The sequence below is a fragment of the Pelecanus crispus genome, chromosome 7, assembly GCF_030463565.1.
Source record: "Pelecanus crispus isolate bPelCri1 chromosome 7, bPelCri1.pri, whole genome shotgun sequence".
NCBI lineage: Eukaryota > Metazoa > Chordata > Aves > Pelecaniformes > Pelecanidae > Pelecanus > Pelecanus crispus.
Genome location: NC_134649.1, coordinates 41416308 through 41993023, shown reverse-complemented (window position 1 = coordinate 41993023; position 576716 = coordinate 41416308). Strand labels below are relative to the sequence as shown.

Genomic DNA, 576716 nt, shown 5'->3' with positions numbered 1-576716 from the left:
GTGTGTGTGAGGCTAATTGTACTGTAGTTTGTGTTTAATACTTTGTGGCATACTGTTTGTGCCTGAGGTCAGTTTGTATAATTCAAAGGCTTAAACACCTGGTTTGATGCTCATTAGTGTTGCTTCATATTCAGTTCTTCTGTCAGCTAATAGAGACATTCTTTGCTTTATCTTAGTCTGTGTTTATTCTAAATATTACTATGTACAAACAGTAAACTGACTTTATTTCTGAATGTAAAATTTTTCTACCATAGGAAAGTATTTTATGGAATTATTTTTTTTTTTTAAAAAAAAGTACCTTGTAAGTGCCAGTGTGCCGTGGAGAGGGCTATACGCTTGCACAGTGCTTACATGCATCTATTCTTTGAAACTTGCATTGGTGTGTGGTTCTTGTTTTGTTTTGGTTTGGTTGGTTTGTTTGTTTTGGTTTTTAAATGGTCCCGTCCCCCCGCCCCCCCTTCCCCTATGCATTCTTAGCTAGTCTTTAAGAAATAATGGAATTTCTCCAGTGATGACTCAGGTATACTTTGAATTTTGTCGGTGTTTCCTGTATTTCATGCTTAATCTTTTCAAATGCTATTATCCATATGATGTATTATAAGCTTCCGGGGAGAACAGAACATTATAGTTTCTACATGAATAACTTGTAAGAAAATGACGAAGTGGACTTGTTTATAGACCTAAAGCATTGGGTTTCAACTCTAAAAAGTGTATAAGAACAATGGATCCTGGTTAACATTCTGTGAAAGTCAGCAGCTTTGATGTATGTATTTGCAGATGTCTGCAGAACACAGATAATCAGTATTTGGAAGGGGTGTGCAAATTAAAGATCTACTTGACCAGTCAAAATTACAGCATTGTAAGGACGGAGTGGCACTGCAGAAGTAATAAAATGGCCTTTAATCTCTTGCACTGTCAGTTGTAATCTGCTTGTGGTTAAGAGAAAATATTTTGGTGGCTTTAGTATACCATTCATGTGACTGCTGTTTTCTTGTAGAGTTTACTGAGCTAATGAGTGTGTATTGCTTAAGAATTTCTTCAAAGAGGAAAAGCAGCTAAAAGTGTGCCTTATTTCTTGGTTAAAAGTTCATCTGTCACTGGGGTTTGGCTGTTACTCTGACTTCCTTTCTTTGGTATTGAAAGGCAGTGGGGTTTTACGCTTTTTATTTTATGATGTTTTAGCTGCCTGCCTTTTATTGAGATACTTCAATGTCTCATTTAGCATTTTAAAAATGAACATGCCTTTCTTTTGGTTTAGAGAAAGTATCTCCGTTTGGTTGTTGTGCCAGTTTTACCCAATTATTGTTCTTCAGGGTTTATAGGAGCAGTAACTTTACTGTTCTTTGTAACACTGCATTTTTTTCCTTTTTAATTTTTATACACTTCGCCCTCCTCCCCCCCCCCCCCCCCCCCCCCCCAATTTTGATTACTTACACTGAATGGAAATACCAGTGTTTCTAGTGCTCAAGCTCTTTATTATATCAACAGAAAGCATAAAATGTCAGATTAAATCTTCAGAAATAAGAAAATCAGACTGAAATGTTCTAGAAGGGAAAATAACGACCTTACAGAATTGGACAAAACCATGCACTACACCTTCAGACCTATGGGTAAACTTTAAGTTGTTTCACCTTCCATTACAGAATGAAAGTGTTGGTGTTCAGAAACACTGTGTAAATTTTGCAGCCCTTTACAAAGGAATACCAAAAGGTAACATTAAGCAACAACTTGTAAATTTTTCTCTGTATAAGAAAAGCAACTCCAGTATACCTTCAGGTATAATAAAACAGGTACTCGACATGCTGTATGAACTATGTAGTGCAATCAGAGATGATTTTCTTACACCAGAGGATTAAATTTACATGTTACTGCTAAATAGTGCTTCTCTGTGCTTTTTGTTTCCTAAGGAAAAGCAAAATTTATAAGTTGCTGCTTAATACCACCTAAAATTCCAGTTTCTTCATAGTGAATTGTGAAATTTGCAAGTGGCTGTTTAACGATGGCCATGGCACTGTTCTTTCCTTAAGGGCTAGTAAAGCAGGTACGGTGAGGAAAAGGCTTTTATTGCAAGTACAGTCCAACTGCTGACAGGGATGTGGAGAACGTATTACGAATGTACCCTGTGGGAAAAGTCATGCAGAAGCTGTGGAAATGGGTGGCATTGCTGGGGTTTATTCACAGGGATAGGTACTCTGACTGTTGATGCATGTACAGAAATGTTATGCTGAGGAGGCTGCAGATTCCACTTCTTGTACCAGTTGTTTCTCATGCTTGGAGCTGACATCTAGACTTGTGAGACTGTTCTCAGGCCCTCTGGACTATGTCTGTAATTCAGTAGTGCGAGCCATAATTTCCACTAAAGTGAGTACAAGTAAAGCTAAGTGGAAAAGAAACAACTTTGGTCCAGAAGGCTGCAAGAGTTAATTGCACATCACTGTTACTAACACAATTCAGTATTTTTAGTCTGCGGGGTATTCTGTTTACTATTACTGTTTTCTCTCTGATGATGAGAATAGATAATTCCTATGCCTACTGTTCTGTAAACACTTTAACAGTAATTTTGTCTTGAATGATATTTTCAGCAGCTACATGCTTTTATAACAATTTTGGTAATATAGATTGCACTGTAACATACTAAAGGAACTTCAGTATTTATGAAGATGATAAGTGCTTGAGGTCTTAATAGCTGCTATTTAATTGTGGTGATAGTAAATGGGGAATATTCTGAAAAGAATTTTGAATTAGAAACTTGGCAAGATTGGGAATCGCTGGTGGGTTTTTCCTTCTCTCACATAAAGAATGACTTTGCTTTTCCATTTAGTTTGCTTTGTTTCTACATAGGCCAAATACACTGAAAATTGGGATATGGTGGGTAGAGTCTTGTTTTTAGGTTTGCAGTTCAGGCCATCAGTTAAATATAAGCAGTCTTTAAAACCTCATTTAGTTTTAGTAGCTTTCACAGTAGTGTTAACAGAAGTGTCGTCAGCACCTTTGCTGTGTTATTTAAAGTGCTGACACAAAGGAAGCCTGAGCTAGATCAAATCTAGATTATTTTTTTTCTTTTCAAAACTGCCATTCTCTTGTTTCTGTCATACTTTGATCATTACAGTCAAAAGTTTCAAGCATATTCTTTTCATTGCCTGACATTATTATTTCAGATACAGTTAGTTCAGATGCAGCAGTGCTATTCAGGAAAAGATGGACTGATAGTAGCTCTTCTGTGTCTCTCTTGTGACCATGCCAAAGCACCTAAGACTTTCCTAATCTTGCACTGTATGATAAAAGCTTTAACCTCCTTTGCTGTGATGCCAGTGCAGCTACCTCACCCACTGTTTTCATTATATTGTTACTCTTTGTTCCTTTGCTGATTTTCCTTTTCTCCTTGTGTCAAACTCAAACTTTTTGATTCTTCATAGTAATTTCCAGTTTGCTGTATTTACGGCTCTGTTAGTTCTTACTCTTCTGCATCCTACACATTTTGGGCTTTCTGCTGTTGCTCAAGTCTTCCCCTTCCATTTTTGAATGATTCTCTCTCTAGATAGTCCTTTCTAATGAGATTTTTTTAATGTTACTGCTTCCCTTTTGTCACAGTTTTATTTGCTATCCAGATTTCTTTGTCTGTTGAATTCTTACTACAGCAACCATTTTAGTCTAATTATGACTGCCATAGTTATGATACAGTGGCTTTCCAGAGCCTGCGGTTGTCAAGCAGAACCTGCTGTTATTTTGTGGAATCATAGGATAGTGGAAGTCTCTAGACCAACTGCCTGCTCAAAGCTAAAACTAAAGCAGGTTGCTCTGCACCTTTTCCAGTTTAACTCTGAAAATCTCTAAGGATGGGCAATTTTACAGTCCCTCTGGGCTACCTGTTGCAGTACTTAATTGTTCTCTTTGTGAAGAAGTTTTCCTTGCATGATCGGAATTTTTCATGCTACAGCTTGTGCTTATGGCCTTTTGTCCTTGCTTCTTCAGATGGAATTTGGAGAGTTGCTTATTGTCAATACCATAACTACATAAAGGAATGTGTAACAAAGGATACCTGTTAATTTGCACAGATAAATCTGTTTCCATAAGTTTCACAGTCTGAGACAAACAGCAGCAAAGTGATTGAGTGCAACTTGGTTTGCTAATTGAATTATTAATTTTGCCTACTTTCACTGAAATAAGAATATTAGCAGATCTAATACTAATAGGTTGCAGATACTATAGGTTGCAGGGAGTTTTTGTATGGCATTTGCGGAGTTGGCTGACAACCAGACAAACAAAAAAGAACTTGCAAAACCAGAAACCATTGCTATGAATTAATTCTCATTTCATTGGCTAACTTGAAAAATCTGCTAAAATTAATTTCCAGTGCTGTCTAGCAGGAGAGGTAGCACTGTTGCACAGCAGGTGCTTGCAAATAATTTAAAACAAATACACGTCTGATTTCTTTTCTACTAAAGTACACATGTACCGGCTATAAACAGCTCAGAGGTGCAGCACATACCTGCCCAATGTTGTCAGAAGCAGCTTACCCTTTGTTGTTCCTAACTGAACTTCATGGTCTGTTCCCATTCAGTATCCATTCAGTATCAAATACACTGTGATAAAGAACTTATAAAGAACTTACCTTTTTTTTTTTTCTGTTTTAAGAAAACAAAACCCAACACTTTGTTCCCTACAAGTAGCAGTATCATTAAATGTGCCAGCAATGTGATACAATGAAAATTACTTCCAATTAAAACCCCTGTCTTAACTTTCTGTTCTTCAGCTTCTTACCTCAACTAGAAATTTCATCTCTATATTACCTGTTGATCGAGCAACTGAAAAACTTGGCAGAGCTTTTTGCTTGAAAAAGATTGGAGAAAAAAAGACCATTCAGAAAAACATGCCAAATGCTGTATGTTGGCCTCAAATACAGAATGTAAACTATCTCTGTGGTGTTCAGAAAGAATGTGGTAGGCTTCAGGGGATGGGAGAAAGAGAGATCTTCAAGTTGCTTAACTGGAAAGAGGATGTCTTACGTTGCTGCAGTGGTTTGCACTGAAAAGTTACGGGAAAGTTTAGATGCTTTGGGCTGTGAACTGATGACCTTTTCTAGAGCTGTCTGTACTGGTGGGAGAGGCTGCTTACCTCTGCTGCTGCTGGTGATTGCCATGTTTTCAGACCTGCTCGTTAGGCTTGCTTGTCTGAGCGCTTGGAATGACCGCTGTGGTCAACGTGCTGTTTTGGTAAGCTTTTTAACTTAGCTTGGCTCAGAAAAAAGTACAAGGCATGCTCATGTTCTCATTTCTTCTTAAACTTGTAGTTGTACCTGAAATGATACCATTTAACTTCCGAGGAATTTCTCAATATCTGACACAGCCATTCAGGCTAGGTTTGTCGTTCCGTTGATTTCAGTGGGCTGTTACACAAACCACTGTTGGTGTGAACTTTTGCTGTGGTTGTACCTGTTCCCGCATTCTTTGGTATATATCCTCATGAGTATATTTGTTGTTTGTGCTGCTTCCCCCCCCGCCCTTTTCTGCTGTGATATTAAGTTCAGTTTGGAATATTTTGAGTGGCCTGTTGTCTAAATCATAAGCAGTCACGATTTACTGTAAGAGTGTGATTTCTGTGATTCTTAGTATCTTTCTTGACTGAAGTGAGTACCTGAAGAGTCTGGTAGCAGTTAAAATGGAATAGATGTTTTTAATTGGTGATAAGGGTTTATTAGCCTCTAAGTAAAAGTGTACAATATGTGGACAGGTAGGTTCTGCCAATTAATCCTAACCAACGTACATGCTCCGTCTGACAGCCTGGATACATTTTTTTTGTTGTTGTTGTATGCTAGTTCTCCGTACATTGAAGCCTGTTGACACTCTGCCTTGCTGGAAGGCGTCACTCTAGCAGGAAAGCATGATGGAAAACAAAAACGGCAAAGAAAATGCAGGTTTCCCTTAGGGCAATAACTTTTGCTTTTATGTAGCAGCCATTTTCTGACAGGACACAGAATACCTTACTAAGCTTTCAAGTTCCTTGTATTTTTTCTTCATGTGACTTCCCACATTCCATGCAATGCATCCAGAGATGTTTATGCCTTTTTCTACTTCATTAAAGCACTTCCTTGGAGGAATAGTTCCTTTTCTCTTGTGACTCTTTCTACTTGGCTTGTTTTGTGTAGAATTACAAAGATGGGGGGGGAAGGGGAGGTTAATACTACTACTTTTTTTCAATGGGAACAAAAAATACATGTTTTTTTAAGACTCCTGTACTTTAGCAGGCTTGAAGGCAGGATCAGAGAATGGAAGTAGATACAGCTCTTACAGGTATCTGGTTTATAAACAGTAAGTATTTATCAAGCAAGACAAAAATCTTGACAAACTTTAATATATAAATATAAATAATCTCCTGAAATCTGATCACTCATAAATGTGTACTGATCCAAAACATTCTTCAAAACTGTAGAAACAACTTATTCTTGACTTTTGTAGTGCCTCCTTAGAACACCTTCATCAGAATCTCTCTGAAAGAGGTTCTCTTCACTTTGACATAACATTAACATGGGAAACAGGAATGTCACTGGCAGGAGTGATAGACCTTCAGTGTTTTGAAGATAAACAAGAAGGCAGTGTTACTTAGACTAGTTTTATTTATATTATTTAAAGATTGACTTCCATATATATTTATTTAAAAAATAGGGTCCCCTCAAGAGGCCATCAGTAAGGATTTGATTAATTTTATCATTTGGGGGGTGGGGGAGTAGGAAAAAAGAATGGTGAAGTGGTGCTTCCATAGAACTGAAGACATTAAAAATATTAATAATAAACTTAACATTTTATACTAACAAACCATTCTAGCATGGTTCTGCTCAGGCTTTTGTGAGACAGGTAACTTTTGAATAGTATTTAGAAATATGTTAGTCTAAACAACACTGTGCTGTTTTGTGTTGTTCTACAATAGAATGAGCAGAAGCTAATAGAAGATTTTTTTTTTTTTAAGATGGTCTCCTTGTCTTCCTAAAGGAAGATGGAAAATGCTTTTTTAGGTTAATGTTTCTGTGAAACCCTAATTTTTGGTGTTTCAAATGGTAAAGATGTCATTCCTGTGTATGATGGATGGATCTAGGCCGCTGCTGCTTTTCCTTGCAAAGCAAGATTCCCCTAGATTGAAGAAGAAACATGAGGCGCTGGTGTGATGGTTTCAGAACTGGTTTTCAATTCTAAATTTGCAGCATCAGCTTCAACAAGGTCACCATAAGGATTTGAAGAGCAGACCAATATTTAAGAAATTTAGACTGTTTCCGCTGTCTGAAACAATGTGAAATGCGTGCAGGAGAAAAGCTATTCGAAGCTCAGAGATCAGCGGTATTCTAAAGGCCTAAGAGAGATGCACCTTTGAATTTTAATGCAGTGGTTTTATGTATCACATAAGATTGCTGGCTTGGAGGTTTGTTTTTTTATAATGGATGGAAATAACTTCTAGACTCTGCCTATGGCTGCAGATATATTAAAATCCTATTTGGTAAATCGATTTCAGTGCTTTGGGTGAAGGTGTGTAAGTGATTCCAGGTTAAGAGTTTTTGGCTGATGTCCATTGCCAGGCCATGGGCTAAAGAACTTTTATCATCCTTTAAAATAAACAAACAAACCTATGAGTCCTTTTCCAAAGAAACTAAATAGTAAGTCCACTGTAGTCATAATTTGTTTTGCAAATAATTTATTTATCCTTGAATAAGAGAAATTCTAATTGTTGGTGAAAAGGCTGCCTAGGTGAGGTGGCAACTTACGGGATTCTTTTTTTTTTTTTTTGTGAATTTAAATACTCATCACTGTTAGAAAAATATAAAAAGTGGCAAGTATACCAGGGAAATAACAAAATGTAGACACAGTGACATGTGTAATGAAAATTTACTGAACAGTAAAATAGATATTGACAACACAGATTTCTTTCAGAAAGGCAAATGACACATGATATAATGGAAACACGAAGTGGTAGTGTTTTGTGTTAGAAATAAACAACTCCCTTGAGAAGCTTGAAGCATCTTGTTAAATGGGGGCATTACTTTTGCTGTATTGAAAGGCACTTTTTTACTACTTTTATTCTGCTTTTCTTGTGACAGCATATTTATTTTAGGAAAATGCTTTCTTTGATTCTTCTGAATGCAGCTACACCACTGAAAGTTCTCACGTTGATATAATTATTCTTCCTTAGGAATTACTATCCTGTAACAGTGATTTATATCAGTAAAAAGTATCTATCTATTACATGGCTTTTATTGATAGGATCAAGTTAATACTCCATCACTAGTTAACATATTTCAATTTAAAAAACTCTTAAATTGTTTGCCATTCTGTTGGTGGGTCTGGATACGGGAAAGTTTGCTGTAGTAGCATCCTTAGGATGAATGCAATGAAGAACTGTACTGTTGCTGCTACAGTTTATTCTATCCATTACCTGTAGAGTGTGCTGTTTGTGAAAAGACAATTTTCCTTGTAAAAATTGTCTGTGCGCTCCGAAGTCTGATCAGTGGTTGCATCTTATTTCTCACATGACTGATGTAGTTGGGCCAGTGCAGACACTGTCTTATGTATGTACAGATTATATGACTTGTCTGAACATTAACTTCGAATTCTGGCTGAAACTGAGGTTTAAATCAATTATCTGTGTTCTTTCTTAAGCTAGACTTCTCAGCCTAGTAATGCTTGTATCACAGCTTTAACAAATAAAGAAAACTATTTAATAAAAGAGGGTAGCTGAGAGACCTTTGAGACTTTGGCTATAAAGGTTAATAAATATTTAGAAATACTCAGCATTGGTCTGACTTGATTAATTTTGAGAAGGTATCTAAAAGCTTTCTCCTTCCATATACAGTGGTTTCTGAAAAGGTGGAAAAAGATTTTTGGGAGGACTTTTGAAATTATTCTAGCTTGTGTGAAATACCTGCTATTTCATTCTTACTCAGGTTGGGTCTGCCAAGCCTGTATATCTTATTCCTATAATAATACATTTATGCCTAACGTAGAATCATAGAATCATAGAATGCTTCGGGTTGGAAGGGAACTTTAGAGATCATCTAGCCCAACCCCCCCTGCAGTGAGCAGGGACAGCTTTAACCAGATCAGGGTGCTCAGAGCCCCATCCAGCCTGACCTTGAACATTTCTAGGGATGGGGCCTCCAATACCTCTCCGGGCAACCCGTTCCAGTGCTTCACCACCCTCGCTGTAAAAAATTTCTTCCTTATATCCAGTCTAAATCCATCCTCCTTCAGTTTAAAACCATTACTCCTTGTCCTGTCATAACAGGCCTTGCTAAAAAGGTTGTCCCCATCCTTCCTATAGGCCCCCTTTAAGTACTGAAAGGCTGAAATAAGGTCTCCCCGCAGCCTTCTCTTCTCCAGGCTGAACAACCCCAACTCCCTCAGCCTGTCCTCATAGCAGAGGTACTCCAGCCCTTGGATCGTTTTTGTGGCCCTCCTCTGGACCTGCTCCAACAGGTCCATGTCCTTCTTGTGCTGAGGCCTCTAGAGCTGGATGCAGTGCTCCAGGTGAGGTCTCACCAGAGTGGAGTAGAGGGGCAGAATCACCTCCTTTGACCTGCTGGCAACGCTGCTTTTGATGCAGCTCAGGATATGGTTGGCTTTCTGGGCTGCAAGCGCACAGTGTTGGCTCATGTCCAGCTTTTCATCTACTGGTACTCCCAAGTCCTTCTCCGCAGGGCTGCTCTCAATCCCTTCATCCCCCAGCCTGTATTGATATTGGGGGTTGCCCCAACCCGTTTGCAGGACCTTGCACTTGGCCTTGTTGAACCTCATGAGGTTCACACAGGCCCACCTCTCCAGCTTGTCCAGGTGCCTTTGGATGACGTCTCGTCCTTCTGGCATGTCAACCACACCACTCAGCTTGGTGTCGTCTGCAAACTTGCTGAGGGTGCACGTGATGCCACTGTCTGTGTCATTGATGAAGATGTTAAATAGCACCGGTCCCAGTACGGACCCCTGAGGGACTCCACTTGTCACCGGTCTCCATGTGGGCATTGAGCTGTTGACCACAACCCTCTGGATGCAACCGTCCAGCCAATTCCTTATCCACTGAACAGTCCACCCATCAAATCCGTATCTCCCCAATTTAGAGAAGGATGTTGTGGGGGACTGTGTCAAAGGCTTTACAGAAGTCCAAATAGATGACATCCGTTGCTTTTCCCTTGTCTGCTGATGCAGTCACTCCTTCACAGAAAGCCACTAGGTTAGGCAGGCAGGACTTGCCCTTGGTGAATCCGTGCTGGCTGTCTCAAATCACCTTCCTGTCCTCCATGTGGTTGAGCATAGCTTCTAGGAGGATCTGCTCCATGATCTTCCCAGGCACAGAGGTGAGGCTGACAGGTTGGTAGTTGCCAGGGTCCTCCTTTCTTCCCTTTTTAAAAATGGGCACAATGTTTCCCTTCTTCCAGTCAGCAGGGACTTCACCTGACTGCCATGACTTTTCAAATATCATGGAGAGTGGCTTGGCAACTACATCAGCCAATTCCCTCAGGACTCTGGGATGCATCTCATCAGGTCCCATAGACTTGTGTACATTCAGGTTCCTCAGGTGATCTTGAACGTGATCTTCCCTTACAGTGGGAGGGGCCTTACCCCTCTGGTCCCCATCTTGTGGTCCATCAACTTGGGAGGGGCGAGGTGAGAGGTTGCTGGTGAAGACTGAGGCAAAGAAGTTGTTGAGTACCTCTGCTTTCTCCTTGTCTGTTGATACTAGGTCACCATTCTTGTTCATTGGGGGGGGTACGCTTTCTTTAACCTTCCTTTTCTGGTTGACATGCCTGTAGAAGCCCTTCTTGTTATTCTTTACATCCCTTGCCAAATTCAGCTCCAGCTGCGCTTTGGCCTTCCTGACTCCTTCCCTACACAACTGGGCAGCTTCCCTGTACTCTTCCCAGGACACCTGTCCCTGCTTCTACTGCCTGTGCAGTTCCCTCTTACTCTTTAGTTTGACCAGCAGGTCTTGACTCAGCCATGCTGGTCTCTTCCCTTCCTTGCCTGATTTCTTACACTTTGGGACTGAGAGCTCTTGCGCTCTATGGAAGGTGTCCTTAAAGATCTGCCAGCTCTGTTCCGTTCCCCTGTCCCTGAGGACAGTTTCCCAGGGGGTCCTTCTGACTAACGCCTTGAAGAGCTGGAAGTTTGCTTTTCTAAAATTTAGGGTCCTGACTAATACTCCTCGCTTTTCCCATGTCCCTCAGGAGCGTGAACTCCACCAGTGCATGATCACTGCAGCCCAGGCTGCCTCCAGTCTTGACATCACCGATGATCTCACTTGCACTGGTGACCATCAGGTCCAGTATTGCATCCCCTTGGGTAGGGGTGTCTGTTACCTGGTTTAGGAAGTTATCCTCAATGCATTACAGCAATCTCCTGGATTAGATTGTGGATTATGTGAAAGGTTACTGGAATTTATGGGAAGTTATGAAAATATCTTAGGATAATTTGGCATTTGCTCCAAGGTTCTGGAGGTCAAGATCCTGTCTTCGACAGGATCTTCAAGAGCTAGAGGACTACTAAGACCATCTGCTGTTATGTTCCAAGAAAAAGGGAGAGCAACTATGTAATGTCCAAGGACACTTCAGCTGTGACTATCAGGCTGGCTTAAGCATACCAGCCATAGACCAGTAAAATTATTTGTGCAAATCCTACTTGTATAGGTGCTTATATATCTGCTTGAAAACCATGATGTAACAATTATCTTTGAAACATTTGGACTGAGAGAGATGCTAGTAAAAGCAGGGAAACAGAAGAAGGCGGCTGCAGTGCTGGCCTTACGTTACCTGGCCATACTGCAGAACAAGATGTTACGTGCTGTTCAGATAAGCTTTCAGTACAATAGCAGAACTGCCAGAAGAGGTAATGAGGTTTGCTGAAGATCTTGACGGGAGACTACAGTAAATGGCATAGATGGTGTAACGTTTCACTGAACATCTGTCAGTGTTTTAAGGGAGTGGATACTTCTATGCCAAATGGATAAAACCTTTTTGTCTCTTCTTAATTAATAATAGCATGTTTCCTTCTTACCAACTTGAATGAGAAATTTTGAAAGCTGGCTTTCCTTTATTGAAGGTTTAAGGTTTTGTGCTTGTTTTAGGAAGCAAATGGGTTACCTTTAGAGAATTATCAGGCATATACTTTTTTCAAGTGATTTGAGCACACTGCTCTTTAGAGTGTAGAAATTCAGATATACAGCTTAGACATTTGTGTATTTAATGATGTTGTATACCATCTAATGTTCTAGGTGTTACAGTGATCTAGGGGAACTGGCACATACAAGCTTCCAAAGTTCTTGGTATGAATTCATGCATGAAATATTCTAAGATTCAGGTAAGATTCATCTCACCTAAAGATGTCGTGTATTGTTTCTTTTTAGTGTCCGATCCTTACTGTTGCAGATTTTGGTGCAAAATGCCAATTACTTAGTAGAGGTCAACAAAATAACTAAGACAAAATCAATGTTCTTCTTTCCAACTACACCACTGTAAGTCTTGCACAGGTTCACAGATTATTTTTCCTTCTCAGAAAAGCTAATTAGACATTGGTTTAAGCTTGCATGACATGAAAACATTTCAAAGATGTGAGTATCAGATTTCTGGGAAATCTCAATTTGTTTACAGTTGCTGATGCATAGGATATAGGTGAAGATTAATGGAGAACCAGACTGGCAAGAATTAGAAGTGTCTAGCACTATGTTACAAGCACTTTTACCTGCTGTGTTATTCCCACAGAAGATACAGTAGGCATGTTGAACAAGCAGAACAGTCGAAAAATACATAAACATGTAGAAAAATTAAATTACTGTGTGATTTTTACAGAAAGCAAAATCATGAGGTTCCAGTTTTGGACTTTCTACTTCTGCACGTGTGTCTGAAGAGCTCTAGCTGTTCTGAGAGTGGTTCTGGTTCCTTCAGTTTTGGGATGGACTGGAGCTCCTCCCTAAGGAAGGCCCTTCAGAGCTCCTTCAGGAGAGATTCTGAGTTGATTTCCTGACCTCCTGTTGGCTTCAGAGAGCCAGTTCAGGTAGAAGACTTAAAATAGCTACCACTTCTCACCTACCTGTTCCGTGAATTAACTAGGGTTCATTAGTGTGCTTACATGAACTGTAGGATCCACATTTTCCCTTTGTTCAGTGCAAAGTATCTTTAGCCTAAGAGAGTAAGGCAGTGCTTTAGCAGTGTTGCTGTTATTTATGATAATGGTAAAGCTATATTAAAAAAAAAAAAAATCAAAGAATTTGAACTGTTTGCAGTATCTTTTGTAGAATCCAGTTGCTAAAGAACAGCTGTTACTTTAACCTATAGCACTTAGCAATTTCTATGAAAAAAATGAACTAGTTTAATCCAGTTCCCCTTGTGTCCTCTCCCTCTCCCCCAGGATGGGCATCTTCTCCCATCTCATCATTGCTTATCATATGATCTCTGCTTTTACTCATTGGGATGACAGATGTGGCAGATGTGCAAGGAGTTCAGAGTTATTGCCAGGCTTTAAGCTTTTTTTGGCTAAATATCATGCTTTCAAACACTTTTTTCTTTGTAAATTATTTTTCAAACTACAAATAACAGCAATAAAAAGGTTCATTAAGTAGTTTGAAAATGCGTAATACCAGATCATGCTGACTTGCTACCCACAGGATGTCATTTTCATCTGAAACTGGCTAGGAGTCTTGAGTAAATTACAAATTTTTCTTCTGTGTTTTAATTAATATGAGCCATTTTTAATGTGTCTCACCATGGCTTTGCCAGCAACCTGATTTCTTTTTGTTTTTAAATGACCCTTTTTATACGCTGTGCTATTGGTGAAGGAGCTCAGTCCTTTACAGGGTATGTCTGCCTTAGTGTCCTGGTTTCGGCTGGGATAGAGTTAATTTTCTTCCTAGTAGCAGGCATAGTGCTGTGTTTTGGATTTAGTAGGAGAAGAATGTTGGTAACACAGTGATGTTTGACTTGTTGCTGAGTACTGCTTATGCTAGTCAAGGACTTTTCAGCTTCCCATGCTCTGCCAGGTGCACAAGAAACTGGGAGGGAGCACAGCCAGAATAGTTGACCCCAACTGGCCAAAGGGCTATTCCATACCATATGGCATCATGCTCAGTATAGAAACTGGGGGGGGGGGGGTTGGCCGGGGGGCAGCGATCGCTGCTTGGGAGCTGTCTGGGTATCGGTTAGTGGGTGGTGAGCAATCGCATTGTGCATCACTTGCTTTGTATATTATTATTACTATTATTATTATATTGTCATTATTATCATTACTATTTTGCTTTATTTCAATTATTAAACTGTTCTTATCTCAGCCCAGGAGTGTTTCTCACTCTTACTCCTCCAATTCTCTCCCCCATCCCAGCAGGGCAGGGGGAATGAGCGAGCGGCTGCGTGGTGCTTAGTTGCTGGCTGGGGCTAAACCACGACACTTAGGAACAAGCTTTCAGTGTTCCTGTTTTCATTCTCTTGCTCACAGGCAACATAGACTTCTGAAATATTTTGGTAGTTTGTTGTGTGTTGATCTTTGGTTTGTAACGTAGGAAACTTCCAGTTTCTCTGCTGGGGAGATAGACCACACTACAAAGGAACAAGTTTGTTACAAGTGAGACCCAGAGTAAGGACCTAATGAATAAGCGTGGCCAGTTCTGTGCTGCCTGTGTGCAGAGCTTGTGAGATGTATCCGCTCACTGCTACTTGGAGTGGGCTTGCTGGGGCGATACGTGATGCAGAAATAACCCGATGAAGATAGTGTAGCTTGGAAGGGTGACTGCACTGCTGCAGGCTGTTGTGTGGAAGAGTGGTGGCTTTAGCTGATGTGGAGGGAAAGGGTGGGAGGAGTTACAACCCCTTCCATGCATTGAGAAACGAGCCAGGAACCTCTGGTCTATGCAGAGGATGGATGTGGTAACCAGTGGGAAACTATGGTACTTCTGGGTTGAGGGGGGATAATATATTTGTGAAGGATCCAGAAAACTAAATCGTGTTTTCAGTGGCTGTCCATGTACATCGTTTATTTCTATAAAGACTGTCAAGAGCAGACCCATTGCCTTGACCCTTAAGATATATCTGGAAAATCTCCTCTTTTTTAGTGTTGGTTTTGTTTTCTGCGTTTGTCTTTTTTTTTTTTTTTTTTTTTTTTCCTGGTTTGGTGTGGCAAATTTGTGTCTGTGTGAGATACTGGAAGGAAAATTGGTTCTCAAGCTTATCTTGTACAGTGAGGTAAATGGACCTGCTCTTCCCTTTGACTACATGTTTTCATATGGCAAAAATACAAGTAGGTATTAACTTCTGCTCCAGATGCTCAAAGTGGCAATTCGACGGTGTCTTACCACGGGACATTTCTGAATCTGTTTCCAAAATAAGTGGTGCAAATAGGTGGTGCTAATGTAGTTCAAGAAGTAGCTGAGTAGAATGCCTTTTCTGTGTGCAAATGTTGTCTTGCTCAGTAGGTGATAATACTGCTTTTTCCTCACTGGTCCTTTTTGCTACATGTAAACTCCAACTATTGTTGCTATAATGATTAAAAAAATATATAGAGGCCTTCATGTAAGTTCTTAACATCTTGTACTTGCAATGGATATTCTTTTTTTTAAAAAAATGCATGTTCTAATGTCCATAACATGAGATTATTTTTCAGTTTTATTACTTGTTCATTTAATGTACTTTTACAAATACAAGAAGCTTACAATTACACGACATCGATTCTCAGCTTAAATATGCATGCAGAAGTTGGGTTCAGTTTAAATTTGTGCTTCTGTTTTGTCCATGACCTACGCAGCAAACACCAGCAAATCTTTTTTGGATAATCTACGTAACTGAGGGATTACTTTCCTTTTCTTCTATAAAACTTATTTTAGATTACTGTAGTGAAATATTGAAATTCAGCTTTTGATGCATTGGAATAAAACTATTGCCACTTCAGTAGCTGAAAAATTATTTGAATGTTTGTGTGGGTTTTTGCTTGTCTTTGATATTACAAATAATAATACAGATACATACTTCTTAGATTGTTTATTTTTACATTGGTCTTTGTGGAGGGGGGAGGTTATTTTAGGCTTTTTCCTGTCCAAAGTCCTGTAAGTTCTCAAGTGTGCATTCAAGCCTTATTTTTAAAAACCTCTAGGGTTTCAGGCATCAATGTAAATTTGTATTTTGTATGTTACAGAGTTTTGAAAAATGGCGATTGCTTATTTGGACTGCAGTAATCTGAGTTTGCAAGCTGCTGGAATGTCCCCAGGTACTAGTGAACTGGGGACATCCCTGGGTTTACCTTTTCTTCTTTCTTTCTTACTATTGACATCTGAATGCTCCACAGACATCAGTGAACTGGCCCTCGTTAGAGCCACAGAAAGATCAAGTGATGTGTGAAAAACTAGTCTTGAAGTCTGTGACTGAGCAAAGTACTGAACTCGGGTAACACAAATCTCAGTCTAGTCGACTAGATGATAAAATTATGTTTGCTGAATAAGGTCTGGAAAGGAATTTTATGTGGAGTGTAAACGAAACAAAATAAAGTTTTTAACTTTTTTTTTTTAAACAATTTATGTCTAAGCAATTTCAAACCTCACAGTTATCTGTAGTATAATTTGAACTACTTCTGTGAAAGGGGCAGTTCAGGAAGCAAAACTATTTTTGGTGGGGGGGGTGTGTGTGTGTGTAATTGTCCCTTGTGTGTGTCTGTTCCCCTCCCTTCCCCCCCTGAAAAACTGTTATCTTTTTTGACATTAAATAAAGGAATTAAAAGCGGGGGCGGGGGGAAGAAAAAAGGAAAAGAAAAAAAGACAAAAGCACACCTTGGAGCAGTCACTGGGGAGACACCCCCCCCAGTTTCTATACTGAGCATGATGCCATATGGTATGGAATAGCCCTTTGGGCAGTTGGGGTCAACTATTCTGGCTGTGCCCCTTCCCGGTTTCTTGTGCACCTGGCAGAGCACGGGAAGCTGAAAAGTCCTTGACTAGTGTCAGCAGTACTTAGCAACAAGTCAAACATCAGCGTGTTACCAACATTATTCTCATTCTAAATCCAAAACACAGCACTATGCCTGCTACTAGGAAGAAAATTAACTCTATCCCAGCTGAAACCAGGACACTGGTATAAGACTTAGATCTTTCCTACAATTGAGCGAACCATTGTAAATCCTTTTTTGCAGATGTAAATTCCTGGGTGTAACAATGTTTGCTTCAGTTACAAATCCATTGGATTAATAAAACGTGAACTCTTCATCAGCAGTTAACCATGTTGGCTCACTTTGGGGTGCCTTCGTGTTAGTAGGCTGGGAGGAGTCTATTAGGATTAGATTTAGGTCTGTTTTCTAAATGGTAAGTAACTTTTTGCAGCTTATTTATATCTTTATTTCCATGTCTCTGTTAAATGTTTAGGATGCAATCAGCTGTCTCTTTTTTTTCTTTTTTCTCATTCTGAAAGGCATACAACTCCCTTTGTCCTTTCCAGCCCTGTCCTGCTAGCCCCCTCAAAAAACATAAAAACACCCCAAACAAACTCTAAACTCCCAAGAAGATAAAAGGGCTTTAGTCTTGGGACAAATCTTAGAAAAACTTATTCTCAGTATCTTCTTTACTGAAGATATGTGCAATCACCTGTACTGTATCATCTCCTGTTTGCCTACTGCTGCACAGTTTCACTGATGTGGAAATGTCTGATGGAAAAGAAATTCAAGATTGTTCTCTTTTTACTGCATTGAAAAATTCCTAGACTTTTACAAAGCTTTCAGAAAATTATTTGCAGTCCATTTAGGGAAGCTGGCTGAGCTATCAATAGATAAGTCAGGTCTTTGCTTGTCTGAGGTATCCTTGAAAGTAAAGAATGTGAAAGGCTGACTTTTCTACTTGAATTTAAAAGCTGCAGTTGTTCCAGAGTGAGCACTGAAAAAACTACTGCATATTTTTCTGCAGATCTTCTTTGCTGAAATGATAATGAGGGCTGCTGAGGGCATTTATTTTTGATAATAGAAAACAATAATTTTACTTTCAAGGTAACACACTGTTTTGGGGACCACTTTCTGATCTGAGCTTTCCTTAGTTAGTCTGCCACAAAAATAACAATATTTTCAGCTTTTGAGACTTAAGAATAGATCAGATCTTGCCTTTCTACTTTTCTGGTTAGTAATCAGGTCCTATAGTCCCTGTGGCCCTGGGGGGAAGGGAGCATCTTAAACTCTGGGCCTACAAGTGGTGCAGATCCAGTGGTTAACCCCACAGTGGGGAAGGAAATGGGTGTATAAGCATGGGTTTGTGTAGGCCTGTATCTTACATGTTGTGCTTCCCTCCCACTAGAAGGTCCACTATCCAAATTTGAGAGCCTTATGTTGCGAGAGAGGGAAGTTTGACGGTTTTGTGCTGCATTTATTACTTGCATACGTTATTTCTCATTTCTAAGTATGAAAGGCATAAATGAACAGCTGAGTGCCGGGTGAAGCTTTCAAATGGGTTCAGACTTACCCCAGATAGATTTTATGTCCATCCTTTCAGCTCAATGGATTAAGCCTTGTGCTCTTTTGGGAAACCATAGAAGATTAAAGCTTTGGCCCAGACTTCAGTTTTAGCAGGGCATGATGAAGGCTGTTTCATCTGGGTGCTGTTTTCTTATTTCAAGCAGTTTTCCAGATACTTTTCTGGGTAAAAGATGAGTGTGATTTGTGTAGAGGCTGTGGTATGGAAATTATTTGGTTTTGAAATTTCTGGGTTTATCTGAATAAAAATTCTATTTGAGTTTAGCTTGAGATATGATCTCTCCAAAAGGAGGGCCAAGCAGAGAGTATATGGTATGAATTATGTATTTCCATAAAGTTTTTGTCTTAGGTTAGACAAGGGCTAAATATGCTCTATCTAGATATTGTCAATCAGTGTAGATTTAATTTCCATTAATCAAGGTACAAAACACTGCTTAAAGGAAATAAACTGAAGTCTTTGATCTTCTGGAAAAAAGCTCTGCCTAAAATGGATAATTTAAAAAAAACCTAACAAAATACTGTCTAGTGTTCAAATAGTCTACGGGCTTTATCTTCAGTTTAGATGAAGTAGAAGTTTCAAGAGGGGTTGCAGAACTTCCTGTTGTATCGTGCTATCCACTACCATAAATTCTAGAATCCTATACAGAGGTGTAATGAAATCAACCCTGTTTGAAGTTCACTAAAATGCTTAGTAATTATTTTCATCTGTTCACTTCTTTCTCTAGTCTCTTCCTTAGCTTTATTTTTAAACTTATGTGACTTACTGAAGTTCAGTAAGCTTTTTCCTCCTCTTCTAAATTCCACTTTTAATTCTGGTATTCCTCTAGTTTGCTTCATTAGGTTTTTGGATGCTAGTTTGCTTTTCCCTGGTCCAGTGTTATTTCCCATTCCTTATTTTACATGGATTTTATTAGAAGATTACTGTGCCCTCATTAGACCCTAGGTTCTTCTCATGAGTGATTTCTCATTGGCTGTTACGGTGTTTACTGGGCTGATGGCTTTTTACAGGCTCTAGATTTCAGTAATGTCCAGAGACTTCGTTAAGGTAGAGGTGCTACAAACTATTTTGCCTTTCCCTTCCTCTCACCCAAAGCTAATAGTGAAGTGGGTGAAATGTGAAAGCAGGACTGTAAGCAACAAAAACCTCCCCAAGGATTTTGCAGAATTCCAGAAAAAAGTAGGATCTTCATAGTAGAAAACTATTACAGATTTGGAGCATTCCCCCAATCTGAATCTCTTGGAGCAAATGGGATGGCTTGAAGGATGGAATGTAGCAAATGTAATATTTCATGTGTCACCTGTTTCTCAAGTACAGTCCTGACAACTGTGTTTAACCTGCTTTGCAGTTTGCAATGTTAAATTAACCAACGAACACTGACATTACAATTTGCATACATGTTTCATGTTGGTAGTAAAAGGAAGGACCAGAGGTATAATAAAAGTTGACACTACTCTATGAGATGTCCTTCAACGGTAGGGTTACTTCCATTAATGTGGAGAAATCTGATGGTATCTTTTTGTGCTCTGTTTTTGGATCTCCTAGTCATGTTTGTTCTCGTATTTTTGCTGATTTTCATTCTTTGTTTTTGCATCCTCCCCCACTTTCCTTCCTGCTGGTTTTTTCCTAGCTGTAAAATACTTAATGATTCTTAAAGATCAGGGCAACTTCGATTGACATAGTTAATGCAGACTGCTAACAAAGTTCAGAGGAGTTGGGAATGGTAAAGAAAAGACTGTGTGGGTGAAGAGTTTTCTGTTACAGTTGATGGCATTCCCACTGAGAAAATAATTTAAAAGATATGCTATTAACTCTTTTTAGATATTAGAAGTAATCAGGTGTTTTGGAACATCTCTGGTGTTGGAAGTGTGGGGGATGAGGGGTGTTCTGCACCAGTTTCTTCCTCCCTTTGTCTCTATAAAGATAACATAATGACACCTCTCACTTCTGGGTTTGTAGTCAGTGGGAGAAGATGGTAATGTGCCCTTCACCTGGAAGCCCTCAAAGTACAGTTATCATTCAGTGTTTCTGATGATTATTTCAGTGTCTTTTTCCTTGTGTTTGTGCTTTTTAAAGTATGAGAGAGTAACATGGACTTTGAGAAATAACGCTGATTATTTAAAGAATCACTCATGATAAAATATCTCTTTCTGGGAATTTGTGTTCCAGTAGATTAGCATTATTGATCATTCTCTCCTCACGTACTCTACAGATGATTTTAGAAATCTGAAGCTATTATTTTCTTGTCTGATGTAATTACCAGTACAAGGAATAATCTAATTAGAAGACAACAAGGATGCATTCTAATTGTTCTAATAAATTATGTTAATGCTTTATGCTTGCAGTCAGGTTTAGTAAGAAATCATTTGACAAAGTGACAGCTTGTCTTCTAATGCTAGCAAATATAACTTCAGTTTTCTCTGACTGAAGCTTACTGGTAACAGACTTGAAACCCTGTATTAGAGGGTTTGGGCTCTTCAGGTCCATTGCAGATTCTTAAAAATTTTTTCCCATCTAGTACTGGTAGTGCCAGTAAACTGCTTTGTGTTTAGTTGTCGGGGATATCGGGCGACTTGCTAACTTACCCTATGCAGTTCTCAAATAGTGCTGTAGTTCAAGAAACAGTCATTCGGACATCAGACCACTTCTAAAAGATTTAGTACTAAAATATTTAATGCTAGCCTAGCCTATCCACTGAGTCTTTTCCAAGATATGTAACCGTACCTGGGACAAAGTGCACTTGGATAGTGTGCAGATGTTTAATCTCTGTTTAGCTGTTCCTCATCCTTTTCATGGTTTAGAGCCATTCTGGTCTGCTCTGCAGGACTGTAGAGTTGAATCTCTGTAATAACCACATGCGTGCTTCTGATGCCTATGGAAAACTGTCGGTGGCTCCTCACCTGCCTAATGATTGGGATGGCATTACTGAACACATGAGTGTACATTACCATGTGAGGATCACAAAGTGCCTACAGACCTGCCAGGCTGTAGATAATTAACGCAGGACTGAGTTCTTTGCTTAAAATTAATAAGATCCTGCTTACGGCAACATAAGAATGACCAATATACATTAAAACCACATGAAACAGAACAATTGATAGTGGGAGTGGGGTTGGGGAAAGATGATGTCAAATGGATTTTAAACACATTCTACTCAACTCCTCATATTACAAATTTCTCTCCCCTGCATACCACCCTTTCATCTATCTGACAATGTTTTCAATTTATTTCCTTTTGCTGACAAAATATTTCTGACCACTTAAATCTAATAGGTGATCTCTCTTTCTCCAGAAGGAGATGGAGTACTCAGTTCTCACTAAACTGATCTCTGCATTCACTCTTAATTAGATAAAGTAGTGAAGGTGGCACTACTTTTTTGTAGTATTATTATGTCTCCAGGTCAGCAATGAGTGCCTGCATGATCTATGATTAGTAGCGTTAATGGGCTATTTTACTTTTTATTGTTGGCAGCAAAGGGTAACAAGAATTCAGACTATTAATAAAGTACTTTATGATACAATTTAGAAACCTTTTCCCTAGACTTTACTTCTTTTTTTTTTTTTTTTTTTTTTTTTTTAAATGGAACACAAGGTACAGGTAGAATTATTTCAGCCATGCCTGAGCTGTTTATGCTTACTAAATATACAATAAATAGTTTAGAGTTAGGTGCTGCCAACCTGAGAAGGTCTGGATTGCCTTTACTGGGTTTGTGTGAAATTGAGGGAGGCAGAGAAGGGATTGGTAAAACATAATACAAGGAGACTTTAAGAGTGCTTAACTTCTCCCTAAACACTCTGTGTTTGAACTTTAGACTTTACAGTTGGAAGGCCTGCCCTGACTAATCAACAAAACAAATTTATTTAAACAAACTCTTAGAAGATAAGGTGGTGAAGTTTAAATAGCAGGGAGTCAAGGTAGAAATTACAGTTATCCTACACTGGGTTAGTTCCACACATCAGCTATGAGACACTGTTACGTATAGGAGAGATGTAAAAGGAATGCACTTTGAATATTTAAGTAAAAACAATATTAGTAAAAGATACATCCATCCTTCTGACGGCTAGATGAAATTGCACTGGGTTACTCTCTGTGTCTGTAAGCTGTGCGGCATCCTGCTATTAAGTAGTCTTTCTAGCTGTGTGTATGAAGAAATACCTTGCCCTTCATTTGCTTAATCTAAAATTCAAATGCTCCTTGCAGTGTGCAACTGCATTAGAAGTACTTAGACAAATTAAATGATTCAGTGTGGTAGCTTTGAAGAATCCAGTTTCCATGTGGGGAATCATTTTTATCATCTGGCAAAAAGACAAAATGTGACTTTTACATTGGCTGCTTTTCTGGTAACATTTATGTTGCATGGGGTTTGCTTTATTGTTAATCCAAATTCAAAGCATGGACCTGTTATTTAGCTCATAAATGCTTAACTAATGTTACAGATTTTTAATGCACATACTGATATTAATGTCTACTCTGTTCTGAACTTCTCCTTTGCGTACAGGTTACCGTGAGCTCTGCTAGAGCAATTCTTGTATTGATGCAGTTTTGAACCGTGATTTTATTTGTGATTTGTACCTAACTATGTAGTGCCATTATGGTTTGTAACATAAATATGCATGTATGGCATTTAACAATATATACGTGGTGGATATGGTACCTGCAAGATACATGTGGTGTATTCAGTTTGTCAGTAACACTTTTGTTGTTGTCTTCTGTTGTGGTGAATATTTATAAAAAAGAATAATTTATCCCTTGAAAAGTTTTAGTCTATTTCCAGTAGTGAAGCAGGCCTTCGATAACCTTCACTAATATTTGTTCTGAAATACTGAAAATTCACAAACTTAAGAAGAAAATGGTATCTAGGCTGCATATTCACCTATCAATAACTGGTATTGACTGGTCGAGTTGGGTGAAATTGCTTCTAGGATTGAAGCGAATTCTGTGTATGGCTGCCAGCAGGTCACTGCCTCGCGCTCTTGGGTGGATGAACATAGGTTGTAACAACGGTTCTGAAGGAAAGCTGCAGAGAGCTGCTGGTAAAAGAACTTTCCCCTTTGTTCATATTTTCTGCCTAACCTTGAGAACCTCAGATGTCATACTTTCATTGCATTCCTTTTGGACAAATACGGGCTCTTTGAAGTTAACAGAAGCTTTGCCACTGATTCTAGGAGATCTGCAATTCATTGCTATGTATGGTTTAGTTCACGAATGTAGATTGCAGAACACTAGGTTTTTTGCTTTTATTTTTGTGGGGGCTTTTTTTTTTTCCAATTATAAGGGGAACAAGGAAAAACAGTTAAACTAACTCTGCACAAGGCAGCTATCAATCTGAAGTTTTTTGCAGGCATGCAGGGAGGTGATCAGTGCTACCACATGCTGCCAACAACCTGTTGTAAATCCTTTATAGTCTCTTAGAAAGCTAGTGCATAATTAACCTTTGCTTGAAATTATTCTCTTAACCAGAGAAGAAATCTCCCCAGATATGCATGAAAAATGTAATGGACGTTTCTAGATGCTTCTTTCCTGAACATTTTTATGGCTTATTCCCAAGTGAAATTGAAAACCGTCAGGGCAGCAGCAGCCTGCTCTGGGAGGGAACTGGCTGATCAGTTATTTGAGACCTTGGGGTTTCTGTACAGCCTTAAATTTTACATACAGGCCAAAAGTGTGTTTGCTACTTTATAGTGTGTAGCAAAATACAGCCTGAAATCTCTGGTGTAGCCAAGACGTGCTCTTAGCTAAAGATGGGTTTATTCAGAAAAAGAAAAAAAAAAAAAAGCATGAAAGTCAAAATCCATTAGGTAGTTCCAGGAACGGGCTTAGACCAGTGGATGTGGGACCACATGCTGACATAAGCTATATGTCTGAGATTATCAACTCAAGTTATTAACTGGATGCTTCAGTTGTAGCGTTTGGGCAAATGTCTGTTGAAACATAAAGGTTTTGTTGGGCTTAGCCTGGTTCCTTTTAGCTGATTCTGATCTCAGTTTCTCTTCTGGTGAATGCAAGCCATCAGCACTTCCATAATTAATAATTAATATGTGGCTCTGGACTTCCTGGAAACCATTGCAAGTACAGGAGAAAGTGACTCATTGAAGTTTTTGCCTTATTTGGCCAGGATTCTGAGCATTAGTCTTGTTTAAAATTCACATTTTTCTCTGCTAGCTGAGGTATAGCAGGTACTTATTTATCTTGCTGAGCTAGACTCAGTAGGACTCGTGGGAGCTATGGGTTCAAAGGTCAGCCTACAAAGTTATGGGTGGGAAGCTGTTTTCTGCATTGACTGCATATGCTCAGGGATGTATTGTGTGGTGGGGTTTTTGGGAGTTGTTTGGTTTGGGTTTTTTTTTTGGTGGTGGTGCTTTTTGTCTTTTTCTAAAAAAGATGCATGAAGATGGCAAGAGAATAGGTAGAGGAACTATTTTAAAGAGGGTGAATGGGATGCCAGGCCTTTCACATGAGAAGCAAGGCACACCCCCAAAACTGGGGGAAGATGAGAAAATGGGGCATGGATATGTCTCAAGGTGATGAATCTTTCATGTTTTTTATTATCCTTTCATTTACTATGTTCCCTGGCTATTAGGCTTGCAGCAAATCTGGGGACACAAGTATGTATGTCTCATTTAGTTATCTACTTTTTGGAGAAAATGTTCTTCCCCAAGTACAGTCTCCTTGTAAATGCTGTGGTTTGATATCCTGCCTGTTAGGAAAATAATGGTCTGGGAAGTGCAAGCTAAGTCCTGCCTTATTGTTTAAGAGGAAAGCTGATTGTTTTCACAGGCCAAGCTTTACATTATTCTCACAAATGAATACTATAAATTCAGTGGGCTTTTTTGTGGTGTTGGCTTTTCTTTACAGAAACTTCTGAAACGCAAGAATTTTAGATGAAAATATAAAATAGCTGTGCCATGATCATGGCAAGGATCAGACCAGTTCACTGTCCTTCTAATTTGTAGTGACGTTTTTTGCAAATTTGCTGTGTTCTTGTTCAGTATTTATGCCCTGTTCAGCACAAGCTGAGTACCTTAAACAATGCACTGCTGAATATTGCAACAACTCCCAAATTTGTCTTCAACAATTTTCAAGAGATCTTTATCTTCCCATGAAAGATTTTTAAAAAATGCTGGGGGAAAAAAGGTAATACTGGAAAAACTGTTAAGGCAGAAAACATTTTTTGGTTTTGTCCTGCAGACTTCTCTGAGTCTTAGGTGTAAAGGTTTTGGACACAGACTGTCTTCCAAAACTTAAGTGTTTTGATATTCCCATCCTTTTGACGTTCCCTAAACACTCAGTTCCAAAAGTTTTTGTATTATCTTCAAGAATCAGAATTTTAGGATGGTTTCATAGTGACCATATAGTCCTTGTGTTATAAAAAGACCTATCTTGAAGCATGACAATAAACTATTATGAGGTTCTTCCAAATGGTTTTGAAATTTCTGTATCTCCCAGCTTTCCTAAATTTTACCCAGATGTCTGATAAACACAACATTTCAAGCGGTATACTAGACTTGGCAGACACTAAATTCAGCAGAATGTAAATTACATTCAATGTATTTATATATCCTCTTGGCATTTTTCTCCTTCCATAGACTCAGCACACTTTGTTACCCCAGTGAGTCCCATTTACTAGTAGGCTGGAATTCAACTGCATGTGATGCTGTTTTAAAAAAATCTCAAGCAGCTCACTAGAAACTTTTGATGTTACAAAAATTGCTTGCTACTTTATTTCTTTATGATTTTTCTCACTTGATTGTGTATTATAGTTGTTTTTTTAGTGTCGCCAAACTGTGGCAGTAGCTGTTAAATAAAGTATCCATCCTAAAGCCCGCTCTAGCAGAAGCTGCTCTTAAATGGCTTTTATTAGCATCTGCTACTTTAAGGATTGTGCAGAAGGATTTTAAAAAATTAAGAATTTAAGTTTTCAAACAACTATTTTGTGTTCTCGTCTAAGCTCATCGCATTCCCACACAACTGTAGAACTTTACAAGTATTTTAATTTCTCAATGTATTTTCATTTTTCACATGTTAGATGTCCTAGGTTTGACAAGCCACATTCTCATAAATTGAATTACTGTGGCGCTGAGTAATTAAGCTGCAAACCAGGACCCACTTTGAGAGCTGCCTTACGACCTACAGGGAGAAAGTTCTCTGATCCAGAGAGATTCAGGCCTCTAAGTGGAAGGCTGAAGACAATCAGTGTGGACAAATAGGTGGGAGTAGGGCAGCACAGAAATAAGGTGTTGGTCAGCATACTGGGCAGTCTTCTTAAATGCCCAAACCCTTATCTGCTGTTAAGCTTTTTGTAGGTATAACATATAGGCAAAGTGAACTTACAAGAAACTGAAGAGGAATTTTTTTTTTTTTTTTTTAGTGCTATTAAGCAGCTCTCATCCCTGAATTGCACTGTATTGCTTGGACACTCTGCAGCTAATTCTCTCCTTTAATGACTTGTGGACATCACCTGAACAGAAATGAAGGTTAAATCCTTTCTGACTAGCTTAACTAATACAGACCCATTAGCTGTCACAGGTGTCTATGATTAGCCTTTCATTTAGCAATTACAGAACAATGTTAAATACTCCCATTTGACTTTACAGAGTAAAAGCAATTTCAAGTGTTGTCTGCTTGCTAGTGCTTCATTAGAAGAATCTAGTTTTGCATATCTTCATAAAAAAGCAAAGTCTGCGACTAACCGAATGAGTAAAGCATACAGTAAAACTGCCTCTGTAAGTAGTCTTTGGATTTCGATTTTCTTGGAGCAAGCCAGAATTGCCAGCCTTTTCTCAGGAATGAAACACTGAAAGATCCCTGTGGCTAAATGTAAACCACCTAGCTGACCTATTTGCTGTGCATATAGATGACAGACTGAATAAATGTCCTAGATGGGTTTGGTAAGTTCTATTTGCTCCCTACTCAATTAGGAATGTCTGATTGGGGTGGGGAGAAGGTTATGTTGTAGGTACTGGCAGTATTTTGGTTGAGATTTTTATGCAAGATGTAGTATTAAATTACTGACAAGTTCAAAAGAATGGAATTCATTATGAAATACTTCATAAATCACTTAAAAAAAAAATTCATCTGTGGCAGGTAGCATGACAGGGTTTCAGGGTACCTTTTAGCCTGTAGGGTCCTGTTTCATACCTCTGTACGTGTTTCTCAGTGTTGTGGAGCTGTATTCGTTCTTGCTGGGACTTAGTAAAATAGGCTGCACCAATATCAGTATTAATGAAAGTCCATCCACACTGAAATTCAGATATCCCAGATAGGGAACATATCTTAGTATAAATCATTGGCAAGTGTATAAATCTTAACATTATGGATGTGTCCAAGGATGAAAATATAGATGTTAACTTTTAAAATCTACAATACTTTGAACAAAAAAATCATTCTTGTTACTGTATTTTTTAAATGATGGAATATGATTAGTCCCATTATGTGGACATGCTTGTGTAACAGCTTGTAAATATATATACAAAACCATTCCTAGAGAAGATACAGTCTTTATTCCAGTGGTCTTAGTAACTTGCTGAGATGACAAATTTAGGAAAAAAGATCCATACACCCTGATAAATGAACGTCTCCCTCTCTCTTCAACATTTCAAATGCCAAATCCATCTAAAACCTTCCTGATACATATAGAAAATTTGTACTTTCTGCTTCAATTTTTCTGTACTTTTTCTTTGAGTCCTCTTCATCCTTGAAGAGACATAGTAATTAATGATAATTACTAATTTATTGCTTTAGGTTATAATGAACACCCCACCAAAATAATCAAGTTTCTTGCTGCTCCTTGTTTAAAAGGCTGTCCTGGGTTCTGCCCTGTAAACCTGAGCCTATACCTTTGGGTTTTAAATCCTGTGTTCTTTATTCCAAAGAATCAAAATGGTGGGCCTCAAAGCCACTCCACAGAATAAAAATTCATGAAACTGAGAACCAATGGAGTTTTAATATAATGAGTTGAAATCCTGCCTGTAACCTTTGGCAGTTCTTTTTAAGTATCTTTCATGCGTCTATCTGTTTTAGTCTTAAATAATGGTTCTGAGACATATGCTGAGGAATAAATGTGTGTGATGTCAAGGAAGGTCAAATAACTGAAATATTAGTATAGCTCTAAAACACACCTGAAATATGTTCAAGTATAAAGCTTCTTAATTAGTAGATGGCTAGGCTTTTTGTTAATGTTTGTCAGTCTCTTCAAAGTGGTGGCTTGAAAACTAGTGTTTATAGACTATATATATATATATATGTATATATATCATATCTAAGTTGGCCTCTAAAGTTGCCTTTATGCTGTTAAATTGCTTAGCCAGAAAAATACGGGGATGCTTTTTTGCAGGATAAAGAACAGAAGGTTTTTAATGGGATTAATAAGGAAGACAAAATATTTTGGTGTTTCCTTTTATGTGATGAGGAGGATTTTTTTTTCGTTAAGATTTCTTTTAACAGTTTGGATTCTATAATTATAATGGCTTTTGAAAGAGTATTAAATCAGCTAGCTATGAAAAGGCGCACACACACACACACACACACACACACAAAAAAAGTCAAACTATTCATTCCTGGAACAGCAGTGAAAGCAGCCATGGATGTTTCATAGCTCAAGTGAAGTTGGTCTGAATGCTTGTGGCAGTGCTTTTTATCCTTCCATGTTCTATCAGCTGAAGGCTGTAAGTTTTATAACAAAGATAGGCTTTGCTATCACTTGAAACAGTAAAGAACGTGCACAGTAATCTCTCCAGAGACCTGGCACCCTGTAAAATGGTCCCCTTCTGTTTGAATGGCTTTGTTAGATGTCCCCTTCTAGTTGAGAGAAAGAGAATCAGCATTTACCTTCCTTCCCTTGTTCTTGGCAATGGTGAGTACTAAAAGCTACATGTGACTCGGCGTTGGTTGCTGGTGTAGGGCCGTGGAGGCTCTTCAGGGCAGGGCATATGGACTATTATGGGTTCATAGAATATTTAGGACAGGAGGATCCATTCTTGCTTGATCCTTAGCCACTAGTACAGTAAACTGCTTAAATTACCAAAAAGTAAAAGTAGGAGTCAAAAACAAGCAAACAGTTGCTCTGTTAATGCTGTCAAAGGTAGTGTTAAAGATGTGTTCTTGAAGAAACCTCTCAGTCTTAAGGAGTCTGTCCCAGTGTTTTGACCTTCCTTTGAGGATTGTGACTGGAATGATTGGTTATTGCTGCTTCTCTCCAGACTTGGTTTCCCAGAATTATTAGTTATTAAAATTCAGTTATCTGTGAATTAGTTTATTCTTATTTTTCCTTGGAGGTACTTTTATTACCTTCTCAACCTCAGGAAGGTTTTTTAGTGCAGATCCTGGTTTAGGTGTGGTGCTCAGAAGCTGCTGAAACTTGTCAGCTGAATGTTGCTCTGGCAGTGTTCCCAGTAGCTGAAATTAGGGCAGTCCCAAGTGGTCTTTTCTGGGCATTTTTGGTTAGGTCTCCAAACCCAAGCTCTGGGTGTCAACTCTGCCATCTGCCAGTTCTAATGCAGGTGCCAGTACTAAAGTGAATATCCAAGGGTGGTCATTAGCAGTCAAGCGTACTTTTAAAGAGTCCTTATGTTTTAAAATACTGTGTCCCTACAAACCCAAATTTGTACTTTCTTTTCAAGACCTTCTTTCCCATATGGTTGACCTTTCATAATACCTAATGCTGTGCACATTGCTGTTAACTTTTCCTTTACATTTGAGAAAGGTGTTTTGGAAGAATGCAAACCAAAGTATGAATTTCTCCATTCTTCTGATTCAACAGCAGTCAATCCCAAACACTGGAATTACATTTCTGGAACAAAATATTTCCTCTTTATAGATGCTTATGTTACTTTTATGAAAGCAAAAGGGTTTTATTGGATGACAGTAAATCATATTGATGGCAAAAAAAGCAATAGACAAGTTACCGACGAGGACATGACTGTCCCACAAAATGTGCACCTGGACAGAGGGATTTAATAGAATCAACGATCTTAGAGCGCTTTCCAGTGTTGTTAAACGCTCTGTAGACCGACAAAATGCCATATTAGGTTAATTCTGTTCATGGTGGCTTTGTACTTACGCTTAGAAATCTTCATGTCACTAATTTACAGTAATAGTGTGGATTGTTGCATATACTTGTCTCCTAAACAATGGCATGTTTCTTACTCCAGGCTCATGTTTCCTAATAACTCATTATCAAATCACATTTGGAAAAGGGACGTTGGAATTGCTTAGCTAGAATGCAGTCATAGGTTTGGCCTTGCTCATGACCTTCACCAAATAATAAGACGCAGCTGCATACATCTTGTGCATGACAAGAATGTTTAATCTCCATTCTCCTATAATACACTAGTGTAATTGGGAGTGAAATGCATAGGTTCATATTGTCCCTTCATTGCACACTACAAAATCACTGTAGTCCTTTGCACTGAGTTACATGGTATGGATTTTTTTGTATCTTTGGGCTAAAATGCTTGTGTAGTTAAAATAGGTCCTAACAAGGAGCTCCTAACAGTGCACAAAAACAAGAAATATCTTTGCATTTCTGTTCTCTTCAGAAAATGCATTGGTTTACTGTATAGTAGTGGGAAGTTAATGTCATTTCATGAAACCCTTTCAGAAGATTGATTAGCTCTAGCTGTGCTATCTGTAAGGATAGAGTTGTAACTTCTTCTAAAGAGCAGATCTAATTAAAACTCAGAATTCATAATCTTTGGGCTGAGGCTTAAAAGAAAATGTGAATGAAAAGACGTAATGTTGAAGGTTCTCACCAGTGAAACAGGTTTGTCAATGTTTTGCTTTATGGCAAAATTTGTGTTTAGTGGTTATCCTAAAATACATGGTATTGATGGTAATGCTTTCCAGTTGTGACACTATTTGCTAAATAGACATTTTGGCAACTGGTACTTTAACAAGTAGCTGATAATTGATGCTCTAAATGTTAATGATTATTGAAATTTTTTGTTTTGATGTTTTTGTGGCAGAAGTATGTACTGTAAAGCAATGTATGCTTTTGTAATTTTACGCAAAGAAAAAGGCAAATAGAAATAGAGTCCCCCCTGAGCCTGAGGAGTTCAGTCAGATGCCCATAGAGAATACACCTCTTCCCACACAATGAGCACTCATGGATGAATTTTTCCATTGAACAATTTTGTGACCCTCTCTATTAAAGACCTCTAAGTTGTGTTTTCTTCTTTCAGGTAAAGATTGAGTAATACATAGAAGAGGCCTCCTGCAACCTCCTAATGTAAGTGTGTATTTCTCATATGAACATCCTGCTCTGTTCACTGAGACTTGAGACCCATCAGTGATTTCTTCACATGGTACTCACAGTAATGAACAAAGAAATTAATAACAAAATCCAAATTGCTAATGTATTGTCCTGGGGGGGGGGTAGGGGGGAAGAGTATGCAACATGTATCCATTTCAGTACCCATTTAAGCAATGTTTGGAAAGGCCTTTGCGGGGGGGGGACGACGACACACAACGACACACACAACACCGCCCCAAAACAGCTAAGTTGTGTAACAGGAACCTCTATGAGTCTCTAAATCTACATGCTTCATCTTTGAACTGGGAGCACAATCTTGTGCATCAGAATGTGTTAGAAAGAAACAGAAGGATTACAATAGATCCAGTAATGCAAAACAGCTTTAGGTACTCAGGACATAGGCTGTATATAAGGCTTTTTGTGTGAGTAAGAGATTGGCTGGAGAGTCCAGCCCCCAGTAGACAGAGCTGGGGTGATGGTTATTTTGCGATCTGTGATAGAGCATATTGCTCTGTATCTCTTGCAAAAATGTTTTAATCCAATCACAACAGCAGAATTTATGAAGCCAAGAGGCTTGGCATTGGTAAACAGAGTACCCCGCTGTACACCCTAACCTCTGAAGCGAGATCGACTTTCTGCTGAAACCTGTTGTGAGGTACACTCAAGTACAAACCACCTTCTGCTTCCCTGTCTGCAGCCTTCTGCATCTTCTAATTCTTCACCAAGCTCATGTTATTTAATGGAGAGCTGAACTGTGCAGCTGACGTGCCTATATGAATTCTAAAAATAAAGTTCAGTCAAGCCAGAGTATCTCCAGACATTGAAGCCTTCAGTCTTTTCAATTCAAATGCATGTGGCAATAGTGGGACCCCAAGTGGTCATGCTAGTGAGCTGGCAACTTAATAGTAATTCCCTGAAGAAACTGTGTAGTGAAATCGAGACCTTTCAATACTGAACTGTTAGTTTTGCAGGGAGGAAAACCTCACTGGTTTTAAGGCTAAAAGAAAAATCTTAATATAAAACTATCTTCACTTGTTATAAGGAACTACCATGATACTTCTAATTTGGGATGCAAAGAAGGTTCTTACATTTGGGTTTCATTGGTCTTGTTATGGTGCCCCTCTTTGATAGGATTGTGGATTTGTTTTGGTAAATTGCAGTGGAGTACAATGGAAATGGTCCAAGAAAGCATGCGACACAGTACGTGGCTGGCGGTATTGAAGTATCAAAGCCTTGGGTATATCATCAATTGGTCATCTACGGTCTCAGATATTGGGGGTGGAGAGAAGTATGCTATGTTCCCACTCTGTAAATAAATTTCTTGGCTAATGCAGAACTGATCTAGTTAAAGAGGAGTCTCACTTGATTTGTCATTTCTTGAGTACTTCTCAGGCTCTAAATTCATAAGAATTGAGGTAGTTGAGTAAAAAAAACCCCAAACCAAAACCCCCAAAACCTCATGTCCTCAAAAATGTAAATGACCGTTGCAAAGAGGGAAGATATATTCACCGCCACCCCGGGCCTAAACAGAACAGCAAGACCAGAACTGACACAGAGTTTGGGTTAGATAAGAAATGCAGCAAGGCTAGTTAAGCATGCAAATGGATCAGAAACTCAATAACCTTCCCAATACGAATAGGCTAGGACAAAACTTCTGTCAGGCTACCCTTGCAGCTCTTAGGTTCTTTGATCATCTTGGGTGAGTAAAACAGCTGATACAGAAATGACCTGGCTTTATCCTGCCATAGGGTGAAAATACGGACTAGATAATACCCAGAGATACTTGCTTGCCCTTTGATTCACTGAGTGGTGTAAAAGGAATATGCTGCAGGAGGGCGGGATATCAAACTTCTCCGTCTTCCGTTTGTATTTTTATGAAGTCAAAGAATTATCATTGCTCAGTTTAAGAATAAACCCAGTATTAAATGTGTAATGTGAAAGGAAAAAAAGGTTCATTTGAAAGCAATGGATACATTTTGATAAATTGTTAAGCATTATGTAAAAAATTGTTTTGAAATTGCTTCTTGTGCAGTAGTTTAGCCTGTGGAATAAGCAACTCAAGCAATTGATGTATTGGCAGACACATATCTAGTAAACGAGTTCTAAATTATTCACTCTGATAACCAGCATCTATTTTATATGTTGATATTTATCCCTTTTCCCTTCTATAAAGCTGTGGATGGTCTGTCATTATCAACTTGGAAGTAACTGTTGCTTTTTGGTGATGGGAAGAAGTTGCTTTTTCATTTTGTGCTTTATTTGAGGAATTTCTACTTCCTTAACTGTGACCAAGAACTTTTTCTTTTTTAAACAGGTCACTTGTAAAAGGGAAACAAAATTTAAAGCGGTACTGTTTTCCATAAATCTTTTTTTTTTTCTGGTTTTCCCCCCATCAGCTATGTTTTACTCTAGAGAAATGAGGTCTTGTCCAGTGGAGGGATACTCAAAGCTGACGAAATAGCATGAGACATTTTCATTTTACTGACAGAGAGGAACAAATAGATGTGTCTTCCTTGATCCCAGCTTTACAATTACCGTGAGAAAGAGGCAGGCACAAGAGACTGAGTCTGTTAGAGCCAGCTTGTTTCCCAAAGGAGGTAAAAAGACATAGCTGAATGCTGAGAATGGGGTGGGTTTTTTCTCCGCTCCAACATGGGGTTTTTGGTTTTGTTTTTTTTGCTTCCCCCCCACCCCTGCCTTTCCCCTTCCTCTTCCCTTGGAAAGGGGCTGGAAGGCGATACAAGTAGTACTTGCACACATTTTCACTAGCTGCAAGAAGACAATGCTGATAACTGTTAGTTCTGTACTTACATTGGAGATGTGCGAGGGTCAGGTGCCCTCCTGTAAGATGAGCAGCAGCTCATTGTCAGGGAGCATCAATATTGTCTTACCTAAAATACACAACAAATTCGAGATAGCCAAGTATATTGGCTTTAGTCTCTGTTTTGAATGTGTGGATATGATTGTTCAAATGCAGTGGCCTGAAGTTATTAATACATTGAAATTATTCTCTTCAACTGTCTTGATCTTCAAAGTACTCTTGACAGATAAGAAATGTGCTATTCCTTATCTTATAATCAGATCACCTCTAGGGTACATCTGGAATAGTTGTGTAATATAATTTTTGTTTCATTTAAACAAATTTTAAAAATGTTACTAAACTCCTTATTTTTTTTAAAGTCTGAAAATAGTGATTGTGTCATTTTGGCTCTTTGCAGGATAGTGTACATAGTATACTGCTTTTCAGACAAAGAAGTGATAGACGAGCATTAAAGATTTTAATACATGATGTGTTTGACATCAGTTAAGTGAATCGGATAAGAGATGCTTGTGACTATGTCTGCTTGCTGAGAATAAACCAGCTGGTATTTATTTGGGAAGTATTCAGAAAACGCCCTCTTGTTAATGATCCATTGCATGATCTGACATCTGGTAAACTAATATATTGTCATCTTTATGGTGAAAATCACCGTAAATCATTGAAGATTTTAAGAACTATTCAACTTCTTTATGCTTTCTAAAATACACTAATTATGGAAAAAATTGTTCTTATTAGCCGCATTATTGAATGATGGTAACCCAAGACCAATCTCATAGTAGAATCTATTAGCACAGACAATAACAAATGTTAATTCCAGAAATAGTTTCCCTCTTAAGCAAGCAGGTGGCTGTGGTTAGTAGAGTTTGTTTTCGGTATTGCATATGGTAGGATACAGTGGAGTTAATTTTTAATGGAATCCTGTAATTTAAACTATTTTATTGATCCCTTCACTGAAGAAATGAGCATCTGGAGCCATCTTGACTTGATCATATTTGTTTCAGTGAGACTTCTTACAGTGAGAGTTTTTACTTTTGAAACTGTGTATGTGTGCCATTGAATATGTAACAATGATGACGTCAAGCTCCTTTTGAACCTTCCTGAGGATACAATTCCAAATGTAGCTTGGACTTCCTCAGAAGCTTGCCTGCATTATGACAGTTTCCCTTGCCTGTTCTGCAGTTGGTCAGAACTTAAAAAGTAGTATTCAACTGTTCATGATATTTCACAGAATTGGTAAAAGTAATTTTTCTGACTTTTAAAGATGTGGGATTTGGGGTGATGTGCAGATGACACAAGATTGTTTTTTTAATATGCAACTTCAGTATATTTGTGATGGGTAGCCACTTAAGATTATACATTTGGCTTAAAACACGAAAATTATTGAATCAAAACTCCTTAAAGTGGAAGAATCGTTAAAAGAGAAATGAAGGCTCTGAAATAGATGGGACAAGATTTATTCCTTCACTGAAATGAGCAAATTCAGGCAATAACATTTGGAGATGGAATCTCTAAGACCCATTTCAGCTGTCAGGATCTTCTTGTTAGATCCTTCAGTTTAGTTTGGTGTCAATTTTCTCTTTTAGTGGACTTATGAGGCAGTAGATAGGGATGTAATGCTGGTGATTCAAAGACAGATGGATGCAAAGCCTATTTTTGAAAAGGCCAGACATCTCTTTCTCCCTCTTTCTCTATTTGCACAATAACTGTCTTTCAAATGCTTGTCACCTTTTAAAGTTTATATCACTTGTTGCAAAGGTTGTCATAGTGGTTTATTTTCCATCGTAACTAGTCTGTGTAAAACATTTCTTCCAACATTCTCTTTGAAGATGACCTTTCATTAGCTTAAGTTCATGCCCTTTGTTGTTATATTTGACACAAACTCCTATAGCCTTATAAACCATACCTTTTGTTCTTTTACAAAATTCTTGTGCAACTTGGCAAGATCTGCTGTTAATTTCTTTTTCCAAAGGCTAGGCATCATTCCTTTTTTTTAATTTTTTAGTTATTGTCCCAGATCTTTCAGTACCTGCATGATTGAGTAATATCTTTATATCTTTATTTTTGCATACTTCTCATAAAACAGTGATTGGAAACGTAAGCATTGTTCCACATGTGCTCTGAGTCTCATATATATGCAATAGATAATGTTCCTCTGACTGGCAACATGTTCATACATGAAACCATTCAAAATTGTATAAATAAGTAGTATTTGTTGCATTTGAACCCATAGTACTATAGGATTAAATTTTCACTATTTTTTTTTTTCCATGGTAGCTTTTACTCAAAAGATGTTTCTGTGTAATTGGCAGCTGAAGAAATGACCCCATTTACAGGCATAATCTGCACTAGAAAGTCAGTTACATACCAAAAGCAATCTAGCTTTTTTATCAACTGAATTGCTGTACAAGTTCATCTACCTGCTTTAAAAGTAGCCACACAGAATGATAATTTGTCAAGGTATATTTGTGTGAATTCTCTCTCAACTTTGCAGTAATTGGTTTAAGCTATTTTTGGTTCTGTAGGAATTAATTTACCATAGGAAGTGAACAAAAAAAATCTTCAAATACTTTGTTAGAACTGTTGCTAAACATCTTTTTGCTATCTTAAATTGTCTTTTATATTTGAGGGCCCAGTTAGCTCTTGTGATAAGGAGTCTCCTAAAATAATACATTCATAGGAACTAGAAGTATGGTGTCCCTTGTTCCTTTATGGTTAATGCTTTCTGTAATGTCAGAATTGTTTATGGAATTACTGGGAACTACTTTTCTCTCTTAAGTCTCTTGGATATCTTTTAATAAAAATATTTATTTTTTCCTTATTTTTTTAAAAAACTAAGCTGCCTGGAGTCTTGAGAAGGTTGTGTTCTGTAGTATAAGCTAAAACTGATCTGATTCTGGTAAAGTATATACTTTATGTAGGATGTAAGTCATCTGACACTCACTGGTACTTGAACACTTAACTAAGTAATCATCTTAATAGTACTGTTACTACTTACGCTACAACTAACAAACTGTGGGTATCTTCTATGCCTTTATTACTTTTTTATATGCCTCAGAATTCTATCTGTATCTATACAACTTCATTGCTTATCTTCTGAAATCAACTCAAACTATAAAATATTCTTGGTGTTGATTGTGCCTTGCTGCAGGGCTCATTGCAAGCATTTGTTGATTTCTTTTGCCTTCCTGTAAGGGAAGGGACCAATTTAATAATTACCACATAAAATTCAGTTTTGCACGGCACAGTACGATAGAAAACAGGCTTTCTAAGGAAACTATCCTAAAGGTTGATTAGATAATCATATTTTCTTTAGAATTCTGTAATTTTAAAAATTAACTGCATGGAAGGATTATGAACTTTATTAGAAATGGTTTTGAAGCTTTTCATAGAACAGTATTGTTAATGTCTGTGACATGCTGGTTTTGTCTTTATTAAATGCTGTAGGATATTATCAGAAGGATTATTCTTGTGGTGCAACATAAGTTATAATTCTTCAGTGCTTTTTAGCAAGAAATTTTTCTGTTTTAAAATATTATTTCTTCTTTTTGGTTATAGAGGAGCGCTTTGGCTATTTCTCATGTCCCATCAATAGCCAGTCCTGTGCGTCAGCATTCCTTGCTATCTTACTGTCACTACTTCTTTTCTTAGATTTTTTTTTTTTAATTATTATTTAATCCTGGTAATAATCCTTCCCTCTTTTTATCCCAGGCCCAGTGAAATCCACTGAATATGATCCATCTCAGTGTTGACAAAACATAAAGTCAATGGCATGGATACTGAGAATGCAGAAGTACTATTAGTGAAACGGCTTCAGCATTGAACCATGCTGTTAGTTTGTATTTATATGGTGCTGGATTTCACTTAAATGGTTTGAGCAAGCACTGTCTGTCTAACCTTGGCCTTGAAGAAGGTATTTTATTTCAGTGGCCATTGTTTGACTATATCTTTATATTTGAGTTCTGTGCCATCCATGAACAGGAAGATGAACATAGAGTTTAATTGCACAGATATATCCAAAAGGGAACTAATAATGTACTTTTTTTTTTTTAATGCAAGACTGGATCCCATATCACTGTTGTTTTCTAGTTCTGCAAAGTAAAGGGTCATCACCAAGGTGTACTGTGGTGAAAAAGCAGCAGCGTGTAGGAGTTAGTAATGACTTCTTTACAGAGAGAGACAATAATATAAACAAATGTCTAAGGGAAGAATATCCATGTTAAATAACACAGTAGTTTTTAGGGATTCTTTCTGAAGATGAGAAAGAAAAATCCTGACTCCAAAAGATTATTTACACATACACACGTGTGCACACATGCAAAACTGAAGGTTAATTCTTAGATCTTGCCTTTGTCTGTGTCTTGCATTTGGGCTGCTAGGCACAATAAAATCCAGTGCAGGTTCTGCTGTGTAGGGATGAATAAGACATTCTTGTCATAAGGGTCTAAAGAGGGAGAAATCAAGCCATACTGCAGCCTTGATTTGTATGAGGGAGAAAATAAAACGTTATGTGAAAAGTCTCCCTAAGATTCTGTTGTTTGTTTTCCAGTATATAATAATCTTCACTGACTTTGACTAAAGCTTCTTAGTTTTGCCTTACGAAACCAAAAATGCTTTCAAACTGTGTTAATATTAGGAAAATTTCACTTTCTAAGTCTTAGACCATACTTACCTCAAATCCGATATCACTAGCATGGATCATTTTTCGGCATTTGCTCACAAATAGCTGGCAGTACCTTTCTGAGCAGAACAGGCTGTGAATACAAAATATTAATAAACCAGAAACATGTAGTTCCAAGACAAGCAGTTTTTAAAAATTGCATTATGTATACTTAATGCCTAACTGACCTTTTCTGCTGTTTCTTAAATCTCTTAAAAATTCATGTAATTTCAAAGCCAGAGTATTAGCCCATTTATATGTAAATTGCTTTTAATTCATGCATTGATTTGAAAGACTAATCCAAAAGATCCTTTACCACAGGTGACCTTTTTGACACTGTGCTTCTGGGAAGACTGTAAAGTGGTTTCTTACGACCTCACATCCACCTGTAGCATAACATATGCCTACTTCGGTCTGTATAAATCAGTCATGAGAGAGTGGTTTTCAACCAACATTGAATTATTAACACTATAACTGTCTTGGTTACAGTTATAGTTAAAATAGGTCCTATTTAAACCAATGATTATTTTCTTTTGGCATTCTTGCTTATTTTAGATGTTAAATGCAACTAAGGTGTTCACTGATTATGCCTTTTGAATAATAAATAGTAGTATAATCTAGGTCTTAAATGACAGTCTCCAAAGATTGTAAATTTCAAAAAAGCATTCAATAATTTTTATTTGCCAGAAATTTTCTGTAACCACAAGAGCTGCCAGAACAAATATGCTAAAGCTGACTTCTGTTGTTTCCTATAGCAAAGGTGAAACACTTCCCTTTGCAGAAGAGAGTATACAAAACTGGGATTATTATGTATTAGGGATTATAAATCTATGCTTTCATCCATTCAAGCTCCAGAAAGTGACTTCTGATCTACATCTGCTGCAGGGTACGTTTCACTGTGGAGTGAAGGCTTGCCTGGCTTGATGGGCAGTCTATTATTTACTGTTTTTTCACTGTGGCAGGTTATTGTTGGGTGGCTCCATAATAATTCTGCTGAATTACTGCACTTGTTTATTGCTAATATATAATGTTGAAGAAAATAAAAGCTATTTTTGTTTCGGATTTCTCTTTTCAAATGAAATTTATTTTTTCCATCAATTAAAGCTTCAGAAGAAAAATGGTACAAAGGTCTAACATTACAGATTGTTGCCTACCTGCATAGTCATCAATAAGACAACAGATGATCTGATGTTCTGAAAATGTATTTTAGTTCAGTTATGAGGAATTTTTTGGACTAAGGAAAAACAAAATCTGCCTTTTCAAATCCATTTAGTCAATGAAGTATACCAGACAGTGCATTTCTATATTATACAATAAGTAAAGATTATTTTTGTGTTGCATGCTTCGTATGAGAAGGCACAAAATACTTTACACTGAATTATAATGAAGGAATAATGCTTTGCCAAGTTACATATAGTCGTGGAAAAATGCAGTAACAGAAACAAAAAAGTGTGGAGATAATGAGCTCCAAATTGGTCTGTGTCTGTAATTATACTTTTTCAGTCGTATCAGGATAAATAAATATTAATCATCTTTGTGGCAGGACAGGCCTGTGTGCTCTCTATTGACTAAGGAGATTTTTTTCAGAAGAATGAGAACAAGATGACATCAGAAGTGTTTTTTTATCATTTGCTGTTAACAAACACACAAACAAAAAAAACCCCCAAAACCCACCTAACCACCATTGTTTGCAAGCTAATATAAATTGTTTTAAGAAGAAGATACGATAAAACCACACAACAGAAATGGGTGCTTGGAAACAAGAACATTTCCTGACAGACATTCTTAATAATTAAACTATCTACTTACCTGCTGGTTTAGCCATAAGTTGTTATATTATATCCTAACTTGGCTTGTGGTGATTTCCTACCATTAATAAACTATACATTGCTACTGGGTATAGGTTTTTTTCCTTCTGAAATATTGATCAAGTGTTTAGTTACCATGAGTAAATAGTGTTATCTCGGCATGTAAGTATCAAAAGGGGTTTTATTTAATATAAGTAAACATGCAGGAACACTAGCAGAACATACTTGGTGAAAAAAAAAAATTGGCATTTTGATGAGACTTGGAAAGTTGGGTAGAGTTGAACAGATGTATGTTGAAAATGTTTTACAAAACAAAACCCCAAAAAACCCCAAAACAACTATCCAAAAACCCCGTAAATGATGGGAGGACATCATAATGATCTCACTTTGTGCTGAAGGCCTGAATGGCTGTAGCTTTGACAATCACATGCACAAGGGAACCAGGCAAGGATATACATTAGTATCCCTGTCTGCTTCGCTTACGCGTGTGATTACCCTTATTATTTGCTGTGGTAATACAGTTGTCTGCTCAAAAATTAGAGATGATTAGGTAATTAAAGGAGTAGATGTAAAAAAGGCTACCAAAAATTAGCTGCTCATGCCAACAAATGTGGTGGTGTTTGTGGCTGAGCCAAGACCAAGAACTAAGCTGTTTAGAGTGAGATGGGTAGTTCTGGACATTTTTCTGGGTTTGAAGATACTCATGAAAAGCTTGAAATGGTAGTACTGGATTTAAGTAACAAACAAGAGAAGGTAGTGTCCATGTAGAGGTTACTTTGTTTCATTGTTATCATCGTGTGGTATGATAAAGAGTAGGATATTGTTTACTGTTACAGAATTTGTCAGCTTTTGGGTGGGTTGAAATGAAATCAATATTTCAATTTGTCTTACACTAGTGTAAATACAGACATAAATATATGTATGTATTTGTTTATGTATATGGGCTTACTACCCAGAGAGCAAAATGCAAGAATAGTAGTATTAACAAGTGAATAAGAGTAAGACGGGGGGGGGGGGGGAGTTTTGATTAGTGCTAGTATTTAAATATTCTCATTATCTCTTTCATCTGGCTGGATAAGTGATTGGTTCATAAGAGCTATTTTTCATCATCTTCTGGAGTGTACACGAGAAGGATGGAGAAAGAAAAGTACAGAAAGATGCCAACTTTTGCGTGTTTTCTGAATTAGTGAAAAATATGTTGCACTACGAAGAGTGATGAGTGATAATACTCCTACAGCATTACTACAGTTTATTACAGCTATGAATCTGTCTCAGTGATGACAGTGTTTCTGAAAGCTATGTCCATTATCCTCCTCCCAGCTCTGGACTGGGGTTCTGTTTAGCTGATATGAAAAACGTTGGATTTTGATATTGGGTAGCAGTGCAGAGAAAAAAAGACTTGAATTTTCAGCTGTTTTAAATAGAAAGGATTCAACTTCATGTTTGTATGCATACAAAGATTTGTAAGCTCTAACCATTATGCATACAAATACTTGTCTCATATTTACTGCGTGTAAATAAAAATAAAGTAAGAACTTTATTTTTTTCTGTAACTATTTCATTGGTATTTAAGTATAAAGAGGTGTTCCAGTATAAAGTGGGAAGTGGTGCTGCACTAAGTAATAAATTAAATACCACTTTGAATAGATGTGAAAAATTAGTTACAGCTTCCAGTATCCATGATTTGAATTCCTTGCATCCCCACTTGACTGTTGCTGAATGGCTCTCTTCACCATCGAATACAACAAACATGTCTCTCAAGAGTGCTACTTTCAAGTAAAGCCTCTGCTGCAGCAGGTAGCATTTAATGGGGTGGGACTTACAACTTTATGGAAGTCAATTCCCGAGAGGTGAATTTATGTACAAACCTGGGAGGATCAGGGAGATTGATAATGATATATTCACAGGGTAACTGTCAGGAGGGACAGGACTGCAATACCAGGGATAAATGAAGATCTTGGCTCAGCAACATAATACTTCAGAGAGTGACAGCAAAAATAGGATGACAGAAAAGATTTATATTGATCAAAAGAAATACTAGCCTTGGGCTAAAGGAACAAAGGGATTAACAAAAGGTGATGCAACTGGCATTCAATGACTAAATTCTGACATGATTCAGTGGACACCTTGGAAAACCTGTGAATTCGTGTGTCAAGGAGAGGGTTTGATGGCTGTATTAGTGCTGAAGTATTCCTTAACTGGATGTAAACATAAAAGAAAAAAGGGTACATAAAGGGGCATGTGAGATCATGTACTGAGCTCCTTTCAAGTTTTTCTTAGACTATTGTGATGATACCCCCAGTGTCACAAGTTGAAGAAGGGCTGCATTAACTTCTGAGTGCCATGGAGACAGCTTTCTTCTGTGACTGTGCTGTATGCATGCAGGGTGGCATGGCTAACTGCCCACCAAATAGATAACTGGACTTGCTTTCATAAAAGATGTTCCAGTTCACCAGGTTTAATGTGCTGTGTTAGTGTGCTTATGTTTTATGAGAGTTACACATGTTACAAGGAGAATTGGGGTCCTTTCTGTAAAGACAGACAGATGAGCATTATCCCTGCTGTCATTTCTGTGGCTGGAGTTGCACCTTATTACAATAGCCATACGCTAATAAAGCAGGAGATGTATTTTTCCTCTCGGAGGAAAGGGGCGATCACATCACCTAGGTGTTTAGCAGTATGGTGTCTTTGCATACGTCAGCTGTTCAGTGACGGGTTCACTGCTCTCTCTGGTCACCAGTAAATGAAGGAGTACTTCGTGCTCCCTGTAAGCTTCTGAAACGAAGGGCTCAAGACTCTGCAAAGCATTCTGTCTGATTTCTGCTATGTCTCAGAGGAGCAACAGCAGTATAGTAAATAAATGTATCAAAGATAAGGTTTAGCTAAATTCAGGTAGGTGAGTTGTAGATGAACAGTCCTTTCAGTGCTGTTGGATAACTAAGCCTGAACTGTGACAGGGAGGAGCGCACCAATATGGGGATGAGGAGAGGACAGGCAGGTGTGTCTGAAGTAGTCTTATCTTGCTCAAAGTGCTCCTCAGGATGTAGAAATCGGCAAATCCATGCAAAGTGAGATTTGTCTCTAAGCTTCTATTGCACTGGAATTTCTGTCCTTTTTCAGTAGGTTTTTAGGATACTATGGCTGCTACAGAGAGCACCTTAGATTTTTGCCTGGAATTTTCAAAGAAGAAGAGAAACTATCCGTGCAAGAATTTGATGGGCTCTAGACACTGAATTCCCCCATTACCTATGTCAGTTTCAATACCAATAAATGAATTAAACCGTGTCAGAATTGCCTGAAGAGATCTCGTGTAGCAGATGGGAAGTCTCTTGTGATAGTCACATCTTCAGTATCAGTTTTGTTTGCATATCAGGCAAATGGTATGTCCTGGTTTTGGCTGGGATAGAGTTTGTTTTCTTATATAAATGGGCTCATGATCGAGGGGTGGACTTAACCATGGACACCATTGCACAGGTTACCCTGAATGTGAAACGTGCTGCAGTCAAACAGGTCAAGCGGATGAAGCCTCTATGGTATGGAGGATGATGGCTGAAATATAAATATGGAGAGGCCCGGCAGATTGATTATTGCCCACTCCCACAGACCCAGCAAGGCAAGCGCCATGTGCTCTCCCGGAGGTGAGAGTTGGTCTAATGATTGTAGTTAGATCTTAGAGCTTTCTGAACATAGTCCAAAAACATGACAACAAGCTTTGACTATGAAAATTTTGAGAGAACTGTTTCATGCTTTGACTTCCCCCTGACGCCCCCACTTTCGTTTCCTTTTAGAGTATTTAAGTTGAAAATACCCCTGCTTGGAATTTTCTTCTTCCTACAGCTTTGCAGCTTCCAGAGTCTTCAATAGTGACTTTGTTTTATCCAGTTCTTATTTTCTTCAACACATTTATCTTTCCATTCAAAAGGAATCATAGATCATAACTAGGAATTTTAGCAATCCTTTATAGATCCTATGTTGGATGATGACTGATGTTCTGGTACTTCTCCTTCTTGCTGTACACAAATATTCAGCAAAGAACCCATGAAAGGTTATCTTTCTAATTTGCAAGAAATAGCCTCAGAACCTTTATATCTTGCATTTCTTTTCCTATTTAAATTTCGGTACTAGAGCAATTGCATTGTTTTTTGATGAAGTTCAATTTGGAGCCTCTTTCATTGTTCTTCAGGAACTTTTTTTTCATGACAAGTGGATCTGATTTTCAAGATGTTTAATTTTTTTGCCTCTTGATATAACAGATAATCCAAATACCACGCAATATTGGGAGAACATTTTTAGCCTTCTGCAAATAGCATTTCCTTGTGCGAATTCTGCAAAGCAAATTGTTTTGCTTGTCCAATTTGTCTTGTGTAATATGTAGTTAAACTAAAGTTTAAGGGTCACTTGTTCTTCCCATCTGCAGCCTATTTTATAGTTTAGATATAGTAGCTAGTTTTGGGCTAATTCTCAGTATGTGTAGCTTTAACCATGAGGCGTATCCTTGTCTGATTCTTAACTTCAGTTTATTTTTTCTTTGTGGAAATGAAGCAAAATGGAGTATTTGCTGGTTTATAACCAGTTAATTATTTTCATCTTTCTTCAATTTGTGCTGTAGTATCTTTTAATCATTCTTGTGGGGTATGCTGGCTTTGTGGAAGAAAAGCTGTCAGACTGGTCTAGTACAAATAACTTGATACTATTTTAGTCTTATCCCAAAAATGTTTAATGTTACCGGACTATACCATTCTCCAATGCATGTAGTTAGGAGATTTGGAGTATGTTCCAAATCTTAAAGATGTGATTATCAGCTCTGGCTGAGCAGCAGTTTAGTCTTGGATTTGGATTATAGGCAAGGTAGTTGTTGCTATCGCTAAGTGCAATCAAGCTGCTTGGGATCAAGCACCTGTGTTTCAGCCTCTTTTTCTTTTGGGGTGAACAGAAATCTGACCCTCAAGATCTGAGAATGGATTTCTGTTCTGATTTTTGTGCTTTGGTGTTGTTGAGGGTTTTGGTTTGGTGGGTTTGTTTTTTGTGGTTTTTTGTTTTGTTTTGTTTTGGTTTTTTTTGTAATATTCATATCTTTTGGTATCAGTTTGTTTTAATAGGAAATGTCTAATGTCTCCACCACTTTGATATTTTGTCCTTCCTCTTGTCCTTCCTCTTGATATGATGAAACATTCCAGTGTCTTTACTGGTTGCCCAGTGTCAGGCAACTTTCTTGCAACTTGAAATCAGTTTTCCTTGGTTGCATCTTGTCGGGTGATATTTGGGTTTGCCGTAGCAGAGGGACTACATGTTTAATAAAACTGTTTCCAGAGTTATTCTAATGTTCACTGATGATGGAGGGCATGCAAATGAATAGTTACACAACTCAGCATTGCTCTAGTTTTCTATTAGGAATAAGGGAGGTAAAAGGAATCAATGTCTGATCAATTGAAAAGACATTTCGAACAGAAATGCTTGAGATCATTGCGACTGTGGGAAAGCAAACCAAATAGAAACTATAAAAATGGAGTTCAGTGTCCTTTTTGTTTAAGCTCTTTTTGTTTTTCCTCATAACGAAAGTTTATCTGTTTCTATGCCTTGGTATGTTAAGGGGCTAACAGTAAGACAGCCAATTTTGCTCATATGGTTTTTTTAGGAAAGATTTTTTTTTTTTGATATTTTTTCTTTTGAAAATCAGTTTTTCTAGAGATGTTTAAAAAAAATCTGTAAAAAGCAGACTGGTTAAAAGGAAAACGTGTTAACTTCAGATCTAATCCTGTAGTTGTTCATGGCCAGCTCAAATCATGAATGTTCCTTTGAGACCACAAACTTTGTAATCTGCTCTGAATAGTCTGTCTCATATTGTTATGTTTCAGTACAATGATAGGCATAATCTTATCTATGTATCTTGATTTTAATTTTTTAAAACCACATCACTAATGAAATAACATTAGTTGGATAAATACTTTTAAAATAACAGATGCTTAATTTTGTTTCCTATTCCATTTCTTGACATTTGGAAACTGAAATAATTGTCATTGACTTGCATTTTAAGGGGAAGTTACGTAGGCCAGCTGAGCTGTTCTAACAACGCCCTACCAGTGGCAGGGGACCTGTTACTCTGCTCTCCCCACTCTGGTGTGCATTGAACACATCCCTGAATTAATTCAACTTGTAATGCAACACAGAGTGTGTATTATGCTGGGTTTGAGTGTGCTTTCCGAAGGGCACGCTGGGTGCTAGAGCTGAGCAGAGGGAGCGTGTCTGGAAGGACAGGGGACATGGAAGAGGAATTCTAGGGGCAGAGAAGGATTCCCCTTTTAGAGGCAAACTCTGAGCTTGTGCAGCCATCCTTTGTAACGTCACTCTTTAGACATTTACGTAGCAATGGAGTGCAGCCATGTTTGTGCTAAAAGGACTGTAGTGCCTGTGCTTTAGTACATGTTTGTACTAAAAGTCAAAGGACTTCTTAAATACTAATTTCTAGTTTTTTAAAATACAGAGATTCTGTTGCTCAATTTTTCAAAAAGCTGATGTGATTGTGTCTAAGTTGTGGGTCAATTTCATTTGACAATATCCCTTTAAGAAGAAACCTCTAATTTTCTTGCTAAAACTAATTATTGTTTCCTGCTATTTAAGCTGTTATGGAGTAGATTAAATCATGTAATTTGGTGGTGGTTCTTTTTTTTTTTTTAAAATCTTTTTTTGCACTGAGGGCATTCTAAGTGAATGGATAGTTTGAGGGCAAAAGGCTTGCTAGACTCTTCTATCAGTGTTATCTTGTATTCATTTCAAAGTCCTCTCAATATCACAATGAAACTACTTCATTGTGTAATTCCCATGCATCTCCTTTTGCTTTTTTTTTTTCCCCGCAATTCTAATACCTGCTGCTGTTGTATTAAAAAACAATCAAGGAACCAGTGTATTTGCATGAAGGGCATTTCAAATTCTAATGTCAAGGGTCATTCATTAGTCATTTTTGTTGTTATACCTATAAAGCTCAATTTCTGCATACACGAAAGACTGTGGGGTAGGAATCCATTTTGGAAATAACTCTTTCCGATTAGCCTTTCGCTTTCTGTGACTTGCCAAATGCAAATTAAAAAGAATACTAAGTCAAAATAGTTCACATATATTTGAATTTTCTGTATCTGTTATCCATAGCATTTGTTTTGAGAAGTCGTGTTGTCATAAACATTTCCCACAATTTATATTCCTTTTATTTTTACAATACTTTTTCCTTCAGACTTTTTTTAGTTTTCTGGTTGCACATTTTTCCTGGAAAATTACCTTAAAAGCTTTTTTTTGTCTTAAATTGTAAACCAGATATACATATATCTGCTTATTTGAATTAGTTCTCAGGGTTTTTTCCTGAAGGCAGAAATGTATTTGTTCTCAAATGAAACTAGACATTACTTAGTTAATCACTAAAAGGAGCTGCATGCATGAAAACTTATAATTTAGTATCATTACTGTATTATTAATAATAACAACAAAGCCACAGAGGTCAGTTTGTCAGTGGCATGGATGGTTATAGATTCTGATGTTTTTAGTCATGTTAAAGCTAATTAAACACAACTTTGCTGTTCTTAAGAAGGGTGCAGGCTGATCTTAAATGCATTCATTGTTGGCTGGAACCAGTGTTGTGGATTCCTCCTACGTGCTGCTGTTAAAGGTTAACCTGACTTACTGTTCAGTTATTTATCTGCCTGGTTAACTGCTGGTGGCTGTGGCTCATAAGCAAATGGCTTGCAATTTCCATGTTAGCTGAATAACGCTGATGCAAAGTGATGTTTTCAGTAAGGAGCAAAGTTTCAGCACGTTTGGTCGTCACCTTGGAGCATTGCTCCTCTCATGGACTGACCCTTGCTATTTGTCTTTGTGTTGGAACTCAGGGTGGATGTGTACTGGGGCTGTCTGCAGAGCTGTTGACTCTTCTCCAAGTAGAGAAGTTGATACTTTGCAGTCTGCCTATATTTAGGGCCAAAAAGAAAGAGAAACTCATTTTTAAATAAAAGCTTATATGTGTTAGATAAACATGTCTCAAACAATAAATGGTTACATTTAAGTTTTTCATATAACTTTAAAAATCCACCAGGAAAAAAAAAGGATGTCAGAAGTCTTCAGCTTAGTTTAGTAAGCAGGAAGTTTAATAAGTGTTTGTGAGTTAAATATCTGCTCTAGTGTAAGCTATCAATGGAAAGTAATGTATTGAGCATTAATTGACCTTAATTGCTTGTGAAAAATCCCAATACACTCTTTTCAAGCTATATTAACAATTGAGAGCTGACTACAAGTTTACTAAACATAAGAGACAGAAGAGAAATTATTTTATAGGTAAGCAACGACATTTTATTTTGGCAATTTAAAGAAAAGAAAGAAAGTGCTCCACTGTGGAGTTGATTAGCATCTTTGTGTAGTGGACAATCATTAATTTGTGTTGTAAAGATTACAATATTAGGCATTTTTCTTTATCTGCAGATATTACTGTTTTGTTTATTGGGTAAGTAAGTACGTCACAAAGGACTTGATACACTTAGCTACCATTTTGTATTCTATTGTAAATAAAGGCATGTTATGCCTAACGTATTTTGTGTTATGAAGAATAAGAAATAGTATAGAACTATAAATACATACACTTTTTGTGAAAGGTACAAGTGTTATTTTGCTTAAAATTGGTTAAAATCATATAGAGATAATACAAATGCGTAACTGTGATTTGTGGAATGTATTTTTAAAGAATCCAGTACCAGACCTCAAGATTTTAATTACTAATTTGGGAGGAATAAGTGAGAAGGGGATAATATTAATATGAATATGCCATAAATAAATTGGGAGTTTATTGCATTTGCTTACTCTTTAACGGAAGAAACCAGTGTCCTGTAGAAATAGCAAAGCTTTGCTTCAATCTGTGGACCAGTATGCTTTATGGAGATACTGCAGCTTGGTTATTCCACTTGGCCAAAAAATATGGAAAGCTGCTTTCCCCTTTTGTGTAATTGTACTGCATGGAGAATTTCTCACTTTAGAGTCACAAAGAATTAAATTAACAATTTCCATCCCCTTACAGCAATTTCTTTTTAAAATATCCATCTACAGAGTTTCCTCTTGGAGAATTTCTTACTCGCCTTAAAAATGGCTGCTTTCGGATCCTGTTCTGTGGAAAGATCATCCGTAGAGCCCGGCATGTTGATAATAAACCAGTTTAAATGTTTAGTATGTTAACTAATAATAACTTATTCTAATGTCACACTGTTTTACTTTCTTAAGAGAGGGCGTGACTGCACTGTGATTCTGTGAAGGCTGGGACTTTGGCTTAGAAGGATCAAAGAACTTGCTGTTCTCTTCAAGTGTTGAACAAGAATAAACCCACTAGATCGTGCTAATGCTTGACATTCTTCTTCCTGAGCTAGAGGGCTCTTATCAGAAAACACATCTGCCTTCATACAGCCTGAAGCGTAGGAAGACTCTCTTCATATTGATTATGGGTTTTTTTCTTCCTTGTTACTGATTGCAGAATTTGTTTCTTGAGGAAGAGAAAATCATAAACTTCCCCTTTATTTACCGCCCGAACATCTAGACTTCTCAGAATTTCCCTTTCCACAGGATTCTTCAGAGCCCTTGTGGAAATCTGTAGCTAGTCACTTTGGTAGTGTTCTTGCAGTAAGCATGATGTAAATAATGGCATAGGTAGAAGTTTTATTGACTTAAAAGTAACAACAACAACAAAAAAAAATCAAAAAGGAAAATTCAACATTATACTCATTTTGCAAATACAACTTTTTTCTTATTTATTTCAATGGCCTTTGGTTGATTTATTTTGAAATCAGTGAACTTTGGATCAAACAAAAAATCATTTCCTTTCTATCTTTTCTTTCCTCCTGTCTAAAAAGTGTTTCTTTCCCCATCACTGATGATCTTTATTTGGTTTTATATACATCCTACCCTATTTGAGCAAAGTCCAGAGCATCTCATAGTGCTGCCTAGGGAAATTTTATCAGCATCAGGATAATATTAAGAGGAGGAATCAAGCAATTACTTTCTTTCAAGGTAAGATCAGCATATCTGACTAGATATTATATTACTATGTGTAGCAAAATTTCAAAGTTAATTTAGACTATGTGAAATAAAGTCATCCTTTTTCAAATGCATGAGAAGAGATGATTAAATTCCAGATTCCAGTGTAAATTAGCTTCTAAACATAGAGGTTTGCAGCTTGAATTGAATCAAAGAGTGTTTCAGAGGTTCAGAGTGTTAACTATTTGCTGATGGCTTTGCTCGATTCATTTCTGGAAATGATATCTCACTGGGGTTGTCCAATTCACAGTATATAATGGATTAATGGTTTGGAACTTTATCTATAATTCTTTGGCTTTATGTTTAAACAGTTCATAAACTCTTGATATCCTTTTTTCCCCTCTTGAATTCATTAAGAAAATACCATAAAGGAAAGCTAGTCCTTTCTTTTCTTCATATTTTATTATTTAGAAAAATGCATGGTTATATCAATATTCTAACCCACTGTAATGTAATAAATTAAGGACTTTAGGGAAGGAAGAAAACCGAAGTCGAACTTTTGTTTAGTCCCTTCAGTTAAGAAGACCAAATTCATCAATGCCTGATGGATAGGGTGGTTACCTTTTTAAGGCTTAGAAAGCTAACATGCCTTTCCTTTGCAGCTCTTGCAAACCACGTAGTACTGCTACCATGGGTATGGCAGCTGTTTGAATACAATACAGGGCAACCGTTATTTTTATTCTTTGACTTCTTTCATTAACTCATCTAGTACTAACCCCAATTCTAAAACCTGTTCTACCAAAACGGTGATTTCAGTATTTTGAGCTGGACACAGCTAGGTCTGTCTGTGTTTCCTGCCATCAGCTGTTGGCTTGAGATTTGTAAGAGTGATTCTGTATCGTTGTATTCACACCGAATTCTGCTCACTTTCCAGTGCAGTGGTTTCCCTCTCTATGCCCTTGCTTTTGTTAGTCTTTACCTTGTCATATTCAACATTTCTGTTTCAATTCAGTTGGCTTAGATTATGAAATGACCTCCTTCATGAGAGCAGTGGCACATCTAGGACAGCATTCTGTCTGACAGCAGTAGTTTGAGACGCTGTTTAGGGAGAGCACCTGGTCCCTATCTGTAGTCCATCCTCCTTGTCCTCCTAGCATCCGCAGTGGTCATCTTTGATCTTTGCCTAGCAGCTCTAGTTCTGGTCCTTCAAATAATTAAAGCGATTTCTAATATTTTAAAAATGATCTCTGCAAATTCTAACACACCTTCACTTTCTCCAGTTCTTCTTTTGGTGCTATGCCTTCTCGATGGCAACGTACAACTTTTCTGCTGATTGGTCCTCTGTGAACTTGGTTTTATCGGTCTATGCTCTCTGCTTACTTCCTACTCTTTCAGATGATAAATAATGCAGTGGAATTAAAGTGTGGCCACCAAACTTAAATCTAAATGAATACTTTTTTGATGTGGATAAGTGAGGGGGAATGGTTGAATACTGAAATGGGAAAAAATAGCAGGAAGAAATGTTCAAATTAATTTTTTCTTACCCTTTGGGTACCCCAAGATAAAAACTTCTTAAGCATTGACTGCTTAATCTGCATTCTTGTGGAAAGGTTTACTTCATTGGTAGATGATATTCACTACCTCATGAGTCTTAATAAACATTTTGAAACATTTTTGACACTTGCAATTTTCATGTTCCTTTCATTACTGTTCCTTACCTCTTTCTTTTTAAAAAAAAAAAAGAAAAAAAAGGCAAAGGGAGCTGACTTTGTCCAATATACACAATGTTTCCAGCATCAGTAAGTTGGAGATAAGCCCCAGGTCTGTGGAAGCAACTCTTCTTCAAATATTCAGCTGTTGGTGCGTAAGTACATCTGATTCAAGCCAAGGAGGCAAAGGGCCAGCTGTGGTTTCTCAACATTCCCAGAAGCATCAGCTCTTGCAAGGCAATAGGTTTTGGCGTGGTAATGCCAACTATGAGCTATTCAGTGGCTTCTCTGATCTAAGTTTTCAATTCTGGAAATTATATTTTGGCAAGGAATCCATATTACTAAGAAATTGAGGGAAAAAATAAAAAAGCTGGGTATGTTTTTCTTGGTTCCAAATTAATAGTAATACATTCATCCAAATTCTCTGTTTAGAGATATCTGCATTTCACCAAATAATTTTTACTCTTTACCTAAAAGCAGTGTAGCTTCTTATCTTTTTTTTTGCTCCCCCTCTTGAAATTCAAACTGCTGGGAAGCAATGTGAATAATTGATACCTTTTATTACTCATTGTTCATTGCTTTTGCATAAAGAAAAGTATTACCTTTTATAGTTTACTCTCTTGTGTACTAAACTGGCTTTAGGCATGCAAAAATTAGCAGCTATAGAGATAACCATTTCTGAGGGGGGGGTTCATTTTCTGACTAGCTTGATGGACCTGCATTTTTAATTAACAAGTCAACAAGCACAAGTGTGGTAGTAGTAGAGCTTAGGTGAAACATAATCAGCCAAATCCATAATTTATGTAAAACCATTTTAATGAGTGAAATTACTCTAGAGATTAATCTGTCTTGATGTAAAATGAAAGTGCTAGGAAAAACAATTGCTGTTCCACTTCCCTTGGAAAATACAGCTGTTTTCCTTCTGAAATGTTTCAGAAGCAGTTAGGATTTAGATGTTACAAACTTCTACACTGGGAGCTAGTCAATATTTGAGGTTTATATCCAGCACAGATTTGGTGTCAGATGAAGTATAAAATAGGACATTGCAATTCCTCTTTTCAAATGTATTAACACTAGTTCTGGTTCCAGATAAGTTCATCTAAAACGAACAAGGAATTAATATTACAGGCCAGCTTGAGACATTCTCACTAGCATGTACTAGAAGCTGTTCAGTGAAGGTTTTGCAGACTTCTGTCACAGTATTTGTCGTATATTTTAACTTTTCTTTGGCACAAAAATACCCTAATGCTAGTAGGCTTTGTATTTTCATGTAAATAATAGGATAAACATGAAGCTGTGTAGCCTTGGAAGTAGGATAAGGAACAGCGTGTCATATGTAAATTCTGTCTCCAGCTTTGTCACTGTTAAAACTTTTGCCATGTTATTTATCCTTTTGTGCCTTGTTCAGTAAAAAAGGAATAATGACGCCAGCTTAATATTGTAAAGTGTTTTCAAGATGAGAAAAACTTAAAGCATGGTGGCATTGCTTTTCTAAATGTGTTACTGGTAGACTTCAGTTTGGAAAACTACTTTGGTCTTTTGGGAGGGAACATTCTCAAATCTGTATCCTGTATGCAAGACTTGAGGAACAACCATGCTTTGGGAGATTGAATAGGAGCGCTATTTAAAACATGCTGCTACCACAAGAGCAGAGGGTGATCTCTCAACCATATCACAGTGAATTAGCGACCGGTCCATTTTTTTTTGGTAATGCTCTTTAATTTTTAGTGACAGGTTAAAGATTTTGAGAAGCTAATTTTTATGTGGAGTTATTCAAGTTGGAAAATCTTGGATTAATTTATCATGCAGGTTTTAGTTTGTTTAAGGAGAAAACAAAGGAATTTGAAATGTAGTGGTGGTTACTCCCTCGCTTGCTTTTGTCTCTGCCATTCTGTTTCCTTCTTATGCAGTGATATAAGCTTTTGCTTTTAATGCCAAGCGGTATATTCTGGAAATGGGAGTTGTCCTTTCATTTCATGTATGTGTTTATAGTTTAGAGAAATGCTTTACCCATGAAGTGAAGACAATGGGTGGATGGCACTTATCCACAGTAACTGTTAGTTCTAATTTAACTGCAACATCTGAATATATATGGTTAGATACCATGAAGAAAATATTGAAATGCTTGTTCAGTGCTTTTCTAGATCCTGATTGTCATGGTTTAACCCCAGCCAGCAACTAAGCACCATGCAGTCGCTCACTTACTCCCCCTGCCCCGGTGGGATGGGGGAGAGAATCGGAGGAGTAAGAGTGAGAAAACTCATGGGTTGAGATAAGAACAGTTTAATAATTGAAACAAAATAAAGTACAACAGTAGTAGTAATAATAACAATATAATAATAACAGTAATAATAATATCCAAAGCAAGTAATGCACAATGCAATTGCTCACCACCCGCCGACCGATACCCAGACAGCTCCCGAGCAGCGATCGCTGCTCCCCGGCCAACCCCCCCCCAGTTTCTATACTGAGCATGACACCATATGGTATGGAATAGCCCTTTGGCCAGTTTGGATCAACTATTCTGGCTGTGCCCCCTCCCAGTTTCTTGTGCACCTGGCAGAGCATGGGAAGCTGAAAAGTCCTTGACTAGTGTCAGCACTACTGAGCAACAACTAAAACATCAGTGTGTTATCAGCATTATTCTGATACTAAATCCAAAACACAGCACTATGCCAGCTACTAGGAAGAAAATTAACTCTATCCCAGCTGAAACCAGGACACTGATATAGATTAAGACTGTGACAGTTGAGGACTGTGATTTGAGGTCCTCAAATCACAAGGTAGCAAAATTCTGTGTGCATTTGAGGTCTTTGAGCCATTCAAGTACTTTCTTCAGTGACTTGTCTTTTCTCCCATACACATTGTTTATACTTCTTATACTTCTAGAGAGTGAAACAGAAGCATAAAATATAAAAGTATTTAAAGTGTGTCACTTGGTAAGGTGAATACACCCAGCAGTAGCATAATTCTGTAAAATATTATCCTAGGCATTAACAGAAAAGAGAAAAAAAGAAAAGACATAGCCACTACAAAGTGACATCTTTGGTTGTAGCAGGAAGGGAGTTTGACATAGTACTTCAGTGATTCCTGAAGTGGTAGAAATGGAATCCAAGTAAGTGTATTGATGTAGTGATTTTTAAAAAAAAAAAAAAAAAAAAAAAAAAAAATTGAAGACAGCAGAATTCATGAGGTGCTATTTTGTATAGGGTATCCTTTGAGTAATCTCTTCTGTTTTATACTTCATGCTGCCAGTCTCAGTATTGTAACTTGTTTTTCAAACAAGGCATTCACAAATACCAGGTATATGGGGCCATGGACATCTCCAGAGCTGTCCCTCCTAATTTGTACTACTCTTTTTTGTTGTGAAAATGAAATTGTGGCCAATTACCAAGCTTCTGCAAGCTTGAGTGTTCTAACAGTATTTGTACTTGTGTTCAATGCCTGCAGGCAAACTTTATTAGAATGAGTTAAAGGAACAGGAAGCAAGAACTCAGGAATGAGTTGTTTTGCAGTACAGTTTTTGCAGTTGTTTTGCTTGTGTGGGCTTTCCCCACTTTATAACTTTGTGGAATAATTAAGTAAAACCCAAATACTCAACTATGATGCATTGGAAGTAAAAGGCCTGTGCGCAGAGAGGAATATGAACAAACGTAATATAGCATAAGCAGAATGTTATCCTTAGCACACAATGAACTTTTTTTATGTCCTAGACTTTACCAGTTAATTCTTGTCATGTGAACACAATGCTGTTACCAATGCAGCATTCCCTGGCCTTCTTTCCAGAACATCTCAAGTTCATTATTCTCTGTTAAGATATTTAGAAGCTGAATTGAGCAATGACATTTCATTACAAAATATAATGATTGGAAAGAGGGCAAATGGTGGTATCCTGAATCTTGTTTATCGGTTAATTCTTTATTATAGTATGGCAACAATTGCATATGCAAATTGGAATACTAATTACATTCTGCATGTCTGTATAACAGTGTAGTAGTTTTATCAATGCTATTTAGCTCCATAATGCACACAGCCCAAACTATGGCACAGCAATAAAAATCATCTGTTTAATTTGCTATTAATGAATCTACAAAATGGAATGATATTAGTATTTTCAGAACAAGTGCTTAATTACAAACATTATTTGCATATTACCCTACGGTGCTGCTGTATTTATTTGTTGACATTGGTTATAATTCTTTTGTGGAGAATTTCTCACAGTAGGACATGCCAGAAGGCTAGTGTCAAACTGTTTAGATTTTGGCCCAGATATCTCCCTTCTTCAGGATCCTGCACGAAGCTGTAGAGTGGTGAAGGTGTTCTGGGTTTTTGAGTGGGTGGTTTTTTTTTTTTTTTTTTTAATGGGTAAGTGCAGAGAAGAAGGTAGAAGAGACATGATGGGTGGTTGCTTTTTCTCATGCACTAGAAACATTGTTTCATCCACTTTCTAGCTATATTAAACAGATTAGGTCTGAAATACAGTGATTATCAAAGCTCATTTCTCTTGCGTCTCCTTTAAGAAGAATTTTGCTGTCATAAAGGCACAGTGTTTCTGACAATGCAGCAATTCAGCACTTTACTCATGCAGGCTGGTTTTTATGCCTGCTTTTGTGGGAGGAGCAAAATGGAAATGAGCTCTGAAAACCCAAGCAGTCGGCAAACATAGCATGAGGCTTAATTATCCAGTCACTGTGTGTTTATCAGGAAAAGAATGGTGGTAGTTAAACATACCTGAAAGGCTAGCAGCAGATAGCTCCCTCCCCTAGTTCAATATTGTCTTAGTACATAATAAACCATCATAGAGAGGTGAGAATTACTCATTCATGGCCAAGGCATTGTTCTGCAAAGGTAGCTGGAATCAGATAATCAATATAATTGTTATTGCCAGATGTTATCTTGTTAGGGAAAAGTACTGCTGATTAGCTCTCCTTTGTGGACAAGGAAAAATTTATTGCTAACTATAGGAAAGAAATATGAAAGTTTTAAGGCTGAAGTTCGGATGTGTTGGCTGTCTCTTGAAAATGAATGGTAAATCATCTCTTTGAATGCGTTTTTGTCTGCCTTTGAGCAGACATTGCTTTCACCGTAACCTCAAAATTCCCATTGTTGTCTTGTTTTTATTAAACTTGCTGGCATTCCCTGTTGATCATCATCTTTGGTAAACTCCAGGAAGGCTGAGAGAGCAACAAGGAAGTTTCCTTTCCATCTCTTACCTTTAAGTGGTTCAGTATCTTACTATTTTAAAACTACATTGTGTTGACAATAAATTGCTAACGCAAATAACAGTTTGCTTAGAAGAAGCTGAACACCTAAATTATCTAGCTGCTTGCATGTGTATCTCTTCACTGATAACTGAATACTAGATGCCTGAAGTTAGATGGTGTGTATTTGGGCTAGCTGCATTTCTCTCCCTCCTGTTCTCTCTGGATTGAACAGTTGCAGCCTGTTAAACTTTCAGTCTCCCCCTATCCTGGCCTTAAGGAGGTATCATTTGATTCTTGTGTTATGGCTGCTGCTAGGGATACAGGAGTTTTAGTATAAACCATGATTGCTTAGCAGGTCTGGTGTGGTATTGCTCACTGCAGTTCTCTTTTGATAGCTAGAAATTAGAGTATAGAAAAAACAACATAACCTGTTAGTGGAAATAAGAAGAGAAGAAAACTGTAGATAACAAGTCAGTGTGCATCATCTTCAACTCAAGGGACAAGTCCAGCTTACCTTGGCTAGTATTCCCTGTGCTTTAACTATTCTAAAATGCCATCACTTCTTTTCTGATCTAAGGTTTCTCCTTTCCTTTGTTTTGTACCAAGCTATGTTTCTGGTTGGAGATCTCAAAGATAATCAAACAATTATCTGAAATGTTATGCCTTAAACTGCTGCAAGCTATTAGTTGCATGCTTGCATTCATGTTTTGCTTAGGGTCATTATATGTGTACTGTCCATGTCCATAATGCCTTACATCTTCTATCAAGAAGAATATGCAGCAGCGTAAGTAAGAACCCATAGTCTTAATAGTCCTTTCCCTAGCGTCAGTCATCAGTGTACTCCTGGCATTAGCTCCCTCTCAATGGAGTTAGCAAGCAATGACATCAGATATTTTAAGTCTTTGTCTGTCTTCTCGCTCCTTGATCATTTACTAATCGTTTTTCTCCTTGTTTGTCATCTTAGAGAAGAGTTGCAGTAGCCTGGGGATTTCCATCTAACACGTAATTGTACTGAAGTTGTACTTCACTTGACTCAGAATTTAGTTAACTTGACTGAAATTGCTTTGTTTTTCCACCCACTAGAATAAGCAGAATGAAGATTGTTGCTGTTGAAATATGTGCACTTTCTGTTAAGCCACATGAACCTGCAAATCTTTTTGCTAAGATTTGAGAAGTCAGACATTAAGGGGAATCAGAGAAAGGGTACTGGCTGGTCAACAGAAAGTTTATCCAATTCAGTCTTATGGTTAGGCTTATTAGGTTTCATGTCTGCTTCTTTGTAAACAGACACTGCAATTTTTTTTTATCAGCTGTGGCTGTAGACTCACAGAGTACATTGATTAACCAAGAAAACGGTCTGTCTTCAGTTTACTAGTTGAATCCAGATTTTTTTTTAATGTTACCACATGTGTCTTCATATCTTTCTCTTAGCAAAACTCGCATCTTGCCTTCAGCTGTCCATTGTGTATCTTCCACTGTATTTGTAAGTGTATCTATATGCCTGCAAATATATCTGTAAAAATAATAGGATATTGCTCTGACCATTCAAAGAAGGAACCTGGTAGGGGGGAAATCCTCATAGGTTTGCCAAGAGCCATAATTTTCTTTTATTGCCTTCAAATAAGATTTGATCATATTATATGATTCCTTTGCCTTATTTACATTTTTTTTTCCCTGGTCTTCCTGTATTTTGTTTTAAAAATACTGGTAGTATTAGCATTTTGCGGTGAAGGGTTTCTCTTGAAGGAGAAGTTCCTGTTCTGAGCAAGACAGAGTAATCAACCTGTAGTGGATCTGGATATTGGAATTTACTTAAGAACAAACAAGACTAGAGCTTTTACTCTCCTAGCTTATCACGCTTGTTCCCTGCTAGCATAACAGTTCACTTGGTCTTGACTTCCCTTCCCATCTGGGACATCACCGCTGCTCTGGAAGGTTGGACAGAAAGTTGTGTCAGTTTGTGCTGCACCACTGCCTGCAGTTACTGGTGTTGGACATGTCTGGCCAAGGTCCCTGGGCATCCCCTGGCATTCATATCCATACATCTGTCTAATCATAGAATCATAGAATGCCTTGGGTTGGAAGAGACCTTTAGACGTCATCTAGCTCAACCCCCCTGCAGTGAGCAGGGACAGCTTTAACCAGATCAGGGTGCTCAGAGCCCCGTCCAACCTGACCTGGAATGTTTCTATGGATGGGGCCTCCACCACCTCTCCGGGCAACCCGCAGTGCCTCACCTCCCTCATTGTAAAAAATTTCTTCCTTATATCCAGTCTAAATCTATCCTCCTTTAGTTTAAAACCATTACTCCTTGTCCTGTCACAACAGGCCTTGCTACAAAGGTTGTCCCCACCCTTCCTATAGGCCCCCTTTAAGTACTGAAAGGCTGCAATAAGGTCTCCCTGCAGCCTTCTCTTCTCCAGGCTGAACAACCCCAACTCTCTCAGCCTGGCCTCATAGGAGAGGTGCTCCAGCCTTCAGATCATATTTGTGGCCCTCACAAAAGAAGATCTCCAGGATCTTCTCTTGCCTCTGGAATCGTTCATCCGGCCAGGATCTCAAGCTTCTTTTTTGCCTGGCCCACTTCTTCTGAGACCACTGTTTCTTTTTGGGAACCCTTCTTTTCAGCTTCTAGTTTCCAGAACTTCAAGCTGTCTGGTTTTCCCAATCTGACCAGTCTATGTGCAAAAGCACCACATGTTTTCAGCCTCCTAATTGGTGGTTCTCATGTGACTCTCAATTGGAGGATTCAGGACGTGCCACTTCTAGTCCAGGACGTAACAAAATTTCCAACCAGTTCATACTAGTTGCAAGTATCGGGCTTCTGCTTGACAGTTTAAAGGTTCAATTTTGGACATTCACTCCCCACAAACATATATATTCAATTATCTGCTGCCTGGTAGCATTCACAGTGTAAACTGTTTTTTCCACATGCAGAAGTTCTGTATTTAAGTTGGTAAATCCTAGCTTTCCCAAAGCAAGTTAGACTTTGCTATTACTTTATTGTTGGTTTTTTATTTTCTGTTTCCGGAAGTGCATGTCCTCTTATGTTGCATCATTTTCCTAATTTCCAAATAGATTGTAGTAGAGGGCAAAATTTTCATCTGCACTTTCTGGTGGCTTCCAAGGATGAATGATAAAATATCTACACAGTCCCACTTTGTGAGTAGGGTTTCGGGTGAGATGGGAGGTTTGTATATTTTTAGCCCAAGGTTGCAACAACATAAGTATTAACTGCTTAGGCCTGGGGTGCTTGTACAATATTGATTTTTTACTTTGCTTAGAAGACAGTATTGTTTGTATTTATTTAAGAAAAAGGACTTGGGAAGTACTGTCTTAGAACAACGGGACCACAGTTGACATAGAAGAAAGATTCATATTGGCTACATCTGACAACTTGGTATTCCATCTTAGCATTTCATTAACATTGTAAGGTTTTTTTGCACTTGGTTTCCTAGGGAATATGAAGCTTAATGTTAATGAAAGACTCCTAGTCCAGCGGTTCTGTCCTCTGGAGAGTTTAGAAACTGCTTTTTCTGAGGACTGACTCCTTTCAGGGTCCCTGTTGTTGGTCCTGTGCTAATTATTCAAACAAAACTTGCTTTTCCTTCAGCAGACATCAAAGGCAATTTTGCCTAATTTATTTTTTAGGATTTGGCCTGGAAATAGAGATGAGCACTTGGAAAGTAAGAGCTTTTTGAGTTTCATCAATGCTGTCCTGCATTAGGCCATCCTTAAGAAATTAGTCTTTGAAATAGAAGTTTAAAATGGACACACCAGAAATTATTAATATTAAACATTTATTAACTGAAGTATTCCAATATCGAAATAGTCTGATATTTCTACTTGGGCTGCTCAGTAAATCTGTGAGATTTAATTCAGTTCCAGAGAATGGATTTGACATTATAATGTGGATGAAAGTAACCACTAAAAGTAAATGTTCTAGAATTCTTTTTAATCTTTTAACTTGCTCTTAATTTTCCTAAGCTTACCCTGTAGGTTGAAATCTAGCATCCATAAAGTCCTCTGAAAATGCCAATAGAGAATTCTATTGCTGTTTTTTTTTAAATCTGAAAAGTATGCAGAATTTGTGAAATACAGGCAGGTTAACATTCTTGTTCTAACATTCCCATTTGCTAATATTGTTGCTGTTTGTGCCCTCGCTCCCTACGCTCGGCTCATAATTTATCTTTGCATTAATGTGTGCAATGGCCAAGATTTTCGTGGTGCTGAAGCCTACTCACATTGGTAGGACTGTTATATTTCTGAAAGCAAGAAATTGGATGACACAGTAGGTGATTCAATTCTGTTACGGGACTGAGCAGAATAATAACGCTAAACTATGTTAGGAGGAAAAGCATTTAATCCATTTTAATAAAGTATTTTGTGAGGTGCCAAGCGTCTGGTCTCTCTGTTAAGTAGTAAGTTTACAAAATTTAGTTCATAATGTACTTTAAGTAATGACTGTATTTTTAAATCATGATCTCAGAAAAATGAAGGAAGTTGAAGAAATCGACTTTATTTAGGGCAAAATTTGTAGCCCAAGTTACAAAATACTGGTAATATTTTTAATACAGGATCCTCAACCTGAATAATTTGATTTGTTTAAAACAATGAAATTTGATCAGAATATTTCGGAAGTATGGGAAGGACTTCCTGCTAGTCTTTGATTTGGTACTTGATGTTGATACAATTTTGAACAAATGTATATATTCTTTGTCTCCCTTTCACCTGTTTCTGCAGAAGGGGTGGTAGTTTGTTTGGTTTCCTCCCCTTCCCAAACAGTAAACTTATAATCAAGACAGATACCCTCCTGGCTCAGGAGTTTAGAATAACAGAAATTCTTTGTCATGTAGGTAAATTCTGATTCTTTTAGAGAATCTCAAGTCTGACAATGAATCACTGCTAAGTCATCAATTCCCTCCCTTTCCTTGGAACCTAATTCAGCTACCTCAGTGGAAACCATTTATCTCCGAGCAGCTGATTTTAGACTTCGGCCCACAGTCAGAAGAGCATGGGCTTGTGCTTTGTGGCAACCTTGAGTCAACTTGTACCTCCTTATTTCCAGCAGTTAAATTTCATTAAAAGGCATGCAAATTATATCAAATAGCTTGCTAAAATTACTGTTGCACTTACAAGTTATTATATATGAGAGAGCTGTGTTTACTGTTTAAACAATGGCAATTTTAAAATAAATTGACTCTTCGTGTTCTTGATTATGGCTTCTTGCATTAGCCAGCATCAAGCTATTCGTGTCTCAGGTGTTGTCTTATAAAATACATACTTTCAGGGAATGTTCTACAATAGTCATCAATTGACTGTGACCCCCGCAAGGTTATGGAATAAGAATCTTCCAGTTTTAAAATAAGTAACCTTTTCAGCTCAGTAAGTTTGATGTGGATGTCTGAGCAGCTACACGCTTTAAAGCAGCTGTCCACGACTAAAGAATTCCGATTCGACTTGCTTCTTTCTCATTAGTGATATGTGAAAACATGCAGCAAAGGAAGCAAACTGGAAGAACTGGAAGTTTGCACAGAATTGCAGGAATTTGGTCTCGTTGGTAGAACAGAGCTGTAGTGGGGTAGTCTCCTGGCTGGAGTGCTGTATGGATACAGGATGAACAGACTGGGAATGTGGGGACTGGAGGAGTGTGTCCTATGGAGAGGAGTGGTCTGAATGCATGGAGCTCTGCTTTGAAATAGGTGATGAGCCAGTTGAGAGCTTTTTGGGTAAAGATCATTCCGTAAAATGATGATCAGTAAAAATCTTTCTCCTTTTTAGTGTTTTAATTTGAATACTAAGAACTGGAAGTACTTGGCATCAGTAATTGTTTTTAAAGAACCTTTTGTCTTAGCCCCTTTGAGACTAGGGAGCTTTAAAGGGAGTATATCAATATATTATGAAGTATTTGCATATAATATTGAGCAACCTGCATACTGGAATTTAGAAGACTAATGTAAGGTATTCCTTCCCCTGCCTTGATGTTACTATATAACAAGAGAAAAAAAGTAAAATCATAGAGATGGGTAAAAGCATATTCACTTAGAAGAAGGAGAGATGGCAACAGATAAAATTAGAACAAGTGTGCTCCTTAAAAACTATTTTTCATTGTACATTAAAGGAGCCAAGTAAGGCTGTGGAGTGAAAATTCAAAGAGGAGTGAATGAATAAATAAATAACTTCATAGAAGTCCAGATTCCTCTTTGGAATCCTGTTATCTTGACTTGAGAGGGGAAGTACTGGGGGCTTGTATGTGAGTTGTGCTTTGCCCAGCTTAGAAAGCTGTCCTATAAGACTAGTATTCTTCTTAGAGGCCTGGTGGGTGGCACCTCAGAGATAATAGCTAAATATGTGGTTTTTTCCTAAATTTTGGCTGACGTTTTTAACCTCAGGTGCACAAAAGAACTGGTGTCATTCTGTCCCTCGGTAGAAACGATATTTGACACATGTGAGGTCACACTGCATAGAGCAGCAGAATTAATTTGTGTTAATATGCAGGAAAAGGTTTTCCTACATTGTAGGTACGTAGATTGGTAAAATGTGGATTATGTCAACCAACATAGCAGTATTTTTCAATATATAGACAGAATGGGTGGAAAACTGTATGCAATGAAAGTAACAGGTCTAGATTTCAGAAATGTCACCTTTAACAGTGATACTGAGAAACAGCACACTGGTTGATGGGCAGGAAAGAGTAAATTATTATCACATCAGAGTAAGGGTCTAGATGTATCAAATCCTGAGACATAAGTTGCTAAAAGAGACCAAGGAGCTACATGTGTATTTCTCTAGTTAGTACAGAAGATGAGAAAAAGATAAAGTGGTGGTGGTGGTATTTTTTGTCCATGTTTTCTTGTTCTAAGATCAGTGGTCCTATAAGGAGCAGAAAGTGGCAAATGTGCAGCAGTAACACTGGGAAGTCCTATCCTCCTCTGTTGAGCAAAGGACAGCATTTCTGCAGGGAGATTCTTCCCATTTTGAGGCATCCAAAGGACTAATTGGCACCAAAAATGAGTTTTGCCACCAAAAATGAGTTTTGCCTGATTATAAAAGATTGCAGGGCTGACATAGTCAGCTGCATCAGTTTCTAGGCACTGGAATAAGCTGGTTTTGATTGCTTAATACTTTGATTTGGGGCCAGATTTAAAAAAAAAAAAAAATTGAAGATTAAACCTCCCATGTGCTCCTATGAGCTGAATGTAATTTTCAGAAGTGTTCAGTATCCAATAATTCTCATTAATGTTCATACAGGTCTCTTTCAAGAAAACATGGAAGATAATCTGTACTCTGGAATACGGAAAGCTGGAAATAAAATAAATTTTTAGCATGTTCTTTAGTAGTGAGATACCCTTGCTTTATCAAAATAAACAAAATAGAAGAACAGATAGAGGCATGACTAGCGTTTAAAAGAAATCACAGGCCTGCCTGATAATAAAGAACTGTTCAAGAGCAGTTCATCCTTGGGAAACGATTACTTCTGTCATCTAGCCAAGGTCAGTGGCACATTCAGTTAATAGCTACATAAAAGACAGAAGCATAAATTAAAGGAATACCATAACTCCAAGTCAGTTTGGGCAGAAAATGAAAAAAAAAATGCAGTTTGTAGGGTCTCCCTTAACCTTTTCAGTTTTTGCCTATGGTTTTGTGGTCTTTTTTGTGGTAATTTTCATTGTTAATAATTCTCTCCCAAATTGCTTCCAGAAGGGCCCAGGAAAACCAAATCTTCATTGTGTCCTGGTAATGCCAAGATGCTGTAGCCAGTAGACAAAGGTCTGATTTTGTGCACACAGTTGGTGTGTTGGTAAGCCTGGAAGTAATCCTACTGAAATGAATTTGACTACTCATAGTTGTCACTAAGTAATAGAGGAAATCTCTGTCCTCAAAAGCAGAACACTTCCAGTGCTGGAAGCATGTACACATGCACATGCCCTGGCAGTTGGACTCAACAACTAGTGCTGTCACACTTCTTGTCACACATTTATACATACATGAAAATAGTAACTTTATTTGTATCTTAAAGACAAACGTTTTAAAAGTTAAAATAAAACTTAAAGGATTGAAATGATCCCTTCTCCTGTTGTGCCCCACTGCTGAACAGTCAACCAGAAACTCTTACTGCTGCTTTTTTTCGCAGCTTAATTTATAGGTGTTGTGGTTTAACCCCAGTCAGCAACTAAGCACCACACAGCTGTTTGCTCACCCTCCCCTCTGCCCCCGGTGGGATGGGGAAGAGAAACGGGGCAGGGGGAGTAAAACCTGTGGATTGAGATAAAGGCAGTTTAATATGACAGCAGAGGAAGAGAAAACAATAATAATGATAAAAGAATATACAGAACAAGTGATGCACAGTGCAATTGCTCACCACCCAGTGACCGATGCCCAGCCCATCCCCAAGCAGCAATCGCTGCCCCCCAGCCAACTCCCCCCAGTTTCTATACCAAGCATGACGCCATATGGTATGGAATAGCCTTTGGGCCAGTTGGGGTCAGCTGTCCTGGCTGTGCCCCCTCCCAGTTTCTTGTGCACCTGGCAGAGCATGGGAAGCTGAAAAGTCCTTGACTAGTGTCAGCACTACTGAGCAACAACTAAAACATCAGGGTGTTATCAACATTCTTCTGCTACTAAATCCAAAATACAGCACTATGCCAGCTACTGGGAAGAAAATTAACTCTATCCCAGCCGAAACCAGGACAATAGGTTATAAATAGTTCTTCTCAATAGCTTTTGCTTTGAAGTCTAACTTTTGAACTTTAGTATTGTCAGGGACTGAAAGAATTAATGCCTTGAACACTGTGGTAAGGCAAGTTGAAGTCTGCAAAGAGGCAAGTTAAGGTCTCCACAGTGATAAATTGGGGTCTGCAAAGTACCGCAGGTGAGAAGCAGGTTGGTGAGGAGCCAGGAGCTGCCAGAGGACTCGCGGTTCCACACTCTGATGGCCCAAGCTCACGCACAGTTCATCTGAGGAGGGGGCTCACGACCACCCATCCCCCTCACAGTGGCGCCTGCGCAGAAGCTGGAGAACATTCTGGAACAAGCCTCAAAGGTGGCGGGATGAGAGGCGGGGCCGGGCCTATCGGAGACAAAACCTCGAGGAGCCACGTGCGTGCCCCCGCCGCCGGAGGACCCCGCGGTGCCCCCGGAGCAGCACCGGCGGCTGCCGAGAGATCTCCATCTCTTATCTTTCTTCTTTTTCCTTTCCTTTTATAAGTATTTGGATTAGAACCTGCAGTGCTTATCGTGGTGCTTTCCTGGTTCGGGTCGCCTCTTTATCCACATAAACCGTTGTCGGAGCCTGAGACTAAGATCAGACCCAGCCGCACCTCGGCTCCTCTCTGGAAAGGAGTTTAGAAAGCACGGGGGTCTGTTCTGAACCTCGTGACTCAACGGGAGGGTCCCCCTTATCCCCTGCATATCCTGGTGCTTCCCAAGTTCAGGTTGGTGTTTACCAGCAATAAAGTGTTTAATTGGACGTTTGGTGTCGTTTCACCTGAATTTAGCCCAAGGGAATCACAGAAGCTCCACAATCCTCTCTAGATGGTCCAGTTCGGGTCGTGACAAGTATAGACTACAATACTAGATTGTTACATTGGCAAGTGATTGGCTGAGACAAAGTAATATGATTTTAAAGCTCTTCGCTATTGCCTACTTCAATAAAAAAAGAAAAATAGCAACAGAAAATGTGACTACAATAGGCCCGAATGATGTTACCACACGAAAAACCTTGTTTCATGTCACATGGGACTGTTGGGAATGCTCTTTCTGTCTGTAGCCTTTTAAGGAAAATAAACTATCATGTTGACTAATGTTTTGTGTTTCCTTCCACTTGCGTGTGTGTATTCCCCTTGCCTATCTGTTGTGTCCGTTCAGATTGGAGATGGTTTGGGGCAGAGGTCATGCTGCTTTTTCTGTCTGGATGTACTTCTGGCTAGGCACCTGTTCGCGTACTTACTGTAAAAATGTTTAATCACCCAGTGCAGGCAGGGGCTCCTTTCTAGGTATAGACCCTTCCATTTTATGTAGCATGACTTGTGGAGAGTAAAGTTTTAGGTTTATTTTCCATTTGCTTTGAATTTACAAATAGGTGTATTTTAGCGGCTTCATGAGCTTTATGAAGTAGCATGAGGTTTTATTTTTTTAAGTTACAGTGGATATGGTATAGGGATAGGAAGGAAATGTGGCTACGTTAATCAAAGCTGTCAGCTCTTGTTACTGGAGCACTCTTTGTATCAATTCTTAAAGCGTTTAATAAAACATAGGGACTGTTTCTCCTCTTTGTAGTCATCTAACTGCACTGAAGTGAAGGAAGATACTTTTCGTGTACACCACAGTAATGAGAAGAGAACGATAGATTCTCTTCTACTGAGGGTTTCAGCATCTGGTAAGCGGCTTCTTTTCCTAGGTTGAAAAAGAAATCAGCAGTAGGTAATGGCTTCTGTTTAAAACTCTTGATGAACCGTTGGCAGCTTTTCCTGGCTAGCTCTAGGGCACTGGTTGTCTTCCATATGAATTTTGCGTCAAATTCTATGTATATTTATTTCTGTAAATCAGATACAGCTCTAATTCGATTTGCTTGTTTAAGGACTGAGAGGATAATTCAGTGTCTTCATTTTATTACATATTCTCATTTTGCAATGCCGTATGTCTGTATTAAAAATAAGTGAGATTGCTTGATTTTGCATGCGGCAAGGAAATGCAGTGCCATCCTTTCAAACCTCTGAAGTTTATGTTGTGTACTAAATGCATAAGTAGTTCTGCTGGGTTTCCAAGACGCAATCCTTCCTGACGTAGAATTTGGCAACTGCATAATTAAGACAGCCACATAGTGCAGCAGTTTAGCTTGGGAAACAAGCAAGAATATCACACTGAATTGAAATGGAAATTCTGAGGGTGCACCTTAGCCAACTCAGGCTATCTGACTACTGTAACTACAACAGGGAAAGGAACTCTGCAGTTCTCATGGATGAAAAATAAAACTTGCTTCACTGTGCTTCTGTAAGAGAAGATGTTGAGTACAGACACCTCTGTAAAAATTAGTGCTGACAACTTTGCAGGAAAAAATAGAAAAGTGTTTACAAGAAACATTTTAAAACTAATTAGAATGGAAAGCAGTTTCTAGGTCTGACACAGAAAAGTGGTCCGCTGAACTTGTTTTTTTTCTCCTTTTCCCATTTATCAAAGAGATTTTTCATCATATTGCACATCTGCAGCCTTCAGAACAAATTCTGGCAAGAGTACTCAGTGTCACCATGAGAAAGAGCCTTAGATATTTCCCCAGGATAGAAAAAAGCAAACCCCTATCAATTCCCATTTCTCAGACAGAATGATGCCTTTAACACTCTGTAATGAAAGTTTTTATATGTGAGAGGGATTACCAACATCAGCCTGCATTGTTCTTTGATGTGCCCCAAAAATATTACAGCAGAAGGTATTAAAGAATAAATTGTGGGAACTGAGTAGCCCCACCAGCACAGTTTGTCTTTTTGCTCTTAACCAATTTGTGTCAGGGTGAATTCCCTCCTTCACTGGGCTTATTGAGTTTCCCTAAGCTTTTCTCTGTGTGTGTGTGTGTGTTTTGTTTTGTTTTTTTAGTTTCATGTGTTAATCTCCTGTATGTTGGTGACTTCTTGTTTTGCATTCCATTATCATTATTTCATAATTTAAGGGGGAGAAGTAAACCAGTAACAATCTTGTGTCGGGCTCCTCCATACAGTGGAAGCAAACCTTCTCAATCCTTTAGATGCAAAAGGATGGTTTGCATGGGTGTTCTGTTTGGGTGTCACCAAACTGGTAGTCGTGTGAAAACCACTAGGTCTAAATCTTTGAGGTATCGGTTGTTGCCAGTCTCCAGAGAGTATTTGCTATGACTTGCGGTTAGATCAGATGTAAGAAAGCTAAGTGCATGCATCTTAGCGCACATTATTGCCCTCCCCACAGAATTACATTGAAAATAAAAAATTTAAAAAAGCCATGTATTTTGAGTGCTGCTGTAGTTGGTCTGCATTCCCCACGTATTGAGATGAATATACATAACAATAATTTCCCTGATTTTTCTCAAAAAAAAATCTTGAAATACCAGAAAATCGGTATGAATTATGTATATTTTTATAACCATTTCCTTTATTATAGAAAATTTATTCACACATGACTTAGAATAACACATAAGCATGGACTGAAAGGTAAATACCTGCATAAATGACATCATGAACAGGGAATGGATACATTTAATGATAAGCCTCAAATGCAGTTCTGGATCCACAGCTGAGGTCTGATATGCTGAATTTAAAAATCTGAATAATTACAAATTTATTGTCTATCTTAGGGAATGTTGTAGCTTTCTAATTTTTAGTAATGTGGAAAAGACATCGAGGTGCTGGAGCGTGTCCAAAGAAGGGCAACAAAGCTGGTGAAGGGTCTGGAGCACAGGTCTTATGAGGAGCGGCTGAGGGAACTGGGGTTGTTTAGCCTGGAGAAGAGGAGGCTGAGGGGAGACCTTATCTCTCTCTACAACTACCTGACAGGAGGTTGCAGTGAGGTGGGTGTAGGTCTCTTCTCTGAAGAAGCTAGCGATAGGATGAGAGGAAATGGGCTCAAGCTGGGCCAGGGAGGTGTAGATTGGATATTAGGAAAATATTTCTTCATGGAAAGGGTAGTCAAGCATTGGAACAGGCTGCCCAGAGAGGTGGTTGAGTGCCCATCCCTGGAGGTATTGAAAAAACATGTAGATGCGGTGCCTAGGGACATGGTTTAGTGGTGGACTTGGCAGTGTCAGGTTAACGGTTGGACTTGGTGATCTTAAAGGTCTTTTCAAACCTAAACGATTCTATGATTCTATGAATATAAATTAAACAGAGTTCACTCCTTAGCTTTTCTTACAGTTTTTTCTTCTTGCATTGTGATAGATAAGATCAAGATTTAAGCCTTGCCTAAAGGGCTGCTGATCTGTTTGCTCTTGATCTCTACACAGGTTTCCAAGAGGCCAGAATACTGACTCTAAGGCTGATAGGTTTCTGGGTTGTTCTGTTCTTTGCTTTTCAACCCCTAAAGACTACGGGTCTCCTGCTAAGACAGTTCATTTTATACCCGGTCCTGTAGTAAAAAGTAAGCTGCATTTTAAGGAGACTTACGTTTTTAAACAAATGAAGATGTTCCCTGAGCAGAGGTATTTATACAACACTGTGTAATCATTATAATGGTTCTCTTCAGGCAAAGTGAGACATTTTAAATAAGGTCCTTCCCTATTCAAAACTCTGGAATCATTAGAGTGGGAGGCTAATAAAGTTAAATTCTAAAGGAGTGTTGTGTTTGTGTGTGTTAGGAGTCACTAGGGTTTGCTATTTCGCCTGCTAAATGTGGACAATCCATTTTTCTGGTGCTCTGGAGACATGCCTCGCTCTTTTCACTGAAGTTGCATTTGGCATTGGTCAAATAATCTCTCGCTCTTGGGCCTCTGTTTATGAATCTATCTCTTCAGCTTGTTCATTTTATAGCAAATTCTTTTTTTCCCCAGTGTTTATGCTGAAGATGCTGCCTAGCATTACTGATTTGTCTAGGACCTTAGTTTTGCTGTAATGCAGAGAAATGACTTTTTGTCTCCATACCCTAATGAAAGGAGCATAAAGAAAGCAGGATCCACATAGTGTTCTGCTGGAGATGGCTCTCGACCAAAGGAATGTTTGATTTTTTTTCCTCAAAAACTTAAGGTTGGATGTGGGTAGGTAGGTGACAATAGAGACATGTAGACAGTAAGAAAAAACTGTAGTCTGCTAAGTGCTGCTTTCTTGCAAGAGATTTAGTAATGGAACTTCTGGTTCCACTCTGAAGGATTTGGAGCCCAGAAGCTTGTATGTTATTGCTAATCACTGCTAGCTGAAGATACTGACAGTTTTCTGGATTGGTGGTATAACTGCTGTGTCTTACCCGAAGATGGCTACATTTCCAGAATCAAAGAAATTATTCCCATGTAAATGACCTGTAAGTTGGGTTTTATAGTTTGTCAAGAAAGTTGGGTTATTTGGAGGTAACAGTCTCTGTTTAAATATGCCTTTCTTCTTGCAACAGTTCCTATCAGGTGAAACATAACTGGGCTCTGTATGTAGGCTAGTTTTCCTATATGAAATGTGATTTTCCTTTTATACTTTTTAGACTTCTCTTAAAATGCATTGGCTTTCACGGGTCTGTAGGAATTGCATCCACCTTTCATCCTAACCAGAGGCAGGATGTTGTTAGTATGTGCTAGCATACCCTTCTAGTAAGGCTTTTTCTGGAGTAACTTTCTCTTGAGATTCCTGGAGACCTTTATTAGACTTTTGATAGGCCTTGCACCAGCCCTGTAGGATGTGGATATGCATTTCAGAAGTTGGCAGAAACACCCTTTCCACCCCTGCCGGCCTCCCCCCCACCCCAGTGTCATACAGCCATTGTAATGGAATATAAGTGAGCATGCTTTGATCTACATTAAAGATCTAAAAAACATTGCACTTTTCTGTTGGTTCTGAGTTGGCATGTCCTTTCCTAAAATTTTCAAAGGTTTTCTGTTTAGAATAGTGCATATGTTTTAGATGGCATTGAAATTCGTCAGAAGCCTCAACACATGTTTGAGTGTTGTCTGGAATAGGAATGGCTGGCTTTTTTTTTTAAAAAAAAAGAAAAAAAGAAAAAGAAAAAGTGCAGAAGTGCATTTCTGAATCAATCTCCAAACTCCAGAAACATCACTTTCTTCTGCCTGGAGAGAGACCATGACATATGGTGGTGGCAGTGGCAGCTGAATCTTTGTGAAAATTTTGAACTGTGTTGTATGAGTTTCATTGGGAATCTAACCTTGAAAAAGACCACTGGAGATGAAAAGCCACTGCTCCATGTGCTGGTTTATACAAGTCTCCAAGGATTAATTAATTTTTCTGGTACTGGTGATGAGCAATTGTACCTAGTAGTATCTGGTAGCTAGTAAGTTGATGGAATTCCAGACAATACAGCCGTTTAACCATCTGCCTTGTTTGTTTTCACTTGAATAAGCTTTGCTCTGTTCAAACTAAATAATTTTGGAAGAAGAGACTGAAGAGAGAAAAAGCCAAATGTTTGTTTACTTACTTAAAAAACAAAATATTGTACTAGGTTTTAAGTATTGTTTACACTGTAATCAGCTTTTTAAATTTAGTTTTATACCTGATTGCAAATAAAGACATATGTATGAATAGTGACAACCAGCCTTCCAACAGTCATCCTAAACTCTTTAATTTATATTTTGAAAGTAAATGTAAATCACTGTTTTTCTGCTTGTGGTGGCAGAGTTCTTTGGCACTGAGAAAAGAGTCTGCATACCAAGTTTCTAAAAAGGTGCAAAGATAATGTTGATTAATGTGGGTTATTATGTAAGTACTGGGCTAGCATTCATAATGGAGTCAAAAGTGTAACAGAAATTAAAATTGCATTTAATTTTAATTGCAAATTACCTCATTTACTCAGTCCCCTACCACACCTGTCTGCTCAGTGACCATTATTGTGACTCTAAAAGCACCAAAATGTTGGTGAACCTGCTATGTACAGCAGAAAGATTGCTTAAAGGAACTATTTCCTAGGTTAGAGAGGCAGGCACCAGTGTGGTCACCCTAGTCTGGCTTCCACAGCCACAGGACAAAGCCATACGACTTCCCCAAATTAATTCATAGTTGAATTAGATCTTTCAGAAGAACTTCTTATCTTGATTTGTTAAAAATTACTCTTGATAGAAAATCACTGCTCTTGGTAATTTATTCTAATAATAAATTATCCTTGAGAGAAATACACCAAACAAAACACGCACTTAATTTCTACTCTGATCTTTTTTAATAGTTACCATTTTGCATCAATAGAAGCTTTTATACCTTTGTGTTTCTGGATTGTGAAGGTCTGTGTTAGGAAATGTATGCTCCTGACTTGTATGTAGCTGCTTTTGCACTCAAACACTCCTCAAGCTTCCCTTCAATAAGGAGATAGATGGAGTTCTGTGCCCTTTTGCAAAGTATGTTTCCTAATTGATTTGTTGTGTTTGTCTCGCTTGAATATTCTACAATATAGCCACCCGATTTAAAAAATTATAAATCCTTGAATGAGGCCCTATTCCAGCTGTGGCTGTACCAGTGCCAAATACGGAAAGTAGTTTAACATCCCTTTGTGTGCTTGGGTTTTCCCTGTGTGCACGTCCAGTGATGATGCTAAACCTTTGCTGCAAGGTCTGTGAGATTAATTCAGACAACTCTAGGTCTCTTCTAAACTGCTGATTCTCAGTGTAGTTTCTTGATATGCAAATCTGGCAACATGCTTTTTGTTAAACTTGATGTTTAGCGCAGCCTCTACTCTCTTTGCTCAGCTTTCCTAGTCAATCCGTTTTCTTGCTTAGCATTGGTGTCCTGTATTTTAGAGCATTCTTCAGTCTATTGTGCACAAACCTTATCTGTAAGGATTTAAATTTCCTTTTAAATACCAGTGAAGATGTTAGTATGGGGTTAAATGCCAAAAGTATTCGGCTAAAACCAGTTGATTCTTATTTACAGTTATTTATTGATGTCTGTTAATGATTTTATAAATAAAAATTGGATATTTCACGTTGACTTTATGTAATTACAGTTTCTTAATGAAAATGTTGTGGGCTGCTAAGTTGTTTTGTGGAAACGTGTATGATTTTGAAGATGCAGCCTTTTTTATCAGTCAAGCTTTCAAATGCATTAAAAAAAAAAAAAAAGCTAGATTCCAAATAGCTCATTTTATTTCCCATAAATCCATCTTGAATGGCATTAGTTTTACTTTATTTTAATTGCTTATTAATAAAGTCCTATATTAGCCATTCCAGTATTTTGCCATTAGTTGATTTCAGGCTAACAAGAACATAACTACCTGAGTTGCCCAATTTGTGGATTTTGTTTTTTCTTGCTTCTTTTTTAAAGTTTAGCAATGAAATCTTTCTCTGACACTCTTGATGTTGCTTGGCTAGCTGTCTCAAACTACTGGGATGCAAGTTATCTAGATCTATTTAATTTCAGCAACTGTTGATTAATTTTCTCTCCCTAATTATTGTTGTAGAAAGCACCTCACCCTGCAAGTGCATCATCTAGCTTTTTCCTGAAGACTAATACTTAGTGAGTACTTTTGTTTTTTTCTGTATGATTATTTCTGTTAATACTTCTGCCACAAACCATGCAGATATACAGCACACTTATAAATTCTGTGTTCTTAGTGAAATATTTCTTAATGTCCTAAACTCTGCCGGCCATTCATTTTTCTACATTTTTCTTTTTTCCCTGCTCAGTTATACAATTTCTTAGTCCTGGCTCATATGTATTGCTGGGAACGGCTTTACATTCTGCTATTCATTATGTATCTTTCACTACTCATCTAAACCAGGTTAGTTTGGGTTTTTTTTTTTAAATCAATCTGACCTAATTTGTTTGAGTTATGATTTTCTGCAGGCTTGCAACATGTTCCTAAACAGTGCCTGAATTTATACACCCCAAATCACTTGTTCTCAACTGACTTCTATAATGAACAATTCACACTTTCATTATTCAGGTTTCCATAATTGCTTAGTTTACTGAATGTTCACTTAGTTTACTGTCACTTTTTTTTGTTCCTTCACATTGTGGGTAGTTTTGTTTTGTACATCTGAATTTTAACTTTACTTGCAATTTTGGGGAAGGGCTAAGCAAAGGCAAGATGGTCATGTTTTCTAAATGGTCTTTCAAGAACTGTGCCATCATATTCCTTTCTTTTTTTCAGTCTAGGATTAGTAGATCAGTCTATTTTTTTGACTATATCGTGTCAAGTTTGCTTCCATTTCTTAGTAACTCTTTTTTAACACAAGTGTGTGCAAATATATGCCAATGAAAAGTACTGTTAAAAGTTGGGCTGCATTTCATATGTTGGTATTGCCAATCCCATGGATCATCTCATAGAGTGGAAACAGTGTATGTTCAGTGGAGCTGGTGTTGATGCTGAAGGGCTTGGTTTCCTGTTCATAGTTTAGAAACAATCGTAAGAAAATTCCTATAACACTTGTCCTTGTGGACAGACCTTCCAGTACTTAGAGAAAATATCTGTGTATATTCTGTAGAAAAAAGCAGATTTTATTGGCCAAGGAAGTTAGTCTGGTATAGTCTTGTTTCTGCTATAAAGTGTGTGTTTCATTTTGATAGATGAATGGAGTTTGGTTTGGAAGTGTATAGTTTAAGGAAAATATAATAATTTGTCCTAAGTATTTTTGATGCTATAAATAAATCTAGAAATTGATTTATAATTTCTGAGAAGACATGTCTGTTAGATAAAGTATTCAAGTGTTCCAATTTAGAATAGAGATTTTGAGGTAGAAGTTGACAGACAGATTGAATACAGAAACAATACTATCTATAGATTGTGAGTTTGAGTGTAAGCTTGTAAGTGCAATCATTGTACAGTTCTTCCTCCTCACTTGAATAATTGCCTGAGAAGAAACTGTTCCTGGGTCATCGTGGTGCAAAAGGACATTTGAGGTACTAAGTTTTTGGTTTAGAGTGGGTTTACTTTTATTTTTTCCAACTGATATGAACACAGAAATTCTGCTTTGGTTTGGTATTGCTTTTCTGGCATATGAACGTTTTCTGCTATAAAACTAATGTAAAATGTGCTAGCTGTAACAGTGAAAGAGTATAGGTACTGCTGAAAGGTAATCAGACAACACAGAAAATTAACTTGTATCATCTTAGGGTTACTTTTGATTGCAGAAATCGCTCTTTGCCCTGAATAGGCAATTCAAATAAATTGTGCAAATAGACAATGAGTTAATGGAATAAATTAGAAGGGGATTAGTAGTAAATGCCCTTTATTCATCAGAGGAATGTCAGGGAGCTGTATATACCACTTAAGAATTAATTTTTCCAGTTCCCATATTATTTCATATTATTGTTTTGATATACTCATGTTGAAAGAATAGGATGAATCTTGAGTATGTGTTCTTGAATAGAAGAGGTATATCCATTCATAATCCACTTTTTAGTCCTCTTCAAGTTTGGGGAACTTTCTGTTATTAAAATCAGTTAAATCTGCGTCAAATACTAGTCTTATATCTTGGAGATCCATACCATTGACTGCAGAAATAGGCAAATAAGCTACAAATTCTTTCAAATAGTAAAATAAATTATGGGCAATTTACCTAATTTAAAACCTTATATAAGTGAAGTGGCACTAAAGGGTAGCAGAGAAGGCTAGATCCACAATATTGATGTGATAAGTAGGATTTCTCAGAACATACCTTAAATCGATTCTAGCATGACGGGAATTTTTCTTTCCTGTTGAAAAGGCTTTGGATTGTGCCTTTAGTAAAGTAAACCAAAATAAGCCAAGAAATTAACTTACACCAGTGTTGATTAAGAAGCGTTGCCATACTTAATTATTTCTGATCTAATGCATTCAAGAATTGTATGTAAATACATATTGCACTTAGGCTTACCTGGTTATTTACTTATTATATGCACTATGGTATAATAGTTTTAAATGTCTTTAAATGCAAACTGCTGCTGAGGTTTGATGCTGATTTGAGATAATATTTCACTTGTGTTTGGCAAACAAATTCCTCTGGGGAAATCAATATTTGTCATGTCAGATTCCATACCTTTGTTGGGGGACTGGGTTGCCTCTGGGGAAGAGCTGATCCTTCATATGCTACTGTATTAGCAAGATCCGTTTGCAGAATAAAGGATTGCTCAGTTCAGATTCATCTATCATCCTGCTCTCTTCTGTCTTTTCCCTGAACACCCTGCACCAGGATGGGTAAATTCTACATTCTGAACTTGAGAACGTAATAGCTTTGGCTCCTGCTGCCTTTGCCTGTTTCGTATGTACCCAGTAAACGTTTGACTGTATGTGTCTGTGTTCAGTAGGGATAGGGAATACCAGTGTATGGGAAAGATAAAGGGGATTGTAACTAGCTGGAGAAACATGCTTTACTACGGTTTTTCTCCAACGTAGAAATGATGACAAAATGTGTGCAATAAAACTGCCTTTTTTCCTTGTGTTGTTGAGTGGGTGTAGGCATATATATGTGTGCACCAAATGTTAGTAAAATAAATGACATACTAATAATATGCTCTGATTTGTATTTAGAATTCTCCCGTGAAGTATGATGCTCCAAATAATTCATCATACATATATTTCTTCTTTAGATAAAAAGCTGTTTTGCAAATTTAGCCAGCTTCTCTCTACGGACATGTAGAAATTGGAGAAAAAAATTTACCCTGCCCGGTAAATAACCTCACTATCCATCTGAGTAGGGTAGGCACAAGCACGGTTCCCTCATTGTGCCTTTCAGAATGTAAATCTCCTGCAAAATTGGGTCATTGCGCTCCGTTTGCCCCCCTGCACAAAACTACAGGTGTTCACCATGGGGGAACGTGGCTGCTCCCTACACTGCTTTTGAGTTTCAAATCACATTTCAAGAGATGCAATTGCTTCAGGAACTTCTTGTGAGATTATGCAACTCTTTCATCCAAGATTGCTCATCCCAAATTGATAATTGTGCAGAGTACCTTCTTTATCAATAATGCAAAGATTCTGACGATGCACTTCCCTGCTTTAATAGTGCAAATGTCCAGGGCAGAAGTGCAAACCGAGAAGCTGCATCTGAGCAAATCTAGACACGTAGTATCCTGTGCTGGACATTCTGAAGAGATGCGTATCAAAGTACTTTTTAAATTAATAATTTTGAATACAGTACTCACCTGTAGGAATACAGATTAGCTATTGCTATAGCAAGCTGTATACATTCTTCAGTTAAAACAATGAATTGCAAAATATCAGTCCTACATCTTAAAGAGTAAGGCCCAAAATTTCATTCTTTAAAGTTAACATATAGGTCAATCACTGCTTGGAACATATGTGCTGCATATAGAAGTGGAATACTTTGCTGCATGTTGCTGTGTAGCAGTTGAGTTTCACTACCCATTTAGCTGAATGCATTAAGAATGTGTTACGTGCAAACAAAACAACAAAAGAAAATCTCCAAGTGTTTTAATCACTTGAAGCATTGTATTCAGGAAATGTTCAGTTTTGTGGATGTGGGTTTCTGTGCTTTAACACTGCTATAGCACTGTGATACTGGAAAGTGAACTATGTTATATCACTCATTCAAGGGCTATTGAACAGGTCAAAGGGGAGCGTATAGAGAGCGTGTTGGATTGCTGGAGGGTAGAAGCTTCGCTCAACTTGTGCAATGCAAAGTTAATGATCATATATTAAAATAAGAATCAATTATGAAGATTAGTACTAAATAACATGGATTAACTCAGGTTAGGTTCTTAGTGCAATTACTTCAGAGAGCACAAGAAGAAGAATTAGTTGTTAAAACTTACTGTCAAGAAAATCTTTCCTTGGATGTGATCACCTATTAAACGGCATTAATTTGTGAAGTTTTAAATTTTTGAAGATTTAACTGATACAGGAGACAGAATGATATATGTCTGGAAGTTCCATGTGCTGATACGTATACATGTGTACAAACATCTTGTTTAATCAAATAGCAAAATACGAGCTAGTTTACTTGTTTGTACTGCAGAGAAAGGTTTTTCCAATGTCATTGTAGGAGGCGAGTTGGGAGAACTTGAGTACAACAGTATGAAGTGCACTTTCAGTGAAGGGGATGTGGATATTTTTGCTTGTGCTAATCATTCAAGGAAGCAGTGGAAAGCGATGGGAAGAGGATGGGAAAAACACAGCCTCCCATGTTTCCAGTGATTATTAGGAAGCCAATCTGTGGCAAGATGCTATCTAACAAATTGACGGAGTAATACCTAATGTAAGAGCCTGCTGCACCGTGAGGCTTGTGAAGTTATTGGTGGAAACCTAAGGATTTTTTTCTTCAACAATCATTCATGATCCACCTATTTTTCCATATTGAAGAACAGATTTCTGGGACTGGTTGTGGAATGTCCATCCTTAGAGATTCAGCTGGCCAAAGTCATGGTTAAAACGATACAGTGTTTGCAATAGTTACTCTTTTGTCTCAAGGTTGGAGGCAACACTTGCAGGGATCCCTTCCAGCCAACACTTCTAGGTTGCATAGGGGTTCTAATAAAAATAGTTACTGCTGCTCTCTGCACCTTTGACTTGTTGATCTTCTGATGCTGGGGGGAGAGGGGAATGCACAGTTTACCTGATTATATTGCTGTTGGAAAAAGAAAATTATTAGCTAACTGAAGTTTGAAGTAAGGGGTTTTCTGTTTGTTTGTTTTGGCCATGTTGTCATTTTGTTTTTTTTATGATTAATGATGAAATTCTTTGATTTCATATCGGTTTGACTTTGGAAAAGGCAAATTTCCTGGCAGGCAATAACATCTGTGTGTGAACTTTTAAAAGTTTCTACAAGTCATAACCTTGAAATACGTTAAGATTTCCATAGTGCTTTTTTATGCAGTGTTTGTGTGCTTGTGTATTTGTTGCTGTTTACTAAAATTTGGTTTCTTGGTAATTAAATACTTCTTAAATAGAGAGGAAAAATGAGAACACTTTCTATGTATTTTTTCTCCCTTTCTTCCAAAAGCTTATAAAGTGAGAAATGCATGTCTGTTTTATGAATTCTGTGATTAAATGATAGGTTTTATTTTTTTTTTCTTTTCGGTAGAAAATGTTCATAATTTAAAAGACTTCTGGTTTCTGGATAAATTTTTACCGTTTCAAGATGCCAGAGCTTAGGTTTCTCAGCTACATTTTCCCTTTCTTCCCATGACAGGTATTATGTGACCCTGTACTTCAGTACAGTCTAACAGATTTTAAACAAACCTTTTCTAAATTAGTGAAAGAAAATTAGAAAATTTCCAGGGAAATCCCTTGCTAGATAGCACATCTGTCAGTGCATTTCAAGCTGGAGTTATTTTCATCAGCTTCCATCAGCAGTTTTGTTCAAAACTCAAATAAAATATTTGCTAAAGGCAAATACAATTATTTTAGGGCATGTCTCAAATTTGATCAAGTACCAAATATTTTACTGTTGAAACTGTAATGTCCCAACTTATATCAACAATGAACTAGTTAAATAAAAAACTGAAAGAAGCATCTGAAATGATGCACAATAGAGTGAAAATCTCTGGAGACATTCTGTAGGTGAAGTGAAATAGAAATGACTACCCTCTCAAGTACTGATAATATGCAGAGAAGTTTGTCTTCATCACTAGCTGAAAATGTGGCATATCACTATGTAAATTTGATTTTAGTCCTAATTAAATATTTAAAAGATGTTGGATTTTTGTTGCCCTTTTGAGAAGATGGAATATTCTAGCTACAACATCTTCTGGCTTCATATTACTACAAAAGTTGTTATAAATATGTAAGATGTGTTGACAAAGTATAGTGAATTTGATGTCGATTTGAACGAAGGATGTCTTCTAAGTAATCTCTGAAGACAGATATTTTAGCTGGAATAGAATAGATTTAGCTTATCTTGGTGATATTTAAGACCATTGATAATTTTACACAGGTGAAATTAGTTAAAAGAGAATATTACTTTCTTAAGGTTTTGTACAGTCTCTGGGAAATCTACTGTATTTTTTTGAAGTAATCAGTAAATATGTGATCACTTTCAAATGATTTAGTATTCAGAAGTTTCAGTTTAACTTGAATACCTTATGCTGGTTTAATACTTGAGTTCTAGGAAACTCGTTGAGCTGAAACTTGCAGGATCTGGTTCTGATCTATTGCTAGGTGTAACTCTTTGCTTTTAATGGGCAACTTACGTGTCATCTAAGTGAAATCGGGACTGGAAACCGTCCACCTTCCTGGAGTCTACTGTGTTGGGTCATGTGGCAGGGCTGTGTGTTCAGGGCTCTTTCTCGAAGAGCTGTGCTGTCCGAGGGCTGTTGCGATGGTATCCCTTGCCTTGAGAGTGTGTATGTGCAGTCTGGGGAAGGAGGCGGTTGTCACTGGAAAAGGACTTGCATATAAACCCCCACAAGATCGGTCATCATCTGCCCCTACAACGTGCAGAGGGGCTTTTTTTGCAAGAAGGCGGCGGCACTGGAGAGCATGTTGGGGAGATGCTCTTTCTCCTTGATACCCATGTGTACTTCTAGCTTAATTTCTGCCTGATTTATTTTCACAGGAACCAGCAAAGGGAACGTGTCAGCTGCTGTTATTGTTGAGAATTAAAATTGAATGCCTTTGATGAAAATTGAAAGGACAGTCCCCTGATGTATTTTCCCTTCCCAAGTCTCTTATGGTAATACATAGTAAGTGTTAACAGAAGTAGCACTTGGACCATTTCAAGCAATTGAAGAGAAAATTCAGTAGAAGCCCTGCTGAATTTACCAAGCCTAGGCAAGCTTGGTATTTTATTTTTCTAATGGAATTTTTTTAACCAAGCTTTGTTCATTACCACTTGTGCATGGACATCAGAGATTCACAATAAGATCATAATTCATTCTTTGTATATAAATGTTACACATACAAACTGCATGGAGAGAACATTATTAAGAATGCAAAAGCAAGCAGTTGAGAGAAGAGGGTGTTAACGTTAAGGCTGGCATTGCAACCTAAATTCAGCTTCTCTTATGCATATGCATTACGGTGAAGTCTTTAACTGTAAGAACACATAATACTTTTCCAGAAGACTTCTTCCTTATTCAGTATACTAAGGTGGACAGTAGTCAATCAATGAGCTCAATGTTTGATATATGGTCCTAAGCCTTATTTACAGCGCATCGTTCAGACCCTGCTCAGCAGTCAGAATTATTAATTTCCTCATAGGCTTTTCTATGCTGCTCATCGCTACTGTATCCAAGTGCTTCACAGGTTTTAAATTAAATTTATCTCCACAAAACCCCAGTGAGGGATGCAGTATTATCTCTATTTTACAGATGGGGAACTGACAGAGATTAAGGTCAGAAAAATTCACCAAATTTGGATGCAGATTTTAAGTCTTAAGATTGGATTTTTTTAGAGCACTTCAGATCATATAGTACATACTGTGTTCAGAAAAGAGCGCTCACTACTTCAGCTTCAGGTGTGTTTTTGTCATGTCTAGATATCTTCCCCAGCATTTCAACTGTATAAACTGAAAATTTACATGGCACTGTTGATCACTAAGGAAAAGTTTGTATTTGGTACTTTGTGTAGCATCACACAGAAACTCTGAGCTTTCTCTGAAAGAGGCAAAACTTCAGTGAATCACCTGCAGAGGAGAAGAGGCAGTGGGTCCTGTTGAAAACTCTTAATACATGATTTTATTATTAAAGACTGTTTCTTAATGCTTGCACATAAATTGAGATTATGCAAGACATCTGAACTCTCATCCTTGTCAATTTGATTTTTGCAATGGAGAAAGATTAATTTGGAATATTGAAATTCGTGATCCAGTTAATTTGGGGAATGTATATTAATTGAGAAACCATATTGCCTAAAAGGTAGTGCTATCTTTTCTATTATAAATATTAAGAGGATCTTTCCAAATGTACTTTCATTTATTGTTATAGTATATTCAGATTTCTTGCCTCTATGAAGACATTCTAAATACCAAAAAATTCATGACTAAGTCTAGCAAAATACTATCCCTCTGTTTAGGAAAACTTTAATTGGTGATTTGTATGTGTTATGTCCGCATTTTGTATAGCAAGTACATTTACATGTACCTGACTTTACTTATATTTTCTCTGTTGGCATTTTACTTTATGCCAGTTCTTCTTCTAGACTTCGATGGCTGCTGAAAGAGTAGCATAGATAATTCAAGAGAATACCATACTACTTCACATTCCTTTAAAACGAGCAGTATGGATTTGAACCAAGGATAAATATAGTGATTTGTGAGTCTTTCTGTTAATTTTGGAGAATTTTAATTTGATTAGATTGACCAAGGAAAAAAGATTTTACTGTATCCTTTTCTGGCAATTTGTGCTCTCCTAAGTTTATCTGTGCTTTGTTTTCTTATCCATGAGATGGTATTTCTATATATTTTTCCACAGCTCTTTGAAATCTTTAGCTGACAGTGGTTAGAGAAGTGAAATGTTTCTTGTGTTCAGTGTGGCTCTGCCAATCAGAACAGTGGCTATGTATGTTGTAATTGCCTAGCTAGTTATAGAAGCAGTTTCTTTAAACACCTTTTTAGTGTTAGCCTACATTTAGCTTGTTATTAGACTACGTTCCTCATATTGTGCCAAGTGCATAGCTTTTGTGAAGCTGGAAGGCTACTCTACGTGTAGAAAGCTGGGACGTTTTGTCCTGGCTATGAAGTGCACTTGCATAAGCCAACAGATCTCTTATAACAACAAGAGAAAATTAATTTTTCAGCAGTTTCAGTCAAGGTTGCTTTTGTTTACAGTTGTAACTGTTTCCAGGTTGCTTAGAACCAGCTATTCCCAGAGCTTTATGGTATTGCTGTGGTATTACTTACAGAAGAACTTCTGGCTATTGAGGGGAAAAAAAGAAAATGAGTGAGAAATTTGCTTGACTAAGTATAATTGCCTACTGGGTAGCTTGTGTAGTACATACATGTCATGTAATGATCTTTTAAATAATAAAGACCAAGCAAATTACATCCATTATCTAAGAGGTGCTATGATAGTCCAAAGTTTTCATTAGAAATAACCAATTCATGCCTATCTTCTGTAAAATGTTTGATACTGGTACTTAAGCAGTCAGGGGTGTAAGTTGCAGGGCTGTGGAACTGAGCTAGCAGTCTGTTTTATGAGTTATCTGTCCAGTAAAAACCAGTGCAGTCTGAGGAATTCACAAATAAATCAGAGCTTCAGCTTTGATAAATGCCAGCCAAATTCTTGAACCTATAGAGGGATCTCCAGTTGAGTTCTCTGCCAGTTTGCCATGCGTCAGCCTAAACATTCATCCTGCAAATTGTAGATTAAGATTTAATCATGTCTATAGATTTCTAATTACTCATGAATATCTTATTAGAAAGCCTTGCTGGCAAGGAACTCCAAAGCACTTTCAGTAGATTATACAGAAATTTGTTCCAGAATTAGTTGCAGAACAGTCATCTGGCACCCAATTCTTGTTTAAAATGTTATCAGGTTTACTGACAAATGAGCACATAATACTGTCTCAGTTATTCCAATTCACTATGTGACCATAAATGTTCTTTTTAATCTTGAAAAGTTAAAAGGAGTAACACTAAAACATTTTTTGTTGATGCCTGAAGTGATGCAGAGTTGGAAAGGAAGCCAGAAATACAGCAAAAACATACAAAATTATTTCCTTGGTTTATGGCTTGATTATGTGACTCATGCAATTCTGTCTGGTGAGACTAGGTCAAAAAATAATCATATGGACTATTGTCTAAAAGGAAAAAAAAATCAGGAACCTTAGGGTAGTAACAGATAGATTAAAAAGCATGTTTTTCAGGATATTTGGCAACCATGAAGTAAGTAGTAAGCTGGAGAATGATGTGCATATAGAGTTAAATGTTATAATTAGTACATTCTACGACATACTTATGACATAAGACCATTAAAATAATACACTTCTAGAAATTATATGCACTTAAAAATTTTCCGATGTTTAAAGAAATGTCCTTAATCTGTTACCAAAGAAGATGCAGGCCAGCATACTGAAAAGGCAGGTTTAGGTTCTGCACCACAGTATCTTCCCCTCTGGCTTTGACTTCTTGGGTGTTCCTGCTGCAAGTACTGTGGTGGATAAAATACCTTGTTACATCTTTTTTTTTTTTTTTTTTTTTTTGAAATTTGACTTTAAGAATATTGACAAGATTATCTTTGACTTCTCTTGCTTGTGTAAATTAATCAAAGGAAAAAATGCTGGAGTTGTGTTAAGTTCTGATTCTGAAAGTAACCTACTGAAGCTAGAAAACTGTATGATACATTTGAGTAGTTAATTTGCTAAGAGCTCATGTCTACAGTGAAGAAGACTGATAAAGAAAGCAATTTAAGGTGAACATCTTTAAATATAAAATGTGCTTGGGAGATGCATGCAACAATGATGGCTATTTCAGCAGGTAGCATCATAGTCGTTGCCCTACTCTAGATAAGGCTTACTGTAGCATTACGATGTTGCACGGAAATTATTATCCTGTTATTCCAATTTGAGAGCCTAAGTTTCGCTGCTGTTATGTCAGGACAGCACACTACAGCCTGCTCTCCAAAGTCCAGAGAGTTGAATACAAGAAGATGGATTCACTCAGATCTATTGCTGTAGCAATGTTTTCTAGAAAACATGAAAAACAAATTCTCCCCAGTGTGATGGTGTCCATGGCCATGTTCCAAACAAAGGTTTAGGCTTGAAATGGACAAACACTGAATTGACCCTTTTTTTTCCTAAGTATCTGTCACCTATGTTTTGAGGTCTGTGTCCGGTAAAGGCTCAGACAAACCTCATGTTGGCTTTAGACAAGGAAATTTGGCTCTTCTGGTTGGGATGGAGAGAGAAAATAGTCAGGTCTTATTGCTAAAATCTAAACACAAACCTTTTAGGGCTAGTATCTTACTGGACTAAATCTAAGGCATGTGTGTATTAGATAACAGGAACTGCCAGCCACTTTTTCTCAGCAGAAAATGAAAAGGGATTGTATTCAGTAAATAGGTGTATTTTGATACAACCCTAGTAGGGTTGATTCTTCTGCTACCAGATATGCAGCATCTCCTGAAAAATAATCACATAAGACTGCCTTATTTTTGCCTAAATTTAGTTAAGTCCTAATGTTCAGAATTATCTAACCAGCCACAATAAACTATAAGTATGTTCCCATCATGCTTTAATGATGGTTTGACAGTGAGAAAGAGCTGCTTTCCCTTTCCAAAATTTCCTTATTCTTTCAGTTGACTTGCAACCCTGTTATCATTCAGCATTACCTTGTTGACTGAGTACCTCATAGTGCACTGTTCAAAAATGCAGAAAGCTATGATCCCTGCCACATGGATCTTTGATAAACACAGGGAAGCTGCCAGAAAGGAGGAATGTTATTTGCCATTTTCTGAACATATGGTCAAGTATACACAGAGCATTTGTGGAAAATCAGAGGGAAAATATGTGCAGAGAGGGAAAGTTAAACCTAGAAAAGTGTACAACCTTTATTTCTCAGACAGATTCCTTTACTCATGACTACCTGTCTTCAAATAGTTCACTACAGCGTACAGACTGTATATTTTGAAAGATTTGCAAACCATTTTGTGCATTTACAGCCATTTTCTCTATTTTCTTTCCACTATTGTTTGCATGCAGTTTGCAGTCCTACTGGTTTAAATGAACCAGAAACAGTAAGAAAAAGTCATGCATGCTTGCATTTTGCCAGTGACTATTGTATAAACATTAAAAAAAAACCAAACCCCAAACTAACAAATTTCAGCATTTGAACACCACTTTATCTTTTAATTGTGTAGTATATAATTAGATATGTATGTGTACCGTGGTGGTTATCTAATTAGATGGTACAGCTATAACAGTCCTTGACCAACCAACAGTGGCCTTGACCTGCTTATCATGATGGGAGCATCTTTTTCCTCCCAACTGTTAGACAAGTTGTTTGGCAGCAGCCAGCGTGCACCTCTGGGCTGGCTACTCATCACATGCAGTAGCCTCAATTAAGCACAGCACTGCTGTAACTCACCTGTCTGGGATACTCTAAGGGCCATGGGGGAGGGCTCTCATTCTTGTGGGGGGAACAAAAAAAGGTGTGGGAAAGATGGGGACATAAATCCTTTTAAATGAGGCTTCATTAATTCCAGTGCTGATGGAACAGCCTGGTTTAAATGGCTTTATTTTGGAGAACACGTGCATATATAAGGTGGCAAAATGAAAGCTAATGGGATGTCTTAAAGATTCCAACATGTAGCATTAGACATAAATGCACTGCACATAAACGTAAAGAACCCACTATCTAGTATTATTAGCTATATATAAATGTAAACCTGACAGGAAATTTTCATTAAATGACTATTTTAATCTATATTCCTGAGGAATTGTTAGGTAAAGTACAGTGTCTGCGTTTTCCTCTAAATGTTTATGTTACATTTATTGATTCAGCAAGATAAAATGCTTGTAGAGACACTTGGGTGTCGCAGGAATTACTCCAAGTACAACAAATTCGTAGTATTACAGAGGCAAAACCAGGGTCTAATAACAATACATTGCATTCAGAATGAACTTAAGTATGATGACACTAATCCCAGACTTGCTCTTACTGTTTGGGTCTTATTTTTCTTTATATGGGTGAAAAGTATGGTCAGGAGTCACTGTATATATGTGGCTTTTTTCTCCTCTTTGTGAATTTTCAGAGGTCTCAACTGCCTCAATCTGTCTGTTGATAACTTTCTTTTTAGTACACTGGATTTACTTTAACTCTACAGTCCTTTAACTAAAGTAGTTTCATCTGAAGACGGTGAAACTTTTTGCATCATTCAGTTTCTCTGGTGCTAAGTATCAAAAAGCTTAAAGGACAAAAGAACAAAATACAGAAAATCAATCTTTAAACGTGTATACTGAATCAATAGGTGTTTTTTGAAGTGACATAACTGGTTTCTCAGTGACATAAGTTAAAAAATTCTGGACTGTGTCTGGAAACTCACCGTGCAACATCTCTTGCTCATCGCACACTGACTTTTGTCTGGACTTGTGCTGCCCCTGAGTCATGTGGACCATCCTTTTGCCATAGCACACCCTGTGCTCGCTCTCTTTCTGATTGTGCTTTGGTTTACACTGTCATAGAATTTTGGAAAGAGCCATTTCTCTCTTCTCCCCATGGACTTTTACTCCTTGAATCTTTTCACTTAGCTCCCTGCAGCTTTTCTTCTGCAACTCTATTTGCCCTGTCTCTTCTGTCCAATACTACAGGTGTCCAAATTGCATTCACTCAAAGGAAATAGTAAGCCACTTCAGGGGAAGGCTTAGTCTTGGTGTGTTATTTCTAAAGCCTATAAAGTGACTTTATGTAGTGCTATATAAGTAATAAATAAGAATGCTAAAACACGACAGCTTTTTCTCCTCTCCGCATTTTTAAAGCCACCTTTTTCCACTGAAAGGTATAGCAAAAGAACATTCCTAGTTGTTCCATCGTGTCAGCTCTCTTAGTTTGTAGCCTCAAAAGAAATGAGCTTTAACTCAGGTGTTTCAACGTTCAGTGTGCTAGTCTCTATAGTGACCTTCCTCCCCCATCTCTACCGTCACCAGCGTAGAGTTTTCCTTACACTTACATATCTCAAGAAATGTCACAATCTTTTATTGTTCCTCTAGCATGTAATGTAGCCCTAGGTAGCCACCCTAGAAAAAAGGATTTTCACAGTATGATTTCTGCCATTTACTGCACACTGTGTAGCATTTTCTTAAATTTTTCCTTTTCTGCCTTTCACCTTTCTGCTTTAAAAAAATGGCATGATATTAATATTTTTTCCTGATAAAAATGTATTTTCCATTGGTCTTAGTGTTGGTAATACATTATTCAGTGTTCCTTCTTAATAAAAGCCATAGGTTGTTCCATTACTCACAATAGTTATTACAATAGTAAAGGTCTCGTTCATCAGAATGACTTGCAGAGGCAAACCCAAAACCCTGATTTCTCCATGCATCAGGATAATAGCTATGGTAGATGCAAGTTATTAAACAATGTTTAAAATATAATGTGTGTGGGTTTGTTTTTTTTTTTTTTTCTGTAGGAGAGTAACACTAAGGAAAGATTTGTGAACGTCATTTATTTTATTGCATATGTATGCTTGTATGTATTTTGCTCTTTCAGTAGAAGTCAATGAGGAGGTGAACGTGTTGATTGTATACCATTTCATAAAACATCTTCCTTAAGATCGCTGATACAGTACATGGATTTTGAAAGGTTCTTAGTTGTCAGGCTTTTCTTCGGATTCATGTCATCTCAGATGACAATGGAAGGAGGGATCATAATCTTGGATCATCTTTGCTAGTATGAGGAAAAGTGGGCACAGACGTCTAGCAGCGAAGATTGTGATGCTCTAGATGAAGTCTTGGAATTGGGATTCTGTTTGAAATATATCTTCTGTAATATTGCGGTGCGTTAAGTTCATGCTTATGTATTCTGGCATAAAATGGGCATAAACCAACTCCAGTATGATGTAAGACAGGAATTTTATTTTGTTTCATGTTAGTCATCATAAAAGTCCTTCGAAAAAAAGTAATGTTGCATGAACAGCTAGGGTGTCAAAATAGCAAAAAAAAATTTAATGTGATATTTGGAAACAAGTCCTAGTATATGGGAAAGTCAAGCTGTTACCTGAGCACAGAGGCAAACAATGAGCTTCCACTGCCAGAATTCTTTTCTCAGTATGGTTAAATGCTCTATGAGTCATCTTCTAGTGAAGACAGTATACATACAGACAGTTGAAGGATGTAGTGTGTGTTTAGTGCTTTCATGACTCCTCTAAGCCCTCATTTTTCGTTAAGTTTAATGGATTATACAGTTCTTTGGCCTCTACAAACCTTTTAATTTATTATGTATAACATTGCACTCTTTACCTGAATTACAAGAAACAAACAAGTTGGCTCAATTTGTATTCTGAGATGCTTGCTATAGAAATGAACTTGACAACTACTTCTACATCATTTAAAAATATTTATGTCCTCTACATGTATTATGAAAGGGTGTATCACTTTTCATATCTAGCTTGATTCTGCATTTGTTGATTAACTTGTCAATGTTGTGATTGCTTTACAGTGTTGCTACAGAGCTGTTCACTTCCTTTTAGGTGTCTCTATCCTTCCTGGTCAACAAAGACTTGGGTGTCTGGAGGTTTGAATTGTTTTTTGGGGGGTTGTGGGGGCGGGGCAGGCTGGGGGTTTTGTTTTGGTGGTTTTGTTTAGTTGATTTTTGGGTCTTGATTCGTTTTGTTTTTTAAACAAAGACTGTAAAAGTCATGGCAGTGATGGACCAGACAACTAGGAGAGAGGAAACTGAGGACAGACATATGCGTGTGCCTGTGTGGCCACACATTAGCTTATCAGATGCTGTTTAGTGCCCGAAGAGGAACAATTTTGAAAAAAATGTATAAAATTTACTTTTAAATTAAAACAAATAAAAGGGAAATAGAACCATATCAAATGAAGATCTAAAGGAGGCAACAGGAAGATGTTGTAGTAAAACTTGTCTATACTGGCATTTAGAATGGATTTGAGTTTTTCTTTATTTTGGGGGCTGTAAGTTCAGATGCCAATACAACTAGTGTATGCTAGTATTGTATTTTACCTGTAGCTTTCAAGTAGGCTAACACTGGTTTGGAATTTTGTGCATCTTCTGTTTTAAATATATTATGTTGAGGGCTAGGCTGGTTGTGCAAAGGGTGTTGAGACAGATTTAGAGGCATGCAGCTTTACTATCAGGAGCCACAGATGAAAATGTACATCAACTCACTGGTGGTGGGCAGAGTGAGAAGAAGAGAAAGCCTTATTCAGCAATAGCCAAAACATTGGTGTGTTATCACCACTGTTTTAGTTGTAAATCCAAACCACAGTACCGTACATGCTACTGTGAAAAAAGTTACCCCATCGCAGTCAGACCCCGCACAACTGGGAACTGTGTAGTTTTCATCAGGACCTGCTCATTAGGCCTCCCTCAGGTTCCTGTTCCTGATGCTGGTAATGTTAACTGGAGCGTGCTGTCCTCAGGGTTGAGTGCTGCTTGGTCGGTAAACTTTGCGTAGGCACATTCTTGGGTCCGCTGGTGTAACCCAAAAGCTACAAGCAGGCAGTAGGAGAAGGGAGCGGAGGAAGGGATGATTCTCATGGTGGTTGCAGTCGTGCCCTAGGAGAATCTGCTGTAACAGCAATACCAGGGCTTCTGGGTGCAAGACTGTAAGGTCAACACTGTGAGAGCAGAATGGAAAAATACTGTCCCAGAGGGGCTGGGAGATGCTGCTGCAGCTTGGGTGAAAGGGAGCAGAGCTGCAAGGGGAAGGCAGGCTGTGGGGTTGCAAATGGATGGCCCTTAGCATCATGCACATTAAGGTGCTTAGACTGTGGTCTGTTGCATAGTACCTATTTTAATTTTAAGTGTAGATCATTTAGCTTGATTGACCATGCTAAGAAAATGGCAATATATTTAAACAGTAATAATTTTGATGTTTTCTTCACTGCTAGATTAAGCAGGGGAAGCCACGTGTAGTAGATTGAAGTCCATCATAATCTGCGTATGACGTGAGAAATCAGTCCTTGTCAACACCTCCGGGATTGGTTGCATGCATCACATTTAATGGGCTTTCTGTTCAGTAGCTTCTGTGGGTGGTGAAAATGGAAAATAATCCACACAAGCTTTTCCCTTCAACCCCATGTAGAGCATTAAATACCATCCCCATGGAGAGAATCTAGGCTATGCCTGTCAAAGATACTTGAGCACCTTTTCTAGTTTTGTAATTCTTCTTGGCTTTTTCAGAACAGAAATAGCAGCAGCATACTATATTTTGGCTCACTGAGAAGGAGAGGTTTTTTTTTTTAATTAGAGGCTGTTTTCTGAAACTGGAAGAACTCAAAATATGTAGTTAAATCTTGTACAAGGGTGGGAGTGGAGGATGCTGAGAGATAAAGCTGCTCTAGGGACAAAGGGCTAGTAGAAAAACTGAGTGGTTTGAGAACAAAATGATTTCTTTTTGTTAGTGTTTTTAAGTATTCTTTGATCAAAATGGCAAATCCTGGCTGCTAAGAACAAGGACTTTCATTGCTATGTGCTTGGGTTAAATAAGTAATATTCTGAATTGTGTGGATTTCATGCTCACAAAGTGGCAGTGGGGGTAGGGAATGAGTAAAAAATAGTAAAGCATGAAGAGAGGGGATCCCGACAGCATGCAGTTCTTCATTGTGCATCACTTCTTGAACATGGTGCAGAATTAAGATGTCTTAAGTAGGAATATTACTTTCCACGTAATCAAACTGTTTAGAGGGAAAAATGCCAAATATGCATTTAAGGGTATAGTTTTGTAGGATAAAGGGCAGCATGGAAAAATCTGAAGTTAGCTATAAACATCGTTTACTAGAGAGTTACTTTGTTAACTACACTGTGTGACACAAGTTGTCTTAACTTGCTGAATTTAAAAAAAAAACAAACATGTTTTTTTGTAAGACCTTAAAAAAAAAAAATCTACCAAGTTGTTTTCATTTTGCCATATAAACTTGCAGTATTTTTACAGTGAAATTGAATAGTAGAATCACAAGTGTCAAAATTAATGAACAGGTGATATTAATATGGTAAACCGACAAACTTTAAAATTTAAGAATACGGCTCAGGTTGTTTCTAAAATATTCATTTATATTAGCACAGAGAGAGAATGGTGTTGTAATTGGTTTTCTTTAACACACGCATTTTAAGTTAGCAGTCCGTTTTGCATTATCTTGTGTTCTCTCATTACAACCAAATTCATAGCTTTCCTAGAACAGTGCTTTTGTGATTGCTCAGCAATAGCCTTGAGCTTGGTTCCCAGCAGGTGGTCATCTCAACACCTTGTCGTTAAGGTCAGGTAATTCTATGCTAAAACAAAGGGGCATTTTGGAGTACCAGCACCATCTCAATTAAGCATCCAATGGGGGGGTCTGTGGAGGGAGGAAGACAGCCATAAAGAATTAGTGTCATCACTCCTTATAGTCAGTACAGAGAAAGTAATTTCCAGCAGTATTCCAGGCTATTGGTCTCTGACTCTAGAGATGACATGTAACAAGCGGACACCTATCTTGATGTCCTAGGGACCTGTCTTTAGGCGAACCTTATCTTCTCTTCAGAGTTCTCCCTGTGTATTTGACACCAAAGATTCTACAGCTTCTGCTATTTAAAAAATGAAGCACAAAACATAACCCCTAGTCCCCAAAACCAAATAAACTTGCGGAATCGAGACCTGTGTTTTAGATTTCCTCTCAAAAATACATTAAATGTATGAGCAGTATTTATATAGGCCTGGGCAAATGCGATGTGCCTATTCTTGAAATTTTACAAAACTGTGATAATATTGGAAATTATTTCAGTGTATCTCAACATTTTTCTTAATGTTAGCACTCTTCTTTTTCAGGGTGTAATGTAGAATGCCAATGTAAATTTTTTTTTTTTTTTCTCCCCCCCTAGTACGGGTTATACAGATTTGAGATCTGTTGTGGCTGTAAAATTAGTCTACTTGCTATGTTAGCCTTTAATACTATATTCTCACCTACAACTGCAGGAACGCAGCTTGAAGGAAATTTAATTAGGAAAATGAGGCAGATGAAATAGGCAATGTAATGTATACATGCAATATGAAGAAGAGTAAATACACTTTTCATCTGAAGAGTCAGAATAGAAACTGTGTTAAACTGGGCTGAAATTTTCTTTTATCAGAAATGGATTTCTTTCATTTTCTAACATTACTATGTAATTGTCCTCCTTATTACTGGGATTAGAAAGACTGCTATCATTAAAGAAGAAACATCTTTCACCAATTATATTTAGTTTCTGTTTTAGCTGGCAATGACCTCCTCATTTTGTGAAAAATGGAAATCCCTGGAGGAACAGACTTAGTGAGCTGATTCCAGTCAGCTGGGAAACCTTGTGCACACACTATTTGCATCTCATGAGCTGCATGCATGCACCTGTACTGTATTGATTTCTGCTTGTTTACAGGCTATTCAAGCAATAAGCAGGTAGAATTCAGATGACTGAAAACTTGCTCTGCTGGTAGCAGTGTCCTGCCTCACTGCACTCTGGAATATTCCAGCCTTGCTGCAGTGTGTTGCTGCGCAGCCACAGATTTTTCAGTTGGCCTATTACTCATTTCCCTAATGTATTTTTTAGCATTTGTATTGGTTCTGAGCATAGACAATCATGCTTTACACAAAAATACCAGGATCACTAGGGCAGAAAACAGCTTAAGTAACATATAATAGATTGTGAATAATTGTTTAAGAAAAGAAATTCCCATAATCCCTTTTCAAAATTGGACAGAACAGCACTGGGAAGTCTATGGTATTACATAGCGCAACCAATACAACTGACACACTTGTTTGAAACATATGCTCTATTTGTTTAGTCTGAGTCAAGAGACAGAAATACATTATTTGGATATATTATTGTATAGTAAGCAAATAGAAAAGGTTTTAATGCATGCATTAATTCTGTGCATGAGATTTGAAAATGTTATAGTAATTCTGGGTCAACCCAGTTGGGCTGTAACCTCATTCTTCAAACTATTGCTTAGGGAGGTGTGAGGCTAGTGCTTTTACTTTACTGATCCTTTCTGGACTTTTTTTTAACAAGATGACAGTGAAATAAATAAAGATGCATTGTGGTAGGTGTATTATGAATACATCGTATATCAACCTGAATTCTGTGGTCCACAGAATCTATGTATGGATCCATATAGCATTTTCTGAAAATGCGTTTTTAATTGTTTTTAAAGCCTTGAAAATACCCATCAATATTAGAGATCAATGGTGACTCAAACTCTGTGGCTAATAATGTTACATATGTTTATTTTGGCAAATGTTGAGTGTATTTATACAGGATGTCAACTCAACTGACAAAATCTTTTTTGAAAATCTCTCTTAAAGTATGAAAAAATATGTATGGCATTGTTCTGATAGGGCCATCAGACATGTATTTTTCCCAATACAGCTTAGGGTTAATTTTAATAAAAACATGCCAGTGATGAAGTTATGGTCAGTAACTGATAGGGTCCAGATGATGGTGAATATCCTGAAGAGACCCTTCTCCTTTATGGTGTTACTGTGGATTGCAGACCTATTCTCCATAGGTTCATTGGAGGTTGCACAAACTGCCTATGATGATGTAGAGATTTGTAGTCATGGCCTTGGTTTCCAGTTGTGAATGAGCTTCTTGGGCCCAGGGAATTCTGCCACTTCCCTGCCTGCCACAGGTCACCTGCTGGAGCAGTACCCACTGGCTACAGTGCTCTGTTCATCTTCAGGTAAACCCAAATGTCACTTTTGGAGTTTGGGTTCTGTTCCATCGTCCTGGTACGTTCCACCTACTGCTTCCCGGTACTAGCTCTTTCCATTTTGAGATATTGGACACTCAGGATTTCCCATGAATTTGACGTCTCTTGTGTGCAGATGTTAAATGGAGGTCTTAAGGCCAGATTAGTAGTCTGCTATTAAATCTAAATAGGATTCCAAATCCTCAGAGTTAAAGGGGGAGAGAGAAATACGTTTTTATTGTATGGATAGTAGGATGTTGGGTAGGATAGTGGAATATTCAGATGTGTAGTAGGATATTTAGATATTTATGCTAGAAGGTAAGATCTTCATACTGGATTTCTTGTTGAAATAAAAATGTTTTTTATTGCTTATCAACTCTCCAATATGGTCCTTGTCTGTCCCACATCCACTACCTGCAGTGATGTTTTGACTTGGCAAAACTTATACCTTGGGGGATGTCCTTGCCCTTAACATGAAGCCCTTAACACACATTTAACCTTGGTTCTTGTAATTATCAATATTTGTTCCATTCTGCAACTTGAAGAATTCAGCAACATACACTTCAGAGTGGGATTTGGTTATTTTTAACAGTGAGTTTCAGAGTCACTATTAGACTGGTGAGACCCACAGGAGCCCTGAGTAATTTTAGCTAGATAATTAGAATAGAAAAGCATGAGGTCATCCATTTCCAGCTTCCCTGGAGTCTCAGTTGTTGAAGCATGGGATCCAGGCCTTATTTCTAATGTCATCAACCTTATCCTGCTATTGTTGATTGTTTTTTGCTTATGGCAGCAAACAGCCAGAGGGCTTCTCCTGGTAATTACCAAAATCTCAGGTTCTCTGCCTCCTTAAATTGAATTTCAAAGTATCAGATTTTAATATCAGTATCTGTTATTTCAAAGCCTTGGTTCTGTGTTTAAGTCTATTTTGTGTCTCTGGACAGTGCTTTTAGTTATCAGTAGTCTGGAAGACAGAATAAGAAATGATCAGTAGTATTTTTATTTTTGTCCATAGTATTGCTAGATGCAATAGTAGGTGTGGTGGTACATTTGATTTTCCAGCTACTGGAGATACTAGCTTACAGTTTCATCACTGGATGGTCATCCTGGCTATTCAATGTGTTTTGCTCTTTCATCAGAAACATTTCCTTCATTGCAAAGAGAACCGCGTCTCTTTACGATACCATGTAAAAATGTTCTTGCATGTTTTAATCGGAATGAGGAAACCCCCGCAGGGGGGTTGCTGATGGACTGCTTAAGAGAAATGAGGAAGATTGAACTTCCTAATAATTTTTTTTTTTTTCAGACATCAGCACAAGATAGCAGGTGTTTACTTTGGTGAGTGATTCTTCTAGTAGCTAAAGAGACTTGATTTTTGTATGCTGTTAAGTTTCAGGTTTAATATATGGTAAGGGGCGTGTCTTCTCAGACACTGTCGCAGTTCAGCCCCAGCCAGCAACTAAGCACCACGCAGCCGCTCGCTCACTCCCCCTGCCCCGATGGGATGGGGGAGAGAATCGGAGGAGTAAGAGTGACAAAAAACTACTCCTGGGTTGAGATAAGAACAGTTTAATAATTGAAATAAGGTAAATAATAATAATACTAATAATAATAATAATAATAATAATAATAATAATAGTAGTAGTAGTAGTAGTATAATAATGATAATAACAATAATAATATCCAAAGCAAGTGATGCACAATGCAATTGCTCACCACCCACCGACCGATACCCAGACAGTCCCCGAGCAGCGATCGCTGCTCCCTGGCCAACCGTCCCCAGTTTCTATACTGAGCATGACACCATATGGTATGGAATAGCCCTTTGGTCAGTTTGGATCAACTATTCTTGCTGTGCCCCCTCCCAGTTTCTTGTGCACCTGGCAGAGCATGGGAAGCTGAAAAGTCCTTGACTAGCATAAGCAGTACTCAGCAACAACTAAAAACATCAGCGTGTTATCAACATTCTTCTACTAAATCCAGAACGCAGCACTATGCCTGCTACTAGGAAGAAAATTAACTCTATCCCAGCTGAAACCAGGACAGACACTTAATCTTCTGTTGACTTTATGGGGAAAAAAAATAATTAGAGAACCTTTTCAGATCTTTGAAACAGGGATGGTTAAAATGTACACTCTTCCATGGTGTGCTCAAGCATTTCCTTTAATCCGTGATTTTCAAAAATAAAACAAGACATGGTGCCTGGCTTAGAGAATGTTTATTACTTGAATGTGTATTCATCTGATTGGTTACTGTATCTCAGACTAAGTTTCATACGTGTTTTTCTGGTGTAAAGCCTGACTAGAATCATCTGCTATCCTTAATTTAATTTAGTTAAGTTCTTTGTGGAATCAGGTAGCTGAAAAAGCCAAAACTTCCTTACAAAGAGCAAGCACTTCCCAAAGACACTTTCAAAGTGTGTGCACTTAGAGGGGGTTGTTACATGTACTTTTTGTTGGAGCAGAGACAAGGAGTGGGACCTTAAATTAGAATAAATCTTTTAGATTAAGAACCAAGTTTGGGTCTTACTAAACACAGTAGGCTTGCAGGAAAAGAACTGCAGCAAAAGACCCTACATGACTCTAGCAGTATCTTTCCCCATCTGAAGCAACTTACAAAACTGAATTTTCTGATTAGTCACTTGGTTCAAGCAAGGTAATGTTACGTGTAATGCTTTCGACGTGTCTGAAGTATTGTGTCACATGAAATTCTTCATTACTTTGTATTTTACCCTGAAGCACCTTGGATATTTCTGATTGAATTAAATACTTTAAGTACTCTAGGGCTTAAAAGCCTAAAATAGACACTGTTAGGATTGTGACTTAGTTATTTAAGAGGAATTTTCATACTCACCAAGAGGAGAGAAAATTTTAGTGAATGAAAGTGGAAGTCTTTGGCTTGCTTTGCGTAAGAGAGAATGTTGCACACAACTATTGATTGTCTTCACATTTCACTTACTCAAACTAGAAAGCATGGATGAAAAATGACTATATATGCTTTCCTTAATTTGTCAGTATTTCCTCAATTGAGATATTTAGTGGATTGATTTAGAAAATGTGGTTTCTTTGTTTCGTAAGTCCTGTGTGCATTGATTTGCATTGTGGTAAAGGGCATGTGAAATACTATTTGTGCTTGTCCAAGCACATATGACTCAAATGTATACAATGCAGAACAAGTGAAAATGGGAGGGAGAAATGGCATTCTCTGCCTAGAATTTTGTAGCCCTACCAAGATGATGAGAAAAGGGTTTAAGAAATTATATGTAAAATTTTTGCTTTGGAAAGAAGCCCTTGCCACCAACCCTTCAAAGAAGCGATACTTTTAGGAAGGCTTACCAACCTTTCCAAAACACCCAGTGCCTTGGTGAGCCCAGGAGGCACTTTCTTTCAGAAGCTGCCTAGGCAATTTGTCTTATTGCTGTTGTTTGGAAAGGCAAAGTCAGTCCTTTAATTATCTTAACTATTGTCTCTTTCAGACCCTGAAAATTAACGTTTATCATGCTGAGATTCGGGCAGCACCTCATCAAGCCCTCCGCGGTCTTCCTGAAGACGGAGCTCTCCTTTGCTCTCGTGAACCGGAAGCCGGTGGTCCCAGGGCGTATCCTTTCAAGCAGTGCCTCGACGATGGGCACCTGCGTTCTTGGGAAAAGCAGGAGGAGCTCAGTGCGCTTCAAAGGCCAGGTAGGATGCTACGCGGGTTTATTCTGAAACCAGGCAGTGGAACGTAATACGCTTGATTGGTGTTGCAGAACTGCCGAAAACAGTTGCTTAGCAACCGTGACCTTAGAGGTGAATTTCTATTGACCTTTTCACCACAGAAGATGTATAAACAACCAGGTGCTACTAAAAGCATTTTAAAGTGTATCTGAGGTGGTACTGTTTAAATTTCATATTATGCTAAATAACACATCCTGTTTCCCTTTTAATAATGTCACTTATTTTTAGATGTGGTAACTTCTTTATTGGGGATTTTCAGCTTCTCCTAGCTAAATGTACACAATTTGTCAAATGGGAGCAGAATTCTGTATGAAGACTCTTTATTTTTTTGGGACAGATTGCTTTGATTAATTTAGGTGGGAATGGATTAAATAAACCATCTGTATAGCACACACATTTCCTGAGGAAAAAATGAAGCCCCATGTTGTAAGTAAAATTCTCAGTTTAGAAACTGTATAGGAACTTGATTCTGCAAAATGCTAAATGTACCTATCTAGTGTGTTTTGTAGTGTGACATATTATTTTCCAGTCAAAACTCTGCTGCTGTGTAACTTGTGCAGATTTCAGTGGCTGGAGGTAGAACTTTTCAGAAATACTCAAGACTGATCCCTTCATTTCCGTAGAGGTCCATGGTAAAATTTTAGTAGGAATTCAGTTAGGAAATGATTGAATGTTTTGGGAAAAGAAGAAAGTCATCTGGAGTTTATTGAAAGCTTTCTTGTTCTTCTGTAGTTTTATGTTGTTTCTTTCATAATTTAATGTATAATTTAAAATTTAATAACTTTAATATATTTTTTAAACCCATAAATGTGTTTCTTCTGAAATATGGAACCTTCCTTTTGTCCTATCACTTCTGTAGATTATAATTGTTCAATATAGAACTTCTCTCTACACCTGCTTTGAATGGTGTCTGTTTGTACCAGAAATCAGATCATCTGGTTATAAATGCATGGCAAGGATGCATAGACTTTACAGAAACTTTAAAGGTGTTACTATCTCACCAGTATATTTTAATGAATTGAATGAACAGTTCTTCTCAACTTCAAGTTTCTGAAGTGTCTGATGTAAATTTTTGTGATCTGCAGGTTTGCCATTAAAAAAACATTTTCAAAGCTATCTAAAGACAGTATCACAACAGTTACTGTGAGATGCAGAGCCTATAAATGCCTGAGCAGTATGTTGGTATATGTATTGTCCAGATCAGAGAGTAAATAAAATGTTATCTGTACTGTGTGTGGAAGTTTTAAAAACAATAGTTAATGATTTTTTTCAATTAATCAGTTAAGTAAACAATTGCATCTATTGTTAAAAATAAAGAAGAGTTATTTCAGATGAGAGATATTTGTTCTAAAGTTTTGTGAGCACCTAGTAATGACAATTTAAGCAGCCTATAAAACTTAATTATTACAAGCTTCTTTCCTTCTTAAATAATTAAAGATTACAAAATCTAGTTGTATAGTTACTGCTGGCTGTTTGGCAGATACATTTATTTGCTCAGGTTTAGCTTTGTTATCCCATAATGAGTATTGCAGCATATTTTATAGTGTCACATTGTTTTAATAGCTCACGTGTTGTAATATATAATGTAGTCTTTGTTTCTCCATTGAATAAATGTTCAGGTAATAAAAACCCAACCCTTTCCCTTTCTCATTACAATAAGAAAAAATTAGAAAAGATCTTGATGCAAAGGCTAGAATACAGTATGTAGAATGAGCAATTTGCAGTTGTAAGCCTTTAAAATGTCTGTATAATGCAGCATTCATCTCAAGACCTGGCAGTAACAAGTGTATTTTCTTTGTTTTATTGCAATAATTTTATCTGCCTTGTCTTTGGCACACTTGTGACATTCCTTTTCTTTTTTTTTCTTCCAGTAGAAAATAAAATATTAATGTGTGTGAATTAGAGAGACAAAGGAAATCAGTTTGAAAGCCAGCTCACTCCAGGTGGTGGCTTTAATTAACCAGCAAGGTTGAAATTCCATCTTGAAACAGAACGTAGGATTGGAGTTGTGAATTGCTGTAATAGTTTTAAAATAAAGCTATACTCTGGAAAAAATTCAGTCAAAATGGTCTTGTGGAGTTCAGTGTTCATGATTTGAGCAGTGCCGAAGCATGCTTGTTCAGTTAACACATTACAAAGTTTTGTTTTGTTTATTTCCAGCTGCCAATCCTGTGAATTCAGTTTGACACCTGAAAGTCAAACTGTGCTAATAGTAACCAAGAATAGGAATAGGAAGAACATAGTATTCATGGTAAGGAAAGAGTTCCCCTGTTCTTGGAGAAAGCCGCCTCAACTGCCCCAGCATTAGACTTCTGTCTACTGGGTGCACGGTGGTTCATGGGCTCAGGAGCCTGTTCATAATAGGATCCCTTTGCGTGAAGATGTGATTATTGAAGATGATTGAATAGGAAGTAACTGGGATCTTACTAATGAGTCAGGGATATCTGGCATTCAATGGGAATCTTTACTGAGTGAGCTAAAATATGTGCACGTGTTTGACAGTAGTAACAAACTCGTTCACCTCTTTTGGGACAACCAAATGGAGGGGGAGAGCTACACATGGTCGGTGTGCAGGGTTAGTGTGTGTTCCCCTCAGGACAGCCAGTCCCTTTGCTGTCGCCTAATAGGAAAATGGTTAAAGCTCAGACGTGCCTGACCACAGTCTGTGAAGACGTCAAGTCACTTAACTCCCATGACAGAATGAGGAGTACGTACCTGCTCTGTTCTTGCATATAGTTCAAAGACTTCCCTGCCCCTTCTGCTTCTCTATTTCAGAGCAGCCAGGCACACGGTATTGGGGACAGTCTTGATTAATGAGCTACTGGGTTTTGAGGTGTGTTTTTATGTTGGTTTTCTGTTTTGTGCAGAAACGGTATGATGTTGTTTTGCCTAACGCCTGTGAATTGTTACAGAGTCAAGAGTCTAGGTGGGAGTACTGTATGCAGTGCACATCTCAGCAGTTAGCTTGGGAATGGGGACAGGGTGTTACTGTGTAAACTTGTTGGGATTCGTATGCTTATACAGGTACCAATACCGTTTTCTATGAAAAGTGGAGTCCCTGTTTCCTCTAAGTTCTGCTAGCTTGCTGCTCTGCAAAGAGTGATTGTGAAAGAAGTAATTTGTGGCTCCCTTGAAAAACTACATAGTTGTTTTAGAGGAGGTAGCTGTTCAGTAGATGGAATAGTGCAAGGATGTGTGTATAGTCAGCATATGCATTGTTTCTGTCACACAAAAGGCACAAGACGAAATGAATCGGCTCATGCAACCAGCATGAGCTAAGCTTCTACTTGTCTTCTTACTTAAATTATTTCATTCAGAGCCTTGCGGCTTCCATAGTTCAGAGCAGAACTGTAGTGTCTTTTTAAAGAAAATCCATCTGCTCTTTGACAGGGACTTTTTGCTCTTTAATATGGTAACAAATACTTTGTGAATGACATACCATTTTATTGATGTTTTCCTAGGCATGTGTCATAGCTTGACATGGTTTTGCTCACATCTTCAATAAATATGAACTGGTTTTTTTATCACTGCCTTTCTCATTGCATTGTGCAGGGTACTTGCTTTCATCTTGTGTTAAACATGAAAAATGAATTTGAACATTAGTAGAATCCATTTGGGGACTAGGACTTTTATTATAAATAAAATTATTCATTTGTTATGTCCAATTTTTTTTCAGCAGACAAGGTATTGATCTTTGGATTTGTGTTCAGGATGCCATAAGAAGAACTAGCACAAAAGGAACACAGCAACATTTGTAAATTGATTGAATGCAATATGTAATGACAGAGACAAACATCAGATCTATGGCAAAACTATATTATACAAAGCATTTTTCAACAGTTTATTGAATTGGTTATTAAAAAGAACAGGCTTTCCAGCTGGGAACAATGAGCTGAGGGTTATCAGGACCAAGCAATTTTATAGAAATTTGTGGTGGACGCTGTGGCTCCATCAGTAAGTGCGCATGTATTTGTGTGTGTAATAAATTAGAATAAGCACTTTACAACAACTTTTCATCTGGGTTTGATTATGAAAAGGTTTTTCCATTTAAAAAAAAAAGCGGGGTGGGGGGGAAGAAAAGATGCTGTTTAACTGTCATATACGGAATATTGCTGGACTATGTGGTATTGCTATTTAAATAGAGATCTAGTGTTTTCCACCAGAAAGTATTCTGATTGTGGGGAATCGACCATACATGAAAACCCGAAGCATGTGGTATTTTCTGGCAACTTCCTCACTATATGAAGTTAATGGTCATTATTTGCTGCCGGGGCAGTGTGCTGTACTGTGAGTTACTGCAGCTTGTTCCTTTTATTAATGAGTTGAACATTATTTGAGCCAGATGCTCCTTCAAAGACTTGGTAACACCCTACGCTGCAGTGTAATTGTTCTGGGTCTGTTGCAGGGGCGGGATGGGATCCAGGGTCATGTAATGTAAGAATAGCATCTGCTTTGCTGTACCATTTGTCTGTCTGTGAGCTTCCCTGTCATACGCTGTCAGAATTGCTGTATTACTTGAGACTGAGATATTCTGTGTTGTCACAAATGATTGCTGCTTTTCTCAAAAGATTTGCAGTTAGAAATAATCCTTTTGATTAGTGTTATTTGTTAATATATTTTTAAAGTCATTTTAAATTTAGTTCCAGTCCTGACAGAATTTCCATTGAAGATAGGACACTGGCTGTGGAAAGAACAGTAGTATTCTCTCACAAGTTTGGTTGAAAACCATGGTGTTTAGTATGTGTATGAAATTTTAATTCTTCATAAAGTTACAGAGCTGCTGTTTATTGTGATTTAGTTAGTTTGTATATTGCACATGTACCACATCTGTATTTTTGTTTCATAATTATGAATTGTATGCTTTTTAGCCTAAGCAAGTGTTAATATTTGCCATAAAACTAAGATTTAGAAAATAAAATTCAGTTATATTGCAGAATATATAAATTTGCTTTGACATATTGCAATAATGTACACTGCACTGTTACAACTACACATTATACATATCAAACCCTGTGGGAAAGTACTTTTTAGTGCTTGTTACAGAAGCTTCGTATGCATTACTACTATTACTAGTTTGTTTTAGCACAATGCTAAGGAGCAGCCATGCTCCTTTTAGCTCTTTAGCAAAGAGCTAAAAATAAGGGGTTTTGGTAAAGACTTTGTAACCTAAATATGATCCTGGAGATAGCCAAATAATCGCATGGAGACAGAAAATGTTGTTTGGTACAAAAAGGAATGAACTACTTAATATGAATGTCTCAAAATGTCTAGTAATTCTAGAAGAAGAGAGTACTAGGAAGAGGATGAAGTACCTTTGCTGGTGTAGAAGAGACCTCCTGAATGGGAGGAACAGATGTAAGTGACGGATCTTGTGTGAAAATGTGGGGGAAACATGGAGTATATTTCTTCAGCAGGAATGCAGAAGAGATTCAGACTTACTCTCTGTATTGTCAGTATTAGATAAATTCTTTTTGAGAAACCATACTGAAGCTGTTGAGCATCGGTGGAAAATCCCAAGGTTTTTTTGTCTTTCCTCAGATCCCAAATAAAGCTGTTCTGTGACTCTTCCTTATATGAGCCACCCTGATCCCTCAAGGAGGAATTATTAGTGCCATAATGTTTACTTGCACAAATGAGAGTAAGAAAACCCATCCCTATGATTAATAATTTTTAGCTAAATTAAACTATGCTGCACAGAGGGTAAGGAGTCGGACTGCACCCTTGGCAGCAGCAAGCCAGTAGATCAGATTCACTGTGTTCTCAAGCTACCTTCTGGGAAAAAGGTTCTCCTCAGGCAGCCCCAAGAATGAGTGCTGTGCTCTGTGTATGCAAACCACTTGAATTTAGTGGTGATAGAGAGGCCAGTTAATTATCTCAGGGCTGGAGTAATTTTGTTTGCAGTCTACAAACAAAGGGATGGTGTTTGACTCGCGTTAGGAAATGCTGCTTCTGAAGATAATAGATTCAGGGCTCTGTGCATAAAAGCTTTTCTGTCTGTCTTATTTCAGGGGCTGGAGTTTAATTGTATCAATTGGTCTGATAAAAATACTTTCTCTCCCCTCAAATCCTGTCTTGCTTGAAAGGTGCTAACTATTGAAGGAGAATGTACTTGACCATAAGGATTTACCTATTCTGTTTGCACTGTTATAGTTGCATTAATATAACAGTATTGATGTAAATTCCATTCTAAATGCTTTGTGCCAGTATTTTAAATAGAAATAAAAATTGAAAGTAATGACATCAGAAGTATTTTTTGCTGATTTGCAAATGGATTAAGTTACCAACTAAATTACTCATTTACCCGCATTCAGCAGATTAGTGATAAGAATTTCTCAGGTTGTACCGCAACCTGGAAGAGGTATTAAAAAAGCTGTCGTAAGGCCACATCTGGGAGAGGCAGTAGCTCCTAGGTTGGAGCCTGGTGCATCTTACCGAATGCCGTGGAGGGGATGAGCAGTCTCTTACTAGTGACCTTCAAACCTCTCTGTATGGAGAGTAATGAGATCTCTCAAAAATGGGCTTGTAAGCTGTGTGTCATAACAGGTTGGATCTGTGCGATTAAAGTTCTTGGCTACGTTGCTAACCTATGCTGAAATCCACCTGAAAAATTCCAATTCCATTTTGGTCTAATCCCTTTTATTCACCTGTTTGTCATCATTTTTTTTTGTAGCTTATAAATGACCTAAAGAAAACCACATTTTGCATGAACCTCTCTACTGCTTTGTGTGTTTCAGGGACACTCACTGTACAGTTTTGAAGGTGTGTTACTAATTTATGTCCTCTAGAAGTGGAACTGTTTGTCCTTTCAAGCTCCAGGAACATGTAGAAGAATTTTTGAAACCTAGTCTGAGCCCCACTATTGAAGTACCTATTATGCATCTTACACCATGCCCATAAAGTAAAGAACAATTTGGAAAGTCCATTCTTGTCGTCATGAAAAAATGTAAAAATCTAAATTTTAGATCAATTAGCTGATGATTGCTATGGAAGATCAAATTTCATAGAGGCTGCCTACTGTCTTCCCAACGTTGTGGTTTTTTATTTTTATGATATAATTGTTGAGACCCTGTTTTATATGAAAGCAGCTTATTTTTTGAAGGTTGAAAATATTTAATTAAATTTACATTCATATTTAAAATTATTTCACTGTGTGTTAGGTTAGTTCCAGCCTCCCATTTTGTTGTGTTTATCCTCATTAACAATTTGCAAGGCATATTAGCATTTTCGCATCAACTTACAGCTACAGTTTTGTAGTAACTGACTTAAGTGATTTGAGGTTCCTGTCACTGGGGTGGCAGAGTTCATCCAGAAAAAAGAGTTTACCCATTCATATTTTAGCATAGCAAAACCTGGCTAAATGTTTAGTGAGAAAAGGCTCATCCTAAGGAGCTGGAAGAAGTAAAGTTTAAAAGGCAGAAGAGCAAAGCTATGTAGAAGGAAGTAAAGGTAAGAGGTAGCAAACTTTTGTATTGAAAGTGGCAGGGAAACTGAGGTGGGATTCAGAAAAGGTAAAATCAATGTTTCATTTGAGGTTTAACAGGATAATTGGCATTCTTGTTCAAAAAACTGTGAAGTCTTGTTTGTAAATAATGAATAATTTCAGTCCAGCAGTTATTTTCTAGTCTAGTAGAGAGCAAATGTGTAATTGGTGTGGATATTGAACAAACCTGTAATTTTATCCTTTTTATCATATCAGTAAACCCAAACAAACTCAATCGGCATAAATGGATAATAGATAACAAATGCAAAGGGGGTGTTTGCTGCTGTTGAAAATTTAAGTACCTGCATCAGTAGCAGATACCCATGTGCTTTGCACTCAGGTACCAATTACCATGAACTTTTTAAAAGAAAGGACTAAAAAGACTACTTTTTTTTTTTCTTTCTCAGCACGTAGTTGGATTTAAATTCAGCTTTTGTATTCTTCTGTTTTAAGTAGTTTCTGACTAATGAAGGAGATGACAGTTACAAGCCATTCCCGTTACAGTTTGTGCATGTCTAGGACCTTTTGTCCCCAGCGTGGCCATCAGAATGAGATAGGCAGCACACACACAGTTAACTGAGTCTGGGCAAGGTATTGCATGGCTTGCTCCTATGGCAGAATATAATTAAAAGAGATGATTGGAACACATGGTTATTCATAATAGATGTCACACAATTACCATAAGTAATGCAATACATGCAAAAATCTCCATTTGTAATGAAAATAGATTTGCTGGAAAGTCAATTGGAAATTTCATTTATTGCTCATTGTTTTTAGCATATTGGAATATTTTGTGCTATTCACTGTAATACAACTGTGTGTTTTTTCAAGCACATATTTTTGAGAGGCATCTGACTTGAATTTCCTGTTGCAACTCCTAAGAGGAGATCTAGTGATACAATGTTAAACTGTCATCTCTTCTGAATGTAGAATGTGTGCTGTGAAGCGCCTAGTATATAGTATTTTTCTGTTGAAACATACGTTAATACTCCTTGGTGTACCATAATTATAATCTAAAGAAGGTATTTCATAACTTCACGAGTAATCATCTTGTACTCCTTATATTTAAAGGACCTGTGTTGTTGTTCAACCTGGCAGGCAGCTAAGCCCTACACAGCTGCTCACTCACTCCCTGACGGTGGGATGGGGGAGAGAATTGAAAGAGTAAAGGTGAGGAAAACTCATGTGTTGAGATAAAGACAGTTTAATAGGTAAAGCAAAAGCCGTGTGTGCAAGCAAAGCAAAGTGAAGAATTTATTTGCTACTTCCCATGGGCAGGCAGGTGTTCAGCCATCTCCGGGAGAGCAGGGCTCCATCACATGTAACGGTTACTTGGTAAGACAAACACCATCAATCCAAACATCCCCGCCTTCCTTCTTCTCCCAGCTTTATATGCTGAGCATGATGCTATATGGTGTGAGATATCCCTTGGGTCAGTTGGGGTCGGCTGTCCCAGCCATGTCCCCTCCCAGCTTCTTGTGCCCCCCCAGCCCGCTTGCTGGCGGAGCGGTGCAAGAAGCAGAAAAGGCCTTGATGCTGTGTACGCACTGCTGGGCACTGACTAAAACATCCCTGTGTTACCAACACTATTTTCAGCACAAATCCAGAACATAGCCCCATGCAAGCTACTATGAAGAAAATTAACTCTATTCCAGACAAAACCAGTACACCTCCAACAGTGAAGAAGGGAAAAACAGACATGCCATGTACATGAAAAATAAGCAGGAATGCTCTCTAAACATACAGAAATAGTGCACTGTGGTGTGTCATCCTAGTACCTTCTTCAGGGCATAAAGAGTGATAAATAATGCCATAGCCTAATCTCTTCAGACTACCTGGTGTAGTCAGATTGACATCTGTCAATCCTTTGAGGGTAAATCCAGTTTACTGTATTCCCCCAGTGAGTGCAGACACAGAGGTCTGAATAGAGTCCAGTCACTGATATGGATTTCTTCAGAGGCAACTTAAGGAAAACTGTTCACAAAAGGAATATTTTGAACACAGTTGCTTTACTCTGAAGCACTACTAGACTTCTGGATACTTGTGCAAAATAACTGAGTTTGGACATGCAAGGCCCCAACTCTGTTTGTCTTCACCCCTTCTGGCATCTGTTGGTTTTTAGGTACGAGAAAGTGCTTCCCTGCTCCTTTTCCTCCTCTCAATGCCCATAGCACAGTTAACTCATGCCCATTGGTGTGCTTTCCTCCGCTGCCTGCTCAGGATGGTGGCACAGACAGTCTCTCCCACTTTGCTGCGTGCCCAAGGCAGCTCAACTGTGCTCCTCTGTTTGTTTAGGAAATGCTTTCTTCTGTGGGTTTGAACTGGCAGGTGAGACTATCAAGGACAGTGATTCCAAGTGGCCCTGTAGCTCTGCAGAGCTTCAGCTGAGGGTCAAGCACCTTCTCTGAGCAAGTTGATTGGGTAAATTATGTTTTAATAAGTTGTCCTACGTAAAGTTAGATATGAACGTAGGGCACAATGGAGGCTTTGTTGTAAAATGAGGCTACAGTAGAAAATGGAGTGCATAATTCATTGATACATATGTATTTCACTTCATCACTCATACCATATCTAGGTTTCTAAGGTTGCACAGGTGTATGTAGTCTGCTATTCATTTGCTAATGTATTTTACTTTTTGCTGTTCCTTGTAACCTGCTGACTTCTAATGTTTCCAATGAGAATGTATAAACATATAAACCTCAGCATCTCTCAGAGTAAGCTCTCTTGAGCAGATGTTCGTGTTGTACAATAAAAGTTGAAAATTCCCCTACTGATACTCTTCAGTTTAACATCGTACTGCATTCAGATGAGTGACCTCTCTACAGAAACTGCCTAAGAGCAGTTAGGTTTAGTTCAGGATTTGTTATCTTTATCTCTTAATACTTAGCAGTGCATTGAGATGACCTCATTGCTGTTTGTTTCATAAAACTGGAAATTGTGTGCAAAAAGTTTGAGTTTAAATAGGTGAATTTGGAAATACCATTTTTTATGCAGTCTGGTCTGATGGACCTTCAAATACAAGGTTTTGCTTTGATGTTTATGTAAAATGTCACTATTTATGAACGTATTTTACAAATGTGTCATTGTGTTGTCTGTATTCCTTTTTCTGTCACTCCCAGGTAGACTTTGCTTGGTTGCAGGGAAAGAATATTTGACACAGATTATATATTTATATTATACCATAGAAATTAATGTTGCCAGAATTCAGCCATTGTGGTTTAGTCACTATGAGAACACATTTCAGGAACACTTTCTTAGGCTTAGTTTTGTTAATAATAATCCAGTTGGAGTAGAACCTAGCTCATTTGGTACATAACTGGCTTTACTACATTCATACTCCAGGGATGAAGTTGAGAAAAAATATTGTAAGGATATAAATTGCATTCCTGGCTGAGAAGAAACCCAGAACCCAATTGTGAAAACGTTACATTTCTGTTTATGCTGTTGAATTCAAAATCATGTGTGATTCAGGGGGGCAAGAGGGAGAAGGAAGAAGGGAGAAATAGAGAAAGGGGAGAGGGAAATACGTTTGTATTTGCCTTCTTACTTTTGACCTTTTGGGTGCATCTGGGTGGTGTTCATACAGAGCTATAGAGTTTCTTTTATAGCACACTTTTTTTTTTTTTTTTTTCTTTTTCTTTTTCTTTTAGGGAAGGAATAAGTTCATGCAGTGAACTTACTCTAGAAGCTTTAAGATCTCAAAATGTAGTGAGACTTGTCATAACATTACAAGAATATAAAAGAAGTTGCTAGAATGTACGATTTTGCCAGAGAAAGGTGAAAAATAGCTTGATCATACCTGTCTATATGGGAACACAATTTCCAGGAATAAAAGTCCTAGACTAACAAAGGCATTAATAAGAGCCATAGCTGTAAATTTGAAGCTAGAGATACATGAACTATAAGCAGAGAGAGAGAGAGATATTTTTTAATATTGAGAGTAACTTAGTGACTGAAACAAATTTTTGGAGTTGAGGAGATGTGTTGTTATTTGGTACTTTGAAATCAAGATTGGACTTTTCTTTAAGGTTAATAGGAAGGTATTCATGGAGGAATGGTAATGATGGAATCTGTGGGTTGATATGAAGGAAACCAGAATAGTTGATCTCTTTCTCTCTTACTGGCTGAATGATGTGGACTGTTGGTGGACAAACAATGAGCTGTGCCATTTTTTGCCATTCTCAAGTCTTCAAAATGAAGTCTCATCTTTAGAAGAAAGATTGATATAAAAAGGAAGGAAGAGATGTGCATTAGGAAGTAAAGTTAAGATAATTGGATAACCTTTCAAAACAGAGGTGGGTCTTATTTTTGAAGTGGTATAATTTAACTTTGAAAATAGTAATGGAGAATGACAAATAAAGCAGCTTTATTGACCTGCAATTTGATATTCCTGCCAGGAGCTTGAAAGGGAACATAAAGTTACCCTATTGCTAACTGTCTGTTAATAGCTAATTTAGAATTTGTTAAAATTCTGCTTAACTTACATTTTATTGATTGTGTTTCTTTAAAGCTGAACACTTAACGTAACTTCTGTGAATTGCATTCAATGTATAGCAAAACTGAATTACTTTGAACTGCATCTGGAAAAAGGCTGATGTTCTGGGATTTTAATTTTGCCTATTCATGAGGACATAGCAGGATAACTCTGCCAAGCACTACCTGTTGAATGTTTGGGTTCAAGAACCACCATCAATGTTGAAAACAGCTTAACACTTTCTTGTTAGAGTTGAATGCCTTGTGTCTTAACATTCTATTGAAATTTTTGGCAGAAAGTCCACCTATCATATTTGCAAAATGAAGTTACATGTTCCCTCCCACAATTACTTCAGCAGTGCAAATGAAAGACAAAATTAAAACAAACCTTTTAATGTACCCTGTTTTGCATAGTTCCATTGTGGTGGAGGGAAAATATATTGGGAGCAAAAACTTTATAAGCACTTTGAAATAAGATCAATGTATTTTTCAAATGACTCTCCTTAAAAAAATTTAGTGATAGACTTCAGACATGGTTGTTTACACTGAGTTGCAGAGGAACTAGTAGAGTATTGCAAGAAGGCTTTGTTGGGTTTTTTTTTTGTTGTTCCCCCCCCCGCAGTCATTTTGAATGAATGTAAAACATGGAATTGCCACCCTTCTTAGCTAGTAGGAAGACTTAAAAAAGAAAAAAAGCCACCAAATTAGTATCCAGTCATGTGGAAGGATGCTAATGATATCTCTACTCAATTAATGTTTCCCTACTGTGACCCTATCAATATTAATAAAATAAGTTATACTTGCTTGTCTTTCAAAAAAAAAAAAAATAAATCTGAATTTGACCTGGAGAAAGTTCATCACAAAAAAATTGTGGAGTTGTGTAAATCTATTTTTATCTTAATCTGAAAACAGCCACACATTATTGGAACACTGCTAACAGCATAATATTCTGCTGAGGTTATTTTACCTTAGCAAACAGTGAAAGTATCCCCTTTTCCTCCCCAGTTCTGTAACAAAATAAAATGAAATATCTTTAATATGGATTATAACTTATAAACACCACATGGTATTGAATCATCTTTTTTAAATGTGGAGAAACATGCTTCTTACATGAAGGTTAGGTATTAACTGAAAGGATCCAATGCAAATGGATGTTTGCAGAAAGCAAAACCCAAGAAACAGCTTACAATAGCATTTATGTATTCAGTTGAAGGAGAAAAATGGGAGAGAATTTTGAATGAAACTGAACTGCTTTTCTTAATGCTTATAACATCTAGCTTGATTTTTATCATGTAGATCAACTAGTCATCTATTGCTTAATTTTCTGGATTTTTACACAGTTAAAAGTTGGAGGAAATATTTTAGTTTCATTATAGTCATTAACAGTAATGGAGTTAGTGTAGATCTTATTCGAACTGGAGCACCATAGAGGGAAGAAATCAGATTGTGTTTGTTAGAAAGCATATCAGGCTCAGGTTAGCCTCTGAAGATGCCTTGCATGGAAATAATGAGTTTTATGTAGGGAGCAAGGGGCTGTAGCACTGCGTGCAGATATGTATGTCTATGCTGTGCTCCTTCACCTGCATGGAAAGTTCTCTCTTGTGATGATTGTTTTTATAACAGTTATTACATCTTTATAAACAAATCTTAAACTTGTTTGACCCATTTTTAAACTACAGGGACACAGGCTGTCAAGATGAGATTTTTTTTTCCCCTATATATGTGAATGATAGACTTAATCCAAACCTCTAGTGAGAGTCCAGGTCAGGCTTTATTCATCCCTAAACAAGAAATATCTGATCCATTTATGGCATTCACAGCAGTGCTGTTTGTTTTAGTCTAACCCTGATATGTAGTGTGGATTTTTTACTCTAGTTGATGACTCTCTCTCTCTCTCTCTTTTTTTTTTCCCAACATTCATTGGTCTCTTAGCCCATGAATTTATCTGCTCATTCATATATGTTACAGTGCTTGCAGAGTAGACAGTCTGTAAAACTGACTGCTAAAATTAGGGGAGGGGTTGTGTGCAAATCAAATAGGTGATACTTGTGTAGCTGCTTTAGTTCAGAATTGGGAGAATTATATGTTGGATGTATTTGGAAATGTAATGGGGTTTGATCCTCCTAAATTAAATAACAGGATGCATAATGATGAGTATTTTGATATGAAATTTATACAAAGAGTCTGGCACTGCTAAATAAAAGAGAAAAAAAATTAATATTTTAACCAACCAGTAGAAATGCAAGGGCCCATTCTGTGCAATGGTTGGATTGCTGTTGTGCCTATATATTCCAAAAAACTACCGCTTTTGTGATGTTCTTCCGTTTTTCCCAACATGTGTGTGAGGGGTCAGGGGAAAGGCAATGATGGGCAGTCCAGCTTTGAGTATTTTCTCCGATCCAGCTGGATCTTTAACCATCACGTTGATGGTACCTGAATGAATTTAACTTTGTAATTCAGCTAAAGTGTTGTCCACAGGGGATCATTTTAGATTGCCTACAACATATCAGAGTAAAGAAGATAATGTGATTTGATGATTGTGTTCTGTCACGATTGAAAAGGCACAGTGAGATGCTCTATTTGTCTTTTTAAATAATGAAAGTTGAATCAGGATTGTCATCTGATCTGTCAGAGGATTCAGCAGCAATAACTATCTTCCATCTCATTACTTCCCCTTCCCTTTTGAAACTTTTTAATCTTTGCAAGAAAAATTGTCAACTGTTGTAGATCTCAAGTGTTTGTTGTATCCATTTACTGCACAACTTAAGGATTTGTACTTACTTTTAAAATCTCTTCACTGAATTGGTGATTTTGTGAGGAGATGATACCGTTCCCAGTTGTCACAGAGACCTCCTATGTTCCTTATTGCTGCAGGTTTGAGGACAAAAATAATCACTTGCGTAGTCTAATTATGTTTTTAATTCATGTGGCTGTTTAAAAAGGTAGTTAATGTTTTTTAAGCCATGTGTGTTTGGTGGCTTAGGTTTTCAAAGCCATTGCTGAGACTATGATGAGTGACTCCTGTGATAATTGTTTCCACTTGCGGGTGGGGGGAGGGCAGTTTCATTAACTTCAAAAAGATCAGTATTTGTCCTTCTTAAAGCTAGATGTCTGCTCTTGTTATTCTTTACCCTGTACCAGTTGGTCAGTAGTCACAGATTGTTGTGCATTTCTACCCACAAAGAAGGGTAGAAGATAGCTTAAGAGTAAGATACTCTTAAACCTGAGAAATTTGAGAACATTTTCCAGTTGGAATCCAGATTTGGGAACATGTGACCTTTAAAACATGTATTTAAAAGTGCTTCATTTAAAAACTAAAAATGCCAGTACAAATACTGGACAGAAAAGGAAGAGAAACAATGTGGAGATGTAATAATGTGTTGTGTTTTTCTCATGAGAGACAGTGGATGTTTGACTGTCCTACTGTTGTAGGACTGAGGTTCCCCGTGGGTTCCGTATCCCATAGTATTGTGGACTGCAATGAAAGCCAGCAGGCTCATATAAAACTAATGTTATTCCAAATCTTGAATCTAATTTTTGCTCATTGTCAGTTGAGCTGCTGCACTCTGCAAAGCCTCTGCTGTCAGAGACACAGAATTCTGAATATCTGTTTAAGAAGGTCCTTTGTGACTTCCTAATTACATTTCATGACAGTCCTGCTTTGTTCAGTATAATAATGAAATGGAAAACTTTCAAAATCAGTTTTAATATAAACATATAATATATGCAACACAGTGATAAACCTTGAAAAACTGCCATTCACACTGAGTAATTAAATATCATTACTTTTAGTTACCATTGGATTGTCTGTATTTTGTTTGTTAAGTAAAAGGAAGCATGTGTGCTGCATATACTGAAAGTAATTCAATTTTCCCAATTAGCAAAGTTTAAGGTTGATTTCAGAGGCATGTTTCATCTTATGATATTAGTTGTTTTGTGCCTCTTGATATAAAAATGTTAGCCTTAAAATATTTTTTTCCTTTTTGTATTGTTGAGGCTTAATTTAACTCTAAAAACTTTCTATGGAGATTCAGTTGAAAATTAAGTCTAAAATATCCATTCCATAGAAAAGAAAAAGGCAGTCATCTTTCCGTCACGCTTCTTGGAATTAGTTGTGCTAGGCACGCTGAATACTGAGCATGTAACATTGTGTGCTGTTTTCTTTAGAGATATTTGTAGACTCTTGAATCTACTCTTAGAAACTGATGCCCATGGCCAGGCCTTCACCACTGTGCAGTATTTGGTAGTAATGATGTGATGGTGCATTTGGCACTGACAAAAGGAAGTAGAAAAGTAATTAATTGGGTTTGACTCTGCAGATGACAGTGTAGCTGCGCTCACTTCAGAATATAAAAATACCCCCAATGATGGACATTTGGAAGTAGTTTCCAATAACTTGAAAATGTGTTTTACTGAAACTGTAGAAACAGTAAGGAATAATTCCAAAACTGGAGGGCTGTTATTGCTTATTTCTCAGTTCCTCCAATACCTTTTGGCAGCTATGAGAGATTTTGAACAGTGAAAGAATAGGTAATCTGAAAGATTTTTCCCCCAGTTCTTCAGAAACAAAGATAGCTTAGTGAAAGAAAGATAATTCAACTTAAATAAGCTTTTTAGATTGACTAGGTCTATATGATGGCAGTTATTAACCCAATTAACATGCCTGAATTTATTCTCCAAAATGGTATTGTTTCAATTGTTTCAACTACACTTCTGTAAAATAGAGGTGTCAGCATACATACATGGCCGTATAAGTGAGGCTAAGCTAATATAGAGAAGGAAACCCTGTTATTTACTCAGGTCATGTTTAACAGAATTCTTGAAATTTTGCTAAACTAATGATTCAAGCAAAATCATTTTTTAAGAATAAGCAAGCATTAATTACTTTTTTGAACAGAGCTTTCAAATCTGATTTCCTCCTATGAAGTCATCAGACTTAGCTTGTGAATGCACTGTGGCAAGTTCTGGGTGGAGGAGGGGATATCCTTTTTCCTTGTAGTGTTTGGTTGCTTTTTCTCCAGTTTCATACGTGACTGAGTTGATTTTGATTACTTAAAATCACATTGTTCAAGCTCGATAAAGAACTGAAGAATGCACCTAATGTCTGCTGTAATCTAATGAATTTGCTTCTTTTCCCATACATAAAATACTATAATGAATTAAAGGGAATCTGATAAAAAGGTTGATTTGGTCTATTAATATTAGACTCAAAAACTCGTTTAGGAAACAGCCAATTTGTAGCTAAGAGGAAAGTTGCATTTTAATAAAAGTTTTGTAAGCTGGTAAATGACATTAATCTAACAAAGGTCTTGTCCCTACTTGTACATTTTATGGTTTTAAAACATATTTTTCCTTGTATTAATCTTTCCATTTCTCTGCCTATTGTGTCTGTCTCATTTAGAAGATTGTGGTTGAGTGGAGATGCTTGGTACAATCACAAAGGCTATGATTTCTTAAAAAGTCTACTTAAATCAATACATAGCTTCTGATGGCTACCTAGTGACTGTCTTAGAACCCCTTATTGTTGTCAAGAAAAACGGTTTTGATGGGAGGGGAAAAAAAGCTGTATTCATGCAAAACAAGTCTTTTAGATTACTTGCCATAGTAGTTTGTTAGTAAATATTTACACCGATAGCCTGGGGTGAGCTTAATGTTTTTGAATATTAGGTATTAATAAAATAGAACTCTTTTAATGCCACAGTTGAATATGCTTCTTTCTTTTTTCTTATGACGGTTTTGATTCAGCACAGCAGGTTTTGAGTTGTGTTGAGATATATCTGAAATCATTGCTTTCAAGAAGAAAATACTGCTGACAACAAAATTCCTCTTTTTTCCTGCCTGTTTTCTTACATAGATATTATATGCTCATATTGTGTACAGATAGCTCTAGTCAATAATCAGTTTCCTATATCAGTTATGGCTCTGTTTTTGAGCCCTAGTTAGGATCACTAAGAAGTAACCCATAGTAACACTGCAGAAAATATGATAAACTTTCTTAGACTGTGAAGAACATTGTGTTTAGGTGTATCAGGTAAACTCAACTTTACATCAGGATTTGATAGAGCTGAAAAACTATTGTTTGAAGTTTCAATATATTTCATTGTCACGAATGAATATTCAAAATCATGATCCTTCTTTTAAATGGAGATGCATCACACAGACTCTTAAAATCTAAATGATATGTGCTAGTTTCATTTGGAAGTATAATTAAGGTGTATAATGTCATTTAACTGTTTAATGAACTCTGCATAATGTAATGGAATACAAATATTTGACCTTCCTGACAGTGACTGATGGATTTAAGTTGCACAGCATGATATCATTAGAATGTCAAATAGCATCATTATTCATGATTATCAGGAATTATTCAGGTGAAATGGCAAATGTAATGGAAAGCTATTATTTGTGTGTGGGCCGCAGATTGACTTTCTTTGTCAGTGCCAGTCTCTTGATGATACAGGGGGAAGATACTCAGATTTATTGAGCTACAAAGAATTAATGTTATAGGTTAAACAAATGTCAATAATATCAGAAAAGTATTTTCAGTAGGTCAGGTCACGTATTAAGTGTCTAAGAGTAACTACTAGTGATAATGTTTTAACTTCTACTTTTACTTCTGCTACATATTGAAAACATCTTTAGATTATAGTGTTTTGCAGCATAAGAATAAATCAATAGTCACAGTTTTCTGGGTGACATTTTTGATCAGTAGGAAGAAAAAATACCATACAGACTTGCAGTACCATACAGTCTTGCAGCAGAACTGCAATTTCAGCCTCTATTCTCAGAAGCCTAAATGTAGAGTCCAGACTTTTGTTCCAAGAGGTCATTGCTTAGAATTTAAACTGAAACCACAACTAGGTATTTTTCCTTCACTTAAATCCACAGGAAGTTGATGGCCTGGGTCAGGAACTACCATATACTTTCAAACAGGCTATCCAGATGTCTAAAGCTGAGCATACGCTTAGGCAGCTTGTTGAATTATGGCCTATAGAAATAAATGATGAGTAACCTGTGTTGCTTTGGATAATTAAGAGCTTACACCTGAGACATGAATGAGCTGTGAAAATGAATTTTGCCTATCAGGACAAAAACTGTAATAATGTTTTATGACATGCTTTCAGCTGGATCTGAGTCATGCCAAAAGATAATTTTGAGGCCCTGACCTGCAGATACCAGCCACATTGTTCTCATCAATGGGAGGTGGCACGCTTAAGAGGTGGCTGAAGGATCAGCTGCTATGTTCACCATAAAAACAGGATGAAGCTGCAAAATATTTAACAGACTGCACAGAACAGCCAGTTGTCTCAGAATTCCTGGAGTTTCCATAGGATTTGTGAGAGGTCTATAACGCGTATTTCATATACAAATTGGCTTTTATTAGTAAGAGGTTGTCTGTAGACAGGACAGCGGCTGCAGCATGGTATGGCCAGAGGTAGAGCAAACACACAGTGAACAGGAAAGCTGGGCAGCGGCAGTTGCATGCCATGCTGTAGGATCATACACCTTTATGTCATTTTTGTGTTGAGATGGGGTTGTGCCTTGGCTTTGGGTTATATGATAGGTGTTTGTAGCTTTACTCAGGGATAGGTCTCCCTACTCGCTTCCTAGCACAATTACTACTTCTGTGCTTTGAAGCTTTAAAAAAGCCGTGGTGGACCATGGTAGATGGCTAAGACTAACAACCCTCCCAATCCCTATAGACACTTAGGTAAGTACATGCCATCTGAAGATACCAAAACTATTGCCTTGGTGAAGTACTCTTGCAGTTTAACCACATATAGCATGGAGTTTAGTAAGATTGGCTTTTGTCTTACTTCACTGTTGAATTTTGCAACTTCTGTTGAGCTCTATACAGCCTTAGCTGCGGTGTCTCTTCCCCCCCGCCTCCTGTTTTTCTTCCCTATAGCTATACTCACAGTAATTTGGATTGCTTCTTGATTTGTGTATTAAACCTAAGTCACAGTCCTAATGATCTAATTCACCTTTTGTTCATGATGTGTAGGTCCTAAAACCACAGTGAAGTTGGCAGCTTGGGAATTTATGTGGAAGCATATTTTCTCTTAAGTCCCTGTACAATTTAAATGTGCTTGAATGGGCTAACTGAAGGCTAGGTGATTTCCAATACTTATTTTCAGGGCGTTAAAGACTTCTGAATCTTCTTGTGCTCCCTGCTGCTCTGGGCTTCTACCTGAGTCAACAGGTTTTCAATCTCACCAGAACTCCCACTTCACAAGTTGTCAAATGACTGTCCAAGCAGTAAATAGAAATCTTAAACATGTGTGTGTTTGTGTGTGTGATTTGAAGTATGTGTTATTACCAGGGAGCTGAAAAGTAGCCTATCCTTGAATATGCAAAAGATGATGAGACGTAACCCTTTACTGATTATGAAAGTCTGGCAATGGGAAAGAGATGTTATTGTTGCCATAATTTTTTTCTTTTTAAAGCACTGGAATACAATTCCAAAACTGATGGAGTTTGCCAGTTTTTCATCCCTTCAGCAGCTGGGTGGACAACCCCTTACATTCCCAAGGAGCTGCACCTACAGCAATGGTATGGCTTTGCAGCGGAATGATAACGGTGTTTATCAGATGCTTGCAAGTTATATTGCACAGATACACAGTGTGTTGCTCCTCTGAATACAGAGGACCCTGGCTTGCAAAGCAGTTCCAGAAGAAAAATTTCTGTGCTAGCAAACTGCAGGTCAGAGTCTAGGGCTGTGACCCTGGTCACGTATACCATGTAAACAAATTCTGATGTGATTTTCAAAATCATGTTCTGTTATCTTATTGCGCTTATCTTACAGAACAGAATAAAACAAACACGCAAGAGCAGTAAAGGTGGTGCTAATTTGACCTTTGTGTACTCCTGTGAACAGTCCTTACTAATTTAAGCTCTTCCTACTGATTCAAATGAAGTCACTTAATAAAACTTGCTTTGAGTAAGACTTTGTACAAGCAGATGCTGTATTTAAATAACAGGAACAACATTTTAAAGTTTTATGAAAAATAAAAGCTGTTATTACATATTACTGTCTTTGTTACACATTTATAGTTTATTCTAAATAAAAGGAATGATGGTATGTGTGGGGTCTATTACTGTTACTGTTTCAGAGATTTAGCTGTCTTTCCTAAGTGAGGTTATCAGTTTGTACTAAATTTGCAAGTGAGGAAGTAGAAAAGATTTTGTATGTGAACAACAGTAAGCATTTATCATGTATGTATCATGATAACATTTAAGTGTTATCATTTATCTTCAGACTGTAAGAGTTCCCTGCCCAATTTGAACCGGATTTGGCAGAGGGGCAGAATATATGTCAAATGTAAGTAGGCGGCAGAGTGGAGGAGAGATACTAATGGTGACCCAAAGTGAAGATTTTACAGGGTCTTGCCTTTTATTAAGCAGTAGAGAAATCACACTAAATGGATTCCCCAAGGCATAAACCCATAAGAAAACAGTTTGAGTTTGGGTTATTTTTTGTTATTTTCACTGCTCATAAAACTCTTTGTTTATAGTGTCATTAGTGATACAGAAATGAAGAAAGTGTGTTTCTACTTAAGAATAATATTCCTCTTGAAGTCCTTGAAATATTTTAATAATATGTATATAATATTGTAATCACACTATAGCTTAAAATATACCTGTATGAGAATGTAATTCATATATTCAGATCCTCCTGGTATTGTTTATCAGGCACATGTTTTATTTTTGAGAATCTGCAGCATTAGTACAAATGCTGTCTTATAATTTAATTTAGCTGATTCCAGGCTCAGGTTGGTTTGTTGCTTTAGTCCAATAGCTTGTGCATATGTTATCTTGCTTGATGAGATGCGGAAAATCAAAATGGATTAAAATGAATTTTAATGAATTATAATTACCTGTATTCATAACATATATTGAGGTAGAAATAGCTTTGTGAGCCATTAGAGTTATAGGAGCAGATCTAAATTCTGTAAGGGTGCAAAGATTTGTATTTAGCTCAAACTGAATGGTAAGAGAAACTGAGTGATGATATGGAAAATAAGCATGAGATTTAGGTTTAGTCTTTTATCCTTTCAAGTACATGTGACTTGGGTTTTCCACAGGAGTATACGTTTCCTGTAGACTTTACTTGAAAGAAGACTAATCATGCCCAAGTGTCCTATGTCATGTCCTTTATCTCTTTGTGCCGCATCTCTTAACTTCTTTTGCTTTGGCTATGCATGCCAAACAAAGAGCAAACAAAAAGAATAGCCCTAATTTCATGATTACTTGCTTGCCTCAAAAAATAGTAGGATGAAAATGGCATCTCATCAGGTTTTTTGTGGATATTATTAGTGTCGTGGTTTAGCCCCAGCCAGCAACTAAGCACCACGCAGCCGCTCGCTCACTCCCCCTACCCCGATGGGATGGGGGAGAGAATCGGAGGAGTAAGAGTGAGAAACACTCCTGGGGTGAGATAAGAACAGTTAATAATTGAAATAAAGTAAAATAGTAATGCTAATAGTAACAGTATAATAATGATAATAATAATAATAATACACGAAGCAAGTGATGCACAATGCAATTGCTCACCACCCGCCGACCGATACCCAGACAGTTCCCGAGCAGCGATCGCTGCTCCCTGGCCACCCCCCCCCCCCAGTTTATATACTGAGCATGATGTCATATGGTATGGAATAGCCCTTTGGCCAGTTGGGGTCAACTATTCTGGCTGTGCCCCCTCCCAGTTTCTTGTGCGCCTGGCAGAGCATGGGAAGCTGAAAAGTCCTTGACTAGCATCAGCAGTACTCAGCAACAAGTCAAACATCACTGTGTTACCAACATTCTTCTCCTACTAAATCCAAAACACAGCACTATGCCTGCTACTAGGAAGAAAATTAACTCTATCCCAGCCGAAACCAGGACAATTAGTCAGGCCATGTGTTCAGCATGTACTTTGTACTTCAGTTGTTAACAACTATGGAAACAAGTAAGTTTTTAAGGTTGCGTATGCTTATGAGTAGAACATGAATTTCCCACTAGAAAGTATGTTTCTCAGAAAAATCTGTTTATGGATGGCATGCTCTTTTTAAGGTTAGTAAAACAGCTTGATTAGAATGAGATTTGCTATTTATCTATCATTTATCACAATTATTTTTGGGTTTCAGATTGGTACCCTGTTTCAAAAGAGCTCTTGTCCCAGAAAGACAATACAGATGCATATGTTTAAAAAGGAATGGCAGGGCCAAATATGTCTTGTTGTCGCTTTCAGATGGAGAATTCAATGACCATGAACAAAACCTAACAGCCTTAAGGACATAGGTTTCAGCAGGTGGATTCTTTTTGTAAAATTATGCCTGCTATGTCCCATCTTGAATTCTCAGTCTTTTCTGCTGTCCTGTAGGGATTCTCAGGTCTTTTATAGTGAATTCCATTGAACAATAATTAGCTTTGATCTAAAAGGTGCTGGTTTCCTGTATAATAAAAAATCCTGTCTCCTAGGACTTGCTTTCTTTGGTTTGCCTTCCTGCCCTACCACGTATCTAAGTAGAAGTTTCACATACTTATTACAAGGCTATTTTTATATTCACGACTGTTTGTTTCTATGCAGAAACCACAAAATGAACTTTTGAATAATACCTTCATTAAAAAAAAATAAGCTTTTAACGAGTCCATTGTTTTGATGTAAATATGGAATAAGGAGAACACTGCTTCATCTTAAGGATACTGGTATTTGAATTCAACCTTGTTTCTTCGTCTTAAGGGAATGTTGAATTTCCAGCAATGTAGGGCTGTGTATTGTAAACATAAAGAAATATTAGAATGATTATGCATGCAATACTTCTCATAAACACCTTTTTAGTCTAATTTGGGCTTTAAAACAAGTACTGTTGTAATGGCATCTGTAGTTCTGTTCCTGATGCAGTAAATTTTAAGGAAATCAATAACAGCATAAAGACAGAATTAGTAGCTACCTCAAATGTCTCCATGTGAATGTAAAGGCTGTCTTATCTGTAAGGAGCTGATGGCTATAAAATGAAATGCATTTAAATACATGGCTAAAGATGATTAAAATATCATACAGAACCAAAGCACTTCAGCTGTAGATAGTCATTAAATTGACCATTAATAACTTGCGATATAAAGGAATATTACTGTATTCATAAATTTTGTATGCAGATTTTATTAAGCTGGCATGTTATATGAATTTGTTCCCTGACATCTTCTGGCTGTGGCCGTACAGATAATAATGTCTCGTATGACTTTTCTATAATCCGGGAATTCTGATTGACTGTTTCTAACTAGAAATTACAGTTTTGTTCTGGATGGCAATTCTTTCAACCATTTGGCAATTAAAAAACAGTGTTGTGTTTCGAAGGGCCATAGTGTTATGTCAGCATTTGTGTCACAAACTCCTTTTTTCCAAGGCTCGTAAGTTGGACATAAAAACATGCTTAGACCTGACAGTTACAGTTACAATGTTTTTAACCTGCTAATTAATCTTTCCTCCGCTCTTTCCTTTTCCTCATTGCAATGTGGAATTCCATTCTGTACATAATATTTATTAATTAAAATGTTAAACCATCAGGGCCTTTATTAGGAAAATGTATCAATAAATTCCTAGCATTTTAGAGCTTTCTCCTGTGTATTACTACTTAGTAGTCGATATGTTTTAGGGACGTGCATGAGAAAACAAGTAAAATTTTACAGGGATTCATTACTTAGAGAAACTATTTGGACAGACTTAACAACAATGGAGTATGCCTGTGGATACAACACTTGAGAAATCTTGTCTTCCCAGTTGTCACTGGAGTAATTTGACTATGGGGGAATTAAGGGGAATAAAATAAATGGACGTAGTGGATGTTCCATGACTTTTTATACAAATGCTCTGTGCTTCTTACTGTTACCAGGTATCCATAGCATACAATTCCTAATGGTAAACACTAGAAAGTGTTTAGGGAGGTGAAAGGGAGGAGAAAAATTGAGGGACAAGAGGTAGAGAGATATTAGTTGGCAATCCACAGTTTAGGGATCTTTGGTCCTAAGAAAATGGAGGTATGAAAGCAACTCCTCAGTCTTGCACGCAGTTACGTATATACTGAGGTGTTGTGTAGCTCAGTTTTCAGGTCCCTAATGAGTTATTTTTGAGAACTGCTTAATATTGTGCTATGTAGTGTATGAAGAACCGTTGAGATAACCTTCTCTTAAGGACCTGTATTTTTTGTTTGCTACTTGTTTTGGAAAAGACTTGCAAGTTTTAGAGCCATGTGACTTTTCAGAATCCTGCTAGTTTAAACATAACCCAGCATTTCCCATGAAAAAAGCTTTCTAATCTCATCATTTTTAATGTACAGAATGTCTTAGATACTGGAGTATTTTATGAGTCTAATCCTGATGTCTTTATCTGATCATTCCTTAGATATTAAAAAAAAAAAAAAGTGTTATTTAAATTAAGTAATTACCATGCAAACCTTTCTTTTCAGGCTACCATTTATATAATAGAAATGTAGATGATGCTCTTTCAAATAAGAGTGCAGGAGGTTTACATTCTAAAGAATTAAGGCTTAATTGTCCTAAAAATGTACCCTAAAAAAGGATTTATAATAAGGATATCGGCAGTTGTAACTGCTTGATTTTTACCAGCTAAAAGGTACTTTCTGGCACTTCTCTGGTTCATATTTGCAGTAGAATTGTTTGTATAAAAAGATAGGCCTGTGAGCTTAACCGTGACTCAATGTGTGTCCAAACAGGTCCTTCTGTGACAATTGTAAATGCGTTTTCAACAAGCTAATGATTCATATCTTTCTTGCAAAAGTCTGCTTATTTCAGAAGGAGTGTAACAAAAAAAATGTTAATAAGTAATTAATAATAGAATGTAATAAAGCATCTGAAAATGTATATTCTATGACAGCTTATTACTAACGTTATCATCAAATGTATTTTGCTTTTGGTGGGAGATCTTGTGTTTTGATATCATATAAACTGAAAATTACAAAACATTCACTATCCATTAACTAGAAAACCTCTCTTTCAATTTTTTCAAAGTGAATTATTTAGATTATTAACCAAAAGTACACTATTGAATGTAATATAATGTACAGTGATTTATCTGTGTTTATTCTGAAGGTGAAACTTAGTTTTTCCTTTAATAATATGTACAAAGCAGCTTCGATAAGGCATAAGTAATTATGAAAATTTTAACCATGATATAATTTGTATCAGCAGTTCTGAGATAATAATAGGATTAATAAGTTTTATGAAGAAATTGCAAAAGAGACTTTTGGAACATAGCATTCAATATGTTTTAGACTTGATGTAGTTAAAAGTAAGGATGTTTCACATATTGGAGCAAAAAGAAAGCTGAGAAAACACTAAGGGCTTTGTTCATTAAAGAGTTGCATGCTGCTGCCCATGCTTGACCTTTTCACAAGAGAAATATGAAATAAAAGCTGAAAATAGGACTACCATACCCACTTCTTTTTTTCTGCCTATTGTTAAAACGCCTATCTCACCAGGCTACTTCCAACAAAATGAGCTTTCCTTTGGTTATTACAGCTGCTCAGAGAAGTGGGTAGGCTCCAGGCTTTAATTATTGACTCTCACTCTCTGAAAATAAATAGAGAAGCCATTTCTATTAGCCAGGACTTTATTGCCCTAGGTAGTATCAGGATTTCCTATGAATTTTGTAATTAGACGGGAAACATTATGTTCCAGAAAGCATAGATCTGAAAAGGACATGTTATACCACTTAGTGGGATCAGAAAGGCATTTGTTAAAATGCTATCTCAAGCAGGAGCACCAAGAAGGGAGCTGGAACTTTTCCTACATGAACAGAGGAATGAAAAACGGGAAAGAAAATTGTACCCATTTCTTGGTCGTGATTGCACAAAAAGCATAATATTTCAAACTGTTCTTTATTTGAAAAAAAGCATATGTGCATGCATGTGCACGCATGCACAAATGAACACACCCTTAATATTCTGTGAATTTGTAATACCTATCCAGAGAATTCAGGCCTTTGGTGACATTTCTTGCTTACGCATTAATTAAGAGCAAATATCCTGAATTATAAAATAAGGAATATCTTTAGAGTATGATAATATCAGTGTAGAATGCTGATAACACAGTTCAAGGAGAGATCTTGATAGGAAGTAGCGATAATATCTGATAAAAAATTCTCTTTATTTAAAAAAAAAAAAAAGTAGTTGGAAATAAATTAGAATGAAAATTCTGAATCTGAAATTTCCACAACACAACTTTAGGTCAATTTCCACTGGAGTCACGAAAATACAATATTTGGATCGTAAGGAAAATATAATTTCTGTGGTATGAAAATATAATTTCTCTGGTATGAAAATATCTCCTGCTGATGAATTTCATCTTTCATACAAAGTATGAGTGTTACTCAACTGAAATATGTTTTAGTTTTCAGGAGGACTAAAATTAAATGAAATGAACCACAATAATAAAGCTGAAATGTTTTAAACTTATCGTAAGGTGAGAATTCATTTGAACAATTCACCTGTAAGAAGTGCTATTCAAAGCAACCTCATTGCAAAATGTTTCCATTTTAATATGACTCCTTTTTTTTCAAATGAAAACAAGTTTGTCAACAAAATAAAATTGTTAAGGTTTGCTTCGAAATTGGAGATTATCAGAAAGGTGGCAAGGAAGCTCCAGTTCTTGTCAAAAGGCCATTCTTTCAGTGTGTCTGCGTGCAAATTTTCTACTTAGATGTTCTTCTAAAAGAAATATTCTTGAGTTATTTAGAAGCAGAGACTTGTAACAGGAGCAGCTTGTAAGGTGCAAGGCAGCGGTTACTTATCTATGCTCATAGGTAATAGTTAAATGTGTATTTTTAATCAGAGCTATGACACAGAATAGGGCCATTTTAGAGGGCAGAAACAAAAACTACAGTAAGATAGTACTGCAGTAAGAAACTTTCTACGTGTTAAGCTGTTCGAAAAGTAGTAATTTTTAATTATTTTTCCATTTTAGACTTCTTACATTAGCACTAGAGACTGATCGCTGTGTTACTGATCACTGATCTGATCACTGTGTAACATCGCTTTGAAGTCATCGGTGGGTGCTTAGCATACACAACCCAGCTAGAGGCTGAAGTCATCATTGGGTGCTCTGGTTGAATGAGGGCGATATGGTGCTTTTGGTTTTATACATTAATTATTCATAGTTATAAGATGCTTACAGAAATTAAAAAACATTACTAGTGCCAACTTCCTTGCATAATTTGGCTGTGGGATGCAGGCTTTTTCTCCAAGCTGCTTTAGCCTAAAATAGACTAAACCTTCTTATCTGCTCACTTTGCTCAATACAGAATTTCCTGACACCCAAGTACACACAGAGGGAATGCTCACAGACAAATTGCCATGGCAACCCTGAAGTCACCTCTCGACTGACTTTATGCTGCTTTTCTGTCCAGCTCTTTCACGGTAGTATCACCAATAAATAAACTGAGAATTAAGAGACAGTTTCTCTCAAAGCATATGTTTGCCAGGTAATTTGTGTGTCACACAGTGACCCTGCAAGAATCTGCTGGACTCCAAATTGTTTATCTAACTTCCGATTTTTAATTATAAATACATTAAAGTGCAGTCCTTTAGTGAGACTAAACTAAGAGAAACTAATGAGAAACTTAGACAGAACATTTGAATTCATATTACAGCAAACAAAAATTCAGTTGGCAGGCAACTAAGAGTGCTCAAAGTTAAAAATGAAAACGTAAACTCCAAACACTCTTACTCTAATTCATAAAATCAAGTAAATCACAAACGATGGGGAATCTACACCACCCTACACGTGCTTCCATACATTTTTCATCTCTCTGACAGATACTGCCTCACCTTGCTAAGGTCAAGGTATTTATTGTTGATTATACGTGCATTACTAAAGCATGTGTTTCTTGTGTATTGATGGAAAAAGTATGAGGCTGGAGCTGTTTCATACTCTACTCTGAGTAGCATACAAGAATTTCCAGAGGGTCGAGTCTGGTCTGTGTTTCTCCCGTAGTCCTGGTAGGAAAGTGAATGAGCTTTGAAAATTCAGGCATTGGAACATTGGCAGTATTGCCAGAGTCACACTGGGGGCATGGCGGGGTTGGATATACAGTTCTACAACAGGCAGGGACTTTAAAAATTTGTTCTTGCTTTTTGATGAAGGCTTGCTACTTGTGATGTTCTAAAAAAAAAGTGGGCTAAGCAACCAAGAACTGTCAAACTAAAACATCTAGAGAATCTACTGTTGTCAGTGATACAAATAAAAAAAGAAAAATATAACTAACTCATCACAAAATTTTGGATATATCTGAATGTAGAAAAAGCTGCCTTGGCCTAATAAACTTTGGTGTGGTGTTACTGGTTTCTTTCCTCAGCTGTATTCTTTTTTTCATACCTGTCCTCTTGCTTCTCTTTCCTGTAAAGAAACCTTCACACACTTGACAAACAGTACACAGACAAGTCCCACTGAACCCCAACAAGGTTAGTCAGGGCTTGAGAAAAGCACTGTGTGCAATATATATATTTTTCCTAGGGTTGCAGTGGATGTCTGTTGTCTAGCAGCTCCAGTATAAAGGTTTAGATTATGCTACTTCATAATTGGTCAAAAATGCAGTGCTCGGAGCTGTTTTGATTGGCTCTCTTCCTTTCTTTTAATGCTAAGAGAACTAAGTGCAGCAATGTTGAAGGGTGTGCCTTGGAGTAGTGCACGAATAGTGCAGGGTAACTTACCTAGAGCTGGTGCGACTGGGATGCTGAATCCCATGTACTGTCCTTTGGGCATTGCTGAATATTAAACAAGGAATGGATGGATTGTGAAGGTTTCCAAATAATACAAGAGATACACATGTATCAAGTACCTCAGATTGAGAAGTTGATAACTATTACAAAAGAAGGCTGTAACTTTTCATTCCTCTTTGATGTGCCAGAATGTTTCCTGCCATACAAGTTATCTTTGATATATTGAACTGATACTGGAAAGTCTTATGTTGAATCCTTTCATTTATGTTAAACTTTGCAAGTAGAAACACTGAATTTTAATTTAGATTAGCTCTTTATACCCTCTTAAAGAAAAAAACATAGGTAACTAGCTGAACAGAAATGACATTTTTGCCAATCAAATTCATGTTTGCCTTCAAAAAACTCTTTTCTGACACCACATTGGTGAAAAACGGCAATTGTTTGTTAACCTTTTTTGTTCAATATGTTTCATTGCAATTATGGAAAGATAAGCATAAAAATGTTTGTGAGCCTGTCACCTAGGGTGGTGTCTGCTCTTGCTTGTTTATGTTTGCTAATTCAGCCCGTCCTTTGATGCTCTGTATAGCTGTTTGCAAAGCGAAGACTGAAAAGCCAGGAGAAGATGTTGGATGTGAAAAGAGACCTAGTAAAATACCTAGACAGAGAAACCTGCTGGCTGAAAAATTCAGGAGCTAAGACAATACTAGCAAAAATCCTGGTCAAACCTTAGGAAGTAATGTTGGATGGTGGTCTTAACAACAGTAACCATGAAAATTCAGAAATATTTTGTTAATAACCACTATTTTAATACATATTTTAAAGCGATGCTTAAAACCAGTTTTCCTTGAACTTTTCCTTTTTCAAGGGAAAGTGTTTACCTCCCTCCTTTGCTGACAGACTTCTCAAGCTAGTCATCTGCATTAAATTTCTATTCCTATATCCCTGTGCTCTTCCTTTTTAGCATTCACGTCTATAAACACCTGTCTTATTGCTGTTGCATCTGTTCTGAAGGGGCTGTAGGAACATTGCCCCATGTACTGCTGTAAATACTGGGGCAGGAGGGGAGAGAACACCTACCTTTTGGAATGGGAGGAAAAGAAGAGATTTGTTTTCCCACACAGTAGCCATGTTTTCCCTTATCTTTCTTCAAGCCCATTAATGTGAGAGAGATGCATTTTCTAGATATTGGAAGGGCAGTGTGTCTCCAGAAGAGCAGAATCCCAGGAACGAGAATCTCAAAGTTGTTTTCAGCCTTTCCAAACAATTCACAATGCTCAGAGTGTGTCTTTGAGCATTCCAGCTGGAGGAGCATGTTTGAGAATCATTAAGCTGGATTGTGCTAAATCTGTTGTTGCCTCCCGGCAGATAGCAAAAGGCTTTGCAGTAAATTTGTCCAACATTGCTGTGTATGCTTCCAGCAGGTTGTTACATGGCTTTGATGGATAGGATACAGGTAGGAAAAATCACCATAACATCTGGGAAAGCAAGAATACAGGCATAGATACTCTTCTGGAAGAAGGTGACCACCTAGAGGTAATGACAGATGGTGAATAAACAAACTTGTCATGTGATTTGATCAACTAATTATGGTTTTGGACTGCATAGTGCGGGGATACCAAGCCAAAAGCAATCTTTATTTGGTACTGATTTGAGAATACTTGGCATGTTGACTCAATCTCCAGTGTGTAACTTCTTCCACCTCAGCAGTCATGACAGAGGAGAACGCTGTTCCATTTCAGACACTTTGTTGTCATAAGTACTATCACGACGAATGTCAAAGTGAATTCCACTATCAAGGCGGCAATGAGGTTGTTCTTTGAGGAGAGGTATACCTTACAATCATCTTGCCTAAGACGATGGATTGCTATGGAAGGTTCAAATACAAAAGAAAGCTTTATCAAGTCATAAAAAGCAATGTGATGGTTCATAATAAGACACAATGGGGACAGAGAAAAAGAGTCAGCAGAAATCTTTCTAAGTCAGAAAAGTTTCTGCAAGTAAGATGCACTGTCAGTGTCTTTATAGTCTGTTATGCTTTGTATGTTTAAAATTTAAGGGTTAAAAACACCACTGCAACATAATAGGAGAAGAGTTCTGTGCTTGTGGAGAAGTTCTATTAGATGATTTAATAAGCATTTTTAAAATTCCCGTGAGTCTTTGACATCTGGGAAATTAAGGCCTGAGGGACTTCATCCCTGAGCTCTTCAGTGCTGAAAAGTGTTCTGCTCTTACACAGCAATTTTTGCTTGGCTTATTGATGGTAACAAATTAGACTTAATAATCCTGATTTATCTACTTGTCTTGAAAAAGCAAGACTTGACTGAGTTTTTTAATAATATGCACATATTATTATTAATGACACTTGATCTACATAAGATAACATGAAGAAAAAAGAAAACAGCCTTTTGTCTTGTAAGCTTTAGCATTCAATGAGGCAGATGCTAGGTGCCACTTTTTTGGGGGAAGCAAATAATATTTTTCACGCCACTTGATTTTCCTGCAATTTGCGGGATATGATAATTGCTGCAATTTTAAGATCAAAAAGCCATTCCTATTCTTTTGAACACTAATGTCTTCTGGGGTTTTGGGACTTTCTATTAATCCGAAATGTACAAAGGCTTAAAAAAATCCCAAATTTTTGTTATATGTTTGAAGGAGTGCATGAAATATGATGGTTCTCTGTGCAAAATGAATATCGTGGAGAGTTTTTTCAGCAGTGGAGAATTAAGCACACTGGAAATCCATGAATTGCCAATATTGGAATAAAAATATCTATGTTCTGAACTTCAATATCATGCATCTGAAATGGAGAGGATGTATGTACATGTATACAAATATACAGTTAGAGATTAAAAAAGCTATTATTGAGAAAAAGCCTATTATACTAGTATAACAAAGTTTCTAATTCTAATGAATGAACTCTTTAATATGCTGGTAATGCTGCTTCATTGAAATTGAAAACGAAAGATGATATGAAAAGAATATTCCCAAAGTGGTATCCATGGAGTAGAAATAAATGCAGTCAGCAGTAGCGCTGTACTTTAATCTTTGTATTTTCAAGAATCTGCTTTTTAAAATGTCTCTTCGTTATGGGTGTCATACAGACATTCTGTTGCTATATCCTGTGAAGTGGAGAAGGCCGGATAGTTTCTCTGCAGCCTTTTCCTGGGGAGGTTGCTGTGCCCTCTGAGGCCACACTGGGGGACAGGACGAAGGCATGCCGGTAGCACTTACACTGTCTGGTTTGGTGACAGTAGCTCTGAGAAATGCATCCTCCTCTAGCTGGTTCTGAAGTTTCATCAGGCTGTGGCTTGTGCTCAGGACAGCTTACTTACTGCTAGCTACTCAGTGCATCCTACTTCACATCCTTCCAGAAAAACTGATTTTACGCTGCAATTGATCCAGTCTTCTCTTTGGTGGTAGTCTGCTGTGAGATCTGTTGCCCACGCCTCAGTCTTGCTGTTAGCACAAGGCAAACAGACTCTTTAGGGTGCACGTCTCAATCGATACTGTGTGACTTCCTGGCACCTTCCAAAGGATTTGTAAAGTGACTGGGTGAAATGGAAATTTGTGCCGTATGGCCAGTGAGAGACTTGCCAAGGTGATTGGTCGGGACTGGAGTCCATGCTCCAGGTTGTTGTGGGCCATATATACGCTGTACTTTGTCATCAATCTAGTCACATGATATGGCTTTAATATATGTGGGTTTATGTATCTATTTTTAGACAGTTGTCTTTACTGTCTGTTGTGGTTTAGCCCCAGCCAGCAACTAAGCACCACGCAGCCGCTCGCTCACTCCCCCTACCCAGATGGGATGGGGGAGAGAATCGGAGGAGTAAGAGTGACAAAAAACTACTCCTGAGGTGAGATAAGAACAGTTTAATAATTGAAATACAGTAAAATAGCAATGATAATAATAACAATATAATAATGATAATAACAATAATAATATACAAAGCAAGTGATGCCCAATGCAATTGCTCACCACCCGCCGACCGATGCCCAGCCAGCTCCCGAGCAGCGATCGCTGCTCCCCGGCCAACCCACCCCCCCCCAGTTTCTATACTGAGCATGACATCATATGGTATGGAATAGCCCTTTGGCCAGTTGGGGTCAACTATTCTTGCTGTGCCCCCTCCCAGTTTCTTGTGCACCTGGCAGAGCATGGGAAGCTGAAAAGTCCTTGACTAGTGTCAGCACTACTGAGCAACAACTAAAACATCAGTGTGTTATCAGCATTATTCTGATACTAAATCCAAAACACAGCACTATGCCTGCTACTAGGAAGAAAATTAACTCTATCCCAGCCGAAACCAGGACACCGTCTAACAAAAATCACTGGGGTTAATCAATCAGGTATTTAATACAGTTGGTAGTATTTCCCCTAGGAAGTGCTTTCACTCTGGACTGGGGCCATAGACTGTTATCCTAGATCCTATGCCTGTTAATGTTTGATCATGATTAAATATCTAGAAAATCAGTCCCACTCAGCACAACCAGATTATGGATTAAAACAGTAAACTATAATCAGACAAGAGTGAAAGCATGTGCATCCAAGTTCTCGTGCAAGGTTGTTTCTCTAGATGATACTGCAGTAGTTTACCGAGTAAGTTCAGACATGACAAATTAGCAACCTAAATTTATAACCCATTTGTTGATTGCAGTTAACTACAAATTTTCGAGAGTATTACCTCATTCCCATCTGCCTATTTGCCAATATATTAAAATATCAATTGTGTGAAACTTTACTGTAATTTTCTAGTGTCCTTAAGCAGGAAGACTACAGAACCTAAATGCCATTCATGTTTTCTCTGGAAATGAAGCTCTGAATTGGTGATAATAAAACCTGAAAAGGTCTTAGAAAAATTAACCTGGGCTAATCTGGGACAGAAGACATCACAAAAATTTGCCTGCCAGTCTAATGATAGCATAGGACCCCAGTAGTTCTATGAACTGGGTACCAAAATACTTTAGTATGCCTGGGTTTACTTTTTGCAGGTAACGGAGGCATCTTTTGATGCCATAAAATCAGGGGAAAAAGTCCTAGAAAAAAATCTCTGGGAGGAAGGAAAACATATCTGCTAGGCAATTGGAGAGACTTCCTACAGAGAAGCAACATCTGGTAGGTCACTGCAAAGCAATGGCAAATGGGCTTTCCTAGGTCTAAGAACTTCCTTTCCAGCCTGAGATAAAGCTGAGATAAAACTGAGGAAAGAAAGAACAGCTGAAAAGGTGTAAAACTTGGTTAACGTAGAAATTCAGAGGAAGGAATGGTGGGTTAACTTCCTACAGAATGGATCCCGGAGTTGTGGCTGGTACGTAACACCATTTTCTTGGAGTACATACAGTGATTTCAAGAACATATTTTTGTTCCTCTTCAATATGTCATATTTACTTCATGCATCTATTGTATTTATGTTTTATAAAATAAAGTTATTGGCCCATGTTTCCTTAGTCACTCTGAGTTAAGAGGGTTACATATGGCTGACTTTAAGAGACAGTGAAGCATGAGAAAAAGTGAATCAACATGTTGTTCTGTAGTTGGTGTTGATCTTTACTATAAAATCAACAATGAGAGAGAATAGAGTCTAGAAGAAAGGCAGAGAAAATCTGGTTTTGCTAATTGAATTCTCCCCAAAGAACTGCGCAGATCATAAAACTAGTAAATTGCTGTTACCCAAGGTGTGTATTCAAATTCAGTGGTTTATTGAATTATATCAGTTCACTGAATGATTAACTTCTCTGTTTTACTACCAGTGCATGACATAGAGATAGTATACAAATAAAAAACCAAAGATGCCATAGCGTTGATGTATTTCCTCATTTCCCTTTTGTGAAATCTATTGTTTAGGTAGAGAATCAAGTAATTTTTCCTTTGCGGCTGTAGTGGAGATTTTTGGGAAGAGTTAGAGAGTTCCACTTGAATGCAAAGATTTTTATTCTCTGGTAGGAGGCAGCTGTTCTTTAGAAAACCAACCCAGAAACTTTACCCAGTAGGTTTCTCGCTTTCTCTCCCCTTTTAGAATGCAGAGAAGTACAAAAATTAAGTGTAGGAGATATTTTTGTTGCTACTGCCTCATATATGAAATAATAACACCTTTCCTAAGACTCTTTAACAAATGTGTGATCAAGTAGAGGCTGTGCTGCAGGGTGTGAAGAAATGAAGGAGTGATGATATCAGGAGGTAAGTCACAACCCGGATTTCTTGCTGCCTTGTGGTTTTCTTACATGCTCATTCTCAGTGGATTCTTGCACAGATATTGAACTGAAAAACTGCAGGTATATAAACCATAAAATACTTTGTGTGGTTTTTGAAATTGGAAGGCATTTAAGTTCAGTTTTATTATGTTCTGCTTTTTCCTTTAGAACACATTTCTGTAGTGCTATATAAATATTTGAAAAATAATCAAGTAGAAATGAAGAACTACTGGTGCTTGGTTTTGAGACGTGTACTTTCTAGAAGTCGAAAACAGCTGATCTGTATTATGAATTGAATTACATTCCCCAAAAATCTTACGTTCCCTACTATCCCTGTTGAAGTAAGGGTGAGCAAGTTGTGATTGACTCTCAGTCTGAGAGTTAGTCCCTGAAGCTCAGCGCTGGCTCTTCACAGCTCTCATTTGGGGAGCGAAGATAATAAGAAACAGCTTGTGGTCTCAGATTGATTCCTGGTCTCAGGAAGCTGATGCATCCCATGTCCAGCTTCTTTCCAGGCCATTTCCTCAGGCATTCTGTTTTGTTTTCTTTAAAATGAAAAATACAAAAAAGAATTACTGAATTGCCATTAATATCTTCTCATTGTAATTTCCCTTAGTCTTTCCCATAACTTCCACGCATTACAGTTGTCACACATGTTCACAAAACAGACTGTTACGGCTATATATAAGGAACAGTCCGGAAATTTTGCCTTTGCCTTTGGAGGTTTTGAAATAAATTGCAAGAGAGTTTTTTGATCTGTGTGACCATTAGGACAATGTGTGGCATTGGTCTCCAGTCTTCTCCAGTCTCTTCTCTAACCCTCCACACCCCCCAAATTTTTTAAACAGTAGAATACCTTTGTGTCAGCAAAAATGGAATTTTCAAAGAGCTGACTGGCCAAAGAAGAGATGTTGTTTCTGGGTATGTTTTTATACGGTCTTCTAAGAAAATAAGATCTATCCTAAGGATATATTTAATATATATATTTTCAAACTACTGGGAAATGGACACATATATCCTTTTTTTTTTTCTTTTTTTTTTTTTAAATTATGGTTCTATCATAATTCTATGTGCTATCAGTTAAAACAGGGAGAAATGACTAGAATTTGCAGGGCTGCAACTGGGATGGAGGAATGAATACTTACTTGCGAGTAGTCTTAAATCTGAAAATTTCAGGTGAAGTCACATGTTTCAAAATTAAATGTAGAAACCTTTCATCTTCTTGGGAGATATAATTCCATACAGAGAGCAGTGCCTTTGTGAGCAGAGTTGGAGACATCTGCTTCACACTAGCAGCAGAAGCAGTGAGTGTGATTACAGGGTTATAATACAATAGCCTAAGAGACCTATTTTAATATCACTAAGGAAAAAGTAAATTGTAATTTCTTTTAATCCTCTCATTAAGAGTTTAATTAAAGGTTTTGTTTTCTTGAGATAGTCCTACTACTGGCAGTACAGTAGGAGCAGAATAAGTTGGTGTGAAACTTGCATGTTACAAAGTGCAAAATATTTTACATTTTTAAAAAAATATACTTTTTTGTGTTTTTCTCTTCAGTTGTTTAAACAAATTTGATTTAAAACTGAACAAGTATTGAGAACTCAGAAGATCTCAAAATGTACCATGTTTCTTAAAACCAAGTTATCTTAAAACCAAGGTATCTCATTTGGGGGATGGAAATCTCATCTTTTACAGTACTTATTCTGATGAATTGCTTTAGATAGGAACTTAAATCTGAAAGAAGGAAAATAAAATATTTTGGTGACATAAATAATGTGATATCAAAATACACAGCACTTTTTTTTAGCCCACGTCTTTTTTGATAAGTATTGACTTCAGTGTTGAAATTAAAGCAAGCAAACAGTTCAGTAGTTTGAGCATTAATGCTCAATGCGCCTGTGAATTGTACTGCGCATGGAGTGAATAAGTATGGGGAAAGGTGTTGTTTTCGTTGGTTGTATGGAATATAACAGATTTTTATCATAACTCCTTTAGCTTACTGCTGTTTCCCTGAAGTGCAAATATGAGGAGCTCACTTTTTGTAGTTTTTTGTTTAGCTTCTGGTGTCATCTTGCTGCTTGTTGGGGAAGTTCTTAAAGCATTATTGCCATTCAGAGCACAACTGTTGTATTACTGCAAAGAAGCAAATCATCTGAGAAAGTGATCATCTCATTGTTAAGGCAGGTGATAAAGTCTTCAGAAGGCTGGATTCACTTCCCAGCTCTGCCACTAACTTTCGCGTTCTTTTATCTTTGTCTCAGGAAATCAGGAATTGCAGTGCAGTTCTCACAAGGCTGTGCAGATATTTTCTGATACCAGAATGTTTGTCCTTTGATACCTCAAATAGCACAGGAGCATTACTGCTTGTAAGAAATTCTGAGATGCTCAGTACTACATATGACACTGTCATCATGAACGTTCTTAATTACTGGAAAAAAAAAGATGATACCGTTAAAAATAGCATGGCACAGTTAAAGAGGGAATATGAAAATTCCTTCAATCCATTCTTTCAGCCAAAACAAAATCAGAGGGAGATGCAGATCGTGAACTACCTTATGATTCATCCCCAAAGCCTAACATTAATAGTGCCCTATGCTTTGTAATTTGTTCAAACTTTGCTTTTAGAGAAGAGAAGATATATGTGCGGGTGTTAGATATGTTCCGCTGCTTGCTGGAAAAGTGGAGTACTCTGCTTTGTATTGGTATGGTTGGGTCATTTCTTATTCTTAGATCCATATGGTACTCTTTAAATATTAAAAATATTCCTGAAGAATAACTTTTAAAGTAAACTTTCACAGATGGGTTTTGGTAAGATGTCAACAAACATGACCTTTCAATCTCTAGTGCAAATGGCAATAAAAACCTAGCCTATCTAATCTGCCTGCAAATAGCTGTAGCTTCACTGATCTAGTCTAATCAAAGGAACAAGCCCACAGGGGTTTAAAGGATTTCTTGCTGTTGCTGCAGCCATTAATTTAATTGCTAGAGTACAGTGAACTCTCAGAGTACAGTAAATGTTTGGATCTGCAGGGAGATAAACAGCTGAACCCTTGGAAAAAAAAAATCTAAAGCAAATAGGGTTTTCTCTGCAATTAGTGTTGTCTTAAAGTATGTTTTAAATGCAGGCCCCAGTGGAGCTGACATGAGTTATCATCTGCATTTCCATGTGATGTACCACTAGTTATTCCAACATGTCCTGCAGTAACTCCAGTGAATGGGCTGAAACTACCACGTGGAACGCTGAGATAACTTGTGCCACTAGTTAGTGCACGTGTCGGGGGGGTAACGCTCATTCTGTCATCTGCCTTGCTTCTGCCATCCTCCTTCTCTTAAAATTATAGTTTGGCTTTTGAGATGCTTTCCCCATCAAGGATGTATTTTCAAGGTGCTGCTGTACTTTTAATTACATTTAAAGCTAATTACTACACAGGGCAGTGCTTAAATTATTAGTGGAATGTAAAGAACTGATGATATGAAAGAAAAAGGACTTGTTGAACAGAAAGTATTCTTAACTTTGCAGGTCTGAAGTGATTCCAGTTTGAGGAAGGTTTCTGCATTTTAATTTTTTGTGATGCTTCTCAAAGCAATCAGAGTTGCCTTCCTTTCAGTCTCAAAGATATTTTACTTTTGGTAATAATATTAATAGAAGTATGGCTTTAGCAATAGTTGTAAAAGGTGTCTTTTTGTTTTAATCAGGAACAGAAGATTAATGTTGTTTTGAAGAACAATTGTTCCTCTGTAAAACTTTGTGAGCAATTTACTGGTCAGCAAAGTTGGGTGCTTTCCCTTTTGGCAACGCACATTCCTACTTATGGAATGATGAATTGATTTAATTTAATAATGAGAATTGGCTTGAGGCAAAGCCAAGCTTAGAATAAAACAAAAAAGATTCTTATTGGGTTAGAGCTTCAATTGCCCTCTACCTGCTCTCCATCTCTGCTCAAATACCCATCTCCTTGTTTTGTTGTCCTGCTGGCAGATGGAGGACTTGGGATAGCTACTGTCAAGCCTGCAGAGATCCTGTGACAGAGAAGAGTTGTATGTGGATGCAAATGTTCATCTGTTCGGTGGGACAGTTCACCACCAAAAGGAGTGGATTTTAAAGTAATTTGTAAGTGGAAATGCAGGATCCCCATTACACTTGTAGATTCTTAACATGTTTGTGTGAGATGGTTAGATGAGCAAGAGTTTATTTTTAGTGTATGAAACATGGTTGTGAATTCTAATTAATTAATGAGCTATGCATACTGGAGATTTAACTTAATTGTAGCTTGCAGTGCTGCAAAATATTCAGGAGAAACAAGACTTTTCATGATATCTTTTTAGTGCACAGTGTGAGAGTACAAATGTATTAAGGCATGCATCTCTCTGCTTTCTCTTTAATGGAAAATTGAAGACCTGCTTTTGGTTTCCCTTTCTCATCCACAACCCTCACTGGCTTTTCCTCATAATGAAGGACAACCAGTTTTGTGCTCCCTCCCAGCTTTGCAATGTTATACAATTCGTTCCTTGCTGTCTCATGTACCTTAGGCAATTTTATGAAATGTATTTCTCACTGGGCTTGGCTAATCCAGTGGAAGCACTAATGAGAAGGTTTAAAAAAAGGTAAAAGTTGTCAAGTTCATTTATAGATCAAATGTGACTACTGAAATGCAGGAAATTCTAGGGAAAACTGTTATTGCCTGACTCCAACAGTGTGATCCAAATTACAATCTTTTACAAATGTACACTTGAAACAACCACTAGCTTGCCAGCAGAACCTCTACACAGTGCTGTGTGGAGCCCTCCATTGAATCATGCACATTTTTCTTTAATGCAAATGCCTTTACAGTTTAGTTATTCAATGAGCAGCATTGCATCAGTGTGTCCCAAAATGGGGAGGGGAAGCTTTCTTTTTGCAGTATGCTGCAGTCCTGAGGGGAACATGCTTTTGTGTGTGAGATGTGTCACGCTTTTTCTATAAAACAATGTAAGAACTAAGGATAGGCTTTAAGAAGTGTTTAGGCACTAAAGATGCAGCTGATTATCCGACAACAACTTCAGAATTACTTTGGTGCATATTAATTTTTAATGAAGACCTTTCATAGTTCTGTCTGACCACAGGCAATATTCTCTAAGGAGAAAAAGGAGTGCTAAGTATCATTTAATGCCTATTAGTGGCTTCTTAATCCACTGATGTGTACTTGCTTTTTGTTTGTGTTGTGCTGCTTCAGAAGGGAATTAATTTCTCTATGCCAACATTGTAATCTAGGACTACAGTATTGATATACTCAAAATCAGTCAGGTATAGGAGTAAGAAAATTCCAACAGTGCCCTCAAAAAAAAAAAAAGCTCGCTCGGGCATACAGTAATGAAACTGTTCATGACTGCATGTAATTACATCATTATGTACACAGTCCTGTTTCTGTAATTTGGATCATTAGAGGGCAAAGTGTCAAAATCTCTGTAATGATATTTAATTCCATTTTAACATTTCCTAGAGGAATTGCTTTGAGTTTATTTTCAAACCACAAAACTTAGAAAACCCCTTGAAGTTTGTGTGAACTATGTAAGTTACAACTACTTTTCTAAATCGGTTTGATAATGCAGTCATTAATTTGCCATCCCTTCTCATCTATCTCTTTGATTCTAACAAACACGCAGGAGTTATAGCAGCCTAGTTCTTTTAGATTTTCTCAGTACTTTCAGGAGCCTAAATATGGGATGAAGTTATTTAATTTTTCACATGAATACATACTCTCACTCTTGTAGTTTGTAATCACTATACAGAAGTTCTGTGTGTTGGTGGGAGGTTTTGCTTTGAAATACAGTCTAGGAAGCGCCATTTGACTCTTCATTTAAGACTGTACAACAGTCTAATGTGGCTTTTATTGTCCATGCTGTGATCTTGTTTGTTTAGTTTAAAAAAAAGAGGGAGGGTGTATTTTAAAAAAATATGTACCTTGTGAACTATAAATACACATGTGAGTTTTTCCCCCTTAGTTAAGATTTGTTTCACTTCGCAGAAATGGTTTAAAAAGTAACCATATTCCTAGAATGGTAATTCTGAAGGCTTGTGATTAAGTCCTACTGTACTATCATTAAATCTTAAAGATCTTTAAAGGCACTGTTTCTTATAGTTGAATTCATCATATGAAATGAGTAACTGCGTGGTTTGGGATTTTTAATAGAAGATTTCATTTTTGTTGCTCACAAGAGTCTGACCATTGAATTCAGTAGGCTTTGAATCAAGATGTAAAATAGGATTAAAAGCTGCACTGAATCTTACCAGGCATGAGGTCAAATCTCAGCTCTTCCAGTGACCGCCTTTGACCTTGAAAAGATTTTTGCCTCTTCCTGCCTCATTTTCTCTGTTTTAGCAATAGTGAAACTATAATCAGAGTCAGCAGAAGTTCCAAGAACTCAGATTTCACTTAGGTTCTGAAATAATGCAGTGGAAGAAGTGCCAATTTCTCCATGGATGATAGAGTGAGCCTAAAGCAGCAGGATTGCTAATTAGGCAGAATCTAAGCCTCTGTGTCTCAGTTTCTCCATGTACCAGGAGAGAATAATTGTTTCATTTCCCTCCCATGTTTTTTAAAAATGTACTCATTAAATCGTAACCTTTTTGAGATAGACTCTTCCTTATTATGCATGAAGTATAACAAGGTGCTATTTTTAGTATAAATTAATTTATAAATTAATAAATAGTTTGGGTTTAAACGATGAATAAAACCTGTTAATTTCTTTAGCAGACATGCTTACTCTGGAAGCCAGAGAGATGGTTGAAGATTTGTATACAAAGTTTTTATATTTCAAAGTCCATAAAATACCGGTTGCAGTTCTCATCAAGAAGAAGTTATCTAATAAGTTAGAATACCAGGTGGCTTTGATTCCTTCAAGAATACTGGTAGCAAGCCATAGCTCTGTCCATAATTGACCTCTTGACGTGTCTGTTTTCTCTTTGTGTAGTGGACAGGGTGAACGTGATGCCAAATATTAACTAGCACAACAAGCCAACAGACTAACAGCATTTTAAAAAAAGCTTGATCCTTTTCACAGGCTTAATAATAGTATATGTTCATTGTGTGTTAGCTCCTAGGAAATCAGGAGTGCTATTATACTAATTACAACATAGACACAGAACAAAAGATGTTCCTGCCCCCAAAAGACAAGAGTGCAAATTATACGCAAATTGCATATAGTTCCTTTAATAGTGGTGTATATGAACAGTAAATGCCCATTGTCCCCTGACCTTTCTATGTATGGAGTTTTGCACATATAAAGGAAGGAATGGAAAGAAAATGGCTTTACCCTAGCAGATTTGAAAGGTAGAGACAAACCAGTGCTTATGGAAAGACAAGTTATAATCTAAGTGCCAGGAAGATGTCTTCATTTACTAGAATGCAGCATTAATGTGGACAAGAGATACTGCAGGAAAAACAAGCCTTTCCAGATTTCTTGTAAACATACTGTAAAATGTCCCAGTAACTTGTTAGATGAGAGAGGACTGCAGGTTTCAAATGCCAAGAAGTCACTGAAATGCCTATTGGCTAAAAGGAAGGAAAATGAGATAGCATGGGCTTTTAAAACTTGGAAAGGTTTTGACTGCCAGGCTTAGAATAATCAAAGACTTTATTTCATAGTGAAAATACTAGTCATACAAGAAGGCAAGAAAGCTTATAAAGACTTTATAAGGAATATTTAGCACAAAATGAGGAGTAGATGAGCCAAGTATCCCAGGATGAGAATAATTAGAAGAAAGGCAGCAGTCTAAAGACAAACCATTAGAAACTGGCATACATCCAGCTGCTATAAAGTCAGGTTATTCTAGGGCAAGAAATATACCACTGTATACTGAAATTACAGTCAGCTTATCTTAAGCAGCAGCTTGTATCCAGACAGTGTGTGGTGTTCTGTTCTGAACAAACAGAAACCATATCTCACTGGCAGAAGAATCAAAGATAAATTCATAAGCGAAGGTGCCACTCGTCAGGAATTATGGGTTTCAACAGACAAATTCTTCAGGATGCTGATACTGTATGTATTGTTGGGGGGGCGGGGTGTGAGAGAGAATTTGAGGGTTAAACACCATAATCTTATACAGCTACTTCAGGAATGCACTTTGTAAAAATATGGAAATGCTCTGTAAGAGGAGATCTTTTCGGCAGTAGCCATAGAGTATTTGGTGGAGTGCTGGGAGAAGCTGGCAGCAACTTTACACTTTTTCAGACCGTACTTAATGAAATATGTACTTTTGGTACTCGTACGGAAGCTCATTATTAACTTGAAGAATAGGTTCAACAATATGAAAGCACCTCTGTTCCCCTCTGCTGCTTCCAGAGGCATCTTCTGGTATGAAGCTTCTAAATATATCTGGCCTTTGACCTCAAAGCAAGATTTACATTGCTGTTCATATTGTCAAGAACCTTCTTGTATGCTGTGGGGAAGAGTTACAAGCATGTGGTTTCAGTTGTGTGTTACAGGTAATACAGGCTCACATACTGATCTGATAGTCTTACTGTTTCATAGTCTTTTTCCACCCTGTTATTATTTCAGTTCTTAAAATACAAACAATTTAAAATACAGAAGGGTGGCTGAAATGAGCAAGATGGTAAGGGAGCTGCCTAGCAGTGGTGGTCTAAAAAGGATGGGACATAGCATTATGGAGCGGAGGAGGCTGAAGAGAACATGATGATTTACAAAGTTTGTAAGAGGCATGGCAGGTTTAAAAAAAAAGTTAAAAGCACATCTTTTCTTCAGTTCAGTTCTTGCTGAATATCCATATCCACAACCTTTCCTCTAGACTTTAACTGGAATGCTGTTGTATGGTGCTCCTGGAATTTGTCCTCACAGCATTTCAGATCATTAATAAACCCACAGTATATGTTTTTTCCTGTTTCCCCCACCCTTCCCTTTATCCCTTCATTTCTGTTCTTCCAAGTAACACCAATGGCAATGTTTTTTACAAAAGGTCCAAAATAAAATTGTTCCAGTGGTATATTCTCTCTCTCTTTTTCTCTAAAAAGCAGTTGCTTTCTGCAAAGCATATCAAGAGCAACAAGCTTGCTGTCAGATATCAGCATTCCCTTGCTTGTTAGTTTTGCAGCCACAGACAGCACATGTTGGAAAAGCACATGCCACATCACCAAAATGCCTTCCCTCGGGGCCAGCTGCAATCCACTTGAGCATGTCTGAGCTTGTTTTCAACTTGTTTTCCTTTCTTGCCATGATTATTTCTACTTCGCATGATATCCTTACAGGCAGTACTTTAAAAATCCAACACACAAATGCACCATTCTTGGAAATCACTCCTGTATTTAAGAGTGTTTTATTTAAATATGACAATCCTATCATTATTTCCCCCAAAATGACAACTGCTTAGAATCCCTCTTTCTCCCATGTCAACTTTGAAAGCTTTAATTATAATTTCATCAGCAATAGTCTTTTTCCAATACAGTCAATGCAAGCATATCTATCATCCTGTAAATCACTTTAATAACAGTGGCTTTTTTGTTTAAAGTGAAGCTATTATTATTACCAGAAAAATAACACAGGTCTTATTTGCTGGATGCGCTTGTCATACTGTGTGAAGTCCAACCACAGCTAATGAAGTCTGCAAGGGAGAGGAGTGTTATCCTTCCAAGAGATAACTCAGTCTCATCTATATTTCTATAAATACAGAAAACCTAGAATATAACTGACATTACAAAGCCAGTCAGAAGTTAGGAAATACCAGAATTAAGATATTGTACGGGGTTTTTTGGTTCTTGTGTGTACGTGCCATCTCTAATTACATGATGACACTATTTCTTTCTTTATGATCTCTGTGTCTTTCAGTATGCAGAAAGAGTGGTGCTAGCTTCAGGAGCAGCTGTTGAGAGTTTTGCTTCCCTGCATGATGCAGTACGTGGCCCTAGTTTTTATACACTGTACTAGGACTATCTGCAGTATTATTTGCTTTATGGACTTGCCTGTGACATCACAACTGTATGTATGAACTTCACAGTTGTAATGAACTTCTGCCCATACTATCTCTGTGTGAAAGAAAAAAAGGAGTAATTTTGCAAATCAGGACTACACCAAACTAAGGAGCATTCAGTGAGCAAAAAACCTGAAGTAACTTGTTTTGCATCGCACCCTGCAGGTCTGGTTTCTGTTGCCCTTGTCTAGAAGGTGCACAATCCTCCTGCCCATTCACTTTAGATAGCCTTTATCCTTGTCTGTCATGGCCAGTTGGCTACCTGACCAGATTTTTTCCTCACTCGATCCTTTTCAAAGTCTTCACAAGTAACTCAGCTGTTTGCCTTTCACCATTACTAGTTCTCTTGGTCTCAGAGATCTTAACAAAGGAGCTTAAATGTTTTTATGTTTTGTACTGCAGTCCTTATCTCAAGATACACTTTTTACCAATTTTTACAGTCCGAAGAAGTAGTACTCAGGAGTTCCCTCACCCACGAGGATCTGTGGTGAGGGTAGCATACAAGCGGTTGTATCTCATGAGAGATGGGTGAGGAAGAGGAACCGGTGGGTGGTTTGTAAGAACAGAGCAGGCCCTTTCATGTTAGCACTGAAAGCTGTGGAAGCGTCAAACCTCAACATACGGAGGCTTTATGGTGATGTGAGGTATTTGACTGAGAATGTTGAAACGGCACTTCTTCAGCTGGCTTTATTGTGCATCCAAATGTAGAGGGATTTTTGACAAAGATGCCCAGTGAGCTGCTCCTTCCCACTACTTATGCCTGAAGTGCAGGAGGATAATCAACGAAAAGGTCACCAAACTTTTATAATAGGTAAAAGAAACTTATTCACCACAAAGCCTGTTCACCAAAATAGCTGAAAAGGTTGGTTAAATGCCAGCTGCTTGGAAACAATGGCGTTAGGCATTAAATGAGAATTTAGCTGGATAATGATCCGCATGCAAAAGTGCAGCATGTTTCGAACAGCTCTTCACTGAAGAGCAAATGTTCAAAAGCTTTTAAAGTCTTTTTTTACAGTGGGGTTGGAGGGGAGGGCCAATTCCTTTGGGCTTGAGACTGGAAAGGTCTGGATCCATTAATTCAGGGATTTATTGTATAAAGAATGCCTGCACTTCAAGTGAGGTATTAGAACTGTAAAATAAAATATTTTATTATAGTATAAAATCTAGAAATTGGTAGTTTAAGGAACACGACTGAGTCTTGAGCATTTTTGTGTAGGCTTAGTATTATAAACATTAATTTGTTAAAAAGTGATAGATTTTTTTTGTAAGCACAGTTCTACTGAATGTGTTGTGTAATACTGTAATTGTACATGCTTCTTTAGAATTGGTATGTGAATCATATTTATCAGTAGAATAAAATAATTCGATTAGTGAATATATACAAATAGTCCATTTTGCAAAATCGAGCATATACAACAATGAAACTTGGATTTAATCTTTTCATTGCAGAAAGCATGTTCTAGTTTGTCTGGGCATATTGGACAGTAAATCAATCTTCAGCAGAGATCTGTTGAGGATTTTTTTCCCTAGTAAGTCCCTGCAGTCACTGTGATATTTAGCACCCGATGTGGGGAGAGCAGACAGCCAGAGTAACCTGGTTTGGGCTTCTGCTAACTTGCTCTGTAGCCCTTTGTGAGCTTCAGTGCAAGCTTATGTGTTCATAGTGACCTTGGATTATTTCATTTAGGATTTTGGTGCTTAGTATTTTCCATTTGTAAACCAGGAATAATTCTAGTACACTTGCCCCATATTTGTTTGCTTAAAGAAGCCAGTGGTTGTCCCTTATGTAAGGTTTGTTCAGTATGTTCATGATGGTTCAAGCCTGTTGTTGCTTTGCATATTAGTTACTCAACTCATTGCGATATATGGAAAATCTAAAACTTTGATTTTATTTTCTGATTGCATAATTACTGCAGGAAACAAATTACATTGGGCGTTTAAAAAGTAAGACACTATTTAAAATAAGTTTAAAGTAAAATCACTTATCTCAAGTGTCATAAAAATATCTGGTCAAGATAAAAGATGGTAGTGTGTAGGCAAGATGTAAAATTTACAGCTTTGGTAACAATGGGAAGTAATTCACAGTCAAAACTGAAGTTCTGCATTTCCCTCTGTACTTTTGCTAGTGGTGTTGCCTATTTTTAAAGCAACTGACCAGAGGGCTCATCTAGAGACCGTTTCATTAGATGGTAACTAGGATATTGTTTTCTGTGTTGTATTTATTTGGTACAAGTAATGGAACATTAATCAAATATTTTTTGCAATTGACTGTTCTCCATGGGAATACTGAAGAAATAGCAGGGTTTGGGAGCAAATTGAGAGGATAAATTAGTTGAATGCTCATATTGTGTCCCCTAGCCCATTGTTCGAAGAGATTCTGTGTGCTTTTTTTATCTTTAAATGAGGTAAGATTGTTTTTACTGTTTCTGCAGATGTGATTGTCTTTGAGAAGAGCATCTGCATTTATTCCTTACAAATTGCTAGTCACAAATTTTATCTGCTGCTATAGTTTTGCATATAAACAACTTTGTTTTTTTCTCTATAAAAATACAATAACATATGATGCTACTTGTCAAGCTGTATTGTACAAAGAAATGTATCTTTGTGAGGTTCAAACAGGACAAACTAAATGACTCTGTCATGAGGAATTTTAAGAGACTGTCTTAACTGGATTTGCAAAAAAGTTTCAGAAGTGTTTTTAAGTTCTGGTGTTTTAAATGCCAAAAACTCTGAACTGCCACGCATAAAATATTACTTTTAAAAATGGTCAGTTATTAAATTTACCTTCATTTGAACAAATGAATAGATGCAAGTCAGAAGACAGTCTCTTAGGCCTAGAACTTGATTTAACATAAAAATAACAGTTGTTAAAATGGTGTCAGTACGTGTTGTAACATTTTCCTTCCCTGTGCTTTCTGAGTTAGAGCTTCTCAGTGTATGTAAATATGTATGTTTTTCTCATTACTTGTTTTTCTGTGTATGAATATACGTTTTTATAACCTCCTGTAGCTTCTCAAGTCCTTCAATAATGGCAGAAAAAAACTTTGCTACTTAATAAATCTATAGAAAGCGATGTTTTGCTTTCTTCTGATTTTGTAAGAGTGTGTACACTCTTTTTGAACATCCCTGTAGGGCAAGTTTGGAGCACTGTGTAGCTGCAAGTGCTTCAGACCACTTCAGGGAATAGTTCTACAAGAAGACCTCTGCAAGAAGAACCCAAGCCCCTTCCTTGGACTGAGTACAATAATGATTAAGCTGAAATTATGCTTAGGTAAATACCATAACTATTTGAGCACCTTTGGTTCCTTCTGAAGGTGTTTTCTTTGGCTTGAAATAGTGAAGTAATCATTTAAGGAGAGAGAAGGAATAAGTTCTTACTCTGCAGAGGATTCCTGGAGTACCACACTGGCTTCAGTGAATGCAGTAGAACAGCATTAACTGTGAGACTGAGAATACTCCACCAGCAGAGGAGTAGTCCATAATACATCTCCAGGGAGGTAAAGAGGAGGAAAATGAACACAGATCTGTAGGCTCATGGAAGGGCATTTTAAGTTCTGAACTGTACCATGAAAAGGGAACTGGCTCTACATTCAACTTTTTTGAAGCACGCTCTTGTTTTCCCTCTGCTTTTCTTATAGATACCCACAATAAATATTTTATGTCAGGTTGAATTAACCATCTTGTGCTGAACTGAGAAAATCTTGTGCTGTTTCATTGCTGTCTGATGGGGAAAAACAAGATAAATAATGGAATAGCTTAATCAAAACCAGTTTGAGTTCTTTAGTGTGTTGTTTGCTTGGTGGTGTTTTTTTTTTTTTACTTCCCAGTTTCAATGTTCAGCCAGAAAATCAGTTATTCACACTATTCCTTTTCTTATCAAATCATAAACTGATTCATGACCCAGCTTACTTGCAAAGAATCTGTTCATGGCAGTACACTGCACAGCAGCCTCCCGTGGATTGCTTGGGCCATAAGTAGCAGTACAGGGGAGAAAGCAGACTGCACATAGCTGTTGTATTTAATGTGGTGTGGTATACTTTGTGATGGGAAACATGGAATCTTTTTTTCCCCCCGACTAAGCAGGCAAAATAGTAACCATACCCTGTGCATGCTTATTCAAACCTGCAAGTTGCAGTACAGAAATCCAAGATGGTATCAGAAGCAGTGCCCAGCTACTTTTTTCAATGCTGTATGCCAGACAATATCAAAGACATTTAAAAAAAAAAGTGAAACTTGTATGTTGACCATAATAAAGTCTGTTGCTATCAGGAAAAAGAAAGGAAAACATTATTACTTCAGTGTACGAGGATGTACAGTCACTCAGTGTACTTCAAAAACATTCTCTATGTCTTCATTTATCATCATTATAAAGCGTTTCCAAAAGAGTGAATTTACCTTTATCAAGTTGTGAAAGGCATTTGCTTTCATGCATCCTTACCCACGTAAATTAAAATGTTTGTTTACTTTGATATTTTGAGTTGCACATGTGCATTATTCTTCATAAAAGTTTAAGTGACAAAATATGGGTGCAGTTTTTTAAACTAAAAATAAAATACTTTAAGGATAAATGAAAGTTTTATATAAAAAGACTAGGGCAAAGGGGAAAAATCAAATGTTGGACATGGTACAATAAATACAGAATAACAGTTTGCTCTATGCACTAGACTTCAGCAGTAGGAAAGGATGCATATCTAGCTTTTCGTAAACTGTGCAAATTATTTAAGATATTTTTAGTAAAATCAGTATCCAGAGTCCCAGCAGGTAGAAGTAATTGTGCTTCCATTAACCTTGAAGTATTTATGTCATCTGACACTTTGGTTATGGAATAAAAGAACTGGTCTCAAGCAGAAACTTTTTCAAAGCAAGGCTGGATGTATGGGAGGTAATCTCCAGAGCTATGCAGCATGTTATGTATGACTGCAATTTTCCTGGAATTGTTTAACCTACCAGTTTTACCCTAACATCCATCAAAATATAAGAAAAGAGTTTTCAATTCTTTTGGACACATGTTTATATTCTGTACATTATGTTTGCTGTTAAGTAGCAGAAGGTGTTTGTGGTTTGCATGTCAATCTCTTGTGGGCCTGGCAAGAAGCCACATGCAAGCTGATGCATCCTGAACTTCAGCAGAAGTGATAATCAAAATAAACCAAAAATGCCTCTGTCTGCACAGGCAGCTTCTTCCTACAGAAGGCAAGTGATAAGTGGTGATATTTCTAATCATTATGTTTTTGCAGAAGTACTGTGGAGTAATACTAGACACTGAAGTTAGGATAGGTATAGAGTCGATTTCTTGTTTTCACGTCCTGTGGATGCTTGTTGGCAAAAAAGAATATTTTCTCATTTTCAGCTTGATTACTCTTTTGCTGCTTGTGTAATACAAATTGCAACTGTAAAATGAGGATGCTGTTAAGATGAGCAGGTACATCTTCAAAAAAGTGCTAAAAGTTTGAAGTGAGCAGGCTGGGTTATATGAATTAGCTGATTATTTTGGTCCTCTTGTAGATAATTGCAATGGGGTAACCATATTCTGGTCCGGTTTTTCGTGCCTTTGTTACTACTTTTCCATTTTCTTTTACCTTCATAGACAGCTTTGTCACCTTTGCTCTCAGTCTGTGCCTTTTCTAACTTTATGGCCCATTCAATGAATATTTTCCCCAAAAGATTTTAATGGCATTCAGAGTTTATCTAGCTTCCCCAGAACAGATAAATACCCTTTGTTTTCTGTAACACATGTGCATATAACATATTAAATTATATGTTTATTTTATGTTATCCTGTATGTAGCATTTAGGTGTTCGTGTAATGTTACAGGCATGCTGTGCCTCCTCGGTGGTAGATTAGTTCTAACTGCTGCTTCTGCCTCATGGAACAGTTTTATTTCATTAGCTGTTTTCAGCACTGAGACTTCTTTTTTAAAAAAAAAAAAACCAAAACGAAAACAAAACCCTCCTTTCTTTGTCACTTCCTATTCATAATCAGGCTTACACCTTGCATATTGAAAGTGTAATTTCTATGCATGGAATTTACATGATTTTCACTCAGGTAAAATAAACAGACTTGATTTTCCTCAGCTTGCAGTGCCTTTCCTGTTGGCCCCTCTGAAATCCATGCTTTGCAAGAATGACATGAAGGACATGCAGTTTTAGTGGAGTCAGAGTCTTTTCAGAGATTGGGACTGATGCAAGGGAGCAGTAGGTCATCTTCCCCACTGTTCATTTTTTGTTAAAGAAACTACCATTATTTTTTTTCTCCTTCAGCGCTGTTTGCAGCCCATTTTATTCTTATTTTTCTGCCACTTTTTTATCATTCTATTTCCTGTAAGGCTAAATCGGCCTTTTCAATAGTTTATAACAGCGCTTGAGGGTTCCTATCGCATTGCAAAGCTGGGATGTTAGTTGAACTGTACTCCGAATGGCTATCAGCGTTCCTTTTGCTGCCAGAACTAGTTAGGCAGATCTGATGCTCCATAAATGATGACTTTCAATATTGTGAAAGGAAATGAGGGCTCTTTTTCTGAAAATTAAAAAAACTGGCAGCATTAAACTATTTTTCAGACCATCCTTGTCAGTTTTTCCTGCTTTATGAATATATTTATTTACTAATGAACTGGGTTTTTTTCTTTCTACTAGTTCTGTCCTCCAGCTAAATCAACATGGTCCTTATTAGTCTTTACTTTCTTTGAAAGCAACATCTTTATTCTGCTGTTTGCCATTTTCCCTTTGTTGTGTCATATCTACAAGTGCAGAAACTTGTCGTGCTCCCTAATCAAAAGCAAATTTTAACCCCTTTTCATTCAGTGGAAAAGATAAATTTCTTTTTCTCCCTTTTTTAAAAATTCAAAATATATCCATGTCACGTAATGCAGAAAGGTAAACTGGAGGATTACAAAACAGCTTTTCTGGCATGACTTTCTGCTATGGATTCAAGTTGAATATTGCCCATAAAATTGCTGCCTTCTGTTTCTTTCACAGAGGCATAATAATGATGAAAGAGCTTTCTCTATTTCACTATTACCACTATAGACTATTTCACACTTCTGTATATTTCTAGTGAGAAATATATGGTGTGCAACAATTAATATTTTCATAAACATGAGGATGAAAAGAAGAATTTATCATGATTCTGAACCAAGGATAATGACTGAATACTTGGCAACTTTTTTTTTTTTGAAGAAACAAATGAAGGAAAGAAGACAAGGAATGTGGTGATGTCTTTGTCAGGGTAGCTAATGCATGCATTTTGAATGTGAACCTGGTGGTAGGAGGTAAAATAAAAGGTGACATTTAGACTGGTGACATGATAATTTCACTCCTGCCCCTAGAGCCTGAAATTGCATCTTTTTATGTGTCTGTGATCTGTTAATTCTGAAAGAAACACGTGTCTTGGAGTATCATGCACTGTCACGAAAATCTTGCTGTGGGTGTGAAATAAATGTGTGTAATGTCTGTATTTACAGGCAATCTATAAAATAATTCTTCACTTTTCTAACTACAAGCTGGAAGCATGAGCAAAAGTGCTTAGTTTTTGAAGGGACAGCAAATGTTCCATAATTGAGATAGCTACTATTTGATAATATCAGAATCGTTAAATCACAATTCTACATCTTGATGTGGTACAAGAAAGGGAAAATTAGAAGTGTGCTGGAGTAAAAATGATGCTTATAAAGGAAGAGAATAATAACAAGTACAGCGCTGATCTAGCTGAGGGACAGAATTGTTTTAAGAGTTTATTAGTAAATATATATATATAAAAGGTACTATGGAAAGGGGAAAAAATAGAAATGTTAAGCTAAAAATGATAGTCTGAAGGAAAGAGAAAAATATTTTAATGACTTTAATACTGGCTGCTGTTAGGAAATCTAGAAGAAATACAAAACCATATGGCTTTCTGATAGTAGTGCAATTTATTTTCCTTCCTGTGTTATATCCTTTCATATACAGTTCTTTCAGGAAAAAAAAAGGGGGGGGGGGGGGTGGAATCTAATGCTAAAGAAGCAATGGTTTTGACATTATGGAAGAAATCCAGATTCTTTAACTGTTTTCTCTCTCTGTTTAGCTGGTATAAAAAACTATATAATTTCAGAAGTGTAGAAATTTGTTTTCTTTAATACAAGCAAAAATCCCTATGGATATAGCTACTTTATTGTTTTGACCTTCCTTATAGCCCATTTTAACCAGTTATTTCACACCCTAAAAAACGCACATAAGGCACAAAGAAAGGAAGAACAGAAGGGTCCTCATTGCAGCTGGGTCGATTCCAATAGTATCAAGGGGACAGAATACGTAAAAGGAGTAAGAACAGATAAAAGTGATTGGCTATGACATTTAGGATACTAAAGAAATGCTAGAATAATCATAAGCAATATAATGGTTGCGAGAAGTAAGGTCTTTCATTAGATCAGCTGATATTGCTGGGAGAAAAAAAAAACACATATTTTGAGACAAAAGCGTGTTTTCAGCTCTTTAGTTGTAGTCCACTTACTGTATATGTGCCCCGATCTACTTAGTGTGCTCTTCTCCCTTAATTTTTGCATAGTATAATTCATCTTTTAGTTTTGTTGGGAACTGTTCTTCAGGTTCAGTCTTAGGAAATATGGTGGCTGATTGGAATAAATATCTAATTACAAACTGAATTGGCTGCTCAGTACCGGCTTTTGTAGATTATTTTTTTTCATAGATTTTGCATGTGTTGTCTTAAAATTCACATGAACAGATTGAGAAATTTATTCTCAGATGCAGAAATTTCTTCTGTCATTAAGCTGAGTTACGATGTCTTGTCTTGAGAGATTTCATGGCCCATTAACCCTAAATGATAGTAATAATGTAGGTTTAAACCTCGCCTTTTCATTTGAGGTACAGTTGTATAGCATGCCACTGTAACATCAATTTTGTAATGTGTCGGTTTCTCTAAAAGGCAGTTAGCAGGGGAATACTGGGACTTCTGAAAATTACTGTCTTTTTCACTTTCGTGAACATGATCTAAAATTGTCATGTCTGCTTTCATTTAGTGAATTTTATAAATGGTAAAATGTCTACAGAATAATGTTTTCTTTGCTCATTGACTGAATAAAGAGATTGCACTAAAGCTGACACTTGTCCTTCAAGTTACTGTAAGGTTTAGTGCAATTATAAGGGAAGAGTTGCAAAAGATGCAGCAAGTCAGGATAATCTAATCAGTATCTGAAGAGTGTTCTTAAGTTGCCCAAAGGAAAAACATGTACACCACTTTTAGTCAGTCTTACATTTAGACTGTTTTCAGTGATTTTAGTGCATAGTGCCCCACTGTTTTTTAAAAATACAATCATAGTAGACTTGCATGTGAAATTAGGCACCTACGTGTATAAGGCTAGTACCTAGATGGTTCTTTTGAGAAATCACCTTGCAATTTGGAACAATCCCGATACAAGCATTTACGCAGAATGCAAGGAGATGCATGCGTTTGTGGTGCTCTCGTTTAACGTTTACATCATACCGTAGAAGAAAGTTTTGGATGTAGAGCTCTAGCAAATAACATCAGTGGATCTTAGTGCACAACTGCACCTGCACAGATGAGGAGGTGCCCTGGGATGGAGGCATGTGAAGAAGAGCAGTGGGTGCTGCTGATACACAGGAGTCTGTGCTCTGGGGGCACCAACACCAGACAAAAGACTTGGCACACCCAATCTAAACGCCAGTCACCTTGGGTGCTTAAGAGATATAAATGTGCAAGGAGGAAGTGACAGGAGCCCAGAGGAACATGCTGGCACCGTTCCCGGGGCAAAGGGAACTGGGCTTTGGACAGAAGGGAGGTTCAGTGATGTCAATGAGGCTTGCTTGGAAAAGAAAGGAAACCACTAATGTGGTCTGTACCATTTTGTACTGTTTTGTGGGAAGCAATACATATTTAGTGAAAAAGAGGAGGATATAATTTATTGTACTATATGCTGTTACAGATCTGTAGAATGGAGTAAAATGACTGCCACAGCATGATTTGTTTCACCAAAACAGACTAATGAATGTTGGAAAACAGTCTGTGGTGCATATCATGTGATTGAATATTCAGCCTACTCAGAGAATGGAAATCATCATGTTTGTTAGGAATCGGTCTCCTACAAAACATTGTAACCACCAAACCCGGAATCTCTTACTTCATGGACTGTAAGAGTTATTGGTAGCAGAGCCTAACGTAAGATTATTTTTAGATATAGAAAAAGTTTTAAAACAGGTGTGAAAACTGTTAGTCTAAATAGAGTGATAGTGTCAACTCTACCTTGCTAAACAGCAGAATTTGTAATGTGTATCTCTGTCGCATTCAGCACCTGGAAATGTCACTTCTTTTGGATTATGTTAGGGAAATCATGTTTGCCCAAGCACAGAATTTTGAATTTGAAATTAGAACACTTTTTTGTTTAGCTGCCATGACATCTGTTTCAGCTGCTACAGTGCACATGGCTATAGTTTATTGCACATTGTTTGGAGACAGTTTTAAATTGCAGGGCGGGTGTGTGTTTTGAGCATTTCAAGTTCTGTTGTGAAGTTTTCCCTGCAGGTATATGTCTGAAACTATAAAGTAGGTCATATGGGTGCCAATGGTATTCTAGTTAAAGGGGTTTTATTGTTGTTTTCTGGAAGGCATTTTTTGGTGATGCTTAACTGAGACCTTGTGAGAGGAGACAAATATGTAAATGAAGTCAACTTCTCAGACCTCTGGGATCTGTTACAGCATGAGTTACTCTTAACAGATAATTAGCTGGGGCTGTTAATCAAGTTTAACAGGTGTTGAGTAATGAACCGAGACAGGGCATCTGCTGTGACCGGCCTCTCACTCTAATCTGGTTAGGGAACCTAATGCCAGTTGGAGCCCAGAATGCTTTATAGTGAGATCGAACATTGCATTTTCCTGATGCTTCCATCAGTCTTGTGATCATCAAAGAATGGTGACATTTGCAACAGGAATACATACGGAATTGGTCCAAAATTCCCAAAGTGGAAGCTATTAATGAATACATATTCTTCATTTTCTTCTTAGATTTGAAAGCATTTCTTTGCCTAAGCTGAACGTGCAGTTGAACTGTTGCCGATATTTGTATCTATTTGTCTTCAAAAATGTAATGAAATACATTTTAGAGTACTGCTTAACTAGGATCTTGTAGAGCACTGTTCTCTAGTGGTAGGTAGAGATAGTTTTAGTATGTAATTTCCAAGACCTCTTTGCAATCAGAACTTTGCAACTTCTTATTACGTTCTACGTGAAATTATTTTACTTATTTCAGAGATCCAGGCTTTACAGTTCATTGTCACCAAGTAGCAACTTCAACACTTTCACCATTGTATTATAAGCTGCTACCTTGACCATTAAGCTGCATGGTTTTCCCAACAATCTGTCTGCAAAGTGGGTGGTGTGAATTCTTAAAGACATTTTCAGCTCTGAGCGTGATGACAAGTTTGGAGCTGACTAACAGGATTGCTTGTCAGAGCACCCTTTGGGCTCACTTTGGGTCAATCAAATGGTTTGCACATGAGGGGAATCCAGCACTGCTACGTGTGCTCTGGAAGAAGCATGGAGTACAGATGGGTCCTAGCATGCCGTGTCTGACCAAGGTGCCTGTCTGCATGTATATATGTGTGTGTGTATATATGTACGACACATACTCTTGTCATATCTGCCTCTGCCCTTACAAGTGTCTCATGGTTGATGTGAGACAGACAAGAAGTCCCAGCATCCTTCTTGGAGGAGCCCTGACAAGGGCTGTCGTATGGGTGAATGAGATGCCTATGCTGTCTGAATAGGGAATGAGTTCCCATGTTTTTATGTTTTCGATATCACTTTGCTTGGATTTAGTTGATGTAGCCTTTACATCTGTTTCTAACCTTTGCCCAAAAGCAAGAAGTAACCCAAACTTTCATTTCATTCCCCTTACTGGATTAATCAAAGATGCTTCAAGCAGGAGTTAAAGCTGGTTCATGTTGTTGTGAATATTTCAGTTCTGTGATTCTAACAAATTCTGAGTTAGACCTGTTTTGTCATTAAATGTGGTTGTACCTGTGGCTATTTTGCTCCAGGGGTCTTCTGTAAGATACTTATTTGTGCTGATCATTACGTATCTTGCTGATCAAATTCATAGCAATGTTTCCAGCTATTTGGTCTTGTGTATCCAATAATAGTTAACATGATGAGAAGAATAAGTATGTTTATTGCAACTGGATGATTCAAACTATGTAGCCAGTGTTCCTGAAAGAAGAAACAGCAACACTTTCTACTCTTGGCAATGTTTGGCACATGTCTTTTTGTTAGTGTGAGAGATTATGGTGCTCTTATTTACATAGGACTTAAAATCTGAGGTTTTGATCATAGATCTCTGAAGTGATCATGGGGATTAGAAAACCCTCTGCAATGTTTCCTTACATGAGATGTAAAATTCTGATCCAGTGGACTTGGCAGCCAGTTCCCACTGACCTCAGGAGATATAGGGTATCACCCAGGAAGTCAGGAGAAACTCTGTAGAATTGGTATAACATACAGCAATGACTGAGGCTAGAAGCAAGCCCAGAATAAGCACATGGGAATTCAGAATGAGGAAAATGAAGATACTGCACAGCTACAGAGAGAGGAGGAGGAAAATTGAGTACAGTCAGAAACTGTGCTAGGAAGAGAAGTACGATCACATAGATCGCAAACTTCAGGCGAGCGGAGTCTGGAGAAAATCCAGAGAGGAATATGGACTGGCTAGTAACCTGGGGGTGGGGAGAAAGCATCCCCAGTGTGGCTAGTGGAGGACCAGCATCAGAGCCAAGAGGCAGGAGAATCTGCAGATTGCTTTCTTTTCACTAACAGGCTTGTATAATATCTGATGTGTAATTTTGTCTTCTAAAATGTGGCCAGTCTTGAGTGGTGCTTAGCTGTTTTATGAGAGAGATACCTTTCTATATGTTTTTATTAAGGACATTTAATTTTTCCTAATGGGAGCCATTCCTGTCTATTATGTGCATTAAAAGGTACAGTAAAATTCCTTGGGAAAGCTCTTAATATCATGCAAAGTAGCCATAGTCCAAAGTAGCCATAACTCAAACATGGGTATTTGATTCTCCCCATGCCCCCACACCCTCAGAAGTATGAAAAGTGATTAGAGCTTATTATGGACTTAGTGCTTGCCAAATTTCATTTTAAAAATCCTCTAGGAAATTGCATGTAGTCTCATGACAGGTGTGATATTAACCTGTGCCATCATTTCAAGTAGCAATTTGTAGGGCTGTTGCATGTGTTTTTTCCTTTCTCTAGTTCATGTTGAGACCTTGTTCATCTCTTCTGCCTTGCCCTGTTTAACCTTACGGAGGATTGTGGTTCTGCATAACTGTTTGCTGTCTTAAGCCATCTGGATAACCATGCATTCCTTTCATTTTGCTAGTCAGATACATTTAACTTTCAGAACGCACAAAAATAAATTTTTGCATTTTATCTCTCCTCTGGATAAAAAAAAAATTGCCAATAGATGTCAAAACTTGGGATCTCTCTTCCTTGATGTTATTTTTACCTACATATATAGTACAGGCTCTGTAGACTCCTTTCCTGCATTCAGAATTAACCTGTCTACTCCTCTGAGCCCTTAACCTTTGCTCCAATAGATAAATCACTTCCTGGAAATGTCTGAAAAGTGTTTGAATGGTTTGGTTTTTTTTTTTTTTCCCCTCAGCAATGTCTTTTGTACAAATGCTTTTGTTAAGTAAAGTACGTTTCAGTAATTCAAAGGTCCCTGATTCTTTAACAAGTCTTAAATGATTAGTCACCAGTGCCATTTTCTTTCCCTTTTCAGGTTTTTTGCACTTCAAATTTTTGTTGTTCTCAGAGTGCTTTAATAACAGACACTATTATGTGATTTTTGTCTTTCTGTGAACGCAGAGTGAAATTACTTTTGTAAGTAAAGTCAGTGTATATTTTCCATCTTATTTAATACAAGAAAACATATGGTTTCTTCAAAGTCAGATGGTACTCTATGTTGTATCACTGGAAGCTACGTAGGCTCCAGAAAGTAATTTTTGTTGTCCAGTCGTTGCTGCTAATTAACTTGCTGATAGGGTAGAATAGAATACTTAACGCTGTATTTTTTTATTCATAAAGCAGGAGGCAGCTATGGCTTGTGTTGTATTTCCTTTAAATTCTGAGTTTTTAGTGGCAAAGAGAGAGCTCTGCAAGCTTTTGCAAGTTTCTTCAGAAGGACTTTGACTTCTCTTATGGCTTTTGTTAATCTGACTTTGATATCTTTTTGAGAAGTATGTAATGGACACAGTACAAATGATATGAATGTGTGGTAGCAGGTTGTCATTCTCTGATCCCAGAACGCACACTGCAGTGTATGTAAGGATAATGCCTTGGTCTATCAAGGCTATGAGAACAAACTGAAGTTCTTTTGCGTTTCCCCTGGATTTCTGTAACATGTATTTTTGATTATGCCAGTTCTATTAGGGAGTCAGAACAATCACAAGGAACTCTATGCCAGAAGTGCTTCCATATATACTTCTCCAGTATTATTTGAATAATCTTAGGAGTGTTCCACTATTCCCACTCTTTTTTGGAGATACAGAGCTGCCCAGTACCATTAAATGACTCAAATAAGCAACAAAGTATGTTAAATTAACTGTGTTATTTCAGTCAACAATTACAATGTTGTATAACCACATACAAGTTTGTCTGTATGAATTGCTGAGCTGATATCTCTACCTCTATATAGATGAGTGCAGAGATCAACCAGCCAAAAAATCACTTTCTTCTTTTCAACTAGTATCTGTTGCTGCAAATAATGAATTTTAGTTTCTAAAGTTGGTCTATTTGAGTCATCTGCCTGTAAGTGGAAGATCCAGAATTTTTTTTTGTAAAGGTAACTGTTTCAGCACTACACATTGGGTAAACCGAGTCCCAGTCACTCCACCATTATGGTAGCAGCGTGTGCTGAATTGTATGGTTCAATCTAAAATGTCTGCATTGTCTTGATTATGTTGAACATCCCACAGACAACTGGAAGCAGTGAAAACCCCAGGCTTATTTAGCAACAAGTGTTCTGGCAGTTACTTCTTGTACAGACGAGGAAAGTGCAATGGCTGTAGCTTAGTTGGAATGCTGCTTCTGAGACTATGGAAGAGAATCCCTTTTAATTAAACTGTGGCTGAGCAAAAGGCTCTTTATTTTCTGTCTGTAAGTTGATGCGCATCTATCTGACAGGCAACAGCTTCAAAGCCAAGATAAAGACATAAAAGCTTATTTTGGAAAGTCTTTTGGGAGAGGAATTCTTGAAATAAATATTGGATGGGAAAATAATAGCTGCAGTGCTTCAGCCAGACTTGAGAATCCATGGAGCTTGACGGAGGAAAATCGAAGGTAGCTTGGACCGCTTTAATGAGCCTACTTTGAAGTAACTCTAGTTGGTAGACAGTCACAGGAATGCTGGCTAGTACTGTACGTATCAAGAAGATGCCTCCATTCTTTTACCATTTGCTGTTTGGTGTGTTTATGTTTTTAATGATCTTTGACACTGCAGAACTTGTTTCAGACTGGTTTTTTGGACTGTCTTGAACTCAATGTCTGCAGCCTCAGATGCTGTCTACTTCTTTTCTATGTAGTTGTATGGAACTGAGTGTAGCCTTTTTTGGTGGTTAGTATGATGCCCACAGCAACATTCTCCCCACACCACGTTCAGCTTATCTGTACTCAAAAATGCATTTACAGTATTCTTATTTCTTGCCTTCCTGTGCCACTCCCACTCATCCGTCAAATCACTTTTACTTTGAAGCCAAGCAGAATCATAAATATTTTAAAACAATGTTTTAGTATTTTGAGACCTTGTTCAGGTTATGAGAAAACCAAGTGAAATTTGGAATGTAGGAACTACTGTTAATGACTGCAACAGTAGTGTAGGTTTGTTTGGCCTTTTTACATGGCAGATTTTGTTTGTTTTAGTGAAGTGAACCATATTATATTTTCCAACAGGAAGGAAGTTTCCATGGATCCTGATTTTTATAATTCTTATAATAGCATCAAACTGAACATTCTTACAGCAGAGACATCTGTTTTATCACAGTCGCCTTCTGTAGGAAGAGACTTTGTTTTGAGATTCTTAGTTCATGTATTTTAGCAGATGATCATATTTAAGACAGATTCTGATTGTCCTCAGTACAAATCAGAAATTAACTCAGTTTATTTCACTTCATCTCTCCCAATTTATGTTAGTGTAAAGGAAAACTGATTCTAATGAATTGGCTGTTCTATTTCTGTGCTTAATTGTGTTGACAAGCATTATTTTAAGAGAAATGAGACAATGCAATTGCATATAGCTCAGAAAGCTCTGGTATTCTGACAGCTTATTGTTTTTTTATTTTCCTGTCTGAAAGAGTGACTAGAAGACTTCATTCTGGGTTGACAAACAGTATGTGATATTCCAGCCTTCTGTGTGAAGCCTTGGGCTTGTTGACACATTCTTCCAATCCAGAAAGATTTTTAAAAAATGATTATAAGATTTTGTATTTGTTCTCTCTGATGGTCAATTCCTTATGAACTTTATAAAGCACTCAGGTTTTTGTTTTAGGTGGAAAAAATCCACTTTTGAGCATGTTGCAGCTACTGCAGTGTGTTTCCTAAAATGCGTGAGTATCAGTTGTGTTTCTAAGGTGACAGTATGGAGCAGTGTGTGAACTCTTACAAATTATATCCTTAAATCTGTGCAAGCAAATGTTTTGACTTTTGAACTTCTTCAAGGCAATTTTGAGAGTCATACTTGGTTTCAGTGTGTGGAAATGGAAGTATATACCCAACTGTGTTGGGCTCAAATTGATCTATTCCTCTTTCCGGTTTTATTTAGCTTTTGGAATGGAAATAGATGTCCTCAGTAAATCCTGAAGCTTTTATAGCTCTAGTTTTGTCTCAGACAAATTATTGGAAAATGCACAATGCCATTGATCTGACTAGAACTAATAGGAGTTTTAAATAGCAAAGAAAATAAGACCTTTAATGCTGAAAACCTCTTCCTCTCTTCTCCCTTCCCTTCCTTCCCAAAAACATCAGCAAAAGGAGCTAATAAATGCAATTGATTTATTTTGAAGTGCTGTCTGTCTTTTTCACTTTTCTTCTGAATAGCAGAAAGTCTGTGGCAGCCCTGGCTCCAGATGTCTGAGACAAGCTATAATATGTTTCAGAAAGTCCCTGTTTGATTGCATTTGTCTGGGGAAAAAAATGGAATAAGCTTTGTCTTTGCTACAGTAATGCTTAGCTCCTGAGAACAACCTCACAAGGAAGGAGGGCATTTCTGAACGAGGATTAACAAATCTCTGTTCGCAGTTGTTTCAGCATATTTGTGGTAAACATAAGCAGCATTGTTGTTTTTTCTGCAGCACGTACTAATTAACGTCCCTTCAGTTGTATCTTCTTACTGCAAATGCTGGGGCAATATAGCAGAATGCAGTAAGGCATTCTGAAGTCTGTGGTTCGAAGAGCTATCTGTCCCAAACATGTTACATAAGAGCTGTGATCTTTTGCTCACACAGAGTAAATATTTTGAGCATGAAATATTTACTTGGTGGGCTTGGCCATGTCTACGAATGCAGACATTCCTGTGAACTTGGAAAACAGCACCCATCTTTCTTGGAGTTATCCTTGAATATTTAATTATAGCAGAAAACGCTTAAGGCCAAAAGTTAAGGTGCCGCCATATCGTGTTTTCATTTCGGTTTGTGTAACACTTTGCTGGAACCACTAAATAGCCTTTTGAGGATTTTCTTTGCCAGCTACAGTGGTCAGTGGTGCAGTTCAAACTATGCATGCATACTTGAAACAGAATGTAAGACTCTAGTACCCAGTAATGGTTGCTCTTGGATAGACTACAAGACATGGGTCAACACAGAGTGACGCTTCCCCCTTAGTATATGTTCCCGCTTGAATCACCAGTGATTTACAGACTTCATGAATCTGTAAATTATTACATCATTGTTAGTAATCACAGATTACTTATTCTCCATGAATCTATTTAATTTCTCTTTGAATCCATTTATGCTCTTATCGTACATGCTGTTCTGTAGAGATGTGTTCCACAACTTAATTACATGTTGTTTGAAAAATTTCCCACCAATATTGACATAACAGCTTTTTCATGTAACATTGTCACTTTCCGTACGTGCAGAGTTTTGGGAAAGATGTTTGGGCCAGTGTTCCTACTTGTGTACATGTCTGGAGAATAGAGGATTAACCTTTCCTTCTCTGATTGTCAATACTTTAGCTTTTGAATAAATTAATTTTGATGTCATTAGACTGCATTTCTATGCTTTGCTATTCTACATGCATTATGAGACAGAGCAAATGACTCAGAGGAATCATAGGGAGGCATAATGGTTGTAGGTAAATTGTTAAAAACTCAGCTAAAATATTGGTTTCAGGTGGAGATGTGAGCACGGCTTTACTAACAACTCACTCGATTACGGGGAGGATGTACCCTGTTGAGGAATTTCAAGGCGTATAATTTCCAGGTTGAGAAGTTTGGGCAGCATAACGTGTGTGTGCTTTTCTTGTGGCAACATCCTTCGAAGTGCTTTGAATGAAAAAAAAAAACTGCAAGGTTTTCCACCTGTGATCAGTTTTTACAGAAAGGACATTCACAGCAGAAATTGTCTAACCTCACCAATCTTGACTTTGCATCAGAAAAGTAGTTATAAATGTTTTTAAGGTTAAGTTTGTTCATGTGTATCAGGTATAATCTAACTAATTCTGTGTTCTTCGCTTATGTGCCACATTTAATTGCACCAATTGGAATGGATTTCAGGAAACCCTATTCCCAGTGTCAAGTAGTTACATTTTCTGGTTTGTTAAAAAAGAAAAAATCCTGGGAGTTGGATCTTGGCTTTAAGAGGATCAGCTGTATTTTTCCTGCACTGTGAGTTTCTCCCAAGGTGGCTCATTTTATTTGTCCTTTATTCAGTTTTCAGTAGAAACTTAGTCAAATGTAGCCAGAAAAATGAAGCCAAAAGTTGCTAAGTAGATTTTATGTATATTTGATAAGATATCGGAAGGGATGTGTGGATTTGCTTTGGAGAAGAATAGCTACTGGGTGCTATGTCTCTAAACGTGTTAGAAAAATAAGATACAAAATTTTATAGACTTGGTTTCCTAGAAGCAGTTATCTTGAAGAGTTTGCTCACTAATTTGTCTGAGGCAAGTACATTTTTAGATAGTCCGAAATGGAAGTGCTGAGGAGAGGGCAATATATAGAGGGGTGATCGCTGTATATCTCTGATTAGGGAAAACATTGATGCTTAAATATAATGAATGAAAACCGGCATAAGACTTGATTTGTCATCCTGAGGAACTAGGAAAGATCAGAGAAGAGAGGTTTATTATTCTTCATTATAGTTTTATAAATGGAACCTCCCAATTATTAACCTTAAAGCTAGCACATATAATCACAACCGGGTTTAGAATAACCAGATGCTAACAATCATTGAGACAGTACAGCTTCAGATTAGCACACAGCCTGTCTTACCCTGTCCCTAAATGTACATGGCTTTTCTCATAGGTGTTTTTTGTCCATGTACTAAGTGAAAAGATGCATAATCTTTGCTGCTGCAGTGCCTAGGTATTGATTAGACAATGGACAGAAATGTAATTATGCTCTACTCCTGAGCTGTAACATAGGAATAGTACAAGAAAATTAAGTCTTAGTTTTCCTACATGTTTGTTACAAGTTTTATTTACTATCTTGTTTACTTACTGTATTAAAATATATTTAAACTCGTTTTTCTGTATATAGACTTTCTTTGCTGATTTATAAGTAACAGTTTTTGAATGATATTTGGCACTGGATTTCAACCTGTGCCCCAAAAAATCCAGTTTCCCAAATAAAAGTCTGTATGAATGTTGTGGTTAATGTAAAAAACAAATATTCTTCCTCCTCTTGATATAAGGCTGGTCGATGAGTCTTGTTTGAGTAATTGCTCCTAATTGTCAGCTTTTCCTCTTTCAGAGCATCTTTGGTTTATTGACACTGTAATAATAATTTCTTACCTCCCTTCTCACCCAGATAGGAATGTTGTTCATATGACACTATTGTGATTTATTCAGTGATGTGTGACTTGCACTGCTCTATACTTTGTTTCTGGCTCCTCTGCTCAGAGGCTTTCCAAGGGACTTGTTAGATTTTCCAATTTGGTGAAATTAGTGCGTGATGTGCAATCACCAGCCTGTTCTTGGTCTCTTTTTTGTTGAAGGAGGTTTGCTGTCCACCCTTCTGGATGCTGAGGCCTTGGAGAACCCATTTTCCTGATATTTTTTCTTCTTCTCTCTAAATAATGGCTTGTATTAAATGTAGGTGCAGAGGAGAAATAAAATTGCTGTAAGAGGAAACTGGCCTGTTACAGCCCCTGATCTTTGCTGGAAGTGAAATACTGCAGAATAGACCAAATCAAAGTTTTGGGAAGTGAGATATCAGGATAAGACCTTTCCCAGCTTATAAAATATCAAGGGAAGTAAACAAATGCATTCTATTTTCCTTGCTATTGAAAGCCAGAATGTCCTTTTTCCATTAAGAGTGTTTTGCTATTCTTTCGGAAATCTCTTTTAATTAAGGCTGTATAATACGCTTCTAAGGATATGAAAGAAATAATTCACCATGGCTCCAGCAGCTACTGTTGCTTTCTGATGAAGAAAAGCAAATGTTTCTTCTCACTTGGAGAGGGAGCAATGATTAGAAATAGGCTATAGTTAGGAATCAATTGATCATTCTTCGGGCAGTTTCAAAATACTGTTGGCTATTTTGCTATTTTATTCAAAGGTGTGCTGATATTGTACTAAGGTATCATGATCCTCACTGTGCTGGGACTTTTCTGGCAGTAGCTTTCCAGCACGCTGGAGGCTTGACTGAACCCTTTTAAAGCTTTCTGGGATGCTACAGGCATGTTTGCCCTATCATCACAGCAGTCAGTGTAGTCTGTTTGACACAGAGTAAGGGCATCTGAACAGGACCAGAATTACTATTAACTCCCCAGCTCATACAGCTGCCCACTAGCCTAGAAGTGGTGTCAGTGCGCTTTTATCAAGAATGAATAGAGTCCAGTTTCTGCAGTATCATATGGACAAAGAAGAATATTTTAAGAGCTTCCTGTACTAACACAGGACTTGCTCAGAGTAATTCTTGGCTAGTCCTTGTCCCAGAAAGAGCAGGAGGTGAAGTGAGAGCCTTGACCACTGCCCCAGTGACCCTGGAACTGAAGAAGAATCTCGTGTGTGCTCCTCAGAAGTACAGCAGGGTTTCAGCTCCTGCCCGTCCTGCTCCAGGACCTGTTCATGTCCGTACAGGCCTCTGCTTGAATCACAGTCTTCCCCTCACCTCACCTTCACAACCCGACCCTAGTTCGTCTGTCTGCTTTTTGGCAATTATCTTAGTCTCCTCACAATGTAGATTCATCATAGGGAAAAATTGCCTGAGAAGAGAGAAGGTGAACCGCTAAATATGACAGTGCTAGAAAGTCAAACAAAAAGAACCTTTTTGAATTGCAAAAGGTGACGTCCTTGTAAAAGGCTTCAGTCTGCTTTTTGTTAAACATTTCTTTGAAGAACTGTCCGTCTCATTCACTTCCTCACTGCTTACAAAAAGGAGCAATGACAGCACTGGCTCCAGGTGTCTGTCAGGAGAGCAATAAAAGTTTCAGCCATACCCAGTGTGATTGTGTTTGATAGGTAAAAACAGACAGATGCTCATTTCCAAACTTGACTTTCAAGTAGACACTATATGTCAGGTTAAGGAAATGAGATGTGTGTGCGGCTTACAGAAACAAGTCACTGAGTTTTTATGTGATTAAAAGTATTAGATTAATCTTTTACTTCATAGTGCTGATCTCAATTTCTACCAATAAGGCATGTGCATTTATTTTCTGCAGGCACTGCAGTTTTACTGTCTCCCTTCAGAACAAAAATGTTGGAAATGAGTCAAATGTGATTCACTGTACACATGATGACTACCTCTGAAATAGCACTAATAGCTCCAAGAGCAGGATGTATCTGCTATCATCCTTGATGTAAAGACCCTATAGTCAGTGGGGTTAAAGTAGACATAATCCAGGCTACTATGTATTTTCCTCCGTTTTCTTTCTCTTGCTCCTGCTATTCTCCCTTCTAAATTGTATTTTTAACTTGCATTTTAGACGTGTTCTGAAGCTGCTTTTGTCAGAATTATTGCTTTATTTGTATAAAGGTTAGAGGTTTGGCACAGGACTGAACACTAATCCCCAGTTGTTGCTTTCCCTTCAGGGCTCCAGGAAAACATCTATCAGGAATTGATGAAGGACTGCTGGACCAAGTAGATTGAACAAGTGTTTGGTGTGAATATGGCAGCTAGTTTAACAGTTGAGATATCTCATTTGTAATGCAAGTAGTAAACATTTTAGGAGCATCCTCAAGTAACAGAATGAACTGGCCTTCAAGTTCTCAGTGGACCACTGTTAATGGTGAAAACCGATACAAATAAAGTGTCTCAACACATAAGTAAGCAGCTTGCATGTAACTAGATGAAGAAGTTATTTGTTTACTTTTAAGGTTATTAAGAATTAGATATGAGGGCAGTATTTTCTTCCAGAATGTATACTTATTTCCCTGCAGTAGGTGAACTAAAGTTATTGTTAATATGCTATTCTGTGTCGTAATTGAATGAAAATTTATAAAGTTGATAACTGGCAATTACGTTGATTTCCTTTTTGTTCCTTGGATATTCTTCAAAATGACAGTGCTTGTGGCAAATGTCACTTTATCAACAACAGTCACACAACACCTTATTTCCAGTTATAAAGCACCATGAAAGTATTCAGAGAAGCAGATAAAAGCTCTGAAGACTTGTTAGGATGGACAACTGCGACACCATCACCATCAAAACTACCTTAAATTCATTGCATAGTCTGGGTATTTTGATTAGTTTGCTGGTGAAATAAATGGGAACATACGTTGCCACAGGAAAGTAGCAGGAAGTGACAATCCGTTAAACCCTGACAGGTATTGTTGGCTTGAGAATGAATAATGAAAAAAGTGACAGTAATTAAAGCGTGTTTACTTAAGATGACAATTACTTGAAATATGGTTGCATAGTAAAGACCTCATTATGATCCAGACTCTGTACGTGAAAATGATACTTATGTCAGGGGGTAATTAATTTGCTCTTGTAGGTGAGTGATAGGTCACTTGTGGTTCTGACTCACCTTGTTTACAGTCGATGGCTCTAGTAGTGGAGATGGTATTGTACTTAGAATTCTTGTATGCTTTGAGGCTCAACATGATAGTTTTATTTCTGGTTTTAAAGGAAAGTCTCTTAATATATTCTAATTGGAGCCATGGTCAAGTCTTGAAAAGTAGATGGACTTTCAAACAGTATGTTTTCTTGCATAAATTTGATTTCCTATAGCTGAAATAGTTGTTGCAGCCTATTTGCATCTTCTGTCTTTCAGTTTTTATTTTGGCAGCGTGGAAATATGAATTGTAATTGAACAAACTGTTTCAGGAGAGCAAGGGTCTGAGAGATGCAAAAAACATTCAAGAAAAGCAGTCAGTATGTTTTATCTTCCCTTGGTAGTTCAGATTATGCTTGCACTCAGAGAGGAGTTTCTGTGAAGCCTAAATACTTGGAGGTTTGTGCAGGGCTCATGGCATCACACTGGACATGTAACATAGCACATTGTTCTAAGAGTCCCAAGTGTGATTAATTTTTTTAAGAGTTCAAACATCAGATGTTGCTGAGGTGGCTATCAGTCTTTAACATTTTCAGAACCTTGTCTAAGGAGCTGTTATAGATTTATATTTGTGCAGAACCTCAGAAGGAGAGCTGAAGATTTTTAACTATTTTTGCATTCACTTCTTTGATGTAATTTTTTTTCTTTTTCCCTTATTAGTAGGTGCTTTAAAAAAAGCATAAAAAAGGCAGATGGCCACTTCATTTCCCCTCTTTTCCCCTTCCCTACCTGCCATCCAACGTAAGAATTTTCTGCTGGAGTTCAACTCTTCTTGACTCTAAAAGGTTGGTGATGTGCAAAAATGGAGTCTTATTAAGAATTTCTAAAGGATTTTTATTTTTTTATTGCATTTGAAATACACTGTATAATACAATACGGTACAATAATGACAATATACATTACAAAGTACAACACAATACAGTACAATAATTGTATGCTCATGTGTTTAAAATTTTGGGGACTCTGCAAAGATTTAATGCAGTGGTTGTCACATTGCAATATACTGCCTTAGTTTGACAGATGTGCCCGTGTGACTGGGAGTTGTGTCATCTCAGTGATAAATCCTGACAACAAAATTAATTCCTGTTGCGGAAATAATCTCAGTAAAACCTCTTTTTATATCACTTAAATTTAAGCGTGTTTTTAAAAAGAGTATCTGCTGCTAAAATAATATGTTCTCCATTCCAAATTACTAATATCTTATTTCTCACTACCTTTTAGAAATGAAAGATACTGAGATGCCAGACTGGTATCAGAAACATCTCTCCTGTTCAGTGTGTAGTGTTGTCTCATTTCTCTTGTATGTATTAATTGTTAATCAGTCATGGTAGTGTGAAGTCTGATACACAAATTGTGCTTTCACTGCTTCAGTGAAGAACTAACAGATCCTTTTAATACATCTTGGGAATGTAAGAATTGCTTTACAGTATCATGCTAGTGGTCTGTCTTGTCCATTATCCTGTTTTCTCTAACAGTGCTGAAAATCAAATGCCGAAAGGAAAATGAAACAATTCACTTACTATAGCATTATGGAATGACACGGTCCTTGATTGAGGTTGGGAAGAAAAACTCTAACATTGTGGCTGGCTTATATAGCTCTTAAAGTGTGTGCACATACAGTTCTCCCTCTTCTTACTGTCCTTGCATGTGTGCTTTAGAAATATCTAATCCGTTTTTTGTTTCTGTCAAGTTGCTGTACCAAAATTTTGTGGCCATATCTTCTGTGGGTTTTTTATGCCATGGGTGGGGGGGAGGGAATGAGTGTCTGGGCAATTTCTAACAATTTAAAATACATTGTTCTTCTTTAATAAGAAGAATGCATTAGGAATATCTGTGCTACATTTTATGACCTCTCACTTTTGTCTTAATTAGTGTCATCTTAATTAATGTCTGTACTGTTTTCGACAAATTTTGACCAAAGACCATACTTTACTTCTCATCCCTCAGTACTTACTTTCCTTAATAGTCTTCTGTATGGGGCTTTGAGGAAAAAAAATGTATTTTCAAATAATTATTTCAAACCATGTTTCTTCATACTAGTATCCATCTTTCAGAGACATGGCATGTCGGTCATACATTTCTACAAGCTTTTTTCCAACATGGGAATAACTATAACTTGGTAAACAGATGTAATTGCCTCCATAGCATGACTTTCATAAATACAAATTTTTAAGTTCTGACTTGTTCTGTTCAGGCTTTTGTTTGGTGGTTTCCTGCTCTACTTTTCAATTGTTGCCGGGAAGAGCAGACTTTTCCTTCAAATTCTGTGCCATCTGAAGCAGCCTCTAACTCCTAAATTGAAAGGCAAAAATCGATCCTGGGATAAAAGATAACACCCTAGGTTTCCAGGTCTCTGAAGTTTACTGTAGAAATGGGACTGGAAGAATGTTGTCACCTTTTATGTCTTCTGCGAGGTGCACAAAATACAGGGTAAGGATAGGGGCAAACCAAAACTGTTGGAAACAAAAATGACATTTTTAGGTCCAGAATATGGATTATGAATTTCAGTGTTTTGTAAATCTTTGATACAAGCTTCAATATAAGCTTTTCCACCAGTGTCAGATTATTTGACCTGACTGCTTATTTCTAACACTAAATCATTCTTCCTGTATATGTATTTTAAGGATGAACAAAAGACAATATATGTATCGTTCCTATTCTGGAAATAATTTCGGCAGTTAATAGGATAGGTTAAGGTTTTTCATTTTGTTTGTGATTTTGAAAAACAGTTTTCATACTAAATTATTATTTCTTGGATAGAATTGTATACTTTCTACCTCAAAGTGTCAGATTTAGCATAGACAAAGCTACTACGCTACACTACTACAGACAAAGGAATTTGATCTTAATAATTTGATCTTAACATTTTGATCTTAATATAATGACAGACTTTTCTGAGCAGTTTATTGCTGGTATAGATCGCATTGATCAAGCTCACAGTGCATTTTCTAATAACTTGTATAATTTAAAGCTAATATTTAGTAGAGCTAAGTCTTCACTAAGAGTGAGCATACTGTGGTCAGTACTTACCCTGTTTCTACATTCACTCCTATTGATTCAAGTCATTTAGTTCAGAGATTTTGAATTCCCAGAACTACTCCTTGACCTGCTATTGAAGAATAGGGTGGATTTGTCTTGGCAACATGGAATTGGAGTTCCTTAAATACCCATTAGCTTTAGGTTTATCCTCATTTTACTTAGACACACATACACCCATGGAGTAATTAGTTCGCCTTTGGCTTACATTTTCTGGATCACATCTACTTATAAAGACATCCTTACAGAAAGCAAATACTTATTACTATCTCAGTAATTCCCCACTAAAGTCTACTTGATTGGCTTGTGGTCCCCAAGTCTACATTGTAGAAGGTTTTATCCTATTAGAAATCGTTCACTTTTCTAGATGGCAGTACTAGCTGGCAAATTGCTTAATTCCCATTGCGTGAAAGGGAAAACTGTCCTTGATAGAAGTAAAATTATTGTGTGACATGCAAAACTGACTTTAATAGGAGATTTATCTGCTATGGGTTTGTGATTCTTTTTGGTTTGGTTTAATTTGTTGTGTTTTGGGTTGGGTTTTTTGGGGTTGCTGTCGTGTGTTGTCCCGTCGTCTGTGTTTCTCCCCCCCTCCCCCGGGGAGTAAAACAATTCTGCATGTTAATTCTCAGAATTAATAAAATTTAGTGGGCTTGTTCTGATATGAAAAAGAGCCAAATCTGTCATTGAACATTTTTCTTAGTGTTAAATAAGCAAAATTCCACTGTAGGCAAAATCAGACATTTGACCCAAAGTAAAGTTTTGCTGCTTTCAGAGAGCTGCTTCATCATTTTCACAGCCAGAACATGGCTTCTGGGAGAGAGAAAGGAAAGCTGGAAGCATTAAGCCTGTGTTTTCATGAAATCAAAAAGGAAATCTGAGATAAAATTGGCACAAAACATGATTTCAATTTACCAGTTTTAAAGGCAATAGGATTTGGTTTTGACTTCTTTTCCTATAGCTCTACCCGTCATTTATATTTCTTACTTGAGTAAAGATTCTCAGGGGCATATACAGATCTCAGTCTGTGTTTGAGATTCCCACTGACAGCAGTGGGAGATTTGTGTGTGAGCAACAGTGGTTTATGGCCTGTAGTTACTCTGTGCCTTAAAGGCACAATACACTCCTGCCACTTAACATTTAATTTACATATTCATAGTGCATAGGGTTATCCAATTCTTTCCCATAATGGTTCTTCATACCATGCAAGAAAGGAGAATAGCTGCTGTTACAGTGCCCTATTGACCACATCTACAGAGTGACTTGGACCTTCTGATGCCGAGTTGTCACAGTGCATAATTGGCCTTTGGACTTGATGCTAAGTTAATGTTCGGGCTCCCACAGTGTGATGTGTGGGTGAGTGAGATATAACAGCCACTGTCTTTGTGACCTGAGCTTATTCATACTGAACACTGAAGAAAAAGTGCTGTTTAAATCTTGCTCTGGGAACTTAAACATTATCTCAGGCGTGGTGTAATGTACTTACTTCTTACAGAGAATCACAGACCAAAACCTCTTGAAGTTGGACAGCCATATCATCAAAAGCTGAACCGGGAATGCCCCTTGCTAAGAAAGCAGGCTTGAAGGGGGATAGCAATGGTGCCCCCTCCACACAGGGGATGGGGAAGGGCTTGTTTGGGATGTCAGGCTTAGTCAAGCTGGTCTGTCCTCAGCTCTCGTGTCTCAGAAAAGCTCTTCATCCACCAGGGCAGCCTTTGTTCTGCCACGAAGGCATGTTTCACCCTTTCAGGGGAGTCTGTGCCTTTTGCAAAGGAAAAAAGAAGTGAGGATATATTTATACGTTTATGAATATTTTCAAGCTGCAGTCAACCAGAAGCAGGGAAGGGAGAGCCTGATGCCATAGTCTAGAGATTGGGGAACTTAGTTAATAGGCGGGAATTCCAGGATCTAGTCTCTACTCCAAGAACTGCCTATGCATTTTACATTGAATGAGCACTGCAGAAAATGAAACTTCTAGTGATATGGCCTGTAACAGTTAGCAGCATCTGCTTTTGCTGATTCACATGGATTTGATTGATGTGTTTTAAAATTGCTCTGAGGTAGCAAAATCCACATGGAGTAAGAGCTCAATAGTTATTAAACAGAAATTTGTGGCCAGCTTCCCATGATGGACTCCTAGCTCTACAAATATCATTCAAAATTGTTCTAAAATCACAAATTGCCATTTTTATACATGGCAGTGATGTACAGATATCCAAAACATCCCATTCAAACACGTTGTTTTCGTTTGCTTGTAGCTCTTCCAGGTACTATCTTCAGGGCTAAACTCTTTCATGCATGATACAGATGCATTTTGGATCTTAGGCTGAATGGTTTCATTGCATGTTTGCCCTTTTTTTGTTGATTATATTGCAAAATTTAGGTGACGTTATTAATCTATTTCCAAAAAGAATATTAAGGAAAACGGTGGGTTTGAAAATGTTCTAGTGGCCTTTCCTTTGGAAAATTTTTCTAGGCTCCGTGGAATTCTGACACTAAGCTGTGTCAGCTTCTCCTAAGGGACAGAGTGTTTGAGAACAGTCTTTACTTTAAGCACTCATGCCCCTCATTCTGTTTGAAAATAGAGATGCAAAAGGAGGGGGGGGGGGGGAGAGCACTGACATTAAGTGCAAGAGGAGGTGAAAACCCAATCCATACTTCATTCCATGCCTTTGTCCCAATAGGCAAGAAGAGCTTTTCTCACTGATGGAAGAGCTAGAGCAGGAAAAGGCACATCAGAAAGCTGTTTTAATTTTCCTGCAGCCCTATTTTTTCTTTTATATTTCTCTGCAATTTCTGTGTGTTTTCAACCTCTCCTAATAAAATAACTTTCAGACCCTGAGTGATGCTTCTATATACAGTCATTGGGGGAAAAAAAAAAAAGCTGGTTAATGGATTTGGCTGTGTAAGTCACAGAATTATGGAAAACAGGAATATTTATAGACAGACCTGCCAGAGAGTTTGTTAAATAATAATGGAAAATTACAGACAGAGAGGTGGTCTCATTATCTTTGGTACAGAATTAAATCAGGCATCCAGCAGAATTTGTTTAACCTTTCCATGAAATTGTACTGAATTGCTCCGGACAGCAGCAACAGCTCTTCAGACCCTGGGGTTTTTTATTAACATAGTTCTAAAAGTTTAACAGTGAAGTTTCATGCAGACAGATACTGGAAGTACTATTCTTTAAACAAATGACTGACGTTTAAAAACTTGCCATAAATTTTCTCCCCCTGTTTCAATTACACGAGCCCTAATGATATAGAAGGTATGTCCTTAGTATTACAAATGAGCAGCAATTCCTTTTGCAGAGGAAAGTGAGAAGAGGGATTTTTACATTTGAAATAGTAAGTGGGGAATGGGGAAGGAAGAAAGCCTTGCCAGTTAGTGACTGATTTCTTTTTGGTGCAGCAAAACTTTTATAGACAATTCCCAGTTCATGGGGGAAATCATTATCTATTAGTACAGTTTCCACCTGCTGGGGGAGCCTGGTTGGAGCCCAGCTTTACCACCTCCCTGGAAAGAGAAGAGGAGATGCAGGCCTTAAATTAGGAGCAACCCCAAGCAGAAAGCCATTCTGTCTGTTCTCTGGGAGAAGCACCAGGTGCTGAATTTCCTGGACTTCTGTTGCTTTTAAGCTGAAGCAGGGAGTGCTGCAGGCCCTCTGGGAAGCCTTGGGAAGCTCTTGGGAGCTCTCAGGTCTGTGTCATTCTTTCTTTAAATCTTGTGTTCTGCACTTTGTCAGAAGGCTCACTTTGAAACAACTGTTTGATAAGAGCATCAGTGCTTGGGATCTTTCTTTGCATTACTCCTGCTCTTCCTGGCAATACTTGCTTACCTCTAATGATCATCTTCTGGGGCTTGGGAACAGTGGGTCCCGGACCTCCAGATCAGTGGTGAAGCCCAGACTCTGAGTAGAGAACAGGTGAAATATACAGTATAAAGGTAAAAACTCCAAACTAAAAGAAGAATGAAAGGGTGGGAATCACAGAATGGTTTGGGTTGGAAGGGACCTTTAAAGATCATCTACTTCCATCCCCCCTGCTGTGGGCAGGGACATCTTTCACTAGATCAGGTCACTCAAAGGCCTATCCAGCCTTACCTTGAATACTTTCAGGGATGCGGATCCACAGCTTCTCTGGGCAACCCGTTCTAGTGTCTCATCACCCTCAACCTAAAGAATGTCTTCCTTATATCTCATCTAAATCTGCCTATTTTAGTTTCAAACTGTTACCCCTTGTTCTATCACTACAGGCCTTGGTAAAAAGTCTCTCTGTCTTTCTTACAAGCACCCTTTAAGTAGTGAAAGGCCACGATAAGGTCTCCTCTTCTATTCTCCAGGCTAAAAAACCCCAACTCAGCCTTTATTCATAGGAGAGGTGTTCCAGCCCTCCAGCCATTAAACAATGACTGTATCTCTGATTGAGGTATTTCTTGAGCCTCTGGAGGACCGAGACTTTTGGGAAAGCGATGAGTTTTTAGTACACAGTAAGCCTTTGCTTCTCGTAAACATCCAGTCTAATGCTAGGGATGTGATTTTGACTGCTGCTTGGCTAGCTTTCAGGAGATACTGTTGTATGTGGCAGCCTAAAGATACGTCTGTTCCGATAAACAGCATTTGTATTTCTTTATCACTGTGACATATTCAGCCTCTGCCAGCCTGTAGACAAGGGAATATGAGTCTTGTTTTAGCCTCCCACTATGGCCCAAAGTAGAGTGCACTGTGTCCATGCCACTCAGTATAGCCCAGATAAAACACAGGAACACTGAGTGTGTTTTGGAATAAATATGTTTACAGCCAGTATTATTTGAGGCGAAACTCATCACTGACGTGACATAACGCTTGCCTCGGAGATGTCTGTTATCCAACCCTTTCATCTTGTTAAATATAGTTCAGTGTTTTCTTCTTTCTGGTGAACAGATGATTGCATTAATTTAAAGAATAGCAGTTGGCACACCAGACATGCAAATGGAGCAAGACTGTGGAGATAAAACAGGGAGTAATTGGTCCATTAAAAGAACTTGATTTTGTCCATTTAAGAAACTAAATGCTATTCATTAAATATAAGCCTATAGCCACAGGTACTGTGTCTTTCATTCACTTCTATGCAAGTATGCTTAGAGATGGCTTGGAGTTTATTCTGTAATAAATGAGATAGCCTTCAGTGCTTTAAAAATAGATACATTATTTGGAGAAGGTGGAAAGTTTTCAACTTACTTTTATTCTCTGCAATCACTGCCTGAATGAGTTCAGTTTAATGAGAAACTGATATTGTACTAGTCCAAATATATTTAAAAAAAAAACCAAAAACTGAAGTCATCCTGAGTTCAGGTCAACTCTAATTTTTCCCTGTAGAAGACTGATGAAAGGCAATGACATCAGCCTTGCTAATAGCCCTTCCTTTAGCTTATTGTTAACGATCACCATCAAATCAAATGCAGACTTGGTGGAATTCCAGTGACTTAAACAGAGCTGTACCAGAGATAAATTTTGCCCAGTTTAGATATCAGGAATACAAGCACTGAGGCCAATGTCATGTCCAGTGAGCCACTTACTGCACTAACAGATGTTTATTCTTGTTAGGACAATGGGAATTTAGTAACTCGGTCCTTCTCTCTTAGAAACTGTTGTACAACTTGACAGTTTTTACTAATTTTCCTGGGCAAAAGTAGTACATCTATAACATGCCTTTTTTACCTCCTTTTCAATGTTTTGCCTATGCCAAGAGAAATCCACATTTTGTGGGAATCATCACCATACTAAGTATATATTGTAGAAGGAGCTTCCTGCTGGGGACACATCTGTTGGCTAAATAAGAAAGCAGATATACAATGATACCTATTGTACTGCAGCATACTGTAAACAGGCAACACAATTAACAAAGGCTAATTAGTTGCATTTTACTCGTGGTATTTTACCACAAATGTAAAACCCCTTAAAATTACGGAAAGCTCAGTAACAAGCTTACTAAGCGAGAATACTTGGAACAAAGAACATCCATTTTCCTGATTTCTCTTTCTTCTACAAAGCAGGGAGCAGATAGTTCCTTGGCCATCCAAAAGCATGGTTAGATTCATCAGCTGGAATTGGTTATTGTGGTGTTAATTGCTCCAGTTCCATTAATTATTGTCACCTGAAGATGATTGATTGCTGGTGGGGAGCAGGGGGGGCTGGATATGCACATTGGAAGTCTGATACATTGCCCTCTGAACTCTTCAGAAAGAATGTATTGAATGAAGGAGAGGCAGACAGGTGTGGTTTGTTCAGGCTGGAGGAGAGCAGGGTCCCAGAGGGATCCAGCTGCTGTCCTCCGCCACCTGGACGGGGCTGGAGAGAAGGTGGAGCCAGACTTTTCTCAGAGGAGGAGCAGCTTGAAAGGACAGGGGATGACAGGCACAAGTTGCAGCAAGGGAAATTTTGATTCGATGTCAGGGAAAACGTCTTTCTCAGCAGAAGTGGTTACAAACTGGAACGGAGGCTTAGAGAGACTGTGGGATACCCATCCTTGGAGGTATTCAAAGCTTGGGAAGGCTCTGAGCTATGGTCCAATGATTATTATAATATTTCCCTTTTAGCCACTGTAATATTTGTTAGAAACAGAAGATTAATCAGGTGAACTGGTGAAGTGAGTTTGAACTGTGTTATTGTTCTGATGCAGAATGTTATTTGCAATCCTCTGAACTCTAGTTCATTTAGATGTAATTTTGTTTGCTGTAGTGCTCAGTTCTCCAAGTCTTTGTGTCTGTTTGATGACAGTGCGCTGATTAAACAAAAGAATCATAAAGATTACAAAGATAAAGCAAAACTTTCTGTAAATTGAATACATTGAACACATAATTACCACAACTCACAAGTAGATTTCAAGCAGCAGACCTGAGTCACACCTGTGTATTATTGTCTACATCACTTAGCAATTACTGCAACTATTTGCCAGTAGTGCTTTGTATAAAAAAAGGAATGCTGAGAACTACAGTAAATAGGTTACTAATGTATCTTAATTGACAACCATTTTTGAAGTTCAATAACCTCCTTTCAGAAAAACCTTCTTTCAGCTGATTTCATGCTCTGCATTGTAAGCTGTTTGAGTTTACAACTTATGAATAATTTTGTTTCTGATGTAAGTTTTTTTTAAAACAAATGACAGATTTCATATTTGACAAAATAAATGTGTAGCTGTTGGAGTATTTTTGAGAACTAAATGTCATTATTATGCTTTTCCCTTTTCTTTTTTTGTATAACACCATCTGTTTAGTAAACATCAAAATGGATTGATATGAAACTTAAAAAGTTCATAACGACAACAGAATAATGTATGACAGATTAGATAAGAACAAGTCATTAAAATGGCCTATAAAAGGACAACCATCTGTAGCACTAAAATAATCTTTCTATTGATGACAGTAATAACTTTCTAAGTCAGTGACAATTTTGCATTTACAGCATAAATAGTAATCATATGAACCAAATAATTGGAATGTATTTTTTGTAATTAATGAATACTCTTTTTTTCCCTATTACCCTGGTGAAGAAACAGAATTTATACAAAATATATTTGTGTATGCTTAATAATGACTTGCATATTATATCCCAAGCTCAGAAAAAGCAATTATAAGTTCTTTAAAAATATTATATGTAAGTCTGTAGAAAATAATTTTATGTTTATAGAAAATGTATCTAATGTCCTTTGTCACTCTAAAACTCTTAACAGTAGGCAAGGAGAGTGCAAAATGCTGAGGATGCAATTTCAGTTAAAGATTCAGATTCACAAAAGATCTCCACTTAGAGAGGCCAGTGGGTGTTGTCTGAGCAGAGAATGGCCAGCAGATGACCCAAGAGGAGAATATCTGTGCGTTATTTTAATTAAAAGGGTACCTGTTCATGATAGTTTGATTATTTGACCTCTTCAAGGGCATGCTGTAGGGAAGTGTCTGCTTTTACTTGCGCGGAACCCCTGTCTGGGAACCAGCGCTGGCTCCTCTTGCACCAGGATGCCAGGGTCACCTCTGTTGGTTTGTGTCTTGCTGGAGTTCTCCACTCCCTAACAGATAGGTCCTGTTGGGAGTTGATTTGATTCCTTGTACGTGAAAATTTGTGTTCTTAGACTTAAAGCAACCCTTGTAATTCACTTTCAATGCAAAAAGGAATTCACTGAATAGAAAGTATTACCTTTGCTTCTTTTATTAGGCATATAGTTAAAGCTTTTCATCTCCAAAGTACTTTAAAAATGCTAATTAACCTTCACAAAACTTCCCTCCCCTTAATGGTAGGTGGCACATGAATGACTCCCTGCAACATTATAATCCAGCCATTTTAGTAATTAGTTTTGAAGTATAGCACATGAACTAATTAGAAAATTGTGCAACTACTAGGCACCTGTTGGCTACAAATGCCTGGGAACTATCCAAAAACGTCACATAGTTTCAAGTGATGGTGTAGTTGTGTACCTCATGGAGTAATTAATTCTTTGTATGCCTTGAGACAGGTGTCTGGGAGTCAGCAATGCTAAAAGTGCTCCTTGAAAGCTTTTCTCTTTTCCAACCTCCCACTTCCCCCCTCGGGCTTTTTCTCCTTGTTGAAGAGCTTTGAGGCTATGGAACTGGAGGGCTGTGCCAAGCAGCAGTGCGTTTTATTAATCGTGTGAATTGTACACGAGTAAAGCTGTGGCCAAGAGCCTTGCCTGACTGCTGAAAGAATGAACTAGTGTCACAGCTAAGTGGTATATCTGAGCAGATCCTACTTGTTTGTCTTGGGCCATGTCACATCCCTGCTTTTCAAGCAGAGATAGCCTAAAGCCACCAAAAAGCATGTAGAAAAGTCAGCACGGACAGACTCTGTGAAGGTTATCTTTCTCTTGTGTGAGGGAAGTTTTACATGTATGTTAAAGGAGAGGCACAGTATGTTCATGTTGAGTGCTTTTTGATGACAAAGTTCTTCATTCGCAGTTGTAAAGCAGAGATGAAACTTGTAACAAATGCTGAATACTTAGAGCATGTGTATACCTGTGTGTGTATGTATGTGTTTGCATACAAAAAAGTACTGCACCGTGTCTATTCTTGCTACTCTGTGTACTCTTTACTTCTGAAATGAAGTTCCTTGGCATTTTTCAAAGACTGCATTGCTACCAAACCACAGAACTCTAATTTATGCAGGTCAGAAGTCCATTTGAACTGACTAAGCAATACCATTGTTTATGGGACATAAGTTTAATTACAGACAACTATCTCAGATCAAATAGTTTTAGCCCTAGCAGATACAGCAAGCAAACCTTGATTCATTTTGGGGGTCAGAGTCTTCAAGGGCAGTAGTCTGTTTCTTTGTGCTTTTCATGTTGGAAAGCACAGAAGTTCAATGCACAACCAAGCAAAACAGCTTGAAACTGGGCATCGACTCTCACTTCTTCAGATTGGTTTGCTGCAGTGTCACAGTCCTCCTGTCTTATTGACACTTCTAGAGTCAGTGATGCTGTGATTTTTAATAGTTTCACTTTTATATATCAGACTTCTAATAGTATGTAAGACAAACTCTGTTGTACAGATAAGCACAGCTGAATTCTAGTTACTTCCTGTGGTAGGGGTGATGAAATCAGTTGCCCTTACCCATGTTGTGGTATTGAGTACAGTCTCTGCCTAGGATAAGTCCATTTATAGCACTTACAAGTGTGTGGCTTGTGATATGTGAGGATGTCATATCACTTGTTGTCTGAGTTGAAGAAGTTTAGTAAGTTCCTCTGATATTCTGTCCTTTGAAGACATACCAAATTTCCTCAATTTTAAATTTAAACAATTTGTATAATCATGTTTGTATTTACTATGTCACTTTTAGGTAAGTCAAGATACAACTGTACACAGCGTACAGCTGTCACTTCTGCCATTTGGTATTTCCCTTTTCTTCGCTGTCCAAACATCTCTCCAAAACTCCAGTGACAAATACCAAACAATATTACTTCATGCTAAAAACAAAAGCATTGTCGTTCCATTGAAGACAGAGGACTGAAGTGCTTAGGATTTGTTTCCAGAATTTTTTGTGTCAACTTTCAACACATTTGTTCCATAGTTTTCCAAGATAAAATAATTTGACTAATTTTGTGTAGTGATGAATAACTGTGAGCTTTGCATCACTTCAAGCATACACTGAATTTGTTACTCAATTTTGTAATTCTTTGAAAATTTTCTTAATTTTTTTCTGCAAGGGAGGAGAATCCTCATTTTTCTGTGTTGGCAGAATAATGTTGCTGTCTTCAGAAGATATTCAGCTGGGTGATAGAAAATGAGTCGAACACTTACCTACCAATTCATGTAGAAAGATTTTGTTGTCCTCAAATTCACATAGCAATCAGGCTATTCCTCTACCTTCTAGCATCTCTTCCTGTGCTAGGGCAACAGCAGAAGTTTCTGGGTTTCAGGAGCTTCCAAAACTGGTCAAATCATGCTGCCTGGAACAGTCTTTACCCTGAGGATAGAAGGGTTTGTTGCTGTTGTCTGTTTTCATTTTTTCAATTACAATTTCTTTTCTTAGGACAGTCATTCTTCTGCCTGCGAGGATTGAGATTTCCTGTAGCTGTTACATAAACTTGATAAAAAGTTAACTTTTTGAAACTTAGTATTTCTGTGCTTTTGGTTTCCACACCTTTAAAGAGAGAACATTTTTTTGGACAGAAAATCACAGATACTCTCATCTGCATTCCTTTAAATCATTTGCTCTTAACTGTGCTCCACAAAGTATCTAAACCTAAAGTTCTTCTTCCCCAAGAACTAAGGATCAAAATAAATATCGAAGAGACAATTTTTTAAAACTTGAAACTGTATTTACTCCCATGTAGATTTATGTATTAGACTAACATATGTTAAGATTATAACTGAGTAATTTTTTTAATATTGTTGATACCAATAATCAGCTGTGGAGTATATTAGAGATGTGCCACAAAAAAAAAAAAAAAGTTGTTTTTTTTTCTTGTTTTTAACCATAATTTTTAATTCTCACCTGCTATGGCTGCACTAATTTAATGTTGTTGAATTGTAGTTGATTGAAACTGTAAAAGTTAGCATAGAATTTAGTGCTTTAATATTATTAATGAATTCAGTATTGGATTTTCCTAAGCACTCACTGGATGAGTGAAGCAATAAATTAAGAGCTGTTTAGTGTAGTTCTTCAGCACTGGCTTTGTGGAGTGTTCCCTGGAGGTGATTTTTTAGAAAAGAGTTTAGAGCAACTAAGGTGGATTCTCTTCGTTTCTTGTTTCCCTCTTTTCCTTAGATCAGCTGAATTGTTTAGGGAGTTGGTCAAAGAGGACAGGATGATAGCACTAGCTGTTCCTTAGAAAAGTAAAAGAATTTGAGAAGCTGTAAAATCTACTGGAACTACTGCTAATTCAGGATGTAAATTATCGTACTCCCCTTACTATATACATGTCCTCATTTTGGATGCCCAGCGAAAGTTGTTTGGCGTTTGGGTTTTTTTTTTTTAATTCATGCTTAAGTTTCAGTAGTAATTGTGATAGGAATGACTTTTAAATTTGTTTTATAATGTTTTTAGGCTAGATCCACCAAGTATCTAATGTGTATTTGTGCATTTAATGAATTTTTCAAGATGACAACTGCACGTAAAAAATAGTGCATTTGATTTCTTGAGAATCTACATCCTATCAACGTGATGGACAACATGCTTGATAAACTGGTCTGAATTCTAAATTCACATGATCCATAAGTGGATTTATGTAGTGCTGGTGGCTTCCAACATGTTTTTTAATGATGCTTAGTAAAATCCTGCCCTAGGTGTTGATAGCACTAAAAGTAGAGGTACTACTTGCTGGTAGCTGCAGATGGTACTCAGCCTGCAATCTCAGGTCATACTCAGAAGTTTCTAATACTTTGTGTCATATATGACTTCCACCATCTTCTCTTAAATGCTTAGTAGTTAACAGAATTGTACGTACTTTTAATATAGTAGATCTTGAAAGCGCAAGAGCAAAAATTGGCTGATTCTTGTGTGACAAGTAATCCTCTAGCATTTCTCATCACAAGTAAAAGTTATACGTAAGTATCTCTTTTACTAATTCACAGCCTGTAGTATATTTGCAATATGAAGCTTATTAAATTGTGATTTATTGTTTTGGTAACAGGTACATTAATGTAAAAATATGTATTATTTGTTCTGCAATAAGCCTGTAGCTCTAATAATCAATTTATGACTCTCCTTCTCTGTTTTTCTACAAATTTTCATGGTGCTGTGCAGTCTGAGAGTTCCCTATTCAAATATGTGCAGTCCTTGCTCCGGCAGAGATGTGCTCAGAGGTCACCGTGCCCTCTGTTGCATCCTGGCCTGGATTTGCTTACTCTAGAAGCTGCCGTTTGTGCAAATGTGCAGGTGCTGACACTCCACACATTCTTGAGAACTTTATTTATTTTCTTTAATTATGTTGTTATTCAGAGAAAAAGATTAATCTGCATTAGCCTGAGGGCAGACTCAGTGGAAATGGCACGATCAAACTGGGTCACTTGCTTACTTCCTTGGTTTATATTTTTCTAGTTTTATTTATATAAAGACCCTTGGGCATTCTTGCGCAGGCTGAGGCCCCGGTTGCACCCATGAATTGTCCTGAGACAAGGAACATCAGGTCTGAAGCCTGACAGCGACTGCCTCAGGCTGCTGCACGCAAACCTGGATGCGCTGAGCAGGGTTTTCCTTGCCCCAGGCAGAAACTGGCCTTACCTAGAGCATTTCGTAGCCAACTAGTTGCATCATGTGGTAGCAATATTTTTCTTGGGTATGATTGCTGTTTTCCTAAGATATATACCATTCATGGCTGGATTTATTTCTTATACTTTAATACTAAACAAACAAACAAAAAGGCACTTGCTGATTTATACTTGTTTATCTTTTTGCCTACACTGTCCTTTAGCTTAACAGCTTTTGCCTCCTTTTGTCTTTTTCTATACCATCCCAATCCCTTATGTTACAGATATTATAACAACTGACATCTCTTTGTCAGCTTTTATTCTGGCACACTAAACAAGTCTGAGTTTTCCAATAATAAGATATATTGAATAAATACTTAAGTATATGACAATAAATTTAAAAATCACCATTGCTTTTCTCTATTCTGCAGTTAATGTTATCTTTTGTATATGTTGGTAAGTCACTTAAACTTGCTTAAATACAACCTAAAATGCTATAACCTCTCCCCTTACTGCCCCCTCCCCTTAAAAAAAAAAGAGATACAACAGTTTTTATTTGATTACTCAGGTATTTTGGTGTAAAATAAAAATGGAAACACAACTTTCCAGGCTGTGGAAGATTTTTTGAGTAAGATTCTACACTAGTCTAGAAGCTGGTGATAGAAGACATCTTGGGGTCAACCTACTCTGCTTTTTCCTTGGTTTTGGTTGAGTTCTTAGAAGTCTTTTGTTTCTTAGAAGAAAAATCATGTCTTAGAAGAAAGAGAATTGATTAGAGAATTCATCTCTCAGAAGACAGACCTTTCTTTCAGGGTGACTGAGCACTGGAACAGGCTGCCCGAGAGACTGTGGCGTCTCCATCCTTGGAGATTTTAAAAAAATTCCTGGTCGTTGTACTGGGCAACCTGCTGTAGGTGACTGTGCTTGAACAGGAGGGTTCAGCAGCGGTGGATAAGATGACCTCCAGAGGTCCATTCCAACATGAACCCTTCTGTGATTCATTGACAGAGCGTCAGATCTAGCTTTTTTGCATATACATCAGCATTGTCCACTGCAGTGCTTGTCATACAATCTGATGGTGTGCCTGCATCTGCTCTGAAAATGTTGATTAATTTCGAATCAATGCAATATGTTGTTTCTGGCCACAAAAACTGCCTGTTCCGTGACTATTGTCAATATCAGTGTTTGATTTGCAGGGCTGCTATAGATCCATAAGGAACTATTATACATGTGTCGTGGTTTAACCCCAGCCAGTAACTAAGCAACACGCAGCTGCTCACTCACCCTCCCCGCACTGGTAGGATGGGGAAGAGCATCGGAAGGGTAAAAGTAAAAAAATGCATGGGTTGAGATAAGAACAGTTTAATAATTGAAATAAAATTAAAAAATAAAAATAGTAATATTAATAATAATTTTAAAAATGGTGAAAAGGAAAACAACAAGAGAGAGAGGAACAAAATCCAGGAAAAATAAGTGATGCAACTGCTCACCACCTGCTGGCCAATGCTGAGCCCATCCCTGAGCAGTGATCGCTGCCCCCCGGCCAGCTCCCCCCAGTTTCTATACCAAGCATGATGCCATATGGTATGGAATAGCCCTTTGGTCGGCTGGGGTCAGCTGTCCTGGCTGTGCCCCCTCCCAGCTTCTTGTGCACCTGGCAGAGCATGGGAAGCTGAAAAGTCCTTGACTAGTGTCAGCACTACTTAGCAATTCTTCTCATCCTAAATCCAAAACACAGCACTATGCCAGCTACTAGGAAGAAAATTAACTCTATCCCAGCCGAAACCAGGACAACATGTCATGAAAATTTCAGAAAGGGGTAAATTCCCTTGTCTTAAACCCAGGCTTCATCCGTGTTCAGAACACATTCTAGTTGGTTGAACTCAACCAGAAGACTTTTCCACCTTGGAGATCTCTTGTTTAAACTTAAAAATGTCAATTCTGTGAACTCTTGTAATATTTCTTGTTTTGGAATTTTAAGTGAATCCAAATTGTTCTGCTACTTGTAGAAAACCTGTCACTTAACCCGCTATAACAGTACACAGCTATGAGTTTCAGGAACACTTATGTTACCTCTCCAAACAGATCTCTGTGCTCACTCTGTAGGAAGTTCTCTGTCACTTGTAAAAGTGGTTTTTTGGTTTGGGTGTTTTGGGGTTTTTTCCTACTCCCCCCCCCCCCCTTTTTTTTTTCTTTTCTTTTTATTACTTTTCACTAGTTAGTGCATACTCATACATGCAGAAAATCTTCCCAAAGTAAATGGCAAGATTCCCAGATATCTCAGATATGACCCAAACTATCCACAGCAAGAATACATGGACTTCCTATTAATTGCTGTTGCCTATCACAGTGTATAATGACTGCTTATCTGCTCAAGGAGTGCTAGGTATGGTGTAAGGCTGCAGGATGGTTGGAGAAAGATTAATTTTTTTTTTTTTTTTTTACAAGAGAGTGGGACTAAGAAATGTGACAGGCATTTTTAAAACATGGCGATATTTTAACAGGATAGAACTGAAACCTGTTGAAGCTTTTCCTTTTGCTTTCAGAGTAAATCTGACAATTTTTGAGCTGAGCACCTTTTCCAATCTAGTTCTAAGACTACTAAAAGAGAGCTTTGTAATAGGAATTGATTGCAGCTTTAACTCAGCTGTTACTTCCTTTCCCTAATGTTCTTTGTTCCTTCCTTCAGTATACTCTTTATTAAATCATTCTATCATGCTCCTTGGTTGACGCAGGCACAGTTGTGTAATTGCTAGCCCGTAACAAAACATTTGTGGCACAGGTGGTTTGGGGAGCACAAGAGTTCTTCTCAGACAGTCAGCTGCTCTGTGTTGATGTCTGGAAGACAGCTTTCTTAATTTCATTAGATAGGAGGTGGTCCAGAAAATTAAAGGTGCTGACAATTCTAAGCGGCTGATTATAGACTAGAGTTACTAGTCCTTGTAGTTTCATGACAGCAGCAATTGTTTACATTTTTTTTAAAGATTAAAGATTCAGAAAAACAATGAAAATCAGGTAGGGCATTTAATATGTAATGAAATGAGGAAAGCTTTTATGCTAATAGTATTCTTTATTCCTTTTCCATCTAGTTAGGCTAAACTTTATTTAAAAATCATCACCAAAAGCAATATTCACAGTCCCTTTTTAGAGAGAAGGGGAATATATTAAAATGGAGTGTAACCATTAGCACTATGTTTTGCAAATCTGATCCTGCTTCTGTGAAGGCAAGCAGGCACAAGGGAGCAGAAAGGACCAGTGGGTGCAAGGAGGACAGGCTTGTGTGCTGATTATTTCTTCTTGTCTCACTGATGGAGAGGCATTGTTGGACTAATTAAGGCATTGCTTTTAGCAACCTTTCTCATTCTAATTTTTTAATAGAACTGTAAAAGATATCTTGGCTGCTTGAACCTGAGGCATGAAAAAAGATCTTAGAGAAGGGAGGATGATGGTAAGGGATGCAAAAGGCAACAGAAGTCGCAACAGGAACTGATGTCTTGCACTGTGGACAGACCTGGAATTTATCTGAAGCTGGAGGACGTGGTCTGGGCAGGATACCTCTGAGGACCAGGATGGTGAAGACCTAGTAGCCTGTGGTGCCGTCCAAGGTAGAACAAACAGCTGGGACAATAAAGCGTACGTTTTTCAGTCTACCACTTCTCCACTGTGCCGCTGAAGTCTAGTTTTAAAGACCTCACAAAGGTCCAGCTGAGGGACAGAGAGGCCCATTTCCTGGTCACTTTGTCTAGGCCTGATTTCTGATACATTATTTCCATCTCTGAATGTAAGAACGGCTAAAATACCTGAGATCTTGGGTCCATTCAGGCCAGGAAACTGTCTTTGACAGTTGCCAAAGCAGATGTCTGTGGAAGGGTATGAGGGTATAATAGGTTGAGCCCCGGTGGTACTTCACTCGCCCTCCTGACACCCAACCATTTGCACTCTAGGGACTTTCTGAGCCAGGGTACGTCCGTATGTGTTACAGCTGACAATTAATTTCTCTTCTGTGTTCAGTCACTCCTATAAATCACGACAGCTTTTACAATCTTCAGTATTGCAGGACAAGACTCCACAGCTCAACCATGCGCTCTATAAGGAGCTGTCTCCCTTGTGTGGAGACCTGGTAGCTCAGTATCTCGCCAATTCTTGTGCTGGAAGATACCATGAACAGTTGAACTTGCTCTTTCCACACCACTTGCAAGTTCATAGGTGTCCGCTGTATCCTCACCCAGTTGTCTTTTTTCTAACTGAAGAGTCCTAATCTAATTTAGTAATTCTTCTTAATAAAAAGGGTTTATACCTTTGTGCTTTGCCCTTCTCTAAACTTTTTCTAGTATAACTCTGTCCTGGTTGCATTGGCCAGCATGATTTCAGTATCATCCTTTTACCTTTCTGCTTGGACAAATCCATTTTCCCCCTATTTCTGTTTTTTCTGTTGATAGCTATTGCAGCAAATATAATGCTCAAGAACCTTCACCCATGTTTCTGTGACTGAATTTACCATAGGGGCAAACTTGTGACTCTCCAGCTGTCACGCCAGCATGTTCCTACAACCTTTGCCTGGTCTACTGGAAATGCTTCTATTTCACCATGGAAGCCTGTGAGCAGAAGGATGCTCTTTGCTCCTGCAATAGTGAGGGGGGTCTTCTTTGGTTGTTTTGGGTTTTTTTAACACAGTAGGGGATGACAATGTCTATCATTTTCTGGCTTTAGTCTAAGGGACTCTTATGCATAACCTTACCTTTACTGTGCTTTAGGAACTTCTCTATGCCATGTGTTCAAACACATACTCTTTAGCACAGCATGCTGACCACAAATCTGAGGACCCTTGATTCAAAACTAGTTACTATTTTTTTTTGTTTGTTTCGTTGCATGAATAGCTGTCTCTAAGCTTCACGCCCTGCTTTCTTTATGGTGTAATGTATTTGTAAACATGTTTCTTAACTTACTTCAAAACATGTTTGTTCTGCCTCATTTATTTGCAGATAACTTACTGTCTCTTGGATCTTTAGCTTCTTGTTCTAATGATTGCTTTGAAATATTATTTTAATGAACCTATGAAACACATCATTGTATTCTTTTTTTGTGGTTGGACTGCTAATGATACTCATCCATTAAGTAAATGGTTTTGTAAGCAATACAAATGTAATAAATAAAGTTAGTCAGTTCTTTTTTACCAGTTTTCTGCTGATAGGCATACCACATGCTGGGAAGGTAATGTTTCATGACCAGAATAGTTCAGTTTGTAGGCGGAGTGGGAATCTTTGTGTTTAGATTCAGTCAAAGAGTTTCAAAGAACATGGCAAACTATAATTTATATGCACTAGAATTTAAATTTTTTTAATCTGGTTGCTATATAAGGTATACGTTTGACTTCAGCAGTGTATTCTGAAGCATTGTGGTTGGTTTAGGACTCACTTTGCCTAGTCATTGATGAAAATACTAGAATTGAATCCCTTATTATATCACATTGTTTGAAGCCATCTCTGAAAATGGTATTTCAGCTGCTGAATATAAGGGCTCTGAAATATGGGGAGCCTTTCACTTAGAGAAAGAAAAAGAAAGGTTCTGTGGCTGGGAGATGTAATATATGCAATGAGAAACTCTTGTATTTGCCACCGGCTGCAGCTGGGCAAATCTCCACCCATGTTTTCCAATAGCAAATAGGGAGGGTGCTTTTTGGTTTCAGAAGGGTGTTAGAGCTTATTTCATTAATGCTGTCATGTGTTGAATATGGAATTTATACCAAATAATGTTAAGGCAATTTACTTAGGAAGATTGTGTATTTAAAAGAAGAACAAGTGTACTCAGAGTTAGTTATAACCCAAGGAGAACTGGATGTAGAAGAGGCTTCTGTTTCAATGATTGAACCTGATCTTGAACTGCTGAAAATTAGTCTGAGACCTTCAGTGGAGGATGCAAACTGTCTTATTTCAGCATGCTGCAGTGATTCTTTCTCATGCCTATGAAACATCTGGTGGGGTCATCATTACAAATAACCCACTGGATAGATAGATTGTGGAAGAGAGCCAACTTGGCACATTCTCATCACACACCTTATAAATGGCTATAAGTAACAATATTTCTGTTGCCCTACCAGGGTTAACATTATAGCCAGGTACCTCTATTTAAAAAAAAAAAAAGGTCAAAAAAAGTAGTCTGCAGGTCACAAAAAGATTAAAATTATTCTAGCTTTCTATTGCTTTATTTTAATATTTCTAAGATGAGCACTTATAGGAATAGCTCAAGGTGGATGGTAAAGATGGATATTTAGAATAGAGCCATAGCCCCTGCCATCAGTATAGAGCTGTAGCCCCTGCCGTACTAAATGGGGAATTTTCTTAATGAAGAGGGACATTTTCTTTGAATTCTTGAGTTCAATAGGAAATGTCACTGTGCAAAACTTGTAGGGATGTGCCAATGGCATTAAAAAATTAAGCTGGTTATATGTTATAAATGGGACAGTTGCTTGAACTACTAGAAATGATTCCCTAATGAGATTCACATCTCTTGATTTATTTTTTAATATATTTTTATTCTCTAAGGATATCAGAAAACTGTAATTTACAGCTCTGGAACGTAATCAGACTTAGTTATGAGAAGGCCAGGTTTAGCCTCACATATGGAAATGCCATAATATTTTACCTGGTAATTATAACTGGATAATTTAGGTTGAAAGGATAGGTCAGAAGTCGTCTTTGAAATGTTATTAATTCACTGAAGAAATGGGAGTTACTATAAAAATTATTATTTTATCTCTCTTGGAGAAAGTAGTGCATTTGCACTGCTCTAAGTGGTTCATTAAGACTTAAGCCAGAATAGCACAAGCAAGAGTTCACTTCCCCCAAGATTTTGAAGGCACCTGACACTAAGTATGAGAAAGGAATTTACTAGTGTTTTATAAGGTCTTCTACAATCACTACTAATTTTGAAGCAGATAAAGGCAACCATTGCCAGCAAGCATGCTTCTACTGCCCCAGCTTTTTTTTAGTAGCATTTTAAAATGATTGCCTCAGGCATTCATTCAGGGAAAGAAGTACAGAGGTGATGGAAAATGGAGATTTTCATATGACTTCCACACATTAAGATGATTTGGGAAAATTATCCCATTTTCTAAATGTCCCACCATCATGCAATGCACAAAAGATTAGGATTTACTTTGATTGAAGGGCATTTTTCTTAGGCTTTGACTGTGTTCTGAACTCTAATGTCTGCTTGACTGGGGATTGAAGTGCAGTGCAGGTTGCAGTTGCTGGGTTGAAGTTTTTGGCTTATGGAGAATTTTTTCTAAAACATCCTTTAGCTTCTACAATACAGGTGTGTATATATTGGCTTAATAAAGCTAAATACAAATTTGAGGTGGCATTTTGATTTATTTTCTACAGGTTCATGCAAATTAGATTGATATGTTATTCTAAAACATCTGTATTTTGGTGAAGAGAGAAATTAAGGTGGAGTTAAGAAATTAAAACAGATTTGATAATTTTCTTTTGTACCGCATGGAGATGTTAGGTCCTGGGCATATCCTAATAGGAAGAAGAAATCATTCAGGATCTTACCCATGGTACACAATACAGATTAAGCCTGCAATGCAGAAGTTTTGGACTGGTTAGGAGATACTTATTGCTCTCTGAATTTACTCTTCTGAACTTCTGAATCACTAAGTTGTTCTGTTGCAATCCGTGAAACTCAGATTTTTGTTTGTTTATTTCTAAATACAGTACATAACAGAGTTTCTAAGAGACTTTAATGATTCATTTGGAAAAACAGTTACTATCCCGGGAGGTGCATTAACAGTGGATAAGTGTCCTAGTCACTGGACTTCGGATTCAAACATCTCTAGAAAAAAACCTAAACAATTGGAGAATATTAAGATACCTCTGAGCACTTTTTGCTTTGGGTTTTAGACTGAACGTTTTATTCTGATTCAGTTCTGAGCTACTAGCTTAGAATTGTCGTAAGTACAGGGACATCCGTGCAGAAAAGTTCAGTGTTTGCTAATAAACTGAAATGCATGCATAAAAGACAATAAATACACTTCACTGAAGACCTTTCCTAAATGATGATTAATTACTCTTTTAAGGGTTTTTTTTTCCTGGAGTTATACTGAACTACTCAACAGTAATTTGAAGTTGGCAGACCACAGACACTTTCCCGTCTGCCCTTCTTCCGCTGGCCAGCTTTTGTTGGAACATTGCAGTTATCCCATTTGGAAGTGAAGTGGGAAATGTCGTCCTTTAAATTTTAGCTGTCGTGTCAAATTAGGTCAGACTTTACAGCATGTCATAACACAAAGTGATGCAGCATGTTATAAACAGAGTCTGCTAAAAGTGTGTGCGTTATATTGCCAGTTGTACATTATTTGAGAATGAAAGTGACTTTCTGCTCATAAATCTTCATTGGATTCATAGCTCTTCTGAAAAGATGAATAGTGGGAATTACTGGGTCCTGCAATGTTGCAAATCATTTGTGTTGTTTGACTGTTCTGTTGAAAAATCTATTGCAGTCGACAGCAGTAGTTTTCTAAAGAGGGTTGAGGTCTGCACAGAGCACTGAATCACTTCATAAAATAATTTCTGTGCAGTGAAGTTAAGCATAACACAGTTTGAAACCCCAGAAATATTGCGGGTGGTTTTACCAGTTTACTGAATTACAGAAATGATTGAATTTCTTTAAAAATGGTGAAGAAAAGGTAGGCTTTTTTCTTGCTTGTAATCAGAAGATCATGAAGGAGAACTCCACCCATTACAAAAAATGAGGTATTGTATTACCAGTCTGTTAGACCAATCTGCTAGGCATGCTGGCATGAGAAACCCATAATATGGCACTTCCGAGTCTGCCAGTTCTGTTACAGGAAAAGTCATTCAGTGTGTCAAGCCTGGACAAAGGAATTTATGAGAAAATATTTTTTAAAAAAATAGTTAAAAAAAAAATCTATCCTGTTCCATCTTCCCTTAAACATTCTTGAAAAAATGATTGATATTCATTATCTGGAACTGTTTTCACTAGGTTTTATACAGAAGACTCTCATGTATTATACAGCTGATTTTGAAAAATATTGTTGTTTCTTCACTAACCTGGATGTGAATTGAAGTGTGAAATCTATATCTGGAAAAAGGACCAAATGGCACACTGTACTTGAGGCACACTATCCTGACATTGGTCTTCTGCTAGATACAGAAATTCAGTCAGATATAATCATGGTGCTTGCTGTATTAGTTGGGATTCTTTGTTACTGACTACATTGTGCTATGTGCGGTATGATCACAGGTATTTCCTGCCACCACAAGCTGATCAGGAAATACACAATGCAAGATGCAACAACTCAACACAAGCATGCAAAGAAGTACCAAGGCCAATGGAAGAGTATTGGTCAGCCTGATTACTGGTGCTCTTGGTGTAATCAAAATCTGGAGTGTGTAATACCAGGTGTGATAAAAAAATTTAATGAGTGAATGATTGTGCTTCACTCTTCCTGGCTTGCCTTGGGTGATGGCAGATGACCCAGCCACATGTACATCTTGTGTCTGGCAAGAAACAGTGCAGTGCTTTGGATTAAGCTGCTTGAAGTGCAGCTGAAAACTGAGAGCCTGTCTGCTTGTTTGTCATGGTAGTTTAGATAAATTTGAAAGATAACGTGACAGGATTCAGAATAAGAGCAGATAAAGAAGTTCTGGCTAACAGCCTCTCTATCACTTAATACTCCGATAAACCAGCAACGCTGACTTTCACAGTTGTAGGTCAGGTTGCTGAGTGCATAATGGCTGCTGTGTTTACTTGGCAACAACAAACACTTTGCTCCAATTTAGCATGCCACTTGCCGCTAAAGGCTGCAGCTTTCTCTTTCTGTAATATGTCCATGGCAATTCTATACCTCAAAAAGGCTATTATTACTGTTGAAGGGGAATGGAAACGTGTGTATATGAACCAGACAAGCCTGTGTGTGCACTCACATTCATATACCATGCACTGTGGATGTTTGTCATTCCTCACCGTGGACTAAGGAACTGTATAATATACTGCATTTATTTTTTCCAACTTGGACTATAGTTTTTTTGCATCCCTCTTCAGCCCAGTTGCAAAATGAAGCTAGCCATGGAAATGCATATTATTATTTGTGTCATGATAAAGTTTAATGGTCCAAACCAAGTATTTGAATTTTATCACATTTAAGTACCTGGAAGGAGATTATCTCCTGCTCTGAAAATCATACCATCTAAAAAGGCAAAATCTGTGAAAGACTGTAAGGGGAAAAGGTAGATCTGAAGGGTGAACAATTTGGTCAAGGTTAAAGAGCAGCTTCAAGACCTTCATGGCTTAAGTGAAAGTTCTCCCAAATATAGTGAATTTCTTTGGTTTCCATGCAAATCAAAGGAATTAGAAGGAACATTTGGTTGAACTTGACTCATTTGGCTCAAGATGTGCTCGGTTCCTGGTTGCTGTTTCCACTGAATTTTCAGCTGCTTCTACAGAGTGAGCAGCCTCCATGGGCAGTCCTCAGAGCTTCCCTCTGTCAGGAAACTACTGACTACTGGGCTGTTCAGTGAAAGAAACCATGAGTTAGTCCTTTGGTAGTTTTGTGATTTTAGCCTTGAAAATACTTTGTGCAGGTTAGATATGTGCAGGTTAGATATTAGATATGTCTTATCTGTGTGTGCAAAGTATGTGGCAGTGACTCGAACGACATTGCTCAGCAAACTCACCAAAACCAATTCCCTCTAGCTCTACTTTTGACAAGACCTGACAGGTAGGTAGGATCGACAGGTTGGAAAGATAACAGCAAGTCAGCTTAGTCTACTAGGGACTTCTCTCGGTTTATTTTCTTGGCCAAACAGAAATGGCTAAGGTTTCCCAGCATTTCTCCTGTTGACACTTCCAAGTGGACTCACTCCATTTTGTAGCTTTATATACCAATATGTTCCTTAGTAGATTCACTGATGAACAGGTAAATAACTCAGCATTATGTTGCGTTTGTGGAACCATAACTATTTAAGAGTAACGTTTCTAAGTCCAGTAAGCCAAAACCAAAAAGATTTTGAAACAAAAGAAACCATGCTTGCAGTGGAATTAAAATATTTGCATGAAAAATCACCCCAAGGAGCGTAACCCATCTGTTAAGATTATACTTGCTGTAACTGATTGGCAGTATGCTGCTCTGCCTTTTTTTTTTTTTTTTTTTAATGAGGAAAAAGTCCACTAACCACAGTGAAATCCCTGTTCTTAGACATTCCAAATACAGTAACAATTTTCTGAAGTTAAGAGCAATAAAGAATAATAAAGAGATGAGAAGATCCTGACCTTCTTGGGTAAGTTACCAGTGGATGGAAGCAAAGATCTAGGGCCCTTTCTGTGCACATCTGTTTGGCAGCCCAGTGCAGATAATTTCAGCTATTCATGTGATTTACAGCTGTTAAGAAACAGAGAATCATCTATTGCTGTGTTGGGTTCAGATAGTTGGGTTTTGTTGGGTGGGGTTTTTTTTTTTTATTTCTTTCATTCTGATAGGAATTTTCCTCTTAACTGTGAGCCATAAAGACAGAAAAGAATGTTGTAAGGAACTGTGGAGATACGGTGTGGGCTGTTAAGGGAGTTCGGTGTGCTGTAGTTCATGAGTAGAGTTGAATGTTGAAGGAGCCACATAGCTGTTAGAAACCAACTGCTTGCAAGACATGCTGCACTTGGAGAGAAGGGGCATAACTGTAATGTGTGTGCTGAAAGAGTTTAGGAAGTTAGAGAACGCAGAGAGAGCAGAAGACCTAGCAGGGCTTGTAATTTAGTGTCTTGAGTGCCTGATAGGCAGATCACGAGTATTCTGTTCTCTCCCACTAAAGGATAGGGACATTGGTACCCAGTGGGTTTAAACACACCTTGACTCAATTTTCCGCCTAAATACAACGACCCAGTAGAGCCTTTGCTTTAAAATTTTTGCAAATTTTATACTGACTTAGATTCTGTGATTTTCCAGTGAGGTGTCTTACCTATATGTGGACTATTTACTCCTCTGGGACATTTATCCCCTGCAGCTCCCTGAGCTAGGAGTGGGAAAAGAGGATTTAAGAGAACCATGGGATTTTTTTCTTTATTGTTTCTTCTTTTCTGTTTTGTTCTAATACAGTGTTTGTGTGAAATACTAAGAGGAAGCAATGTATGTGGCAAGCTGCCAGCTCAGCCCAGCTAGGTTTAAAAAACTTTTGCAAAAGGGCTTGCTTTTCTCTTCCATAGTCATAAACGAGAGAAATGCAACAGAATCCGGCAGGTCTGGGAGAGAGCCAGCAGAAGCTCCAGGGAAGGGTCTTGCTCATCTTCCATTGCACTGTACAAGGTTGCTCTTGCTTTGCCTTGACATTAGTTTGCTTTTTTGGTTAATTCATGCTGGCCCTAAGCAACTGTTTATCACTCAATGTGATCAGAACTTTTATGAGCCATATTACTCGCAAGCCAGAGTTACATGCCCTACATGTACATGCAGTACCAAGCCAAACCTGAGGTATGCTATTTTTTCCACATATAACCCACAAATCTTTCTTCATAGAGCATTTTATGCATATTTTGAGTCCAGAATTGGTGTTATAGTCGGAAGCACATACTTTAATGTAATTATTACATTTTTAAGCTGTTCCATTTATCATATTATGAGGTCACAGACCAGTTCAAAATGTCATCATTTCAAAAAGCTGTTTCCCTGGACAATTCATAGCTCACCACATATACAAACAGTGTACCCAGAAAAATGACTGTGTTTCCTTTTCATCTCCTTAGGATCTCAGATACAGTGGTGATGTGTGATTCTGAGGTTGAAATGAACATAAAAGAGAATTAAAGGTGTTTAATAAGCACATCTGAACTCTACCGAGTAGGACGGAAAAAAGGCAGAAGACTGTTTTTGCCTTGCAACATCTGGTGTTAGGTGGCATTATCCAATTAGTTAGCTGTCAGGAAAGGCTATTCTTGACCATGCAGCTTGTAGACAGAATCTTGTAATGCCCAAGAATTACTAAAGGCTGCTTTAAAAACTCTTAAGTTTCATAAGGAGAATGGTACCTTTTGCCATGCATTTGATTTGAACCATTTTAACCTAAAGTTGGTGAGGAATCCAAGGCTTCCAGAATAAAATGATGGAAAGGATGAAATGAAAGATTCAGTAATTTCTGGGGTTGTTCAAGTTACTTGGTTAGTGAAATCTTTTTTTGTGTGCCATATTTAGCTTGGAACTTAGATTAAAACTGAACTACATCCCTATAAACATTGCACTACATACCCCATTCATAGTCTCTATCAATAAAGATGCCAAAGAGTTTCCAGCTGGAAGACATTCCCAGTTTTTACCATGTTTTTAGTGCAGATACAAATGCACAGATTGCTGCTGATTTAAAGCATGTGGAAAAAGCCCATGGAGATTTATATTTCTTTCATGATTGAATGCTGGTACTTGGTGTTATGTGGAAAAGCATTCACTTGGTTTAATAGTTGCACAGCTGGTGTTATCTGAAAAATAATCATTATGATAGAAAGCACACATTTTTCATGTTTTCTGTCAGGTCTGTCAGAATATGTTCTGTGCTAAGTCTACACACTTCATCTGACATTCCTTAAATTAATATATTAACATATAATACTTTTAAGAATGTCAAAGTTATAAAATGTGACTGTAATTGAAAATATAGCAGAGTATGGCTGTGTAAAACAAAGCAATTTGCAGGATGCATAAAGTGAGAAAGTCACTATGATCCGTGTTTAGAAACAACATGACATTGTTGTCTGGAAAGCAAGTGACAAATTGCAAGAATTAAAATTGTGCATAACCAAGTCAGCTTGGTAATAAGTGCTGATTTGAACATCTTTAAATTACAGCGAATATGAAAATACGAATTTGAAGTGCAACATGGCTTGATTGCAAAAGCTGGATTTCTCTTTGCTCCTCTGTACCTTTTCAGGCCTTTTAAGCAAGTGAGGAGAGACAGATCAATGAAGTCTTTAAAAGAACAGACAATCTCACTTCTGAGGCTCTGGATACTTCTTGGATGTCCATTATTTCTATCTGCAGTAACTGGACAGTTGATCTTTTTATCTTTTCGCTGCTAGAGGCAGGGGTCAGACTGGGAAAGATAGGTTTATTTTCTCAGTCTTCTCTATTTATTATATGTTAGTGGACAACCCACTAACATAATTCTGTCCCCTGTGGACTTCAGCAATGAGAGGAAGGATAAGGAGAGGCTAGAGTGTGAATGCAAAATGATCAGAGCAGTGACTGATCAAGTTATACGTAGTTCCTCCTCTTCTTGTTGCTCTGTCAAATGGCAGAGGTTTGATCTCCCAAATAAGGGGATTTTGTGAGATCCAGAAGGAAATGTTTTTATTTCTGAATTTGAACTATCTCCTCTTAATCTCATGAACTGGTATCTGAGTGGCTCCATGCTGAGTTAGAACTCCTTACTGTTACAGACAATTGTATGTCAGGAAGTGAAGCAAGAGAGTTAAGTTCCATGTACTGGGTCTGATGCCTTCTCCTTGGCCATTTCCCATGTGCAGTTCCTACAGGAAACTCTGAAGATTTTGTGGAAGGAGAGGTCCCATAATGTAAGAAGTAGCACACTAATTCTGTACTCAGAAAGAGCTACAGAATTTACCTGAAGCATAACCCTTAATGTGTAAATGATATTGAATATAATCTGTTACTACCAGACAATCCAAAGATTTGACTTATGAAAACTCATAATATTTATATTGCTTGCTTTTGCATTGCCATGACATTTAAAGCTCTTCCCAGTATTTAAAAGCTTAACCCCATACTAAAGAGGTTGCATTTTTGCCATGAATATTTCATACCACAGAAGAGTACAGTAAGCTCAATTCAAATAGAAAAATTCAGGATTTACATGGACGTGCTCCAGCATATGTTATTGTTCTAGTTTAGTTAGCTGCTTTAGTAAAAATCCTATAAATTCACCTTTCCTGACATTAGTAGAACTTTCCATGCAGTCATAGCTAGGGTTCATTCAATAAAGCAGCAATGACTACCCACTGTTAGTTTTCATACAGGCAGCAAAAACTAAGGATAACGGCAGAAAATAGAAGTTGCAACTCAGAAGACTGTCAGCTATCCTTAGTTCCCCACAGTGCAGCCAGAAAAGAAAAAGTGTTTTTATGGTACAAAATGGAAGAAGTCTTGAATATGTCCTTAATGCGGAAGACAAATGCACTGATTCAAACAGTGCATTCAAGAAGTCCAGTTCACAGAGATTGTTCTTTTATTTTAGTGAGTGAGTGTTTCTTTGTAAAGATAACTAGCATTCTGCACTACTAAAAAAAATGTTTGGTGTTCAGTTACCATGGTGGCTTTAATTTTCAAGTTGGGTAGTAAAAGGCTGGCTGTTTGCAGATGTAAATTCTGTCTCCTCTCCCTCTGCCCTTGCTCCACTACTTGACAATTTGCAAAGTGAATCTGACTCTTGAGTTAATTGATGATTTTGCATTAGTTTTTTTTCACTGTGTCTAGTTCACCCTCAGGGACCATATGGACATAAAGGGAAATGGTTTGAAAGAGAAGGAAAGTTCATCAGAATGAATTCTGATCTGCTTAAGCAGTACTTGTCAGCAATGCTCACCTTTCTTGTGCTTTTTTTTTTAATTCATTTGCCTTTTCATGACATTTTTCAGTGCCTTTCACACCCATTTTCATATGAGTGTAGTCTTAATTGCTAGACACGGAGTCAGAATGAACCTGTGCTCTGGCAGGAAGAGCTGCTCTAGTCCAACAAAGTAGGTGCTGCGGTTTTGCTTATCACTAATTCCCATTTCCACTCTTTGGAAATGGGGATGGATTGACATCACCATTTAAATGGTCTGCACTGTGGTAAGCTCTCCTACAGCATAGGATTATTTCTGTGAACTCCAAAAAGGAGCCTGAAGGAGCTGATGCCAAGCAAAATGCAAGCGTGTTGAAACAGTGTTGAGTTGCACCAGAGACACCAAGCTAGCAGACTTCATATTTAAATAAATGGATGGTTTTGAACAGCTGCTTTGTTCCTGTATTTATTTTAGGGTTCATGTTTTTAAATCTTTTCATTTTTCTTGTGTTTTTGCAACACAGCAATATCCTGCTATGCATGGATCAATCTGAAACACTGTTATTAGCCAAGAGAAATATAACTTGTTTATGAAAAGAAACTTGTAAACTTAATGTGCTATTTTTCTATTCAATTATAAGTTTACTAAATACTCCCTGGTGACACAATGAAGTGTATGTTCATTCTTAGTATTTCAGTAAAATCTCAAGCAAGCATATTTTGTTTCTTTATTTTCAGGACACTGGGAATTCAAATACATGGAAAATAAAGACCCAGTGTTGCAGTTTGATATCATTAACGATAGATGACAGGAAAAAAACCCTAAGTAGGAAAATATTTTCTCATTTTAAAATGGCTGTAGTCCCCAATACTGTATGTTCTGGCTTTGGTTTCACATGCAAAACTCTTCTAGAATTTGGCCGGAGTTGTAAGGATGAGCCCATGGTTTCCACCTTCCCAGTTGTTCACAGATGTGTTCAGCTAGTGTGCATCCGGGTAGCAAGCTGTTGTTGCTTCTATCTGCAAGAATTCAAGAGAAGACACTTCCCATGATATGATGCCTGTTTACTTTGCAAGAATCAGTAGGTCCCCTTGTCCCACCTTGTTGCCTGCTTCGCAGCAGCAGTGATAGGCTCCCTTCTCTCCCATCCGATCCAAGACCTCAGGCCTCCTTTTGATCGTAGCACTGGGCTTTGCACTAAAGCTTTTCATGCTTTTGAAGTGAAAGCTCGTTTCTCCCGTTGTGTTTGGGGCCTTGCACACACTAGAGAAAGAGCAGAATTTTGCCCTTTTATGTTTATATGATGGATTTTGTCTTTATAGATCCCAAATCACTTCACAAAATTCATAGGCTGGAAGAGACCTTGAGGGTTTATCCAGTTTATCCCTCTGCCAAAGGGATGCTCAGCTGAGCCTAAGTTATACCTGATTGATGATCGTCCAACTTAAACTTCTGTAAGATTTCTAGGCTTCTTATCACTGGACAATTACAACTCTTTTCAAATCTGACTTTTTGGGGGGGTTTGGTGGTTTTTTTGGGTTGTGGGGTGTTTTTTGGGTTGGTTTTTTTTTTTTTAAATGTCTTCTGAATTTTGATGGAGATCTTTATTATAAGGATAATCTTTCTCCTCCTACCTGTACCGGTTTAGGAAATGGAGCTCCAGATTAGACTGCAAGAGAGCTACATGCTCGGATTTATTCTTATAAGTAGTTCTTTTTCAGTAAGTCAGGTTACACAAATAACTGTGTAAGTCAATCCAGAACTTGTGAACAGTTAAGTCAATCCAAAACTTGTGTACTTTGCTGGACAGGGCTTTAATATCCAATATTGCAGTTCTTTTCAATGCTTATTAAATTTTTAGTTGTGTATGAGTAGCTGCATATTATTTTTAGAGATTTCTGGCATGGTCACTATGTATATAACATTATTATCTATTATTAAATAAGGTCACTGAATCTATTTTACAGTAATCTGTCTTGAGTATTGTAAAAAGGTTTCAGATTGCTTTGGGGTTATCTGTTTTTTGTTTCACATGCAATAGTTTATTTCTTTTTTGTGAAATATGGGGGATTGAAAACACAAATAGATTGATTTTCAGGTCTATTTAGTTACGGGTATTGATCAGATCTGAGGTCTTTGAAGAAAAGTGTCAAGAAGTTTAGGATCAAGAAACTTGTGTAATAACAGTGATGGCTGCTTGAGCCTCATTTCTCTTTACTGTGCTGCTGCTATTACTGTTGAAAACTCAGCACAGGTAGCTTGTAAAACCCCATTATTGAAATATGGCTTCTGATTTGATTTATCCTGCTAAATGCTACTTTGATTTATGCTTTAATATTTTGGAATATAGTCACAAGATTTTAAACTTAAAACAGTTTTACATTAATAAAATATATTTTATCCACCTGCTGTGTAGAAATAAATAAATATATTTGTCTGTTTCCAGACAGACAAAAGATTGAAGCCTCTAAGATATGTGTGTGTGTGACTGTCAGTGTGTGAAAGGAAATGATGGGTGCTAAACACATCTCTCTGATGTCTAAGCAGTTTTAGGCTCATGGGAGTGCCAGCCGTCCCTCAGGGAGGCCAGGCAGAAATAATGTTTAAGCTTTTCTGTGGGGAGCATACCTGGAGACAACAGATGGATCGGTCGAGCTGCTAAACCCCTGGTAATTGCAAAAGGTTTGGGGCTGTGTAGATTAACTGGGCTTCCTGGAGAGTAGGTGGAAAGGCAAGCCTGGCTTGTTTATTGGTTTGCACCAGTGCATCCCTGGATTTGTTGGCACTGAAAATTCCCCAGGAAGCCAAGAGAAAACTAGCAGATAGCAAGAGAAGTGTGGGTGCAAGTGAAAACAGAGATACGGATCCTGTGAGGACCAGAACCAGCTGGAAAGGCAAAGTTGGAAACCCTATTGCCTTTTTTTTTTTTTTTTCTTTTTCAGTAAGTTATTTAGGTTGTAGCAGAACAGCACCTGATTTATATCACTGGGGTTTTTTGTCCTCATGGGAACATGATATCACTCTTATATTGGCTGACTCTTTTGCTGGGGGGGAAAAAAACCCACTGTCAATTTTACACCTGTGTGTTTGCAGCTAAATGGGTGAGGAGCTCATTCTGCATGCTACAGCAAGCCATGAAATAAATTATCATGTGTTCAGCTTTACTCTAAAACATGATCTGAACATAAAAACCCTAGCTGTTTACGGCAGTTCAGAGGTTCTGAGCTAGATTAAATTTGGGACTGTATGAGTGTGGAATTCTGTGGTTGCAGGATGGTGTACTTGCCTCCACTAAGCTTTGTGTGGAAGGTTTTATACAGCCAGTGAAGCCTAATGTTAAGATTATCATGATCCTTTTCTAGTACATAACAGTGTTTTCCTTTTTTTTTTTTTTTTTTTTTCCTTTCTTTCTTATAGCTGCCTTGGTTATATGCCAGGTAATCTGAACTGTTGCAAAAGCGAATGTTTCGAGTCATTCTGAGCATTTCTGGGTATTTGAATACTAGTTTCGTTTTTGTGCGCTTAAAATTACAGCCTTGAATCCTGACCTGGGTTTTTAATGAAAGATTTCCAACATTCCGGAGCTCTCTGCCACACTCCCAGTTCCCATGCGCAGCAGCTGGGTAGTCTGGCACCCCTTTCTTCTCAGTAGTAGCTCACTTGTCTTGAGGAGCCTGGACCCAAATGGCAGTGCCTGACTTCAGCACCCAGGTTTGAAAATCTGAGTCTACATTAAAAAGCAGTCATAGTATAAGGACCACCAGCAGAGTTTTGAGAGTGTCTTAAATTACCATCGCAGCAGTTATGATTAATATATTTGTCTCTTTAGGGTTTTTGTGGCACTGATAATATTTGCTGTTCTCACTAAGACTCGATTAAATGAGTGCCTAAGACTGACGGGGAGTTTGTCTGTAATGACAAGTGCTTGACTGTAGCAGAAAATGATGAGCTGCCCCAGGGAGACATCACCACCCACTTGAGCGAGATCCATGAAGGGTTTATGACCCGTTTGAATCCTGATTGAGCATCACTGTCTTGACCCTCGGGGAGCCAATTGTCTGGAATACTTGCTCTGTCAGTCTGAGCGATGTGCTCAGAATCCCTCTGAAACCTGTACAGCTTGATTGTGTGTGTAATACACACAGTGAATTATCAAAATGGTATAAAGATTGGGAAATATTTTATCACTGCGTATCGGTATGTCATGTTTAGAGAACACGCCATTTTACTTGTCAAGTAAAATGTACTGTGAGCTTAACCCTTTCAGGAATAAGTTATTTCAGATCTGACGGTTAATGTATGAAAGGTTTCCTTTGAGGCAGACATGTCTGATAGGTGATGCACTTAATCTCCTTGCGGGCAGAAAATCTGTGCCCCAGAGCTCTAGGGAAGCCTGAGGCAAAATTCGCTTCTGGAGGCGGTCAGTACCCCTCCATGGGAGCCCACGGCAAGATACGGGCCCAGGCTGGTTGCAAGGTTTGGCCTGTTGAGCAACTGTAGGTTAAAGCCAGGCGGACAAGGGTGGCAGCAGTCAGGCCAGCCATGGCCTTTGTGGCTTTTGTAATCATAAAGAAGTTTTTGTTCCTCCACCACAAGAGTGGAGCTGGCATCCTGTCTCTGTAAGGGGGAATTGTGGGAAGAGGCAGTTCAGGAAGGTGTTGAAGGCTGTGATAGCTGTTGTAATCTTCTTTTGGGTGATATCTGCAAGCAGACACCAGGAATGGCATATGCCAGCTCTGCAGTGCCCTGAGTGTAGATGCTGTAGCATAGCCCCTTAGGTGCTTAAGCTGGGAGCTCCTGTGGTTTTACTACGAGCCGAGGCAAATGAGAGGTGAAAATGATTTTCTCATTAGTAGCATTAACAGTGGCTGCTAGACAGGAAACTGAAAGCACCAGGCTGGATGGTTGCTCCAAGTTTCTGACTTTTCCAGATAATGTTTTTAACTTCAAGAAAATTTGTCATATTTAGTGTAGTGAAGACTTGGGGTTTGGGGTTTTTGTTTTTCTTTTTTTTTAAATCTGAATTACTTTCCTTGCTGTCTCTAACCTGCCTCTCTGCTGTGCCTGGGTAGGACAAGCCTAGCACTACAACTTCATAGTAACTTGCCTTTGAAAGGCAGGGGAAGCTCTACAGGAGCTGTCTTTTGCTCTTATTTTTGTCATTGGCCCTTTACATCTAAAGCGCTTTTGTTGTACCAAACTCAGGATGATCAAGTTTTAACCCCCTGTGCAATAGGAGGGGGGGTCCTCCTGTTAGTAAATAAAACTGTCCCTCATCTGCTAGGTAGTCTTTAGATTATGTGTATACATTGCAGGGAAGAAGGAGACAGTTGGACTGTTGCTGCAAGGTTTTTAGAAGGGGGGAAAAGAAAAAAAAATAAAATGAAAAACCAAACAACAACAAAACCTGAAAAAGAACCTTTCCTCCATTCTACCCTTATCCCACAAAAGCAGAAAACAACATCTCAGGACCAGATATGAAAAAAAATCCTCCTTTGTTTTATAGTTAGTATTTCACAGCCAGCTAATCTTTATTATTACGTCTGTTGAAGCAATTAAACAGATTAAACAGGATTAACTGTTGTTTTTCTACTAACATAAAGATGGCCTGTTAATTTCTAATGCTCTTTTTCCTATATAAATTGTACTTTCATACCTAATTCCAGGAAAATTGTGGTGGGGTATGCGTTTATGTCTATGCAGGTACTGTTGCTGTTAGCAACATTTTTTAAAATGACCAACTAGCATATGTAACTAAAACTGTGTTAAAAAACTCATTAAATGTTAAAAAGGCTTAGATAAATTAAAGGAAGTAGTAGCAGAACTCTTGTATAACTCAGTACAAGAGAACATCAATATTGCTCATTGAACAGTCTATTCTTCTAATTTGAAAAGAACAACTATTTGTCATGGTTCCTGTCCTTGGGCTGGCAGTTATCTAATTAAATGCATATGAAATTCAAAAGCCTTTACTGAGGGACAGTAATTTTCCTTGGTTGTTTTTAAAGTCACCAAGATGAAAGAAGAATTACATTGAACAGATAATGGATGAATTTCTCCATTGTGCATTAAGGTCTTGGATTGACTAATCATCCCATGGTTATTAATCAATGTGTTATCTTATAGTTTGAAATTAAAGGTTCTGTTCTCATTATTGCTGACTCTAGGTAATAATACTTCCAGTCCTTGATTACCATGACACTACAGTGTGCTGCCTCGCAAAATACCACAAAACTAATCAAAAATAGATCAGATCTGTAAAGAGCATTCCCAGTGCATTATATTTACATGACTCTTCAGAAAAGTATTTTTCAATCTAGTCTGTTCAGAATGGCCTCTGTAATGTTCCTGTAATGTTTTTTCACATTTCTGTGAGTATGCCCCTTTTCCCTTACTCACCATCCAAACATAACATGCTGATTTGTGTTGATGATATTAAAAGGTAGAGACACTGCCCAAGATTTTTGCTTAAAGGAGATGATTCCCCTAGTCACGCCAGAGTAATTGCAAGTTGTGGATTGTTCCAAGTGCCCGGTAAGTGCACACACAATGCATTTTAGAGTTACGATTTCTGTACTAAATATAATGCAGTGGTAGAAGGGAGCTTGTAGACACAAATTAGCTATGACTGTACCTTGTGAAGGTAGCCTGACAAATTGGAAGACACAGCAATATGTAAATATATATGTATCAGTACAATTAGGCATATATTCTGGTATTTCTGAAGACCTGTTTTTAACCACTGATTATATATAAAGATGAAAAGACGTTACAGCAGCAGATGTGAGTATGGATTCATGGGAGACTTTTGTTACTTCCACCCCCTTAGCAGGTTCTTATTTCTTTACTGTCTCTTGCCCTTTCTTGTGCCCTAGGGGCAGAAATCATATGAAACTCCAGGCTTAGTGCACTTGAGGACCTTCTCTTACATGGCTCAAACTGAAGTTATTTTAGAGAGCAAAATAGTCCCTGATTCTGTAATTGGAGCTTATAGGGGCATTGTAGAGATGCAAAGATCTGACTATTCATGTGCAGCTGTGGAATTGGGATCTTAGAAAGTGGGATGTTATGGTTAATTGCATCTGAAAATAGCATCTGCTAAAGGGCAATGGCAACAGTAATAAAAACTGTACTGAATCCATATTTCTGACCTAAAACAATCAAGTTAAGTCTTGATCTGTAACACATTTATAGTGAAACAATCCAGAGGGTGACACTGGTTTCTTAGCAGATCTGGGAGATTCTTTGGTTTGAATTGAGCATTAAAAAATACAGTGTAAAATGTTTTTCATCAGCATCAAAGATAGTGCTCTAAGGATCAAAATGCTGCTTTTAACCCAAATTATCATTTAGTGAACTGCCAATAATGATCTCTGCTCAGGAATGTGCTAGTATTGAACCCTTTTGATGGCAGAATAATGCTGCTGTTAATAGACTCCTATTTTTGGTTTTGTCTACATCAGTGTCATGTTCAAAAGCAGTTAAATAATTCTAATTTCTGGGCTTGTTGGTGTGAATACACACTTCCGTTCCTTATTTAAATACTGGGAAAGGGCATTAAAAAGTCTTTTCATGAATAGCGAATGTGCTTTAAAGCTAAATATTTCAGAGTTCCATCTTTCCACAGAGGTGAACGATGATAGACTTCACATTTAAAAAAGTATAGTATCCGTTGTATTGGAGGAAGACTAGAAAGAGCAAGTCATTATGCACAATCAAATGAAACAACCTTTCTGTAGTATGTTAGGATTCGTATCATCTACTTTAGCAGATGACCTAAGACATAGCAGAGATTAATCAGTTATTTGCTGTAATCAAATCACAAAAAGTGCTTCGTCAGCCTCCTGATTTCAATGGTCTTGCACTTGCTTATATCCTGGCTGTGCCTGAGCCAACACAAACATAGAAAAAGCTGAACTCTTTGAAAGAAAATATCTCCCAACACGTCAGAGCTAAAAACTCCACAGTATTAAAATTATACACTGCTGGACTCTATAATGTCCTAGAGAGATTTCATTATGTTTCGTACACTGAAGTTGGTACTGAACTCCAACGTACAGTTCACACATCTGATAAAATATTAAAGAAGGACGAACGTAGGGCTTGCCAAGCTGAGCTGCTGTAAACTTGTCCGTGCATATTTGGCCTTTCATGACTTATTGTGCATCTTTATTTATTGTTTCCGAACGAAGTGTATTGTCATGAAAATGACACTGTACTTGGAAAAATCCTATCAGGCAAAGTCAACCCCCAAAATAAGTGTTATAATAAATATGCAGAAATGTCATTCTTTACATTAGCCCAAAGGTTTTGTATAGCTTAAGGATATGTGCAGTAAGCTAACTATAAAAATAGAAGCTTGACAGTAGAGATGAATGTGTGTGTCAAAATAATATTACTCTTTCTGGGAGGATGGCAGAAAAAATGACACTACATCCACCAGCATGATTTTTATAGATCTGCCTCTTTGCCAGATGTCACCTTTTATAAACTACTTTATAAAAACATGACAGCATAGTGAAGTAGTGTGTTTATAGCTTGATAAACTTTTGTAATAAAGTTAGGATTGGCTGAAAATTAATGCCGTAGAGTCTACTCATTAAGCATTTGGGAAGCTTGCTCTGACTTAAGAAAAATATTAAAGAAATATGCAGAATGAGTCACTAGCAGTAAGTGGCCTTTTTCAAGAGTGTATGGCTTCTGGTAGTGTTTACCAGTATGCCATGCAATAACCTATTCAGATATATTACTGGGATTTTAGAGAATAAAGTTTGCATTACTTTAAATGTAAACACATACAGACAAAATATACAGTGTGTATTAAATTATATGTTTCCAAAGAGTACTATGAGGACATACAGGATTATGCCATAAATATCTCCCCAGCACACAATTGTTTTATTACATAATAAAGGTCTGTATATTACCCTCTGCTGCACCATGCAACGCATAATTCAGATTTTTCGTGACATGTCTAATTTATACAAGTCTCTGGCTCTAGAAATCATACAGGAATAATATCTTCTACTTAAACTGTTACCAGCCTGAAAGACTTCAGCACTGGAATTGCTCTCCCAGAACGAATGCTGGTCTGTCGAAGCTGGGGTCGCCACTCTGTGTGCCTCGCTTACTGCCGTGCAGAGAGAAAAGTCCCCTCCGGTCCATAGGAAGGTTTGACGGACACCTTAAAGGCAGAGATGCAGAGCCCTCCCGCCTCCCCTCTTACCTCTTAGAGAATTCCTGTCATACCTCCTTCCTTACTTCTCCGCTTAGAGAAACTTTTAAAACGATTCCACCAAACTTCAGTCCATACATATTAATAGATGGTGAGGAGAGGCCATTGGCAGTACGTGCAGCTGCGTTTTGTGCATCAGCTGCCATGATACGGAGGCTCTCATGAAAGAATATAAGGTGAAATCCAGTCAACAAAAATGAAATGCAGTCAACAAAATATTTCCCTAAAGCACATTTTACCTAAACATTTGTCAGTGTAGTAGTGAGGATGCGTTGCTACAGAAAACATTAATTTGGTGTGGGTTTGAAGCTGGTGGATGGTCTGATTTATTTGTACTTAGACTGATGAGGCATGTAATTTGGTGTATAGTCTGTGCTTGCTTGCAGTCTTCTGGCACTGAAACATTGTCAAGGATGATACCTGTCTTCTGGTAGAATAATATGGAACGGCTTTTATTGCTGGTAATTTTTATATTGTCAGTTCTTCCTGTGTAGTTTTGTCTCCATACACTTTGAAGTTCTTCAGTATTGAGATCTTCATGTTGTTTCGCCCAAAGGTAGACTGCAGATGACTTGAAGAACACACTGCAGGTGAGATGCAGGATCATCTGAACCCCTGGGCTAAGCCACACCTTATTTTTTGAGTGTTGGTTGGTTTGTTGGGTTTTGGTTTTGTTTTTTGTTGGTTTGGGGTTTTTTTTTGTTTGTTTGTTTGTTTTAATCTAGTAAATGCTCTCCCCCATTTAAAACACAGACATCAAGAGTTTCTAGCATCCTAATGGGTGAGAGTTCTGCTTTGGATTGCATAATAGGAAAAGTGTCTTGCCTACATGATTAATGGAGTCTTGCTGGTATAGTCACATAGTGGGTGCCTCTGTAAGTGTGAAAGTCACACAACAGTATGGAGGGGATGGGATATTGGGCTTTTCCTGGGAAATGTTCCTTACAGCTGAGCCTACAGGAGCACAGGCCCCTGCTGGGAGGCATCCTCTGTTGTGCTATGTGCAAGGTGCAGAAGATCCCAAATTATGCCAACCCCAAAATGCATGTGACCCATCAGGTAACAGACTGTTAAAGGAGTCACGTTGTTGCATTGCGAATACCCAAGATGCAGGGCTTGTTGGGAGAGGGAACATGGCAAAAGATTGAAATGAAGTAGTCTCATAGTTTGAGACTTGCTCAGAAAATAGCACAGAGACTTCCTTCTGCCCTTCCTCTCACTCAGGAGTAGTCACAAAGCAGGCGGTTCCAGTGAACATCCTTTCTGTACCGATCTTCTGGACCCCCAGTCTATTGATAGCTGATGTGTCTCTGAGCACTGCTGAATATTTCTCACCTACATCAAAAATGTAGGTGTTGTGGTTTAACCCGGCAGGCAGCTAAACACCGTGCAGCTGTTTGCTGACTCCCCCCCGGTGGGATGGGGGAGAGAATCAGAAGAGTAAAAGTGAGAAAACTTGTGGGTTGAGATAAAGACAGTTTAATAGGTAAAGCAAAAGCCGCGCGCGCAAGCAAAGCAAAACAAGGAATTCATTCCCTACTTCCCTTGGGCAGGCAGGTGTTCAGGCATCTCCAGGAAAGGAGGGCTCCATCACGTGTAACGGTTACTTGGGAAGACAAAACACCATTACTCCGAACACCTCCCCTTACTTCTTTTTCCCCCAGCTTTATATGCTGAGCATGGCGCCATACGGTATGGGATATCCCTTTGGTCAGTGGGGGTCAGCTGTCCCGGCCGTGTCCTCTCCCAGCTTCTTGGGCACCCCCAGCCTGCTCGCTGGTGGGGTGGGGTGGGAAGCAGAAAATACCTTGACTCTGTGTAAGCACTGCTCAGCAGGAACGAAAACATCCCTGTATTATGAACACTGTTTTCAGCACAAATCCAAAACATAGCCCCATACAAGCTACTGTGAAGAAAATGAACTCTACCGCAGCCAAAACCAGCCCAGTAGGTTATGCTAGAGACAGACCTGTTCCTTAAATTCTCTGCCCTATATAACATGACTGCACAGATTTTGACAATGGCAATAGATTTTTGGGGAAGACACCTAGCTGTTTGGGCCTAATGTGCCTCATGTGTCTGTATATATCCTGGTATTTATACAGTGCACTAACTGCTCATGGTACTTATCAGACAGTTAAATAACACAGTCCCTGCCTTAAGGAGGCAAGCATCTACGTTAATGGAGGAATATGAGGTGCTCTGGTAAATATCTAAGTAGTCATTAATCGTTGAAATGGAAACAGGAAAATTACATCATGGCATTAGAATGGGTTAGATCTTAGGATATCTTTTTTTTATTTGTTCCTTTAAGTCTTCATATAGCTTTAAACATGTGATTTTAGAAAATGTTTCTTTTAACCACTGATCCTGAGAAGGTGCTGGGAAGTCTTAGAGGCTAGTTACTAGTTAGACCTTTTGGCTTTTACTGAGAGCGACACCAGAATTATAAACAAGGCTTGGTCTTGTTCTTCTCTTGTTCCTGTGATCCAAGCAGAATAAAGTATGATGCAGGTGGTGCTCTTCTGGATGCGGTGTGCTCTGAGCAAGACTACGATGTCCGGGTATTCCAGCAGGTTGGGTGTTGTACTGAATGGAGACTGATGTTGCAAATGGCTGGGTGGATGCTGGAGCACCAGAAGTGCTACGTCTGCCCTTTTTCTGAACACCTCCAGGGATGGTGGCTCCACCACCTCTCTGGGCAGCCTGTTCCAATGCTTGACTACCCTTTCCGTGAAGAATTTTTTTCTAATAACCAATCTAAACCTCCCCTGGTGCAGCTTGAGCCCATTTCCTCTTGTCCTATCGCTAACTACTTGGGAGAAGAGACCAACACCCACCTCACTACACCCTCCTTTCAGGTAGTTGCAGAGAGCGATAAGGTCTCCCCTCAGCCTCCTCTTCTCCAGGCTAAACAATCCCAGTTCCCTCAGCCGCTCCTCATAAGACTTGTTCTCCAGACCCTTCACCAGCCTTGTTGCCCTTCTCTGAACACGCTCCAGCACCTCAATGTCCTTCTTGTACTGAGGGGCCCAAAACTGGACACAGTATTCGAGGTGCGGCCTCACCAGTGCCGAGTACAGGTGGACAATCACCTCCCTGCTCTGGCTGGCCACACTATTCCTGATACAAGCCAGGATGCTGTTGGCCTTCTTGGCCACCTGGGCACACTGCTGGCTCATGTTCAGCCAGCTGCAGCTTTACAGCCACTCTTTCCCATGCCTGTAGCGTTGCATGGGGTTGTGGGTGACATGTGCATGTGATTGTTACAAAAACAGTCAGCACACTGGAAGTGTTCAAAGAAGGTAACTTAAGTATGTCACCAGCATGAGGCACTGGACAGCCATACCTGATGTGGCTTTGACTGCTAGTCCTACAGACCTGGGCTTTGTTTTATCCAAGTAGCTATGGTAGCATGGAGCTCACTGTGGTCTAAGCTAACAAGTGTTCACATAGTTCCCTGTGCTGAGCTTTGTGCTATTGCAGCCAAATACAACTATCCTGAAATTAGATAGTTCAAGCTTCAGTTTTTTTGGCTTGACTGGTTTTCTGCTGATTTAGTAGACTGTGTGGGCTCCCCGAGGAGTCACGTGAGCAGTGGGGTCAAGTGCACTGTAGTTTCTCATGACAATTTAGTGACCTTGCAATTATATGCAGGTTCCAATATATCTGTAAATTTCTATATTCAGATGTTGACATTTGTAAATTAAGCAATTTCCAGATGCATGTGTTCTACTGATGGAGGGAACTTCTTGTGCTTCGAATGGAGCACTTGAGCAGCACTGCCTATTTTCTTCTAGCATACTTGCTTTTTCTTGATCCTTTTCCTGTCATGTTGCTTGTTGTGGGTTTTACAGTCTTGGCAAAATAAAATCCTTTGTGGAAAATGTCATGTTTCTATGCATGACTCCAAAGGGATGGGAGTGCTTAAAATTTGCTCTTTGCTTTGTTTAGTTCTAAAAAAAAGGGTGGGGGGGAGGGGCCAAAACACCCCTGTGATATTTGTGAAAACCGATCAAACTTACTATAATAGCACCAAAATTACATTATGGGTTAGGTAGCCATTTCCTGGATTCTGTATGTGTATCTTCTTATGTATGTTAATTTGCATGAAACTCAATGCGTATGGAAAGGCATAGGTGCTCCTATAAGCATGAGGTTTAACTCTGGTTCTGTATATCTTGCGGGCTCCCAACCATCTGTTCCCTTTCATTCCGCTCAGCTCCTGCAGTCCATACCTCACCCAAGTCAAGTCTTTCACAGAGAATGCAAAATGCCCCAAGAGAGAGCTTGACCTAGTGGGTTTGTTTCCAAAGCTGTATTTGAAGCTCAGAGGAATTCAGCAGTGTTTTGTTTGGCTCATTTCTGTTCAAGATACTAGCTCCGTGCCAGCGCTGAATGTCATCTGTAAAGATAAGGAGTGATTCTGCATCACGCACAATGCACTGTTTTGCTTCATTCCATTTATTCAATACTTTGTCCTTTATGTTTTCGCTCTCTGGTCCTTGACGGTTCCTGAGAAAGCACAAAGTGAAGTTTTGTAGCTGATTTGGGAAATGGAATTATGAAAAATTCCATCAGCTATACAATATGATGATTTGATCTTTTAATACATCTGCTACTTCATTTCTCCAAGTTATTTTTAAAAAAAGCTGAGATTTCTTCAAATTCTACTTGCAAGTTATTTTTAAATTGCTTATACCCAGAAATATAAAATAATTGTAATTATAAAATGCAGTGAAATATAGTGAAAGGATTATATAGTCTTCCATTGTGCTCCTAAACATTAGGCATAAAAGATTTAAGCCAAACAGAATATATACATGGCCATTTCCTTTTTTAAATGCTGAGTTTTTTAAAACTTAATTTTATTGCATATCTCTTAAAGTCATTTTTGAAAATAGTAGTTTTGCATGACTTGTAGCAATGAGACCTATGTTGCTGGGTCATTGTCAGGTACGTAGGCTTGTCTGTTGGGGTTTCTTATGCTGAGTAAGTTCCTTCTGAAAATAAATGGCCAATTTGCCTTTCTCTGTTACTTCTGGAATATGTCACAAAGATACACTGAATTCAAATCATCTTAACCCGCAAGCCTCATTTTATCTTTCCCTCAGAATTGCTCAGTCACTCCTTGATCTTCTCTCAGTTTTAGAGATTTTACAGGGAGTTGTTGAGTATGAAGGCATGGAAGCAAGGCAGCAATGAAGAAATCTAACTAAAGATCACAACTGTTAGAGGGGAGGCAAAAAGCTAGCAAAATTTAAGGTTTATTAATATCCAAATATACTTTATATAGAAGACAGGTACTCGATTAATTTTATTAGGCTTCGCATATGACCCGAAGTAGGTCAGCAGTGAGATGCTGTATGAAGTGTGATGAGATTGTAGCGAATTATCCCAAAAGCAGGATAATCTCTGAATTAGAAAAAGTGTATGGAGGAATGGATTAGGAAGGGGTGTAAGTGGAATGTTTTTCAGAATATTAATAATAAAACTTTTTAGATTAATGTTTCTGATAAAACAGACAATGTTCGTCTCAAAAGTGAATAGATTTTTTTTTGGATGAGTATTTAGTGCTTTGTGGCAATAAATCATTACTTAGTTGAGAAAATCCTGTCAGAAAAAGAAGGATAGTGTGATAGAATGAAAGCTTTTCCAAGTGATTCATTCACCTTTTTAACTTCTACTTGTGTAGTTATGAAACTGGTCCCAGTGTTGCTGTTGTCTGACGTCATTTTAGTAAAAACATGAGTGAGGGTTACAGAGGTGAATACAGGACTATGCACGTACCATTTATTATGCATTATTTTTCTTACTAGTTTAGTAAATAATATTTAATGACATATATAAATGAAAAACTACAGCCAGCACAATGTCTCATCTTTGTGTCTTAACAGTAGCTGAAATAAATAAGCCTTGTTTGTGCATTACAAAGATTAAGGCTATTCTGGTTTTGTAGTCTTTGGCAGCTGTGGACTGGACTTTCTTTTGAATAAAACTGCTTTAAAAAAAAATAATTGTCCAGGAAGTAAAAGAAGCCATGTAAATCATGGCCATTTACAATATGAGAATCTGAGGGTCTTGGCAAATGACTTATTTAGAATTCCCAATAGGTTTTTGCTTGTGCGTGTGGCTGTTTTCTTACAAAGAAAATTCAGTGCAAAAGATCAAAGTACCAATTTTCATTACTCTTGTTTTCTTGACTGCCCCCAAATGATGATTGACATATGTATTTTAACAGCTTTAGCTGAAGGATCCAGTTAACTGCATCTCTTTTTTATTATATGACGGGCCAAGGTAAATCATCTTTTTCTTGTATGTATAGTCTATCTTTGGGGAGGAGGGGAGGCAGAAATCTACTTAAAATTCCATTGGTTCCTAAGAATGGCCATATTAAACCTGTCCAAAAATGCAAAGTATGGACATACCAGAACTACTCACCATAGCTTTCAGAGGAATAAATGTTATTTCTCTGTGTTCCACGTTTTAAAATAAACACTTGGTGATCTCCATTTATGCAGTGTGTAGCTCTCTTGGATGTTTTGTTGATCTTGGCTACAGGATATGAAGACCATAATTGTTTTCCATGAGGTAATAATTATTTTCTGTTAATGTTATTGAAATTGATGAAAAATATTTTACTCATGGAAGTGTGCTTTTCCGAAGTAACAGTAACTCTCTTCTTTTGGAAATATAATATCTTAAAATTGTACGGTAGAAATAGCAAGCTATTCTAGTATAGGTCATTCCAATGTTTTGATAGGCTCTAAAAGAGAGCAACAGGGTACACTTTGTGGAGTTATTGTTGTAATTTCCAGAATGGCAGTTACTGAAATTCATTTTCAGATAAACCCCCCAAAAATATAGACAGAGGGAAACTTTCTGACTTATTAAAAGAAAAAGAGTTTGTAGTTCATCCCAGTAATAGGAAACTAGGCAGCCAGCTAATATGAACATTTAAGAAGTAATTCAAGTTCAGATTTTTATTAAGGGACTTCTGTTTGGGCTGCAATTCAAGTAACTGTTCGTATGAAAGCCCTGGAAATCCATTGCAAACAGATTTGAAAGGGAAAGCTAAACCACCTCAACTTCAACCTCAGACAGAATGTATCTTCTTAATTGTTATGAACTCCTGCCATTAGTGCTGAGGTAGGTGATAAATAGCCTGTCAGAGGTCTCTATCCAGCCGTCTTCCTTTATAGTTTTGGTATTGCAACATGTTAAGTTTCCAATTCTTTCTGGGGAGCTGTGAGACCATAGATAATCTGTTCGCCTAAGTGGAGTTCATATTAATTATATTGACAGCAAAATGAAGTAACATAATTTCGCGCTATCGATCAGAGGATTCTTTGGAAGACTACAGGGCTGAGATGGCTTTCTATTGGACCTGGGCTTCACGCTGAAGGTCTGTAAATATATAGCCTTTTGTTGTCCTCCATATATGTTCTAATTTCTCATTTGATAGATGTTTTATGTACTGACCAGCACTGGTATATGACTTCGTGCATTTAAGGGGTCAGTTTGTAAGGCACAAAATAAAAAATAACTCATTTATATCAACCTCGAATGTCAGCCAAAATCTTTTCAGAGACCAGTGCAGCTGAATGTGCTTGAATCACTGTGAGGGAAGCTACAGAAAACATCCCGGCCATGTGAGTAGCAGACCTCCTTTCCTGAAGGTAGGAGGCTTTGAAATATCCTATTGTTAGAAAAGTTAATTCTTGGTTTATTTGTAATTAATCATGTGCTGTTGTTTGACAGTACATAATAGACCTAGAAAACAATCACTTAGAACAGGAAACAACTGTCAATTAATACACTAATGAATCAAGTTTACCAAAGGTGAAGCACCTTAGACTCCCAGTGGAAAAGTATTAAATACATAGCTTCTGTGCGCAGAAAATTCATCCTTTTAGACTTCAGATCTGTTTTGTTTTGTTTTCAAACAGTGGTTCCTCATTGTTCTTGCTGTTTTCACATAGATACATGCCAATGCTGTACTAGCACGTGTTTAAACCATTAAAAAGTGATTAAGTCTTACCTCTGTTCCTCAGATAGCCTATTTATTTCAGTGCAAACATGAGAAGGGTCTGAAACCAGGGCTCAGCTTGATTCACCAATGTTCTTAGTATTGTTCAGATGAATAGTTGTTGTGTTCAACAGGATGAGTCACATAAATGTGGTGCTGGGCCAGACATTACCTGTAGAGCAGGTACTGGTAATATATGAGTGCCAGACAGATATATATATTCTTTTTTTTTTTTTTTTAATTTGGCATTCCACTGGTACTTGCAAACAGAGTCCAAAATGTGCTTGGATATTTCTGTTTGCGATTCAGTGTACCCTGCCACAAGTAGGTGAAAAGTCTGAGACACTTCCATTTAAGAAAGTCTCTTGGCAATTTGGTATTCTGCCTCAAGGTTTCAGTAACCCACATTTCAGGTTTCATTGTAATGTGCTCTGTGATGTTGTTTCACATTATTTTTGTTTCCTGTTCAAGACAGATTGCAGTATTTTTGTGAGCCTTAAAGGTGTCTTTGCAATGAGAGTTGGCAAATCTCAGCTCTTCACTGGAATCTAGGCATGGAAACCTATCTTTTTGAAAGAGATCCCATTGAATTGGAATCAGATGCACTGTGAAAAGGATGCAAACACCAAATCTTTGAAAGCTGGCAACACTGTATATTGCCCTGTGGGCTGGGGTGTCCAGCAATGCAGAGTTTTTTCCATCTCCATAAGGGACCAAGGCTGTGAAATGCCATATACATGGATTAAAGTCAGACATTCAATTTGCAGTTAGTTTCAATTTGAAAGCTGTTGTAAATTTACTCCAGTGTTTCAAATGTAGGTGATTTGTATCTTCAAGCAGGATTTTTCATTTTGCTTTTGATTGTTTTTATATATATATATATATATATATATACATATATATGTATATACACACACACTTAACATTTGAGTGCCGTAGCAAACAATTTGGAGTCAGCCTGGTGGGCTTAAAGGTTAATTTTATCCACAACAAGCTTGCACAAGAGGTCTCCATACCAAAGTGCCGGTAGTGCTGCTGCCATTTCATACATCTTTACTTCGCTACCTGCGTTAGCCCGCAAGTTTACCTGTGTTCCCTCTTTTACTGTGGTGTCATCTGACTGGGTGATACAATTCTTTTAAATTCAGAATGGATCTCAAATTGCTTTTAAATGTAAGAGAAACAAAGTGCTATATCTTCAGCCAGAGAAGTAAAAAAATATGTCCTGGGGCAGCTCTTGAAGTGCCAGTAGGAAGCTGTATGAGAGGAAATCATGTGCATTTCCTAGGCAAATCATTTTGATATTTTCAGCATCCTGGAAATGTAGGCTGGCATAAAGGAGCGCTGCAGGAGTTACACTAATGGCATTTCCTAGCTGTGGAGATAGCGGGCAGCAGTGAAACCCAGGGTGTGGTGTTCTACCGAGTCATTCTAATTATAGTTTTGGTTTTATTTCACTCATTTTAAATAATAGATGTATCTCTCATACTTGGGGTTTGGTTTTTTACTATTTTGACGCAAAATAACATTCAATGACATGTAATTAGATTAAAGGTATATATGACACCTGTAAAAATGGACACAGCCTTTTAAATTGGCTTTTAATGTTACTGTAGGAAGCGCTGTCCTATAGGCTTTACTTAGGAAAATGCCACATGGTTCAAGAGGTGCACTTTTTTGATAATCTTAGTAAACTGGCTTTTCTCAGACTGCTGTTGTGTGTTGTATGTATTAAAACATTTGGAATTAGCCTTCAATATATGTAAAAAAGTCAAGTAAAGTTTGACTATATATTGTATATTTTTGGGTAGTAACTTTTAAATATTATACTCTGTACCTGATGTAAAAGCAGCAAAGGCACAAAAAATATTTTAATATAAAAGTTTGTTTAATTGTTCATGCAGATACCGCTGAACAAGTTGACAACACGGCATAAATAGTCAATAATGTTGCTTTTACACTTTAAAATATATATAAGTAGCCTTGCAAGTGCTTCTCCTGCTTAAGGTGTTTGGCAGTTTATTTCTTATTTCCAGAATATTTCAAGATGTGAATTTTTTAATGTTCAAAAGAAGCAGGGGTGTAAAACACATTGTTTTGAAACTCCGAGATGAATGGACGATTGGAGACGTTGTTCCTTTAAAGCACCAGCTGAGAGGCTCCATTAACTGTGTGGCAATAACGCGTGGACCCACACAGAGCAGAGCCGCGGAGGAGATAGCTGCAGCCTGAAATAGCGTTACTGGCAGGTTTCTGAATAATTTCACAAAGGCACTTCAGCCAGGAATCTTGTTAGTGGAACCTGGTCTCACTTCAGTCTTTATATCTCCAGCCTGTAAAACTCAGTTGTATCCTCCTAAGACTCCGAGTATTATTTTTTTATTCAATTCACTAGCTGTGATTGACAAGGACCTCTTCATGAATATGTTAAGAACGAACTGTTTCCTGGATATTATGTCCTTTCATATCTGTCATAACTAGAATATTCATGATGCTGTTTTTAACAGGCCTCCTATTGTAAAAGAAATATCACGGAAACATGTTCTAGTTTTTATAAAGTCCAGGGAAAAATGAATGCCTTAGGGGCCGATAGGTAAGGGTTTTTTTAACAATTTAGAAATACAGTGTGACAGCTAGCAGAATATATATCAGCAAGCAGAAAGCTCTTCAATATCGCAGTCATGGGCCTGGAATTGATAAACTGGTAGGGGTTTTATATTTATTATTGTGTTTTCTGATGGCTGCAGTTTCATAATAAATTTATTGTACATTTCTGCATTTAAAAATGCAATTACAAAATCAGGTTTTCTTCATCTTTTTTTTGATTTCTGGATGCTGAGAGTCTTTTTTTCAGTCAAATCCTGCCAAAACTTAGACATGCACAGGCATACGTCTTTGTTGTACAGGAACACTGGGCTGGTGAGTGCCAAATGCCCTTTGATGGTTCAGTGCTGGCATCTCTAATGGTGGGTTTATATGACACAGGTGAGGGCAACAAAACTGAAAGACTGAAGAGCAGCCACCTCTTCCATGCAGAAACAAGCATACGCAAAACCCCCTAACCCCCTAGGTTTTTAGAGCAGGTTGAATTACTTGTGGCAGATACTTTCTAAGCAAAAACATGCTTTTGTCAAAACAAATTTTCTATAGAAAATATTTTTTTTTTAATATATTTTAATATATTTTAATAATATTTTAATAGAAAACATTTATTTGGTCAAAAGACTTCTTCCTGTAATAAATAGAAGCGAATATTTTGAACTAATTTCATTTTGACTTACAAAGTACTTTAATTCCAGTTTTTGAGATTAAAAGACAAAATAAGATCCCATTTTATAGTCAGAATTGCAATTTTGACTTACAATGCCATGCGACTTTGACCTCAGTCAAAAGTAAACGCATTAGCTTTTCAGATGCGTTAAATAGTTCCCATGGACAAGTCTCTCTTATTTGTTTTCCCTGAAAAACATTAAAGCTTCTTCTGGGGAAAATAAATATTTTTCTAGCTGATTCTAATGATTTCTAGTCCAAGAGGCGTTATCTGTAAGTGAACAGTTCAGCTGTGTTACATAACTTTGTTAATTTTGGTCCTGGGGTCTTGCAGTATATTTCCAAATTGGTAATGTAGACTCTTAGAACTATGTTACACACAGTTAAATGCAGATGAGGGGTGACTTTTTCCACCACTGTACCTGAGGCTGGAATCGGTAGGGTCTTACTCAGCTCATTATTTCCTGGGGAAAAGATTAGTCTAAATAATGCATGCATACAAGTAACTCTTTCCTAACTACTGGATGCCATTAGTTTATTGAAAAGACATTATTATCCTTTTTTTAATAAGAAAAAAGAAGCTTGATGTTTGTAAAAAGCCCTGATTACTGGAGAACCACTCTATTTAGTTACTCTGTGGCTAATCATAGGCATCATCAGCCTTCAGCTGGAGCATGCCACGTGCTGCTGTGCTGTGAACAGATTCTTCTGGGCTGCAAAAGTGATTAAGGCCCTGTGCATACCTGGTGAAGTTCCCTCTGTCACCACAATTTCGTGCAACAGATGGGGCAGCCCTGGTGTGTTTTTCTATTAACTTAATAGGAATAAACGTGAGAACAGCACTGTGTTTCACCTAGGTCTGTGTACAGCACATATTGACTTTTAGTCAGCAGGAGCTTGCTTCTCCCAAGAGCTGAGCGCTCTTGTCCCCTGCCGAGTGCCCTGAGCAGCTCCTGGTGTCTGCAGGAGCTGAGGGCAGTCGCTGCGGAGCGCACAGCATGTTACGAGATCAAGCTTCATAAGCTGGGGTGAAATTGAAGACACTGACCTACAGGTGAAAGGCTCTGTATCCTATTAGCAATCTTAGTATCATACAATCCCCCAAAGTAAATCATTCCTGATCAAAAAGCATGAAAACAGCCCTTCTTAGAAGCAAGTGCAAACTTATTGTGTGGATCAGCATGCTTAGGAAGGTCATGCCTGTCTGTCTTGGGTAGTGAGTATTGCTGGATATTTTCTCTGCCAGAATGAAAAATATGTCTTTTGCAAGGAAGAATGAGATGCATGTACTCCTTCCCTTTTGGTTTGTCTTCAGATGTTTTCTGAAGGCTCTATTTTTCACAGAAAAGTTGTATGGCAGATGGAAGATGTTCCAGTTCACTTTGAATGCTCGTTGATCCCTGGGCAACGGGAATTACCATAAGAGGTAAAAGGCACTGGATTTTACTTTTGCCTCCAAAGAGGTTTCAGCTAGGATTGTACTTAACACTTGCCCACAGAATAAATACATCCAAAATTGTTGAGGCTTCACTTCACTTGACTTGAAGGGAAATTATAGGTGCTCATTTTTATTATGCTCCCTGTGTGGACGGTTTTTGCACCCTCATGTTCAGCAGGATCTGTACTGGCATATGCTGGATGAGATTGACCCAGGGCCTGCAACACACTGTGCATGTCTTAAGGATGCTCGTATTACAGGTATTAGTATATTATTTCTGATAGCTAATGGACTCATAAAGACTTTATGAACATTTTCCCCCTTTATGTCACTGTTTTTGCATCATAAGTCACTGGTGATTCATTGAGATCTCAGCACAGGTTCACAGGATTCTTCTGCAGGCGTCATTGAACTAAATATTAAATTACCTTTTCCTTGCTCTTTGTAACCTCTATCTTTAGCTCTCATGGCTAAAAGGAAAATGGCAAAGCAGAGCCTGGACGAGTTAAATCTGGATTCTGTCTGTCTAAAACATGATTAAGTAGAAAAAAAGGAAAGCAATCAAAGTGGTGTTTTAATGCCAAAAGCAGTGCATAAAGAATGCTGCTGGCTTCTGCCTTAATCCATAAAAATCTCACAGCCGGAATATATATGGAGTAATCCTATATGAAAGAAATACAGGAAGAGAGAGAAACCACATTGGCTTATAACAATCTATGGGTGTTGAACTATGCTCATCGACACAATAAAAAAAAAAGAAAAATAACAGAAAAACAAACAAACAGCCTGTCCAAACAGGTTAGCATACTTACTACTTGCAGTACTGTATGTGTGGATTTCTTTTTAGGGGTACTGGAGCTACATTTATGGTTGTTGGTTGTCATGGCAAAATTTTGATAAACGAAAAGATTGTGAACTTGTGCACTATTGCTTCTGGTCATATGTGAGTTATAAATTTTCTCTTGCTTTGAATAATTAATATAAGCTAGTATTAAATGAGTAGTATGGTAATGAAAGAAATAAGAATGATGAAGAAATGCATATTTTTGTGAAGAGAATCTTCATTTCTATGAAAGTTCCATCATTTGGGCATTGAGTGGTTGTAGAGATGCAAGGATAAAACAGTTTGACCAGTTTCACAATAGTTATAAAAGATAATTCACATCCCAGCTAATACAGGCAAATGCCCTTTTGTGTCTGTATTTCACAACAATGTTTATATGGAATGTCAATACTCTAGGATTTGTATTTATTTCTTCTTAGACCCATGGTTTTCTGAAGCTGCAGACACCCTGATGCAGTATCTATGTAAAGACATGTGAGCTTATTAGAAGTCCATTTGACAAGTCTGTGTTTCAAAGCATGCACAGCCTGGATAGTTGAGAAGCGCTGATGTGAAGGATGAAGGGGGAGTGAAGCTGGTAGCTGAAACAGGAGAGAATTGGGTGACCTCATTGAAATAGCAAAATGGTGGGGACAGGAAAATTGGGAGTTGGGGAGAAAAGAAGTGGCACTGAGAGCTTTTGGGCAAAGGAAGATGAAAGGGAAAACATGTTCAAATCGTCTTGAAAGATAAGTTTGAAAGGCTTCTTGGGGTGGGAGCTGTTTTACTGTACAGTAGCTCTTAAGGCATCATGCAGACCCAGTTCGGTCATGTCCTGCTGCTGCTCCCATGGTGACCCCTAACTGCAGTGTGGATGCGATTGGAGAGATGCTAGATGCTTTTACAGCTGATGCTCCTTTCCATTTTGGAGCTGAAGGAGTGACCCAGAGCAATGGCAAGAGTGTTCATGTGGGATATAAACCAAATGGTGTTGAATGACAGTGCCTTGCATCCAGATCAGCTGGGCCCCAGTTCCCAATAATATCTTGGTGTCCATCCTCAGCCTGACTCCAGGGTGTATTCTAGTGCTCTATTTCTGAAAAGAGATGGCAACATTTATTTTATTTTTACATACTGCAGCATTTTCCTAAAAATAATTATGCGAGACGAATGGGGCAGAATGTGAGCAGTCAATTAGAGTGGAATGTAGCATACGGTGATATCTTCCCTGTTGTCTCTGAACAGAAAACAGGAAAACATCTCACCAAATAGTTTTTATAACAAATGATGCAGCTCATCAACAATAACAGCGATTCCCTAAAATGTTCACCTAAAGTCTATGTTTTGCTAGCCACCATTTTAGAAGATATGCAAGAAAGAACATTGTGTATCTTTTGTATGGCACCTCCAATTCTGAATAATTAGAATAGAAAGACTTTCAAGTTGGCTTCAAGTTTTAGGTTGTTATATAAATAAGTTCATAGGAATCTCAAATGCTTTACATAAATCTGACAGCAACTATAAAAGGCTTTTGAACATTTTTGTTGCCAAAGTCCCAGGGATTTCTGGAATCTTAAATAGCCTGTTTTAAGCTTCAATTCAGAAGCTTTTTGTCATGTTTAATAATGTGGTGAATAATTCCTTTTCTGTTCTAGTTTCCACATTTACAATCCACAAGGATCTTTGAGACATGGAATGGATGTTTTCCAGAGCTATAAGTGTTAGGGGTCTTTCCTACCCCAAAATCAAAACTTGCTTTTCAAGTTTTCTTTGTAGTAGTCTTTGTCTATGTCTAGCTTCTTCTAAAGGACTGTCATTAGAAGATGCTAAAATGAAAAGGTTGTCAGTTGTCTGAGGGAACTATATTTGAAATATCAAAGTATTAGACTGACTGTGGTGATAAATACATCGTAAAACCAGATTTGCACCACACAGCTTTATTAGGGAGAAATCTACAAACGGCAAAATAGTGGGATCCGTGGCTCAGACTCAGCCTAGGGAGTCAGGCTCCACTGAGGTGCACCAATACGTTTTTAGGGTGACTTGTATTGCACTGCAACATGATAATTAAAAGCCAAGTATGTCCTGAAAACACAAAGCACAGACTTTCACAGAGGCTCAGAAATGCCAGTGCCTGTCATCTGTACATGACACAGGATGTTGTTCCTGCTGTCGCTGTCAGGCTGGTAGTTCTTAGAGCTGCAGGTTCAGAATTTCATTTCAGTTTAGTAGAAATGAGTGGAGTTTTGCCTGTTTTAGGTGGTTTTGTAATGGCATTCTTAATACGCATAACACTGTTTCTGTGCCCCAGCCTGGTCAAATTTGAAAATTGGCCTCATGCTAACTATTGCAGTTCCTTCAATTTTTGTGCATGCTCTGAAATTGCACCAATGTGTATTTGTTGTGTTCCTAAACCAGGTTGTTAGCTTTCATAGGTAAGCAGAGAGGTTCTCTATATGATTTTCCTCTTGAAATTTGATTTGCAAAGAGTTGTTTGAATATGCTTAACTTTGTGCCTTGTGAATAAGTCTTGGGAATATTAGGATTTAAGAGAGTGTTTATGAAAATACATCTGTATTTGAACTGAACAGTTTTTCTTTGAAGTTCCATTTCTTCCTCTTCATTGCCACCATGAAGCAACATTAATTCTCGGTGCACTGTGAAGGAATCATTTGGTAGCAAAATCATTTCAGAAAGTATCTTGCTATATAAATAGGTGGAATGGTAAATGTTCTTAAAGGCATACCTTTTGGGGCTGTACATACCAAATGGTATGTATATTGTGTATTTCTGATAGTTGAAGTCCACACTAAAGCTTTCTGCAAACCTTAGAAATAATCATTCTAGCAGATATGAGTATTCTGAATAGTGCTTTTAATTCAGAATCATGGAATTTGCCACAGGCATTCATTTTGTAATCAAAAACTTTAAGAAATTTTAGAATAATGAAACATATTTTTAAATTGCTCTAAAATGAAACTTATTTAATTTGAAAACATGGTATAAATGGTATTTTCATTTTGTGATTGAATAAAAAAGGTTTATCTGCCTGTTTTGATACCTATTACTGATTTTGCCTCAGTGATATTAATGCCCGACATTGTTGAGCTTTCATCAAAAGACACAATAAAATTGTTTTCTTTTCATGAATAGCTCTGCTGTGTTGCAATCAAACATCTCTCTGCCATTTGTCATTGTATTCACCACTCTCCAGCGTTGCTCTTTAATAAGGTTCTTTTATTTGCTGTTGTACACTTTCTGGGAATAATTTTTCCATTTCAGGGAAAAGTTTTGGCTTATTGTAGTTTTTCTGATCCCCTCATTTGATTTTACAGACTCATACACTGAGGTTGCCTGTCTTTTCTCCCTGTTTTATTGTATGGTCTTCTTATTACATGGTTCCTATTATTTTATGATACTCTCCTACTTCACTTTGCAGTTATTTCCATCAGATTTAACATTTAGCTGTCCACATCCACTTTATGGGTATGTATAATGTATGGATGGCAGTACTGTCCCATTAATTTTTAATGAATTGGCTCTTTATCCAGTGCTATCTAATAAAGATAATCATCAGAGTGCATTGTCATACCGCAGTGCCCAAGAAACTTTTTAATATTCCTTATTGCATATGCATATTTCCAGATTTTCTTTTACTTTCCCTTAGTATATCATGGCTCAATCACATTTCCATTATTTAGTTGAAAATCTGCATGTTTCACTTCTAATACCTTGTGGCTCAGGATAAGCGGTAAATTGCCAGAGGGATGTGAAGAAATTTCAAAAGTTCCAGTGGACAGTGGCTGCTCGCTATTATTTTATTCTCTGTTTTTTTCCAGAACTGAGAATTACTAACTTAAACTGAAAATTAAACCAAATCAGTGTATCTGTGCTGATTCCTTAAAGTCTTGGTGTTTCCAGTTGCTTGGCTTTCTTACTGAAAGTCTGCTGATGTCCAGCAGGTAACTGTAAAATCTGACACTGTGGTGAGGCTGGACAGTGGAGAAGGCAAAGTTATGTTTTGCTGAGTTAATCATAGTTCTGCTGATGTGCTGGCAGATGAACCGTGAGTTCAGAGTAAGTATTTATTCACAAAATTATTTTATTCTGTCTGGAAGCTCACTACATCTGCCAGCAATGAATGAGCTAATTTTTTTTTTTCTTAGAAAAGTGATATTTTAAGTTCTTAAGGTACATAACCTCTTCTTTGTGCCATTAAGAATGCTATTTCCCCACTCACTCTGTACCTACCTACGCTGTGCCTGTGCAGGTGTATATTTAGCACTTTTAAAGGGTGAGAATGAAGAGTTTCAGAGGAGGAACTCTCAGTGCCGTCGCAGAACCATCCAGCACGACTGCTGACTCTCTACAAGCACACTTCATTTTCTTTCCACAGCCAGTTTCCATGAATCTTGCTTAGCCATGAAACTGCCAAAATGGGTGGTGATTGCAACTGTGCTGTAGATAGTTGTCTATGAGAGCACTGGATGAAGCTGGGAGTTAATTTAACAGGGACCATTCTTATGTCTCCAGAAGGTCACAACCTTCAGTCACTTCTGGATTTGAACCAAAGATGGGAATGGAAACATTTACATTACAAACATTTGATTTCTGCCAGTGCACAGGCGCATACAGTAAATGTAAATACTCCATTCAGGTTTTATGCTGAGAATAAGTTGCCTTTTATAATTGAAATTGAAGCTTTAGTATTAAAATGTAATGGACTGCTGTTCAAGTCCCTGAAGTCAGTCTTACATCTTCTCTTTCCAGTCTGATTTTGGTGAGGAGTGTAAATGACTTCAAATGTAAGCCTTTAGTGTACATAATTAAATGTGAACCAACCCGCTGTATCAGGTCTTAGACTGTTCTTGTGCTGCTAACTCTCATAGAGCACATAATTTCTCAGCCCTTCTTTCGTGGCTGGTCCAGAGGGAACCTCCTCTTGCCTTCCCATGCTGCCATGGACTGCAGAGCCCTGCCTGTCTCATTCATCTCCTCTTTGCATGTTGCTGAGGCACCTTGTGCTTCTGGTTAGCGAAAGTAAGTGAGACTGACCTTGAGGCATGCCCAGGGAGGGTCATCACCCCCATCTTCATGCTGGTGGCAGCACCATGACGTGTCCCATTTTGTGCTCTCTTTGTCCGTAGTGGAGGTGCAGGGTCACAGGACACGGTGCTGTGATTCGAAACCTTCCTCTGGCCTGTAGTGAACTTGTTAGAGAAACAGTTTGTTTTTATTACTGTAAATTCTAGATGTAATCATGTTCCAATAGTCATGTGTTTTGATAATTGATCTTCAGATACAGACAATTCTCTTGGGAATAGAGATATTAAAATTGCCAGTTGGGTTCTGAATGTTTCTGAAACATATGATCTTTGAGTCTGTTTCTTTCATAAGAACTAAAGTGCCATCTGTGTGTCAGTGTATATATAAAGTCTCTTCCTGTTAAGTAAGTGGCTCTTAAAACTCAGGAGATAACATTATTTTAATTGCTTTCTTGAATGGATGCTGACTGTCATTATTATTAATGTTGACTGGATTCATAGTGCTATTTGAATCATCAGAGAGCAGGTTTTGTTGCTTAAACAAAGGCATTTCAGTTTTAATTTGCTAAAATGCTTTTTAACGCTAAGGTTTCTTTAGAATGAAAATAATGATAAGAAGAAAATTACTTTACTGCTAGATTTTCTATGATAAAAATATCCATACCAGATCCAGCTAAAGCTGCAAACAAAGGTAGCTATGTTCTTTAACACACATAGTGTGTGGGGAAGCCCTTTTGGTAGTTGCTCGGGCTGTAAGAATTTGATTGCTTTTGGTTTGCCCTTGCGTTCAGAGGGTTTTGTGCTTTTTCAAGACACTGTAAGATAATATGAAATGTTGCTGGCTTTTTTGGTATCTACTCTTGAAACAGGTATCGTGCAATAACATTCAGCTTCAAAGAACAGCTTTGTAACTGAATCTTGACTGTAGGAATGAGACAATAGCAGATGAAATAGGAAAAACACAAAAGTAGTTCATGGTTTTCTGGCCTAAGAGAAACACAGTCCCTCTGGATACATCTATATTGTAGTCACTTCTGTAGCTTGCATAAGACCTATATTAGCTTTAGACTAGTTAAAGAGAGCCATCATTGGCATGGCTCAGACAAGAATGTAATAAATCCTAGGAGCAGTAGTGGGCAACCCACACTGGGCATCAGGGCACTGCAGCTACCCCAGGAGAGCACCCAGCCCAGGCAGGGCTGAACGAGCTGCAATTTCTGTTGGCGATTCACAGCATCTCCCTTCACAGCTGTACCTTCACAGCTCCTTAGCATGTTGCTTGTATGGCTTTATCTGGCATCTGCTGTTTCTCATTCCGGTCTCTGTTCCTGCATGTAAATCATTGAGGGGGGCAGGCAGAGGGAGTGGGGAACTCTTGCAGTGGTGTTGAATTATAGCTGCTTCTAAATTCAGAGCCAGTCCAACAGCTGGAATTTAAGAACAAATCTAAAATCTTCAATTCTACCTATAATTTGTCTTAGTTATTTTAGAATTAAAAAGAACAACCACAGCTATGGAATATTGGCTGTTTCACAAAGGTACAGTTCTTTCCAGCAAAGCAGATAAAAGAATACTCCCCAAACCCACCAGAATACATTTTCCCCTCCTAAACAGCATTGTTTTTCTATCATTATCCTTCCTGTCTTTTCCATTTTGCCTAGTAAGGCATCTACTGTTTTTATATGACCAAAAAATGAACATCAGGTCTGTCATAATAGTAAAAAATGTACTTGGTATACATGCCTGTATATTAGAGTGAATAAAGATCCTTTGAAGATAGTATTCTTTCTTTGAAATTTTGTTTCATTGGCCAAAGACCTGGCAGTCATAAAGACTGAGATGATAGTGAAGCTCTGATAATACAGCTATCGATTTCAGTGGGGCTAGGATTTCACTCCGAAAAAGAATAATTTGGCTATCATTCTCAAAATGGGACGAACATGTGATATTCTCCTGCTGCTGAGTATGTAATATGTTCATTTTGTACAATTTAACGTCATCTCTCCTGGCTTTATTTTAAATTAATTTATCTCAAGGTTTTATATTGCTGTATGTTATATTATTATCTGAACATTTTCCATAGAAAATCCAAAGCAGCATGTCCTTAGATTTCATGGAGTCTCTGCAACCTCTATTTTCAGGCTAAAAACTGTTACAGGGACTAGAGACTTGGTTAGGTTTTTGGTACTTCCGATGGAGGCTTATTATGTTCTGGGAAATATGTGGCATTATTTCTGTTTCAGAGCAATCTGCTTGGTAAGTACCTGCTGTCTGGTTTGTGTCGAATTTCTCCTTCCTAAGGTTATCACATTAGCTTAACTGTTATCCCATCGGAAGGAAAAGAGCAGTTATTGTAAGAAGCTATGTGGATGCTTTATCTGTATTTAGCAAAGAAAGCATTATTGAGTGAGGAAGGGAGGGAAATCCCTGAGAATACATAGCAGCCATTTCTGACTGTACGCTGTCCCCATGGCCAGAAGCCTTCATCCAATCCAAGTCCTTTTTAACTCTCTACTGGAGGCTACATTTACCTTCCTAAAAAAAAAAAAAACAAACCCAAAAAAACCAAAAAACCCAAAAATTGATAATTGTGTCACCAGCTTGACAATTTTCAAAGTGAAGGCGGATGATTTCACACGAGATGTAAAAATCTCAGTTGTATGTGCTTACTTTTGTACCTGATGCCTTCTGTCTTGTCCTCCCCATTCCCTGATCTCCGGCACCAGTGATGTTTTCCCAGGCAGCACTAGTTTGGTATTTACCAGTTACAGTGAGGAACAGCCTACTTCATTGTTTTCTTAAACTTTCTTTTTAATATGCCCATCATCTTAAGAATAACTGTAAAAACAAATGCAGGTTATACAAATTCCTTTTAAAAAGAACAAATAAAATCATTTCCTTTTACATGGAGTCAAGTTTTCCAAACCTGGTTACTGGGGGTTTTGTGTGTAATTTGCACTCACAGAGGCTATTTGTGTATGAAAATGGATCATTTGCCCGCTTACGCATGCAGTCAGTGGTGGCTAGCAAACTTTTAACTCAAATATGTTCTTTTTGAGAAGAATGGCAAATCTCCCATTCGCTCTCATGAGGACATGAGCTGGGCCATGGTAAGGCTGAACCAAGTTTTGTCCCTGGCTCTGAAGGCCACCTCGCTCTTGGCAGGTCCTTGGGTTGGAAGCTTTGGTCTGGGGTCCAGGGTGGTTGTAAATATCTGCCTGCACTCATCAGCTTATGCTGTTCCGATCTAAATTAGTACAGTTTTCAAATGAACCAGCAGCATTATTTGATCAGAACAGCTGTGATTTTTCTTTTTTCTTTTTTCCTGTCACATATACAGAGATTTAGCTTTACTCTGGAACTTTGGCTTAGTTTGTAAATTCTCAGGAGGGAAGCAAACCCAGAAACTTCCAGAGCAAGGATGTGTTGAACCAGAAAAAACAGGACCTGCAGCTTTGAGAAACTGAATCTCTCTCTTGATAAGAGCTGAAGCCCTGGGGCATACATATATATAGCCAAAACCACAATAAATATCAATGCACAAAACGTGTCACCAGAAGAGGAACTGAGAATTCATTCTGGGAGCAAAGATCTGCAAATCAATAAAAAAGAGGGAAAAGAAAAATTTAACAAGAAAACTTACTGTGTTTCAACACCACCACCACCCTACCGCCAATGACCAAGAACTGGGTTTTACATTAAAAGCACTGGCGAGACAAGTTGAGCTGTAACTTGTTCACACTACCTCTATTTTTCAAACTGTTTAAATGCTATGAATATAAAATCAGCCTAATGAAAGAAAATTATATTTGAGCCTGGATATACTGCAAGTCAATAACTAGCACAGTGGCAGAAATAATGTTCTGTTTCTTTTACAGATGGGTATCTTCAGCACTATACCAGCTTTTAATTCAGTGGGGCTGCCCATTGTAAAAAAAAGAAAAGCTCTGGATTTGCATACTGTTTTACATATGCATTTTTTAAAAATCAGATATGCCAAAACATTAAACCAATTATGAAGAACTCCTGTGCTGGAATCACTTAGGTTGTTCTTTACTGACCACTCTCTGTGTGACCAGAATTTGTATGCAGCCCCGGCACCTCCTGGGTGTGCCAAGTTCTGCACAGACTATTTGTGTAACGCTGGCTTTACAAAGGAAACTAGGGTTCTGCCTTATTTAAGCACTTTCCTATCAGTAAAGTACTATCAAAGATCAAATATAACCTGATTCAGGATTTCTTCTGGTCATTGTAACCCAAGATTAAAGCTAATTACTTGATAGTATCAGTCAGTCAATCAAACAAGCCTTGTAAAAATCAATACAGCTCGTAACATAATAATATCCTTTGTCCAGGCTCTTTATACATCATCTGCCACCTTAATTGGTACTGATGTAGAGCCACACAATGGTTCAAATCTGGACTGATTTGTTTTAGCAGTGACACTTTACCCAGCTAATGCAGGATCATTAACATCATTTTTCCAGTTACTGACCTTGGAGCAGCTGTTCCTAGTTTGCTTATGAAAATTGTCATTACCCTTTACTTGTTTTTATTCTCCTGCTTCTTTCTGGATTACTCTTGACAAGAAGAGTCCAGAGCAAAGTCTTAACTGATTGGTGAGCTTATTTTTCTAGCTCAATCTGAATTATTTTGCAGCAATGAAGTTCTTACGATAACTAAGCAAAATTAAATGTCTTGAGTGTATGACCTCCAAAATGATGATACTACACATCATAAGGCTTACGGATCAGCGGTAAGTGCCTGGAAGGAGACTATTGCTTAACTTATTCACATCTTTGTCTCTATAATTCATATTAATACAGAATCTGACAACAGTTGTGTGGCCATTCAAAAGCGTGGAAGAGAAATTGTTTTTAAAAATTCTCATGAAGCCCTTTGGATTAACCAGTTTGCTGTCACCCAGTGTGCCAGGCGACTGCTCAGACTATAGCAATAGCATCCTCCAAACTTTTCTGTGCCTGAGAAATTTATCAACTCTGTCACATTTAAGAAATTTCTCTTCCTGCAACATGAACATTACTCCAGGGATTTACAAACTTGGCAAAAACTTTCCAAATAAATGGGATAAATTCCCTAGGCCAAATCCAAGTCTTGCTGAAGTCAAAGGGAATTGTGACAGTGATTTTCAGAGACCAAAATGGGGTTTAGCCTATAGCTGTGCATACACTGGAAGCTGATGGCTAATGGAAGATCATAAATGAGATTACCAAGAAAAATGAACATAGATCTCGTTTATGTTGCTGCATGAAGATTATATGATGTCTGCCATATAGACATAATGGTGACTGGCAGTCGAAATATGTACTGTAGAATACGACCTGAAATAAGATACTTCATGCTCAGTGAAAACTGTTTGCTAGTTGTCAATACAAGGCACCATGTTAATGGACAAAAAGTTTTTAATTAAATATATTAGCTGGGCGTGTTTGGTTCGGTGTTGCTAAATGATCCTCCAGGCAGAGCCACCTGTTATCATTGATATCTTTTGGTAGCCTTTTTGGTAGTGTTTTAGGTTTTTGTGTCTTCATTTTCTAAATAAATAACTGTATGTCATATTAAAATGACAGACAATGTCTTAGAGAATCTGCTGAGGGTTGAAATACTCCAGTAGTTGCTAGTAGGGATGGGGTTTATACAAGACATCAGAAACATTACTTAAATATACATATACATGAAGGAGTTTTCACTTTAGATTTCTTTAAATATATGTGCCTGCCAGTTAAACAGTAATAATGACCATACTGGAAACATATGACCCTCAGATCCGTTCAGAAAAGAAGTGAATGCAGAGCGCAGTGGACCACATTGGCAGCAGTGCTTCCAGCACCTCATTCCATGCCCTCAGGCAGAAGAGCTCCCAACACACAACCATAAAGTGATGTTGATTCTCCTTCAGAACTCTCCTTAAATATCTCCTTTTCCATGGTATATACACCCGAAATGTGATAGTTTAAGGTTATCGAGAGAGGTTGTTAATAACAAGAGACTGCTGTAGAGATGCTGGACAGCAGGTTTTTATTCAGTGTTTCCATCTATTCCTTGTCTTCTGCTGGATTATAAGATTTTCAAGCAAGATGGCTTTATTTTCTGCTTGAACTGCACTTAGTCTAGCGGTTGTGATCCATGACTTGGCTCCCAGGTACTATGTTAATGTAAATGATGATGGTGATGATCATCTTGGGTCTGTCACTTCAGTGCCTCACGTAACACAACCGTTGAAAAGGATGGGGTAGGGAAGCCGCTAACTGCCTTGTGAGGATTACTAGCAGTGAATCCTGCAGGAATGTGGTGAGCCGAGCTCTTCAGTGCTGCTGTCTGTGAATGCTGTCAGGTTGCAGAACCTCCCATTTCCCCCTCAGCCTCAGAGAGTCACAGGGAGGGTTCTTTTGCTGCTTGCAATGAAAGGATTAAAAATTACAGTAGTGGCAGGGTGGCCGTCCTCTGTCCTTTGCACTTACTTGGTGGAAGAAAGCAAGGGAATTTGTTTCTTTAGATATGCACAGCACAGTCCCAAGATTTAATCATGAGACATAAGAGGGAAAAATTCCATTAGATCCAAATCTGAGGGAATGCAGGTATCTTAATTCATCAGGGTCTATTAATTAGGTGCAATTTACAGGCTTAAAAAGAAAAGTAAATATAGCTGGTATTAGTTTAGCATTTAGCTGTCTTAAGTAAAGAAAAACAACCTCAAAATAACCTTCCTTTAAGTCTCCCCAGGCTTGTCTACCACATTTCATTCTCATATTTACACAGGATGGAAAAAAAAAAAGAAGCCTGAAACAGAATATTGCAGTGATTCAAAACCCTTTCATCTGAATGTCTCTCAGCATGTTATTCACCATATCACAACAGAAATGATCACACCCCTCAGATTTAATTGGCAAATCCCATTGTTATGAGGCCTCAACATATACTAAAGTGTCTCTATTTTGCAGTGAGCATGCAATGTGCTATTCTCTGTTGAACACAATGAATATTTATATTCTTCCACTCTTCTCTGGGAGATTCAGAATTGTTTTGTGGTAGCTGTATCATTCAGGACTCTTTCATTTTAGTTCTCATTTCAAGCCTTAATATTTTCAGTGATTGTGAAAGTGTGTCTTGCCAGTTCCTTCTGTCACTGTCAGGTCTTGGTTCCTAGACTGATGCTTATGGTATTTTTCTGGAAAAAAAGCACTTTTTCTTTTATATTGTTGTTTAACATAATGAGAAACTGGAGGATGAGTGATGACAACAACAAAAGTAATCTTAAAAAGTAATAATTTCTATTATGTAGCGCACAAAAAGAAAAAGTTCTGTTCCATACAAGGGATATTTCCTCCTCCTACCAATGTTCCCATAGTGATTTTCACAGCTGCTCCCTCTCATAAGGATAACTTAGAATCTTGCCATCATTGTGCGATTTGTGAAGCCACTTTGGTGGAGTAAGCACTAACAGAAGATACACATTTTACCTTAAACTAATGCCCAAACTGTTTAACTTTCCTTTGAAAATGGGAGAAAGAAGTGCCATGTACATGATATCATACAGAAAATATTCACAATAGTCAATTACATCTTTAAAGAACCTCTGTATTGTGATTGGGAATATAAGCTTAAGAATAATTCAGAAGTCATGTTAAATACTGTACAAGTACTAGAATAATCCCAGAGCTCCCTGCTACAGGCAATTCCAATTTTATTTAAATTCTTATTTTCACATAGATGTCATTGTCCTTTCGGAGGGATACAAGGTTTTACTATTGATTTTACAGGTGGGGTTGTCAAGAGTGTCTGTAAAACTTGAATTGATTTAATGTCAAAGTCCAAATACCACATTACACTTCTGGAAATCTAATTAATTGAAATATATGCCATTTTAACATATTTGTAGCGAATGCTATTAAGCAATACCTGTAACAAATAGTTTAGCTGCATTTCCCAGGGTAATAGAAATGAGGTTGTCTTGATAATGGTAAAGAACGCTTTCTTATTTGGCTCAGGATTTGCAATGAATATGAGTTTTATTCCTATGACTATCTATGGATGGAATTACATCTGGATACTATGTATTCACAGTGTCTCTTTTCACATGGATTGCACAGCATATCTTGCTAGGCTGTTTACAAAAGTATTTGTATGTAGTAAACCTACTCTCCAATTAACTAGAATGAAAGCAGCAAGATAATAATTTATTAATACATTTGATAAAGCCAATTCTGGAGGAAAACTGAAGAAAACTGTAAATGTAGTTGGCAGAGGTCAATGTCTCCACGTTACTGTTGTGGAATCTTAGAATACAGGGACTGGAACCTTGTTTGAAAGAAAGTCAACTCACTATAGGTTATTGCATAAATATAACATAGACCATTGGTTTTTGAGACTTATTAGAGAAAAAAATCACAGTAAGACTTTATTTATGTCAGAATCCTTGTTTCAAAGTGAAACCCTGAAATTAGTGCCTCAGTAGAAATTTTTAGCCTAATAATTTTTGTGATGGCAGTTGTCTATGGACGTTTGGTGTGTAATAATAACATGGTTGGAAACCAAAATGGAAATTTTTGAGATCCCTGTTCCTGGAACTCTTTTGCATTGTAAAGTATGTGTCACTGTACTTTCTAAAGTATCAAAGTTATCTTTTAGCTTATCTATTTTTAGTCATTAAGATAAATTTTCTTTATTGCCACAAAGTTAATTGTGAGTAGATCTTTAATTAAGCTGAAGAATGTAATTTGAAATACTCTGGGGCAGAATGGACCATGCTTAAAAAAATAATAAAACATTTAGAAGATTTAGACATGTTTTTTCAGGCTGTTGCATCTAAATGGCATGCCTAAATCCCACAGGCAATTAATGGTGTTGTCTGCCCACTTCTCATGGGATGCTTTGAAAATGTACACCTCCGGTATAATGATGCAGAGATACAATAGCATGCTGTCATCATCAATAATATTTATTTTTCCTTCAGAATCGATCATACATACTGACAATTTAATGATTTTTCTTGGAGACTCCAGACTGGTGGAAACTATGTATGCATTGTTTAGTCACCTCATTTGGAAGATGGCTGCATACATCAATATTCATTACCCTGCACGCAGCAGACACCCAACATTAGCTTTGGTTGGAAAAAGTGGATAGTTTCCTTCTTTTGACCAACATAAATTACAACGGTTGGAGGGGGTGGCCAAGAGAGACAAATAATTAGTTACAGAGTAGTTACTTTGAGATGAATGCCCAAACATGGCAGTACTCTGAAATGTATTCCTCTGTTTCCACAGTTCTCAGCTCTAACTGGTGCTGATTGCCTAAAAGCCTACTGGTGAGAACAGAGCTGTACTGCTGTAAGCATCATTGCGGCTGCACTTCGTTAACAAGTCACTCGTGACTTCAACAGATGCTTTTACTTTTTGGCCAATGGGAACTTTGTGAACCAACTTTTTGTCATAACAAATAATGAAACCAGCTGAAATGGACCTTTTACTGTTTGTGAAATATAAATGACTTTCTATTAATATGACCACATGTGCCACATCCTTTTCTTTCTTTCTGGTTTTAATCTCTCTTTTTCTAAATAACATCATCAGGCCCATCAAAATCTTTTGATTTTCTCCATATTGAAAAAAGGTGGCTTTCAAATAGTGCATATGGAATTTCAAATGAAATGTAGATCTCATTTCCATATCAGTATTTTCTTTACTCGTTTTTTTCTTCAGAAAACAGTCAAGGAGTCATTATATTTTCCAGCAAGCTGTCTTGTACACCCTGAAGGGAATATTATAAGATTAAATGCAGAGTAGCATTCCTCTAGCAAGGTGAATGTTTCTCATTACAGAGATCCCTAGTTGATCTCCTAAATATAATTCCCTGTAATAATGTGAAACTTCTGAATTATTTATTGTTTCATATTAGATCAGGAGTATAATTTCTGAAAATAAATTTATTGTCATGAGCAAATCAGCTTATGAAGGTTATCTATAACCATGGAATGAAAGAGAACAGATGCTGTGTTTTGCAAGACTATCTATTGTAGCTACTTTTTGGCTTTTAGGAGGAAGCTCTAAATGTGGATTTAGAAACTGATGAACCATGATTCTGTTAATGTGCGGGCTTGGAGTCATAACACTCTGTGTCTTTACTATTTTATTCATTTGAATAAAACCATCTTTGAGTGAAGATCCATGAATGTCTGCGACCCTCTCCGCCTGCGCATGTTACAAGGATTGCCTGGGCACTCGGAGGTGTAGATGACTGCAGAAAGTTAACTCTTAGCACAGTGCTCCTAATGCACAAACCACAGATGATGTAATGATGCCACCAGTACTTTACAAACCAGTGAGGTGCCCATGACCTTTTAATTGAGTCTTTTCAGAACTGACAGGTGTCTTTTATTTCACACAGTTCCCACTCCTCCAGATGCAGAATGCAGTGGGTCAGCGTGTCCCAAGCTTCCAGCTCCGTCAGATGTTTCCTTGCCTTGCTGGTGTGCCTTCTGCCAGGGTCCTTGAAGTGATCTTTCTTAGGTGGTTGCTCCTCACGGCAGGAGTGAGGATCCAGTTCAGTGCTGGATCTCTTTCAAATGGAGCTGAAAAAACAAAGGGGAAATATTGCTGAGTGTCAGGGCATGTCCATAGAGGTCAGTGGTCTTGATAAAGATGGAGGTTCCCGTTTAGCTTCTCCTGGTTACAGTAGTCAAGGTGCTTAGGGGAATTTGAGCATTGGAGGGAGCATCTTTATGATGTGTGCAAACTTACCTCATTTTTCCTGTCTCTGCTTTTTCCCAATATGGTTACCCTCTTTTTATGTTTCATTGTACGTTTCCAGTCTCCCCATACTTGAGGAACGGATGAGTGAGCAAACTGTGTGACTCCCTCCCATTCACTGTGAGAGGTGACAGACTAGGACAGAAGTTTTGGGTTCTCTTGGCAGAAATAGGGCCCACTTTCTGTACATGTCTCAGCACTAGCAAGCAGCTTGTGTTGCATTGCGTCTTCTCAGGGCGTTCCTTGGAAGTGGTTAATAGCTGCTTGTTAACAAGTCACAAGTACAACTGTGTTTCAGCTCATTAGTAAAATAAACAGTGGTGTGCAAAATCAAACTGATTTTTGGGCTGACACACAGCACTGAGAAACCTATAAAAACTCTTCCACAGAGTGACTCCTTCCACAAAATCTCGTCTGTTTTTCAGATCAGGCATTTACTGTTAAATGTTAACCGTGTTACACTGAAGGACTCAGCAGGTGAAGTGTCTGTCTCCTGTCTGGGACAGAGGTTTAAGTCACAGTTGAAGTTTCAATTAACAGGACCTCATGGTTTCCTGCTGTGACTCTAATGGATAATGGTTCACATTAAAAAGAACTAAACATAATTTAGCACATTTTGGTGCAGATGGCTGTCTATGTTGAAGAGATGGCCACCTGGTGACTGTATTATTTTTCACCCCTGAAGAATGGTTGCTGAGGTCAAGTCTTCAATCATTGGCAGGGATGTGGAGAGGCACTTGTGCTGTGACTCTGCGTGCCACCTGGCCTCTCTAATTATGGACTACCATTTTCTGCTTTGATAGCCCCTCTGCCTTGGTATAAACAAAATCCAGTATGATTACAAACATCCCAAAATAATGAATGCTTTCTGGACCTGAGAAGGCAAATGTGGTGATTTTTAACTTTGTTCATTTTGTTCTGTAATTAAAAATATAGAAGTGAAGAAAAAATGTTTTGTTCCACTTCTGCCTTGAAGTATACCTCTGGGAATTGATATAAAGTTGAAATCATGCCTGAATCATTGCAGCTGAGCTAGTGCAAGCAACTGCAGAACTCCTGTGTGCAGCAGTTTCCTTATCTGACTTTGAGGTTGCAAACAATACTTCCAGGCCATTCATGCAAGAATTTTGTTACAAAATGTTTTAATTATGAACAATTAAGTAGTTAGCTAAAAGTCAAAAAGAGCGTTTCTTCTATTCTTGTGCATCTAATTTCTCACTCTGGTAAAGCTTTGAGTACAAATTCCAGCAGAAGAGTGTACATAATGCATGTGAAAGACCTTTCTTTTTAATATTAAAATACAAAATTATAATTTCAGCAACAAGCTGGGAAATGATTCATTTTTTGGATAATCAGAGAAACAAAGAAGCACTGGCTTGGATGTATTATGATCCTTTTTGTGAGATTCATTAAATGGAGCCCCTGACTTCTAGAATCCATATCACTGTTCTCTGTCTTAGGGGGATTAAACTCTGTTATAGATTATATTTCATTCAACCATAGTGGATTAGTTGCAGTTTCTACCTTTTAATTAAACAGCTGCTGTAACGAAACACAAATTTGAATTATTTAAGAGTCCACAGTATTTTAGTCAACTCACGGTGCTTGGATTTTTTAATTATATGAAGCTATACATTTTTTATGATGAAGGCTTTAGTCAGATCAATCGACAGCCACTAATAGCATATCCTTTCTAGAAGCCTAAAGTGTTTTCCCAGAGCATGAAAATATTTAAAGTAAGTTGAAAACCAAGGCTATCTAAGAAAATGTCTGTGTCACCTAAATTTGCTTTGTGGCTTCTGACAAAATGTTTGAGGTGTTTTTGTTGTTTTTAAAAGTATTCCATTGCCCTAGTGTGTTGTCCAATTTACAATGTCTGTCTCGTTATATCCCAGTGTAAACACTGCGGTAACGTTTAAAAGGTGGTAATTGTGCTAGATTAATGAGCATCATGCTCAGATCAAAACATTATGATACTGGGAATTTAAGTGTCAAAATGAATATACATTTAGGAGTTTTGCTTTGTATGAATAACTGCAGTGAATACACAGAGTATTTCTTTATGATATAATTAAAGCAAATCAATCAGTCAAGTATCTGTTATCAGCAAGAATTAATTTGTACAACTGAAATAATTCCTTACACATGGTTAAGGTTTATATTTAAGCCATTGCTCACTTTTTCCTTTCTTGGAATAAAAGTGGCTATATAACTCAGAGTATATATGAACTCTATATATCCTAAAAAGATTCTTAAAGCCATTACAGAATAACTCGTTTGTTTTGCCTTCTATTGTGTAAGCTTATGCTACAGACTACGTCTGTCTTTAATTTGTTAAGACACTAATTGATGTAGAAGAGGTTCATGGCTGAATTTTTTGGGCTAAAAATATATGGTATGAACTGTAATTCAGCATTTAAAAGGTTGGTGTAGAAATTCCTATGTTTGTGCACATATATTAGCGTTTCATATTTGTGATCCCCGCAAATGGTGACCAGCACAATGAATAGAAAGGGACATATGCTGATAGAAGGTTGGTTGTAGGTGTCTAGGAAGACTCTTCCCTTAAAGGCGAAAATGTCTTAACTTTTAGGTAGCACTGATGCCAAGAGCATAGGTGAATCTCTTTGATCAATGTGAGGAAAATATAGTGAACCACATGAAAATGCTACTGACAAAATGCGATTAACGCCATGAAGGCCAAATGGGACATACCTTCGTTATATACCTTACTATTAACAATTGGGGTGTGTTCATCAGTCACGACTGAACAGAATTATCCATAAAGGAATTTATAAGCTATGGAACATGTTACTAAGCTCAGTGAGCTTCTGGGAATGCTTTTGTTGTCACCAAGGAAAATAATAGTTAAACTTGGGTATTCTCTGGTTATAATGCCTCACTTCTTCAAGGAATGAGCAGAATTCAACAATGAAACTGTGGAGTCACTGAGGTTTAAGAGAATGTAATGTGCATTCAAGGAAGAAATCTTCAATATGTATTAAGCATTGTACTTAAAACAAGGGGCAGGATCATTCTTTTTTTGGGTGGGAACAGGAATAATTGGGAAAGGAATAGGAGAAAGATTGTGTTAGGGTAAATATGAAAAAGTCACAAAGCAGGTTTTTTTACTAAGCAGATAGGAATGAGGTGGCTGCTTAGTCTTCTTAAAATGAAGAATGGCTGTAACAGTTAAAGCTTTTCTTAATGGCTAATACATGAATGCCATTAAAAAAACCCAGAACAAAACAGGTGAAGGTGTGTAAGTCTTGTATGTATTGGGATTTTGGAGATTACACAACACACTGAATACCTGAAAAGCGTATGTGTGGTCTTTAAAGATTAAAACCCAGAAATAGAAGAGAACCTTGTATTTGCTGTGTCTAGTAAGAAGAGTTGTAAGCTGCACTTCTGGTTTTTTAGGATGTGAAGTTAACAATGCTGGAGTGAATGTGGATAGAGAAAACTGTCAGAGGTGGACATAGGGGAAATCCAGGTGACTGAGGGGCGTGCATACGTTAGAGGAAAAATCTGAAATCTCAATGCTGAAATTTTAATCAGAAGTACCCAGAAATAGTCCTCAGAAAGGTGTCTTGGAAATAAAGACAGATAAATAGCAGCAAACTACAGATGGTTGTCTATGAGCTTGTTCAAAGACAAAGTGGATTCTCATCAGAACCAGTTGTGTACGTTTGAGAGAGAATGGGAAGAACAGAGCATAACCGGAATAGTCCCTGCCCTTTGTGATGGGGAGTCTGATCTCACTTTGACTGGACACGAGCAAGTCCCTATAGTAACCAAAAGCCTTATTAATGTCACTGGATGGGCAAATATTTATCCAAGGTCTACAGCTTGAGCAAGCAGAGCCTCTCTCAGTTATTGTTGCTGAAAAGGACTTTTGTGTCAATGCAAAGTGACAAGACAATGAAAATAGCAAACGTTTGCCTCCGTTATGTTTTTTAATACACTTTTTATTGTTTAATGAGCAGGTTTTGCCCTTTTACTTGTTCTCATTACCTAGTTAATGCAAACACATTTGTGTTCTAGTAAGAGATGAAGTAATTACTGAAATGTTTGCCGTTATTACTTTAATATAATTTGATTTACAATTTTTAGAAGTTCTTTCACCAACCTGGCAGTTTTTATTTTTTTTTCTCTAGCATTAAAAAGAAAACAAAGTAGCAGATGTGATTTGTATTACGAACTACATTCTTACAAGTTTATTTTTAATATATAAATCTCTCAGAAGAGCTCAAAATAGCGATTAAAAAGTCTTACTTCTGCTTTTTTTACTGGCTTGTTTTTTCTGAAATGTTGCCATCTTTTACAAAACAAATTAATAGTTTGTTGTTTTAAAAAAAAATGTGTCAGGCTGAAATACTGCTTATTAAGTTTTGTCTCAGAAAGAATTATTTCAGTCAAATTCTCAAGTTTCTGCAAGCTGGACTTTATGATGAAATGACTGTGAGGCCTGATGGTTTTAATCTCTAGTAACACCCTCAGTATTCTTAAATCAAGAAGCTCTGGACATGGGTGCATCGTGGAGGTCTTGGAGGATCCAGCCTGCAGTCTGTGTCACCATGGAATTACTCTCACAAATAGTATGTGTCCTGTTTCCTTAACTTCAAAAAATTATGAAGCCATATTTTTCTCTCCACTTCAAAATGTTAGCGACACACCTTTTCTGACACCCCCCATTCTGACCCCATTTTACTTTCTTTAATGTGCTGAACTTGAATGTTCTCTGAGGTCCCAGTAAAGTTTAATTATTTCATCAGTCAGGGATTCTGTTACCTTTAATTTTCCTTGCTCATGTAGTAGAATTCGTAAGAAGGCAAATTAGAGGATGCTTCAGGACAAAAAGAAATAGGGAAACTCTTTTGGGCTTCTGCCAGAGGGCAATGACTTTATCCGTCGGGAGAGGAAATGTGATTGCTCCAGGCTCAGTCATCTGGTTCTTAACTGTTTAATGTATGATGCATGTAAAAAGAAGTAGAAACTTATATGGCCAGATGGAAAGCATGTGCAGTTTTTTTGACTACAAAGTAATTTCCTTAAGAGAAGACCTCTTATTTGATATTCTCAAATAGTCCAACTGTTTTTCTGTGTTAGTTGGCTGATCAGAAAGTAAATGCAGAGTTGTCTTAAATCAACATAGAAAATATCTTTATTAAAATTATTCTGGCAAGATTAATATTGTTCTGGCAAGAAAAATAAATCAAGAAATATTTGGACTCTTAAAATAAAAGTTATCATAATTTTCACTTGAGATTATTTAGTGGTTGTGATGAGAGAGCCTGGAGTTTGAGTTAAGAGTTTGAGGGTTGTGCAGTTTATAGAAATTCCTGGTAGATCCTTGTTAACTCATAACTGTAGGAAAATGAAACCTGGGATCCTAAGTCTGAACTCAGATTTATCAGTTCACATTGCCCTAGCATGGGGTGAGTCTGCACACTTGGAAGTTTCTAACTTCAAAGCTCAAGAACCTCAACATGTGGGTTTCTTATTACAGAAAGGTTCTGAAGTTCAGTGCTTGGGTTTTAGATTTTTCTCAAGTTGAAAAATGAACACAGCTGGGAATTCAGTGTTGGACAGTCACTCTCACTCCCCTTTTGTCTGCCGAAAAGGTTTCCACTTTCCATAGAACTAAAGGGAAGGAATTGGCTTTCCACTTGAAATACATCTTCCTCTTTAACTCAGAAGGGTCATTATTGAAGGATAACAATACATGGTTTTAAAAAAAAAAAAATAAAAAAAAAAAAAGTGCATTGGTAGGGGTAACTATGAATTCAACCAGCCTCTCCATGTCTTTTTTGGAAGTACGTTATCCTGTGACCCTCTGACAGAGGTTGCACAGGCGAGATGCATCAAGTGTGGCCAAGCAAAGTTAAACTGATTTCTGTGACCTTCTCCTTGCAAGATTTCCTGCATTTCTTTTAATTGAACCTAACACCATATACATATGCTTATATAAAAAACTCTTTGCAGCATGGACAAACTAGCAGTTTTAACTCCTCAGGAGGTCATATCATGCTATCTCACCCTGCTTTTGTCCAGGACACGTGGACTGACGTACTTGTGTCCTTGGTGTAGATTTGTCCTGTCCTCTGGCCTAATACTCATGGATTTTACTGGTCCAAACTCTGAGCATTCCCATGGCAAAGATATGAATGTTGCCATGGTTGTTGTGGAAGACAGAATAATCTTGAAATTGTGTTACCTGCAGCATGGACAATATGCCAGTGGTTTGGTCTCAAACTTTTCCAACGTTGGTATGAACATGACATGTTTACATTTATTGCCTGCAGGTTTTGACTAAACTCACTGATTTTCACCGCAGTGTGCTTTCATTGGTGTCAGTGAAGCTGTGTGTGTGTGAATGGCTGTACGGAGGTGAACCAGCCACATGTCTTGTCCTTTAGCTTGGTAGCTCCATCAGAGAGCAATGCTAAATGAACACTTAAAGTTTGTTTATTCAGTTTTTCCCAGAGAATATGTGCCTTAGTTACATTGTTGGAATCCAACTTGGGAATCCGCTGCCATGCAATGAAAGCGGTGTTTGGGGCAGCCATGAACTTCAGAGTTTGGGATCTGCATATGATCTTGGTGTGTGTTTCAGCTGAGCAAATTTAGCCTTTAGGCTACAGCTTCTCTGAATGTAATATTTTTTTCCTGAATACCAAAAAACTTAGCACGGGTGGATAAAAATCCCCATAGAATACAATCAGTGGAAATTATATGGAAATTTTATATCTTTTTTTTAAACATTTGTTTATTTTTCTTTAAAACAGTAAGTGCTGAGGCCTTCCTCAGAGCTGTAAAGACCGTAGCGGCTGATGCTTAAGCTAGCTATTCAGTAGTGCTCTTAGGGTTAACCTAGTGCATTACCACAACAAGCATATTTTGAAAGGAATGCAAGAAAGTAAAACAAGAAAGAAAGATGACTAAATATTGTTGGCACTTGAATAAAACAAAAACCATAGAGTAATAATTTCCTCAGTCCCTGCAGTCATTCTTGAATTTTTAATATTGCTCTGTTTATTGTACCTTTACATTGCAGTCATGTTGTTTACCAAATAATTTCAGGCCATTGTAGTTGGAGAATGATGGCTTCCCAGAGTCACATTTTCCAGACGTCAATATGTGGTAGGAGCTTCTGGCTGGGTTCTGTTCCTGGTTGATTCATTTGATTGTAGGCTGTCAAGTTTGGGGGATTTTAAAATAATTTTTTCAATTGTGAGGTTACAAATGAGTCATTCTGAAATGTTTCCCTTCTGGTGTTTTTAATGTCTGGGAAAAGTAAATATAAAAAGTCTTTATGTTTTTTTCCTCACTCCTTTATTATGAGATCTTAGAAGTAAAAGCCCTTTTGCAATTACTTTTAAGGTATCATTAAGGCCCTGTAAATATATTTAATCAAAATTTTTAGAAATTGTATAAAGTACAAGCTGTACAGACGTTTCAAAGGCAATATCATATTATTAAGTTTGGGTTGTACTCCCTTATTTTGGCAGCAGGACCCAGAGGAGCTCATTTTAGGTTCTCTTCTGCCTAAAGGAGCATAAATGACCTAGTACAGCAATCACAGGTCCACCTGGCCTTGTTTCTGAAAGGGGCCAGCAGAACAGGGCAAGTAACTACTCGGGTTTTCCCGCAATACTTTCCAGCTTCCAGCATGGATCTTTCTTTAGTATAGTAGATGAGTTATTTATGTCATTGAAGGCGAGAACAGTTAGGGCCATAGACCATACCTCTGGAAAAAAGGGAAAATTACACATTCGTGTTCACAGTAGGAGATGCCTAACCAAAGTCACTGATTGTACTTTTAATTTAACTCCATTGTCTTGATGTTTCCACTTGTCTCTATATTAGACACTGTTTTCACTTAGTTGCTTTTGACACTTTCTCCTATATTTCAAACGTACAATGTGTGTAGGCTGTATTTTATGCTTCTGCTGCAGTGTCTTTTGCTAAGAGAAACCCAAGCACTGTGGAGATGGATAGCTAAACTGCGTAATCTCCCTGTAGCATACTGCATTCTGCTACTTGCGTACTGGGTCCTATGTTCCTTGCTCAATTTTCACAGTCTTTACAAAAGCAATTTTCCTTTGACCTGTATAGGTGTTTGCTTGAGTGAAAAAGGCATTCAGATGCCAGATTCAGCTCACTCGTGGCTGAGATGACAAGTAGACTGAGAATGCTATTACACTGGGGGTTATGATGGGGGAAAGGTAGATTCTAGTTTTGCTTACATATTAAATCTGTATGCACTCACATCTAATTTTTAGAGAAACAGATATATGTTAACTGTAAGGAAAATGAGAGTTAATACTCTTTCTTTTATCAGAGTATGCATAGGACTGTGAAAATTTTTCTACTCCAGTGAGTTTTCTGTTGGATCCATGGATCAGGATAATTTGCTGGAATGTTTTTGACCAGCTAAGGGAAGAACCTCTGGACTGTTGGCTCTGAGCTCAACATCCTTTTATAATGGTAAAAGTGGATGGCTATTCTAACATCATAGTTGATTCTTAGATTTTCAGACTAGAAAGGACCTTTAAGATAAGGTAGTCTGCTCTTCTGCATAACACAGGGAGTGGATGTATCAATGTGTTACCAGTGGCAGCCCCTTCAAACAGAAATTGCTTGATATGAGTTTGTTTTCTAGGCTGGAGCATGGTAAAAAGCATCTCTTTAAAGAAGGCTTTGGGCAATTTAAATTTAAACTTTTGTGAAAGAAATTATGCATGCAGGTAGGAATCTATATACTATGCCCATGTAATTGGAACAGTAACATAAAATTACATTAAAGGAGGAAATTCATTATCATGCAATGTAATCAGGTACTGCAAGATCCTGGTCATTAGTTTTAACATTTAAGAAGGAGAAACCATAGTTCAGGAAGTTGCACAGAAAGAGCAATCTCAAAGAGAGCTTGAAAGTACCTGCAACTATCTAGCACAAAGAATTAAATATTTCTCAAAAGATATTGTATATAAAGAAGTGAGCACTGGAAAGGAATGGTGGACAACAACCAGGAGTGTAAGTCCATCATGAATCCTCAAGATAGCAGAGAATCATCCCCAAAATAACCTTAAAGGTCATTGATAAAAATCTTAAAAATCAATTTTCTGAGCGTCATGGAATAACTGAAAGAAAATCAAAGTGTACTTAATATGCTGAGGTTGCTTAACACTAGATAAGGCGTTTGCACCTGAATATAAAGTATGCTGAAGTCTGACAGAGGAATATTCCTGTAAACCTGCAAATACATATTTAATAATCAAGACATGGTGTTATACATTTACTGTATGAGCAAACAGCTGCCACATAATGTCCTCAGTACTGCTGCAGGGAGCCTATGAATTCTTCTTCATCTTTCTGATTAGAGTAAAACCAGACATAGTCATTATAACTGTCTGCAAATGAATGCTTTTAAATATACCTGCTCTTTCTCTGGCTCAAATCTTCTCTGGCTCAAATCTTCTCTGGCTTATTTTAATCTTTATCCATATCTTGGCCAGGCAGAATAAGGATATTTCTTTTTTTTTCCTGTGATGGCTCACAGGAACTGGGGAACCTTTCAGCTTAAAGAAGAAGAACTGAACTAGTTTATAGGATGTTATTTATCTCTAAGGGATTTCTCCTTATTTGGTACCTGCCATATAATGAAGAATTTTGTCGTAGATGCTATGCTTTGATCAGAAGTCACACAAGGAGCACAAAAATTACTATCTTTTGGGGAGATACTGGAACTTTTGTTCTTGTGAATAATGTAGGTGGTTAACAGCACAGTAACAAATACTGGGTAGAGCAAGAAACTTTAATACAGACAGTAGAGAACCACTGAAAGGAAGAAGTGTCTTTCTCTTAGCATCTCTAGGATTTGAAGCCTCAGTTCATCAATTCTAACTGCTTGAATATAGGTAATTACCAGGTAGAAGAGGGGCAGTCATTAAAAAGGTGTTACGCATAAGCAATATTTTTGCATTTATTTATGCATACACAATATTTTGCTTTCTCTGCTTTGAAATATTCTATGTTCTTTTCCTAGGGCAGTAGAAGCTACCTTGTATAAAACCTCTGGTTTGGCCCCAAATGTAAACACTTTTAAAACTAAAAATATGAGAAATTTATGAGTTACCTTATCCTTACACTTGAATTCCAGCTGGAAATGTAAAGAGGAACAGATAGAATCAGACTGTATCATGATTTTCCAACTTATTTTTCAGAACTTGCTCCCCTTTGTTTTAATTAGGCCAATTGTCTCAACATTTTAGATAAGCCTCTCCCTTTTTCCAGAACTATCAGAACAAATAGCTTCCTGTCCAGTCAATACAGTATCTTGAATCTGCTTCTGGGCATCCCCAGCTGTTTCAGAGAATGGTGCAGTAAGTAGTTGTCTTGCTGTAACTCCGAATAGACTCCATTCACAATCCATGACATTTTCAATTATTCTGTGTTTTTAGTCACCATTAAATATTTTGGCTATCCCTGCTAGCCATATAGCTAGTCCATGCCCTCTCTGACTGTGGTTAAGTTACTTTTTCAAACACGCCTGCTGGAAGTGTAGCCTGGCTTTTCACAGTGGGGCAGCAGAACCAGTGCAGTTTCACTACGCCAGTGGCAGAGCTGTGCTGCTCAGTGAAGTTGTGTGGTGTCTGCTGCCTGGTGACAGGTCCCTGGAGAAATAGAGGAGTTGATGTTGTGCCATAGACATTGTTTCCTCCTAGTATATGTGCTGGGGAACAGATACGTCTAGGTAGGAAGCTGCTTTTTTGCTAAACATGCTAGCTTGGTGATTGAGCCATACATAAATGGGGAGTTTGCCCCTGGGAGAATGTAGTACTTTTTGTTTGCCCAAGCGTCAAAGCTGTTGAGTGGTTAATGAAATGCAGTGTCAGCAGCACCTTAGTAATGGGAAGTTTAAAAACAATAGTGACTCTACTGATGCATGTTCTCCTTCCCTCTTCAGCTAAAACGTGCTTCAAGTGAATGATAGCTATGGGGGGATGAGGAAAGTCCAGTTTTTACCTGCCAATGCATTAAAGACTATGTATGGAGGGGTTAAACATGTGGGAGCCATGGAAGTTGCCAGAAAATTCATAACCTCAGAAACACCATGTATGTCAGAAAACAGTTAATATTAAAATGATTGATTCAGTCTTTGACATTCCTCATACCATACGAGTCCTCAAATAAGTGAGATATGGAAAGAATTAAAAGACAGCTAAATAAAATGCTGGTCCATTAGCACATGTAACAAAGGTGGAAAAGTTATGCTTTTATATTCACCTGTAACCCTATCAGAGAATGCCAGACAGTAATTCATCTCTACCTGCCACATAAAAATATCTTCAACAAATATAGTGTTAGCTTTCCAGAAAAACACTAATCTTTAAGACAACAATAAAAAGGGCAAGGAAGAGAAAAAGAAAGGTTGATGTATGAGTAATGTGCAATATATTGTACATGCTGGATTTTAAAATCAGTTAGATCACAAAAGGCATATATATACCAAAGGCAAGATTTTCAGGAAGAGGAGCCTACATCCTGCTTGGATCTCAGTGCTAATGATTGCTCAGTACTGCTGAAAATCAGGCAGGTACCTGAGTCTGTATGTAGCAGCCTAAATTTTAGTTTTTCTTATATTTTTTAAGTATCATGATCATCATAACTCTGCACATATACAACTGTATTTGTCTAGTTGACACAGAGGACTTACCAAGAATCAGGACTCATTTGAGTCGAGCACTGTCAGGGGCCTGTTGTTGTCATATTAGGCACTTTGAATCATAAAAAGGACGGAAATGCACAATGAAGTGGCTGTAAATGTGTCTGTTCCAGAGACTGAATGATAGTGAGAAGAACAAGAGAAAAAAATCAGGCTGAGTACAGCATAATGTCAGGGTAACTCGGCGCCAGACTGAACTTAAATCAGGAAAGACCCTGGGCAGGTGTATATGCTTTCAGAAATGTAAGTGGTGTGAACAGCTTAGCTAGAAAACATTTTGGGTGCTTGGAGTACAATTCTGTTTCTTTTGAGGGATCATAGTGGTTTGAGTGTTTAACATGGGGGAAGTTCAAGAGTGGGTACTGACTTCCCACTTCTGTTAATGTGTTGAAAACTGCTGTGCTCATCTGTGTTTCTCTCCGTCCCCCTGACAGTCTGCTTTCCCTTACCTCTGATGCAGTCTGTTGCCAGTCCTCCTGCATGGTTCAGCATATCGTCTTATTTTCTATCTTCCTAGCTTCTTCATTAATGAGAGATTCTGAGGTATGCATCTTTGTCCCCTTTATTCAGCCAACTTGATGCCTCCTGTGCATCAAAAAGTGCTGGCAGGAGTCTCAACAGTAAACAATGGGCTGTTGCCAAGGTATTTTCTTGAAGAGGTTGACCTGATGCTACCAAAATGTATCACACTGGTATGGTATGCAGGCCTGCATTTAATAATACATGTGTAGGATGAGTATTTACTCCTTAGATTTATCTGGATATTTAGTTATCTAATTTTATTGAGTCCAGTCATTTGCCTCCAACCATGTAAGCATAATGCAATCTAGAATCATAGAATCATAGAATTGTTTAGGTTGGAAAAGACCTTTAAGATCATCCAGTCCAACCATTAACCTAACATTACCAAGTCCACACTAAACCAATTAAGGGTAGACTAGACTAAACCATGTCCCAAAGTGCCACGTCTACCCGTTTTTTGAACACTTCCAGGGATGGTGACTCCACCACCTCTCTGGGCAGCCTGTTCCAATGCTTGACTACCCTTTCCGTGAAGAAATTTTTCCTTGAGCCCATTTCCTCTTGTCCTATCACTAACTACTTGGGAGAAGAGACCAACACCCACCTCACTACGACCTCCTTTCAGGTAGTTGTAGAGAGTGATAAGGTCTCCCCTCAGCCTCCTCTTCTCCAGGCTAAACAACCCCAGTTCCCTCAGACGCTCCTCATAAGACTTGTGCTCCGGACCCTTCACCAGCCTTGTTGCCCTTCTCTGAACACGCTCCAGCACCTCAATGTCCTTCTTGTAGTGAGGGGCCCAAAACTGGACACAGTATTCCAGGTGTGGCCTCACCAGCGCCAAGTACAGGGGGACAATCACCTCCCTGCTCCTGCTGGCCACACTATTCCTGATACAGGCCAGGATGCTGTTGGCCTTCTTGGCCACCTGGGCACACTGCTGGCTCATGTTCAGCTGGCTGTCAACCAGCACCCTCAGGTCCTTCTCGGCCAGGCAGCTTTCCAGCCACTCTTCCCCAAGCCTGTAGCACCACATGGGGTTGTTGTGACCAAAGTGCAGGACCCGGCACTTGGCCTTGTTGAACCTCATACAGTTGGCCTCAGCCCATCGGTCCAGCCTGTCCAGGTCCCTCTGCAGGGCCATCCTACCCTCCAGCAGATCGACACTCCCACCCAGTTTGGTGTCATCTGCCAACTTACTGAGGGTGCACTCAATCCCCTCATCCAGATCGTTGATAAAGATATTGAACAAGACTGGCCCCAAAACGGAGCCCTGGGGAACACCGCTCGTGACCGGCTGCCAACTGGACTTAACTCCATTCACCACTACTCTTTGGGCTCAGCCACCCAAGTGTGTATCTAGTGTACTTAGGTACTTTGAATGAAGCCATTTGAAAATATCCAGTCAGCCAGCTGGATTTTTGAAAAGAAGTGAAAGTGTAATGTTCTTCAAATTTTAACTACTTGCACAGAGGCTAAAACTATTTTGGAACCAGCAGAGGCTACCACATCTTTGTAGAAGTGTACAAGAGCTAGATACATTGCCTCCAGGCACAGCAGATGGAGAGCGCCTGGCAGAGGAATTTGGGAAGAGTAACCAATACATGTTTTGCAGGTATTTTTGTGCTCTTTGTTCCCTTCAATTTTACCCAGTTTAGTCAGTTCCTTGGGTTTTGGGGCTGCCAGAAAGGGAGCACCATGTTAATATGTAGCTTTTTTTTTTTTTTTCGAAAAAAACTGTGTGCCTATTTTATTTTATTTTTCTTTTCTCTACCTCTGAGGTGTCATCTTGCTCTTTCTTGCTTAGCTGTTATTTCTTGACCTTTACTCTTACAGAGAGAAATGCTTCAGCATTCCAGGTGTTACTGACCAAACCAAATACTATTGGCACCCTGACATTTTTCTAGCAGCCAAAAACATACTAACCATCAGTGCTCTTTCTTGCCACATTCTGTGCTAACAACAGTGCCCTGCAAGCGGAGGGTGGAGGAAACTCTTATTCATAGCTCTCTGATTTGCACTATTTTCTTATCTGTGCACTTAGAATACCAAAATTTCTCACTACCTATTTCCCTGTGAGCATGGAGGCAGAAGTGTTTACAAGAGCAGAGTAAGAGAGGCTATGGTGCAGATGTTGCATTTACACTTTAACTTATCTAGACTCTTCCATGGTTTCTCAGTCTCATGTTTTTACCACTGATAGTAAAAATGCTGTTAATGCTGTGCCAAAGGTTTCACGGAGAGCACGTGACGTCTTTTTAGTTGCGTGGTATTACCACTAAGTGACCCTGTATCCAGTGCAGAGGCTGTCTCAGAGCCTGCTTGCTCTCTGCTCCGTACTACAAAAACCAGCTGAGGTGCCTCTCTGGACTCCACAAGCTTAAACAGATTTTGCCAGAACAAATACTCTATTTTAAGGTTTTGAAAATGCATTGACTTAAGGAGTTATACCTAACACTGCTTTCTTCTTCACTAAGCATCTGTAGAAATGCTTTTGTAAAGGAGAAATCTAACGATCTTATTGCAGGACTTTGAAAGATAATTGAGCTGTCTACCATAAACTAATGTCTCTTATTCATTCCTGTTGAAAGATCGCAAATCTTTATTCGGTGTGAGCTGGTTCTTATGTAAATTGTAGTAAATAATATATGAATGTATAGGCCAGCTAATGTAGGACTATACAGTGTTTGGTTTTGAAGAATTGTACACACTTCCCAATGCAAAGGCATAAAGGAGGAGGGAGGAGCAGTTAGTATTTCATATCCATGCATTGCAGGAAATAGAAGTTACAGCTCTAGTAAAATTCATATGCTAGACAACTGTAGAGCTGAAGAGACAGAGAATCCCAGAGGGTTAACTCCTCCTCACCTAAGCAAAGTAAATTATTTGACTTTTTGAAATGTCTTCTGAAATGTAATAAAATCTGAAGGGGGTAAGGATCTTCATCTCATTAATACAGGGTCCCAGCAAATGTCATTTTCTAAGCTGCTTTGGGAAATGGGATTCTTTTCAGATTTCAGCGAATAGTTCGCAGTCACAGTGCATTACTTTAGCAGCACATTTCTCTTCCTTACACATTACATGCAGCACGGTTTAAACAGTAGAGTGAGATTATTTTGGCTTCATTCCTTTATATGAACTGAGAGAATTTTGATTTGCTATATATTTCACTGCTACTGTAGATTCCCTCTCCTTCTTAAATGGTAGTTTATTAAGATTAAGTGCTTTCTTATGTAGATATATTGAAAGGACCTTTGATTTGGTTTAAATTAAATTTGATTCAATTAAAATGTAAGATAGATTGAAGCACTTTCGTGAAGAGAAAATGAAAAAGGCTTCATGAAAGAGAACCAAAGCTACAATAGACATGGAATCCGGAGATTGCTATCAGGTAGGCAGGTTTTGAAAATTGGATACCAGAAACATTACTTTCAATGAAGAGTCTAACCTTGTGGTATCTAGGTGGAGTACACAAAGAATGAATCACATGGCTCATACCCTAGAAAATTATCCAAAGTGACTGACTGGGTCAGGTCTTGTTAACATTCAGCACCACTGCTCGGGCACGAAGAGAGAAAGAAGAAAAGAAAAGAAACATGAAAGGAGAGATTAAAGGAGAGGAATGAGACAGGAAAAAAAGAAGGATTTGTGAAAGCGTTATGAACCCACTCCTTTTTTCTTTGTGCTCTCCTTGACCCATGTTAAATCCATATACCAGGCCGCTAGGATGTCCTCTGGACAGGGCAAAAGAGGCTTGTGTGTAGCTCATCTGCACTGAAATCACTGCTGGAGACCTCTGAAAAATTTGCCTTGATACTGAACCTTCGAATGGTCTTTCACCCTCATACGGATGGGTTTACTAGCTGCCATTAGAGTTTAGAGCCACCATGAGCTGTGGGTTTGGAGCCCAGGCATTTCACAAAAACAATTCTTCACTAAAATGTTAGTGTCAAGCACCCCGGACTGTGCCAAGGTTGTGTTATAGCCTGGAGAAAAGTGCTGAGCCTCTCCCTGGGAACTGGCCCTGACTTCCAGCCCTGGCAAGGAAACTTTCTGAGATGGGAGTCCTTACCCACTACTGCAAAGTCACCAGTTTTTTTTCCACACAGATCATGTCACATTTAAGCAGCTTTTGGTCATTTCCAACACAAGCCGAATTTAAATCAGCGGTCTTGAAATAGGAAGTATTTCATTTCATTGTGAACAGCCAGAATTGCTTAGCCCTCTGCAAAAAAGTTCAGAAAAGCTTTTTTTTAATCCCCTTTTTTCCTTTTTTGTTGCATATGTGTGCTTCATTTCAAACCTGGAAATGTGTAAAGGCTTTTGCATTCAGTGGCACTATATATTTATGATTTTTTACCATTAAGTCGTTATATGATTGTAAGTCACTATGATCGACTTAACAGTGACTTTGCTTTAGCAATACAATACTAACAGGCCACCAAAGAAACAGTTTGTTTTGTCAGTTATGTATAAACTGTCTTCTTATTTACATAATTGAAATTCTTAGAAATGCTTGAATATTTTTTTCAGACTGTCAAAGTTAAATATTTAAATTCTCAGCACTGCTTTAAAGATTTTATTTTATTCTTTCTGAGGCAGAGTCACAAAGATCAAGTTTGATGTTAAAATATTGATTCTAGAAATGGTGATCTGTAAGAAAGCCAGTCTCAACATTTTGTCTTGATTTAGTGAATTGCGTTTAGATATTTTGCATTCTGTTTATTGTGTGATATCACATATCAAATGTAATCATCTGATCATGTTGACGTAGATTTGACATTTTTCATATTTATAAAGTTATTTGAAGTTGCACAAGTTTTTTCTCCGTGCTGCTTGGTGGCAGTTAATAAGGGTTTGTCCCTAATTTTCTGTTAGGGTCAAAGCATCAATTTAATGCCATAGTTTTAAAAATATATTTTTTTAAAGAAACGTAACGGGAATCTGTCTCCATTTGCAAAAGGAAAGGAAACAGCAAAATTCAATTTTAAAAAGGAGCCACTAGATTCGGATACATGTATATGCGCACACCGTTCTTGGAATAAGTGCATAGATACATGCCTTCCTTAGGCAAACTCATAGTATGTTTTCTGAATGCACATTAGGAAGAATAAATAGACTGTGGAAAAATGCATTAGGTATTATATAGGTCCATAATATATAATGTACATTTCTGTTAATTGATGTAGTCAATGTACGGTATAATAGCTGCAAAGGAACTGTTATGGTGCATGCTGTGAAGGCATATTAAAACAATACACAATAGTCATTTAAATTCTAATAAGTCCTTTAACATACAGCAGTATTGGATCCTAGAGTATCTCTGTGATTTTCCTGTCTCAAAGGGACCCATTGTATGTTTTTATTTCTGCAATATTAGTAGAAAAGAAATTATGAGCCCCACTACTGCTAAAGTATGGACTATACTATGTGTATACATATTGCTTTGGTGTCAGGTAATATGAGTTTATTTTAGGTTAAGCAGGTTGAATAATCTTTGTGCTTTTAATATGAGCATCTAAACAACAGTTTCTGGTAGTACAGTACCGTTAACTACTTTGAAGAGTCTTTGCTGATTAAAAACCTGTTGTGTATGATTCTTTTAAACAACTGAATACCTACTTGCCCATGTAATTCAATGCATTTCAAGAATGTGAGATGTCCAGAGCTTTTGACCTCAGTAAATGCAATAACACTGGATAAAGAATTTTTCAATTACCAGAGACCAAAACCTGGTGGCTAGCGTAAAGTCAGATACAGTATCCGTGGCACAGAAGGAAAAATGGGCACTGAACAATGAGAAAGGTTAATAAACAAAGGTAAATACCAAGGATGTTATTTCCCTTGTATAATCCTCTGCACAATAGTGTATCTTAAAGAATGTGATGCCCAGAAGCAGTGATCACAAATTAATCAAATATCACCTGAAAAGTAGAACTAGAGCTAAAAAGGACAGAACTAATAAAGCATAGGGTGAGATAAAAGGAAGGGTTGCATGGGAAATGTTGTTTGTCGATTAGAATACAGCAATAAAGATAAGGATGAAGAGTGTTTTAAAAATTGTGGTAAGTTCATATCTCACAAAGAAATACTGTGATATTTTGTAGCTCATATATTAAAAAAAACCCCAAACCCTCCCTTAGGGATTTACACTGTAAAACCAAAGAACTAATCCTTTTACACTAGCACCATAAAGGAGACCTCCTAATCCTTGTCGATGACTGTGTATCCAGTTATTTTATCAGTTCAGAATTTTTTTACGAACTCCCCTGCAGCCAGACTTGTCGAGGAAGAAGATAGTCTTGGGTGTCTTTAAACAGGCCATAAAAAAGCTGCTCTTTCAATATAGATCTTTTCAGTAGACTTTTCAGTATAGACAGTGTATAGACCCTTTGAAAGTTCATCTAATGAATTTCATTTTATACTAAAGAACGGTTGCTACTTAGGTGTTGCCTCCCATTTGTCTTGATTGTACCACAGCAAGACTGAAAGTTCAAAGGTATGTATCAGAATTTAGAGCGGTAGCAATTCTTTGAGATGAGTTTAAGGTAGACCTCCAGGCAGGATTTACAAACATGCTTTCCTGGAGCTCGGTTTTCACATCATTAATAATTAGATATGTTGTCAGTGAAAAGCTTAGCTTGAGAATAGTTTGTGCAGCAGATGATCTCTCCTGCATTTGACCCTATTTTGCTTTTACCGAGTGGAAAGAGTCCAGTTAGCTGGATCAGTTTTAAGAAGACGAAAGATAATTTGTGCTGGACCCTGAGTCCAATGCAAGGTGACACTTTCAGAGTCCTACTCTGAAAACACAACCCTATCTCCATATTTGATTTTTGAAAAGTGGCCCACATCTGCTGGAAACATGCTCTGGTAGTAACAAGCCTGGATGAGAATTTTGCCTAGCTTGAACAAGCTAATTTCTGAGCTGGGATACTCACTTCAGTTTGGAAAGAAGGGAAAGATTGTTGCTGGTTTCTAATGATGCCTGTCCTCTGCTGTCATTTTCCCTTCTGTGTCTTGTCTTTCCTCCTACAAATTCTTCTTAGCTTTCAATAGAAGAATGTTGAGGATATTGACAGAAGTTTTGTCTTCCACAAACACTGGACACGGAACAGTCCTTTGCGTTGCCTTTTTGTTTCTGCACTGGGGACAATCCACAAAATGGGGCTTCTTGTTCACATTAAAAAAAAAACCAAAAACCAAACAAGCAAACCAAAACAAACTCTTTGCAAGTTCTAGATATTTCCTTTGTCCCTTCTCTTATGGTCCAACTGAGTTTTTCTACTTCATGCTGCCCTGCTGATATGCAAGCTGCCAAGCATTACCACCTCTGTCTCTAAAAAAGAGCTGGTATCACATGTGAAGGGGAACAGGCAAGTGCTTTCTACCCAGCAAGCAGCAGAATGGAAAAGGGATCACCATGGCAGCAGTGTTATTAAGTGCAAAGCCTCTTTTCAATCATTTTCATTATATACCAACTCCCCAACAGTATTCTTTTCCCCTAAAGGTGGCAACTGTATTGCAAGCTGGCTGCAAGGCACAGATGCCAGGTTCAGAAATGCATTACAGAGTTAGCTTTGAACCCAATAAAAATACAATCTTGTAAGATCTCTGCTCCATGCTTTAGGCTGGTGCAGTGAAGGATGTGGACACAGTTTATGGGACTGGTGTCAGCGTACATGACTGCTGGGTTGCCTTCCCCATGCAGGTAACATGGGGTCTTTTTTTCTTGTTCGGTTATTGTCAGTGCCTTTTTTTTTTTTTTCTGTGAGATACAGCAGGGAATAAGCTCATGCGTGAGACACCTTAGGAGCTAGCTACACGAAATGCACTTAGATTTCTCATAAAGTCCTGGAACTGCAATAGGTTTGAGATAATTACACCACTATTATGCTTGATTGCTTAAATATACTTTAAGAATTCATAAACAAGCATAGACTCCTCATGAAATAATAATGAAATAAACATGGCAGATGCATATTTCCATTTCAAATTTAGATGAGGTGCCTCTCAGTTCAGTTCGTCATTAATTTTACTAAAATACAGTATATGTAATTTGGCTATTTAGATGCAAGATGCTTCACTGTACTTTCTGGCCTACTCTGTATACATTGCCTGAACGTTACTCACACTCTACCCCCTTCTCTGTGTCTCATTGCGTATTTCAGGAAGACTGCTGCCTGCGTGCGTGTCTGTTATGCTGCTGTTTCTTAGTTACTGTTGAGCATTTTATTGGCTCAGACTTCAGACTGAAGCGACTGGGCAACCTGAAGGATATGCGTTACCAAATCTACAGGAAAGTGATTGATCTCATTCTGTCCGTACTTCCATACTGTCAAAGCCTGTGCCAAAATGCAAAACAATGGGCTGTTTGGCTCCATCCCTTAGTGTGGCTTTTGCTCATTAATGAAGATTTTATTTTAGCTCAAATAATAAAAGAGTAACAGCAACTCAGCAGTTGCCTGTGTTATTTACCTCACCACCAGGTTCTACATCTGTCTCTACTTCTTGATTTCTTCTACAGTAGTTAGTGCAATGAACTACCACTGGAGTTGAATTTTGGCACTGTTCTCTGAAGTCTCTTGGGGACTATAAAAGGGAATATAAAAAGCCCTTTCTGTTGTGCTAGGAATGCTATGTCTTCTATTGGCTAGGGTGCATCTTTTACCTGATGACCTTAAAGATGGCACCATTTTGAGAAAAAAAGGCACAGCATATTGCATAACAACAGCACCACAAGGAAAGTGAGCTCAACACTGGTCAAATAAAACTTGAATTTGGTATTTCCATGTGAGTCTTCTTAACACCTGAAAGGAAACAGATAGAAAGAGAAAATGTACTGTTGTTTCTGTCTAAAAATGGACAGCACTACAACTGTTCCTTTTTATTTCAAGGAAGAAATAATTTCAGTAACCTAGTGTTTGATAGCTCTTGGCAAAAGCTGTTTTCTTAAAACAGTAACTGGTATTGCCCAAGGAAAAGAAAAAGGAGAAGTTTCTCAATGAACCAACTGAAATGTACGTGTTGCTCTAACAAGCTTTCTGCGTGTCAGTGAGGAGAACAGGAAAAACTTACTGATTGAAATTTCCTATAAAAGACATGGCAATGGGATAAGCAGGTATCCGTCACCAGTATGATATTTAAGTAGCTCAGAATGCTTTGCTTCTGTCAGAATCTTGAGCTCACCTAGAGATTCTTTAGAATTACCAGTGCTTGAGAACAAAAATTACAGATAATTTTCCTTTCATCTCTTCTTCCCCATTTATATTTCAAGGTCATCATCATCCCCTTAATATCAGGACCCCTCCCTGTAGCAATATGCTAAGATTACTCTTATTTTCTTGGAGGTAATGCTATGCAATTACCTGTGGTCCTTTGGTAATCTGCGCAGTCATGTGGATGAAATCATATTTTTCCTAGATAGATTGCTATCCATCAGTAGACTGCTTTTCTGCCATGTTGCACATGTTTTACTGAAAGCTCTCTATGAAAAATTTTTAATGTGCCATAAAGTTAGTATTTGTTTTTAATGTATTTTCCTGTTGCCTAGTAATAAGCTGTGTTTAGCTGTCAAGTATCAGGGATGACTTAGTCCCACGAGGAGTGAGAGGTCTTTAAAACAAGTTATGGTAGGTTTAAAAAAGGGCAAAAAAAGAAAACCACTGTATTCTTTAGCCAAAATAGCCAACTTTAATTTCATATTTTAATAGAACAATTACATCTAGTTTTCTACCCTCTCAATCAAAACAAACAAGTTGGTGCCAGTATTCACCTGGCAAATATTCATATAACAATTACAAAATGCTAGAGAAAGCGCTCCTCTCGTTAGTCGAAGAACAAGGAGTGCTATTAGAATAAGGAAAACATCCTTTGTATAGTACATTCTGCACCTATTTACCTTTAGAATTTTTTTTTTCTTTTTATCCTTCCTGATTTCCAGCACTGATTTCAGGAAATGTATGTATAACCTCATGAATAACTGGGTATTCATGTTTAACAATGATTATGAGGCTATGTATAGCGCCCAACAGCATGAAATGCTTCTAACAGGAAAGGTTAATGAAGGCACAGAGAAATGAAGTTATTTGCTAATGTCACGCAGCTAAGATTATGACAGAAGAAAGAAGTTGAAGAAAGACTGCTTCATTTCCTTTCAAATATCTTAATCATGGGATTATCTCTTTTCTTCTGGGATGTAACATAGAACATGTTGCATTAACATTTTTAGGTATTGACTTTTAGGTCATTAAATGTACAACAGTCCATATTTTTGAAAGGGCAGAACTAAAAGCACTCAGGCAGCTCTTTTGCATCCTCAGCGAGACACAGCCTAATACCAATACTTGTAATTGGAACAGAACTTGTTTAGACATACAGGAACATGCAAACCAAATAACACTGATTATCTGCTCATCAGGAATTGTATGGCAGCCTCCATTCAAAAAATTCTCCAAAACTTTGCAAAGAGGCTATTTAATCACATCTTATTGCGGGCAACAGTGCTGAGTTCTGCTGAAAGTTGAGTGCACTTAGTTACTTTCCTATTTTAGTATTTACAATCCATGGCATGGACTAACATTGATAATTTCCATTACTTGGTGTATATATACACATTCTGTCTCTCATTTGCACGCACACTCGTATGTTCTATTGTTACCTCACTCCCCATTCCTAGGCCTCTCACTTCTTGCAGGTAGCAAGGTGCAAATGGATTTTCTGATGGCCTAATTGCCTCTGGTTTTGGTTCTCCAACATCTTACTAACCTGCAGATTGCAAGAAATTGCTGTGAATGGAAGTGAGTGTGATTTTGTGTAAAGACTGTCTCTGTCAGCCCAGGTAGAAGGAAGGCATGCTGGCTTCTTTTTAACATCTTGACCCTGCAAATTTAGTGACAGAAGAGACTCAGAATAACTGAACTGGATAGGTGGGAGAGGAGGGGGAGTTAAAGAAGGTGGTAGTAGCTTCCCATGCTGTTTTACAGGTTGCTTGTTATGTTGGCCTTTTCCCAGTTCTAATGTAACATGGAGGATGGGTGTCCAGGAGGTAGTGTTGTGGCTGGCTTTTGCTGTGCTGTTTCTACGGAAGCTTTTTTTTTTTTTTTTTTTTTTCACTAGAGAATTTTAAGGCCCTTTGATATGCCTGAAGAGGACCAACAGAGAAAGTTCTATAGTGGTTCCAGTTGAAAGATGTTATCTAAGTGAAGACTGTAGTTGCTATCCTCTTACTACTTCAGATAACTTCTTATTTAAATAGACTTAGTAGGTTTTAATAGGTTTCTGTGCTACCCTTTCAGATTTTGACTTTCACTCCAGGCTAATACCTAATTTTTAAAAGTGAGTTTACAAATAAAGTTGGGGGATTCCAGGGCACCCTTGGCTCACTTCATGCTTGACAAGCCATCAAAAAAAAAATTTGTCAGGTTTTCAGTAATGGCATACATTTATATGACTGCCCCTATAAAAATGTGATTAAAATGCTTAATAAGGTTGGGGTCTTGCCCAAAGCACTCTGAATTTCATTGGCTTAACACATCTTCACAGTGACATATTTGGCTTTCTCATCATATCCTTTATGCAGATTAAGGGTAAATACATCGTGAATGATTGATCAGATGGAATCTCTTCTCTGAATGTATAATTTTAACAGCTGTGTGTGTGTTGGTATACGTGTAGGTATTTATAGATAGCACACACCTATGCTCTTCTGTATATTCTCCTGGTGCACACATGGTAGATTGTGTATATATCATGTCTTACTGGATCTGTTCCAGCTTTCTGTCTGGTAACAGACTGTTTTGGGTTGCTCTTTAAAACATCTGCATGCCACAGAGATTTCATTGCTTCCCATCCAGAGGGAGGGATTTCACTGCTCACAGATAATACTGAATCCCAAGTCAGGGACCAATGTAAGGCACAGTGTTTTCCAGCACACCAAATCTTTAGCTTGAGTTTTTCGGCACTGGTAGCAGAGATTTCCAGCAGCCTTTCTGAACCTGGCAGGTGTGCATAAAAGGTGCTTTAAATTGTGACTTTTTCACATAAAGAGATTACTTTGGGTCCTCCCGTCACAACCAGGCATGTTGAGATGAGAATAGTTGCAAAGGACCATTTTCCCAGAGGCTCCTGTTTCAACATGAATGGCCCGTGAATGGCTCTGGATGAACATCTGATCAACCATACCAAAATCAGCACAAAACGATTTCTCAGCTGCACTACTTTTGTAAGTTCAAGAGTGCAGAACAAAATAAAGCAAATTTATGAGTAGCTTTCATGAGCCACTTATTTCCGGAGCTTCTGCCAAACTGTCTAGCCAGCACCATAGCTTGCTTGCTGCGATGTGGGAGATTGTGCAGACGCTTTTCCCCCTAAGGGGTTTTCATCTAGCGGTGCCTCTCCGAATGCAGCTGGGTGCTGCATGGAGTTCCCCAGGATCTGGTGCTCAGGGGCCTGCTTTGGCAAATGCTGTTGAACACTGTCAAAGGACCACGTGATGGCAGCAGGAAATTCAGTGCTAGAAAAATTCCCCCAGATTTCAGTGATGTAATGCTTTTATATATGCTTACCACCTCATTGGGGATTTTTAATGAGAGATGCAATCCTTTGGATGCAGTCACGCCAACTTAAAAAACTTCAGGGGTTTTGTTTGATAACATTATTCTCCTCCTTATATGGAGAAATGTGATATTTTAAAAACACATACTGTAGAGTTACAGCGCATTCTCACTTACTTTCCTCTGCCTACCAATCAGTGCACAGTCAGAACAGCCTGAATTTCTTGTGCTAAACAAGGCCTAATGGAGCAACGTGGTTGTTTCAAACTTTTGGTGATAAAGCGTCCCCACTTCATCTTCCTTTACTTGCTTCCTGAATCCCTGTAATTTACAGCGTATTTACAAAAGAACGAAAGTTACATGGCCATAGCTGGAAGCTCTGGGAATTAATTGTGATGAGCGGTCTCTGTATTTGTTTTCCTTTGGAGCCTCTAATGTACTGTTCTGCTCAGGTCCTCTGAACACCTCTGCAGCTGACGTTTAAAACATGACTGTTGCCCCTCTTATCACCGTAACACAAAATTGCATAAAAGGAAGCTGACAGAACTAATTTGGACCTTTTCCCTAAAAGATGCCATCTGGCAATCTTTGTTTAAACAGTGTGAGTGTTATTAATCTTGGTCTTTATTTCTTTTTTAATCTTAAAATTAGACAGTCCAACTTTGAAGCAATTCGCACGGAGAAGTGAAGATTAGGTCTATGTCACGAGTAGTCAAATTGGTGTATAATCTGCTGTGTGGCTTGTAAGGCAGTTCAAGTTCTGTGCGGTTATCAACCATGTGGATTTGTCATCTGGATCATGGATGAACAATGCTGAACATAAATATACACTATACATGTAATTTGTCCTTGGGAGATAAAATTCAAGCAATGCAGGTAATGCTTGTACTGCTTTGTCCATCTTGCTAGCAGTTTTAGGAGGATATATTGTGAATTGTCATGGAAATATCCGAGTCTTTCACGTAAGATTCATAGCAGCAGTGAGGTCCATGTTCTCACTTAGCATTTACAATGGAAATTGAGTATTGCAGAGGTCTTGCAGTGTCTTTTTACAGAGGCGTGAATTTTCATCCTGTGTCTAGTTCATGTAATGGTGTAAGCAAAGATTAATTTGACATGTCAAAAGTGGAAAGGATAGCTACATTTAGGACTATAATCTTCTCTTATAACATATTAATGACAGTTTTATATCTCTGTCAAAAAGAAGATGTACCTCTTAATACTCTTAGTAGTGGAGTATATTTTATTTATTTTATTAGTAAAACAAAGAACACAAGATGTGAATTGGCATTTCAGCCAATTGTCTTAAAATTACATAGTGTAAGGGTATAATTGTTACATTCAAAAAGCTAGCTGGACTTCTTAATGACGCCTAAAGGTTGTGGTGCCACTTGAAGCAATTACTATTGTGTCTTTCACTGCTGCCCTTTAGCATTAATGTAACAAGAAGCCTAACTGCAAAAGTCAGGAAAAAAAAAAAAATCAACACATAAAATAGACTATTTCTTCAGTTGTAACTACTGGGGATTTAACTGCTGTCTTTATGAGACAATGAGACTCCAAGGCCAGTCAGAATAACAACAGGCTTTCATTTCCTTCTTGAAAATCCTTGGGTTTTGACTTCTTACAATAGGTGGTAAAGTCAGAATGCCGAGATAATATCAGTTGTTAAAGAAATATTTACTTAACACCTTAATGAATCAGTCCATATTTGAATATTTTAGATCAAGGCTTTTGAGAAGATTAATCCTAAATTGCCTTCGATGTTTTTGAGAAGATTGAAGGCAATTTCACTTACTTTTAAATGAAATTTTGAAGAATGCTAATATGGCTGTCTGGAAGACACCAATTCCAAGGTGCACAAAAACATGATACTGTGAAATCAGCTTCATTTTCACTGGAATGAAAAGATCTTTTGAAAGGTTTTACAAAATACAGAAGCAAATAACCTGCTTTGCTTCAAAGTTACTAAGCACTTAGGGTGTTCATTTGGCATGAACCAGATTCAAGCCACTGAAAGAAACAGCGTAGAGATTTGAAGTTGGATTTTCTGCTTCCTAAATGAGTGTTCTTAGTTTTAAAAGGTATAGTAGTATTTTTTTTCCCCCTTCTTTTTTTTTTTTTTTTTTCTTTCTGGATGTTGTCTGCTTAATAAATTTGTTGTTGTACATACTGAGCATAGGCAGTTAAAGATGCAATGGTTTCTTACTGTCCTTTGGTAACAGTCTGTGGTGGTGCATTCACAACAGAGTCAAATAAGTTTTTCAAACTGAAGTGTGTTCAGATGAATGGTTTTGCCCATCCCTTGAGGGCTTTTCAAGCTTACTTTGTTTAGAAGACTCTAATTGCCACACTGCCATGTCATAGCCATGTGTGCAGTATTGTGGAGCTCCATAACAATGCAATGGCTTTGTTGAGCAGATACTGATTCCCTTTAGCTCCTTCAGCTTCCTCAGAAAGTCTCTCTGGGCTGAATTTTCTTCTGGTGTGCCAAGCTGCAAATCCATGGAAGTAGCTAGAGCACTGTCTCTTCAATCTTTGCCTTGAACCTGAGTTTCCAAGCTGTTAAGGAAAAGAGCACCAGGGATGGGACTTTTTGGAAGCTGTCAGGAGGCAAAAAACACCCATCAGGAATCACGCTCTGTAGCTGAGCTGTGTTTTTGCTAGGGCATGAGTAGCCTTCTGCACTGGATAGTGCTGGGAGCTGGGCAGATCTTCAGTGTGAAGCCAGTAATATCAACTCAGCTGGAGAACAGTTATGTATTAGAAATGCTCATGCTATGGTGTAACTCAGAAAGGTGGTGGCACCCTTATGTGAGCCGTTTCAGTTTTTCCCCTTTCTTTGTGCTACTGCCTTATGTGAGAGGAGATGGCTTCAGAAATATGTCCCTTGTGAATACGTATTTAAAAATCCTATCTCTTGTTTGGTCCCTTTCAAAAATAAATGCAAAATAGTCAGTAGAACACTTGATAAAATTTTAGGCTTTCTATTCTTAAAGCTTTCCCCAGGCTACCTTATGATTTCTTAAGTAGCATAGTTTGATAGCTGATTATACTACCAGTTTTGCAGTACATAACTTCTACCAGAGAAAATCTATGATATGGCTGAAAAAATGCATATGGGCACAGCCCTTAGCTGCCATATCTATCTCACAGCTATGCCACATCAGTTAATATTTAACTCCTAGTAGTTTTGTATTTTGTGTATAAAATGCTGATAGCAGAGAAATGCTAAGCTTATCAAGGTTTTGTTTTGCTTTATGAACGTCGTATAATGTGTGAGGACAGAGAAACAATAGGTCTGTAAGAAATAGGACTGGACCAAACCGTGTTGTCTGAAATACACAGTGTCAAGCTTACTGGCTGCAAAGGGGAAGACGGAGTGTTACATGAAAGTACAACGTGTACCAGCATGGTACAATTTGGCGCAGCACATAAGCATCACCCCCTCCGTCAGAGCCGTGACTGCACTCTCTTTGGTCCAAATCAAAGCTCGAACTCCACTAAGTTACATGCTGCACAAACACAAAGTAAGTGATTTAGAAGAGACTGGAAACTAAGTAAGTATGAGAAGCAAATATGGCAGGAGAACAGGGCACGAAGGTAAGATGTCATCTGGAAAAGAGGTATGGCACTTGAATGGCAGAACTCAAATAGACTCAGGCATCCTGACATCCACACTAACATCCTGTCCCCTTCCCTGCACTGCTTCTGAAAATATCCTGCTCTGAAAAATGGCAGTAGGTGCATACTGAAGTAACCTGTGCCAAGCTAGATGTTTCATTTTATTTTCATTTATAATTCAGGAAACACGTTTTGCAGAAAAATGTCTCAATGGTAATACTCATTACAAGCAGTGTGTGCTGTAGGATTCTCATTCTGGGCAAAGAAACACTGTGCTTGCACTCTGAATCTTTATTCCAGTAAACAACTAACTTAAGTCAAGCTCTGAATTGAATATTTGTCATTACAAATATGTTTACAACTGAAGAGGCCAGGTAAATAGAAAAAAGGTTTCCTTTGTGCAGGACAGGTGATGCCAGTACAGTCTAAATATTCAGCATTCTTGCTCTGGTATGTTCTTCTGACTACAGTGACACCTACTGAGATTATATTGGATTCTTATTTTACAATATCCTTTTTCTAAATTAATTACCTATCTGTAATCAGTCAACCATGGCTGCTGTTTGTAAACAACATCTCCTGTACAACTCTGAACAAGTGAATTAATGCCAATTAATTTCCATTTATATTATTTAAGAGACAGAAAGATAGTTGGGGCAGTATTATCTCTTGCTGTCTTTATGAGTAGTCTCTTGAGATCCTTATGTCCAAGGAAATAAAAAAGAAGCAGGTAGGAGGAGAGCACCGTCATATGCTACCTGAAAAACGGTGTCTTGTGATTTTGCACCCTTCTCAGGAAGGGATACGGGAGTACTGGGTGTCAAGAGGACAGCTTGAAGCAATAATCTCATGGGCTGGAAAACAAGCGTGACATTCCACGACATGTAAAGGCTCCCCTTTGAGAAAATAGTTGTATTAATAGTCACATGATGATGTCTCTTGTTGCAGGTGACCTTTTCTTTTTAAGCAGATGTTTTGGATATTTTGAACTTTCACATATAAAAATAGATTATAAATTGATTACTTGCGGGGATTTTTATTCCTATCAGGAGATAGTCCAGTTTACAGAGTTTCTATTTGTTGCTGCTTCAGAACAGAGATAGACTTTTAAATGGGGCAGTTGCTACTTAATAATTCCAAAATGTGACCTATTTGGACACAGCTGGATGCTGGAAGAGAAAGTACTGCTGCAGAGCCAGCCCACAAACGAGGCTGCGAGAGGATGGCTCCACCTGGGACCTAACCAGGACAGCAAAACCAGGAGAAGTGTTGGGCTGCATTGTGTTAGGAGCACTGCTAGGAGGAGATGGAGTGGGCTTGGGATGGGGAGGAAAATCAATAAGAAACAAAGCCTTACTGCTGAGGGCACACAAATAGTGGAAAGTGACAACACAAGGTAATGAAAAGGAATATATACACATATGTATATATAATTGTAAAAAGCCTCGTTAAGATGCTGGAATTTATTGTCATGCTGCCACTAAAAAGCACACTTAGAATTCAAAATGGTCCTCTTGCCAGCAGAAATGAACTGTGCTCTGGAACAATTAGACCATGCTTTTGTGTTTAGTATTTACAAGGCTGAATTAAGCTGCAAAATTAATGCTTTAGCCTTTTACCTTCTGGTAGGTTGGTCTAAAATCATTGCTGGGTCTATACTTTTTAATTCCCCCCCGCCAGGCTGGGTAAAAACAAGGTGAGAGGTTTGCTTTGTAAAGGCTGGTCTGCATATATTCATCTCACATTCATTCTGTTGCCCATCAAAATGTCTTAAGACTGGAAAAACATCGGTGTCACCATCTGAGACCAGCGATGGGTCATGGAGGGTTGGTTCCTCTGGAGACATCTTCCTTTCCTGTCTTCAGAGAACATTCTGCATTTACGTCTTATTCTCATAAGCATTAAACACCCTTCTGATTCTCTGTATCTTGTGGAATGTTTTGGTTACAAAGGGTCTAAAAATATTATCTGAATAGAAACCATGTATAGAAATATATAAACCTGTGCAGAAAGGCAGATTTCTTTCTTGTGGCTCACTTGAGCTATGGTATTAAGTGGATTCATATTTGTTATTAATTCAGGAATAAAAGAGGGATATGAGTCTTTCCTTGGGAAAGAGGAGGAGGAGATGTAAGGAGAGCTGATCTGTACAAACTGAGGATAAGGCTGATGTTCTTTCTGGTTCTTATTTAAATTAAAAAGAATACTTGGGAAACAAAGTTTGAATTGGGCCATTGTGTCACTATTGTGTTAGAGACAGAATTGTGTAGCATCTATTTTACTCATCGATAATAAATTATTCCTGTAATATTGTGAGTTTTAATTTAATACATATGTCCAAATTAATTTTTTTTAAAAAAAATACTTTAAGCATGTTTTACGTACAGCATTTTTTAATAGGTGTATGTATATTTATGTGTGTGTATTTTCCTAGACAGGCCTGTTTCCTAGTTTATTGACAAGGTATTCTTTTTCATCAGCCTTTAATATGCTGACACATATGTATCTCTTGCTCTATGCACCAGCTGAGTTGTTCTATCTAAATGTAAAGAGTTTTCCTGGCTAGAATACAGTGTACAGGATGAGCTAAGTCTCTTGGGTCTTGCTCACAATCATAAGCTGACACTGATAGCATTTTGCAGATGGTGCTTGGATGGACAAAAGAAGCGAACATATACAGATCTAATGAACGCGCTGAATTGGTTTCTGTTCAGCATTTCTCACTGGACTACCAGAGAAAGGAAATTAAATCAACTCACGACAGCTATCTTGCACATCTCACCTGGGAAGGTATGCATGAGGTAGGACAGGCACTGCTTAACATTAATCAGTCTCCTGAAGTCATTACATTCATGAGGAAATGTAATTCACATGTGATTACTTTTTAATTTACTCTGTAATCACATTCCAAGTGAACAGGGCAAGCTTAAAATGAAATTTAAAAGTCAAATACTGCTTTGTATTAAGAATTCACAATTTTTATATGCACTTAGGTTAATAAAGATTTTACAATAACCATTTGTGACTGAACATATAATTTTTTGATAGAAGCTGGTGCCATACTTTGGATAAAATGTGTTTGATTTTTGTCCAAGCATTGTAGTGGACCGTAGGAGATTCAGGATTATGTTTCATAATAAATTTTCATCTTGTTTAAACTTTCTTTTTTTAATAATAGAACAAAACAAAACGGCCGTATCCCAGATCTCAGTTTGCATGAATTAATGCATTTTTAATTTCTGCTTTGCCGCTGAGGGAAATTTTATGTTTGTTATATCCATCATCAGGAAAGGCAGGCAAGGTGTTGTAATAACAGAACTGAGTTTATAGATGAGAAATGGTTCCTCGAGAGTTCCTTAAACTTTTGTTTTGATCCTAATTTCAGTGAATCAATTATGAAATTCCTGTATGTCATTAATGGAGCTGGGAGCTTTTCAGAATAACAAACCCCCTTGAAATGACCTAAACTTTTTAGTTGTTCTTAGCTCTATGCTTATCACTTTAATTTCTGCAGAATTGTAATTCAACATGAAGTGGTCAGAAGATAGTTCAGTGTTACTGCATCTGAGTATTGCAAGCTAGAAAGATGTCTGGGGTAAATTAAAGCCAGTTTACCCTGGTTTAGTTTAGAAGGCAAAGTGAGTTATTTCATGTAACACTGGATTTTTCTTTTGTTGGTGCAAATCTAGCCCTCTGTTCCAGGCAGCCCTGCCTGCAGTGTATGAGTTGACCTTGTTGTGCTTTTGTAGAGTGTGCAGAACATGATGGTGTGTTCCAGAGAGATCTTCTGATTTCCTTTGCATGGGGTAGGGGCTATGCCAGCAACAGAGAGAGTGCAGAAACCATGAATTCACCTCTATACTCTCACCAAGCTGAGGACTGAGAGCCGGAGCTCACACTGGCAGTCAGTCCTTTGAGTTCTCCAGTCCAGAAGGTTGAGGGGCACACTCCTTTGAGCTGGACTATCCAAGCTGTGGGTGAGGAATGGGTTGGAAGGGTGCTTAGTACAGGAAAAGGGTTGCAATTATTGTGTTCTGGCTGTGTCCCCTAAAGTAATGAGAACAATTTTTTTTTTTTTTCTTCACAGTTGGCTCCATGAAAGTGATGATTTGATACATATGTTCTAACTGATCTCTTGGCAATGAAACACTATGCATTAAAAAGGGTAACATCCACCTACATACAAATACATGTGGTATAGGATTTGGGTTCATTTTCTACTACTTACGGCAGAATACTCCCTGCACTCTTTATTTCTGCACAGAGGGAAAAGCGTATTATGAATTAAGCAGGAGGAGTTTCTGAAACACGTGGTACTATTGCCTCCATCCTTTATGAAGCAAGAAAGGATATTTTGCAACTAGAGCTCACAGATTTCTGAGTCTACCAAAGGTCTTGTGCCCTTTAGTTTGCATAGCAGCATCTTCTAGAGTGAGAAAACTTACAGGTAAACCTCATCCTGTGGATCCTTGCAGGTTTGGTGTAGTCCTAGTCCTTGTCCTCAGAAATCGCTGGTGCTCTCAGAGCATCACTCGCTTCACTGGGCAGTATGCATGCCCTGTATCACTTACGGCTATGACTTATATCCCTCTGCCTTCACATGTATCACTCGTAAGGGAGGTTTCAGAGTAATTAGGGATATTGCTTTTCACTTAGACCTTTTAATGAGAGGGAGACTAGTTCAAATGTGAAGATCTCTCTGCTGTTCTGCTTGCTGCTTACTAGTGGTTTGGGGATTTCTGATCCCAGAGGCTGGAACACATCTGTGGGAAGGAGACCGTGCTGCTAACATGTAAAATGTAAACCACAGATTTTTATCTTCTGAAGTATTTTTGTCTTTGCCAACATCAATATAAAATAGATCTTTTGGTAGTATTTTTTACTTGACTAACAAAAACCTAATTTTCCATTTTGAATGCCCATGATGTAGTGTGGTCAACCAGGTAGCTAAGAAGTGGTTTAAACTAAGATCTCCAGTCTGCTAAAACACAAAATAAACTTTTACAAATCCTGTGTAAAAAAGAGAACTGCAGCCATGGTTGCACGACTCTTGGACTCTTTAAGTCTTTGACTCCTTCATGTTTAACACCACAAAGTTGTGACAGATGAGCCTTCAGGTCAACTTCTAGGCCTAACCTCCTTGGGAAGTCTAACATTCAAAACAGAGATTGTCAGTTAAATCAGACCCTTTGTTGTATGCGGGCATTATCCCTTGCTGGCTGTTTGCGTGACTTACGCTATCATGATGTGTTACAAGCTTCAGTACTGAAAAACTTCTGTAAAAGGACAAGAGGAGGCTTTATATATTTCTAAAGCAGATAACCTTCATAAATAAGGGCACTGAGCATGCTGTTGCTAAATTACTGCTAAAATATGGTGAGATAGTTGGAATTAGGTTTCCCATGTGCTTGATCTGTGCCCAGCTCTTCGTATGGGTTTATGGAGCATGAATAATGAAAGAGACTTTGTACACCAACATCTGGAAAGTCATAAAAGTATATTTATCGCCACCCAAGATAGCAAAGCTAAAAAATGCTATAGACCTTGTATGAGTAGCAATAGTAACTGAGGAGGTGAGTTTAATTGATAAAGCTCTCCAGAGTATCTTCTGAGCTATGTCTCTTGTCAGATTATTAAAATTGCAATTATAATCAAGATAATTATTTTGGGGTCTTTTGTTCTCAAGGACTGGGTGAAACACAGGTCATTTTCTGCTAGTCTTAGTCAGGACAGCTTCTCAACAGATGAAGGTGGGGTGCGGGGCAAGCCAGAGGTTTTACAACAGTTGCTTTGCTCATCCTTTCCAGGGAAAGAGATGACCCTGCAACACCAACCTTTCTTTGCAGTGAGATCCTACATCTGTAATATCTCAGGGGCATGGGGGAACAATCACGTACTGAATCACCAGGGCTGAATCACATTACCAGCGCTTTTTCAGCCCTGGTACTACTATGCTGGAAACCTGCCTTGAGATTTCTCCTATTCCTACATATTCATTTCACTCAAAGTGAAATGGGCTTTTTTTTTTTTTTTTTTTTTTTGTGAATCAGTTTGCTAGGAAATAGATATCTAGAATTGAAGAGTTTGAAAATATTAACAACCTGTTAATTGCAGGGGACTTAATAGCAGTTTGCATGACTATAGTGCTTTTTGTTTTGATGAATTTGAGGCAGTCTTCTGCTAACAGTGGAGTTGATGAAATTATCTTCTCCAAAGCCTTTCACTTTCTCATGCATCGCATCAGTGAGGCCAGTACTAAGGTACTGTGCTCAGCTCTGATGCTTACAGGATGATGAAAAATAGTGAGGCTGCAGAAAAGAACAATAACAATGAGTCAAGAAATGGAGAAAATGCCTAAGAGTGGAGGAGCATTTGTTCAGCCTGGTCATTTACTAAAAAAGAAGGCTGGGAGATGCTGTGGCTACTGGGTGTAAGTGTTATCATGAGGAGGAAATATTGCTTGCTAATGGGCTTCTTAGGCGTGCCGAATAACCCAGAACACTTACAGAAATAGAAACTAGAGGACCAGCTTCACTGGTTGGAATTGTCTCACCAGGCTGGTGGGGTTGCTTATGTTTAAAGCTGAGTGTAGCAAAACCCAAAAGTTAGTCCCACAGGTAGTTAAGAGACAAAAGCAACAATAAAACAGTTTCTTGCCACCTTAAGCAAAGATACACAGACAACTGAATATGTGTTTTCTTTTTTTCACACAAATATCTGCTGCTTAAAATAATGAAAAAAATGTTCTGTGGCTGGCATGCACAGCTGTAGGAAAATATTCCTTCAATTTGACATGTTAAAAATAAATCATTTGGATTTTTGTTCCACAATAACATTTTGTTCTGAAATCAGTCTGATTTAATTAAGCAAGTTCTATCATCACACATGCAGCATCCCAACCTGAAAATCATTTACTAAGATCGAAGAGACTGTTCTGGTTAACCTGGAATAAAAATGTGGTGTCATGTCAGATGGTTTGGCTCGTGTTTTGGTTTTTGTTTTGATTTAAAAAAAACCAAAACCTTTTTTATATTTTGACTTGTTGTGAAGTTATAGGTTCTCTACTTGTTTCAGGTTTTTTTTTCCTGTTTAGCCAGTGATCTCACAGAGCAGCTATTTGACAGCTCTAGACCTCCCTTTCCTGTTTATTTGTGGAAAAAATAGCAGAGTAAGAGTTGCATATGAATATCAGCATTTTCTCCAAGACTTTCGCTGTCATTCATAAGCAAAAAGTCAAAATGTTGCTTTCCTGTTTCCTTTGGCCTGCGTAGGCTGCACTAGCTGGATTGTACTCTTTCCAGTGAGATTGAGTAACTGCATTTCTTTTGGGGGTAGAACACAGTATTCTCTAATAAAACACATCTGATGTAGCTGAAGGATCAGTCAAGGCCTGACCTAACTGTGGGTTGGAAGTGTTCCTGAAGGGACACTTTCTTTGGTCCTTCTGATCTTTTCTAAATCCTTAGAAGTGGCAGCCCAGCTATATAAATAGTTCCCGCTCCTAATTAACAGCTCTACCTTGCAGATGCAGGAGTATATAGACTTTGCTAAGTCAGTCTTAAGTGAGACTGGTTTGTGTTTACCTTTCATTAGGTCAGTGTCTCTTCCCTTCACAGAAAGTCTTTTCTTGGAGGGAACAATCACAGGTAAATGTCAGAGAGTTTTTTAAGAAAAACTCTCTTCATGCAGTTAAATTTAATTAACCCAAATCTGCTTCAAAAGAGTGTTTTCAGTGATTACTCTGTAGCTTGACAAAGTGTCCCCAGCAATAGGTCTCTCCCAGTAGTGTGACATTGCTGAATCTTATCGGATTTATATGCAGCCTAGTTGCACAGGCACTGGAACAGAGAGAGTAGCGAAGTTGTGCTGCTCAGCAAAACTGTCCAGAACTAGGAAACAAAAGCTGAAGTGATTGATTGTGTGACGATTTCCGCAAATGATACCAAAATTAAAACATTAAGCTAATGACTTTAAAGAAAATTGCATTGCCATGTGCAATTTATTCAGCAGAGAGAAAGCAAATGCAGTTTTACTAATAACACACAAAAAAAGACTGAAATCAAATTGAGCAAAGGAACCTTATTTCTTTCCTTCTTTCTCTGCCTCCCTCTCCCTGGAGCTTCAAAACTGAGCGGCTGTCAGAATTTTTCATCTGTTTGACCTGTCGCGGGAGAAGTCAGCACTGATCATTGACTATACTTTTTAACAGACGGAGGGCTGTAATTGAGAATAATTCCCCTGCAATTTGGTAGGCAGGGGTTGTTTCAAACTGGCTTTCAAAGGCAGTGCCAGAATGGAAATGTTAGAAACTCTGTAAGTGAATCAGGTTTTTATTTGTGGGGCTGCAGATTTCTTCTTCGTTTTGTTTCTGGTTTTTATCCCTAATGAAACAACTGCAGAATGGAAGCACTCACATTTTAAACAGCAGTGTTTCTTCCAGAAATGACTTGAAGTGTAATCAATTTTTACCATCTCCTGGGGTGCCCTGCAGCTAACATGAGAAGGAGCCCAGAAATGCAGTATTTGCTCTGAGTGACAAAGCACTGATTGTGAGGGCTCAGATGCCCTGGGCTGGACATGTGGCACAGACAGCTGATGCGCAAATGCCCAAGCAGCTGCTCTACCGTGGACTTACGCTTGGCAAGAGGAGGCACAGCCGCCAAAGGAAGAATTTTAGGGCTTCTCTGAAGCAGTATTTGTAATAAATGACTTTATCAGTTCAGCGCTGGGAGTCTTTGGTGAGAAATTGTAGTAGGGAGCCCAGGTAAAGCTAGTCCTGGTGCTTCTCAAGCATAAAAATGGCATAAGCACTGCAGCAGGCACAGCTGTGTTTACAGGATGAAGGGAACTGTGAAACTTTGTAGAAGATGTTGCTTCTGCACTGGCCTTTGTCCAAGGGTGAGTCAGTGGATGCAGGTAGAAGTGCCCTAACCCATGAATTATAAGAATTGCAAGTGAAATGCACAGATCAGCGTTGAGTGCGATGTCCAAACACAGGAGGTAGACGGCAGCTGTGCCAGAGCTTCATAGTGGCGGATAGGAAGCCCAGGTTTCTCCTCACTCACGCATCTCTGCGCTGCGCTCCATCTCCTTGGGCGGAGCAGCCCTTGGCCAGGCACATCCTGTATCTGAGCCGGTCCTCGGTGTCCCATGGCCATCGTCTTCAACTGAGGATGCTCAGTTATAGTGGCCTGTTTGAATATTGATGTGATTTTGGGGTGGCTTTTTAGATGATGAGGTTACAGTATCTTCAAGAGTTCTGCTTGAACACCATTCTTGAACATTCTGCTAAACACCAATCTATGGCTTTCTCCCTTTCTGAAAAAAACAGTTTGTCCTTTAGTTAGAAATCTACAATACTTTGATGAGTATGAACCTCCAAGTTGCTCAGTACTGCAACATCTCTAAAATTGTTTCCTATTTTTTACTCAAAGTACTGTAATACTCATTGGGTTTTTTATTTGGGGTTTCCACAGCAGCTTACTTCCTTGTGAGAGTCCTGTTCAGAATGATCATAGATGCTGAGGTGCGTATTTATTAGGCACCATCTGGTCAGACACAAAGGAATGTTAAAGAAACAGAAAGTAAAAATTGGAATGTTTGATTCTTTTTAATATTCCTCCCAACCCCCCTTTATTCAGCAAAATAAATCTTTTTTTTTGCCATGTTAACACTGTGGAGAAAGTTTTAAAACTTCAGGTCATTTGAATACAACTAGTAGACTGCAAATTCTGAATAAGAAATGTGTTTGTGCTGCAGTTGCATACCTTTAGTGTACTTAGACTTGATTATGTAAATTAGTATGTTCAACTTGATTATGTAAATTGAGTTGATTTAGATCACAGCCTAGGCTGAGTACAATGAGTATTTGGGGTTATTTGGCACGATACAGTATTATTTCCTTCCTCTCCCCTGGATATGACTGCCTACTCCCAACATGCCAAAGCGCAATTAATTTAAAACATGATCAAATTCCGCAGTCATTACTGGATGTTGTCCACGGTCTCTAGAGAACACTGATAAGAACAACAATAGACTAAGACATGGTAGTCGTCTCATCCAAAGTCTAATTACAAAGTTATACACTTCGGTTCTCTAAGGACAGCCTTTTAGCAGAACTTCAGCATCTTTGGATTCTCTTTTTGCATGATATCTCTAATTCTATCCATCTTTCTTTCTTTCTTTTACAACGTATGAGAAACAGAGGCTAAATGTATAATAACTTGAGTCCATTATGATGGTATTAAGGGCTTTATCATTGATGGATTGGCTGGTGTGATTTCTGTGAGTGTGTGAGTGACTGAGAAATCTTTTTTTATCGTTTGTAAACAGGCACAGAGAGGACAGGGAAGTGGTTCAGAATTCTCACCACTTCATTCCCAGTGGTGCCCTCGGGACAGAAAAACATTTCTTTGACCTTGTCTTGGATTTACTTGCTTCCAGCAGACTCTAATTATGATCACTTTCTTTTTTTTATTGAATAGTAATAAAAAAAAAAAAAGCAGCCAGAGCTCTTGGGGAGATATAGACCAAAATGATCACATAGCTTGAATAAGAGGAGAAGTGTTACTCTTAGAATTTGAGAAATTAGCTGAAACACAATTTAAATATCTACCACCTCTGGAGTATTACGTTTCAGGCAGCCTTTATTTATCTTAGCATTTTGTTAGTTTGAAGACATCTTATTGATGTGTGATAAAATTCTGTTTTCCTTAAATCTTAGTGTTCAAATATAATATAATATTTTAAAAATTTGTTATCGCCAAATTGCCAAATATTAATTTATACCAAATTTCTTCCCTACCTTCAGCACCACCAGGTATGCTGTCCTTCCTCCAGATGGAGTAATGACTTGAAAAATGACAAGGTTACACTTGTTCCCTCTTTTTTAGACGTATGTGATTTTGTGAAAAAAATTATACTGGTTTCTGCATTCAGAATTTACACATTTTTTCTGGAATTCAGAGGCCTAATATGAACTAGTCCGGTCACTGCAGCAGAGGCATCTAACAAATATTTACACTGTCTGCCTTTAGCTCCATCTGCCCTGGTTACAGATTGGACTCCATTGCATACGTGCTTTTCCATAGGGTGATTCCAGTAATCCATCCCATAGGAATCGGACAGCTGGGGAAGACTGAGTCCCCAGGGAAGCACCTGAGTTAGCTTTCTACGCATTGGCATTGTGAATACATTAAGATGTATGTAGAGGATATAATATAACAGATTTTGACTCATACTTCTAGCAGGTTTATCTATATATGAATAATTAACTGTTCTCATATTCGAATTATGTTTCAAGCTTCAAAATATACAATCTTTTAAATAATGTTTAATGACAGTGAATGTAATGATGTGATTTTTCTTTTCACTGAGAAAGTAAACTTGATTTGCTTTCTTTTCTTTTTTTTTCTTGCTGTTTTTTCTCAAGGTTTTTGGAAAGGATTAGGCAGAATCACTCTGCTGTATAATGACGCATCCCAGCTAATTCTCTGTGCATTCATAGAAGAAAGTTCTGCTGGTAATACAGACTGTTAGCACGCATTTTGATCGATGTAAATGTAGAAACAATTGGGCTACCTGAAATATGTAACAGATGGAATGGAGCAAAGCTTCATTTGGCACAAATGCCGATTAGTAAATTTTTCAATTTTGTCACTTAAAAACAAAATAAAACAAATTTTGAAACATCTAGTTATGTCATTTTCTAAAATAAAGTATTTTCCTTTTCAGAACAAGATTTCTTTCAAACCTTTTCCTAAAAGTTACTTAATTCTTTTAAGTTCCAGGCTGAAATGTAACATTTTAATTTTGTCAAAGAGAAACCTTATTTTCCCCTATTTAAGATCTGTCAAAAAATTGTAGTCATTGTTTTAATTTTCAACTGGAACTAATTTTTGTCTCCCCCCCCAGTTTTATATGATCTAAATATCTGGCTTGTTTTCCTTCTGATTTCTAATGTGTGAGAGTTTATTTTAGTATACGTGGAAAGGATATTCATTCTAATTAAGTTTCTCTCAGTAGCTTTATGAGAGAAAATTTTCCTTCTAGGGTATATGTAAACGTAGACACTGTGGGAGCCTGGTTCTGGAGGTCCTGCTGTCACGGCAAAAACATTGGTAAATATAAAACATAGCATTTGGCCCATCGATGTCTCCAGAAGGCAGAGACACAAATGTGTGGGATGTCAAATCATCCTTGGGATTTTGCACTGCAACTTTAGCTAAAGCTCTGTTACTTATTCGAAGTATTTTTATTGGTAAAGCTGTACACAGAAGTTTTATTTATAGTTTCATCATCTTTATGCTGAAGTGCTAAGGGACACAGACAAAAAGAATTTATGTTAATCTTCATAAAGATCTTAACCTGTGTGGGCATACCGCTGATCTGTGCTTGGCGCAGGGGTTTGGTTTGATTACTCTGTTTCACCTTCCCCAAAAAAGAGACATTAGTAAGAAATGGCAGCTTCCTTTCCTAGGTGGTTATATCCTAAAAGGGTTCCAGCGAGTGTTCTGAAAAAAGATTTTTTTTTTTTTTCCCCCTTTTCCTTTGCTCGTCCTGTGGGTTTTTAAAGACATAAATTTTAGGGGAATATTTTCTGAAGTCCCATTGCCACTCAACTGACTTCACAAGTTAAACTGGAAAAGAACTCAAGATACCACTTGAGCCATAAATGCAGTGATGCTATTAAAGTTTCCGCCTAAAGAAATCCATTGATGCACTATATTCTAATTTACAGTTCTGTGACTCACATTTGCAGCTATCAGCACCAGCTGCCAACACAGTCAAATAAATTCCAGCAATTCAGGGTACACTGATTTATGATAAGATCCCTTAGAAGGATGCTCAGGAAAACAGATACTGAAAAAAATAAATGTTAATGTATATTGCAAAATGATCTTGTCTTCATTCTGTTTTCAAAATAAGATTACCAAATAGGCAGTAAAATTATGTCAAGATCATCTGCATTAAAATGGCTATTAAAAGTTAAAGGTGCCAAAGTATCTTCTGTAATTTTTCCCTGCTGTTTGTAATAGCACCCTGTGAGGCTTGAAATTGGAATTGGATTGTCATCTGCAATGTTACTGTCTTCTCGTCGTTGTGCTTATGAATGTGGTTGCTGAGAAATGTGTTGAAAAAGACATATTGCATTAGACTCTGCTCCTTTAAAATACTGCTGTGGGTGAGGCAAGGGCAATGGTAGCTACAGTGTCTCTTCCTGTTGACATTCATTACGAAGGTGTTCATCAAGTGGATCTGTTGCTGATCACTCTGATGCGTTGATAAACACCAAGAAACGAATCTTTACAACCATCTTTTTAACAGCTGAATCACCATTTTTTAGTTTTGGTGAACACAGTCATTATAAAATTGTTTTTCTACATATATGACAAGAGGAAATGGCCTCAAGTTGTGCTGGGGAGGTTTAGATTGGATATTAGGAAAAATTTCTTCACCGGAAGGGTTGTCAAACATTGGAACAGGCTGCCCAGGGAAGTGGTTGAGTCCCCTTCCCTGGAGGTATTGAAAAGACGTGTAGATGTGGTGCTTAGGGACATGGTTAGTGGTGGACTTGGCAGTGTCAGGTTTGCAGTTGGACTCGACGATCTTAAGGGTCTTTTCAACCTAAATGATGTATGATTCTGTGACCAGAACAGGGAAAAAACAGTGGCCACAGGAAGGTTAGATGAACAGAAGGAAGATTAGATGAACAGAGCAATGTGCTGAGGAGGAGCAGAGCCGTGTGTCCTGAGCAGGGTAATGCACAGCAGGGAACAGGACTTCGAGGCCCTTTGCATTGCACTTTAAAGACTTTCGTCCACTAAATCAGCCTTCATTTCTTTTCATTATGGTACTTGTAGTGGTTAGATACCCTGAAATATTGAAAAGTTTGTACACATGAGACTGGAGAATAAGTGAACCACTGTCTTGCAGTGTGGCCATTGGTCATATTGTCGGTGGCCAGCGCAGTGCACCATACAAGGAGGTACGTGTTGCAGAACTGTTTATTTTGGGATGGATGCTGTGGTGATAGTGGTGAAGTCAAGATTGGGTTTGTCTTTTGCCTTCCACCCGATACCTCCGAACAACAACCTATTCTCATGATGCTGTTTGAAATAATTTAAAAGATGTTATTTTAGACTTCAAAGGGGTTATTAAATTTTTGCTCATTCTGATTTGTCATTTCCAGTTCAAATCTGTTCCCTGATGGCTTGTTTTCATGAGATAGACTTGGGCCATTCTGAAATCATGATTACTGAAAGAACATGAATTTGTTGCGCATTTAACATGGGCAAGAATTGATCTTCCCCCTTACTTCCTGCTGTGGGGTAGTTTCATATATTTTCCTTAGACATATCTGTCATATCATACTGGGGGAGTTACTTGCTGTCCTGGTTTCAGCTGGGATAGAGTTAATTTTCTTCCTAGCAGCAGGCATAGTGCTGTGTTTTGGATTTAGTAGGAGAAGAATGTTGATAACACGCTGATGTTTTTAGTTGTTGCTAAGTACTGCTTATGCTAGTCAAGGACTTCTCAGCTTCCCATGCTCTGCCAGGTGCACAAGAAACTAGGAGGGGGCACAGCAAGAATAGTTGATCCAAACTGACCAAAGGGCTATTCCATACCATATGACATCATGCCCAGTATAGAAACTGGGGAGGGTTGGCCAGGGAGCAGCGATTGCTGCTCGGGAACTGTCTGGGTATCGGTCGGTGGGTGGTGAGCAATTGCATTGTGCATCACTTGCTTTGTATATTATTATTATTGTTATCATTATTATACTGGTATTATTATCATTACTATTTTACCTTATTTCAATTATTAAACTGTTCTTATCTCAACCCAGGAGTGTTTCTCACTCTTACTCCTCCGATTCTCTCCCCCATCCCATTGGGGTAGGGGAAGTGAGTGAGCAGCTGCGTGGTGCTTAGTTGCTGGCTGGGGCTAAACCACGACACTTGCCTTTTCCACATTTTATACTAAAAAAATTGCTATACTCATATATGGGACTAAATACTCTGTGTGTGCTAAAAGGCTTTTCAGTAGGGCTCTGATTCTGACTGAGAGCTGTCTGCTGTTCTTACTACCAACAGTGAATAACAGCTATGTTATGGACCTATGTCGATGGGTCTAATTCTGCAGGAACTGAGATAAATGCACAGGTGGTGTAAATTGTGGTAGTAACAGTGTTTACCACCTTTGACTCATTGGTCACTAGATTCATGCCAGTAGGTTACTTGAGACCAAATCTGTATTAGAGAGGTTACTCATGTGGCATCATTTGCAGGATCAGATTTTGTGTTTGTGCTCTGAAGTAATAAATCTCCTAGGGAAGAGTGTCATTTTTACATGGTATTTTAGACATAAAATCTGTTTGATGTTTAGGTTAGAAAATTTGATTAAAAATCGGGAATTAAAAATTTTAGTACCTCATAATTTGATGGTACCTGTCAACTTCCAGCCCAGGCTATGCATTTCAAATTCATGGGATGTTTATTTGAAAATAAATGACAAAATTATGTAGTGTGGGGTGTGTTGTTTTTTTTTTTACTTTAGAATATAGCTTTTATATCCCTTAATGGAATATTTTTGCCAGCTCTTGATAACCATCAAAAGTGGATTTCTGTGTAATTGGTTTAACTGAAAAATAATATGCTAAGATGGAGATGTAAGTTGTGCCTTTCCACGGTAATATCTGAGTTATATCGCTTTGGGTTATTCCTGCTATTTACAGAGTACTTCAAAACCACCCACCTGACTCTGGTTTCTGAACTTACTTTTTCTTTTTACGCTACATGTATCAAAAGCATTTAAATTCCATTTAGTGTTTTGTAAGCTAACACTAATATTTTGTGTTTTGCAGGAGACAGCTGTTAGGCTACTTATTTTGCTCTTTAAAGTCTTTTACCGTTTCTTTACCTGTATAGTCTTGGAATACTTCCCCTGTCTTCACTACTGAAATGCTTCTGCCACCAATCTGACCATTTTAAGCTCATCTGGGCTGTTTTCCCTTTCATCAATTCATTTTCCAGAAAACCATGTTTGTTTTCCACTGCACTCCATGAGATATTGGTGAAATTGCTGACCTGAAATAAAAACTAATAGATTTTAGTACATTTAACGACACTAGAACATCCCTGTCCTCCATCATTAGCCACACTGATCTTAATGTCATACAACAAATGGGTCCAGGTGGAGTAATTTCAGCTGAGAAACTGCCCTTGAGCTTGCCTGAAGACAAGCCAGTTGTCCTTCCTGCATTGCAGCTGAGGAAGCTTCAACATCCTTTTCCCCAAAAGTAAAATCATGCGAACACGCGTATCGGGGCAGATAGCAGCCTCAGCTGGGAATCACTGCTCTTCTCATAAGGGAAATCATAAGCGTGTCTGGGCTCTTCCAGTGCAAATCACAGCAAGGTGGCCTTAAATAATTGAAACTGATTTAGGTAGGAGTGTTTTCCTTTGCACTGAGATAAAACTGGTTGCTTCACATGCCCAGTCAGTGTGTCTCAGCTGAAGGGATGTTTCTCACAGCTGGACAGTAACTTCCCAAACTCTGCCTGAACAGGGTTATTATGTCAAGAAAGTGGCTGCTACAGTGACACAGGGAAAAGAGAAGCCTGTAAAGCAAAAAGGTTCAGCAGAATGTGACTTACCAAATACCAGTATTTTAAAAGGTCCTGCGTGAATATACTTTTAGCAGCATAACCTGGTTTTTGCAATGACAATTTACAAACTAGTAGAAATGCTTATAAGCCTGATCAGTCTCTGCTCTAATTTGCAGCACTTGCAATTCTTTCTCCCACATTTTCTCAAGTCACATGATAGAGAGGAAATGAGGAATGGAGCAAATGTGTCCTTTAACTCAGGCAAACTAAAAGCTCCAGCGTCATTTCACGATGATTCCACTGCAGGTGTGAGGCAGAAGGTTGTATTGGTTTTTATTATTTACTTTATTAAAACCAGCCCTCCATCCAACTTTCTTGTATGCACCATTTCCCTTCACAGTGCTTTAACTGGTGTAACAATATTCTCTATCTTTAATTAAAAATTAGAATTAATCTTTTTGAATTAAGCCTTTGAACTGATAACGCTGTAACACAACTGAAGTTAAGCTTCTCCTGCTGCTTTTAGCTCGTGCTTGTTTTAAAAAGGGTTTGTTGCAGAGTGACTTAATTTATATGTATCTGAGTGCGTGCTCTATCAAGAAAGGCCTGGTAATTTGATTCAGTCACTGCATTTCTGGTATGACCTGTTTTATCACCTCTGTAAATTCCACTGAAAGGCTTTGCATTGGTCATATACCTACATTTATTGTGAATACAGTACACACCATGGCATTGCTCTCTAACCCGTCAGCTAAGAGCAATTAAATTGTACCCTGAAAACAGACCAGATAATCTTGAACAACATGAATATACCTCATCTCCCAAATCTGAGAGCAGTTGCTCCCCTGCTGTCTTACACGCTCATGGCATAATCTGCGTAATCTTTTTGGCTTTTCAGCCTATTTTTAGTGCACTGTTTGTTTTGCATTTATCTACATAACAAGTGTGGGAGATTATATAGAAGAGAGGAATGGAGTGCCTTGACCTACATTAACTCGAAGCTGGGTAGCAGCAGCGTTTCTGATTTGATCTGACAACACCTGGTTAAACTGATGCATTATCTGTCCTAGCTGTTACTTTTTGAGATGACGCTCTTGGTCTTCCCTACCTGTCTGTGCTCTTCCCAACCTCAGTCTTTCAGGGCATTTTTTCCTGTGGCAGATGGCAGATGACTGTTCAGGCCCATGAGCCTTCCCCAAGCTATGTAGAAGCTGGCTGATCTTAGGCAGAAATCATTTCCTTTCTCAAGTAGTGGTGCCACCTATTTCAAAGCCTCTTTTGTTTTGTATGAACTGTTCCCAAGCTTAAGACAAAGAGGGCTGACAAAAGCCACATAGCTCTGGCTTCAGTCCTCATCCTCAAAGTAGAGATCCCTTGAGACCCCTTTGACTGCATAGGCAAGAGGATGGATGTGCACCTCCCTCCAGATTCTTCCTGGATCTTTAACCCTTTCTGATAAGGGTTGCTTGCTAGCCTTTTTTCAAATATTCAGATACTAAGCCTATATTCCTATGAGTTCCTTACTATTCAGCAGCTGTCCTTTAGCCAGCTTTGTCTTCGGTCACGCTGGTCACCCATAACCTGCTTTGGAGGGCTGAGGATGTCTATATTAGCTCTGCGAGAACCCTAGCAGAGTGAAGTTTACCACTGGTTTTATTGCCAGAAAAAAGAGAAATTGGCTTCTCTGCTTATATGCTGGATGGGCTATGGTCACGGCCTAGGGTAAGGTGTAGGCAGACAGCTGAAAATTACGGGGGTGGATTGTATAAATGGCTTCATTCAGTAAGAGATAAACCACAGGTTTCCAGTTCTGAGGAGTGGCCACATTGTGAGCACTGCCCTTTGAGAATGAAGCTCAGCATTTCTTCTGCAAGTGCTTAAATAGTCAGTGTGTCAGTCTTAATCTTGGCCTAGTTTAGCTTTATTTGCCTTAACCATGTTTGATCTGTGTGAATGGGCTGTTTATTGCTCTTAGAAAAGAGAAGGGTAGTATTTGGCTTGTGTTGGCATATCCGTGTACCTTTGACTTTTAAGATGTTCGTAGTTTGTTTTATAAAGCATCTGTCTATGCTATTGGCACTCCTGTAAATGTAAACACTACACAGTGCATCATACCAGATCAACACCCTCCTACACTACACAGTGCATCATACCAGATCAACACCCTCCTACACAGTATAAAATACTGCTCCATCTTAACAAATAACTCTCCTCCTCATTTCACAGCCTTCACCTAAAACTACAGCAACATATCAGCTATATAGCATGGCTTAAAAGTTAATTGATGTGGACCAAGGGATTGGAAGAAGTGGGTTTCAGCATTCAGTCCTTTACTGCAGACCTCCATGTATGTTCATGAACTTTTTTCATCCTCCAGAAAAAGTGTGCAAACACTTCTTCTTCCAGCCCTTCTTCTCTCTCCATGTCTCTGCTGTATGTCTCATTGCTTGCTCTTTTATTCCAGATGAATGCTGCCTCCTCAGCTCTTTGTGTGTTTCTCCTCTTTCTACTTGTGTGACAGCTTCTGTCTCCTTTGAACACCTGTCTTTGTAAATCCTCCTTTTCCCTACAAAACTCTCCTTCCACTGATGTTCTGCTCCTATCTGTTGCCCATCATTCTGTACCTCTCTCCACATATTTATTTTTGTGCTTTACCCTTTTATGTGTGTCTGATCTGTGCAGTGAAAAATCCAGTGCTTCTCTCCCTATCAATAATTGTGAAAAGGAATGAATGCTATGAAGAGATGGGATGACAAATTTGGGGATCCTCCTCGCCAGACTTGATCTGCTGACCTTTTGCTGGTCACATGGACATCTCCTGGGTTGGTAGCCTTGGCACTGACATAGGTAAATCTATTTCCCATAGTAGATGTTATGTTTCCCTAGTTTGAGCTATGTGATGGTGCCCCTCTTCCAGACAGCTAAATTTCTGACTAGTGAAGACCTTCATCTGAATATAAATTACAGCGTGTGTCTGTGTTATACATACACACATTCTCCCCACTGCACGTTCCCCATCTCTTGCCCACAAACCCACATTTTCCTATATGGCCTTAGGGAGCTCCCTCTGCCTTCCGAGATGTTTCTTCTTTTCTGAGATGCACTGAAAGCATGTACACGCTGCTGATTGTCAAGTGGCTGGCTGAGCCTTGGGACTTCAGTGTAACTCAGCATTATTTTCTGTTCAGCTATTGTGCTTTGGGCATTTTCTAGTGCTTTTGTTCATTCTATGTTAGTTTTGTCAAAGATCATCTTTGGGTTCTCTAATAACTTATGTCACAAACTAGTTCACGTGTCTTCAAGATAGGCTGCCCAGACTGCCTATGGTAATCACTGTCCTGGCCAGGCATGTATTGTATTCAAACTGTTGTGCAATTGCTAGCAGCTTAAGGCTATGCTAGTTTGTGTCTTGCTGCCGCAGCTCCTTGGAAGATTTGTTACTGAGAATATCAACTGCTCTCAAACTTTTAATGAGACAGTATGGTGTGGGTTTTTTCACCCTGCAAATTTCCAGCCCAATGTACCTTACCATATTATTCTCAGTACAGCCTATGAAAGGGTTTCTGTATATTAAATCCAGTCCCCCTGATCTGAGCTATGCTGTGTAATTTCACTAATGTTACAGTCAGATTCTCTAATGTACACTTAAGGTGATTAGAAATAGTTTAGTGTTCTTTCTCTGTCTCTTACCCTCTTTATTTTTTCTATCACTGTTACCCGAAGGAATTAAGAGCAGAAACTGTATGGAAACACTTCCCTTGTTACATCATTGCTTCACATCTTCAAATCCCTCTATAATGTATTCAATACCCTGTAATTATTCCCACTGTAACAGTAGGAACACACTTTTGGTAATTCCAGTGCTCCCTTTCACCACTAAAGTAACATTAGTTTTGTATTTAATATGACAGTATATCTAAGTTTAGTGTATCTCACAGTTTTACAACGTTGGCATTCAGTGTACTGAGATTATCCATTTTCAACTGCTGCATATTAATGTTGGCTTTGTGTGTATGAACTTTTGTTTTATGAACATGCTGCAATGCACTGTGCTGAAATTTGTAGATAGGCATAACATAGCATTTTGGCTATGCAAGATAAAATTTGAGAGCATAGTAATAGCACAGCTTTCTGACAAGTGTAAATGCTGCTTGGAGAAAGCGCAGCAGAAAAGCCGAGGAGACAACCGGGAAGATTTCTCCCGACCATTAAGGGAGGTCGGCAAGAGAAATCTTAATCCTTGTGTCACACACTGGCGTTCTTTTTGCTAGTTAAAAGAATTGCTAAGAGTGCATACAACTGCCAAGACTCCTGCTCAGGCTGTGGTTTCAAAGTACTGGTAAATATTTAACCCAAATCCAATGGAACAACAATTATCCTGCAATAGCACTGTTCAGAGCAATGTTGTAAATCTTTCTCTTTTTCAGCAGCAGCCTAGTGGAGTCCAGTCTATGGGAGGGATGCATGGGTATCATTAGAGACAGAAGGATGTAAAAAGAATAAATGTGCCTGGGTTTTCACTTTCAGCTCTATACATCACTAGGTTTCTTCACCATTTGTTTTCTCAGCTCCTTTCTGGTCTTTCATGTGCAGTGAATGTTGCAGAATGCTGAGGACTCAAAGCTTGTCCAGGGCTTTCAGTCTAGTAGAGTAAACGAAGACCTCCTGGATTCCATTAATTCCTGAGAATTGCACTGCTCTTCTTGCTAAGCCTGCTGAACATTACATATTAAATCTGATATCCTGGCTAAGTTACAAGTTTCAGAATTACATTCCATTTTATCTATATTCCTCCTCCTGCACCATAATTAGCGTATTTTTCTTTGCTTCCCACCAAAGAATATACACAGTGGTGTTTGGTCCTTATACTGAACATTCATAGCCACCCTCAGTAAGGTTCTGTAAGCCCTGTAGTAGTCTCTAACCCTAGAACTGGCTGCACTTTAGCTGAGGTTGTTGTGATTCTTCTGTGCACGGACTGCAGAGCACTCAAAATTAAAGGCATTATGGAGGTGCATGTCTATAAAATTAATACTGTTTTATTTTTCAATTCATTGATAGCGTATCATTCTGGCTGCCTTTACTCCACCTGTATTTCTCACTAATGGCTCTTTTGGGGCTCTACTGCTGGAAAAAAACAGGATAAAAAGGCAACATCCATGCCATCATCCACCTCATATTGATGCTGTCTTGACTACCAGCCTAATGGCACACACTAGGCATATTCCCTACCTTTCTTGTACAGAAGTGGTCTTTGACATTTCTAAAGGTTTTCAAGCACTTTTGCCACTCAGGTGAATTGCATTGCTTTGGGGTGAAAATAAACCATTGAAAAAATAAATTGTAAAATTTGATTGACAGAGCTTCCTTTCACAATCCCCGTGTTTCCAACTCCTCCTCCGCAGGAAGCAATTGTAAAGAACAATCTCTACCTGGCACTTAAAGACCTAGAAGCTATGTTTTCACCCTGACTGCAATTTCCAATCCAGGTTTCTTTGTGGGATCTTCAAATCATGTTGTGAAGGCTTAGATGACGTTGGCTAACCTCAAGGATGTTCAGCTGCCACAACAGTTGATTTAACAATTTTTCAAACATTTTCCTGATGCTAGCTTCCTACTAGAGAGAAAATGACATCTGTTCCTTATTGAGTCTGTGCATTCCCTTTCTTATCTCTTTCCTCTTTCTGTGTAAAGGTGATGTCTCACATCAGCATGGGCAATGGATTAAGCTGTTTTTCATATAGGGCCACTAGGACCATTTCACTGTTTAGGTCGCATGCACGCTTTCACCTGGTGTTACAGAACATCCTGGCACATAGTTCCAAGCGCTACTCAAGGGCCTGACATCTGATAAAGTTTGCTTGATGAATCCCAGTGTGTCAAGGTGGTCTTTCTAGTTTGATTTCTGCAGGGCTTTTGATGCTCTTCCTTAGGAGCTTTAAAACAGCATTCACTTTTTCTTTTTTTTAAAGGAATGAGAGAACATAACTGTTCAAACTCAAATGTTTTCTTAGAGAATAGTATCAATTGTTAAAGAAGCAACCTCTGACCTTTAAGCTTCAAATGACTTTGTGTTCAATTCTACTGACAAGCAAAGAGTATAGATGTACAGAAGTTGAACACAAACACTTCTTTCAGTGGGGAACAGAATAATGTGTGCAATCATTTTGTTTTATTTTCCCATGTTATTCTTGCTTATTAAACTGAACAGTCAGTAGTTACATCTACTACTAAAAGAATATCTTCTATTGGGAAGATAGGCTGGGGCTGCAAAACATTCCAAGTGATACGATTAGCACAGTGATCAGCTGTAACTCCTAAAAATACAGACAAGAAGATATCCCTTTGTTTTGGATATGGAGAAAGTATTGCTGTATTAATGACTGGCATTGGAATAGATCTGGAGCAGAAAATACTTCATGTGATACAGGTGAGTTTGGAAGCCATATGCTTGGAAAACAGTTTATGCTTGGAATTCATTTTATGCTTGGAATTGTGTTAGAGTGAATCTACCCATTGGACAGTGGCTGGAAGGCCTCTCTCTGCGTATTTGAGAAACATCAGTTTCTCATCAGTCCTTGTCTGTTTTTTAAAGTGAAGATCATGGCTTGTGAGAAGTTCTTAAACTTTGGTGATGTCCAGAGAGCTTGAAAAAGACATTTTGAAACATCTAAACTCAAAGGCGAAAGAGTGATTTCCCAATGCATATAAATAGCTGTAAACATTAATTTTTTAAGACTCTTGGCAGTAAGGTCAAACAGGGTTTCTTACTCGGTGTTTTGATTGTCCTCTAAGTTGTCAGTTCTGACAAAGGAGAAAGGCAGCTGGAAATGAGAGGAAACAAAAAGCAGATCTTGTCTCAGCTCACAGACATTAAAATGAAAGGCACGCATCCTGCAAGGGAAGGCAAAGCTCTGCTATTGCCTTGCAGGTTGCCGAGGTAAGTTGGGAGCAAACATCACTAAAGAATGTTTATTCACTGCTGGCTTGCAGGTAGGTCTCTGGAGGACTTTCTGTACAAGGTGTAAAAATCCAAGCAATATGACCTTCCCTGAGACATCTTCACAGAGTACTCTTCAGTATAAGCCTCTAAAGGCAAAATAAATAAATTAAAGGAATCCCCAAACACAAGCATTTCTATACCCACTAAATCATCCACTGAGTCCCTCCAGGGCACAAGTGTTGATGTACATTATCATGTCTATTGGACAGGCGTATCTAAGGCCTTTGTACAGTTGCTTCTTAAATTAAAACTAGCTAAGTCATGTCACCATGTGTGTTTATAAACATCTTTTAAGCATATTTGCAGGTATATTGAACATCTAGTGCTTGCAGTGGCTGCTTAGTATCAAAAGGCTGCATATTCAAGTCTTTTTGCAATTCCTTTGTATTAAATCAACCTTTGTGGAACAGTCTAGTAGAAATCAGGAAATCCAGTATGGTAAATGTTTGTTAGCTTTTCATTTATTGTCTCAGAAAAGTTTGAAGAGAGTGCACTGCTCTGAACTTTCATATCTCCTTTCATCCATGCACACACCTGCGGTAACACTTGTACAGTGTTTCTCTGAAGGTGGTCCCCATTTTAGTTAATAGAGGAGCTCTGTGTTCATAAACTCACAAGCTGTTGTCTGCACTTGCTAATGTCTGATTTCTGTGGCTTATGGCGCTGGATCAGGGTTATAAGTCAACTGGTTTTGGGTCCTATAAAAATCCATGGAGGAGACTTGAAATGCAAGCATCTCACTTTGTGCCCCTTTATAAGGAGACCACTCTCCTTTGGAGTTTGTGCCAGGTACCTGTGTTGTGCCTGAAGGCAGAGAGAAACAATCAGTCGAGCCAGAGGCAGTTTCAGTAGGTGTACACAGGACATGCCTGCAGCTCTGGGCTCTTTCAGGACACAGGGAGCAAAAGAGGTCCTGCCCAGAGAAGCAGAACAAAACTTAGCAAAAGCAGAAGTTCAAACATGTTGAGACTAGAAATGTATGAAATTGTCATTTGGTTCCCCCCAAAAAGGGGTCAGGTCTGAAATGTTACTCAGTTTGTTTAAAAAAAAAAAAAAATTACAGAACTTTTATTTGGAGTAGATGGAGTTGTGTATTATAGGCAGCATTTCCACGTGCACTCACACACACATATGTCACAGTGAGAGAAGCAGAGTGTCTGAGCACTCTTGGAAGTCTGGCTCTTAGTCTTGTTTTCAAGTGTTTTCTAGAGCTGTGGAAATATTTGGATGAAGAGTATTTGAGTCTCTTAAATCACTGAGTAGAGAAAGAAAAGGTATTAGCTAGACAATCTTCCACCCAACTCTTCAGACAGTGTACAGCATAAGGAACCAACCCAAGCTCTAAGAGGGCTGCACAACTTCTGACCTTTGTCACCAAAATGATGATTTGATTTCTCCTCTTTAGAGGGATGATAGCATCTCCATTTTAGTTTGTACTTCCCATTGACCTGTTTCATTCTTGTCATTGTATGTAGATTGTAAACTCTAAAAGCAGGAATTGTGTTTTTCTGTCATTCAGTGCCTGACACAATGGTTTCTGCCACAGCAGGAACAACAGGGAGATAGCAGGGGTAGAACTGCAATGAGCAGGGCTTTAAACGTGGGATGGCAACAGGTTTTATTTGCTTCTGACACGCACTAGGTTGTGTCCCACCAGGTGACGAGCTGACAACCACTTACATGTTTCCCAGAAACACTGACTCTCTTGCATTCATGTCTTCTGAGATACTTATTGGATTCACGTCTTCTGAGATATTTAAGGGCTGAAGTCCATGTAGGAGAGCACAAGAAGTCACCCAAACCATTAAATCTTTCTCCTTCCCTAACACATATAACAAAATCAGACAACTCCATTAAAATCATACTTGGTTAAGAAAAAAGAAAGAAAAGGACTTGCATGGTGACTGTGTGTAGCAAGTCCCAGCCTAGAGCAATTTTGTATGGTTTAATTATAAATTCTTGCAAACTGTGACTTATGCTAGCAGCAATGATACAGCCTTAGCTGTGGAACAGGAGCACGAACAGTTTCATTAACATAAATAAGAGCAGTTGAACTAAAGGAGCAAGGTCAGAGTAGACTCCTTTTACTGGGTCTTTAGTTTTGATCACTGAAAACTACTGAAGTGCAGATAGGATACAATCTATGTGGCTGAAAGCACCTGTATCCTAAATAATTAACATGACATTTACAAGGCTGTTTGCTTACTCTTCCCCTCTTTTTTTCTTTTTTTTTTTTTGACCAATTACTTCCAATAATGATAGCAAGTAGGTTTCTATCCTGACTGAGTTAGTGATTATAATGTCAAAGGGGCTTGTGTAATGTCTTCTGTGTCTTAATAAACCTGTCAGCTGAGGCTGTGTTGCTTTCTAATTTTCACCAGTGTAACATGCGGCTGCACAGCTGGGGAGAAATGGCAGACTTGTGAGCACGCAGCCTGCTGTTGTGTGTATTTTATTATAAGATTGCGTCCTGATCAAAACATACAAAATGGTTAAGCTTTAAGTTTACAGATTAATTCTACACTTCACACATTGGTCTGCTGCTGTCTTTTTGTGTGCTTAGTTTTGACTCCTTCATCTATATTGTCAGCCTTTTGTGTCTTTTTTCTTAGTTTCCTTGACGGTGCCTCATTTTAACATGCAGAATATAGATTCCACTTGCAGCAGGGTGCAAACAGTTAGTAATCAATAATAATATCAGCTAGGAAATCCTAATGAATTACTATGGAATATGTGTATCTAGTTTGTTTCCTTGATTTGTCTCTGTGTGTGTGATATTTTAGAGCAAGCTAAAGCTAGGAGTTGTGGGAGGAGAATCCATAGCTCTGCAGATGGCTGGAAAGAAAAGGATGTCATTCGTTAGGTGGATGCAGTGGGAGCATTAGATTAATGGTTGCACTGTGCAAGTTCAGTCCCTTATATTTACTGTACATAATGATTTGCTTATATGTAAGTGAGGCCTTGCAAAGAGGTCTGTGGAGACAGTGCATTCAGGTAATTGTAGTTTCTACTAGGCAACTCTCCCTTTTACTGAAATTTCCAGGAGATCAGTGGGGACTGTTCAAAGGGGAATCCTAGGCAACTATTCTTCAGGCTTTCTGTACTGGTGCAACAGTTGCATTCCTCTAGTTTCTGTTTCAGAAGCATCTTCAAAGGGGAAAAGCCATTCTCAGGACTGCTTGTCTCTTCTTGCTGAGAATACAGCATGGCCAAACCGCGGCAGCCTTCCTCCTCAGTCACAGGCTGCTGCGCACTGAGACAACCTGGCCTCTTCTGGGTGCTTGTGGGTCCCATCTTCAAGGGGGACCTCTCTTCCTATGGCCTGGGCCCATGGTAGCAAAATCTTGCTGAGAGCCCTTGCTGGATAGACTAAGCCCCCTTGGAGACCCCTCAAAACTACTTCATAACAGCAGAAGCCATCTTTTTGTTTTGGACAGTGGGTAGCACAGTGCAGTGTTGGGCTGTCAGCAGGGTGCTGGGATGCTTCATAGCAGAAAGTGCTAGTAAGGGTACAAGTCACCTGTCCTGGACAGGGACCATGCAACACATTCACCCTGAAGCTACCAAGTCCCAAACGTTGTCTTCAAACAGCTGGTATATGCATTTGACCGGCTTTTTCTACTGTAAATGTAGTGGTACGTGCACATGATATTATCAAATTGAACAACTGGAAAAGAATAATTCTCCTAAATGATAAAGCAAACAACCATTGCATGCTGTTTTCCCCACTGAAAAAGGAACACAAAATACTTGCTGTGCTGTCTTAATGCACAATCAACAGTAATGTAAACACAGTGATAAGAGAGCGCTGAGTCCAGGCTAGCAGCGGAGCAGACCAGAAAGCCACAAGTTCCCAATTCAGTCAGTAACACCGCTGCTCAGGACATCTGTCTACATCCTACGTCCTTTTTTACCGTTTTCCTTCCCTCATCAGGAATCATTGCCACTGGATATTTCTTTCTTTCTTTCTTGTTTTAGTCTGCCTCCCTCTTTCCACAAGCATAACCTCTATTCTTCCCTGGCATGTTTTATCCCCCCACTCTTGCCACTTTCAGGTTTCCTCTTTCTTTGTCTCCCCAGGAGGGATCACCTTGCCTGAGGGTGTCTCCTCTCCCAAGCACCAAGGACAGAGGACCAGATCCTCCCCAGCCTCTGCACCATGCATCATGTCCGAGTTAGGATTTAATCAGCCACGGGAAAGAGCAATGGTACCTATAGCAGGGAAGGTACAACTCTGAGTATATGACAAAGGCTGAAATGAACCCAGTCCAGCGTGCTGGACATGCATGCAGCCTGCAGTGGGGGCTGGATTCTGCACGTCAGTTATTTGTGACAAATGTGAGAATTTTTTTTCTTTTCTTCTCATTAGATTTTCAAATTTGCATTGCACAGAGCTAATCAATTATTAAAAGTGGCTCAGAATCTTCTCAAGACATATGGGGATTATTGGCATCTGTGTGTTTAAGCAAGCAGGTATTTTACAGTTTGAAAATAGCATATGCCTAAGGTTTTAATATAACAATTTAGTTTTGAAGAGCTGCAGCAGCAACACAAGTGTCTGTAACTCACCTACCATATGCTGTGGTGTGAGGGGACAGCAACAAACACTTATGTTACATATCCTGTTTCTTTGCTGGAGCTGGCTAAAAATGTGTACTGAAATGTGTTTGGGTTTTTAAAATGGAAAATAACATCAATTTTAAAATATTTTAATAAAAATCAGCATTTTAGTGGGCTGAGTTTAATGTAGAAATGAAAGTTGCCGTGATGTGTACTGTATGAGCTGGGCTTGTGTTCAAAAGCATCAAATCCGGTGGATGCCATCAGACTTCTGTACCTCGGTCACTTAAGCACTACTGGCAATTCCATCTGGAAGCCATTATTCCAGTTTCCATGTTTTTCAAGGTTTGTGAGTTTGCATACATCAATCATGATTTAAAGCATTTGTCCTTTATTTAGTTAACAAGAAGGCACAGCTGTTTGCTTGCTTCTCCCACCAATCTCTTTTGCAGCGTAGCTGTCTCAAAGGACTAAAGTTACCTTGAGTCACTCTACTCATGTAATTCACCGTATGTTCTGGGAAGGCATTCTCCCAAACATTTCTGATATGCATCTTTCTCATAATTAAAAAAAAAAAAACCCAGGGTATACCCCTTAAATAAGGTCCGCAACAACAGGCATTTTTGATTTCCTTTTATCTGATCTTACCGACTTGAAGGCAAATTTGTCCACTTTTGACTTGGAGCCTGACTTTAAGGTATAAACTATGCCATTTGTATTTTGGCAATTTATTTTCCTGCTTCTTTCTTTCCAGGTAATTTTTTAGAGAATGTTAAGGGCAATGGCCCAAATAAACAGCTTAGCTGTGAGTATAATCTTCCCCTTAGAAGAACGCTGGCTGACAAGGCTGCTAATGTGTCACCTTCTAATAATCTGATAATTATAAATGATGCGAACATGAGCGTGGGATAGTTGAATGGCAGCACACAACAGGCATTGCCTGCCTGATGATTACAGCACAAAAGGGCGGGGGGTTTGTAAGCTGCAAGTCCAAAGGCCACCGTACTTGAACCACCTGAGGCATGCTTTAATTACCCTGAAAGGCACAGCCTGTCATGTTCTATTGCTATTATGAGTATATCATGGGAATAAGGTGTTATTTATACATCAGAGAACTTACTGTAGATTATATTTTGCCTTTTATGAATTTAGAAAAGAGGTTGAGTTTGTCAGTAAATCTGGCGTTCTATTCTTTCAGGGGGAAAAAAAGTATAATTTGTACTTTAATTAACATTTTTTTTTCTAGATTGCAGCCTGTTTTGCAACTAAGAGAGTGTTATTGGTTTGGAATTGATTTTGGTGTCATATGTTGTCATTTGACAAAAAACAGTTTTACTAAGCTGTTTGACATTAGAACAGCTGGTAATGTCACTTTTGTTAATGTCTTTAACCACATTTTTAACAAAACAGCAGATGCTCATCACAAAAGCCATTTTCCTCTTCCATCCAAATGTGTAAAATCAGCTAACTTACTGCTTCAATTAAAGCTGAGCCTTCGAAACAAGGGAACTGACCTGAAAACAGACAACAGTTTTAGGAATGCCCTTTAGGTATATACCTGGTTTACATAAAGGCCACCTTTACACCTATGAAATTTCTTTTTTGGAGAAATGTGTTCTCCGATATATATGGCTGCTGCAAAGGGACCCCAAATTTGTTACCTCTGAATTTTGAAGGATCTGTTTCAATGCTGAAATACTCAGCAGCCACAGAAAGAACTTACCATTACTATGTATACAGAACTAGATGGTTTAGCATTATTGTGTCCTGTTTATTAATATAAATAATATTTGCAACTAAATAATTCGACAGCTAAGAGGAACTGTAATCTGGGATGTTATATACCGCAGACTGTAACATATGTGAAAATATTTGTGTTTATAAAAACGTGTCTGCATTTTGTCCGGTCACATAAAAGAGGATTTCCAACCAGAGCTGCATGTAAGTGCATGCTAACAAGTAAGAACTTCCCCAGAATTGGCTCCTTTCTTTTGGTGAGTGCAAATTCTATACCTATTTGATTTATGGTGAAAACAAAAGGTAATATGTATTTAGCAAATACAGCGCACGTAGTCCATTTTTTATGTTATTCTTTGAAGTTTCTCAGACATCTGAAGTTGACTTACATTAGATTTCAATTTGGCTTTTGCTGTCAAGGTGACAGACTCATCCTCTGTGTCGTGTTTTAGTAACACTTCATAAAATCTTAGCTTAGATGGTGAAATGGGAAATGGCTTAATGGGGGGATTATTTAACTCTTTCAGACATTTTAATAGGAAGAAGTTAAAATGAGCCTTTAGAAATGGTAGCACAGTAATTTTAAAATAATTTTATCTTTTTAATATAGCAATACTGTCTTCATCTCTTTTTTGTTTTTAAATATTTTCTTTATTTTTAGCTGAAGGTCAGTTCCAATACTGTAACTGTTACTAGGAAACAATTAAAAATGTTCTCTCTACAGCTTTTAAATTCTGATTATTACATAGAATATGTTAAGCTTACCCATGCTTACTATAAAAAATAAATTATTGCATTCTTTTTGTATGTGTGGTGATAGCAAAAGAGACATATACCTCATGACGAAGAACCATTTAGTTCATGTTCTGAAATCTATGGTTTAAAAAATCTCTACATCTGTAACAATCCCTGATAATACAAATTTGTTAAACTTCGTTACAAATTGTTATTCACATAGAACAGTAAAATTATCAGAGTTTCACTTGAATGTTGAAAGCCTTTTTCTTTTTTTTTTTGTCATTTTCGTGATAATCTTACAGATTCAACAGTACTGCCGCTGTACTAGAGCTGGTTGTGTTGTGCTCCAAAATTTCTGCTGCTGTTTTCTTCCATTTGCAGCCAAGTTACAGACCTTTTTGCATGTTACCTTTCTCTGTGATTATTTTAACAAATGCATGTGCTAGGCAGGCTAGCTGTTGGAAAAACAAATATTTACCAGCTAAGGCACAATACTTACAGAGAGGGAAATTTATGTTCCTAATGGTGACCATTCAATCATTGTGCTGGATTACAATATGTACACATTTCAGTTAAAGAAAGAAAATTTTCAGGTGGCCTCCAGTTCAGTGACCAATTGCAATAAACTGAGCCCAAATGTCACTTTCTGAATACTTACTATGAATTGCATCCAAACCATCTACTCTCTTACACTCTAATTCCCTGAAAAATTATACGTCTTTTACCCTTTGATGATATCTCACTGACCAGCTAGAACTATGAAGTTAAATGATAAATGGTTGATTTAATAACATCACAGGCAAAATTGCAATTGATTTACTGTGTTTAGAGTTTCACCCACTTAGACAAATGAAAGGTAATTTTTTTTTCTGTATTCTTTGTTTATATATTATTATCTTGTGGATTTTCATGAAGTAGAAAATACTTCAGCAAAATCCCAACTGCAGGTAAAGTGAGTTTGTGTTGACCAAGGACTGGATGCTTAGTACCTGTTTAGCTATTTAGGGAAGTAGAATACCACAATCTGCAAGGTGAAAGGGTTTAATTTTGGGAAGGTGCTGTAAAATACACATATTTTTGGGATTTTTCAGAAACTGCAGGTTTAGCCATACACCTTCAGGAATTTGCTCATCCTTTACTATTTGAAAATTGCGTACATGAAACTAAGAATCAGGTCCAGATTTTGTTCCAGTAGTGTTTTGGTACGCTGTACCACTACTCTCTTATTTTAAATGTGTTCTAAAAGTTTTATAAAGTACTGCAAAAATGTTCTGTTTACTGCAGGTCATGTTTCTTTATGTATATGTGAATAGCCCTGAAGTGAAGGGCAAAGTGAAATAATTCTTCATCTAATAAAGTACAGATTGTAGCCTGTTTCAGTGGTTATACAGTACAGCAGAGCAGGTGAAATTTGAATATGTGCTGGCAGATTGTGTGTGACTGTAGTCTGGGTTTATTGAAGGATGGTCCTTCTGGAAGGGGTCTTGGGCCCCTTATTTTCACATTCCTCTTGGAAGTTTTTCCTCAGTAGTTCTCTTCCTTACTGGGAACAGTTTATTCTGCTTGTGTCCAAACCCTTATAGCTCAGTGCTTCATCTCTTCCTTCTTTGGCCCAAATAATAGCACTGAATGGTGACTAGTTTTTTCTGCTCAGTGGAGATCACAAGTCGTACGTTCCTTTCCTACCTTTCTTTTTTTACACAGAATGATATTCCCCTAAACAGAGCAGGTTTAGTTGTTTAGTGATCTTTGAGCTGGCTTTACTGAGTAGGATTTTCTAGCAGGTTTTAGGGCCACAGAAATCACACCCTTTTTGCTCTTGGAGCCATATCCATGACTCTTTTCCCCTGCTGCTCTAATTAATTTGAAGTACTGGGACGATCTGATTTTTCAGCCAATCTCCAAGAAACACTTCTTGTTCTTGGTCTGAAATAGAATTTTCCCAAAACTTTGTAGATGATGCTATGACGTATGTGGTAGCTGTCACTGCTTCTAGCTCCTGATATGTAGGAGCTTAGTCTCTCCTTCCTTTTTGCCAAGATAAAGTACAGTCAATCTGTTTGGGTAGAGAATTGCTTCAAGGTACCCTTTAACATTTTCTCCAGCAATTTAAGGCTACACACACTTAAAAATTCAAAATGTTTACCGTAGACGTATACAGAGAGAGCGAGATATGGATGTTGACGCACTGTAGATTTTTACCATCCTTTTGTTAAAGAATCCTTTTCACTCTCTAGAGACCATGACCTAAAGGTTAATAACCATCCTTCCATTGACTTCAGCTTGTGTCAGATCAATTCCTGATCACTATCTGTATGCTACAGAATAATCTGATTGAGTTTACTGATGGGTTTTAATTTCAATATCAGTATTTTTCTTAAAACCTACAAATAAATGATATTTTAAAGTGGGAAATTAAATCCCTAAAATACATCCTCCAAAAGAGTCAGTTATTAGTATCATCCATCTTTCAGTAATAATAGTAACTCAGAAGTCATGAAATACTGAAGATTAGTAGGCCCAAGACAACCTTGAATAATGTGTTAGTTCTATTCAGGGCAGTTATCAAATGCAAGCTGACAAGAAGTCAAGGTGAAATTTGCCATAAATGATTGCCAACTGTTTCTTCTGTTTTCAGAAAGTGTGTCTTTCTCTTGGAAGTTCAAATTAATTGAAGTTGTTTCACTGAATTTTGATGATATCCTTTTTAAAAAGTACTTACTTGAGGACAATTTGGGTAAATAACTGTTAAGTATCTAGAAAAAAGCAATAGACTTCTGTAAATGATAATGTACATGCAGAGTGTTGGTAGTTGTCAGTAACCACTGTCCTTCTGAGTGGTTACCTGTGCCTGAGTATAGTGGAATTGTTGAACTATTAAAAAGTGTCAAACATCAAAAGCATGAACTCGGTTTGAAAAAAAAAAAGTGTAATTTACATAGCGCACTAAATTATTTTAAAAGCAGATACCAAAGTAGCAAAGTGGAGTTAGGAAATTCTCAAGTTAAGATTGCCGGCACAATTGACTGGCTTCCTTTTCTTCGCTACTTGGATCCAAACACATGCAATGGAGTGTGTGGGGAGTCCCATTTTCCTTCCATTTGGATGCAGACCATGCATGGCCTGTCATGGTGGGGTGCTGCTGCTGAAAGGGATGTCCCACATAAGCAGGTTGCTGTTGCAGAGTTTGTAATGGATTAAGCCGCAAAACTCCAGGAAGTGCCTACTGTAAAGAGCATCAGGGAACAAACCAGACAACATTATTGCTGTTAATCTTGTTGCTTGATATGCTACTGGGAGAAACTGGTCTGTTATAGGAATAAGCATTATATAAAAGTGGTACAGGATGGCATACATGGCCACAGCTATGATTTTAAAGACATTTAAGTTAGCTGAATTTGAGCAGACATTTGCATGGATGGCAAAAGAAATGTCCTGGGCAATTTTCTTACTAAAGAAGGTATGCTGTAAATGGAGCTTCTTAACAAAGATTTGTTGGAATCTTTAAGTTTGTGAAAAAAAAAAAAAAAAAAAAAAAGTAATTTTCCTTAGCTTGTTCCTCAGAAAGACCTTCACCATTCTGGCCAAAAAACTTTGAAAACCAACTAACAAACAAAAATCCTGAGACTTGCAACTTAGAAAATACCAGTCCAAATTAATAAAATCTGTTGACATTACTAAGTAACTGTAAACAATGTGGAAAATGACATTAATAAGAGGGGATGTTCCCAACGGGAGCTCTCTTAAAGTTTCAGTCTACTTTCTGAGCTGACATCAGGTACCCAGACCATGACAATAGATGGATGATGGAAATAGTGGTATGAAAACTTGTACGACATCGGTTCTGAGGCCTGTTTTGTACTGCAGACAAAAATGCAGATTTGCACAACTGGAGGGGAGTCATGGTGCAAAGGGATGGTTTGGGGATGGACAAGAGTTGTCAGCCACTGTTGCAGCCAGAATCTTCATACCATGAAACTGTGGGTGCAGGCAAGGTCTGTGTGGAGAAAATGGACAGCAAATTCAGGAAAATCCATAGCTCTGATGTAGGCACACGGTGGTGTTTCATACAGCGTGTAGGAAGGAAGGAAAGAAATGGTGGGACTGCATGTTCTTTCTGCAGACTGGGTGGTCTAACAGAGAATTAGACATGTTGATTTGGTCTTTCTTCATACCATTTCCCTTGCAGGGAAAATTCTAGAGTGCATTGTTGCAATGGTTTCTGTTGTGTACTGGGCTGTTGTGACCCCAGGCTTCTGGACTGCAAATGTTCTTGGGGCTCACTTCTTTGGAAGACTTGAGAAGCGCTGTTTCCCCAGGACTCATGTGCAAACATGCCAGGGCTGTTTGCAAAGAATACGTGTATCTTGTATTCCAAGCTCCAGATTTTTTCAAACTTTCATAGCCATGTCAGTTACTGCTTTTAAGAAGTTGGTTCAATCCATCCTTTTCAAACAGTTTCTATTGCAAAGGTCTCTATTAGAGGTGACAAATATTTTAAGTTGGTAAAGGTGAGGTGGAAACTGTTACGAGCAGTGCAAACTGAATTCTGGTTGTGATAACATGAACTATACTGGATGCTGTTGTGCATTTGCCATGACATTGTTGTGACGTTCTGTTTGTCTCAACAACAGCTAGACTTAGTGTTACACTGAGGAGTGCAGAGAATGAATGCCTGTGTTGAAGATGGTAGGGCAAAATATGTAATAAGTGCTGTTTGGCAAGAAAAAAGGTCAAAAAGAAATTACTTTTCTGAACAAGTATGAATATTTGCATTATTGTGCAGACAATGGCAGTGCTAAGATGAGATTTTACTAGTCACCTAAGACAAACTTTATTATACTACAGCTGGAACCTCCCAGACACTCCAAGCAGAGAGCTGCTACGTAGATGTGCGTTATCATCATTAACTATGCAGTAGGCCCAGTTAATCTCAATGTTTTCAATTCTGTGTTTACAACCCTGGGTGTATCAGAACTGGCTAATGTGGGTCTTTGATGAATGACACAACAAACAGCTTCTTTAGCAGCTTGCATAGCCAGTCTGTATTTACTCTCTGAATCCTCAGTATTTGATTCAAAGTCTTTTGATAGATTTAACTGATAAGTCAGCCCGTGAATGCTCTTCACTGAAAAGACAGATTCCCTTTCACTGCTCAGTTAGCAATACTGGGCAACAACTTGCTATCCTTCTGTACTTCAGGAAAGTCAAATAAACTGCATGCAATTTTTTCAATCTGAAGTTTTCCTTGATCTGTGTGAATTTAGAGTTATTTTGTGAAATGACAAAGTTGAACCAGAAAATACTGGTTCATTTAGCTGAGCGTGTTTCAGCTGAAACCTTCGTGGTTCAATGAATTTTCTACATATGCAGCACCACTGGAATTGTCTGATCTGGCTGAAAAAAATGTTAACATCACTTTACCAACCACAGCTGCCTGTGAGCCACACCTTTACCTCTTTGCCAGCTCCAGTGCAGACCAAATTCACATCGAATCACAGAATAATTCAGGTTGTAAGGGACTTCACATCTTCAATGGGATCTTCAATTTGTCTAAACTTCAATGAGAGCTCATCTCTTACTAGACTGCAGAGATCTGGGAGTTGAAGGGAAGGATGTTTTTCATTTGTCCTGCTATTCATGACATGAATTGGGGATTTGTGGTTTTCCTTTTGTCTTTATCCAAGAATTGTGAGTATAAACAATTAAGGGGAATAAAAGATGTGTGACACCCCACAGGAACAGGAGGTAACAGGGATCCTGAAGAAGGAGGAAGTACATGTGTACCCAGAGATGAGGTGGAGTCCAGGACTGAGAGATCCTGGGATGGGCTGGTGTGTGATGGAAGGTGGTGTGTGTTGAGGAATGAATGTTGCCTTTGGCACAGGGGAGAGAATAAGAAACCCTTCCTGGTGGCAGAGAGAAATGCGAAGGTGAAACAGAGGCCTTGGAAGGAGAAGAGGTAGACAACTGGAAAGGCAGAAGGAGTGTGAGGGTGTTATGGACATGGTAAGCTGCGTCTGTCCTAGGAAGGAGGAGAGAAGGAGGGACAAGCTGTTCTGCAGCCACAGAGGAGGGGTTGTGGACTTCAGGCAGCCCTGTTGACATGGGGAAGGAGGAGGTGACTAGCTAGGAGGTCAGCATGGAGCAAGGGATGGAAGCATGGAGGAAGCTCTGGACTTCTGCAGTGAGCTCATTCTATGGAGCCAAGACCCACTGCAATCTCATATTTCTTATGATAACTTTACAAAAATGCCAACTTCTCAGTACCGTCAGGTGAACCCTACTATACCATATTCATTACATTGAATTTAGATCTTTGAATCTGCATAATGAGTGTATTACTCACTACACCTAAAACTGGTGTCATATTTTGCTTGACTAGCACATAAGACATTTTTACATAATGCAGCTTTCTTGTTCCAACCTTTCAGCTAAATACTGCAAAATAATGACAACAAGAAAATAGTTTCTGCAAAGAAGCAGAAGTATTTTATGACAAAAGCAGCATTTGGAGTAACATTCTAGAAGAGCACAGACACTTTTTTCCCCCTTGTCACTCTCATTAAGACTCTGAGAGACTTTTTTGTACCATGTCTCGCTGTTGGAATACCTGTCTCCAAACAGCTTTCTGTAGTGGAAAATCCAATTTAATCTCAAACAGTTTTATCAGTTCTGCATTACTTTTTTCTCCTATTGGAAAAGAAAATAAAAAGATCGTATGTCAACTTGACTACAAGGTGTAAAGCTTCTGAGCTTGCGTTAATAAATTTATGCATCAATTATATGTTTGCACATTCATATGTGTATAGCTGAAGGCAGCCTCTTTGTAGGCTAAAGTTTATTTATGCTGCATAGAATATATTTTTCCAATTTCTAGCATTCTTGAAAGGCAGATTTTTTCCAGAGATTGTCCAGCTTTCAGGTCTTCATGAGATGAAACTTAATTTCTTTTTCAGGGATAAGGAACCAGAGAAATTAAATAAAATGTCTGTCTGGGTATGCTATATGCATTTATTTAAATTCAAATGTTAACTCCTGTGTGCTCTTGCTGATAGAGAGGGGTTGCACATGCTCACTCACGCTGTGCTTTCTGCAAACTAGGGTGGGTTTGGAGAGCCCGAAGGAAAAGGAAGGACTTAGAGAAGCCTTTTGCCTTTTGTTTTAAGTCTGCAATTCAGAATATATTTAAACAGGGGGGGTCTGAAAATTGCTACCTCCTGCTTCTGTCTGAGTTGGAGATACAGACAGCCCTGTCAAGGCTCTTGCATCCATGTGCAGCCATCTCCAGGGCTCTGATTCTGCTTAATTGCCTGGACCAGCCTCACCTGGGACCTCCACTCACACCCCCTCAGCTTGCTGCTCTGGGGGCTCCATTTAAGCTCAGCCCTGAGCTGTGCCTCTCTGCAGCTCTGTATGGATTCTGGTCCATCACTTGCTGTTTCCAGGGTTGTTGAAGGACTCTGGAAGGAGCATCTGTCTTTGCTGCTGTGCCCAGATGCTGTGGGGCTGTGTGAAGGTGAGGTCTCTGGAGCGGCCCCCGATTCATCTTGCTTGTAGAGCAGCTGCTCCCCACTGGTTATACTGGCCCCACACCGGTGACTTGCCTGTGGCACCTCACTGCCTTCAGCCAACATCATGCCAGCTCTGAGTTTCATATCCTGCTCTGTTTCCCAGGTCAGGTATGTCCGTCAGCTCTGCAGGTTTCCCTACAGCTGCGCTCGCTTCCGTGTGCTGGGAATGTGCTGCAGAAGGCTGGAGGGGCTGCCTGGAGGAAAGCCCCGTTGTGGCTGCTTGTGGCCTGGTTTGGGGGCAGCTCTGTCACCTCTGGGGCCGGGAGATCAAGTCTTAACAATGTGAATTTAAGAAGTAAAGATAGGCTGGAAACAGAAACCCTATTTCCTTTTTAAACAGCAGCTGTGTAGTTGTACCCGTAGGAGAGTGCTTACCTTGGCTATGAAATAATGCCCATAGCTAAAAAGCTTTCGGCATTGTAAACGATCACACATTTCATTTCAAGGTATTTTCTCTTTCCTTCGGGCAGCGTTGTACAGCTCTATTCCTCAAAACATGACACTAGTTAATACTGCATCAAACACTTGAAAATAACACTAATGCAGCACTAAGAATGAAAAGTACCCCAAAGTCAGGAAATATCAAGGGCCTTACTTCTGGAGATGTTCGCTTTCCTATCCTGTATACTCTTACATATTTTATGATGTACTGAGGTAACACACTGCTAACATGTTTGATAAGGCCTAGGTTTATGAAGGGAAGAGGAGTAGAGAACAGCATGTGAGGCTTCAGTTAAAATTTTGGAGCTGCTGGAATTTGTCGGTTCTTGTAATTAATCTTGCCCCAAGACCAAGTTGATTTACCTTTAATCACCTGTTTCAAAGTGGGTACAAAGCTTTCTGTGGAGCAACTGTAAAACCTCTGTGCCGTAGCTTTGCGCCGCCCCCCTCGCTGTGCGCGTTGCCGCGGCGGTCTCACCGCAGCCGTGCCCGGCGGGGCGAAGCCCCCTCCGCGGGGATGGAGGCTGCCGTGGGGGGATGCCAGCCCTGCTCAAAGCTCCGGCGCGTGCGAGAGGGACAAACGCTCAGAAGAGGACTAAAAATAGAAATTTTCAGTCCCAGTAGTGAATATGTCAGAAGGGGCCTGAAGCATGAGATCAATAATTTTTCTGTCGGTTTTGCCGCTGGTGCCTGTTAATACAGAAGCTCTACCAGCGGCCTACGCTGGCACTTCCTCGCGTCGAGCGGTACCGTCTCCCGCAAATAGCTCTGATCAGCGGGCTGAGCTCAGAGCAGGAACAACAAAACCTGACCTAAATAGTGATCAAAAATGCTTAATAAAGTGAGCTCAGGGCCGTCCCAGGGATTTGGGAAGCTGTGGCCAGAGGGTGGATTACAGCCCCTGTGATCCTGGGCAGTGCTGGATTTCCCGTGCTGAGCCCAGCTGCAACTGTGGTTGGTGCCTGAAGTGGTAGGAAAAAAACTCTTACGTAGATTTTGGGGGGTTTTTTAGCATATGTTGGTACCTGGGGCTGGTGATTTGATTGTGCAGGATGGGAAATACCAGGTTGAGAGGTGCATCTGACAGTGCCAGTCCAGCATCTGGGTTGTGAGGGGCCTTTTCAAACGCCTGGAAATGGCGCTCTGCGGGTTGCGTTTGCAGACTGGGCAAGTCCCATATAGCAGTTGCCAGGAATCAGAGCCTTCAGCTGAATAAAGGTCTTATACTATTTTCACTTGGATATTAAGTGATAATTAGTATTCTGTGTGACCATGTCTGCAACATGGGATGCACTCCGTTTACTGAGAGTCCTTAGAAACACTGGTGGTCTTTCACTTCGTAATCGGAGCTACATTTGAGGTAAAGTGATCTTTGCTTCATTATAAATGTTTATTTCCTGCCTCTACTGTTTGTAAATTTAATTTATAATGATCTGCTGCTGGTTATTATCAAGTATAATGTGCTCCTTTGTAGAAAATAATTAGAATAAAGTATTAGGGTTAGTTGTGAGTCTTCTCGATAATGTGTATGTGGGCGTGCGGTTTGTCATTGGTTTTGATACAAAGGAAAAAGGGAGGTTAAAACAGTAATGCAGATGATATAGGCAAAAATACTCAACAAAGCTTAGTTGGTTGAATCTTCCATTTTTTTTTTTTAAACACTGCTGTAAAGCATGCCAGGTGTTAGAGGTGTTCTATTACATATCACTCTGAAATCTGTGCAGTGCCTGAGCTGCAGAAAAGGCCATTTGAAATAAGTGCTGGTGATGGATAGATTTGCTGTAGTAACATCCTTGATTTTCACAGCTTTAATGGTAAATCTACTTCATTTGTTGCTGTAAATACTATGTATGTTAAATTATGTATTGCGTTGGCGTGGCAAGGTTTTGGTAGTGGGGGGGCTTGTGTGAGAAGCTGCTAGAAGCTTCCCCTATGTCCGATAGAGCCAATGCCAGCTGGCTCCGAGACGGACCTGCCGCTGGCCAATGCTGAGCCCATCAGCGATGGTGGTAGCACCTCTGGGATAACATATTTAAGAAGTGGGGAAAAAAACCTGTGCAACTGCAGCCAGGAGAGAGGAGTGAGAATACGTGAGAGGAAGAGCCCTGCAGACACCAAGGTCAGTGCGGAAGGAGGGGAAGGAGGTGCTGCAGGCACAGGAGCAGAGGTTCCCCTGCAGCCCCTGGTGCAGCCCGTGGTGAGGCAGCTGTGCCCCTGCACCCATGGAGGCCCACGGGGGAGCAGAGATCCCCCTGCACCCGGGGAGGACCCCTTGCTGGAGCAGTTTGTGAAGAACTGCAGCCCGTGGGAAGCACCCACGTTGGAGAAGTTCATGGAGGACTTACGGTCTTCTGTGGGAGGGACCCCACGCTGGAGCGGGGGAAGAGTGTGCGGAGTCCTCCCCTGAGGAGGAAGGAGCAGCAGAGATGATGTGTGATGAACTGACCCCAACCCCCATTCTCCATCCCCCTGTGCCATGGTGGTGGGGGAGGTAGAGAAAATCATGAGTAAAGCTAAGCCGAAGAAGAAGGGAGGGGTGAGGGGATGCTGTTTTAAGATTTAGTTTTTATTTTCTCATTACCCTACTCTGATTTGATTGGTAATAAATTAAACTGATTTCCCCAAGCTGAGTCTGTTTTGCCCGTGACAGTAATTGGCGAGTGGTCTCTCCCTGTCTTTATCCCAACCCATGAGCCTTTTGTTGTATTTTCTCTCCCTTGTGCAGTTGAGGAGGGGAGTGATAGAGCGGCTTTGGTGGGCACCTGGCATCCAGCCAGGGTCAACCCACCACAAATGATCAGTGTTAGGGAACTTCTGATGTAGGAGCACTTTGCAATTCTTTAAAGGTGATTTGAGCCCAGAAGTTTTTTGAAAAAAATTGTTTAAGATGTTTCATATGTTTGAAGGGGACTAAGCAGAAAAGCATTCTGTATGGTCCCTGAATAACAGTATTATTTTCATTCTAATAATCTGCCTGATTGCTGGGTGTCACTGGAATACGCTTTTTTTCTTTTGACATATACAGCGGAAGTGCAAAGCAGCCGTTGATGTGGACGATATCAGTGTGTTTAGCTGTCACATCTCACAAAGACCAGCTGGGTCAAATGAGGGGCCTTAGTTCAACGAAATGCATCTGTGTGCATTTACAGTCAAATGTGTGTGTAAGTCAGCTTCTGTTTACTCCTTTCACCTTCAGTGTCACCTGCAAACTTAGGCCATGATCCTGCACCCTGCTCTGCATGGGTAGATTATAGATATTTTACAGGAGCAGATCAGACGCCACAGTGAGGAATCTTGGTATATCACTGTTACACCATAGACCTTATTACCCTCTCGTGTCCTGTCTCCTGGTAATAAATGCTTACTTGATTGACTGAAATTACACTTAAGTAAAACTTGCTGTATACAGTACTACCAAAAAAAAAAAAAAATCTTGCAGGCAATTGGCTTTGGGTTTTCCTGAACTCTTTTAAGTATCTAATATGTTTATTTAGATAAAACCACAGTTTCCTCTGCCCTTTCTCTGTCCAAAGGGTTGATATCTTTCTCACTTTTAGCCTTATAAACATTTGGTGCATTGGGAAATGTATACACTTCAGTGCTTAGGAACATCAAAAGAGACGTTGTGTTCGCATCAGTGATCAGCACTGAGTATCAAGTAGTATTTGGGAAACAATCTGGCATATCCCTCAGTGACTTATCTGGGAAGTGTGAATGGCATTTAATAAAACAGATTTTTCCAGCAAATGACAGGCCAGAGCCTTGAAGCAAAAAGTACTTCTGCCCTGTGCCAATCATTCACTTTCTTCCAGCTCAGTGGTGTATCCCATGTAAAATGTTCTTGTATTTAAAACTGGTCCACACTGTACCAATGGTAAGGTGTCAAATCCCTCACTGAAGCAGTATCATAAAATACGAAAACTTGAACACTAACCAGAGTTGGGTTACTCACCACTGCATGGCCTGCCTGCCTTCCTGCAATTATTGGCAGGCATTAAGACTGCTCTTCATGAGATATTCCTTTGCATCTTCCTTAGGGAAATAAGGTTGTGCGTTTTGTTTATGGAGTTGTGGGGGCTGGTTGGTTGGTTTGTTTTAAAAATATATAAAGCAAAGTAGTTGTGCCATGGAAGTTGGTGGCAAAGTTTACTTTGAGTTAATCTGTCCAGAATTTTACCTGAAGACTTTTGCACAGGAAGGGTAGCTCTGAATTTCTAGTTTGGTTTCCTGTATGGTGAAAGACACATCATTGGTGTGAAGGGATTATACAGCCATGGAAGTGTTCTCTTGGAAAATTGAAGAAGCCATTACTGTAGTAAGACAGAAATTGTGATAATTCCTCCTGTTGCAGTTTGATCTACTTTGGGCATATCTTTCTTCTCTGGGATTACTTTGAGTAAGGTTTTGTCTATTTAGCTGTATTCCCATGTAAATCCACAGCCGATCCACAGAGATCTCTCTCCCTTCCCTGCTCCCCTGTGCTTACCCTGGTTTTAGCTCTTGAGTTTTAATTTCATTCCACTTACCACATTCTTCCTTGTATTATTCCTAGTAACAATAGGCTTGTTGCCTAGTACACCTTCGAAGCTTAAAATTGTAGTGTAGACAAGGTGCTTTGGAATTTTAATATGCACTGTGCACTCTAAGAAAGCATTAGTATTCTGTGTACTGTTTGCTTCAACTAATGAAATTATAATAAAACCATAGTTTGCCTTATCTAACCTAAATTTTAACACATTGGATATCTATTAACCAGTGTGTTCCTTTCTCTTTTCCCCAAAAATTGTTGTTCACAGGAGATACCGTAAACTACTATTTAGCTAAGTGGGAAACCATGCTTCCCCATTTTAGCGTTCTTTTTGACGTAACCCTCAATGTAAACATTGTCCTAAACACCTTTTCAGACTGCTGGTTACATCAGCATGCTCTACCACAGAAAATAATGCCTTATTCTTCCAAGGTCCTACGTTCTTTTTTACAGATCATATTCATTTTCCACAAGAAAGTAATTCACTGCAGAATGTTGTGACATTAAGCAAGTTCAGTTGTGTTTTGCCGTTGTTAATTACCCTTACAAGGTGGATAAGAAGTCTGTGGGGAATTCCTTAAAAGAGAAGTGCTTTGCCCTTGGGATGTGTATTACCATATGGAAAGCAGGCTTATGTTCTTAGTTAATTATCTTTGTTGTTTCAGTTCATTTAAAGGAAATGTAATAATTTGTTAGCTGTTAGTACCTGTGTATTTTAAAATGGGAAATTGTTAGAATAATAAAGACCCCAAGGGGATGCTTACAGTACTCCAGAAAGACACTTTCAATTATTTTTTCCCGAGGCATTAATTTTTCTAAGCGGAACTGACAAAAATATTAAACGGAGGTGATATATGGCATCTTTGGGAAAATGTGTTTCATTATTATTGCTATTTTTTGCAGATGGTTCAAAACTTTTCTCCTAATAATAATCGCATTCCTATTTCTTCTTTCTGCAAGACTGGAATCACACTGCATTTGATAGCTTTGAGCAACAAAATATCAAAGCAGTAATTGAAAGTGGGTAGGGTGATAGTACTTAGTCTTGTCTCCTGGAAATGTGAAAGTCATGGAAATAGGTGAGGGAAAAGCTTAGTATTATAATAAACAAATGGATATGGGTAAGATCTTATTGAACAGAGAGTCTGGGATTATTCCACCTGGCTGGTGACAGGATACTGCTTCTGTCATGGTAAAATAGAGTTCTTTGCTTTATAAGGTGCTAGGAAGCTCTTTGTTGTTCAAAGGGCAGTGTGCATCCTGCAAATCCGTACGGGAAGCCAGTGATTTGACTTCTCTACAAGGCTCACGTCTGTGGTCAGGACTGAGGCCACTCTTGTTTTGCTGCTCCTACTGCAATTATTGCTGCACAGTTCCATTAACTTTTGGCAATATTTGGAAAAGCTTTAATTTTTATTCTTTAAGGTAAAATTAGGGTAATTTTTTCCTCTCAGTCAAGCTAAAATTGTAGTTTATTATTATTTATGATTTGTAGCTTTTGCTAGTCGAGTATTTTTATATAAGCTTATGAAAACAAAGGGTCAAATTGAAGAGGTTATTCCACTGATTTCAAGCAGTTGCTTTGGATTTACCTCCATGTGACTGAGAGCAAGAAGCATCATCTAAATAAAAGAGCAATTATTTCCAAAGCACTGAGAAATTAGTAGGTTTATTGTGTTTCATTTTCTAGAAGAAAACAAAATTGGCTCTAAGCATTTCTTTCCTAAGCATTACCTTAGGAAATCATTACGACTTTCCAAAGCTGAAATCAAGAATGTTTGGGAACTTACTACATAGGTCCCAGATATGTATACCTCCTCCACCTGACAGTGGATTGCAATAGAAAGGACCTCATTTAGGAGGAAAGGAATTGAACAGTTGGCATCTGCTGTCTCCATGATCGCTAGGAGTCTATGACTAAGATGTTCTGAAATGGAAATAAAGATTGAAGGGGAACTGAAGCACCCCATTCCTTCCTGTGTCACTGAACAGGTAAATCGGCACCGTGCACTCTTCAGGGCATAGTCAGCTGCCCTGTGCTGGGTACCGGAAGAACAAATAGACCCTTCCTTCAGTGTTCACAGGCATGAGTAAACACGTTCAAATGTGTTCCCAGAGGAGGTTCTTGGAGCTTGGAATGGACTTCATCTAAAAATCCTTACTTAGATTCTCTTTTCAAATTGCAGCAATTTTTTCCTCTGCTTGCTACAAATAGCTTGCTACAGACATTGCTTTAAAGTTAAGGTAGATGAGAAAAATCACCCAAGAATGTCACCTTTTTTGCCAGCAAACCAGTCTCGTGGATATCCTGAGCCACGTGTGCTGCCTTTGTCACATTTATGCTTGCTTTGTATTCCAGTTAGCCTCACAGAGCCAGGATTGCACAAGCATAATTGAGGGCAAGATTTGGTCAGGAGAATCTTGTCGCTGCTGCTGCCTCTGCGGTGTGAACCAGAAAGAGCACAGCTTGACTTTCATATGTCTGAGGTTGAGTTTGCAGAAAGCTGAGCAAACTTGCTCTGGAAATGCCAGTCACCCTCCAGAGGAGAACTGTCATTTAATTTGGTGAAATGGCTAGTTCTGACCATATTAACTAGCTCAGGTCAGACAGTGTCTAAAGCCAGAATCTCCTTGCAGTGGCTGTTGCCATTAGGAAGCTGTGCCCTGTGCCGAGGCCAGCAACATTACTGTGTGATTCTAATCGACCTTTTTGCGGGGATGCCTCCTTTCAACATTGGTATGGACCTCGCTTAATTACAACGAGGCTGAGGTGGGGTGAGTACAGGTGTTTCAGCTTTAGCAAAGAAAGTTTTATTTTGTGTTTCTCCCTTCTGATAATTTGTCACATCAGGTTATTAATATCATTCAGAAGAAAAGAATGCAAATATGTATTATGTGGAATGGAGATCATTCTGCCGTCTTTGGGGAAATGCTTTGGATGTGTGTGGGAGTATAGATTGCATTTATGTATTTCACGTTCCCAAATTCATGACTGCCTTATCAAGCTAAGATTTTGCCAGACTCGTGGGGCAGGCATGTGAACTCTATATCTGAAAATAGATGCATCTGGTTCTGAACTGTGGTTTTCATCTAGTCTTTTAATTAAGTGTCTTTACACACCAAGAAGCATCCTGGCTTATGTTGTGAAGCTGTTACCTGCATGATTATATTGCTGCTAGATTTCTGTAAAATCTGCTTTTAAAAAATCAATTGAATGTAAAATTATGCTGGTAATACAGACATACGATTCTTACTTGTCATGAGCTCTGATTTGAGATTGACTGGTGGTCATTTTACAGTGCTTTCCAGATAAGGTGGCAAAAGATAAATATATCTTCTGAGCTGCTATTTTAAGCATCACAACTACAAATGAGAGCGACAGTAACTTGCAGTTTAGGTCACTTAGTACATCCTAGCTTATGCATGGTAAAACATGCACAGGCTGAGCTTAAACTCTGGCCTGCCTTTCTGACTTGGAGAGAGCAGCCTATCTTGGAGTTCAAAGATTAGAAGAACCCTCTTAACTTGTCTAAACAGCTGTTAGCGATTGGTTTGGTGGTTTTATAATCCTTTCTTCTCCATTAGGAGAATATACATTTATTTTCAGAAATTGTTTGGCCTTTAGTTTATAAGTTTCCTGTCAGGTGTGTTTACTTTGACTAAGAAGATCTCATTTGGTCCATAGTAATGTAACAGTGGAGAAAGTAAGGAAGGAGAAAATGCAAACAGCATGTTCATTTGAATGTTACCCCAACATGGAGATGGAAGATGGGTTGGGTTTACAGCCAGGAGTAGTGAAAAAAGGATTTTGTTTGCTCTACTATTTCATATTTCTCTCAGGTAATGTATAGGGTTGGTCAGAAGCCAGTGATATGCCAAATGATGCCCAGGCAGCAGTTATGTAGTATAATGCTTCTCCATAGCAGCCGCCGTCTCCCCAGCCTAGCTATTGCTCGTAGCTCTGTCCAGATCATTACTGCTGAAGGCAAATTTTGTGAAGTAGCCTGCTGGTGGTCCAGCCCTTGGAGATTCAGCTTTGGGTAGCTCAGGCTGCTGATTCAGATTAGGGGGAATTAGTCTGGGGTGATATTAGTTCTGAGTAGATACTTAGCAGATAGCTAGCAGCTATTCGTGTGGACAACTTAAACATTTTAAATAGGCCAGAAATAGTAAATAAGCAGTGTATAAGCTTTGTTCTAACCCTCCCCACAGAGATGAGGTCTGGTTAAAGGTTAAATGACACTTAGAATTGTTTGGACTGGCATCACCTGGAATCTCTTTGGTGTTGGAGGCAGCAGACAGAAGAGGAAGCAATATAGCCTTTGTCAGCTTTGCCCACAGTTGAGTTCAAAGAGTGAGATGGAGAAAATAACTGTCATTCAAAGACATCTGGCCATTCATCCATGTGGACTGGGGCAGTGCGAGGGTGTCCTTGCTGTGTGCTCCGCTGCCTCTGACAGCCTGCAGGTTTTTCACTTTAGAGCAAAAAGCACAGCAGCAGCTCCAGGAATTAACACTTGAGAAGTTGGTTCTCCCCACCCCCCCCTTATTTTCTTGACGGATTGTCTATCGGAGAGGGAGGATTTAGGACAAAAGATTTATCTGAGATGTTAAGCTGTATCACTGAAAAATGGGCAGGAAAACACCTCAACAAGCTGTGTGAGGAACTCGAAAGCCATTTAGCTGGAGAGAAACTGCAGGGTGTTCTGAGCACGGAGCACAGAGGAGCTGAAGAAATACAATGCATTAGACTTTAATGAGCATTACACAAGATCTTCCTAAAGTATTGATTAACTAGGCATCGGGGACTTTTGAACCTTAAATGCCTGCAAAAGCATGCAGGGTTTAAAAGACTCATCACTACTCCACAGAATAAGAATCAGGTTCTGGGTAAAATGACTGAATACGGCAAAGTCTTCCATACAGCTATTTTGGGCTACAAAGAGCCTTTGAGTGCTCAACAATAGCATCGGTGTTGGAAGCCCAAGAAGAAAAAAGAACAGAAAAGCCATATGTTCTGAAAATCATCTACATGGCATTTAAGCTTGGCTAGGAGAGAATGAAAAGGTCCAGATAAAACATGGTGCTGGACAAAAAAGGCTTTATCTCATTTACATCCTTACCTCCTATTTGGAGAGACTTTTTAGGAGCTAGGACCATGAGAAAGAAGAGACATAATTAAAAATATGTATGCCTAGCATTTTCAGACCTCAGTACTTCATGTTCTTGGGGCTGTGGTCATTTTCATAGGCTGGTAGTGCTTTACCAGTGGTGCAGCTGTGCTCAACTCTTCACCCAACATGGTGGCTCTGAGTATCCTTAGAAATGATAGCTCCTACTGCTACAAATCAAGGGTGCTTATGTCTGGTGATGACTGGGTGTGTAAAGAGGTTAAGATAGCCCCACTGAAGAGACACTAGGAGAAAGCAGTTGTCAAGATTATAAACTTAGTATCCTTGGTATTTGATGTGTTCCAGCCACTAACTGGTTTTGGTTGTCTTCATTCTCAAAAACTTGTAAAAACAATGGAGGTATAATCAGATAATTTAAAGTAAATTATCAGTCTTACAGTTCAGAGATTCATATGAAGTTTTTATATATAAATATATATATATGTGTGTGTGTGTGTGTATATGCGCCACACCAGGAAGTAGGAAAAAGCTGCAGTGGTTGTAAAAGAACTGAATGCTAATTAAGAAGTCTATGACAACTTGGACAAAGAAGATGAGCATCAAAGATAGATCAACATTATTTGAATTTCCAAACATTATAATGAACCAGTCTTCTTTTGTTTCAAATATTCACATGACACCTGTTCTATTTAGAAATGCTCAAGGAGATGGAATAAGACTGAGGTCGAAAGGATAAAGTTCTCGAATAAAATAACCCCATCATATGAAGAAAAGGAAGAAAGAAAAAAAAAAAACAAACCACAAAAGAAAAAAGATATTAAATCAACCATACTAAAGGCACAACAATAAAACTCTGAAGAAAGTGAAGTAAGATCAGCAGGTGGACCCCTATCTGACGGAGTGGATCTGTCCAGTGAAATGCTGCAAGCTTTGCAGAACATGCTTACCTTAACAAAGAGGTGCTGGTACAGGGATAATGACCTGGGATGGGTCCAATACTGGAATGAATGATGCTGGGATAAAGGGTGCTTGAAGCCACAGTTTGCATGATTAGTATCTTTTTGATCTTTATATAAGCAACAAAATGCCATTTAGTGCAAACCTTGTAGTTATGTTTACTACTTCTATACACTTAGGAAAATCTCATTGCTGGTTGAATCTTGTTTTTCTGCTATTTCACCATCGATTAATTTGGCCCAAGATGTATATGTTTCTAATTAAAATGTAAGATTTTTGCAAATACCTGCTATGTTATCATGAGAAGAGACATAATTTTGATTAATTACAAACTAAGCAAAAGCAATTAAAGATTTCCCCACTCCCCAATTCTGTTTCTTCAGCACTTCACTGAATGTTCAGGGCTTTACCTTTGGACAGTTTATTCACCTGTGAGAAAGTGCACAGAATGAGAATCAATGGATAGTCCAGCAAAGCATTAGCAAAACATGTCCATGCCTCCATGTGACCTGCAAATGTCCTTTTTCTGGTGTGATTTGCTAGGAAGGAGTGTAACAGGGACAGTGTTGCTAATATTGGAGTATATTTGCAATTAACAGCTTTCACAGTTAACTTACATCCTTATCTTTCTGTGACATATAATCACCTGCAGAAGGTACTTTTTCACCTGTGTATTCTAACATGAATGTTATCCTTTAATTGTAAACAAGCAGAAGTGAATTACTAGCAGCAGAGAAACTCACTGCAGCAAACAAAAAGGGAATATATATTCAAAAGGTTTCACTTAACAAGGCTTGTTCATCTTTGTACCAGACCTCCTACATTTCAGCCATGCTCACTTTCTCCTGGGAGCTTTTGAATCTGTTGTCAGTCTGTAAAATTAGAAAGAAGAGTGAGTTAAAACCTATGTAGATGCTAGAATTTTCCTATTACGAATCATATCTGCCTCAGTAGATCATCTGCATATCCATCCATTGACAAATGTTCTGAATCCTTTTCATCCTATTGCAATTTTCTTCTCATACTACTTTAGTGCATTTAACAACTGGGAAGTTTGCCTGAATAGTGCTACATAAGAGAAAGTAAATTCTCACAGAAGAGATGGAGAAAAGGTGAAGCAGGCAAACTATGACAATGTCTCAGAGATGTACGTAATGTTAATGTGCAGATTCAATTTCTACCTAAATAAACAAATGGCTGAATAGAGGTAGTGAATAGGACATTTTAGCAGATGATTACATTATTATAATATTCAAAGAATAAAGACTCTATTATTCTATTACTCTTCTGCACATTCAAGTCTGTCACATTTCACTTAAATAAGATGGTATTTGGGATGATGTACGTATAGGAATATGTCAGCTATTAAAGGCCAGATCCTGCAACAGGCCCCAGGATTAGGCCTGTAATTTGTTAGAACAAGACAAAGCCTTTCCTTTAGAAATGTAAATTGTTTTATAAGAAGGGGTAACAGAGCAGCTCAGCAATCCTTTTCCATTAAGTACAAGTCTGGATTAGTTATAGCACATGACAGAGTGTAGAAACAAGTAAAACTCTGTAGAGGTGGGAAATTAAAACATCAGACCTTTACTGGAGTCTATTTATGGGGATGATTTCTAAGCAGGAACCTGGTAGGCCAGAACAGTAAACCTTCCAGTAAACCATACTGCTGGGACTTGTGCTGCCAATATTTTAACAAGGACTAGACTACCACGATAGGGCGAATGAATGAATGAATGAATGAATAAATAAATATCCTTTTAGTGCTGCATCTCAGGGGAGAGGAAAACTGAGGTGGTGAGGTATTGATTCAATTATTTTCCTAATTAAACAAAAATTATTGCAAATAACTACAGGCAAGGAAAGAGGCAGCAGAAGTGCCCTCTGTGGAAAATGGTGACACTTTGCACATGATACAGGCATTGAATGTACCGAGGATGCTACATGGCATTAATTCAGTCGCATCCGTGTCCTGTTCATGTGGGGGTGGAATTCTTGGGGACAGGGTAGGGGAGAAGCCATTTTGTTTGCTCTTAATTCACAGCAAAATAATGATGGATCTACAGAAGCATTTTTCAGAAGTCTCTGTGGCAAGGATTGCTAAGCAGAAACATCACCAAGACACAGAACGCATTGTGAACACGCAGTTAATTTGGATAGCAGTTCTTTCAGATATACACTCAGAAAATGTCTGCCAGGACTTTATTCACCAAGAAATACCAGTCACTCATTTGAGATGACTCACTTGTTAAATGTGTATTTTAATCTGCTAGGAGATTTAAAGCAGTAGTATTTCTTAGATGATCAGGCAATTAATGGTCCTTTCTTACAGTATGATTTTATATGAATAAATAGTGTTAACGGGGTAACAAAATTCAGTTTCTGCTGCTCAGCATTTGTATGGAGTTTGTAATATTTGAACTGTGCAGATGTTCTAACTTAGGACTGCATGTTTCTGTCTCAGAGGTACTGCTCTGTACGTACCAAGTACTGAAACATGCCTCTTGAATGGGGTTAAAGCGTGTTTTCAGTGAACCTTGGTGGGTTTGCTACGTCACTTGAGCGTAGTTTTTCTTGTGCAGAGACTTGATTCAAAGCCCGTTGGTGTTAGTAAAAAGTGATTCTGCCCAAGTGTGGGATGAGCTATCTGTGTATGGAGAAGTGATCCCTGTTTGCACATCAAAGAGGTGCAAGCAGGCCCTGTCCCATGTGAATTAGGAAGCCTTGCCCCGTTCACAATCGGGTATGCTGTTGCCATGGTGTTTTGCGTGGGTAAAAGCAGTATCTGGCATACATGCACAGGACAAATGGCAGGTAGTCTGTGGGCACGTGGGTTTGCTGCAAAAGGAGATGATGTTTTCCGCTCGTTTTCAATTCTCACCACAGCATACTTAAGGCACTGTTTCTACCTATAGGTGTGCATTTTCTGTACTGCTGGCATATAGCATGTCAGCTCTGCCACAAGCTGTCTGATTTGTCTTAGGACATAGTAGTTATTTTCTTATCAAAAGATAATTCATGTGTATTATTAAGACAATGGGTTTGACTTTTCAATGAGTTTATGTCTTTAAGAATAGTTTTCAGAGAATGAGTCAGCCATATGTTAAATCAAATTTAACATCCATTATGAAACACTGAATCATACTTTATATCTCTGTAATGATAATAAATGATCATCTCTCCCGTGTTCCCCTCATTTGTACTACTACTCATCAATCTTGCTAATATCACAAAGATTTATTAAATGAATAATCTTCAAACTATAGCTGTTTTAATATTAATAGCTCCATTTTATGTTGTTTCTCTTACGATAATTCCATTTGTGTTTAAGCATGCTGACTTTAAAAGTAATAATCCTTTTTATAGTGAAATTTAATGAATAGAAAACCGGTAAATCAATAATAAAGTCCTCCCTAATGAGATTTTGTAATTATACCAATACATTACAAAATTCAGTAAATTTCTGAATGCCCTTCATACGTAGGAAACTCTCAGAAGTAACAAACTACAGAATGAAAGCTGAGGTAGTACTTAAAGGTAAGAGATATTGAGATACCATTGTGAACACATGCAGCTGAATAAATATATTTAGTCTATGTTTAAATGTATCCCAAGATTGTAGTATGGTTCTCAGTGAGTTATGGCTTAACTCACTTTAATGTAAAACCTCTATGTTAAAGATATGCACTGGATGTTTTAGCTTTCATGATTCTGTTAACACAGAAGTCCTGGTTATATTGGGGTCATATTTGGCCTGTCTTAATTTTTGTTCTCAAAGAGCATTTGGTATAACTGTTATATTTCCATGCAGACTGAAAGTAACTGTAAAAGCACTTTGTAACCATAGTGCTGGGAGATGAGAGCACAGCTGGAGCTGGTTTGCACAACACCTGTAGCTCAAGCCCATCTGACCTGAGGCTTTCCTGTGAACACCCCCTCTGCGGCTCCGTTCAATAGGGAGGAATAGCTGCAGCCCTCTGCTAATGGAGCAAATAATCTGCTCTGTATTTTAACCTCACAGCTGAGTAGTGTTTTAAGCTCTTGCGTGGTTTGTACAGTTTCTCACTTTACATAAATATCTTGGGTTTAATGTCAAAACTGCTTTTTTGGGTTTTGGGGTTTTTTTGTTTGTGGTTGGGGTTTGTTTTTTTTTTTTTAATAAGTAGTTCTGGTTCCAAACTAGAGAGTTGGGGAACCCAGGTGAATTGGGTGACATCCAGGAGAATTGAGAAAGCCCAGGTGGTCTAGGGCATTTTCCTTTTGACAAAATAAATAGGTCTGAGTAATTGAAGAGTGGGTCTGTTAGTTAAATTTGACAGGAGAAGCCCTGGGCTCTGGGACGGTGTGAAGGCAAATCTGCTTTCCCCATGGGTGCCTGTTGTGCAGAGCACCACACAGTACTCAACAAGTCCTGAACCTCTATCTGCCCTGTCATTAATAACCAAATAACACCCAGAGGGGCCAAATCTATTTCTTGGGCTCACTGCTGGTGCAGAGAACTATTTATTGTTAGAGGTGAGGCTGGGAGACCAGAAGTGCAGTTTGCTACCTTGCTTCAGGTTCTTGTTAAGCTCTCAGCATGGGTGCAGTGGGCTGTGCTCACTGACAGCTACTTATCCCTCCAGCTTCAATATTTTTGCTGTGTTGCAGTTTCTGAAGTATCTGGTCTGGAAGGCCCGTGAACAATGTGTTTCGATAATCCAGCTGAGATGTAATGAAAGCATGAATGACAGCCTCGCACCCTCCTGATGAGACAGCCTTGGTTGTAGCCTTACTTACTATCCTCTGCAGATGTAGAAGTTTTTGTCATGCAGCTAAACTGGTAATCAAAAGATGGGCTGATATCAAAGATGACCTCCAGGTCATGAACCTTCAAACCAGACACTCTAAAACTTCCCTTAAAAGGAGCTGCAAAGGATGAAGTGCAATTCAAAAGGTATCGGGCACCAGCCAAAATAAGCTCAACATTCTTTAAATGTAATTGCTAAATGTCATTTAGGTGCCCCATCAAACAGGAAATTACTTCTCTTGGGTCACCTGTTATAGGAAAATAAGCTCTGGCCTTATCAGTATAACAATAGTTTTACATTATACCTCTCCGTCATAGTTCTTAATAAAACCCTAGGAGGACACAGGAGACACCTGTGAATTTAGGTCTGAGAGTCTCCATAGCACATTTCTGGAGGCGGGGTGGGTGGGAATCTTATTCTGCCCGTGTCAGTGAAGACACCAGGAAGGCAGTGTGCAGTAGGGTAGTGCTGTAGTGCATGGAGTTAGAAAGGAGTGGTGACGGTAAGAAACTGGGCAGGGGACTCGAGGATGAGGTTCAATTCCCTGATCCACTATAGACCACATATGTCTTGAAGCATATGCCACTATTTACTTTTGCTCTTTCTTTTCAATTCAGATTTTAATGAGCAGGTAACACCAAGTACAGTGTGGCTTTTATCATGGCTGAGGTCTTCCAGATCTACTATTGTATAAATGATAAAAATAATTCCTCTCTGTGTTAGTCTTGTTGTTTCAGCTTTATGTACTTTCCAGATAAAAATGTCTTCATAAAGGTAGGCATTTTTCCCTTAAAAAAGTTTATATCTTAGTTCTACTGTCATTACATTATTTTACTCTGAGCTTTAACTGACAAACTGAATTCCTAAGAACTGGGACAATAAGATTATGGTATCATAGCAGTGAATGCTGCGTTTTTTTGGGGTTTTTTTTTTGTTTGTTTTTTGTTTTTGTTTTTTTTTTTTTAAAAAAAAGCAAAATCTAATGGAGCATTTTGTGTATAGTTGACCTTACAGGAAACATAGCAAACAATGACTGCCCATTTCTAAAAGCTGAAAATCTGCTTTGTTCTTACCAAAAGGAATTTAGCAGCATATAAGTTCCCTTGAGCTGCTGCACTGTATACCCAATCATTAAAGCTCCTCACTTGGCCTTCCACTAGTCTCCCAAGCTTCTCTAACTTCCTGAAATCAGACATTTTAGATTACTTTGGCCTCTAGGGCTCTCACATTTTAAGAAATAATCTTCCCCTTCTGGACCTCAGAACTACCTACTGGAAATCTTATCATCCATTTAGTTCAGCATGTATTAAAATTTGGCAATTAATTATCTGCAGTTCTAATCCAGTGAGTCCATGCAATTAACATCTGGGATTCAGCACATCCTTTTGCTGACTTTTTAATTTAAGGACTTGGAGACAGTAGATCCCCCCTAGGAGAGCTGAAATAAGTAAAATCTAACATATACTTGGAATTCTTAATCTGTTTCCTGTCTTAGAACCCATCCCGTTACTCACTGGCTCTCTAGTACCTTGTTACTTCTGAGCAGCCATGGCTGTTGCTTGTGGCATTTTAATGTGTGGCAGCAAACTTGTGTGAGCTGAGGTGGCCTAATGGGGACATCGAATGTGGAAATGGGGATTTCTAGGCTCTGTTCTCTCCTTCTTTCACTAGCCAGCAGGTCACATTGGCTTTTTTTGTCCTTTCCTAAAATAATCTGAATGCTATTTGTGTCCCTGGTGTGACAGATTTAATTAATAAACACACTTATCCTGAAAACCTGTTAAAGGATACTATAAAGGTGAAAAAAACCCTGACTACTGCAGTTAGTAAAAGTCTTTCTTCAACCATACTTGTGGAGCTTAGTTACATATTCATTTAGCAATCAGGCCATTTCCTGTTAAACAGAAAGAAAAAAAAAGAAGAGGAAAAAAAATAAGGGTTCTTCTTGTGGGTAGCATTTCATCCTGGGGAACAAGGGGACTTAATTTCTAGTGAACAGTAGTGGAAAATGCACCTGATGATAATTTTCTCTTCTATTATGAAAAAAATATAGGTAACTCCTTTCCTGAAAGGACTGTTCTAGAAATCACTGTAAATTCCCGAGCAGTGAAGCACTTGGCCATACCTTATTCTGCTAAAAGACCATAATCCTGTCCCTTCACATCTTTTAAAGGCAAGAGCACTGGTCAGGACACAGTGCTATTTTTTCATTATCAAAAAACCACATTCTACCTTAAATACGTTGAAGTAAAAATGGACATTTGTCCTTCATTCACTGGGTGCCTAGATGCAAATTGCACCCGTGATACTTCAGATCCTGCTGACTTTCCCACAATGCCCACAATTCATAAATCCCTTATTATTCAGCTGTGGTGAAATGCAGTGACAACAAAGTGTCATTTACAAAATGACGCAGCTATGTCCTCTTAGGAGCAGTCACCAATGATGACTCAGGTTTCTCAGGGTAAGGTCTTTTAACAGTTTACTTAATTTATCAGTGCAATGTGTCTTTCTTTTGGGAAAGGAGCTGGGTAATTTCAGTTGTGTATTTGTAGAGAAGCACAAATTATTTCTTGGCATAAAGTACACTTTTTTTTTCTCCTTGGCTATGTCGCTCTTGCACTATTTCTTACATACTACATCTGTTTTTCTGCAGGATTTAGCATTTAGGATGGACTCGAGGCAAACTATTTGCGAGGGTGAGAACTGGCAAGTTTCTGTGTTTCAGTACTGTTTCCTTCTCTTGCCTGAAATAGTCCTGAGCACTGTGGGAAGACCTTGTCAGAATATGTAAAGGCATAACTCAGTCAGCCTTCACATCATATGTGTATATGCCACAGAATGGAATATAAAAAATCTAGAATAGTGCAACTACTTACAGACATCCCGTGATTTACAGGAGTGTATCTAGAAGCTAGAATATTGTGTTGAAGGTATCGATTAAATATTTAAGAGTTAAGAGACAAACTGTATCTTTAGTCTCTCTGGTTGGCTGCAGGCATATAGGTAATACAAGGGAAGATGAACTCCAGTGGTTTTCTCTCTGAGGTTTTGTAGTGCAAGGTTTCCTGTGACTCATCTACATGGGCAAAAAGCCAGAGCTTCCTTAAGTCAGTGTAGAAGGGAGTTGGCTGGATGACTGATAGAGCTGCAGTGTCCACCGTACAGACCCCAGGTGGGGTCTAGGCTCCAGTGTGCTCAGTGCCATACACAGCTACAGGCTGGGAAGGGGCTGGGGCTAGGTTTCCCACTGCTGCAGTGACCCTATGTAAGAGAGACAGCAAAGATACACAGGTAATCGGTCTCTCAAGGCACCTACCTGTGCAGTCAACTTGTAATTCTTAAGCAGAGCCCTAGAAATAACAGAGAGAGCGTATTCAGTATAATAAAATTGTTTGGGCCTCTACTTAACTGGAGAACTGCTGGTCCTGAGCTCAGGACATGGTAATTTCTTTACAAAAGAGGAGCTCCCTTAAGCTATTATTAAACTGGCCTAATAGTGGGTATGACTGCCTTCAGGTTTTCAGGAAGCACGAGCTGGCCTCTGAAAATTATAAAATTGGCTTAATAAAATAAGAGATTGAGAGGAAAGAGAAAGACTAACCTTGGACTTATTATTGTTTGTCTTTTAGTTTCTGAACATTTTGGGTGCATTGAGATACATTTTCAGGCTTTTCTCATCGATCAGGAAGATTAAAAAATTGCTTTGTGTTTTTGCTAAAAGCAGGAATGTTCCTGAAAGCCATTGATCCCAGCAACCAAGGGAAAAATCCAGCTGTTGCAACAGTAAGTAGCACTCTAAGAAGGTCAAGCATGAGACCATTCTAGTTTGTCTTTTGACCATAACATTCTTTGAGACATGCTATATGAGTGGTCCAAAATGGATTTGACCCATGTAATGTACATTTGAAAAGTAAGATTGGTGCCAATACAAACAAAAGCCTTTACAAGAGACAGTAGAAATCTCTGTACCAGAGATGGGTGCTTCTACCAAGCACGTGTGGAGAAGTAGCCTCCTTGTAATGACCTAAACACCACTGTCATCTGGCTCATTGCTTGTTCTGTTTATTTTGTCTTTCACCTTTGTATTTTAATTAGTTCCTTTTTTTCTTTTCTTGTTGTGATTTAGTTTACATGCTGTGGAACATGCATTTTATTTCAATATTTGTAACAGCATGGTATGCATGCAAATAACACTTCGGTAGATAGTATCTATTCAGCAGATGTAGGTGTGTGACCCATTTTCTCATCTTAATCTGTTTGGAGCGAATGGATTTATGTAAAATGGTAAGAAAACAGCAACAGAACCATTATCCAATTAGAAAGGCAGATGTATTTCAGAACCAGAAGCTTAAACTGAAGGACCTAAGGAGTAATGACCCCTGCTTCTTTTGTTGGCCCTATTACGTTACACATTTTTGAAGTGTGCTGCATAAAAGAAAACCTGCCTTTTAAGAAAGGGCTTAGTGATTGAGTTGTACCTTCTGCTTTTGCATAGCTGCGTGTTATCAAGGACTGAGGATGAGGTGCAGTTGTTAAAGGCCAGAAAGAGAACGGTTGGCTGAACGGCATTTGCCTTGGGATTTAAGACCGAAACCTCCAGATTTATAACATGCTAAATGCAGCATCTCACCTGGTCCCTTGCTTTAACTATTTACACAGTAGCAGTGTGATAATATAAGCAGTTTTTCATCACCCTTTCCCCAGACATTAGTGTTTGTAAGCCACCTTTAGCATTTACCTCTTTGTTTGGACTAAATAGAGAAACACAGGGAGCTTGAACTGAGGTCAAGAGCAAAGCCCGTCAGCATCCATTTTCATAATGGTACCAACATTGAAGGAAGGAAAGTTTAGCTTGTAAAAGAAAGTATTTAATGCAGCTTTGAGTCTCTGCAGAGAAAAGCAATGGTTTCCATAGCATCACCAGAAACACCTGTCTGAATATGGAAGAGGGTGTTTAACTCCAGGCTAAGGGTTCATCTGGCTTAGCAGTGGGCACAGAGCTAAGGCACCTCAGTCCAGAACACTTTCTCCATAGCCAGTGGGCAAACAGAGGCACTTCCACAGGGTGAAGGGATCTCTTAATAGAGTACTGAGGGACCCCAGTGTGAGGAGGCTTCTCTTAGGTGCCTGATTTTAGAGGTGGAAAGGAGTGGGCAGTTTTACGAGCATATAAAACAACTGAGACACAGATATAATGCTACAGTGTCTTTGACTCCTGGTCCTTCCCCCTGGCAGCCTGGCTGTTGAACTCCTTTGCTTCATGGTTTTACTGGAAATGTGCTCAGTTTATTTCAGTTGGGCTGTGGTTTCACATTTAGTGGCAGCTTAATGGTTTCTGTCCTTGATATTCCCCTGGCTCCTGATCTCAACTCCATGCCACCCATTGTGCTATGGTGGCACAGCACGGTGACCTGGATCAAGGGACTTCCCTGGCAGACTACAACCCATCATGTGGATCCCCAGCCTCACACGTACGGGCTCCAAATGCTCTTTTTTAAAAGGACAAGGATGTGAGCAAAGAGGGGGAGATGAGGAACCTCTCTGCAATGGGAGATGCAGATGGAGAAATTGATTTCCAGGGTTAACCGTCAGGCTGGTGGCAAAGCTGATGGCAGAGCTTGGTGCTCGACAGAATCTTTCTTCCTCCAGTAGAAGAAATACACAACTTTGTATTTTCATCATCTTTGACGTTAGCACTCTGTATGAATAGTTCTGGTTATTCTCTTTGCGCTTCTGCTCATGTTCTGCAGAACTTTGGGAATGGATTGGAATATCTTTTCAATTTAAAATTACTTGTTCTCTGTAAATCTCTGCTCAGAGGCATGTTGTGAATGCTAGTTAATCTAACATTTCCTTCTGGCTAGTATGTTTTAATTATAAGATGCAGAGCACTGGAAGATGGTTTAGGATAACTCTGATTAAAGGATACTTCTGTAGCTACCATTAGACAAGCAGCGGGGCACAGTTTTGGAGTGTCATATCCCTTTACATTTCATCTGAACAGATTGCTAATATAGATAGAAAAGTTCGCATAAGGTTTGACCTCTTGCAGTTCTGAATGCAAGAACCAACACTGAAGTGCCTTTGTTCTGAACTTTTTAGTGAAAGATTAATTCATAAGTGAGATACCGGTTAGCTCAGCGGTGCTGCATCAGACTGCAGCAAGCGCGAGAAGGCCGGAGCCAGCACTGTTGGGAATACGAACTGCGGAGGAGCAGGAGGGCTTGAAGACACACAGAGGACAGCATCAGGTGCAGTTACTTTAAGGAGTAAACACCAGCCTGGAAAACAGTGCTATAGATAGAAATAGAAATAACTTTTTGGAGATGCCACAAACTATTTGAGCATAAGCTGCTTAAGCTGCCTTTTTTTTTTTTTTTTTTTTATTGCCTTCTTATGGTGTAAATTCATGCAGATTGTTGCAGTATGCAGCACAGAGGATGTGACATTGACTGGACTGCAGGTAAGTGTAAGACTAATCAAAGTACAGGAGAAGGCACTTGGCTTGCAAACCTTTTTGCAAAGACTGGGGTTTTTTTGCCTGGGGGGGTGGGTGGGAGAGGCAGGGGGGCATGCAACCAGCACAGTGAGACTTTTCTTTTTTTTTTCCCAGATGTTTAGAAATTGCCAGAAAAAACCCCAAAAATAATAATTTTTATTTTGTGGCTGGTCTCTCCAAGTCCTGACAGTAGCAGAGGCATGAAGAGCCTCTGGGAGATGACCACTGTTGATAACTGTCCCTTTCAAATTTCTTGTGGTAGGTAGGGGTCAAGCCTAAGGTCCAGAACCTTATCTTCGGGGCCCCCTGAAGGAGCGGATGGTGCTGAGCCCAGCTGCTGGCCCTTCTGGCAGGGGAGGAGGTAGCAGGTTACTGAACCACCTAAAGGGGGAGGGAGGAAAAGGGAGGGAACATGCTGTATATACATAGGAATATGTGGATATGTGTTATATATATATATATGCATGTGTACATACAAATAACAAATTGGTCTCTTGTTGGATGTTGCTCTGTGGCCTTTCATATAAAAGTAGTCATTTAATATTTTCCTCTCTGTGGAAAATCTTAGACTTATTTTATTAGTATGTATTTTTTAATTTATCAAGTAAATATATAAATAACTGGAGCAGATATATTATTAATGCAGAACGCTTATTGTGTAAGTCACTGAAAGTCACAGATGTGTCATAAAAATAGATGGCAATCAATAATCACAGGAAAATGTTATTTGTTTCTTGCAAAGCTGCAGCTATAAACTCGCCTTCCTGCCAGTAGGAGTGTTATTGCCAAAGCCCTGTATAGGTAGTTGAGAACAGACAGTATCATTCACAGTTTTAAAGAAATCGACTTCAAGAAGCAAACTTTCAAGCAAATACAGCACCGTCCTATATTGCAGAATAGGGCTATTTAAAAACAAACCAGAAAAAGCTGACCAGGCTCTGAAAGGGAAGTCATCTTTGTCTGCATGGAAATGAGTATTGCCTCTACATAATGTATGTACATCTTTTGGCCACTGTTTTAATTATTTTTCTCATGTAAATATAGGTAATGTAGGATGGAAAAGGGGATTTACTGGAGGTTGCTTATTGCTGTAAAGGCAGAATTCGTTAAAGCAGGCTTGCAAGCCAAGAGGTGTGCCTGGTATTTAAGTTATTCTGTGACTGCATCATTTGATAACTTGAATAACATTCAGAAAGCCCATCTGCGTGAAAGTCACTTCACTTTAATTACAAAGAACAGATATTAAAAAAATCCCCTTTAGCAAAAAGGAGTCAGTGCTACAGCCCAGGACCTATTTCCTTCCTGTGCTCATGGACCCATCTGCAGATTTGAAACTGTCCATCTTCTTGTGATTGTCCTGTTTTCCTCAGCCCCCGTGCCCTAGTCCAGTTACTGTATTGATAGGACTCCTATAAATACAATAACTAAATATGTTTTTGAGCATATTGGCCTGACTGAGTTGATGGCTTTGATTTTTCTTAAGTGATTTTGTTGTTTTGGGTCAGTGTGTCTGATACTCACTGGGTTCTTTGTAAAGAAAAGGGAGCTTGGATTTGTGGTGTGTACTAGGACTTATGGAAAACAGGGGTGCAGGAGACAACCCCATGGAGACGCTCCAGCCACAGCAGATATGGGGTGCTGAGCCAGGGTATTGGTTTAACCAGACTTCAGCAGTCTCTGCTGCCTCTGCCAGCCTTACCAGGGGAAGCAGAAATTTGCGACTTGCCACTGCCCTATGTAGGTTATTCCCATGCATGGGAGTACGCAGCCATCTAGAGCATGCCCGGGCAGGACTTTAGGGTTTGACCCAGTCTAATTTTCTGCCAAACAAAAAGTGTTGGCATGTAGCTGCCACCTTGTTTTCATAGGCATACAGTTTCTGTGACTTATGAATCATGATGTATGAAAATGAAAAGAAAAAAACCCAAAACTGTTGTGATGTGCTTTTGGCATCTTATTTCTTTTCACGGATTCCTTATTACATTTTGACAGGTGTCTGACACAAGAAGCTGTCAATACTGTGATTTAACCTTGGTGTGCCACCTCTAATTTCAGTGCCTAGGACTGTGAAACAATAGATCTGAGCTGAGCTGTTGAAACTTAATAAAGTCACATTTAATTTTATTATTTTTAAGAGATGCTGTGTGTGTAGGAGAATTTTTTCCTGGTGCTCAGGATAGAAGCCCAATTTGTTCACATTTTCTTGATTTTTAGGTTACCTTTTTTGAGAATTATTCAGTCAGCTCAGACCAGCCTGTCATCTTGCAAAGAATTCAGTAAAAGACATACAGTTGTTTTGCTACTTCCTTATGTAACAGTAATTTAATTCATTATAAATATCTAAGCGGTTAATACCAAAACAATATTAGAGGACGTTACAGGGATAAATGTGAAGCAATCAAAACAGGTATTTTTTAGACAATGTAATTCCTCAGAAACCTGCAGTGAGTCAACTCCAGTCTACTTGGGCCCTGCAATTTTGTTTTATTTTGTCCAATTACCAGAATTTGTGACTAACAAAGTATATGCAACTTGGTCTGTTGATCACAGACTGGGGAACATGCTAGTCCCCCCACCTTGTCTACCTTGACTTAAGGTACTGTGCAGAACTATTGCTCTCCTGTGCAACATCAGAGAGATCATGTTTAGGAAGGGCTCAGCAGCCTGTGTTGCAGCCAGAATCAGGAGCGGGACCATACATTCGATAGCCACAAAACTTGAGGTCCTGATGCTTTTCTGTAGCAGAAGCCTGGCGGTATAAGACTGAGTCCAAACCCAGCACATGTCTGGCTCAGATTTCCAACCCAACTTCCAGCATTATTTCCCACAAAGTGCAAGGCCTTTGTGTGCTGATGGAGGAGCACCTAATAGAAGTCATTAGTGTTCCTGGAAATGTGATAACTGCCAAACTGAAGTCTGGCGCTTCAAAAATATGTTGCCCTGTGTCAACTCTAAAGTATCAAAGATGATGATGTTGTCACCCGACAGTGCTGGTAGGTGTTGTAGAAGGGGCTGTCATCTGGGCTTCATTGATCACACTAAGCAGCTTCTTTACTTTCAATTACTCATGGATGTCAGGAGGAGAAAGAGAACACTAGAGAGGTATTATATGTAGTGGCACTTCAAAGGTGATTACTCTTTCTTCCTATCAATCATGTTAAGGAAATTCTCCTAGTGCACTTGATAATCCTATTTTCCTTTGAAGAAAAGAAACAGTCTTGATTCCAAGCTAGCCATAGAATTAACAGTGTCATTACACATTTGTGAACTCATTAGAGTGTACTTAGTATGCCTGAGATGTAATAGATTTGAAAAGCAATTTCTCCAATGATGATATGAAGTGGATAACAATTTTTTTCCAAAACAAATTGCAGATCAACTCCTGAGTCTTTTTTTCCGAGATTCTTATGTACAAATGCTTCACAGTTGTCTAATTGTGTGACTCATGAGGGGTTAAAATTAGTTTACAGAAATAATATAAGGACACACTATAGCAAATAACATACATAGCATACATTTTGATTGAATGCGAATTTTTCAAGATGATTTCCAGGCCTGTTGCGATGGTACAATTTTCTGTTGCTTAAATCATGGTACCTGCACACTTAGATTAAATTCAAGATCAACCGTACAGCCAATCTATACAGAGAGTTTTGTTTACTTTGAAATCAATAGATTCAATAAGTGTGGGGTGGAGCAAGAGTTGAATCTTCATTAAGATAAGGGATTTATTGTCAGCCCTTCCTAATAAGTAACGCCTCTTCTCCTCATGTTTTTCAGACAATCTGTTTATTGAGAAAAAGACACCTGAGTTGTCTGCAGCTAGAACATTCAGGTGATGCACGTGGTGCAGACTGAAGAAACTTTGCAAGGGGCTGGTGATTCAGATCTGATGGCTTTTTTCTGACAACAAATCTCAGCAGAGGCTGCTGGGTTTGCTGCAAAAAGTTGGGTGCCTCCAGTAGACCTCCTCAATCATATCTTCCAACTTTTCTCCCCTCTTCATTTCCTTTATTTTACAACCCTTTCCCGATTTATTTTACAAATCTCAGAAAGCATGAGCAAAGGAGCCCCTTGGGCTTTGTAGAGACCAATAATGACTGTGTAAGCGAGCCCATTCGATTTCCCCTTGGGCTTGATTACGCACCTGACAGAGCAGAAGCTTCCCAAGGGGTCAAGAAGTCTGAGGGGAAAAAAAGCTCAGACAAACCAGAGAGCTTCAAACAAATCCCCCCCGCTTCCATCCCCCAGGCAAAACATGCGAGTCAGCAGTGTTCTGAGATGGAAAAGGAATAGCTTGCTTTAAGAGATTCCATTTGTTGTCAGTTCCTTCCCAGACTGTGTGAGGTTTGGACACTACAGTCAGGATCTTTTACTAAGAACATTTGCTGTTCTGTCTGAGTGCAGCTGCTGGGAAACATTTTCTTCTTATTCTTGCCTCAAGGCATCGGTAAGCTGATGGAAAATGCAGCTGACTGCTCTGCGATATGACCAGGATCGCCAAGATCGTTGGACTTCCTGGAATACCTAATCTGTCATAAACCTCTATCTGATTTGCATAATTAATTTATCTGGAGAGAGGTGCCACCCACATGGCCCTTCGTTTCCAAAGTCTGTGATTGCTTGCCTTTGTGAGGAGTGTATTAGTACATCAGACTGACAACTAAGGATGCTGAGGAACAGAAATTAGGTGGTTTTCCCAGTATCATAATAAGGAATTGGAAAGGCTGTGAATAGCACTGAGTCTCCACCCCTTGCTCCAGCCGCTAGATGTAAAGGCCTAAACAAGGGACAGTGTATGGAGAAAAATCATTTGAGCCGGCATTCTTGACAGCTTTTGGTTGCAACACGTTGAACTGTTATAACACGAGCACATCACACCAGTTGGGCAGAAGTGTGAGTGAGAGATCTGCAGAAGGTTGCAAATGTTCTCAGTGTATCACAATTATAGCCATCGCAGCGCTAAACAACACTGTGAAAATGCAGGGTTGCGTAACCTGCAAGTTCTCACATCTTCCCTATGCTGGGGTAGATTTTTGGTAAAAATAGGACAGCACAGGATAAAATGAAGGGATTTGGATCACTTCTCTCCTGGACAAGCTTCTATTTTTGCTTTGGTCAACTAATGACAGTCAGAAGTGAGGCTCAAACCCTTGCCTTTGATGCAATGGTGAAATGCCTTAACCACTCTCCGACATATCCTCTGAACAGCTAAAATCCATTGTTTTTCAAACTGGTTGGACTGCCTGTAATTGGTGGGAGCAACCCTTCCTCCAGGGCTGGAGACAAGAACCTGCACCCAGTAATTAGTGGCTGCAGTAGCAAAGACTCACTCTGTCCCTGTGAGCTGCTGCCAGCACTGGCTAACGTAAATGCTTTGTGAGTCCTTTTGAATTCTTCTGCCTCTCTCTGTCTGGGGAAAAACATAATCTTTCCATGGTTTGATAAACACTGGATGAATCTGTTGGGGCTCTGTCAACAAGTAGTTGGTGTTGAAGGGGTGTGGGGTTTAGCAGAGAGCCTATTCTGCCAGTCTGCGGTAGATCCGTGCTCCCCCAGCTGCATCTGCAGGAAGCAGAGGAAGATGTTGAAGATCCTAGGTTTGATTAATTTGTCCCATTGGCATATCCCATATTAGCAGATCCCTCTGTTACTCAAGGTGCACATTCCTGGTTTCATGAGTGCTGGGGAAGAGGAAGTCAGACTCTTGGCAGGACGTGTATGTCTAGAGGACCATTCAAATGCCTAGACATTTAGGAATTTTTTGTTAGTGACTTTCAAACATGTTTAAAGCTTAAGTTTTACATACAATCTTTAAACTTCTTTTAGAGAGAGATGTGGATATTAACCATGAATACGTAACACCAAGGTAGGTAAAATTACCTACTTGAAGAAAACGTGATTCTGATAGTCAGGATGATAAACACTTCCATCTTGCCCTTGAGCAATTAGTTAAATACGTTGTGGGCAGTGAGACCTCAGAGGGCTCCTTGCTTCTGCAGCAGTCCAGAGATACCCGACAACAAAGTATAAAGTAGTAAGTAAATACCTATGTGAGCTGTCATCACATCCTGGGTTGTGTTGGAGTTATTGCCTGAATATGTAAGAAAATACCTGTCTCTTGATTCAGGTGGAATTTCAGAGATAATGATTACTTGCTGATTGCAGGCTAATAGACTAGGGGAAAAAATGCCATTTAAAGTATCAAGCGCCTGATACTTCTTAAAATGATGGGGAACATGTGTGATTAGAATTAGGTATTTTGCTTTCACTTTGTTACATTTTGAGGTACTTGTACCTTTGAGACAGGCATACAAAAGTGTATCTGTTTTCTCCTTCTGTGCCAGTGCTGAATACACTGCTGACTGTTTGCCCTCTCTCAGCAAAAGATGAGAGATGCCTTTAAAGAAAGCACTTAATCATGGGCCTTACTATACAAAATACTAGTTTTATCCTTCTTTGGTTTTTTTCCCCTACTAAAATAACAGAGATTACAATTGGTTTGGGACAGCTGTTTCCAGAATAATTATAGTTGCTACCTTGGCTGGTAAATGAATGCTTTCTCTGGAGCTGTGGCTATAGTAGTTTCAGTTTTAGGGTTAATGAGAAATCACATTTAAAAAATATCAGAGTAGCTTTTTCTCCCTAGATTTCACATTTGGGAATTAACCCAGATTGTATTATCAACATAATATATCATTAAAATAATGACACTAAATGATAGTTTACAATGTTCAGTAGACACTGAAGTGGAAAAATATAATTAGCACATCTCTGCTGCAACTCTTTATTAGTTGGTATAACACCAGTGTACATTCTGGTAAGGACCCTAAATCACAGACTGTCACTGCAGTCCTGCTGCTGGTAGATAGTTGCAGCCCTTAGATGCGAATTACCAAGTTTTCTGTGCCACTTGCTTTTCCTACCCTCATAATCAGGGGTTATATTTTACTGTGACTCCTTGATGGCTAGAAAATGTTGCAGGATTGAGGGGGAGCCACAGAAATGAGTTATAAACTGTAGTAAGCAGCAATATTCAGCTTTTTTCCATGTCTTTCCCTTTTTCCTTTCTTGACTTTTCACCCTTGAATTAGTGCTTATTTAAAAGAAGTGAAGTGAGAGGGTGGGGGCCTGGGACAAGACAAAATTGACAGATGACAGCAGAGAAATAGATGAGGAATGGAGTAAAGGAGAAAGAATAGACAAGAAGGTTCGGACAGATACGAGTGGAAGAAAGAAAAGGAATGGAAGCAGAAAGGAGACAGGACGATGTCTTCAAAAATGAAATGAAGTAAGGCCTTCTGCCCCCATCAGCCTCATGGTGCCCCTGAGCTGCCAGCCTTGTGTTGTTATTTCACAGAGCTTATTTGTGTGACAGGATTCACAAGTACGAGTCTGACCCTGGTCCTACAGGAAGCAGCAGATTTGCCAATGAGCTCAGTCGGACCAGTGTTTGCCTGGTCCTGGTAGATAAAGAAGCTACATTTTAAAAGACACCATCACCTTGCAGCTTGCATTTATGCACGAAAGTGACATTTTGCACTCTTAGTATCAGTAACATCTTGCTACCAAAACAGAAGGAAATTACTTGTAAAAAATACAGTTTTTTCCTTTATCTCATGCAGTTGTCATTGTGCAGTGAGGTACTTAAACACAATGCCTAGGCTTAAAATTAGCTATAGACATAAATCAGTACTATTGCTGAGAAGGTGCTACCGAGAAGGTAGCCAGCATTTGGAGTCTAGCAGATTGTTTTCTTGGGGAGGAGAAGCTGATGATGCAGTCTGGTGTTTCTTTGCTGCCATCAGGTTTATTCACAAAGAAGGCACCCTGTGACCTGTTCCCCCAGACACATTAGGCAGCAGATAACAAGACTACTTTTCTTTGTTTATGAGGCCAAGCCTCTTTCTTGATTAGTACTTTGCTCAAATCCTCCATTTCTGGTCTTGCAGGCCAACTTTTCCAGTTGTGTTCTTATTGTATAACTTTTGGGATGTTTCTCTCTGTCTAACACTTAAAATGTTTAAGGTGTTTCTGTTCTCTTTCTGCTTTCTACATACATACACCCCTCATGACAGTAATATCTAGCAAAATGTTCCTGTCTGCATAGGCCAGTTCCTAAATAGCCTTTCCTGAGGTTTGTGTTTGGGTGGATGAGTCAGTATTGTTTCAATTATTCTACTTTCTAACTGCTTCCTACATTTAGTCCAAATGAAATGGAGCTGCTGAATGCCTCTGCTTCAAAGAGATTTCACCCATAATAGTAACATGTTGACTTAGTTCCCAGGTTTGCTCTGTAGAGGCAGACATTTTCTTTCTAGCAAAATATCAAACAAGAAGCGGGAAATCCATTAAAGTAAAAAGGAATATAAAAATGCTAATTTCAAAGTGTATTACTTAAAAAGAATCCTCTAAATGCCTCTGCTTTTGTAATGAATCCAGTAAAAAAAAGACCACCAGGGTGATACACTGGTTAGTTGGACATTATTTCTGTCATTGAGAAGCCTGCCTATGTCTTCTTAGCATGGAGTTTAGGATAGAAGCCTGTGTTGGTTCAGAGCCTGCTCACTCCTACTCTACTTTTCCTTGATGCATTGTGTGATCTGGTCCAAAACTCCAGTTTTGGCAAAACTGATGCTGCCACCTTTTACGCATTTTCAGACAATGCAGAAGGAGACGAGACAAAGCACAAAAACTGGCTGGTCCTGTAACCACATGTATGTGGCAGGCCTGGATTGTGCCTCTGTTGTTAAGCATATCGCTACAGCAAATCAATCCTGGTGTTCCTCTATCCCTTTGCTGTTTTCCTGTATCTCCTAAAAACCACTGAGCTGGAAATGTGTTCCTTCCACATTACTGGTGTCAAACGATAGCACCGTTACAAGGCCTATTTCAGCCATGGTTGGGCATTTCTGATTTAGCTGAGGTTATTTTCATGGCTCATTAGGACAGCACAGGAAAAGAGGGATCCTAAAACCAAGCATAAATGCTCATATTCAAATCAATACTGGTTCTTCAGGTTCACAGTAAATATGTTGTTCCTAATAAGATGACCCTGAACCTTCAGAAATGAGCTGGAATTGTACGGCCTCATTTTCTGTGTATAATAATGGACCAGAAACCCAAATATATTACTCAAGTCTCTTTCTGTAGCTTGATCACATCAGACGATCTTTCTTATTTTCCCTTTTGCATTGCAGAAAACTAATTTGAAATATAATTATGTTGCTGTTGGATATCAGCGTTGCTGTTCAGCTGCCTATGAGCACAGTGATCACCATTTGCTAGGTGACATTGTGCGATGTTATCTCCTCATCTATCATAGTCTCTTCCTCTCTCATACTTGCACAATTCAAGCTAATATCCCAGCATCTGCGTGGTGAGCCTACATGGGTAATGATAGTTGTGGGTTTATGCTTGTTTGGGGTTTTTTTTGTTTCCTTTCATCCCAGGTCAGGAACGATTGCACAACGCTACCTTAATACATGAAAAAACACAAAGGTTTATAATCAACCTGTGGTTTTATCAGCACAGAAATAGGAGTGGTTTTTTTCAACAATGCTTTTAATATTTTATAGAAAGGATTTTTTCAAAAGGTCACTTGAAAGCTAATTTGTTTTTTTCCTTTTTTAAAAAAGTAGAGTTAGCATTGACAGAGGGAGAGTGTTTTAATGAGAACGGTTCAGTGAGTGTGCCTGCTTTTCTACAGTGTATTGGCTGAGGATTTGATCCCATTTCGGTCTGTGAAAACATCATTTACTTGGCATGGTAAAAAACCAGACTTTTTTTTGTTTTAAAAGAGTGCGATTTTGTGACACCTGTCTATGCCTTGCTGGGTTTTTTTTCTTACGTTGTTACATGTAAGCCTTGATATTTCAGTTTTTTTCTGAATACAGTGCTCCATGACTGGGAGTTTGCATGAGGAGCACTTGCAGTGCTGCTTCTGTGGTGCACAAAAAAGCAGCTGGATGGTGCTGTGTGTGGAGCGTTGGTAGCAGGGAAGAGGGCTGTGAAGCGGGGGGTTTTCACTGCCTGGAATATATTAACATATGGAGCCTCCCCTCTTCAGTTTCCAGGGTTTCTTGAGAAAAACAGTAGACATTTTCACTTGAAATGCCACTTGTTTTGTGTCCATGCTTCTGTTTGAAGATATTCTTTCTGGCTGAATCTTGTAAGTAATTGGTACTGGGTTTAGGTTCTTTAAATAAAGGCAACTCTTCTCTTCCTCAGGAGATGAAAGCCCTTCTTGAAAGCTATGACTTTGAAAATGAGTTTCTGCTGTTGATGGGTCACTTGATGTGGTTACCCTAAGAACCAGCCAAGCCTGTTCTACAGACTGAAATTAATACTTTTTTGAAGTTTGAAAAATATGTCAGTATGTGGACTAAATTTTGCAGTTGGAAGAAAACAGCCTGCTACTTTAAGGCTTTCTGGGTCTCTGGGGAAAATAAAATAGAAGACCAAAATCTTAGATAAAACCATGGGGAAGTCTCAGGAGTGCCAGTCTGTACTTTATCCTCTGCACTTGGCAAAACAATATTGGCTGCCTTGGCAGCTCTCTGTGTACAGTGTGCCCAGTGATAAGACCCCAACTGGGCCTTGTTGCCACAGATGTCTGTTTTAAGGCCAGTTGCTCTAAATTATTATCATTGTTAAATGGAAAATGGAACATCTTTCCTTTGAATTCTGCTTCTGCTTAGCATCTGCCGTTATCTAGAACTCATCCACTCCCCAACTTGGTATAGGAGCCATTCACTATGGCTTTATCAAATATTACAGCTTCCCCATCGTGATGACTGCAACGTGTTCTTGTGTCGGAACTACATAAAAACATCTGAAAGAGACTTTCAGAGGTTGTCTAATCTGTTCCCTGCCCCAGGGCAGAATCACCTGTGCCTTTGACACCAGTGTGAGGTCCCGCAGCCTCTTTGGACACATCTACTCCGGAGCCCTACTGGGCATTCCCCAACAGAAAGACTTCCCTTTCTCCAGTGGCCCCTTCATGCTACAGTTTAAGCTCATTATGTTTTCTGCCCATCAGACACAGGGAGAACAGTGTCTCCTCTTTGCAACAGACACATATATATCTCAAGATTGTTACGTTCCCATATTTTCTTCTTTAGGTTCCTGTAGCACATTACCAGTATGTCATTTAAGATTTTTATCTAAAGCCTCCAGCACCCTCCTTAGGCAGAAGATATTTTAAAGAGCTCAGTGGTCACTGATGTGTGACTGCTAATCATAACTGAACATCATCAATATAGATGTTGTACATGCTGACCAAAGCCCGATAAAAAGAAGAAAAACCCCTTTATTCTCAACTTTATTCTATCCTCCCCATTAAAGATTTAAATGCTCAGATCTTCTAGACCTTCTTTCATACAGCATTGCAGTTTCTTTGCCAAGTCAGATTAAAGCCATGCAAGATCTCTTTAATTTTGCGGTAAAATCTTTCCAAGCTCGTTATGTCCTTTTGTGGACAGTTGATATGTGTTGGTTGCTTCAGCTGTGCCAGGCTCCTTTGCTTCCGTTAGCAGACATGTGAATTGAGAGCCATTTCGATTTCACTAGTGTGTGTTTTCCACTCTCCTGCTTACAGGGTATCATGCTTATTTGGTGTAATGCCACTGAAAATCTTTCCTACCACAGAAAACAGGAACAGCAGCCTACTGTATGCAACTCCCTGGAATTTTTGCTGCTTCAGTAACTGAGTAACTTAATATTTTAACTTGGACCACATCATCTGCTGTGTTTCCTAGTACTACCATCAATGTGTTTTTGTTTTTCTGCACCCCCACCACCCCCACCCCCCCCACACCCCCCTGGTGCCAACAGAGGATAATGTGCTGTCCTTGCTGTTCTTGCCTACAGCAGAGTAATTTCAATATGCCATTCTTCCTTTGGCAGAACAGGAACAGATGACACTCATAAAACAGATCTCTGCATTAGTCCTGAGCCCTTCTCCCACATCCCTGGCACCAGTAAGATTTATTATTCTTCTAAATATCTCCTGGCAGGCTACTCAGAATGCTGGAAAAATTATAATAAAGGATTTCAGTCTAAGCACAGACAACATACTTCACTGCTCAAAGAGAGTGGTGAACTATATTCTTCTGCCTGTTAGGCAGAAACTCAAAGGAGGTGTATCATAAAATTATGGATAAGCAAGATGTTGTGTGGACCCTAAGGGATGACCAACAGTCCTGGCTGAAATGGCCAGCAAACCAGTTGTCTAAACTAGTATAGTAACTTTACACTCCCTAGTTATTACTGAAAGTCTCATCACACCATCTCTATGGAGTCAGAAACAACCCACAGACCTCAAGGGAGACTGTGAGCAGGACAAGTAGATAGTGTGATATGGTATTTAGTGCTCATCTCCAGTGTCTCTGCTCAGCGCTTTAAGCAAGAAACCTTCTCTTTTCCCTCTGCTGTTACCATGCTGCTCTGTTACTAAAGGTTGGATTATTACTTGTTGACAAGACATTATTTATTTTATATTAAGAAGTTAATAACCAATCCAGGAAGCGTCAGGGCTTTCTATAGAGAACAAGCAATTAAAAATATTCTTGGAGACTCTAGAACTTACAAATACAGAATCTGGAGCACCCGAAGCAAAATCTAAAGCTTTTATTGCCGGTTGCTTCTCTAGATGCTGATACGACAATTCTGCCAGTAAATGCAGTGCTCCAGAGTTGCTATATAAATGGAGTGTGTAAGAATGTTATAGTCTCGAGTCAAAAATTTTGTCAAAATTTAGGATCTCCAGGGGTTATTTCAGTTAGAAGATAAGATTGGTGCTTGATCCAGTGGATCCTTTGATCCATTGCTGATTAGACAGAGAGAGAAAAAAAACAAAAGCCAACCTTGCACTGAAGGAATCAGCCAGAAATTATTTTGCTGCTCATGCCACCATGACCCTGAATTTTGAAGCTGGGTTGGGCTGTGCTTTCCTTTTAATCTGTTTCTGACCTCTCTCTCTCTCTCAGATGTGTTACCACAAACTTAAATGATATTCAGAAAACTAGTTTTTATTTGGGTGGAGGCATAGCTGTGTTCAAGGGCTGGAATCTGCTACATTTTTTTCCTCCCGAGTCTGTAAGCGAGCTCAGTGATCCCCCACAACTATCCCAAATGAAGGGCAGCTATTATGGTCATCAGTCTCAGCAAGGTTCCCCACAATGCGCCATAACATTGATAGGTTGTACTCCTGGGTTATTTTCAGTACCACTGACACAACACTGGGTTAATATATTAATTTTATGGGAGCCCAGAGGGAAATGAGATAGAGGATGAGAAAAGCCTCTGCAAATACGACAAGATGTTGATTCCCACTAGTAAACCTCTTTTGGGTAATAGTATTAGAGACTGTAATATCCTCCCCGCTGAAATAAAACAGTTTTCCTGCTTTCAACTGATGTGGCTTGAACAGCTGATGTAGCTGAGAGAGCTCCTCTGACCAGGTCCAGTTTGTAGCCCAGAGAGTGTCTGGTCTGCTCAGAGATATTTGTTCAAGACTGCTGCAAAATACAGGGTGCTCTTTTTTGACAGTGTGAAGGGAGCTAGGAGATACAGTACTGTGTGAAATTCAGTAGTGATAAAATAAGGTTTCAAGAGCCATGCAAATATCGGCACCTTTGTAAAGCACCCTTCAAGACAAGCAAGCAAGTATCAGTGAACAAACAGCCAGATGTTTACTGCACACTGTGGGCTGCCTGGCAAATATGATTAATGGTTTCCTTCAGTCATGTGTCATTTCAAGAGAAATCATAGAGGGAATGAGAGTGGTCCTTTCCTTTTCTAACACTCCTGATTAGAGAGTCACTGTAGCTTCCAGTGCTTGGGGGAAGATGTATCCCTTTCTCACAAGAGGAGTACTGCAACGTTTTGCCTACTCACCCATAAACCTTCTGTTTGCTCAGAAGATACGGATGTTCCATTCTCCAATGGTGTTGGGCATTTCTCTGTAGATCTTCAGACTTTGATGGTCCTCTAGGCACTTGTGTTGGCTTCTCCCATAGGCAGAACTTGTGTGAGGAGGGAGTTTGAGAAGGTCCTTCTCTGATCCACATTTATATCTCCCCCAACCTCTGTTTGCAGTCTGAACCCTAAATTGCATGCTTCTCAGAGCAGCTGTCTGTTCATGAATGGAATAATATATTGTGCATACATCCCATCATATATCTTCTGATGTCCCAAATGTGCCTGGGAATCACGCAGCCAAGTGACCCCAACAGCTCTCAGAGGTTGCAGCTGCTGAATGTCCCCAGTCTTTCTCTCAGTGTGGTGTTATCTCCAACTCTCTCCTCTCCTCCTACCTGCCCATTTCCTTGAAATATCTGTGAATTTTTATGTTGAAACTGTTCCCAGCTAAGGTTTATCTGACCCTGTTGCTCAAGGTCAAAACATTTGGGGACGGGAAAGGCAGGGAAGAGAGTCTGGTGCTGAGAGCAAGGGACAGAGAGCAGGTTTATTGCCTGGGCTTCCTCCCCTTAGGAGATCAGGAGACTTCTGCTTCTCCAGAGCATGCACTTAGCAGTTAGATCACATAAAAAATTCAAATAAGACTTACAGTGTAAGGGAAGGACCTTACTCTTTTTCTTTTCTATTGAGCAAAAGAATACTTTGGGAAATAGGATGCAATTCTAATGAGATGCAAACTTTTATTCATATTTCTCTTACGAGGTGTGTAATACAAATAGGCAGTGTACAAATCTTCCACAGAACTTTTTCAGGAAAAAAGTTTCAGTTATTAGTAAGCAGTGCATAATTTCTGGACATCTATTAACGTCTTCCCAGTTTAGTTTGTTGAAAGTGGTAAATGTCACACTGCCGAAGTAGAGGAGAGGGTGAGGATTTTTTCTTTGGAATTCAATTCTTCCTTAAAACGTATTTGCAGTATGTTAAGAACATTAACTATTTAATCATATTTCTTCATGTTGTGAATAATTTAAAGGGAATTCAGCTCTGTAATCATACAGAAAAGAATCTTGGATTCTGTTGTTCTGCAGTTTAACAGTATTTGAGATCAGTGCTTGGAAAGTAAACATTTCAATGGCCAGATCATTATAAAAATGCTTTTGGTCTGCCTTGAAATGCAGTGCATTTAATACTCTTTTGAATCTAAGAAATGCTGGTTTAGTAAGACATGCTTTCAACTGATTTCAGTGAAAATATGGAGCTAACATACAAAGTAGTCCTGAATTAGGAATTGCTTTCCAACTGTGTGGAAAAAAATGTTGCTAGTTAAGGGACTATTCTTTCTGTGCTAAGAGAAACCCAAATATTACTGTATTTTCACTTCCTTTAGCACACCCTTTATGAAGAGAGCGCATTTTGCATGATAATGTATGATTAAATTCATAACTTTTTTCCCAGTATACCCTGCTGGCACCAATATGGAGAAACCTCCAGAAGGAACCCAGCAGAAATAGCTTATGTGCTGTGATTTGCTAAACTTGCCTTCTGTAGTTAAGAAATGTGGATTATAGGGATAATTCAGACATTGAAGACGACCTTCAATTAGAATACACAGGTGCAGGTTTCCCAGTTTCTGCGGTTTCTCTTTGCTGAGGATCCAGCCCTTAACCTCCTGAAAAAATTGACTCAGAAAATGTTATACCTTTTGTGATATGTTAAAGATGCATTATGGAAAAAATGGAAAAGTAATAAAAAATAAAAATACGTGAAGTTAACAGCTTTTGTTGTCCAGCCCTGAGATATGTCTGCATTTGCTTCTCTGTCAGTGGCAGTTGCTTTCCTTAGACTGCAGTGCAACCTATTTTCCTTGGTGAATATCATTGCAGCTTGTTTACAACAGGGTTGAAATCACTGGCACAATGGTATCGAGAGCGTGCTGAAAAGCTTGGCTCTGTACTTTTAAAATGCATGGTAGATATTAGTGTTTAGGATGGAAGGAAATGACAGAATAGAGCAAAGCAACTATGGCACATTAGTCATAGTTACACTCCTTCATTACTGCTTCAAATTGAAAAATGCCAACCACTGCACAGCTCACTGAAGTAAGTTCAGAGAGAACTGCACACATTCAAAGGTCAGAAAAAGGAAAATTATAAACCATATTGTTTTACTGCCTCCACATAATGATTTATTTTTTCTTTGTCTTACTTTCGAAGTTGAAAAGATAGAGAGATTGTGCTAGGGAATGAAATTTTAGAAATTAAATTTACTTGCAATGCAACAGCTTTTTTATTTGAGTGGAAAGCTTGTCAGGCAGGGCTGTATTTATAGGCATCCTTTGGGAACTGTGCCTCACAAGGTGAGATTTGAGAAGCTTTGGAGGCTGATTTCTGGATATAAGGCAGGATAATTTAGCAGGATAGTGGGAGTATTTGCCTCTCCTAACTGCCTAATTTAATTTACCATTTTTTAAAATTAGCTATAAAGCACTTTTTTTCTGTGTTTTATAGGATTTCTATGTTGGGGGATATCATTATTTTGCACACTTGGAACCTTCCGAATTCTTTCTATTCTAACAAATAATGTGTTACAAAATTCCACTATCCAAAAATTGTTCTGACTTCTTGGACTCTGTGAGTGGTGATGGTTTTTTGGGTTTTTTTTTTTTCCTTCCCTCCCCCCACTTTTTCTTGTGCACATTCTATTGTGTGACTGCATGCTCTGGGACTACATCTACTTAGAAACCTAAAACCTATATATGACTCTGCTAAGAATATTAATAAGCTAAACATTTGTTGGTTTGGTTTGTTTTTTTCATTAGGTTCTTCTGGTGCAAATATTTTTGTTTGTATGAACTTCATAGCTAATGGGTCTCAATGCAATTTTGTCTGAAATTTGTTATATATCAACATATTTCTCTTTGTGCATATGAAAACAGACAAATATAAAACAGACATAAAATGTCTTCTCTATTTCTAGTTGAGGCTATTGTCATAATCACAACCGTGGCATGGTCTTGACTTCCACTGTTCTGAATGATGCCAAACGAAAGATTAAAACATGCTTACTCATGGACAATATCCCTGTGGCATTCTGATACAGGACAAAATAGCAATAATTGTTACTTCAGGGAAAATAACATAGAAAACAAATGGTTTAGGCATTTTGAGAGGTTCCTGTTCAAAACCAGTTGGATATATCTTTATAAGGTGCTTGTTACTCCTGTAAGTGTGGTAGGTTTTTAGATTAATAGCTTTTATCATATTTTTCTCAAAGTGTAGCTGATTAATGAAGCCTCCATTATTTGAAAGCTCTTAGGTGGATTTAACTCAACTGTGCCCTGGGTTTTTCAGTCAGGGCCTTTCAGACCTGAATGCAAGACTAGAACTTTCTTTGGCAATGAAAAGCTGCACACTCTGTGGAGGTGCAGCTTGTTTATGGAGAACGCGGTTTGTTTAAGTTAATGTCATCAGAAAAGCCTCCTCTTGTTTACCAGTCTTACCCCATTTAATATTTTTTGAGGGTAAGGTGCAAAACTGAGAGAAAAACCGTATTCTAACATGATACAATTAATTAGCAATATGAATTGAGTGGCAGTATTCTTTTTATGTAATGCAGTTAGTCACTGATAAAATAAGAGATTGGAATGAACAAATACAACGTAGTCTGTTTACAGGGCTTTTAGCAGAAAACAAATCAAGCCAGTTGTCTTTACAAAGTGAAAACTTTTCATAGAGGTTCTTTGATTTGTGTTTTAAAATACACTTCTATGTTAGGAGAAGGTGTAGAGGACCACTTAGCATGAAAACCCCAGAAAGACTGAAATGAGATGACAAAGAAGCAAGCATGCATTTCATATCTCCAGTTAAGAGCATGAAGCCTATGAATTTTCTAACAACATGCTCTCATTTTTAAGATGACTTTAATTCCTCATGTAATTTATTCAGCACTGAATTTTAATCAGTACACAGTTTGTTGATTCTTATTGTGTGAATTTGTAAAACTAACAAGTAATTGTGTGCTGCATAGTAAAAGGACAGTATTTTGGTGGATCAATAATGAAGGATTCAGTGATCCTTAGTTAATCCCTAGATATCGATTCTGTGATCTAAATTCATTTTAAGTTGATTTTTCTCAGGCTGTACTGGAGTGCTGTCCTCTGAAATCTTGGTTGCACTTCTCATCTGTTATATTAATATGTATTCTGCATTAAAGATACATCAAATAAATCAAGCAATTTAGGTGACATTTGATTGCTGAGGTAGTTGTTTGGCTTGGGGTGCTTATTATTTCCTTCTAATCATAATAATGAATTTGCTATGAAGCTTCATCTTTTTATGGTTCAAACAAGGTATGGAGCTTCCAAGAGTTATGTTGCCATTTCTTGTTACCAGTGTCTGTCAACCATAAATAATTGTGACTGTCTTGATTTTTCTTTACACATCTAGATAGGTTGCCCAGTGGAGCAGAGAATACCAATTTAACACTATTTAGGACAGTATTGTGAAGTATGTCTTGAGCTATGAATTACTCAAGGGATGCCAGTGGGAAGCTAAGTTCAAAAAGGATGTTCATAAGAATGTGAATTTCTTAAATACAGTTTCTGTGTATCGATCAGTTGGGTACAAAATGAAAAGGCTGCATTTCTTTGTGGCCTTTTAACAGAGCAGAGGTTTTCCACATGTGAGAGCTTGTTAGATCCTGAGTTCCTTCTAAAGTCCACCTGAAAGTGGACTAAGTAAGAATGAAACAGTTTAAAAACTGCAAAGTATAGGATCCCAAAATGTGGAATAATCAAACTGTTTTTTATAATGGGAAAAATACTGGCTCAGATTAAAATCGAGACTGATTAAGTTTTGGAGAACCTGGAAGAAGAAAGGTTGGACACTGACTTCCAGAAAACTTGTGCACAGCACTTTACAAAATGTAGGTCTCTGACGTGTCTTGGAATGAGCCCTGTAAGTTATACAAGTGCTTCTCAAAATAGCTTTCATGGTCATAGCTTCGACTGACAATGCTGCTGTAGTCAAGTATGCTGAAGCCAATAGCTTTAATTCATAACAGTGAGTTAACCAGTTACCGTAAGTTAACAGTGAGTACAATTTAATGAATTACTTGCTCTTTTCAGGTCCTTAGAAGAGGCAATCAAGGCAAAAAAAAAAAAAAAAAAAAAAAAAAGGATTTTGCTTTACCTGTCTTTAAAATATTATATAATTGGATTTCATTAGTTTGTAATGCCCTGAGGCTTAGTAGGTACCTTATGGAGCAGATAAGAAGACTCACTTCTTCATCCTTACTGTCCATAGTGAGTCTACATCTTGATTAAAATGTTGGAACAAGAATGGCAGTAAACATAGTTATGGGTGTAACAGTAAGGCTGGAGGTGAAAGTTGCAGCCATGATATGTATGCAGGTTGGTCCTGATCCAGCACTGGCATTAAGTCAATATGGTTTATCTAACCATTTGAGTGGATTTTAATATAAGCACATGCGTGTTTAAAATCATCAGACTTTTCTTTATGAGCAGTATCTGTGACAGGGATTTTGAGCAGTGCATCAAGACTAATTGACTGGTAAAGGGATACAAGGTTCCTACTTCAGAAACTTACCAATTTGAAGCTATTTAAAATTTGGCCTCTGTAGTATACAGACGAAAGTTTTGAGTATTTAGTCAATTAAAACAGGCAGCCACCTGCACCCAAAATGGCTGCAGTTTTTTCTTGGAAACACTGCATTTACAGAATTTATCAGTCTAGTTTATGTTGCTGCTATTACAGTTAGAGAAGTGTTAGGTACATATGAGGAAATAGGTTACTTAGATGTATCTTTGAAATGTGAAATGTACTATTTAAAAATAGTTTATCTCAATTATATTTTACATGATATCCACAATTTCGTTACTCAGATTGGACTGTCTTGCTTCAGGGAGATATTACGAGCAGCTGAGCTGTTGTTTGTTATATGCATATTTATACTCCCATCTTGTGTCACATTATCTGCTTAATCATGTCAAGTCACAAGATTTCAAGAACTATTTAAGATATTATCTCCCTTCCCCCTAAAATCCGTAGATACAAATGCCCAGAGTGAATCTATCACTCTCTCTTGTTTATCTGCTGCTTGGAGCCTGGAGCTGTGCTATGCTTTAGTTGAAAAAGCTCCATAGGACCTGACCTGAAACTCAGGCAATTCATTGAAAGCCTTTCCAGTGACTTTGGAGAACTCTCAGAAAATACTAAGGATGGTGGAAAATACCCAAATTTGGTGGGGGGGACACACCCCCAAACCAGTGTCAAGCGCTAACGTAGAAAGCTCAGTCTGGGATATCAGAATCCGGCAGTAGTTAAGAGACCTGTACTTATATATGTGTGCAGGGATTCTACTGTTGGGAATGAAAGTGGTAAGAGAAATCAAATGGTTGGGTCAGTCAGGAAAGCCACAGCAGTCCAAAACATAACTTTTCACTGACCATTGCCCACTAGGCATGCTGAGCATTGCTTGTTTAGCCTGATTAAAGAAAACCTTGGAATCATATTTGGCTATGTATTTCCATATATGTGTAAATATAATTAAATGGTAGGAAAAAAATTAATTGCTTTTTGGCCCACTTCCCATTTTTGTGTAGTCATTCCCTGGCTCTTCGAAGTCAGCCTTGAGACCCAATACTCCTGCTAGGGAAGTAGAGTAAGCTATAGATTATTATTGCTGAAAGAGGGCCACAAAAAGTAAAGTGAAACTCAGTTTCATTGAGATTGGTTCTAGAAATTCAGCATCTTAGGCTGTAAGTTCAAATACATTGCATGTGTTATCAGTTCGCATTCTGTTGGTTCAGTTAAGTTCTCACCAGATTGGTTTTTGAAAAGGGAATAAAGAAAAATGTTTAGATAATTGGTGTCTCATCTTGAGAAACCCACGTCTGAGTCTGTGGGAGAAAATGTGATGTCACATGTTCTTGACTGGAAGAGCATCCTGTTTACTTTAGTTCTGGATCTGATGCCTTGACATAAAAAGACATCACTATCGTGCCAAGGAGAACAGTAATGAAGTGAATTGCCTTTCAGATCACGTCTGGATTTGAAGAGATGGAGATCGCACTCTGTTTTTAGATGTTGTGCAGAACTCTAATACCCTGGCAGGCTCACTGTCTCACCAAGTAGAATTTTTTTTGTAAATCCTTTGAACCTACTCAAATCCATTACTAAAATATCTCACTTTGCTTTCACACCTGAAGCCAAACATCCTTCAACACTTCATGAAGTTACAGATGATTGAGCCTAGAGTGTATTTTCTCAGTCACCAGAGGCAATTTTGTGCTGGCTTGAAGAGGAATGAGGAACAAGGCATGTTCAGGGACACCTGCCTGTCAGTGTGTATGTTATGGGGGGGATATCTATCTGTTCTGCTCTACTCATTGCTGGCTCTAACAATGTTTGAATCCCAAATGTTCCTGGCGGGTCCTAACATTGTGCTGTTTTGAGTTTTTTAATCCTGGTAACTCTTTCACTGTGTAAAATCCTAGACCATGTAATAGTTTAAATTTTTCTTGTGGACTTTAAGTTGGATTTTAGAGATTCTGCCTCACTTCTAACTTACAAGTGATGGTGCAGGGTGGTGAGATGAGATGTGGCAGCTCTGAATCTCTGTCTGGGGAAGGAGGAATGCTGTTCCTACTCAGAGTTTGGATTCGCAGGGCGTGAAGCAATGAGGATCACTGACGGTTGCATGATGGGCAGAAGACAAGGTTGCTGATTGCTGATGCTGGCATCCACCTGCTTCTCCTGTGCACCTGCACAACTGCCCTGCATTGAACGTTTCTTAATGAGTCACTGACAGTTGTTGCTTCGCTGGGGCAGCAGCACATTATTTAGTAGGCTCCACTCTTCCTTCTGCTTCAAAGGAAGGTATTTAGGGTGCTCAGTGTTTTCCATAGCAATGAAGGGTCACTAAAACTCTTGCTGCATTCTGGTGTCTGAAAGACAGCTCCTGGTTGAGCCAGTTAGTGGAAGGACCTTCTTTTACTGCCTGACGTGGCTGTGCATGTGCTGCATTTGGGTATAGTTCTTCAGTTTTCCTTTCTGGGTAGTACAGGAGTTTTAAAAATGTAGGCAGCAGACCAAGCAGTCAATTCTACACATCTCCCAGACTTACTGTGTGACATGCACATGTCGTGCCTGAAGCTGTCTTTGACTTTTCTTGGTCAATTTGGTGACCAGTATTTGTAGCCATGTTGTTATTCCATCCATCTCCAGCTTGCCATTCAGTGTGACTAAGCTCCTTGAATCCTAAGGTAGGATTTACTACTGAAGTCCCAATTTCTGTTTGTGACCCGCCCTCTCCCCCTTTTGGGGGACACTTTTGTCTGGGCATCTTTTACCATGCACTTCAGCTATTTAGTGCAAAATGCACATATACAAGAGCTAGGACAAATGTGCTGTGCATGGCAACACATTGTATTTATGTACAACATACGTATTTATATGTACATACGTATAAGTACAACATAATGTATTTAGCATTATCTTATTTAGCATTAGGGCCACAAAAATGATCCGAGGGCTGGAGCACCTCTCCTACAAGGACAGGCTGAGAGAGTTGGGGTTGGTCATCCTGGAGAAGAGAAGGCTGTGGGGAGACCTTATTGCGGCCTTTCAATACTTAAAGGGGTCCTATAGGAAGGATGGGGACAATCTTTTTAGCAAGGCCTGTTGTGACAGGACAAGGAGTAATAGATTTAAACTAAAGAAGAATAGATTTAGACTAGACATAAGAACGAAATTTTTTACGCTGAGGGTGTTGAAGCACTGGAACAGGTTGCCCAGTGAGGTAGTGGAGGCCCCATCCCTAGAAACATTCAGGGTCAGGTTGGATGGGGCTCTGAGCAACCTGATCTAGTTAAAGCTGTCCCTGCTCACTGCAGGGCGGTTGGGCTAGATGACCTCTAAAGGTCCCTTCCAACCCAAAGCATTCTATGATTCTATGATTAGTATGCTCACCACCACCAAGGAGACGTATTTCTCATGGCTGGGCAGGAGGGAGGGGAAGTGTTGACCTCCATTGTCTCTTGGAAAAGGCTGATCCTCAGTCTTGCTGAGTTGTCACCTTCTGCCTTTTTTTTTTTTTTTGCTTATAGTTTTATACATTTTCATGTCAGTATTTTTCACTTGAGTAGCTAATGATTATCAACTCAACACTTGCACTTCGGTCTTTTTACAGTTCTTGTCTTGCAGCGCTTTAGCTCATGGTCTCTGTCCCAGCTCAGCAACAGTTTTCTCGGTAAAGCTGGACCAAGGTCCCCCACCGGTGTTGCACCAAAGTAGTCCTTGGGCCACAGGTATTTGAAACCTGTCCCTAGGTTACATCTTGGGCTGAAAGAAATACCTGGGTAGTGAGCTGGCTGGCTGGGTGTGTCCTGTGCTCCTGTGCTGGGCAGAGCACCTTTCTGCCTTGTAGTTAAAATATCTCTGATTAGCTGAGTTTCTGTTTTCAAGTGTTTGGTTCCTTATTCTGAAATAACCAAAACTACCTGGAAATGAGACAGCCTGTAAGTGTTGGGAAGTTACAGATGTGTTACTGGAGAAGGCTGTGCAGAGTCCGGGCGGTGCAGAAGGGTGCATAAAGCTGGGTCGAGAGTGGAATTAGAAAGGCTTAAGCATAAATGGCAGCTTTGCCTGTGGTCGACCTGTCTAGCTTCTCAGTTTCTTTCTTTTTGAAATGGGTTTACTAATATATGTTACAGAGTAGACAGTGAGGATTATGTGATTAATGTTTCACATGGTATTTTGTGAATGCAAAGTGCCATCTATCTTCTAGATGAAACTGTTAGGAGCTATATATAAACCTGAAGAATAAAGATGCTGCTACAAATTTGGTATTAACCCTCATCTTAACATTTTAATTCAAAAAAAGTAAACCTGACTATATACAGATTTGTCTTCTGACCATAGTATTTGTAAACTGCAGGTATTTTATCATGTCATGGTGCAAATTGTTTATGTTTAAAAATGGTGTTCCAATCGTGTAACATCTGGCTTGATTACATTTTTCAGTCTTTCCATCAAGTTTGTATTTTTATTTTAAAATGTAAAAACTATCCCTGTCAGTGTCAAAAATTTTGACATTTTATTTTGGGGGAGCTTTGATTTTTGCCTGTTCAAGGTGAAAACAAGTGGTGAACTTCTAAAATTTCCTCTAAAAGGAAAATTTCATTTTGCAACCCTTTAAAACATTTAAATAATTGTGATGCCAGAAGTGTCCTGTCGCCCTGTGACTGACAGTTGTGTCTGTACACGTAGGTAGAGCAGGTCCTCAAGAGGCAAGGGGGACCGCCTGCAACGTTGCTCAGTGTGGAAGCAAGCCAACCGGTGCTGGAAGCAGGTTGTTGTTTATGTGCTGGCCATAAGATATTTTAAAGCCAAAAGAACTGCTTGGGTAACAGAAACCTTCTTTGCACCAGAGTGAAGGATATTCAATAAACAAATAGCTGCTTATTTTTGTACACTAAGAATTAGGGAACTAGAAGCTTATTCCATGGTTATTGTGATGTATTTCCTGGGTGTTAATGGACATCACCAATGTGTAATTCTACTCTTGAGTACTTTCCCAAAGTTTTATTTGTTCACATATATTCCAGTTACTCTGTATAGTTACACTTAAGCAGCTACTTTTAGTATTTGTATGGAGGAAAAGAAACCTTCAGAGTAATACCACTTGGCTTGAAGATTCATAATCAATGTGGAACATTATCACTGTGCATTACTAACCAGGTTTCTCATTGCCTTTTCTGGTCAGAGGATTTGGTGTTCAAATACTCTTTTCCATCTAAAGGCTCATATGTCTAGAAGAGTGTTTGACAGGAAATACTTTTTTTTTTTTTTTTTTTGTGCTAAGGAAGGGTAAAGTGACAAGGAGATGCACACTAGAGATGTCAGTTCATAGCATCCTGAACCTGGAATTGCTAATGAATTCTCTTCTGTGCCTCATAGATGATATGCCAGCGCATTTCAGCTTCAAGAGGATAGAAGTACAAAGCAGTCAAGGGTACCTTCCTTATCACATAAGAAGAGAGGTTAAAAATACAAAAGAATGAGACTGTAATTCTGAATGGGAGTGTTCTATTATTCATAAAGTATTTTGTTTCTGTAGAGAATCATATTATGATATGACATTCAGATCTTATTACTCTTTTTGTTACTGTTGTGCTATGCAGCTGTTCCACATTAGGGGGCTTCTCCAGCATTTGCTTTGCAAACAATCCCTTTTGAGTATTTATTTATATTTTTAGGGTGTGGTAAGAGAAGAAAACTTGTGCTTTCTTGGATTTTTGACTATTTTTTTAAAAATATGCATTATTTCTTGCGGAGTCACTAAACAATGTGATTGGATATAAGAAATTAATACCAGAATTGAAATACAAAAGTAGTAGTCAGAGATATATAAAGAAAAAAAATATTTTCCTTCAAAGTGATGATGTGCTATGCATTTATGGCACTCTTCATATGTTATACCATTCTGCATTTTAATTGTGACTCTTCAGGAGCAATACGAATGTTTGCCACAGCTCATTTTTATGCCGTGTAATAATTCTTACTATCTCTTCCTAACTGGTATCTCTTCGTGGGGCTTGTGTTCCAAGTGGGGCACAGAAATTGCCTCTGTACAGTTGTATGACGGTAATTGTGGCTTGCAACTAGTAAGGATAGTTTTTCTGCAGAAAATTCCATTTTCCATTTTGTCTTAAAGATATTTGTTTCTTCTCAATCCGATACCGTGATTACCCACTATTATACCTAATAGAAATTTGGGTAAATACTTCTGAGCTATGGTACACTGCGAGTCAGTACAAAAAATAGATAGTAATTTATGGCAATGACTGATTTAGATTCACTTAGCAGTCCTTAAGAGGAAAAACATACCTCAATTTTTTTTCTCTGTAGTGCCTATATCAGCATTTGTAGCAGTACTATTTCCAACAAACCTACTATTTAATGCTAGGTAGAAAACCAGACCACACTGCAAGTCTGTTAGTAGCACTGGTGAATGAAAAATAATTAGTCTTAGACACCATTTCCTTCCCTGGAAAGGAAAATGCAACTCTCTCCACGTTGCATCAGCTTAACAAATTCACTACGGAGGGTCAAAGGCTGCAATGTGTGTGATAGAGCAAAGACTGACACAGGAGGAAGTAGTAGCTTCAGCTTCTTCATGCCACTTAGTTTTTCTGCAGAGAAAGCTTCATTTATGGTCCCCCCAGTAAGCTATTTGGATACAAGCAGGGCAAGTCATGCATAAATGCATGATTGTGGGTACAATGTTGAGTAGATGATAGAAATAGGAAGTAATAAGAAAGGCAGTCAAGATGCTGTAAAACACAGAGCTCCTGCAAGTCCTCTCTTACATATGCAAACACATAGATTATCAGTCCCAAACCCAGAGATTTTGTCACATAAGCTAACAACTGTGATCTCTGTGTGACATTAAATAGCCAGTATTTACAATTTATCAGGCTACTGGAAGGGGTACATTCTTGCACACGGGTTTCAATCTTGTAAATGGCACAGCCTGTGTAATTGGCAGGTTTCAAGAGCAAGAATTTCCACGGTATAGTACAAAAGTCTAATGTTTGAAATGATAAAGTACCTTTGTGAGCAGGTGGGAAGTAAGGTAGGAAATACAGCATGCATTCTGGCGTGGACACTTGCACTTTTAGTACTGCAAGTTTGTGGGTTTTTTTAATGTGCATGAGCATTTACAGGATCAAAGTCTAAAGTAGTGCAGGAAGGGAAATACGCAATTTGCTGAGTCCTTGTGATCTCTATTAATAGCTCTCATCCCTGATGAGTGCAGGGATTTACATAACAGATACAAATACACAAGAATCTCTGAATAAGAGCACAATATTCCCAATTTCCAGCCATCTGAGAACTCTGGTCCAAAATAATAGACACTAGACAAAATGAGATTTTACTGCATGCGGAGGGCCACAAGACCCTGTTGTTCACCACAATTTGTTTCTTTCCATCTCCTTGGCTGATAATTGGAATACTCAACCTATGCCTTTTAATAAGCTGCCAGTCCCAAGGTTTATAATAGACTGAAGTTCTGTTGATGCTTTGACTTCTTGTGTTTAGAATAAATAGTCTGCAATAGAAAATGTAGATCAAGACCTCAGAAATCAAATTGACTAATTTTAGAAAGAAATGAGAGCAACAGAGACTGTTATTTACAATTACTGTTTCTCTTTGCACATTTTATCTCTGTTTCTTTTTGTTAGATAAATGCCTATGCAGACAGATATATTTATCAATCTAGACGTGTGTGGTTCCTACAAATATATCTGCCGTTCTGCTTGCTTGCTCGTGCTCACTCTCTCTCCCCCTAAGCTTCATATCCTAGTGATTCAAAATGTAGCTGGGCATCTATGGCAACTTTGTAACTTTAACATTATTTTCTGAAATTGAAATTATGGTCTGTGACAAAGTAATTGGGAAAAAACCCTGCTTTCAAAGTTTCATAAAACTTTAAATGATGCCCCAAGTGCTCAATACTTTGGTGTAAATCAGAAGCTAAGACTTGTAGAAATGTGATGCGGGAAGGACAGGGACAGAAAGAAAGCCTGATAGTGTTATTAGTCCACTTCTGCATGAAAATGAATGAACAGGAATTATAAGGAAATTACAATGTTGCAAACTAATTTGGTACTCAAGCAAAAGCCATCCATGATTTTGTTTGTTTGTTTGTTTTCAATTATTACATTTAACATGTAGCTTACGTTCTTGAACTTTTTAAGCATTGACCATTAATGTTGACTATTAATTAGACTCTGAAGGCTGTGCAATTTCCAGAAGACTAGAGCAAATCTAATGTTGTGCTGCTATTTAAGAATTGTAGTTTTCCTTTTATGACAAAATAACAGAGCATTTGATGTAAGATTTAGTTAATACTGCTGAAGAAATGAAAAGAAGGTAATGCTTATCACTGTAAGTTTGCAGCAAATGGTTCTTATGAGACTGGCTGGGTGGACTTCTTAAATGTGATTCCAAGTTGTGCTGGTAAAGCTGGTAATACTGGTGTAAGATTTCCATGTATCCTTCAATTTGGTATCACTTGTCAGTTTTAGTATTTTCATCAGTGGTCAGGATGAAAGCACTGGGCTGTTACTATTCAGCTTTGCAGATGATGCAGACCAGGGTGAGGCAAGTAAAAGAGAGGATGGATGGCTTGCTAACACTGAGAAACTTGGACACACTACCTAACCTAAGCATTAGAAATTAGGACCTACTCCCAGAACTGGTACTGCCTCTGTAGCTCACACTGCCTACCTGGCTGCTGTCCTGATACACTAGACTATAATTGAGCACAAGTTCCTGACACTGCCACCTTTTTTGCTTTCTGCATTCCTCTATTGCCCCAGTACAGTTTGCAGAAGAGAGGAATTGATGGCTTTGCCATTTGCCTGGAGTTTGTCAGGTCTCGATCTGCAGGTCTTTAAAAGCCAGAAGCAACCTTTCCTTCCTTGATCAGAAAGCAGTCCTAGTGATAAAGCCAGGAACCAGGCAGAGTACCCTCAGAACCATGCATTTCCTGGGGTAAACTGAAATGTTTGTTCTGTGCTTGCTGGAAACCTAACTATATCACCCCCATGCATGCACACACCTCGTAGTTACCCAGCCCTTTATTTCAAGTGGATCAGCCCTGGTCTCTGCCAGTCATCTAGGCTGAAAAGAAGCAGATAATTCCAGGAGGCAATTTATCCTGGTTACCTGAGACGGCTGCCATAGGACAGGAAAACTGCATTCTAGAGAAGTCTTTCTCTTTCCCCTGAGGACAGGTTTAAACTAGATTTCAACATATTAAAACTACCCTGATATTTAGATGGCTAAAGTTAAGTGAATTAAGCCCAAGGTATAGTAAGAAATGAGTGGGGAATTTTGACTTTCATGCTATCATACTTAAGGCCCAGGGAGAATTTTCCCTTAGCTCACCCCACAGCATCTCTTGGATTCAAGAACAGAAGAAATTTTTCCTTTTTAGCGTCTTGAGAAATTTTGTCTTCAGGAAACTGCCTGGGCTGGTTACTACATTTTTAAACTGCTCTCAGTTCCTTCCCCTGCCCTCACTAATAGAAATAGGTTTGCCATTCCAAGTGCTACTAGGCAAGACTTGCAGTAGCTCTTGACCATCTCGCTGACTGTGAGAACAGTGTTATCTGAGAAGAATATACATTGCTCAAATCCTTAAATGCCCTTAACAATTCCTAAAGAATATTATACAACAGGGACATCTAAAGAAGACATAAAAGATACTTTGCCCACTCCTAAAGTTGTGGGTTGCTTTCAAGTAGTGTCTGAAATTCACTGACAGGTAACAGGTTTTAGAATTAACTATTGGGACCCTGAAGAAATGGCAAGGAAACCTGTTTTTATTCTAATCACAGTTAGGCACCTGGCTAGTTCAAATGCCTGCCCACGCACATGCGGCTTTACTCCAGAGCAACTGCTAGTTGTGGTAAAGGCACTGCACACGTTTCTGTGGTTGTATCATCAGAAACACGGTGAGTATGATCCAAATAAAGAAGTAACTAAGAAGCCTTTGACGGGGAACGGTACTTGCAAGTTATAATTTTCTCTCTGTTCTGGTCCCCATGCAATTTATTCTGAAGTCGTTATGTAAAGAAACTGCAGGCTTTCTGTCAGAAAGGAAGCTGTGAGGAGCATTCATTAGAATAGCAGAAAGAGTAGTGACACCGAGGGTATTTGCCTGCCCTCCTCCCTTCCTCCCACGGAGAGCAGGAGCAAGTGTGCCTGTGGCTGGTTCCTACCTTACGCCACTTCAAAGAAGATTCTTTGAAAGTATCTTACACAAGTCTTCTGTAGAGAGCTAAATATGCAGATAAAAGTTAACTGAGTGCACTGTGTAACACAGAATACTGGACTCCGGTACGTGTTTATTCTATAAACACAGAAGCCCCAGGGAAGTAGCAGCTAATGCAGGTGGAGCACTGGCAGCCAAACCAGGAAAGCCCTGGCCACTCTTATGGGCAGCGTTGGGCCATGCTGGATGGATGCACGGCCTCTGGCGTGGCAGGATTTGGGGAACGTTGGACTGCTAGCCTTTTGTAACAAACTTCACAGCCTCTCTGAAAGGGGCAGTTTAGAGTCTTACAAGATAGCACTGTGGAATGGTGTTTTAATTCCTTTCGTCCTTGGCTTTCTGCCGGTCTCATGTGAACTGTGCTTCTTGCATCAGTGGGGAACTGCAAGTATGAGCTGCTGTTGTGGGATAGCAAGTCATCTCCACTTCTGTGTAACAGGAAAAGAGTGAGGAGGAACGGCGTGGTTCATGGGTTTGCAAATCAAAGGCAAGTCCATGGCAAGATGGAGACCCAGGGACCCCACATATGGAGGGAGGGGTGTCCACATCAGCATGTGAGGGGTTTCCAGACCTCATTGCTAAACAGTAATTTTCTTTCCTTGAGCACAAGCTAATTCTCTTGCATTCACTGAGGGCAGATAGTGTGTGCCTGTACAGCTACTGTGAATCAGCTGATGTGTGGTAGCTTCTTACCCCCAGCAATCATTCCAGCCATATGAGATTGTAATTACTTGCTGTTTGTGTGTTACAGAAATTCAAATAATGAGCAAATATTGTGTGGGTCAGGGTATAAACGTTTTTTAAAAACTTGCTTAGTAAGCCCTTGGTGCTTGGCAGTCAGGCAATCCAGGTAGCAGTCAGGTAGAGAGGTGGCAAGTTATGCTGCCCTAGAGCCATGTAGACTTATGTGAAAATGTCCTACTTATGCAAATGGATCATAAAAAAGGACAGAGTCTGGCCTCCGGCACATTTAATAGCATTCTTAGACTTTGCCAGGCAAGTGTTTCTTCTTGCCTCATGCTTTTGATAGATGGAAAGTTACTGCTAATGTATTTTTAACTCTGAGTATTGTAGTGAAAATGTCACCGACTGAAATGCATTCTCTCTTCCACGCATGTTGGCTCCCTTAACGTGTCGAAGGCCGCTAAGTAGATAAAAGGTGTGTCTGCAATGAGATGAATCTACTTGTATCATCCTGCTTATGGACTCAGTTCTTTCAGTGTCCAGCGTTTCTGATACCAAGTGATCCATCGTGGTGCAGATCCTCAGCTGTGCCAGAGCTCAGCTTGGCTCTTGGAGGGCCAGAGGTGACAAAGGTTAAAGTTTGAAAACAAGATGACTGCAGGCTGTGGTGCTTTGGCTCCCCAGACTCCTCCAAATTACACGCAGCAGCAGGGAAGCAGCCTGGAGTTTGGGGATGGCTACGCAGCAGCGCAGCGACGCACGCACCCAGCAGCGGCCTTCAGAGACGGCCTCTCCTGCCTCGGCAGCGCTCGGAGCTCGCCGCGGCGCTGCCCAGGCCGGGTTAGAGCCGCAGCCGTGGCACCAGTCAGCACGGCCATGGGACCACTTAGCCACATCAGTGCAACATCGCATGGCTCAATTTGGGCGGGTGTTCCGGGCAAGCACCTCTCTCCGCTCCCGTGCCGGAGGTTTGTGTGGCCACACAAGGCCCTGTGAGCTCAGGGAGCTGCGCTGTTCGTTTTCTGCCGGCTCCCCGCGAGCGCCTGTGGTCCGCGTCTGTGGGCTTTCCTCTGTGTTGTGTGCGCTCTGCTCCGTGTGCCTGACTTTATAAAAACGTGGGCCTTGGTATCCAAAGTAGACAAACACGTTTCTAAATGCATTTCCTATTAAAGATCTCCATGGGGATTATTTAAGAACCTACCCATCAAAGCCCTGTTTATCTCCTTTCTTGGGCAAATGTTACTGTTGATTTTTCTGCATACTTGTGACGTGGCGTATTTTCTGTAGTCTGCCCTTTTTCTGATTAAGCCCTCACTTGCGTATCACTTACTTCCATAAATGAAACATTCTCATAAGGCCCTGGTTTAGGGCAGACATTGTTCTGCAGTCATTCCCGGATTTGCAGCGCTACCTGCTTTTGATTTAGCTGGAGCAGAGCCTGCCTGATCTGCCGGGTTGTGCTGTCACGCAGGGGCCTTGTGGGGAGCAACTGTGGGGAAAGAAGGCAGCTGATGTGTAAGTATTCGAACTTACGCATTCACTGAAGCATTTTCTTGACTCAGAGCCCTCAAATCTCGGAGTATGTGATCTGTGTGCTGAAGCTGTGCCAACCAAATATTTACTATTACTCTGCTGCTTCTTGGAAAACGCAGAGAATTCACACATATTACAAAAAGTAGCATTTTTCAGAACAGACATCACTGAAAGACGTGCTCTATTAGTGAAGTGGTATGTTATGCGTTGTTATAATTAGGGTTCAGCTCAGAGAACATTTTCTTGGTAGCCTCATGTTGTTTGAACAACTCACCTATGAAGAATATTCTGTGCTAAACTCAGCTTTAATACCAGCTAATTTATGAACTTTTCATGAAAACACACTTCAAGATGTCACTGTTTTAAGATTAAAATAATTTGCCTTTCTAGTTACTGATTTCCAATATCTTCCTTCTGCTCTTCCAGCATCCTTTGTTTAGGCATATAATACAGAGTGACGTAACATGTTTCTGGCATTATTATCTGATGTGAATAGCTAAACTTTGGTACTGATTTACTTCCTTGCACTCTTAAAATGAGTCCTCATGGATAGGGTTTACACTGCAAGCCCTATTGGGTTTTTCAGTCATCTGCAGCCTGTTCTGCTGAGTTGGATTATGACAGATTTTTAGCACAGTTTCCTTAGGAAATGACATTTATATGCTTGTGCTGTATATCTCTGTTTTGAACATATGTTTTATTTCTTCTCCTTCCGTGTTCCTGACCTCTGTCTGCCCTGCATGGTTTTTGAGCAGGGACTATTTCTTATTTCGTCTGTGCAGGACCTAGCACCTTGCCTCTAGTTCTGCTTTTGGGGCCTGAAGGGATTGGTATTTTATAGTGCAGATAAAAGAAATAACTGATGTTGATAATGAACCGTCTTGTCCACCTTCAAACCAAGGGAAAAATTGGATTCAGATCCAAGCATGCCCTGGAGCCTGCCTGTGCTTTGAACCCGTTAACCAACTTTGACAGGGAAGTGGTCTCAAGTGGTGAGAAGGGAGGGGGCACATTATGTTCTTGGAGGTTCCCTGGTAACTGCATGGAGACGTTTGGGTGCAGGAGGCAGGCTCCAACTGTCCTCCCTCATTTCCCCTGTTCTCCCAAGGAGGGCTTGAAGCATGAGCTTACAGCAATAAACCACAGAGTCCTTATGAATGGGGACCAGCGCAGGGGAGACTTGAGTCAGTTTGCAGCCTCCTGCACAGCAAAGGCCAGTGGTCATTGAAATGCAATCCAGAGGAGCCAGCCTGCTCCTGTTCAAGCCTTGCTTGAGTTTGCTAATAAACCAAATTTGGGGGAATTCTTTCTCACTATGAGGAAAAAGATCATTTTAGTGATCTTTAAAGAAAGTCCTTGTTCCCTTGGCCTCTAATTCCATAATAATTGGTACTTTGGAGGAGGGTCTAACCTTTAAGTGAAACCGAGCCTGCAGTAATTTTTAGTAGCAGTGCATAACCACTGAATTGTGAAAAATACAGGGATTACTCTATAGGTCTTAAACCTTAGGGAAACACTTTGGAGTGGTATAGGCAGCTTAATCTAATCTAAAGGGTGAGCATGGTTCTAAATGTACTTTCTAGTGAGCTCTGTATTCCTAGAAGCAGTAGAGAAAGTTGTTTGACCAGCTAATGGGATTAGTGGACCACATTCAAAGGGTTACAGTCCACTACGGAGTAGCTAGGCGAGTAAGATGGATATTTCTAATATTCATTTCTTTAATTTTTATGTTTTATTAAGTATGAAAGGCTCAGTGCCTGCTTGGAAGAGAGCTGGAAAGTCTCCTGAGGGAGGGGTTGTTTAGGGTATAATAAACTAGACAGTAAAAAGAGGCAGAGGAGAAAATGTCTTGACAGCTTCTGCCGCACTGGGGGTGTTTGTGCATGTACACATATTACTCAACTAGACAGTGTTATCTTACTGCGATGGTGTCATTGAAGGAGGAGACAACTGTGACTTAAGAAGCTAGAATAAAGGTTTATGGAAATAGTAATTGTTACTAAAATTATCTCAAAATACAGCTGCGTTTCCCTATTTGCAACTGTTGTAGTGCCTGGCAGAAGATGGCAGGTGCAAGGACCACAAACTGAATCTTCCTGCATATGATTCTGGCAGCGTTAGGAGTAGCAGGCTGGTCCTCTCCCTTCCTCTTCTTCCTCTCCACCATGTCTTCTCCATGACTTTGGTGTCTGAACAAAATGGAGGTGTAAGTCCGTCTCTGTGTCCTTATTGCCTCTGGCATGAGTGTCAGCTCACAGTGTAGGTGATGATGTCAATATTTCTCTGCAGGGCATGGGACCGAGATTGTCGTGCTGCCTAGATTGTATGGAGCCAGCTGAAAACGACTGGCCCTGACTCAGCCAGACTGCATGACAGTCATTGGTATCAGGCTGATACCAAGTCCTGAGCTGTCAGACCGACAGTCTGAATTATTTTAAGTCTTTTTACAGTTCAGTAAGCTGTCAAGGTTAACACCCACTTGGACGGGGCCAGCTGTGAGTGGAGAGAAGAAAACCCCATATACAAAATGTTTCTCTGTCCTGATAGCAGTACTGGGAGGGGAATCAACCTTTCCAACGTGTACAGTGGGGATGGCCGGAGCTGTGGGAAGTCATGGCAGGCCTGCAGGGCGAGAGAACTTGCAATTAGCAGTCTCTGTGCCTTCCCAAAGCTTTTGGGTGGGAAAACACCTGTGGCTGACTCAGAGCCAGAGGGCTGTGCATGCACTGAGGCGCTTCTTGCTCAGTGCTGAACAAGGAAGGCTCCCAATGAGGGAGAGGGCAGATAAAGGCGTACATTTGGTGACATCTCCAGCAGAACGTTACCCAAATAAGAATCAAAACAAGCATGCTACAAGCTTTAGGAAAAAAGAAAACAGATTTGAACGAAATCTGTAAGATACTATTAGCCATAAAGGCATAAGAAGTCACCCTGATAATGAACATACAGAAGTTTCCGAAGATAGTGGGGAATTAACCCCATTAACCTGAAAGGGGGAAAAAAAGCACACGTGTCAATAAATATTTACTCTCCTTCTGGTATTTGGAAGTGTTCTTATTTCTACAGCCATCTGAAAGCTTTTCTGTGGGGATTTTGTAGAAGTAATATTAATATTAACTTTGTGTCTTTGTTGCTTTATTTTATTTCTTTGAAACAAGTAGTAAATTTACCATTGCAAAATTGAGATTTTTTTTTTTCAGTTGTAAAATTTATCTCAGCTCATTTGTCATGAAAATTTGCCCCTTAGGACTAGTTTGAACAGTATCCCAGGTGTTTAATGTTGTTCACCTAATGAAGGCACAACTCATGAAAACAACTATTGAACTGTGGTACACTTCATGAATACTGAGGAGGCATTCAAATTTAAAATGCATGTAGTAGTAACTAGGTCTATAAACTGCTGCTCCTGAAGCCTCGATGCTCTATGCATATTTCTCCATATGAACATTTTTCACTTGCATGTTTTTCTATTTTCAGAGACAGTTTGTATGTCTCCATTTAGCTTCATCAAGCCAGAGAGAGTACAGTTATAATTAGTTTGGCCATGGAGGGCTTGGCAGATTTTTTGTGAAATACTGTAGTTCATAACATGCCTTACTAGTCACATTTCTGTCCTCTTAAATAAGAGGAGAAGGATCATAGTGCAAATAATGTAGGAGAAGAGGTAAAGAACAAAGAAAGCAAGCTTTTATATCCAGGTGTTGGGGGTCTGCTGTGCATTACACATTGTTAAAAGAGGAAGTTATATGAAGATCAGGCATGGATATGGGTGGATTAGGACACAAACCTGCTGAAATGTGTCAAAAAGATTTAAAAAAAAGAAAAAAAAGCCTGACCCAGTTGCACTCCTGAGAGGGGAAGGGAACCAAATCAAGGGATCTGCATAGACACTGAGCCCATCCCTGGGGGAACAGCTTCTGCTAAGGCAGAAGAGCAGTGGTTCTCCTGCACAGATGTGCTGTTGAGATGCTCCAGCAAAGCTGGAGAGTCTGGGAAGAGAGTACACCTGGTGCACATACCCGAAAGATGTCTTGGGGTGAAGCTGCTGTTGAAATGAGATGTCACCCTTACGACAGGAGAGCCGCAGCTCTGTCAGTTATAGCGTAAAAAAGCAAAGTCTGTATTCTAGGTTGCTGAAATGAAATAGATGTGGTTGTCTGCCACCCTGATGACAAACCCACTTTTTTTTTTTTTTTTTTTTTTTTAAAAAAAAGCTTCATTTTGCAATGCCTGGCCCACAGGCAGGGTGGGGCGAATTCTGCTCTCTTCACTGAGCTGATGTTGCTTAGCTCTGCTAAAAATGTGTATCAGCATTTGCCAGATGCAAATCATTGTTCTTGACAGATTATGCAACTTGGCTTATAAAAATCCAACATTTTTCTCTTTTCTTTCTGTCTGAAATTTAAAACAGAAATTTGCAACTTGCCAACATGGTGGGAAGCATTAGTGTTCTCATTTAATCCTCAGAATCATTGAAATTAGGCATATTTGCAAATTAGGCTGGCCAGAAAATAAGAGTTCTGTTCTGGGAAAAAATGGTTGATGTCCTGCTATTTGTTGTTACTGAAATGGCTGTTGAATTTCTCATTAAGGATCACTGTGAGCATGTAACACAGCACAGAACAGTCAGGATACTTGTAACAGGAGACAGATCTCTGTGCAGAATTACCATGCTCCAAATGAATGCTCAAATCCCCATCTTGTTGCCTGATCTGAGATCGCTTAGACTCTGGAGTCTTTTTAAATTATTATTAGGTTGATTTTTTTTAAACCAGGAATTCTCTTGTAACCCTGAAAAATTTTTTTTGGTATAGCAATAGTTGCCTGTGAATAAACACTAACTGCAGAAGAAAAATAAAAAAGAATGCCAGATAGCTCTACTTTTCAACTTTTGCTGTGTCCCAAAATAACTCCAGACCTCATTCTGTTCTGAGATCTGCAGCGCACATCTCTGCTCTGGTATGCTGCTCTCTTTGTATGTCCTGTATTTTTAGTGAAATCAGTGGGAGTTCAGAGTACGCGGGACTGCAGAATTCTCGATCTTCCTTGCTGACCTGAGACTAGCTTTTTTTTTCTCTGTGTTTGAAATGAACGTGCTACTGCGATATTAAAAATGACCGTGAAAAATTTTATTCTTGTTGCAGTCTGGTGGTCAGTGTTTTGTATTTAGCCTTTTGTATTTTCACTTGAAGAGCAAAGATGAACTTCTGATTCTGGGGTTGTTTTGGATTTTTGTTTCTATATTGAGGCCACCACATATGAACACGATAGATGCAATACATTGTCACCCCTGCCATGATCCCTGTGGCTGAGATACAAGCAGATTTTTATTTAAGGAGCCCAAACTACCAGATTTGAGATCCTCTGGGCAGCTATAAAGATTTTGTGCCATAAGTGTTGCAATGATGAAATGCAAAATGGAGAGCTGGTGAAGAAGTCTTACTTGCAGCTCAAATTTCTTAGCTGTTGTGCTTGAAAGCCAGACACTTAACATCATTTTAATGCAGTTTTTGTGCCTGAATTAATATAATAAATGTCAATGTTGAATAGCATAAGGTCACATTTTACTGCTTTGACCAGGAGTGTAATCTTCCAAGATTCAGTTTTATTACTATTATAACAGTCATGCTGGATAAGGTCACCAATATTTCTTTCAATATGAAGTAATATATGAAAGCATAGTTTATACTAACTTTATTCTCTGCAATGTGGATTTGTGCTATGAGATGTATTGACAAAGATCTACCTTGGATATATTTGCATGTAACTCCAGAACTGGTGTAATAGTGCATTGGTTATGCTCGTAATGAACCTTTGAGGATTGTACTCTCCTACTTCAGAAGAAAAAGGGCATTTTCTTCAGCAGTATAGATATTTAGTCTGAAAGGCGCAGCTATACACTGCACAGCATGATGAAAATGATGTAGCTTTTGCATACATACACTTTGGTTGAACAACAACAGTCACCAGCAGTGCCAGATTTCAAAGGTAAATACATCAAGCGTACATATCAAAACCTGTGTGCACCCTGTCTGCTTATAAAGAGATAGACTGCACCGATCTTTAAAGCTGAAGTAATTGGACACCTACCTGCATATTTACATTGCCTGACATGGTGTTACAACTGCTTTTCTGTGGCTTCCAAACCGCATTTGTAAAAGAGGCAATAGATACCCTTGATTTTTCTTTTGAGTGAGGGGCTGTGCTCCAAGTGAGGCCATCTCTGTTGCCCTCTGTTGAAACTCTAGCACTAATGATTTTCTTCTGTTTGGGGTAGCTCCTGTTTTTCTAAAGAATTCTCTATGAGGTTTTATTATGTGAGGATGAAATGCTACTCAACATATTAACTTGTATACCTTGCCTCCTTAGAGAAAAGTCACCAGTTTTTGTGGAAATCGAGAGTGAAAAAAATGCAGGGGTTAAAAGGTTTTGCAACATCTAGTGCTGTACTAAATTATGTAAGGCAAAAATATTAAATAATAATGTATTCCTTATTGCACACAGCCTGTTTGGGGAATATATGGAGCAGGATGGATGGATCCCAGGGTCCTTTCTTCTCTCCTTCTTTGTTCGGTTTTTTAACACATTCTTTTAGCTAAAAAAGTTGTTATTTTGGAAAACTTTTTTTGCTTTTTTTTATCTCGAGGGTTAGCATTTCTGAATAGTAAAACTATTTTGTAAAGCTGAAGTCCCCAAACTGTTTCTGTTTAGTGTGGGTTTGTGTGCAAAACAAACAATATCAGTGTGCCGCTCCTGCCATCAGTCAAGGTCTCCTTTAGCTGTTGCAGAAGACTTGTGTGCCCCGTGCCAAAGAAACTGGGTTTCAAATCTTGTTTGACAGCTCTAGAGGGGCTCGTTCTGCGCATGCATCTGTTTGTGTAAAGATACATAATGTAGTTTGTTAGATTTTTCAGCTGCATTTTCCCGATGGCATGATTTGTGCTGTGCGATGGCCCCTGAGCGCTGGGCGGGTGCGCTGGGGCAGGGGTACGGCATACGCACAGGTGAGAGCTGCGTCCTCGCCTCGCCGCATCCTCCTGCCTGCAGTGGGGCTGGTGCGCGCTGCTGGCCGCCCATGCCTCTGCTCCCTGGGCACGGCCTCCCACGTGTCAGCAGCACAACCAGCCACGCTTGGTGATTTCCTTGCATGTGCCCAAGGCAGGGTGAGTGATCCAGATGCGCTGTCACCTACACAGATACGCTGCGGGAGAAGGGGGCTGCAAATGTCCCAGCTGCTCAGCCCAGCCTCTTGTCCATCAGTGTTAAGCCATGTTTTGGAAAAACATTTTGAAATCCTTCTGCTTGAGGAAACTGAATCAAGGTAAAACCATTTTCTTGACGTCTGCTTCCACAATGTTTTACTTACCATTATGTGCAGATGTACTCTTTTGCATTGTGCTTGCCATTGTGGGAACGTTTTATTCTCTGATGTATTCAAAATGATGTTTAATGGCTTTAGCCTTCACCTATTTGGACTCCTATTTCTGGAAAATCTTTACAGAATGCAAACAGAGGAAGCAGGTGTGTACATGCAGGCGTGTAAGCTAAACCTCCAAGTGAGGGTCTCTGGTTGTTGGTTAAGTTTTGGGGTTTTTTTGATAGACCAGTGGCAGTCTCAGAAATGTCATCCTCTAAAACACAATTGTGCGGCTATGTGAGTTAAGGCAAGAAAATAATTTTTAAAATTATATTCTAAGGAGATGTTCACTACTCTAGTAATCTCTCCTGCTTTGTTAAAACTGATTTACTTTTGTCCTGTAGGTTGTCCTAGAGCACACTTGGGGAGATTGTAGATACTTTGATATGGGAGTTCTGAACAAGGAAACACACATTGAGTTTCAATGCACGTACACATCTATATATCTATAGCTCACACAAGTTTAAAGGAAATCAATTAGCAATTGATTATTGCAGAGCAATGGCGATAGCATCTGGAAGTGTGGATAGTTTTCTAAGTCTGAGCAAGTCTTTTGAATTTTCCAGTACTTGTTGAGGTCAAAACTGCTGGGAGAGGAGGAAGCTCCTCCTTGCAGGTTTTCATTATTGCAGGATTTCTGTAAGTGCAGATAAAAATGCAGAGTGTGTAATTAAGTTGCTGACAAGGCATTCTATTCTCTAAGTGGGCCCTATGGCTTTGAGAACTGTCTTCTGTTGACCTTTTAAGTGTGCTGTAAGGCCTGTCCCTTCCCTGGGGCTTGGGGAGGGAGGCATGGCTACTGGGTGCAATTTGTGGTACTTCTTTCCTGCTCAGTCCTTGCTGGCTAGAAGAGTCAGGTGAAACAGTCCAAGATGCCCAAGGGCAAACACACTCTTCTGAACAAACCAAAAGAAGGTTAAAACATCTAAAATGACACAAGTTTCACCATTCTTTCTCAGCAGCAGAGTGTGTTTTTTATTTTATTCAAACATTGGCTCCCCATTCCTCCACTCATTGGAAAACATTAAATTATTATAAGTAATATGTGTTTCATGCATTTTGTAATACTTCAGGTCATAGAGGTTGCCAGTAAGTCTAGTGTTTTACTTTTAAATGTAGGCCCCTTGATGTCTTAGCTGCTGCCACTGGAGATTTAGGTGTCAAAGTTGTGCTACATGTGTGGGGTCTGCTCTGCCTGTGAGCACAAGCTAGAGCTCCATTTTCCATCCTTTTAATTGGTATTAAAGGAGACAGCAGCAACCTCACAGCTGGCATCTCATTTCATCAAAGCAGTGATAAACTTTATATTCAAAAAAACTTCTCTCACTTCAAAATCCTTTAGTTTTGGTGACAAATGTTGGGGTATATTTGCATACAAATCACTTTCTTCCAGGAAAAGGCTGATTTTTTAAATTTTTTTTTTTAATGCTTTCTAAACATAGTTTGTCTGAAAGTTTTATGAGCCAGTTCTTTGTTTTCATACGCAGTCTGATGAGCTTCTTCTGGAACAGAAGAGACTGAAGCAACATTAAATTGCCATTTGTTTCCTCTTTTGAGGACATCCTGAGCATGTTTTGCTACAGAACAATTTCCCTCCCCCCTTATAATTCTTTGGCTTCTCATCTCCATTGGTAACTTTGCTTATCTTGCAGTTATAAATTAGTAGTACAAATATAATTGGATCTGGCATCATGGCTGCAAGGTGGGGTTTTTTTAAAATTTTTCACTGTTGGTTTAAGTTTGTTTTTTTTTTTTTAAGTTTGGTTTAAAAGGTTGGGTTTTTTCAGTAACTTTCCATTCTAATCAAATGTCCTAAGAAAGTAGTAGACAAATGGAAATTTTATTTACTCTTTCTGATGGCAAATATGGCTTTAAAAAAGCTTAATTCTCTCCTACTGAAAATCTATCCTATGGGATCACTTTTATCTCTTGGTGACTAGTTGCATGGCAAAAACATCTCAGCCTGATCTGTCCTATTCTTGGACACCATTTTATCTCCTCTGCAATCGACTTTGTCTGTAGTGGAACCAACATTCTTTTTATCACCCAAGGTCTGATCTTCAAGCTTTCACCTTCAAAAGCACAGCCGTCCTTAGGCAGACTGGTAGTTCAGAATGATTTATAACTAAGGAGAACTTTGAAGTTCCTATAAACAACTGAAAAGCAGTGTTTTCTGCCTGTTTTAGTTATACTGCTGTTAGTTTGCTTACTTCTGCTTAGGCATCTCTCGCGTCTTCCATTCTGTATCAGTGACATGCAGACAGGAATGACTGTGCCACCAGTTTCTGACTGGCCTGATAAGAAGCCTAAGATAGTAATGCAAAGCCCAGGAAAAATGATTCACAAGTATTTTTCACACCAGTGGTAAGCATCAGCATGAGGTTGCATGTGAAATGCAGAGGCACATTCAAGGGGACTCTGTAGAGAACGTGTGTTTAATTTCCAGGGCAACAAACATGCACATCACTTTTGCAAGACTGAGTTTAATAACAGTATATACAGTCATCGCTGACATGTTGGGAGGTCGCTGGGTGATTCACATCCAGCAGCTTAACAAGAGGAAGCTGAACAAATGACAGTGGAGATGCTTTCATTTGGAGGAGTACCAAATGTTCCTGCTCTTTCAGCCCCTAGATATGGGATATCTACTTTGTGACCTTTGGAAAGAGAAAGACATCCACATTTCTCAGCAAGAAGGCTTTGATGGTGATCATAAACCCCCAAGAAATGCTGTGTGTTTGCAATTTAAGGAAGAATCACAGAGATCTAGAAATTTATTTGCTGGAACAAAGTTTGTGATACCAAATTCAACATCAATTTTCTCCCTCACATCCAGGATGCGGTTGGACTACTGTCATCTTTCTTTGTTGGGTTTTTTTTTTGGCATAAATTTACTTTCTTTTTTAACATTGATAACATATCAGATTTAAACCATGTTTTTCTTCACTCCAGGGAACTGTCTGCTAGCAACAAGCACAGTGACATATTGTTGTTATCAGCTTGTATTATGGTAACACTGAGAGGTCCAAACCAGAGATCACAGCCCCAATCTTTGGGGGTATGTAGACATGCTGTGAAGTGCTAACAGCTACTCAGACCTTGCTCCAGTGAGACTTTTAGGCCTATGATTAATTTGGAGTGCACAGCAGTCTTGGAGATTCCCATACTGGTTCCAACAGTGGCAAGGGAAATATCTATCAATGAGGGTAAGGTAGGATGTAAGGGTTGAAGGGCCATAAAATCAGATGCTTCCCTTGATGGACCTCAGCCTAATGCATCTGATAGCCTTGAACGCTGTCCTCGCACTGTACAGCACTCAAAGGGAGCTTCAGGCGGGTATTGAGGTTCATATGGATGTTTCTATCTGGGCCTATGCAACTGGGGCTCAATAAATTGGAGGAGGGAGTGGAAGGGAGGAGAGCAGGTTCAGGTCTCTACTGAGTAGAAACTGACAGAGGGAGATGCAGGAGCTTTCATCTCTGCAAACATCTTTTCATACCCTTTATTCAGTTGATTTTTTTGTTCATCTCACAACTACAAGACATTCAGTGTCTCCCCTTGACAGTTATGTGACATCACCCATTTGCTCTGGAACATTTGTTTTTCCCAGCAGTGACCCTGTACTAGGGATGAACATCTCTGGCTGCTTTCAGTAGTATTAACAAAGGAATCAAACATAAGTAGCTTTTACTAGCAACTGATGTTGTGCAGCAGACCATTTTAAGACCCATATTCACTCTTGGAGACTCCTGTTTCTGTAGAGCACTGGTCTGATGGACTTGGCTCCTTGAGAATGTGTGCATGTTCTGTGCCTCTCCACAAAGGCTGACCTCTGTGGAGAGCGGCAAAGGAGGATCTCCATCCTGCTGGTTTTGTGAAGGTGATGGGCTGATGTGGAAATGCTCCTGTGGGCATAAAGCCAACATTGTGCCATGCAACTCCCTGCTGTGCTCAGCCCTGCAGGGATTTTTTCATGCCGCATGTGATGAGGTTTCGCACTTACTGAGTGTGAGAGGGCAAACAAGAGCGGGGAAATGTCTTCTCCCCCTCTCCTCCTTGAGCACCTGTTAAGGAGCTAAGCATATGCTGGTTCTGGATTTGCAAATCATGATAATGACAGGCTGTGACAATAAAAAAAGCCATGAAAATAGATCATGTAAAGAAGTCCTGGATTAAGGAATCCCCTGGTACACTGGGACATGATAAAACCCCACTAAGTCAATAATCTGTGCATTAAGAACTCCTCTGGTTATGTAAAGGAACTAAAACAGTCTGTTTTTCTCAGTCAGCCAGAGGAAGTGGTAGCTTGGGTATGTAATAGCATGATAAAGAGTGCTTGCTCTTCAGTAGCCTTTACAGTCTAACTTGATTTACAGATCAGATCTCTGTTGATGACAGTAGAAAGACTGTAATGATGCCAATGACCGTGTCTGAGAGAGTCTCAGTTGTGTCTTTATTCCAAGTCCACAGAAAGGAAATAATAAAAACAGATAATCACATTAAAGTAATGGTTTCAGATGACACACACACAAAATAAGGTTATTCAGAGTTAAACTGCTAGTTTGTCTTCTTCATTCTCATGTTCTTGAATATTGCAGGAGTCCTGGATGAGAGTATGAATTTATGTACCGTGCGTGCTGAAACGCCTAGCTATGATGCGCAGAGCTAAGAACAGTGAGCATTAATGACAGTAATAGTATTAGAACAGCATCTACAGAGGCAATCATGACACAGGGCCCTGTTGTCCTTATCCAAAAGGGCTTATTATGCAAGTGAAAAACGGGGGGAGACCTACTTTCCGATTCCCTCCTTTATAGCTTTCATTGTCTCAGGTGGTTTGTAAGCTATGTTTTACCATCTCTGCTTGAGTTGTTTGTATTAAAAGGAGGGCTTCGTATGGCTAGTTTCATATTGAAGATATATTCTACATCTGTTTTACATTTTCTGAGCCCTTAGGTATGACTTATCCAAAACTGACTCCCGTGGCTGATGCACTTTCTGTGAACATTCTTGTCAATATCGAGCTTTTTGTGGTAAAGCAGCTATGGAATAAGTTGTCAAAATGAAGTAGCTAAAGAATAGTGATTAAAATAATTTCTTTTCACGTTGGACTGCCTCTGAGTCTCTACTTGAACACTACATGGGGTCTTTGGTATTTCCACCCCACCTTTCCCTCTACTGCAGCTGAGTGAAGGCTGATTCCAGGCTTTGCTGCACTTGTTGTTTTAATCCCCAGATACGTAAACTGCAGAAGAGGCTATTGCTATATTCCTCTTCATTTTGAGATACCTCTGTCAGCCCCCAGTTACATTTCCCTTGTTTACCCTTTCTGTGTCCTCGTCCTCCAACTGTTAACGTTTCTAAGGGTCACCACCTGTCTCCTGAATGCATGGAGGGGTATGTGCATGCTCCTGGGCTTCACTAGTGAATGATGTAGAACTCCTTGGGATGACAACAGTACTGTTTTCAGTAGGTCCTGCTAAACAGCAAAGAAGTACCAACATTTGCAAAAATGATAAAAAACTCTTTTACTTGCAAGTTATCTCTCTACTACATCCACTTCAACTGTGTATTAGCCAATGCAGTAAAGATACTCATCTAGGTTCTTTATCACGGACTTTGCAATTTTAAGCATTCAAAGGAGCTGATGGAAATACACTGGCAGATTTATTTTTAGGTGCAGCAGCAAAGATGTGATCTTGCAGGGCAAAGGTACTATGATTTGCCTTTCTGCTGTGCAAGTGTGCTGAACGGCTCTTTCATAAGGCAGATAGAAGGTTCTCTTGTTTTTCAGACTGTTCCTAAAGGTGCTGATGTTCTTACGGAGGGCTAAGACATTCCTGCAAGGGTTGTAGAGAACATTTCTTTTTTGCAAGAGAGTTTTTCTCCTTTGTAATTTAGGCTCATTCTACTCTCATGGAGTATTTCCCAGGAACAGCATAGCCTAGCCTGTTGCTTTAGAAACAATTTCAGTAACTAAGTGTGCAAAATAAGAGCTTCCAGCTTAAGACAAACACAGCTCTCCATTGACTTTAATTGGAGTGGTTTTCTGAACGCCCTAACAGAATGTATTGGGTTAGTGTGGCAAGGTTTTGGTAGCGGGGTGGCTTCTGTGAGAAGCTGCTAGAAGCTTCCCCTATGTCCGATAGAGCCAATGCCAGCTGGCTCCGAGACGGACCTGCCGCTGGCCAATGCTGAGCCCATCAGCAATGGTGGTAGCACCTCTGCGATAATATATTTAAGAAGTGGGGAAAAAAACCTGTGCAACTGCAGCCAGGAGAGAGGAGTGAGAATACGTGAGAGGAAGAGCCCTGCAGACATCAAGGTCAGTGAAGAAGGAAGGGGAGGAGGTGCTGCAGGCACAGGAGCAGAGGTTCCCCTGCAGCCCCTGGTGCAGCCCGTGGTGAGGCAGCTGTGCCCCTGCACCCATGGAGGCCCACGGGGGAGCAGAGACCCACGTGCAGCCTGGGGAGGACCCCACGCCCGAGCAGTGGGTGCCCAAAGGAGGCTGTGCTCCCGTGGGAATCCCGCGCTGGAGCAGCTCCTGGCAGGACCTGTGGCCCCGTGGAGAGAGGAGCCCAGGCTGGAGCAGGTTTGCTGGCAGGACTTGTGACCCCGCGGGGGACCCACGCTGGAGCAGGCTGCTCCTGAAGGACTGCACCCCGTGGGAGGGACCCATGCTGGAGCAGTTTGTGAAGAACTGCAGCCCATGGGAAGGACTTGCATTGGAGAAGTTTGTGAAGGACTGTCTCCTGTGGGAGGGACCCCACGCTGGAGCAGGGGAAGAGTGTGAGGAGGAAGGAGCGGCAGAGACAACGTGTGATGAACTGACCCCAACCCCCGTTCCCCATGCCCCTGTGCCGCGTGGGGGGAGGAGGTAGAGAAATTGTGAGTGAAGTTAAGCCCTGGAAGAAGGGAAGGGTGGGGGGAAGGTGTTTTATGATTTAGTTTTTATTTCTCATTACCTTACTCTGATTTGACTGGTAATAAATTAAACTGATTTCCCCAAGTTGAGTCTGTTTTGCCCGTGACAGTAATTGGTGAGTGATCTCTCTCTGTCCTTATCTCAACCCACGAGCCGTTCATTATATTTTCTCTCCCTTGTGCAGTTGAGGAGGGGAGTGATAGAGCGGCTTTGGTGGGCACCTGGCATCCAGCCAGGGTCAACCCACCTCACAGAACTAGTTAGAAGAGCACTGCTGAGAAATTAAAGGGAATCAGGTGGTTTATTCCATTTAAAAATTTGAAAATCCCAGCACACATTACAATATTCTTTGAGGAATATACTTAGTGTAAGACAGTCTGAATTACCCAGATTCAGTTTTCCAAAACTCCCTGTTATTCATATTCCTCATTATCTATCAATTACATTCAAAATTACCTTCATTACCTGAAACCTTGATTATCCAAATGTATTCATTGTCCCCTGTGATACTCTGATGATTGATCTTGTGCTGCATTCTTCCAGCTGATGCTTCACTGGTTATGAAATGAAGGCACTGTCGGTCTGGCTCATGCTACCACAAGCTCATCTTTCTCTGTTCTGTTCAGCTTAGACTTAGTGCAGAGTTATAAAGAGTATGTGTAAAGGTTTTGATCATCTGCCATCGATAGGTAGTTGGAGACAGTACATCTGTTACCAGCTTCTCCAGCAGTAGGTCCAACAGAACCTTCCTTGAGATAATTCTGGAGAAAAGAGAAGGGAGGAGTGAAACTTCCTAATCAGCAAGATACTTCAACACTGCCATAAGGTACTGGCTTTTCACAGTTCCAAATCCAATGGTTTGCTCTGTTGGTCAACCCAATTTATCTTCAAAATTAGGCAAGATAAATCCCAGGGAGATTCACCAAATAATCACCTGTTTATTTTACTGCTGTCTCCCACCATAGATGCCCAGACAGAAAAAAAGGTTGTGCTTTCAAGTACTATAGACAACAATATCAATAATGCTTATGGTTTGTACAGAACCTCAGTTCCCAAAGCATTCTATGGTGTCTCTCTACCAGGTCCAAGCTTGTTTCCAATAAACCTAAATGCCTGGAATATGGCATCCAATAAATTGCAAGAAAGTAAATTTATCATAACTAATATTTAGTAATTAATTATTCCCTCAGTATAGTTCCTGAATCATGAGCTAGTATATAATTTCATAATGATCACATTATTTTTTTAATATGATGGTGCCACAGCTTTAATTAAAACTCAATGCTGAAGCATTTTCTCACAAGTTGTTTCTTATTCTCAGGTGGAGAGGCTGGATCATGAGCTTACTTCCTCTGAAATGAGGCTCTGCAATGACATGTTGCAATTCCAGCAGGGTTAAGTTTGGTAAATTGAATTTAATGCAGTTTTCTGGTGGTGCAGGTCATTTGAACAAGACCTGTAGCTGCTGAGCTGCTTTGCATGAACAAATTAGTTTCTGTGGCAAATGCCATCGTTCCACTGTTTGAGTGTTGCACCCCAAGTGGTGTTTGGTTTCTGCTGTCAGCTTCAGGCATGTCTGTTTAATTCAGTAAATTGTACATTTATAATTGGTATATGCACATAGATAGCTTCATGTAATTATGAACAACTTCATGATTTATTTAGAAGCAGGGTATATCATCTGGAGCAATACAGATGTAGTTCTTAGCTGAAAGGGGTTGTTGTACAACAGTATTCCTTTACAGGATCCTCTCACAGCATCATAGCAGTTGTAGATGAAGCTCTTTCATGCTGGGACTTCTACATTTCCAGTTCGGCCATTGGTTATTGCTTTTGGGCCTTCCAAGATCAAAAGCTTAATGTGACTCTAGAATGTGATCATGATTCCTGGTAAAAACGTAAGTTTTGGTCTGCAGTAAATTTCCACCAAATGAAACTCGGATCGGAGGCATGTTTCTGAGGCACAAACTCTCCCACAGCTATTCTCACTGTGGGTCCACTTAGGCACCTGCTATTGCCCGAGGCTGCCCCTGAGGTCAGTAGCTAGCAGAAAAGGACGAATCCTACAGTAAAATACCACTCACTATGAGGAACTGAGCTTTTAGTGACCTACTTGACATACCCTAAAGGCATTTAAAGGGAATATCAAATATGCGAAAGGCTTGTTTAAAATGAAAAGTGAACAGTTCTGAATCTCACATTTCCCTGCTGTGGCCCTCTGTCTTGTGGAGTCACTGTACTTTGAGTAGCAGTACTTTGTATTTTGGTGTGCTATCTAGCTTGATTTAGACTATATGCTGTATCTATATTTAAATTAGATTTATTGACTTTTTATTTTCTACAGAAAAAGTAAAATAATATTTATTGTTCATTTCTTGGAACTATTTCACCTTTCATTGACGTGAAGAATTACTTTAAGTAGCTTCAGTGGGGTGCAGAGATCAGGCAGAGTAAAAAAAGCCCCTCTATAAAAAGCTGCAGTGTGGTCTTAAACCACTTATCACAGTGCAGGGAGATCCATGTCAAAGATTTACACTGATTGCTCTTGGTTCCACTGGAACCACTAATTCTCTGTTTCATTGCATAAATCTAGTCTTCTGTATTAGTGTAAACATGTACTGAGCTGCCTTATCAAGATCAACTGTGTTTAGATAATTTGTCTTATCTTAATGACTTTTTCATTAATGCTAAGATGTTGCATAGCAAGATCAAAAAGACACGTTGTGTGTGATTTTAATTGTCTGAAGCAATTTTTAAGTTTTTATTGTAGTTTTATTGCATTTTCCTTGGTTCTTAATCATCTTTATCATTCACAGCTAAGTTTTGTCCCAAACTAGCAAGTTCTATGATGTACTATTTCCTGTATTGTACCAAAGCAGCCTTCTAAAATATATTTAAATCCAGTTCTACTTGTAAAGCCCACTAAAGCATGCTCGTCTACCTTTTCCTATTATGAGATGCTCACTCTTAGTCCAAATAGCCTCTACAGATTTCCTTCCAAAAGTGAGTCACTCCGTCTTAACGAATAAGATTTGTCCTGGGGGGGAGACATCAGTTCTTGCATTACTACAGTTTTATGTGCATCCTAATTCAGTGGGTTTAGTGGGGACTGAATGGATGCTGTGACGTAGCGTTGTCGTAATGAAGCAGAATTTGTATCTGATTCATTTTTAAAGGCTTTTTGATGCCTTGTATGTGTACGTGCATGCATGCACGCACTATTTCACTTGTTTTCGCTTCCTTCTTAACTCATCCTATAGGCAGAGTCTGTGGAACCATTATTGTTTTCTTCACATAAAGAAATTGCTCCCGTAGCCTTCAAAATGTGAAGAATTGTTCAAGGGCAGAAAAAGATAAATGACTGGCAGTTGTTTTTCAGTTATATTAATTTTATTAGTCATGCATTCTCCTGTGTTCTTTCTGAGCTATGGGACTTCTTTCTGTTAGCAATTAGAGCTTTTGAACAAAGAAAAATTCTGCTTAGATGCAATGATGAATTCAATACCCCTGCCTACACTCCTCAGTTGAATCTGGGGACAACGTTGTGGTGAGTTTTTATACCTGAAGCTTCATCTGACTCATTCTCTCTGCTTGGGGCACTTGATGCAAATGCATGTAAAACAGTGTAAGAAAAGAATAATCCCTCACCTAGCTCCCCACAGCGTGTTTTTTCTGCATTCCCATCAGCTAGTTTATGGATGTCCAGAAGGGGTCTTTCGTACAGACGCATGAGAGAGAAATAATAATTTATTGCAGCTTTCTGCAGCTGGTTCTTCTGGCCTCTGAGCTCCCAGCAGCCACACCAAGGTACTGTCTTCCCACCTCAGTGAGGGCTGAACTGGCCACTGAGCAGCCTTGTGCTCAAGGGACACCATGTCTACACAGCTCTCAAATGCTTCCTGCTGTTAGAAAGAGATGGTGCTGCATTCCGTATTAATCCTAAAATGAGCAAAGCCCTGATCTCCAAGGCAGTTCTTGCTGAGAGTTGCTCTGTAAATGGTTGGGGTGTTTTCAGCTGGGAGGGAGAGGCAGAGGCTACTGTGCTTTAAATTATTCACCCAAGCCTATGAAATACATGAAGCAATATTAAGTCTCCATATGTACCATAGTTTGGGACACTTTTTTTTTTTTAATGAAAACTGGTTAGTCAAAACCACAATATTAATGAAAAAGTCAGTTTTGATGCATTTTCCAAATTTAAATTATTAAGTACAATTTTTATTATTAACTAAACTGCCTTTTAGAATGCTAAAATAGATATTTCAAGAGTTTTGAAAGTTTTGGAAATTTTATTAACTACTACTACTTTTCATCTTTTAAAATATATTTTTAAATTTTTTTTTTTGAGATTTTCACTCTTGTGCTGTTGTGAGGGAAGGCTTTTTTAAAAATCTTTTAAAAAGTCTCCTGAACAGGAACAGTATTTCCATCTCAGTGTGAGCTATGGATTCCTGACCATGTTACACATTGAAAATAAATAATTTTCCCAAGTTAAAACCTTTTGTAACAAATGGTTTAGAAAACTAACAATATTGGTCAAACCAAGGAGCTTCATAAAGAAGCAATTACCCCTTCACTTTTAGATAATCTGCCTTCTTCCCCTTGTATTTTGTTCTTTTCAAGCCTCACATATTAAGAAAACCTGTCAATTTTAATGTTTTTAACTGGTTCCTCAAAAAGACAAAGAAAAAAAAAAGAACTTTATTCCTATTGTTGGAATGTCAGTACCTGGAGAGCCTTTAATTTTTTCCTTTATAAAGCTTTGAATTGTTCTGTTTGAAGTTCAAATTCCAGAATAAAACAAAAGTCAAAACGGAAAGTGTGTTTTCTATATAGCAAACTAATGGACTTAACCAGGAAAAAGCTGTGTTTAGTTCTAAAGCTTGTCACATAAAAGGAATATTAACCTCTTTGGGGTTTCTTTTTTTGGTTTTCTTTCTTTTTTTCACCACCCAAAGGCCTTTTTTCCAACATTTCAGAACTAGAGAACATGTGTACCTTGATAGTGTGTGTGGAAATTTATAATGGACACTTTGTGGGGTTGATCAGAATCCCATTGAAGGGAACATAGAGCCTGGCTTAGACCTTAAATACAGAATTACAATAATTTAGGCTTCAAAGCCAAAATTCAGATAAAGCAAATAAAAATTGCTACAGTGCCTTTGAATTTCAGCTTCCACCCTATGTGTATTAGCGGAAGGAAAATTGCATTTGAAGTGGTCAGCATGCAGATGTTGGCCATGTGTTTTGCTTTTCTGAGCCCTCTCTGATCAACTTAAAGTCACTATGCAGTTAACAAATGCTCACTTTTCGGTAGTGACCCATTATCTCCAGTGCGAGCATATCCTTAAATACTTAGATGTACATGGAGAATCTGTGCTTGTGCTTGGCACAATTGAACATAGCTTTGACAGTGTCCAGGTGCCCATTGCAGAACCACATTGCAGTAAATGCCTCTGAATGCCAGTCTCAAAGGGCTCCAGTTATTATGGTCTAAAAAGTCAATGAAGGAGTGAAAGAGATTTACAGAAATGTGTGCAACCTTGACTGTTGGGGGCTGAGACCTGGCACGCGTGCTTCAGCATCCGTGCTCTTCTGGCGTGTAGAAACTTGTTGAACCATGCTTGCTTGGCCACGAGTCTGAGCTTTTCTAGACAGCTTACAATCTTAATAGACCAATAGGCAGAGGCTGTTAATTTGAATTATGGAGGAGGCTCGCAGGCTTTGGTGCATTAAACAACCCACCCAAGGTTGTGCAGGGAGTAGGCTGCCCAATATATAAGGTCAAGTGATTTTGTTGAAATCATAGGTCATCCTTAGGTTTTCGCTCAGTTTGAGGGTAATGGGTCTGATCCACTGTCGCTTTACTAGTACTTTATGGTTATGCATTTTCACTAACATACCTGGACTTCTAGTCTACTATCTACTGGTAGTCTTTGGAAAATACTGACATTCCTAATTGTTTAATAAATCTTTAATGGAGCTTTTAGTGTGTGTGAGGGTATGCATATTGATTTGTGTATGCGTATTTAAGTATTAGGGGGAAAAGTGAGGCAGTTGAGACTCCTGCAAGATCTAGAGAGAGGGATGTACGAATTATAATAAGGTGTGAAGGTTTTCCACTTCTTAAAATGGAGAAGTTGACATATTAAATTGCACGTACTCTAATGATGTGGACTGACTCAGAGAATTTGAAGGAAATAACAGCTGTGCACATCAAAGCTTAAAAATAGAAACTTCATCAGTCTGTAGCAGTTTAGAATGAATGAAGAAATCATGAAATTATTAATTATGGTGGTTAGAGAAAGGAAACATGAAGTTCAAACTTTCTGAAGACAGAATGCTGTCTTCAATCATGCAGCACTCTGCTGGGTATGAGCCTCTTGTCCCGCTGAGCCCTCTGTAAAGGTGGGGGCTGTTGCCCAACCATAGGCACCTACTGCCATTTCAGATACCCTAAGATGACTCAGGCTTCCCACCTGGCTGACAGACATGACACAGGGCATATGGGGAGACGCTTCTGGAGTGGCAGCTGGATGCCCTGAGGCATCTCAGATGGCAGGAGATGCTTCAGTCTAAGGAGTAATTGCACGTAGACATAAGTACAGACTCACTTTCACTTGCATCTTTAATACACAGCCACCTGAAGCACATCAGTAGTTCATAGCAGTGTTTGCAGTGGGTAATTGCAGAAAGCAATGAGCAGTTTATCTAATTCTAAACTTAGGAAGAATTTTGAGGTGAATAGAGCGTTTATCCAGCTTAAAATCTGACCAGGATATAAAGTTTAAAAATATCCTAGTGTTAAAAACTGTAGTTAAAAAATATGATTTTAAAGTTTCAGTGGATGGTTGTTTTCTTAATGACCTCAAATCCATGAATTCATTCTAACATTTGCCTTTTTATATATTCATAGTTAAATATAACTTGAATGTTGTCCTAATTACATTCTCATGTTAATTTAGCTCTGATTCAGAATTTCTATCATTATTCTTTGTAGAATTATTTTGAAATGATGGAAAGTTCAGTAAAGATGCTCCAGTGTGTGATTGTGCCTTTGAATTATTTATCACATTCAAAGACAGAAATATGGTTAAAATCTAGTTTGAGTTTTAAATGAGTCTTGGTAATGCAAGAAGGAAGTGAAAATCCTTTTTGCAGAATGACATGGTTTATGGGCGCATCGTTTGATATTGCGGGAGTGCTTCGCAGCCCCACATGAGTGGAGAGCCTTACGGCCCAATAAGAAAACATCCATTGCACCAACTGGCAAATACTGTCTAAGCAGATAAGACAGATAAAATGTGGAGGAGGAGAGAGAGAGGGATAGAGACAACTTGCCCAAATGACAGAGCAGATTAGTGACAGAATTAAGAAGAGAAAACAGATGTCCTGCCTCGGTCACAACCAGCACCCACACTGCACTCTCTTCTCCCTCTGCTATGTGCTATGGAAACAAAAGCTCTCGCAAGCGATGTTTAGTCCATGTTTTTCACAATGCATCACAGTGACAAGTAGTACAGTGTTAATATAAGGTTGTAGCAACCATGATTAATGCAAAAGTTCATACTTGTGGCTGTGGCCCTGAGCTAGGTAGAGAACAAACAATTGCTGATGAGGGGTGTGTGAGTCTGAGAGGGCGAGAAACTGCTGGGAAAAAATTCTAAAGGAGAAAAGGAAACTTGTCTTAATGTAAGCAGCAGTTTTGCTAGAGGTAAATGAGGGGAAATTCTTCATTTATAAATGGTTCGTTGACCCATGATAATAAAGCAGTGCTGCAGAAGAAGGATAATTATCTACTTAAGTATCAGATGCCCTAAGGGTAAAAGCTTCCCTTCTCTCCTTTTGAAAAATGAAGTCAGATTAAACGAATGTCCTTTTTCCTGTTTTACTGTTGACATGGATTTCCTTTTTATGAGTAAAATTAATTAGTTTTTCTATTCCTTTATTCCTGGTATGGAAATCAGGTCTGCCAAGCAAGTTTCCAGCTCTTCCCTTGGGCCCTAAGTTCAGCCAATAGCATCCTTTATGGAGGTGCTTTGTACAGTGTGCTGGGAAGGCACAAATAAATTACAGGAGCTTTATTATGCCCAGTAGCTTTCCAAGAGTCACAGCATTTTAGAACTAAAACCCCACAAAACTAGGCTTTTTGTCCCTGTCCAGGATTGGTTTCTTTCCAAGTACCTGCTTTCTAAATACATATTTCTCCTTTCTTTAAATTTTAATAGCATAAGTTATAACAAGAGAAAAAGGGAATAGTGGTGGCTTAGCTGATGCTGTGCTAAAAAAAATGAGGGACAGATTTTCAAAGCAGATTAACACCCGTAGCTGGGGCCAGTCTTCTCCTGCTCTGTTGGGAGCTGCTAGCTGCGGAGCTCGCTCGAAGAATCTGCTCCCACTTTAGTAAATATCCACTACAATCTTGTCTGTCCTCATCTGGACTCTGAAAAATGATCAAAACCTGCCCTTACTTCTTTACTTCCAGAATATGTCTGGTTTTCCTTCCAATCAGAATTATAAAAGCAATTCCTGTGAAAAAGTTGGTGAATGTAAACATGTTGTCTCTGTGTTTATGGAAATAAATTATCTTTCATGTGTATTAATCCTTCCTTACTTCAGATGTCTCATGCAGTTCTTGAAAATCAGGTTGATGTAACCTTTGTGTGAACCTGTTAACTACAGAGCATCTTCTAGTTACATTTCCTGTAGTATAGAGAATATTCCTGAACACCTGAAGGCTTCAGGATGCAGTAAAAATAAAAATGACTGTAATACAATGGCATGGAACTTAATTTTCTTCAAATAGTCCTTTGAACACTCATTTTAATACTGAAAAAATAAGAAGATTTTAATTTTTGTAGCCTTTGGTAATGAAAGTTCAAGCGATGTTAAAGGTGATTTTAAGGTCTTTATTCTGCAAACACAGTACTGTAAGTAAAAAAAAAATATCCTGTCTGCAGGGGATTTGAAATGAGAATCAAGTCCCAAGTGCTTGCTTGTTGGATTTATACAACTGAGGCTCTGCTAAGAATTCTTCACCCTATTAATAATGTTACAAAATTGACTTTCAAGTGAGGAATTGTAGCAATTATTAATTTCTGTGAACACAGCAGATCAGGTGACTGTGAATAGCGTCTGTGTACTTCCATTCTTCCATTGTTTACTTTATAGCTTCATTTCACTGACTCACAAAGTGCACTCAACAAGGTAGAATAAAATCAAAGTATATTTGCAGTGTCATGAACACCACGCTTAAAAGGGAATGGTCTTAATTATCTTAATGTATTTCTAAAAACATATATTTATAAAAGGTGAGCATTCCTTATGAATGGTAATTGACGAGATGTAGAAATAAGGGATCTGCTATTATCAGCATAGTGCCAGCTTTTTTCACATTTTGATACCTAAAATCAGAGGTGTAAGATCAAGATTTTCAAAAATACATACAACATATGTGGAAAAGCATTGTAAAACTGCTGTCTCGGATCACACACCCAAACCCATCTTAAATTCCTTTGGCTTTCTCCCATTGTTAATCACAAAAGGAAATGTCTCTGACTTTCAGAGGTGTTAAATAGGAAAATCTCTCCATCAAAATGGTAACTTCCAGTCTGTGAAAACTTTGCTTTCCTTTAGATGTGTCAGTAGTAATATATGGACCTTATTTTAGTCATTTTGCCCATATCTGAGGGGTTTGAGTAAAATTCTTCTGAACAAAGCATCATATTATTCCCTGCATTTAGGCTTATGTTTTAGTTGCTCTTGCTGTAACCCTTGGAGAGGAGGAATTTAGGCAATTCAAAAGTGACCAGAAGCAGGTTACAGGGTAGGGATTGAGCCACTTATCCTTCTGGACCACTCAGGCTTGCGTTTGTGCCTTGACAATACCACCTTCAGATGTCCTTGTTTGTCCTCTGCGGCCAGTGGAGCGTTTCCGTGACTTGTGTCCCGAGGAAGTGGCCGATTTATTTCGTATGGTGCAAAGGGTTGGCAACGTGGTGGAGAAACACTTCTGCAGCACCTCGCTCACCATTTCAATTCAGGTTTGTAAACCAGTCAACTAAAAAAGGTTTAATGGTTTGTTTTATCAAGCTTTCGTTCTCCTCTAGTCCAATGACAAAAGGACATTCAAACTTCAAGAGGCAATAAATGCAAAATAATAGTAATAAAAAAAAGAAGCACAATAACTGCATTGCAGTCTGCCAGATTTGCCATTGAAAGAAAACTAAGAGGCAAACCAGCAGAAAAGCGTGGATAATTAATAACTGCAAAACTTTGGAATAAGCCTGCAAACACTCCCAAATGCAGTGCTTGTGAGTATTTCAGCAAATACTCTTCCTTCAAAGAAGTGTTTGCAGGATTGACCTAGAGAAAGCAGCCACATCTTGCCGTTCAGCAGGTAACCCACTGCTTGTGATAGAAACAGGTAATTTCTGCTCACGGCTATTTATATACAGGCAGAGAGACGTACCCATGTAAATATGTTATCAATTCTGACCTTTCAGTTATTTGTGCTGGGTTTTTTAATACCAAAAAAGAGCTCTGTTTAAAGCAAATTGGGAGACAAAGCCCATTTCATTAGAATAAGAATCCAAGGAAGCATGCTTTGATTAAATTCTCACTTACGTGTCTGATTTTATATTCACAAGGATCAGAAATTTATTGCTACCTATTAAAAAATACAATCTGAAAGAATGAAAAATAACAACTGTCGGGTTTGTGGTCTAAGATAGTTTCTTGCTTCGCCATGGCCTGATATGGAAAGGCGTCTTGTCCAAAAACGTTGTGTTGAATGGTCCCCGGGAAAATATGCTAAATTAACATACAGTGAAATTGGATGTAGATGATTATTGAGTAAGATTTCTGAATCCCTGCATGATCCTTGTTAGTTCCTCTAACCTGAGACTTCTCCCTTTGCTTACAGGATGGCCCTGAAGCTGGACAAACGGTGAAGGTGAGTGCTTATTATGCAGAATACAAATTAAGAGACAATTATAAGAACTAATAAAAGATCAAAGCTAGTCATCTGCAGACCATTTCTGTATCGTTATTTTATCCTTGAGATCAAAAAATCCCAAGTGTACAATAGATGTAAATACTTTTTATTGAAATTACACAGGATAATGTTTACAGGTTTTCTTTCTAGACAAAAATTTTCAATCGTGAAAATATCTTTTCTCAGCTGCTGGGTGTATTTATGCAAGGAAAGCCTTAGAAAAGAGGCATCTGTTGAAGTTTTTTGTTTGTTTTATGGAGAAAATATTGCCCTTCCATTCATAATCTCTTTGTTTGTCTTTTTATTGCCTAATGAGTTGTAGCTAATTATAGGAACAGTTAAACTGAACCACATTATGAAAATATACCTTTTGTCTATGCTTTCTCTCTACATATTCATATCACATTCTTGTTACTGAAGTTCAAATGTAATGGAGCCAGTGAAGCTTAAAAACAGATTTTAAGTGTACTTCTGAAAAAAAGGCTGGGGGGAGGGGGGGGTGGAGGGGAAGAGAAGGATTTATGATTATACTCTCCACTTGAGTAAAAACATAGATAACATCCAAGATGGCTCTCCAGCCATGTTTCACTGCCTCGTAATGCAAATGCAAATGCATGTGTAGTTAGATTATATGCCTGAACATTAGATAAAGGCTGGTTTTTTACATTTGGAATCAAAGGAAAGTCAAATATGGCTATGGGTTAGCACTTTGTAAAATCAAATTAGATGTCTCAAAGAAGCTGTTTGGGTTGATTAAGATAACTGTAACAACCAAATGATGGCATATAGAAACATTTTACTTCTTTCCAATTTGCTGTATTGACCTTATTTTTCCTAATCCTTTTTGTTGCCTGCTTTGAATATTTAGCAGAGAGGTAACAGGGAGAGAGAAGAAGGAATCAGAAAATTCCCAAGCTTTGGGAAGCTGAGGAGTGATGAAGAAATGTAATACAATTTACTTCAAATATACAATTTACTGCAACAAAACAGATTCCTTGGCTCGTGACTTAGAGTGCATTGGGTGGGTTTCACTGGGAATGCCTGTTGATAGGTGAAAGTCTCAGTTTAAATACTTTCCAAAGTAAATTTTGTCATTAACACCAACATGTTTTAACAAGCATATCGCAGGATTTCTTTTAGTATCTTGGACAAATGTTTTTTTCTGTGTGAAGAAAAAGGTTTATAGGAATGATTATATTAAAATGTGAGAAAATTTGCTAGTATGAATGAGCAAAACTAGATGTAAAAATTCCTATCTTCTGTGATGGTGAACAGTAACAAATGCTTATGTAGGCCTTAAAAAGGCAAGAAATTCTGTATCATTTTGCATTCGTACTAGAGACAAAGAACATTAAGTGTTAATCTATCCAATACATTGCAAAACAGTGGCCACCCTTCGTGCTTCCTTCTCACACTTTTAATAAGCAATGAGATGAAAATGACCTGCTCTTATAGCTGTGAACCCCTAGATTCTGTAATAAAGAGTGTGTATTCATAAATCAGAAGTTAGCAGTTTGCGTTTCTCTACTTTTCTGCATCATTGGGCAACACTGTAATTTATCATCATCGCTTTGGGATGTTTATCATCCAAAAATGCCAACAACTATTTTCTTCAGAGAACTTAGAGCTTTCAAAACTTGAATTGGGGAAGAAATTCCTATGATCAAGATCTTCTTTAAAGTGAATAATAGGGTGGATACATAAATAGCTGGTTCCATTTAAACTATTTTTAATCGGAAAGTTTGAAAAATCACCTATGTGATCTACAAATAATTTATGAACCTTAAATTTGATGTGTTGTGTTTCTGTATGTGTTTTTCTTCATGTATCAGAATGCGCAATAATCCAGTCTTCCTCTAAGGGCACTTTTCATTAAAATTTCTGGAACAGACTAAACATTAGATAAACATTCTAATTGTAAGAATAGCAAAGCATCACAATAAATATCCAAGGGAGTTTGTGGAGTCTCTGTTTCAATAGGGTAGGCAAGCGTATGTCAGGACCTAATTAGGTGTAGCTGATCTTGCTTTGAATGGGGTCACATACCAGATGGCTTCAAGAGTCCTTCCCATTCTTATTTTGTATAATTCTGTATACCTGTATAAATACAGGCTACTGTATGTGCTCTTTAGGAAAAGAATTACAGGAAGCAGGGGAAGAGTACTGCCCATTAAATTGGTCAGCACAAAGCTTTACTACAAAATGGGAAGAGCTATCAGCCTAGCTGAAGACAAGAACTGACTGGGAAATTTTATCTGAAAAAGATTAGGAAATTCTCTTTCTTTGTCAACAAGAAGGAATGGTAATCCATGTCCAAGAAAAATCTTGGACCTCAGTTGGAGTATGAGTCTCAGGTCTTTCTTTGCTATGGAGATGCCGAAAATTATATGTGCAATGTATGCACCAGGTTTAAAGGAGATTACCCTTTCAGTGAGATTTTGGATACAAATCAATGCTAAGAGCATCTGCCAACGTTACGTTTGTTATGCCGGTGTGAAGCCTGCTGGTGTGTGCAGGTTTCCATCAGATGTACCACGTACTGCAATGTCAGGATACTTTAGTGGTGCCTTTTGGACTAAAACCTCCATAGTTACCTGATGGGAAGCTGTTTATAACCTGAGATGTAGCTCTGTTATTGCTGTACTCTGTTCCTTGTGGATACTGTCCTCCTCTGAGTCTAAGCTAGCAGAGCCTGCAGGACAGTGTTCTAGGGAAGCTTACGGTCCTTTCAAATTCCCCCATCATTGCAGTCTGTGTGTTTGCATTGGATGGGTCCTTGGAAGAAATTATACTTATACCTGACCCTCAACTCGCCAATACTTTGGAAGTATAGATGGGCCTTTTCTTACCCTTTAGCAGCTGGAAATATACATTTGCTCAGGAATTCTGAACCGTGTCCCAGACCTCAGACCATAAAATAATACAATATATTGCATCATAATCTTTTTCATAGCTGTCCACAGATTGTGCCTATTCCAGCCTTGTCACCTGTTTATGAGAGGGACAAATGTCCCTCTCCAAAGGTGGTCACAGACTTGCACACTTTGTGTTTTATTGTAAGAGGTTCTTGCACCAACTCACAACAGAGAACCTGAGCATCTCTGAGCAGTGTGTCAGCAAACATAACCATATTCCAGCATTAAAGACATTTTGAATACTTCTTTCTTCTTGCTTGAGAAAGGAAGGAAGTTGTGTTTAGGACCTCTTTTAAAGAATATTTATCTCTGCAATTTTGAGCTCTGTTTTTCTTGGAGAACACAAAAACCATGGTGTTCTTGTGCCAGGAATGAAGGGTGAGTTTCATGCCAGTTCTGTATGAGAATGCCTTAAATATCCAGGCAATTTCATGGATCAGGGAAATCAGCTCTGCATCTTAATGCAGGGCTCTTATTGCTATGTCAAGTGAGTGACGTTTCAAGATTTCCCCAGTATATTTTATAGCCTTCTTTTCAACATCAAGTCAGCAAATGCTTTAGATGCCTTGGTGGATGTATAGCATAGTGTAGAATAAGCTCTCAGGTTTACCTTTTATGTGAGATTCAATCACAAGAAACTCCATGTACTCTGTACTCCATAAAGGCTAAACAAATCAAGCTGGCAGGAGCATGATGCAACTAATTTATCTGTAGAGACAAGATAATATTGCACAGCAAGTGTCCATTGCACAAACACATTTGAACACATACTCTATTTTGCAGCGGTGTCAAAGTCTGCAGCAGCTCAGCACCTCCACTGTTATCCATGAGTAAGTGCCTGTTTGCCAATTACAGGTTCACCTAAATAAATGAGAAAGCGAGGCTGATGGTGGCAGTGTGGGTATATGTGCAGAAATTTATTTTATGTCACACATTCCACTAATTATTTTACACTGAGAAAATTGTCTCACGATGATTTTTTGATGTACGTGTTTTTCTTTCCCAGATGGTTTTTTAATGCTGTGTTAAATCAATCCACCTGGCTTTCATTCTTTAGAAATCTTAACCTGAACTGTGGAGTCTAGGGTTTATTTAAGCCCACAGCAGACTGCTCTTTCATACTATTTGTCTACTTATCTCTGGACCTGAAGTACTGGACTTCAGGTTTGAGTCTTTAAATTTAATCAGATCGCATTGCAGGCTGATTGCATCAGAGGGATTAAATTCACTAACTGCAATCTTTTGATGCCTCAGCCTGCTTTCCCTGCAGACTGGCAGATGTGAGTCCTTGTTTAGTAGAGTATTGGAAACCACCTTTTGCTCTCTTAAAAGAACAAAAAAGGCTGGTGTTTGAGAAATGCAAAGATTTTTCTTACCTCTAAACAAATACAAAAATTCAAGTAGAAAAAAAATGGAAGAAAGAAACAAGTTTTTGAAAACTAGATTGTACTGAAACATGTGAACAAATGCTCGTTTGCTTTATTCTTAAGAACCATGATTCTCCTGAAAGCTTGTGGGATGTCCAAAAATGATTTGATGAAGTACAGCAGTCTCTTTGAGTTGCTTTGAGAACCACACTAATAGTATTTGGTTGGAGAATATGTAATATTGCAGATAGGTAATTGGTACAGCAAATTCAGTAGTCTCAGGGCTGCTATGTCTGTGTTGAGCTCATCATTTTCTTTCTATTTCGGTACTATACTTAGATTGGGGTGGGGTTTGGTGGGATGTTAGCGGTGTATATTTTCAAAGCTAGGCTTATATTGCCCCTTACAGAGATGGGGAAGCAGCAGGAGCATCCAGATAGTTTGCACCCTGCCCCCCACCCAAGGCTTTTGCTAGCTCTTGTTTTCTACTCACTCTAAATAATAATTCTTGCCCTTTCCTTCAAGGCCCTTTTCAAAGTCTGCCTTATGTTGGTCTAATTCTCCTTTCAGTCCCTTGGCCATACCTGGTTTTTATGATGCAACTAATGGATATAGCGGGAGAGTCACAATTTCCTCTTTGCTTTCTCAGGTCCTTACTCCTGTTCATTACACGTAACATTTAGCTTTTGATTGAACTATAAGCTTTCCAGGAAAACCGTCATATTTTTTTTCTGTTTGCTGTGCTTATAGTCCAAAGAGGCACTGGTGGATCTGTAAACCCCACCTTAATACAAATAATAATATGCAGGACCTAGAATGAAAATGGTTCGTAAGGCCCCCTTAATTTGTACAGATCAGTTCCTGTGCTTAAAGCATGGTAACAGTTGACAAAAGTAAGAGGTGTCTGTGTCTAGTATACACCCATGTAACAATACAGAGTTTTTTTGAAGACTGAAAGAGATGAAAGAAAATTGGGAATGTGGAAACAGCCTGATGATTGATGGACATGACACCATCTTAGCCGAGAATGCCAAAGGCTCCAAGGCACTGATAAATTGAAATGATGACCTGGATAATGAAGTCTGATCTAGAAATATCGGTTTGTGAAGGTCCCTGAAGGGATGGGGACAGAAATTTTTGAAAGATTCTGTTTAGCAGTGAATTATGATGGTTCTGAATCTGGATGATTTTGAATTCCCAGTAGTGAATGTCATGACATGCTGTACCCCTAACTTGTAAAGTAATATCATTTTCTGTCCCTGAACAAACACAGAATAGTCTGTATGGACTACAATGTAAAGAAAAACAAAACAAAACAGGATTAAAAATGTGCAACTACAAATGAGGAAAGTAAAAGAAATTTCAAAAGATATATGTTGAAGAATGGTACTGAGAAAGAAGATTTTACTATTCCATGCCAGCAATTCTATCCTTCTTTCCTGCCATATGGATTCCTTAGATGAATATTCTCTTTAGGTAGTTTAATTCCAAAAATACCCCCAGAGCTAGTCAGAGTTATTGACACTGTCTAAATTAAACTATAATAAACAAGTAAGTAGGCTCAAATGCTTGTTTAAATTGCCTTAGTGTACAGCTATTAAAAGTCCTGCAGCTCTGTTGGCCACTTCCAGCAGTTCCCTTGCTGGGCATGAGCTGCTTCAGCAGCAGATCTGGCCGCTGGCTTTTCTCTTCTCCCAAAGGTGGAGGGGTGAGAGCTAAACTGCAGGTAATGCATGCAGACCTTCCAAGGTACTTGCATGTGCATAACATGAAGGGTGCGTGCACCTTCAGGAATGTCGGTGGGAGCACGGACGTGCCTGTCCCAGTCCCCAGCAGCCACATCACGTGTCAGCAGAGCCCTGCAAGCCCCGGGAGAGGCTGGGGCTGGGGGTAGCTGTGCCAGCAGCTAGTCAAAGTGGAAAGTGAGCAGTTGCCCTTCGGAGCCCTGCTCTTGCTGGGGCACTGCTTCATGCTGCCCACAGTGACCTGACTGATTAGTGCAGGGAAGGGTTAAACACTGCCAGGGCTCCTCATTCTCTGCCCTTCTGTGCAGCTCCAAGAGAGCCTGCTCCTGCTTTGACAAAAACATTTTAAATATACATTTTTTTTTCTTTTTCTGGTATGTGTTCAGATATTTACAATTTTCATGACAGAAGAATCTTGAACAAATCAGTCATTCAGAAAGGTTTATTTGGGAGGTTGAAAGCTCTTCAATTTTTTTTCTATAAACAGAGTTACATTTCAAAATGAGAAACTATTTCTAGCTGAAAGGTGGAAAAGTATTTCTCTGCAAATGTTATAACAGGGTATTTTTACAATGAAAACTTTTTCTTCATGAAAACAAAACCTCTTGTTTTACTGAATTGGCATTTTGTGACCAAAAAAACAATATGGGGAGGGGTGTTGAGAAATCCATGAATTGCTCTACATGCTGCTCTTCATTTGCCCCGCAATGACTGAGATTAGGATCAAAAATCCTATGTTTTAATTAGAAAGTATCTTTCACTTCTTTGTTCCCATGTTACAGCAATATGTTTTGCATTTAAATCATTCTCTGTCTCAGAGTATGTACAATCGATCAAATGCCACTCTTGAGTACAGGTCCTACAAATACCCTATTGTACTGTAAATGCAAAACCTCTAGAAATCCCAGACCAATGCATGAGGTCTAAAATCATTAAGAGCACAGTCAAGGCTGTCTGATTAATTTTTGCGTGGTTAGTGTATGAATTTCTTTCCAAGCTCCATCTCATCCATAGTACTTTTTCTCTTTGTCAAGCTCGTATCTTATAAACCTCTTCATTTAACAGGGAATGCTTTCTTTTCTTTTTTTTTTTTTGTTACAAAACATGGCTTTCATCTAGAATGTTACTCACCAAGAAATGTGCAAAAGCATTCCCGTTTAATTCAGATGTGTAACTCAGTGCTGTTCTGTGTTTTGTAGTAGGTGAAAATTATTTATTAAGCAAGTGTTGCAAAGCTAGGATTCAATTTAATAGGTTTCTGACTAACTCTTTCTAAAAATTAATATAATGCTTTATAACAGAATATTGTGTGCTAGTGCTCTGACCTCATGTGGTTTTTGCACATTTGTCTTTGCATTCTTACCTACCAGGTACTGCTTTTCCTTCCTCCAAAGATCCACCATAAAATTGTTTCTATGCTGACCATAGATTAGAAGGGATGTCAAAGGGTCATGCCAACCAACGTGCGCCTTCTGTAAGCAGGCATTTACCCACACTTAAACTGTTTTGTGGTTGAGTTTACTGGGTGTTCTTGCCTGAAGGCATTTTCAGTTGACTGATCTGTGTTAAACTTTGGTGCCTCAGCTGTCTGGCTGGATGCTGTGGCATCTGGAGTCTCCCAGGGAAGGGCAGAATCACAGTGCTCGGCTGATGTTAATGACCCAGTTTCAGCCAGACAAAGGGAACCCATTTATTAGAGTCCTGGCTGCCTTATCAATGTAATAATAAAGAAAATGTTAAGTTGGCTGCATATATTTTTTCCCTTAAATTTACCTCCCCTTCTGAAAATGAAAGAGCTGTCTACTTAAAGCTGTCCCTACAGCTCCCCAGAGAGCCTGCACAGCTTGAATGAGTTTGTTGCTTGAAATGTCAATAGGGAAAGAGTGTATGCAATGTTTTTGCATGTGATAGCAAGGGAGTGGGGGCATTTCCTAGCCCAGTGTTCCTTTATCATGTGAAAGAGTAAGTGGTTACGCTGTCCTGTAACCTACTGAAATTCTAAGCACATCTGAAATACAAGTACATCTGATCTAGTCCATGCATTTTAGTCTATTCTGGCAGCACCATGTTAGCCCATGTAGGACTTTCAGAGAAAGAAAAGCCTCTGCTTGAAATGATTTAGAAATGGAAAACTAAGGTTAAAATAATAGAATAAAACTTGGTCAGCAAGCTCCAGACAGGATGACAGGGTGAAGAGTATGTAATATTTTTACTGTGTTTTTTTTTAAAAAAAAAAGTCAAGCATTCTGGATTCTGCAGTGTTTTTTTGTATCATGCTCCTTGCAAACCAGGCTGGACAAGGCAAGAGCTTCCTGCAAGATAAAGCAAAACCCCTCTCTCAGGCCTCATTTCCCCCATACCTCCTGAAAGCTGCTTGGGTGCCCTCTGGCAAGACCACTCAGACACAGGGTCATTCCATAAAGCTAAGCTGTAGTTTGAAAGAATTTGAAATATGCCTTTAAAATCCAGTCTCTAGGAGCTTTATCATATGGCCCCTCCTCATTTGGTAGCAGTAGGAAAAGCCCACGCTGGCTGGTGATGGAAACGTTGCTGGAATAGCAGTTTCTGAGGTTGAACAAGAACGGATGCCAGTGCACCTCTTCTGTGGTGCTCGCCGTTTTGCATTTTCCTTTCACTTGCTTGTAGTGATGAGAGTAAAAACCTGCAGCTTATGCAGTGCTGCTCATGTGGTGACTCCACAAGGCAGTATCTCCACTAGTTGTGTTTCTCCGTCTGTGACTCCACAGTGCTGTTTTCTGTTTTCCTGTTTTGGTGACAGCTATTGAGCAATGCTCTGCTGCTTGCACTGTGATGCTTTTTTTAGGCAAGTGAGGTGTAGCGCTCCCTGAAGAGCTGGAGAAACACTCTAAACCCTTTCCCTTTTGCAGAAATCTGAATGCTGGTGTCTCCAGGTGGATTGCACACACATATATCTACCAAATGTTGAGACATGCCTTTAAAAAGAGGAAGGAGTAATCATGAAACAAAGCCTGATTCTTACTTAAATGTAGGCAGTTACCTGGTAAAATCAGGTTGGTAGGTTTATCCTCTTCTCAGTTTTGGATCACATAAAAGAAATCGGCATCTATGGATGCAGTTCAGCACAACTTCCAGGCCTTTTCTGGAGAGAAATTCCCTGCTTGACTCGTAGATAAATTGCCAGCCAAGATTAAGATTTTTTAAATAAGTTATTCTGTCTCTGAATTAGCTGCTGCTGCTCATGATTTTCTTTCAATACATAAACACTCTGCAGCACCTTTATTTTGAAGGAAAAAAAAAAAAATTGCAACTTCCAAATAGTGAGTTCTGCAAAGAAAAGCATTTCTGGGTATTTTTAAATTTCTTTTCATATATTACTGTTCCACATTTCTAGGAATGATGCTACAATTGGCATAAATTGGGGAAACCCAAATAAATCTTTTAACAATTACTGTGTCCCCCTGCCTGAGATTACAGATGGAAGGTTTGAGGAGAGAAGCTTAGATTCCCTACTCTAACACAGTTACCTACTTTGGAGTTAAACTGTTCACTTTCAGAGAGGAAAATTCACCTGTAATAATTAGCCAGCTGAGTAAAATTCATCCTGAAGCTTTCTTTTTTACCATTAGGTCTCCACACACTTTTTTTTTTTTTTTTCCATCACAGACTGCCTTTTTCTGGAGGCTGAGATGCCTCGGTTCTTCCCAGGAGTTCTGCACCTTGCTAGGTGCAGCAGACTGGTGATTCAGTTTTACCAACTAAACTGTTGTGGCAAAGAAGGGTCAAGTCATTATTCCTGTTTTGCTGAGCAGATGAAGAGGCTGGGGTTGGTAATAGCTCTGTCCTTTAGAGGCAGCGCAGAGTCATGGGGCACTGCCCTGCTCTGACTGTGCCAGGAAAGCTCACCTCTATCCGTGACATTTTGCTGTTCCCTGAGTCTTGCATCTGCACCATATCTTGCTTCTGTCCTCAGCTTTTCTCTCTCCCATCCCTTCTCCCATGGCCTGGGGCTTTGCTTTGTGCAGGGTGCAGATGGGATCCTTCCGCTATGGCAGTCCCCGGGAGAAGGGACAGCATGCCCAAGTGGAGAACCCTGAGAAACTATTTTGGTTTTCATCATGGATGAAATCCATTAAGGTTATGTCTATGTGGACAGATGCAAATAGGCTGGATTTGTTACTCTGGGCTAAGCAGCTACCTCCTAGCCTGCTTCTGGACTGCGAATGACATATGCGGTCAGAACAAATTTGTTTCTGCCTGTACCGGTATGCAAGGATCAGTGCTAAGTGTGGTGTGTCCATGCATATATCTCCTCTAAATAAATCCTGCCCAGTAGCACTTCAGAGCAAGGCTCTGCAGCCAGGAGCAGGGGAAATCTATACCCTGTGGTAAAGGTAGAAGATTGGAAAGACATCCTGTGTTTGCTAGATTGCTCAGGTCTTTTGAAGGAGAATGGTTTCTCGTTTGGTAATCTCCTAGTTTATTATCTCTGAAAAATCAAACCATTTTCTTTTCTCTTTCATTTATACTTTTTGTGAGTTACCTCCTTCATTGCTATCATGAAAATCTTCATTTCTTGTTGTCTGCCTGGCATCACTGACCCAAATTCTCTCTGTGAGAGGCTGGAAGAAAATAAACTAGACCAGATGGAAAGTGCTCATGTGAATGATTGTCTTGATCTTGCTTGTAAAGCTGTTAAAATCTGAAATCCTGAATTCCTCTATCTGATTTCATGAATGTTGAATTTCTCTGTCTGATTCCAGGTCTAGATTATAGTATTTGAAGTAAAGGTAATGCCCAGAGGTAGCACATTATTTTTCTTCTTTTTTTTTTCTTTTTTTTTTTTGGATGGATCTGTGAATGAGCTTTATTAGTTCTCCTTTGAGAAGGTATAGAACAGACAATAATACTGTGATGTTTTCTCACCTGGCCTTCCAGCACATCTCAGCTGGAGCAGAGTTGTCATTAGGGGTGGTCAGTGTGCCCAGACTGAGGAGTGGATCAGTTCACAACATATTTAATGGATGCTTTTTTCTGCAAATAAGTCATCTCTGAACTCAGCAAAAGCTATTCTTTCAATTGTGGCCTTTTGGTGAGGCCACCCTGAGTTAATTTTAGAATTATGATCTAGCAGAATACAAATCTGTTATCTGTCTTTGATTCTCTGAGTCCCATGTAAGTAGAACAACCTTGGTGGCTGGGGCTAGATCATTCTCTGGTATAAATGATTCAGTTTACTTGTAAAAATATCTGGACTAAATCAATGGAGCTTTTGCCATTTGTGTACAAACTTTTTTGACCCTACTTGTGTAAGCAACTCTTTGATTTTGTATAGTTAATCAATTAAAACTATAATTATTAGTCATATGTGTAGATCTAGTAAATCTGAATACAAAATAGCATTTTGAGAAAATAACCTATGAAGCATAATCTGATACAGTGTTTTTATTTTTTTTTCTTTAAATATCTTCCACTTCACCTGAAGAAGTTCACTGTTACAGTAACTATCAAGTAAAAAAAAAAATAGTAAGGAAAAAATCCCAGAATTTATTAGGTTCTAATAAACTCCCCTCAGTGCACATACATTTAGTATCTTTCATTAACATTAATGAGAATTATGCATGCATCCTGGGGAGAATAGGCGCTGTTGTTTTATTTCGTTTCCTTGTTTTCAGTATTAAATCTTGTCCTGAAGTCAGTTCTATAGGGCAGACATGCATTCCTGCTGCTCAGTTATTTGTTCTACTTAATATATACAGTTTGAGCACCTCCTGTTGCCTAGTAAGGTAGAAAGTTCATAAATTAAAAAAAAAATCTAACAGAATTTGTGGACACACATAAAAACAAGGGATATGCAAAATAATGAATTAATAGATTGCTATTGATTACCAGTAGGGCCTAATTAAATAATAAATTTTCCCCCACACAATTACTTGTTTCATGTTATTAAATGATCAAATCCATAACTAGTTTGGAAGCTCAGGCTTTTAGAATTAAATGAGGTGCTCAAGAGAGCAAAGTTGTGTTTTTGAGAAACAGAGACAGAGGCAGGGTTTAGTTACATGGATTTATGATTTAATTTTCTATGTAATCTAATTTAGTATAACTATTGAGTTTCTAAAGAAAATGAACTTTGATTAGATTTTTTTGACAAAAATAAATACAAAATGTAGGATAGTTTATTAATTATCTGTAGAATATTGAGAGAAGTGACTCATGGGTATTTCTGTACCCAAAGGGGCCTTTTTTCCCCCATTTCCTGTGCTTTTAGCTTCCACAGCAGTCAGTCATGGCCAGGGCCCATCCAGGTGTAGTCCATTACAAAGATCCAAAATCTGGAGGATGCAAACCTCATTTCTGTGAGAAACTTAGTTCATTTCGTATAGATAACAGCTTCATCATTCCTCATTTCTGAGGTAGACATCAATATTTCATAGAGAGCATTAAGTACGTGAAGGTCCTGGGAAGAAGGCACATTGGAGAAGGAAAGTAAGCAAATAAAGCTCTTCAGTTTGACATACTTTCACTTAATTGGGAATTTTAAGAGCAGATCGTGGGAGCAGGAAATGAGTGTTTCAGCTAATTCCCTTCTGCATGAAAAGTGCTGCGTGCCAAAACACTGCCGTCCCGGGCAAGAAAGCTCCTTGGGTGTAATTCCTCAGCACAGCACTGGGCCACAGCAACACCCTGATGGCATCTGTGGCTCAGGTGTTGCCTACCTGGTTGGCTGTATAATTAACAGCAGGTTGCAGGATGAGCAATGGCATCTTGTTCATTAGCAGTTAGGGCTGTGTTTTGCTTTCATTCGCTGGGCTTGCCTGGCAGCAGATTGAAGCAGGGAGACAGATTGCTTGTTCTGTTGTAGAAAGCGCTGAGCCTACCTGCGCAGGAGTCTGCACATCTGCACAGACCTGGGCATGCATTTAGTTGCTGTTGTGCTGGGGAACACGCTGTCGCTGAGCTAGCTCGCTGCAGCTAGGCTAGCAGTAGGATTTAGTAGAGCATATTGCCTTGGGCAGGGCACTATTCTAGGTTGGCTTTACTTGGTGGAGCATCTTTGTGCGATGCCCTGAAGACTTATGCTTGCAGTTACAAATCCTGGCCTTGACTTGCCTGAAGCCAAGCTGCTGCTTCTGTGGTGCAGAGCCAGCCAAGCGCTCGCTCCCCTCGCTGTGGGGACTGTGTGCCAGTGGGTGCTGTTCACTGGCAGCATGTGCCGTAACAGCCCTGACAGAGAGAAGTGTCCAGGCAATGACTGTTTAGAGATGCATGGCTTCACTCAAAACTCTCTGAGCTCAGTGCAGGGATGCAGCACTCTGGGGACTTTGAACCAGTCGTACATTAGAAGAGCCGAGGTTGTCATTTCTTGAGAACTGGAAGGGTTTCCTTTGCTTGTTCCTTCCATAAAATGCATGGACCCATTTTTTCATTTCTTTCCATTTTCTGATGATCAGTATGTTGAGTTTCCATATTAGTCTTTCTAAGTGTTTGTTGAACACCTGGATACAAAAGCAAAAAAGTTGTTCTGTAGTTGCCTGCCTGGTTGACTCCATAATTAGCAGCAGATTGCAATGAATGACATCCTGTTTCTTAATGGTTAGGGCTGTGTTTTGCTTATGTTGTGTTGACTTGACCTCAGCAGGTCCAGGCTGGCAAACAGACGTCACGTCTGTTCAGTGGAATATCTTCTGGTCACTCCAATAAACAGGACGTGTGTATAGAAGTGAAAGGCAGAATATTTGCAGTAGCCGTTGAGTGAAACATGCAAACAAATTTCAATAGCCAGGCAAAGACAGGTTGCAAACCCTATTGGGAAATGATAAATTGCTGTTAAATGTTATAATTATCCCGTGACATTCAGGACTGAAACTTAACTAAATTTTGCTGAAAACTTAAAAAATAATGGGAGAGGTAATATGATTTAATAAATTAGCCACAGAGTAAGTGAAAAAATGAGAACACAACAGAAAATTAATATTTATCTTTTACCAGTATGTAACAGGCTTTGTTAAAAAATGTCTGAAAGCAAAGAAGAGTTTGTTAGACAAATTATAATTTTAATTGCAGTCGTAATTGATTATACTCAGCATGCTCATTAGGTTAAGGGAGAATATGAGTCAACTCTCAAGGTCATTACAGTAATAGATATTGTAGGCATGTAATTTGTGATAAGCTGGTTCGTGAACATCTAATTGCTCATTCATGGCAGTGTGTCTGGCACTTTTACTCCCCAAACACCTCTTTGTCCAATTTATTTAACACCCCTTAATATTCCAGGGTCAAATTTACTACAGGAGGCATCAAGCAGTGAATTTTCAACCTCCAAATTATTACACCGCTTCACCCTTTTTGCGCCTCAAAGACAGAGCCTGCATTACTAAAAATTAGTGGTCTGGCACTAAGCAGGGTACATCACAAATAGAAATACTCACCCACAGAGACAAGCTAGAATTTCTCATGGAAAACAGCTGTTCCCTGCCCTCCCCAATGGCAGTCATACGTTGGAGTAGGATGCCAAAAGAGATGTTCTTTTTAGAAAATGCACTAATTAATCAGAACTTTGTCTTGTATTGTTCCTTGAAAGAACATACAATAGTAGCGTTTTGTTAACTCTTTCATTATTATTTCAAGACTTGGATAGGAAGTCGTTAATATTAGCTGTTTCTTTGGCTGAAAATCAATTGGAATGTCACTTATCAGTTCTTATAACCAGACAAAATACAAAGAACCACTTACAATGTATATCAACTATAAATGACTGTACCTCACTTTGATATAATGCTTTCTATTCTTAGGTCTCAGAGAATGAATCACTGTCCTAATTACTGAAATGCAAATAGTTGAAGTCACTTGTCCAGGGCCAAGCAACAGCACAAGGGTGGCACTGGGAATTGAAGCCAGGTATCCTGAGCTGCAGGTCGACTCATTTTCTACCTTCTCTCTGCAGTCATTCTGTCTTAACACAGGATCAAACTGTTCTGATTTATTAATCAGTACTGTCACGTTATGTAGCATTGCGGAGTGGTGGCTGAGGTAAGACAACCAAAGTCATTCCCGTTAGATTGAGAAGTTTGGTTCAGTCTGCAGTGTAAGAGGAAAATGTAACTTTTCATTCAAATGTCTTTGGCTGTATTCCAGGAATCAAGGATTTTGGGGTTTGTTTCGGGTTTGCTTTTTTGATTTTTAATAAATAAATAACATAGCTCTCAGAGCAGCATAGCTTTCCTTTATAATAATTTCATTATTTGCAAGATAGTATTTTCACTCGACATGGCATAGTCCATAATTATCTATTGCTTATTGTTGAAGAATGCAATAGATACAGCTATAGATATTTAAGTATATACCAAATGAATTCCAATATGATTTCATAACCATTCTTTGTTCATATTTTTGGAAGATTCAAAGGCTTTAAGTCTGTCTTTGAAAAAGGATTCTATATAGAAATGTTGTTTTCCATATACTGGCTCTACTCCAATCTTAGTCCTTGGTACTACAATTTTGCTCTTTAAAGAATTGTCCATAATGATATATGTTCGCTAAACCTCTCCTTTGCAATATAGAAATTACTATGTTGACTGACTGACTGTCTGATTGATATTGCCAAAAAAATCCCCATGCTCACCAATATATATCAATTGCTATAACCACCTTGTAGATTGACCTGCCGAAAAAAATTGTTATGCAAACACGCTGCCATCTGTTGTGTAGTTATTCTTCAGTAATAGAACATAAACTGGAGATATGTCAAAGTAATTTAGTGAGTCGACAAATGTAAAATGAGACTTGGTAAATATAGTGTGTTACACTGAGTTTTATTAATCATTGTCATCTGCAAGAATATAACAGGTATACCAGTGTTTTCAAAGTCCAGCTTGTTTTGTTTCATCCGTCAAATGCTGATGTCAGAGCTAGTTATGAGGAACATGTTGTGAATTGTAATAATTAATTTTAAAATAAAGTTTTAAAGAATTCTTTGGTTGATACAAAGCCCACTAAAAATTCTGGGAAGATTTGAGCAATTTATAAGAATGTCAGGAAGTCCTAAACATCTTCATTTAATGAGTTCAGAGTGTACATTCACATTTATATTGGTGGTTGTGCTACCTGTTCAAGAAAGTATATGTGGAGTAATCATCACTTCAGAAGTGGAGCTAATCGTACCCAAATAAAACAGGTGCCTTCTAGAAGTAGGTGCTGGTTTTTAAGTAGAGTATTACAGTAAACTCTACAGAAGAATGAAAAAAATTATTAGTTGGATTCTTGTTCTATAAGTGCAGTTCTCAAAATGGTGTTTAGACATCCTGATAATTAATGAAGAGGTTTCAAATGAAGCATTTTCCAGTATCCTATCTCTTTGCTAATTTCCATTTTTTTCATTAAGAAAAGATAAATTGTATCCAATTATTGAAAATTATGTAGGCCATTATCATGAATGAAACTGCAATTAAACTCAGTTTTCACAAAGAAAGAAGAGGTTATCTTGTCATAGCGGAGGTGTTAGTGTGCCTTGCTTGGCTGGTACTCCTGCCTTCAGGCCAAGATTGTATTAGGGTCAAGTCCTACATCAGACTGAAGAGCTGTATTTGACTAGGAATGTGCTAAGAGACTTTTAAGTGCCCTCAAGAACTGGATTCCGAATCACAGTGGTGGCAGTCCAAGTGTATGTTCACTGTCTCATAGCAGTTTTTATTTAAACAATCAGCAGGAGATAACCCTTTTATCCCAAGCAGAGATTATCCTTTCCCGTGGAGAGCAAACACAAGCCCTGGCAGCTGGTGGCGTGTCACCGTGGAGCAGAGATGGGGTGATCTGTTCCCCTGCACCAGCAGCTCCCCAAAATGCTGTGGGATCCAGAGCCAGCCTCTCTCGTCTGAGGCTGTGCATGAAGACACAGGGTTTGTCCCAAAGGAAGTGTGGCTAGTGGCACCCAGCTTGTGCAGTCACACGTTGCGCTCACCGGCACAGCTTTTGGCTCCTGTTGGAGCCATGTTTGCCCCATGGCTCTCCAGCTCCAGGGGTGTTGGTGTTTCTGTGTGCTTCTCAGAACAGGTGAATTTTATTGAGGGGATTAGGGAGGACTATGGGGACAATATTATTTAACTGCTTACATTACTCAAAATGCTGTACCTGAGGAAATGTGAAGAAACTGAATTTATTCTATTTTCTAGCCAAATTTTGTAAACTAATCCAACCCTTTAACTTATGTTAAAATACATTACAATTTTTGTATTAGTTTCACCTTAGATTTTGCTCCAGTTATTATAGGCTTGGCTGCAATCACTGGCAATTACAGCTTCCAATCCTTTTCCAGAAATACATAGTGTGAAGTGTTTTGCACTTTGCACTTTTTTCTATTTATTGTTCGTATGCAGTTGGCTGTACTAATAAGCATTAACATGCAAATAATTATCATCAAGATTTGATATCCGTAGAGAACAAATGCTAATACAGTTAATACATCAAATATGAAAGAGGCTTTTAATTCAAAAAAGAAAAAAGATTTTAAATATTAGCTTTTTATATAAAAAGCATTTGCAATTATTATAAATTCTATTGAGCTTGCAGAAATCTTGAGCTTTGAGTTTGCAATATCTCTCATTAATGTTTAGCCTCAAGAAAGAGTTTATAATAAAGGAACTTAGGCAGACAACAGATAAATAGAAATGATACAGCCAAGAGGGTTGAAGAGCCCTGGGTGTGTTTGTTGTCATTCTACCATGCTGATTTCCATTAGAGGTGCCGAATATGCTAAGAGTTGTATAGAAGATGAAGTGAAATGCAATATGCATTGATAACAGCTAAGGCTAGAATGCCAGGAAATTATTGTCTTTTGATTTTCCTCTAAATTTCTTTTTCTTGTTATTACTTCCTGTGGGATGGAAGAGGTTAGCCCTGATCCTGCAAAGTCAGCTGGTTGGCGTAAACCTGCAGATCTCAGTGGAATGGTAATTGGGAGAAATCTAATGTGCTGTAAAACGGAGGTCAGTGTGGGTAATCTATTGTCCCATGCTGGTTTTAAAAACTGCAAGTATCTCCTGCAGACTGGAAGGAAATTTTATCTGTGTAGGCACTGTGTACCTCATGGCTTCACTGCTTCTTTGCACGGCTATCCAGGTCCCTCCGTGTGTGACTGAGACTTTAACGTTGAAGAGGGATAAAAGCAAATCATCTTTGTTTCTAGCAGCCAGGCTGAGCTGAGTAATTTACACTGGGGGGCAGACACTACATGAAGTACAAGACTGGGAAGGGAGGAGGCTCAGGACATGATGAGGAGGGGCACAGGGTTGAGGTTAGGTGGGAAAGGCTGGCATGTTCTTGTCTACAAGTTGGGTTGGATGTGGCACAAGCTCAGCAGGGAACAGAGGAGATGGAGCTGTGTATTTGGGCAAGGTGCACCAAATCCTTAAGTAGGCAGGCCTGGGATGGTGGGACTTGGAAATGCTGTGTGCATCTAAGTTGAATTGAATATTTGTCCCTAAATAAAATCTGCTAAAAGCAGTCCTCAAATGAAAAATGAAAATGCACCAAAAGTAAGAGCGATATCAGCACTTTGTTTTCACAGTGTTTGCAATAAATGCTTTCAAGTGTTCCAAGGCTGAACTAGGAGAGGGTTTTTTTCTAAATAGATTTTTTTTTTTGTATAGCCCAGTCAATAAATGCTAGTAACCTTAATCTCTTTCCCTGAGCACCATTATATTTTATGATTTTTTCATAGAAATTAATCACTGAAATATTTAAGTCTTAATTAATTAATTACACCAGAAATTTACAGCCAATGCCGTGTGATGTCTGTTAGAAAAATGACTTAATAGGCTTTCAGTCCTGCCATTGTTCTGGCTTGTCAATGAATTACTTAAGTGTCATTTGTTAAATGAGTTAGGTCAATAAAGTCCTTTAGTTGTTTTTCAGAGAGTGAGCATTATTTCTAGATAATGTATATCTAATTCTCTTTTCACTTTAGTCTATCTGCATTGGCTAGTGTGGGTTATTATTAATTAGCCCTTCATAGCAGATTAGGCAGGGAAGATCATGATGCAGTAATAAGTAAAGGTTCACAGAGGCAAAATTCTCTAATTAGGAAGTATGGCTTAGTGGTGAGCAGTGTCTTCAAATGGATTGCCATCTGTTAAATTAAAGCTGATTTCCTTCATTTGCTTATATAATGCTTCTAAAGAAAGTGGCTCTTTTATTTATGGAAATTATATATTCCCTTTCATTATTTTCTCTTAATTGATTCTGCATTCCTGTAATTAGTAAGCAATGAAAACATGCAGTGCAGGAGAAGAGCCACAGTAATGGACAACATGACCCCATAGTAATTGCCATATGAACTGTGGAACATCATTCTGCTTTAAGATGTTCCTTTTGATGTGTTTAGATTAAGTGAATGTAAATTCAAATTCCTGTTTCCAGGGGAATAAGCTGCATTGTTTTGTATCCTTTTTCATACAGGTTGTGGCAAACTCCGGAGTAGGCCTACCTACGTAGCCTTTTGCCTTTTAGGCTAAAAGACAAAGATTCTTGCTTTCCCATCCTTTCAAAACTTACTGATTTGGTTTGTGAATTAATGAAAGAATTAATCCTGGGTTTTATAAATAAGCACAGTGTATTGGGGGCCAACATAGGCAAAAAAATTCTTGTTAGAGAAATTGATCTTTGTGAAAATTTCCCTGATACTCAAGGACACCCTAGACATCTTGGAGTTTTCTTGACACCCTGGAGTTCATAGCTTTGCAGGTGTGTTCCTTTGCACAGGAATTTTACTGAAAGAAAATATATCTAGAAAGAAACCTCCTTGAGCTGAAACTCTGTATTTTCCATCTTTCTCTGATTCTTCTTACAGAAGCAGCTATTTGGTCCTGCAGTAGATGGCTATGGAGGGAAGACAATTAACACTTGGCATTTGATAGACTGCAATGATAGCTGTATAGACACACGCTTTGATTCCCAGGGAAGGAAAACACTGATGTTATTGTCAGTGTCTGCAGTAACGAACTCAGAAGTTTGCATCTAGTGTTTGATAGCTCCTATTTGAAGAATAACATCTGTGGTTGTACTAGACAAGTTATGAATTATAGTTAAGTCAAAGATGATATCTCCAAGTTCTGTGTCTATTGATTGCCATGTGGAGATATAAAGAAATCTCTTTTCATCCCCTGGATAATATAGATAATTAGATGTAGTGTTAAGAGATATTCAACTTCTGCTGTGGCAACTGGCAGTTGCCAGTCCCACAGCAAGAGATTGGCCCTGATGGGCTACTTGGCCGGCTTGGGCAGGTGGTGGTACTTCTGGTGCGGAGGGTGTCACAGGGTGATGCCTTTCAGGGAGCCGATGTTAAGATGGGGTGTGCTGGATGGCTTTCAGAAAAGGGGGAAAATGAACTTAGTTAAAACTTACCTCATGCTAAAAATTCCCCAAAGCCCCTTCCACTGCATATTCTAGGTTTTCATGTGGGCTTTCCAGTGCAACCTAGATATGGTAATTTGTGCCTTAGGTATTGAGAAATGGATCAATTAAAAACACAGAAATGGAATTAATCAGATGTTCACTTTATTTATGTACAGCTGTCCCATGTTATATTTCCACCAGGATATCTAATGAAACTAAGTCAGAAAAAGAACAGTTCCTAACATGCTCCTTATATGTTCTCCCCTCTCTGGTTTTTAGTTAGAAACAAAGTTGTTTCTAGTTTCTTTGAATTTCTTTATAATGTGGTACTTGGTAAAGTTGTAACAGGCAAGGTGGAATATGGATAGAGGAGTACTACAGAAGACTGCAGAGCTCACAAACATTTCCTTCAGCGAAAAATTTGAAAATACCAGAAGGAAAAGACTCAGAGAGTTTCATTTAAAAACTCAATATACGGTCCCTGAAGATACACCCAAGAGGATAAAGGAATCACTGAGGAGAACAAGTGCTAGATTGCAGTATAAAAATATTCCACTTCTAAGTCATCTCACCACAACAGGGTCTTTAAATTGGAACAGTGAAGTTGGGCCTTTTTCAAACTGTGGATAATGCATTAATTGCAGCACTTTTTATTTTTCTTTTTTTTTTTTCTTTCTTTCTTTGTATGTTAAGATTTGATGGGGGACAAATGCAGAGACCTGATATGGAACAGTGGAAACATATGAAAAGGCAAATAAAAGGCCTCTCTACTGCCTGTAGAAAGAATGCATAAAAATATGCATTCTTTAGTATCTTCTCTAACACTTTTTTAATCAATTCCAAGCACACTTTGCCTTTGAAATAGGCAAGTGGACCATAGAGAGAGAAATATACTCCAATTTTCTTCTAATAGCCCCAAACTCTTCCTGAAAATGCAACAGAAGCAACTCAGCAATTTTAGTGCCAGATGGATGGGAAAAAAAAAAAAAAAAAGCACATATTAAGCTTTCTTTGTTAATTAAAAACTGAATACTAAGACTTAGGTTTACAAATGTCTCCAAACAGGTTTGTATCTTGGGACAGGGTGCTGCTAATGCACTAAATATTGACCTTGGATATTGTTTTGTTTGAATGTTAAAAAGGTGGTAATCACTGATTTTATACAAGAGTGAAAAAAGGTACAACAGGAGTAGGTAAAACACAGTTTACAGCATGTATCATAGGGAGCAGTCCTGGCGGGGTAGAGGTCCAGACAAGATGGTCTAAGAATTTTGCTCTAGGTCTAATGCTTGAGCTTGCTATTTGAAGTCTATTGCATTTATGTCAATTTAATGATGCTTAAGCTTAGCACCCGAGCAAGAGGTACGCTGAAAGTGCTTGCACATACTTGCAGCAAAATTCAGTTAGGCTACCATCTACAGTCCACAGGCCAATGCATACTGCAAGGCAAAACCTCTGTTGGATTTGCACATGCTTATCTCTGTAAAAATGATTTATGTGAGTCATGGTATGGGTAACTGATGCTCCTCATCTTTCTCCTGTAGGCCCAAAAGTGTTCAAGGTGATGGAAGTCAGAGCTGCCTGTTCACTGTATCTCAAATAAAAACAGGAAGCTGTCTGATCAAAAGGGGAATTCTTATCATCAGGAACATCACTTGTTCTGTTTGTCTTATATCTCTTGAAAATTGCTTAACAGCTTTTCATTTAAGGCATTCGGTTTTTTCAATGCAACTATGTACAGTTTCATCTGCTGAGATTTGGCTGCTGTGTAGTCTCCTGTACAACGTAGTAGTGAGAGAGCTTGGTTGACAGGAGAGTATCAGGCTTTACGCCACCAAATTTAGTGATAAATGTTAAAATGATATCTGATAAGTATGGCATCAGGCGGTACCAGTTCAGTGCTACGTTTTTGTGTTGGGTTTTTTTTTTTTCCCTACACACCAGCTGAGTGGAAAGAGATGAGTGGTTTTGCTTTACGTTGCAGCTGCTCCCAGGTGATGGCTCTGTTACCAACCAGCAAGTGTAACAGAGAACTGGCTGCAACAGATTGCCTGTTGCCATGCTCCTCAACTGGTAGAGAGCAGTGGATTACTGTATTTTTAGAATAAATGAGGATAAAAGCCACACTGTAGGTTTAGAGGGCAAAATTTGGGGTTAAATTCTGCTGCTAAAGGAAACACGTGGTATTTCCCACTAAGTTGTACTGTATAACAAGAATGAGGAATGAACATCTGTCATATGTAAAAACAAGTAATGCAGAGTTATCCTCTATGCACAGAGTAAATATATTCCATAATACAAATTCATGTATTGGATGAAGATTGATGATATTTCACCTTCTGCCTGTCAGAGTTTTCTATATGCCTAGCTCATGTAATTTTGCTTGTTTGAAAATGTTGGCAGGAATTAATTTTTGCCTTAAAAAATGTAAGTACATCCGTTTTCTTTACTTAAAAAGCAAAACAAAATTATTACCAGGCATTGCCTCTGTTGTAGCAGAAGTCTTATAATCATGCTTGCAATTAAACAAATGTTGTCTTATCTTAAAGTATTTAACAGCAGAAGAGAATGTGATAGGTAAGTGCGATCGGTGATGGAGGTAGATCTCTCTCTTGAAAGGAAAAACTTTAATGTTTGGTGCAATCAAGAAGAGACAGTGAGATAATGCAGGGGTGCAAAGAGAGAGGTAGGATGGCCAAAATAGCAGGCTAAGGGAAGACCTTTACAGGGCTTTGGGGATAGGTGTAAGTGGAGATTAAATTTCCCATGGTCTCAGACAATGCCCTGACCCAACAAGACAAGCAGCGGTCACGGTCTGGTGCAGAAATGTGTATACCTGTGTGTCCTCTGCGAGAGTGGGTAACAGCTGGTGTGCACGTGTAGGATTACCCGGGAAAGGGAAGGAGCCACGGTTCCAACAGAGCCGTGAAGAAGAAATGACAGGGAAAATGAAAGTGTTTCTAAAGATGTGCTAAGAGAAAGACTGAAAAGTAGAAAGTGACCCGAGAGAAGGCTGACTAGCAAAAGAAGGGCAAGATTTCAAGGAGAGCCACATAGACTGGGACAGAGATTTTACTAGGAAAAGATGGCTAGAAATACAAGGGTCATGCTTCCTCGTCCAAGAACTCTTCACATTATCATATTTATGTAACAATGAACTGCGTTTATGGCCAGAAGGGCTTGTTAGACATCCTGTTGCTCTCTAGGTTTTCTGAGATCTGATTTTTGCAGATAGCTAAACAGGAGTGTGTCCCTGAATGTTGCATTTCTCCCATAGTGTCTTAAAGGCTTTTTGTAGAGAAACTGTCATGATACATGTCAGAAAACCAACCACACCAGAATGTTTTCAGCTTTACATAAGAAAATATGCTTTATGGTTTAGCTAAACATAAAAACAGGAAACATAAGCCTGTTAGTAAAAGGAGCAAAAAAGAGCATGAATTATTTAAAAATAAAATCATAGCAAAAAACTTATTTGACAACAGAGCAAACTTAATTTGCTAACACACAGAAATAATCCAGTCTTTCACTCTGCTTCTTCTGGATATTGCCTTGCAAAGAGTTTTTTTCTATTTGATTTTTTTTTTTTTAACTTGCCCCCCTATTATATGTCAGAAATTTTCTCTACAAATATTTTTACTTTTAGATTACCAGTACTGAAGTTTAAAATTCCAGTAAAATTAATGATATGCTGTAGGTTGTCTAACAAAGGGTATTCCTTGATATTTTTTTCCAGAACATTGATATTTTCAAGGCAAATGTGAGAAAAGAGATTTGTCCAAATAGTCAATTTATTGTTTCATCTTGTCACAAAAAAGATCAGCAATGAGTATATCTCTGGTCCTAAGTGCTGCCTATTCACAGAGGACTTCACGTCAACTGATTTTTAATGATAGAGTAATCAATAACTTTTTCTGGTTTTGCTGATATTGCAGATAGTTCACACTATTGAACAGATACCTACAGTCCCTATGGGTTATTAATGCACGCCAAGATAAAGTGTTTTTTGACCTCAATAACATCTGTCTGCAAGGCCTTCATGGTTCATCTGTGTTCTACTGTTTTTTTTACTTTATGGATTTTTAATTTCATGTCATCTACTTGCATCCATTTGAACCACTCATTTCACATGTGCTTTATCCCAGTATCTGGTTTCTGGTGATTTGCTGGCTTCATGGAAGTCTTTATATTTAATTACCATTCTAAGGTAGTTTAAAAAATTAAAATGCTAAAAAATTTTCTGTTGTTTCTTTTGTTCAGAAAAAAAATGCCAGACTGTGTCTGTCTTTCCTGTGTTGTGAAGCCACTTTGTCAGTGCTGTGGGAATGAGGTGAAGTCTTCACTCCAAACTTCTCTAGACATTTGTCCATAGATTCATATATAAGTTTAATATTATGTCTGTTTTATGTTGTCTTTGTGCAAAAGTGAAGAAAATTAAATAGCATCAGAAAACTGAAGTGCACATGAAAATGTTGGGCTTTATTCTACATGTATAAAGACTGTCTGAGTTGGGTAGTTCTGTCATGTTTATGGATTGTACCCTAAGATCCCTGGGCAGGGCATTCTTTCTGTGCTGTTTACAGCTGGTGGTACCCTTGGGAACTTACATCGTTAGCAGTAGCAAGGCTGAATTTATCATAGCAGCTTCAGAAGGTCACTCTTAATCCAGAAACTTGCTGGCATCTCTTGCTGCTTCTTCATCCCATGCACAGCATGCCTGACGAGTAACAAAAGACAGAAACTGAGAAAAGATCAGAAAGAAATAACATAGGAGCAGTATGGTAATATGTGCAGCCCGGTTGGCTCACATCAGTGATTCATTTTTTTCTTTTAGTCTAGCAATTTCTCGCCAATAATGGCCAATCTAATGCATCAGGATGAAGCGCTATTGTAGGTATACAATAAGCAGCCCTCTGGATACATTCCTTACTGCTCTTTGACGTTGGTTTAATCTCTAGGGGATAAGAAAGTTATCACTGTAGCTCTTTCCAAATGGTTTTTGGGTTGGGGTTGTGGCTTTTGGGTTTGTTTGGTTGTTTCGTTTTTGGTTTTGGTTGTGGGGTTTTTTTTATAATTATTACAGCTCTTAATACTAAGGTTATAGACAACCTTCAGGTTGGGATTTTGAAAAAGACTGAGAGATTTAGATGCACAAATCTCATTGGGAGGTATCATTGAAAATCCCAGCACTAATAGATAAGCAATAGTAGGGTCAGAGTTGCTCCAGGACAGCCAGGCAGCTTTGTATGTGTTGCATTGGTTGGTTGGTTTGGTTTGGTTTGGTTGGGGTTTTTTTGTGGTTTTTTTTCTGTTTAATTCCTGAATTTTCCCCACACACTAGCACTGTGGACAGTGTGATCAGCTAGTGTAGCACATGTTAAGTCTGCCACTGCTAGTGGTGTGTCTGAATTTATTTGTTCTCTGCCCCATGCCTAACATTATGAGGTCCCATCACCTGATTCACCTGCCTGCTCATAGAACAGCTTTTTCTGATGTAGGTAATATTTTAGGTTAGGAATGGCCAACAGAGGTCTAGATGCTGAGCTGGTGCCAAGCAAGTATGGGGCAGAATTACTGCATTTGTTTTGCCCTCCAGTCACTTACGAGGAGGATTCAAACAGCCTGTCATCCAGCAAGCATTGCCCTGTCTGCTGCATCCTTGGGGAACAAGAAGAAATAAGTGATGCTCAAGTGAACATTATGTTGCAGTGATGTAGTTGTGCTGTAAACTTCTTCAGCTCTCCTGTGTTGTAATTATGCTGCAGAACTCCCCAGTAAGGCAGGTAAAACAATATGTAAAAGTTATTCCGTCTGTCAGAAAACAGCCACATCTTTGGAAAAATACAGCACTATCATTTAAAAGCAGCATGTGAAAACGTGGTAAGAAAAATCTGATGGCTATTTAAAAGGCGGGGGAGTGGGGTGTAAATTAGGCGGGACACTGTTACTTGAGTTGCAATTTTCCCAGGACATTGGTGCCAACCTGTCTGCTTATACAGAACAGAGGCCCAGGATCTAATCTGAGATGACCAGAAGTCAGCACTTTAGCCTTATGGCTTGGGTGAGGGTTTCCTAAGTCTCTACCTTTTTAGCTGTAACTATTAAGTTTTACATCATTCACCTATTAGGTGTTACTGTGCATATAAATCTCTGGGTGGAGAGTTGGGTAATAAATGAGTCTTTCTGATTCTGTAGAAAGCTGGATGTGACAGCTGTTTCACCTCCAGCCACATTGCAATCCAGGGGTCTCTCCTACCCATTTCCAGTTTTTTTTTCTCTCTTGTAGCTTATCAGTGCCATATGTAAGCTCTGGGGATGTGTAGCAACCTTTCACCTGTCCTGCCATCCTTTTTAGGGTGAATTAACATTGTTCTGCATGAACAGATGAACCTAATGAGCCTGAGTCTTTCAGGAGTGGTGAAGGTGATCAAGCTGTTCTCCATGCTATGTTCTTTAATCACTGCAGACTTCCACACTCAATCCCCATAAGCATTAATTGCTCTTTACACCACTGAGGCAGCTGTGAATAAATAAATGTATTTTTGGCCCTGCCCAGGCGAACTTGCAGCATAGTAACTCTCTGAGGGATCCCAAGAAATTTGATGTGCATCACACAACATGTATGAAAGCTGGAGGAACTGGGCATCTCACAGGGAGAACCTGTGCTGCTGATCTGCAACTATGGCAGCATATACTCCATGTAACCCCTAAAACCTAGTAGCTTCTCCTCGAGGTTTCAGTGCAAAAACATTTGAGATGTGATGGATTGTACGACTGCCATGTAAGATCATTCAGGGCAGTGTCTATGAAGGGTGACTACAGTCACAGTGCTTTGTACTCCAGGAGCCAGGCTGGGGAGCAGCAGGCTCTTTGCAGCAATCCCATTGACCAGATTTCTATTCTTGGACTTGACAGTGGCTTGCTACTTGTCCTCAATAAGTCAGTGGTTAGCAGTGTGACTGTGGGCAAGCCGTTTCACCTTGTTATTTCCTCTCCCACCCTTTATCTGTCTTGTCTGTTTAGGCTGTAAATAAAACGTTTCTTCAGGACAGCGACTTGTCTGTTAGGATGTATTTGTTCAGCAAGTACAAATAAGATCAAGGCCCCATTGGCTGGGGTTTCTATGTGCTCCCACAACATGAATAATAAATAATAGCAGAGGTAAACTGATTGTGTTAGTACCATTTATGTGTGGAGGTATTATTGAATGAGATGACAAAGGAATACAGTGGGAAAGTTCCTAAGCATTGCAGTAGAAAATTATGATTTCAAAATAACTTTTTTTAGATTTATGGAGCAGATGTCTATGCAATTGATGCAAAGATTGCTCTTCACACTGCATTTGTGTGCTAACAGCAGTGCATTTAATCTCATATATGGAAATTCTGTTGTTACTATTTTAGCAAGAGTAAAAAAAAGAAAAAATGCTACTCTTCTTGAGATAAACACAAAAGGACTCCTCACCACCCAGGAGGGTTTGACAGTAGTTGAGATTTAAATCTTTGAGTATTGTGAGTGCTATCTGCTTCCAGAGAAAGACTGACTTGTTTCCCTCTAGGACTTCTGATCCCAGCCACACACTCTTTAAAACTATGCATGGCTGGATGTTAATGTTGCTATGTATAGGCTTTGAAGTGATTGAACTCCCACCAGAACTTAGATTTTAATCATCGCTTTGATCTGTGGCTGTGCTACAGAATCAGTTACAGATGTGTCTTGAGTCTGTAAACCTAAAATTGTGCAGGACTACTACATGTCACCTATTTCAGAAACAGTGCAAATGATGGTAAATGCAAATGTATGAAAAGTTACTAGAGATTCTTAAATTATCTCTAATCTATTTGTTCCATACTGTTTCTTAAGCTAGAAATAAGAAAACTCTAAAGACATTGTCAACTTTCTGTGTGTTTACTTCCAAATTAAGAGAGAAAAATTAAATTCCTCATAGGACAGCTTTCAAAGCATTGATAGTGTTGCATATATTTATTTTTTATAAAATAAGGATTTTTTTTTTTTCAAGTGTTTATTGTCAGCCTATGTCCACTTGGCTGACTTATGCAATCAAACTTCCAGCAGTAACTGCACAAGCTGAATTAGTTCAGTACTGGTTACTTCCTTAAAGGCTGCCATAGAGTTCATTTTTGTCTCTGCAGAAGTAAGTGCCAAAGACCCATTTGATGACTTCAGGGAAGTCAGTATTTTACTATTTTCCTCCTGCACTACGGCTGATGAGCCAAGTGAAAATTTCATGTCTGATCAGCCAGAAAAGTATGAGTGAAAGATTATATGCTCAAGGTATTGCTATCTACACAAATAAAGCCAGGACAAATACATATTTTCACAAAACTTTTCTTAGTTATAGTAAGCATGGGGATTACTTAGAACCATAGCAGGAAGAAGTATTTAAAACAGACTTTTCAAATTAATTCTTTCCTTGGAAAATTCAATTATTTGTTGTTACTGAGCATATTTGCGTTGCAAAGAAAAAGATCATTATTGCATGAAGGAACTTTTCATGTTTATAGTTGAAACAAGGTGGAAAGACATGAAGGACATGCTCAGCAATGCGGTAATGTTATTTGTGTCTTAGAGGTTCCTTGAGGCACAGACCAGAAACTGTTCTGGATGGTAGGCAAGCATGCAGTTTACCATTTTAAAGAGGTTTATTTCTTCCTTCGCAAAGTTTGTAGTCAAAAGCCACCAAATGGATAGAGATGTTAAATTTTACCCCTTCTGTAAACATTTTGATGCATCAGTGGGGTGAAACAAATAAACGGGGGAGGAGAACAAAAATAGGAGACTGGATACACTTGTGTCTGCCTAACACACCTGACTCATACTTTAGAGAAGCTGACTGCTGTATGAAATCAATAGCAGCATCCCAAATGGCTGTAAATGAGACACTGGTTCACCGCTTCTTTTCAAGATAGGAACTCTGATGTGGCATCTGTGTGTTCTTGTGCCGATTTGTCTGAATCAAGTTGGTTTTGGAGGGAGAGGAATAAGATTGTTGGGCAGTCAGACCATCCATGGTGTGAGCATAGACCTCTACTGTGAGGAGAAGTCCTTTCTGTCTTGTTTAAAACTAAACCCTGAAGTTAAAAGAGAAAGAAACAACTGGCCTCAGTGTACTCTGAAGAACACCAGAGTAAATCCTGACTAATTCTGTTGCTTTAGCGGATTTATTCTGGATTCTCACTGCTGTACCCAAAAGGCAAGATCAAATTTTGGGCCTGTCATTGGGACTTCAGCTGAAATAGTGGCCACAACAAATTGGATAGAATGAATAATTCAACTGGCATCAAATAAGCCTCCCTATTTTATAATACATATTATCGTTCTTTTGTCTTCATCTTAATAGATTTGGCATTCCTTTAGTTACAGTTTTCATGTTTTATTTTGCCAAATCCCAGTTTAAGGTTAGCCATATCATCCTTGTTGCCCAAGGGAAGAGAAGACAATTTTGAGCATATTCACTCACCTGATTTTGAAGAGAATGTAGCATTGCTGTTCTTTAGGTGGGTCTCTTCACTCCAAAAAAAGGGAGAAACAGAAATAAGATACCATGATATGACAGAATATTTAACTTTGGGAGATGTCTCCTCTCAGCTGTGACATTATCTGTCACTATAGGCCTTATAGTGTTCATTTCTTTACTCAATATATTAATCATTGATTTTTTTTTTCTGTCTTCATCACTAAGTGACTTTAAAATGAATGTTTCACTCCATTATAATACTAGAAAAAGTAATAAGTGGAAACCTGATCATTATTAAAATTTCTGTTAGCATCGTCAAATACAACTTGCTTTATTATTAAATAAATTATTAATATTATGATATTAATATTGGAGCAGCATTTGAAATCACAGTATGTGCTGTACAGACACAGCCTCAATTCATTTGAATGCTCCACTCCTATATTGGAAAGTACTTTGATGAGATACATAACTATACTTAGTGTTAGAATTGACCTTAAACAGACAAAGGAGGCATTGTTATCTTGCTTTATGGAAGGGCACTGGGAGAGAAGTGACATGCTGAAATTTAAAGATGGAGCCTGAGGCAGAACTTGAAATAAATTGATATCCCAAAGTCCTGGTCCAGTGCTATACACTACACGTCTTGTCATCCTTTCCAGATTCACTGCCTCTTTCACTTTGAAAAACCAATTAGAGAAGACCAAAATAAGTTGCTAAGATCTGTCATGTGGACTTCTGCAGTACTGACTTCTCTTCAAGTGCCTTCTGGTGACTCTGAGAGCCTTCTAACTGAGGGCACTGGATAACCATAGGAGTGTTACCTATCCTCCCTCATTGTGTCAGAAAGATTCTTGTTGCCCTCAGTTAGACCCGGGTGCCTCTGTGCCATTGCAGCCGGAGAGTGGGGTTTCCTGGGGAGGTGGTGCAGCTCAAAGCTGTGCTCGCTTTTCACCTCTAGAAATTGGAGTCCTGCAGCAGGCAGCACCACTGAATGTGGCATTTCGTTTGTGCCGCTTCTCCTATTGCAAACAGACCAGGGGAATGATCTTGGCTGTTGTTAGTACTCACATCATTTTGCTCTTTTCCACAGACCCGTAGGGAAGACTATAGGGCTTATCTCTGGGAGGTGAAAGGTTCACCATTCTCATTAGATAGTAAAAAATAAAAAGAGTACAACTTTGACTACTTTGGTTCAAGTGTTGTTCAAAAAAACATTATACCTAACATGAAACTGTCAGTAGAAATAAGAATTCAGACAGCCTTTATCTTCCATAATTTAGTTTTATTGTATTTGTAGACTTGAAAGTGGATTCTGGCTGCTAAGGATTGAAAGGCATTGCCCTAAACTTCAGACAGTGAGCTCAAGGAGTCTTTCAAAGAAAACAAACACACACACACACACATATACAAAAAGCAATATAATTTAAAGGTTAGGATTTCTTCTCAATTTCAAGGCTTTTTTGTATCTTTGCCCTAGCATGATTGTGTTCCCCAGCTGACAGTGTTTACTCCCCAAATATTCTACTCCTGTGAAAATCATCTGGCCTCCTCAAGTTGAACTGGCCTTTCACAGATTTAGGTCTGATGGACTTGATAAATGACCCCTGTTGAACATGAAAGAGAGAAGAGAGACTCCTTAAAAAAAAAACAGGACAAAACACCAAACCAGACTTTTATGTCCCAGTTGGTCCTTTGTTGTACTCAGCATTATGGTTGGCCCAGGCATTGTGTACAAAATTGCAGGATCTCTGCAAAAATGTGGAAAGCAGCAAATATCAGGAGGTGTCTCAGAGGGTAAGAAAAAAAAAAAAAAGCATATTGCTCATTTGGACTGCAGTTTGGTGAAATTTGGTAAAACCTTTGCTCTCAAATATAACTAGGCTCATTGGATAGCATGCTGGACACTGAGAGGTTGCTACCAAGTGTTCAGATGTAAGCTGATCCTTTAAAGTAAGAATGCAGCTGTGCATGACGGACTGAGTTTGTTCACTTGTCATAGAGGAGGTAGCAGCTGTGTTGCAATTTCCCACCCTATACTAATAATACCTGAACAACAGTTACTCACATTTGTATTCAGTCAAATACAATCAATAGACATCTGTTTGTACATGAATGACTGTACACTGGTACCTGTTTACTGCTAATTAAGCTTCATTAGTGATTAGTTTGTCTTCAGAAGAGGAAAAAACCCCCCATAATTAAGGACTACCATATTATGTGGTCCCATATTCTCCCTTTTCAGAACTTGCATTCTAACAGGACCATTAGTTTGCAGTACATTTTTCTGTATTTAAATGTAACTACATTTCCTTGAAAAGACCATCTGTTCATAAAGACCATCTTTTTCATGCTCCCTGCAGTAAACTTTAGAGAGTGGTAGAATTAGCAAAGGACTGTATTTAAATGAAAATATATGTGGATTGAGACTAGGTAAAGCTGTTCTGTACACATTAGAATGGTTCTGTGCTGGAAAGATTGTAATTATCTTCCTCCTTTACTTTTACAGAATTTTTTTATCTGCACTGAATTCTGCCATCTTTGACTGGGTAATTTTGTTCTTTCTACCTACACCTGAATGGAATGTACCAAGTGGCAAATTACTTGAACAGTGATTGTGGTGAAGCTCTTTTTACTTTGTAGAAAACGAAACACTTAAGATTTTCATTTTGCTTGGATTGATCATAAATAGTCACATTACAAACCTGTAGTGTAAAGGTCTATATACCACCCTACCACAGTAACACTGAGTGCTGCTTTATTCTACAAATTGTCCTATTGTAGTTGGTACTATTCAGTTTTAGAGTGGCCTGGGTGAACAGCAGGTTGGTGTCCTTTAGATAAACAATTCTGTTCAATTTAATCCTATGCATAAACTGGAAGAGTAGACTAAACTGAATGTGAATAAGACAGAACTCCACCACCATAAAGACATCTGTGAAAAAATGTGAAATGCCCCCAGTGAGGTCAGCAGTGCAAAAAAATGCACACACATGCTGCAAATGTTGGTATTTTCATATTGCACAAACCAGATGAAGTATTCCTACTACTTCAGTGTAGATTATGCAAGTACAGCCCTTCATGACCTGCACAGACATAACCATGGCAATAGACAGCAAACACGATAATGTTCTTATCCAGAATTCAGACAAGAGGATAAATGTTAACTCCACACAAAAGTTAAGATATAAATTTTTTGTTGTTGTTTAATGGTTTATTTCTTATACCAACTAAAGCGTGTATACTGGGCTTTCCTAGAAACCTAAACAAAACACAGAATAATTGCAACCAGAAATAGTGAACTGAGCAATGCTGAAGCACTTGGAACATGATTAATTTTTTTTTTCCCCAATGATGAAGGGAAGATTACAAAGGAAATTCCTGCCATTAGCTAATAGCTTCTTCTCAAGCAGTAAAATCAGTGTAACCAACAGTAAAAGAATCCTCTGGCCATTAGCTCTATTGAATTGTCTCACAGAAGTAAATTACTGTATATCAGACATAAACAAGTCACTGTTGTACGGAGTGCCTAAGTGACAGCTCTGTACTGTGGGAGTTCTCAAACCTTCAATATCAATATGACCTACTGTATACTCTTATCAGAAGCATATGCATCTCTTCTATGACGAGATACCCCTGTATGTCAGAGAGACTGCCAAACAATTTTATTGTCTGTGTTCTCCACATACTGTTCTCCAGAGGAGCTTCACATAGTAGATGCGTTATGCATGGATGCAGAAAGAGTTTCCATTTTATTAGGAATTATTTCTTCCAACAAAATATGCAGGGTTAATGAAAAAAAGACCTGGGACACTTTATTCACAATTAGATTGATTAGTTAGATTTTAGGTGGATCATGTTTTTACAGGCCCTTTTCAGAATATTAATATGGATACGATTTTTCACACAAAACCAAAAGACATTAGTGTTACGGTGTCTGATCCAACACTCTGGTACAATATGTAATGGTCTTCTGTAACGTTTGAACAAGATCCACACTTGAATAATGTTGGCATACCGAAGCGCAATTGATAGAAAAGTTTGCTAAGGGCAAAAAAGGCCTGTTTAACGCTTCTAAAGTAGGAAGCCACAGTAAGGGTATGTAATGATTTGTCTGATCTTTTCCTTAGACATTTGTGAAAGGTATTCTGACAAACAGCTGTATGTCACAATCACAGAAGATAACGTAAGGCCTTTGGCTACCCGTTCTTTAAGATAGTTGCAAGTGAGCTCTGCCTGAGGTGCAGGTCAGGGGGATGGAAGGCAGCAGTGGTCCAGAAGCCCTGAGACTGTGCTAGCATCATGGTGAACGCAAGCGAATAAACCCAGCAAGCTTGGGCCATGCACGTTGTAAACGTTGTCACAGCGGTTGGATCTGTGCTGGCCTGCATCCCACCTTCTGGGCATGCAAACCGTTGAGTTCCTGTCTGTCTTCAAAAGACCGTAGACAGAACCGTAGCTGGAGGATGAGGGGTTTTCTAGGGAGAGAGGCTCTGATTTGTCACTTTTATGGTTGGCGGGAGGTGTTTTCCCCCTTTTGAACTGGGACTATTTTCAAAGGCTTGTTTTTCTGTAAGTGCGTTGATAAGCTATAGAGTATGGTGATTAAAGTGTGTGTTAATGAGGTTCTGTGTTGCTACATATATTAGGCTACAGAGAAAACCATAATCAGCGCTCGGATTTCCCCCAATACCCTCCACCTGTCTGTCAGTAATATGGCAGGAATGCAGGGATCCTAACATTGAAGAAACAGTACTAGGGTCTTTGGATTTGTTCAGATTTTTACATTTATATTTTGAAGATACATAAACAAAGGCATGAAAATTGAAAATGATCGGGGAAGAATGGCATAGTTGGATCAAAAGTGGAGAGCACAGGGTCCTTAAGAAGTGCAGATGGATCTACTGAACTTAACAAAAGTCTGTGTCTGAGTATGCAATTTAAACACTATGGAAAAGCCCAGGAAGTGCTGAAATGAATAAGTGTATCTTTTTGAAAATTCAGTGAGTTATGAAGTTGGTAGGCCCAACTGTGTGTGCTGTTGTTCAGTCTATTCCTGCAAGGAGTGTGTAAACAACTGAGGTTAGTAGGGACATGTCCTTGAGTTTGCTTTCAATTGCCTAGCGTTACAAAAAGCCACATCCTTTTTCTGACACAAATTACAAAATCTAAGCTGGCATAAACCAAACTATACAGCTTTTATTTCAGTTACCAAACTGTCTATTTGTTTCTCTTTATGACGCTGTTTTGCTCCCGTTGTGCTGGTGATGATCTGGAGAGCGTTTTCAGTTGTGACTTTTTGCTGTCGTTTGGTGCCTGCTTGGTTCTTCAGACTCGGAGATAAGATTTGCTTAATGCTTCTGAAGTCCTCTGTCAAGTGGCTCTGCCTGCAACTACAAAAGTGATTCAGTCAGAGGTTGCTTCATACCTGGCTTACTACAATTCCCTTTCCAAAAGACCCCCTCTTTTTTTGTATCTTGCCCAAATGGGCTGCTCAACTTACACTGCTGATTTTCATGCTGTTTACGTGGTCCAATGTTATTCAGTTACATTTTTTTTGTCCATTTAACTCAAGTCTAATTTCAACAGTCTGCAGCTGGCTTTTAATACCCAGTAGATAATGGAAACACCCTACTTCTGTGTTCTCATTTCTGGGCATTTCCAGGTATCGTGTGACAGTTTGTTGCTGATCTCTGTATCCCTTTTTTTTCAGTTGTACGTAAAGGTTGTACATCTCTAGAACCTTCTCTCACAAAACAGAAGCAAGAGCATGTCAGGGTCATTGAAACGGATGGTTGCAACTGGGTGGGTGGAAGCTGTGGTGCTTGTGAGGTTGTTTTTATACTTGTGGAATGCAAGACATGGTGCAAAGGAGAGATGTTTCTCTTCACCAGATGCCCAGATCTTCCTGCTCTATAACTTTGCAAGCCAACCACCAAAAGAAAGACTACATCCAGGAAAAAAAACTGGCTATCCTCCAATGCCCATGTGAGTGTTACTGAGACACTTAATTCTGCAGCCTGCCTGGTGGGGCTCCTGGAGATATCTCAGTGGCAATATTTAGTCCTATCTCTGAGTGGCTGCTTAGGAATTTGATGGTTTTGCTGTCTATATCCTGCAATGGGCTCCTGTGCTTGTTAAAGGAGTTCCCCTCACCAACTTATTGCACATTTATTAGCACTGTTTAACAGAGGTAAGAAACATAGAGATCGTTTTGTACAAATGTGGATCGGCATATCAGCAGCCGCCCCATCTGTACTCTTACAGTCACCATAGGACCCTCCATCCTGTAGCAGCTTTGCGCTTAGGTGAGAACTGCAATTACATGCATTGGAAACATCCCCACAAAGTTAATCTTACACTCTCTACGTGTAAGCTCTCCACTGCCATTGTATAAACAGACCCCCTTGGCACCTAAACAAATGCTGCCTACCTCTTGTGTTTTCTGTGTAATGGTAGTGGTGTTGCTCAGAAAACACCACCTGTAATAGGAAAATAAATCAATATGCTATCAATGCAATCATTATTAGACTCAGCTTCTTAAAGCTAGCATGAAATTAACTGAAACAAATTTGAAAGCTGAGAGTTTGATGTTGGTGTCCTAAATCAAATTAGAATTGAGCTAGAATCGAGCACAGCATAAAATCTTACTTTGTATAAGTTATGTATTCAGTTAAATCTTATCTCATTAGTTTAATTTCATTTGATAGCACCTCAAAATTTCTAATTTTACAAAAAATTCCAGTGTTCTTATTTAATGAATATAGCAATTAAATGTAATGCTATGTTAGGATTCATGGGATCATTTCATTAGAATTTACTGTGCTAGTATACTGAATGTAAATCATTCTTGCCAGAGATGGGTAAACTATTACTGATGTGCAAAAAGTTCTATTTTTAAAGAAAGCTAGAACTGTAAAATTTAACTCTGAAGGATTAAGAAAAGGCAGAATTATGACTGCCTGTGTAGCTTTAATTTGGAACATGAATGTGATGCAGTCTTAAAGACTTGATCACAAGCTGCTACTTTATTCTGTGCACAGGGTGGACAAGATCAAGTGTTTATTTTTATCTGCATCGGTCAGTGTGCAGTTCCAGTGCTTAGATGCCATCCAAACTCTGCCCTGAATACAAGGTTATTAATGTCCTCTGAGCTTTCATACAGAGCCTCTCAGCAGAGTATCTGAAAGTCTCTGAAGCATTAATACATATATTTTATATTTTAAGTAATGCTCATTCTCTTTGGGTGACAGCTTTAGAGCTTGATTTCTTTTGCATACTTAGCAACTTAAATGACAGATTCAGCTCATGGCTCTTAGAGACTACAGTTACACTTGTCATTGCTCAGGATTTCTGCAGACCAGGCCAGCAGGTTTCATGTGGATGCCCAGAAGGTGACCAACTGTGAGATGTTCTGGCTGAGGTGACTTTCCTAGCAGTACAGAATTGAGGCAGAGAAAAGGATAGGCTTCGTTCTGTAAAGTGGTGTTTGATTACCTTATCCATGGGTTTATCCTTAACCTTTTTCTTGTAACAGTCTTATGCATAATTTACTGTGCTTTCTCAACTGTCTCTGCCAGATAGAGCAAGGACCGTATCGCCTCACATAAAGCCTCACTTAACCTCAATCTGCTGCTAGAACTCTCGAGCTTTGCATGGTATCACTCCTGTCTTAAAACAATATTTTCATTGTTCTTGCTTTTGACTAAATGATCTAACCTATAATTAAGCATCTATACTGTGTTGTTTATCATCATATAGACTGATGGAATTCTCCCAGGTAAAGCTGGTGCAAAAGCCAGTGGGGATCCTGGTAGGCAGAGGCTCCTAGGAATAGCACCGTTACAAAAACCCCACAGTCTGCACTACAGCTGTTGAACTGGATGCCAAATGGCCTATAAGGCTTTCTTGAAAACTTGCTCATCCCTTGTGCGAGCACCTTGAGGAGCTAATACTCTGTAGGATTGTCCCCACCAGTATCCCCCTCTCTAGAGGTGTTCCCTTCTCTGCAAGGTGTCTCTGAGCCTGTCACAGCCCCTGGCAATGCTGTTCTGGAGGCTGCTTTCAAGGGTTGATGGGCCTAGGATCCCTGTGAAAATGTTGTGTCTCATGCTCCTTGGGAGGGCAGGATCCCTTTGGCTTGCTTTCCTGCCTAGCTGTGATGCAGGGCTGTTGTTGGCTAATTTGATCTATTATGCAGCTCAGGGAGAACTAAACTGAGGGGCACATTTTTTCTGTATTTCAAAGGGCAGGAGAACTACAGGTAAAATTTCCTTATGCAGTCTGTAATGACTGAGGAAGGGAAAACTCCAGCATTGTATTTGAGAAGCCTTGGGATTAAATTATGTCATTTAAGAACTCATTAGCCTGTCTTTCAAGTGTATGCACTTTGGGGAATAATATCTTTCTTCTCCTGCTTTGCTTTGAGTTGCTCGTGTGTCATATCTCTCTCGCCTAGGAACTGCAGCTTTATGGCACTTTGGATTGGATAAACCCCCTTAGCTTTGAAATGTTAAATCCTTCAATTAGTTTGAGTTGAAGACTAAAGGCCAAACATTTCAAATGTGGGCACCTGAAGTCGACAGGAGCTGCAGGCATTCATCACCTCTGAAAACCAAACCAATCATTTAGGTAGCTAAATTTAGATGCAGGTACCTTGCTTTTGCCAGCCCAGTTTAATCACTGAGTCCTGTGGTATTACTCTGGATCATATCGTCTTTCCCTAGCGCTTTGCACTTCTGTTGTGTTTTCCTCTTCCTTCCAGGAAAAGGCTGAAATTTACGTTCAGATGTTCATGGTATAATGTCCTTTTCAGTCTCCAAGCAAGTTGCTCCCTGACAAATGGATCCCTCCCACTCCTTGTGCTAAAAGCACCTATTAGGTTCAGCAGCCTAAAGCAAAAAACTAGGCCCTGAAAAATTGCTTAGAAAGGTCTATATTAACTTACAAAAGACAAATGCTAGTCTCCCATTGTCTGGGTGAACCTGTGGACTGTTTTGCTGTCATTAGCCACTATCCCTCCAAGTTGTGCTCTCCGGCTGTCACCAATGCATGTCCCCTGGTCAGGATGGTCCAAAAAAAAAATCTGCCTTTCAAAATCTGCCCCTTAAAATGTATTTGGGCACTATGAAAACTATTACCTTACTCATAAGTTTTTACTTACTCCATACTTTTGAAGGAGATAAGGGATCAAGTGAGGGTTGTGTAATTTGGACACCTGCTTTTAACTGCCTATACACATGGAAGGAATTGATTTCTTTCACTAATTTTCTGACTGAGTGACGTTGCAGAACAAGTGTGGACAAATGAGCAACAGTGACTTGTGCAGATTTAGGTGTTTACTGATAAAACTGCCCAAAAAAGTAAATCCATGAGCCAAGACTTTTTAGAGATTTGTATTCATGAGATGAAAAGCTTCTGAAAGAATATAACAACTCTGGGACTAAACTGCCTTTCCATTGCCATGATCTTCTGCTTCTCCTGATTGTGAATGCTGAAAGTCTGCTCTGCTTCCCCAGAGTCCTGATACAAAATTCATTGTCAGAACTGGAAAGGCAGAAAACTAGCAAAGACAAAACCCCAAACAAACAAAACTCTCAAACCCCCAAACAAGGAAAGGAGATCTCTTAATTATAGTTGCACCCTCAGCAGATGTTAACAAGTCTATTTAAACCTTTTTAGACTGTAATCTGCTGCTGGCCTCCTGTCCTCATCTAACTTGGGGTTTCCCTGATCAGCTAATTCTGCCCTGATTAGCATTTCAGAAATGCACAGGTTTTGTCAAACACAGCTTCAGAAGCTGTTTTGGAATGCCCCTTTGGGTGATTGGTTTTTGTGAGCTGCAGATTACAAAGGATGATTTCCCAGCATACTCCATTATATTTATTCTAGCTTTGATTCAACATGAGAAATGATTCATGACATTGAAATGCATCAAATGGATGGACCTCACACAGTGGCATTTCCACTGGTTGGATGGCCTCAGCCTTGCTCATCATCCTGCTGCAGTACCAACACCAGCTCACTCCCAGTGACCTTCTTCCTTGGCAGGAGAGTAGCTGTTTCTCTGGGTGAACCACCTCTCTAAAGAGGCAAAGAGGCGGCTTCTCCCTTCTGTATCTCCCCACCTTTTCTCTCTTGTGGAGAGGGCGGGGATCTGGTTCTGTGCTTGGAGAAGTAGGAAATTGAGAGTTTGCTTCCTCATAGAAATGGGGGGGAGGGGAAGAATTTATTTAAGTTATTTTCAAGTTGTTGAGAAGAAATTTGGGAAGAACTTTCCCCTTAAAATGCCTCTTTAGACGGGGATTTTGGTATAACTGAATTCAGTGCAGTGTTTTTTCTTTGTGGAGAAAGACGGTCCTTTTTTTCCCAGGCCACGTTTTGTGTGTTGCTTCAACAAAGAACAGACATCTTCTTTCCTTGGACTTCTGAATATGCACTGCTTCCTTTCTCATGCCTAAGAATATGGAATATTTCATCCCTTTCTTCTTCTGCTTATGCTCTCCTTGTGCCAGTGTAAGTCTTTTATGTCCCTTATAGTATCACGTGGTGCTTCCCCCAACACCTCCTGCTAAGAGTCATTGTTGCTTGTGGCAGTTCTCCTTGGAGAATGTATTCTTATCACCTGATAAGAACTTATTTTCCCAGTGATACCAAGGTTCTTTTAATATACATTGGTCTTTGCTCCTTCTCTCCAGCAGTAGCAAGAGGGTGTTTATTTGCTTGACTGAGTTTGGTACAATATAGAGTAAATGTTCCTAGCGGCTAAGTTACCAAAGTAGGAGTCTGCTTAAATTTGGCTTCATTTTACTTGTCTAGGATGAATGTCATGTGATGATACACGAGTCTGTGATAAACAGGCATGGTGGGATTGATCCCAGTTTCCTTACAATTTTGTATAGATTGAACTAGAAAATAATTCCCTGTGCAAAGAACCTTGACATGTCTCCAAAATAATCAAACTTAGAATAGCTTCTGAAGTGCCTAAACACCATTTGGAAAAGACATATAGGTAGAAGTTTTCATGAGAGCTTAACATAGATGAAAAAGTGTTTTCAGAACTGCTTGGCAGTAATGCAGGTGGCTAATTTCTCTGAAGTGTACTGAATGTTGAAGTGCTTTGAAAATCTGACAAGAAGCGTCAATGTCACAGTTGCTGCTTGTTGCAGAAAGACTTCAGAAATTTGGCTTTAAATTTGGGTGTTTGAAGATCTAGCCTAAGAGCAACAGTTACCAAAGAAGCAAATAAACAAACTTATTTTGGCCTTCTTTTCAGACGAGGTACCTAAAGCAAAGCTCTTAAGTGAGCATTTGTAATGGCTGAATTTGTGATTTGATTTTCAGAATATCACCTCTCTAATTGTCACTTTGCACACCATAAGTTCTAAAATACAGGCTAGTTCAGTTCATGTTGTTTAGCAAATTCTAATGTAGTAGGAATGTCAATGGCATCTACTCTCTATAAGCATAGCTTTCACCTCAGGTTCCTCCACTGATTCAATTTTTAACCTGAAATTCAGGTTTATTTTTATGTTTAAAATCTGAACTACAAGGTTTTGTGTTTATTGCATTCTTATTCTGCTGAGATGCCAAGAGACTGCCATGATATGATTCACACAACTGGGGTTCTGCTCACTTGACTATGTCAAAATAATAGCAACAAAGATCAAGCTCATCCCTGATGCACCTCCTGGAAGTGAGGACCATTCTGCTGAGGAGTGAATATAGCTCACTAGTTGTATCCCTATGCTCCTGCTGCTTATTGAAGAGTCAGAACTTCTGCATCCGGAATAGCATCCCAGGAGTGTTACTCTTCACTTTCTAGAAACCTGGCCTAAAGCAAAGATGTTGTGATGTAAAAACCACTCAGCTCTGATTCACAGTCTTGCGGGTGGTATTCTGGCATCTGGCTATAAGGGAGCACTGAGCTTCTGATGCTGAAGAGAGTAACAAGTAGTCAGCACCTCTTAAATTCAGGCCTTTGCTCCTGGTGGGCTGGAAGAAACCCAAAGATGGCAGAGTGGTCTGGGGAGTGTTCAGACTTGTTGAGGTAACAGGAAGTTTGGGGGGAACTTCGGATCAAGTCCTGTCTTATCTGACCTGGTTTGCGTATTCCTAGACAGCACATATCACGCTCTGAACATCCCTTATTAGAAGCGCAGGCTACGTTTCTGGGGCAGCAGCTTCACTCTGTACAACTAGCACTTTTTTTTTTTTTTTTTTTAATGTGTAACTGGCCTGAAAGTTGGAGTGGCTAACTCTGCTAATTATATGAAACTCTTTAATATGATGCTGGAGGTGTTAAACAATTGTACCTGCATTAAATATGCTGTGCTTATGCAAACGTGGCACACAAATTGCAAGTTCTCAAATTTATCAGGCAGACTAATTATTTAAATGTGAGCTATAGGTTACATAAATAAATAGCTCTCCCTCAGTAAATGGCAAGGTGTCATGGTGTTAGCCACGTGGCTTGTAGCAGAGTAGAATTAATGGTAACACTTCTGTAGCTTGCTTTCTCTGATTAGTAATTCTTTCGATGTTGGTAGATGAGCTGAATTTATGAAAGTTTTGCCTGCCCTCTAGGTCTCTATTTTGTATTCCTTGTGCATTGCAGCCTGCTTTTGACTCTGGCAGCAATGTTGGATACTAAAACCACAAATAGCTCAGGCTCCCTGCTCAGCCTGTGGAGTGAGGCAGATCCAAACCAAACGGGGAGCTTCCCCTGGGGCAAGATCTCCACTCCCCCAGTTCCTGGAACCCAGTCCTCCAGCTACAGAAGCAGCCCATTTGCAACTGGCAGCGTGTATATCATAGAGCAATGACATAGAAGTGCCTATGCCAAGAAAATAGAGATCACTGTGGTAATGAATATGGAATTTGCCAAGGTGGGCTCCTTGTATTTTGCTGTTACACGTGTGCTGCAGAAAAGGTGCATGTATGTTCACAAAGAGGCACAAAGTGATAATATGCTGCCTGCAACTTTTTAGGATGGTTTCTGAGTGCAGAGTTATGAAAGCTCAGAAAATCCTATATAAGAAAAGCTGCTCTAGCTAGTCAGAGAGAGTTTCATTGAAGTTCTTGCTGTTATTAGTTTTAAATTCAGTTATGTCTGCTTCAGTTTCGTTTCCGGAGGCACCTGCTCTGGTGGTTTTCTGGCAGCAATGCTGCAGAGGGTGGGGAGTGTTAAGTGACAGGTTGCACATTCCTCCTCGGTCTCCCAGAAGTGGCTTGTTTTTTTCTCCCGTCATGCTAATTTACATGCAGCTTTCAAAATGAAACTTAAGCAGGCATCTTCCCTCTCCTTCCCCACCTGCCCCAATTCCCACTCCTCCTTTTCTTCTGCACCAGCCTATTTGCCCGATTTCACAAAAGTGAAAACCAGGTGATTGTTTCATTTACTCTTCACTTAAGGCGAATTGGCAGGCCTGATCCGGCAACCTTTAATGGCTGTTCTGGCAGACAGCAGGGAGGGTGCTTAGCACTTTATGGGATGTGCTCAGCTATTTGCAGCCTCGCAGCAGCCGGGCACTGCCGTGCTCTCCTGCAGCACTGCATCGCAGGGAGGCTCTTGTCCATCCGTTTCGTGGTGGATTTAGGAGGAGAAACCTGGTTTCATGGCAGTCATTCAGCAGCAATGCCTGCGTTAGGCCCAGTGGAAGCAATTGGATCAACTCAGTTACTGCAAGGGATTAAAAGAAGCCAGATGCTGTCTTAATGGACAAGCATAAGGCAAAGTTGCAAACTTGGCCTTTTGGGGAAATTGAAAGCAGCTTAGTTCAGGTTCAGCTTAGAGGGCTGGGAAAGAAATTGTCTATTAGTCTCAAACCAGGCTGACAGTGCTCCCACCCCGAGCTCGCAGATGCTCCGCGCCCGCCGGGCAGAGCCGCGTGTTAACCTGCCGGCGACGCGGGGCCGCGCGCTTCCCCTCGCAGCCTTGCTCAGCCTTGCGGAGCTGCACAAGCAGCAACCCAGAGGTCACCGAGCTGCTTCCCCTGAGACCAGCTCTCAGACTGGCGCAAACGGGGCACGTCTGTACGATGTGGGGCGTGTTCGGTCCGAGCCAGGCTCTGCAGGGCTGCTGATTCCTCCACATCCCTCCAGCACTGGGCTGGAAGGCGAGTAGGGGCAGGATTCGGTCACCTTAGCAACCCCTCGGCCAGCACTTCTGGAGAACACATTGCACCAGGTTTAGGCCAACCAAATCCTTTCCCCAGCCCCCAGAGGAAGGGGAAAGAGGGAAGAAGGTTGTGAGCCTGTTATAAGCTGCTCTCCGCTCTGATCCCGGGGCAGCGGATCAGCATGTCGAGGCTGACAATGAAACTGTGCTGTAACCCTTCACAGGTAACCTTTGTGTTCACTGAAAAACGAGGTTGCTTTGCTGGTCTTTTCCGAGCCCGCAGAAAGGGAAGAGACGCTAATAGCAACTTCAGCTCCTTCTGTTTTCATTTTATTTGTGAACAGAGCCTCTGGTGAATCATGAAAGCTGCTGTTAAGGTCCAGTTTCAAGCCCTGCATAAATTTACACTGTTTAAAATTATTTAAATTCCTTCACTACTAAATATTTCCTGGAAGCACTTCTGTCTTCCTTTCTTTTGTCTTCTGAGCACTTTTTATATTGCCAAGGTGTTTAGCTGCAAGCACGGAAGGCCATGCAAATAAGACCAAGCCAGCTGCACAGATTTTGCACACTTTAATTAAGTTGTAGGGCTTCAGATGAATTTGGCTCCAGTTTCTGATGCTTCCGTGCCCTATATTCAGTTCCAGTGTGGATGTTAAATCGTGCAGAAATGGAGCATGACCTAACTTTCATGTCAGTTGATCTGGCAGTAGCTGTTTTTGTGTAACTAATTTAAAAAGATTGATTGTTGGTTAATTACATTAATGAACTGAACCAACATGGGCACAGACCAGAGCGCAGCAGTCTCCTAAACAGTCATTAAGAATAGACATCTATCTTTTCACCTGCTTGCGCAGCCTCCTGTTGGGTGGCAGAGTGTGTGGAATTGTAATTCTGAAGGTTAAACGACTTAGGGACGTAATCACAAACTGTTCACCTCTGCTACCCTTCTGCCCATATGGCCCTGGTAGTCACAAAGTCCATTTGGACAAACTGTCTGTTGAAAGGTCTCCAGGACAGCAAGTCTGGTGGTTTCAGCTGGACTCCTGGCAAACGCCAGCGTGCATTACAAATCCACCAAAGTTCCCTGGTTGAAAGGATTTTGTGGATTTAAACAATTTTGAAAGAACTCTTTTCCCAATTAGGGTAATTCATACTTACCAAGGTGAAAGTCTACTGAGGAGAACAGTTCACTCTTCTCTCTAGCCAGCTCATGAATATGAAGAGAGACTGAATCAATAATACATTTCTGTAATTAAATTGGTGAGTTAAAACGGTCGAGTTCTTGTTTTAGCAAACAGTCAATGGAAGATGAATTTCTGTTTATCAGTGTTGGCCTTGTAGCCATTCAGTACACTTAGGTGGGACATGTGCAAACATTGCATGCGATGCAAGGGCTTACAAAAGAAGTACTTTAAGAGGTTAAAAAAAAGTTTGAGACAGGGACATTGGTACCTTTTCTAGCCTGATTTCATATTACACAGTTAATAAAGGCAATGGGATGCATTTTATTTTATTTTAAAGTTTGGGGACATACTATCGCGTATCCTGAGCCATTATTAACACATCATCTTGTCAGATTTCTACGTGTCATGAAGGACTTAACCTGAAGTTAGTAAGAGTGTTGCCACTGGCTTGAGCAGAAAGGGAAGTAGTGCAGGGCTGCATATTATGAAAGATGGCAAGACAAATCGTAGTTTCTTTGGGAAATCAAGAAAGAAAGTACTTTTGCACGGGTAGCCTGGGAGAAGATATTAGCTTGTACAGGTTGTTGTCAAAATCTTCAAAGGTGACTGGTGTTGATGCTGACACTGTGGTATTCTGCAAGGCCTGATCTGATAGCTGCTGAGACCAAGGGGTCGTTACAGGGATTTCAGTCACCTTGGATGATGTTGTAAGTGACCTATGAAGTCTGATTTTCAAGGAGGCTGTTTACTTCCACAAAACCATTTTGTATCCCAGATTCAAGTGTGTGCAGGAAGTATGTCAAAGAGAAATAGGATTGACCAGCAGTCCATTCTGAAAATCTGCTTCTCAGCTCCATCGCTGGCTATGCCATTGAAATGGTTTGAGGTGACAAGAGAGGAGACTTACTTACTCCCGTGGGTTGTTTGGAGACTGGTCCTGCTTCCCCATTCCAAGAGACTTTGGTGGACTGATGAGGGGTGAACAGCTGAGCAGCTGTGTAAGGGATTTCAGGCATTGGTTCACAACAGCTTAAAAGTACTTTAAATGTGCGGTGAAGAAGTTGTGGAATGACACATATGCAAATGGTGTTAAATTATGGTTTTATCTAAGATCTTCTGTTTCAAGCTAATTGAAAGACAGAGGCCACTGCTGCAGGAGGAAAATATGAAAAGAAAACTATACTGAAACATAAAAGTGTTTCTGATCAAGTAAAATTCTGTTTCTGTTGAATGTTTTATTTTGTTCCAGTCACATAAATTACCATCTTTGAAATACTAAAACTCCCACAATCAGCTTTTTACAACAGAAAATAATTTACATTTAAAAGGTTTAACTGAAGCAGCTAAACCTTAGAGATGAATGTGCACATTCGACAATAAAACAGGAAAACAGCCCATGTTTTGGAACCCATAGCTACTATATATAATTTTAATATTATAAATAACTAAATACAGTCTAGTGAGTGCTATAGGTATGCACAGAGATATTTGCTAGTTCTTGGGAAATGTATCCCTGAAGGTATAAAATGCCTCAGTACTGACACAGAGCCTTGGAAATCTCCCTTAGCACTGATAGATACTGCGACGGAAAGCACCATGGCTTGAATGCATTTCACCCTCCACAGAAAGTTATGAGGCTCAGTCACGTTACTGTTGTCGGAAACCTTTTCTTTCTCCTTACAGTAGCACCTCTCTTCCACCTTTAACTACTGAAAGAGGAGACGGGGACCGTATTTTAATTCTGCGGGAACCTTGTCATCATCCTAGAAGAAGTTGCTACAGTTGTCTAAAAAGGCAATAACCACAAAAATTAAAGTTACCGATTTCCCTCTCAGGATAACAGTAACTGGTATGTAAGGCTTGTCTTCCCCCCTGCCACATCCATTCCTGATTTATCTTCTCTCATTTTCCTCCAACTTCCCTACCCCCTGCATTAAAGGGGGAGTGGGCCATTGCTGCTGTAATGCTCTTACTCCCTGCTAGTGGAGAGAAGATATATTTCAGTTTTATGCTCTCCTCAGATGTACTCAGACACATGGAAGAAATATCTTACAGGTGTTTGTATCATTGCAGATACTCCAGAGAATTGAAAACCCTCTGTATTCCAACAATAATCTTTCCCTCGACCTCCGTGTACTTTGTATCTCAGCTGGGGTGCTGAGTCCTGCTGTTATTGGAGTCAGTGAGAAAATGGGTGGAAGTTTCAGCAAAATGGGGATGAGACCCTGGCTGTTAATTGTGAGGCTGTAGGGCTGACGCAGTGGGAGAAGCTGTACACAACTTCGTACATAACAGTACTCGGCCTCCTTCGAGGGAGATGGACCTTTCTTGACATCTACAAGATTTGCCTGGGGGGGGTGATCCTTACTCTTATTAATATCAGAAAGTAAATTAGCATGATATTGTCCTTCGTATCAGAGCTTTTAGGGGTCTCCCATCCTTTTCATTTAGACCGGGTCTCTGAGGGAGAAACCCAGTAATAACGCACTGGTGTGATAATTAGTAAGCACATTCTACATAATTACAATGTTATCGTCTCGGGGGGGAAATGAAAGCTTGTGCTGTCCCTTTAACGGGACAATTTGATAATCCTCTTAGCATTTTCTCTTTTGGCTGATAATATTTCACAGAATTTTACTTTGTAAAATATTCCTAAAGGGAGGCTTAAGCAATAATGCACAGATTATGGAAATGACTCTCATTAAGTATAGGGAGAGACTTCTGCAAAGCCATGAACTGCTTCAAAACATGTAACCCCCATTAGGAGCTTCATTTAAATGTTTATTCACAAAGCAGTAAATGTTTATTATAGAACATTTTATTGAAACATAAATTAAAGAACCCTAATTACACGTGTCACAAGTGTTAAAACAATATGCATTTATCAAGACTTAACTAAAGATCAGAGGTGAGGGGAATGCAATTGCGCTTTTGTTTGCATCTCAGCAACACCAAATTTGCACAAAAACACCTGGGCGAAGTGACTCTGAGGGAAGGCAAAGGCACAGGACCTCAAGGCAGGTGCTCTCCAGCTGTCCCTAAGCCTGCACCATGTTCCTGAGCAGCTTTGGAGGCACCTTCATTGGTTTGTGCATCAGCCTTACCACCTGTAAAATGGAAGTGATACTTTATGCAGGGGCTTCCAGGGTTTGTTTTGCAGTTCTTTGTTATTCAGGGTTTAGAAGATGCTGTACAGGTCTCTCAGTGTTCTGATTGTAGTGTTGCTGATGTATAATCGAGGAAACATGGCATAGCACTTTCCCCATCAGGGTCCTTGGTTGGCCCAAGGTGGTGTTCTTCCTATTAATTCACACAGAGTAATGGTTGATGCTCCTGCAGGTCTACCCATCTTGTCCACTGTGGGTGCTGGGGAGGTGATAGGCACTGAATAATGGCAGATGAGAGGAGCTGGTGATGGTCCTTGGCCTGACCTTCCTACCACCATGTGTCGACCCTCATTCCTAGAGTTGCAGACCAGGTTAGAGGTCAGGAAATATCAGTTCAGAAGCACCATCCCACCCTTACTTCCATTTAGTTTATTAATTTGCTGCCTTTCAGAGGATCTCATAGGAGATGTCCAAATTACATTTGGATCACCACTTCCAATGAACAGGCTAATTACCCTCATTATTGTGCCAGTTTTCTTGGGTTTGGGGCTTGGGGGGGGAGGAGTTGGCAGTTCTCTTGCAAATGCTAAAGTTGCCTTCAGCTGTGGAAGTTATAACTGCAGATCTCAAGTGGGTTTAAAATCCTTCTATGCATTTTTTTCATTAGGTTTAGGTCTCTTTTCTAGCTCATCCACAGCTCATTTCTTTAAAACTTTATAGCAGTTGGCAGATACATTATTTATTGAGGATGCTGAATCTGCACATTTCTCAGTCTATACGTGTTTGAAGATGTACTCTGCTGCAAGTCCCCCACTTGGTTTGGTTTCTGATATATTTGCAGATTCTCTCCATTTTGTTGCTTTACCAAGTACTGTTCTCTGTGATGAGCAAGCATCTTGATATTCATTCTTCCAGAGGCAAATCCATGGCATAAATGTTGGTAGGGATCATTGCAAAGCTTTCTTTTTCCTCTCCTAAGGGTATGTGTACAGTGCAGTGCCACACAAGTGGCTCCTGAAAGGGTCCTCATGCTGCATCTTGCTAGCATCTGGACAGCCTGTGTGGCCTCCTCTCCCAAGACTTGTTAGAATTTCTTCTGTTTTCCCTCTTTGCACCCTCTTTCTCTGCAATGTTTTTGATTCACAAAACTTCCACCACCATCTCCATTGTGTTGGTAGCTCCCATCCTTCCTGTTCTCTGGTCGCTCTTTGAGCTGATTCCCACTTGCGTCTCTGCCATGTCCTCTGCTGTCCCCTTGGGCTTTCTGAGGCAGATGCAGATTTCCCTGTCCTGCCCTTCCAAGGCGTCTCTCCATCCCCCTGCACATACTGCTCTCAAGTCTGGCAGTCATGCCACTCCTTTCTGTCTGTATCACATCCTTATATTTCTCATGATGGTAGAAAAGCAAGTTTTGGTTTTGTGTTTTAATGAACTGCAGCCAAAGCAAAGGTGTTACAAAAGTGTGCTAGTCTGTGCAGCCTTCCTGGGTTTGGAGCAACCCTTACCAGGAGAATGCCAGAGCTGCCATCTGGGGAGGAGGTGCCGAGTGTCTGCATCTATACAGTCTCGTGCATGAGGTTTTAGTGAAGCTGGAAAGAAAAATGCTGATTCCTAAAAACGGGGCATTTTTGTAGGAAAGGAATTGCTTCAAGTAGTTTCCTGTCATGTTTTAATATTTTATAAAAATTAGGTCTTTTAAAGTGGTCTTACTTTGTGTAATTTGTAACACCTGTAAATGTAAATTTAAAAAAAACAAAAAATATTAATGTTGGCATAATTTTGAAGGCTGTGAAAACTGAGTGCTTTAATTGACCAAAACTCTTTTTTTCCTAATGTTGGATAGGACCTTTTTTTTTTTTTTTTTTTTTTAATTTGTTTCTTCATCCCAACCCAGTTCAGGACTAGGAAGAAAATGTCAAGAACTCATAAATACTCACTGAACAGAAATTGCTTCCCCATGAAGATGTCATTGCCGGGGCCTGCAAGTCAAGGGCCCTAGAAATTGGCTTGCAATGCCTAGAAAGAGCGATTGTACCAAGCCTGCTAGCGTCTGGGTAATGCGATGTATTTTCGGGGACAGCAGAGGGAGTGCTTTCTGTTAATGAGCCATGGATATACAGGCAGGGCTTTCCACAGAATAATTTTATAACAGGGATAATTGAGCAGTTAATCAAGAATAGCAAACAAGGGCTCCATGGAAGCCCAGTTTACAGAGAGGACAAAATTGCCCTATTTTTCATGTGGCTATCTCAGTATTATGGTTGATTTTCTTTATCACCTGCTAACAGTCTTACTTGGAGAATGGTTATTAGTTTGGAATTTCTACAGTTAATCTGGTTGTTTAGAAGAAGCATTATCACAGCCTCCTGTAAGAAGCCCATGTCTTTGTAATGGACAGGGGACTTTGCAGCAAACAAGGTGTTATCTACAAACCACTGTCCTTTTTCCTAGCGAATTGGCTGATGGGGGTGTCCTGGCCAGCAAGTCTTGCTGCCTGCAGCTGCTAATGCCCTTCCTGCCCTTCCACCTGCCTGAGCAGGACAGTGGTAGGGACATTGGGGTTTACTCTTCCTCGCCCTGATGTCCCTCCATACCCCACATCACAGCCTTTCCTGATCTTGCTGCACCATCAGACCGTGGAAGCCCATGGCTGCAAAGCTTTGTCTCTGTAGAAAGAATGAAAAGTAATGAGGGAAAGGATTAAGCTGCTGAAAAGCATCTGGTTTCGCTGCATGAAGGCACAGCTCAGCCACATACTGCTTTTGCAGGTGTGGGGGGTACAGCCCTTCCTCTGCCAACTTTTTGGCAGTCCCCCTGTCTTCAAGGTTGTGTGACCCATTGCCAGTTTTTATGTATTCATCCTATAGCAACATTTATTGCTAATAGACCCTGGGTGTGTGCTGAGGAGCTCTCATACAGGCTGTTGTCTCCCTTTCTGTTGGAAGCTGGGCTTTGTTGCTCTGCTAACCAGCACAGCAGCTGAGCGAACACAACATAATGTTCATGAATTATTGTGGGCAACGTCCACGTCCTCCTCAGTGGTGTGTGGCAGGGTCACCTGCTCTTCAGTGTTCTGGTCTACCCAGGAAATCTCTTTCAGTGTCTATTTTTGCCTAGTATTTTTGCTTTACATCCAGTACAGTAGTGACACATTGGTTATTTGACCATAATTCAGTATATAAAACCAGCAGTAACTAGGAACATTGCTTTCTGCATGGCCTTGAGTGCTGAAGCAAAACTCATCTGACCTGAATGGGTGTTTTTCCAACAAAACAGGCTCCAGTTTTTTTGGCCGAGACTTTTGTGAGCATTTTGCAGCCCTGGTTCACTGGAAATCGACTTTAGATATATAACCTCACAAATGCCTGTGCTGCTGCCAGATTTCAGCAGCGGTGGGATGACTGCGCTCTGGAGTGCCCGCCAGCAGCCCCATGCTCCCGCAGTCAGAACACCATCGGGCTCCAGTGGTGGATCCCCTTGCTGCAGTGGGAGGTCAGAGATGGCACATGCTAGCTCTGGCTCACAATTTCCTCATGGCACTACAGATTTGTTCCTTGCAGTATGTTTTCTAATTCTCTCGCCATTCATGGTTTACAGGTCTTGAAAAAAATTCTCTTAAGAGTGATTTTGCGTCACTTGATAATTCTCACCATTAGGAGTTTCTCAAACTGAGATTTCATTTACAAAGTGGTAGCCACCGTGAAAACAGAGGAAGCTACAGTCCCAGCCTTACAAAACTGTCAGTCTAATAATTTTAATTTTGAAGGTGCTATAAAATTCAGCTCCCACAGTCTCCTTCCAGCTGCTGCTGCCCCGGACATCCCTGGCAGGAAACCTTGTCCCCAGTATCAGAAGCAACTCGAGCTCAGGCATCTTTGATCCCCATGGTGTAGCCCACCTGGGGGCATATTGCCGTGTCCCCATGTTGTCATACCCAGCGTGCCCGTCTCCTGCGATCGCGCACAGCTTTCTCCATCAGTGTCTGACAAGAAGAGGGAATGGTAGCTAACACTCTAAGCAATGCAAGCGTGTTTCTGCATTTTTTCTACCCTGATGCGGGTGATATTGATCGGTCCATTAATGTAAATGTCTTGGCTGTTGTATGTTGCTTTTCTTGCTTGTTAATCAAAATAATGCAAAATGAGGGGAAAGCAATTTTTTAGGAAAAAAATGAAATACAATCAAAAGTGATTGAATAGAGCCTGCTGGAATGTGATGGGGCTGTCTGCCACCCACCAGACATGAGGATACCCACAATAACTGGGGAAAAAGTTGAAATGCTTTATTTTGACATTTTGTGTACACAACGGTTGGATTTCTTTGTCTCCAAGCAGTGTTTTGAGGGACAATTTGCCTAAATCTGTTTGTTTGGTTAAAAAAAAACGCAGCCAAATATTTTGTTTTTATCTACTGACACATTTCAGTCAACTGCAAATGTCTTTTTTGGATGTGCAGGTTTTTGTTTTGCCTGGAAAACAAAATGGAAGGAAGCAACTTTAATTTGCAGGCACCTTGAAGTTATTTCTGCTGATTCCAGTTGGGGAGATCTCCCTGTAGCCAGCAGCAGACGCAAAACAGTGAGACATATACATAATATCCGGAATGTGAATACTCCCACTGAACCAATTCACAGGTTGGAAATCAAGCTGGTGCTTAAGTGCCTTGGTGTATTGAGGCTTTAGCAATAACAAATAACACTAAGGAGCAAAAATGATCAATTAAAGAACTCCTAATGAATCAAAATATCAGCCTCCCCAGGTTGGGAAGGCCAGAAGCTGAAAGGCAGGTTAGAGAAGGTGTGAAATCCCCTTTTCTGTTGTTTCTCACTACGTGGTGGCCACTGCTCTGTGCTGCTTGTATTTCCCTGTGTTTTCTTGGTAAAGCTGCAGAGAAGGAAACTACTTGAGACACTATTGCTGATCCTGTTCATTTCTATTACACAAACGGTAAGGAGAATCCAGATTTTATTTATGTTCCATGCACAGAATTAAAAAAAAAAAGGGGGGGAGATGTCTGGAAAAAATTACTCTCTTTTAAATTGATTGTAGTTATCCGAAACCTTGGAAATACTCATTTGTTTTCTGATACAGTTGACGGATTTTGCTATGCAGCCTGGCATTGTGTAAGAACATAATGCATGTAGTAAAGGTGACTAACCCCTGAGATTGTCCCCGCTGATGCCAAGTGGCCCATATGCTGTCATAAACACTTTTTCTTCTTTTTTTCACGCTGATCGCAAGAGCCCATTTTGGGTAGAAGATCACATTAGGCTCATTCATTACCTGCTGTGCTGCTCTGTGCATCTGCAGTGCAGCATCTCTGTACTGAGCTTTGGACTACATCCCTGTGTGCTTTCTGATATTCCAAATTGTCTGTCATGGGTATACAGATCTTCTTCCGTGTGCATCCTGGAACATTCTGCCAGAGATAAAAATTACTCTTCAAAGTGGCTGAACTTTTGAGGGATATGATTGTTGATAGCTGATATTAGGCTGTATATATATCATCAAGAGAAATTCCTGAAAACTGATATTTGTAGCAAAACTATCACTCCTTGTAGCAGAAGAGAAAGAAACTGACTGGCAGATTATTCTCTGTTTTTATGAATAAATTTAAAATCCAGTGAGAACCACAGGTGTGACACACTAGTGAAATTTTACCGTACCACTGCAAACTTTAATCTTCACTTTTATTTTTCTTGAAAGTCTGTCTTTGTCCAAAAGCAAAATTTCAGGCCTAGGGCTACTGAAGACCATCTTTAAACTTGCCTTGTGATTTTGAGCAATACATCATGAGAGCAGTGATGTTCAGATGATACATTGCACTAATGCATCACAAGAGCACTATCGCTTTCATGATATATTAGTATAATACACTATCAGAACACTATCACTGATGTATTACTCAAAAACACAGCTTTAACCCTCAAGAATCATCCTCATCTCTAGGCTGAATACACTGACAGATGCGGATAATGATAAGAATAAGCAATCACATATTCAGTTTCTCTAGGTTAAGCTGAGAAAAAAGAGTGGTATTCCGAATATTTCATTAACTGAAACATCCTGTGACTTCATTTTTTTCACTGAGCAACATGTTTTTATGGATTGAAGCTAGCACAATATAGGTGTGTTTGAATTTTCTTACAAATAGCCTAAGAAAATATTTTTTGATTTTGGATTTCATTGTAGACTTGAGCCATGTTTTAAGAATGTTTCAATGAGGTGCATGAATTTCAGCTGATTTCTACCTCATCAAATTGAGTCAGTGGCAAGCTATCTAAATTCTATGTAAAGCATTTGATGCAGTATTTTTTTTTTTAAATGATTTAGGCACCATCTAAAAAGATCTGGAGATGCATAAATGTGATCTGTCACTCAGATCATTTGCTGCCTCTCCTCAATGAGGTGTTAGGGTTTTTTTCCTGAAGAATTATTCCCAGTTGTTTTGTTTTTTTTTTTTTTGTTCTCAAAAGAGAGTGAAAGAGAAAGGGGAAAAGATAAAAGAATGCTTTGCAATGTTGTAGTTGAACTTACTGCAGAAAAGCATATAGATGAGCATTTGTTTGATTTCCTAGTAGAGTTTGAGTCTTGAGAATCTTCAATTACCCTTCCTATATGGTATGAAGAGACTGTCATCATCTCTTAACAGAAAAAAAAAAAATAGTAATAGTAATAATACAACATCAAGTTTGCAAGGTGGCAAGTCATATATTTGCTTTCTTGTCCATATTTTTGTTCCTTTTCCCCATATCTCATCAACATTTGTGACAAAAATACACTGCCCCTCCCCTCCCTCCCACACCGGGTAGCCCAAAGCTGCCTGTGCAGTTCATAGCCCTTAGCTCTGCTACCCCCGACCAATGGCCCCGCCAGCAGGAGAGTGATGCTCGTGCTTCAGGCTCTGCAAAACTGGGGTTATAATTCTTGTGCCTCGTACATTTGGGACCAGTTGGTGCACTGGAGCCCACGTCCCTGCAGGCGTGTGCCCCCAGCACGCACCTCGTACCCCTGGGGCTTTCAGTCTGTTATATTCGGGCTACAACCTCCTGGGGGCAAAAGCAAAACATTAAAGTCTTTTTAACCTTGCGAAAGACATTGCCTTAGCCATGCTGAACAGCCTAGTGCATGTCCTTTTCTGAAGCATTTCTACCTACATGGTCCCCGTTATGTACCATCAGTTCCTCTATCCCCCGGCCTGTGCAGCGCAGCACTGAGCCCGGGGCTGCCTGCATGAGCCCTCTGCCCATGCCTGCTACAGCCGTGTCCCATCACTGGCACCTTCTTATTCTGCTCGGTTTTGAAGTCACAACACGCAGCTCCGAGGTATGTTGTCATTTCAAAGCTGTGGCTAAATACGTCTCTGACTGACAACTATGAATAATTCCACAGAGCCCCTAAACTTCCAAGTATTTCACTCTGAAGCTCATATAATACAGCAGAGCTGCTCTCTCATGTTTTTCATCTTTTCATATTCTCCAAAGAGTTGAGATACAGTTATGGAACAGGTTAATGTATTTTCCTCTGAAAATAATGCTGTGGGAGCCCGTGCACAGTTACTTGTATGTGTGGAGAATAATGCTAACAATCCAGAAAAGAAAGTCGTGAGCTTGATAATCACCATTATTTTGTTTCACATTTTCAGCATGTTCATGTCCATGTCCTTCCAAGAAGGGCCGGAGACTTTAGCAGGAATGACGATGTCTACGAGGAGGTAAGGGCTGCACTCCATTTCTTGTTCAGAGTTGGGTTTGCTGTTGGAAAATCACCCTACTGATAGAGTCCCTGCCTCAAGTGGAGGTCGTTAATGGGATCTCTGCATCTTTATTGGTTGCAAAGAGCCCGTGATAGCACCAAGCCCTTTGCTGGGATTTCCTTGTGAGCTCTGGGTCAAGCTGTGGTCACACAGGGTCCCGAGGGAGGGTGCCGTCGATGTCTTTGTTACTTCAGTCTGTCACTGCACACAGAGCGAGGTGACATCTCTACCGATAGTTGTGTTCTCTTATTTTGAGGGCGTGGGGAAAAATGGTGACCACACGGTTAGCCTGGCATGCAAGGAGCATGTCCTACTCCGTCTGCCAGCCTGGGGTGCCAAACCTCCCCCTTCCAACAAGGGAAAACACAGGCGGCTCGTTACAACTCAATCACAAATTGCCTTCTGGCCTGCTTTTTGTAGGGCTCTGCTCATGCTCTGGGCAAATCACATTGTAGCCCCAAAGATAAAAATTAAAGAGCAGCTATGCATATAGATGTAATATATGCATGCGCGCAGATTGTACGGCAGAGCTGGGGACGTAAGCTATTCCAGTGTGACTGAATTACTGGCTTTTGTTTAAATGAACAATTGTACTGGCATTAACAAAAAGTTTTCCCCAGCTTGACAGCTGTCACAATGACTTAATGAAAAAATATCACTATTGTTAGATTTACGGATGGTTTAGTGGGTTTTGGTAGGATCCTCTATCTCAAATATGACATTTCCTTCTCTTTCTGAAAGTAATTAATATAAACTTGTTCAGTGCTACTGCAATACCATCTGCTTGAAGGAGAATTCATGATGTTTTCTGCTTTTGTATTTTTTCCTTTGTGATATATACATGATGACATCTCCCCGCTCACAAAAAAAAAGGTAGTGTATTTTAAAGTTTTCTAATGACTTAACTATGCAAAAGTGGTGAAAAAGGTTTATTATTGACATGAAACGTAGAGACTGAGAACCCCACTAATAAGGGTAAAACCTTATAATGAGACTGCTGAGCAAGGAGATCAAATGAAAATACATGATGGCCATCTTATGTGCTGCTGTAGTTAAAAGCAGTTAAGTGAGGCAACTTGAAAGTTAACATTTGTTCCTTTTCAAATGTGTTAAGTGGTTTTAGATGCTGCACCAACCCACAAACTCTGTTTCCATTTTTGTCGTATTTACAATTCCATTTTCTTCTTTTTTAACACATTTCTTTCTCCCTTGTTATATGTAAATACAAACAGGCAAAACTCTGTTAATGAACTAGACTATACCTTCAGTGTTGTTAAATGCAAAAGGGTGACAAATTGGTGAAAAATATTTTTATCTTGTCATTTTCAGTTACAGCAGTTGTAGGTGTTGCTTTTAGCAGACAGAGGAAGCAAAAATATTTAGACACAGATGTGGTAATATATCTTTTAGCAGAAGAACGTATAGCCTCAGAGGCTCACCAGCTATTCTTGAATACCACAGAGCTAACTTATGCTTTTCTACAGACTGTAGCTGATAAAGATTTCTTTTTTTGTTTTAGGATGCCAAGGAAAAAAGCCACATTTGATGCTATAAAAAGTTTGATGCAAAGCTCTATCGCTGGCTGTATTGGAGGATGGAGGGGCTTAAGCAGTATGCTATCATAAGTGAATAGATCTATTTTGAAAAACACAAAATAGACAAATTATTGAAAATACAGCTGACTTTGGAAATCATTTGGAGCTTATGTCAGTAAGGCAAAAATCTTTTGATATAATGCCTCTCTCTGTTGTACCAACAAGACATATCCCTTTGTCAAGAAGATCTTTTGAAAGATTTAGGAAGATATGTAGATCATGGTGGGGCAACAGGCTGAAAATCTACAAGGGATAGAGTACCATTAGGTGAGATGTAGGTGCTGGAGAGAGCTTTAAATCCATCGTCCATGAAATTTGTACTTAGGACAGTCCAAAACCTCTTTATAAACGATGCTTCATTTCCATATATTTGAGTGATAGATGGAGTTGTAGTTTAGGCAGCAAAGATCACCTTCCAAAATCATCCCAATAACCTTTTCCTTGTAATATGTGACATGGAGGCTGATCAGCCTCCCTTAAACAATTTGTGTAATTGTAAAGCACACCCAGTAAATTTTGCATATTGTGGTGCCTTGTTTAACTACCACAGCTAAAGGCTTTACAGCTATTGGGCGTAATTTTCACAGATTCTGGATCTCAGCTCTGGTTCCACACATCTATCGCAAACCCCTATCTGTCTGTAAATGTCTTTGAGCTCTCCAAGCTCTGCAGTTGTCATCTGTATATGCTCAGCAGATTGCTGACAAATCCCATTGCTCTGTGAGTGTTTGACAGTGAAGACAATGCCCAGATGTTGAGACATCAGTCCTCTTAGGAGACTTCCAGACTTGAGACAGCTAGAAAGTACTTGCAGTCTCTTACCGTGTGCTTTATTTCTCCCATTTGGTTTGGGAGCGACCACCCATCTGATTGAAAAGACAGAAAAAAGCATATCAGGTTGATCCCTGCTTTGTCTGTTTACTGGGCTCTGGTGTCTTCAGACTTTTTTGGCTATGAAGCTCTGGCACAGCCTCATCTAAAGCAACTTCTAAATGTAAAGAGTATACTTAAAGGTGAGGTAGATCTTTAGCATTGGGTTTTTAATAAGGTTGCTGATGGACACTATGTCTGCTGGTTTCTGGATATATATTTAGAACTTCAATACTGGAATATTAATTGTAGAAGGGATAAAAGAGGGGCCGCCACCTATTCCACAGCACCTTCTCTAAGGCATTTCTTGCTGGAATATGTCACTTAATATTTTAGGGTTTTGTACCTCAGTGCATATGAAAGAAGTCACTGCATGATTTTTCTAAGACACAGAGAGAATGATTAATAATGAAAAAAAATCTGCATTGAATGTTTTAGACGTATTTCCTCTGCATCTTTGTGGGGTGATTTCTTGGGAGGATATTTCCCAGGGAGTGTTAGCTATCCACCCTCTGGGCTCACCTCACTGAAAAGCTAAGGGTATAATTTTTCAGTTCTTCATTTTCCTGCAATTATTTTAAGCCTAATCCTGCACGTTTGCATGTGTCAGAGTTAAATTGGTCTTAGAGGCTTTTTTAAAGGATCAGGCCCTTCATGTTTTACTATTGCTGGATTACTTTTCTCATCTACATCTTGAGTAGTTCTTATTTGTTAATTCACTTTTTTTCTTGGACAGCAAAACTATAGCAGCTAATATTAGGAAAACTTTTAGTCAGAATACCTCCTTATTCTTATATGTTTTCTGTTTGGTTCGAAATAGATTAATATTTTTACATTTATTCATCAAGGAACTTAAAGGCCTTCCTACCAAGGAGTTGCCTGCTTTGAAGTAGATGAGTTTTTTGCAATTATAAGGGCATGTTCACAGCAACTGATAAGAATTTGGTATTAATGAACATCCTTACTGTAGAATGGCACCATGTGTTGTTGCAGTCAGCACAAGTGCTGCAGAGTTGTTGGAGGTCATTGTGTCCAAAGCGTTCAAGAACATTATCCTGAAATGTCTCAGCAGTTCCATACACTCAGCCATCTGTGGGCAGTCCTCATTCAGTGTGTGTTTGAAAAGTCCATAGCACAGCCTGTCCCTGGTCTCCACTGAGTGGTTAGCCATTACCGCAATATAAATAACATTCATCATCCTTTAGGCTGGCAGGTAATAGCTGTACTGGGCCAGAGCGTGTGGGGCTTTCTCAGAAAGGAAGACTGAATCAAAAGTCCGCAATAGCGCTGTTATGAGTACTGACCTCCATAAGTTAATTTTGAGGCTGACAGACTCGGATGGGTGAGGGCAGCCCGGCCTCTCAGCAAAACCCTGAGCATCCCTGGCATACAGTGATGTGTTTTGTGGTTCCTCCCCAAACTCTGTGTTTCACTTGGTGTTTTCAGCCTGCTGTAACAGATGCAGCTGCAGCAGTGACGGGCATCCAGGGCTGTGCATGCAGGGCAAAGAGTGCCCATCCCCTTGCCAGCTTTACTTTCATGCCCACCTCATTTCCTCGCCTGTCTTCAGTTCCCAACCTAGGCTGGAGAGCACTGAAAATACTGTAAAAGGGGAAAATGTGAATGAGAGCGGTTAACCCAAACTCCTGTGTCCCCATCCCCCAGCTGCCTGCCAGACCTGCATCACAGACCTCTTGTAATGAGCCTGGGTGAAATTTCCTAAGGTGAATTCTTCAGTAACTTAGAGATTTTGTAAAATACAGAAGCCAGCAAAAGAATTCAGCTCGTGCTGTCCTCCTTCCCCTCTAGCATTCAGGCACACAGAGAGAGAGTCACTTAGGGAAAGATATTTTGACTTAGTGATCTCATTCAGCACATTATGTTAAATCATTTCAGCAAGAATATCTATTAGTAATCATTTCGAGTTCCAGGGAGTATGAAGGAGGCATTTTGGCATGTGACTCAAGAACCTGCTGGGCTGCTTCTTCAGGCTGGCAAAACAGGGGAACTGTGGTGAATTGAGAAGTTTAGTCAAACAGGCCTGAAGTTTAAGCCTCCATGAATGGCTTTGACTGCGACATGCCTTCACTCTGAACTGCAGACAGCGTCTCGCGTGCTGCTGGGCACAGAGCCCAGTGGAGGGCTTGAAACCTGCACAGCTGCACTGATCTGTTCGGGCTGCTTCCTACTTAAAGATAAGGTATATAATGAAAAGATAAATAAGCCCTGATCCAGGTCCTGCTAGACAAAATGGAAAGATGCCCAAGAGCTTCTGTGAGCATTGGATTGAACTATTCATGAAAATTAATGGCATGCAGAGCTAATAGGCTGTTTCTTGGCCTCAGAATTATGTTGCACCTTCTGGGAACATATTGTAGCCTGCTGGTAGATCAGTCTGCTGCATCTGAACTCTCTTGGGGCCAGACTCTGCTTTCTTTGCACCCTGCATGGGTAAACCCATGGAAAGGGAGGGAAGCAGCAGAGAATCTAAATTGGTGTATTTTTTTTTAAAAAAAGCTCTGTTTTCCCCAGGTACAAGTCTATTTCCCTATCTTCTTCTGATGCAGTAGCAAATAAATTCTTCTCAGAAGGCTGTGGATTTTATCCTGGTCTTGCCAATGTTGCTCTTTCTGACTGAGAGCATCAGAGGAGGTTCTGCTAACGAAGGAGCAAGCCTTTTCCAGTTGCTTCGTGAGTCTTGTGACTTTATGGCAACTCCAGCAAGGCAAGTCAGATTCACTATGCATTAATATTTCCAGCTGAGAGTATTGCAGTAGAAGCTAGAACTGTGCAAATAATTGTGGTTTGGATTTGGTAGCTGAATGGACAAAAAGTAATTTTGAGTTGACCTGAAACAGTTTGGGGTTTTTTTTCCCCCCATCAAACAATTTTCCTTTTTGAGTTAAACAGGATGATTTGTTTTCTGGACCATGATATTTTATCTGATTATGATTTGAACCCAGCTGGAGACTGCTGTCACGCCCTGAAAGCTTCTTGCATGTGCCCAACCTACATATGGCAAAACTGACAAATTTGTCAGTACAGCCCAGCAGAAATACTGGGAGACAACATATCGTCACGTGTATCTCCCTAGATGGAAACCCCACTGTTTGTGGTGTTTTCTGCCCTTCCCAACCCTGTGGGGCATTGCTTAGTTTGATACCTGAAATCTCTGAGACCTTCCTGTATGCTGCATACATTGCTGCACTTATCTTAAGATAGCAGGATACCATAATCAGATCTGATTAAGAGCCATTTCATTCACTGATATCTTCTATCGGATCTAGAGAAGTGGAATCAGCTCAACTATAGGAACAAATTAGAAGTGGTTAGAAGGGTTTCCATTAAGGCAGCCATCCCTCATGATCACACACATGCCCTTTACACCTAGACTTTGTCTGGAAGGTAATGTACATTTGGCATTTTACATATTATCGTGTAGTCTCATTGACCTCTAGCCTGGCTGTCTCTCTGCATTCCATCACTGCTCTTGCTGCTTCTTACCCTTTTCTGCCTCAAGGTTTCTACAATCGTTTTCCTCCTAGCTAAAAAATATTGGCTTCCAGAAATCACTTACATTTAGTCTATAATATAGCAGAGACAAATTATTGTGACCATTACAAAAGATCTCTTGGCCCCTTCTGTAGGATGTTTACTGTGTTGAGCTCATGGTGTATTTGCTCTTTGGTGTCCTTGATGGTAGTTCATTGGCAAGTGACTTAGTGACAAAGAGCCTCCAACCAAAGACAAGTTGCTGATAAGGGGATTAAAGTGAACATGGTCTCTGAGGCCCCTTTACTCTGTCAGTGCTTGGACTTGCTTAGCTGCTCAGGTGCTTCTTGTGTATTCCCAGTCCCTGAGGTAAAACTGTCTCCAGGCTTCTGCTTATCCTTTGATGTACTGTGTAAGCTGAATTCATGCTGGTGGGGAGAACATGCCCCATTAGTATCCTAGATACTCAGCTTTTTGGAATTGATGAGATGGAAAGTAAACAAAACTATCAGGGAGTTGGCACTTTCCAAAGAGAGATTTTTCTTCTCTGAACTGAAATGTTGCCATGAACTTAAAATGAAATACACCCTTGCATTCTGTTTAAGGTTCAGGATATGAGAGCGGCTAGTTGGTAACCCCCAAACCAGATCGTATTGAAACCCAGTGCACTGCACAACAATGACTTCGGCAATTTGTTCTGCCAATAGCAAGAATTTGGAGAGTCCCTTCTGAGTCCAGAGGACTGGTTCTGATATGACCAGTAGCTCACAGTGATCCAACCCTCCGACCCACATGCGGCTATGTAAAGATGCTGTGGTTAAAGGTTCTGATCCCACAAGGAAAGAGCTCTTTGTACCCTGTAACTTGGGGCAGTTCCTTTATCTGCTGTCTTGCAAATGTGGATCACAGTATTTTGAGCTTTGTCCAATGGAGATTCAAGTACCAGGTAGCTGGGAAGTGATCATCTCTAGGAGACACCATCTGAACTGGTGGTTGTTGGCAGTTTCATTGGCTCGTCCAGCACTGAATCAGCAGCTTCAGTGATTCGGATGCGATGCTATCTGTTGCTTTCTAAGTAAGAGTTTTGTAAATGAAGGTGGAGGTATATTAATGGAGCCAAGTGTTCTTTCTGGTTGGAAAGTAAATAAAAGTCTGATGGGATGGGTTTACCAATATCTGCAAGGTCAAGTTAATTTATTTTTTGAGTCAAAAGAGTGAAAAAAATATATAGATATGAGAAATAAGCTTTCCAGATATGTGCTTGTATTCTGGTTTTGTTTGTTTTGTGGGGAAAGGAAAAAAAACTTGCTTTCTTTTTCCTTTCTATATTTGCCCACTGTTTTCCTTCTTTTTTTGTTTTTTCTTCTGGGGAAATAAAAGTGCAGAAGGAAGCTGAACTGAAAGAGAATTAGAAAAAACTGCCAGTAATCCTAAAATGGAAAATAGAGAACTGAATGTTTGTGGTTTTCAGAAACCGAAATGACATGCTGACAGTTTAAGTTGAAACAAAAATCACGAAACCTGTTATTTAGGCACTTTTAAATACAAAATCGTTTATTAAAACAAAAGCGAAAATTATAAAGTCTGAAGAAAAATACTTCTTTTTTAATAAACAGGTATTTCTACATTTTCATATATGTATTTATGGGCATACACTTTACAGACATAGACTTGCAGGCATACACATATGGACAGAGCGGAGGGCTCAGCACATGGAGTATTTATTTTGGCCCCCTCTAAGATGGGGAATAATGCTGCATTTTTACATTTTTCTATAGTAGCATGCTATAGCTGTGTGTTTGGGTTTTATTCATAAACTTAGTGTTTGTGGGAACTTGTGGACCTTCTATTTTCCACAGAAATTAATGGGATTTGAGCATCTACATCTCTGAGCAAGATCTGATTATGTCGTGCCTTTGCTCAGTATTTCTGCTGCAACAATCATCAGTGAGACAGTTAACAACATTGAAATATAAATTGCCATTCTTGAGGCTCCAGAGTTAACACCTTTCTGTTACCAGCTCGCTGTGGTTTCACAGTTAACACCTCACCTCTTTCTGTAGAAGACAACACTTTACATTACAGCTTGTGGTCTGGCAAAAAAGCTACAGCGTTTATCATAGGCAAGTCTCAGTTTCATGCATTTAAAACAGTAGCTAAAAAATTCATTGCCGAAGATAGATCAGGCCCCGTTCTATACCATTGTTGCCGTATGTTAAGAAGGACTTAATGTGCATAAAAGGCGAAGGTACAAAATTATTTTAGGCTAGATACTGCAGGAATATGGCTTCCCTTTCTAGAGGCATTTGCTCAAAATTATTTTCCGCTCTTTTGGGCCCTGATGATGCAAGTACACAGGCCAGTTGCTGGGATGGGAAGGGCTCAGGTCTCCTGCGGGCAGACCTGGTGAGGGATTAAGCCCATACGATATCACGAAGAAGGCTGATGGTAAAATGAGTACAGAATGAGAGTGGACACTAGCTTTTGTTGCAATGTTTTACCATGAAGGTAGTCCAAAGAGACCATAGACCTGTTGACATATGGGGAAAGAAAATGTTTATTTCTGTTTCAGAAAGGAGATTTTAACAAATCATTGCAGCAGAGTGAAAATTTAGTTTGACAGGGTGTCAGGATAATTATACATAATTTGGTTTTGTTTAAATACGTTAAGCACCATTGTTTCTTTTCCATGTTAAGGATCGACTTGAGTGCTAGGTTGCAGCAGTTCTCCTTAATTGCTTTAATCCTTGGCCTTAAGAAAATGAATACTTTAAATTTACACTTGTTAAGTACACTGCTAATGAAGAGAAGGCTTTAGCAGTCTTTGGCAGACAAAACTATATGTAAAAAAAGAGAAAGCAAAGAGAAAAAAGAGAGAGGGAGAAGCTAATCACCAAACCATTCTGTTAATGCTTATTTTAATCATCCTGCCTGCCCTTCCTGGCAGACAGAGCCATTAGGCTGCAGAGGCAGGAGGCGAGCTATCACCGTCAAATGGCGCTGATGTTGAGAATTGGGCCCAGGAGTACAATTTGACTTGTCAGTTTATATAGACATAAAGCTTCATTGTTGTGCACAGACACAACTGGCTTTTTAAAACTCTATTTCCCTCCTGATGATGTGAGAATCTGCTCCCCTCTCTCCTACTGTTCTCCAGCCCTCAAATTTATTAGATAGCTTTTATAACCCTGCACAGGGTTTACCTGGCACTGCAGGGGCAGGTGGGCTTCAGACCACAGCGACCACGCTTCCCGGCCTCGAGCCACAAGGTGCCCGTCGGGTGGGGGGAGTGAAGCGCTTTAACTCCCACACTGGGTGATGTCTCATTGCAGGGAGCTTTAACATGCTCATATCACTGCAAAGTCTTCAGAATTGTTAATTCTCTGTGGAATTAAGGGTACGTTTTGAAACACACAGGATGCTCAGAAGAAGAGAGGAGCTAACGGTGTTTCCTAGGGGGGGCAAAAAAATGAAACGTCTCGAAATTTTAATTAATTACAGGAAGTATATGATCTGTTTTCAAAAACAGCTCGTGTTGCTATTTTCCATGTATAGGAAACTTTTATCTTTCTGATATCTAACTTGTGTGCTAACAACTTCTTTTGGCCGAAAATGCCTCCCCATGTTGCAGGGAGCCACTGAAAGGGTTTCAAGTAGTGCAGTGCAGCATTTTTTCCCAAATTTCAGCTTTTGCGTTCTGCAAAATGGAGAAAGTATTTATTGGTGCCCACATCGAGCAGCGGCATTTACCACTTCAAGAAAAAGCGAGCTTCAAAATCCCGCTTGACTGAGTTGCAACCTAATTATAGCTGTCCAAGCGCAGGTATTCCAATAACCAGGGAAAGCAGGGAAATAAGGCAGCCTTTGTCCCACATTGCCCGGACAGTTGCAGCATTGTGTATGGGGCTGGCAAAGAACCCCTTCCTGCATTTAATTGCAAAAACTGATCATGAGTTTGTGGTAAACGTATAAGCAAATCCAACTAAACTTTTGTATCTCTCTTTTGCCTACATAAATTACTTCTGTGTACTGGCAACTTGCTTCTAGGGATTGTAATCTCTGTGGAAGTGGGACAGTATTGCAATAAATAGAGTTTTTAATGGAAGGCCTATTTTTAGAAATTTTTTCTTGCTTGAATGTTCACTTTTTTCTTCCTTTTTGTAAGGAAAAAGTCTATTTTAATTCATTACATTAGTGTCTTTGAAGTGGCAAGTGCACATGACTGCCAGATCACGTACAGCATGGGAGTTATGCAGGGTTTTCTTCAGCTGAAGCATGATTGTGAGCAGTAATTGAGATTAGCTCCCCAGGAGGAGGGACTCTGCTCTCCTCCTGATTTTTTTCTCAGTAAAATAGTTGCACTTAATGCATTTACGAGTAGACTCTAAGTGCTAACATACTTTTTTCCCATAGCCCTGCCATTTCTGAGGCAGTCTTACTGAAAAAATAACAATACAAAAAGCTGCATAAACGCTTGAGGTCTTAGATGTCTGCTTCCACTGGCACTTTCAAATTTTCTATTTGAAGATAATTTCATTTCACACTTTTACATCTCAAGTGCCTGTTTTTGAAGACCTCCGAGTATTTTTTTTTACATATGTTAATTAAGTTTCCTACCAGCTCTGTGAGTGCATTAAGTAATAGTACTTGCAGGTGCAATGCAGAGAGGTGAAGGGACACTGAAGTTATGGAGTGAATTAGGGTAAAGCTGCTGAGCACAGATATGTCCATGAATCTTTGAACGAGCAAAAGGAGAGAGGTGGATTGATTGCCCATCTACAGCTACATGGAGTAATCCAACACGTGAAGTTCATGCTTCCTTGTAGGAAACTGTGGCCCTAAGGCAGCCAATAGATATGCTGGGATGTGCTCCCCAGCTTTGAGAACTTTGCTTCAGCTTTTTTCTGGAGAATAATACTGCTGGCATTTATAAAGTCAGACTGTCACCTGGGAGTGCACTGGCTTAATTCAACTAAGGCCTGTGAGCTGTAGCAATTGCTACTCTCTGAAGGTGGACACCTCGGGTATTTTAACAAGAGGTGACAAGTTCACCCACCTGTAGATAAGAGTGGTTTTCCTAGGGCTAGGGGTCTGCCTTCACTGGTGTGGTGTCTCCTTGCAAATGCTTAGGGAAAAATTTACAAGAATGAACACACGTATGGAGTGTCCCAGGCTTTTTTGCTCCAGAAAGGCACAGCCAGGGAGTCCTTTGCCATAAGTGGATTCTCAGGTGGAGTTTTCTAAAAAAAAAAAATAAGCAAAACGGCCAGGGCCTTGGCTGCCATTGACTTTCAACAGGAGTCAGATGTCTAAATGCCTTAAAGACTTTTGAAAAGCCAGCCCTTTATCCTTCTGTACCGCTCTGCGGTGAGCAGTATTGACACTCAGTAGGATGTTATTGGCATGTGATTTTCTCCTCTCATCTTGCACAAGGGCATGAGGCAGAATTGCCCTCTGCTGTGTGTGAGCAGAGGAGCTTTGGATTGATGTGTCAGCACTTCGTGTTTCTGGGTTGCTCTCATGAACATGTGTGGAAGGAAAATAACAGTAGAACAAGGACAGTTCCCAGGTTAGATAATGCAGTCCATTGATTAACATCCTTTACTTAAGTGCAGTAAACATAATGAAGCTGAGAATAATCTGGTGTTTTTCCACCACTTTTAGCAACCTCTTGTCACTTTAAGCTGCTGATATTTCTTCTCTGGTACTACCTGGTGATCCTTTTTATGCATTTATTACTGTTGCTTCTTCTCAAGAAATAAATTTGCTGAGAGTAAAGAAAGTTGCTCATTAGGGCAATGTAATTAAAGGAAAAGTAGACATCATGCCAAGTTCCGTTTTCTTTACAAAGCGCCACCTTGGAGATTGCCTGAAACTCAATTAATTGTTGCTATGCTTATTAGAGAGAACAATGTGCTGAAATGATCCCTACTCCTAATAACCTTGTTTTCTACATGTGAATCATGTTAATACTCTTTTCTTTAGTGCTTTAATCACCATGTATAAAATGGGTCTATTTCTAGAGGGAGAATGGGGAAGGTGGGCTGCGTGGTGGGTGTTCTCTGAATTGCCACTCTCCGTGGAGAGTTTCTTGTTTCCTGCTGGTCCATAGTAATTTTTGTTTGTTCTTGTTTTCTTTTAATTACATGGAACAGCATTTATTAGCAAATTACATCTTGATAACCAGTTTTCCTCTGGTGAAATGAAAAATGTTCATCCTCTGCCCTGCTCCCTTCCTTTGGGAGAAGGAGTGTGCAGTATCCTCCATGTCTCAGCTTCTTTTGCCTTACCCCATGGTTTCACCAAGACAAATAACTTCTGCAACAGAAAGCTGCCATTAACACTTGCTAAATCACCTTGTTCTGCTAACTAGTCCAGTGCCCAACTTTTCTCCCCAGCGTGCAACCCTGATATCTTCCTACTGTCCTCCTAATATGGTCTATTCAGCTTCTGTGAACAGGCTGTTCCTATGGCCCCAAGAAACCTGTGTGCCCCTGCATCGGGCTGTGTCACAGGGACCTGTGAATAACAGCCTTCTGTCGAGGACTTTGGAAGAGACCTGAAGCCATGAAGGAAAAGGCAACATGATGTACTCCCATCTAGCCCACAACATGCATACCTTCCTTAGCTCCATGCTCAAGGCTACCCCTCTAAATACACAAGCAACCCATTAACTGGATATTCCAGCAGAAGTGAAGAAGTCTTAATCATGGTAGTAAGTAGAGCCAAAACTATCATGAGAATGTGGGGAAATTACCTGAGGTTCAAGATCTGTGGTGGCCAAGCTCATCTGAGCACCAGTAAGTTCCCCTGAAATTCTCGGATTCTTGGTCAAAAATGCCACAAGTGATCATAAAATAGTTGTGTGCAAACCTCACTTTTGATCAGAATTGGAAGTGGCTGAATGTTGAAAATATCGGGGCAGCGGGGGAGGTCATTTATTCATAAGCAGAAGAGATATGAGTTTGAGAAAACTTTGCTCCCAGTGCAGGAAGCAACTGGAGAAATGTAAGGCTCTTCTCTCTTTGGTGCATGTCCATGCATGTGAAGAGGAGGCAAGTCCAAGTACCACCAGCATTTTATATATCGTGTAAACTACCAATTATGTGTTATATGAAGAACATAACGCTCTAAAAAATGCTCTTGTGTTTTCATCTTAGAAGGAGATGCAGAGCTGTATAGTTAACCATTCCTTCTTCCTCTTTCATGTCAGAATATTTCAGTCCTTTTATGTAGAGTGTAAGGGGACATGATTGAAACGGAAAGTCCTACCCTTTGATGTTTATTTGTTGCATTATCCACTTTTCATGGCTCTATTATTCCAGAATCCTACTGAGCCATTCATCGCTGAGTGGAAATCTCCACTGCTGTCAGTAGGGAATTTCTGCCTCTAAATCACATAATTTGGCCCCTGTTACTTAACTTGGGGCCAGATTATCAAAAGTGTTCAGCGCCAGCTTTCCAAAGGCTTAGCACCTCCCACTGAGGACAGATTTTCAAAACTGCTCAATACAGAGCAGCTCCTGTTGTGACCCTTTAAGGACAGATTTGCAAAAGAACTCAGCAGTTCCCTTTCACCAAGAAGCTGAGCCCTTTCCAAAATCTGTCCAGCTTTGTTTAGCACCAAGCTGGAAGATGAGGACTTTTGAAAACATGGCTTTTAGCAAACTCTCTGATATGGAAAATACTAAGTTACAAACATCGGGAAGGACTTGAAACAAGTGTTTGAGAAGAGACAAACCTCCATATTTCAAGACATGCCAATTTTTATTGACTGATAGAGGGGCTGGGAGAAAATTTTGGATCTGAACAGGTTTTCCCATAATTGCCCACTAGGAGGTTTCCTGCACATTCCCCTGCAGCAGCTGCCAGGCAGGATGCTGGAGCAGAGCACCGCTGTGCTGAGGCACCATGGCAATTCCTCTGTTCCCAAAAATGTATTCACTTAGCAAAATGTGATTTGCAAGCAAAGTAGCATAAAGCAGCCTTTATTCTTCCACCACCCTTTCCAGAAAAGAAAAGAAAAGAAAAAAGAAAAGGAAAGGATTAATTTGCACCTTATAAAAATGGGTTGAATTTTTCTTTTGAAGTTTTAAACCCAAGAGTCCCCTTGCATGCACTACACTGCCTTGTTCTCCAGAGAGGCTTTCCTGATGTGACTAGCGAGAAAAATCCATGCAGAACAGTCTGTCTAACCTGGGAAGCTTATGGGTTAATAGGCTAGTGTTAGTTCTTGACCTGGAAGTTTTTGCACGCAGGTGGCAATGGAGAATGTGATGGGGAGAGGACATTTCAGTGTATAAAAATGCAAGACTTTAGGCTTTAACCCTAAGCGGCACTTGAGCTCCTTGGAAAGTAGTTCTGATAAACTTTTTTGTTTCAGTAAACTGAAACTGCACATCTTGCATGTGCCTGCTGGAAGGTGGGGATTTCACTCCCACATGGGAGCAGGCAAAGGAACACTAAAGCCTCAGCAGTCAGTTTGGGACCTGGCACAGTCCAATGCAAAACAGCCATTTGGTTTTGATCTCTGGAGCTGCACAAAATACCTAGAGAGCCTTGGCACATCTTGCCTTCAGTCCTCTGAGAGCCCCTGTGAACCTAGGATGGGCTTTTCCTTTGGTTATCCAGCCCCACTTGCATTTGCTTTCACTCAACAGAAGTACTTTTGAAAATGCTGAAATGGATGAAAAAAAAAATGAAGGGGGAGGAGCAGGCTTGGTAAAAGCCTTTATTGTTGTTACAGGACTGTGCAGCTTCTGTGATTATCCCTTGCCTTGTTCAGCAGTGTGTAATTTAATGATTGCATCCAGGGCATGCTATTAACTTTCTTTTCTACTTCTGTGACCCCAAAGCTCATTCATTCTTTTTACTATTCCCCACTTGACGCATGTGTATGTCTAGGGGGAGGGCAGTGGCTAAAGAAGTGTTATGGATTTCATATCTTTGCTTCATCTGCCACATTATAGCAAATGACAGTTGATTAGGTCTTTCTATAGATCATTACCAATTGTTTTCTACCTTGCAGATACTGCTATTACGACAAATCTATCATATCCTAGAGATCCTATGCAGCTTGTTATTTCTCCATGATTTATTACACTCGCAGTAGAAATGTTGTTAGCGAACATTGGGGAAGCAGTGAATATATTGAGAAATATCAATGTATCCTCATGTTCTGGCTTGCAGTGACAGTCAGTGATCCATCTCACTGACACTTACCTTGTTAACATTTTGATCAGATGGCAAATTTGTCATTTTTCATGGTAACAAGTATAAGTTTGTACAAGAATTGCAGAAACATGGGGAAGATAAAGGGCCCCTCTCTTAGTTTTTCCCAGTGTGATGTAATCAGTAATCTTTCTGGAAAATGAAATAATTACTTTGTGAAAAAGCTTATCCACTGGAAAATGTGCCAGTGTTAGAAAGCTCCGATTTCTCTTCATTTGAGGATTGAATGAGTTCTCTTTGCAGCCATTACTGACACTTTGATTAACACACCAAACCAACATGAAATGATAATATAGAACAAAAAGGTTTACAGTCAGATTCCCTCTCCTTGATTGTAGTGGGGAACACAAAGATCTTACAAGTAAAAGTGAAGGCATCATCTCTGGGAACAACTGAGTACAAAATACTGCAAACAAAATGTTGCAGATTTCTTCTAATCCTCACAGTCAGAGCTCGCTCTCAGCTCGGCTGTCGGCTCCGCAGCTCTCCCGTTCCAAAGCATGGGCATGAAAACCGTGCTCAAAGCAGAAGTGGGCTACACAGGGGTAAATTACAGCCCCTAATGTAATAGAGCCATCTCAAGGTGCCAGTGACTCATCTGCACAGCCCACAAACATAGGGAAGGGGGCAACAAAAAGAGTGGCATGTTGCCTCTTTGAGCAATAGAGCTCCAATTCACCATCTCTGTGCACAGTGTTAATAAGGGCTTGTCCACGCAAGGGATTGTGTAGGGCAGCACTGATAGAAAATCAGCCTGGACAGAGGATGTGTGCATGACTCAAGCTTCAGGCAGGACCAAACCAGACTAAAACCAACAGAAATAGCCCTTCTTCCAGGACTTGCATGAAAGTTGCTTTCATTCAGTTATTCTTTTGCAGTATCACCCATTGAAAACTTCTTGGCTACATTATTGCAAATATCAGTGAGCCACAAATGGCAAGTGGCAAATGTAATCTCTCAGTCAACATAATGGAAAAAACAGGGGCCAAACAAACAGGTCTTCATTTTAACATGATAGCGTAAAAAAATACAGACTACATAGATCTTGAGAGTACTTGGACTAGAGTTTTATTGCAATGATACAGCTTTTCATTCTCATCTTCACCTAATTGACTGGGGAGATCTGATTGTCTGCTGGGTTTGGTTTTATCTTGTTGCTGCTTTTCTAACTTTGTTTATAATACATTGTCAGGATGTAAATGTTTTGAATGTATTATTAGAAAGGCTCAGATTGTATTCAGAGAACGCACACGGAAACTGAAAACTGCTTCAGTTGTGTCACTTTGGTCATAACAGTACAGCTTTGAATTGTTTAATTCTTCTAATGTTATGCATAGCAGTGCAATAGTTCAGGCACCAGAGAACTCGAGCAGCAAGTCTTAATGCTCTGCAGCAATTTGAGAAAGCACAGTGTCATCTACTAGAAGATCTAATTGTTATGATTAATATTTAGTATAGGGAAGTCTATGTGGAAGGGCACAAGTTACATCTGCTTGCAGAATTGAATGAGTTTCTGATTTTTCATTTCCTTTTATTTTTAGCATCCTGTTGAATAGCAGGAAATGTGTGAGTATGTAATATTGGGTATGGCAATATCTCTTGGACTAAAGGCTCTGCCTCTTAAAAAGCCACTCTTCGGATGCCTGGTGTGAGCAGGGGATCTCTAATGGGAGGGACATTTAGGTGCACCAGAGTGCAGAGACCAGACAGATGCAGGAACAGGGCTGATAAGGTAACAGGAGACAGGAGTGAGCTCAGGCAGGTGGCAAGGGGTGGTTTTCCTTCCTGCAACCAACTGCAGCAGAGCATCTCACTGATGTATCGGGGCTTGACGGCACAATCTTTCTTTTTAGTAGGGCCCCACCATAAATACAACTGCTTAATAATTCTGGTCATTTAATAAGTGTTTCTTCTCACTGAAAACGAAGAGACTCAATTAAAAAGGAAGAAAAATAGTTGATTTCCAGCAAGTATTGCCGAAGGAAGTTGGGCAAAATGTTTTCTCGGAGAAAAACTAACAGTGAAACAGGTGCAATGAGAATAGGCAGTGAAGTAAGTTTAAGAGAGCTCATTGACAAGATATTGCTGCAATTTGTCTTTAAGATCACACAGAAAGCTGACAGATTTCTCCAGGTCTTGGTGACATTCATATAAAAAAAGTTTCCTGAATCACCGGCTGAAATTTCGGACAATGGTTTCTGATAAAGGGACGTCAGAAAGCTTCACCTTCTGAAATTGGTGACTCATTTACCGTTATCTCCATTGAACAGCTGAGATCTTCCCTCTAGGAAGAGAGAAGAAAAATTATCTTCTGAATGTACCGTATTGCTTCCACTTCCAGAGAGGAGAAGGGAATTAATGTTGAGGATGGTGTTGCAGTAATTAGTTTCAGATGCAACGGGCGGAGAGTAAATCCCAACAAGCAGCAAGCAGGGGATTCACCAGCAGAGCAGCTGGAGGGTGGTACTTTTTTTAGAATATGCAATCAGTGTTGTTCATCAGTGTTTTGCTCCTTAATAATTAGAGCAAGATTTAAAAAAAAAAAAAAAAAAAAAAAAAGCAGAGCAGATTATTGCTGGGAACTCATTTATGGCTGTATCAGGAGTTAATGTTAAGCTCTGAAGGTGGTTAACGCTTTTGACTGCGATAGCATATGGGGGTGGTTAGTGCCTGATCGTGGGAATGCAGACCACCACTTCTGTTCAGTGTATTGGGAGCTGAGGACATCTGTGCTCACACAGGCTCCTTGGAGTCCAGTCCCGTTCCTATTTAAACCAGTGTGAAGATATATTAAGCTTGACTGGCATTAAACAAGGCTCTGGAATTAAAAATTCTCCAGGGAGTACACATGGCATAGCTGAACCCTCTCTTTCCTCTTTATATAAGTGATGGAGCTCCTCCTCTTGGGCTGTCGGCATCTCTCTTTTGTTGTCACTGATACAGAGGAATTTCCTGGGCCTGACTCTTGATCCTCTTGTGCATCCTGTTTTGTCACACCATGGGGTTTGCTAGTTCTTGGCAGAAGAGTGTATTATCAGACTGCGTGTTATGTGCACCCTCTGTCTCTGTTAGGAGTTTTATTCAGTCGTTTAGGTTTTACCTATTTCTAAAATACAATTTTTAACAGTTGGCCCAACTTGTTGGGGTTTGTAAGGAATGAACAAACAAGTTTGTCCTCAAATTTCCATGAAAGAAGGCTTTCAGGTAATTGAAGGCTTAGATGGCAAAATTTCACTGCATTTGCGTTTCATTTAGCTACCATAAAAACCAAACCAAAACAAAACCCCCAAACCCAAAACACCCACCACCACCCACCCACCAAGAAAGAAAATATCGTTTAGTGAACGTCTGTGGCTTCTGATGGCTTTGAGTGACTGATTGCTAGTGGGCTGGAAAACCTGGCAACAGACTTGCAGTGAGGGCTTGATCCTGTGATGATCCAAAATAGCAGTTATATTGACTAGCAGTTTTGATATGCATAAAGCTCAGCTGCAGTCCACTGCACCTTGGAAAGCAGAGATCAAAACCTCAGAGACTTTGAGAACCAGTAAGGAGGCTCCTTACTAGGACCTCTGCATGTGCAAAGAGTTTTCTCTAGATTGAACACAGCTTTTTTAAGAAATCTGGTTGAATGCCTCGCAGTTTCTCAATTCAGACCCATGTCTGTGGTGCTGGTGTTTTGCCTCACCCTCCCACCTTGAGGGTCTGTACAAGACAGAAGGGAGGGTGAGCTGGGGGCTCTAGCAGGTAGCTCCACTGGCGTCGTTGAGGCAGCAAGGTCAGAAGATAAACCAGGACACAGTTCCTTGACTTCAGCTCTCAGGCAGAGTTTGCCGGGGTCCCTGGCTTCTTCCCTGCTCTGGCTACTGAAGCATTTATTTCACAGTAAATGCTGGTTTCATCTTATCACCAGTATGCTAGAAATGCTATGTCCTCCTTTTTAATTAATTTTTTTACCAAGAATTGAGGGATAAAGGTTATTTCAGGACAAAATTGTAAGTTGCTGGATTTCTGTGATTTCTGCTCCTTCACACATCCTCAGCCTTATTCATAGGTATCTGACAAGGAAGCAGTAGCAAGTGTGGAAACAGTACATCCTGCCAACAGTAAGGTAAACCATCATCAAAACAATGTTTTTGTATGTGTGGTTTTATTTTTTATTTCTGGCATCCGGTATCAGTAAGGAGATTTTAATCTGAAGCAGAAAAAGCCTGAACAGGATGTCTGAAAGCCAGACTTTTACCCAGGTGAGTCAGAAGAACAGTGAACTCAAATGAGGTTATAGGCCAATACTGAGTTCTGCTTATTGCAAGCTTGACAGCCCACTTACAGCAGTTCACTGGCCTTTGCTAATGGACATTTGGTAATGTCCTATATCTCTAATAGCCATAACTTTATTTTTTAATGGATTTGAGGTTGCTGTGGCTGAGAAGTCCATGCATTCACTTCTTGCTGATAGTGCTTAACATTTCTATGAAACTTTGCCGTGTTTCTTCATTTCTCTATTATGGGAATATTACAGCCATGGCACTGCTGAAATGAGGATGTTATGCATTACCCCACTTCCCCCTTAATTTTCCACTCCTAAGAAAACCTGCTTATGGGAAAGATGGACTTACTTTGTTGTGGGCATGAGATATGTAACTTGGCCAGGATTCACAAAGAAATGAAAATAGTTTTGTGGAACTGCTGTGAGTTTTATGTTTGCTTTTTTGCTTTTGTGGTGGGCTGGCAACTCTGTAGCATGAGCTGAGTGGTTGCCCGTCTCTGTGTGGCATTATTTGTCTGCAAATGCCAGATTGTCTTGTCAGGAAATCAAACCCACACAATATACTTTCATTGCCAAGAATTATGTAAAGTTCTTTTTGCTTTGTTTTATTCTTTTTTTTTTTTTTTTTTTTCAGAATACGAGTTCTACTACTATCATTGCTTTGCCAGGATCTCGTGTTTTCATTTCTGTTCTGGCAGGACCAACCTGACTTTGTTTGGCCAAGAATAATGTATGTCACTTCTGCCAGGAATCCGATGGCAGTTCTTTCTTGCAGAGTTGTTATCTAAGTTTTTTTACAACAGGTGGGGAATGATGGTGATTCTGAGGTGCCCACTGCATAGGTTGTGTCTGTGGGTGCCACAGAGAATCTGCACATTGCAGGTCTTTTCCTGATATAAAACTTCAACTTGGTTTGGACAGCAGTTTAACCATGAGTTTGCTTAGTGTGGAAATACACAAATTTGTCCCGTTAGAAATTATTTGACTTGCCTGAGACTGTGTTTGTTCCACTAAGATTCTTACTAGGGATTTGGTGCTTGTTTCTTTGGTGTCTTTACATTTCAGGGTTAGTGTTCTAGTGTACTACAGATAAGTAAATCTTCTCTGCCACCACTTTTCAAAATATTTACCACTAGAAAATAGTATTTTATTTTAAAAAATGGTGTTGGCTTTGCATGTCAGAGCATGTCGAATGCAAAGACTACGTAGTGTGTGTAATGGAAAATAAGGGGTTAAGGGAGAGTTGTTAACTCTTGCTGTAATTACCGGGATGTCTGCCTGCATACCAAATGAATACCCCCAATTGGAAAAAATGTAAATAGACTGGACAGGAGACGTAAAAAAAAGATGAACTGATGGGAACATTTTGTCAGGATGATGGACTGAAAAATACAGCAGGTATTTTCCGTCCTTTAACATATAAGGCTGTGTAATGCAGCTTGGGCTGACCCACCTGAGGGGCACATGTGCCAGTTGGCACAAGGCTCCCCCCTTGCTTGGCGTGGCTGCCTTTCTGGGCCACCCCTACTGAAGGAATGTGATTTGCTATGAAAAATGTGTTGATCGGGCTTGACTTTGTGCCACCAGGCAGATTAGCAAATTGCTTTGTCTGCCTCCCATTGCTTTATCCCAGCCAGCAACATCTAAGCCTTGATGATTTTGCAGGTCTTCATTAAAAATAGCTGTTTCTATATCTGATTACTGAGCCCCATCTGGGGAGAAACGAGCCTTTCATCTGTGTATTATGAGGCCATATCTGAGCACTTTGATTCCATAACACAGTAAAACCAGACTAACTTTCTGTTCAATTGCTTTTCCAGCTCATCTCTGAGTTCTCTATGAGCCCTGTCTCTGTCCCCAGCACATAATGTCTGGGGTTAGGGCATTTTTTTGTTTTTAATTGTTCTTTTACTGTTAAATGCAATTTTTGTAATTGGTTACATAACTCCAGGGTTTAATTTTAAATTAATCTAACTTTGCAATCATTCTACATATGTGGCTCTTAACATTTGCCTATTATTTGGATTAATTTCACTAATTTATCACCACTGTTTAGATATGCATTGTTTTTATAATGCTTGCAACTGAGTTAAAGCACACTTGTTGGGCTAAAGGCAAAGTTTCCTTCACTAAATCAAGCAGCTTTCTTTTCCCTCTCTGGTGCTATATATTTGCTCAGACAGGTTTTTTTCCTGTGCGCTCTGGTAGTCCGCTGTAAAAGTGGCAAATACTCTGGTAAATAAATTCAAATTATTTTGATTATACAGTAGAAGTAATGGATAAAGCTGGCATTTTCATTTTTTTGTCAAATTCTAAATTATTCCTTAATATTTAAACACCCAATTAGCAGCCAACCTTTCTTTCACCTAAGGTTAGCTCTAATATTTGGTGGTGGCAATAGTGAAAGGAGTAGAACTGATGATTAACTTGTATTTCTAGTTGGTGCCTGACTTATTCATCTCCCAAGTCTAAAGTCAGATGGTCGGGTAGGGATAACCCAAAAGCCAGTACAGTCTGTCCTTCTGAGCAAGAGCTGCGTCATCAGGTGCACACAGAGCAAATGGAGATATTTAACGGTGGCGCTGATCTCTCATCTTCCTATTTTCCCACTTGTGCATTGTACAGAGACCCAGCAAATACATAATATGGGAGTTATGGGCAAATTACTTTCTTGAAGGAAAATTTCCTTTGAAAACAGGCTGTGCTTCCATGAGTACAAATACAGAAAGAGAAACAGAAACATTGAAATATTTCACTGGATATATATTAAAGCTGTCTTTGGGGACATGGTAAGAAAGGCTTCCTTCTGAATGCACATGAAGGGAACAGCACACAATTTATTGTTCAACAGCCCTGGCCAAACTCTTTTAAATGAATACATGCATATATTTCTGGGATTTGGCATGTGAAAAACCCTTGTGGGATATCTCTTTGGGTATGCTATAGTATTAACATATAACAGATACCAAGACCAACCTTTTCTCAGCTGAATAACTCTTCCATTGATGGTCACACTGCAAAAAACAGAAATTTGATTTAAGGATTTCTCAGATAGGCAGCAGAGAATGTAGCTCAGGTTTTCCATTGACTGTTAGTGGGGAAATAGGATTTACATAGTTACAAAAGGATACAGGCTAGATTAATAAAGGACAACTCACATTCTGTCTAAAATGAGGAACAGGGTTTTTTCATGGTTGATCAATTCAGTACATGTAAAATGATATTTTCAAAAAGAAATAAACTGATTCCCTTAGATTCCACTCTTAATCGCATGTAATACACAGTGAATTTATTTTGCTATAGTGTTAACAGAGATTGCATATAGTTATTTTTCTTCGAACATGTGGTGCTTTGATGATTTGTCACAAATTACAATTTTTAATCTTAAATTGAAAATGTGTCCAGAAATTTAACTAGGCCCAGGCTTGCACTGTAGAAAATAAAGAAAAGGATTGGAGCTCTCATAAACCCTTATCCATGAGTAATTATCTTGTTATATTAAAGTGGTTCTCCTGAATATTAAAATAATTAGGACCAACAATCTCAGCAATACTTTCCTCAGATGTTGTAATTGGCAGGGGGTGTTAACTAATTAAATGTATTTATATTGCTGGCTGGCTAAAGAAAAGGATGAAGCACTTGTAATTGCTGAAATTTAGCAAGAGCACATATTTACTCCAGAGAATAAACATATAGATTAGAGTATTTGCGACGGTCTGATAGCTGGAGAGAGTAATCCAAACGCTTCCTGTGGGCATTTCTCATTGCTCGAGGGGAACTTGAATCAAGGGCCTTTGGCAGAGGGAGTTTTGTCAGACGCAGGTAGGAGGGAGTCTCCCCAGTGAGCGCAGCGGCTCGGCCGCGGCTTCAGATCTTGCAGGATGAATCCCAAAGCCGCTGGGGATGGCTGTGGGGTGGAGGGAAAAGGCGCACGGCTCTTCGCAAGTCTGCAAGGAGTAAGCTCATGATGGAAGTGGACTGGCAGCCAGTCAGGGCAGCCAACCGGCCCCAAATCTGTGTTTGTGCACCAGCACTTGGCTAAAAACATGCCCTGCGTGCTGTATCCCTGGGATCTCGCTCTTGCCCTGGGGCAGCAGACACCATGTCCAGCATCAGTCTGCGCTTCCTTCCCTTTCTCTGTAAAGAGCTGCTGCTGGTGCCTCAGAAAGCTCTGTGCTCATGGTTACTTGCTCTTATTTCAAAGGTGTTCGTTCGTGCTTTTTTTTTTTTTTAAGTTCATAGGAAAGACTTTAAAAAAAAAAATCACTATAAAACTGGCTATTGTCTGACCTCTGAAGTAATCAGTTTTGGATTCAGCCCCCTATAACAGTTTGACATTTCAGGGTCAGGAGAACAACTTTCTGGCAGATTGAAAAGCTGTGTTTCTGGGCCCAGGGTAGATTAGAGTAAAACCGGGCCAAATAAAATGAGGCTTCAAAGCATCTCACTTCTATTTCACTGCTTTTGGAAAAGGTAGTGAGGGATGTTTTTAGGGAGCATGGATGATGGAAATCTTGCCTCTTTGCCCGCTTCCCCATCTCCCCTTCCCAACGCGTGCTTCTCCATCTTCTTTTGAAGTAATCCCGAGCACGGCCATCGCTCGGGCCGGAGCAACCCAGTGCAGGGCGGATCAGTCACAGCTCCCCTCTGAAGCATCCCTGAAAATGCACAGGAGGGACAGTCCTCGTGGAGGGGTGGGACATGAAAGCAGGGAGACGCATCCCCGACCCCAGCCCTTTGCTGCCTCCTCTCCTCCTCCTGCGTCTTCCTTCACTTCTTTCCCCCCTCCTCCGTCCTCCCCCTCCAGCTTTGTTCTCCGTTTTTTCATTCTCCTGCCATTTCTTCTTGTTTTCACTGCCATCCCTCAGTCCACGCTCCCATGACAGCACGAAACAGCAGCAGTCTTTTTCCCAGCTAGGGGCAAGCAAGAGCCCATTAGCTGCCTCAGACAAAAATCCATCTCCCCTGCTCGCTCCTCGTTTGTAGCCTCCTCATAAATGAAAATTCAGTTCACTAGAAGGGACATATGTTTACAATCCCACAGCTGGTAGGTACATGTGTACTGGGAGCGGGTGCCAAGGTTATATAGACACATGTCACTTTTATCCCAGAATCCCATTTGGCGGCTGGGAATGTCTTCATGCCATAATGCTGCAGAGGTCATTACTACACCCTGTAATCCTCCATGAAGGTTTTCCGTTTTCATTTATACACAGTAATAAAATACACATCTCAGCATCAGGCATTAGGATTAGTACTGACAAGGCTTAAGCTGAAATGTTTTAAGGATGCATTTCCGATGTGAATAGAATAGCTAGCACGCAGCGTGCAATTATGCTGGCTTCATGGAGGGAAGGATTTATGCTTCAGCACTGTTAATATCGCAGTGACACCAACAGCATAAAAGGGATTTTATTTTAAAAAATAAAGATTGAATTAATTTTCCATTGTAGTATTAATCTGGTATTATTAATTTACTTTAAGTTTCTAATATTGATAAGCCACCGGACACGTGAAGAGAGATGTCCTTTCTAATTTCAGGGTCTCTTCTTTATTTCTTAAAGAAAGCTGAAATTCTGGGAAGCCGTGACATGGGAATGGCTGGCTGGGTTCAGAGCAGGGAATGGTGCTTGATGGTTCTGGACAGAGTTGCCTGGGGGCGGGGTGGGTGCCTGGGCCAGCCCCCCACCCTGAGCCTGCCTTTCTTTGCTGATGCAGCAAAACCTTTAAGTCTGTTCTCAAGTCTCATTGCTTCCAACAGGGTTTCAGCCCATTCCTAAATATGTGCGAGCACGAGCACGCATCTTGCTGACCTAGTCTCTGTGCATTTAAAGCCTGGCTTTGCTTGCTCCAAACATGTCGGGATATTAATCCCCAGTGAAGCTTGCAGCCCCTGAAGCGCGGGCTACACCGCCGCTGTATGCCGGGGAGGAGGGAGGGAGCGCTACATGCTGAGAGAGTTGACCTCCTTCCTGTATTCCTTCTTCCCTAAATGTCACAGCCCTGTTTTAGCAGCCGAGAAAGAGGCATCCTCTCCCTGCCTTCTTCTGCCATCTGCTTCTCTTCTTCCTCAGCTGGAGGAAGAATCCCCCAGCGCCTCCTCAGAGGATGTATGACTGGATGAGATGGAAGAGGAGAGATGCTTTTGGTGGCTGCTTCAATGCAGCAGAGGCATGTGACAGCCCTCATATCCCTGCCCCATGGCCAAAATGGGTGGTAATAGCGAAGTCAAGAAATAATACATAGAGCATTGCCAGAAAGGGTGTACTGCCTCCTCAAAAGCCCTGTTACACACCCCCATCCGTAGCATTAAGAGGCTCTAGACCTCTCCTCCCCAATCACTTCATCGTGGAGGAATGGGTGGTCTCGCAACAAAACATAAATTTGCAAAATGAATGAAAAGGGGCAAACAGCTCAGTTACACACAATGATCTTTTCCTAAAATTTTTTTGAATGCACCAGTTACTTGGGGTGAGGGAGCCTGGCACCAGCATGGTCACCAGGTTATATATTAATTTCTAGTTTCTGGCCATTCTACACTAAAATAAGCACAACTGGAGCCCAGCAGGTTCAGACTGCTTTTACATTGCTAGATTTACAGTTGCTGGCATACTGGAGATATGAAGAATTGAGAAGCAATTTCATATATTGCTGTTGCCACTGCTGGCAGTTTCCTGCCCTCCAAGATATTTGTTGTGATAGGAGGGGACCACCCTCTCCAAAGGAAATATATTTAAAAAGCCCAAGCCGCTGAAGGAATGCTGTAGCTCAGTGTGCTTACCTGGGTTTTTGTATATATGTCATTATTTGTTATTTGCTTTTCTAATTCATATTTGGTTTTTAATTGCAGCCTTAACTCCCTCTGCATTTAAGCAGAAATAGAAAAAAATCACTCAGCCTGTTATAAGAAGGAAAACAGATATGGCCTAAGGAAACCCCATGGTCATTAAGTCCATCTATTCTTTCCTGCACTTTTGGGTGAAAAGATGCAATTTGCTGCCTTGCTGGATGGGCCTATTTTAGAGGAAAGGAATTTGCCTTCTCTTCCAAAAGAAATTAAAATGCTAAAGCTTAAATACCTTAATTCACCAGTCCTTTGTCCTGCGAGCCCATGAATGCTTAGGTGTAATTTCTTTTGCTCAAGGAAACTCAAGTAGTTAAGAGCTATGGTGCCAACTACCTTAGACATCCATGCATCCATGCACCTGCCCCAAACAATGCAATGGCACTGGGGGCTGTTAGCAGAAACAGCCTGAAAAATACTTTAAGGTATGGTGGGGAATGGCCATCAGACAGACAACCCTGGTGCACCTCTCTTCATGGCTTTTGTACCGAGCACGTCCCAGTGAGACCCAGCAGCTGAGTGGCATGGTGCACAACTGACCATGCTGTAATGGCAGTTTTATTCTGTCTGCAGCTGCATGATGCCTTTTACAAAGCACCAGGCAGTAGTGTAATATTTTATGACTGGTGGAAATTCAGCCACTGAGAGGCCAAAGTAAATGTTTTTCAGATGCGATTGTCTCAATTGAGATGCCTAAATGGTGCAAAGACCTGTTGCAGCTGGTGGATCAGGTCTCTACGTACATTTATTTAGCTATTAAGCCTGGTTTCCAGTAGAGCATCAATAGTGTCACTACACTGTAATGTAATTATTACATATTGCATTATTGTTTATTTGTAGTAGGGCAGCCCCCAGATCCTGGAGGGGATGAGGATGTCTGTATCTGTATGAAGAGCAGGGAGGCAGAGGCAGCCTGGCTCCACGGGAGGCACTGGCAGTGTCCCATCACGTCTCTGCACTCAGTCCCCTGTCTGTGCTGCAGCTGTCCTGTGCATTTCTCTCATGTTCTTTTCCATTTTAGGGCTCAGACATAACGTCTCCCTGCGTTAGATCAGAGCCATTTCTCTAGCTAAGAAAGCAGGGGGGACACACATCTCCTGACCCTGGACAGAGCGTCTGTGCTCATGGGTCTGACATCTCACAGGAGCTGCCAGCAACTGCTGGCATCCTGCATCCTGCTTCTTCTCTTGGACACAATTTCTGTGGATTTCAGGGGGTCGCTTCTCTAAGGACTAAGTACCCAGACCGCAGGGTCTCTGCACTCTGCACTCTTGAGAGCTCCCTACATAAACCTAAGCACAGGAGCAGAGCACTGTCGATCACACATACTTCTGAAATTTAAGAATCAAAAAGCACATTATCATCGCAATTCATACTAGTGTCCTGCATGTCAGCTTGTGGTACAAAGGAAATCCGTGAAAAATATTGTATAGCAGGTCCCCAGCAGAATGAATATTTTCCTGTTATACGAACTTTTCATGATGAAACGGTCTCATCTCTGTGGAAAATCATTGTATTGCCTGAGCTGTTGTCAATAACTTTTATGCATTGACTGCTTTTTCCACTAGACAATATTTACACTTCTCCACTCACCCTATTGATCTTCATTTTTGCAGGGAATTTTTGGGGGGGTAAAATATAACCAGTTTTTTAAAAAAGGTAAACATCCAAGAATTGCACTCAAGGGAAGATATACAGTGTAGACTTAGTGACAACTTAATAGCTTGTAGTATATCAGATGTCTTCTATGCTGCCATCTTCTTGGGGAAAGTATTTCTATACTGTGTATAAAACTATGCACATAGAAAGCTATATACACTCGCTCATTTTTTTCTTTCTCAGGTGTAAGTGTTCTTGGCACTGGCAGAATATGTGCAGGAGCAGCACGGTTCCTCTGCTGCAGGAAATGGAAGAAAACATTAATTCTATTGCTCAAACATTCACAACAAGCCTGTAGATTAACTGTCCTTTCACTGAATACTGTTTACTTGTTTCATAGAAAATGCATTATTTCGTTGATTTAGCTTCTATTTGGTATGCTAAAGAAATCAAATTTCCATATAGAAAAGTATACACAAAGGATATGACCTTTTAAGTTTAGCAGAGAAAATAACTGAGTGCAATGTAATTAATATGCCATATAAATGCCAACAACAACGTTAATGCACCATAAAACCAGCATAGTTAAAATGATATAGTTTGGAAATGAAAAAGTTAAGTTTCTGTTAGCTTCATTAATTTGTTCACATGGTATTTCTCTGAAAGAAGCACAATCTCCTTACCTAAACCAGGAAAATAGATACGTAGTGAGAATATGCGTTTTTGTTAGGAGGAAGCTGGATCTTGCTTAAGGCTTGACCAAACTCCTAAGAGGTGTCACCCCACCTTATGCTATAGTATAATTTTTCCAGTGTTTATACCCTTTACATTTTTCCTAAAGCCTCATGAATGTCTCGGATACAAAGCCTGTCCACATCTGTAGATAGGTCGGCAATAGTGTAGTAAAATACTTGCATTTCTATAGTTATACCATTATAATGTAGGTCTTCCTAGACAGAATATTTTTTCTGAGGTAGTTTTCTCATGCAGAGAATTTCACTGTCATGGTTATAGTCCAGTTTTGTTACGTAGGTAGGGTCTTCTCAGGGCATAAATGCTTTCGAAGGTTCAGATGGCAGCTTGTACCTAACTCTAACAAAGAGGTCTCCAGAGGAAAAAGTCTGGGGTTTTTTTGTTGCTCTGCCATCTTTGTACACCCCTCACAGAAAGGGTGTATTGTGGGCTGTTAACATCACTAAGGCATGTGTCCAGCTGTTCATCCCTTGTTTTAGTCATTAGAGGTTAAAGGAACAGGGGGAAAAAAGAGTCAAAGCTTTAGCTTAAAATAAGAAGGGATCTATTCTTCCCTCTGTATGTGCACAACTCCTATTAATAATAAAATGTTAATGATAGTTATGCGTTCACATCAAAGGCAGACCAGAGCCTTTCATCTCAGTTAAATCTTATTCAAATAATTAATGGAAGTAGTTGTCTAGGAAAAAAGAAAAAAAAAAAAAAGCGATATTAAGAAATTCCTTTGTAGAACATTGCAAACTTTGCTGCCCCTAGGGAGCAGCTTCTAGAATCGAGGACGCCAACAAATCGCGTTTAAGTGGGTCTGTCCCTGCTTTCCACCAGCCTTGACTGCATTGCATCCTAAAAAAACCTGTGAAACATGTTATTGGCATTGCAATAGATAATCCAACCAAAATCAAATCAAAAATCCCTGACAAGGCCTATGTTATGAAAATAATCATAAATCTTACGCTGTGGTAGCTGTGTGCACCACCATTAAGCATTCTGCTCAGGCCTGTGTCGACATAAAAAAAAGGGGGGGAAAAAAAAAAATGTCATTTGAAGTTCTCAAATCAACTCTGAAGCTGTCGTCTTCTTCTGTGCACTGCTGTGGCAGGTCCTGCCAAACAGCACTGCCGGCTGGCCACTCGCTTTGGTGCACGGACACAATCCTCCCTTGGTTTCTGTGAGGCAGAGAGGGATAAGCCCAGTCCACAGCTCTCCCTAGCTGACATTAGAGTCAGGGCTCATTTCTGATGCATTTTGGACTTCTTGCGAAGGCTGAAGTGGCCCATTGAAACCTCTGCTTCTGGGTAACGCGACGGTTCCTGTTACAGGGTTGCTCTCAGTGGTGCTGTGCGAGGGGAGTGGAGGTGGAAACGTGCGGTGCGGAGCAGCAGCCCAACTGGAGTGATGCTCCAGAGTCTTGCACGGTGGCTCCGCATTGCTCATCCCTGATACATCAGCCTTGAGACTTCAGAAAAGCCATCTTTGTGGGCGGCAGGACTCCAGGCCAGCTGAGAAGGTGCTTGGAGGCTGTTCCCACCAGAAAGAGCTGCCTGCGCCTAACAGCTCTGACGGCACCTACACAATTTCTGCTTTTTCAGTTTTACTTTGGCTTGCATGGTCCCAAGTCCAAGAGAAGTTTCTGAGGTTTAGCACAGGTACTAATTTCAGGAGTAAAGTTTGTTCAGTGTTTTAGTAGACATCTGGAGCTTGCGTCTGCCATCCCTGGAGCTCTCACCACCACGGGTCGCCGATGTGTGTGCAAAGCCAGAGCCAAAGCTCCAAATGCATCGCTGCAGATGCAGAGGCACAACCTGCCTGGAAAGTGCTTCTTGCAAATAGTTCTCAGTATAACTATCCTTCACACGTTACACGTTTGTGCTCTTGTGTAGAAGAAAGTAGTGGCAGGAAACACTTTGCCGTTTCTTTTCACATTAATCGCAGGTGACAGAACGTACAAGTGTCATGTGGGTCCCAGGAGACAGGGGGCACAAAGGAACTGATTTCTGCTCCAGACTCTCATTGCATCAGCTGTCCTGGTCACCTGCTCTGTATTTCCTTCTCACTGTTCATTAGATATTAATGGGAGAAGTAGTCTGAAAACAACCCTGGTGTGGACAATGTCTCTAACAGAGTGTCGTGTCCAGGGAGGCAGCAGTTTGGTACTTTGGCATGAATTTATCCACGCCTCATGGATCCCTGCCATTTGCAAACCCTGGCTCCTTTAGATCTGTGACTTCCACCAAAAAGACCTTGAAAGTAGAGGACAGTAATATATTTTAGAACTTTAGAGATCAGAAAGTTTTTTTTATACATAGATGTGCACCATAGAAGTGCCTATAAATAGATATTAAAACTTGCAATTTATAGCCTATCATTTCATGGCCTTTCAAGGCTAGAAATAAAGCCATATTCCACTGGGAAAATGAGATTTGTAGTTTTCCATGGCTTAAAGTTCCTGTTACTAACCCTGATGGGCTGCAAGATATTGGACAAGATATCTGTCACTGGTCTGGAATATATATAATATATATGAGTGTATATAAATTAGGAGGAAATGATGAAGTTTCCACCAGTAAATGAACAAGTTAGGAGAGTGTAAGATAACTTGGTGGTGCCTGGGGGAGATGTTCCCAATGAAAGTAATTTTTTTTCCTCAGTAATGATAACTTAACAAAGGCAATTAATCCACTCTCCCCAGCAAACGAAGTCAATGGCATGGTAACCTCCTAATAGTGCTCCAAGGTAAAATGAGTTCTGTTAATGCACTTTGAAATCATTTTGAAGCTGCAGTAAGTCCCGTGGCAGCGGTGAAAGGGACCTGCCCGGAGGATCTGGCTGCAAGGTTTGCTCACCCCAGTTTCTCTGGAGCATGGCGTGGGACATGCTCGCCATCGTGCCAGGCTCTCACACTTTTTGTGGGAAGGAATATCCAGCATGACTGCAAGGAAGAAAGATTAATTAACAAAAAGAGGAGAAAATAAGCAAGGGACTCAGTTTCATCCTAGTACTTGTTTCTCATTTATTTGTCTCCGAGTGTTTCACGGGGCTGAGTGATGTGTTATACTGATACTAATCCGTGCAAATCTGTTCAAGGTGGGTAAGGGCCCTGACGGGAGGGACCTTGGCTGTGCTGGTTGCAGGGGGAGGGGTGCTGGGCCATGTCACTTGAATTAGATGCCTAAAATCAGACGTCTCACTTGCTGTCCTCAGACCTATTCCCCTCCCTGCCTCCAGCTTTTATGTGGAAGTCTCCAGGATCTTTAGACCCAGTTTCCCTTGTAAAAGATTGGGTTTTGAAAGCATGCGTGAACAAGACATAGCTCAGTTGCTAGAAATTTAAGTAGATAATTTAAATAACTTATCCAATATATAAAAAATTAAATGCCTAGCAAAAGTATCCCTCTTTTAGCATTGCATAGTTATTAAAACAATTTGGAGGTGTAAATTACAATCAGTCACACAGGTATGTGTCTGCTGTATAACCCTGAATTTGAATCTTTGGGCTGTTTCCATGCCTCCAAATACATTTTAAAAATGCATGATTTTCTCATCATCTAAGGCTAGCAAGAACTTTTAATCTGAAGTGGTTTAAAATATAACTGCTCTGTCCCAAAGCAGGATTGGAAATGAGATTCTGTCTTTAGCTAAAGCATAGTTTCTGGCCGAGCGTTTATTTTGGTGAGATGGTAGTTGTGCAAGTGTTAAGTTTGCTGTAACTTTGTGAGACATAATATTTTTTTATAAAATATTCCTGCTAATTAAAAAAGGCCTGTGGAGAGATATGTGCATTTGAACTGGAGAGTAAATGAAAATTACTATGTTTTGGTTGGGACACACAACAAAGGTGTGAAATTGCAGAAGAAACCAGAAACATTTTTGATGTAATTAATGTTGAAATGCAGCATCCATTATAATCTTCCTTTCCTTTTTTTCCCGGAACTCACAGCTTTCTATAAACAAAACTTCCTCTTGGGCATATTGCATTTATTATGTTTGGGTTCAGTACAGAATTGAGTTTTTTGGATGTAAGGAAATTTCAGTGAAATCCATTCAACCAAACAGCTTCAGGAAAATCCACACGACTTCCCCAGGAAGGCAGACTCAACAGGTTAAAGTTCTCCAATTGGAAAAGAGACAAGGGAGGAAATACAGAGATCTCTCAAAATCATAGGATAACGTGGAGAGAGTGAGTAGGAGGAGATGGTTAATCACTGTTCCTCCAAAGCAAGGGCATGAGGGGACAGGTAGTGAAACTTTGAAGCAATGTATTTGAGACAAACGATAGAATTAGATGATGCATAATTGAACTGTGGAGGTTGGAAGCAGTTTTGGAGCCGCACTGGCTCTCCTGGCCTTTGGAAACGGCGGTGGTGGAGGGCTGCAACTCGCATGTCGGTGAGGGCTCACGTTCCTTGCCCTGTGGAGATGCTGCCCTGCACTGAGCAGCTGCGGCAGAGTGCTGGGGGCGGCAGCATCGGGGTCTTGCTGTCCTTCAGCCCTAGAGATTGGGAAAATGGGGTCCCCTGAATTACAGACTGATGCCTCAATTAGTGTCTGCTGGTTTAGGATTGTTCTGTAGCAGAGACTTTGTGACTGGGCTTGAGGGGAAATCCCTGACCCCTGGATAATGAGTGCTGTCTCAGAAGCAAAGGGTTAAATGTGAGGACAAAAGCGACAAAAAGCACTTTTTGTTAATACCCTCTATTAAGCCTGGGAGATGAAGCAAAGCAGTCTCCCAGAGGAACTTTTGAGTCAGACATTTGTCAACACTGGCAAGGATGGATGCACTCTTTTTTCAAGAAAATGTCTGTAGCTGAGTTTTTCCCAGATCCGAGCTTTCCAGTTGCTCTTTGCCACAGCACTGCCGTCGCGAGCCAGGCCGGTGCAGCCGTGCCTTTCACTCAGCAGCGCTGCATGAGGGACCTGCTCATGTACAACAGAGGTGCCACACTTACATTCCCTGATTGGATCAACATGCCCTGATCTGCAAGAGATCTGCAAGGGGCGGGGGGAGGGGGCGTAATTGAAAAATTAAATTTAAAAGTTTGCAAATTATGGGCACATTTTCAGTTTCTGACCTCTTAGGTTAGCGTGCTTGGTCTGGGACTGCCTCATTAACTGCAATAGCTCAGCCTCTAGGATCTCCTTATTGTTTGATGAGGCAGTTATCACATCTTTCCTGTAATTTAGGAAGACACACATATATCATTTTTTATCTGAGGGCTGAGGTCCTCTAGTATTAGACTGCATCTGAATTTTACTTTAACGTCGTGGCGCAGCAAAGTTTCAGGACTCTGCTCATGGGATGATTGGTAGCTCATGGCTTCAGAAAGTTTATTTATGAAGCTGGACATTATGAACAAAGGTGGACATTGATAAAGGGACGTATTTGTTGTTTGGAAACTTCCTAGCAAAATTTTCAAATTAAAACATTTGTCTATATATGATGAAGGCTGACAGTTTTCTCTTGTTTGGAAGGTAATAGTCGCTCTTCCTCTTCATAATTCGCATGGAAATGCTGATGGCCTTGTGTTAACAGCTGCTGTTACTTTTTTTTCCCTGAAGCTGGACTTCTTCTATCAAAGAGAGTTTAGTTTGGAAAACTTCATCCTCACACACACTGACTGCAGTTCATCTCCTCACTTACAGATGTATTTCTGTGTGTACACATACATATTCTTCAACAGAGGAACACAGACAGTTGGTTATTGGGGTGAGGTTTTTTGTATAATTCTCACATCTTGGAAAGAAAATCAAGCACTAAAGAGATGAAATATACTTTTAAACTGGCAGAGCAGTATCTAGAAACATTCCATAGTCATGTCTTTTCAAAACTGCTGGGGGAAAAAAGTACCAGAGGCAGAGGATGAAAAATGAATCTCTGAAATTGCAGCAGTACCAGCAGCAGGTGAAGCAGGGCTGGGAGACAAAGGCTCTTACAGTTCACTGAGAAGGACTTTGTACCGAAGAATACAACTCACAAGTCCAAGGAAATGTCTTAGATGTACGAAGAAAGAAAAAAACCTATGTATTTCTGGATGCTGTGAGAGAAGCTGCTTCCAAAGGGGGAAAACCTGCAGGACTGACTGCAAAGAGGAAAACAGAAAATGGGCCTGAGTCTCTCAGAGCCACAGTCCTGCCCGGAGGAGGAGCAGAGAAGGACCTGGTCCAGTGAGCAAATACAGAAATGCAAAATGAGATCCAGGACTCTGCCATGTCTGCAGGGACACAGGACCAGGCTCAAGTGCCTCATCTGGCTGAGCCATTAACACTAGAGACTGCTCAGCACCACCGTTATCACAGCTTAGGGTGTTCATTCCCAGCAGCTGGCGGTCTTGCAGAGGATGGCAGCACCAGTGGTGCCCATCCATGACACTTCATAATTTTCAGGTGTCTCCGGACCTCACTGCTCCCTCTGAATGGCAAATGACCATTCTGCAGGGCGCATGGCTGGAGATGCCGAGGATGGGGTACTGCAATGACAAGGTGCACGTGTGCCTACGTATTCATATATACTAGACCCATGTTCAACTTTCTGACTATAAGAAGAGCAGGCCTACTCTCAACTTTTCTTATTGAACGATGCCTGTGGGTTTTTTGAAGCATGATATTGGTGCATTTGTATTTAAATTAATGCCTTCTCCACCCCCAAATAAAACTCAAAGCTGAATATGGACCAGTTAGCAATATGTGATATGTAAATAAAAGAAGGTCCACTGCAAGCAGCCAAGCAGGTGGCATCTCTTGTTGGTCAGGAAGCAGAGAAGGAGCATGTGACTATTGGGTTAGCTTTCAAAACACTTTTCCAGTTTTTAGATCAGTGACTTTTTTCCCATCATCAGTATTTCCCTGGTGTTGCTGAACCTAGGGTCCTGCTTCTGATTCAACTGTGATACACTGTTTCGCCCCAGAATATTTCCTTACAGCTAGTTCCGTGGCAGTAAATTTTTTACTTCATTCACTCAGAGCGTGTTTCACAGTGAAAGTCCCAAACATGTCCAAAACCTGTTACTAGTAGAATTCTGAATTTGTTTAAATAGTTCTTTCTGTTCTTTCCTGTTTGTTGCCTATAAGAGAAAATAACAACAATATTTTAAGTATACATGGAGATTGGGATACCTAAACTCCCCAAACAAACAAAAAACAAATTTTCACTTTGTACTAAGAGCTGAAAAGACATATAATAAATTTACATGTTCTAATCAACCTATTTATACTTTACAGATATACTAAAGACTAATTAAGATCTGATGTTAGCTGAGCAACTTAATAACTTAAATTATTAACACTTCTGTTTAGATGCATAATTTATATGAAAATGGAAAAAGTAATTTAGTAATGCAGTTTAAATTTTAACTGCGGTGTGTGTGTATATGCTTTGTTGCTATCCATTTTAAAAAGGAGCTTTAATAACTATGATTAATCCATGGCCCTGCATTAAAGCTTTTTTCCAATCCTGTGTTTTTGCAAACAGTTAATAAATGATATGAATCTCGAGAGAGCCAGAGAATCACACAAGGCACAATATAACCTCACCATCCCAGAGAGACAGACTGGGATTTATAAACTCAACAACTGCAAGGACAAGAGTGAAGGGAATGAATATTGAATGTATGAGGGGCATGCCAAAACAAAGCTGAAGGTGTAAAGTCTGCAACATATAAATCAAGTTTGTCTCTTGGTGGATAAATGCCATTGCCAGAACCCCCAAATGCTGGATGTTCCAACCATCTTTGCTGCAATATTGTGTGTAAATAGGTGATGGGCAAAATGATGGAAATGCTGTCAGACCGAGCTGTGGCTTGGTAGTTGTAGGAGGAAAGGAAAGCTTCAAGAGAAAAAATAAATCACTGCTGGAATGAAAAGCACAATGAAGGCACTGATAGCAGAAGCTAGTGCTTGGAGTACGTGTCATTTTGCAACTGAATTCCTAAATTTTCAGAGTTTCAGGATCCTCAACAGCCAAGAACTGGATCATAAGATTTGCGTTGGCAATTTCATTGCCATGTGGCAGTCCCCTGTAGGTAGCTGAAGTGTCTGATATAACAAGTTAGCATCCCCCGTATGTAGACCTATGGCTGGGGTCTCCCAGAGAAGGAATCAGCATTAAGTTCAATGAAGATGAGTTTAGGGCTAGTGAAAGACAATGCCAATCGGGATGTAGAGATGAGAGAGTGGTTAAATTTTTCCTAGTGCCCAGCATTTTGGGAAATACCTGTGTGCCACAGCACCGTGGCCGAGCGTGTGGTCAGCGGGGCTGTGGGGCCCGCGGCTGGGGGACTCCCGGCAGTGGCTGAAGTTGAGTTGCAGCAGGGACAGCGCCAGGGGTTTTGGTGCCTGCAGAAGTGCGGCAATGCACTTTATCTTCATCCACGGCAAGTTTTGAAAGCTTACAATAAAGTTTTGAGTGATCTCTTTTGTAAGTCAGATTATACCCACAGAGCTATATCCTTAAGGAAACACTCTCATTTCTGTGATGAAGAGGCAAGGGAGATGATTCCTTCTGATGCTGCTTGCTATTAGAAGAGCAGCTAAAGATGGTAATTTTTTAATCCCCTTTTTAAAAAACCTCAGAGAGAGCAGACCTTTTTTTTGTTTTGTGGTTTGGTTTTCTTACATCAAAGAGATTATCTTGAGCAACACAGACGTACTTTGAATAGATTCTCTGCAATACTGCAAAGTTTGGGGTTTCAGAAACTGCCAGATTCTGAAAATTGCATAGAAAATAGAGGATTTGTAGGATTGGTTGTTAATTGGTCTTCTTCAAGGACTGGGTGTTCTGCCTTGTAGGCTGAAAATCAGCAAAGCCACGCTATGATTATATCTAGAAAACCACACATGAAGATTTAAAATCTTTAATAATTTTAAACTTTGTCAATAAGGGTCTCCAAACCATGCTGAGGAACAACTCTGATTTCAAGCTAAAACATACATGTTATAAAAAGATTTTATTCTAGTAGGAATAGCATATTTTATTGAAAATAGCCATTTTTAAAAGTAGAGTCTTCAATAAGTATCTTAAAAAATGGAAGCTGTTAGTTTTCCCATTGATAATCTGCATATTTTACTGTTCATTGAGCTCACACTCTCTAATATTTTTTCCAATACACTTGAATAATCTGTTGCAACAGAACTAATACAGGTACTTGACTCGTTCTTTAATCTTATTTTTAGGCATTTAAGTAAGGGACTGAATCTTCAAAAATGCCAGTTACCCAGAACTTCTATTGCCTTATAGAACTCACGCCAAGCATTTAAACAAATGTTTCCAGTAGAGAAATTGCCAAAATATGCAGAGCACTTATATAGGGGAATTTCTGGAGTTCACAAATGACGTCCTATGGTCCCTTCTTGTTAGCAGGAAGTTAAAATCTATAGGCCATTTCCCCATCATCTCTTGCTCAAAAAACAAGTAGCCCCATGTTTATTTTATTTCTTTTTAAACAGTGGTTGAGTATAACTCTGTGTAATGGAAATCCGATGCTAGGTGAACACAGGTGAAAATGCTTTGTTTGGCCCCTGTAACGTACTCAGGAAAGCAAAGTGGAATAGCCTGATCCTTGACGAAAAATAAAATAAAGCATGGAAATAAAAATGGACAGGATCACACTTGGGATGAAATTAATAGTTTTAACATCGAGTTATTTTTCCTATGCCTTCTCTGACCTCCTTCCAATCTGAAATATATGGGGGGGAGGATTTTTTTCTTCATGATGTGCTGCCTAGGCTGTTGGTGGTTGCAAAATTATACACTGATAGAAACAGTGTTTGGAGATGTGCTGTAGGAAAGTTAATCTCCTTTATCTAGTCTTTTGTGTATTTACACCATACTCTTCACTTTGCAGTAGACACGGATACCAACTCCATTAGTTGTTAATTGGGAGGAGGCAGGAGAGACCTTATTTCAAGATTTTCCAGGGTACTTGGGGATGTATTTTCAACCAAACTCAGCTAAGCTTCCATCTTGCACTAATTTGGGGTTTTCTCTTAATTATTTTGCATTAATTTGGCGGAAACTATCTGCTCTTTCATTACAATTATTTAGTAGTAACAATAAGAGACGAGATGAAGGCATTAGCTGCATTATTCTGTGAAATAAGGAAACAAATTTTCTCTCTCAGGAAGATACCACCCGAACACACTGCATATACTGTGGTATAAATAAGCAAGCTGCCCATGTCAGTCCACCTCACTGAATCAGAAAATGCATTTCAAGCAAATAAAATGTCACTCTAGTTTCTTGCAAGTCTTGAGAGCTACGATTTTATTTAGCTGTAAATTTACTGAAGAAAGATTCCTTTAACATTTTATGACTCTAGTGGATTAAACCTTGTATAAATCAACAAATTAGCAGTCACACTATATTTACGTTCAAAAGAGGGCTAAGGAAGGTGAAGGCAAGATTACTCCTTTCTGGCAGGCTGACCAAACTGAAAAGCTAAATTGAATGACTTCAGCATGCTTAGAGCAATGCAGAAGTGAGGTGTGGATGATAAATAATACACACTGACTGCAGTTAAGGCAGGTGCAAAGGAGGAAGATTTTTATTCTTCTTTGAAGTTTTCTTTTTCTCCCCCTTTGGTGTGGATCAAAGACTTCTCAGTTATGGGGGGGGGGGGAGGTCAGGAACTCAATAAAAATCCATGAGACAGTGACCTTCATGCAACTTCTTCTGCCCTGGTATATATACCTATAGTCATATTTTCAAAAGTGTTGCTTGCGATAGCTGTCCAAAAAAGAAGAACCCAGTATCTTTAAAATATTCAGAGGTACTATGCCTTCTCATAATTCCTCCAGTTTTCTTTTGTTTACATAAATAATTTAAATCAGAAAAGAAGTGCAGATAGATGAAAACAGGTGCTCCATCGGCTTTGGAGACCGATTTGAAACAGAAGCAAATGGGCCTTGGCATCTTGTGAGTATGTTGAATGGTTTTATCGTGCTTGCCACCCACCAATTTGGTTTCCTTTCTTCTAAGCAGCAAAGTAGTGCGATGGCAGAGGGGGTGTCTCTGTGGCCAGAGTGGAGAAAATGCCCTCTGGTGAAATGCTGCTGCCGTATCCCACCCTCCTGTTATAAACATAGTATGAACCCGCACGTCTGAGCCTGTTGCCAATTCATTTTTTTGAGATCCAAAATCAGAACGGCACCTTTGGGAGAGAAAACCTGAGAAAGAGGTGTGCTTGCAACACATGAAAACATTTGAAATACTTTTAAAAATTCAAGCCTTAAGGCAACTGGTTTTCTGAAAACAGAGTATCCTACAGTTGGTAGTTTAGAAAATTAATGCAAAAACACCATCTGCTAAACTTCAGATATATGAATACTATTTGGTCTATAGAGAGTACAGACTGTACAGGAAACTATTGATCCCCCATCTGCTTCAAAATGATCTTTTAAGAATTTCTCTCACTGAAAGAAGTACTACATTAGTAACATAACATTATATGGAGCACAGCATCCCAGTTGCTCTTAGAGGTGCAGTAAGTAAAAATGTACTTATATCATCCTTCAGCCACCATAACACAGAAAAATGCTCTTGGCTTTCTGCATGTTTATTTCCTGGGCAGCCAAGAAAATATGGTATAAATCTCAATTAAATGCCCTTGTCTGCAAATATCATGGTTTTGGATATGCGTGTGGTCAGATATTCCTGGGAGTAGACCCCACCTTACGGAGAGGTGGCTTCCTTTGTATCTTCTGTCTCCTAATTAATAATTAGATAATATCCAGATGGTGAACCATGAAGAAGTCTATTTTGTAATACTGTATTTCATGCAGTTCTTGTCCCTGAGTGCATTGGGACTGAGATTTGTATTCTGAACCTTCAGCCCTAAGACAAATACTTCAACTTGTGCCAATGGACTCGAGCACTGACTAAGGGAGGTGCCTTACTGAGCACAATGTGCCTCTTTCAAAATCCAGCCCTTCTTTATATGTAAATCCCACCATATTTCTAAACATTTTCACTGACCCCCTCTTGGGTAGCCATCAAATATCTAGCATCGTGTTCTGAAAAGGAGAAAAATATGTCCTTTGTGCTTCATTGTAACAGACTGCATATGATTAGGCATATTAAAGAACAGTCAGTGTAAAACAAGCAGAAAATAATTTACAGAAGTATTTCCCCTCCAAGAATGCTCTGTGTGTGTGTGTATATTCACAAGATAAGTGGACAAGTGCTTAAGTTGTGTAACTTAAAGGAATACTATTTTATTGTTGTACCAAAAAATACACGGGTTTAAAAATACTAGGTATTTCTGTTGTTTTACTTCTCCTGGAATCAGAAGATCTGTGCAGAAACAAAAGTAGCAGGTTTTCAGCAAAACCGCAGGTTAATTCTTATTTTGAATTTCCAAGATTTTACACAGTGAATGTTGGTTCGGCATAACAGTTCTGCCAGTGTAAACCCAGAACTCCAGCTTTCCACCTTTTAGGCCAGCATCCATTTGTTGGTCCTCATAATTTCTTAGGGATAGCACGCAACCTTATCAAGGAGCATTAAATTAAAAATTCCCAAAGGGCGTTATGTCTCTGTGGACCAGATAACATTTCCAGCAAGGGCTGCACAGGCTGTCAGTAACCTGTGAACCTTAGCTCAGGAAACGGTGATGCAGAGTATCAGTCGTTCCTTATAAGATTCACAGCCCCTTTTGCAGATCAAATTGGCTACATTCCATACGGAGTTCCATTTATAAATTAAAGGTTTATATATTAGTGTTAGCAGTGATGTATTTGTTCATCAGTGAGCCAATTGTTATACAGCCCCACAGCTTCAAAAAACAATTATCACCGTGACTTGCGATCATCTCTAAAGCTTTCTTTTGTTGTATTTAGGACCATGTCTAACGCATAATACTCTTGTCTGTAGTATACATATAATAACTATTAATCACTCTTAGACTTCTATGAGTATCTTACAAAAGGAGCCTGGTTCAGGAAATCCAGAGCGGGAGAAGAGTTTGGGGAAGCGTCAACATATGTTCAACCTGTTCTTCTGTGCTTTCCTTGGGACCCACTACAAGTCACTGATGGAGATGGGTCCTGGGCTAGAGGCACTTGTGGGTCAACACATTCCCCTGTGGTTTTGCCCGAGTTCAGTACAGTCAGTGAGAGTTTGGATTTCTTAGAGCACACACACATAAACAAAGCCATTTAATTTGGATTCTTTGGTTCTTGTACCCTCCAACCCCCTGTCAAAAAGAAAAGGCAGCTTGTTATCCCAGCCACTGGCTAGCCAGCATCTGTTTTTAATTAATCCCAAGAGAGAGCTGGTAGATGTTTTTATAAGAATAATTCAATAAGTTACATGTCACAAAATCTTGTGCATGGTATCCCACCTCTCAAAATTCATGGTGTGTGGATCCCAGCCATCACACTGACACATTTCTCCTTCCAGTCATTCTAGGCTTGAGCCAAGTTTTTTAAAAGCAGATTATATCTTCACTGTGTCTACACATCTTTGCATCTAACCAGACTTGCCCAAGATCATCTTACCTAATTCCAAACACCCCAACTGAAATAGTCAGGGGTGCAGTTGCCCATGCCCATGAAGACCATGGGACCCTCCGGCAACCCCTCTCCTTCTGTAGGGAGCACAGGTGCTAATTTCAACCATTCCTTGTGTTGCCACATGTCAGGTGGATGAGCCCAGACCTTTGTGACATTGAGATAGTGGAAAATTAAGATCTACAGTTACAGCAAAGTGATTGGAAAGAGCCCTGGATGAACTAATTTTGCCTCCCAGTTATCTTTGTGTTGTCTGCTGCACACCTGAGGCATTTGTTTCTCCGTTAATGAAACACTAATCAGGACTTGAAGCCATCCATTTGAACAGGTGTAAATAGTAAATAAAAGGCCCAAAGTACTGCACCACATGAAATTGTTAAAAGTAAATAAGGTTGATGGTTCCACTTAATCAGAAACTGTGAGAAATTAAATGTTGTGAAATGCTTATAAGCCTAGGGACTGGGGTGCTCAAAGACAATTAGCAACTAAACATTTCATTAATGAAATAATGATTAATTATAATTACTAATTAAAATTCAGGATTATAGTGTTGGTTTTAAGCATTAACAGGAGTAATGGCATTACCATTTTTAATGAAATTCCAAAAAGAAAATTATAATACAACTTAAAAAATTAGGTACAGGCAACAGCAAGATTAGGAGTTATTGGTAAGTCCAGAGGCATAGAATTCTCCCAGCTGGTGAACTTAAGTTAAGTAAGTTTAATGCACTGTAATTTAATTATTAATCATAGTTTTTCTTCACAGTGGGAATTGATACTAGGTTTATATTTTACAAGAACAAAAGACAGAATTTGAATATCTGCTCTGTGATGGGTGATGACATTGTGCTACAGGCTCCAAATAAAACAATATTTTGCAGATTTCTGCATAACATTTGGATTTAGATATACTAGAGTATAATTTAAATATTTTTCAATTAATGATTACTGGATTAGAAATTAAATAGCCCCTGTAATACAAGTATAATTTTGTAATACAAGTATAATGCAGCCTTTGTGAAGAGCATACTCAATACAACTTTGTATATATATTAAATATATCTTATTTGAATAATTCATACAGGGCATATTAGTAAATGTCAAATTCCCACAAGAAGATGGAATTTGACCTACATTAATAAAGCTATTTAGGATTCATTAATTGTAGACAGATTTCTTAAACTATTTGCTATTACTCACCTTTTCATGCATAATGCAATATGTTGGCTTAAATACAATTCCTAATTTACATACTGTTGGCTGTGTCGCCCTTCTTGCTATTCACTATTTGACTTCTCTTAACCTGGCTGACTTATAGGTCCTCTTAGTAATTTGCCTTCTTGTGAAGTTCTCAAATGTCAAGGTCAATTAGAAGTCATGTCACATTTGGTTGTGGCTGAGCAATGAATGAAATTTAACTTTTTCCTGACTTTTCTGGGACAATAAAGAAGGATTTAATGAAACAATTCTAATGAGAGACCCAACTCATGTTTCCCTTGATGGTGAGGGGCTGTTATTGACATCACTGATGGAGGAAGATAGATCCTACAAAAGAGATTTGGCTCAGCTGGATGTGAATGTAAGGAATATAAACAAATGTGAAGAGTTTTACCAACACTCAATAATACATTTGTAATTCTTCAAGCTGAGATATGGAAGCCACATATATGCTAAATGTATGCAGGTTCAAAGAAAATTTGCCTTAAGGGATAAAAGGCTTCTTATTGTTATTTCTATTTATAATTAGCTCTTTGTGTTCCAAAGAGATACTACATCCAAGACAGTGAGCAAATCTGCACAGAACATGCCTGAGGATGTACAAGTAGATACACAAATGGCTCTGTAGGGTACGTGTGAATCCAATCCAGTGAAATGGTCGATGTGGTGGCAGCTCAGGAATATTAAAATCTGATCATTAAACTAGTCATTAGCTCTCCAGGCAGTTTGGGGCAAAGTCAGGCAGCAGACAGACTTACAGATGAGCCATTCTCTAAATGAAGTTTGATATGCTGTTGCTGTGGGACAGGCTATGTTGTGAGTTGCTACCCTAAATGAATGGTGATGTGAAAGCCCCAGGTATGCTCTGGAAGACAGGTTTTTGAGGAATGATGCTTCCTTCTTGTGTTTGGAAAGTAATCAAATCTTCCTGAGAGCAATGGGCTTTCAATCAAAGCCATGGATGTTTCTGTTGGACTGTTAGAGAGAGATCCTGTTGCAAGAGATGAGAACCAAACCTCGATTTCACCATTACTGCGTGTTGCTTTTTTAAATCTTTTCTTTTTTTTATGTTTGTATCCTAGGTAAAATTCAAATCAACAAACTAATTGTTGTTGTGATTTCAGCAGGTAATTAATTTGAGCTAAACTTAGCAGCACATTGCCAGCTTTTCCTCTTGATGGTGCTGCAAATACTGTCACTGTCCTCTTTTGCTGTTTCAAAGAGACCCAGAAACTAAGCATATCTGTTACCATAATAAAATATCCCCAATATTGTTAAGATACATAAAATAGCATGAATTGGCAGCAAAGGAAGCCTGATTTTGCAAACTAGGCTCCTAGGTTTTGTAATTAGTCTATAGCAAAGATGAAGCTTGACAGTCTTGCTCTTATATTGCTCTCTGGGGTACAAGTGCATGTGTAGCTTTCAGAGAAGAGCTGAAAATCAACCAATACCTGGAATACTAATCTGTTATCTCTACCCTTCTGAAGAAGAAAAATGTGCCTTCTGGCAGACTCGGAAATGCATTGGTTTCGTGCCTCTCCTTTGCTTAGTGGCTATGTACAGTGGTCACCACAGAGTACCCGATACCTCAGTAGTTTCTCCTCACATTAGCATTTTTTCCATGAAAAAAATTGCACAAAGGCATAGAGTACTACTAATATCTGTGACATTAAATATCAGCTCATTCGTATTCTTTTTCTGTCCCAGGAGTCCTGGTCAGACTGCAGACACTGGGGGTAAACTTTCAGGCAGAAGGAAATCTTTGCCTGAGAAAAATACCAAATAATGGTGACATCCCGTTGTCCTCACCAAGCTGAAATAGTCCATTAACAACAGCAGTTGGGTGGCATGCACACTATGTGCACACATGTTTGGCAGGGTAAATAAATACAAAAGCATCTTATTAATTTGTAGAATAGAAAACTTAAAATATGTGCTAATTGCAAAAACTTCTAATTAGATATAATTATAATCTTCAAAGCATGTTGAACAGGGTTTGATCATGTTCTTGACCTTTTCAGTGTACTTTCAGGAAAAACCCTTAGAAACAAGGTGTTGTAAAATTCGTCAGAGAGCAATTAATTTGTGCAATTAGAGGAATATATTGTGAATTAACTCATACGTACATATCAGAGTATAAATGGACTTTAATGTGACTGCACAGGCTTCAGTTTGTAATGAGAAGTCATTATATGGACAGCTAAAAGAATGCATGAATAGGACCTTCCTCATGCAAGACAGGCTCAGCGGTAGTCCAGGCGTAAATGGATAACCAGTACAAATTGTTATTGACTATCTGAAACTTTTTATCTGATATGAAAAGGTAAAGCAATCTATTTTCTTAAGCCCAAGGTCTTGTCAAGACATACACCTTTAATATTTGTTTAAAAGTATGAAGTTTCTGTCTCATTTTACAATTCCAGAGAGTAAGAATCATAGAACCATAGAATCGTTTAGGTTGGAAAAGACCTTTAAGATCATCCAATCCAACCATTAACCTAACATTACCAAGTCCACACTAAACCAATTAAGGGTAGACTAAACCATGTCCCAAAGTGCAACATCTACCCCTTTTTTGAACACTTCCAGGGATGGTGACTCCACCACCACTCTGGGCAGCCTGTTCCAATGCTTGACCACCCTTTCCGTGAAGAAATTTTTCCTAATATCCAACCTAAACCACCCCTGGCACAGCTTGAGCCCATTTCCTCTCATCCTATCGCTAACTACTCAGGAGAAGAGACCAACACCCACCTCACTACAACCTCCTTTCAGGTAGTTGTAGAGAGCGATAAGGTCTCTCCTCAGCCTCCTCTTCTCTAGGCTAAACAATCCCAGTTCCCTCAGCTGCTCCTCATTAAGGCCTCTGCTCCAGACCCTTCACCAGCTTTGTTGCCCTTCTCTGGACACAGTATTCCAGGTGCGGCCTCACCAGCACTGAGTACATGGGCACAATCACCTCCCTGCTCCTGCTGGCCACACTATACAAGCCAGGATGCTGTTGGCCTTCTTGGCCACCTGGGCACACTGCTGGCTCATGTTCAGCCAGCTGTCGACCAACACCCCCAGGTCCTTTTTGGCCAGGCAGCTTTCCAGCCACTCTTCCCCAAGCCTGTAGTGTTGCATGGGGTTATTGCGACCGAAGTGCAGGACCTGGCACTTGGCCTTGTTGAACCTCATCCAGTTGGCCTCGGCCCATTGATCCAGCCTGTCCAGGTCCCTCTGCAGGACCATCCTACCCTCCAGCAGATCGACACTCCCACCCAATTTGGTGTCGTCTGCAAACTTACTGAGGGCGCACTCAGCCCCCTCATCCAGATCATCAATAAAGGTATTAAACAAGGCTGGCCCCAAAACAGAGCCCTGGGGAACACTGCTCGTGACCGGCTGCCAACTGGACTTAACTCCATTCACCACTATTCTCTGGGCTCGGCCACCCAACCAGTTTTTTACCCAGCGAAGACTACGCCTGTCCAAGCCATGAGCCACCAGCTTCCCAAGGAGAATGCTGTGGGAGACTGTGTCAAAGGCTTTGCTGAAGTCCAGGTAGATGACGTCCACAGCCTTTCCTTCATCCACCAGGCAGGTCACCAGGTCATAGAAGGAGATCAGGTTGGTCAAGCAGGACCTGCCTTTCATGAACCCATGCTGGCTGGGCCCAATCCCCCAGTTGACCTGTACATGCCAGTTGAGCTCACTCAATATGAACCGCTCCATAATCTTTCCCGGCACTGAGGTCAAACTGACAGGCCTGTAGTTCCCTGGGTCCTCCTTCCGGCCCTTCTTGTAGATGGGAGTTACATTGGCAAGCCTCCAGTCATCAGGGACCTCCCCTGTTAACCAGGACTGCTGATAGATGATGGAAAGTGGCTTGGCGAGCTCCTCTGCCAGCTCCCTCAATACTCTCGGGTGGATCCCATCTGGCCCCATAGACTTGTGAGCATCCAGGTGGTGTAGCAGGTCATTAACTGCTTCCTCCTGGGACTATGAGGGCTCCATTCTGCTCCTTGTCCCTGTCTTCCAGCTCAGGGGGCTAAGTACCCTGGGGATGACTGGTCTGGCTATTAAAGACAGAGGCAAAGAAGGCATTAAGTACCTCAGCCTTTTCCTCATCCTTAGTGACAATGTTCCCCTCCACATCCAGCAAAGGATGGAGATTCTCCTTGGCTCTTCTTTTATTGGCGATGTACTTATAAAAACATTTTTAATTATCTTTTACAACAGTGGCCAGATTGAGTTCTAGCTGGGCTTTTGCTTTTCTAATTTCCTCCCTGCATGACCTAACAAAATCCCTGTACTCTTCCTGAGTTGCCCGCCCCTTCTTCCAAAGGCAGTAGACTCTCCTTTTTTCCCTGAGTCCCAGCAAAAGCTCCCTGTTCAGCCAGGCTGGTCGTCTTCCCCACCGGTTGGTCTTACGGCACATGGGGACAGCTTGCTCCTGCACCCTTAAGACTTCCTTCCTGAAGAAGGCCCAGGCTTCCTGGACCCCTTTGCCCTTCAGGACTGCCTCCCAAGGGACTTTCCCAACCGGCGTCCTGAACAGGCCAAAGTCTGCCCTCCAGAAGTCCATGGTAACACTTTTGCTGCCCCTCCTCTTTACATTGCCAAGAATTGAGAACTCTATCGTATCGTGGTCGCTAAGCCCAAGATGGCCTCCGACCATGACATCTCCCATGAGTCCTCCTCTATTTGTAAACAGCAGGTCAAGCGAGGCACCTCCCCTGGTAGGCTCACTTACCAGCTGCATCAGGAAGTTATCCTCCACACACTCTAGGATCTTCCTAGACTGTTGCCTCTCTGCTGTGTTGTATTTCCAGCAGATGTCCGGCAAGTCGAAGTCCCCAACAAGAACAAGGGCTAGTGATTGCGAGACTTCTGCCAGCCACTGGTAGAACACTTCATCTATCCATACATCCTTGTTGGGCGGTCTATAGCAGACTCCCGACAGGACATCTGCCTTGTTGGCCTTCCCCCTCATCCTTACCCATAAGCACTCGACCTTATCATCACCACCGTTGAGTTCTATACAGTCAAAACACTCGCTAACACTCCTGTTTTTCTTTGGCCTGTGTGAATTGAGTCCACTACAGTCACCACTTTAAAACAGGGTAAGAAAGAGCTATGTAAGCCTACTGCTGCTGGTCCTGTGCCTTTGTCTCACGATATCATTAACCAGATAGCAGAGCACACCAAAACTAGAACACTGCATCATTCATGTGACTCAGTTCACTTTAGAGACTCAAATCCAATCTACAGGCACCATCTCTCATTGCACTGTTGCTCTTAGGTATAAATTTTGCTTTTCAATTAAAGGACAGGAAGAAGGGTATGAGATAAAAATTGCATAAAGCTATAAATAAGGAGTGGAGGCTCTCATGAATCTGTTTTTCTTTTGCATTGCTCTCTGGGAAAGTGTTTTCTATTACTGCTAACTGGATCAAAGACACAGATTGGATGGTTTTTTTTCTGTCACACGTAGTCCAGAAGCAGAATTTTAAAAATATATATTAGTTTTAATTCAAACTTGATGTTGCTGGATTTTTTAAAAAGAATTAATCTTTAGTTATTAGATATTCCTTTCATATTTTATATTTAGATAATCTTTTCAGCCTGCTACTCCACTTATTTTTAATTTTACTTTGTTAGCTGTCAGTTTCTGTAAAGTGTGATCATTCCCCAACATTCGGTATAAATCTTTGATATGAGCCTAATGTGATTTCAAACTCATCAGCTGAAATCAGTGCACATTGGTCTTCCCTTCCACGAGCATCTGACGCTCCTGTTTATCAGATTGTGTATTTTGTAAATTACTGAAGCATAGCTCCAATAAATAAGCCTACCTTAAAATCTGTGCCAGGCAAAATATTTTTCACAGTTTTATGTGAAGGCATACATTGTTTTTATGCAGCTGTCTCTTTCTGAACTAATTTTATTGCCATACATCAAGCTTTAAAGACCATCTCATGTGAAACTTTGCCAATGCTTTAATGGGCTTAAAGTGCTAAGTATTCTTATTTATTTCTCTGTATTTACTTATAGGCACTGTAATGACAAGCAAATGTATGATCAGTGCTACAGAAAGCAGTATATTCAGACTGAACATACTGCATATGAGCATATGCATACTGAGTGTAAGGAAAACCAAAGCCAGGCATAGCTGTCTCCTCCTCACCCATTCTGCAGGTTGTCATCTCCTGCAGGGAGGAGCAGTTGGTGGACCCACATACCTGCTCCCAATTCTCTCTGTTAGCTGGAAACCCTGATGCCCAGTTCTAAGCCCACAAGATCCCACAGAGCTGATTTGGCCTGATAGTTAGGGACAGAGTCTGTTCCTCTTTCAGGTGACTGATGAAACCCAAGGGCAATTCTGGCACAGGTGGGGAGCATCAGCCCTGGGATGCACCCACAGCTGCAATAAATCAGGGGATAAGCTGTTTTGCAGCCACATAAGGACAGACCTGCCTACCGTAGGGTCATGTTTTCACCCAGGCTAGGTAATCAAGGCTGTCCTGGAGGCAGGTGAACCTAGTAGGATCAGAGCTGGGTCCCATGCCAGCTATTTATAGTCCTCATTCATCAGCCTCAGCTTTTGTTGCTGCTCTCCAGGTGCCTGGGGGTTGTTTAACTTGGCCATGGCTGGGTAAGTGATTTTTCTCCTTCCCTCCCCTTAGCAGCTGAAGGTCCATTCTGAAAGTCTCTGCTCCAAGTGTAGGTGGTTCTTGTGGCTCCTGCCTTGATCCTCACATCCAGGATTGATTTGATATTTGAGGAGGTGCTGTCCTGGTGGATGTTGTCTTGCTGTAAATGATCATTTCAAAAGAGAACAGCAAATGTGTGAGTAGAATTAAGTTGTCGAGCCATTTTAACTGAAGGAGGAAAAGGGAGGCTGATAGAACTGCAAAAGGGTATTTTGTGCACCTTGGAAACCAGAAGCTCCTGGTCATGCTGCAGAGATGTCCCTCGTAACCTGAATGGCCCCAGGGAGCCAAGCTAAGATATCTGTGTAGTAGCATTCCCTCCGTGGATAAGGAGTCCCTGTCCCTCAGGGAAAGGTGGTGTACTGACCTGGAAGACAGCCTGGTGGCTGAGGGCTATCGCATACATAAGGGTGCCATTTAATATCTGGGCCAGGGAAACAAAATGCCTAGAGGGTCTGATAGGCAGAAAATACGGTCAGAACTATAGTTAAAAAGAAGCTGTTTTTATCTGCCAAATAGCAAGATTTAAAGCTTTGCTCTGGCTCGGCCAGCATGCTTGTGCAGAAAGCGGACACAGGGACCTGCTGCATGGTGAGACTGTCCCGGGCTGACTTCACCTCTAACTCTCCATGCCGGAGCCAAAGGTTTCTCCTCTTCTTTCTGTTCCTTCTTGTCCCTTTACAGTATCTGTATCCATTTTCTCCTCAGCCTTAAACAACTTTCAACATTTTCATTGCATGTCTAACTTAATGAGAAACTTTGGATGTGCCTGGAGCTGTATCCAAGGCTGTGCTCAGATGTTGAAATCACTGCCTGAAAATTGGCTTCCCAGGTAATAACCTAGAGCTCAGTGTATGAAGTGTAGCGTGTTGTAGATGTTCTCTCAGTGCAATTTCTTTGAAGAAATAAATTACCACTGTGTTTTGTATTGGGAGAAAGAGTGTTTTGTTGTTAAAAGTGACCCATAAAGATAAAAGTTCTAGAATTTGGCACTTTACCTTTGCAGGTCTCTTTTAATAGCTTTAAAAAAATGATAAAGGCTTTCTTATTATAAGGGTCTCCGGATTACTTATCTAAATTATGAGTGAGGTGGATGTTATCCTTCAAAGGACAGGCTTTCTGCTTGCTGCGTTCTCAAAGTATTTTCCAACAACGTGGTCTTCAGTGTTTGCCCATTTTTGCACTATAATGAGATGTATGCCACTACAAAACTGCATTAAAAGACTTTTTAATGCAGTCGGGAGCCACAGCTAACAGGCCTTCTATCAATGTAAGTGCCATAGCTCAAACTGATAAAGAGCTAAATCCCTAACAAGCTCTAAGTTACTGCATGGAAATAGAAAGTAGACTTTCTCCATGCACGTTTTAAGTACCTCATTAGTTCTCAATACGTCTACATGAGCTGAAAGTAATTGATCTCATTACTATATATATAAATGTGGCAAATTTCTTAAATTTTGCAACTTAGCTCTGTTCAATTAACTGGTTTGTTAAAATATGTCTCTTCAATTAATTGCAGGGGTGAAGGTGTGAAAGGGAATATATGCATATGTTAGGGTCTAGAGGACAGAGGTACTGAGTCTCATCCAAATCTTAGCTATGGTATTTTGGGATTTTGAGAAATCTGCTCTCCATGGAAAGCAGTACACAGGAAGGGCTATTTGCTGCTGAGATGGAAGAGCAGTCATGCCCTACAGTTTCAGGTAAAGAGGTAGACTTGTGACAGTTCCAGTGATGCTGAAGGTTGTTCTCTATATTATTCATAGCATTTGTTTCTCTTCTGAAACCTGTCTGAAAGATACTCTTTGAGGACAAAGAAGCTCACAGAGCCTGTAGCTTTCTACAGTGCTTTGCCAAGTCTGTACTCGTGTGCTTAAACTTGCTTGCTTTGGTAGGTTTTTATCATGCACCAGTGGCCCAGGTGCAAGAGTGTTGCTGAGTTGAGACCTTCAGTGCATACGGGGTAAGTGTAATGAACACACCTTGTGTACACTCTCTGCTCAGAGAAGAATTTCCTTTTCTGTACCTCAGTGCTATAGCATAGTAGCTTTGCAGTCTCATCCTTCATCTGGATTTCACAAGCTTCTTGGACACAAGATGATTCCCCTCTAAATGCCTGCAAAATGGCCACAAAGTCCTTGGTGCTCTGTTAAACGATTACAATAAATTCCTCTCCATCCTCTGCACCTCTGCAGTGCAGTGCTTTCTGCAGCCCCAGGGCTTAGATATTTCCCACCCCTTCCAGGATGGCCCAGCAAGAGGTGCGAGTTGGCCTGAGGTATGTGATGGGATATGCCAGAGGTGTGGGGGACTTGTTTTCGTGCACTCTCAGCCCTGAGCAGAGCTGCTGCTCTGCCTTGCAAATGGCAATGACTTCTGTGGAAGTCATACCAGTAACAGGGCTCTGGGCTAAGAACGCACATCTGGAAAGATCTAGGCATCTAGGAGAAAGTCCAGCCCCACAGAAAAAATAGAGATAGAACAAAGAAAAACAGTTTAAAGGAGAAATGTATAGTAGCGCAGCTTCTGGGATACTGGAATAAATGTGAAAAGTCTGGATAGCCCACAGTGGAACCTGTTTAATACAGTTTTGTAGAAGGAGATCTGTAAGTAAAATGCAGCTCTGACCAAGTAAGGAGATTTCTAATAGTCCTTGAGACTTCATTTGTTATGTGATGTTCATGGCTGAAAAATGAGCCATAAGGATAGAGTAACCAACACCATGTTTTTATTTTTACCTTCAGGAGTTCTTGAGCTTACCTGGACATCACATATTACTGGCTAAGGCTGTCTGTAGGCAAAGCTCTCCTTGTCTGCAGTGAAAGTTTTGCCATGCCCAGAATTACAGGATTTAGTTTTGCGGTTGTTTGCTTCCTCCAATGTTCCTGACAAACTGTTTTCCCCTCTTTAGATCATGTGACTTCTAAGAACTTTTTGAACAAAGTGATCTATTCAGTTAGTTACACTGCATAAAACATACCTAGAAATATTTGCAGCATGCCCTGCTACTTCTTCAGTAATAAAAGAACATGTGCTTGTTCTATTAGTTCTAGCTTTTGGAGGGCAGGAGGTTATTTGTTTTGTGAATAGTTTCTGTGTGCGACTTTTCCCATAAACCAGATGTTAACACAAGACTCCACATGTTTGTGATCATTAGACAATATTAAAAGCTATCACTCAATCACCATTTGGGAACAAGAACATTGGGTGTTCTGCTACCTGCAAAGCAATGAAATTATTGTCTGACACATTTACAATCCCAGAACTAGCAATTTGCTTTTACATGGAATAAGGTGTGTTGTTACAAACAGTGTCTTGCTGAGCTGTTCATATATAACATTTGCATTAGATAATTTAATTTAAATACATAGAGAGAGCACAGTTGTAGGTCTTATAAGAAACTGAGTGAGATAATGTTCAGATAGGTACTTCTGTAAATAATTGTGTCATTCTGAATTTTTTTTTTTTTACCTGTTTGCTATTAACCTTTGTCATTTTTGCCAAAGAAACTAGAAAGGGCTGGATATTTGCAAACACTTGAGAACTGTATTTTTCTTTTATTTAACCATTCTTTTTAACATAGAAACAGTATCAGCGTATTTTCCAGTTTCCAGAGGGTTTAAAAAAGAATGATAGGAGACCATAAAACTCCTGAAAGGACTTTACCTTGGCTGAAGACTTTATATATAAAGAGATCAATTTTCTGATAAGATGCTCTGGAATGAAGGAACATCTTGTAATTTTAGCAAACATGAATACCAAAACTAGGGATGGCCGTTTGGGACCTGGAGCCTGATACAAACCTCCTTGTGGACTACAAAAAGTTTGCTGGAGCTTTTATGGCCTTTGGATCTGGTCCTTTAATGTGTCTAGTAAGGTAATGGCTGAAATAGTTTCCAGTGCTCTGGTCTGTTCTCTGAAGGCTACAATGCTGCCAGTTTCTGTGGAAGGGCTTTAACTCCCTGGCAAGACATTTCGGAGCAGGGTAGAGGGGTGGGAAATCTTCCAGTGTTGGCAGCAATTATTATGTGATCTCATACCTCTGCAAATATCTATTCCAATGTAACTTTGATAACCAGAAGCAAAATCTGGTTACCACTGTTGATTACACAATGACAAATAACTTTTGTATAATCTGTTGTTTTCATTGCAGTAAGCTAGTGTTCTGATGGCATGACTTGAACAAAACCTTTTAATGAAGGTGCCCAGCCTGGGAGCTGCGCTGGGTCTTGTGGCAGGTTGTGTTTGCACAGACAGCGTTCTCGCAGCAACTTTCCCCTCGCCCCTGTGTGATGGGGTAAGGAAGGTTTGGGTGTGATATGAATTTTTGATCACTCTGGAAGGCACATGCATGCATTACCCTGGTGTACAAAACCAGTGCTGGTAACGCCTTTTATAATCAACTCTGACATGTCAAGAAAATGCACTCTTCTAACCTAAGGATGGTGATAATGCTCATAGGGCAATAAAATTCCAAAGGAATTAATTTCAATTGCCGGTGTACAGTAATTGGATATTAAATATGCTGTGGTTTCAACCGAGATTCATCAGCTTGTTAATTTAGGAACAGAATCGGAAGCCTACGGAGTTCAATAGGAAGGTAAACTTGCTTCAGTACCCATCTGTCAGGTCAGGGCTTCCCTTTTCTCCATAAACCCCCATGAGAAATGCTTGTGTGAGCTCAAAGCAAAATTTGTCTGTGGTTCTGTGGGTTTTAGCTCCAGGCATAGGCTCAATGGCTGCTTTTGGCCAAAGTAGCTACATCATAATTTGCTTTCTGCCCAACAAGAGTTAAGGATTGTGACCAGATCAAGTTTGCCTCTGAGCATGGGTTTCCTCCAGCTGTGCAAGGTGTGCAGCACTTCATGCACCATCCCTTGCTATCCTGTGAGCCAGAAGAGCTTCCCAAAAATTTGCCTCCAGTGCTGTGCTTGGTTGTGCAGGATGTGCCATTTCCAGCACCTTGAATGCAGTCTGTGTCTTAAACAATGACAATCCTCTAAGGCTCATGCTGAGCTCATCTGCATTGCCTGCTGGATGTTTTAAACCTACAGGCAAGTAGTCAGTCCAATGGAAATATAAAGGTTTCATGCAGCTGCCAAAGTGCATAGACCATGGGTAAGCAGTTAGCCACAGAAATAAGGAATACAGGATAACCTGGGGTAAACCAAGGGCATAATTCTAAGTGGTGAAATGCCCAAGGAAACGTGGTATGAGCACATATCTGATACAATACTTCTTTTACAGTTATCTGCCTTGTGGATTACCCAGACTTTTTTTATTTTATTTTTTGTTGCTTGCTTGCGGGGTGAGTTTAATGCTTTCCAACAAGGAGGGCTCTTGACAAGGAGGTGGATTGTGTTGCAGGTTGAGGTTCTGGACGGCTGCCATGCAAAGTGGTTTAGACAGAGAGGCTCCGAGTAAGTGCTACAGTAGTTGCAAATTGGCAGATCTTCTGTGCGTGGATGCCAGATAGCCAATTCCCACTTCACAATGTTGAATAATGAGCATTGTTTCTAAATTCTTTTAAGAATAAGCTCCATTAAAATGCTTAGAATGTAAATACTTCCTCTTAGAGAAAGTAATTATTTTAATTTGTTTTAATTCTATTATTAGGTATGTTAATAAAAATGTCTATTTAAACTACGTAAGACATCCACTAAAGTACTACAGTATGAATTTCATGGAGAACTTCCAAAAGAACTCTATTAGTTTTCCTCCATTAAGGTAACATTATGGACTTTTAATAGAGCTCTTGGCTACAGCAATTTTTATTGACCTAGTTAGTAAATGAATTAGTGTTAGTCCCAGTGTCTTCAAAATATGTGATATACTTTAAAAATTAAAATAAAAAAGTAGTATTTTGTAATTTCTCCATTACAACAACTTTTACCACCCCTTGATCAGATGTATGTATACATGCACTAGGTGAATCATAGGTATGATTTAGTTTTTCTTAAGACTTCCTGGACACCTCAGATAATGATTTTTAGTCTCTACATAACCTTATTTTTTAAGTAAGGCAGAAAAATCAATTCTTACATGATCTCACCCACCAGTTGGTTCCATACAAATAAATCTCAGGATGGGGTGTGTTAATTCTTTTAGTAGTGCTTTTTCTCCTCAGATTGAATAAATGCAGCTAGGTTACCTACAGTGGATTATTTGTGGTTGATTATTTCTTTTTCCAAATTATGCATGCATCTAGCCATGACTGTTTGTATCTTGCTTCTAGATTTGATAAATGCTATGTTTTTTCTGTAGTTTTGGACAGAGATTACTCTGAGTTTCATAAGGAACTGCATTGTACTTTTGCTGTGACTCAGAGGAAGACCTAATCCTTTTTGAAAGGTTCAGATCTGGACTGCTCTGACAGCCCAAGCTCCTGCTCAGTCTGGGGATCTCAGCTGGCAACTCAGCATGATGTTCCAAGCAAGGGATTGTCACTGACAGTATCCTAAATTCATTATGAAATCTTACACTTTTTCTGCTCATGGGTTTGTTCTGTATTTATACTGCACAGGCATTGGACACGCATGACATTTGCATGCTCTTTCAAGCACTGTGACATTAAATAGTCAGTCTAATGAGAATTTTATTTGAAAAGTAAACGCAAAACAAATTAATGATATCTGAGTGTTAAGAGTTAACTGAAGTTTGTTTAGATGCCAAGTTAGATTATAGATAAAGAATGTAACTTTTTTCCGAGGGCTATTTCATATAAACCAGCACTGTCTTCAACCTGAAGACCGATTATTTACGTTTGATGCGTTGGGGTTTTTTAGTGCATCCATTCGTATTGCGTTTCATATTCTGGACTGTCATGTTGATATGAATATGACCCAGTAGCACATCACAGAGCATTTGTGTAATGCAAGCTCTTTGTAATGACCAGTCATCCTCAAAACTGAGCATAAAATGAGTATCTGACCTGAAGTGTTTAGGAGTTATTTACTTGCTTATCTGAGTTGGCTAGCCATAGGTGATAATGCCAAGATGTCTAAAGCATCAGTTGTTAAAATGAAATGCCTGAGTTCAAAAGCTGGAAGGAGGTAGCCAGGAAAGTTAATCTCTATCACTACCAACTCTTCGCACGCTGTTTTGTTTGGGTGTGCTGGATAGCTTAGATTTACTGCCTTCCATAGCTGACACCAGAGATGGATGTTTAACCACCATACAGAATCCCACTGCTAATTCAGTAAGTGACTTGGGCTTTTTCTGTGTGCCCTCCTGAGGGCTTTGAAATTACCTGTAGGTTATTTACTGGGTTTCTGCATAAGAATTGAGCTCATTTCTGGCCACTGAATGCCCAAATGTGCCAGAGTGACTGATTCCATGTTGTAGGAGCTAGTGGTTTAGGTCTTGATCTTATAAACACTTGCTACTTAATTTAACTTTATTCCTAGGCACACAGTGCCTTCAATTTCTTTTCATTTACAGCTTTATTGGATCTGTCTGATGAATGTTAAGCACAGCATTTATATGTTTGGGTTTTCTGAGGTGTGCAAGACCACATGTACAAGCATTGTAGCTGTATCCTGTTTTGATATACCAGGATCTTCTTGGGAGTGGGTTGGCAGAGACTACAGATGATGGGCAAGGAAACAAAGCTGGATATGGAAAGGAGATGAACAAGATTTAAATGTGTCACTGCTGTCATTCTCGGCTTGAAAATGCCACTGTGGAAGCTATGTGTGAGCACTAGACCTTGCTAGTCTGAGAGCCTAAAGGTTGCGGCAGGCTTGTTTGTGGAGGTCGACAGAGGGATGTTTATTTTCAGCACTGTTCTCACACTGACAACTTCAGAGAGAAATGGATCCACAAATATGTATGCTTGGTGACTTCAAGTAGCACTATCATAGCTTTTGCCACTTAGTTCAGAGCTGAGTAAATTCTGGCCAACACATCTATGCCAGTTTGCCACTCATGTATCGTAGCTTCAGGCCCAAGAGCTAAATTTGAGATTGTTTAATGTTTGTTTGTTAATATTTTTAAAACACTGTAGCATAGCACAGTCATGTTTGACTTTTCAAAATATTCAACAACATGGTGATACTAGTGCATCGTTTCAGTCTGTGCTAAAAACTGTTCAGGTAGCAGGGTGTTTTAGGGATTGACTTCTATACACTGTACATAAAATATGTGGAGCCCATAAGGAGAATCTAACATATATGTAGTAGCATATATCTGTATGTACTATGGGGATGTCAGGTCAACCATACATTTGGGCAAATGCTTTTGATGCAGTGTTTGTGATGTAGGCAAGTAATGCCTTGTGTGCATGTGTACCCAATTGCATGAGTTCAAGTAGATGTCTGTCTGTCCCAGTTGTTAATCAGTGGTTATCAGACTACATGGTAATATGTTCCCTTCTGACCCTTGTATCTGCAAATTGCCCTGACAGGGCAATAGAGGCTCCTCAAGCACCAGAGCTGAAGGACCCTTTCACAGCTGTAGTCTCAGGTGCCTTCATAGGTACTTTAAGCAATATGACCAGGCTCAGAACAAGTTCTTCAGTCTTTTCTGTTATTTCCAAAAACAGTGACTCATCTCAGCAATTAATGCAGCCCCTTATTTTGCTTACTTCCTTTTTGCAGACTCTGCAACCACCCCGTGCTGCTTTGTACATAGTCTTGACACTCTAGTAGAGGAAACTTTGCTGTTGTTTCTACCATCTGGAGCAGCCTCCATGTATCTTTCTGCCTCATCAACTCTCCATCTCTTCAACTTTTGTCTCTTTTCTTTTTTTTTTTTTACGTAGATTTTCTCATCTGCATATGCCTCTTAATTTTTTTTTCTCACTCTTTTATTGGCCTTATGGCTCAGTGCCTTAATTTATTCATCATACAGTGTCTTTACACCACTGGTTTCTATAATTTATACTATGTACTGCCTGCATCCACTGCTCCCTTGTATTTAATTCTGTTCAGTGTTTGGGAATACAGTTGGTATGAAAGGCAGTATATGATATAAAGTTGTATTATATTGTACAGAGATACAGCAGCATCTGCTGCTAAACATATAAATATTCTAACTTTGCAACACTTCAATAAAGCAAGTAAAGGGCTAGTTTTAAACAGAAAAAATATTCTGTGATAAGATCTATAAAATGAATTTCAAAACAGTGCTTAGGACCTTTATGAATAGAGGTTAATCTCCAGCACAAGGTTTATTAACTCTTGTTTTTCATATAAATATGTATTTGTGCATGTGTCTGTGTGTATATATATACACAGTTTGTATGCAATACAGTATTGTTAAAAATCTCTGGTCTTGGAGCTATGTGATCAAAGGAAGCCACTGCTTTCTTTTTTCTTCCTTTGGATCATGTTTTTGACAATTTTGAAAATTTGAGCTCTCACCAGGAGAGCTTTGCATCTGGCTGTCCTGGCTCACAGGAGTGCAGGCTTCTTTTTACATCTGCAGTTGTGTGCTTGTGTGCTGGCAGTTTGCTGTGGGCACACCACCTGTGCTACTCTGAACTACTGAAGCTATTTGCCTCTCTTTCTTTGCAGGTAATCTGAAGTCCTCAAGTTTAGACAGATTTGAGAAATGTATCAAATAAAACAAATACCTGTGGCTTTGTTCAAGTCAGAATTAAATTAAAAATTTGATTTGCAGAATTCTGATCAGTCAAATAACACTGCTAATACTGTTCTGACCTCCCAGTTGTGCATTTCTGGGACTGAAAGTCTCCACCTTTTCAAACCTCTGAAAGCTCATAGGTCTTCCAACAGCTGCAGGATTGCGCAACCTGTGTATGCTTGACTTTGATCTAGTGGGTGCCTTCTGCTAGCAGGGAGACCTGCAGGGCTGTGCAGACTTCCTGGGACCAAGCCATGCCCCAGAGTTGAGGCAATTGGTATTTAAGTGTTCAACTGACAAAGGCGGTTGAGTGTGGTTTGCGCTCAGGACCAGCAGTAGGATTCTCCCTCAGCACTATCCCACAATGGCAATCCCAAAGGCTTGTGGGTATGGCTAAACATGACTTTATTTTAATGATGAAACCAGTATCTGTTGATTCTGGGTTTTTTCACTTACTTAATTTGGCATTCTTTGTCCAAGCTGTTGCTGTCAGAACTTCCTTCATGAGCTGAATTAGAATAACAAGAGACAACTATTTAAAGGAAATCATTTAAACATGAGGGTGTTGGTAATAAAAAGGGTTCATCTGTGCAACAATATTACATTTGCTATTGTATTCGATTACTAATGAATATAGAGTATTCATCTTAGCAACAAGCAGAAAAAGGGAGGAAAAAAGTTTTGTATTAAATCAGCTAAATGATGAAGTGAGTCAGCAGAGGCTGTTTTAGTGTTCAGAATGCAAAATGTGCAGCTCACAACCATGAAATTTACTGTACCTTTTATAAACATATTTTGATCATAAATGTGTGTGTGAGATAAAAAGGCTTAGTTTTTAGGTTGAGATGGACAGCTAATTTTTTAAAAACCGTGACATTAATGGCTGGAACTGTAATGCCCCTGTTATTCAATCTTGAAAAAGTTTGCTTACGGTTCTCTTCTAATGGCTCTTTCATACCATTATCAAATGACTGATAGTCATTGCAAGCATTTTAGCAGCTTTCAGATCTGTTATATTTTTAATTAAATTGGCTGTGAATTGCATAAGTAGCAAAGGTTGACAAACTAGCACTCGCTGCAGCATCGTTGTTTCTTAGCATAACTGTCACAGGACATTCATGGTCTTGATTTCTTTAAACACTTTATGGTTCTTTTAATCTGTATCAGATGTTGGCTTGGAACAGTAAGTAAACAGCTCTGGAGAGCAGGATGGGATGTTGCAGAAATACCCCTGAGGTACTTTGATGGAAGCAGCCTGGTTGACAGTGCATGGAGCTGTCTGACCTGCACGCTGCTGGCAGAGGCATGATGGCTGTGGGTTTGTGGAGAATGTGGTCTCTGTGCACTCAAGGCCAAAGGACTTGTGTGTAGTATACATGTGCATGCTGCTTACACCATGCCCTACTTTCTAGCTGGAAGATGTCGGTAAGGTCTCTTGAGTTTACTGTCAAATGTGTTGTTGGAACAACATCCACAGTCCCCCCAAGGAATTGCAGATGTCCCTTAACCACCTGTAGGCTGGTACTGTGGCAGCTGCTTGCTTGCAGAAAGGGGGATGAAAAATTAGAGGGCTTGCCCTATATTCCTATGCCATTTATTTTAAAATATGTTCCTGTGAACACTGCCTTTGCTGCCTCTTTATGATTCTTTCTGCTAAGTCCCTCTTCCAGTTCCAAACTGGTACACCAACACTGCAAACATAGGAGAATGTGACTCTTGTCATGTTAGTTTTGAATGAGACATTGCAAATCAGCCTATCTTAGACCAAAGTAGTTCAGCCTGCCCAAAACCATGGGTACCATCAGTGGGAAATAATGCTGTGATTTTTAAGAGATTAGTAAATGCTAAAGAAAAACTATTATTTGGTACTTTGTATTCAAAGTGCAGGTGATCTAAGGATGAGAAATGTATGGGCGAAATCTTGAGGGCTTTTTAGTCTGTCTTGAGTTGGGCAAAACGGTATCAGAGGAAAAGGTGTGGGAAAAGAGATCCAGACTGTAAAAACACAAGAGGTCACCTTTCTTTTTCCATATGCTGCTGTGTCCCATTCTGTGCTGTACAACACACCTCACTTTCTAAGAAGATTGTAACATTCTTCTTGAAGAAACAAAAAGCTGCAATTTTTACAACAAAGAGCACAAAAATTAAGGTGCATTATTTGCATTCTTGCTTACTTTGTGAATAGCAAAGTGCATCTCTGTGGGCTTCAGCACAGGAAGAACTCATGTCACCCCTCCAGCTCTCTTACCGTCCTGTGGTCTGAAAACACTGTGGGCTGCTGGAGTTAATTCAGAGTTACGTATGGATGATGTCAACTGCTGCTGGTTTGTCTTGGTGCAGAACACAAGTCCAGTTTCAGATTAATTATCTAGGCTGCTCTCTCTTCATACTATTGTCCCCTCTTCCAATGTTCTTCTGATTGCCCAGGCTTTCAGCTGTTACCCTGCATACTATGTGCTTGTCCTGATGATGATCTTTTTAAATCAAAGTACTGTTGATGAAGCAAGAAGAAAATAAGGCCTTCTGGAATGGGCTCAGCTTCACTGGGCATTCAGTGTTACAAACACTTAAAGCAATAGCTATGCTACCATGTATTAAAACAACTTGTTAGTGGGAGCTTCATGCAGCCTTTTTGCAGTCTAGAGGCTTTGTTGAGGTTGAACTGTCCATGTTGTTGAACTAGAATCATAGAATCATAGAATTGTTTAGGTTGGAAAAGACCTTTAAGATCATCCAGTCCAACCATTAACCTACACTGCCAAGTCCACACTAAACCAATCAAGGGTAGACTAGAGTAAACCATGTCCCAAAGTGCAACGTCTACCCCTTTTTTGAACACTTCCAGGGATGGTGACTCCACCACCACTCTGGGCAGCCTGTTCCAATGCTTGACCACCCTTTCCATGAAGAAATTTTTCCTAATATCCAACCTAAACCGCCCCTGGCACAGCTTGAGCCCATTTCTTCTTGTCCTATCACTAACTCCATGGGAGAAGAGACCAACACCCACCTCAGTACAACCTCCTTTCAGGTAGTTGTAGAGAGTGATAAGGTCTCCCCTCAGCCTCCTCTTCTCCAGGCTAAACAACCCCAGTTCCCTCAGCCGCTCCTCATAAGGCCTGTGCTCCAGACCCTTCACCAGCTTCGTTGCCCGTCTCTGAACATGCTCCAGCACCTCAATGTCTTTCTTGTATTGAGGGGCCCAAAACTGGACATAGTATTCCAGGTGTGGCCTCACCAGCACTGAGTACAGGGGGACAATCACCTCCCTGCTCCTGCTGGCCACACTATTCCTGATACAAGCCAGGATGCTGTTGGCCACCTTGGCCACCTGGGCACACTGCTGGCTCATGTTCAGCTGGCTGTCGACCAACACCCCCAGGTCCTTTTTGGCCAGGCAGCTTTCCAGCCACTCTTCCCCAAGCCTGTAGCATTGCATGGGGTTGTTGTGACCGAAGTGCAGGACCCAGCACTTGGCCTTGTGAAACCTCATACACTTGGCCTCTACATCCACTTCTGTATCTGAATGTGTTGTCATGAGGTAACCCTCCTCTACCAGGGTGGACCTACACTCTTTTCTTCATTTCTGTCCACCTGGATACTTTTTGAGTTTCTGCTGTTACTTGGCCCTTCTGCGTGGTGTCAGTTGGCACCCGCAGTTTGACTGGGGCTTTGATCAAAGAACCGTGATATTTTCCCTGCGTGCTTAGCAGGCACATGACCTGCTTCTCTGCTTGCTCTGGGGTGGGTGGTGGGGTAAAAGGCACTTGTTGGAGTGCTCCCCAGTGGGTCATCCGAGGAAAAACAGCATTGAGGGAAGTTCTTCGAAGAGCTACTGTCTCTCAGCTTCAAAGCATCACCTGTCAACCCCAGGCCTGGCTCAGAACAACAATGAAGCACTGGAAAATTCAGGCATATGCAAACTTGTATGTCTTTGAAGAATAGTGACATTTGAATCTAAATTCATTCTCTACAAAGGTTGGCTTCAGCTGATGGGGTCAGACCATTCCCTACTTCAGAAGGGTGGCAGTTTGTGCTTAAATGGATTAGCAGCTATCCATATCCTCTTGTTAGCATTGCAATTACAAATTAGTATAACATAAAAGCTTAGTATAATTGTACTGGAAATGAAAAATATCTCTATGCTGCACTTTTCACAGCCACATTAGACTTGCAGAGCATTGTGGCAATGATTACTTTCTGCTGAGGGGGAGAGAAAAAGATAAATGACTTCTAAATCACCACATGACTCAGCCTGCAAGCTCTGAGTTTATTTGTAAGACATTTATCTCCTTGTATACTCACCAGGAAAAAAATTATCATTTAATTAATAAACTTAATAGCCTGAGGTATTCTGATCAATAAAAAATAGTATGAGAGAACAGGGCCTGATGCAATGAAATATTGAGTTGTCTGCAGACAAACCCATGGTTTTCTTTAAAACTTATCATGCTCCTGCCTAGTTAGTTAGGGCAAGCTGTATGGTAAGATGCATTGCTCTGCTGAAAATCAAACTGATAGGCCAGCCTGAACAAAAAAATTGAAGCAGCTCCTTGTGCCTTGGAACAATTTCCCCTTTATGTTTTCTCTGTATGACCTTTTGAGCTTTTTTTCCCTGCTGGCACTGAGACGCTGAACTCGCTTCCACTGAAGCCAATGGGTGTTTTTCCACTGACTGCAGCAGACCCTGGCTGGGTTGAATTCTACTGCTGATGGGGCCTGACTCACTGGCTGTGCCTGTTGTGACATTAGATCAAAGCCCCATTACAGCTCTGCAAATCCAGAGTTACCACGCTGGCTCCAGGGCTTATCCCAGATAATGCAGAATAACCAACAGCAAGACGTGCCTCGGTCTCCTGTTACCAGCAGCTCAAATGTGAACAGCGGCGGCTGCCTGGCAGGACAGGGTTTGTTTGCTTTATCTGCAGCTCCGCGACGAGCCCTGTTATGATTTTACTCTTTGCCAAGGCAGCCAAGGGCTGATCTAATGCACAAGTGGTTGCTGGGGGAAATATGCAAATGTGCCTTTTTTTTTTTTTTTCCATTCAATCTGTACTAAAAATGTGGCCTTAAAGAAAAGAAGTATGGATATTGGGTACTTCTTTGTAGGCACGCAGAAACAGCAGGAATTTTTCATCTCAGTTTGCATGGCAGCTTTACAGTGGCAGATAGAAATGGAAGCAATACACCTCTTCTCACAGACAAATGCATCAAATTAGCTCCACATGTCATTTCTGACATCAGTGTTAAATGGTGTATGGGTTTTTAATTTGAATATCCTTTTTGCAACAGGCTGTTAGAAGAAACAGTGCTGTGGACACCATGACTTGATTGTGAATTAGTTCTTCCCAGTTCATGCTTCCTGCACTGGAAATCCTAGACCCCTCTCATGGTTGTCCTCTCGCTGCTGTTGGATCGGGTATCTCCTTCGGTCATGCTAGGTGCTGCACAGCATCTGGTTGGGCATCAGATTAAGCTGAAAGTAAGAGAAAGAGAAGAACATAATGGAGGATGGAAAAAACACACAAAGGTAGGGAAGGATGGCCAGGATGATGGTGTAGTTCCTTCAATAGCAGCAGATTATAGTTCTGACAAGGATGCTGGCCTCAGTATAGTTGTGACTGAAAGTGGGTATCTGGAGCAAAAAGGAGCAGTCTCCCCACTTTCACTGGAGCCTGTTTCACCCCTTTTGTTCTCACGCTGCCTCTTTTTGAAGCTCTGAAGTGAGGTGGAAATATTAGAGTAGGTATTATTCACCTTATTTTTTTTCACAAATTCAGTGTAATTGTGGATATGCCAATTATGATCTACTCCTACTTTATTTCTGTGTTAATCATGATTCTGAGTTTATGTGAAAAGCTGTCTTGTTTGGATAAATGCAGCGATCATTGCAGGTTTCCAGAGTATTGTGCAAAACCTCACGTTTTCCTGTGCCGAGCTCACAATTATGGAAGACCTGCAAACCCCAATTACCACAGTGGGTCAAGGGACATGCTAGTGAATAAGAATGATGCTTATAAGTAAATGCTGCAAGATGTGGTCGTCCGTTGCTGGATCTTGTTTCACCCTTTAAGCACCATGCATATTTTCTACATTGAGGCACAAGAATACTATAAATAATATTAAGTGTTCATTAGCCACGATTGAAACGTGACAGTGGAAAAGTGTGATAACAGGAAAAGTTTCTGAGGATGCAAGAGAAGAGATGATCAGAATGAAGGAAGTGTTGTTTTCCTAAAACTTGTCGGAATGTTTGATTTTTGTATAAGCAGATAACATTTTCATGAAGAATTTCAACTAATTTGTCATACTTTTTCCCTAGTTTTAATCCAGCTCTGCATGCAGTTTTCTGACTCACACTATGACTTAATTTTTCGTTCTGTACTGTGCTCACTGCCATAAAATGTGAGCATTCAGATGTCTTCACTCAATCACTTTAATTAAAGCAGAAGTCCTTACCCTCGAATGTGGACAATGAGTAACACAGCCAGCTATGCTTGTTAGGCTCAGAAGGTTTTTTTAATTATATATGTGCCTACTGGTATTCAGTGCAATTCCATTTTAGCGTTTAAGCAAGTGATCAGCTTAAGTGAGTTTAAACAGATCTTAAGCATACACTCAGTATTAAGAGAGAACTTAAATGCCCTGCTGAAAGGGGACATGAATCAGCTTCTGATTTACTGACAAAATTCTTATCTGGAGAAAATGTCCTTCCTTCCTAGGATCTTATTAGATGAGTTGGAGATAATAGCCTTTTCTTATTGGTGCCAAAATCAGCACAAGATCTGTCTTCTCGTGGTAAGCAAAGCCTTAGTGCAGCAAGCTGGTACATACTATTTTGTTTTCTTTAGCTTATTCTCAGCCTTTCCCTCTCCCTTTATTAAAGAATGAACTTTAGATGCTTCATAATGTTAATTTTCAGGAGGCTTTTTAGTTGTGAAGTGGGACTTTTTTTTTTTTCCCCAATAATGGATTTATCTGAATTTTTACTGATGCCCTAAAACCCCAGAGATGAGTTGGAAGGATGGAAACTCTTGACTCGGTCTGTGTCAGAAATAATCCCTAACATAGTATTCGTAGCTTTCCTAATGTTCTCAAAGCTGTCTCTTGAAATGTCTCCAGATGCTTGGCACTGTCATCTGAAGCAAACTTTAAAAAAAATAAATAAGGGGAGGAGGGGGAGAAAAAAAAAAGCATCAGTTCAGATAGCAGTGCCAGTAAGCTGTGATAGGAGGTAGTGAACTCCTATCTTGGAGGCTCAGTCTGGCTGTAAGGCAGCTGATGGAGTCCTACAGTGCTTTCCTGGAAGCAGGGTGGCCGTGGCTAGGCTCCTAAGTCATGAAAAGGTGCACAGAGAGGTCTGGAGGGTGTGTTAGCTCAGGTGGAGCACTGCGCAAAGGTTCGACCCTGGACGCTTGCCTGGGGATAAAAGTGCCCCCTTGATGTAAAGAATTTCTTCCCAACTTGGCTGATTGGACCAGAGCCATTGCAGGAGCCTGGTGATATTTGACAAAGAGCATGAGTAAAATCACGATTGAAACAGGTTTTGAAATACGAAGAGATTCATGTATAAATGCAGCATGGTATTGGTTATAAATGGAAGTAGTGGAAATAGGATGATAGCAAAGAGTTTATTTTTAACTACTATTTAGACTTTCCAAAGTGTAGTGCTCTGTAAAAACCAAGGGCTGATAAAAATTCAGGTAAGGGTAAAGTGTTACAATATTCAGTATTCTCTGAGAGTAGATAAAGTACCGGAGAGAAATGGTGTGGTGAGAAAAAACTTACTCCATCTAGAAATGTTAGTTTGTAATGTTAGCTAAATTAAGCAGTTATTGATTATTAATATACATTATTTTCTTATTGGCTTATTTAATTTTTTTTATGCTTTCAGAATTTTCTATGGGGTGCCCTCAATTTGAGTGGCAATAGTGAAGATTTATGCTCTGTAGTATGCTGGCTGTTCTGCCAGCAAAGTAAACAGCACTTTAGATAAGATTTGGGCTTGCAGCTTTGCTTAATGAGAACATCATCTTTCAGAGCATGGATTTGCTCATGTAACCAAATAGGCCATGCATATCCCTATTTGTTATAAAAATTAATATACAAAATAAACTCCATGTAGCTATATGGGCAAGTTATATTATGCCTGTGTCCCTATCTGTGTAACTTCATTATAACATTACTCAGTAGCTCAGAGAAGAAATGACAGTGAAGCACTGTGGCATCACGTGGGTGCTTCAGATGGAGAAGAAAATCCAACAGTCCTGATATGAGAAGGGCTCATGTATCTGAACATGTGTCTCTGCTGGTAAAGCTCTCCTCCACAACGAGCTCTAGATGATATGCACAAGCACAAAATGCTTAGCTCTAAACTGAAGTTAAAATCAGTAAGGAATAGAACATAGAAATTTGTACTGTGTGGTATTTGATTATAAAATTAAATTGAATGCTTGTAAGAAGAATAACAGCTATGCCATATTGCTGCGTGGATGCTGTTATCTGCATGTATGTTCATTTTTCTTAATGCTAAAATAATGCTGCAAACATGCAGTGAAAAGGAAAATAATGTCAGATTTATAATCTGTTCGAGAATGCTGCTCCTTTTACTGCAACCATAGTGCAAAGTAAGAGCTTCATCACCATGTTTCCCTATTAAAACAGGAATAATACTAAATGATACTATGTCATTTTATACAGCTCACAGAGAAAATCAAGGAAAGCAGAAGGAAAGAGTCATGAGGTCCAGCAGTTGCCCTGCTATGCAGATAGGGAAGCCATTGACCAGGCTCAACCTATCTTAGAGGCATTTGATAATTCTTTGAGATTGTGCAGTTAGATATCTTCATTCTACCCATGCTACATAATGCACAAGGTGTATTTTACAAAAGTGTTCCTTATTTTACAAAGATAATTGTGTAATTGTAGTTTCATAGTGGCCAGTAAGGCAGCATGTTCTCCTTTCCTTCCAGGACTATCAACAAATTCACACTTTTTCAATTTTTTTTTTTTTTAAGCTCAGATAGTTTAGTTATACTGATTGAGTTTTCTTTCCTAATATAAAACATTCGACCAAAAAACGTTCTTTAAAATCTCTAGTGATGGAAAATGTAAAGCAAATTTTAAAATTTGCTAATTGTAAACCCCTTTCTCTTTGGAGTGCTGCATAGCTGTCCTGGTTTAGGCTGGGATAGAGTTAATTTTCTTCCTAGTAGCAGGCATAGTGCTGTGTTTTGGATTTAGTAGGAGAAGAATGTTGATAACACGCTGATGTTTTTAGTTGTTGCTAAGTACTGCTTATGCTAGTCAAGGATTTTTCAGCTTCCCATGCTCTGCCAGGTACACAAGAAACTGGGAGGGGGCACAGCAAGAATAGTTGATCCAAACTAACCAAAGGGCTATTCCATACCATATGGCATCATGCTCAGTATAGAAACTGGGGGGGGGGGGGTGGCCGGGGAGCAGCGATCGCTGCTCGGGAACTGTCTGGGTATCGGTCGGCGGGTGGTGAGCAATTGCATTGTGCATCACTTGCTTTGTATATTATTATTGTTATTATCATTATTATACTGTTATTATTATCATTACTGTTTTACTTTATTTCAATTATTAAACTGTTCTTATCTCAACCCAGGAGTGTTTCTCACTCTTACTCCTCCAATTCTCTCCCCCATCCCATCTGGGTAGGGGGAGTGAGCGAGCGGCTGTGTGGTGCTTAGTTGCTGGCTGGGGCTAAACCATGACAATAGCAGATCATTTTCAAGTAATTATTATGTGACAAATGTAGGACCTTTTTGGTTCGTACATATATCGAAGAGATGCAAAGCCAATACAAAAAGAATTTTAATTGGTTTGAGATAGTAGCAGGAAATGATTTTCCTTCATTTGTAGAATCAAAAAAAAATTAAGGTATCGCAGCTATTAAATTTGGGAAAGGAGTGCATATTTCTGTACTGCAGTTACTCATGTGTGAAATACAGAAAAATATTAATAGAGGTAGGCTTGTGAAGTGAAATTAGTTGCAAGTGGACTGTAGATGAGCAAAGGGATTCTTAGGATGCTGCACCTCAGCTGTACTTTGAGGTTAATTCATTAAAGGTAATTGGAATGTTAGTTTCCTATAAGGAATCACTGCTACAGTGGTCTAACGCTTTTAGTCTGATTGAATCAAATGCTAATTACTAATATTCAGATTTATGTTATGCTTATTTATGTACTGGCCACCCTGATTACTTCCTTGACTGCTGGTAATCTTTCCTGTCAAGGGTGACAGCCCCTCAGTCACCTGAAAATAAGGGCTTGAAAAACAGGAACTTGAGCAAAAGGAACTGCCTCTTCCTGTCCTTGTCTCCACATCCATAAAGTCTATGTTAAAACTAGGAACAGCTGAGCAGTCTTTCAGTGTTTCATAGCTGATTAAATCCTCACCAATAACTCCAGAGTAAATGCAAAGTCTTTGGTATAGTTCTGCAAGTGGGCTTGACAACACTTATGTACCACTGCACCCAAAATTCAAACAAATGGGCTCTTGGCAATGGGTGTAGTGTCAGTGGTTTTGCAGCCCGAATACCCGAACTGTGGTCTGGGTGCCTTTGGGGCCTGAATGTGGCTTGTTGGATTCCAGCCAGCATGACAGATCCGCTGCCCTTGGGAGCATCAGGCAGAGGCCATTCAGTGTGGGACACAATATCCCTGCCCTCATCCAGGAGGAAGGCAAACCAAACAATGCAGGATACATTCTCCATCATAAAAGCAGAATACCAAAGTGAGTTGGACAGAAGTGAAAAGAAATGTTGTTTTACATCAGAAAGCCAAATAAAAATCTATAGCCCGTTACAGATTTCTTTTGCTTCCCTTTATTTATTACTGTGACATAAGTGTCCTCTGCATCTACTTAGTCTTACTTGGGGTCTCAGGCTTGCATATTTCATTTGTCCAGATGGCCTGCATCGCTTTGTGAAGGATGATTTTCCTGTGCTGAAAAGGTATGTGTGCCAGGTCCCATGCATGTTATCACTTATTTATTGCCTCCCTGGCGGCATGCTGTCGCCAACAGGCGTATAATTAGAATAGCTCAGGCTGGAGACCTGTGGAAGTCTGAGTACTTTCATAATTGGCCAGTAAGTGCTGTAGGTTTGTGCTTGAATCCTCTATGATTTCTGCTATTGGAAGCTCGAGTTTCTTTCTTCAGTGACATATTTATCTTTTATAAAAAGAGGAAATCCTTGTGTTTTGGATCTGTTCTCATTTGTGTTGATTTACTTGATGACTTGCTATTAAAACAGCCTGCTTTTGCTTTTAGAGAAACTTCCAGTCATTTAAACAGAAGAGTAACATCCCTTTCTGCTTGTGCTTCCACCCTGTACAAAAAGAAAAAGCAAAAGGACCAAGTGAAAAGTAAGAATAGGAGAAAAACATTATCAGAAACAGCTAAGCCAACAGCATAATCCGCAAGTTCTGTGCGTACTGTTATGATATCTGAAACATAATTATCAAGCTTAAGTTAATTAGACTAATGCTTAGAAAATCTGGCATGGCAGATTGTGGTAAGTAATTATATATACCGATTAAAAGATGTAACACACAGTGAGCAAAAGCAAAAAGAAAACTCCATTCGATACAGCCAGTGAACACAGACAATTAAGAAGTCAAGTAGATGAGCACTGACAAAGATACTGAACTTTGTGGAAGATGATGGGCAAGATGCCAATTTTCCAGTGGAACAGATTTTGCATAGTATCAGTCAAAATTTTGTTTTATGAAAATCCCTGCTACTGTTTCCTAACTGAAATATATGAAGGGCCACTTGCTTTTTGCATTAGGATTAGCTGACATGAATACAAGGGTATGTGCAAACAAGAATGTGACATTAGAGTACTAGTTTACATATATATAGAAGTTGTGTAAATGGCTTTTCTTAAAAGCAATTCACAAGATGTCATATGAGGAGTAAAGCTGTGAAGACAGTGTCGTCTGCAATTAAATGTAATGTAATAATGCTTACGGGTCAGAATGAATGAGGAGAGCTTGTGTGCCTTTGTACACCTCAGTACGTGCACAGGCTAAACCCTGGAAACAGACTGAGAATGCGATGTTTTCTGTGAATTTTGCTTGAAGGCTAATTAAAAAAAAAAAAAAGACCTAAAGAAAGGAGAGAAAAATGTAGCAGTAGACCTTGTGTGGAAGAAGTTCTGCTCGCAAGGTACCCTGTTCTGACTTTGAATTGTGTCTAAATGAATAAAATGATTTTGCAAGTCCTCCACGAAGTGTGTGACTGTATAACCTATGCCCCAGTCAACTCTCTCCTGAGGAATGAGCGGGAAACCTGCAAATTCCTAGTCTGGCAAATTGAGATGAAGCAAGCCCATGCTAGATCCATCCTCACAGCATTTAATCCGTAAGTATTCGGCTGAGCTTCTGGAGTAATGTACGATCTCTTCTCAGCTGAGCCATGTGTTTTATTCATATCTACTGGAAATTGCTTTCATTTCTGTTGATCTCATTGTTTCCTAAGGCATGAACAAACTGATTGAACTGAAAGCAAACAAAATTACTTTTTGTCTCTGAAAACTGGGAATGTTTGGGTTGCTTTTCCTGTCTTTGTACCCTTCCTACTCTCCATCCCCTCATGTTCATGTGATCACCCCGTCCATGCAGTGTACGATTTTCTGTAGCTCTGAAGCACGTTCTCTGAGTTATGCTGAGAAAAGGTGGTGATCTGCTGCCAGGGTATCATCACAGGAACAAAACTTGCAAAAATATTGTGACTTTTCCAGATGAATATTTCTAAAATGTATGTGCTCAAAGGTTTGAGTATTAATTCTGTCCAAAAGGAATGATACATATGAAGTCTACATATTAAACAATAATTGTCATGCAAATGCTATCAGTTCACGATTCCTATATGGAAGCATGGGGATGTCTGGGAGGTTGTAGCATGGGCAACGGCAACTCTTTTTTCCTAGGCAGTTTAATAAGATTTTCAATGTATTTTCATCAAAAACACTCTCCTACTAGTAGAAGCTATCAGCCTTAATTAACTGCAACATGTATCCAGCTAAAATTAATTCTTCCCAAATTCACAGTTCCTTCACTGAAATTAATTGCAGAATATTATATTCCCAGGCTATTATGCCATCCCTGTTCTTCAGCGTGGGCATTATGTGGGTATAACTGTGGTCTTACTCCCCAGAAAAAGAATTTGAACAGAAGGCCAACACTAGCTTGGAAGAGGAGCTTATACCTCCTGCATCCATCCATCCCAAACAGAATCTTGGACCATATTTTGCTATGGATAACATATCTTTGTGAAGTTTGTACGATAGGAAGAAAAATAAATTGGGCAAAACCCAATGTGATGTCCCATAAGGGAACTTCCTATGTAAGTTTTATGGCAATATTAACTGACTGGAAAAACTGGAATAGGTGATTGACCATCTGAAATCTCCGATTCTGCTCCCATATCTGGGTATAATGCCATCCACTGCCATTATAACATCAAGAAGTGCAAGCCTCTGCTGGGTTTTATAAATATTCTAGACATTGAAGTTATTTTTTCCCTTTACTGGTACTTTAACAGACGAATTTGCAGACTCTGGGGCATTTGCCCTTGACAAAGCTTGTCTGGTTCTTATGCCACTAGGTCAGTGGAATATCAATAGATTCTTAATGCAGTCTGTCTTTTAGACTTTCTTTCATTTCTCAAAGCAAGAGTAAATGTCATTCATATTGGCAGGTTATAATGGGAACATTGAGATACTAATTTTTAAAAATATACACAGCTTCTTTTAAATAGTCTTGGTCTCCCTCTTGTGTGTCTATAGCAATTACAAGGTTAGATATCCCTTAAGATGCTAGAAAAGGTCATTTTGTTGTCTTTTCTACCCCATGCTTCAGTGAAATATTCATGGTATGGCTCAGGTATTGGGATTGGGTTTAATGTTTCGTTGCATCGCCATCTGTTTTGTTGTTGCAGTTGTTGTTGTTTTTTCCCTTGGCGGGGTGTGAGGGAGCATGGAGGCAGCAGTGAGGGATGCTGGCATATGGGTCCAGACTTGATATAAAAGATGAGCGCTGAATCTGCAGGAACAGAGTAGCTTCTCTGATCTGAGATACTTTCTTTTTAACGTTAAAAGTCTTTCTGGTGAAAATCTGCTATTATGCATGTAGATCATCAGTGGTAGATAGTCTCTGTGTCTCCTCAAAGGCTATGAAGCTGCATTAAAGTATGCTTTTATATTATATGTAAAGTTCATTCATATAACTTAGTACAGGTATGGAAATAAAGTTCCTCACTGAGACAAATGGCATTAACAAGTTCCAAGGACATATTCAGTAGAGTTTTCCAGAGTATTGCAGTGGCCCAGTGGCAAAGGGCAGCACAGAGAAAGGCTAAATCTGCAAGGGGATTGAGAGCGCTGGGAGGGCTTTGCTGCAAGTGCCCGGGTCCCTTGGCTACAGCCAGTCCCAACTGCCCAGCTGGTGGTGGCACCGCTCCTCAGCCGCTGGGCCTGGGGACAACCACACCGGCACAGAGAGCTGACATGGAGAGCACTTCACGGCGCGGGGGGCAGAGTGGGTTTCTCATAGATGAGTTTTAAGCTCCCTTGCGACTTTATTTTTGCTATAATGAGGGTGTTTGGCCCACAATGTTTCACCAGGATTGTTCAAATCTGTTTTGATCATCTTGCTCTTTTTCAGTATTTCCCTCTTACTGCTGTTGATTTAAATGTCATGACATTTTAAACATGACTTATTATAACAAAACAGTATATAAAACAATATGCTGCATAATAAATGCAGCCGTATTTTTTGGAGTGAACGTTAAATGAGAGCAATTTATTCCTCAACCTATTTTAGTACCTACTTACTAGAGGGTATTGGCTGCTTAAATCCCGGGGAGGCAATCTCAGAGGTGAAGTAGCCTTGCGTGTGCAAGGCTGAAAGCTAAAGAGGTGTTTGAGGGATGCCTGGGGAAAAAGGTCATCCTGGCGGTGTAGCTTCATCCAGGAGTGCCGTGATCGCTGTGAGGAAAGCAGGCAGGACCATCTTGGGAAGGTCTGTTGACAGGTGGGGGGTCCCCTGAGAAGCATGCACGAAAGCAGGCTTTGAAACGCCAGTGGTTTGCCTCAAGCACGTGGTATGTGTCATTCTAGACATCTGAAGTCTCCTTGAAATCCTCCTACAGTCAGTGGAGAGAGTGACTCAGAGTATGAGTTACCCCAGGACTGGGGTAAAAAACTGAAAAAAAATTCAGAAAACTGAATGTTTTCTTCTTAACTTCAGAAAGTGTTGGTGGGGGTGGGAATTTGTTTAACAGGAGTAAGCTAATTCCCCAGAGAAGAAAAAATCTGCTCTGGCCATTGTGGGCTCTTCCTGCAGGTTCCAGAGGTGTGGTGGGGAGGGTGAAGATCCTCCCAGGAGACGGGGACACGCTCATGTCCCCCTGCCCACTGATCTGCCTCTGTGCCGATGCCATGGTACCTGCAGCTGATTTCCTTTGTGCTGGTAGAAAAATACAAAGAAAACAAATAAACCAATTCAACTTCCTTAACACACATGTGTCTTCCTTGGTATGTCATGAATCTTATTGAGTATGCTCGGGGTACGGCAAATATTTGTCTAAAGTTAAAGAAGATTAGCAGGGGCAGTTCTGACTTTGAAAGTCCCTGCGTTGGGAGCCAGTATACATCAGCCTGATACAGGCACCTTGAGGTTATCTCAGCTCTTGGAGTAGGACATGCACATCGCTCTGCAGCTCTGACCTTTTGGGAAAAGACTTTCAGTCAAGTAATACATGCACCTGCATGAAATTTTTGAATCACTGACTCTATCCTTGATTAAAGTGCTTTTCCTTGATTAAAAATAGCCTTTTTCCAAATGAGTAATGTTGCATGCCAGGCTGGGCACACAGGATAACATTTTCTCCAACATTATCACATTGATGACATTGCCATTTCTTACCCAGCTCTCTATGTAAGACATTTCTCTCATGTAGGCAGCGCTCTCTAGCAAATGGCATTAGGAAGCTCCCCTCAATCATCTACCTTTTCTTCCCAGGTGAGGAAGACTGCAGGGGTGTTTAGAACATCATCTACTAACTAGGAGGATAATGGGCATGGTGAAAATATATCCAAACACATTTATAGATTCTTGCCTGGATTCATATCAGGTTGTAAATAGCAGTTCTCCAAGTCTTTGGCAGGACTTCTTACCCCAATGGATATTCCTTCAAGTATCTCCTTTGCAATGTGCTCACTTTCCAAGAATTTTATCTCAATTGGAGCCAAACTGGAAGTCTGTCAAGATTTGAGCTCTTCAGAGTGCAATCTACGTATTGCATGGCAAGCGCGTTTTCTATACAACTGTTGTTCTGCTCATGGGCTTACTTGTCTTTTATAGTTTCAAAAGCAAATTTCTTAGGATGCCTTTTATATCTATTCTTTTTCTTACCATTTTTGTATGCAGAATGGTTAGAAACTAGAGTTTGCAGAGTTTATTTTAGCAAAGCACTTAAACACATATGCTTAAGGGTTTTATTTAACCTTTATGTATGTTTCCACAAAATTGTCTTCATCTAAGTGCTTTGCTAAAAAGGGTGCAGTTATTTATATGTCCATGTGAAGTGTGAGGTTCAAGTCTTTCCCCAAAGCACAACAATAACGCTGAAAAAATGTTTGCAGTCACTATGACAAAGAGTCGATAGGAGGGAGAAAAACCACCACTCTAAAACACAGCTTTGATAAACTGAGATTTCTAATGGAATATATGCTTTGCAGCAATAACATCAGCAGCTGTGAGGTAGAAGTGTATTTCATGTGGAAGTGGTAAAATAATTGGAGAAGGATTTTCCGGTAGATAGTTAAAAATTGTGTTGCATATAGAATGCAGGCAACTTTGGCTTCTTCTCCACCTCCTTAAATAACTCAGATTTAATGCAGCAAGTAAAAAACACCCTGAAATCAGGGGTTTCTGATTCATGCAAATGCAGATATCGGTATGATATAGAATCTTAAGCAAAGTCAGCAGATGAGAAAATTATAGGATGTGGGTTTTTTCTGCAGCGTTCACTGTAAAATAGAGCAATTAAATTACAGCAGTCTTGTAGCTGTAATTAAATATGGAGATGGGCCCAGAGATATGGAAAGCACTGAACTGCCTGGGCTGCTCAGGCTGCAGAGTGGGAGCAATGGTAAACGTAGCTCAGAAACGAGTCCTGATCCTGTGGCAGCTGATGGGGGGCAGCCAGGCCTTTTGCACCCTGTTAACAACATCTTGTAGGTGCTGTCTCAGGTGGTTAAGGAGGACTATGCCACACTTGTTCTCTGCCTGTGTTTTTGCCTTTCCCGGGGTCATGCCCAGAGCAGTTGCGGGGGGATACCCAGCTGGGGCATGCCCAGGGCTGTGGGAGCTCCTGCAATAAGTAACCCCAGGTAGGTAAAACATGATTTAGGGCCATCTGTTTGCAGCATCCCTGAGAAGCTGCTTTGTGAAACTGCAGTTGCAGCTATTATTCTTTCATTTTACATTGCTAGTCCATTTGAGACTCGAACCACAGCTGAAGGCAGATGGGATGGAGACAGGAGGCATGGACTGGCAGAGGAGCCTGCCCACCAAAAAGCTTGCACTACCTTTAGCAAGTGTCATGGTTTAACCCCAGTCAGCAACTAAGCACCACACAGCTGCTCGTTCACCCTCCCCTCCTCCCCGAGAGGGATGGGGGAGAGAATTGGGGAAAAAAAAAAAAACAAAAACCACAAAACAAAACATGGGATGACATGAATGACAGCAGAGGAAGAGAAAATAATAATGATAAAAGAATATACAAAAGAAGTGATGCACAATGCAATTGCTCACCACTCACTGACCGATGCCCAGCCCGACCCCAAGCAGCAATCGCTGCCCCCCAGCCAACTCCCCCCAGTTTCTATACCAAGCGTGATGCCATGGAATAGCCCTTTGGCTGGTTGGGGTCAGCTGTCCTGGCTGTGCCCCCTCCCAGCTTCTTGTGCACCTGGCAGAGCATGGGAAGCTGAGAAGTCCTTGACTAGTGTCAGCACTACTGAGCAACAACTAAAAACATCAGTGTGTTACCAACATTATTCTCATCCTAAGTCCAAAACACAGCACTATGCCAGCTACTGGGAAGAAAATTAACTCTATCCCAGCCAAAACCAGGACAGCAAGACAGCAGAGGGTGAGGAAAGGGTAGAGCATAGCAGGATGTACAGATAATAGCAGTAAACGTCACATTTAATTACGTTATGGGGAGGGCTAGAAATGAAGTCTTACTATGAGGATATAAGCTAAATATAAAGAGAAGAGAAAGAAAAGCAAGCACTGGGGGAAAAGAGCAAGGAGGACAAGACCAGGAAGAAGAGGGCAAAGGAGGCAATTCAGGAATTAAGTTGATGTAAAGGCAGTACAAGAGGAGGCACAGATGGCTGGAAGTCACCACCAGGACCAGGAGGTTCTTAGTATCACCAAAGGAATGAGGAGCTATAGCCAGCTCGAGTTTTTCTCCCATGTGGTGGGATGCTCAGGATGAAGCCTCCCCACATCTGCTTGCCACAGTGCGAGAATAGGGCAAGGATGTGCTGTGGGTGTGTGTTCATCACATGGCTCTGGGTCCATAAAGGAGTTGAAGGAAGAGTTATCTGTAGCAGCCCTGGGATTGGTTTTGTCTCCAGTCTCAGGAAAAGGTTGTCACCGGAGAGAGGAGATGAGATTTTCAGTCTCCTCATGGTTCACATTTTAATCTGATGCTGAAATATCGCTCTGCAGATTTCACCCAAGTTGTGGGAATTAAGTATGGAAAAGGTGCCTGGGTATCCCAAGGTGTATTAGTAATAATGAACACCACCAGCTGAGTAATGCCTAATGTCTGATGCAAGATGCTGGCAGAAATTTGTTTTGGGGTTCTTTGTTAGCTGCTGGTTTTGATAATATTATATCTTACAATCACCAAGGCAGTTGAGTTTTGTTGTGTTGCAGTGGTTTGGTATAATTAGTCTTCATCAATATCATTTTTCTTTTAGTTAAATGCTGTGGAGGTTATAAACTCTTAACTATCAACAGTAAATATTCATGGAGAGTGAGAATAGTGCTAACTACTGTATAAGCTTTTTTCCCGGTACTTTTGGCTAGTGCTCTATATTAACACAGGTTGCTTTTCTGCTGATTCTATGGCATAAGTAGAACAAACGATAATATAGATGTTACTTCAAGCAACAGCCAGTCCTAGACCTAGGTCCCCGATAGTCTGCTGCATTGAGAATTCTGGGCTCCTCTGCAAAGGGCAAGAAGGAGAGATTCCCCAATGTGAATGTGTTATAAAACAATATTGCGTTTCCCTTAAGAATTGCAGTGATAAAAACATAGACCATTCTGCAGCACTAACAACTTTAATAAAATAACATAAAGCACAGCTGTCAGGTCTGCCATCATCTCACACTGGGAGACATGAGTGAGAAAATGAACGCTTTTCACAAGCAGAAATATTCAAAGAGCTTCACTGTTTACAAGTAATCAAGACTGACAGTCATAGATTATTGGTGGAAGAGCATTTTCTGCTTGAGGTGAAAGAAGAGGATAATTTATCAGGAAGCCCAAGAAGTCAGACATCGGTAATGATCTGCTTGAAGAAGGGCATATCTTAGAAATAGTGCATTTATTTGTACTGCAAGGCAAGAAGATGTACTAAGTTATAAACAAGAGTCTTAGTGCTTGAAGAATGTTGAACAGATACAGTGTGTAATTTGCTGGGCAACTGCGATTAGAGAATTGACTAATGTGTGTCTCAGTGCTTGTTCAGAATATTAAAAGAAAAAGTTAGCATAATAGAGATTGTCTAAAAGAAATGTTCATGCTCTCCTATCCTGTCCTCTCCTTTCTGAGTTATATCTGAGCTACGCTAATCTGGTTGCTTACCTTTTTGTTCATGCTTTTGCTTCTGAGACACTCCTGTAATACAGCAATGGGTTTGGCCTCAGAGAATTTGGGTCTTTCTGAGTTTTGCAGTAGAATATCCTGTCTATCTGGTGTGGTGCTTTTGCATCACCTTTCTCTTATGAAAACAGGCAAAGTACCAGCAGTTTTTAAATTGTAACTAGCTTGGAGCTCTACAGAAAACGTTTTATAGCCTGCCACCTGCCCTGTCTGTGCCTGCAGTGATGCAAGGCTGTGTGTAGGCAGGAGGAATTGCTGTCCAGATACCAAGAAATGCTGCTTCCTTTCTGGGGTGCAGCCTGGAATGGAAGGATTTGGTTAGAGTTAGAAAATGAAGCTCATATCGGTATAAAACACCATGGATATCCATCCCTCATAGTTCGGTATTCATTGTCTGTGTTCCTGCCAGGCTCACCCAAAGCTTATATCTTTTCTTTGGGTTGTTTTTTTTTTTTTTTTTTAATCTTTACAGCTTCCTAAATTCTTCTTTCTTTCACTTAGCATAGGGATTGTGTATTTTAATCTGTATTTGACCAGCTTTGCCTAACATTACCATAACGTTGCTGAGAACAGGCTGTGTTCCACGTCTACAGGGGACCTGGGCTTCAGGGGAGACAAAAAGTCTTTCGTTACCCACCAAAGAGTGCTTGTCAAGAGAGCCCAGTGTGCCTGCAGAGCTCTACAAAAGTCTCTGGTGGTGGCCCCATCAACCCATGGATCTCTCTGAAAGACCCTGAGCAAATTCTGTCCCCTTTACTTCAGCATTTTGCACAGAAGTGATTCTTGTATCCTCACCATGTGCTATTTTCATCTCATTTGAAACAGCAGCTGCTTATCACAACTGCAAATGCACACATTTGCTTCGGAAGGGATTCTGAAGATGAGTGGTTTCTTCTAGAAGCGTTCATTGCAAGAAGGGCAATGGTTGTTGTTCAGGGGCCTTTGGGTAATAAGGAAGTCCTGTCCCAGGAACCGTGGAGAAAGTAGCAGAAGTTTTTGAGAGGATGCGGATCAGTCAGTCTCCACTACGGAAATCTGGGCAAAAATTCCCTCACAGAAAATCATGTCAGGCAGATGATATGGGGCTCTGGATAAGATTTTCTTTTTCCTTTTCAGAGCTTGCAGAAGTAGAATTATTGTACAGAAAGTATCGCAGACTTCAAACTAGTCTGTGTTTGAATATCTCTATCTGAGTAAGGATGTCAGCTCAAGTTCCCCAGCTTTTTCTGACTGGGGGAAAAACAAGGGGAAATCACTAGTTTTTACAGATGGATAGCTTACAAATAGAAATATTTTTTCCCTTTGCTTTGACCAGAACCTTGGAGTGTTCTCCAGGTGCAGGAGACCATTCCTTCCCCTGTATAACCCAAAATTTCAACAGCATGTCAGATGTTTGTAAAGATGCACGGTTGGGACTTGCATGTGCGTATGAATATGAACACACTCCAAGGCACAGAAGTCCCTTAGAAACAAGTATTGACTCTTACGTTTGTTTCCCACCTGAATTCTAAATCAATAGAATTTAATACTGAAATATGTATGTTGTTCTTCCCTTGAAAGTAACTTTCCAACTCGGTCAAAATACTGTGGAGAAAAGTTTAAATAAAGTAGCTCTTCCTTACTGAGGCCCTCACATGGAGATCTGAACCTGTTTGAAAAGTACCTTACGTAAGAACACATAAAATAACTAGCTGAAACCAAACCCATCCATGATCCCGATATCTTGTCACCATTGGAGACCACTAGCAGATGCTAAGAGAAAATTTGAAGAACCAGGCAGGTGCACAGAATGTGCCTCCATTGTGCTTTCCAGCCTCCATTAATTTGTGGCATGCAGAATCTCTGAACTAGAGGAGGTATCAGCAGCCCTTTATTTATCTTCCATTTATTTATAGTGTTGATCTTGAACCTGCATATAATGTTTAGCATCCGGAATATCCTCCAGCAAGGTTATCCATAATTTAAGTATTTGTGCTTCAAAGTGTCTAGCTATACAGTTCGGTTCGTAGCGGAGCTGCAGGATGGCAGTAGCAGAGAAGGGTAGGCAGCCACCAGAAGCATTTTTCCAAATCTCCACAGCGGTGGTTAGATAATACCAGAAACTCAGTGGCATTGGGGTGATAACTGCTTATTGGACTTCAGAAATTACTGACACAGCAAGAGGTTGGAACACAGAGTAGTCCTGGGATCCTGTTTGGGTGGACATAGCAATTTTATACCGACACAATATTCATCTGTAAGTCAGTTGAACAATGAGCACATTGGCCATGGCAGTCATTTAACACTGAAGACTGTTGTTCGTCATAGCCAGTGTGTCCACAAAATGTGGATACATCTTTTCAGTATGAGAGGCACGTGAACGTCTGCCATGGCAGAGCATGGCGAGGCTGTGTTGAACGCTTTCATGCCAGGCTGGGGCTTGCTGTGCGGTACTGTGGGCTGTGTACCAGGAGCCAGGGCTGCTGAAGTAGGTTGGATTTCCAGACAAGTTTCAGAATTCATTGCTGCTCCCTATATATCTGCTTTAATCTTAAGTCAAAGATTGATTATTTTTAAAGGTTAGCAGTTATGCAGCAAAAGAAACCCTCTGCCAGCTCTGGGAAGTCACCATGGTCTGCAGCTTCACACAGTTTTAATTTAGACAACAACAGTTATTTCAGGATATGCCTCCTTATTACTGTTCATGAACAGGGAAAATAAAAATAAAAACTACAAGTCAAATCCCCACTTTACTAGTCTCCTGGAGTCAGCTCTCACCTGGGTTGTGCAGAAAGAGGATATCAAGGGAGAACAGCAGCCAAATCATGTCACTAAAAGCACTTCTTGCAGGTTAAACAAGGAGACCTTGAGGAACAGGGGCTGCCCTCCCTTGCCTTCTAGCTGTTGCCTGCTCTATCTCCCGCTGATGCTAGGTCGAATGAGCAAGGCATTGCTTTTTTAGAAAAACAGCTCACACCTCAGACAGGCAATTGATTTACCACTACTTGGCTCGTCCTGGTGCATCCTCTTGTGAAGTGTAAGCGCTTGCAGTCCATGGAGAGTACAGGATGATGTATGCTGTTTCCTATAGCTCCCTCTCATTTCCAGCTCAGCTGTGGTACCTGTACACTGTATAGGTGTGTACGGTGGGTGAGAGCAGGCACACAGACACAAAGGATGCGTGTGACAGTGTATACACCGTACCTGTTCCTGGCTTTTAAATCTTTCTCCATAATACTGTAGCATTATTACAAGATGGATTTATAACACACCTAGACCTAATGTAACAATGGAGATTAGTCCTCTACTAGTCGAACAGTAATACACTTTAATTTGCCTACAGCTACTGTATCGTATTGGCATGAAAGGAAATAGCTTTCTAATGCAGCTTCATCTGCTGAGCAGGAAGAAATCTGTGCTGCAGAATGTAAAACTACATAGGACTATAGCTGGCAGCAAAATTCAGAGTAGGAGAAACACAGCACAAATAAAAGTATTTGTGAGTTGGACGTATGCTAACAATCATAGTTTATTGCTAAACATGCCATATACAAGTAATGCAGTTTGCTTGGCAGGTGCAGTATTGCTTCATCTTTGTTTTTCACTGCTTCCTCTTCTGTACTAAAATTTGTGCAGGAATAAAAGGTGTAAATTGATTAGTTTCCAACTTTGTGACATGAACAAAAAGTTGATACTATAATCTTCTTCAGAAGTGCTGATGCTGTTAATACAATCTGTGCTGTGCCCTGTACCTAGAGACACACTGGAAATCTCAATACTTAAGCCAGAAACATGCAAATGTTTCTGCTGTCTGTTGTAAATGTAGTCTTCCCTTGATGAGCGGCAGGCATTCTTTGAGTGGGCATGTGTACAAATAGTCAATCAAGTGCTGGCACATTATATTTACCATAAAATAGAACTCCCTTCTTCTGGAGAGCAGCAAAACCATCAGCTTCTCCCTCCTTCTGGAGAGGCAAAGGATATGTTTGAAATTGTCATGTCTGAGATAATAACACTTGATACTGCATATGCGATAGAACTCATTTTTGTGGGCATATTATGCAAGCTAGATGCAAAAATTAGCTGTTTCACATACTTTTGTTGTTTTTCCCCACTAAATCACCAATGAAATATAGTTGTGCTTAAAAGAACAAGTTTTGTTTCTAGACTAGGGACGTGTCTCACTTTCAACAAGGGCAAGGAAGGACTAATAACTTGCATTCGGGGGGGAGTGTATCTCTTCTGAAAACTACCGGTATAAAATGCCAATGGGAAACAGCTGCAACAGGGCCTTGTTATCACAATAGGTCTTTGATGGGAAAGGTGGCCCCACGGGCAGAGGAAAAGCCAGAGAGAAAATTTTACATGAATTACTGACAAGGTGTCCAGGCAGATTCTGCCTAGCTCACTCCACAGATGTAATGGGCACTTCAAAATACCTGAGTGTGCTGGTTATCCTATTGCCTACCAGCTGTGCATCAAAGACTCACAAGCTATCTGACCATCAGCTCACAAAGGTGAACTCTGTCACTGCCTATCAATCACCCTGGCACCTTGTATAATCATCATAAATCCATCAGAGCCAGTTAACTACAGTCACCGCTCTAAATCAGTAACCTTCACCCTTCATCTCTTCATCACCAGGTCCCTCCATCCTGTGGACACATGGAATAGTTAGATTAGTTGCATACAGGCGTGCCCTGAATTTGACAATAAAGCTGAAAAAAGATATCAACAAACTGGGTTTTTTTCTTTTTCTTTCTCCCTCAAAAAAGTTGCAACGACATGACAAAGAGGATTCCTCTGACAAGTGGAGGACAGAAGAAGAAATGGCAGCTGAAGCAGCAATTCTGAAGAAGTATTTTCTGGAAAATTAAAGGTAATGATTTATACATTAACTTACTCCTGCAGCACCCAAAACTCTGTTCAGTCCTCCATAGGCTTCTTAAGGACAGAGGGAGAATATGTAGAATGGAACAAAAGAAATGACAGCTCTTAGGTTTGTGTTGTTTCCAAAAGGACACAACACTCCAACAGTGGCAGAAATAACATGCTCCTTGAACAAATCAGCACCGTCCTAGAGCATTTAGTTTCCAGACAGCAGAAAATAACGTATCTGGAAATCAGAATCATCAGCAGTTACTTAAGAAGAATGTCTAACCTAACATATCCTCCCTGTTTTTAGAACAGAAAATAGCCTTGGTACCTCTGTGATGAGTTAAAAACTGCTGTGTCTGTGTACACCCAGATATGCGTGTGTACCTATACATACAAAATCACAGCAGAATTCAGACTGTAGAGTGGATAAGCAAATGCTAACTTCATCTGGCAAATCCTATATCATCTGATCAGTTCAACTTTCAAAATTAAGCCTGCTGGAAAACTGCCTGTTCTGCTAAATCTTCCACTGGCCCTAAAAGAAAAAAAACAAGATTTGCAGGGAGGAATAGAAAAGAGAAAACACTTGGCAAACACTGACATTGGTGCTCTAGAAATTGAGAGTTTTTCATTTTGTACCTGGAGTCCCAGAAGCCAGATTTTTCCAGTAGAAATGAACTGGCCCCCGGAGATCAATATGAGTTACGCTGGGATGTACACTGCAGCAATGATGCCAAAAGCTCCCTCTCCCCTGTTCCCCATATGTTGTTTGCCATCATCCAGCACTCTCATTTCTCTGTCATTTCTGACTGTTTCATATTTTTTTCCTCTGAAGAACCAAAATCCCATAAATATCCCCCCTCTCTGCCTGTGACTCACTGCTTGCAGCCCAGCTTGAGAAATCTTGAGCTAAACTACACAGTGTGCGCGTGGCACACTTACGTGGCAGCTCTCATCTCCTGTGCCATTCTGTCATCTCTGTCTGGGCTGGTTCATCGGAATCTTTCCTTCCCATTTTCTCTTGCATGATGACCATGCTCTTGTCTTCTCCAGTCAAATTAGCTGTGCCAACTCTTCTGTGGACTGGCACAGAGAAAGCTGTGTAACACACGTAATTCCCATCTGTGAAGGAAACTTGTCCTCTGCATCTGGGACCTAGAGACCTCCAGGATTTGGAGCAGCAAGGTTTGGACTATACAGTCAAGTTTCCACAGTGGCTGCTGGATTTGTATTTAGACACTCACTTTTCACCTTCTCAGAAATACGCTTCTCAAAAATTAATTACTCTGCCAGAAAGAGCATATCCTTAGGTAATGCATACGTAAGCACTCTACTAACAGAAGCATTATGTAGTACTTCATCTATGGCACAGCATCAGATGAACAGTACTTAGGATAAAATGGCACATCCCTATTCCAGTGTGATGTTGTTCCCCATTATATATTTGGTAGGTTTTTGGGGTTTGTGGGGTTTTTTTTGGTCTGGTTAGAAATTAATTTGAAAGGCTTTTCTGCAGAGATTCTCAAAGGGACTGGACTTAAATCCCCACATAACAATAGAATGTTCTTAGGCTCTTCCGATACTAAACACAAAGCTGGATAGATGGTATAAATTCATTCCTGCAAGCAAATTCATGTGGCTGGACTTTTATTTCCATTTATTATTAAAATAAATCAGCATGTGTCTGCATGGATGACCTCTTGATAATTCCCCATGATATTAAGGTCATTACCTTTCCTAGAACAGACTGGTAAATTAAATCTTACTGGCATCATTATCATGAGAGTATTTTGCCTAGTATAGGCAGTCCTTCCAACCCTTGATTCCCAACACAAGGCATCACTGTCAATCTCTTCTCCCTGACATTGTTTTGCTTCTGAGGTTTAAGGCTCTGAACCTGAGGTAAAGGTGCATCTGAGCACCTTCTGAATTTTGCAACCTTTATCTACTCTCTTAACCTTGCTTCTAAAGTGAAGATTGAAAACTTTTGGCAAATTAACAAGGTTATATGCATCCCTCTTCAAAGCTATTTTTGTTTTTCACCTACAAAGGATTTATTTTGCTATTTATAAGTTTACCTGGATGCTATTTGACTTGAGTCTTTCCATGCGGCACAGGGAAAGTCAGAAAGAGCTGAATGTGGGTGTTCTGGAGCCAATAAATGGCAATTTTTAAGGCCTCATGCATTATTTTTCTACTTAAGTGTTTTGTTCAAAGAAGCCCAGCTCAGCTAGATTAGCCCGGACAGACCGAGCTGTGTTTCGGAGCTTTCCCAGCTACCCTTATATTTATTACAAGTCATTTACCAACTGTCACAACTCCTATATGACTTGACTAGGTACAGTAGCTCCTTTTACCTGTATTTATAGACTATCTGACCAAGAAGGACTTGCAAGTGACTTTTTCCTAAGAAATACTTGAGCAAGGCAGGAAGCTCTTGATTCTCTCCCTACTACGTTTGCTGGTGCTGATCCCTCTTGGCTGGTTGGGTAGCCACAGCTGAGTGCTTCTACACCAGTCCCCAGATGATCAGAAATACCCAGCCACTTACTTAAAGAAATGAACCCCATTTAGCCTTGCTAAGTTTACACCCTTAAAAAAATAATTGTCTTAAAATAATTCATTCGTGTGTACAATTGCCTGGAGCAGATGAAACTGAAATCAGTGAGTGAATTTGTTTTGCATGTATTTCTGGTCTTTCACTGCATGTCCCCACACCACTGTATCCCATCTCGTTTGAAGGACTTGTGACTTCTTGAACACCCCCAGCACGTGTGGGCTCTGCAGGGCTGATCACGGTGCTGTGTCTGCAGAGCTGAAGTTTGACAGAACTTCATGTGGCTCTGGAGGAGGGCAAGAAAAAAAAACTTTCTGTGGAAAGGATATTTAATATATAATTGCTCCAGTTAGTCACTCTGTTGCTCAGTAGCACCACGATTTGACCTCTTTAGGAGCCATTCCTCATTCAGTGTTGGCTGTCATATGGTCAGCTGTGTTTGATAACTGGTCACTCTTTGAGGTGGATCCATGGGGAAAGAATCCTTACTCAAAGAGCAAGATTTGACATGGCATCTTAATATCCAATTTCCTGTTTTCAGATGCACCTTTTAAATATTCTAACTATCTATAGCTGGGTAAGTGTTTTGATAGTCTGTTTTGTGCATTTTAAATTACACATGCCAGCAAAAAGGCTAAAGATTAAAAGAGTTACTAACCTTCACATAGTATATGAAAAATGTTTCTCTTCAAAGGCTGTTTCACTGTGTTGTTGTTTCTGAAGAAAGAACCAGGCTGCACAAGTTTTAGTAGAAGTTTTCCTATTTTATGCATAACTGAAGTAATACTTTTATGCTATTAGAAAAGTAGTCAGTCTTAAGTATGATGTCAAAACGTCTCTTTGCATAAAGGGGGTGACAGTGATATTCTGTTGCCTAGTGCTTTTTTTGAGTTACAAATGTTCAATAGCTTTTAATTGCTTAACCATCTGAATATTTTGTGTCATTCAACATGCAAAATTAATTTAAAAATCTCTCCAAATAATGCAGGCTGCACAGTGGTGCAGGATTTCTGATGTCAATTCTCCCAGTCTAGCAATGTTTCTGGAGAATATAGTCTTTTCAACTTTGTCAGAGAATATGAATTTTATTCTTTTTTTTTTTTTGCCCCACTGTGAAAGAGAGAAGATCTCATTCTTTGAGAGCACTCATCCTGCCTCACAGCTGCCTCTTCTGCACCAAGATCTCAGCATGTGTGAAAAGATGCTGTTCTATTGACTTCAGCAGGGAAATTACCACTGTTAGCAGCAGCTGACCAGAGGGAATTTAAGCTGGCAGTTTGGCTTGCCTCTGCTTTTGCTTCAGCACCCCTGACAATCCATGCTTCATGCATGAGAGTGCGCACCAGAGCAATCCCATCACTTCCCTTAAATTTAGGCACGTATGACAAGGTGGCTCGCAACACCCTTCTTTGGTTGCTTTACTGTAAGAAAAGCCTTCCTTTTATTTCCAGTACTTTAAATGGAATAAAACCACAAAATACTGACTGTGCCTTGGAGTGGATGCACAGAGCGGATCTGGGGCACATGCCGTGCAGTGAGGACACAGTCAGTCTGCCCCAGAAGGTGCTGCACCTGCAGTGTGGACCACAGAGCAGGTTGTCTCCTGGGTGGGTGCCAAAGTGAGAACAGAGACATGGCCAGAGATATTTTCTGCAATAGATGCTCTTCCATTGTAGGCAGCTTGTTGGCAAGCAGAATCGCCGTGCAGTCATAGAAAATACAACATGCTGTGGACTCTGGTATGGGGAATGAGAGCGGGGGAGAAGGGTACAGCACGCAGGGTCCCCTCAGTTGCGGGAGCCTCACTTTATTAGCAGGGCGATTTTTTTGAGTGCTTACACTGGAATAAGACTCAAGGTGGTGCCTGGTTCTGGGGACTTTCTGGAGAGCATTGTCAAGAGCTGTTCGTGGCTGCACTGAGGAGCTGTTTGCATATAATGCCTAAATAAATACACATCCTAGTAATCAGCTATAGATTTCCCTGCACTCCAGACTTAAGTGCCATTAATTATATCCCCCACTCAGAGGCCTCCAAGAACCATTAATTAGAAAGCAGGAACTGATGGTTTGCTTGTCTGTGTGAAACTATTATGACCTGAGAGTGAAATATAAGCTTCAAAAGAAACATGTTTTATGAAGGTCACCTTGGAAAATATCATAACAATCTGTCAGGAGAAGAGAATGCAGCACTCCAAGTGTGCGTTTCAGTGTGACATTATGCTTTAAGTAGTTGGAAATAGCAAAGGGAAGATGGATCAGATCATAGGGACTATGCTTTTTCACCCAAAATTCTCTTTTTTCTGCAGTAAATACATGTAAAGTAATCTTTTTGTCATTTCAATGGAATGCAAGGAAAGTTAATATCAGGAGAAATCCAACGGACAAACATAATCTGGTCCTTGCTGGTGTTTTTGAAGTGTAAAACATCCAGAGCCACCACCTCTGCAGCAGGGAGAAGGTTTATGCACAGGAGTGAAATTATCTCTTCAAGGGAAATGTAAACAGCCAGAAGAAGTGCAATGACTGTGTACAGCAGTAATACCCACCCTAGAAGGCTCAGGGCAAAAGACTTGCCCAAATAAATGTCGTGTGCCGATGCACAGCAGCCTCAGCGTCGAGGTTGATTGTTTTTCTGGTTGAAGCATATCATTATTCTTATGAAAACAAAGCTGTAGTAGAGTTAGCTATGGTTATAAGTGAAATGTCTTCCTCTTGTAGGAGGCCAGCATAGGCATAATATCCCCCTCACACCTATTCCAGGGTTCTATTTTGAGGCTGTAAGTAGTACTGTGCTAAAAGTTATACACCTCATTCTCTGGACTTCCATTTCCCTATAGGTGGCCATTTAATTCAGCTGTAAAGAGTACATGAATTCCATACAGCACTGCTTGGATCCTGTAATTATAGCTACAGTAGAAATGTCATGGCCAGAGACACAGACAAGATTGTACTGCGTAAAGGCAAAGCAGCAACTGTGTTACTGTTAGCAAAGAAAGCTGACAGAGGGCCAGATGTTCTCTTAACTTGCACATCCGGCAGCCTGAATGCTTACCTGGGCTGTCTGTCAAATACCAGGTATTTTCAGTCTAATCCGTTCTTGATTCATCATTAAGCTTTATGTGTGTCACATTGTATGAGAGGAAAATGGGGAAAGCCAAGCGTAGCTGATGGACATTGTGTCCCAGGACCTGGGATAAAAGAGTCGAGGTACAGGACAATACTGAGCTTCAAATAAGGACGATATCAACTGTGGCCAAGTATTTTTATACCCAAACCCGTGCTAAAGTGGTGCTAATCTCTTGCCCCCAAAGCTGCAAAAGGATGCACTTACCAAGCAGCCAGACCCTCCTTCAAGCAGATTTACAAAACACGTGCCAAGTAATTTACAGGCTGCCATCAAACCATCAGTCAAGAGGGGCATACAATGGAAACTGTTGCTCAAAATGCCGTCGAAAGGGGAAACATATGTTTCAGTGAGAAAAGACAATCAAACAAAGAAGTGGGTGGCTGGGGAGTTGCAGCCGCAACAGCGGCGAGGATCCAAGCCTTGCGCACAGCCCCAGGAAACAAGTTCGGGGGCCGTGCCCTCATCTAACAGTTGCGTAACAGCTTTGTGTTTAATAAGCTGAAATAATTTTCCAAGTATTGAAGCCAGCTCTAAACATGCTCTGAAGTGAAGGTACAAAACTGAAGATACCAAGCAAAAAGCCCACTTCACGCTCAATTATTAGCAAAGGTTTGTATCGTGTTATCCTATTGCTGTAGCTGCTGCATAATAGAACTGCCCAGAGAGACACTCTAACCAGCAACTCGAACGTGACCTCAAAGCTTAAAAGCTGCCTTTGTGTGAGTTTCAGTATCTAGGCTGTGTAGGTGGAAAGGCATTAATAACTCCTCCAGTCAGTAGTTATTTGGAAAAGGAAGGGGGTGATGGACATTGGAAATACATTGGACTGAGTGTACTTGAGGCTCTGTTGTTTGCCAGGACATCAGTCTCTACCTGAAAGGACAGGTGTGTGCATGGGTAAACCCAAATGCCCCGTTTGTGTTAGCACCTGGGGCTGCTGCAAGCCTCCAGTTAATGCTGCAATAACAATTACACCATGAATTTGTGCAGGGATCTCGCACAGAGTTTTCACAGCTGCAGTTGGCTGCAGTTGTCAGCCTCTCAGCATTTCTATTTCTCTGCTTCAGGAACACCTTCCAGGTCTGTCGTGGCACCTATTACAGGTCTTTTACTGGGATGGACTACCAAGAGATGCATAAAATTGGAGCAGACATGGGAAGAAATACCCCATTCATTCTCCAGTGTCTGAGACTGGGGGCATTTTCAGGGTTACGGTCCCAAATCACTGGTGTGTAATACCTTGGCATTAGGTGGAGTCCCTCCGCAGGGTCAGGATGGATGAGGATATACAAGAGATGATGATTTTGAAAGAGCATTTGCAGGAGCTTATATAAGAGATCATGCTCCCCAAAGACTCTTGCATGAGATTATTATAGCAAAATTGATTTGAAGAGTAAGAAGCTGGATTTGATGACACAAGATGCCCTTTCTAATCCTTTGTTCCTATGACTAGCGGTCAACAGAGCTGGGGACTGTGCTGTCTTACTCAGGGACATCAGAGAGGTGGCTTCACTTCATGTTTGGTTTTTGTAAAATGATTCTGACCTCCTTTGGAGGGTGCTTTGTGAGTTAGGAATGAAAAGCACAATGTGAAAGGCCGGCATGAGTATTATTTGGAAGTGAACGTTATTGAAAAAGTAGATAATAAATCAAACAAATGCTCCTCTTTCTCTTGCTCTGATACATAATTTTAAAATAGTTGTGTGCAAGGAGTTTCTCCTTTCTCTATTGCGCAGGCTATAATAGGAGCTGAAATGTGCTGTGTGTGGATTTAACACTGAACATTTTCTTTTGCCTATTGCTGTCAGTGTTTCCTGCTGGAACACACTAATGAGCATCTAACTCGTTAGCAATAAACAGCCTTACATTTTTGTCTTACTAACAAAGATCAAAGATGCTATTATATGTAACTATCTGTTATGTTTGATATTTCTCAGGTAACAAAGTGTTTGAGAAACATCCCATGACATAAGAAACTCCGCAGAAAGAAAGACTTCATTCTCCAGTTCTCAGTGGCCCTGGAGCTGCAGCTGAACAATTTTATTATGTTCTACAAATATGGGATTTTTCCATGAAAAATTTTATTGGACCTTTGGATATCATCAAGGTTGAATTTCAGCTAAGACAACTAACAGCACTGATTCAAAATATTGCTCCGAGTAGTAACTCATATTTTTCTGAATTGTGTACTTGGGAACGAATCTTCTTAAATTGTCCCTTGGCCTAAATTGAAATAAAGCGCTAGCAAAATCAGGTAGCTACTGTGTTTAGGTACATTGCAAAGTGTTTACTCCATGTTGTGCTTTTTGAGATTAGGTTATTGTATGTTGGCTATTACAGCATAGAAAAATTAGATCTTTTAGAAGTATGACAATTCATAAAAACCAAGGCATTGTTCCGGACTAGCCAAGATAAACTTGGAGAGATACCATTTTGTCAGGTAAGGTAGTATAACAAGAAATGTAACACTTCTAAGATCTTTCCTTTTTCTGTTCCTTTTAATGCATTGTCACAATGCTTTTGGAGGTTAAGGTGATACAAAACACAATGAATATGTAAAGCTGCTAATGGGATAGTAATCACATTAGGGTTAGACTGGCACGAATGTCCTGATTGCAGCAACAAACAACATGAGTGGGAGTCACCCATGTGGAACGCTTCCTTGGCCAAGAAATGCCATGTTCAGAGCCCGGCACAGGAAGAAACCTGCCATGGGTTAGTTGTTGATTGCTAACGTGTAATAAAAAATAAAAAAGTCAAACAACAGATGGAAGAGACAAGAAATGAGTCTGCAAGATATGTATGAAAAAAGCACCCGTAATCTTGCTCTTGAATTGCAGGGAAATGACAACTGAAGCTTTCTGTGTCCCCTGAACTCAGGATGGAAAATAAAATGTGCCAAGTCTTTCAATAAGAGCCATGCTGAGCAGGGCTGTAGGGTGCAAAGTCTACCTGAAGGCTTGAGGAGGTCAGGGTCAGGGCCAAACCAGAGCCTGGCAGTGCTTTGCGTGCCTGGCAGTACAGTGTGGTCACTGCCCTGAACAAAAATGCTCCAAAATAGTCTGTCCTAAAGGGTTGCAATCTGACCTGAGAAGTATGAAAATGCACAATGGATGAACTCATATAATTTATCCTAAGTCTCTCTCTGCTATATACTGCAGAGGAATTCAGACCATTGGTTTGAAGTCTTTGTGCTGGTCAAATACAAATAGAAACACTACAGCAAAATCACTGATGTTTGATTTGAGGTTTTACTGTGGTGCAGTTAAGATATTGCTCCTGAAAAACCAGTTTGATTCAAAGATTTACCATGACCCAATGTGACCACCAGTATCTTCCATTAGCCCTTTTAAAAACTGTAGATATTTTAAGGCTGTTTCTTTTTCCATGCAGATTAAATGAAAAGTACATTTCGATGGTGTCTGCACTTTTTAGACCCTGAACAAGGGCTATATAAATAGGAAATGAAGGTCGGGGGGCAAGAAGTGACAGAGAAGAAAAGGTGAGTAGTCAGGATGGTGAAAGATGCTGGCAAATGGGCCAACACAGAGGGTCGTCTCTTTGCGCTTTAATATTTAAAGTAGCTGTGATTTCACATAGAAGGAAGACAACAGTTGTGCTGCTGGGGAAGCGCTGAAAGGAAAACCTGAGCATCAGTTACATTTGCAAGGCATTTCCAAACCTGATGCTCAATGGCTTCCTATTAAGTATGGAACATTCTGTATTAATTCTGTAGCCTGTGATGAGCGAGCACTGCGCCAACCATTTTGCATGGGGGCTGCTGAGCAGATGAGTGCTGAGCTGTATGGAAGATTTCATTTGTGTAAATGAGGAAGCCGTTATCACAGCACTAAAGGTCCTGTTTTTAAAAAAAGCCTTCTGTGGCATTATGCACAAAACAACCTATTTATGCAGCATGAAAATATTTATGTGCTTCGCTCCAGCTTAAAAAGGGAATTTGCAATAGATGAGGGACATGAGAAAGGATTGGAGTGAGAGATAAGGAGAGATTAGAAAAGGCAGATCATGAAGTACATGACATCCTGCAGCAGTATGTGGAGTAAACCCCTCCTTTTTATAAGACCTGAGCCTTGAGGATGGTGTCTGGATCATTCATATACTTCCTATAGACTTAATTTTTCGCAGGCAGGGCACTGCATAGAAAGATGCAGTTGCTGGAAATGTGAGGATCCACTGTGCTGAAGGCATTGGTGGTCTTTGTAACCAACTTTGTCTTTTCCAACCTCAGTCGCTTGTCCTCGCTGGGGTCATGACCAGGGCTTGCCTTTGGGCTGGGGGTTGCTGAAGAATGCTGAGCTCCTCCACTGAAAGCAGAAAACATGGGAAAAATCACCCATGCAGGGGCTCGGAGGGACGTGGTGCAAGCAGAGTGGTCCCAATGGGATGGCTTCATAACAGGACAGAGCTAACTGTGCTTGCTGTTACACAGCTCAGACCTTCGTTCCCTGACCTATATGCAAGCAAGTTTCCCAGGCTTTTTCGATTACTAAAAGTTTGTTTTGCTGAAGTGAGCAGTTCCTCCAAGAGGCTGCAGCGGCTGTGCTTGTGTGTCTCTATTTTTATCAGCAAAACAACTGTGGTTCATTCACAGTGGTCTTCATTGACCCTTGGTAGGACCAGTCTGGGAGTAGGACGTGGCTCCATATGCCCTCTTCCCCCTGCCTGCCTTGAAACAGAAATTGCAGAAGAGCAGCCTCGGGCATGGTTAGTCCCGTGGGCAAGCAAGCAGCCGGGTTATTGGGAGCAGACATCTGACAGGGATACCATCAGCCCATATAGCCAGTCCCTGCCATGCCAGGCAGCCCAGGTGTACAGTCCCATTTGAAAGTCACCTGGCAGCTATCTGCTCATGCAGATACATTTTTGGAGCTGGGCAAAAACATTAGGAATAGGCTCTGAAGGCTTTGGTGTGGCAGCAGCCTGGGCCCGTGTTGTGCTGTGCAAAGTTATGTCACCCAGCTTCTGCATATCCCTGCTTGGTTTTCCAGTGTGTGAATGCTCATGTGGACCACAGTTGTTTCTTTGTGCAGAAAAGCAACTTAGATGGCTAATTATCCTGTGGCAAATCTGCTTGCACTGAGGCAGGCAGGTATTATTCTACAATGCTTTCAACAAAAGCTGTGAGTACAGCACGAGGGTATTTTTTAATTACCTTTCAGCGATCCAGCATCATTCTTGCTCCAGATGCAGGAGTGTCCTTCCCAGCACCAGCCCCTGGTCCTCCACGGGAGAGCTGGTGCCACCCTAGGTAGCTCAAAGGTGCTTGCGTGTTGACAGACCGATGGGCTGGGGACGTGCCACGTCGGCTCCTTGAAGTCCTTGTGCAGTATTTCAGAAATCGGCTCCATGCTGCTTGTAACTTCCCCCAGCACACATGCACCCCAGCCCCCAGATACCAGGCTCTCATTTGATCCTGTGCTCAAATAACACAGGGTTTTGTTTTTAATTAACGTTGCAGAGAGAGGAAAATGACCATTTGGTCTCTGTGGGAGCCTGACTTGACTGCAGACTCAGGACATCTAAGATGAAGGCTCCTGGCCAGGATGAGGCGAGTCAAGGTCAGCTCCTGGCTTGTGACAGCACCCTGAAAGGTGGCTGGGGACTGAGCACCCCTTGAAATAAAAATACCTGAATGCATGTGGGATCTGGGGGCGATCTCACACCCTACCTGTAAAGCAATAAAAATCATAATGCCCTAGTACCCACAAAGCTGATGAAAAACTTTCAAGCCCAAATACACACAAAGTGACAGCCATGAAAGTACCGAAATCATTTCTGTCTGAGCGCTCTGTGTCCTCCTATCCACTCCCCATCTCTTGCTGTCACTGTGGTCAATGGCTGCTGAAAAGCCTTGTCCGATTCCTGCATCTTATTCCTAACGTATAAGCCAGCGGCGCTGTGAAGAAGAAAATGCTGCTGCACATGTAAGCTGTCCTGTGTGTTGGCAGGGCTGTGAGTTTCAGAACAGAGTGATGTATTTCAGTTCTTGTGAAATTTCTGAATAATCAGCTCATCAAAAAATATCATGCAGAGTTCCCTTGTAGTCCTCTCCAACTTGCCACCTCTCCTGCCAATAGCTCTGTAGGGTGACCACAGCTTGGCATAGCCCATTAGCAGAGCTCTGCACAATCACTCATGAATAGAGCTGGCTGGAAAATGCAATTTTTCTTCTTGGAGGAAAAAGAAAAAAAAAAAAGATTTAGTGGGGCAGGGGGGATGTTTGGCTTGGCATTTCAGGATGAAGATTTTCTCCACTGCTCCCTCCAGCACTCCTCTGCTCCTGCCTGCACCTCCCTTTTCCCTCCCTACCCCATTTTTTAGAGCGTGACTCCAGGAAAATAAAAATAAAATAAAAATACAAATCCCATTTAAAGTGGCAAAATCATTGGATGCTGTTTGATTTGCTGGCGAGCTCCTCCCAGCCCCCGGGGTGAAGGGTCTCGCTGCAGGGCAGGCACCAACCCCTGGCACCTTCGCCAGCTGGGACTCCTGGCCAAGATGTCCTTGGACCTGCACTTTTTGCTGCCACTGCCCAGATTCTTCTTCAGAGTTTGTGCAAGATATGCCCCTCCCTGAGCAGCTCAAATACCTGCTGCTTGGGCACCTGTGAGCTGGTGTCTCTGACTGTTCACGGGGAGAAGGCAGGCACTGGAGGGGCCTCGGGGTAAACCCAACCAGCGGCGCTGCAGAGACAAGGGGCCGAGCAGCAAGTGGCTGCCCTGCCTTCAGCTGCTCCTCTCAGTCCTGGGTTGCCTCCAGGCACGTCCTCTGTGCCCCCTCCCCCCCCCTTTTTGACATGTGTTTCTCAGTCACAGGTGATCATCGCTTTGGCTGGAGAGCGGACTTCCTCACTGTGTCCTCTAAGGATGCTCAGAGCCAAAAAGCTGGGAGGCCAGGCTGGTTGCAGACCCTGTCCTTAAGGCATGTGGCACATAACAAGTGCTGCTGAGGCAGGAGGTGCAAAAATCAATGCTTAATGCATTAGGATTAAAGCTGTGGCATGAAAGCTTTATATGGCCAGGATTTTTTTTTTAGGCCTGTGGTAGCTGCACTGGCTGTGGCACTTGGTGTAACATGGGCTTAGTACTTGTGTCGCTTTGCAAACCCCTGTATGCACACATGGGACACAGCTGCAACCGTCAGTGAGAGGTGGCTCCAGCGCAGTTTTCGGGCACTGCCGTCCCCACCTTGGCTCTGCCCCTGACCCAGCGACGGCTGCCAAGCATTTGCTCTGCCCCTCTTTACTTGTGTCACCCTATCTCTTTCTGCTCAGGCTTTTGTAATTTCTTTTGTCACCATAGTGACAGAAAAAGAGTGATGATTGCTGGAGTAATTTCCCATATTAGCTAGTGCTGGCCTTTCAGCCTAAATCAGCACTTCATTTTCCCGGGGCTCTGGCTGAGCCCCAGCAGAGCAGCATTAAAAAGCTGTGGCAGGGGGACCTTGGCATGTCGTGGTGCTGCCAGCGCTCCTCCGGGATAGGCTGGGCAGCTACAGGGCCTTTGGGTCACCGCATGTCCCACCTCCGCACACCACGGATGCACAGAGGAAAGGGGAAGAAAAAAAAAATCCCCTTTACAAAGGTTTCTCCCTGAGTGCATTTGCTGTGAGTCTCGTGGTCTCTAAAACCAGGAATTTGGGCACATCTGTCTGTTTTAGGGCAGGTGCGCATCTGTGCAGGTGCATAGGAAGAGCTCCCCAGAGGTAACCACTCGCTCTGACCCACGCAGCAAGTTGGCAAAGCCCCTGTGTGTACCCCCAGCCTGCACCCCCCCCACTCTGCACGGCCTCTTGCAGCACTGGCCGCTCCCAGGGAGCCCAAAGCAGGGCTGGGACCAAACCTGGGCTCACGCTGGGGCAAGGGGGTGGTTCCGTGCGAAGTACTGCTCTCGCCCAGGCTTTATTACTCCTTTAATGCATCTCAGAGACACACACAGGATACGCACACACAAATATATACTTGAAAATCAAGATCATTAAGTACGCAAATATGTTCAAATAACAAACAAGCTATTGAAAAGCAGAGAAAGGTCACAAAATGCGAAATGAAAGCTCCTCTTCTGTTCTCCACTGCAGCAGCGCCAGTCCCTGCCACAGAGGAGGATGTATTAAGAAGAGTCAACCTTCATTTCAAGCGCGCTGCCTTTTGTCCTCATATCACAACATTAACATTATCCCCACATAATTTTGTGTATTTAATTTTACAATAGACTGTGCCAGTGAGCACTGCCTGTAAATATTTGATCACCCCCGTTCCTCTAGGATTATCTTATCAAGAGTAAAGATATTAAAATAGAAATCTTGTCATGTTACTGCCTTTATACTTTCAGCCTGAGAGTTGATTGACAGAAAATGAACTGCCTGAACTAGCTCTAAAGTATCTTTTCAGTGAGAGCTTTAATGCCAGAGGCTATAGAAAAAAAGGTAGCTAGTCATCGGAAACTAATGCCTTGCTGTAGTTACGGAGCTTTTGTACTGAAGATTAAAAATATGAATCTACTAGGGGTATTTTTACAAGTGTAAAATGGTGTTGTTTTTTTTTATCTTTTTGCCATCTCTAATGAGCCTTAAAAAGAGCCTTCCCTTTTCTTCCTGCACTTGAATATTAGATGCAGCCTCACCGCAGCTCACAGACACAGGCTGAAGTTTTGCAAGAGTAAGCTCTTGACTTATCTAACCTACAAAATTTCTTTTTGGTGATAAAATGGATTGCGAGCCAGGACTGAATGTTCTTGCCTAGCTTGGAATATCAAACCGCTATAGACAAGTCAAGGTTTCTATTTATGGCCAGTTAAAGACACACCGGTAATGCTGTTTTAATGTTACAAAATTGCCCTGAAATTGTCATGTGTCTGAAGAGCACCACGCTGCAAATATATAGCCCGTCCCCGAGGGCTTACTCAGCCTGTGCTGCAGCACAAATCAATGAGAGTTTTTGCTGGAGTAAGGACCCAAGCACCAATTCAGGAAAGTACCTAAGCACAAGCAAACTTTAATCACAAGCTCGTGCTCCTTAGAAATCAATAAAGACAGAAGCTGGCTGGAGCGAGGGGATGGTAGGGGGTGCGGGTCCCGCATCCCTGCAGCGCCTGCGCCCAGGCAGGCAAAGGGCCAGCAGTTCCCGGCATCCCAGCTTCCAGAATAAATCTGGCTTTGTCCCGTCATGATCCTGGAGGGCAGGAGCGGGTGGTTAGTTCACAGATCTGTCCCATCGCAATGACAAACTGTAGCCACTGGCATTAAATCACCCAAGACCTTCAAGGCGGTAACAAAAGTGTTATGGCAGGATGACTGAGGTTGGAGTGGCCGGAGGAGACGGTGCAACCTGGAGCACTCTGCTTTAGCCAGATCATTCCTCCCACTTCTTTCCCCTCCAACACAAACAATGACTGTATGAAATTGAAATAATTGGACACGAAGCAGCCTATTACTGAGCTGATATGAAAGGGATTTACATGGGTGGCTCCTACTGACAGCAATGGGTGGTCCCCTCCACGCTTTCCCTGGGCTCTGAATGCAGAAAAGCTTGTCCTAACATTTCACTTACAGGAAAGGTCTGGTTTACAGTGTGGTTTTGTTCCGTGTGCTCAATTTATCCAATTAAAATATACTGGCATGTTCATCAGCTATTAACTGTCTTTGCAATAGCTGTAATTAAACAGATACTTACCTGTGAAAGGAAATCTTTCCAGACAAACTCTGACATGGTGGCTGAGGAGAGCAGGAACCTCCGACGTGGGTTTGCTTTGTGTCTCCGCATGAATCCCCCAACCGCTGGGAATTTTCCTTTCTCTGCTGCTGGAGCAAAGATGGCTTCGGGTCCCACTGACAACCACTGATTTCCGTGTAGGTAACCCATCAGCAGAAGGTGAGGGGCTGGCCAGATCCAGCTCCTGCATGTCCCTTCCCCGAGCATGCTGGGGGTGAGCTGAGCACCAGCAGTGCCGGATGCTTGGCAGCCCTGGGGGAATAAAACCAGCCAGGCAATTTCCTCAACCAGGCAGTTCACTTGCAGAAATAGCATTTACCAAGTTCCACTTAGAGCCTCAGGGATAAGAAATGGAGAATGAGAGAGTGAGTCGGCTGCTCAGGAGTTTTTAGCAAACTCAGAGGTTTTAGAGGGTTTAGCAGCTGGTGGCCTCCAATTCAATGGGCGGTAGAGTTAAAAGCCACGCACCCTGCTTTGAAAACTTCCTCCAAAGAGCCTGAAATGAAGAAAAACCCCAACAAGGCAGAGTAGTGCAAAGCAGAGTAAGGAACTGAAGGAAGCAAAAAGTAATTACCTGAGCCAACTGTTCTAATTATATACACACAGCAGACAAACGGTGATAGCAATTGTTGGTGCTCTTAAGATGGATAGCAGGGAAATGCAGATACAGTAGAAAATAACACACATTAAGGAATTAGTATTCATTATGCTAAAGAAGGGGGTGGGTATTTACATTAGTCAGAAATCAGGCATGCAGAGAGATGGGTGACAGCAAGGAGAAGCATAGCAAAGAGAACCCAAGCGCGGCTGAGACGGGTTTCCCTGGTAGCTGCGAACAAGGGGGTGCTGAGCCAGGCGTGATGCCACCAGCACCCCAGCTTTTCCCCAGAGACCCTTCAGGGCTGAGCGGCACGTGCTTTTCCCAGGAGCCACATTCCTATCATCCAGTTTAGTCTCCTGTATGTACCTTCCTACGTGCTAAAATACAGCATTTCCCCGGAAGGCCCTGGAGCACCAGGTGCACCTGTACCACGAAGGGGTGCAGCCTGCACAGGCAATGGTTGTCCGCTAATGGATCACCCCAGCATTGCTCAATTCTATCGCCGCTTTATGCAGCTGACGGCATCCAACGTGCAGCTCCGGCTGCCTCAGGCACAGGGCTGGAGCAGGGCACTAGGAAGCCCAGTGCCTGGGTGCATGGCCGCAGGATAGCCCACCATGCGTGACGAGCTGAGTGTGCTCCCTCTTGCTGTAGGGCTTTTGGGGGACAATAAGGTGCCCCCTACGACATTGTACCAGCTTCCTTACGAGTTTGTGCCATCCTCCTCACCAGGTACCGTCAGCAAACACCCATGTGCCTCTGCTGAGGCCCTCAATGAAGATAGATAGTGATCAAAGTAAGCTTCAGCCCAGTCCTTGAAAAACCTCTCCTTTCACCGTTACTGGGCCCTATTAGCCAGTTCCCCACCCGTTTCTCAGGTAATCGATTAATCCCCATCTTCTCCAGCATGGTTTACAATGTTAGATATTCAGAGCACTAAGGCAGGGGATTCACTCAAATCCCAGAGGAGGAGAACTGTTGGATTTCCTTTATCTGCAAGATCAGTTAGGGATTTCACGTTAATCTTGCTTGGTAAATCATGTTGCATTTTATCCCATTTGCCTTTATGTCTCTGTAAATGCTGTTTGTCTCAGAAAAATGTCACCAAGCTCTGAGTATTGGACCCTGTTCGCTTAGCAAGCCCTTCTTAAATAGATGCACTACATTTGCCACACTCCACGTACACAGTCCCACCCCTGAGCTGATACAGTTGTCAAGCACCCACCTGTGGGGCCATAAGCCAGGTCCTTCAAAACTGCAGGACAAAGGCTGCCCACTTTCTGCTGCTGGGCACCCAAGCCCACTCCTTAGGTGCCTAACAAACCCAATGAAGTATGTAAACACCTGAAAAAACATCCTGTTGCAGGTTCCCACTGGACGATCGGGAGCCATAAAAACCTCACCTGATGTGGGCTGTTGGATTTGGGATTTCATTTCTGCACATCTTTCTTAACCTCCAGTTTTGCATTCAATCCCTTTGCCACGCTGCCTTTAGCCCATGTTCCAAATCTTCCTCCTCATCCAAAAGCCAGGCATTCCTCCTGCTTTGGGGAAGAGGACACATAACATTATGCTTGCCCACATACTCCTATGCTGTGCTACCAGCCAGCAACCCTCCAGTCTTCTCTCCTTGGTCTTTCTCTTGCCCTGTGGTTGTAGAAGTTGTGCATTTGAATAGCCTTTCCTAAGTCTACCTAAGTGTGCTTTTTGGCAAGTCTCTCTCCATCGTTTCCCTTCCTGACCTATTACACACAGCTTGCTTTGTTGCCAGGTCTTCCTTGTTCGTGACATTTAGACCCTGCTAATTCTTGGTGTCCTTTCTAAGACATTTTTTTCACCCTATTCCACCTCCAGCTCATTCCTAAAAGTTTTTTCCCCTTAAACTGAGAGGCATTTTCCAGATCCGAAGCAAGTGGCCTGTCCCTGCCTGCTTGCCATGCAATGATGCAGATGGCGGAGTTGCACAGCTCCTTGGATGATCAAGCGCTTTATAAATTTCAAGCCAGAGATTTACAAAAAAAATGACCAGAAAAACAAAAGTCTTTCCAGGGAGCACAAAATCAACACAACAACTTTAGCTAACTGCACATAGGCATAAACATTGCACTGCCTTAAGTCTGCACAGATGTTTGTGCCCCAATTAAATCCAGTTTTCCAGGTACTGCCCATAGGCTCAGTCTCCTCCTGCAGCACTTGCGAGCCCCCCCCGAGCCCCATAACCAGAAGGGAAGGGAATGCTGAATCCCAAACCTCATCCCAAACCTCTCCTGGCATAAACCAGGCTGGAGATCATAAGCAAACCATCAGTAAGTATCTGTGCTATGAACATTAAACAGAGGGTTTCTAGTCAAATCCAGCAGCTGAGAAGAAAAGCATCCCTTTCCATCCCTCGGTCTCCTCTCCAAAGACCTAGCCGTCACTGCTGGCCCTGGAGCAGGGCTCTGGCTCTGTGCTATACTCAGCCACTCTCTGCAGTGACTTTTTTATTAGGCTGAGGCAACAATTGTCAGTAAAGTGTTCAAAAAATGGGTAGATGTGGCACATGGGGACATGGTTTAGTCTAGTCTACCCTTGATTGGCTTAGAGTAGACTTGGTAGTGTAGGTTAATGGTTGGACTGGATGATCTTAAAGGTCTTTTCCAACCTAAACGATTCTATGATTCTATGATTCTAAAATGAGAGAGGAAAATTAACAGTTGCAAGACAGCTAGCCGTGTGTGCGCGTGCACACCTGTGTTTCTCCCATAGGATAAGCTTCAGCACACTTCACGTTTATCAGTTTTAAACACAGACAGATGCCTGGAATGTTGAGGGGCAGGGGGAGGTGGAATGGAAATCCCATCCTTTCCCTATAGAGTGAGTGGCATGAAGAGGCAGAGAAACAAACACAAATGCTCAGACACAAGCTCAAAGCAAGATGCTACAGGCACTGGGTCGCACTTGGCTGGGCGGGAGGGTCGATAGCAGCAGCACAGGCGCTGCACAGCCCGCAGGGCCGGGAGCTTCCCCCAGCCCTTCTGGGCAGGCGATGTGGCCACTGCTGAGCACAGCTGAGCCAGGCACCCTCCCAGCAAAACACATATATTGCATAGATATAGATAAACACATAGAAAGTTTTCAGGTATTTATATATAAAGGTCTTTACATATCTAAAAAATATTTTTTTAATGTTTAAAATATATGTATATATGTTTATTTATATGCGTATGCTGGTTGTATATGTATATATAAAGACCTTTTAAAAGACCTTTATATACACACACATACACACATATATAAGACCTTTCTATATATACATATACACATATATATTACATGATGTATACATTTCCATATGTATTATATGTCTCATATAAATATAACTATATGAAGGTCTTTCGGAAGGATTATATGTATGGATGTGCCTGTATATATGCATATAACATAAAATTAATATAATTAATAAATATAACTATATATACATATACTATAAGTATTAAATTATATACATATTACCATGCATATTTTGTAATATACTAAGTATGATTATATAATAATTATTATATATTATATTTTTATGCTATTTATTATGTACATTTATATTCTTATAATTTTAATATATATTTAGAATATGTGTTTTTAAAGGTCTCTTTAAAGGTCTTCATATGTAAGTATAATCAGCATATATATATGCATATAAATACACATATATCTCGATATTTTTATGTATATCTGTTTGTGCACATGAATGAATGAAAAATAAATAAGTAAAAACACAGAAACAAGTTTATGGCATTTCAGTTGCAGCCCCTGAGTTGGCCCCAGGTAAGGTGAGGAGAGCGCTCAAATACTTTGGCAGCGTTGTAATGAACACTATTCTCCAACCGCTTTCATTTAAGCAGCCCTGTTTTAATAATACTTGCTTATTGCCTGGCAGATACAAATGCGAAAAGATGTAGATAATATCCTGTAATGATCCGAGGCAACACTATATATGTGTGTGTATACACACACACACACAGAGAAGGGGGGGGTGGGGTGTATACACACGCACATACATGCATATATGTATGTACACATGCACACAGAGCATCTTATATATCTCTCTAGAACCATCAGAAGGAAAAGCTGCTCCGGTGGGGCTCTCTGAGGCTGGGCTGGCACAAATACTTAGTGCAGAATATCAGCAACCCATCACCAAAGATTACCTAAATTGTAGGAGAAGAGCAATAATTTCACTCTCTCTAGCTCTGCAGAGTTTTATACATGAAAAGTGTGTGTGTGTATATTTGTAAATGAAGCCAGGCGTAACTAGATAAAACTCCTGCAATATGTATACAATATGACTGCCATTAACTTATGAGAAGCCCTGGCAAAACAGGAGCCGGGGAGCCAGCGCTGGGCTGTGATGGTGGGCGAGAAAAGCGCCCGGGATGCGCACGGCATCCTCCTGCTCTGCCCTACCGGGGAGACCCACCAGCCCTTGCACCAGGAGAAACCCCTGTGTGCAGACACCCCCTTTGCACATTTTACTTTTAAATGCGCTGGCTGCTGCTTTCAGGCCTGACAGGTGCCCTGACACCTTTCCTTTCCTTGCCTTTCCTGCCGCCAGCCTGGCCAGGCGATGTGATGGCTGTCCAGCCCCTGTGCGCCCGGCCGCTGCCGGAGCTCCCTGCTCACACCTGCAGCCCCGGCGGGGAAGGACGAGCTGTCACGCTGTGGCATTTCTCTTCTCTGACAAAGGGATCCTGCTGAAAGAAGTGAGGAAATAACGTCAAAACCCCAGCCGTGGGCTGACAAGCAAACTGACACTTAACAAAAAAATAAAACCACAAAATAATAGGTGAGGTGGGAAGAAAAGCTTGAGTGGGTAGTTTTGTGTTTGGCTATGGTTGCAAATCTTTTGGGTGAGCCTTTCTGGCTCCCCAACATAAAAGCACTTCCAGACGCATTGCTAAAACCCCAGGAAAAGTATTTTCCCCCTCTTTTCTACCTCATTAGCAGCTCTCCCAGAACTGCCTGCACCCAGAAGAGCGGCAGTGTTGAGGCAAACTTTTCACCATCTTCAACTCCAGCAGCAGGAGGAGGAGGGCAGGCAAGGGTTAAGTGACAGCTTATTTACAAGTGACAGGGGTGTGCAGGAGCCTGCAAGATTTTTTTTTTTTCCAATTTTCATTGTGTGACAGACACTTTACAGGCAGTTCTGCTGTCCCTGGGAATGTCAGTGTGAAATGGAGAACTGGTGGCATTTACAGACTGAAGTTTCTCCTTGTACTCAGTGACAGAATAAAGGGGGAAAAGAAAAAAAAAAAAGCAGCCAAACCCACAAATGTTTTTATCCACCAGCGCCTCCAGACTGTTTTTATGCCGGCTCTAACTCTGGCTGGTTAGACTCACCGTGCTGCTGCAGCAAGAGGCGGTTTGAGCTGCTGGTGGACAATGCTGCGTTCTGCTCAAACTATTTCTCACTCCCCTAATTATATCCCGCACTTACAGTTTTACAAAGAACAGATGTGAAGGCTTACCTTGGGACAGATACATTATGTATACAGCATTAACTTCACACCCATACAGTCCCCATTTTAATTACACAGCCAGTGGGGGACCCAGGATAGTTTGCTGGCAGAGCAGTTGGTTTTGTTAGCTATTCCCAAGACCTCAGCTGTCTGCGAGCATCCTCCCCCATGCAGGCTGAGCTGCACTGGAGATCCACCCTGTGGCAACCAAGGGTGAGCCATGTACTGCCTGACCTCTGGGCTGCAATCACAAGCCCCCCAAAATCACCAAAAGACCAACTGCTGGTCCACACCGACGGGCTTGTACAAGCCTCAGCCTGAGATTCACCTTAAACAAGTATTTTTGAGAAAAGCCGTAATGTGACATGAAATGTGAGGCCAAAGGATATTGAAAGACAACTTGGACATACAGCATTGTAGTTTGTCTGATCTCTGACCCCTGTCAGGGAAACATCAGTATGACAGGTCCCCACAGGCTGCATCTCTGCTAATAAAAGCCTTTTAGCAACACTCACAGAAGGGGTTTGATCACAGCCTCTTGCTGGGTTTTAATAGGTGGTGAAGCATAAGCTAGCATTTGGTTTTGTCACTCCGCTTGACACATCCCCCCTTTGAACTGACATAAGCAATGCCCTTACATTTTGTTAGCTTCACAGGAACTCCGAAAATTCCTCCAAATTTTAACAGATCTAAAATTGGACTAAAATTTTGATTGTGCTACCATAAAGCAGGGAAAACTGCTCTAAAAGAGCAGGATTTTTCTCCACCAAGCCCACTGCATCAAAGCAAGGAGGCGGTTTCTGCATTTGCTCCTTCCCAAGGTGAACAGAAAGGAGGGCCATTTTCCTGGTTTTCCCTTTTACATCTTTTCCAGGTGGCAAATGGCTCCGCTGAACCCTTTCCCCACAGCCACCTTTCATTAGCCGGGCTGCCCTTCTCCCCGCCCGCAGCGCAGCTGCACAGTCCTCCGGTTCCAGCCCAGGAGAGAAATCATCAATATACATATGTCAGGTGAAATTAAAATTGTCCCTATGAGTTATTCTATGACACAAGCTAGCACTGGCGATATTAAATCCTATTAATTAATATTTAATTAATTCTTTTCCTTGCCCATAAACACAGAGTGCTGCTGCAGAGCGCAGAGGCAATTATTATCTGGGGTGCTTCAAGAAATTATAACTTTCAGAGTTACAAAAGCTGCATATTTGTTAGAAACAGCATGACAAATCTGTCGCTGTTAGAGCCGCTCTACCAAGACTAGAAAAATCCTGAATAAACTGCAATAGGTCAACAATTTGCCAGAAATATCAGCTGAATCAGGAGCCTGAGGTTTCATCTCACTGGAACATTAGTTATTATGTGCACAAAGAGCCCTACCTCAGCAGAACACTGCGCATTACTTACCGAAGGGCCAGCAAGGCATGGTTCATGTTTCGCTAACTTCCACTCATTCAAGCTTAATTCTTTGTTTCGTTATTTCTCATCTGCTTTCTGAATTGGTAAGGAAGGGCACACAGTGGGACAGGCAAACTCGACCTCCCGTAGTGCAGAAGACCGTTTGTAATGGCATCTGATGAAGCAAGGCAGTGGGCAAAACTCAGCCGAAGTAGCCAACTTTCTGCAAACATGGTGCTCACTACTCATCACTCACTTGGAAGTGACGCAGAAAGTATGATGACACTTTTCTGTTTGTTTCTGCTTGTTGGGAAAATGCTCTTCCAGCCAGCAGTGCTCTGAGGGGGCTGCATGGTGGTGATGTCCTTGCTGTGCGCTATACCCACATCTGGCACGGACAAGAGGGATACAAGGGGTTGGGTGGTCAGAGGTGGGGAGCATCCAAGGCTGCCTTATTCCTGCAGGATCCAGCACCTCTTGGTCCACATGTGGTATAAATGGGTCAGTCAGGCTAGTGGATAACAGCTCACCAGCTACCCAACAGCTGCTCACCATGTCTACACCTCTTGAAGAGGCAGCAATGGTTTTGGTCTCCATCCCTACCAGAGTGACTGCTGATGACATTTACTCAGGTGGTGACTTTCTCAGTGGCCTTAGGAGACCTGGGAGGTGAAGCTCCCAAACAAAACTTTGGTGGCCTTTTGAAAAATTCATCTCTTTGTTTCCCTGCTGAAAGTGGAAGAGGAAAAAAAAATACCCCTTTACTGAAGTTGTTATGCAATGAGTCATTTGCTGCCTGACGGGAGATGGGCCAGCTGCAGTGATTTGACTTATTCCTCTCTGCTCCAGCAGAAGAGCGGTCTCCTCCAGCCTTTCTGCTGTCTGGGTCCTGTTGGTCAGCAGCAGAGAAGCGGGTAGCAATGGGAAACAGCATCCTTCTTGTTGGGGCTGTGGCATTTTGCCTGTTCCTTACCCCCTGCTTGGTGATAGGTCCCAAAACGAAGAGCTCCCACGCAGTGAAAAGCTGAAGCCTGAAAAGCTGGGGCTGGGTAGACTGGACATTTTGAGGCCAACAGCGGGTATTTGCATCTTCTTAGCATGTCACAGTTGCCCATTTTGCACGAGCCCATGTCTCTATGCCTCTTGGCTGCCTAACTGGTGGGGTGATGGGTCCTGGGGGGATTAAAGCCTCCCTGGGAATTAAGCATGGTGCAGACAGCTAGTTAGACTCAGCCATCAGGCTTCAAGGGAAACAGTATTGAGTTTTAAGGTGGTATTTTCTTTTGGCTCGAGGCGATGAGTTCTCCTTGAGGATTTGGGGACTGAACTGCCACAGATCTTACTCAAAAACGTCACCCACCGTGGCTGGGCAGAGGGTGAGAACAGAGCATGGGCATGCGTGGGGTTTCTTTTAGCACTTGCAAAATGCTTCTGTCTCCTCTGAGCTGCTAAACAGGGCCCAGGACTTCCACAACTGTTAATTAGAGGCGAATGGTATTAAAGTAAATTAGAAGAAAAAGGCAGCTGCGTATGCAAACTGATTATACTTTTACACTTGTTTAAAATCACAACTGTGATTTTTAATTATAGTGGATCAAAGAAAATAACCACATTAATCCAATGTAATCACGTGTGAGCTGATTTGATAACAACATTGTATTTAATTGGCAGTAAGCTCAGGCAACATTAAATACAAATGAAAAGCACTGACACATTCTGAAGACTAATTAATATGACAGACTGGTAGCAAATGCATTGTTTATTACTACTAATTTCCAGTAGCTGGTTCAACACCATTTTGTTACCATGATCCCCAGTGCTGTGTCCATCAATGCATGATTTTTAAAATGAAAATTAAACATAATTTATTTTAAGGAGGAACAAAGGAGTTCAAAGATAATTAAATTATGCATTTCAAATACCAAGCTGCAGATAAAGAGCTTTAAAATACAGGATTTTTCTCTTTCCAACTGTAAGTCCCCTTGATATGGGCACATAATTCACATTAATGTGCTACATCGGTGACAGAAGACACTTTTTTCCCCTGCACATTTTAATGCAGTTAACAAATGGTGATTTTTTCAGGGTCTGACACAACTTTCAGTGAAGTAAACAGAGAGATTACCCTGAGGACCCTGCCAAAGCCCAGCAAGCCATTGGAAGAATTTTCTTTGGCTCCAGTGGGCTCTCAATCATATTCTAAGCCTTTCCAGATCAGGGCCTGTTTTCTTTTTTTTTTATCCTTAGAAAGTACCTAGCAGAAATAAAGAACATTCATTCAGATAAAGTCTTTTAAACACAGTGTCCTGAAAGTTTTCTAAAGCTTTCCGGTGTGGCACACATTAAAATTCTCCTACCTGACTGCACTACCTTCCTCAGTTGGTTATGGACTGTAATGGCACATATTTGTCACACCTTGTTACAGCCTTGGTCAATAGAATAATGGAATAATCAATCATCTATATTTTAGTGTGAGACATAATAAATACAGTGCATAATAGTCAATCAGGTCTTCACCAAGGAAAAGTTGAACAATTACAGTGGTTGTCAATGGTAAACTGCCTATGATAAGTATGCAAACATTGACCCCAAGTGTTACACTGAGAACATGGAAATTAAAATCATCTATCTTTCTTGATTCAAAGCCTCCCAGATAACAAGGATGGTATTTAAGGAAAACCTTGGCTGGACTCAGATTGCTTCTTCCTGTTAGATTAAAATTAAATTAAGTCAAAATTTAGAAAATACTGGTTTAATTAAAGATACTTCACTAGCTCATAAATTATACATTCTCCGTCCTGTTGCAAAGTGTAAGTTTGATATTAGGTGTCAGAGCTGCAGAGGATTCCTAAAGGTTAGTTCACTTTTATGTGCTGTATAAAGCAGACTTCTGGAAACGAATGACTAATTATCGAAGTTCCCAAATTGCTACCCTAGTCTGCTTAGCGAATGCAGTCTCCCTGATTTCAGCAAAAGCAGTGTTTTCCTCAGCAGCTTAGTCCAAATATGCAAAATAAGATGGCCAAAGGAGACCTTGGCCAAAAGCAGACATTGGCACAGAATCAAGCATGAAAATATTAATAGGTAATCATCCAGAAACTAATTACAAAATGTAAAAAATCCAGCTATCTTACACAGACCACTGCAAGGAAGAGTGTCTCAGTTTCATTAGCACAGCAACAGAAGGAGAATCCTTGCAAAGTAGTTTTCTGAACTTCCTAATGCTCTTACCAATGTGCATCTGTTAGCTAAAGCCACACCCATTAAAACTGAAAGAGGGAAAGAAATATATTTAACAGTGAAGGTGATAACTCACTGAAACATTCTGTAGATACAATTAAGGAAAAAAAAAAAAAGCAAAACACCGAAGTATTGAGACCGATGCCTTCCTGCAAGTATGCTGTAGTCCAGTGCACATTATCAGGATCATCTCTAGAAAAACAGGCCAAAATGAAACGGATGGTGATACAAAGCAGGCCAGGCTGGAATACTTGGTGACTTCTTTTGAACTCAAAACTTCTTCTTAAAATGCACTTGGTCCAAACAAATTAAAACTGAATTTAGTGGGATTTAGGCATACTCAGATTTAAGCGTGAGGCAAAGATCCGTCTCTGAACCTCCCATCCTTCCATTGCTGTGGCAGCAATAGCGCCGAACGCTCCCGCCGACATCTCCACACCAGCAGTGGCTTTGTCCCAGCACACATGGCCATGGCAGTCATTCCCCTTCCTAACTGCAAGGCCAGTTACAGAAAGCAGCCTTACCCTGGGTGGGATTTAAGCATGCATTTAACGTAAAGCTCGTGCTCCTATCACGCTGACTTTGCCCTCCCCGTACCCACAGTGGTGAGCGGAGGGGAGCAGCCATATCCACCATCAGCGCTTACACTGATGTCTGCTGAATCGACTGCCGTGCTGTAAAAGCAGCCATTACACACTGAAAGGAGCCTGACAAATGCTCCCTTTGAGAGCAGAGCTACGCTGGGTAACACAGATGCTCATTGTCAGCTTGCTACCAGTAACGGTGGCGGTTTCAGTCAAGGTGCCTCCAACACAGGCTTGCAAATGGTTGGCACTGGGACAACGGCTAATAGATGCCCATCCGTGCTGAGGAAGACTGCTGAAGATGAAGACAGGGGAGAAGTAAACTCCCTGGTTCCAGGGAATCTGGAGAACTACAGACGTTATTGATTTGCAGCACTGCTGAGAGGCTCCCTTGCTGCTAGGCAGCGCTGGCAGTCAGTAAGATGTGATTCTCCCTCCAAAGAGCATCTGTGATTGCCTGAACCAGTGCTAGAGACACACACCAGTGCATCCTGAAATGGTTAGAAAAGCTCCTTATGTATAGACCCAGCCATTAGCAGGGTGCTGAGGGGCAGAGCAGGGAGCAAAGCCCTCTGGTACGGCTCTCGGCTGCATCGTACCACTTTTTGGAAAGCTTTGCAGAACCTCAAAAATCCCTCTGAGATGGTTTAGAAACCCTGGAGCTGATTATTCAGATAAGCCACGATGAGATAAGCTCTGATATCATCAGAAAGGGTGCAAGGCACTGTCACACGAGGGAGAGAGATGGGAAGGATGTGAACTCTATTTAAGCGGTCCTGCGGTAAAACAGCTTGCAGCCAGCGCACAACTTACTGTCAGCTCTCTTTGAGTGGCTCCTTTGATTGTGCTGCTCTGTGAAGGAGCACTTGTCACTTTTTATCGAAGGAGAGGGGAAGAAAGCAAGGCAGCCTGTTGCCAGGAGAAAAGATGCCACTCACTTTAAGTTAAAATATAGACAGCTGCAATGCCCTGGCTGCTGGTGATCGAGGACTAGCGGAAGTGTGAAGGAAGTATCAATGCAAGGCAAGAAAAAGAAAACAGCAAGAGACTGGAGCGAGTGCAGAGTGGGGAGGGACAGGGCCCCAGACCCCCTGTTTGTAGCCGGTAGTGCCTGAAATGCCTCAGTGTGCAGGAAGAGAAAACAGCCATGATGTGCCCTTCAAAAGCTGGTAGCTCCCCGTCAAGCTGAATCGGGATGCTGCTTCCACAGCCCTTGTCCCCAAACAGCCGTGGGACACCTGGGCTGGGACAAAAGGCAGACTCAGGGTGAGCCACTGCAGAGCAGAGTTTTAAGTCATCTTATAATAAAGGAGCAATTGGTTATTTGGCACCGCCTTACCGTGGGCTGGTTACCCCGTACAGCAAGTTATCCTCAGCACATCACGAGCTCTTATCAAAGTGGAGAAAAGCCGAAGCATAGCACAGCCTGTCCCGCAGCCTCTGCCTTCCCACATCATCGTGCTCAGAGTCATTCAGTGAAATCCACCTTGGGGAGCTGGAAATCCCTCGCTCCAAAGCACGAGTATTAAAGCACGATGACTGTATCTTTGTAACCCAGCTAGCAGAGGAAAACAACCTGGGGAAGGTACAAAAGCGCAAGTAACGCTAGTGCCCCTTTCCCCCCGCTTCGTTTGCCAGGATTCTGCTTGTTCAAGATAATAATCAGCAAACAGAAAAACCTACACAAAAAGGCTCAGGCAGAGAAAGCCCAATTTTCCCTCAGCCTCTGGTGCTTGTGCTAAGAGTTACTTGGCGTATTAAAAGGCACCAGAGATGACAGTAGTAACCAAAAAGATGGAGGGAATGATCCTGCAGACATAGAAGAGACAAAAATGCAAGGCAATATTACAATATCCTGATTACCACGAGGCAAAGCATTTCCCACTGGAGCTGGGAAAGCTGACATTTAACAGCTGGATCCTGCAGACTAACCAATTTGCTTCTATGGTTTTGTTGCTTATAGCAAAGCAGCAAATATTTATAGCTATCGTTTTCCTAAATTCAGCTTCATCCTTGCCTGATTTGTCTACAAAAACCTGTGCAATTTCTGGCAAGAGTCTTTGGCAGTACTTCCTCACGCACTCTTTGCAAGGTATATTGCATTTCCCAGTCCCGGCACACTGGCAGTGAGGCTCTGACACCTTGTCCCAGCTACCGGAATTTGAGAATCGTATCCCTCTGTGCAAGGAAACTGGTGAAGGGTCTAGCGCACAAGTCTTATGAGGAGCGGCTGAGGGAACTGGGGTTGTTTAGCCTGGAGAAGAGGAGGCTGAGGGGAGACCTGTGCTCTCTACAACTACCTGAAAGCAGGTTGTAGTGAGGTGGGTGTAGGTCTCTTCTGCCAAGTAACAAGCAATAGGACAAGAGGACAGCCTCAAGTTGCACCAGGGGAGGTTTAGATTGGATATTAGGAAAAATTTCCTCACCTAAAGGGTTGTCAAGCATTGGAACAGGCTGCCCAGGGAAGTGGTTGAGTCACCATCCCTGGAGGTATTGAAAAGACGTGTAGATGTGGTGCTTGGGGATATGGTTTAGTGGACTTAGTGTCAGGTTAACAGTTGGACTCGATGATCTTAAAGGTCTTTTCCAACCTAAATGATTCTATGATTCTCAGTGTAGGAATCACAAATAGTGTATCTGTCCTGAACGGATGATGGATAAGGTCACTAAAATCACTTATCCACTCGCTTTAGCGGCATTAGGGCACAATTAACTTTGTGTGCTGCAGAGGGTGGATAAGTGGAGGTCTGATTTCTCAGATGGTTCTAGTTGTCATCAGTCTGCTAGATTTCCTAATGTATGTTGCATATGCTTATGCTGTATTTTTCCTTTAATATGAGCACAGGGGATCACTCACAGATTCCACAATTCTGCTGCTAATATCAGTCTGTGTCTCATGGCAGCACATAGCCATCCATCCCAGCAGTGGAGAGCAATCGTTAAGAAATTACACATATATTTGGCAACAGGCAACACCAATGTCACCTTCTAAACAGGCAACAAAGGGATACAGGAGTAAACAGAAGAGCAGCCTTTCCCCTGAAAGCAGAGGAAGGCAGTGACTCCAAGTCCCGCAATATTGAGTTATCATCTGGACCTGGTTACATTTCCCTGAGACTCGCTTCTCTTCAGCTCAGCCTCTAGCGGAGAGGTGACATATGGACATCTTCATGCTCCTGGCCATCTTGCCAGAGGTCACAGTCCTTTTCTTTTCCTTTGGCAAGTTGGGGGTGGTTCCTGGAAGCATCGTGGACTCTTCCCATCCTATCTGCCTTTTGAGCTCATTAGCTCTCTGCTGTGCACCGACTTTGTGTGGAAGGACTTCAGGAGCAACCCTGCCAGCTTCAAAACTGTAGGATATTTTCCTACAGTAAAAACCCCAGGATATTTTCCTACAGTAACAACCCCATTGCTGTACAGGACTACATCATGCCATGGGCACTAATTCCCCACCAGCACAGGGCTGCTTGGATGTGGCCGTCAGCACTGAGTGCTGAGGAGCACAGGGGACCCTCCCGCATCCCAGGGGTGAAGGGGCCAAGGCAACTGCAGAAGGGGCAAGCACAGCACAGGGAGCCATGCCACGGTCTGCGGGGACAGGCTAGCACCCATCCCTGGGGACATGCCACACAGAGCCCCTGGGGACACACAGCCAGAGCCATCGCTGTCCCATGGCACAGCGCCTGGGGACACGAGGTGTGCATCACCCACAGGGCAGGCCTGAGCTGAGACAGCCTCTCTGCTGTGTAAAGAAATTAAAATGCTTTTTTGTCATCTTTTGAAGGTTTTTTTCTTTTTGTTTTTAAGAGAGAAGACAGCAGATCTTGTCTGTCCCAGGAAATATGTTATAAAACTGCAATTTGCCTGTCTTGGCTCTCTCACCCTAGCATTGACCCTAAAGATGAACTCCCATGAATAAGTCTAATCCTGTTTTTCATGTTTCCCCAGGCTAATGAATATTTATGAATTGTTTCTCCAGAGCCAAAGCATGTCCCTTACAACCGGCCATGATAGTTCAATTTGTTTTCTTGCCAATTCTTCAAATTGTTTTTTTGTTGTTGTTCATTTTGAAACTTAGGGGGGAAAAAAAATCTCATTCCCAGTTGGTTCTTATCAAAGTGTGGGGGATTTTGTTTGGTTTTTTTTTTTTTTAAACTCAGCTGGTGCTTGGAGACTTTCCAATCGGCTTGAATGATTAATGTGGTGCCACTGACTTGTTTTGTGTTTGTATTAAAACAAAAAAAAAAAGCACAATTCATGTTTTCCAAAGAGCCAGTTAGGTATCTCTGATTGACCATGCCATGTAAGTTTTGCATTGTTCTTTGTGTGCACAAAATGTATAGCAAAAAGGAAGCATTTCCACAGAGATTAATGGAACATTCAAGGTTAGAGACACAGGCAAAAAAGAAAAAATACCACCTCCCAGCAAGCTGTGTATTAGACTATAATCATTACAAAGCCAGGTCTTAATATCTCACATTTATTTAAGGGAGAAGATTTGTTCTTTTGCCTACTATTTATTTAGCTAGTCTAAATTCAGTTTGAATAGCAAAACAGCATTCCCAGTTTAGCTGCATTACCAAGTCAAGGTCATTCCCTTCAGAGAAAGATCAAGATCCTCTATAAGGGGGGGAAAAAAAAGAAATTACTCCCCCTGATTGATCTACTGAACATCATTAGCGAAGGGTAAGAGATATCTAAACACGCTCTGTGGTCCATTGACTTGCACGGGTGCTTTTTAAGTGTGAAAACAGAAGGAAGTTATGCAATTACCTTGAGAAAAAAAATGTTCCTTTAGTGGCATTTGGAAATAAAACAGAGTTGTGAAGGGGGAGGATCCTGAAGGACTCTTATAAACTGCATGTTTGTGAGTCAATAAAGTGGTAAAGAAATGCAGCTCTATTGATTTGCATTATGTGCTGCTTCCCAGGTGAGAGTTCAGCCTTTTATAATGTTTTTCATCCACTGTTTTAATAATTTCTGTAGAAGTTTGATAGCACTTAATAGCACATTTTTGTTTAGAAATAATAACTGTTTGTGCTTATACTTGTTAGACTAAGACATGCCATTGTAATTCTATCACTCAGAGACTGCTTGGCGAAGCATGCAGGAGCTACATCCAGCGAGCGTAACTTTCACAGCAGCCAAAAGATATTGCATTATAAAATCCCAAACAACAAAAAACATCGCATTCATTTTTGTGATTTTATCCTTATGTCAGAGGAAAAAAAAAAGGTCACTTTAAAGCCTGAGAGTGAAGGGCAGCCTTTCCCAGATTGCTCTGCTGCAGGAAGACAGACCATTACCAGGGACACAGAAATTGTTCCAAGCCTTAAAATTACTCACGGCACATTAAGGGGGGGCTCCTCCACACGCTCAGAGCTACCCAAGGTGGTGAGACGGGCAAGCGGGCTCAGCTGCAGCGTGGCCAGGGGACGATGCTCCCCATCCGCTGGCACTGTGGGCTCTCCAGGGCAGGAGCCACTTCCTCTGATTTATTTGAGCAAGACCGATTACAGCTGAACCTTGCAGAGGTCAGCGACCATGAACTTTGGTTAGGGCAGCACTGCAAAATGAGCACTGCGCAAGAGTGCCTGTGCCCGCGGAGGCTTTAGCCAGAGTGCCCCGAGGAGTTGACACTGCTGGGGTGATTGAGCTGCTTGGACCCCCAGCCTGGCATGTGCGTGAGCCCCATGCCGCCTGCCTCGAGGAGCCTGGCTGGAGCACACAGAAAGAGTTCAGAGCCTCTACGGCATCTCTCCCGCCCATGCATGCATGAACATGTGTGTATAGGTATAAAATATACATACACAAAATATACATACACATACCCCTCAGTTCCTGTCAGCTAAACAGCAAGACCCCGAAACTTTCCCTTGCAAGGATACCCGGAAATGGTCTGGGAGGGCTCAGTTACTTTTAAATTCTAGGTCCTTTTTTATCCACTGAAAGTTTAACCAGCGATCTCTGTGAAAATAACGTTTTTATCCACAGTAAGCTCAAAAATCCAGGTGGCTCAGCACCTTTGGAGGTCCAAAGGTGCTCTTGCTTTCTCCACCATGCTCAGGGGCAAACAGGTGTTGGTGGGGCAGAGGATTGTGCTCAGAGCTTCTCGAGGGTTTGAGGAAGGGCCAGCACAGCTCAAACTTGCACTTTTGAGAGACTGCAGTGTCTGCTGCCAGCATCCTGTAGAGACCACACCGCAGAGGCAAAACAGGGCTAAAACAGTCTCCTGTGTCTCCCTGCCTGGCAGCTGCCCAGGCCGAGGAGAGAGCAGCCCTACTATGGTCTGCAATTAAAGAAAAATAAAATAATAATTAAAAAAGAAAAACTTTTTTTTTTCCCCTGTCTCCTTTGCCAGCTCACCCAGATCACTGATACCCCATTTCATAGGGTGCAGGTCCCCACACCCACATTCTTCGCCGCTAGTAAAGACGAGTCAGTGGGCTCACATCACCCTTACCCATGGCTGGAGGAGACGCCCGAAGCAGGGGCAATGCTAACCAGAACCCAAACCTTAATGAACCATTAAGGAAAAACATCGCAGAAAGCCCCATGAGATCCCTGCTTGCTCCTCTGGCACATGCATCAGGCAGCTCCAGCAGCGCATTTGCTGGTTATCATTGCTGTAAATCAAAGCAGAATTAGCATAATTGTTCAGGTCTGGGGTTTGTTTTTACTGAGATCATAAACAAGCTGATGACATTGGGGGTTTTTTACACCACGTTGTAATTGTGCTGGCAGCCTAATTTTCAACACCCTGCTCACCTATGTTCAATCGCAACAGTCTTAATAGCAACTTTCTTCGAAAGAAAACCAATTGTTCCAGGAACACATCTGAATTCAGGGATATTTCCATCAATCCAGTGGGCTGCCTTTACTTCTGCCTTCCTTAGGAGACAATCATTGCCTGCTGGGACTTTATGCATAGATTGCTAACTTGCTGTGCATATACTGATGCAAAGAATGAGCTTTGTAATTTAAATAACAGACTGTGGAACTGATGACAGGCACAAACACGGTCATTCACCCAACTGCAGAGAACTGCAGCTAAGGCTCCAGCAGGAGGGTGGAGGAAACATGCTGCTTTTTCAAGGACCAGAAACACAGCCTGCAGCCATGGCCATCACATGTAGGACACCATATTTATGCATGCAGAATAAAGTAGAACATAGTGAACACCCCAGACTAGAAGGATTTACATGGTATTCTACTCTGAGCAGAGAGGCCTTCTTCCATTTACTCCCCTGGCTGGATCTTCAGTCCAACTCTCCTGCAAAGTGATGTTCTTTCTTGCAAGGAGACTGGGAAATAAAGTGAGACTTGGTAAAATCCTGGTGGAGGCTCCGTGGTCCCTGGGAAGGGCATTTGGGGAAGACGCATCAGCTCATGGACGGCAGCACCTCTCTTCTGGGCAGGGTCATACCACCAACACTGCCTGCATCAGCGAAGCAGAGAGGCAAGGAGCTGCCTCAGCATCCCTGAGGAACAGCCCTGTGCAAGATGGTCATGCTGCAGGAGAAGGTCTGAGACACCCTGTTAGCAGGCCCTTCTGAGGATGGATGGGGCTCACAGTAAAGGAGAAGAGGGTGTGGGCAGACATGACTGTGGGCTAAGGCTGGGCAGAGCCACATGCCACATGCCAGCGGTGGTCCCAGCGAGGAGTTATCTTACAGAGCAAGACAAGGGCACCGCAGACAAAAATATGACAGCAAGAGTACAGAAAATTATTGTAAATACCTGTTCAGGTAAAATAAGCCTCCTTAATCTGGTGTGTCTCATTTGCATAAGAACAAAGGCTTTTTTTTTTTAAGGGTGATAAATACAGTTTCTTTTTGAAAAGAAACAAAGACTCTGACAAGGCCTTTAATCATCAAATCGGTATAAAAACATTATAATACATTAGACTTGGAAATGATAAACTGTTATTATGCCCCAACTAATTAAATTAGTACTGACAGCTTTCAAAGAGTAGGAGAAAAAGGCAAAATATATCCCTTGCTTTCAGGGATGATTTTTCCTAGAAGTAGTGAAGACAGATGAGCGGTAAGCGCTTTCCATCTGAGAACGAGGATCCACACAGGAAACACCCACACCTGAAACACAACCTCTTCCTTACACTTACCAGGAAACCCATTTTACAAGTGGGAGCTGAGCCTGGTCAGCTTTGAATAATAAGCAACAAGTTAAAGTCAAGTCCTCCTTAAAATGAAATCCAAGAATGCTATGGAAAAAGTCTAATTACAGCTGCTGTGCCACTGAGTGAGAGCTACCAGTCTTCTGGCAGTAAGTTGAATTTCATTGTTTGGGAAGATGAAAGCCTTCACTCGGCTGGGGAACGGCATGAAAACAATTCATAAACGGGAGTGAGACAAACTGTGTTTATTCATGAGTAGCATTAATACCCTTTTGAGGGTTCTTATAATAATTTAGGGTTGCTATGCAACGCATGGGTCCAAACCTGATTCCAGTAGCAGCAACAAAGCAAATCATCTGCTGGCTTTAGTAGGACCTGGAGAGACCCTGCCCAGACACTGATGACTGCACCCAGCTGTGTATTTCCAAGTGAACTGGGGCTAAATGCAGGGTAAGCACCCAGACCACCACTGCGTGCGCCTACGTTTCCATCCCAGGGAACAATAGCAATTGTGGAAACAGAAACGCCTCCCAGCCCAAACTCTTGTCATATACAACACTTGTCAACTTGTCAAGATGTTACTTTCTATAAATGAGCATAATTTACATGTTAATAACACAAAAAAACATGGTGTGAGAGGGAGAGAGGAGACTGAGGAGAAAGTGAAGTGAAGAGGAGACATCTGAAACTTCCATTTGAAATCTTGTCAGAATTGGGAATTTTGAAATGTTTCAATAAGCTCAAAATAAAATCCATCCATTAATTTTACTTGCATTTCATGGCAGGACCCTCTAGTCATGCACTGGCTTTTCATCTTCTGGAGACTCTTGCAGGTGACTGCATTTTGCTCATGACAAACCTTGACTGTTGTGTTTTTGTTTTTTCATCACCAAAGTCCCACCTGTGCCTGCAAGAGCCAAACACATTGTAGAGTCAGTGTTTCACCCTGCCAAAAACCTGCAGCATGACACACAGTGAGCCAGCCCACAGCCTTGCCAGGATTCACCAGGGACACACTTGCTTCCCAGCATGGAGGAGGTGGCTGGTTGTGATTAGAAAGATGGTGTCTAAATGCGGTGGGGAGACAAGAAGCAAAAGCATAAATGCTGCTCTCAGCTGCAGGAGCTGGGGACCAAGAAAGCATACTGCCATCCCACTCAGGTCAGCAGGGCTGCAGAGGAGCATGTTGTAGAGGCCCAGGCACCACAAACTGAAAAGAAACTCTGGGCTGAACACCCCCTGCCCCGTTTGCACCCCCCATGGATGGAGCTGGATTGCCCTTAGGCTGGTGAGGTCCTGTCAATCCTCTGGTGACAGACAGCTCCTGTCGTGTGGCAGATGCACATGGACACACTGACAGCTCCCGATCTGAGTATTCCCATCCCCACCACAACCACCGCTTTCCTCCTCCTCACCTGTGCTTACACTTCTGTGTAAGAATACAGCGACGGGCTCCCGGCCAACCCAACCACCCTTCCCCTTTCACAGCACAGATCTGGGATTTTCAGTGCATTCTTGTTTATTACCTTTTGCTTTCAGATGCTGAACTCTCCCTTCTTTGAAAACTTTGATTCAATGGTTGTGTGCAGGCACTTTCCCATGATAACTGGGCTTGGGGTGAATATATGGAGAGAACTGGGTGGAATGAGGCCAGTCAGCTACATGTGTTTATCTGGGAGGAAAGCTGGGGAAGGAGGGGAATCAAATTACTAATATCCATTCAGCACCAAAAACTAAAAAATGAAAAATCAGTTTGCTCTGCAAATGGCAGCAGCCAACAAGCTCAGCCATCCCACGTTGTCGCGCATCTTTTTGCTTTAGCTGCCCATCCATAGCATAGCAAAATCAGTAATGCTTGCAGGAACAGTCCAACAATTCAGCTTAGGAGACAGCAGAAAACAATATTTTCTGTATTTAATTACTTTGTAATAATGGTCTGTGTCATCAGTTCGACATTTGTGCTTGCCACAATGTTCCACTGTCAGGGCTGAAATAAAATTAAAGCTTTCTTCTGACTCTTTGTACTTGGCCACATCACATCTTTGCAAAGATGCCTAATCAATTCGTTTGTGCATGAAAGGACAGATAGAGTGTCCTTCCCGAAGGGGCCCTCCTAGCACAGTCAGCGTGGGAGCAGAGGTGGCTTGGAAAGTGATAATTAAAAGAAAACTCTACCCAGGACTCACAGGTCCTCTGCAATTGCACACATTTAGAGAAGTGTGAGCAGAGGTCCCTCTTCTTCCCTCTCCCCCTTCCCAGGGCTCACGGTTGGGTATTTTCAGAAGCGATGCATCTTCAGAAGGGGAGCTCTGGAGATGCCACTGAGCACAGCCAGGGACGTGGTCTGGAGACCCCTTGCCTCTCCATGGTGCTCTCACCCGGGCCATGAGGGAATGTGGACCTGTCAGGTTTACTAGGTGTAAAACACTCAACTTTAAAAGCCACTGAAGTCAACTTTCCGTCCTTCTAATACATGTCAGATAAACAAACCGATCGTAGAATAACAAAGAAATATAACCAGTGCCAGAAAAAGTCCTGCAGCCAGCAAGTCTCTCCTGCATATTTTATCTTATAATCCACTGCACTAATACTTAACCACCACACCAAGCAGGTGGAAGTTTGAGGGCCATTGAGCACTGTGAATTTTCCCAATGCATCACAATTACCAAAACACCTGTGCTAAATAACTTTGCACTGAGCCACTGTGAAAATTCACAGAGTGCTCAATAGCCCTTGAAATTTCTCATTTCTAACCGGCGATGGAGTGGCTGAGTGCTCACACATCACACCGCAGCACAACGCACGTAAGGACACTGGTTCAAGACCTCGTAAAGGCCCTTTTCTCCTCAGCTGGAAGTTATGCTGTCCCTGTGATTTCCAGGCTGTTCCTACTTTGTCTCCGTAATTACACTCACTTGGAGCTAGTGAACTTTCATGTGAGCAGACCAAACACAGCCAAGCTCCCCAGCTCCGCTGTCCCTCCTTCCCAGCCCAGCACAGCTGCCTGTCTCAGGACCTTCCTTTCCTTCTTTCATAGCCAGGACAGATGCCAAAATAGAGGCACAAAACCCCCTCAGGCCATGACAGGCTGATCCTGACCTCAGGGCTGGCCTCTCCATGCTTCCCATCCCATTCTCATGGGGACACCGGAGCAGGACTAAGGGCTCAGCCTGACCCCTTGCTGTGTCCGAACAGAGCAGCAGCTGAGGACAGATTCGGCCCTGGGATGCACAGAGCAGGGCAAGGCTCAGTGGGTGGCCAGAAGCTCTTTAGCCATAGTAGAAGACATGAGAGACTGCACAAGCCCCTGCTGCATCCGTCTGGAAAAAAGGACGAGAACAAATTGGAGGGGTTTCAGCAGGCAGAAGCAAGAAGAATGGGAGGATGATAAACCTCCCTTACAGTGGGGAACTAGAGACATTCAATCCATTTAGTCTGTCCCTGGGAAGGTTAAGAGGTGACTTGAGAGTGGTCAGCAAGTGCCCACGCAGACAGAGGAGTAATAAGATGAGGCTCTTTAATCTGACAGGCGAAGGCATCTTGAGATCCAGTGGCTGGAAACCAAAGGCATTTCGACAGAGAAATAAAATTGTTCTTGGTGCGGAACAGTTAAGGTAATTAATTAACCACTGGAACAATTTACCTGAGGATGCGACAGATTCTCTGTCACTTCAGCTCTTTAGATTGGACCTCTGTGGGATATCTGAACTCCATCACAGCATCTGGGTTTGAAGACTGGGGAGGGGAAGGGGGGGTCATGCAGGAAAAGAATCACTGGTGCGTGCTACTGGGGACTCCTTCTGCATAGCCAGTCCAGAACTGGAGATCTTTGGAAGTCAGACAGCAAGAGCAGCCAGCTGCTGCTGTATTAGATACTAATACAGAGGGAAAGTAAAAGCACAGAGAAGTGAGAACAATTTGGAAAATATAATGCATCTCGTCAGATGTTCCTGAGCCTCACAGGGCAGCCCAGGGCTGTGCCCAGCCCCTGCTCCCTGCCACTTTGCTGCTCAGAAAAGAGCAGAGCCGAAGAAAACCGTCTGCTCCCAGATGGATGGAGGCTGAGCATGGCCCCTCCATGTCCCAGTCCTGCCATTCCCAAGAAGAGTGTCGTGGTTTAGCCCCAGCCAGCAACTCAGCACCACGCAGCCACTCGCTCACTCCCCCTACCCCAATGGGATGGGGGAGAGAATCGGAGGAGTAAGAGTGAGAAACACTCCTGGGTTGAGATAAGAACAGTTTAATAATTGAAATAAAGTAAAATAGTAATACTAATAGTAACAATATAATAATGATAATAATAATATACAAAGCAAGTGATGCACAATGCAATTGCTCACCACCTGCCGACCGATACCCAGACAGTTCCTGAGCAGCGATCACTGCTCCCCAGCCAACCCCCCCCACTTTATATACTGAGCATGACGTCATATGGTATAGAATAGCCCTTTGGTCAGTTTGGATCAACTGTTTTGGCTGTGCCCCCTCCCAGCTTCTTGTGCACCTGGCAGAGCATGGGAAGCTGAAAAGTCCTTGACTAGCATCAGCAGTACTCAGCAACAACTAAAACATCAGTGTGTTATCAGCGTTCTTCTCATCCTAAATCCAAAACACAGCACTATGCCAGCTACTGGGAAGAAAATTAACTCTATCCCAGCCGAAACCAGGACAGAGGGCTACGAGCTAACCACAATACAGCCCCTTGCACAGGACTGTGGTTTCCGGGTGCTCACCAGCCACTTCCAGCTCATCCATGGGACTGCAGAGAAACACTTTGGTGCTGCCTCTGAGGCCAAGTGCTTTCCTGAGGAACCATTCAATTTGGCAGCAATGCAACATACAGCAGCATGCGACTGCCCTCGGCAAAGGTCCTTTATCCTTTAAAAAGACAGACTGAAAGCAGGAGTTCAGATTAGAAATGCACATTAATAGATTGCCACGTTTTTCCACAAAGAAAAGCAATGCATTTCAGATTATGAATGCCCACATTCTCCCCTCTCTATAGCTTCTCAAGGCAGCCTATAGCACTACCTCAGCTTCTCAGTACTGCCCCACCACTTATTTGTAGCAAGTTGCCATAATAATGAAGTTGAACTTCTATAGCCAGTCTGTTGATACAAGTACTATAAACCTGATTTTCAGGGTTGCTTAGCTCAGTCACTAAAAGGTTCACTGCATGTCTACCAAACTCCAGCTGAAATCCAGATTATTTTTTAAGAGATGATATTTTATAACCCTTAGGCTTTTATGTTACTTTTTGTATTTTAGAAAAAGCATGTTTTGGAGCCCTTGACACAATAAGAGGTGAATTTCAATGGTTCCAATTTAAATGTATTTTAGTGTTAATGATGTTTAAATACAATTATTTTTGGTATATTAGCACAGGAATGTTGGCACAAAAGCCCGATTTCCTCATGTGGTTTTCTAGTAATTAATACTCTAGACACTTCTGATTATAAAATGATATAAATACATGAGTGCAGCAATATAAAGTAAAATAATAAAAAACAAATCAGAAACAATGGCAAATAGCAAACAAAAGGCATATCACATACATGCTAAACAGACAGGAAGGATGAAAACCTGGCTGCACAGGCACACCATCCTCACGCCTTTCCCTAAGTGATCTATCACTCACAGACTCATCAAACCAGAGGGCAAAAGAATCGAGAAAACCAAGTTCTGGAAAAGTAACTTTCTGCTTAAGCCACAATTAATGAGGCTGCCTGAAGGATTCCCATCTCCACAAGAGCAAGTGGAAAACCCCAAGTCCCCCAGGCAGTGCATTCACATCCTGCGCTGGGGGCCAACGAGCCCTACCTGGAGACCCCCCTCTCCGCACCAGGGTGCTGCACAGCAGCGCAGGCTCCTCCTCGGGGCACGCACAGCCTACATGGGCTCCAGCGGCATTGCCACGATGGGCTTTTCCCAGCCATGCTCTCCTGCGGCCACAGGTGCCTGTCGAATTTGCTCTTGCTCCCTGCAGCTGCTCATCCTCAGACAACAGGACTACGTGACCTCAGTGCTGTTTCACAAGTTGTCAAACAGCTGCCCGAGCAGTAAAACAATTTAAGCTTTCCACGTATTTTGGCGTATTTGTTGTTCGCAAATAGCAAAAATGTTGCCTTGCCCTGACTATGTAAAAGAATTATTTCCTTGATTGCCTGGACTTTATTTTTCTTTATGTTTTTTCTTAGCAACTCTAAATGGGTGGTGTTGCCATTAACCATCAAATAACCACAGTATTGCAGTCAAAGACCATTATAGACTGCCCAGAAGTCTTCTGACTTCGCTATGATGCACAGAGAAGGAATAATCAAAGTCCCATTATAATTATAACAACTCCGAATGACCTGAGTCATTAGGTCAATGTCAATAAAAGTGACTCTCAGATGTATGAATTGAAAGGCTTCCACAGATGCCATTGCCTTTCCAGGAGCAAGAGACCACTCTGAATGTCAATGGAAGGTTGGGGTTTTTTTTAATCGGCACCTGAGTTTTATTTGGCTGGTTTCTAAATTATTCCCCCCTCCTTTCTGATTAGGAGAGCTTTCAGATCTTATGCAGAGGGCTCTCAGGCTTTTTTTTCTTCATGACTTTTTTTTTTTAATAAAAAAGAAACAACAACAAAAAACACCAAACACAAAAAACTCACATCTGCAAGCAGAAATGCAGGAAGACAGCCAAAAATCAGATCGTGAGCATTAACATTTAACTATCGCTGTATTTCACTGTGTGCCTGTACACATCTTGTATAAAGGCAGACACCCTTATGCTCCATGTCGCCTGGAAGTAGGCAAGTACACATGCTCCATTCATAATTAATGGCCCAGCTTTTCCAAAAGCACTAAAAACTGCATCTGCTTCTGCCTGTGGAGGATTTGACCCTCAAGGTTTGGCTTCACCAGACTAATGCTCTGGCTGCAGAACAGCCACCTAGGACATGCTGGAGCCAGCCTTTGTCACCTGGATCCCAGATGTACCCAAGTCAGCAGCAAACATAACCAACACCGTCCTTTGGAACTGATGCTGGCTTTGCCACCCATTTCAAGGGTGGTGGGTTTGGCCTCCAAACACTCAGGTTTCCAAGGCACTCAGGATTGGGACTAAGACCTCCTGAAGCCTCAAGCAAGCTGAGAGCCCTCAGCACCCCTGCCAAACTAAATTACTACATTATTTCAAGCCATTGTACCGCCCAGACGACAGGCGGACACGCATCACCATTAGTGCAGAGCTGTGCCTGCATCAGTTGGTCAGCACTTCAGCTCTCAGCAGGGAAGCAGCGATGCTCCTGGCAGTTAGGCTGCTACTAAAAGGCATCAAAAGCCACCTGGAGATGGGCTGATTGGTTTTATTTGCTTGTTACCCAGCCCATAGAGTGAGATATGCCCTGAATATATTTGTTTTGCTGAGGCAACCAGAAAGAAAGCCTCCCCAAAGACGGCTCTCTGCTGCCAGAGGACTGACTCCAACGAGTTTTTGGTTTTTAAGAAGACACAAAACTGTTGGCTAGTGCAGACTCCACCTAAAAATAACTCTCCATTCTTTTTTCTGATGGCTTTTACTTGCAATTCTCTCCACACAGTAAGACAAAACCCTCTCATGCCCCCTTGGGAGGCTTCTCAACAAGTAAAATAAAAGCTTGGCTGCACCAGAAGGCAGTGGGGGCTCTGGGTGTGCCCTGGGAGAGCCCTCCATGACAGGGCCTTCCACAGCTGGTCGCCCAAAATTTGCTGCAGACAGATGCTGACAGCTACTCTCAAAGGCAGAAACAGCCTTCACTTCAGCCAGGGACATTGCTCACCACCGTCCATTATGTCCCATCTCCACCATTCATCCTCCAGTGCAGAACCCATTATAATATATCAGTGAGATGGGAGGAAAAAAATATCAAAAATAAGGTATGTCTTACATCCTCCTTAGACCACTTCTCTGCTCCCAACAGCTACCATCTCCTGAGTGCCAATAGAAGTCCACCAACAATATCATCTAAAAGTCAAGCTCTGTAGATCACAAACTGCCTCTAAGGTGATTCTGTCTGAGAATAGCTCTTCATTGCCAGAGGCACTGAAGGCCTAGGACAGAGGCTAACAAAAAGGTCCCCCCCAAAAACAACAAGCAGAAATGTGCTCTGGGACTTAGCTATAATCTATGATTTTTTTCCATAGTTACTCTGTAAGTTTTACTTTACTTTTCCACCCATTACATGAAGGTACCCTCAGCAGCAGTGACAATCTTTACTTCTTCAGTTACAGTAAAGAATTTTGCAGAGGGGACTCCCCTGAAAATAATATCCACAACTTTTGGAAATTAAGCTTCTTTGTGAAGATGCCCCAAACTGTTCCAAAAGATCTTGGTCAAAAGAAAAATACATCCTGATATGCTCTTTCTGCTTTTACCTCTGTGTTGCCTGTTTGTCTCTCATTTTGTGTGGTTCTTCCTTGCTTTGGAGCGATCTGTGAAAACCTCTAAATGGAGGCAACAAAGCTGGATAAAAACCTAGAGTATTTGCCAAACTGACAAAAAAAAAAAAAAAAAACAAACAAACCCAACAAAACGCAAAACCAAAAAACCAAACAAAACCAAACTGAAACAAAACCCACAAAAAAACCAGAAGAGAAAACATCAAGCCAAGCCAAGTCAAATATCAATCTACATTTGTGTGCTTTGTTTCATTAAGTTTACTTTATGATTCATTTCTAACAAACTGGAGTGGATAATGAGTACTTGCATCACAGACCTCTGTGTGCTTAAGAAATCATTCATGCTCCACAAGGAAGGACTGGGTAACAAAAAGAGACCTCATTTGCAAAAGTGTTTGGTGGTCTAAGCATGAGTGGAGATCTCTCAAGCAGCACTGAACTGATATCTCTAGCAATGAAGTAGTCATGTCACTGCCAAAGCATGTGAGCCCTCTGGAGACAGCCCAGCCCATTGCATTCACGTCTGCCAAGATGTTCTGAAAGGACATCTCTGAGCACACGGTGGTTTTGGGGCAGCTGCCTCCCAGGCAGACGGCCCAGGAGACACCCATGCATGGGTGGGCCAGTGGGTCTCCCAGAGGACACTGCCAACACTGTCTTAAAAGTCACCAGGATGGCAAATGTCTGAGGCTGCAGAAGTTTAAGCATCTAACGCATTATCTTGGTGATAGTCCTTCAGTTCAGGATCAGATCTAGCTCCACTGGAGATTACCCAGGCCCCTTTTGACCACAGCCCAAGTTCTCCAGACTTTACAAACACAAGAAAAACATCCCCTGTTGCAAGCTGCTCACATTTCAGACTGGATGTGTCAAGTGGACAAACACAAAGGGGAAGCAAGCAGAGGGTGATATTACATGAAAACAAAACAGGCTTTGTAGAGGACTTCATTTCCCATGCAATACTAGCCCCTTACACTGAGAAATTCCAGCATCTTTCTGGTTTACTTAACTTTCTTAAGATTTCACTCATGAGTGATTCTACAAGGAGTCAGATCACTCTGAAGACATTAAAATTCCTAAATTCCTCAAGACTTCTACATGCTAGTCCCTGGCAGTGTCTGTCACCTGTCTCTTTCAGCCAGGATCACGAAATGCCCAAGGGAGGCATGAAGCAATCACACCTCCCCTCCTGCTGACTGCCCTGCTTGCAGGAGTTGCTTCAGTAACGATAACCACTGTGCTGGAGGGGGCATCTCCCAAATGACAGGCAGCTAGAAATGAGCTGATCAAGCAGGAAAAAAGCACCCAGGATTGAACTGCAGGCAAGCTGCAGGTGTTACGATAATTGTAAGAGTTTGGCAAACCATGGGAACAGCACATGTTCCTAGAACAACAGCACAGGCTTTTATACTTTCATTGCACATCTGTGCATCAGTGTCTCAGCCCCCCCTCCCAGGCATTTTGAAAGTAAACCAGAGCCACGCAAAGCCTTTGGGTGAAAATCCGAACACTCAGCAAAGCGATAAACGGGATCACAACCCACTCTTCTCTCTCACACAGACTAGACCAGCTGTTGAGGATGGGAACGTGTTGCATAGTGAGAGGTGACTCAGTGGGGTTCTTCATGGCACTGTGGTGATTACAGATCTGGGGAACCTGTCCCTCTGGACACCTTCAGCTATTTTGCTTGGTGAATCCCCCCCAGCTATGCAGGAGATAGAGCATAGCATGCATTTCATGCTTTTTGCAAGCTAGCCCTGAGGGAGCAAGTAGCCAACAGGAAAGGTTTCCACTTCTGCCAGCTCCAACTTCCCCCCATCTTTGTTTTAAAGTGTTTTCCCCCCCTGTATTTTCTAACAATTTCCAATTTTGCAAGACCTTCAGTGTAAGAATATAGATTCTTTTCCACTATATGGTCCCAGCAATAAAGCAACATTTATTACAGCCTGTATTTCCCCATCTCTGCTGAAGCAGAATTCTCCTGTGGAAGGGAAAGCCATGCAAGTTTACCAGCTTTTACTTTTCTGTGTATCCTGTTAACACACATTACAGTTTCCTGCTCATTAATCCTGCAAAGGAGCATTTACAGTGTATTTAAAATGGTTTTCCTCCTTTACTAGCTCCCTGTGGTGCCGTCCAGTTTCTGATCTGAAGAGCAATCAATAAATAAGCGCCGCCATCCGCCGGGGTTCCTGGCTGCCCAATCAGAACAGCAAACTTCACCATGCTGTTTTATTATACAACGACAGCAGTCAGCTTTGGCGCGGCTCTCAGTGCCTAATGCTGGTTTTAGATGTCTGTATTTGAGTAACAAAGCAGTGTCGGCCTGGGAAGTCAGCAGGGCTGTTCTCTGCCAAACTACATACAAATTCACTCACCGAGGACGGGAGTTTCCATTGCGGAGTGCTTTCGCCAACTGGTTGCTTGGGGGTTGATGGCCATGTCATCATTTTAATTGCTCAAAAAAATGAATGGGCAGATTTCTGGCTTGTCAAGGACATTGTATGGAAAAGAGACATTATTAATCTCTCCAAATCCTAGCTGGTGAGCCGGTCCTTAAAGCAGCTGAACAGTGAGCAAAACACACTTGGCAAGCAGGCAACCTGCCACGGTGAGGAAGAGCATGGACCATGGCTCAAAGGGAAGGTGCTGCCGGCTGGTGAGCTCTTCTCAAGCTGTTAAAATAGTTGTTAAACTGTTTAAAAGCCTGGCGAGAGGGAGTATAAACAGAAGGTGCTGCTCCATCTCATACAGTTTTCAGAAAGAGGAATATATTTTCTTGGGGCACCACAAATGTACTTTGTGGATGCCTGAATTGGCAACACCAGCAATTGCTTGTGCCAATGGGGTGCCACCACCTCTCCCCAGCACCTGGCCAGCAGGAGACAACTGGGCATGCACTGACACTACCAGTGAAAAGAGCTGCTCAGCTGGCCCAGATCAGGCCTGAGGGCCCTGAGGAGAAAGCAAGGACAATGTAAATGGGATCTGCCTGCCTCTCCCATGGCCACAGGGATTCGTGCTGTCTAGCAGATCTGTGCCGATCAGCACAGCAGTTGGTGGGAAAGGAGCGGGACGTGATAGGAAGAGACAGTTTGCGGGTAGCTAAGAAGAGGAATCCCATCTCACCAGACTGATGTTTCTAAATGTATTGGAAATGAAGACCATGTTAAGTCTCCAAAGGTGTTGACAGGAGGGGACTGCATGTCTTGGCAGGGAAGCACCACCCACTCAGCCAGGATTTCTTCTGTTTCCAATTCCCTGGGGCCATTGAGCTCCACAGAGAGTTTCACTCACTGCAGAGAGCATGCTTTCACAGAAGAGCCTTTCAGTCCACAGCGTTCTTCCTCACTAAGGAAGGTACCAGGTTGGAAGAAACAGTTTACCCAACACACATGCTGTCAGAGGAGAAGGCAGGAATCCCTGAGAGACAGCAGCGTCCCCCTTTTCTCTGCCTTTAACACACTCCTGAAAGGTCTAGCCAGCAGCTCATCCAGTGAATCTGAACCCAGGCTTGCCTTGCTGCACTCCCACAGCTGGACCCCAGCCTGCTTCCCTGTTCCCCTTGCCCATCGCAAAACCACCCAGTCAGCCAGACCACTCCCCCAAACCAGTAACTTTTGAACTTAAAATCAGATGCGTGTCAAAAGCAGCAGCGTGTTCAGACTCCAGCCAGCATGGTGTGGCACCTCATAGGCGACAAGCAGACAGCTCCAGCGGGCAGCAAACCCAAACAGCTACCAAATGCAGAGTCCTTTCCCACAGATGTTCTCAAACATTTGATTAAAATACGTTGCTTTGTATTTGAAACACAGCCTTATGGGGGGCCTGCAGGTCTGAAGAGCTTGAGGTCCATCTTCCAACACTGCCTTACCCATTGTGGGGCAGGTCCCTGCCCGGTTGTTCGTTCTGCTCCACCTCCCCTCTGAAGCCACCCTTCTTCAATCTGCAACCACTACAAGTTCTTCAGGACAAGGGTTGTTTTTGATGGTCATGGATGCTACACTAGTGAAATTAGAGTGGCAACTAGTAATTTGTTTTCAGATTTCAGAGTTGTTTTGGGGGGGGGGTGTTTTGGTGGTGGTTTTTTTTTTTTTTAAAAAAAAAAGGAACATCATCAGAACTGGAAGCATTGAATACCCAGATATTGGGAGCAGAAGGGACAGCATCCTAGTACAACTGCACACAGGTTTGGCAACTCCAGTGTGGACCATGAACAGACATACCTGTGACTTGTCATCAAAAAAGTGGATGTTTCAGCAGCACAGAGCTCAGACCAGCAGCCAGAAGGAAGTGTAACACAGAGCCAAGCCTTTCCCAAACAGCACACTGCCTTTTGCTAACAGCCTTAAATCCTTCTTAAGCACAGAAGTACAAGAAGCAGATTTGGAAATAAAGGATGATGGTGGTCACTCAGCAGGGGACAGCATTATCCTAGGTGAGCCTCCTCCAGGAGTGCAGCAGGGATCATTAGAGAACTTGCTTGCCTTCATTTAAGCCTCCCCAACTCTACCAGGAGCCCAGCTGACCTGCTGTTACCTGGTGGTTAAGCACAGATGCGAGAGACTCATTACCCTAAGCTAAGGCATTGCAGGTCACTGTGCCTCCTAAGAAGTAAAAAAGACAAGAGATTCCCAATTTTCCTGCTTTCTGAGAGCAGCAGCCATTTTGCACATCCATAAAGCAGGTCTCTTCTGAGCTATTTGGCCTATACAGTAATTAGCCAGCACTAACTGGCTGCCAGCTTAACACCAGCAAAAATGTTATATTCCTTCTTCAGTCCTATTTTTAAGCACTGACTTTAGGAGGAAAGACACAAGGGACTTAAATCTGTGGGAAGGCTTTAAGAGAGAACACATTTCTTCCACCTGCATTTTGCAGATAACACCCTAAATTTCCAGCTTTTCCGACTTATTCCCATTAATTTTCCCACTGTACTATTCGCCCAATGAATAGGATATTAGCAGACACTAGGCAGAGCTGCAGATACCTCTCAGAGGTAGCTAGAGCATCCTTCAGCAAAGGTCTCTTTGCATCCCTCTCATAAGTAGCTGAGTACTTCCTCCTGGTCTGGCTCCTGAGTGCTCAGCCCTCAGGTGATGCACACCGCACTTGATCTGTCTCCATTAGCAACTTGGCTACTTCTAATAGATGTTTGGTTTGGTTTTTTTTTTTTTCCAAGTCATAGAGTATTCAGATTGGCAGCTGCAGCCAAGAAACAGTCCCAGAAAGTTTAGTGGTAAATGAGCACAGAGGCGGTAATTAAACTAAAGGGAGTCCTGGTAGAGTGGAGACATGCAGGAGAAGTAGGCAGCCCCATTAAAACTGCTGCTGTCAGCCAAAGACCTGTCCGGAGGAGGTAGATGTCTCTAACTCTTTTGCAGGAAAGCCACGTGCGGCTGTAAGGAAGAGCGGCTGCCCTCCTCAGGTAGCATTTTAAACAGGGAGACCTTTTTAGACCTTTTCCTTACAACCTCTATGCTCTGTGACTGTGCTTTGCTGTATTTTCACTTGACACAAGGCTGACGGTCCAGGCCAAACGCTGCTGCCAGGAAGCGACACCTACCCAGGGGTATTGTATAGCTGTTTGTCAGGGCCCTCTCACACCTCCCTCGGAAGCAGCTGGTGCTGCCCACACCCTGAGACAGTATCCTGGAGTGCATGAATCACTGGTTTGATTAGGCCTGGCAATTCCTACCAAGTTCGACCATGACAGACACATGCTCTGGATCCAGAAGGTGCATAGCAAAGCCTGGGCGTAGAGTTTGGGCTACGTCACACCAGAGGTTTGCAGGGTGCAGTGTCAGCTTGAGTCTTTCTGTCCCAGTTAGAGGTGGGGCATGCCAACAGGCATTTCACAAGAGAGGTCTCCCAGATTAGTAAGACGGTTATGGTCACTGGCAAAATGGCTCCGGGACCACCCTACCGCAGGGCCTGGCTGCTCTACAATGGTCCTTGTTCACAAAGCCCATGCTGCAACTCTCCTTCCTTCAGTGTATTGCAGCAAAGCAAAAGCTGGAGAGTAACTGAGCATCCTCTGCAATGAGGGGCTGCATCTGTCCAGCACTGCTGCCGCAAGGCTGGGGCTGGGCCCAGAGCCCCCCAAAACCTGCATTTCCACAACTCGCCTCCTTGCTGCTGCAGCACCTGAAACTCTTACAGTGGCTGAGCCTGGTGGCGCAGCAAAGGGCTCTCCGCTGGCAGTGGGGCTGGCCCCGACACTGTGCAATGGGTTAAATAAATGTGTTAAGAGCTGTGCTGTGAAAGGCCTGAAGTACTGGTGGTCTCCTCTGCTGCTGAAACAGCCTCATCTCCCCAGCTCGCATTAAGCCCAAGCCCCATGGTTCTGAATCTTTGCTGAACGGAGCCCTAAATAAGTAAATCAATCATTCTCCAGCGTATGATCTGTCACTGCCCGCTGAGCTGCCATTCCCGCTTCCCCCGGCCTCTCTCTAATAGGCTCATATTGACATTTAACAGTGAACGGTACAGATGGGAGCCGCTGCACGTGGGTGTCCCAGAGGGGTCCGCAGGCCCTGCAGACAGCACCCCATAGCGCCGCACGCCAGCGGCGCTTCACGTCGTGCTAATGACCACGACAAATCTCCGAGACGCTCAGCCGGTTTGCACCACGCTGCTCTGACACTCCCGGTTGATACAAGCGGTGATGTGTTAGTGACAGGGAAACATTAGTCATCCCTAGTATACAAATGCCAACCAAATCCCTCGTCCCCCCGATCCCCTGCCTGCAGTGCAGCTGTGAAAGGGAAGATTACACTGCACTGACGGGACCACCTACCTGTGCTGAACTGAGAGAGGCTGTGCTGAAAGAGGGTGCTGGGACACAGAACCCTGCTCCCTCCACTGAAGAGGCACCTCTGTAGAGACCAAGCCACCTTGTAGGACTACTTCATCCATGACCCATGTGTTGCAGACTATCACTGTAAAGAATTAAGCCACATGCATGGAAATGCCAGTATTCCTCCAGCTTTCCCATACATGAATTTCAAATACTGCTGTAGAGACCTCAGCATCCAGTCAGGCCTGGAGCAAGAGCTGTTTGCGGCTAGGAGCAGAGACTTGTCTACGCTAAGGAAACTGATACGGTTTGAAAGCAAAGGCATGGCATTGCCACATGTTAAGTCCATCCCACTCTATGTGCAGCCTGAACTTATGCTCTGAAGTGGACCAGACTTGTTAAGAGAGGGAGGGTTGTGCTGAGGGCTAGCTCAGACGATGGGCTGGCAGCCCTGCAACTGTGCGGTGGCTGTGCATTAAGTTCCCCATAAAATTAGTATCTAAGGGAAACACTGATGACCAGCTTACAAATTCTCCTGGCTCCTGATAACACCCTACATGTGCCTTGCTTGTTTGCCTTACTCCCTCACCCTACAAGCCCTGTATCGGCTTTTATCATTGTCGCTACAATATTATGTCTATGTAATAATTAGTAAGTCATAAGTTTTCTTCCCCATGAGCTTATAGGAGCTCATTCTGGGTCTATAAGTGTTTCCAAGGCAGAGAGGAAAACACAGTACTCTGAAGGAGAGGGAGAAGTACCTGGCTGGTTGGCTGAGCTCCCAGTATTTCACTGGGCACAGCAAGGAACAATCCAGGGAGATGTGTTTTGTGGCTTTTTTCTAATGAGGTCAGGCGTCATGGTATTTTAGCTGGATTAAGGGTCTGCAATCACATGCCTCGTCTTTGGTTTTCATGAGCTGCTCTCTGCTGTGTAGGGCCTGAGGCTGAATCAATCATTGCTGTACTGGAGCTTCACCTTTTGTGCAATTAGCTCAACATTTCTGGAACAGCACGGATGGCCTCGTCAGTGGGAAGGCTTTACACACACCATTAACTGGACCTTGGCTCTGAAGGGCTGAGTGATGGGAGACCAGCACTTTGGGCTGCCCAGAGACCTGGCCCCAAGAGCTCAGCAGAGGAGTGCAAGACTCCTACTGCCCATGGGGAGCTGGGCTGTACGTCAGCAGGAGCCTCCAGGAGGGTTTCAACAGTAGCTGCTGAGAGAGCACCCTGCAGCATGGAAATCACCCCAAAAAATGAGGAGAGGCTGCTGTGGGAGGGCTGGGGCCACTCTCACACTGCAAAGGTGGACATTTCCCCTTCCCCCTGCCCCATAAATGTTTCTGTCCCAGGATGAATCTGGTTCATAAGCACA

At 39.8% G+C, this 576716-nt stretch overlaps 1 protein-coding gene across 1 annotated transcript; it reads left to right on the top strand.

Annotated features, from left to right (window-relative positions):
• The first annotated feature begins 99244 nt into the window (after positions 1–99244).
• FHIT (fragile histidine triad diadenosine triphosphatase) lies at positions 99245–525250 on the top strand. The gene is made up of 5 exons (XM_075714505.1): positions 99245–99344; positions 383645–383790; positions 384672–384701; positions 440679–440747; positions 525149–525250. The coding sequence occupies exons 1-5, from the start codon at positions 99245–99247 to the stop codon at positions 525248–525250; spliced, it is 447 nt and encodes a 148-aa protein (XP_075570620.1).
• Positions 525251–576716: the final 51466 nt, after the last annotated feature.

Bases quoted from the DNA above. Each gene is read 5' to 3' on its own strand.
- FHIT (XM_075714505.1), top strand. From the start codon at position 99,245: ATGCTGAGATTCGGGCAGCACCTCATCAAGCCCTCCGCGGTCTTCCTG. The intron at 99,345-383,644 runs GTATCCTTTCAA...TACCACCTTCAG, and splicing joins GAAGCCGGTGGTCCCAGGGC to ATGTCCTTGTTTGTCCTCTG. The intron at 383,791-384,671 runs GTTTGTAAACCA...CTTTGCTTACAG, and splicing joins CGCTCACCATTTCAATTCAG to GATGGCCCTGAAGCTGGACA.